The sequence below is a fragment of the Lepidochelys kempii genome, chromosome 1 (assembly GCF_965140265.1).
Source record: "Lepidochelys kempii isolate rLepKem1 chromosome 1, rLepKem1.hap2, whole genome shotgun sequence".
Lineage (NCBI taxonomy): Eukaryota > Metazoa > Chordata > Testudines > Cheloniidae > Lepidochelys > Lepidochelys kempii.
In genome coordinates, this window is record NC_133256.1 from 255,413,551 (window position 1) to 255,986,069 (window position 572,519).

Here is a 572,519-nt window from a genome sequence, read left to right on the forward strand (position 1 = left end):
CCAGGCACACCTCTGGCAAGATGAACATTCTCCCCTTACACAAACACAATGACTCACAGGCTGTGCAACTCCCTAGACTTCAGTGCAGTTACACAAAGGCCAGTATTATTATTATTACCAGGAACTGAAAGCCCTGGTGTTGCATAGGTATGGGAGTTGGGCCAAGTAATCCACCATCCGTCCACACTCCCTAATACAACGAATGAAACTGTTGCAAGCAAATTACCTGTAGAGTGAGGATGGTGTTTGGTTGAGTTACCTCTGATATCACAGTGGTCTAGGACTCTTGGCATGGCATAGATACAGGCCTTACTGTAGCTGTTCACTGTACGGGTGTACTTCATACATTCAAAATGGCTGAGAACTTAAACACTGGATGGTAATAGACCGTGAAGCCCAGTGATAACTTAACCTGGTGATATTTGGAACAAAAAGCTCTCAGCCATGCTTGTAGTGGTGTCTATCACGTCACACTGACTCAACAGGCATTCGAGGCTTCAGAGTGACAATCCTGGAATCTTATACAGACTATTATTATTTTCTGTATTAATTACTTGTGTGGCAGTAGTGCCTAGGAGCCCCAGTCACTGGGCCAGGATCCCATTGTGCTAGTATAAACACACAACAAAGAGATGATCCCTGCTTCAGAAAGCTTACAATCTAAATGAAGGCCAGGGCAGAATTTGGCTGACAATAGCCAACTGTACTATAGCCATACTGTGCCCATCACAATAATAATGAGGAGTCCGGTGGCGCCTTAAAGACTAAAAGATTAGTCTTTAAGGTGCCACTGGACTCCTCATTGTATTTCTGGATACAGACTAACACAGCTACTCCTCTGATACTTGGCATCATCATGATGTCTGTCCTATGCTTTATTCATGCTGACTAGTCATCTGCACAACCCTTGTCTCTCAGGCATTCTCCCTGTGTGGTAAGCTGAAATGGGTATGGTTGTATGCATTAGAAGTCAGCCACTGCCCTGGTTAACATTATAAATAAGTGATCAGTATGTCTGTGAAGACCTAGTAACTATTATATTCTAATAGGTAGCAGCACTGATAATTTGTGTAATTTTAGGGACAATGTTTCTTCAGCTGGACTTGCTAAGACACAGCTGGAGAGGACAGAGCTCCCATACAGTCCTGCCCAGAAGTCGTAGGGCCCTAGTTGATTCTAGGGCAAGACAGGAAAGCCAAAATTAGAAATATTGTCCTCTCAGTCCTGGGGGCCTCATGTTTTGGGTGCCCAGCTTGTTGATTTTCAAAGGTGCTGAGCCCCTACAATTCCAACTGAAATCAGAGAGAGCTGCGGGTGCTCAGCACCTCCGAAAATCAACAGGTGTCTCAAGTTGGGCATCCAAAAATCAGCAGCCACTGTCGAACATATTGGCCTACGTCACTCCTGCAGTATTCTCATGGAGGGCTGTTCTAGGGATTGCTAGATCACTTCGCTCCTTAGCTGACTCATGAGTGGTTCTGTAAGATGTAGCCAACTGGGTGCTGAGTGTGGGAGAGGAGATGTTTGTACCCCATCACTGAAGGCGAAGTAGTGAGGAGTGTGGGCAGCAGGGGGAAGGATTCTCTTCTCTACGGCTCCCTTGTACTGCTGCAGAGTGTAGCAGAGCCCTGCTTCCAGACAGGAGAGAATTCTCCTCCTCCCCCTATCCCCCGCACAGGCTTGGGCAAGGCAGTTTACATTGTCCTAAAAGGCCCTGCTGCAAGCCCCTCTGTTGGGTGAGCGTTGGGGGCAGGAAGGGGTCTCACTGGCTTCTACAGCTGCTCTCTGGGAGCGCACTGGTTTCTACAGCAGCCTGGAATCAGGAGGGCGCAAAAGTGGCTTATAGATTCATAGATATTTAAGTCAGAAGGGACCATTATGATCATCTAGTCTGACCTCCTGCACAACGCAGGCCACAGAATTTCACCCACCACTCCTACAAAAAAAACCTCACACCTATATCTGTGCTATTGAAGTCCTCAAATCGTAGTTTAAAGACTTCCAGGAGCAGAGAATCCTCCAGCAAGTGACCCGTGCCCCATGCTACAGAGGAAGGTGAAAAACCTCCAGGGCCTCTTCCAATCTGCCCTGGAGGAAAATTCCTTTCCGACCCCAAATATGGCGATCAGCTAAACCCTGAGCATATGGGCAAGATTCATCAGCCAGATACTACAGAAAATTCTTTCCTGGGTAACTCGGATCTCACCCCATCTAATAGCCCATCACAGGCCACTGGGCCTATTTACCATGAATATTTAATTACCAAAACCATGTTACCCCTTCATACCATCTCCTCCATAAACTTATTGAGTTTAATCTTAAAGTCAGATAGCTCTTTTGCCCCCACTGCTTCCCTTGGAAGGCTATTCCAAAACTTCACTCCTCTGATAGTTAAAAACCTTTGTCTAATTTCTAGTCTAAATTTCCTAGTGGCCAGTTTATATCCATTTGTTCTTGTGTCCACATTGGTACTGAGCTTAAATAATTCCTCCCCCTCTCTGGTATTTATCCCTCTGATATATTTATAGAGAGCAATCATATCTCCCCTCAACCTTCTTTTAGTTAGGCTAACCCAGCCAAGCTCCCTGAGTCTCCTTTCATAAGACAAGTTTTCCATTCCTCTGATCATCCTAGTAGCCGTTCTCTGTACCTGTTCCAGTTTGAATTCATCCTTCTTAAACGTGGGAGACTAGAACTGCACACAGTATTCCAGGTGAGGTCTCACCAGTGCCTTGTATAAGGGTACTAAAACCTCCTTAAGGCTTAAAGACTTCTTAGCTCCTTCTCCCCGGGCTGGGCGAATTCTCACCCTGGCTTGTTTCTCAGCGTTCTGCCAAAGGGTGAAATTTTCAAAAGCACCTAATTGACAGCGAAGCCTTCAATCCCACTGACTTTCCATGAGGCTCAGGCTCCCAGATCACTTGGCTCCTTTTGAAAATGTTCCCTCAATTGTCTAAGTGTAGAGAGGGAGTTTGAGGTCTGATGTTTATTAAAGAGCAATGTTGTTTTGAACGGGGTTCCCATTCAAAGGAACAATAAGTGGCTTTCCAGGAGAGGGGTTTAAGCTGAGAACATTTCCTCGGTCAAATGGCTGAGAGAGGTCTTTATTTTCATTTGATTACATTTAGAAAATAGGGACGCTTGATTTCTGTTCAAACAGTTGGGCAAAGGAATGCATTCCCGGGGACTGCATTGACTCAATGACAAAGGTTTCAGAGTAGCAGCCGTGTTAGTCTGTATTCGCAAAAGAAAAGGAGTACTTGTGGCACCTTAGAGACTAACAAATGTATTTGAGCATAAAAGCTTTCGTGAGCTACCGCTCACTTCATTGGATGCATTCAGTGGAAAATACAGTGGGGAGATTTATATACATAGAGAACATGAAACAATGGGTGTTACCATACACACTGTAAGGAGAGTGATCACTTAAGGTGAGCTATTACCAGCAGGGGGGGACGGACGGGGACTTTTGTAGTGATAATCAAGGTGGGCCATTTCCAGCAGTTGACAAGAACGTCTGAGGAATGGTGGGGGTGGGGAAATAAACAAAGGGAAATAGTTTTACTTTGTGTAATGACCCACCCACTCCCAGTCTCTATTCAAGCCTAAGTTAATTGTATCCAGTTTGCAAATTAATTCCAATTCAGCAGTCTCTCGTTGGAGTCTGTTTCTGAAGTTTTTTTTGTTGAAGAATTGCCACTTTTAGGTCTGTAATCGAGTGACCAAAGAGATTGAAGTGTTCTCCAACTGGTTTTTGAATGTTATAATTCTTGACGTCTGATTTGTGTCCATTTATTCTTTTACGTAGAGACTGTCCAGTTCGACCAATGTACATGGGAAAGGGGCATTGCTAGCACATGATGGCATATCTCACATTGGTAGATGTGCAGGTGAACGAGCCTCTGATAGTGTGACTGATGTGATTAGGCCCCATGATGGTGTCCCCTGAATAGATATGTGGACACAGTTGGCAACGGGCTTTGTTGCAGGGATAGGTTCCTGGGTTAGTGGTTCTCAGATGTTCTTGTCAACTGCTGGAAATGGTCCACCCTGATTATCACTTCAAAAGGTTCCACCCCGCGCCCCTGCTCTCCTGCTGGTAATAGCTCACCTTAAGTGATCACTCTCCTTACAGTGTGTATGGTAACACCCATTGTTTCATGTTCTCGATGTATATAAATCTCCCCACTGTATTTTCCACTGAATGCATCCGATGAAGTGAGCTGTAGCTCACGAAAGCTTATGCTCAAATAAATTTGTTAGTCTCTAAGGTGCCACAAGTCCTCCTTTTCTTTCAAGGACAAAGGTTGTTTGTTATTTTCCCAGTTAACATCTTTTCATTAATCAGGGATTAAAGTAAGAAGGATCTCAGGGGCTCACAGGTTGGTTCACCCTCTTTTGGGCATGGAGAGCTCAGCTATCCAGCCCTCCACTTCCTCCTGGCTCTTCATGGGCTGGTGAACAGAATCTGAAGCAGGGGCAGCAGGAGGGGCTGGTTGGTGTCCGGCTGGGGGCATTTCTGGGGCTCCAAGCCTTCCTGTCAGTAGGTGGAGCAGCACCAGCACCTGCTAAGAGAATTATCCAAACTAGGAGTCTCTGATCAGCTTTCTTTCTTCTACAGGATGATCTGTCCCCCTGCTGGTTCCTCCTCCCTTATAAGGGGGCAGAGAGGGAAAAAGGAGAGTTTCCCACTTCTAGGCCTCCCTTCCTTCATTCCTCACCAGAATGAAGGAAAACAAAATGACTGTCAATACCGTGTCCCCTCTTGGTACTCCACTGTGGGGTTGTGGGTAGACAAAGTTTGTTCCCCTACACAACTGCACACTCTGCATGTGCACACATGCACAGTACATTTATTCCCTTAGCTCTGTTTTCTTCAACATGTCATGTCCCATCTGACAGGATATTGAAGTATCACTTCACTACATGATGTCAACTTGCACAATAACGTGCATCCACCAGAATGGGGGAGGTTCTCCTCCTACTTTGATCTTTTTCAGACACTGAAGGACCAGCAGTTTGAATCAGTAGTCTCAGAGAGACCTGTCCATTGGCATCATCCAAACAAGGTAGAAGTGCTGAAGAGGTAACCTCAGAGACTCTTCTGTTTAGACAGCAGCCCAGCTTGCTAGATGAGTGAAGCCAGTGACCTCACAGAGGCTATGACATCATACCAACTGGCTAATGCTGCTGAGCTAGTGACCAGCAAACCAGGGATGTTTGGTCAGTGAGTTTACAGGGACCTGTTCCTTGACATCACATAAGCAAGTAAGCGACAGCAACTTAAAAGAGGCCTATGCCTCGATATCTATCATTCCAGCATTGTAGAGGTACTTAGTCAGTAACCTTGCTGTGATGGGATATATTACATACCTGGGTCCCAAGAGGGGTAGGGAGTGACCTATTTAGAAAGCTTTGTGGATCCAGTCAGGAAAGCAAGGGTTAACCGGCAGGCTCACAAAACAGCTAAAGTCCATTTGCCTCTCAGGAAACCAGCCTGAGACACCTAAGAGGAAGTACAAGCTAGTATAAGCGGGGGAATGGTCCCGCTGTTGTGGGGAAACTTTCCTGGCTTATACACTACTCCGGTGAAGTGGGCTAGTGAAAGGATCTGAGTCCTCAGTCTCTGCCTGACCTCAAGGGCTCCCCTTCCACTCTCCCCCGTGTGGCAGAGTCCTCATAACCCCAACAAGGCTGGGCCCAGGATTCCTGGGGGGCTCAACCCCCAACCTTGTTGTGGTCACTTAGGGCAGGGGCTAGGGTGTCCCCACTCCTGGGTGCTCTCTCTGCACTAGATGCTTCCCTGACCCACTGATCATTACATACAGTTCAAAGCAAATACAATTTATTAAACAATCAATTTAAAAAAATAAGGAAAAAGGGGAAAGGTTAAAGGAAAACGTGTCACCCCGCTCTGTGGCATGGGGACGCCACAACCAGAGTCTCTAGAATGTCAGGGCAGTTCACAGTCTGTTCCTCACACGTCCCAGGCCTCCTTCTCAGGCCCTGGCTGTGCTGCAGAGATGCTGTGGGTTGGACACTTGCTCTGGTGGTGGTCACACACCCTCAGGCTCTAGGCGGCAGGACCCTTCCCAGTGTCGCCTCTGCCCCGTTGGGGTTATGATCCCCCTCCAAGTCTAGCCTGCAGGGCCTCTTGGCTGGGGGCATCTCCCTGTGCTGGGCCTGCTGCCCAGGGTCCCCCCTCGCTCTCCCCAGCTGCTCACAGCACACAGCTCTGGACTGCTCCAGCTCCACTCTGCCTCAGCACAGCTCCTGCTGTGCCTCCAGCTCCCTGGGCTGCTTCTCTGGCCCCTCTGGCTCTGGTTGCTGCAGCTCTGCTCCCAGCACAGGTCTGCTCTGTGGCCTCTTCTGTGACTCTGCTCCCAGCACTGACCTGCTTCCTGGGCTGCTTCTCTGGCCCCTCTGGCTGGCACAGCTCTGCTCCCCAGCTCAGCTCGGGGCCCCTGCTTTCTCCTTAGCTTGGCCCCACTCTGCCTGACCCAGGCAATTCCAGCTCACACAGAGGAAGGGACCCCCCCTGGCCTCCTGCCTCCCTGATTAGCCTGCCCGCCCTGTCAATCAGGGTGACGTGGAGCATTGGCCTCTCCCCATTGTTCCTGGGAACTGTCAGTCTCAGGGTCCTGATTTCCCCTTGGTACTGGGAGCTAGCCAACCCAAACACCCCCACTGAGTTTTAGTACTAGGAGCTGGGGCAAGTGGAGCAATCGCTGGAGACTGTCTGCTCATCACAGAGGCAGCACCACCAACTTCAGAGTAAGTCTGTTTTGCTTTTAAGTGGTATTTGTTTGAGCCTCTTTTAAAAGCTTTAATTTCTCTCTGTGCTCTGAAGAGGATCAGGGTCCAAAGTCTCTGTGTGTTTTCAGGCCATCGGAAGGCTTTACTCCCTTTGTCCTATGGAGATAGAGCAAAGACGTGATTGAAAGTAGTCTTGGAAAGCAGGGGTGTTTGGGTAGCAAACCCAGACCAATGCCTCGAGTCCAGAGCCCGGACCCTGAATTCCAGAGGGTGGGGTGGGCTAGGCTAGAGTTCCTCTTTTCATCAGCACTGACCGACTGCTGGGAGGCTACTTTGCACCACTCTCAAAGACCTCTCACATCAGCTCAGCTGCTGAGCCCGTGGCCTCACAAAAGTCTGGGCCTTAAGTGTTAACCAGCAAGCTAAGTGCTAAGCCAGTGAGCTCACAATAGAGGTGCTGTGCAGTGGTTAAAGTAAAGAGGAGCATGTGGGAATACGGTTCTCCTCTTCTCCTGGCCCTGGGAGCTCTCAGCTCCCCCACCTCCTGCCTCTTCACAGGCAGGTGCAATAAGGACTCATCAGGCAGGAGAATCAGAAGTGGGAGTAACAGCAGGAGCTGTTCCCTGCCTGGAGTATTTCTGGGCCTCCATGGCTTTCTGTTAGTAGGTGGAGCAGCACTGGGCTCTGATGGGCAGAGAAGAATTGTCCAGGCTGGTAGTTCCCTACCTGCCCCCTTTTTCATAGAGGAGGATCTATTCCCCTGCTGGTTCCCCATCTCCTCTAGGGGGACAGAGAGGGAAAGAGCCAGAGCGTGGTGCTTCCAGCTCTCCCTCCTCTTTAGGGCTAAAGGAAACTGTGTCACAGGCCTCCCCTCCCCTAGCCAGAATTCAGGAGAAAAGGTGTGTGAGAGAGGGGGAATACATTTTGATTTGGTGACATATTTTAAAGGGAGACATTTTCTTAAAATGAGGAAGCAAATGTTTCTGATAGGCAAACTGTGCCCTTGCTGCTTTCTACAGCAATATCACCAGCAACAATGTGACAGGCACTCAGCCCACGAGTTTACTGAGATGAGGCAGAATGGGCTTCAATGCTTGCTCTTCTGAAGTGATATCAGCTCTTCCGGGATGAAGAGAGGAGGAGGAGAGTCCTATCCAGCCAAGACTTTGGAGGTGTGCAGGGATGGGGGTGGGCAAAAGAAAGGAAAAGAGAGAGAGCAGTTTTAACAGCACCAGCTTTCTTGACCTTAGCCATGCTTCAAAAGACTAAGGGCCTGATTCCCTCTTACATGGCCCTGCCAGCCCAGTGTAAAAGACCTTAGGGTAAATGAGAGAGTCAAGGTCCAAAACATCAGCTTCATTCATCTGTCGCATCAAAAAGACTTGGCACGAAACAGCGATAAATTAGTGCCAGCTTCCCTGCTGAGATAATTCAAGGGATCTTTCCTTCCACAGCAGGGACCAATTTTCCTGTTGATTACATATTGTGATTAATATAGGGAAATTTCTTGATTAAAAATGTCACTGAGTTAGGCCTTTTTTGCGGTAACTTGCCCTGTTTGTTTCTGTTCACAAAGTGAGCCCTTTGTTTCAGCGATGGGCGTGGTATCAACGGGTTAGATCTATCCAGTGGGTCTTCAGGTATCCACTGCTATACTGAGTGAGGCTTGTCAATCACAGCAATGCTAATCTCCTCCTTACCTCCCACACCATTGATTAGTGTCACTCATCCAGTGAGCAGGGAGAGAGAGCGGAGGCAGGTTCTGCCAGAAATAAGTGACTCGCTGAAAATCTAATCCATACAGTGCAGCCTGAGAATCATACCTCGTAGGTGGAAGAAAGAGGGGGAGGGGGAAAATATTTTCCACTTGATGATTGTGTGGCTCCTTTTTATTGCTTGTAACAGGTGTAGTTTACAGAGCCAGGGGAGAAAGATGGCTGAGTTTTTGGAAATGTTGTATAATGTCTAAGCAATTGTACGGAGGTTGCACTGGACAACTGTGCACCTTGGGGGCATTTGTGAGGCAGGGGGCCAAAGTAGTACCTGTGAGATCCCTCTGCCCCATTAAATGAAGGTATCCTGTGGGATCAGTCCCACATGCCAGGAGATGGAAGAGGCTTTGCAGTACAATATAGGGGCGGGAAGGGGTAGTCTTGTCATGGCTGCGGGTTGACAGCAGCATCTTCTGCACTGGGCTTTTAGAGGCAATCGCTCCTGGGGCAAGGGCTGGTCCCGGGGAGATGTGACGTCTAGTCCACTAGAGGTGATTCTGAGCGGCAAACATCAGATCTGGACCTCTCCAAAGTTTGGGAGTGACTAGATCCAGGGTTTTGGTTTGGGCCCTCTGTTTTTGGTTCCCAGTTGAAATCTGGTGGAGGATTGAAAACTCTGAGTGGGAAGATCCAAAGTTTCTAGTTAAAATCTGGGTGAGACAGAATCAGCACCATTGCTTATTGGTTAGCTCAGTGGACTTGGAGGCAGCTCTTCTTGGTTCTATTCCCAGGTCTGCCACTGACTCTCTGTCTGAATTTGGGCAAGTGACTCTGCTTCAGCTTCCGCATCTGCAAAATTAGGGTATAAATACTGTATCTATCCCGGAGAGGTGTTATGAGACCTAGAAATGTTCACAAAGTGCTTTGAGATCCTCAGATGAAGGGCAAAGCGTTGTGGTTCTCTCTCATGGTACAGGTATAGTACTAAATAACTGTTGTTGTGACCGAACAGTGACACTGGAAATTGAGGACTCCAGAGGAAAGGTCTGTGAGGGGAAACAAGTATCCAGATCCCCAATGCGTGTAATTTCAGTGGGAGTTAGGTGTTGTGTGTGCCTGTGGACAATCTCCCCCTGCATGGACGGGGGCTTCACCCATGGAAAAGAAGAGGCTGCATTTGATCTTTGTGACACCAACTCTCCTCTGATTTCAAAGCATTTGGGGCTTCGTCCTGCTCGGTGCTGAGCTCCTCACCATCCCCACTGACTGGGACCGGAGTTGAGGAAGTTCCCCACTGTGTAAGATCAGGTCCTTAAGAGAGAGGCAAAACCTGTCACTTCAGTCTTGTTCAGAGCTCCACTCACACCTGAACTCCCCATCTCTCTCCTAGTCCCCCGTCTAAATCTGGGACTGATTCCTTTTAGGAAAAGTGAAGGGGCTAACAGTCCCAGGATACAGCAAATATATAATATGCTTGTTTGATGACACTGACATTCTACCCTTTTCACTGAAAAAATGTACAACAAAAAGCCACCCCATCCTCCTCCTTCAAATCCCTTCTTAAAACTCTCCTGTGCCATGATACCTACAAAAAATAACCCTTGACAATGGTTAGGCAGCTGCTCATTATCCTGACCACTATTGTATCATTGTTTCCATGTGCTCACCCTTCTTGCGCTGTACCCACCTCTTATCCCTTGTATGATACTTAGATTGTCAGCTCCTTGGGGGAAGGACTGCCTTTTAGTGCTGTGTTTGTACAGCACCTAGCACAGTGGGGTCTCGGTCCATGACTAGGGATGCTAGGTGCTATGGTAATACAAATAATTAATACTAATAATAAATATGAGAACAGCCACACTGGGTTAGACCAGTAGTTCTTCTAGCCCAGTATTCTGTCTTTTGACAGTGACTAGTGTCAGATTCTTCAGAGGGAATTAACAGAACAGGGCAATTATCAAGTGATCCTTCCCCTGTCATCCAGTCCCCGCTTCTGGCAATCAGGAGTTTAAGGACACCTAGAGCATGGAGTTGCATCACTGACCACCTTGGCTAATAGCCATTGATGGACCTATCCTCCATGAATTTATCTAATTCTTTTTTTAACCCAGTTATACTTTTGGGCTTCCCAGCATCCCCTGGCAACGAGTGTCCCAGGTTGAGTAAGTACTTCCTTTTGTTTGTTTTAAATCTGCTGCCTATTAATTTCATTGTGTGACCCCTGGTTCTTGTGTCATGTGAAGGGGAAAGTAACACCTTTCATGATTTTATAGACCTCTGTCATATGACCCCTTAGTCATGTCTTTTCTACAGTGAACAATCCCAGTCTTTTCACTCTCTCCTCAAATGGAATCTGTTCCATACCACTAATCATTTTTGTTGCCTTTCTCTGTACCTTTTCCAATTCTAATATCTTTTTGGAGATAGGGTGACCAGAATTGCACACAATATTCAAGGTGTGGGTGTATCATGGACTTATATAGCAGCATTATGATCTTTTCTGTTTTATTATCTATCCCTTTCCTACTTGTTCCTAGCAGTCTGTTTGTTTTTTGACTGCCACTGCACATTGAGTGGATGTTTTCAGAGGACTGTCCACAATGACTCCAAGATCTCTTTCTTGAGTGTTAACAACTAATTTAGACCCCATCATTTTGGATGTAGAGTTGAGGATTATTTTTTCCAGTGCACATTACTTTGGATTTATCAACACTCATTTTCATTTGCCAATTTTGTTGCCCAGTTTCCCACTTTAGTGAGGTCCCTTTGTAACTTCACAGTCAGCTTTGGACTTAACTATCTAGAGTAGTCTCATTTTGTCTGCAAATGTTGCCACCTCACTGTCCAGCCCCTTTTCCAGATTGTTTATGAATATGTAGAACAGCCTAGGTCACCATACAGATCCTTGGGGGACCTCGCTATTCAATTGTTTCCATTGTGAAAACTGACCATTTTATTTCTACCCATTGTTTACTATCTTTTAACCAGTTACTGAACCATGAGATGACCTGCCCTCTTGGAAGGCTAATATCAGATGATATATTATCAACAGGGCTCATTTCTGCTCCCCTGATAACAATTACAAAAACTCCTGCAGAGTAGGATTGGGTCCAATTCAAAGCAATCTTAAGACTCTCTTTGTTGATGATCATGCATGGTAACATTTGAAAAAACATTTCAGCTATCCAGTTCAAGCCATAAATCTGGATTACATATATAAAAAAAGAATCTATTTAGAAGCATATGTCCAATTAAGGGGGAAATGTTTCCAACTCTTGTCTCTTGCACTGACTTTAATGTCAGTCAATTTTTTATGGTTTATTTGACTCAGTAAACTCATACACACTGACTGCCTGTGCTTAGTAGGACTAGTCCCTGCTTTTTTTCATAGCAAAAAACTATCCTTTTTCTATCTCTGTCCATCCCCAAAACTTCTCCCAGGCCAGTGCAATTCAATGGCATTTAAAACCTGTCTTTAATGGAAGTTTAGTGAGTTAGACCCTCTCTTTTAGTTAGCTTTCATATGCTAACAAGCATGATACACTTAGAGAGTTCAAGGTGAGATGTGACCATTGTGTTCATCTAGCCTGACCTCTGTGATAACACAGGCCTTAGAATTTCATTCAGTAATTCATGCATCAGGCTAGGGGTGCCAGAACGGGGAGAGCAGCAGGGCCATGGCCCCATCACTTTTAAAAGTGGGAGGGATATGCCCTCCCACTTTTTACCAGCCCTAAGGGCGAGCAAGCTGGGGGGAGAGGATTGGGGAGTAGATGTGCCATGCAGGGGAACAGGTGGCATGAGGGCTGGGGCTCAGGGAGAAGGGGCAGTGTGGGGGGTGTGGCTTCAGGGCTAACGGATAGTGTGGGCACAGGGGCGGAGCCACCGTTCAGGGGCTGGTGACACCCCCCCACCACACACTCTCTCTCTCTCTCTCTCTTACTTACTTTTAGGGAATTTCCACCACTCCTGCATCAAGCCAATAATCCATGCTGGAGTTAGTACATATCTCTAGTTGATGGCTGGCAACCAAGATCCTTCCTCCCATCCTATGGCATTAGCCCAATAAATATGAATTGCACTGTACAGACAGGAAGGCACAATCCCTTCCTCAAGAATAATAAATAGACCAATGGAGAAGTATAGGAGGGCAAGAGGGGAGATAACAGAAAATGAGAAAAGGAAAAATGGTTTGGGGAGAGTGAACTATGAAGAACTGAGATTGTTCTGTATGTTATGGTTCCATGTTTCTTTTCTATTTTTGTTTGATTTTAATGTTGGTGTGGTGATTTGGGGAATCTGTATGATTTATGAGCTCTGTGTGAGATTATGAACTGTTCATCTGTATCTGTGTCAACCTGCTGACTCCATCTTGGCTGTGGGGTTCTTTACCTACTCTGTTACCTCTGTACCACCAAGTTGGACTGAAATTCCAACAAGGCAGTGATACAAGGCTGACAATAGCAGGATGGTAAATCCGATTGGCTGACCACTGAAATGGAATAACTGTATACAGTAGCCTGGCTCCCAAGCAGGAGAAATGGTTTATCACGGGAGAGGTCACCTGGCAATGAAGTCAGCTTGGTAAGGGCCTGTGGATCACCTGAGTAGGCTGATCAATGAGTCACTTGACAGAGGGACTGGAATACTCTAAAGTGCAGGAGTTGCTCAGTCTATTGTCTCTCTCTTTGACAATTTTTCATGAGCGTAAGATCAGGGACGCTGCTGTGGCTGGGACCTCCGTGTATCTGGAAACAGATAGGACTCCAACGGGAAGGGTTGGCTAGAGTGAGGAGAATTGTCTGTGGGGTTTTTATTTTGTTAAGCGCTGTGTAATTCTCATACTATTAAAGAACAGCAGCGTTGTAGAACTCCAGGCAAAATGCATGCGTATTGTATGCTGCATCTACCATGTGCAACCCTGAGAGACTAAAGTAGTAACCCAGATGCCTCACACCTTTTGGTGGATTTCTGGAGAAAGGTGTATTGAAGCTTGGGGGAGCCTGCGGCGTCAGGTCTGGTAATAGGGCTGGGCAGGGGACAGCAAGGTCACCGCTGTCAGGAGGGAGTAGCATTCTGTTCAGACTCGGGAGCCTTAAAACACCCAGGGATCAAAAGGTTTGGACTTCTCCACAGCCATTTGGTGGGCGGCCTGCAAGAGGGAGTCTGACCAGATCAGCGACAGGTTATTTGTTTCAATTAATGATGTGGTCAGGTGGGAGTAAGGTTGCTTATGATGCCAGTGCTGCTGTCAGGGAGTGAAAGAGAGCCAAGAAGGGATTTAGAGAGGGAAGGTGTTCAGTGCTCAAGGGGATTGAGGCTTTTCCAGGCATAGGGCATGGCATCAAAGGTGTGCCTGGGAGAAAGACACCAAGGGGGCATCAAGTAAAGACAAGTGGGGGTAGAGTATAGGGAATGCAGGGGAAGCAGGCGGAGACCAGTTTGAGGTGTTAGGAGAGGCAGAGCTTCAGAGGTAAGAATGAGAAGGAAGATTCTGATCTTGTTTGCATTGTGTAAAGGCAGACTCATGCCACCGTTGACCTCACTGCAGTCACTCTGGATTTACATCCATATATGTGAGAGCCGTAGGCTGTCTTGAAGAATTTAAATGTGAATGCTCTACAGCCGATCAGCTGGGGAGATCTCCTGGAAGATCTGTTGTGTTGGGGATGGTATGACTGTAGCTTAGCCACCTACATGCACCCTACTCTTCCTGATAAATGCCCAGCTGGTGGGATGTGAGGCACAATGATGCCATCTTGTGGCCAGTTACAAAAAGTGTCAGGTCTTGAGTCCCTACAGACATGACACCAGATGCTGTATGTGCCACCTGGCTGGCATAATAAGTACTATACATCTTCACATGTGTATGCACATTACTTTAACCCTCACAAGCCCTCAGTCTGATAAGCAATTATTCCCATTTTACAGTTGGGGAAACTGAGGCACACAGTGGTGGATGTAGGATTGCAAGTACAATCCAGGAATTTGTGGCTCCCAGAGTCATGTAAGTTCATCTGTACTTTGAATCCAGCCCCATGAGGACGGAAAGAATTTGAAGTGGGTGCCTTTCAACAAACTGGAACTAAATTTCTTTTTTGGGATAGAGGGGGCAAAATGTTTGTTTATTTAGTTTAAAAAAAAGATTCCTGGCCAATGGGTGCTGTAGAGCCAATGCTTAGGGCAGCACGGGGAGCCCCCTGGATCCCCCTACACATAGGAACCAGAGGGGGACATGTCACTGCTTCCAGGAGCCGTGCAGAGAGCCTACCTCAGCCCCGCTGTGCTGCTGACCAGACTTTTAACGACCCGATCAGTGGTGTTGACCAGAGCCACCAGGGTCCCTTTTCAACCAGAACGCCCAGTCAAAAACTGGACACCTGGCAACCCTAGCCTACGTGAGAGTTATTTTTATGAGACTCTTTCTGACCCAATAGGCAATTGCTGTACAAATGCAGAGCTCATGAGGCAGACTTTACTGCCCTGTCAGTCTATTTGACTGTCTATTTCCAAACCTGACCTTGGCTTTTGGTTCCCAGGAGTATGTCCCTCCTCCCACCCCATGAATCGCTAACCAGCACCGTGACAGTCTGAGGGAATACGTCTGTGTCAACTTGTAAATGCCATTTTGTTTTGTGAAAGTCCTTTTACATTGTATCCTCCATCTTGGGTTAAGACATAAAGGTGGCGTTGGACACACTGTGCTCCTGCAGAGGGCATGGGGGCACCTCCTAGAAAGCTGGCGCTGACAGAGCCATCAACTGTGTGACTCTCCCCTGCTGGGACACTGGGCTGTCTGCCAGTAAGGTCACTGACTTTGAATAGACTCTCTTCCCAGAAACCTTTCTGGGGGGGAAGGGAGGGCTGGAATCCCCAGGTCTGAGCAGATGACTGGGAGAACTTCAGCTTCTCTGCTTGAGCACCTGGCCCAGTGGGGTAACTCTCTAAACCAAGAAAGCCTTTTCATTCCCAGAAACAGAAGACTTAGCTGGAGGAAGTGGAGAGAGGAGGGAATGGGCCTCTGCTGAAGGAGGTTCCCAGCCAGTGGGAGCTGCGGAGCCAGCACTTGAGGTGTGGGGCAGCATGCACAGCCCCCCTAGCATAAGAGCCAAAGCGGGGACATGCCGCTGCTTCCAGGAGCTGCACAGAGCCATAGCAGGCAGGGAGCCTGTCTGAGCCGTGCTGTGCCGCTGACTGGATTTTTAAGAGCCCAGTCAGCAGTGCTGACCAGAGCTGCCAGGGTCCCTTTTCGACTGGGCATTCCAGTCGAAAACAGGACACGTGGCAACCCTATGCAACACTCAGACTCAAGGCATCTAACCTTTTTAGGCACCAGGAATACCACTGCGCTCCACAAAGAGTGAGTTAGGCACCTGGGCTGCCCATACAATGAATGGGGAGAGAGAGGTGCCTTGTGATGATCCACAAAAGTTAACATGTTAGGCAGGGAGCTGCCTAAGCTAGCCCATGGGAAATGCTGACCACCAGTGTGTTGTAAGACCCTTCCCTCTCACCTGTGGTTAGACACCTACATGGCTCCACACAAAATTGAGGTTGGTGGGACTAGGAGCAGTGCCAGTGCCCACCTTATAACTTTTAGCCAGTAGTTAAAGCATTGGCCTGGGAGGTGAGAGCCTAAGATTCAATCCCCGCACCCCGTCAGAGGACAGGAAAGAATTTGAACAGGGATCTCCCACCTCTCAGGAGAGTATCTAACCACTGAGCTCTGGGATCTTTTGATGTAAGACTCCCTCAGTTTTGCCTGTTGAAGCTGTTCCCCTATGGATAAATAATAAGAGTAGCTGGAGCAGGGGGGACTGGTCCGGGGGGCCCCCCATCTCCCAGATGGGTGCCCTGACCGCTGGACAACAGAGTCATTCTCTTGGTGTCTGGCCCAATGACTATTTAGAATTATCCACAGTTGAACAATCATTGGTCCAGCGAGAGAGAGATTCTGTAGTCCAATGGTTAGAGCACCCATCTGGGTGCCTAGAGTGAGGCAGCAGGATGCATGACCAGAGGCAGAAACTTGGGTGCTGAGGGAATTTTTACTTTCAAAACTTACCTGCTGAGTGTTTGGCAAAAGTTTTGTGGATCGAAGTGGAACCTAAACCTGGCACTTACATGCCTAAATTTGGGCTTGGGGCACCTAAGTACCTTTGTGGAGCTGGGCCATAGTATCTAGTGTCCTCCTGCTGTATGCTGTCACCACAAGATGATGCAACATCTGTTCACCACACCAAATGAAGATGTGGGGTGACAGCCATCAGAACTGGGCTGCGAGGCCTCCTCTTTTGTGCAAAATGAACAGAGTTTAAGGCCAGACAGGTCCATTAGCTCATCTAGTCTGTCTTCTTGCATAGCACAGGCCATTGCAGTTCATCCAACAGTTCCTGTACTGAGCCCTGTAACTTACCGTCAGCTCAGTATGTCCCATATTCTTTAGCTGCCATTGAATTCCACCTCACCACTGTGTTCATATCCTTCCCCTAATCTGACTACCGTGATGCTGCCCCTAGCCCTGGAACTCCCTTCTTATCAGAGTTCACCAGGCATCAACCGTTCGCGTCTCAGGAGCCTGCCACCACAGACAGACACCAGTAAGAATGCTGAACCCATTGCCTCTCAAACCCAGGAACTACGTGAACACCAAGAGGCTGGAGCTTGGGTGTGCTGTGTCTGATTGGTGGGCTTTCTTCTGACGGAGTGGTTAAAGCAGACTAAAGTAAGAGCTAGTCCATTGCATTGGCTGGACATCGTGCTGCCGGCACGGGGTGCTGCTGCAGTTCCCGGGAGAGCCCTGAATTGACGCTGCATGCCTGCGGCTCCTGTCTGGGGTCTGCACGGTGGGGGCCGCCAGACGTGCTGCTCCTTTCGCCGCTGTGGCTCCCAGGAGAGCTCTGCGATTCAGGGCTCTCCCGGGAACTGCAGCAGCAAAAGGAGCAGAACCTCATGCCGGCAGCTCCTCCGGCGCGGCTGTACCGCCCCTAGCCTTGCCTCCCTGGACTCAGGAGACACAGCTACATGAAAGGGCCTGGGGGTGGTACAGCTGCGCTGGAGGAGGTGCCGGCGCAGGGCCGCCTGCTGGCCCCACGTTCTGCGCCTTTCCCCACTGCATTTCTGGAGAACCCTGCGGTTCAGAAGTTTCCAGCCCAGCGGGAAGAGGACAGAGCCCCCCCAGCTAACATGGGACGGATCATGGGGAGGGGATGGGGAGAGCACAGGGCCCTGGGCTGGGGCAGGGTCACATGAGAAGTCATGTGCGGAGATTCCCCCCACCCTTTAGCTGGTGCAGAGTACTGGTAAAAAAGGAATTCTACTTGCACCACTGCCTGTCCCCAAAGCGGGTGACAGCCAGCAAAACACCTGTGGTGTTTGCCTGCCCGTTCCTAGGCAGTGGGTGGAGCTGTGAATTGTTTTCCCAGCTGCCCTCCCCACCATGCAGTACCAGGAAGGGAGCAGGCACTTATAGGGCCATTTGGTTTCCCATGGACTCTGCCAGTGGTAAGATCTGTCCCTTTACTCCTGGGAAGAAGGGACAGCTGAAAGTGGTTTCCTTTCTCTTTGCCCCTCTAGACGGATGAGGAAACCAGATCTTCCTGCAGGAGAGAGGAAACACATAAGGAATTCCCAGTGGTCAAGGTTCCTCCCCCACTCTGAACTCTAGGGTACAGATGTGGGGACCTGCATGAAAAACCTCCTAAGCTTATCTTTACCAGCTTAGGTCAAAACTTCCCCAAGGTACAAAATATTACACCCGTTGTCCTTGGACTGGCCGCTACCACCACCAAACTAATACTGGTTACTGGGGAAGAGCTGTTTGGACACGTCCTTCCCCCCAAAATACTTCCCAAAACCTTGCACCCCACTTCCTGGACAAGGTTTGGTAAAAAGCCTCACCAATTTGCCTAGGTGACTACAGACCCAGACCCTTGGATCTTAAGAACAATGAACAATCCTCCCAACACTTGCACCCCCCCTTTCCTGGGAAATGTTGGATAAAAAGCCTCACCAATTTGCATAGGTGACCACAGACCCAAACCCTTGGATCTGAGAACAATGAAAAAGCATTCAGTTTTTTACAAGAAGACTTTTAATAAAAAATAGAAGTAAATAGAAATAAAGAAATCCCCCCTGTAAAATCAGGATGGTAGATATCTTACAGGGTAATTAGATTCAAAAACATAGAGAACCCCTCTAGGCAAAACCTTAAGTTACAAAAAAGATACACAGACAGAAATAGTTATTCTATTCAGCACAATTCTTTTCTCAGCCATTTAAAGAAATCATAATCTAACACATACCTAGCTAGATTACTTACTAAAAGTTCTAAGACTCCATTCCTGTTCTGTCCCTGGCAAGAGCAGCATCCAGACAGACACAGACCCTTTGTTTCTCTCCCTCCTCCCAGCTTTTGAAAGTATCTTGTCTCCTCATTGGTCATTTTGGTCAGGTGCCAGCGAGGTTACCTTGAGCTTCTTAACCCTTTACAGGTGAGAGGAGCTTTCCCCTGGCCAGGAGGGATTTCAAAGGGGTTTACCCTTCCCTTTATATTTATGACACCCCTCTAGACGGATGAGGAAACCAGATCTTCCTGCAGGAGAGAGGAAACACATAAGGAATTCCCAGTGTGAGTAATCCTCTCAGATGCCAGTGCTGGCACATTACCAGCAGGAATGCGTGGAGCCCCCGAATCTCCCCGCTAGAGCTGGCTGAAAAGTGCACATGCAGTTTTGTGGGAAATGCTGAAGCTGTGTTCCTTTGGCAGGGCTCTGCGCAACCTTATTTTTAAAAAAAATCCTGAAAGCTTTTAATGAAACATTTAAATCCACACACTATCAAAATGGTTCTCGAAGTAATTTTTTGTTTAAACAAAAAATGTCAGGAATGTTTGGGGTTTGTTTTTTTTTTTAATCAATTCTGATAAAGTCATGATTGGTGAAAAACAAAAAAAGAATGTGGAAAATGGTGACAGTTTTTCATTAAAATGCCCTTTTTTCAAAAAAAGGCCAGTTTTCAAGGTGAAGGAAACTTTTCATTTAAAAAATTTCAGTCAGTTCTGCTCCTGGGCTCCCACTTCAGAGTCCCTCACCTGATGAATTCTCCCTTCCCTGGGCAAAGAAAGGGAGATGCTCTGAGAAAGCTGCTTTCCGAGGCACTGCTGCTTACTTACCCTGCCACTTGGCTCCCTACCTTGAAGGGCTGATGTCAAAACACAGACCTCTGCAAAGGCACTCTTGTGCCTCTGCTGAACTGCTGGCTTATTTGAAGACACAGGCCTCTGTGGAGTTATTTACCAGTTAAGCATCTATACCTTATTGGATTAACATCATGGCATAGGCCTCTGAGCTCACTGGTTCAGTACCTCTAACTTGCTGGCCTTATGTTAAGGGACAGCCCTCTGTAAGGTCATTGGATCAACATTGTTAGTTTTTCTGGCCTTACATGAAGGCCTGGACATCTGTAAGGTTATTGACTACGTCAGGCTATCTTGCGGGGCTATTGTTGAGGCAAAGTTTGAAGTTCTTGGCTCAGCATCTCAAGTTTGATGGACTAGCCTCTGAGCTAACACTTGCTCAGCACTTCCACTGTGTTGGTCTGATGTCATTAGCATAAGCCTCTGTGATGTCCTTGGCTGTGCTGACGTCTGTGAAGAGGAGTCTCTGAGATTACAGTCTCAGCACCTCTAGCTTAGTGGTCTGGTGGCAAGGCATGGGTCTCTCTCAGTTCCACTCGGTCAGCAGATGAGCTACTTGGAGCAGAAAACTTGTCATCTCTTGTCTTGTACAGTGCCCAAGTACATGGTCTGTGCTTAACAAATTATAGCTATGACAAGGCCTCTGACAGAAGCTGCTCCTTGCGAGATAAGGGAGGGCAGTTCTCATTTGCGTAGTAGGATGGTGTCTCATGGGAGGTTATGAAAGAGTCTGTGTAATGGAAAATATGAGACCAGACACAGTGATCCCCATGAGGTGAAATGGAGAATTTCATACCAATAGCTGCTTCCAAAGAAAAGGATCAAAAAATGGAGGGTGGGGAAAGAATGACTCTGGAGATCTCAAAGCACTGTTGTCATTATGACACACAGCTATGCATAGATACTAACTGTGCAGGCAACTATTATGTGGTCCAGCCATTGCTCATGTAGCCTGATAGACAACAAAATCTGTTTGATTAGGATACCAGTCATGGCCAGGACCTCTAGCGTGCATATAACAGTTTGAAAGTACCCTAGGCATTTTAAGGTCTTGTGTGCAGGACAACTCCTCTAATCCTTAGTTTTGTACTGGGACACATTCTGAAGGGAAGTCTGTTTAACATCGCTCCCTCCAGATGGTGCAGCTGTCAAGCCGCTAAGAGCAACCAAGGGGAAAGCACTATTTAATCCTCTGTTTTCTTACCACTGCTTGTTTCCACCACACATCTCTTCCAGGCACTCTTGCTAGAATTCCATGCTCTGGGATACCCATATGTGACCACAAACTCAGGCTCTGTGAGAGAACTATTCTCTGAGCATTTTAGCATTGAGCACTTAAGCCTCCTCTCAGGCTGGAAGGGTGGGTGTCTGTTTCCCCCAGCCGTGGTTCTACCTCAAGCTAAGAAGAAATGGTTCAGAATGGCTCCCTAAAGAAACTAGTGATGTAATTACAATAAGTCCTGGCTGTGCTGGAAGTCACATTACTCAGTAAAAAGGCAATTTCATACTAGACAATTGTCTGTAGTTTAAGGGGCAAAGTCACATGACCTCAGCCTTCCTATCCAGTTATGAAAGCAACAGAGAGCCAACTTCTTCAGAAAGGAAGCTGGGAAAGGTCAGCCGGCGCTCCTCTGAACCAATCAAAAGCCGAAGGCAGAAGCTAACACGGAAGGCAATGGCAGCTTACCCAAAAAACTCAGTTGTCTCCTGCTTAGCAGTGTATAATTTGGAGACTTAAGGGACTGATTCTCAGTTACACAACGATTGGTAGAGTGGAAACAGCACTCTGAGAATCTTCTCTCAGCAAACATGTAGGTGGAGTGGATGAGGCAGTAGCATTAGATGGGGTTATTTGTTTGACTTGCTTCCAGATATCTTACTCTCTATACTCGGTGCTGAGAATGGTGATTTGGAGTCTGAGCACTTAAAGAGATCACAGTCATTGCCATCAAGGACTCGGGGTGCAGTAGGTTAATACACAGAGGCCTGGTTTCCCCTTTCTGTTACATTGCAAGTGGAACATGTTGAGTGGTCTCAAGCCAGTGGCTTTTTGTGCAAGGCAGAGCCAAGAGGAGAGGTGGCCAGAATCCATCACACTCCAGCGGCTGCTCTAGCTTGCATTGGAGAGCAGGCAGGCCGTTGGCTATCCCACAACACAGGGAGCACAAACCTAACTCAAAGCCCCTTTTCTCCTTCCCTACCCCCATTCCTGCCCTATCCTCTGTACCCGCAGGAACTGAGTAACTGAGCATCAGCACCTAAGCTGAAATTCAAAACAAATGGACTTTAGTCCTGCTTTAAACCGAAATCTCTACACAACCTTATCTATGGAGCTCCTACGGGGCCTCCATGATATCCTGGTTGTTACATATATTGTGCCAGGAGAGAGAGCAGCTTGCTTTTGTTGCCTTTACTGGACTCCTTACACTCGTGCATAGCTCACACTAATAATATTGCTACAGCACTATACAGAGTTAGATAAGAGGTTGTGAAAATTGAAGCTAGTTCTCCTATAAAGCAGGCTGTCCAAGACCCTTCTGTTCCCCACCATATGTATGCACCCTCCCCATGCTGTTTAAAGCTCACCTGTAAGGCCAAACTGCTGATCTGAAAATGAGTGCACTGCTGTTAAATCAGAGTTCAGTCTGGCAGTCATGCCATGTGGATTTAGTCATGATGTCTTTGTGAATGTAGATCTAGTCAGTGGGATAGGACCATCTCCCTCTCCCTGGGGATAAATAAAGGAGAATGACGCAGGCATACAAATCACAGCACAATTTCTCCAGGAAATCCAGCCTCCCTTCCCCATAGCCATAACACACTAAAGCCAGAGACCAAGTCATGCCCTCAAGTGGCAGGGTCTACTAACCACTGCCAACCAGGATGGATACCAGCATGGGGGTGGGGGAGGGATGTCAATTTTTTTTTACTTGCTCCCATTGATACCTTACTCTCTACCCCTGCTGCTGGGAACTGTGATTTGAAGTGTTGGTGTTTTAAAGAGATCACAGCCGTTGCCACAAAAGGGACCACTACTGGGGACTCGGGGTTCGGTAAGTTAACACACAAAGGCCTGGTTTCCATTTTCTGTTACATTGCAAGTGGAGTATGTTGAGTCGTCTCAAGCCAGTGGCTTTTTGTCCAAATCCCAGCAGGTATAGTTCAGTCTGACAGCAGGAACGCTGTGCACTGATAGCTCGGGGCATGGCTGATGGTAGCCTAAAAGCTCCCACCAGAATCCATAGCACCTTATGCGGAGGCTAAATGCAAAGCAAATGGATCTGAGTGAAAAGGTGATTCCTAATTGTACCCCAGATGGCTGGCACCCGCTGTGCCCTCAAAAGATAGGCTGCTCCCTTCTCTCTGTTTGTATATATAAATCTCTAGCTTAGTGACTCCAGGGGCTTGGAGTGTTCTGCTTTGGCCTGCCACTGATGTTCACAGCACCTGTGGCCATTTTCTTTGCAGGCCAGGGCTTTTTCTTTGGGAAGGAGAAGACTAAGCCACTATACAGAGTTCTAAGGATAATAGTGCGTATGTCTCCAGAGCCTTTTCTTCCAAACTAAACCCAAAGCTCTTAACCACACTCTGTCATCTAATCTAAACTTCAAGCTGGAGGTGTCATTTCCAGCTCCAGGAGTTATCCCTGCACTAGCTCTGATGAGCTAACACTATTTTCAGTATGTCGCTGTAACGGCAGCCACCTGATTACATACCTAGCGTCGCGAATGTGCCGCCTACAGATTTTGGGGCCTCTAGCCCCTCACTAATTTTTAATGCACTAGCTCAATCAGAGTTAGCATGAATCGATCTCCTTTAGCTGGAAATTACACAACTTGAAGTGTAGATATACCTACAGACAGCATCTGTAATCTGTCTGGTTAGCTATACCGGATCACTGGAGTAGCTGCACAGCTGGATACAGGAAACGTCTCATCTACCAATTAAAGGTGACCACCTCGGGGATGGAATTGTTTAAGAGCACATGGGACTACAGCCCAAGTCGTTCTCTGCAGGAAGTGAAGCGTCCTAGATCTAAATGAGACAGCAATAATATAATGAATAGCAGGAAGAAGGCTAAGCAGGTGTGCCCATTTACTAAGTCATGCTTCAATAACAGATGGGTACTCCGATTTAAAAACAATGGATTCAAAATAGATAATAAACCAGAATACCTTATCATTAATTAAATACTCATAACGTGCTCCATCCCAGACAAGATGCACAGACAGACAGCAATCTAAAACAGACCTAGGAAGAATGTGCTGGAAAACCACAGGAGGAACAATGTTAAGGATTTTTTTAATCTATGTATGTGCATCTGGTGGCTTCATGAACTGGGACTAGGAGGTCATTTCATTTACAGAGGGAGCATAGAAAAAGTCATAGGGACAAGAATGGAAGGAGACCAAGCCGGTGTCAAGCCTGCCTTTTTTGATAGACCAGGGAAGGGCCGGGAGAAGAGCTTACAATAAGTTGAGTAGGTCTGAGATGTTGGACACAGAAGAATTATGTAAGAGCAGAAAAGTGAGGATGAGCAGTTTAAACTTGATGTGCTATGATTAACCTGTGGAACTTACTGACACATGACAATATAGAGACAAAAAGCATATAAGATTTTTTTTACAAGGGTAATAAGAAGACTAGCTGCTGAAGTGAGAGTAGCCATACTAAACGGTCTCAATAGCTCCCTGCAACAGATCATAAATGAATCATCAGTGGGATCAGGACATGTTCCTCCCCTCCTGCCCACTGTAAAGCAGTGAAAAATTATGAGCAACTTTTTGAAGCTCATGGAACTAGCTATTGTCCAAGGGAAGAGACCTGGCTTGATAGCCCATTGGTAGCAATTTCTGCAGTTTTCTTTTCTTTCCAGCTGTGCTTTACCTTCACTCTTTCTGTCCCATTTAGTTTTCCCCCTTCTCTGCCCGCTCCCAGTAAATACGTGACATCCTGCATCCCCCAAAGGGTTTCCTCTGAGTAGCTTGACTATTCCTGTATATGTTCATCCAGCGGAGGGGGTGAGTGAGAAGAGACAGAACCATTCTGACATATCAGCTACTCTCTCGATAACCCAAGAGCTCACCAAGAGCCTGCAGGACGGGACTGCTCTCACGTAGACCCAAGGCAGAGCCCCCCCCCCCCACACACTGCGTTAGCATGATGTCAACACCAGTAATTTTCCACGCCTACGGTGGGATTGTGGGAGAATCTACTGTGGAATTTGGAAGGGGGCGGGGGGTGGAGCAGATGAGAAAGGGACAGAGTAAATGAGGTTCCCGTTCTCGCACTAGGAGTTCCAAACAAATACCACTGTCAGCCCACGGAGCTGCTGTTCAGATAAACAAGGAGGCATAGAGAAAACACCAGAACTAGAAGCTAAGAGGTCTTCCAGCCCAGACTATTCAATTGATTCAGTGTGTGACCGGGCCACAACAAGGCTGTAATATTAGAGCAGGGCCCCCGCATGCTATATTTGTATTGCGCTTCCCGGGGAAAACAAACAGTCTCGGAAACAATCCATCACCAACTAGTGCAACACTTGGTGCTACTAAATCTCCATTTGCCCCAGCAAGAGCTGAGGCAGCAGGATCATTTGGATGAGGGAGATGAGGCACAGCTATGGCTGATCACCATGACCCGAACATGCACCGTAGTTTGAATGCATGGCTATTGTGCTGGAAATCACCGTAGTGCTTGTGGACACATGCAAGAGCCTGGACTGCACGACATACCAGGGAGGTGCCTCTGTTTGCTACAAAAGGCAGCTTCAGTGCTTCCTGGGGTGGCAGAAGATGCTTGTTTTGCTTGTATCTTTATGGAGTGAGAGCAGCCAAGCTGGGGAAGGACCTTGGTGCAACTCAGCCAAGCGTCTATAAAACAGCTCTTTAAAAAGCCACAAAGTCACCTTTGCTGACATTTGCAAAGGGATTATATGCAAGTCACAGGACTGAGAGATGGACCCTGCCATGATTAGGGTCACAGAGGCAGGGAGTGAATTTATGTGCTAACAAACGGGCCTGCATGGCTCTCTCTTCTCACACATGCTCGGCTAGACACATTTATAAGCCTTTGTGAGACAAGTCTGACCTGGACTTCTCTTTCCATTTACTTTGTCACTTCTAGGACGGACACATGCACCCCTCTGCCAGTCCCCTATAGCCTCTGGCTGGATTCTCCACGTCCAAGGCAAGTGACCATAACCTGTAACTATGCTGAGCTGGCAGCGTTTTACATCACTTTGCACTGGGTACAGAGCACTGGGGTGGCACCCTTTAGTCTAGCAACAACCATGGTGCAGACTCTGTGCTCTTGGGACATTGCCCAGACCCCAGGCAGTCTCAGCATGTTCAAATATCCTCAAATGGATGAGGGTTTGGGTGTTTGGGCTGAAGAAATGACTGATGTTCTAGGCACTGTTCCTCACATCAGCTGCACCTGGTGGGACAAAGCCGGGTACAGTGCCCACGAGAGGTGTTTTATTGTTCTCGCCCTATAACATAATTAACCATCTCCATCCTCGCCTGCAACGAGCCAGTGATCAACATCGCAGCATTTAGTCACTAACGTGCACGCCAGTGCTACCAGTTACTGGAGGGGGAAATCCACGAAGCAAGAGGACTGGCCATGTGGTGGGTGAGTGAGGCCCAGCAATCGGCATGCTGGATAGGATTTAAAGCGAAAGCTACCACCTTAGCCTGTCCAAAATCCTAAGTAGTGAACACTGTGGGGCTGGGACTGTCTTATCTGTACAGTGCCCAGCCCAACACAGCCCTGCTCACCAGCTGGGGGTGCTTCCATGCTACCATACTACAGACAAATGGGTGACTGGCTTTCTGCCAAACCAATAGGACACGACTGAGGCGAGCTTAGCATTGTTCCCTACTAGCTTGGCTGGGGAGGGTAGAGACTCACCTCACCCAATAGAACTGCAGCTTATGCTGAGTATGCAGCAAGTAGTCAGACACAACACAGCCAGCAGCAAGCCCCACTCCTCCATTACACTGCCCTAAATGAACATAGCCATAGATGGCTGCTGGCCCACTTGGACTGACATAAGCAGCTGCCATAGCTGCAGAATTTAGCTCCCCACCAAGCCTAGCTTTATAGCCAAAAGCAGCGGCTGTTGTCGCTGGCAGGGAATCCTGTTGTGTTCAGCTGACAATCCTAGGCCCATATTTAATATGCTGCTCTTCCTGCAGCAGCTGCTATACCCTGAGCCAGAATGCGCAAGCTGCTAGTGGTCTGACTGAGACAAGGGCCAAGTAGACTGTAACCTCATCTAGGTGGCAAGAGGGAGTTCAGTGACCCTTCCAGCTAGTTAACAATGCCAGATTCTGAAAGGTTGAGTTCCCAGAGAATGCTGATCATGACCAAAACTGGAGTGGTGGGGATTTATAAAGGGAGCAAAGTAAGAAATACTCCCTGTTCCATCAAGGACTTTACCCCTATTCTCCTCTGAGTGGCAGAGGGTTTTTGGACCTCTGAGCTGAATGGAGAAGGAGCAGGACCACCTCAGCTAGTCTTCTGTATTTTAAGGAAACTGGGGGCTTAGTCACTGCTGATTTCACTCACACTGAAGTAGGGAATGCGCTCTGAAGTATTTAGAGCCCCTATTACTATCATACTGAGCCTCTCGCTATCTTCAGCATATTTGAACAGCTCTGAGGTAGGGAAATACTACTATCTCGAGACACAGCGAAACTAAGCGACTTGCCCAAGGACACACAGGAATTCTGTGGCAGAGCAGGGAATTGCACTCGGATCTTCCAAGTCTTAGGCTAACCACTGGCCTGTCCTTCTTCCATTGCAGGTTTTAACCACTTGCCTGCCAGCTGCAGCCCCCTATTACCCTCTTGAGCTAGAAGTTGCATTTCTTTTGTTGCCATGTTTCGGTTTACATAAGAAATGTGCTGCCGTTAGAAAGTAGAGTACAGTGTCACCTTCAGTTCTCTGCAGAAGTAGCACCAGCTGAGCATCTGTGAAAGGAAGAACCCGTGCTGGGCCAAGGAGAATCTCCAGCCCAGCAGTGGCCACAGAGTTTGGTCAAGGAAACCACACAGCGCAGTCAGGGACCCAGAATTCAGCTGAGGTGGAGTTTTAAAGGCCGATAAGCCTGTGAATCTGTGCTGGTATTTGAGCAATGACAAAGCTGAGGGTGTCTCCCCCATACACAAATATAAGGGGCTTTTATTCCTCCACAGGGCAGCTTGATTTCCACTAAAGCATACAGACTCCAAGTGCATCTCAAGACGTAGACTGGTACCACAGGGGCAATGGCCTGTGATTGTCACAGAGAGGAAATGTTGGGTGTTTGCTACTCTCTCTTTTTCCCACCTCCCCTGCTTCTCACCTAGGCACTTCTCAAACGTAAGAAGCAGACACAGACTCCGGTACATTAAGCATATTTATTTACTGTGAAACACACTATTCACAACCCAGTGCGATGGAAATTCAAATGCGTAGCAGCAGCTGCTGGGGATCAAGGGAGTCCTACACTTTCTCTTGAGAGCTTTTGCTAATGAGAGTTTAGCAACTAGTGACACACTTGCCAGCCCCCAGAAGCTGAAGGGCTGTGCTTATCCCCAGAATTGGCATAATACCATTGGTAGCAATACGAGCTCCCCTCTAACCTGCTAACATGTCTCATCCCTGCTCTTGAGAGACTGTCACCCCCTCTTAGGGGGAGGTGGGACACTCCCCACAGCCCATTCACTCCTTTGGTGGCTCAGGTGAGGCTGCTAAGTTCTTCCAAACTAGTTACTGTGACACCTTATGGAGGCCTGATTTTCAGAGGGCAGGAGCTCAGCACTTCCTGACAATCAGGCCCATTTATGGCATCTCTGGTTGGGCACCTAAAACTCCTAGTTCCTTTTGGAGACCTTGGCCAAGGCTGTCCCTCAGTGCCAGCTGTGGTGTCAATTCTAGCAGCGGGCAGGAGAGTTCTTAGTTCAAGCCCAGTTTCTCCTTCCCACACACATTCTCAGACATCTATTCTTAAACATTCTCCTACTCTCTGGCTCTGCTATGAGATGGGGTCTTTGGGGCCGAGCTCAGGGGAGAAGGTCTCAGGTCATTCCGTAATGAACAAATACATTATTTTGCTAAGAAAACAGATTTCTCCTCTAGGTGAAGCCAGATATCACCGTGAGCACCTCTCTTTGGTGAGAGACTGAACACTGCTCTAATCAAAAGCGCCCCCTCACTCTTTGGATGGTCACTTAAGAGGCACCCAAACCGGGGCTTAGGAAGCTATTCTAAGATGCACTGCTGGGCCTCCATGGAGGTGTCGCCTGATGTGCACGCTAGCCATGGAAACCGAACTCCTTGTACTTGCTGGCCATATCATTTCGGAACAGCTCCAGGGCCTTCTTCATCGCAGCCTGGGAATCGGCCCCAAAGTCCGAGGGATGCTTCTCAGCAATGACCTTGACAATGATTTCACAAATGAACTGTCAAGAAGGAGAGGGGGGAGGGAAAGGAAAAGGGACAGGTAAGCATCACTCACAGTAGGGACCTTTCAGTAAATAATTATTTGCAGATAGGGGTTGTCTACACAAACACTTAGCTTGTGGCAAGCAGGGGTGTAAATCTACCCCGCACAATCCTGCTGTGCACTGAGTGTCCATGTGGACCCAGGTGCCGCACACTAAAAGTTCTTTAGTGCGCTTTGATCTACCCCGCTTTGAAATGGGAGTAGATCAAAGTGCATCAGGGAGCTTTTGGTGCATGGCAGCAGGGTGCATACAGGCACTTAGTGCGTGGTAAGCTACTGCAAGATAGATTTACACTCCAGCTGGCCACAAATTAAGTGTTTGCATAGGCAAGTCCTAGGACTGAATTCAGTAGTCCTTCCCTCAGCCATTTGAGAGGCATCGTGGCCTATAAAGCACTAGGCTGGGACTTCGAAGACACCTGGGTTCTAGCCCTGGATCTGTCAGTGACCTGTTTCGTGATCCTGGGAAAGTCACTTCCCCTCCCATCCTTTGTCTGCCTTGTCCATTTACACTGTAAACTCTCCCTCTGTGTTTGTATAGTGCCTAGCACAATAGATCTCCGATCTTCACTGTGGCCTCCAGATGCTGCTGTAATACAAAGAAGTATCTTGGGTGCTGTCACTCACTGTTCTAATATGATCTGGTTTCCACGGGTGCTGCCGCTGCACACACTGGTTTGTTATTGTTAAGGGTTGCGTGTGAGCAATGTAAACATGGGGACTCACACCCCAGGAGCTGAGCCTTCCAATATTACAGTGGCCTCCTACATCACACTGAGCTCATACAGGTCCAACTAGATATCAGTGAGCAGAGGTGCAATCCGTCCTCCCACTCAAGCCCACATTCTCTACACACACTCAACCCCTCTCACCCGAGAAACCCTCTCCAATTCCCATACCTCCAAGTAGTTGACAGGGATTTTATGCTTGGTGGCATGGCTCTCTGCCAGTGGCTTCAGCTCCTGTTCATGATTGTTCTTCTGCTTCAGGATCCTGCCCAGGGCGGTAAGGACGGTGGTACCGTGCTTCTTCACTTCTTCTGAGCTCTTCAGCGCATCGATCGTTGTCAGGGTTTTGAACTTGGCAAAGCGTTCCTGGGTCTCGGGGTGAAGCTGAAAGAGTCTGTGAACAGAGGCAGGGAACCCATGAGGTGCAAAGGTGGGATGGGGAAAAAAACAGGAATTGCCAGACTTGATCAAACCCCATGTCCATCTACTTCAGCATCAAACCGATCTCTACACTGCAGTATGATTGCAGCTCGAGTAGACAAACCCAGGCTAGCTTTAATCTAGCTGGACTGTTTACTGGAGCAGTGAAGCTGAGGCAGAACAGACATCAGCATGGGCTAGCCATCCAAGTAATTAACCAGGGTTCTTGGTAGGCTTGCAACTGTGGCTTTGCTGCTCTGGTATCCAAGCTAGCTAGAGATTGGGTATCCCTATGCACACTGCAATCACACCGCCGATTGCAGTGTAGGCATACCCTTAGACAGTGGCCAGAACCAGATACTTCACAGGAAGGTATAAGAACCTCATAAGAAAGCAGATGTGGGATTTGCCTCCCATGAAAGTCTCATCCTGGCCTTCAATTGTTTGAGATTAGTCTGACACTTGAAGCAGGGGCACTGGAACAGTTTGTATAGTGGGGGCACTGAGCGCCATTGAACCAAACTGTAAACCCTGATATGATGGAAACCACTTCAAGCTAGTGGGTGCGGCAGCACCCCCGGTACTCCTAATTCCAGCACCTGTGCCTTGAAGTAAGAAGTTTTAGATCCTTTCCAAGTTTTCAGTAATAACTATGACAACTCAGGCTATTCTTGTTGTCCACATAAATACCTAATCCTTTTTGGAATTTTGCTAAGTTCTTAGCCTCAACAACATCCTGTGGCAGTGAGTTCCACAGTCTAATTACACATTGTGTGGAAAAGTATTTCCTTCTATCCACTTTGAATTTGATGGTTTTACATTTCATTGCACATCCCCTTGTTCTTGTGTTATGAGACAGGGAGAACAGAAGCTCCTCCCCTGGACCAAGCATCATTTTTTAACATTTAATCCTGTTCCCTCATATTTGTCTCCTTTCTAAGATGACCGATCCCAGCCTTCTCCATCTCTCTTCATGAGAGGCAGGCAGGCAGTGCACTTAACATTTTCAAATGATGTCACAGAGCAGGTGCCCATCTTACTTGTTTTTCACAGCTGTTTAGCCCTTTGGCACCAGTCACCTGGGATTGTACCAGCGTATTAGGATCAGGGTAGGAGTACAGGGCCAGCCAGGACACGAAGGAGTGACTGACATTTGTCTGAGAAAACCCTTCTTCCCTCACCTGCCATGGAGCTCTGAGGATTCACACAATTTAATGCCTTGGCTGCTTCTTCAAGCTCTGCTTCATGAGGCATTACAGCCATTAAATTCTGAGTTCCCATCTGAGCCCATCAGCGCTGCTCTTAAATTGACCAGGAGGGAACAATATTAGACATCTCTCTCTCCCCTCCCTCCCACCCAGGGGAGCCATGTACAGCACTTAAATAGAATGGTCAAAGGTGCTACCAAAAGCCTTCCAACAGAGAGGTGTAGATGCTGTGCCAGAGTCCTGTGTGTGTGCAGACAGCAGTCAGCACTCCCAACACCATGGCAGAGAGTGTGTGTTAATTCCTACCGCTTCTCTCACTCATCCATCAGCTAAGCCTGATACCTGACAGCACGGTTCTGCCACTGTGCACTGTTAGAGAATGGGGAGCAACTGGGTAACAAGAGCTGGAGGAGCACAAGGTCTGCAGCCATCCCAGGGCCGGCAAGTTTCCCACACCATCCAAAGCTACAAACAGGAGCTCTGTTTCCTGAAATGGAGACGGTGGGAAGGTGGTTAAAAACCAGACCTGTCACCATTCCTCCCCTGCTGAATTTACTGGGGGTTGGAGACAGATACCGCAGGCAGCCAGTCCTGAAGGAAACATCACTTTTGCCCCACGCTCTACAGTGACAATGAAAGGGGAATACTGGCTCACATTGCTATTATTTATTCATATCGTACGTAATAAGTATGTATCATTTGTGTCACAGTAGCACCAAGATCAGGCTCCATTGAGCTAGGTACTGTACAGACACAGGCAAAGAGGCCGTCCCTGGTCTGAAGATCATACACTCCAAATAAACAAGGCAAATAAAGAAAAGGCAAAAAATTATTGGTATCCTTATTTTATACATGGGGAAAAGAGGCACAGAGAGGTTACATGACTTGCCCGAAGAGTCTGTGGAACAGCCAGAAATTGAACCCACATCTCTTGAGTCCAGTGCCTTCACCACCAAACCATCTTTCACAACGTGATGGCCACCAGGTTTCACTGCCATGTGGAATGATGCTATTGGCCAGTAGCAGGTATGTCAGTCCCTCCACCTTTAACTAGAGACCCCTTAGAGGGCAGTAAGAAGGGAATTCTGCTTCTATGGGCCATTCAGTCTCGTGCCAGATTCTCAGTCTTACGACATCATTATATTAGATTAAATTGACAAACACCCCGAGTATATGGATAATAGGAACAGCCTTGTAGCAAAAAGATTCTTTATGTGGGTGACCATTCTTTAAAGGGCTTTCATTTAAGAAGGCACCAGTGTTACCAGAACAAAGGATTTCTGTGTCAATTTTGTCCTTTATCAGGTACTACATGTATCAAGATGGGTCTTTTCCTTCTTGTTTGTTTCCTCCTCACGACCTGGTTGGTTTCAGAAAGAAATGACTGGCACAGAGGTATCTCTTAGGGAAGGACATGCAACAAATTGCTTCATTTAGTATCATTTGAACTATATGCTATTGTAGTTTATAAGCGAAGCAATTTGTTGCAGACACACTCTCCACCCAGTGCAATGTAAGGAGCCTATCAGGACCAATTAGCCTTGTTAAAATGCCACTGCTAAATTGGAAGAAAAGTTATGATTGTTCTATGCTTCTGATGGATCTCCCTTCACCCTCTGCCTGGCTATGGCTAAATTATGCCTGCCAAAGATGATATATCTTTTGGACTCCTAAAAATACCTCTGACGAGCAATTTTTGTTTTGCTTGAAATGCATCCAGCTGCATCAAGTGTCAAATATTTTCCAAAAATATTCCCAGGGGATGATATCTACCTACAAGCTCTTTCCCTTAGCACAAGCTGAACACACTACTATGCCAACAGACGTCTGCAAGGCCTCCCTGTATTCAAATCCCTCTTGATCCTACAAGAAACCAGCTGGCTGATTAGGTCTTGGGGTAGTGAGGGATAATCTATGTATGTTATGCAAAAAACAAACACCCCTTGCACTTCTTCCCCATTATGTTATTAAAACACTGTATTGCCAAGATGTGGCTATACACCACCATGGCTGGCTTTTCTTATTGTTTATGCTGTATTCATTTCCCCTACCCTCCCTCTGTCTGTCTTTTCGGTTGTGAGCTCTTTGGAACAAGGACAATTCCTTCTTTTCTGTTTGGAAAGCGTCTAACATACTGTGGCTGCTACCAGAACCAAAAATTGTCATACAAGAATACTACACTCAGGATATTTTTCAAGAGCAGAGTATAGACCTTTCCAGTGAAGGGCGCTGAGTATGGATTTGCCAAGCAATGTTGCTCCCCTCCTTAGCTATGCTTAAAAGAAAACATTCTCATTCAAAGAGGGGAAGCAGACCGATAGATTCTCCAGTCATCTGCCCCACGTCCTCCCCTGGCAAGTATACGCCATACCTCTGGTATATGGGATTTAGCACCGGCTAAGGGAGAAATCTGGTAGCAGTCCCTTCTTAAAATATCGACAACGTCATTGGCGCCACTTTTAGTTAAGATGACCTTACCATAACACAAGTAAAGCACTCAAAGCAACTTAACCAAGAACATGTTTATGTGCATCATTTTTTAGCATGTTCCTATGGGGATTGGTGACCTCTGGAACTGGACAGGCAGAACTGATACGTAAAGGGGATCTCAATTTACTGTTAAAGCTCATGGTGTATGTGACTTGAAACACGGCACCCAGGGGAATCAAAACCCAACATGTCCATCCCACTGGAGGGGGACCTCAAGGTCATTGAAATGCTACTCACTGCTCCATCCCCAGATGCTCAAAAACTCAGTGTTGTGGGGCCTCCCTAGAGCTTGGCCTGGGGAGAATTCCCACCCTAACCTCAGAATCACACACTCCAGTGGAGGAGGGTGGGGTGGGAAAGTGCCCCATCTCAGACCAGACTCAAGCTGGGCTTTGGAAAAAGAGCTTGGGTCCTACCTCCCACCTTTCTAGATGGTTTGTCCTGAGGTTGTGGCAGGCTGGAAGAGGACTACCGAAGAGGAAACAGAAAGAAATGATTAGGCGGGGGGGAATTTGGTGGGGGGAAATCACAGGTAATCACAGCAAATTTGATGAAATCACAGATTCCATAAAAATTGGTCACATGCAATTTTTCTCTCATCTCTTCCCCTGACCCCTTTTTTTGTATCCTCCCATGCTGTTTCCCCTCCCTACCTCCGGAGGGACTAACTGCAGAGAATTGGAAGGCCCGGGAGGGACACCCACCTCACTCCAACATTTTGCTTCTGACAGTGGGGACCTGGAGTTCAACTTCATTAGTGGGCTAGCTGATCAGGGCAAAGGGAGTAACAAAACCCAAGACCTTTTTTGGGGGGGGAGCCGGGGGGAGGGTAACCTTAAAAAGTTAATGCTTTTGACCCAGAAACCATAGTGATGGGAAACCCACTGCCCTAGAAATGATCAATAAAGAAAGAAGTCAGTTCATAAAAATGCTAGAGAAAACTAAAGCCCCAGGGCTAATGAGTCACAACACCCTCTTTACTTTCTCACCTGTACACCTCTAAAGGATGCTCAAAAGCATATTATTCCTAAAGTCCAATGCACCAAGCGCTTGAGCCATGCTCTCTCGCACGCTTCCATCACCAGTTTCATGCCTACCTGATTATAACTTCCTGTCCATGGGCCGAGAGGTCTGGTTCCACCTTCGCCCAGATGCCCAGGACATGGTTCCATTCGTCATCACTGAGCCCCATAATTTGTTGGTGCTTGAAAAAAAAAAAGCGGAGATGAGGTTGTTAGCAGCCGAATGCCCTGCCTCAGAGTGCTGCTAGCGAGCTCACTCCTGCGGTTTATAATCCCTCCTCACAGACAGACACCTGTCAATTGTCAGCTGGAGTTTCGCTCTCTTTCAGGCTAGTTTAACCTAATCTGCCTCTCTCTTTCTGGGAAGCTATTTTGGGTCAGGTGCTATTGTGGCTGCCACTGATGGAATAATTTCTGCTTTTCCTATTGGGTTGGCACATATCCCATTGTGGCAGAAAGGACACTGCTGGAGTGCAGTGCCAGGAGCCTGTCACAGAGCTGCTGTCCCAAGGACCCGAGAGGCAGAGTCAAAATTTCAAGCTGTAGATTTCAGAACCACACTCTTGGCGGCGCCGAGATGGACCACGTCTGTCTGTAGTGACCCATTCTCTGCACCTCTATTCATCCCCCCAGGATGGGCAACAGGGGAAGTCCCAGCTGTCCTGTAGAACTGGTTACTGATTACAAAAGTATTTCCTTTCCACTGCGGATCTGGGATGAGATTTTATATTTCTTTTTTAATATTCTTATTTTCTTCTCTGATAAAAGCAGGTGATTCTCTTTTAGAAAATCACACAGTCTCATGGAGAAGTCTCCTCGAGAGCTTTTAGTTCCTCTGGGTCCAAATGCCATGTGTTCCCCTCCTCACTCTCCAGAACCAGGAAAAAACCAAGGGGGATATAACATTATAGCACTGAACTGCTTGAATGTTGCAAGGTGGTACCCAGAATGTCTCACATAGCCCCCAGGTAACCATTTGTCAAATAATACAAAACCTGATGCTTCAGGGCTCAAAACAATTTCTAAGTATGAGAGGCCAGGGTGAGACCTACTGTCAGGGGCAGATTATCCCACATCTGCATATTTCAGGGCTCTGAAGCGTCTGAGACAGGACTCTGGTCTAGATAGACCCAGGGTCTGATCCTGTCTGATAATGTTCCCTCCCCTAATCATTAACTAACTGTCTGTATCCCTACATTCAAATAACTGTGTGTTTGGAGAAATCCGGGGGGAGGGGGGGAGGGAAGAACAGCGCTGTGTTTACAGTTTGGGAGACTTACCAACCTTCTATATAGCTCCATAGAGGGAGCTGGCCAGGGAAGGACAGACAACTGGCAGGCACACTGAAGTGCTGATTTATTCCCTCCCAGGTTCAAGGAATCCTTATTGACATGGTCAGAACATGTCCTGATAATAAAATTCAATCAACAATTACTGTTTAATATGCACCCGTATCTATGGCTAAGCAGAAGTGTATATGCACAGAGAAAGGGAACTCTTGTTAGGAGATGAAAATTGGCACCAGCCTAGGACTTGGGAGATCTGGGTTCAGTTCCCTGCCACAAACTTCCTATGTGACCTTAGCAAAGTCAGTAAGTCTCTCAGTGCTTCAGTTTCCCATAGTAAAATGGGGGTAATAGCAGTGGCCTACTTCACGGTGGTGTTGTGAGTGTAACCCAGCCCTGGGGTGTGGGTATGGGTCCTGGGTTCAGCAACAAAGGCACCTTGTGCCTCCACCCAAGGAAACCCCTCCTAGTGCAGAGAACATAAGAACGGCCATACTGGGTCAGACCAAAGGTCCATCTAGCCCAGTATCCTGTCTTCCGACAGTGGCCAATGCCAGGTGTCCCAGAGGGAATGAACAGAACAGGTAATCATCAAGTGATCCATTCCTTGTCGCCCATTCCCAGCTTTTGACAAACAGAGGCTAGGGAAACCATCCTGGCTAGTAGCCATTGATGGACCTATCCTCCATGAATTTATCTAGTTCCTTTTTTAACCCTGTTATAGTCTTGGCCTTCACAACATCCTCTGGCAAGGAGTTCCACAGGTTGACTGCGTGTTGTGTGAAAAAATACTTCCTTTTGTTTGTTTTAAACCTGCTGCCTATTAATTTCATTTGGCAACCCCTAGTTATTGTGTTACTGAAAGGAGTAAATAACACTTCCTTATTTACTTTCTCTACTCCAGTCATGATTTTATAGACCTCAAACATATCCCCCCTTGTTTGTCTCTTTTCCAAGCTGAAATGTCCCGGTCTTATTAATCTCTCCTCATATGGCAGCCATTCCTTACTCCTCATAATTTTTGTTGTCCTTTTCTGAACCTTTTCCAATTCCAATATAACACAGAGGGCCTGTTCCTTGGGAAAATATTTACCACCCAAACTCATACAGAGGAGCATTAGTCAGAATACACAAAAATAAAATAGCTATATCAGTTCCCAGAGTAATAAAACAATAACCAACAAAACACAAAATTAGTCATATATAAATTCTACCGCCCACCCAACATTTACAGCCAGTGCAAACCACACTACTTCCTCTCCCAGCAGCTAGCATCTGCCGAGGCAAAAACTGAGTTCAGGCTCAGTCTTTGATGGATGGTGCAGCACTGAATCAGTGGCTCGCTTAAAACACAATATCAGAATAAATAAACAAGGGTGTTTTTACAAACTACTGTATTCACACCAAGGAGATTGTCATTGTGCCTCTCTGATCTGGATTTAAGTGTGCAGTTAGGCTGACTTTCAGTAGCCTGACTGCAACTTGAAGTCTTCTGAGTTTTTGATTTCTGCTGAGATGACATTGTCCTAGAAATTCCAAAAGGTCTTCAAATCTTCCCATGGGTGGGAATGTGGAGGGTAGAAGGGTCCTTCCTGGCTGTGATGCTACTCTCCCTGCTACGCTCCAAACACAAGCAAAAAGCCAGAAGTATAACCAAACCCTTTGCCTCTGAGTTTTGGCTTTTGATTGGTTCTGTAGTACCTTCCAGCTTGTTCGATCTCTGCCCTGGACTCTAGGCAGTCTGGGGAATAGGATCCTGATCCTCTGTTGCCACTGCTGCTGTAGTGTAGAGGCAAGTCCCCTAGACCAGTGGTCTCCAAACTTTTTTGATTGCGCACCCCCAGGAGAAAAAAAAATTGACGCAGGCGTGCCACCGAAGAAAAAAGAAGGGAGGAGCTGCTACATAGAAGAGCTGCCGCAGGCGCTCGCTTCCTGCCGCCGCAGAACCAAAGGTAGAAGAGCTGCCGCAGGCGTGCCGGCAGCGCTCCTCCTGCCGCACACCCTCAGGGATGGTCTTGCGCAGCCCACTTTGGAGACCACTGCCCTAGGCACTCAGTGTAACATGTTCGGAACAATCCATTCAAGAGGGGGTTACACACTCCCTCACCTGGGAAAACTTGATGTTCCCATCAAGAATTTCAATAGACATTTAAAATGATATGTAAATTCAATTTCATTAATGTACACAAATACGCTGTCCTACTACAACCTGAGGACAACATTAATGGTGTAAGGCAGTCGCAGTTGTCCCTCCACCCATCTGGGAGGGAGGCCATGCCCCCTCGCTACAAGGCCTCTGGGAGGGTGCAGTTCCAGACCTGGGGTCTCTGCCAGTCGGCGGGGTAGAGCAGTAATGTCTATAAGCCCCAGGTGGGGCAGCACACAGTTGGGGTTCCTGGCTCTGGCAGACCACCAAACAAACACAGGTCTCTTGGCCTAGAGTGGGGTGGCAGGAGGACCTGGGCCTGCCTGACTACACTGGGTCCCAGTTCAGGGCCCTAGCAGTGGTGAAGTGGTCCACCGCTGGGTCAGCAGGGAAATTCAGCCACAAAACGTTAGTCGGATGTCAGTCAGCAACACAGCCGAACTATATTCGGCTCCCCTGGGCTAATTCCTACACTCCTGTTCAGGGGGGTGTACCTGGGTCCCAGTGTCGTCGTTCGCCTCGCTAGGATAAACAGCTAATGGCAACTTCTCGGTGTCTCCAGCGACCAGCAGCTCTGATAGTCACTCCGGGTCTCGGGCACTGTAATGTTTGCTGTCAGGTCCGAACTCCAGCAACTGGTGGGAGACATCTTCTCCTCTGGCGGCTTCTCCCCAACTAAGCTGAAGGGCCTGCCTTTTAGATTTCCAGTTCCTGTCCCATCCCTCTGTTTCTGGCGAGGTGGGCGTGGGTGTCCTGGCTCTGCCCACCATGGGGCTCTCACAGTTGTCTCTCCAACCGTCTGGGAGGGAGGCCACACCCCCTCGCTACACAGTGGGTTTTAATATTGGACAGCATGCTCCTGACACCCACTTATACAGCACAGGGAGAAGTACACTGAAGGAGACACCAGGGGAGTCATAGATTAACTTTATGACAGGTTTCACCTCTTGACCAGACTGTCCGGGTACAGCTGTATCCTTGGCAGCAGTAGGGCATGCACTTCTCACCTCAGGCTCCACACTTGGGTCTGCAACTTCTCCCTCAGTAGGATTTTTCTCCATAACCATGGCCATATCGTCTTGATTTTGTGGTGAAATGAAATGTTCAGCCAAAGGGTTTAACTTACCTATAGCAGTAAGGTTTTGTTGAAACTAGGGTTTTCATTTCATTATGAGTCTTGTTCCTTCCAAACGTCATCAGATTGATGTGCTCATAAACCATTTCCCCACATGGGAAACTATACTTATTATCGTCATTAGAAGCAACAGGTTTCCCCTTGGCTGTCACTGAATGAGCTATATTGAGAGATGGCACTGGAGACTGAGATTAACTTGCTGTCTTCCTGCTCCAAGTAACAGGAGGTCTTTGGACAGGTGCTGGTACTGCCGTGTTAGTACTGGAGTCTAGCTGTCCAGTGGGCAACAGTTGGTTTCCGCGGAGAATCTTGCTACGTTCTCTCCCCTCCTCAGGCCAAACTTTGTAGACAAGAAGGCCTGGCACCTTCTCTTCTGTGATGTAGGTTTAGCCTGGCAATGGTCAGCAATCTTATGTCTTTCCTGGAGCCCAAGATTTTGTGTCAGGATCTGCTCTCTGGTTTGCGGGTTTGATCCCTCACACAGTTGTTTTATTTGCTTTTGTTGGACTCTCTGCCTTTTTCTTTTCTGCTTCTGTGGCTATTTTATAGGCCTTTTTTAATGCTTTCTTAGTTGGATGACACACTGGAGGTAGATTTCAGAGTAAGCTCCATCAGCAGACACTCCAAAGGCTAAGTTCACTGGCAGTCTGCCTCTCTCCCAAACGTTAGGTGGCATGGGGAATACCCAGTGGGTTTTTACTTGTGCAATTTTAGGCAGGTACTAAGAAGCTGTCATGCTGACTCCATTTGAACTTTTGATTAGGATTCAGGGTGCCTAACATGTTTAACAAGGTCCTATTAAATCTCTCTGGCTGAGGGTCTTCTTGGGGATGGCAGGAGTTGTTTTGGATTTCCTCATTCCTGTCATTTGCAATAGTTCTTTAATAAGCTGACTTCTGAAATCTTTTCCTGGATCTGAATGGATTCTACAGGGCAATCAATAATGCACAAAGAACTTTTCCCACAGCACCTCTGCAACAGTGGCAGCTTTCTAGTCCTCAGTGGGGAAGGCCTGCAAGTATTGGGTGAAATGGTCCTTTACCAGGAGTATGTTTTCAATGTTCTTAGTATTACTTTCCAAACTTAAAAAGTCCATGTGTACGAGATCAAGGGGTCCACAGCTGGTAATATTAACTAAAGGGGAAGATATCTTTGGCAGTGTTTTTCTTTGTGAATGTAACCCTTCTGACAGTTGGAGCCAGCAGCAACCAGGGCCGGGTTCAATAGCTAGGGGTTCCTTTCCATCGATACAACACAAAACCGGTTTGAGCCCCCACCCAGTAACCTGGGAAAATGACACATCACCCCTGGGCACTTCTGAGAGGCAATACTTCCCCACTCGCAAGCACAGAGTCTGTGTAGAAAAGAAACTTTTAATAAAAGGAGGGAAGTAACTGGGTGTTAATTTGGAAAAACTCCGCAAACAGGGTTCATAAACAAAAACCATGAGCAAAAGACCCACCCCCAAATAAGTTGGGCAGTGTCCTTTCCCCTCAGGTTCTTAAGGCCAGGAACCCAAAAGTCCCTTTCACGTGCCTGACCCTTCTCTGCACCCCACTCACAGTTGCTGTACTTGGTCAGTGCAGACCCAGAGTTCAGAGGTGCATCTGCAGAGTTCACCCCACCACACCCAGGGTGATGGGAGGGTAAAGAGGCACGTTAGTGCTCGAGCACTCGCTCACCACCCATCTCTGCAAGGCTCTGCTGTGGCACTCTCTGCCAGCCTCCCTGCTGGCTGCTCGCTGTGCCTCTCCGCCTCACCAGCCACTCGTTCACCAGCCAACTGTCAATCACCTACTGCTGCCACCTGCTTCTCTGCTGTGACCTCTGCACATCAGTCTCTCAATGATTTTTAGCTCTTAGCATGCAGGGCAGAAACACAGTCCTACCACAACTGATTTCAGCTCTGACTGAGCATTTAAAATAACAAAGAAACTCCTAATAAAGCCTATTTAGCTCTTTCTCTGAACAGTGGGGAGAAACAGGTTTAACCGTCCAGGAAGGACTTTTGGGGAGGGTTCTCAGCCTCTTGACTAAGACACCTAGCCCCACCCCTCTTTCTTTAACAGAGCTCTGGCATTTGAGCCCCTGGCTTAACGAGGTTCTTTCAACTGAGGGTGACCCTCTTATTTTGGGACAGGTTAAGCACAGTCCCGCTTTCCTGTATTCCTACTACAATTACAACATTGGTAAGCATATTTCACCACTCCTGAATTCAGATTTAATAATTTTATTAAGATGATGTTGAAATAAAAAGAAAACGGTACCGAGTTTAAGCATAGAAGTTTCTGGTTATTAGGGAATAAGGTACAGATTATCAAGGGGTGCAAAGTTCGGTTTAGGAACAGATGGCATAAGAAATACATAATCTGCAGTCTCCCCGATTGAGGGTAAAAGGTTAACGGGTCAAAGTACAGACATTGAGATATGGGAGTATGTTGTTCATATAATGGCTGTATGCAGGTGTGGAGTATAATGAGTGGATACGATGATGAGGATGGATTTACCCTCATTTGGTGAGATTTAATGTTCAGTGAGTTTATGGTTCCGGTTCATATGGTCCAATGGAAAAAGTCTCTCGGTCTCTTTCTCATAGTTGATGCACAATGTCATACCGGCTCACACCTCCTGGTACTGTTGGTGGCTGGTAAGTGATTTGTAACCCAACACCAGCCAAAGTTGATTACTTTGACACCACTCCATCTGCTGAATATATAAGCAATGCAGGAGCAAACTGTATTTACATAAACACACCCAAAGTCTCTCCCTCTCCCAGCTAGCTGTCAGGGAAGCATTCATTCAGATCCTGGTTACATATACATCTAAAGCAAGCCTTGCAATGTTTTTCCACTTCATGAGCCATACATGGCCAACAGAACCTGAACTTTACTAGGTTAAGAGTTTTGTTTACTCGCAAGTGCTCATTTTCGTAATGGAGGAAATGTAGGACAATACTCCACAGTTTAAAAGGAAGCACTAGTTGTTTCTTTGGGGCCATTTAACCTTGGCTTATGCGAAATAATAGGCCATTTATTAGAGTAAGCTTACTCCATTTTTTAAAAAAAATAAGGGTGCATCTTGGTGAGGAGACTTGACTGATAACTCTCACAATCCCTTTTGCAGAGTATGAATAAAGTCTTTTAAACTGAAGTCGGTTTTCTGAGCTTTTCTCTAGGCAGACTTGCAGTAAAGAAGTTGTATCCAAATGGGTGAAATGGGCTTAACCCATAGAGATAGCTTCTGGAGGGGCTCCCAGCTGGTTGGCAGCCCTCTTCAGGTTGGTGGTCGTTTTGTCTGTAGAGACTAGCATATGGCATATAGCCTTTACACCAGGGTCAAGAATAGTCCTCCAGAAATCTGGTGTGTTCTGTTCTGTGTGAAGGTGCTAAGACACAGCACCATCATTAGTGTCGTTCAAACTGAGCCGGTGCTGAAGTCATAAAGGGACAATGCTGAAAGCCATCGGTGTCCAGTAGCATGAAGCTTAGCTGATGTTAGCACATAGGATAACAGGTTGCTGTTCGTACATACCAGAAACTTGGCTGCATAAAGATAGTCATGAAACTTTTTCACTGCTGCCCACTTCAATGCCAGAAACTTCAACTTGTGAGCAGAATAGGTTTTTTTTCCTCTACTTTCAAACTTCTGCTGGCAAAGGCAATGGGTTTTAACTCTTTATCATTTCCTTGATAAAGAACTGCTTCCAGACCACTACAGCTAGTTGGATAAGGGGGGGGTTGGATAAGGGGCAGTGGGTCCCGGGGGGGCAGTCAGGGGACAGGGAGCAGTTGGATGGGGCGGAGGTTTGTGGGGGGGCGGTCAGGGGACGGGGAACAGGGGCAATTGGATAGGTGTGGGAATCCCGGGGGGGCCTGTCAGGGGGTGGAAGTTTGGACAGGGGTTGGGGCAGTCAGGGGACAGAGAGTAGGGGGGTTGAATACGGGGTGGGGTCCCAGGCAGGGGGTCCCGGGTGGGGGCGATCAGGAGACAGGGAGCAGAGGGTTTGGATGGGTCGGAGGTTCTGAGGGGGGAAGTCAGGATCGGGAAGTGGGAGGGGGAGGATAGGGGGCGGGGGTACAGCCTTCCCTACCCGGCCCTCCATACAGTTTCGGAACCCCGATGTGGCCCTCAGGCCAAAAAGTTTGCCCACCCCTAGGCTAGTACCAGCCAGGGCCTGTGTCAGGCACTGGATGATCTGCTGTAATGTCTCGTCACATTTGGGGTCTCATCGGGCTCTGAAAGGTTGAAACTCCTTAAAATAGGGTTTTTCTTTAAATGTTTTCTTGCCAGTCCCCTCAGATCTGGTAGGGGCATATCCCTGTGTTAGTTCACGCAGGGGTCTCACAACTAATGAATAGCTCTTGACGAACCTGCAGCAGTATCCACATAATTCTAAAAAGAATAGTAGGCTTCTTAAATTGCATGTCTGAGACCAAGTAGCCAAAGCACTTATTTTGTCAGGCCTGGGAGATATTCCTGGTTCAGACATGACGTGTCCCCCATATTTGATGGTGGTCTGGCAGAAAACACATTTGTGCAGTGATAATTTCAGGCCACATTCCTGCAGACAATCTAGGACCTTTAGCAAATGTGTTTCATGGTCCTTTAAGGGCTTTCCGAAGATGATGAGGTCATCTAAGTAGACTAGCAAAAGTCTTCCCTTGGTTAGGAACATGGAGGATAAAAGGGTCCTCCCTGGCTGTGATGCTTCTCTCCCTGCCATACTCCAAACACAGCCAAAACCCAAAAGTGTAACCAAACCCTTTCTCTCCGAGTTTTGGCTTAAGATTGGTTCTGGTAGCTTGTTTTATCTCCACCCTGGAATCTAGGCAAAGAGTCCTGAGCTTCTGTAGCCATTGCTGCTGTAGTCCAGGGGTAACCCCCCTAAAGGCTTAGTGTAATATGTTAGGAACAAACAATTCCAGAGAGGGTTACAGATACTACAGTGAGGAGGGCAAGCTAAGTATCTTCAAGAGGTGTGTATGACATCTCTGAATAATTCATAGCCATAGAGGGTTTGTCTTGACTAGGAAAAGTGGCAGGAGCCTAAGCTACAACTTGACCACCTAAAACTGAGGCTAAAGGTGTTACCCTCCAGCTAGCCTAGGGGAAAGGACAAGTTTCAGTTGGGCTTAGCTAGTACGTTGGTCAAGACAAACTCATATTTGTAACCCTTCTGTTACCTTTCTCCGATTATCCTTTCTGTCCCCTAAATTACAGTTTGCTTCCTATCTTGTGCCTAGCTTATTACACCACATATCACATTTCAGACATCATGAGTCAATCCCAGGTACAAAATTGCTCTGGAGAAGTGTGGTGTAAAATGTGCATATAATTTTGTACTGACTTTCTGTAATATAAACCAAGTTGAACTGTATGATTCACCATGATAACCTCATACTAAATTTTGGCCATCAATTTTCTGCCAGTAAACATCCACCCAGACTTTGGATCTAATCAAAGACTCAATTTCATTTCAGAGTTTCTATATGGAAGGGGACATTTACGTTAAGGGTGGGGAGTATAGAGTGTTAGGTGACAGCTGTCTGATTGGTATAATTTATCATGTACTTTTGACCACCTCACCTGCACTCAGCTCACTAAACCATCTTGCTGGGACATCTAACAACACTCCAGGCTACTCTACTTTTTTTTTAAAAAAACAACCTGGCACAAAAGGTCCTCCTCCCCCCCAGTCGCCTCCACCCAAATTACACAGACACTAGGCCAGGGACAGGTCAATATTCTGTTTTAGAAAAGTGAGAGATTTAAAGCTCCGATAACTCATGATCCACTGGGGCTAAAAATAAGAGTTATAGTGTAAGCAAGCCAGAAAAGCCTCCTTTTCAATAAGATAAAACACTTTTCCAAAATCTATTTGTTCTAATTTTCCTCTTCTTCTGAGGTCCAAAAAGTTGGTCTCATGGTATGAAAGGGAGTCTGGTTTGACAAGTAAAGGAATATAGAACTATTAACATTTTATATAACTCTAAACTTGTTTAAAACAAAGTTTTCCTGAAAAATATGGGGCAATTACAGATACATGATCATGTGATATGGTATAAAAGGTCTTATTAGCACTCATCTGGGATAACCACATAACTCATGGGTAAAAAGGCTTCATTCTGCTCGGAGTAAAGATTCCATCCCAAACTCAGCCTATTATTAATAATTATTAGTATTGTGGTAGCATCTAGGAACCCCAGTCAGAGACATGGACCCCATTGTGCAAGGCACTATATGAACACCAAACAAAAAGACACTCTCTGGCCCAATGAGCTTACAATCTAAGTAAAACCCTAAAAAACCCAGTAAAACCTTTCTATCACATTGATCTCTCTGTGGCTCAGGTCCCCACCTGTGAAATGGAGATAATACTTGACCATCTCACAAGGCTAAAATCCATTAATGTTTGTGAGGACCATACGCATCTAGATAGATCCATTAGGCTAATTAAAGAGACATGACATAAATCATTCCAAATAGCTTCTAGCCCTCAGGAAAAACATTCTACCTGATTAGATCATCTTTGTAAATCACAGTATATAAGTGCTAATGATTATAACGCTGTATAACAGAGTGTGCTGATGAATATGAAAAATCCACCCCCGAGAGACGTATCTGTACAGTAACTCCTCACTTAACATCCTCCCGCTTAATGTTGTTTTGAAGTTACGTCACTGCTCCATTAGGGAACATGCTTGTTTAAAGTTGTGCAATGCTCCCTTCTAATGTTGTTTGGCTGCCTGCTCTGTCTATTGCTTGTAGGATTCTGTGGAAGAACAGCAACTTTACAAGGGAACATTGCACAAGTCCCTCTTCTCCGCCTCCTCCCTCTCCCTCCCAGTGCTTCCCCCACCGCCAAACAGCACTGTCTCCCCACTCCTCCCCCTCCGCCCCACCCCCCAGAAAGTCCTAAGCATTGCCAAACAGCTGTTTGGCATCAGGGAAGCGCTGGGAGGAAGCGTGAGGAGCGGGGACGCGACATGCTCTGGGGAGGAAGTGGAATGGAGGTGGGAAGAGGAGGGCCTGGAATGGAGCAGGGAGGGGAAGAGGCGGGCCTGGAGCATCCCCTGGCAAAGTCGGCACCTGTTCTTCCGGGGGGGAAGCTGCCGCTGCTGCTGCTGCTGCGCAAGGTGCTTCCTCGTGTCCTTGCCTACCTCATTGTCTGCAGCGGGCTGTGCCTGTGTAGGGTAAGCCAGGGGTACCTCCCAACCACAGTACAGTACAGTATATAATGCCTTTTGTCTGCCCCCAAATTTTTTCCTTGGAAACTAACTCCCTGCATTTACGTTAAATCTTATGGGAAAATTGGATTCGTCGTTTTACTTAAAGTTGCATTTTTCAGGAACATAACTACAACGTTAAGTGAGGAGTTACTGTACCAACCTAACCCCCGGTGTAGACTGCGCTGGGTCAACAAAAAATTCTCCCATTGACCTAGCTACTGCCTCTCCGGAAGGTGGAATACCTGCGCCAAAGGAAGAACCCTTCCTGTCGGCATAGGTAGCATCTAAACTGAAACGCTGCAGCTGTAGCGTTTTAAGTGTAGACAAGCCCTGAGGCAGGATACATGACTCAATGGGTCATTGACTAGCTGGGACCAAACAGATGCTCTGAGGTTCAAAGCAGAATACTGGTGACCCCTCCCCCCAGCCCTTTCCTTCCCTTCTCCCCTTTAAAGTCCTAAGGAGTCCCTCTATTTTCCTCTTGTGCCTCCAAGTCATCATCAGTGTTCTTCTGACTGGGACTCTCCCTCAGAGTCAACCCTGTATGTTAGGCAAGTGGGGAGGAGGGAGGTGCAAGTGAGAGACACAGAGAGATAATGCCATCATCTATATTACAGGAGCCTGCTGCATGCTCATACATACATCCTGCAAGTTCCTAGAGCTCAGCCCAAACTTGAACCTATTGGGCATGACCTGCTGCCACCTAGTGGCTCTGGATGAGTAATGCAATAAGTGCAGCCTCATTCATAGCAAGATCACAGTAGGATAATCCCAATGGCAGGAGCCAGGGATTTTAAAGAATTCTCCGTGTGGCAGTGGGGAAGAAGAGTGCAGATTATGGTCCATTGCTAACTAAAGCATGACCAATGTCTGTAGGAAGAGCCCCATGCTAGCAGGACTTTAAATATAGATTGCTGCTTCTCCAATTCAGCATTAGCTATCGTGCTCTGATGGGGACAAGTTACAAGATCGTCACGAGAGCAAAAGGAGCTATCAGATAGTAGCTGCCATTTTGGATTCTCACTTCTGCAACATTCCAGTGTGTAGCTGGGCATTTTATAAAAGGGAGAGGCAGGAACTCAAAAATGGCAACTCCAAGAAACATGTCTGGGACACTGCAAGATAAGAGCCCTGCAGCGGGACGGGGAATCTCGTGGGTCCCACAGGATCCACTGTCATAAAAGCAGGAGTGGGTAAAATGTGCTTTGTTGTGGGCAGGATTGGGTGGGCCAAGAAAAAAAAAACAGACTACGGTAATTTGCAGGAAAACACTTTCAGTGATGTAAAGCAAGTTTTTCTTTTTTTTAAATAAAGGTTTTAATGTTTAAATTTAAACAAGGGCTCGAAAGAGATTTGGTATCTTTTCTAACAGGAGTTAAAATATTTTTACATGGTTTAAGCAAGATTTGTTTTATAATTTCAGTGGTAAAAATTGTGTCTGAATTACGTTTATATATATAATATGTTAACTGACTGCGTTTTGTTTTGTTTTTTAGTAGCATAGGGAAAACCTGTCTCTCTTGCGGGATTTGGCAGATCGAAGGTTTTTGCAGGTGGGAGCGAGATAAAAATGCAAGAAATAATGTGGGAGCAGGTGGGAGTGGCAGCGGGATTAAAAAAATAGTCCCACACAGGGCTCTACTGCAAGGTACAGGATGCAGCGTTCCTGGATCACCCACACTTGATAGGGACTGGCCTCCTTAAGGAAATTACAGAGCAACTAGAGAAACTCAAATGAAATTCATTGGCAGTACTCAGCATCGGAAGGTTCTGTTGGCAATAAAAGGGGGATATGACCATGTAATATTTTTCATCTTTCTGGCGTCTTCTCTGTGAGGATGTCAAAGCACTTTACAAGCGTTAAGGAATTAAACTTCACTTATGAAAGGCAATTACTGCATTATCATCTCCATTTTACAGATGGAAACTGAGCCACACAGAGAGGTTATATGACTTGCTCAAGGTCATGCACAAGGTCATTAGCAGAGCCAGGAAGAGAACCCAGTTCTCCCAGTCCACTGCTCTAACCTCAGGATCCTTCCAAAGATACAACAAAGGCATAGATTTAGCTCTAGAAACTACAGCTGTTCCTTAGTTACTAAGATGGGACCTATCTGTAAAAAAGGAGCCATGAGATCCCCTAAGAATTATGGACCAGTGAGCCATACGATTGTATTTGGACAGGGGCCAGCGGGAACTAATTCCAAGTGATTTGCACCCAGTCCAAACTTTTCTTGTGATGACGTTACTGTGAAGAGAGACTCATCTGTAATCTATAAAGTCATCTCTGGGTCTGGTGACATCAAAAGCTTCACTCTTCTGAGGTCACTATAGTTCTTGGCACCTCACTTTTGCCTCTGGATTTATTCCCTGAATCCACAATGCTCATCCTTTTGAGTCTTTTCTCTACATCCAGGCTTCCTGAACGCATGCAGTAAAGGCCACACTCAGGACAGAATTGCTAGTAGAGCTGGCTGAAATTTTTCGTTTGAGATTTTTTTCTTCATAGAAACAAACATTTCCATGGAAAATGTTCATTTTCCTCAAGTTGTTTTGAATTTTCATTAAAAAAATGAAAACCAGAAAATTCATTTCGTTTTGTTGTGTCTTCGCTTGCAGATGCCGAAAAGGGAAATATTTTTCATGTTCAGCTTTTCAGCAAAACCCCAAAACGTTTGGGCAAAAACAAAAAAAATCATTTACATTGAAATTTTTTATTAAAATAAAATGATTCTGTGACCAGCTTCAGGCCATCCTGGGTATTACACCTTTATATCATGGATAGCATTGCAGGGTCACATTACAAGCCTATCAACAGCAGAGTATCAAGGTGGCTCAGGTAATCTCTTTTATGGGACCAATGTCTGTTGGTGAGAGAGAGAAGCATTCGAGCCACACAGAGCTCTTCGTCGGGGCTGGGAACAGTACTAAGGCCTGGTCTACTCTATAGAGTTAAGTCGGCACAAGGCAGCATACGTTGACCTAACTCTGGAGGTGTCTACACTAAATTTCGCTCCCGCCAACGTAACTTACTAACTCCATCTCCATGATCAGCAGAGAGTTTAGGTCAATGTAGTTCGGTCGAAGCAGTGACAGTGTAGACACTGTGTTACTTACCTTGGTTGTCGGTGGCCTCCAGGAGGTATCCCCACAATGCCGCTCCTTGACTGCTCTGGTCACCATTGTGAACTCCACTGTCCAGCAGCCAGGTACACAGGAAGCCACCCCTCCCCTTTAAAGCCCCGTGAATTTTTGAAATTCCATTTCCTGTTTGCCTGGCTTGGAGAGCTCACCAGGCAACTGACCATGCTGGCTACATGCTACAGACGTGCTCCTGCCTGGAGTACATGGGGGACGGGGGGGTCGGATCTCATGGGTCTGTCAGGAGAAGAGGCCGTACAGGCACAGCTCTGATCCAGCCACAGAAATATCAACATCTACGAGCAGGTCGCTTGAGGCATGGAGGAGAAGGGGTACGACAGGGACCAGCAGCAGTGATGCGTGAAAGCCAAGGAGCTGCGGCAGGCATACCAGAAGGCAAGGGAGGCTAACCATCACTCTGGTGTGGACAATACTTAATTTGTGCCAGGCCTGAGCCCCTGGCACCTCTGGGCATGGCAGTTCATAGCCCCAGCACTTCTGGGCTTGCTGCATCAGTTATGAACATAAAAAAATTGCTTGAGCCCCGGCACCTCTTTCATTACAAATTAAGCACTGGCTGTGGAACCACAGACCTGCCGCTTTTACAAAGAGCTGCACACCATCCTTGGACAAGACCCCACCACCATCCCCAAGAGCCCCCGTGTATATTTTGTAGGACCCCAAGGCAGAGGCCCCCGCCATGAACAGGGAGAAGGAACGTGGAATACAGGAGACAGATGACCAGGGGATCCAGCAGCGCAGCGACCCAGGACCTGTTTTTGACTCCAGCGCAGTCCAACCAGTCCTAACAGTTGAGTACGGATGAGCCTGATGCAGGGGAAGGAACCTCTGGTAAGTATATGGTTTGCTTAGAAATTACAGAGATGGAACCCCCAAAGTGGCAGGACACATCCATTGATTTACTCTTTTTTACTTATGCTAGAAGAGGTAGTGAAACAACAGAGTCAGAGTTGCTATCCACTTCTCATCCCCCTCTAGAGTTAGGGCAGAGGGGGCCCCCGCAGAACAATTTGCTTATGTGCACTGGGATATCCTGTAAATCCTCCGTAGATATCTCGATGAAACTTTCCTGCAGATAATCTGCAATCCTCTGCTGAAGGTTTCTGGGGAAGACTGCCTTATTTCTTCTACTGCGGTAGGACAGTTTCCCACACCACTCAGCAATTACTTCAGCAGGCACCATTGCAGGACACAGGCTAGCAGCGTACTGCCTTGGTCTGCAGCTGGACATCTGCAGGAGTTGTTCCCTTTCAGCCTCCATTACCCTCAGGACTGAAATATCGGCTAAAATCCAGCTCCACCTATGGAAAATGGTGCCCGTATTCAGTTCAATTGCCCTATGCACATATACTCATGCCTGTGAGCTATCTCCCCTAATTTCCCCAATTTGTCCCCCACCCCAGGGCCATACTCACCATGGCTGGTGCTGTGACTGCCATCATGCTGTATAAACCCCAAGGAGAAGCGATAATGGAGTGCTTAAAACTTGTCTGGATCAAGGGGAGTGAGTTCAGTATCCTAAGTTTCAGTTTATCTCGTGAATACATTGACAATGGTACCTCTGTGTACTGTATCTTCAGCAGCTGCAAATGTGGCCTTCGGGGTCACTCCATCCACACCAGCAGAACGGCTGAGCCAGATAAGGACAAAGAGAAAGAGGACTCAGGATGACATGTTCCAAAAAATCCTGCAAGCCTCCGCTGCTTCAGATAACAAGTATAGGGCTTGGAGGGTCACCCTTGTGCACAGTCTGGCCAGACAGTCAGGGAGTGCAGAGAGAGGTGCAGGAAAAGGAGAGGGACATGCCGCAGGAGATGCTAGTGCTTCTCAGGCAGCAAACAGACATGCTGCAGACTCTGGTGGACCTACAGGTTCCACAATCCCATGCTCGCCTCCCTCTGCATTCCATAGAGAACTGCATATCAGGATCTCCCTACAGCCCCCCTCCCCCCCCCCAAAAAAAATGTTCCACACAGCACAAGGGGCCGCTGCTCTACCCCTACCATTCCACCCCTTGGGGACATTAAAGACATTCACAGCCGCACATACACTGACCTGTGAAAGACACGATTGGTGTATGTGCAGCTGAGATGGAAATGACTGTTCTTTCCCCTTCATACATTCTTTTCCCTTAATGTGTTATGTTCTATTAAGTTATAAATGTTTTTCTATTTGCATTGTTATGGAGTAAAAATCTATTTTGGGAAACAAATGCATTTTTATTTGATCACAACATATGCTGCTGCCATCCTTCACAGACAGTATGGGTGCACTGGCCGTGTTATTTTACTACACACACAAGCACTCACCAAAGGGTTCATAACAGAGCTACAGGAGAGCAAGGCCAGGTAGAGCGCACTACAGCAACACACTACTCTGGCTCACTATTAAAATGGTCTTACAAAGCTTCCCTGAGCCTAATAGCTCCGCACTGTGTTCTTCTTGAAGACCTGGTCTCCAGCTGCTCAAAATCACCGGACAGCTGCTCCACCTCTACTCTTCACTCCTTGGAAACTTTGCTCCCTTTGCTTCACAGATATTATGCAGGACACAGCAGGCAGCTATAACCATTGGGATATTTTTTCATTGAGGTCCAGTCTCATGAGTAGAGAGCGCCAGTGACCCTTCCAATATCCAAAGGCACATTCAACAGTCATTCTGCACCTGCTCAGCCTGCAGCTGAAGCACTCCTTGGTGCTATTGAGGTGCCCAGTGTACAGCTTCTTGAGCCATTGGAGCAAGGGGTAGGGCTGGGTCACCCGGGATGACCATTGGTATTTCAACATCCGCAATGGTAATCCACCAGTCGGGGAAGAAAGTCCCTGCTTGCAGCTTTCTGAACAGCCCTGTGTTCTTAAATATGTGTCATGAACCTTTCCTGACCAGCCCCCACTGATGTCGGTAAAGCATCCCTGGTGATTCACCAGAGCTTGCATTACCATAGAAAACTAGTTTTCTCTGTTAATGTACTCTGTGGCAAGGCAGTCTGGTGCTAAAATAGGGATATGCGTGCCATCTATTGCTCAACTGCAGTTTGGGAACCGCATTGCTGCAGTGCCATCCACTATGTCTTGCACATTGCCAAGAGTCACAGTCCTTCCCAGCAGGAGGCAATTAATGGCCCTGCACACTTGCATCACAACAGCCCCCCTGGTGGAATTCCCAACTCCAAATTGATTCCCAACTGATCAGTAGCAATCTGGCGTTGCAAATTTTCACTGTGCAATTGCCACTCCCTTCTCCACTGTCAATGCAGATCTCATTTTGGTGTCTCTGAGTCGCAGGGCTGGGTCGAGCTCTGCACACAGATCCTGGAATGTGGTCTTGCGCATCCAAAAGTTCTGCAGCCACTACTCATCACCCCAAACCCCCGTGACAATGCGATCCCACCAGCCAGTGCTTGTTTCTTGGGCCCAGAACCAGCTCTCCACTGTCTGAAGCTGCTCTGTGAATGCTGACAACAACTTTGAATTGTTTCTATGTCCCACAGCCATCTAGCCTCCAAGAAATCATCATGTTCCCTGTGGCACCTCTTGCAGCTCTGCAATTACTGCAGGATCAGGTGGCCCGTGCTCATCGCAGTAGTGCAGAGCTGTGCAGGCTCCATGCTTCTGTCAGAGATGGTAGACAGCGAGGAGGGAAGCACGGGTTTATGGGATGGAGAATACTGCATTCTGGGAAGTTGAATCCACGCTCCCAGTCACCCCTGCATAACTGGTTTCATCCCAATGCAACATTATGGAAACTTACCAGAACACCCTGCACTGGATGGAGGCGAGGTGCACTGTGGGATAGCTGCCATGGTGCACTGCACCCTGCATCAACACAAGCACTCCTGGTGAGGACACGCACCGCCAGCACACGGAGCGCAGTTTGGACGAGCACAAACAATAACTGCTGCAGCTGTATGCCAATGTAACTTAGATCAACATAATTTTGTAGTGTAGACTGAGAGTGTCCCAGCTAAATACAAGATCAAACAGATAGTTTAGCATAAGTAGCACATATTCTAAGGGACTATTCAAGGTGAAGTGGCTTATTAACACCCCTGCAGTCATAGGACAGAAAGGAAGTTAGCGGGTTACAGATTGTTGTAATAAGCCATAAATACAGTGTCCTTAGTAAGACCATGACTCTAGACTGCTAAACTATCTGTTCAATCTTCTATTTAGCTCTGACACTCTAAGTACCTTTCCCAGACCTGAAGAAGAGCTCTGTGTCACTCAAAAGCTCACCTTTCTCACAAACAGAAGTTGGCCCAAGCTATTACCTCACCCACCTTGTCTCTTTAATATTCTGGGACTGACATGGCTACAACAACACTGCCTACAACAGGAGAGTGTAGCCAGCAGACAAGCTTGCTCTTTGACAAAAAAATGCCCTTTGTTTCACTCCTCCCACTTTCCTTCATAACAGGTTATACTGAGTTACTCCACCCTTGGTAAACACACACTAAGGGCCTTGGTGAGTATATTTGGCTTCTATAGGACATATTTTTTAAATCCACTTCTGAGAAACTCCTCTCCACTTCCTTACAGGAAACTGTGCTTCAGTCTTCACAGACACCGCCCTATTATTTCTCAGGCCGACTAGCGAAGAGCAGCCAGAGAGGTAAGGGTCATAGCGTTTCATCAGGGCTTTTGATCTTGCAGACCTTATATCGAGGAAGGGGATATTGTTTTGCCTCCTGCTGGCCTGTGGGCAAACCAGAAATTCCCTGTAAAATGTAAACTATTTACTATTGAAACGTGAGGTGGTCCGGTAGGGATTGTGCAGATCCCCTTTGCGCTTATGCTTAAATCTTCCCTTCCTCTTAAATGCTAGGTTTACTACCTCATCTCTTGACACCGACAGATTCCAGCAGCAGGGAGGTGGGGCTGGGCTGCCTGCTGAAAGGGGGCTGGAAGAGGCACATATCAATATCAAGAATAACATGGCAAGAATATAGCTGGAAGAGGGGTGTGTGGCGGGGAGAGAGAAGCATCTGTGCAAAATGTTGGGTCATTCACCTGTGTAGAGACCAGTGTAGTGCACTTTACTCATCAGTACGCTTGTGTGAACTGTTCTAAAGGCCACTAAAATCAAAGGGAGCTTTGCCATTGACTTCAGTGGTCACAGTCTGAGGCTTTCAAAGACAGCTAGCTAAAAAATTATATAACCTGATTGCCTTCTTTTGGAGAGTGCACAAGTCAGTGTTGAGACATGGTGTGATGGGCACAAAGCTGTTGTGTAATAATCTAAGACCACCGGTATGTAATAATTTTCTGTACACTGTATTACTGAGGTTATTGGTTATTGAGATAGACTGTGTAACTTACACTGTGGTAGTGGAATGTTTATTATAATCGTATAATGCTCAAATTCAATGAGGACTGTGGAAAAACAAGCAGGAAAGAAACATAATGGTCCCACATAAGAACAGAGCTTATATCTTGTCTCTAACAAAGATGCAAGACTTATTCTGCAAGGCTAGGAGACTAGTGATCAAAAGGTCTATAAATAGGGGAGTGATCAAAACACTACGCAGTCTTTAAAGGTGACGCTCTCTGAAGCAGGGGGAGAAATAGTTTGTGAGCTAAAGCAACAGATTATTCAGGCCAGACCTTAGAGGTTTCAGGGTTTCTACAGGAAGCTTAGACCTATCTACCAAGGTCCTCATGTGGAAGAGTGTTAGATACCTGGTAAGCTAGACATGCATTAGTCTGTTTATTGTTTTAAGATTTGTTTAATCTGAAAAGCTTTGGTTCTAAATAAATAACACTCTGCTTTAGAAAGCCTGTTCTGTTACTGGGTAGCGAATACCATTGTCATTGGTCACACAGGGGACAGAAATGCAGGCACTGAAAATAAGTCAGCCCGCTGAGGTAATCATGGCTAAGGCTACATTTTAGTCATGGGTATTTTTAGTAAAAGTCATGGTCAGGTCATGGGCAGTAAACAAAAATTCATGGCCAGTGTCCTGTCCATGGCTCGTACTATATACCCCTGATTAAAACTTGGGTGCTTTTTGGGGGGTTATGTGGCCCATGGGTGCAGCAGGTGCTCTGGGGGGGGTGGTCTGGGGGCTCGCAGCCCAGGACTCCCACTGTTGCAGGGGTGAGGGGGGGCTGGCAGGCTCCCTACCTGGCTCCACACAGTTCCCAGAAGCAGCCGGTCTGAACCGGCAGCCCCTAGGTGGAGGCGCAGCCAGTTGGGCTCCATGCGCTGCCCCCGCCCCGAGTGCCCAATCTGCAGCTCCCATTGGCTGGGAACTGCAGCCAATGGGAGCTGCGGGGGAAGCGCAGAGCCTCCTGGCCACGCCTCCGCCTAGGAGTCGGACATGCTGTCTGCTTCCAGAGAGCCCCCCCCAAGGTAAGTGCCACCCAGAGCCCTCACTCCCTCCCACGCTCCAACCCCCTGCCTCAGCCCTGAGCCCCCTTCCACATCCAAACTCCTGCTGATGCTGAGGGGGAGGGGCGCAGTGGCCCGAGACTACCACAGCAGCAGCCTGTGTGGCAGCCCCTGAGCCAGCCTCATCGGCCACTGCAGAAGTCATGGAGGTCCCGAAAAGTCACAGAATCCACGACCAGGGCTGGCCCACAACATTTTGGTACCTGAGGCAGGGAGCTCAAATGATGTCCCCATGCCCCCTCGCTTGGGCCAAAACTTTGAAACTCTGGGTCCTAGTGGCTCCCTCCCCCCACAGGCTGGCACCTGAGGCGGTCACCTCAGTTTGCCTCATAGTAAGGCCAGCCCTGTCCATGACTTCCGTGACAGACCCACAGCCTTAATCATGGCTGATCACAGGGGACTGCAGCCAGGGCCTGTTCTGAGAGAGATAGAATCACAGGATTCCACCCTGAGAAAGGCAATGGCATCAGGCCCAAGACCAGAGCAGGGTGCACGCGAAGAAAACAGGTGGGAGTCAGAGGTGCAGTTAGTCCAATGACTGTGGCATGTGGCTGTACCCCCAGGCAGGTTAAATTGTGCTGCACAGCTGCCACAGTTCCCCCCAGGAGCTTTCTGTTCTGTACTGAAACAATACAACAAGAAGAAAACAGTTTCACTCCCTTGGAACGCCCACCCTGCCTAGTTACCAGATCAGTACTCTGACTCGAGTGCCTCCCAATGACACCAGCAAAATGGCAGAATTCAGCTGAAGGCCACTTGTGGTGGGGAAGGGGAGATAGGCAGGGAGGGGAGATTGTCCTACCACGGTGCCTGGGCCAACATCAGCTGAACAGCATGTGGTCAGTAGTCACATTTCCCAGCTAACACCCATGCCCGGTATAAATACAGTGTCAAAACACGAGCCTGAGGCCCCGACCCAGGTACTGTCAGTTGGACTGAAACTGCAGAACAGGTTGCTTTTGTTTGCCAAGCAGGAAATTAGGGCTCTTGCTTCCTCAGGGCCTGATCCTGACTGGTGCTGAACAGCTCCGCTCCCCTTGAGTTCAGTGGCAGATGAGAGTACCCAGCCTCCAGCAGGAAGCACAAGGCACCTCCCAGGACAAGGCATCCGGAACTATTCCTCGTTGTGATTCCAGCAGGTCAGAGCTGCTAGTGCAAGGAGAACAAGGCTGCGTCACAGTGTAAACAAACACCCTTTCTGTGTCGCTGAATTTCTAACATCTTTGGGGAGGAGTTTGTACACTGCTCCAATGCTGCAGCAATGCAGTTGATGAAACTGAAATTAAAATTCTTCTATTTTCATTTTAGCTGCTCTTTGGAGACAACAGATGTAGTAACAATAACCCAGCGCTTTGGGCTCATATCGCACATTTCATCTGAAGAGCTCAAAGCTCATCAAAAGGAGGCACAGGGATCACCCCTATTTTTGCAGATGGAGAAAACGAGGCGCAGAGCAGTTAAGTGACTAGCCGAAACGCACGCAGGATGGCCAGAGTGGAATCACAATCAGGACCCGGGTCATACAACTCCTAAGTCCCTTTCTCGTGCTGCCTCTCCAGCATCCAGTAGATCCGTCATCCCCATTTCTTTCCCATGGCTGGGTTGCTGCCCCTCCCCGCATCCTTCTAGGCACTCATTTGATTTGCAGAGTGACAGATGCTAATTACAGTGAGGCACTTGGACACCTCAACAGGGAATTTTCTTACCTGTAATTTGAGCTCTGCTCATTTGACCAGCAGAGCTGCCCGACCTTTGCAGTGCAAAGAGCCATGCTCGCTGCTAGCCAGGAGCCCCAGTGCTATACCTAATTTCCATATTCATGTACACAGAATTTTAATCAGCTCTAAAAATAACCGTTTTAAAAAAAATTTTAAACAGAGCCCAGTAGATGTGCACGGCGCTTGACAAAACACAAGGACCAAGATTTAAAACATCTCAGACTAGCGCTGCTGTCCTTGGCCAAGAGCTTCTAAAGCATCTGGTGATTTTGTGAGTGCAACTTGCAGTCCCTTAAAGGGGCTGGATTTTCACAGGAGGATGCTCAGTGCTTTCTGAAAATCAGCCCCCTTAAGGCATCTCATGTTGGGCCCCCAAAATCACTACTGAAATTCTTTGCCCAAAGAGACTAGCACTGAGCTGAGATTTTAAATCCTCCGTTTCCTACATTCCATTATAGATTATTATTTGTATTACGGTACAGCCTAACAGCTCAAATGAGATCAAGACCATGCTGTGCTAGTCACTGCATAAATGCATAGTGAGAGTTTATAATCCGCTAACTATATAGACAAGATAGTCAAAGGGGAAACTGAGGCACGGGGGTGTGACTTGCCCAAGGTCGCCCAGCACAACAGTGGCAGAGGTAGGAATAGCACCTCAGTCTCCTGACTCCCAATCCAGATCCTCATCTACTAAACTAGAATTTCTCTGCTGAGGGATCAATGACCTTCAGGGGAATCACAAAAGGCAATCAAGGTACGATGTGAAGCACTGAAAACTTAAAGCTCCTCCAGTCCCCCCACCCCACCCCCACGCTTACCCTTCAAGGTCAAATATTAAACATCCTGAAACACACATATGGATACATGATGTAGGCTTGGTATTATCATCATCAATATAGCTAGTATAAAAGTAAGAGTAAAAAAATGTAAGGGGGGTGGTGGTCAGGAAAAAATTTGCATTTGAATAAGGGGTTGTCAACCTGAAATAGTTGGAAAACACTTCACAAGAGCATGCTTCCACCCCACCAGCAGAATTAGACCTGTTTAAACCTGGTATATGTGAGAGGAGACTCAGTCCGTGTATATGCAGTTCGCCTCATCTTGATCTAGATTAAAATGTCACTCTAGATTTTAGACTTTAATGAAATGCAGTTTGAACAGGTCAGAATCTACTGTATGGAAAATGCCAACTATTAACAAAATCCATTTTTCTATCAGGAAACAACTATTGCTTCAAACATCAGCTGCAGACTCAACACTAATGTCTACACTACAAAATTAGGTCAATTTTATAGAAGTTGATTTTTAGAAATCAATTTATACAGTCGATTGTGTATGTCCCCACTAAGCGCATTAAGTCAGCGGAGTGCATCCTCAATACCATGGCTAGCATCGACTTATGGATCGGTGCACTATGGGTAGCTACCCCACAGTTCCCGCAGTCTCTGCTGCCCATTGGAATTCTGTGTTAAGCTCCCAATGCCTGATGGGGCAAAAACATTGCTGCGGGTGGTTTGAGTATATGTCGTCAGTCGCCCCTCCCTCCATGAAAGCAACGGCAGACAATCGTTTTGCGCCTTTTTTCCTGGATTACCCGTGCAGATGCCATACCATGGCAAGCATGGAGCCCGCTGAGCTCACCGCTGCTGTTGTGAGCATTGTAAACACCTCATGCATTCAACCAGGTGACCATGAATGATATCACTCTCCTGAGGCTAACACAGAAAGGTATAGCCCGAATGTTGCTTGAATGCGACCAAAACCCAGGACCATTCACTGCCATGCGTTGTGCTACAAGGATTCCAGACTACTTGCTACTGGCTTGGCGTGATAAGGTGTCCTACCGTGGAGGACAACATAAGGCAGCCTTCCCCAGAAACCTTCTACAAAGGCTTTCAGAGTACCTCCAGGAGAGCTTCATGGAGATGTCCCTGGAGGATTTCCGTACCATCCCCAGACATGTTAACAGACTTTTCCAGTAGCTGTACTGGCCACGAATGCATCCCAATTCTTCAGGGCGAATCAAACATTAAACACTGTTGCTTTTAAACCCTGTACTGTAGTTACAAATGTGCACTCACCAGAGTTGCCTTCTCCAGCTTCAGGGCTGGGTATCCTGCCTTGGGAGGGTCCTGGCTCCAGGGTGATGAAAAGGTCCTGGCTGCCAGGGAGAACGGATTCACCGCTTTGCCTGCTGCGCATTCTCCTCCTCCTCCTCATCCACAAAATCCTCCTCCCTGGTGCATGAGACTTCCCCCTTGCAGGTGTCCACGGACAGTGTTGGTCCCCCCCTAGAATGCCATGCAGCTGATCATAGAAGCGGCATGTATGGGGCTCTGACCCAGAGTGACTGTTTGCCTCCTTTGTCTTTTGGTAGGCTTGCCTGAGCTCCTTAACTTTCACGCAGCACTGCTGTGTCCCTCTGGTGTAGCCTCTGTCCATCATGCCCTGTGCGATTTTGGCATATATATTTGCATTTCTTCTTTTTGATTGGAGTTCTGCCTGCACAGATTCTTCTCCCCATACAGCAATCAGATCCAGTGTCACCCTTTCGGTCCATGCTGGAGCTAGTTTGCGATTCTGGGAGGACTGCATGGTCATCTGTGCTGCTGAGCTTGTCACGCTGACCAAACAGGAAATGAAATTCAAAATTTCCCGGGGCTTTTCCTGTGTACCTGACTAGTGCATCGGAGATGTAAGTGCTGTCCAGAGCAGTCACAATGGAGCACTCTGGGATAGCTCCCGGAGGCCAATAACGTCAATTTGTGTCCGCACTACCCCAAATTTGATCCAGCAAGGTCGATTTTAGTGCTACTCCCCTCACTGGGGAGGAGTATGGAAGTCGATTTTAAGAGCCCTATAGGTCGATGGAACGGGGTTAGTTGTGTAGATGCATTCATTTTAAAATCGACCTAACGCAGCTAAATTCAACCTAACCCCATAGTGTAGACCAGGGCTAAGGGCCTTTGCATCCATTCAAATTGCATCTTGGTTCTGGCTTTTACAACAAAGGTAAACCAGATTTCATGCTTTCAAAATTCACGATCCTGTCTTCTTAGTGACCCAATTTTACATTGTACATTTAAATGTAATAATTTATTTACCCTTTATTTCTGACTAATTCTAATTAACCTAACTCAGGGGTTAACCTGAGCCTGAGAAGGCATCAGAATTTACCAATGTACATTGCCAAAGAGCCACAGTAATACATCAGCAGCCCCCCCATCAGCTCCCCCACCCCCAGTCGCCACCCCCAGCACCTCCTCCTCCCTCCCCGTGCCTCCTGCCTGCCGTGATCAGCTGTTTTGCAGTGTACAGGAGGCTCTGGGATGGAGGGAGGAGGCGCAAGGGTGCAGCAGGCTCAGGGGAGGGGGCAGGAAAGGGGGGGGCCTTGGGATAAGGGGTGGAGTGGGGGCGGGGCTTGGGGTTGAGCTGAGGAAAGTTAACACCTGTAGTCCAGCCCCAGAGTCAGCACCTATGCAAGGAGGCGCATATTAACTTCTGAAGAGCCGCATGCAGCTCCGGAGGCACAATTTGGCCACCCCTGACCTAACTACTTCTAGATGTACCTACTATAAAGGGTGACCAGCACATCTCTTGGCCCGCGCCAATTCCTGCAGCCCCCATTGGCCTGGAATGGCAAACCATGGCCAGTGGGAGCTGCGATCGGCTGAACCTGCAGACGCTGCAGGTAAACAAACCGACCCAGCCTGCCAGCGGATTTCCCTGATGGGCCGCATGCCAAAGTTTGCTGATCCCTGGATTAGCCTCTCTTCAAGCCAGGAATAGTCATTTTAAATTCACAGGGATATTTAACATAGAGGTTATTAAGAGCAGTATCAATCCCCTGCATAACCAATTGATCGCAAGTTACCAATAAAAGCGTTACAGGTTTCAAGCTGTTAGCAACATCAACAGCTAGATTTCCCACAACATACCTGCGGCTGCCAACAAAAGGGAGAATTTGTGCCAGTTATGATGGTGATTTTGTGATGGCTGGGCATGTTCCAATAGCAAACTAAAATGGGACCCTGCCTTCCCACTAAACTCATTCCACATGCAACACTTGTTCCTTCTGTTGATTCACTCTGAACCATGTTTCCCTCCTACTCTTCCCTTTACCAGGGTGGAAGCCACTCTTTTTCTCTGCATGAGAGGTGCTGAAGGACTGCAATGTAAACAAAGTCACAGAGATTGCACCTGGTATTTTCACCCAATAAGATGGCCTCGGAAACATTCAGTACTTACGAAGGTATCCCTGCTCCTTCCACTGCGCTATTTCTCTTTCCTTCTGTTTTCATGATTCAGAATGGGAAATGCATGCATCCTTTTAAAAGTAGGTCTGAAGACACTCCAGTCTGATGTTGTTTTTAATCTTAGAAAACACTGATGACCACGATTTTCAATATGATGGCAGCCTGGGGATCTCAGAGCTTTTGCAGGAGAAAATATACAGTGAGGAGCTGCAGAGCTTGTTTCCTGAGGGGTACAACTATGAGGAAATGTTGCGGGATGTGATGGACCTTGAGAGGTAAGCAAGAGAAATGTTGGTCAAAAAAGAATTCTCACACGCAGAGGCTGGTCAGCTGTCTCCTGATAACACCTCACCCCCCAATTGAATGGCACCAAGGTCCCTTCATCCATGACAGCCCCGGGTGTTGCCTCCATTTTATTTGTTATCGGTGAACAATTTCAGATTTATTAGCACCAGTGAGGATGTATAAAGCAGAAACGGTTCTCTGCCAGCAGGCTCAGTTCAGGGAAAGGATAACCTTAATCGGTATGCAGAGCAAGAGAGAGGAATAGAGGGTGCCAGAGAGAACAACCCAGTGCCTCAGAGTAGTGATTCTCAACTTTTTTGGGCTCAGGACCCATTTGTAAATGTTTATGCCCAGTCGTGACCCAGTAAATAGTCTGGGGCCTGGGGTGGTTTTGGTCAGGTCCTGCACCCCAGGGGGTTGGGTCCTGCCCAGCACTCACCCCACAATGGCAGCTCCTGCACCTCCTATGCTGTGGGGCTGGCTGGGCTTGGGTCTCCGCTCCAGGCATTGCAACCTCTGGGGTTGCAGCACCACTCAGGTTTGGCCCCGCACCTCTGACTAGACCAAATTTGTCTGAATGGATTTGTGACCTGCTTCATGGGGTTGTAGTGCCACTCACTCAAATTTGGCCTCCCATCATCATGACGGCTGGGCCAAACCTCCGTGGTGCTGCTCCCCCAGAGGCTGCAGTGCCGGGAGCAGGGATGCGAGCCCAGCCAGCCCCGTGAGACAGAAGCCACAGGAGCTGCCACATGACCCTTTGAAACATTTTAGTGACCCAATTTTGGGTTCCAACCCACAGGCTGAGAAAATCTACCTCATTGGGACTAAGGCTGCAGCAGTTTCAACATTTGGCAGGCAGGACAGATCAGTGATCCGAGGGCCGTGGGGTTTGGGAAGGAAGAGATCCCTGTTGGGGTATTATGGAGGCAAAATCTCACCAACAAGGGATCTGGGGAGCAGAACTCCCTCCTCCCCCAGAGACAATGAAACTGTGTGTGGCTTTCTCCCCTCTTCCCCACTTGTGCCAGGCCCCTCTGTCCAGCCAAACAAAAGCGGGAACAAAAAACCCCAAAATGATGAGGGTTCCCCCAAGTCACCCTGAAGGATGTGGTGTAGGGAGGATAAATACATTAAGAATAGGAGGCACTCAGTGCTATGGCAGTGGAGGCCAGATAAGTATGTAAGGGATAGCGTCTATGTCTAAACTTACAATGTTGCAGTTGCACCACTGTAAGGTTTCAGTGTGGACACTTACTACAGTAAGGGAGAGGCTCTCCTGTTGCTGTAGTTAATCCACCTCCTTGAGAGGTGGTAATTTGGTGGACAGAAGAATTCTTCCATCAACCTAGCACAGTCTACACATGGACTTAGGTCGGCTTAACTCCATTACTCAGGGAGATGGATTTTTCAGCTGGGTTGATCTAATTTTCTAGTGTAGACTAGTCCAGGGATACTTGCTCAGTTTACAAGACGGGCAGTATCGTTATTATTTGAATTCTAATAGCGCCTAGAGATTCCAGCCAAGACTGAAACTCCATTGTGCTGGGCACTGTATCACAGAAGTTAGCAGACAGTCCCTGCCCCAAAGAGATTACAGTCAAGGCAAAGGGTGGTGGGGAAACAGAGACCCAGAGGTAAAGTGACTTGTCCAAGGTCACCCAGCTGGTGAGTGGCAGAGCCAAAATAAGCATCAGGTATCTCCCAAGTTCCAGTGCAGTACCTTAGCCATTAGAACACACAGTCTCTTCACAAGTCAGAAAATATTTTCATTGCCATGAATAGCTATGACTCTGATACATACAAGGGAACAGATCTGCTGAGGAAGAAGGGGCCATTTTTAACAGTCACTTTTCACTGCACAACTATAAGGTCTCTTGCAGTGACCAAAATATACCTTTGGCTTCTAATAGGTCTGAAGGAATCATCCCCTGGGAAGAGAGTGCCAGTGAAGATATCATGGTCTTTCTGAAGCAGTTCCCTGACCAGAGAAAGGAGATAGAGAAGTGTATCCAGTGCCTTAAGGATATGGCAGACAGCATTGATGAGACCCATAAGAACTGCACCATTGCCAACATGGCCGCGAACTCCACAAGCCTGGCGTCCGGCATCTTGACCATCCTTGGGCTGACCTTAGCACCACTGACGGCAGGGGGGAGTTTGGCTCTCACGGCAACTGGGATTGGCCTAGGGGCAGCAGCAGCAGCTACCAGCATTTCTGTAAGCATATATGAGAACGTCAGCAATTTGAAGGAAAGGAGCAAAGCCAACGACCTGCTGGTGGAATGCCAAAGCAACCTGAAAACACTGTCCCTCCCCGACGAAGTGGATTTCAGACCCAAATTCTCTCCAAAGAGCGAGGCCATGGTCGAACACCTGAAACCCGTCCTTTCCACCGCTAGTAAAATTCCAGGGGTAGTATACAAAAGCGTTAAGGGGATAAGAACCAACGTAAGAGCATTCAAAGTGGTGAAAGCTAACCCTGGTTTGAAGGCCTTAGCAAAACGGCTCACCGCGGCTGGGAGTGCAGCCCGAAACTCAGCAAAGGGGACCAAGCAAGTGCAAAAAGCGTTAGGTGGGACCACCCTTGCCATGTCCAAAGGTGCGAGGGTGTTCGGTGCCACAGCAGCAGGAGTTTTTGTCTTGTTTGATGCCTACAGTCTCGTGAAAGACTCCATCCATTTAACTGAGGGGGCAAAGGCGGAGGCTGCAGCAGATATAAGAGAAAAAGCTAGCTACCTTGAAAAGGACCTTCAGAATCTCAGCGAGCTGTATGAGGAGCTGAAAGGCATGGTGTACCAATAGATGAGACACAAGTTCCCATTTCCAGCACTGGGCCAGGAGAGGAACCGAGCCACAAGGGGAGGGGAGATCATGGTAGGACGTCAAAGCCCCCAAAAGCGACACATGATGCCAACTAATAAGGAGATCCCAGCTCCACTTTGACCAAAAGCATCAAACAATCTGAACAGTTCAAAGAGACTGATATGGTAATTCAGTGAAAGGATCGGGAGATGTCGTGCATTTTGTTTGTACAGGACCTGGGACACCGTGAATCACCCTGCTAGGAGTTTACCCTGTTTTGCCTGTGCTTAAGAGAAAGTAACAATATCCTGTACGCATGTGAGAGAGATCTGCTCAGGAGTGAAATTACAAGAGCAGTACCTGCTTTTTAGATGAACTTGTAAAGCATTAAACTTCTTCTTCCTTTCTGTTTTGAGTGTATTAGCTGCCTTGCCCACATCTGTAATACTCACTGAAGCATTTTAATTCACCTCAGCAAATAGATAGAAATACCTGAGATATTTGTGCCTGGCCACCATTATTTTTATATTAGAGTAGCACCTACTTGCCTCAACGGTAGGTGTTGTACAGACTCAGTGGAAACTGGGGCTGGGTGCGAAGAGAAGGCATGAGGGAGAGAGAAATTTCTCCAGAGTTCTGAAACTCACCCCCATCTGCAAGAGCATCCGGAGAAGGGGAGATTCCCCCAACTCCCTTCACTGGAAATTAAAGCCATGCTGTGCAGTCCTAGCAGTTCTAGGTTAACCAACCACACAGCCATGAACTAGCATGGAGAGTAGCAAAGCAGTGTTTCTGGAAGGTGGAGGGTCAAAACTTTTACATTTCAGGGGAGGGGCACACCCTCACTCTAGAAGAGAAGAGGCTAATGTGTTCTTTCGGGCTCAGCCAGCACTAACCAAGAACCAATATACATGCATCCATACCCTCAGGACCAGGGTACCAAGAGGGAGCTGAGAGGATGTACAGACAGTAACTTAGAGAAAAAGGAAGGCTGTATCAGCCCTTGAAAGGAAAACAAGAGAAAGCCAGTGCCCTACAGAATGCACCCTGTACAGCAGCTGTGACATTGCTCCCATGTCCTGCCTTTGAGACCAACAGACCAGGCCTGGCAAAAGAGGGGTTTATTGGTATTTTATGCCGTGAAGAGTTAAGACCAAGCAGAGCTAGCTTGGCAGCCATATGAAACCCTAGCTGTGCACATGTATTTCCCATTCGACACATGCAGTTTAATTCCTGACTCATTATGAATGATTTAAAAATGTGTCTGAAAAAAATTAATCCAACTGGAAAATAAAGCTGTAGTCTGAAAGGTGCAGACATGGAAATTAAAAAACGTTCTTTCAAAATTACTGATAATATAAATGGAGGAGCACTGAGGGCATTGCGTGCACTTTGTTTCCCATTTAAAAATACACGTTGCAGTGGCAAAAACCTACACATAAACCCCCAAAGCCAGCCCTGCCATTCAGAAAGCGCATCCTAGAAAATATGATTTATTATTTGTACTGCAGTAGAGCCCAGAGGCTCCAGAACAGGTTCAGGCCCCCACTGTGCTAGCTAGGATCAATATGGCAAAACACACACAATTCATATGATGGCCATTCCCAGAACAGATTGCCCAGATGGTTGTGACATTGACGTGACATGCCAAATCCAAGATTTTACTGCACACTGGGGGAGTAGGAGAGGGGAGAGTTGGGGAGGGTGACCCATGGCCTGACCTTCAATTCCTAGCAGGCCGAGGAGGGAACTAGTCAGACTGTTGGTACATTCAGAATAGCTAAGTTATTGTGACATCAAAATCATAGGTGAAAGCCAGGTTGCAAAGAAAGGGAGAATAACCTTTCCACCAACACATGATGGGAGCTCATTTCTGAACATTCACACACAAATCGAACCAGAGTCAGCACATTCTACTAAAATATTTAATTTCAAACACAGCATGTCCCGCTTTCCCTGCTTAGGCAGCTTCCCACACACAGGAACTAGTAATAGGCCCAAGCCAAAATCCTAGACCCAACCGTCCACAAACTCCGGAAGGCCAGCTCCAAGTCTGCAGTTTGGGGAGGCCTCCAGCTCTTTAATGAGCTGAATTAAAACCCTGGATCCAAACTCCCAGAACGTCGTGCCTCAGGCCCGTAACAGCACTGGGCTCTTGTGTCGCTCTCATACATTCCACAGTCCGACCGTCCAAGTCCCCCACCTCCAAATAACCATGTCTCCTGTCATCTCCCTTTAGTCTCATTAGGCTGCCCAGAATAGACTCCGGTCTCTCGTAAGGCTTCACATTAGAAGTTTTCACATCATGTGTCTAACATTTCCCCAGTTGTGTGTATCTGACCCTAACAACTATCGTACTGAACTGAACTGGCAGACATTGAAGCTCTTCCTGCATATTCAAATGTTATGTTCCTGCTGGTATCTCTGTTGTAGTCCAGATTTCTAGCCACTGGCATGATCTGAAGCCATCTGGTGGCTATGCTTGAAAAAATGCTTTAAGTGCAGATTCATTTCATGCTAAAACCGACCAAGATAATCTCTGCAACACAGACAGTTCTGTGCAGTGACAAAGCCAGGGATGTTAAAGATGGGTCCTGGTAACAGCACAAGGGATTCACATGCTGGTGCAAATGCGAGGCTCAAAAAACCCAGCAACGACAGCAGGTTCCACTGTGCCAGGACCCTTTGTAGCTGAATCTTCCTCCAATTCAGCACATGTCCACACTGCACTGTCCCTCGGGGAGCAAGGCAGATCTTCCACAGCTCTGTAAGCAGAGCTGAGGATTAGAAAATGGCAGCCCCCACACGTGAGAGCTGTACTTTGCAAGCCACGGGACACTGTATCCAACCCTAGTGCAGGGCGTCACTGTGGATCACTGACTTGTAGGGATCTGGTATCACACTGGGTGAACCACACCCCTGGAGGTGAATGGTTTGGATGCTCCAAGCACTGAGTTCTTTCAGCTCTAGCCCTCGGGGTGAGCGCCCATTCACTGTGATAACATGGAGGATAACTAGGGCTGAAGAGGTAAGGTGCAAAGACACTCCGCACAGTTGCTTTAGTCACAGGCAAAAGAGATGATAAATGATCAGCTCAGCAGCTCCTAACTCAGAGTCCCCAAGGCCAAGAACAACCCAATATGAGGTGATGAAGGAAAGAGTCTTGGTGTAACCTCTGTACCTGATGTACCCCTGGCAGCAGCTCGTGCTTGTCCCTTGCCAGCGACAGGCTGTGATTTGATCCCGCCTTCCAGCCTCAGCTCTCCAGCTGCCTGGACTTCTTTCAACAGTCAGTTCCTCCCACAGGGCCCTCAGCTCTCTTCTGAGCCAGGTCCCCCAGTGACCTCCTCCTTCCCACTCCTGTGCTGGACTCTAGAAGGATTAGAGAGCCGTCTGCTGGCTGAATGTTGAACTGGGTGGTAAGAGGTGCCCAGGAGTTTCATGCTCAACCCTACATGAACTTTTTCTCCACAGACAGGCTATCTGCATATGATGAAAGGCAATTCAATGCAGAGTTGTTAACCAGAGCCCCAAGACCTTAATTTAACCTGGCAAAACACGCACTAAATCCCCATCGGATCTGCTTTCGGTTTCTATCTCACCGGTTTCCTGGTTCCACTTTCTTTTGAAAGCTTTGTTCTTTGTCCTCCCACAGCACAGCCAGGGCATCAGTGGAGAGGGAAAGCCATGCAAATCATGACACAGACAAAGAAGTGGCAGCCCGAGAGGTAAGTGCGATAGGATTTCATTTGAATTATTGATTTAGATCTTCTGTATTTATCAAGCAAGGTGCTATTGTTTTGTCTCCTGCTGGCAAACATAACACACTGTAGTTGGAATTCTTAGTAAAACGTGAACTGTTTACTAAAGAAAACATACAGCAGACTGTTTCTGATGGTCACAGCAACCAGATTCACTTTGCTTTCCTTCTCTTAAATGGTTGTCCTAATGCAGTGCTGTTGTTAATATTAACTTTACCTTCCTTACTGCGATGTGCTCTTGAACCCAAACCACATAGTTACCAGAGCGAGGACACACTTACAAGGCTCTGAACAGGAGCTGTTAAATTAAATTACTGAGTCCAAGCCAACTAGCCGCCCAGAGCACTTTAAATGACCAGTTTTTAAATTAAGGGAGCAAAGAAATTACAGATGAAAAAGATCTACCAAGGTAATTGAGTCCACTCCTCTCTCGTGGCCTGCTAGCACAAGATTGTTCCTCATAATATATTTTCTAGTGCTTCATCTAGCATTTACAGATAAGAGTCCACGTCAGAAATGTGATCGGTTTTATTTCTACTGCAAAGAAGATTCTGCAGAGCACTAAAGATTTATTAGTGTTCTTCCTTCTACACACTGAGAAAAGCCTTATGTTTCAGCCAAATGGCATTTCAAACTGACATTTGCCAGATTAAGGCAAAATAACTAACTAACTGAAAGACAAGGTAATATCTTTTATTGGATCAACTTCTCTTGGTGAAAAAGACAAGCTTTTGAGCAACAGACAGTTCTTCCTCAGGTCTTGGAAAGGTATTCAGGGTATGTTTACACTCAGAGACCTGCCCTTTGGGGGGCAGGGCAGAGTGAGGGCAGCAGCTTCAGCAGATGTTACTGAGCATGTTCAGTCTGTGAGCATGCTCAGTACAAGCAAAGCAGCAAATCGGGCGGTGGGGGCGGCACATGACCCCAGAGGCCGCCCCACCAGCTGCGCCGTCATAGTGCTTCAGTGTAGACACCTACCTACACTGACGGGAAGGGTTCTCCCATTGGCGTAGTTAATCCACCTTCCCGAGAGGCAGTAGCTAGGTTGACAGAAGTGCTGTCTACACCAGGGCTTCAGTATAGCTACACCTCTCAGGGGTGGGAATGTTGCCCATGGAATCCCTGAGGCTACCAACAAAGGGTCAGCTCATGCCAATTTTGACTCCACCGATAGTTTTATAATATGGGCACCTGTTCCCACTAGGGACTAGATTCTCAGTCATTCCACAAGCCACATCAGTCTCCTCTTGAGTCACCTTTAATAAGATACCTCTGAAGGGTTCAACAGAGAAGATGCAGAGAGTATTTTCCTCCAGGATATCTTCAGGAGCATCCAGTATTTCTGAAGGTACCTGAATATCTGCTGCAGTTCAGGCTGCTTCTCAATCTCTATTTTTCACTGTTCAGAACTAGTGCATCACACTTAAAACACCCTTTCAGGGCCAGGGGTTCCTGCTTTCCTCTCTCATCATCCTGTTGGCTGTGAGAGTCACCCTAATCAGGGTCACCAAGGTAACCTGTAGAACACTCCCAGTTACACTTGACCTGCAATGAGAGAGCCTGGGACCCAAATCTGGGTCTTCTACACGATTATGAGGAGCATTTCCAGGACTTGAGAGTCCAGAGAATGAAGGATCAGGACTTGGAACTGAGTTCTAATCTCCTGTAGCTCAGCACAGTGCATGAACCACTGCGCGTAGCTTCCTGCCCCTTCTTTGTTTGACTCGCATGCAAAACACAAGGGAATACTTGGTTTAATTATTTTAAATTTGATTTAGAAAATCTTGATGACAACCTTGAAATATCAAAGCATCTAAAGAGGACACTGGTAGACAAGATTGTCACTGACTTGAATGCTGAAGATTTGATGATGGTCAAGCAGGCCTTGATATATCTTGAGAGGTAATGCACGGCAATTTTGGCCAGTTAAGAATTCTCGCGAACAGAAGTTAACCAGTTGATCTGCTTTAATTTCCTTCCCCTTTAGTACGACACAATGTTCCGTGTTATGTGAAAAATGCAGGCTGTGATATTCCAGTTCTAGGCATAGGTGCAGTGTCTGTGAAACGTTTCTGATGTTTGTTGTTTTGTTTTTGTTTTTTTTAACTGAAAATGTATTCGATCTGCCTTGAGCAGGGTTACAGGACACAACATTAAAGCCAGCAGCATGAGTCCTGAGCTGGGGCTCTCCATGTTACTAATGTCTGTGAAGCTGAATTGACAATGGACAGAGTGGGAATTTTTTTCGAAAATTTCTCGACCATAAACAGGGCTTCTGAGAATTAGTGACGAGGGTTAGCATTTTTAAGGCTATCCTTTGCACTCAAAGTCCATCAAAGTCCAGGTTCCTTAGCTGGGGAGTGACACAGTCTCCAGGTGCCAGTTATGATAGAAAGAAGTCCCCTTCTCAAGCTTTAGGGCATAGGACAACCTCTAACTATTGTGGTTTAGGGGGAAACTTTCCCTGGGGGCAGGTTATACCAGAGCTGCCTGCTGCAGGAGTTTTTTTACCCTTTCCTCTGAAGCATCTGGTGCTGGCTACTGTTAGGGACAGGATACTGAACTACTGTAGATGGACATCTAGGGTATGATCCAACCTGGCAATTCCTATATCTCGCAGCTGTTACACATTCAGCCTGAATTCAGCTTTCATTTTAACAGTTAAGATTCTGGCCCTTTCTCTGTTCACTGTTTAAAACAAACAGATCATTGAGGTGGGATGTAGGGCAATGATGGGAAATCTTAAGAAAACGTCGAGTGCAGACTCAACCTAAGAGAGATTTAACCAGTAAAGCAGAGCCACTTACTTCCTCCTTTGGTGCATGTGACACACTGATTTACACCGTTCAGGGTGGTATCTGAGAGCAGTGCTGCATGGCTGGCTCGTATCCTGTTTGTTAGGCGTGAAGTGAATCCCAAGCTGGGGAAGTGGCTGGAGCATCCTGTGGGTCAACAGCTTTGCAGGTTTTCCAAGTCAAGGGAGAGTGCTGCTCACTTCTGCCTCCAGTGACTTTTCAAAGTGCTTCAGAATACATCCCAACAGTGCTTCCCCCTCCCCAATATCAAACTATACTTTCCATCTCAGTAAATGTAGGCACTGCGTCTTTTGCTCCTCAGCCAATAATGACACAAAGAAACCACATGGGCACAGTTGGGCCCTAAGTAACCATGTTTACTAACATATACAAACATGGCAGGCAGCCTAGTCACGTACACGCTGCTGCTCCGGCTGGTGTCCGGGGGCTTCTAAAACACAGAACGCAGGGAGTGCCACTAGAGGGCTCGCGGACTGTTAAAAGGGATACGACCCTAGTCTGATATATTGCAGTGGTTCAAATAAGGTCACTCACTTTTTAAAATTCTCTCTCCTTTGCCAATGCCTCAAGGAGCCGAGCTATTTTGGGACCACTAGCTGACAAGGGGCTGGGTGCTTTTGCTCAGCTGGGTTCCTGCTGAGAAGCAAATGGAGCGTCCCCTCCTCCCTTCCCCCATCCTGCAGACAGCAACTGAGGGGCAACATGTCCTGATTCTAGAAGTTGACACCTTACTTCCCCCTCCAAACAAGGAGCCTGCGTGGGCTGGGTGTCCAGGCACAGATTGTCCTGTGCACAGAGTCTGGTTGTCCGGGCATCTCCGTCAAACTTCTGGGCTATCAACAACTCCTCTGCACTAACACCCCAGTGGCTGTCTAGGTCTCAAGCACACGGGTAGCAGGTAGCTTCAAGTTCTTGTTCATCCTACCGCTCGCTGCTGATTCTGTGCCACTGTCTGCCTGGGGGAGCTCTTGTCTCAACCCTCCCAAATGACAAGAGAGCTACAATTATTGCTATTGGGGTAGTATCTAGATGGCTCGGGCAGGGTTTGGGTTTCCCAGGCACTAGATGTAGCACATATATATAAATAACAAGGTAACCCCTGTCCCAAAGAGCTTACAACTTCAGCGTAGAGGGAGAACAAGTGGATACAGCAAAGAGAGAGGGGGAAGGGGAAGGTAATACTGCAACGAGCATGTTCAGCAGCAGTCACTGCACACCCACCACTTAACCATCATTGACTGTTCTGTAGGCACTCCGTCTGAGGTCGGTTTTAGAGGGGACTCACTGGGAGGCATAGGTGCTGGAACTAGGGGTGCTGCCGCACCCTTACGCTTGAAGTGGTTTCCACCATATCTAGGGTTTACAGTTTGGTTCAATGGCTCTCAGCAGCCCCACTCTACAAATCATTCCAGCGCCCCTGCCAGGAGGAGAAGCTTCAGAGAATCCCACCCTCCCCCAAGAGCGACGTCTCTGCAGTGTATTACCTCCTGTCATTCCAACATCTTCATACAAGGTGAGGGGTGCTGCAGTTTCCACGATATGCATCCGATGAAGTGAGCTGTAGCTCATGAAAGCTCATGCTCAAATAAATTGGTTAGTCTCTAAGGTGCCACAAGTCCTCCTTTTCTGAATAGAACAGAGTTTCACTGGGGCACTTACTGTCCATGAGTAGCCAGTATTCAACTCTTCTGCATTTGTGTATTTGGTTATTCCAGTCAAGCCTTTACCTTTTAGCAGCTCTCAAGTGTTGACTGACCCCGTGGCACCAACTATAAACGCATGACTTTGTCATCCAACAGGAATAAAGAAAGTATCGGTGACTTCCTGAAGCAGTTTCCCGAGCAAAGAAAGAAGGTGGAAAGCTTCATACGATGCCTTGAGGAAATGGTAGACACCATGGATGACGTCCATAAAAAATGTGCCACGATACGTACTGCAGCAAACACCATGGGTTTTATTTCAAGCATTTTTAATCTAGTAAAACATGGGGGCCGTCTCGGTCTTGGTTGGGAGATATTAGGTGATGTTGCAAATATTTCCAGACTTGTATACAAAAATCATAACAACTTCAAGATAGAGGATAAAGTTAAGAAGTTGCTACAGCAATATGAAAACAGCCTGAATTATCTGAAAATGTCCAATGAAGAGGATTGTGAATTAGAAGCTTTTCAGAAGACGGAGGCCTCATGCAACTACTTGAATGATTTCTTGTCTGCTGCTGGTTCAGCTCAGGGATTATATAGAAACATTACAAAGTTAAACAAATCAACTCAACAAAAAGCTAACCCTAGTTCAAGGTCAGAAGAAAGCAGTATCCCTAGCAGAACTAGACAGTCTAAGGCAATGGGAAGCGGTTCAGCTGAAACACCACCTGCTGCGTCCAAAGGAAACTGGCTGGATGCTGTAATAGCAACACCAGCCATCATAAACAAAGCCTGTGTGATTAAGACAGACGTCACACATTTAGCTGAGGGAGGTAAGGGAGGGACTGGAGCTGAAATAAGAAAAATAGCTGAGAAGCTGAAAATGAAACTTGAGGCGATCAGTTTGCTGTATACAGCGTATTTGGAATTGACAGATATGGCAAATTAGCAAACTTTTATGTATAAATATACCATTCATGGCATACACATGGAGAAGTTAGATAAAAACCAAATACTCTTGCTAGAAGGTTGCAACATAACACGACTTTCCTTAGGGAATGTTTACACTGAAAAGTTACATGAGCATAGCTACATCCCTCAGGGGTTGGAAAAATCCACACCCCCAAGAGACAGAGTTAAGCCAACATCACCCCCAGTGGAGCTGATGGCTAGGTCAATGGAGAATACTTCCATCGACCCAGCCACTGCCTCTTCGGGAGGTGGATTAACTGCAGCAACGGGAGAACCCCTCCTATGACTCTCGTGAGTGTCTACAGTGAATCTGTGCAACTGTGCTGCGGTAGCGGTTTAAGTGTAGGCTTATCCTTAGAATCATGGCATTTAAGGCCAGAAGGCACCCTAGATCATCTAGTCTGACCTCCTGTATAGCTAGGGCCCTTCGTTTTCAGTGTTCATTCTCCCAGGAATTTAACAGTGTTTATTACCATAACAACAAAAACTGGTGAAAATCAGTGCAAAAGACTATTCATCATTTTACTGGGTAAATATCGGGGTTTATTTTGGTGGATGGAAAGACGGTGGGGGGGAAGTATTTAGTAGATTAATGCTTTGAATTCCATTAGTCAATGTGCGTTTGCTGCAGAACTAAAACAGAACTCAAAACATAATGCTACCTCTGAGTTTAAGAAAACGATATATCTCTAATCCCCAAATAAAACTTTTCATTTGAATAAACAATGGACTGCTGTAGACTTAGAACTATTAGCCTACAAATATTTACATTTAATAATTGGGCTATACCATTTGCAGTGCATACACTCAACTTCATCCTTTTCTCCCGTTTTTGTTTTTTTTAAAACTTTCGAATACTTCCTTGTGTTCTGAAACATAGTCTGATACAGATTTTTGTTTTCTTCCCATTTTAGTGTATCAAATCTTTAAACTGTTATCTGCTCACAGCTTGAAACATGTACATGGTCGACGTGAAATTCATCGGTACGTTCAGACACGCATGCGCTTCAGAGCTTGTGTGCATGCCTGTTTGTTGTGTGTATCTTCTAGACCAGGGATCTCCAAACTACGGCCAGTGGCTTCAATTTGTCCAGCCCCCCAACCAACATCGCATCGGGCAGCCGGACCCCGGCTGGCAGGAGCCCGTGGCGGGAATCCCAGAGCAGCAGTGGGCTGAGCAGCTCAGCCCGCCACCACTCTGAGGTTCCCGCCGCGGGCTCCTGTCAGCCGGGGTCTCAGCCCACTGCCAGCCTGGGTTCCTTCACCCAGGCCAGCAGCGGGTGCTGGGTGCAGGCAGCGGCGGGACCCCGGCTGGCAAGGGGCCAGCAGCAGAAACCCCAGAGCCGCGGCAGAACTTCATTACGTCACTGCATTCCTGCCAGGGTCGCAGAGCCGATGAGCACACAGTAGGTAGGTTAGTAGCGGCAGAAGGAACTGGATGCGTGATGAGTTGTTGTTTCCCTCAGTTTTTGTCTTAGCGCGTGTCAGACTATTGAGAAATGTATATTCGTTGTGTTTAAGTCTGTTGCTACTGGGGCCATTATGTCGGGAAAAGGACAGAAGAGAAAGGTTGATTCTGAATGTCGCGTGTTTAAAGAACAATGGAGTGTGGACTATTTCATTATTGAATCAGGTAGTAAAGCATTGTGTTTAATATGTAACGAAACTATCGCAGTGCTAAAAGAATACAACGTTTGTAGACATTATGGAACTAAGCACTGGTCGAACTACTCTCAATTTACGGGAAAGCTACTTTCAGATAAATTAGAATCCATGAAACATGGCTTATCGTCACAACAGTTTATATTTAAGAAGAAGAAAACCGAGAACAAAGCTGCAACAAGAGCCACCTTCCGAGTGGCACAACTATTAACAAAATGAAGAAAACCATTTACTGATGGCGAGCTAGTTAAAATATGTATGATTCAAGCAGCCAAAGAAATATGCCCAGAAAAAGTAGATTTATTTAAGACAATTAGTCTTTTGGCAAACGCAGTTGGTCGCAGAATCGAGGACATTGGCAGTAATATAATTTTCCAGATGAATGAAAAGGCTAAGAAGTTTGAGTGGTTTTCCCTCGCACTTGACGAGTCAACTGATGTTTCCGATACTTCGCAGCTGCTGTTGTTTATTCACGGGGTCGGCAGTAATTTTGAAGTTATGGAAGAACTAGCCTCTGTGCACAGTATGCATGGAACAACCACAGGTGAAAAGATTTTCAAAGAAGCTGAAAAGTCACTTTCTCAATACAACCTGCAATGGAAACAACTGAAATACATTACAGTTGATGGAGGTAGAAATATGTGCAGTTCCAAAAAAGGTTTGATTGGACAAATCTACAAAGCTTGTGAAAGTGCGGGCCTATGAAACCCAAGCCTATGATTCTTCATTGCATTCTTCATCAGCAAGCATTGTGTGGGAAATACTTGGATTTGTCATGTGTTATGGAACCCGTAGTTTCAACCGTGAATTTCATTCGCTCGCATGGACTCCATCGTCAGTTCCAAGCATTTCTGGTGGAAATAGAATCAGAATATCACGAGTTGCCCTACCACATTTCAGTTCGATGGCTTAGCTGTGGAAAGGTTTTATCGTGATTTTTTTAGCTTAGAACTGAAATTGAAATGTTCTTAAATTTAAAAAAATGACCTCTACCTTTACTCACAAACAGTGAATGGGTTTGGAAATTAGCTTTTTTTCAGGTTTCAGAGTAACAGCCGTGTTAGTCTGTATTCGCAAAAAGAAAAGGAGTACTTGTGGCACCTTAGAGACTAACCAATTTATTTGAGCATGAGCTTTCGTGAGCTACAGCTCACTTCATCAGATGTATGCCGTGGAAACTGCAGCAGACTTTATATATACACAGAGAATATGAAAAAATACCTCCTCCCACCCCATTGTGCAGCTGGTAATAGCTTATCTAAAGTGATCATCAGGTGGGCCATTTCCAGCACAAATCCAGGTTTTCTCACCCTCCACCCCCCCACACAAATTCACTCTCCTGCTGGTGATAGCCCATCCAAAGTGACAACTCTTTACACAATGTGCATGATAATAAAGTTGGGCCATTTCCTGCACAAATCCAGGTTCTCTCACCCCCTCACCCCCCTCCCAAAAACCACACACACAAACTCACTATCCTGCTGGTAATAGCTCATCCAAACTGACCACTCTCCAAATTTAAATCCAAGTTAAACCAGAACATCTGGGGGGGGGGAGTAGGAAAAAACAAGAGGAAATAGGCTACCTTGCATAATGACTTAGCCACTCGCAGTCTCTATTTAAGCCTAAATTAATAGTATCCAATTTGCAAATGAATTCCAATTCAGCAGTTTCTCGCTGGAGTCTGGATTTGAAGTTTTTTTGTTTTAAGATAGCGACCTTCATGTCTGTGATTGCGTGACCAGAGAGATTGAAGTGTTCTCCGACTGGTTTATGAATGTTATAATTCTTGACATCTGATTTGTGTCCATTTATTCTTTTACGTAGAGACTGTCCAGTTTGACCAATGTACATGGCAGAGGGGCATTGCTGGCACATGATGGCATATATCACATTGGTGGATGTGCAGGTATACGAGCCTCTGATAGTGTGGCTGATGTTATTAGGCCCTGTGATGGTGTCCCCTGAATAGATATGTGGGCACAATTGGCAACGGGCTTTGTTGCAAGGATAGGTTCCTGGGTTAGTGGTTCTGTTGTGTGGTATGTGATTGTTGGTGAGTATTTGCTTCAGGTTGCGGGGCTGTCTGTAGGCAAGGACTGGCCTGTCTCCCAAGATTTGTGAGAGTGTTGGGTCATCCTTTAGGATAGGTTGTAGATCCTTAATAATGCGTTGGAGGGGTTTTAGTTGGGGGCTGAAGGTGACAGCTAGTGGCGTTCTGTTATTTTCTTTGTTAGGCCTGTCCTGTAGTAGGTAACTTCTGGGAACTCTTCTGGCTCTATCAATCTGTTTCTTTACTTCTGCAGGTGGGTATTGTAGTTGTAAGAAAGCTTGACAGAGATCTTGTAGGTGTTCGTCTCTGTCTGAGGGGTTGGAGCAAATGCGGTTGTATTGCAGAGCTTGGCTGTAGACGATGGATCGTGTGGTGTGGTCCGGGTGAAAGCTGGAGGCATGCAGGTAGGAATAGCGGTCAGTAGGTTTCCGGTATAGGGTGGTGTTTATGTGACCATTGTTTATTAGCACTGTAGTGTCCAGGAAGTGGATCTCTTGTGTGGACTGGACCAGGCTGAGGTTGGTGGTGGGATGGAAATTGTTGAAATCATGGTGGAATTCCTCAAGGGCTTCTTTTCCATGGGTCCAGATGATGAAGATGTCATCAATATAGCGCAAGTAGAGTAGGGGCTTTAGGGGACGAGAGCTGAGGAAGCGTTGTTCTAAGTCAGCCATAAAAATGTTGGCGTACTGTGGGGCCATGCGGGTACCCATAGCAGTGCCGCTGATCTGAAGGTATACATTGTCCCCAAATGTGAAATAGTTATAGGTAAGGACAAAGTCACAAAGTTCAGCCACCAGGTTAGCCGTGACATTATCGGGGATAGTGTTCCTGACGGCTTGTAGTCCATCTTTGTGTGGAATGTTGGTGCAGAGGGCTTCTACATCCATAGTGGCCAGGATGGTGTTATCAGGAAGATCACTGATGGATTGAAGTTTCCTTAGGAAGTCAGTGGTGTCTCGAAGGTAGCTGGGTGTGCTGGTAGCGTAGGGCCTGAGGAGGGAGTCTACATAGCCAGACAATCCTGCTGTCAAGGTGCCAATGCCTGAGATGATGGGGCGCCCATTTGTGTGGGGGGGTGGAGGGTGAGAAAACCTGGATTTGTGCTGGAAATGGCTCACCTGATGATCACTTTAGATAAGCTATTACCAGCTGCACAATGGGGTGGGAGGAGGTATTTTTTCATATTCTCTGTGTATATATAAAGTCTGCTGCAGTTTCCACGGCATACATCTGATGAAGTGAGCTGTAGCTCACGAAAGCTCATGCTCAAATAAATTGGTTAGTCTCTAAGGTGCCACAAGTACTCCTTTTCTTTTAGCTTTTTTTCATAGACTTAACCAAGCACATGAATGACTTCAATCTTAGACTACAAGGAGAAAATGGGCTTATCTGTGACATGTACACCCAGGTGAAAGCATTCAGGCAAAAACTAGTTCTTTTCGAGTCCCAGCTGATGAGGGACTGCTTTGCTCATTTTACATGTTGTGAAAAGTTCAACCAAGTTCAACTGAATCACGATTCCCAACTATGTTTGCACAAGAAATCATTTCTGATCTGAAACTACAGTTTCAGGAGTGTTTCTCTGACCTTGATGTGAATGCAGGAGAAATATGGATCTTCCAAAACCCATTTCATTGCGATCTCGAAAAACTGCCACCTGAACTTCAAATGGAAGTGATTGACCTGCAATCCAATGATTTGTTGAAGGACAAATATAAGGAAGGAAATCTGGTAGAGTTCTATAAATGCCGGCCAAGTGATCAATATGCTCATGTAAAAAACCTTGTCTGTGGATTAATGTCAGTGTTTGGCACTACTTATGTGTGTGAAAAAACATTTGAGATGATGAAATATGTGAAATCCAACTACAGATCGACCTTGTCTGATGAACATGTACAATCAATTTTGATGATCGGGAACACTAACTTTGAACCACAGCTAAATGCAGTTTTGTCAGAAAAACATCAGTACCATACTTCTCGCTAATCCTAAAATAATATTTCTTTTTTTTAACGATTTTGCATATGTTTAATTTTTTCACAGTCGCTTCATCCCGTGAAGGCCCTTCAGAAATCTAATATGGCCCTTGTCTCAAAGTTTGGAGACCCCTGTTCTAGACGAATACATAGCTTTACTTCAACAAGCAGCTTTGCATATACACACAGACTAATGTACTATCGTAATACATATATCTCATGCAACGTATTGTATTTTCCTAATAAAAGAAGTTTTTTTATATATATTTGAATGATAGAAAAGTAAGGTGAAAATCTGTAAAAAAAAATGAATAATACTTTTTGTAAAACCCAGGAATTTTTTGGTAAAAATCAGATTAAACTGAAAACAAAGGGGCTTCTGTATAGCACAGGCCACCAGCATCAACCAGCACCTGCACTCTAAACCCAACAACTGAAATGACACCAGAGTATTGCAGCCCACAGGAGACTAGACTATTATGTGCCACAGGCAGTGAACAAGAGGGACTGAGGTGCCCTGGTGATGGAGGCCCCAGCAACGGCAGGGAAATGATTAAATGAGATATACCCAGAGAATCCTGCAAGTAACCCATATCCACACAATAACAAAAGCCACAAAACAGAGAGAGACAAAGCAGGCTGCTCCCTAAAAACAGAGAGGCACAACTCACCCACTATACTCTAGAGTCTGGACAGACTGTCTGCAGACTGACTGATCACATGCTTTCCTACAGCGTCCTGTCAAAGTCAGATTCAAGACTCACTGAATTTGTCAGACCACTCTGTTCATTAGCAAAGCGCTTTGCCAAGGCACCCAGATATATGTGAGCCTTCTGCAAAAGCTCAAGATAACTTATTTATACAGATAAGCCAAAGCCAATTTAACATAGGAGACAAAAGGAAGCAGAAACTGACAAATATACATACATATCTTATTTGCATACTAATGTTTACCAATCTCCTAGCTCAGTAGGAGCTCTAAGTTAATTAGTTTGAGGACCCATTGTCTCACACTCCTGAATGTTTCTCTTCCTGACAACTATATTTCAACAAACTCTTCAAGCAGCATTTCTTTAATGAATTATAATTTCAATATAATTCATTCTACTTTCACAGTCCCCTAGCTCGCAAGCAGGACCAGGAATAAAAACCTGAAATTTAAAGTCACCGCCTACAATTTTAACAGAGTTTCAATACACCACAAATGAAGAATCATACACTGAAATATCCCCTTCAGTTTATTCGTGCAGTAGAACTGCTGGCTGAGGTGAGCAATGGTTTTATATGATCAAAGGCATCTCCATTTTCAACCAAGATGGCATTTTATGCAGATTTATATGTATTACGGTAGCAGTTAGATATCTCCAAATGCACATGAAATATCTGAAGTGCTCCAAGGTGGGAGAGGCACCTGACCTTCCTAAATATAAACCATGGTATAGATCAGTGGCTTTCAGCCTTTCCAGACTACTGTACCCCCTTCAGGAGCCTGATTTGTCTGGTGTACCCCCAAGTTTCACCTCACTTAAAAACTGCTTGCTTACAAAATCAGACCTAAAAATACAAACGTGTCACAGCATGCTGTTAATGAAAAATTGCTCGCTTTCTCATTTTTACCATATAATTATAAAATAAATCAATTGGAATATAAATGTTGTACTTACATTTCAGTGTATAGTAGATAGAGCAGTATAAACAAGTCATTATCCGTATGAAATTTTAGTTTGTACTGACTTTGCTAGTGCGTTTTATGTAGCCTGTTGTAAAAGTAGGCAACTATCTAGATGAGTTAATGTACCCCCTGGAAGACCTCTAATTACCCCCAGGGTACACGTACTCCTGGTTGAGAACTACTGGTATAGAACAATGCTTTCCCATTAAGATTTGTGGAGGATCACCTGGGAGGTATGGAATGCTTTACATCATATTCAACGTGCTCTTTATAAAATTGAGCCTCTACACAGATTGGGGAGATAGCTTTTGTCCATCAATCAGCGAAGCCATTGTAAACTGTTCCCCCCAACCACAAACATGGATTTGTTTGTGAAACTCCATCCCTTTCCCCTCTATGCCCCAGTCACAAAAATAAAAATATTTCAACCTAGCCTAGTTCCATGCAGTTTGTCAAGGTTTATCTGATGACTGGCTGGCATTTTCTATGCTGATGTGCTAGGGTCCCTTAAGATGTGCTTTTTATGTTGATGTCATCTTCATTCCAAATTTTTTTGCTTACTTTCAACTAAGGCATGGCTTGAAAAAACATGTGTGGAACTAATGTTATTCTCTTTCCCCATTTGAATCAATTATCCAATCTACTGGCCTTTGCAAAGGTCTAACTTCAAGTCTACAAAATGTTGAATAAATCCAAACCACTTGTTGTTTCCAGTGTTGTTGTAGCCATGTTGGTCCCCGGATATTAGAGAGACTAGGTGGGTGAGGTAATAGCTTTTACTGTGAAGCAGCAGTTGGTCCAATAAAAGCTATTACCTCGACTACCTTGTCTCTCTAAAACATTTATCAGTAATAGAGCACGGAAAGCCTTGGAGGTTATCTGCAAAGGCAACTGTGAATACAAAAACAAAAGAACATAATCTAGAATGTCTTGGCTCTCTTGATTAGGTCCATAAAATCTAGTACAACAGTCTTCATAAATTGTATATGACTTCAGCTCTTAGAAGTCAATTTGTGATTGCAGCTGATTCACTCCCTCTTAAAATATGGAGGAAATCCAGCCAACTAATCTCATTACTAATAGGCCTACCTAAGTATCTCCATCTTCTGGGACAAACTTTGACACTCTAATGAGTTGGCCATCACGTTGCATTGTTCCTCCTCTTCTATCATTACCAAGTAATATATTGATGATTAATTCCTGATTCTTCCCCAGATGATGCCATATGTCTCACTCTGAGCTGGCTTGTCACAAACAAACAGATACATTATGTCAGGGGTATGGATGCTTCACTCACTTAGTGATTGAAGACACACAAAATGAAACACTTTTTTATTAAGGGAAAAAAGGCTATTTATGGATAAAAATGAGTTTTCTGATTTTTAAGAAGAGTGGAGAACATACCCAAGAGGAGGAAAAAGACCAGAGACTCTGATTTTAAAGGATTCGGTGTGGCAGCTGTTCCCAAAGGAACTATTTTTTCTCTTCTAATGTATTGGGTTATCATGTAGGATTTAAAATCATTATAAATAATATAGGTACGCAAGAAGATGTTTGAGCTTTGGATATATCCTTTTCTCTTTTTCTTTCTACCCTTCTTTCTCATAGGAAAAGGTTGATTTGACTGGAAAACTTGTTCACTTTATTTTTACGGTCAATGTGATTCTTGTTATCTATATTCTTGTTCTGGTAAATAGGTTGTATCTTGGCATACGGCCCTTGGTGTTTGCTTTTTTATCTGCATCCAAATGTTATAATCTCAGACTCTAACAATCAGGAAAAAATGGCTTTTTCTACATTTTTATCATTCTTATTCATCCATTACCATGTGTTCTGATTAATGTCTTATACATTTTCAGTACACTAGAATAATTAAATAATTATTTGAAAAAGTTATTTCCCTCAAATGGACATGCACGGAGTGTCAGAGGGCAGAGACACTGGTCTTATCATGGAGCGGGATTCATCTCTTGGCCATATTATTCCCCAAGTAACTAGATCCAAAGAGGAGGCCAGAGAAATGAAGGATAATGTGGTCAATTTAAGAGTCTGATTACACCCGGAGTAGGACAGAATACTAATTCCTCCACCAACCTATAATCCCTATATCGGGCAGTTTTCACTGTTCAAACATATGTACTCTGATCAGGTATTGTGGTGACGTTTTATAAATACCAGTGGATTAGATAGCTCAGAAGCTGTGAAGGGAGAAGGAAAAAAAAGAGAAAAACTGGTACAGGTGCATAGGTTGTTAAAAGTCAGGCGGCAGGACACCGATTGGGGAAGCAAAACTTGAGGTTGAGAAATACTCTGAACGTGGATTTCCCAGTCCAAAATTGTTTGTTGCTCCCACAGACTTCAACGGAAATTTGGATCTCTCAGAACCTCTGAATATCAGGCCATTTCTATTTAGGTGCCTAAATATGGATTTCTGTGATTCATTGTATACTCCCTAGTTTGAAACTTTTTGCCAGTGTCTAATTTCACAAAAGGTGGAGTCTCTTCTCATGCCTGACAAAGCTTTTAACAGGGTGGAATGGGGTTGCTGCCACTACTTTTAACTTGACAGGCCAGATTCTTCTCTTAGCTGCAAGGTGTGGAGCCAGAGTATCTCCACGGAAAGTACTGGAGTTATACAGCGTAGCTGAGAGTAGAACTTGGTCCTGTAAATGTGGATTTGGAGAGCTACATTTTGCTCTTGCTTTCATTAGTGCTGAACTGAGGCCTTGGCTGTATAGGCAGTAATGGATTTTTTCCCCCAGCCCCTTTAAACCAGGTTGTGAGTCATGACAAGGATGCCCTCTCTCTCTGCTCCAGGTTGACAAGTTTTTGGATCCATGGCAGTCACTATTTGACAGAATCAGGGTATCCAAGGTACTAAGTCTAGAAATACAGTAGTAATGTTACATGCAGGTGAGTCTCCTCCTTTTATTTCTCCACCAAAAGTATCAGTCCCCTCCTCTACTGCCACTTATTGAGACTTTTGATAAATTTATAATAAAATGGACAAAAATCAGAGCTGCTGCTTCCCTTACAGTGTTGTTCAAAAATAACCTGGTGAGCACTGGAATGTCAGTGTCTTAAATACCTAATGATTTGGACATCAACCCTGCTTTCAGAGGCAAGGACCTGTAAACTTGAATGCTCTGTAAGGAACAATTATTTCTGACTTGAGAAGGTGACAGGACCTGACCCTTCCCTCTGCAGTCTTGTAAATAGTCTGAAAAGAAACATTCTTCCCTGTCTGCTTTATGCCCCAAGGCTCCAATCCGGCACAGACTTATGCATGGTCTTAACTTTACATACTGGCCTCAGATCATTCCCTGTTCGATCTTCCTTAACTAGTTTACTGAAGTTAACAAGCTAGTTGAGCTTTTTTGTACAGGAAGAAGGCTAAGGGGCCAAACTCTGCTGCTAAATGGTACCTCACTTACTCTAAGGGAAACTTTATGCTTCCCTGCCCAGTGACGATACATAATATGCACCCTTCATGTTGAGCAGACCTTATGTTGGTATCAGGATATCACACCTGTTAACCAACTTGGGTAAACAGAGCAGGAGCTTACTTGATACCTTCCACTGCTGAGCATGCTGGGCTCCTGCTGTCAGCCCTGTGTACTGGAAATGTATAGCACTGCTAGAATTTCAGCAGCTGTGGTCACAACTCCAACTGTTAGAATTAGGTGTAGCTCCAGCAAAGACGGTATAATTTCACCTGCTTCCAGTAGCTCTAAATTCAGCCTCTAATTCCTTTCTCTCTCTAGGGCACTATTTTCCACTGACTATGCTGCAAAATTCTTGGATTAAAAGAACGGGGGTATTTTAAAAATAGACTAAGTTAAAGATTTTTCCAAAGGGTGGCGCTTTGGTAAAGGAAGGCAGGTGCTAGACTGAGGAACAAAGAGTGACCACTCAGAGGTACACACCCACATGGTAACACCACTTATCACGCCATGTGAAAACCCAGTACTACTATTGCAAAAGCCAAGAATCTGTTACTCACCAGATATGTACAATAATTGTCGTTCTGCAAGACGTATTGTGCACACATACGTTCCATGACCCTACAGTGGAATGCGTATTTGCACAATCACTGGAAGGAAAACGACAACATTGTATCAACTTGGGACAAAAGCTCTGGGAAGTACTGTACCCAGTCAGTCTATTGTGCACACCCACATTATTTGGATCCTGAGGTTACATGGCAAATCTGTAACTTTTTGGAAAACGTAGGGGAAATTTCCTGATGGCTTGTGGTAGTTAAAATTTCCTTGAATTGCCTACTGGCTCAAGGGATCAGTCTGGATCCCTCAGGTTTCAAAATGGCTATGCCATTATGTCTAGTACCTAGGCCAAATCCAAGATCACATGTCTCAGGTGAATTAACTTTCCAAAGAAATAGGGTGAAAAAACTTAGTTCTTCATCAGCAAGGAGCCCGTGTGCAAACACGCACAATACAGAAAATAGAAGGTTTGTTCCTGGGTAGGGAATTCCTGCCCTGGGAATGCAGAATGTGGATTGTGGGCATCGTGCATGGGAGCACAGGCCTACAGCTAGTGGAGGCATGGAGGTATGGGCCCTGACTGGCAGGGGAGATATGAGGTACCATCACAGGTTGCGGTCTAAACAGGGACAGGACCTATGAGCACAGCGCCTGTGCCCATGAGAGCACACAACCAGGAACAGGGGCTGTAAACGCTCAAAGTCCTGGTAGGGAAAGCACAGCATGTGAAATCCTGGCCCCAGTGACGTCAATGTGAGTTTTGTCATTGCATTCAATGAGGCTAGGATTTCACCCAGGGTGTTCATGAGGTTCTGGGGAGCTTAGGGCCTGGACGGCTCTGGGACTTCAAGACTAGGATACACAGATGCATGGGGCCTGAAAAGGTGTGTGTGGAGGAGGGGTGAGAAGGAGGGGAAAACCTTGCATTTGGCTCCCAAGGCACTATTGTGCTTTCAGGGCATTTAGCGTTGTGTCTTGGAGCACTCAGTGTTACAGCAGCATTTCCATTGAGTGCGAAAACGTATCAATTGCTTAGAGCATTAGTTTGTGTCCAGTTTGGGACTTGAGGGTATTGACAATAGGCAGCTGCAATGGATAATTTCATATTGCCCATAGCTGTCCAGTAATAGCCAGCAACAACTACTTGATGGGGAGGGCCTTGCACCGGTGCAGCTCTTCTGGTGAAGACGCTCTAAGCTGACGGGAGAAGCTCTCCCGCTGACATAACACTGTCTACACAAGCGCTTAGGTCGGTATAATTTATGTCACTCAAGGTGTAGATTATTCACACCCCTGAGTGACGTAATCTGTAGCACAGACACAGCCTTCATCACTAGAGTCAGCAGTAGTTATTGGAATTACATCAGTGATGGATTTGACCCTCTCTGTGTCTTCAGAGACCTTTTTCTCTCTCCATCGAGCTTTCACATCTTTCTATTGCTGCTCCTCCTGCAGAGCCAACACACTATGGGACAGCAAGCTGGATTTGACTCTGGTTCACACATCATTGACAGTATTCTTAACTAAATTATAATAAACTAGAATATTAATTGCCTTTATCACAGCCACAAAGAACTCTGCTTGACGGCCAGAGCCCACGATGAGTTTGCAAGGTTGGCAGCTAGAACCCCTCCCCCTGCTTCCTTCCTAAATATAAAATGAGTTAATTGAATTGAGTCATTGAGACACAAATATGTAAAATCCATAAATGTGGAGTCTCGTGCCATATTTACCAACATTTTTTGTAAGCTTTGGGTGGGTTGCCCCTTCCCCCCCACCCCGCCCCTTTTCTTTCTACTGTGATAGACCCAGGCCAGTTGGGTAGAACAAAGTAGTAGAAGGCAGATATACTGGCCACTGGATTAGCAGTTTTCTGTTCCCTGAGTGACCAGAGCAGGGGCTCCAGGCTAATGAGAACACCTGACTCCAATTAACCTGCAAAGAATCAGGTGAGGCCATTAAGGTAATGTGAACACCTGACTCTAATTAAGGCCCCTCTGATACTATAAAAGGGCTCACTCCAGTCAGGCCAAGGAGAGCCAGAGGAAAGGAAGCACGGCTGAAGGGCTGGTTAATGAAGACACCCTCAAGCCATCGGTAAGGGAGCCCTAAGGTAAGGGTGAAGAAGAGAAGCAGGAGAGCTGTGGGGAACTGGCCCAGGGAAATGTAGCAACTCTGGCAGTGAAAGGTCAGCTGCCAACAGCTGCTACCATTAGGGTCCCTGGGCCGGAACCCGGGGTAGAGGGCGGGCCCGGGTTCCCCACAACCTGCCACTACAGAAATACCTCCTGGAAGACAGGTCCCATCAGGACAGGAGGCTAAACTGTTCGGGTATGAACCCATAGGGACAACAGAGACTGTGGGAGATCTCTCATCAACCTCCTTGCTGGCTTATGATGAAAAGGGCTCAGTAGACTGTAACCCTGGCCCTAGAGAGAGAAGGGCTATGTGGAGGGTCACAGTGAGCCTCTGAGGCTAGCATAAACTGCCTAGAAGCGTGGGACCCACGGGTACAAAGTCGGAGCTCTGCCACATTACCCTCCCCCAAAAGCCCTGTATCTGAACAGTCACAGAGTTCAAGGATTCAGAGTAGCAGCCGTGTTAGTCTGTATTCGCAAAAAGAAAAGGAGTACTTGTGGCACCTTAGAGACTAACCAATGTATTTGAGCATAATTCCACAGCTGGTCAATGTTGTTCCTGAGCCGTGGGAGGGTGCCGTCTCCCCTCAAATGATGAGAATGCTGCGACCCCTGCAGCTGTTGAGTATGTGACTGACTTTGTGCTCTGTAGAACCGGGGCCTCTGAGACAACTGTCAATTGCACATGTGAAATGTACTTGATCAATTTCGTGAGATATTTATGGAGTCTGAATTCCTTCCATGTGGACAGAGGAGAACCAAGTAGTAGTAAAAATTTTAAAGAGCACTGCTGCTTTTAACTCCGAGATCTAGGGTTTTTAGAGCCGAGGCAGAGGGGACGGGGTGGAATAGTGTGGAGCGGGGAAGGGGTATAGTGCATCGGCAGTGCTAGACCTGCCAATCATGGAAAAGATCATTTGATAGAAACAAAGATTAAGTGAAGATATTTTTAAAGAGCTCCACAAAATCAGTGGCTTCTCAGCTGAGTTAGGCTGAAGGGCCGCACTTTCCATACAAAGCAAAGTGACTTTGTAGCTTTACATTTCCTACTGACACATGGAAATGTGATTTGTGATTGAAAAGATGGCGAGTTTAATCACCAAAGGGAGTCGGGACAAAGCCTGCCATTTGCACACGGAGGAACAAGGCAGATGCAAAACAGATGTATTTATATCCTTCCATTAATAAAACAAGCCGAGTCAATCCGTACCGTTGTGCTAAAGTTAGAGTGCAGCACTCAGCATGTCCTTAAAAAGACAAAGTACCCACAGACTGGGACAGCTGCTCTCCGTGCAGGCACTGCACATCCTCTCTCTCCCAGGTGTGCCCAAAATCTCGAGACCATTCCAAGGGTGATCAGCTCACAGCAAAGCAGGAGCCGACTGTCACATGATTTCTCAACACAAAAGGTCAATTCCTGCCTTCTGGCAGCCATCTTGGGATATTGGCCACTGCGCTTTGGGTGTCAAGAAAATGCTTCTGCCTCCACTTTCACCAAAGAGTAACAGAAGCAGAGTGTGCATGGTTAGAAACCAAGCTCTCCTCAGGTCTATCCCAGGCCTTTGCAGACTCACTCTTGAACAGGCCTTTCCAAACGCCAGCTGTCGGATGGTGTGATCCTCCAACCTGCTCATCTAGACATGAATTCCCAGTATGTCTTTGCGAGTGCACTTCCGCTCTCTCGTGCAGGTTGTGAGCTCTTTGGGGTAGAATCCATTTCTGTCTGGATAGAACCTAGCACAATGGAGCCCACGTTTTAACGGGGGCCCCTCGAGGCTAATGAGATGCAAATAATACAACCCAATGCTGTTGATAGCCAGTGTGAGGCCAGAGGTTGAGACAATAGGACTGGAGAGTGAACCTGGAACATGTGGCCCCACCGTGCAGAATGCACCCAGTCTCTCTGCACCAGTCCGGAGAGAGACTTGCCATGGGAAATAAACCCAAGAGGGCAAAGTAGTAACCCCTCGGCCAGTGCTCCAAAGTCAGTGCTTTTTGAATCTCAAAAAGGGGCTCCCCAAATGGAAACACTGTTTGTGAAAAGAAAAAAAGAAAAGGGTGCTCCCCACTGGGTCCCAGAATGTTTCAGAGCCATCACTGTTATCTGGAATAACTGCAGTTTTCCTCAGCCAGCCACTAGAGGACAGACTGGCAGCACCAAAGTGCTGTGAAAGCAAGCCCATCACCGATTATTAAAGAGTTGGCATCACAGTGCAGTAGAGTCATAGATGTGAAAGGCCAAAAGGGATCATGGTAATCATCCAGTCTGACCTCCTACCTAACACAGGCCATAGGACTTCCCTAAATTAATTCCTTCATCAAGTCCAATAGCTGGGGTTGAACTAGAGCAGATCTTTTAGAAAAGCACCAATCTTAATTTAAAAAATTTCAGTGATGGAGAATCCACCACAACTCAAGGGTAAGTTGTTCCACAGATTAATTTCCCACATTTTTTTTTTTTAACAGTGTGCCTTATTTCAATATTGAATTTGTCTAGCTTCAGCTTCCATCCATTGGAGCTTGTTATACCTTTATCTGCTAGACTGACGAGCCCTCTTTTTTTTATCAGATTTGTTTCCCATATAGGTACTTATAGACTGTGATCAACTCAGCCCTTAACCTTCTCTCGGATACCCTAGACAGATTTAGCTCCTTGAGCTCTCTCTATAAGGCGTGTTTTCTAATCCTTTTATTGTTTTTGTGGTTCTTCACTGAACCTTTTCTAATTTTTCAAGTGAAGTGTGGGCACCAGAACTAGACACAGTATTCCAGTAACGGTCACACCAGTGCCAAATACAGAGGTGATATAACTTCCCTACTCCCACTCGAGATTCCTGTTTACATAGGCAAGGATAGCGTTAGCCCTTGTAGCCAGAGTATTTGATCACCCCTAGGTCTTTTCCAAAGTCACTGCTTCGTGTATGGCCTACATTCTTTATTCCTTGATGACCTTACACTTGGCCATATTTGAAACATACATTGTTCACTTGCACCCAGCTTACTAAGCAATCCAGAATACTCTGTATCAGTGACCTGTTCTCTTCATTATTTGACTCTCAATCTTTGGTGCATCTGCAAACTTTATCAGTGTTGTTTCTGTGTGTTTTTTCCAGGATGAAATTGTTGAATAGCATAGGGCCAAGAACCAGCCCTGCAGACATCAATAGACACACACCTTCTCAGTAATGATTTTCTGTTTGAGACCTATCAGTTAGCCAGTTTTTAATCTATTATGTATCATGTTGATTTTGTATTGTTCTAGTTTCTTAATCAAAATGTAGTTGGGTACCTAGTCAAATGCCATACAGAAGTCCAAGCGTATTACACCAACACTACTGCCTTCATCAACCAAATTTGCAATATAATGAAAAATGGTATCAACATAAACTAGGGGTGGGCAAACTTTTTGGCCTGAGGGCCACATTGGGGTTCCAAAACTGTACGGAGGGCCAAGTAGGGAAGGCTGTGCCTCCCCTAACCCTATCTGCCCCATCCCACTTTCCGCCCCCTGACTGCCCCCCCCTCAGAACTCCTGACCCATGCAACCCCCCCCCACTCCTTGTCCCCTGACCACTCCATCCTGGGACCCCCTACCCCTAACCGCACCCCCCCGGGACCCCACTCCCTATCCAACCCCCCCTGCTCCCTGACTGCCCCGACCCTTATCCACAGCCCCGCCCCAATAGGCCCCCCTCTAAAGCTTCTTTCAGAATGCGGCCCAGCGAACATGGGTGGAGGACTCAGGAGGAGCCGTGGTTTCCCCTTCAAAGTGCTGCCTCTCTCCAGCAGGCTGTGCGGTGCTCCTCCTGAGTCCTCTGTCTGCGTTCGCTGTGCTCTCGCCACCCGCCTGCCTGTTCCCCTGTGGCTGCAGGTGAGCCTCCCTTCCTGCTCTCCCCTGCCCCTGCACTGCAGCCCCCTCCCACGCTGATGGCGCAGCGAGCTAAGGTTGCGGGGGGACAGCAGGGGAGGGGCCAGGGGCTAGCCTCCCCAGCCGGGAGCTCATGAGCCGAGCAGGAGGGGCCTGCGGGCCGTAGTTTGCCCACCTCTGACATAAACCCATGTTGACTGGTATGAATTGTTTTACCCTCTTATTTCTTCATTAATCAAGTCCGGTATCAGCTGTTCCATTATCTTACCTGGAATCAAAATTAAGCTGACACTTACTTGGGTCATCCCTTTTTAAATACTGGCACATCACTGGCTTAATTTCCAGTCCTCTGGAAATTCCTGTGTTTTAAGACCTACTAAAAATCAACATTAATGGGCCAGAATGCTCTTTGCCCAGCTATTTGGAAACAAGTTATCTGGATCTCCTGATTTAAAGAAGTCTAACTTTAGTAGCTGCTGTTTAACATTCTCCTTAGTTACTGGTGGAATGGAAAATATTGGATATGAATACGTCATCTTGCTTTTGCTCAAACATAGAACAAATACTTATTGGACATTTCTGACTTTCTTCATTATTATTGACAATTCTACTATTTCCATTTAGAAATGGACTAATACCTTTGGTAGCGTTCCTTTTGTTCCTGATGTACTCCAGAATTCTCCTTCTTTTCCTTAATCCTGCTGGCCACAGATTTCTCCTTGTATTCTTCTGCTCCCCTTGTCAGCTTTTACAATTACGCGTAATTCTGCCAGCACTATGATTTATTATTTCTCCCTCATTCTTAGGATCATTAGCCTGGAAACACATCTATTTCAAGGGCTAATAATAATACACTTGCATGATGTCTTTCATTTCAGTATTTCAAAGCACTTTATAAAATATGAATGAATTCAAACCTCAACACTTGTGTGCAATAATAGTATCCTCATTTTACGGGCAAAGAGGATCAGAGAGTTTAAAATTACTTGTCCAGTCTCCCACAGGAAATCTATGCAGAGCCAAGATTAGAACCTAGAACTGCTGACTCTGAGTCATGTGCTGAGGCCATGTGAACACAAATGGCAGGGTGGCTGGGTACACAGGTTTAAGGCCAAGGGCCCTAAAGACACTCTGGGCTGAAATATTAGCCTTTCACCCCCTAAAACTGGGTTCAGCTGTGGATTGCTTATAGGTGAAATAAAGTCTCAAATCATGTCCACAGTGAGTGGGTTTTTCTGCTTTTAAGAAAACACAGGATATAGATAGCAGGGAGTGCGGTAGAACAGGACTGGGAGATACAGACAGCTTTGGGGGCCCAATTAATGAACATGGTAGGTCACGACTGAGGTGCATCAGCAGAGCTGTGAGAGCGCCTCTCCTGCATCCTGGCAGTATTCTTGGCTTGACTTTCCTGAGCTTTACATTGATCATTTTTTAAAAGCGCCTCTCTGCCCTCCAAAGTGAGAACAGTGAAAGGGGAATGGGCACGAAAACCAACAATGCTCACAACAGAGAACCCGTAAACAAACACTCAGGACACATCCAACTGGTGTTTCTCTTTTATTTAAAAACAGTGCTTCATTACCATTTGCAAAGGGTGAGGAAGGGCTCCTCCCTTGCTTAGAGTTTATAAAAGCCAGCAACATGATCAATAATTTATACACATGGATAGTAATACAAAAAAAGGAATAAAAGCTAAAGATCTAACTACTCCGACCTTCACAATTCCAGCTACTTGATAATAATAGGAGTAACCCAATGAATACTGTATGGTCTGAAAGCTACTATACAATATGATACTTAATGAGAGGGGGAAGGAAGTTAGAGACGGTCACAAAGCCCTGGGATGCAGGTACTGCTTCTCCAGAGTCAGCAGAGAAATGGGACCCTGAACAAGCAGCTTGGGCGTCCTAGGAAATGATCCAGGGGAGAGGAAAGCATCTAATTTTGATGCCTCCTATGCCCCAAGGGTACCTGGCAATGGGAAGGTGGTGGGGAGACTGCATGAAGGGGCAAAGTCAGTCATTGCCACTGGAGGTTCCGTGGAATTTTAGCCTTGCATTGAAAAGCTCCAAGTCTCAGGCAGATCAGCCCGTGAGGTCAGTAAACTCTCCACCAGCTCCATATCGCTCTACAGCCCTGGTTCTCGTTTGCTATCGGCCCCAGGTTTTTTTTTGCTCCAGCTATTTACAAGCAGAATTGATAACATAAAAAGAAAAACAAATCCTATCCCCTGGGGTAAAAGAGGATTACTTCGTCACTTGAGAATGCAGCCAAACTGAGCTGCCAAAACTACAACACGCGCGCACACAAAAAATACTGTCAAGAGAAAAACAGAAGAAAGTGACTGAAGCTGAGATTATTTATGTGGGAGGCCAGATTCCCTTTACGAGATCACTCCTCAGGGAAGCAACAAACAGACCCCTCCCACCCACCCACCCCCAAAAAATATCTGGCAAAAGAGAGACTTATTGACCAGCTTTAGAATCAATCCTTAGATCACTGGCACTTTGCAGATTGCCAGCCAAATGAATACTCAGGTGGACGGCTTTATACATCAGCAATTTCCCTAAAGGCAAGGTTTTGGCTGATGTATTCTTACTCTGCTACCAATCTTTGCCGACTGGCTGCACTGGCACTGACCGTATTTGTCATCTTCCTGTGTAAGCTTTCACTGGTTGCTGCCAGAAACATGGGTAGGACAACAACTGCAAGTGGTTACACCACTTCTGGAATGTCCCCCTCCACTGTTCGTGGTGGCAACCGATTCTGGCATTGGACGTCTTAGTTCAATTTGCTTTGTAACCGGTGTGTGTTCTGGGAGGGGCGTTATATTGCATACTGCAAGCTACAGGAAGGACTCCACCCTGGAGGACACCCAAAGCCTACTTGGAAAGGACCCCATTTCACACTCTGGCTATTACATTCCTGCATGCCTTGTCGACTGGTGATTTCATTATAGAATAAAATAAGTTGGGGTGGGGAGGAGATCAGTGGGGTGGGGGCAAGGAGGGAGGAGCTTTTCAGACAGTAACATCACCAAAAAATAGTGTTTTATGCAACAAAGAATCAAGTCTCACTCGTGTATACTACAAAATGTTTGACATTTTCAAGAGCATGACAAAATAAAAACACACCGAAGTTTACATTGGATGTTCACCTTGTTCACTAGTTTGTTTTTTTCTCCTATTTTAAAACAGTGCAAACAAGTAACACACTCTTTAAAAACCACTTCCCCCTCCGCCAAGGCATGGACTCCTTAGACGTGACCATACTAGAGGGGCGCAAGCAGCAAGTTATTCTCCAAGCTGCTTGTGTGGTTTCCCTTTGGAGCTGGACTCAGCAAAAGAAGAGTTCCCCAGAGCCAATATTTCTTTCCCTTCTTGAATTCCTAAGTGCTCCCCACACCTATTCTCTACTTGTCTTTTCCTTGGGGATTGGAGTAGAAGGGGGATATATGAAGATTTGCAAAGCCCCCAGGTGCCCACATAGCAGAGCTCAAAAAACCACAACAGCCAGGACCTCATTTAAGAATGATTCTCACCAGAAAGCTGCTAGGCTATGAAATCGTTTTATAAACCATTTTATATCAGTTAGGCCCTACCTATACTGGGATTTGAGACATTACTTAGATCTCATATAGAACTTTTCATCCATAGGTGTCAAAGGGCTTCACAAAAGGAGGATAAAGTATCACAATCCCTGCTTTGTGGATGGGGAAAACTGATGCACAGGGAGATGAACAGACCTGCCCAAGGTCACATGGCAGGATCATCGGTAGAACCAGTCTAGAACCCAGGTCTTCCACTCCCAGCCTAGTGCTCTATCCCACTGGACCACACTACTGTCCCCATAGCAGTGGGCTGTCTAAGCAAGAATATAATTTAAAAGCATGGCTTTGGCTAACATGGTTGAACTCTACTGTAGACAGGACCTCCATGACTGCCTGCCCTGTGAATGCCTGGTTATAAGAAATGGGTAACTGGAACACTAAGGGCTTGTCTACACACAAAAGTTGTATTGCTTTACCTACGCCAGTGTGGTTAAAGTCACACAACACCTCTACCGCGGACACAATTATATATATGTGCCTTATACTGATATAGCTTATTCCCATGTGGAAAGGGGAATAAGCTATACTGGTATAATGCACCTTTATACCAGTATAACAGCACCCACATTTGGATTGTACCAGTATAACAATATCATTAAAATCACCCCTCTAACCAAACTAGTTATACTGGTACAAACACTGGGGGACAGACCAGACCTAAGTGGTTAAGGACCTGAGCCAAGTCCTGTGTGACAGAAACTCTTGAACACTGATCATTACAGGACAAAAGTACTAGATGTTCCCAGTGACAAAAGCCTGCTCCACTTTTGTACCCCCATTCCCCTCATCCCTGTAATAAAAAGCCTGAATATAATTAATTCTGCATAGGAAGATATGGGCCTTCCTCAATCTTTGGAGAAATGGATACTTCAAACCAGCCAAGGCTTGGCTAATTTGAATGGAAATAGGTCCTTCGTATCATGAGCCAATTCATTAAATATCATCTGTGGAATCAGAGTCATTGTGTTTGCCAAGAGGGATGAAGGGAGGGATGAAAGGCTCTTGCTTGCCATGGCACAGAATTCATAGGAGCAACCATGCTGCAAAAATCCAGCTGTGGTAAAAGCTGTCTGGGAGGTCTTGGTTTTGGAAAGTATCACCTGGACTGTATGGATGGTAAATGTCTAAAATTATAGAACCAACTCCTGTAATCAGCAGGACAAAGGGATTAGCTTCCCCCCAGCCCGGTCACCATGGAGTAGGAATTAGGGAAACCCAGGTGCTAATACACTGAGGGGCCTAGAACAGTGATTAATAGATCAGGGCAGCCCCCACTGATGCATTAGGGGACTGGCCTTTGTGGATCAGAAGTTGGTGACAGTAGGTGGTAAAGCATTAGGTGACCCACCCCCCGCTGAACCCAGGCACTTATGTGACGAGAACCCAGATTCTCAGCACTAAGCAGGGTTATATCTGTCAAGCACAGACCCTACTTAACAGCAGAAATATGTTCAGCCTTCCCTACAGATGGAGAAGCAAAGGGGCAACCAACCACATGCTGCGCCGCCATGGTGCAGGAGGGCTCTTGAGAAAGTGGAGCTTGGCCTTTCAGAAGCTACAGTCAGAACCAGCTGAACTGAGACACATGAAAGCGGCCGAAGCTCAGGCTCCTGCCACTACAGCGCTAAGCAAGCTGTGGCCCCTCACCCTCTCCCATTCTCTGGCCCTACAGCATCAGCAATTTCTCCTTCCTGAGAGTAAGGAAAGAGACATCCTGTTTTCACTCCCCCCGCCACCCTAGGTGTGGCTATGATGAACTCCATTTGAGGCTTTTGCTGCGTCTCAGCTCCAGAAAGGAGTCTCCCACTCCCATCTGCCACAGGATGGAAATTGGCTTCCCTTCAATATGACACTAGACGTTCTACTGGAAAAAAAAAAGTTTCCCACTCAACCAGTAAAAGCCAAAAATCCCACCGACCCCTCATTTCCTTGATTTTGTGAAAGCCCAACACCCCACTCCCCCACCCCGTTTTCAATCTAACTAAAATATTTATATACAAACAACAAAAATTGTCATAACTGCAACAAACCAAACTTTGGCTTGGGGGAGAAAAAAAAACAACAACGAGAAAAGTGGCCAACAGGCTGGCAGTTTGGTGTCCCCTTGTTCTAGCTATTCCTCCACAGAATCAATAGCCTTAGGGTCTCTAGCTTAACTAATGTCTCCTCAGTCCTTCCCATTTCAGGCACCTCCTCCCTGCCAGGCACAGGGAGGACATGTGCTGAGGGGAAGAGCAAAGATGTGTGTTGTGCATGGTGGGTCAGTGCACCTCCCAGACAGCCCTGCCCACTTACAATGCTTAAAGTTCAGCGCATCTGCTTTCCTATTCTGATATCAACTGTTGACAGCGAAGCAAGTGTATGGTGGCAGGAGTTGAAAGGCTCTAGCTACAAATCCACACCCCACACAGCCCTTCTGGGAGTGAAAAGTCACCCCTGTACCAGTTCAGCTAGACAAGGGAGCCAAATGGAATTGTGCTTCTCTCTCTGTTTCTCTAGTGTCTAGGGTTAGATAAAGCTTCAGAGAATCTGCCTTTGATTGCAAGAGTTGCTGGGAGCATAGCAATAACTAACAACTGGAGGGGAGACTATTCCTCTGAGTTCTAAAATCAAGCTCAGATGTTGACAGCAACAACTCCCTGCCACAGTGTTACTCCTTGCAGCAACCTAAAAAATGCCTGCTTTTTAAAATAGAAGAGTCACTCCAGTTAAAAGAGCAGAAGGAAGATGGCCTTGGGAGCCATGGAGCCCTTCTAAATAGTCTGTAGTGTAAATGTGGACTGAGCAGTCCAGGTGCTCTTTGCAGGATACTAAGAGGCTGGGCAAATGGCCACTGGGGCTCTAGATTAAATATTTAAGGGCCTCAAATAGATCTAGCAGATGGGAGGTTCCTATGACTTCAGAGCTTGTACAAACGGCTTCTGCCTACCTCCAGACATCTGAGCTATCCAAAATCACTTCAGGAACAGCGTTCTGAAATAAAACACACTCTCTTCCCCTCACACACACTCCCCTGTCCCTCTGCAGCTGCTCCATGACTCATTTTTTGTCTTCACACTACTTTAATGATTTATTTGCAGCAATGCCGAAGTGGCTCATGGTGAATAGGGAGAGGGACCTTGAATGCTGAACCTCAGAGCAGCTCAGTGTGGCACCGATGCAGGGTTCTTCAGCCAGCTTCCTTCCCCATAAAGCTGCAAATGCTCGGTAAATCTAACCACTCCTTGATGTCCGAGACACAAGCACTCTCAACCATTGCCTCAAGCTCTGTCCTTACTGGCCCACGTTTTCAGCATCACACCAACCAATCCTCAAGGAAAGAAGGGAAAAAGAGGGGCAGTAAAGGAGAAAGACCTTAGAAAGCAGAGGAAGGACAGACAATTACAGTCCAGTAGTGGACAACAATCAAGGTGTGTGTGTGGGGGGAGAGATATCAAGAATTCATTTCAAAGTCTTGTCCCCTACTGCAGTTAATCGCCCAAGTCTTTGGGCAAGTTTGGGGAATCTTCTCTCACCAACTATACAGTCCTGACACCCCTGAAACTGTTCCAAGTGTGTGCGTGCCAGATGGTGATAAAATGCTGGAAGTCTCTGCATCTCCCTTCTTTTCAAATACAAAGAACTACTTCTCACCAGCATGTGGGTTCCAGCCACAGCCAATCAATGTGTCCCTCCAAAGGGCAGAAACACAGCAGGAAGAGGCTCTCCCTCACATCCTCCTATCTCACAGGTGCCAAGCACCAGACCCAGGTAAGTAACTTTGTCCACGATTAATTGCATGATATTGGTTCCTAACATCTTTCCTTATCATTAATTGCCTCTTCCGTGATTGGTAGGATAAGCTATGCACCAACATACAGACACGGAAATGCATTATTTTTTACCACAGTTAAAAAACAAAAAACAAACAAAAAAAGCACAATCTTTGGAACAAAAGAATTAAAGGCAGAAATTTAAAGGAAAAATACATATTCAAAGAACATAGTGAGGTATAAAAAAGTATTTTCTCTTTTCTTTTTTTGTTTTTCCTCCTCATCTTGCTATAGAGTTCCTCTACTAGTAAATATTGCAATAGCCAGGCCTCATGAACTGGGGGGGCTGTCCCACTTGCAGGGGCTCACGTCACTTCAGTAGGGGGCGAATCGGCTGTAGCCACCTCGGTATAAACTCGCCTGCAGAAGTTAAAGGATAAAAGAAAAGATGATTAGGAGCTTGGGGAGAGAAACATTCAAAGCAATGACAAAACCTCCATGAAAGGGATTGGAGTGAGTGCGCCCAGGTGTTGATCTACCATCTTTGGAGACTCCCACTGGCAGATGAGATGGGAAAGTCAGAAAAAACAGACACCAGGCTCAGGTGGGACAGCCTCACAGACAACCAGTTAGTTGAAAGTAGAGTTGAGCAAATCTCCGAATCCAAACAGCTCCAAGGATCTCAGAGTACAATTCTATGTTTCCTTTTTGGATGAACCCACTTGCATTTCAATTTTCATAAGAGCAGAGATACAGTATTGACTGGAAGCAGAGATGGTGAGGGTGAGTTCTGTGCAAGCTGCTCCACTCACCTCATTCCTGACTGGAAAGACAGGTTAGACCAGGTCATGTCCCCCACCACAGCTCTTCCCCAGCATCTCACTCCTAGAGTGACCAGATGTCTCGATTTTATAGGGACAGTCCTGATATTCGGGGTTTTTTCTTAGATAAGCACCTATTATCTCATCTCCCTACCCCTTGTCCTGATTTTTCACACTTTCTATGTGGTCTCCTTACTCACTCCTGACCTGGAACACCCCTTGCTGTTCCAATCCCAGGAATTCCACACCCCCAGGCACCTCAGTGTTGGTCTGCAATGCTTCCAATGCTCGAAGGCCCTCATGCTCCTTTCTGTAGGGGGTTTCCTCCCATTCTGAGCCCTTAAACATATAGAACTTGGGATTTAGAAATGCAAGAAGCACTGAGGATAAAGGAGAGCCAAGCAAGCCATCTAGGTCTGTTCTCTGCAACGAGTCCTTGATCCATTCACCTACCATCTTTCCTATATAGTTCTGCTTTGCTTTACAGAGCAATGCAGGGGCAGAAAAATGGCTCCTTCTACCTCAGCTAACCTGCTCTGTGTATGTATCAGAGTCAGATCTGACTTCAGTAACAAAATAAACTTTTGCTACTTTTTATTCCTCTGAGCCCTACAGAGCTGAGCGATGGAACTGGAATCTCTTCCTTCTTGTACAAAACAATGGTATACTAAGTCCCAAGCAGTGACACCTGTGGAAACCCACGGAAGGCAATGGGTGCAATGGCCCTGAGGGCCTAATTGTTTACTGACTTTCTTTCTGCCATAGCTGACAGGTTGCACTTTGCCAATCATTGTGTTGCTCCTCAGCAACCTCATTCTAGTGCCCAGGGGAACCAGGAACAACAACTCCATTGGCAGCTCTCTTGAGGCCCATGAGAGACAAGACCTTATTCTACCTCCCCTACCAAGAATTCGTATTCTTGACATTTAACACAGTTTTTAAAGTTAAGGGAAGTGGTGGTGAAAGGATGCCTTGTGCTTTCAAGCTTTGCCACAACAGTTTCCAGAGACTCCATCCAGTAGAAGCAGAAGCAGCCAAAGTGAGGGCGAGGGGGTAAAATGGGCCCAACTGGGGGTACTCCTGTCCTCAGAATTGTGCAGGCGAGATTGTCCACACACTCTGGGGGCACTAGGACCTAGGTGTGTCTTTCTGCCCTTCCCCCCACGTGGGCTTGGAAGAAAGCTATAGAGCAGGGCTGGTTAAGGGCAGAAATAGCCAAATCAGAGACCTTTGGTCCATAGGTTACGTCTACACTGCAATAAAAGATTCGTGGCTGGCCCAGGTCTGCTGACTTGGGCTCATGGGATTTGGGTTGCAGGGCTATAAAACTGCAGTGTAGACATTCAGGTTTGGGCTGGAGCCCAGGCTCTGAGACCCTGCAAGGGGGGAGGATCTCAGAGTCCACGTTCCAGCCCAAGCCTGAACGTCTACACTGCAATTTTATAGCCCTTCAGCCCAAGTCAGCTGACCTGGGCTGAGACTCAGTGCCGTGGGTTTTTCACTGCATTGTAGATGTATCCTGGGAGAACTTTCTACAGGTTTGAGTGGACTTTTTCCACCCTGTGCTGATTGGCTGTTGGCTCCAACCCTTCCTCCTCCCTCACACTCTCTCTGCCTCAGCATCACCCCTGTTCTCCTCTTCTCCCCTCCCTTCCCTATTCCCCTCATTTCCCTTCCCTTCAATGTCCCCCTCGCCCTTCCTTTTAATTATCCCATCCTAACTGCACCCACCAAAATAAGGAAAAAAGCACTAACGTGCTGTTTGCCACCAATACATTGTTCACTCTGATTGTGTGAGAGACCCCTTCCCCCACCCTGTTTCTGTGTTGTCTAGTTAGCCTGCAAGCTCCTCAGGGCAGGGACCATCTTTTAATTCTGTGTTTGTACAACACCAAGTACAATGGGATCCTGGTCCATGACTCGGGCTCTTAGGCGCTATGGTCACACAAATAATAATAATAAAGCCACACTAACAGATATCACCCTATTGCTCTCCCCATCCCTCTCCTAAGCACCAGAACAACAAGACACTGCTCATCTCCAACTGCAGTAACAGATCTGTCAGGCAATACAGACAAGAGGGCATGGACTAGCTGGAGAGCTTCCTTGCAGTGAGAGGCCTCTTGACTGAAGAGAAAAGGTGGTCGATGGAGACTCATAGCAGCTCCTGTGCCCTGGGCAGCTATTCACCATAGCAGGAATGAGAGAAATGGCAGGAGGATAGAAAGAAAATCATACTTACCACAGCGCCAACTCCGTAGCTAGCGGCAGGGGCAAGAGCGTGATAAGGGTCTGCTGTGTACACCCTGCCATACCTGAGGGAAGGGGGAAAAGAAAAAATGTCACTCCACAGAGGGATTTAGATATTACTCTTTGACGAGAGGAAGTGGAAGGGTCGGGGGGGAAATGTTGTGCCCCCGCCCACACCTGCTTGAGGCAGCCCCACTCCAGAGAGCATCTATGGATACGTTGTATGAGATGGGATGAAAGAAAGGCCTGCAAGGAAGAGACACACAAAAGCCATATTCTCAATTAGCAGGAGCGTGGTGAGAACAGCTGGCATCACATTTAGTGCCCCTCCTACCTCTAGTGGTGCTATTTTGGAGGAGGGCAACTACTGGTATTAGGGCAGCTGCCATGATTATAGCAACTAAATGGAAGGGAGAGGGGAATTGTCCAGAATATGAAGACAGGAGTGCAAGCTTTAGAGCTGGATGAATTAGGGATTTTTCAGTTCGCTGACAATTCCAAAAAAATTTAAAAAATTAGTTTCAGGTCAAACAAAACCTTTTGTTTTGACTTCAAGTGTTTTTCTTAAAGTTTTTGCATTTTCAAAACTGAAGGAAATTTTCAAAATAAAAAGTGGTTTTGAACCCAAAATTGAAACATTTCAGTTTGAAATGTCAAAACAAAACATTTAGATTTTTTCAGATTTTTGGGAGGGATGCGGGGGAGGAGAGTTGGCCAGAACAATTTGGCAAAACCAACATAAATTCATGAAATGTTTTGGTGTTACTGAATTTGCATTTTTGACACCTCCCCTGCCCCTGCTTCCCCTCCCCCCCAAAAGTTTTGGTTGAAAATTTTCCCCCAGCTCTAGTAAGACTGAAAAGTCCCACCATGCATTTGAATTAATATGCAATTTTCACTGTACAGGGAGGTAAAAGACCTTATGGCAATTACTCTGATAATAATCCGAATAATTCCTTGCACTTATATAGAAGTTTTCATGAAAGGATCTCAAACTACTTTACAAGGTCATTTTTACCATTTTACAGATGGGGAAACAGAGGCACTGAGTGATTCAGTGACTTACCCCACAGTCACAGAACAAAGAAATTGGAATATAAACCATGTCTTGTGACTCCCAGTACCTGACCCTAACCATAAAACCATGTTGTCTCTTTTGGCAGAGGACCAAAGGGGTAAGGGAGAAACCAGGTTTAGTGCCCTAGTCCATATATCTGACAGCTACAGAGCCCAAGCCTGGAATGGGCCAACTGGACATTTTCCTCTAAAGTGTGTGTGTGTGTGGGTGTGGGTGGATGGGGGGGTGTCTTTGGGGGTGGGGGAGGGGGAATGAGCCAGAGTAATGAGATAGAGGAGTATTTAAAAGGAGTAGCAGTGCTCCACGAACCCCTGAGCATATCCAGTTCGCCCCATGCCTCCTTACATACCCATCGCTGTAAGCTGCTGCAGCGGCCGCAGCGGCCGTGGCTGCTGTTGCAGTAGCAGGCTGTGCATATCTGTAGGCGGCATATCCACCCTGCAGGAGAAAGGAGAACTGACTTTACAGATACCTGTCCACCAACAGAAAGCAAAACTCACACACACCACAAGGAGAGGAAGGGTTTCAAACTGCATCAGCTCCCATGTTACATCCATCACAACAGAGTCACCCTCTAACCCATCTGTGTTCTACCCCTCAGTAGGGTTGGGGAGAGCCTTGAATCAAAGCCTCAGTAGGCAGTTTAGTGAAAAGCATAGGCCGAAGGAAATCTCATACGGTCATTCGTGTGGGAAATTACAGCTGGTGTTGGGGAGGGGAAAACCAGGACAGAAAAGAGCTAAATTTGGCTGTTGTACCCCTATATGCCCCTCTGCCAGAGTTGGGGGAAGCTGCCTAAGAAGGGAGGTGTGGGCTGTGGGCAAAGGAACATAACAAGGTGTTCTCTTTTCCACCAATATGCACTTCAGAAAGAAAATCACCCAGGGAAACTCCTGCTTTTGTTTCTTTGCTGTGAGAGGAACAAGAAGTTTAGATATTCACCTGGTCCAGATACACAAAAGAATGATGAGTTAGCAAAACGCCCAGAAACTGAAGCAGGTGCCACTAGCTGGCATTCTCAGCAGAGGCAGCAAGGATTAAACGTTTACAGAGACTGAACAGGCCTTTTGCCACTTTGGGTTGGCCCCTTAAAGTAAGACTGAGGCATGTGGGGGACATCTGGGCATTATGTCAGGGAGGCGTGTGTTGTTGCTGTGGTCCATGCTATAGTTGCTCTGAGAATACACAGAAGCCTTTTAAAAGACGCTGAGATGCTACAGATCATGGGAGGTTGTTCAGAGAGTTAGTTACAGCTCCCAAGGAATAGGCAAAATTCATCCTAAATTCTGAGCCAAAGAAAGATTTGTGGGTCTCTGAGTGGAATTCCGGAAAAGCACAGACACAAGCAGTTCCTTCCTTTTCCCCCTTCTCGGGGCTGAGAGGGACCTGAGTAGTCAGGCAAGCGGCTTTCTATATCTTTCATAGGGCAATTAAAGGTAAGCTATGGATGGAAAGGTATATTCCCAATCAGAATGGAGACAAAGACCCGTCCAAAGAGGCTTCTAGTGTCAGAAACCAGGATAATGAACTTGGTGAAATGGGGATTCGATCTGCATTTACTGTATAACTTTGAACATGGCTTTTGTTAACCATATGGGAATAATATGGCCAGTGACTCCAGCTTGAGCTATTACTAAAGCCAGAAAACCTCAGAGACAGTTTTCAACATTTACGCAGTTGTATAGGACCAAATGCTGGTCTTACATCCTTCATCTCTGGATTGGGTTAATGACAACTTTGCCATCATTAGCTGACAAACTTTTGGCAAGAGGAGGGCAAAAGCAAAAACTCAAGCTCATATTCAATCTGAGGGAAAATACATGATCCTTCTCCTTGTGAAGTTTGTCTCAAAGTTTTCTTTTTAAAAAGAGGCAATTGGCTTTTGTTTAGTTTCCACTGCCTTAGTGGAGCTACTCGGAATGAAGGGTGGGGAGCTGACTGGAAGACAAGTTTGCAGATGCTTTCTTACTCTGGAGGAGGTGAAGATATAATGTCTAGGGTTAAGTTAGGATCTTCCTGTTAATGAGATATAGCATATTGCAAATCGTCACCCATTAAACCTTACATCATCTTTTTAAAATGGTGTGATGTCACTGCTTTTACTCTCCCACTCTTACCTGGCTGTTTTTAGTCCCTCCACTTAAATTTGCTAGGTTTTTGTACTTTACTGCTAATCCCCAAACACAAAAGAGAGAGGGTGCACGAGGCACAGTGAGACCCAGTTCATCCATATTAACCTTCGCCAACAAATGCAAGCAAAACTTCAAATTGACACCACCACTGTACTCTCCTAGTTTATGAGATTCCTGAATTCTTGGTATGTCTGATGTTCAGGCAGATGTAAAATTTACCCAGTTCCACATGTTAGTATCACATGCAGGGCAGCCTGCATCAGAATGTGCCCAGATTCTCACTCTCCCGAACATTTACTAGCCACATTGGAAATCGGCAGCCATGTTTAATGAGTGGAGGTTATTGTGAACATAACAGCAAGATGCAGTTTGAAACCAAAAAAGGTTTTCATTTATTCTCTTTTAACTTACATGTCATATAATGGGAAAAGGGACAGAGGGACTGGAATCAGGTGTGGGAAAGGTAATGGCGTAACATCTATTAATCAAATTAAAAACTAAGCATGCTGACAACTGGAGCTAACACAACCAGCAAAATCACCACGTTCAGACTCATATTGGCTAGTTCTATCTATCCCAGCATTCTCTTGGGACAGCGGTTTGTCCTAGGCTTCTACCACAAGCTCGGTGAAGTACACAGCCTCAGTTACTAGAGCGTGCAGCCACAACGACCTGCTATTACGGAAACAGTCAGTCACCACTGGAGCTAACATTCCAAACCCTAACCCTAACCCGCCCCCCGCCCCAAAATAAAAATGTCTCCCGCCCTAGCCCTAGCCCACGCCACAATGTTAATAATTATAACAAGCAATAACCCATCTGTTATATCAGAGAAGGGAACAGAGACTCCACTGAGATTTAGAGCGAGATGTTAACATTTCTTCTCCAACTGCACAACAAACAAAAAACAGGAGAAATATTTCATTGGAGAAATGAAGTTAAGAAACAGCTGACATGTGTACTGGTTTTAACCATGCACTGATGCAAAACGGAAGCTACTGTTAATTAAAAAAAAATTAAAGGCTACATGTATATACACACACAATCAGACCTGTGATCTGGAGCCGTTTACATATTCTATGTGTGTGTACAATAAATAAAACAAAAAACGAGGACTAACCTCACTATGATATGTTCCTGATCTAGGAGCAATGAGCATGGACCACTTCTGGGGATTCAGACATCTGGATATATCTAGCATTACCTAAGCAGGTCCGAATACACCAAAACAGGGGGAAAATAAAAGGTCCCATTTCTCACTCCTTTTCATTCCTTAATAATTTCTGGTGAGTTTTAGGACTTGTGAAAAACAAGGGGAAGCTCTGGGGGAGTTTCCTTCTTCAGCAGCAGTCCCTGCTTTTCCAAACCCAGGACCCACACATAGCTCCGTCAGTGCATCTCAGATCCCACACAGCTTGTCCAAAGCACATACAACGTCTCCATCCTGCTATTCCTGCCCACACACAACTTTGCCTGAAGAAAAAAGCGAATCTATTAACCCACTCATAGGGACGTACCCCCCATGATTTCTGATGCCACTCTCATTAGGTATTGTAGCTTATTTAAATTGCGTCACTACAGGATATTTTCACTGAACTTGCATGTTCATAAAAAGAACAGGAGGACTTGTGGCACCTTAGAGACTAACAAATTTATTTGAGCATAAGCTTTCGTGAGCTACAGCTCACTTCATCGGATGCATCCACTGTAGCTCACAAAAGCTTATGCTCAAATAAATTTTTTAGTCTCTAAGGTGCCACAAGTCCTCCTTTTCTTTTTGCGAATACAGACTAACACGGCTGCTACTCTGAAACCTTGCATGTTCACGTTACCCTATGAAAAAGACACCTCCTGAATAGCTGCTCCATACTTCTCCAGTGCTGCAGAGGGACCCTAATGGAGCCTACCCTTCAATGGCATAGTCCCTAAATACCCAAGGCAGCTGTGCAATCTCCACCAACCTAGTTAGCCTTTTTTAAAAAAACCATCCAAACTGTGTCTCAAAACAAATGAATGGGTCTGGACTTGTGAGAATGTGATGCCAGATACCTCCCTACCAGCAAGGCAGTAAAAAAGCTCTGCCATAAGAAGAGAGGAGGGGCAAGGAGAAGGGCTGTATGTATTTAGTGAGCATTCAATTGCAAGGAGAAGGCTCTTCTACAGCAGGTATGGGGTCTTTAGAGTGCATACTATTTTGGCTGGGTTGAGGGAGATGTGTGAAGACTGATGAGGACAGTCTAAGCACTGCTTCGGCAAAGTGCAGATTAGCTTCATTTGAGTTCTTTTACTCCCAGTATGTCTCAAATGCTGAGAGAAGTTGTCTTTAATGAACCTCTCCTCTTCTGTGGCTATATGGAGGGCCCTACAGGCTGATTCCATTGTCCTCATTTGTCAATCTGACTGGATTTTCCTAGGTTTGTGGCAGAAATCCCCTGACCTCAAACTGCTTTTCTGAGGGCCAGAGGACCAAGATAAGCAGATACCAGCCATGGCCCAGCAACAGAAGGATAAGTCAAAACATTCCCTTTGGATTCCTTTGCCAAAATTAAAATGTGGATTTTTTTCAGTATTCGTTTGCTGCTGCAAGTATCTGAAAATTATTTGATAACTGATGTAAGTATGAAGCTGCTGTTTGAACTGAAACAACATTTCAGCTGTCCACTGAAGATTCTAAAGGCAGATAGCAAGTGTTTTCAGTTGCCTACACTGCTCTTCAGCACAAAAAAACACACTCTCTCTTCCACGCAAAAGAGCCATATGGGGCAATCAAACAAAACAGACCATAAGGAAATCCAATTACACCTTACAACAAGCTTCCTCTCTCCTCTTTCAGTGCCTTATTATTCAGGCATATTAGCAGATGCCCTTTCTCTGGAGTGGCAGAGGACACGAGGGAGTGAGCAGAGAAGCGTGTTGCTGAGGTTCAGTACTATGGAGTACCTGCATACCTCTAGGTGTCAGAGGTATTTCCAGAAACATGAAGAAAAGGACAGTCCATGCTGATGAGTGTGTCTATATACTCACTACCCTATCAGTTTTGGGGTTGCAAGTCCAATTTTAGGAACCCTTTGTTTTCTAGGCCTGGCGCGTCTTTTCTCCATTCCCCAATGCCTCTATAATTGAAGGTTAAAAAGCAAAAGGGGCTGGAATTAATTTCTAGGATTTCAGTATTACAAAGCTGGCAGGTAAGCACTGTGGATCGGCAGGTGAAAGAGGTGACAGGACAACAGCATTCACTGCACCAGGAGAATCTACATAGTAATGGGACAAGCATGACCTGTATTAACCCTTCCACTTAATTTTTGGAATGAAAAGCCACTTGGTGTGAAACCTGAACATGTGCAGCCCAGAGGTAGCAGGAGCTTTGATCACACGCTCACAAGTCTGCACTGTCCTAAAAAAAGCCTCTGTTCCCATCTCTAACGTGGCGCTGGAATGGTTAGTATAATTCAGTTTTTTTCCACTGCAATCCACAATCTGATTGGTTGGCAGGTCACACTGGCTCTCCTACCTGAGGTATTTTAGCGCTAATGATTGGTTCCTGTAAGACTATTCTATAACAGAACACAGGAAGAGCAGTTCAAAAAACACAGCTGTGGAAAGAAACAATCATACAGACACAGCCCACCGAGGGGCTCACCAGCCTTTTCTTTCCAGTGGATGCAAGCACGCTTTTCATAGATGGGAGTGGTCTTTATGGGTGGTTTGTTATCCCAGACTGACCCCATTGTAGGAGAAGCACTGTCTTTCCTCATGGCCAAAATGGAGCTATTATCCCCCAACACTGACCCTGGGGAAGGTTACTTTATAAATTCAGTTATTTTGCCAGACAGGAATGAGTCCAACAAGAGATGGAACCAGCCCTTTTAATAGAAGAAAGTGGCTAGCAGGATGGTTGCCCCAGAAAAGAAGAGGAGGGAGGAGGAAGAGGAAGACCAAATCAAAGTGTATGATACCTGTGTGGGAAGGAAAAGCAGCCAAAGCCTGGAACAACCCTCTTCTCCCCCTACTCACCCCATCCTGCCAGCTGCAGGTCCTTCTCCCCCCTGCTTTTCCCTCAGCCCACCCCTATCAGTTCAGCAGGTGTGAGGGCTCTTCACCTTAACTTCCGCCATCTCAACAACTAGGGAACCCTCTTTCCAAATCAGCAATCAGTGGCGGAAGAACCCTGTTCCTTCATCTGAAAGCTTAGGACAGCCCTCATACAGCAACTAAACGAATACAATCCAGTGGGAGATGAGGCACCAGCACCCATTCAATTTGTGCCAATCCAGAGTGGAAAGTGGGGTAACTCAGAAGTTCAGGCCGAGATGCATCTCTCTTGAGAACTCTAGCAATAAAAAGGAAAGGGATAAACCTGGCCGACCCATCTTCAGAGAGGCCCTATACTGAAGTCCCTGTTTTCCGTATTAATGGAACCTGAACTATTTATAGCAAGATGCCAAATAAATGGTTTTATCTGAGGGTTCTAGTCCCTTTTTTAGCGCTTAGACACATTAAATGCTGAAAGCGGAGTGTAACATGAGGTGGGCGTGGGGATTCTCTGCACTATTAAAGTTGCTGTCAAGGTGTTAAATGAGCCCCTTTTATGCATAAAAGGTGCAAGTTAAAGATCTGAAGGAACTTTCTGAAAAGAATCGGGAGATAACCCCAGTCAACATTTCCCTCTCAACAAGGCTTTAATGTGCTAGCCTGTGCAAGAGAAGCCACCAAGCACAGAATAGCTGCCCATTTACCTGCTTAGTCACTGCAAGGTCAGCCCCAAACTCATTGATCTACATAGATTAGAGTAAGGCTTTAGGAGTGACAGAGAAAAAACAGAACTCTTTCCTACATCCTGAAGTATTATTATAATGGAACACTTGACCAGGCAGGTCAGTTCCTAGGTGAGCATATGTGCAAGAGCACATGTGAATCAGGAAATGCATGTGTGTGCGCAGGCATGTACATGTGAGAGCATGTGTGAGAGTGTTTATTTGCAGACAGGCAAAGTATATACATAACACTAAGTTCCTCAGTGTTTAGATAGAATGTTTTCTAACGGTTGGGTTGGGAAAAGTGTCTTTACAAGGTCTGAAGCTCCATATAGACCAGAGAAGCCCAAAGGCAACCCTATCCATTACCCAGGAACCAACCTCTAGATGTATATCTTTGGATGTTCGGGGCACCATCTCCTAAGCAGTATGGAAACCAAGTTCAGCTATTCTGGCAACTCTACCCACAAACAAGACAAAATTCTTGGTAACTCCAAAGATACATCTCCACCTATTGAAGGAAGAGCTTTGCTGGAGCCCGACAGTTTGAGCAGGATGAAGGTGGGGACAATGAATGTAAAGTTCTTTGGTCTGGAGAGCACATTCCTATAGTGTGATTGTTATAATGGAACTTTCCATCCAAAGGAAAACTGCTCTCCTTACCTACCAATAAGAACAACCCCCCCGCCACTCCCCCCATGGTGTAGGAACACCACCCTCAATCAGTTCAAACATCAGTGCGCTAAGAATTCTGGATACAGATATGCTGCTGAAGTCACATGATAGGGCAAAGCCTTTTGCGGTGCTTGAGAAATTTACCAGGAAGCAGGAGGCTGCTGATTCTTCCATCTAAACATCCTCACATATACGTGCTCTACAACTCCCCTGGGGAGAAGAAAGAGAACCCTTATTCTATTTAGGTACCATTTCAACTAGTAAAATGAGATGCCAACCTTCACTCCAGTATCTCAGACTCCATTTTTAATCAGCCCCACGTCTTCTCCAGAGGAGTGACATCCACATCCCAATGGTACACGAGCTTTTGTAAACACAGAGCTCAGTTAGCTTAGTGCATGGTGCACAAATCAAGCCTGAAAGGGCCCCAAGAGGGGAGAAGAAGGGGGAGGGGAGAGGGAAAGGGAACATCTGAGGCTAAACCAGTCCTGTTATTTTTATATCCAAATTATGCAAATGAGAGAAGTATTGAGAGAAATTTTAATTTGCTAATCATCTCTCAGGTTGATTAGTAGCAGTGTGCATGTGGGGAGAGGACACCCAGTAAACTGACCCTGGCAATGATCAGGAAACCCATAGGCTTAGGTCTTGCACCCAGGGGCAAGCGCAGTGACAGAGAAGCATGCTTGCATTCTTAAATATATAATATATATATCCACAAGGAAGAAGAAAATCAAAGTAAATGATATTTAAAAAAAAAACAACAAATCAAACCAACCAAATAAACAAACAACAAGAAGAACAAAAAAGGCTGGCTTGTTGAAGGTTGGGGATGAGAAGGCTCCGGTGTGTGTACTTACATAGAGGTCAGCACCGTAAAATCCGTCCTGGTAAACCACACTGCAGAAAATCCACACAAAAACAAAAAAACAAAAACAAAAACAAAAAGAACAGAAAACACATTCCGGTTATTGAGGACGGCAGCATGCACATGCATTTTACACAGGCAGGTGATGTATGAATCCACAACCTGGGCTTTCTGGCAGGAGCGAATCAGCAAGAGAATGTGTGTGCGCACGTACCCATGCGGCCCCATGTCATCCTCCATGGCATGCAGGCGGGGAGGGTGGGGGGATGGGACAGTATGCATAGGGTGGGAGGGAAACAGCCTTCATATTGTATAATAAAAATAGACTCAGAAAGACCTGATGCCCTGAAGAGGAGAAACATGGGTTTAGGAGCCTCCACCCTGGTTATGATCCTGGAATTACTTTAGTTACTCCCTAAACACATGGAAAGACTGGCTTCATGGAGTGGGTTTCACATGGACTAAAGAAGCCCTTTAGAAGCAGTCCCACAAGGGCTAGAATCCACCTAAGTCAGAAGCACATTGGAGAAAGCTGTGTATAATTCTGTATGTTAAGTTTTACAGGGCTGCATGACTGTTTCTGATATCCATACATCACCTGTTTTTACCCTGCACATTAGACATGCGATAAGATTTGGCTGATCACACAAGCATGCAAAGTATTATTATTCAGCATCTTAAAGAACCGATGCAACACCTCAGGAAAACAAGTCAATCAATTCTGATCAAAGTAAACACAGAGAAATATAATTCAAAAGAAAAAACCAACAATACCCACAATGCATTGCTTTCACAAGCAGAGATAATGAGCTAAAAAGGTTAAGTGATTGGTCCAAGGTTCAAGAATTGAAAGGTGCAGTGGGATCATCCCTGATAGTAACGACACATTCCACAGCAGAGAGGAGCAACTGGAAGGATGGAGTGGTGCTCTCTTTGCTTTATTGGTAACTATTAGTTTCTCTCAGAACTTCAAGCCGCAAAAATGTCAGACCAGGGTCTGTGGTTCCCAAAGAGCCACTCTTACCAGAATATTTGGCAGTGTAAGGTTGTAATGTAGCTTGCTTTGGGGATGAAAATTGGGGAAGGACAAGGAAGGAAAAAAGGTATTCTCCAGGCCGCCCCGCCGCCCCCTCCACTCCTTGATATAAACACACGCTTTCATATTATACAACTTTCTCCTGTTTTGTCCTCTGGACAGTTCAGTCCTAAGCCACCCACACTTTAAAAAGCATTATCTCCACCATCTTTGAGACTGATGGGGGCATGTGTATAACTTACCAATAGCATTACCACAAGCTAGAAAGAGGTAGGGAACATTAGCTGTAATTTTTTTCATAGTATCAGCTGGAGTGTAAAATGCTGCCAAAATCCTGACACCCTGATTAAAACACCCATCTATTGTAAAGTAGAGAGAGAGGGGTCAGGATATCTTGCAAGCAGACTGTAAGTTATCATTAAAAATAATGGAGCAGTGTTAGCTACAAGTGAAGTCTTTTGGTAAAATTTTGTCTCCTCCAAGACAGGTGCAATCCATTCCCCATGGACAGAGTTGCATTGGTCTCTAAGTGCACTAGATGTGGAGATGAAGAGACAAGATGATATACCTCAGCAGGAAGAAGTGGGTCATATGGTGTTTGTAGGAACCAAACTCTAAAACCACAAAAGTTTGGCTTCTGGGGCTGTGACTTAAATTGTTAGATTTTCTGTTGTCAAATGTGTTTTATTAAGCAGGTCCCCACTCCTGCATGAAGGATAAACACTTGACAGAGACAGTGATTGTTTTATGAATAGGTTACCATTTTAGTAAAAATATTTTGGAGTTCATAGGAATTGCCATACTGGATTATATCAATGGTCCATCTAGTCTAGGATCTTGTCACTGACAGTTGCCAGCACTGGCTGCTTCAGAAAAAGGTATAAGAATCCATGTTGTGGGATAACTTGTCACTAGAGAAAGTTCTCCTCCGTAATCCCTAATAAATTGAGATTGGTTTATAACCTGAAGTTTGAGGGTTTAAATCCCTTCCAAAACTCTTGGTATTTTTTTCCTCCCTTCTTAGTATTTACTATAACAACTCTGGTTATTGAGGCTAAAAACTTAGCAAGATTCGAAAAGGGACTGGACATTTATATAGCTAACAAAAATATCCAGATTTATTAATTCATTAATGCAAACAAATTTTTGAAGAGATATTCATATATTTTAAGGCCGGATGGTCCACTATGTTTATCTACTCTGACTTCCTGCATTACACATACCACAGAATTTCACCAAGTGGTTTCTGCTTCAAGCCTATAACTTCCATTTGAGTCATAGCATATCTTTTAGAAAGACTTCCACTTCTACCTGCACCATCACTTCTTTGGTCAGGAGCACAAAGGACGATACTACGCATGTGCAGGTCAACCGACACTGCTTGGAAAAACTTGCAGATTCAGCCGCATAGTGCACGTGCGTACCCACATGTGGAATACACATTGGGCCCAGCATAGAAGATGGAGACTCCGTCACATTCCTAGGTAAATTATTCCAGTGGTTAATTATCTGCACTCCCTCCCGCCCCCACCCCCCAAAAAAAGTGCCTTATTTCTAGTTTGGATTTGTCTAGTTTCAGCTTCCAGACACTGGATCTTGTTATGCCTTTGTCTGCTGATATTAAAGAGCCCTGTACTATCATAAATTATTTCTCCACATAGGTACTAATAGGCTGTGATCAAGTCACTTCTTAACCTTCTTTCTGTTAACCTAAACAGATTGAGCTTTTTTAGTAAGATGTGTTTTTCAATTCTTGTAGCAGCTTTTTTCTGGGCCCCCTCTAATTTCCCAACATTCTTTTAAAGGCATGGCCACTAGATAGGGACATGGTATACCAATAATGGTCTTACTACCATTTTATACAAAGGTCTAATATCACCTCCCTACTACTTCTCAATATTCTTGTGCTTGTACACTCAAGGATTCCATTTGCTCTCTTAGTCCCTACGTTATACAGTGAGTTCATGTTCAGTTGGTTATCCATTATGACCCCTAAATGTTTTTCTGGTTCACAGCCTTCCAAGATGTAGGATGGGGAACTGTATGTGTAACCTGTTTCTAGTCCCTACATGTATGACCTGCAATTAGCAGTATTAAAATGCATGTTCATGCAAATTTTATTAAACCTTATGCTTCAGGTCTTAAACCAAATCTGTAATTACTAGGGATTAGGAGGTTTCTTGCCCCTTCCTCTGAAGCATCTGGATCTGACTACTATCAGAGACAGGATACTGGGATAAATGGCCCTTGATCGTGATTCAGTCTGGCAATTCCTATTCTTGTTATCTGTATAAATGTCTTACCTTTTTGAATCCTGCTAAGCTCTACGCCTGAATGATATCTTGTGGCAATTATTTCCACAAAATAATTGTGTTTTGTGAAAAAGTATTTTCTACTATCAGTTTTGAATTTTCCACCTTTCAATTTTATTGAATGTCCTCTTCCTAAGTATCCATTTTATTTTAGTTACTCAAGGCTTGGTTCTTGGTTTCATGGTCTCATCTTTCCATTAAAAGGGTAGGGGGAAGTAACTGATGCATGATTTGGTGCCAGGAATGTATGCATGACACTAAGCATTCACGGTCAAAAGTGGCCTGATGTAACTTCAGTTGTAATACTGTTTCTCTCCTACTGTTTTTTACAACATAAACTGCTCCACATTTTAAACTCTACAACGAGGAACCACCTTCCTCTGTAAGACATGCAATGTTGGAGACCCAGTCTGTGAAAACAACAAATGTATTAATTGAAACCTCATGTTTGTGTCTAGCACAATTCAGGATCATTTGAGAGTGCAGCTTGTTTACTGCTGTCTTCCAGTTGTTTGCTGGACAATTCACTGCACATGAAGACACATGAGATCAATCTGTGGTGTCAGACAAACTGAATGAATTGCAAGTACATACAGTCATGAGATATTATTTAGAAGGGATGGTCACTGGTGCATGGCCTGTATTCCAAATGTAAATAACTCCTTTGTACAAAGATCGGGTTGGACTTAACCAGTCAGTCATAAGTGCAGAAAAGCTATAAGGAGTGTTCTCCCAGTGTACCACTGATGACAGCCTCTTGCTAGGAATGCTCCAGCCGTTACTATCAGGGATAAAGAATAAAAGTCCTTCCTAAAACAGGATAAAAGACCTTCTAGACAGTAGCACTTAGCTCAGTTTTGCTTGTGTGCTTCACTCTGGAGCACTTCCTGATAAAACAGGACTGGGTCATTATTACAGTAACAAAGATGGACAGAGGTTGTAGGTCAGAGGCCAGGGTTAGAGAACATAGGATATAAACTTGTAATGGCAATGGAAAGAGACGGATCTGTGTAAGAGGGATGATCATCTGAAAACTCAGTGAAAAGAACACCATTGTGAACCCCCATGTGCTCAGGCAACAGGTTCCCCACCCCAGGTCACTGGACGTACTAAGTCCAAAATATTTATTTGCATAATGTAGGATGCAAAGCCATTCAAATTATTGCTATATGTTATTGCTGTAGGGTCGATGGATGTCTAGCCACTCCAACTCGCTTCATTGAGCTCTATTTTAAATGCCAGATTGGACTCTGCAAAGAATGGGCACAGTAACCCCCATCTTAATCTATTACACAAGGTCCCCCACGCTGATCAGTGCATCCAAGGGCAAGGTCCAAATGTACTGTGGTATTAGGAGACTTATGGTCTATGCTCTCCCCCTCCAGAGCTGACCTAATGAGGAGAAATGGGAGTTAGTGTCCAACTTTCTTGCTCTCTGGGAGGATTCTCTCTCACTCAGATTCCCTCTGTGAAAATGTGAGGATGTTGCCTTGAGAACCGGGCAAACAGGCTATAGGGGTAAGTGATGTGAATGAGGCATCCTCAGATTCAAACCACCCAAATAAATCCAGCAATTTACACCTTTCAAACAGAATAATTTGTTGCTACGGAATTCATTCCACTACACAACTAATGAAAATCAGATGGTGAAGGATGCTAGATCACACATCCATCAGTACTTTATACCATTCTTATTATTTGAAGCATACTGCCGTTTCATTTTCCCTATACTCCCTCTCTCCCCACCTTAATTTAAATGGACTTGATTGATCTTTGTTTTAAACCTTTTTAAACTGTCTCCAACAAAGAAAGCAAATCCATTGTGGGTAACTGGCTCTCCTGTGCCCTACTCCCAGATGGGGAGGCATGAAGGTAGCGGATAATACTCCCCAATCCTGGATAACAAAATACAAAGGAGTGAAGAAAACAGAACCTGCCTCACTCCACAGACTTGAGACCCTTTCTTTGTCCTTTTTCATAGTGTCAATGCTAGATGAATTCCACATGGACAAACTGCTAATGCATAAGAGAAGGAACCTGCTGGTACCTTACGCAGTTGCCATTAGTTACTAGTGTGTCAGGATACTGAAATGAAGTGTAAAGTATCTAACACAAAAGATTTTAGATCTGCCTTTTTTTGGTGTCATTGGGTGCAGAATACTCTGGTGTTGGTGCATCCTGACTCTCACCATCCAACAGAGCTCTGATTTTTATCCTTGGCCAATCAGCTGTCTCTCAACATGGTGTAGATCACACTGTTTTGGTGTCCAGTGCTTACCCTGGGTAGGCAGGGATGGCCGTGGGGGGTACTGCTCGGACTGCACCGTATACTGTCCGTCCTCGGCCCCTCAGGTGTGCTCCCCGGAACGCAGCTGCTGTGGTGGCTGCAGTTGGGTAGGGGAAGCCTGGAACTGTAAAGACAGATAAGGAGAAAGATGAGAGGGATCAGAACTCCTGCCCAATTCAAAACTATCTGTTTTGAACAAAAATAATACAATAGGCTCCAGAGTTATGGGATGTTCCGCATCTGTCCGGCAAAGGGGCATACTTACAGCCCCATAGAAAGAATGTACCTCCTGCTACATCACGACCCAGAAGGAGAGGGGGGCTGCAGAGTGGCCTGGCATGCAAGGGGTTAATGTTGTGTCATGCCTTGCTCATTGCAAACGTGGTACAATTTCCCTCCACCCCCATTTTTGACACTGCCATGCAGTCTGGTTAGAAAGAGCCCGAGAAGCACAGAGAGTTGCTACCAATATAGCAGGCGACTCTTCTACATTTGGATGTGGCTCTTTGAAATAATTCAGCATGAGCCCCTTAAATCAGTCAGTTATCCTCTTCCCTTCCCCCCTTTGCCATCCCCTCCCTCCCCATGTTCAATTTAAAGCCAGAAAGACAGGATAACCCCCATGTAAGGCAGCAGAAATTCCCCATTAAGTGCCAGTTTACCAAGAGCCCATCATCTTCTAGCAAATGTGACCAGTAACCGGTTCCATGTGTATTGGGCCCTGTTTTATTACACTTCATGCTGGAGTAAACTGGCTTCGGGGCAAATTAGGTCAGAATCTCGGAGGCAGCTACAAACAATGCAATAACAGATACCCAGAAGGAGCCAGTCGCAAGGCACAAATTCAACCCAAGGTGCTTCCAGGCGCATGCCCTAGGGGGCTTGCAGTCGACTCACAGTTTAGCAGCTTGTATAATATGTACTTTGGGGATTTGTCTGTTTGGTTTCTTTGGTTTTGAAGTACAAGCAGTGGCACTCTCTTCACACTCCCCTCCCTCCTGCTCTGCACCTTCCTTATCATTTCAGAAGCCCCTGTCAAAAGCAAGCATGGAAATGCACTGCAAGATGAAACGGTCATGGCCACTGCCCAGCGTGGGGGCTCTGGCTGGTGGCAAATCTGTCCCCAACAAAACCCATCCTTTCAAGTATATATCATACAGGCTGGAGAGAAGAGGGCTAACAGATCATTGTTTACTCAAGCACAGTAACAATACAGGGGCCAATTGGGGCTACTTACTGATTAAAGGAATGTAAGTGTTAATACCCCCCCTTCCTGACAGGGGCACTGCGGCGTCATTGCCCAGCGAGACATCTGCTTGAAAGCTGGATGCTAATTTAGTTTTAAAAAGAATAAAAAATGTAAAAAGGTTATAAAGAAACAGCAGACTGTGAACACAAACAAACACCACTGCAGTTAAATGGCAGAAATGGAAGTGTCTACTTAAGTTCTACCTGCGTATAACTCGGGGCCGTACACTGCTCCAACCACAGGGCTCAATTTCCAACCTGAAAGAGCAAAGATGGCAATGAGTGCTGAAGTCCATACCAGGAAAAACAGTGGAAAGGGTGTGGGAAGAAAATGAGCCTTGCATGTGAAACTCAGCTTTAGGCACTTCTCCCATTACTGCTTCCACCGAGGTCCCTGTGCTTTTGAACAGAGGCAAACTACCTTTCCTAATGCCAGTGTCCAGATATAGACCGTTATATGGGAGGTATAAGCAGAACACTAGCTGATCCACTGCATAGTAACCTCTGGTCTAAGCTATAAGAAACAAAACTGAGCAGAAAGCCAACTGCCTTATACATATATTCACTACAATCCCCATAGTTGGCCCACAAGACGCGTTCTCTCTGTGAATCTTCCTGTCAGTTCTTATTATTCTATATGTTCATTGGGAATCTTGAAGATTCTAACTATGTCTAAACCACTGGCTCAATCGGTGATCTCAGGCAAGTCACTTTACATCCCAATGTCTCAAATACACTAGCTATGATATTTACTGGAGTGTCACTAAAGACAGCATGGCAATTGAATGGCGATTTCCCAGGTAACAATCACACAGAATATGTTGCACAAAAGTATTTCAAACAAACAAGTTTGTTCATTCCACATTTTCTCTTCTCAGTTTTATTTATATTTTGCTGCTTTCTCCATGTTGCATCCCCCAGATGCAATTTTTCCCAGAGAATCATTTAATATAATCTGTACAATGGGCAAGTATTGAAAATCATCAACACAAATACACAAGAGAGCAATGGTTAAATAAGCTAATAATGAACCCGGTGAAAAGCCTGCCATTGTAGAATGGACATGAACTGAGGCACTTTTCCCAAGTGAGCAGAGCTGGAAAACCTGTTTGTCTCCACCCATACAAACCAAAAAGGGAAGAGAACTGGGATTAGGGTGGGCCCTTTAAAATGATCAGGTCTGATTTCCACAGAAAAGTCTTTACTTTTCAGGGCAGGCCTCATCTATTTACTTAGTTATCATGCAGGTTTTACTAATAAATATCACATATCCTTCCTCCACAGGAGTCCTAACTTACCACACTTTAACTACTCAGCCCCATCTTTGAGGTCTTACAAATCACCTTTCTGGTGTGATTTGATCACAGCCCACCAATGTCACTACTTAATATGCTGGGGTGTAATGCTGAATGATGTAATGCACACCCTCTTTGCAGCACTGGGCGTATTACCTGTGCACTGCCAACTTTGTGAGCAAGAGATTAAGATGATGGGTGCTAAGATAAGAACCTGGATAGACAGACATGGATTTTAATTCCCAAACCTAGTCTCTCTCACATGGCAGTGAAAAGCACTAACTAGTACACTCATAAACTGCCCAAATACCATACACCTTTACATTATTTTAACGTAGACTTTATGGGTTGACAAACCAAAAGGATGCTCTTGCCAGTCACCCTGGTCTACATGTCATTACCATGTAACCCTATACATTCTCTGTCCCTATTCACTGAGTAACACAGCACAACCACTTTGCACTTCCATAGTGACTTCCCACCACAGGATTTCAAAGCTCTTTACAAACATTTATTGAGCCTCACCACACTTGGGAAACTGACACAACACAAATTAAGTGACTTGCCCAAGGGTACATAGTAAATCTGTAGACGAGGCAAGAATAGGACCCAGATCTTCTGATTTCCAATCTTCTGTTTTAACCACCAACCCATGCTCTCTCACTATCTACTGTATGTTTAACTTGAAACTGCACAGAAGCTGTTTGGGAACCTTTTCAGTGCAACTGGGGACCATTCACTATGTTCCAGGACAACTTTGTGTACCTCAGTCTGTCCCAGGACAACTTTGTAAACTCCACATTTAATTTCACTGGGGGGTGAGATTTAAAATATACAGCTTCCAGTATAATGGTGCTCAGTTCTCATAACACAACATGTGCACTGTATAATAAGAATATTGCTGTTTCTATACTATGCTACATAGAGTTGCTGCAGAGAGATTGGTAGACAACAGACCCAAGACTTCTAATCAAGACAGAGTTCTTCACTCCACAAAACAGCTGAGTCATTCCTTATTCAAGTTCCTTGGAAAACTGTTGACAATAGGCAAGTTCTGTGAAAGACAAACTGTTTGGTGCCCCAGCTTTCCTGGCTGCAAGGAGAGAGTTATATTTACAGCTAAAAGTAAGGCCCAGATTATTTTAAAAATGAGCTCCTAAAGGTGGGCTCCTAAATCCACAATTAAGCATCTAAATAAGTGACCTGAGTTTCAAAGGTGCTGAGCAGCCAGAGATCCCACTGTAGTCAAGGAACAATGAGACCTTGTAATAAGGTCTTGAATTTGAGGCTGTAGAGTTTGTCATCACACCTGAAACCTTTCAGGTTAGGATTAGCGCAAACATTCTCTCTTACCATTTGCATATGGCGTGACCATCTTCTTATTGGTCATCACTCGCGCTGTTGCATTATTCACCTAAAAGTAAGAAAGGGGCGGGGGAGGAGAGGGAAGGAAGCACAAGACGTTAGGGAAAATTATAACTTCCTCTCCAATATCACATACCCTATACATCTTTGAGCAAAGAAATCAAACAGCTACTTTTATAAAAATGTAAGATAATTTAAATTACTATTAGAAGTTGTCATTTAATTGTAAACGTTACAGCTAATTGTGGCACTTTATGCATTTAAACAAAAGGCCAACGAGAGTAAAGTTGGGATTCTCAGACATCCTGCCACCATTAAAGCACACTGGGTATCTGCAGCTCACCAGTTGGATGGGCAAAAATCTAATCTCAGTCCCACTGGAGTGGTAAGGATGGTGATCTCTGCAGCTGAGGCAGAGGACAAACAAAGCAGGTGATGAATAAACTAGCTTCTTTTAGAAGCCCACCATTAAATGTGCTAGACCACAATCATCATAGACAAACAGGTCTTCACGAAGAAGAGTAATCTGGATTCCAGTTGTCTTGGATTTAATCTGTCTAGGCCAAGAGAGACTTTTGGAATCCTATGAGACATTGGCCTTCAACCTAGTTTCAAGATGCCCTTGGGTTACTACTTTGTTTATCTCTGATTTTAAAATTCTCACAAAAACCTCCTAAAATAAAATGCAGGGGTGTAGATGGGTCTCCTGGTTTCACTATACCCTCCACCCTCTTTACAGAGCTCCGTATAGTTCCAAGCATTCTGAGTGCTACAGCAAGTGGGTGTTACAGCAGAGGTGGTGCTGCTAAAGAAAGAATGGATGGGGTTTGAAAGCCAAGTTACTGCAGCCCTGTGTCAGACACAGCCTCAGAGTTCTTGCAAGGAGGGTGAAGCTTCTTAGCAGGAATCAATGATCTGTCAAAATCTCAGGCCAGAATGGAACTGAGAGGCCAGAGGAATGAAAGAAGCCTGCCTTAAGGAACCCTTTGGAATTTATGGAGTGGTGAGCCTGTGCAGGCGAGGGGAGCCTGGAACCACATTTACTCTAGTTTTGGCCCAAAAACAATATAAACATTACACATTTAAAAAAGAAAGAATGGGAAACAACAATGATGAGACTGAGAGCATGCAGTTAAACACACACAGATAAAAGAAAGGGGAAAAAAAACAATTGACTGGGGGGGGAAGGGAGGAGAAGAGAGGGTCTCACAGACAATCATTAAGATGGAGCCAGTGCCTGAAATCAGCTGCTACAGCAAAGTGCAACACAAGCACTTAAAGGAAAAATTGCCAGAACCAATCAGAAACCACCAGTCAGCAAAGAGAGACCAACAGCTGCATTTAACCGAGTAAAGAAATAAACTGGGGAGGGAGGGCATGTGGTGGAGGGGCGCGTAGAGAGAGAAAGAGAGAACAAACAATCACAGCTACAAATAGGTCTGGGAAAGACAGAGCAAGAGAAAGAAGGGGCAGGAGAGAAAGAGGAGGGGATGGGTGCATTAATAAAACCAGCCAAACTGGAGTTCAGTAACTCTGAGTAAGATGTGCAAGGGGAAATCACCATGAAGTCAGTAATCAAACAGCTCAGACTGCTACAAAACGATACGTACATCCAAAGTCCAGGCGGCATTACTCAACAGCATTGAAAATAAAAGAGGGGAAAAGGGAAAGGAGGCAGGTGGGGACAACAAGTCAAATCACATTTTGTAGTGTTAATGTGAGATGGCAGATGGATTTTTTTCTTTCTTATTTAATTTTGTTTTTGTAACTTTAAGAAAAAATTTAAAAATACAAGCTTCTTCTCCAGTGCTTTTGTTTCACTTACCGCCAACTCGTACCATCGCCAGCATTGTGTATAGTTACCATGGAAAGAGTGAGTCAAGTGAAGGGCCCTAAACGCTAAACCATCGAAAAGGGAAATAAAAAAAACAAAAACAAAAAAAAAAGCAAAATATGCAGACATCTTACTCAAAACGGCGGCTTTTATGTTTAATATTTTTTAATATTTAGTACTTTTTTGTTGTTGTTGTTGTTGTAAAGAAAGAGGGAGAAGGGGAAGGGGCCAGTTAGCCTTCAACAAGGTGGAACAGAAAATTGGTGAGCACCATGCAATGGCCCCATATGTAGCTACTTTGGCCAGCCACTTAACCCTTCTATTGAGAGCTCTCCTTACAGGAAGTTTTAAGAGTTAACTTTAATTGACTGCAGACAGATCAAGAAGGCAGCAATAGCAGCCCAATTAGTGCCTCTTCCCCTCTACCCTGCCCTCAACATCAGCTCACACTCATATGAAGGAGAACTGGCCTCTGAGGAAAAAGGATACTTGCTGGCCCCCTGCTTTATTGTCAGACACAGAGTTAGAAATCAGACAGTACTTTTTTAGTTACTTTTGTTCAGGCCTGATAACAAACAGGAAATCGGAGCCTCACAAACTGAAGCAAAGGAAAATCAAGACAGCAGAAGGGCAAAAATTTGGAGTGGGTGGGAAACAAACTTAAAAAAAAAAGAAAGAAAAAGAAAAATACTCAAAATCAAAGATTTTTTTGGGAGGGGATGTCACTTTTGTACACTTCAGTGCAGTGGGGTGAAGGACACAGAGACACAAACACACGCACACACAAGACAGGGATCCAAATGTGAAATAAGTGAGGCAAGACACAAAAAAGAAATAAAAAGAATAAATATAAAGAAGAAATTGAATTACTGAAGACATGCACCTCGATTTTACGGCCCTCTACCACGGTGCCGTGTAATTTCTCCCTGGCCCTGTCTGCATCAGCACTATTCTCGAAAGTTACGAACCCGAATCCCTGCATGCAGCGGGAGAAGGGGGGAAAACATGCACATCGTTATATATTGAAATACTGATCTCTAGGTAAATAGAGAAAAAATATCACAGTATGAAATTGACATCAGCACAACTCAGCAATACTCTCCTAGAGTCACATAGTTGGTTCATGCATGTTTCATAAATAAAAGAAATTCAATTCAATAAAATAAAGGAATTTTAATCAGAATATTAAATAATAATAATAATAAATAATAATAATAATAATGAAAAGAAAATGTAAAAGCAATTGAGGCCAGACCAAAAAAGAAGTACAAAGTTACTCGAGACAAATTTTCTTAAAGGTAAATCCTAGGCCCTACTCTATTCTGATGTAGAGAAGCTGGTGAAGCCCAAGCTGGACATTTCATGCCATTGCCAATTAATGCCTGTGATACTTTGTGGACCTTTATTTGGTATTGAAAGGCACCTGCTAGTTTCAACAGTCTCTTGCAAGAGAGAGGTGTGGGTTGAGTTAAGGATTGGGCACCAGGAATTCCTGTGTTCTGATCCTGGCTCCTACATTGACACCACTGTAGCTATGGGCAAGTCACCCTCTCTGCTTCACTTTTCTCATCCGTAAAATTGGTACAATAATATTTACCTACCTCAGATAATTGTTGTGAGGATTAGATGTTTGTAAAGCCCAGTGTAAGGTCTCCAGGGCAGAGATCATGTCTACCTCTATGCCTGTACAGTGTCTAGGACAGGCCCCTAATGCTAACTCAGACTTCTAGGCAGTACCAAAATATAAACATGTAAAGCACTATATATTATTGTCAGAAAAAAACAGTGTAAAATTTTCCCTCTGTGACTGCCATATCAAATCTATATAGCATAATAAGTATGAACGAGATTTCTATGTGCATTAATGTCATAGGCCAAGACAGGATTTAGCTGACATCCCCTATCTAACAGCTGCTTCCCTCCTAACTTATTTACATACCTAGACTACTATTTTAACAATTCCTACTTCAAAGGGGTATCCCGGTTTCTTCTCAACTGTATGTAGAGACAAGTGGGACCACTAGGTGGGCTTGAACGCTGAAGCTGGAGAAGAATGGTTTTACATTGGCCTGTTGGCAGGGGCACCGGAACAATTTATATAGTGGGGGTGCTGAGGGTCACTGAACCAAACTGTAAACTCTGTAGATGATGGAAACCACTTCAAGCCAGCACCTATGCCTATTAGGGTAACTATGGTGGCCCAAGGGCTATTATAACATCTCCTTACATGCAAAGCCCTTGGTCTACTTAGCCCAGGCCACCCTGAACACACATACAGAATCTCTTTCCTAAGAAGTCTCCACTCATTCAACCATAAAACAGTACAATGTACGACATCACACTGAATCCTATGGGGATGAACTGCACTGTCACATGGATGGACTAACTTGACTAAATGAACTAGGAATTTAACTAGCAGCAAATGATACATTCTAACAGACAGCTCTGATGATTTGGACATTTTTAATATAAAAGTCTAGTGGTCAGGGACCAAGGTGAAAATTTCACCTCAGATGGCTTTTAAGATCTTTTATGAACAGGAGAGGGGTACATAGTTTCTGTGGCTTGGTATAAAATGAACACCAGTTGTGCACAGACAGTAATCTGTGCTGGAACCACCCTGGGGAGCAGGGAGAACAAAGCTTGTGTTTGATTTAATGGAAAAAATTATATTAAATAGAGACCCAGGTAATGTGAGTGATGTAAGACTATGTCTCTGCAGGGAAAAGGCATCTCGGCTCTGCAGCCCCCTTCCTCAACACACGGGCTGAAGTGGAGTAGCAGCATCTTGATTTCTAAACAGGCTTAATGGCAAGAGGCTAGTGGGCCATCATTTTACAAGAGCTTTTTAAGGTTTTATAATGAGAACCTTCTAAGGTTTGAGCTATTTGCCATTCCAGTAGCCTTGTGCATAGTAGCCCTTATCCTTCACAACTGGATTTCCAGTACATTTGTAAAGCAGGGTTTTTTTGGCAGTGTTGGTTGTTTTTTTGTTTTAAGATCAAGAAAAAAAAATCATAGTTAATGATTAAATTGTTACGCTAGCTTCTGTAAGAGAATCTCATGTCTCCTCTTACCCCAGGAATCTAAACTTCCAGCCAATTACATTTTCCTGGTTACTAAAAAAATAACAAACTATATGACTAACAAGTGTCTCCCCTTTCAAAGCAGTTTGAAAGTGTGTTGCTGAAATGAGTCAAATTTAGACCACATGGGGGGCAGAATCAGGGATGACAAATTAGTCTGAATTGATAAAACCCTCTTGAACCTTGGCTCAGACATGCTGGAGCTGAGCTGGCTGCCAAGAGAGGCTAGACCATAGGTTGCCTTTAAAGGCAACTTGTGAAGGTGGGAAAGTTATGGTTGTGCCCCTCTTTGCTCCTTTATGGTGTATAAAGGCAGCCTGAAAATTTGTTGTAAAAAAGTTAAAAATAAAAACTTGCTTTTTCATTAAAAACATCTGTAATTATCTGTCCTGGAGTTTATGAAGAGAAGAGAATTGAAGAAATTATGACATCATAAATTACATAAAACTGAGCAACAGGGAAAAGGGATTTTTATGGCTTGTCTATACACAAACTGGAACCAAAATAACTACACTGGTTTTACTTCTAGACAGTGTAAATCTGCATGGGGACTCTTATTTTGGAATAAGAGTTCCCTATTTCAAATGAACTTAAGTAAAAACAAATTTGAAACCAACAACTAATATCAAACTGGGGCACTCATTCTAAAATGAATGCCCACAAACAGACTTGCACCAAAATAACCAAAGGTATGAATTAAAACGGATTTAGTTATTTTGGTTCCAGTTTATGTACAGACAAGCCCTCAGACTGTATCCCTCTGTTGACACCTATTTAATTCCAATACCCAATTAACTCTTTGGAGTATGGATGGTGTTAAAGATTCAACACCTATGCACCCTCCATTAAACTGTGAGACCACATGAAGCACATCTGAGCCTTTCAACTAGTACTCCAGAGGCAACTTCTGTTGGTCCAATAAAAAATATTATCTCGCCCACCTTGTCTCTCTAATACCCTGGGACCAACACAGCTACAACAACACTGCCTACAACTACTAGTCCAGTAAAACTAGACCAGACGTACCTGACATTACTACTATTTCTAAGGTTTAAAAAAAAAAAAAAACTTGCAGAATTTTTATTTTCTTCATTTGTTTTAAAAATTTCCATGTGGGAGAAAAAAAAAGCACAAAACTGATTTTTAAAAATCCTTTTTAAAAAAGGTGACCTACAAAAGAATGGAGATTAGTTTGTACCTAAATGCATTTATAACAGTCTTCTTTTTCCCTCCCTGGTAATTTCTGCTCACACACAAGACTGTCTGCTTTACAAAACAATACTTGTTTCAAGCAAAAAATATTTGCTAACCTGGATCCACAATGGGCAAAGGCTCTCCTTACCTCAGAAGGCAGAGGGCCAGATCTAGGGAGGATACAGGGCTGGGTCAAGAGAGATCTAGGGTTTTCTAAATATTACAAGCAGACTAAGTTTAATAGGACTGTTATGGCTTTCCACCCCAAAGTCAACCTTGCCAGTAGCTCAACCACCAGTAGGAAATAAGATCAAGCTTAGACAGTACTGGGTACCCCCAAAGAAACCTCTCTGCAACATTTGAGCAATCTGCAGCCCAACAGTATCCCTCTCTTTTTCCCCAAAGGCTTGTTTGAGGGCCCTGAAGAGACCGAGTAACTGTCACCCTTTTAGTCTGGCCTCAGATTCTGCAATAAATAACAAGCAACAGGATGAGCGGTGTAAAAAATAGATAGGTAGAGATATATAGTCTTTGAATGTTTCCATCTCTGAAGAATGAGAAAGAAAATTTACCATGTGACCGTAAAGGGAGAAATCAAAAGCAGACGGTTCTCCTGGGTGTGGCCAGAACACAGAAATTAAAACAAAACAAAAAATAAAACAACAAAAAACAGAAAATAAAAACCAAAGGAAACTAAACCAGTCCCTTGAAATCCATGCATTGTTAACTCTTTGTTTTCCACTGTGCTTAGAACATTCACCTGAGCAGCAGTAATTTTGTCTTGTGTTGCTAGAACACAAAGCCTCTGAAGGGCATTTCCTTAATTTGCTGCTACATTCAAAAATTAATTTTTACCAAAAATAAGTTGTTTTTCTGAAAATAAACCCTCTTTATAGATACAGTCAAGACACAGAAGCATAGAGACATGGCCAGGAAAGTCCAGCAGTATGGGCTGTCTGCTTCCAAGGCTTTAGGAAAGATTAGGGGACCTTTCACCTTCCTCCATAATCCACCTGAGATGAGTGATTGGAATGCACCAACAGCAACAGAGCAGGAGATTCAGAAACAAGCACACACTGTTTAAAGAGTGTACGCACATTCCCCAAACCCTGCAGGAGGAGAACGGTAGAACTTCTGGTCAGTAAGGAAAATCAAACTAAGGGCTTGTCTACAAGCAGAATTGCACTTAGGTGTGATTTTAAATGGATTTAGTTAAACCAGTACACAAATGGCTGTGTGAACTCTCTTATTTTGTTTTACGCCAGACTTTGCTCAGTTTCTCTCAAACTGATTATGAATTGGTTTAAACTAAGCTGAAATTAGTTACTGGTAAGCAGAAATAAAAGTGTGCACACCAAGGTTTGTCCGGGTTCAAGACTGTGCGTGGACAAGGCCTAAAATTGTAGCTAGACAACTAGGGGGAAAGATCTTGGCTACATCTCTTTCATTCTAAGTAATTACTAAGGACCTTGCTGACAAAAGAAAGTGGCAATGATTTAACTTGTCTGTTTTTAAACCAATTTAGTTCAATCAATGCAAACCTGTGTGGACACACTTATTTCAGTTTAGTAAGAAAATAATAATGCACTATGTCTACGCTGGCACTTGGTCGATGAAACCTTTGTCAGTCAGAAAAAAACACACCCCTGACTGACAAAGGTTTCACCGACAAAAGCGCTGTGTGGACAGCACTATGTTGGTGAGAGACGCTCTCCCACCGACATCACTACCACCATTTGTTAGGGGTGGTTTAATTATGCAAGCAGGAGAGCTCTCTCCTGACAGCATAGAGCAGCTACACAGGAGACCTTACAGTGGCGCAGCTGTAGCAGTACTGCTGTGAGGTCTGCAGTGTAGACATAGCCTTAGTGACTTATTTTGATTTAGTTTAAATTGACTTAAACCAACATAAGAGTGTCCACACACCTTTTGCACTGGTTTAACTAAATGGGTTTAAAATTACAGCTTTAGTTAAATGGGTGCAACTTTCTTGTTTAGGCAAGCCCTAAGCTAGTGTGCAAAAACATTTTTAAAAAACAGGAGTGTGCTTTCTGCAACTATGCTGGGCTATATAAGTTGTATGAACAGCGTGAGATTCTCCTACCCCCGCCCCCAGCTTTCAAGGGCATAGCAAGCAGTAGGGATGGGTGTCTGCTCTACCAGTGTTTTGAAGCTGTTCCTTGTCTTTTATCATAAGGGTGAAATAGCCTCCACTTGGGCTGCTGATGCTGACAGACCAATTCTGAGCCTGGAGTATGGGCAATATTATGATTTTGAATATATGAATTCTGGTGTGGTGCTTCAAGAGGTAAGGAGCTTGATTTTCTTTTCTTAGTTTGTTTTGTAGGTTCACTAATTGTTTCTTCACTTGGGTTTCCCTCTTAAGATTCAGGGCTTGGATGTGGTCCAGTAAAAGGTCTGAAGAGGTGATGTCACCCATCCTCACCTCTAGCAGTGAGGCTCCAGGAGATGTGTTTCAGTCCTTGGGGAAAGAAGAGGTGATGACCGGGTGCTGGAGCAGTGTGTGAAAGTAAGAGGATTTACTTGGGGATAACAGAGGAAATGAGAGAGAGATTTGCACATGAGTGTCCTTTAAGTAATCATCCCTTTTTGGTTTCTCTGGTTTAGATCTCAGGAATGTAGGAGATGCTGTTGCTGCAACAGAGACTGCCATGGCAACCCTCAGTACTGGAAGTCCATAAAAGGTGGGTGGATGTATCAGTGTGCCTGCTAACTACCTCTGCCTGTTTTCTGCATGAATTGCCATAGGCCAGAACAAAATTTACAGAACATGTATAATATTTTACAAAATGTTAAAATGAAACATACAACTACATGGGGGCTTGAGTGGTGCTGAGCAGAGCCCAGTGTGAATTAAATCGCTCTGTGAACCAGAACCCTGTAATCGAATACTTGGCCAGTAGCCTAGGTCACCATAGTAGTAGTGTGCACTAAGGACAGCTAGCAGCTAAAAGTGGAACTCTATAGATGTGATCAATGTGTATTTCTCCAACAAGCCACAATCCCTTTTGGGGTTAAGCCCCATTGGATTTGCTCCTGTGGATACTACCTTCTCTCCCATAAGAAGTTCAGAACACTCTTCAGGACACAGGGCTAACTCCTTTTTGATGGGTCTGCGTTTCCCTCATAAAAGGCAGCGGGGGACAACATCATTTACATAATTCTAAAATCAATGGCATGTGAGATCTGTACTAAAACTGAACATTTTACTATTTTTTGTAAATGATTCCCTCATCAGCCAATCAGCAGCCAGGATTCCTCGTTCAGAAGCAGTCTTATTTTGTTATCATCATGTGCACAGCTCTGAATGCTGTATCTTGAATGGCTGATGAAGAGAAAAGCACTAAGTTTCCTTCTGGTGTAATGTTCCGTTATAACTTTTGGGAACAGGAAATGGGGGGAGCAAGTCTCAATTAAAATTCTATGGTTAAACTAATATGCAGATGGCATTAACTCTGCAAACACACACAGCTGTTCAGCTGGTATACTAATGTTGGGACATCTACTAGAAGAGGTGCCTCCTCCAACAGGTGGAGCATCGTATACCCTCACCTACTCTGGATATATTCTATTCTTGGTTCACTAAAATGCATGGTGAATTGGGGATGGGAGTGTTGTACCATTTACATGAACTAGAACTTTAATGGTAAACTGTGGGGAATCAAAAACAAACAGCTAGTTTCCTTGGGAACAAAAAAATCCCATTTAAGGGAAATCTGAAGTCATTCTGTTTGGCAAGCTGAAAACCACAAGAAAACCAAGAGGCCTTATGACAGGTTTCAAAGTAGCAGCCATGTTAGTCTGTATCCGCAAAAAGAAAAGGAGTACTTGTGGCACCTTAGAGACTAAATAAATAAATAAATCTGTTAGTCTCTAAGGTGCCACAAGAGGCCTTATAACATTCATTTATGCTTTCGAATGCGTACCAGCACAGCATCAGTGTAAAGACCACCAGAGGCAACAGTGTCATTTTATATAGTCCCAATCAGAGGAGCACTCAGATTAGTTTGGAATCCAAATCATGTGACTAGAGGAAACCACCAGGTGACTTGGAACTAATTCATCCCACCCCACACTTCAGAAAGTCAACAATGCAATTTTTTAAGATAAGTAACACAATCCAGTTGTTGTGCTGTAACTGTATTGTTCAGGACTCAGTGTTATTTCTCAGGTGTTCAGGGGCCACAATCACTTGCCCTGTTGAGTACAATTTCTCTCAAAATGTATAAAAAGACCACCCATCTAAGTGAATTAATGATGCAGAAAGAAAAGTTATCAGTTCATCTCAGGTGGATCCAAAAGGAAGGATATAAGTTGCTCATTTTCTCAAATCCCTACATTTACCAATCTTGGAGCAATTTCTGGCAGAGACCTCTGCCATCATTAGACAGGGACAAGAGCTGCTCAGACCATGGAAGAGTTTCCCATCACACACTGGGTGCGGGCAAAACCAGGGATATTTGGGATTTACCTTTATACCTTAAATATTTACCAAACACACATACAAGCTACACCCTTTAGGAACTCTGGGAAGGGGAGGGGAGCACTGAGAACACAGCACAAGGCAGGCAGCAGGAGCATCTGCTTTCAGATTCCCAAGAGAGAGGAGGAGGAGAAGAGAGAGGTTTCATATAATTAGATTACAAAGGAAACCACAGGGCAGGAGAAATGCATTCAGATTTTTAATTTATTTCAAATTTTATTTGGGGGGGGGGGGGAGACCCAAGAGTGAGTAAGGGACCTCCAGAAAGATCCATTTCCTTTGCTTCACCATCAGGTCACCAAATTGTTGTTTTTACATTATAGCGTGAATACCAGGTGGTTCGTGCAGCTATACCCACTCAGTAACACTTGGGCTTCCCATTTTCACACTAAGTAGGAATAAGTTTGGCATTTTTAAAAAACAGTAATAATTACTTTGGGTAGAGCAGGATGCAAACTCTCATGAACAAATATTCTTTGGGTGTATTCTGGGTCCCATCTCTGAAACAGCAAGCATCAGTTTTGCAACTACTCATTGCTATGAAGTTGACAAACAGCAATAGGAAACTGGATATCCAGAATATTATGTCTTTGGGTTGTTTTCATTTTTAAAATATTTACTAAGAATCCAGGGCAAAATTCTGCAAAAAACTCTTCAGCAAAACATGGGTTTTGTTTTAACTGAAAATCAGAAGCCTTGGGCTCATTTATCTTCTTGCACAGCTAGTGTTCATAATCAGAATTCAAGGATTCACAGAAAATCCCCCATGTTAATATTGTTGAAATGGGAAAGGGCAGGTGTGGGTGTTTAATACAGGGCTGGGGGAGGAGATGGGGTGTGTATGGAGGTGGAAAGGCATATAGAACTGTAAAGCACAAATACTGTGGGGGAAGAGGTATATAGCTCCACAGTTTTTTTGACAGGTCAGTTGAGGGGGTTTTTTTGGTTTTCTTTTTAAAGAGATTACATTCAGAAAAAGCAGAGATTTTGCTAAAGGCTGTTCACAACACCCAAGAGAAATGACTAAAATCAAGGATAATTCACAGACAGCTCTGGCCTACAAACAGAAGAACTGTGCAGAGCAGAATAAATATTTACAGATTCAGCCATAGCTGAATGTTTCTGGTAAAAGCATGTAGGGTTTACTGTATCTATAAAGAGAAAGAAAACTCCCAAACTAAACTATCCAGAAACCTATTTACCTAGACTGGATTATAAAACACACAGAATGGGCAAAAATGGGTGGAGTGATGCGCTGTTGGGAGTGGGGAGTGAATCTTGGTTCTTTTAGATATAAAACAACCCCTTGCCTGGATTCCAGAGAATACATGGAGAGATTAAGGAATTTTAAAATGCAATTTAGGGAACACAGGTGAGAATTTGTAGAGAACCTTGTATATCAGTATATTGCTGAAGGAGCAGTGAGGCCGCATAGTGCTGTGAACTTCAAACCCAAGGGAAAGGCAGGATTTAAAAATATGAACTGCTTAGCTGGCTTGCATCTCCAAAATCTCATGTGAGAGAGGAAATTTTCATTTTTAATTGAAAATGGGAATCGTAGCACTGATTAAGTCAAGCATAGTATAGACATGCACTGTGCAAGCTTCCCCCACAGAGCTCTGCCAATGCACCTTGATCCTGACCTGCAACACTCCCTGCTATTCCAGTGCTGGACCTCCTGGGCAGAGAGAGAATCACATCAATTTGTCATTGTGATGATCTTGGTTATGAGATGAGACCCAACTGCCAGTTAGGACAAAGAGCCCTGAAATTCACTACATTTGACCTGAGCAGCATTTGAAGCCTGGACTCCAGAGAGGTAAATTAGCATCAATGCTGAACAAAACCTCCCTTTTGATGCATCTTAAAGGTGAAAATAGTTGCGCAAATAGAAATTCAATGGGGAAGGGTTCATATTGGGGGAAATTGTGGGTACTTAATTTAAGCATTAGATGTCTCTGTCAAGAAAGGTCAGTATTTCTCACAACAGCCTATTAAGTTTTCAAAGGCGAGGAAAAAATTCCTTGCATATGTGAGATATTCCAGTTACTCTCAATAAGCACTTTTTTATGTAATAAAAACCATTTTATGGATATCAATACATAACACGTAGTGTCATCTTGTCTTGCCTTCCCCAGAGAACACCACATTGCTCTGCAGTGAAGAGGGTTCAAATGACTCCCTCCTTCCTCACAGGGTTGGGGAACCTGATCTCTCATTATAGAGAGGAATGTTTGGGAGCATTTGGATGTGCTGCCCAGAATTGGCCATGCTCAGATTCTGGAGTTAGAAGAAGCAGGAGAGAGTCCCAGAAATAGCTTCTCCATTTCCCCCCATCATACCAGGTCCTCCTGATCTCCGCAGAGCATGTTATTTGGCCAATGAACTGCCTATTTCTCTGTGCAAGCAAAACAACAAGAGAAACTGGATATAGAAACAGGACTTACCTTGGAGCCACGTTCATTAAAGATTATTTCTACATCAAGGATTTTGCCGAACTGCTGCAGAGAGACAAGAGAAGAAAGATTTATTCCTTGCTAGCCACTTTCCCCCTCTCTATTTTTGTCCTCTTTACACATGAAAGAAGGGAGATGGGAATCCTTCCATTTCTGACTCAGAAGTGAGAGCACTAAATCCCAGGGACAACCCTAGGGCTGCCCCAATTCTCTGGGGCCCTCAGACTCTCTCTCGGTCACAGGCCCATTGGTTTCTCTTGACTTTTTTCTTCTCTCAGACTGTATTTCCATAACAGTTTTATGGTCTTGTCCTCACTCATATTTTCAACAATCTCCCTCCTCTCCCATTCTACTGTTTCCCCTCAGGACTAGCAACACCTCCCAAATGTAGTCACATCTTGCCATCTGCCTCCTCCTGAAAGGGCTGCGACAAAGAGAAAGTGAATTGTAATCCTACTTCTCTGAAGAGGATAATCACACAGGACTCCTATACTTGGGAATCATCTCCCTGCATAAGACAGACAGGAACTTCCCTAAACTCTTAGCTATTTTCAGGTTTGGCAACCATAAAATGTTCAATAGTCATGAGTAAGACTGTAGAAAATAATGAGCTTGAAATTTTTTTAAAAGATTAAATCATGTTTTTAACTCCCCCGCCCACCCTCGAGGCATGTGTGAGAGACCATCAGTGTTGCTAACGCTCGCACATTTATCACGATTTTGACCCCTGCGGCAGGAACCCTCTCCAGAGGGCTCACCTGAGATCAGGGCGGTGCTGTACAAATTCACTTGCTAACTAGTACAAATGATAACGATAAGTGCAATGTGGGAGTTGGAACTGGGATGCACTAAATTATATTTACACACTCTCTGATTACTTCCAGGGGAAAGGCACTGTAGCTCATTAGCAAAGCCCTAAGGCATCCAGTCCTCCAGAAATACTAATGTTACACTTCTAGAATGAGGCTTGCTTTCTGAAAAGTTTATTAAATCAATATCTGACCTCCCAGGAACATACAAAGGCTGGGTCTTCCACTGTGTGGATACAGGCAATATCTCTTACACAATGCTCTCAAACACACACGACAGTAAAAGTGCTCTCCCCATCTCGTCCTTTAAGGGACAGCTCAAATCAACCAAAATACAAACACCAAAAATGCAATAAAAACAAACAAACATCCAAACTCACTTCTGAATATAATGTTTTGGCATATTAAGTAATTCTCACAATTACAGTCATTCCAGGGTCCTTACATAACTATATATTGTATTGAAAAATTCTCCTGAATAACCATTACATTCCAAAAATGTCAAAAAAAGTTACTGTTGCAAAATCAGTCACTCAAAAGTTAGGAAATGCCAGAACTAAGTTGGCCTGTATAACTTTAATTCAGCCCCCTTGTGCATATACATTATGATTCAGTCTAATTATGTGATCTTTTACTGTTTTTTCCACAGGACCCTTGCCTCATTCAACCTGGTAGTTAATGAGGCTGTTGTCTATATGACCCATCTCATTTGTTGCAGAGTTAGAAGGTATCTAGTGAATTTTCTTGGTACCCAATTTGAGAGACCTGGGGACAGATTTGCAGAAGTGTTGAGAACTCACAAGAGCAAGAGAAGGTGATTGGAGCTGTGCTTTGAACATATAAAGTGATGTAAAAATGCCAGGTACCCTTAAAAATCAGGCCTTAGGTGTCTCAACTTGTGCACACGAAATTAGTGGACATTTCTGACAATTTTAGACCTCTCTCTCTGTGTGCCAGTTTCCCATCTGTAAAATGGGGATGATAACACAACTTCACTCTACAAAGGTGTTGTGAAGATAAATTCATTAATGTTTGTGAAACACATAGATAGCGTGGTGAATTCACAATAGGAATGGGCATGAGGAAATTAATTTTGTATTCACTGCAAAGTTTGGGTGTGTGTTAAATAAGGCTTGGGCTATACACTGAAGGAGGAAGACAAAAATATTTAACAACTCCCCATACATTGGGCAATGTCCACCATTTTGAGCACTGAATAAGGCAGGGGTGCTTTGGAAAAATGTGTAATTAATTAGGGTTGCCAACTTTCTAGTCTCACAAAACAGAACACCCTAGCCCTAACCCTTTTCCGAGGCCCCGCCCCCACACACTACATTCCCCCTCCCTCAGTGTCTCGCTCTCCCCCACCCTCACCCACTTTCACTGGACTGGGGCAGGGGGTTGGGGTGCAGGAGGGGGTGAGGGCTCTAACTGGGGGTGCAGGCTCCAAGGTGGGGGCTCTGGGTGGGGGCAGGGACTTGGGGTGCGGGAGGGGGTGCAGGCTCTGGGGTAGGACTGGAGATGAGAAGTTTGGGGTGCAGGAGGGGGCTCCAGGCTGGGGGGTGAGGCCAAGAGAGCTGGAGTGCAATAGAGCTAGAGTATGGGATGGGGCTGCGGGTCGAAGCAGAGGGTTGGGGTGTAGGAAGGGGTGAGGACTCTGGGGCGGGGCCGTGGATGAGGGGTTCAGGGTGTGGGAGGGGGCTCTGGGCTGGGGTAGGGGGGCGGGGTGAGGACTCTGGACTGGGGTGCAGGAGGGGCCTCCGGGTTTAGGGGGTCTCAGGGGCTGGGGCGTTGGCTTACCTCCAGCAGCTCCCAGCAGCTACCAGCCTGCCCTGTCACTGTGCTGTGCGACCCCCAGAAGCAGCCAGCAGGTCCAGCTCCTAGGCGGAGGGGCCAGGAGACTCCACGCGCAGCTCTCACCCGCAGGCACTGCGCCCCCCAGCTCCCATTGGCCAGGAACCAACAGTGCTCGGGGCAGAGGCAGCACATGGAGCCCCATGCCCACCACCTAGGAGCCGGCTCTACTGGCCAGTTCTGGGGCACAGCGTGGTGACAGCCAGGATAGATAGGGACTAGCCTGCTCTCGCGCTGCAGCACCTCTGACCAGATTTTTAACGGCCCGGTCAGCAGTGTTGACCGGAGCTGCCAGGGTCCCTTTTCAACCAGGTGTTTCAGTCGAACACCCTATAATTAATCAGGAGAAAGATGAGATATATGCTTTGCCAGAGGGTTTCACAGCTATTTATTGATGGCATAGAAATGTAGTGACTCAGGTATCCAGGGTTCAAATTACAAGTTCTGGAGGGATGCATACACTAAATAGTTATAAACACTTCTGCCCCCACCTTCACCCCTAGCTTCTGCACCCATCCATGTCCCCCGGTCCTACCCTCTTCCATGCCTTTACCTATACACCCTCACCCTATGGTTCCTTGCCCCCTTCACTCTCCCCAAACTCCTGCTCCTCAGCCCTCTGCATTCCAGTCAGGCTGTTTCTTCCTCCTCCACACTGCCCGGACGCTGGTGCAGGAGGGAGGACAAAGAACAGCACCACTGGCTCCTGGGAACTAGGAGGCGCCATTGAAAGAGAATTGCAGCTCAGGTGCTGCAATCTTGGGACGGATTGCAGAGTAGATGGAATCTTCAGAAAAATTTATCTGCCAGCAGCTGACAAGTGCTTACTGAGCTTGCATAAACTGCAGTTTCCAGAGGCCTATAACTTGGCCCAGGTTGGGAGGATTTTCATGAGATTGTCAAAAGACATCTCTGACACTTGCACAACACCCCCTGCCAAATTTCAAGTCCCTGCTCCAGATATACCACAAAATGGTTGTACAAATTTTGTAACATGGGCAATACAACATATTTTTCCTGAATCTCATTTTTGGAAACAACTACACCATTTTAGCTGAAACTTTCACAAAAATTCAGGCAGTCATCCAGCCTACATGGTAAAAGTTTTGCAAAGTTATAAGCAACTGAAAATAGGGTCTTATACTGGAAGTGTTAGGTGAAGATGGTAGTGACACCTATTATTAAGGTTGCCCGTAATATATGTGTACATAAAACACACACAAAAGAACATTATTTAGGTTGCAGAGTCAAGCACTTCACAGGAAATGCCAGATTTATGGTTGCCCACTCAAACTTAATTCTGTCCCCCTGTGCATCCATCCTGTGCACTGAATGGGGCAGGTGTCCTGTAGGGAAAAGATATATGATCATGTAATTAAAGATTGGCATAATGCATAACAGAAGGAAGCAGAATTAAGGTTGTGTGAGCAGCCACCAATCTGGGATTTCCTAATTTTTAAGTGCTTCATTTTGCAACCTAAATAACTTTCTCAAGATTTTTTTTTAAATATACTAATGTTCTACATTTTTTAAACAGAAAAATAAAAGCAAACAACATTCTGTGCAACTGTAAACCATGCCTCATCAGCAGGGTTCAACCTTGAACATTCAGCAGTACAGCGCAGACTGCTACCACTTGAGCTACAGGCCTAACTACATAAGTTGTCAGCAGCAGAAGGCTGTTCTCCTAGAGGGAGTATGGACTGCTAGGTCAAGCGCTGGGTATCCAAGCCTGGCCCACTCCTATCTTTCCCACTTAGAAATGGTGGGGAATGCCTACTCACTGTATCTCCAGAGGTGCGGGGGGATTGGCTGCTGAACTGGAGGGAACCTGGCCTGTCTTTTTCTCCTTCCCCTGTGGGAAGTTGGAGGAGCTCCAACCTCATTTCGTACCTGGGGCCAGGTGCAGGGCTAGTGGAGGGAGAGGAGAAATGAGCCTAGCTAGTTCCTGCCTCATGTGGTGCCCCCAGAGAAGGGTATGAGCCACTGGGGCCATGAGCTGGATGAGCCATGAGCCCAGCCTTAGGATGTTCAGGTGTTTCATTATTTTTTCATACTGTCAAAATTATCCTGAGGAATGAAAAGCAGAGAAGTGAAATGGTGAATTTTAACAGTTTATATCTCAGCAAAAGGTTGAATAGAACCTTACAGAATATAGAAAAGACATTTCTGTAGCTGGAGAGTGTTCCTCCTGCCAAATATCAACAGCTTTCTGTAAACAATGGAAGAGTGAGTGAGTTTTTTTATAATGGAAAATATTAGGCAATTTAACTATAGGGGGTGTTACCAACTCCCCCATCGTGTTTTTTTTTTAAGTTGTAAACATGTGACCTTCTCCTGGGTGCTCACTCACCGCCTCAGAATGGCCTACATGGAGTCCCTTGCCTCACTTTCCCTCTTCAGGGGACTTCCTCAATAATTCAAACACTTCCATCCATTCCCATCCCTTATCAGGTTCTGCTTTATTACCTTAAACATTCATAATAAAGTTTTCAAGTCCATCCATTCTCCAAGGCCTTTCCAAGTTTCAGGTTTCTCTGCTGGAGCCTAATCGCTCCCAGCAGCCTCTCTTCCCCCTGAGAACTCTCTCTGCAGTTTCCTCCTGCTCTTATAGGGAAATCAAGTGATTCCGCCTCAGGTATGCTTCCTTAGTAATCAGGGTTGGCTGACCCCCAGGCCTCTAGCCCTTAAGGTGTAAGCCACCCTATGGTAGCACAATGATGCTTTGGTTAATAATAAGGCCTGTACCAAAGCACAACCATATTAACAGCAGTCAGCTGGGACTACAACACCTATTCTTCATAGAATCATAGAATATCAGGGTTGGAAGGGACCTCAGGAGGTCATCTAGTCCAACCCCCTGCTCAAAGCAGGACCAATCCCCAACTAAATCATTCCAGCCAGAGCGTTGTCAAGCCAGGCCTTAAAAACCTCTAAGGAAGGAGATTCCACCACCTCCCTATGTAACCCATTCCAGTGCTTCACCACCCTCCTAGTGAAAAAGTTTTTCCTAATATCCAACCTAGACCTCCCACACTGCAACTTGAGACCATTACTCCTTGTTCTGTCATCTGCTACCACTGAGAACAGTCTAGATCTATCCTCTTTGGAACCCCCTTTCAGGCAGTTGAAAGCAGCTATCAAATCCCCCCTCACTCTTCTCTTCTGCAGACTAAATAATCCTAGTTCCCTCAGCCTCTCCTCATAAATCATGTTCTCCAGCCCCCTAATCATTTTTGTTGCCCTCCGCTGGACTCTTTCCAATTTTTCCACATCCTTCTTGTAATGTGGGGCCCAAAACTGGACACAGTACTCCAGATGAGGTCTCACCAATGCCGAATAGAGGTAACTGAGGAGTTGGCCCATTTTATTGTATTGATCTCTTTCCCTATGATTTATAAACACACCCATTCCAACGTGAATGGGCACATCCATACAATAACCGAGGCTGTACGTTCACTAGGGCAGGGACTGTCTGCTTCTCCCTGTTTGTGCCATGCCTGCCATAAGGGGGTTCTGATACTGGTTGGATGATAGGCACTGCGGTAATAAAGCATGGTTAACATGAGTGGTGGAGGGAGAGCTGGTGGTGGTCCTTTTTGGCCGTGGAATCTATAAATTCCCCTGTTCATTCCCTCCCTTCCTGGGCCACAGGAAGAACAGGATTGCCTGCATTGCCCTCAACATGTTCAACACTTTCAGCTCTGTACTACAACAATGACTGTAATCAAATCTCATGTTTCAGGGCTTCAGCTGGTCACCTGCAAGGGTCAGGAAGGACATTTTTCCTGACGGTGCACAACTAGCCTAACTAACCTAACTAGCTGGGGGTTATTTAGCTTTTCTCTGAAACATCAGAGATGGGCCAGAGCTGAAGATGGGATATCAGATGGGGTGAGCCAGTGCTCTGAGGTGGTACAGTGAATCCTCTTTCTTAGGCCTGGCCTACACTTGCAGTGGCATGTAGGGTACAAATAGCTGCATGCGGCAGTGAAAGGCTCTGGCATGGGTGACGCAGCAGGGAAATGGTCCAGCAATGGAGAGCTGCAGGAGCCTTTCCCCACTGCCAGAGTCTTTCACTGCCACATGGGTTCTTCTTTTGGCTTGCAGCTTATGCACCTGTGGGGAAGGGTGGGTGTGTCTTTGTGCCTCTCATTTTGTTTCCCACCCAGAAGGCATGAAGACAGGAGCTTTTTGTGAGAGTTCTTGTGGCAGAGGCCAAAACTGCATTATTTGTGATAAATCTGAGATTGCCTTTTGACACACTGGCAGTTTAGTATGGCCCCTCCCTTGTATTCTGTTCCAACTGGCACTACCTTGGCTCATTCTCTAGAGCAGTCACTGTCCGTTTCAAAACGTGCAGGAAAAAAAAAGAGATAGCTCCCCTAAAAATGAAAACCATAAAAATCATAAATGTGAGTTCTCCAGAATTGGCCAGATGACAACAAAAGGGAGAAATAATGTAAGGCTCGACAACCTTCCACCACCACAGAACAAAACTCCCCCTCCCCTTGGAGAACACTGTGTAGGGCCTGCCCCGTCAGCACTCACAAAAGGAATCCATATAATTCACATCACCCCCTCTCTCTACTTAATCCAGCAAAAGGTGGAGTAGCCATTAGAGACCAAAGCCCCTACACTCTGTCACACACAATCAAAACAACTGATAAACTGACTTACTACCTGTGAAATAATAGGAGTTCCCAGGCTTGAAGTGACTCAGTTGGAATCTCCCACACTCAGTCAAAATAGAATACCACATTTTAAAAACAGGATGACAGAACTGAAAAGGATTAAATACTTGCAGGGCTGCAACTCATTATCAACTGAAGAGACAGTAGGTTACCTTCAACTAGTCATGCTCGGACAAACCTCTTGCTCAACAGAACCTGGAAGTTTTCTAATAGGCTAGATCCAAATAAGGAAGCCACATAGACAGTAGGGTATGCAGACCACAACTGTCTTAGAAACCAGAGCGATAGGAAACTTCATATAAAAATACTGTTTCTTGGTAACCTCAGCAGTCTGAAAACTGCCAGCGAGGTAAAAAGCTCTTGGACTACAAGACAGTGAGCTACACAGACGATTGATTAGAACCAGGGTAAGTAGAATCTCAGTTTGATTGGACTGGCACCTGTGGATAGAATCCATATGTAACTGGATTTTAAAAGTTACAGGTTCACCTAGTTTCATATAGACCTTAGTGTAGACTTTCCCTGCAACTTAAATAAAAGCTTCAAAGATGTCTCAGCCAGACAACTGACACTCACCACTGCCTTCCACTAGAATAAACCACACAAGACCCTATGCATTCCAATGTGCAGACACAATTTTTGTGCAGCACAAACAAATGTCCCCAAGCAAGAAAGGCAGCACAATAGTTGTTGACAGATGCACTGCTACCATTGGCTTAGGACAGATGCTTCTAGTCCTAGAGTTTTAGTTCTAGGGTATCCATTTGGACAAAGTCTGTTGCTCAAGCAGCACTGAACATACAGTTCCCAGTTCAAGGTCACTCTAGAAAGTATATTATTGATGCAAGATGTCAAGATAATGCCAGTGCCTCCTGTAACAGTAGCCACGAGAATCAGCAGATACTGACCGCCCCCTTCCCGCCACATGACAGGGAGGAGTATGACCTTTTGCAACCCTGACCCTTAGGGCCAGGAAATAAAGAGCAGTCCCTACCAGTACTACTGCGCCACAGCTTTTATTATACCTCCTTGCACCTATATCCGAGACTGTGGGAACAGAGTCAAGTACAAGGAGCATGTCCAGGGTGGGGAAAGATACCAGTGTCTTGACATCCTAAAGGTTAGGAGCCCCTCCATAAGGATGTCTAATGGATGCAGAGCAAGAAGTTGGAAGGCCCTTGGACAGCATCTGTACTTTTCTTTGTTTTCAGCTCCCACACTCCTGACTGAATCAAGACCTATAATTTAGTTTTCTCTATCCCATTGTTTCCCCACTGAACTGCACTCAGCAGGAGTAACACTTCTATCTTCACCAGTTGTGAACGCAAAAACCTTCATCATACTAGGTGTGAATTTAGGGTCATTTAGTGGAAAAGAAGAAGAATGGTTACCTTGCTGCAACTGTGGTTCTTCAAGATGTGATGCAGATGTGTATTCCAAGTAGGTGTATGCGCACATTGGAGCCAGAGACTTTTGCCTAGCAGTACCTGTAGAGCGGCCGTGCACACGCCCCGAACCACCTTAGTCCTTTCTTATCCAATGTCCAGGGAAAGATTCTGATACAGAGGGGATGGCATGAGGGTTGTGAAATACACATCTACATCGCACCTTGAAGAATCAGTAATAGTAAGCAACCGTTTCTTCTTCAAGTAGATGCGGTTGTGTATTCCAAGAAGGTGACTAGTGAGCAGTACACCCAACCGGAGGCTCAGCTTGGAGTCTACCTGAAAAAGATTGCAGGACCGCTCTTCTGACATTAATACCCACTCTGAAGGAAGCAATGATCGCATAATGGTCTGTAAAAGTACGCATGAACGACCCCGTGGTCACCCTACCAATGTCCAGTATGGACATGTCAGGGAGGAACGCCACGACGTTGCCTGTGCTGTTGTGGAATACACCCGTGTCTGGTCAGGAGGTGAAGCTGACACTCTCTTGTATGCAGTTTTGATGCAAGATGTTTATCCATCAAGAGATGGTCTCCACAGTGACCACTTGTCCCTTCCGGTCCACATACGATATGAAACAGGCGAGGCAAAGCACGAAACTTCCGTCCTGTTCAGATAGAAAGCTAGAGAGCGTCTGACGTCTAGCAGATGGAGGCATTGCTCTTCCAGGGAGGAATGTAGCTTAGGGGAAAATACAGGCAAATATACCACCTGGTTCAAATGAAACTGAGAGACCATCTTGGATACAAACTTTGGGTATGGCCAAAGCATAACCTTGTCCCTGGAGAACTGTGTGTAAGGAGGCCCAGCCGTCAGGGTCTGCAACTCACACCCCCTCCTGGCAGAGTTAATGACTATCAAGAATGCAGTTTTCTGAGACAGGAGGGACAGTGGGCAGGAAGCGAGGGGCTCGAACGGAGCTGCTAGAAATGTGTTCAGGTCCCACAAGAGGACTGGCTCTCCATTTCCAGTACATGCTGGCACTTTACAATGAGATGCTCTGGAGGCTGAATCTGACAGGAAATCCTTCAATCCCTAGCTTTCATTAACAACAGTGGTTTGGAAAGGGTTAAATGGTTTTCCCCACCCATACTTCATTGAGGTTCATTTCTATGTCTGCTCCAGACTGCACGAAAACATTAGCTGATGCTTCATGCCTGGGGACAGAGCTGACCTCTGGGTTGCCATTCTATCCTTGAGGGACTTCTTCCCCAGCATCACATTCATTCCTTCCCCCCCATTCAATGCTGTCTACCCAATTTCACTCTTTGCACAGTATTTTTGGAAAACCACTCGAGGCAAGGGCTTTGAGTCTCTCAGAGATTATGTTGAGGCGATCAGACCTGACACACAAAAAGGGGAGGGGGGAGGAGGAGGCTGCCACCCACAGCTGAAGACTCAAACAATCATGAGTCCCCTGAAGGAGACAGAAGGTTTGTTTCAATATGAGTCACCTAAGGAAAAGCCTCCTGCTTCCTGTGATGGGTGGAACTGAAGCCCCACATTACTGCTCCAGGCTGTGAATGTGAGAAGCAGCACTGACAGGGAAAAAGGGAGCAGAGGAGAGTCATTGATTGTTTCTCTGGAAAAGCTGCAGAGTTTCTCAGTGCTGAAAAATGGCATGTAACTGAATTTGTGCTCAAAAGATACAGTTCTGATAGACCACTCCTGAAAAGCTCATACCTTTCTCACTGGACATACAGATATGCTGAGCACACTGGCACTGAGATTTACCAGTCACAATTCTCCCTTAAATCAATGCCACTGAGCTGGCTCTCTAGCTGTTGTTACTGCTGATCTAAGGCCTGGTCTACAGTATGCAGTTATTTCAGAATTAGCCAAGTTAATTCGAAATAAAACTAATTCCGTCCACACGACCAAACCGTTTTTTTTCGATTTAAAGGGCTCTTTAATCTGATTTCTGTACTCCACCTCGGCAAGTGGAGTAGGGCTAAAATCGAGATCGCAGTTCTGGGTTACAGGTACTGTGGATGCAATTCGATGTTATTGGCCTCCGGGAGCTATCCCAGAATGCTACCTTGTGACCGCTCTGGACAACACTTTCAACTCCGATGCACTGGCCAGGTAGGCAGTAAAAGCCCTGGGAACTTTTGAATTTCATTTCCTGTTTGGTCACCATCAGCACAGTCCACTATCACAGGCAACCATGCAGAGTCCACCATCACAAGAGACCACACAGTCCCGGATTCGCAGACGAGCTCCAGCATCGTCCAAATGGGAGGTACTGGATCTCATCGCAGGTTGGGGAGACGAATCGGTTATGGCAGAACTATGTTCCGAAAAAAGAAACGCAAATACGTATGCTAAAATCTCTGGAGCCATGACGGAAAGAAGCTACTCCAGGAACACAGAGCAGTGTTGTACAAAATTCAAGGAGCTCAGGCAAGTGTACCAAAAAGCCACGGAGGCTAATAAGCGTTCTGGGTCACAGTCCCATACATGCCGCTTCTACCGTGAGCTGCATGCAATTATGGGGGGATGACATCACCACTACCCCACCACTGTCCTTGGACGCCTGCAAGGGGGCAGTTGCATGGAGCGAGGAGGATGAGTTATTGGAGGACGAAGAGGACGACGACGACAGTGCACAGGCAGCAAGTGGGGAATCCGTTTCCCCCCTTAGCCAGGAACTAGTCTTAACGCTGGAGACAATAGCCTCCCCTCACTCCCAAGGCGGGCTCCCAGACCATGACTCCGGAGAAGGCACTTCTGGTGAGTGGAGCCTGATCGGAGCCACACTGTCGGGGGTGGGGGGACACCCAGCTGCGCTGGGCTGTTCGCGTTTAGTTTAAAGGGCTCATCCCTGCTCAGAGCCTCATCGGAGCCACATGGTGGGTGGGAGGAGGTGCTGTGTGAAGCTATCATCCCAGAAAGCCTGAAAGCCCTCCTTTTATATGGCAAACCCACCAGGCATTGCTTGCTATGGGAAATGGGGCCCGGCAGTTTGAAAGCATTGAAATGAATGCGGAAGAAGCAGAACCCCGCGTGTCTCTAGGGCTTACCGTGGCTGCCTGCAAGCTGAATTCTGTTGCCCGGCCGCGTGTGATGGCTTACTCACACCAAAGTGGCAGGTACTTCAGTATAAGAGGCAAAATGTGACCTTGTACAGAAAGAACATGTGCTGTGTACTATGAATTGCCTGTTTCACTAAGAAAGAGTGTCCCCTTTGTTCTCTAAAACGTATCTTTTAAAATACTACCCTCCCTTTTTCTCCTCCCACAGGTGCAAATGTTTCAACGTGGCCCCTATCTACTCTGTCCCAGAGGCTGGTCCAGATTAGAAGGCGGAAAAAACGAAGTTGGGACGACATGTTTGCTGAGATCATGCAGTCCTCCTGCACTGACAGGGCCCAGCTGAATGCATGGAGGCAAACAATTGCGGAGTCCCATAAAGCGTTAAATGAACACAGAGAGAAGGGACGCACGCAATGAGAGCAGGTAGGATGCTATTGTCAAGCTCATGGGGGAGCAAACTGACATGCTTCGCTGTATGGTGGATCTAATGCGGGAAAGGCAGCAAGACCACAGACTGCTGCTGCAGCCCCTGTATAACCGCCGTCCCTCCTCCCCAAGTTCCATAGCCTCCTCACCCAGACGCCCAAGAACATGGGGCGGGGGGGGGAAGAGGCTACGGGGACCCACACCCTCAATCCCAGAGGATTGCACAAGCAGCGGAAAGATGGCATATCTGAAACTTTGATTTGGTTTCTGGACTTGTCCTTCCCTCCTCCTCCACCCCCCTAACCCAGTACCCTCCCCGCCCCGGTCTACCTTCTGATTTCTCTCAATGTGTTTCAGAGTAACAGCCGTGTTAGTCTGTATTCGCAAAAAGAAAAGATGCCACAAGTACTCCTTAGAGACTAACCAATATATTTGAGCATAAGCTTTCGTGAGCTACAGCTCATTTCATCGGATGCATTTAGTGGAAAGTATGTGTTGTGTTGTGCAACAAATAATAAAGAACAGTTTTTAAAAAATTGTGACTTTATTTCCTTTCATATATATAGGGGATGGGTAACTTCAAGAGAGAAAAACACAACTGTCACACTGTACCCTGGCCAGTCATTAAACTGGCTTTCAAGGCTTCTCTCACGTGCAGCGCACCCTGATGCGCTCTTCTAATCGCCCTGTTATCTGGCTGTGCGAAATTGGCAATCAGGCGAGTTGCCTCAACCTCCCACCCTGCCATAAACGTCTCCCCCTTACTCTCACAGATATTGTGGAGCACACAACAAGCAGCAATTACAATTGGAATATTGGTTGTGCTGAGATCTAACCGAGTCAGTAAACTGCACCAGCGTGCTTTCAAATGTCCAAAGCACATTCTACCACCTTTCTGCACTTGCTCAGCCTATAGTTGAACTGCTCCTTACTACTGTCCAGGGTGCCTGTGTACAGATTCATGAGCCATGGCATTAAGGGGTAGGCTGGGTCCCCGAGGATAACTATAGGCATTTCAACATCCCCAACAGTAATTTTCTGGTCTGGGAAGTAAGTCCCTTCCTGCAGCTGTTCAAACAGACCACAGTTCCTGAAGACGCGAGCGTCACGCACCTTTCCCGACCATCCCATGTTGATGTTGGTGAAACATCCCTTGTGATCCACCAGTGCTTGCAGCACCATGGAAAAGTGCCACTTGCGGTTTACGTATTGGCCGCCCCAGTGTTCTGGGGGCCAAGATAGGGATATGCGTTCCATCTATTGCCCCACCGCAGTTAGGGAACCCCAATGCATTAAAGCCATCCACAATGGTCTGCACATTTCCCAAAGTCATTACCCTTGATAGCAGCTGGTCAACGATTGCGTTGGCTACTTGCAGCACAGCAGCCCCCACAGTAGATTTGCCCACTCCAAACTGATTCCCGAGTGACCGGTAGCTGTTGGGTGTTGCAAGCTTCCACAGGGCTATGGCCACTCATTTCTCAGCTGTGAGGGCTGCTCTCATTTTGGTGTCTTTGCTCTTCAGGGCAGGGGACAGCAAGTCACAAAGTTCCATGGAAGTGGCCCTATGCATACGAAAGTTTCGCAGCCACTGGGAATCATCCCATACCTGCAACACTATGCAGTCCCACCAGTCTGTTGTTTCCCGGGCCCAGAATTGGTGTTCCACAGCATGAACCTGGCCCATCGCCACCATGATCTCCCAATCGCCACATGCCGTGCTTCTAGGAACGTCTGTGTCCATGTCCTCATCAGTATAGTAATCGCGCTGTCGTCGCTTCCTCACCCAGTTTTGCAGGTACTGCACATACTGCTGGATAATGCGCAAGGTATTTACTATGGTCAAAATTGTAGTGGAGATCTGAGTGGACTCCATGCTTGCCGCACTATGGTGCCTGCAAGGGTAATCCTGGAAAAAGGACGCAAAACATAGGAGAGCAGAGTGGCAGCACAAGAGATGCTGTTTGGTTCATGATAGCTGAAAAAAGGCGGGAAATGGAGGTCTTCTGTGGCTTTCACAGAGGTGGTAGCCCAGGACAGACAACATGGAGAAGCTCGGTAGTGCAGCAAGAGCGGGAGAGCAGAGTTGGCAGCGGAAGCTGTGCTGCTCTGTTCACGATGGCCGACCAGAGTTGGCAGCGGAATTGGAAGAGATGAGGAAGAGAAAGAGTAGATACTTATCGAGGTTACATAGAAAGACGAGAGGAAATGCGAGGTGGATTCATAGTACCAGGAGAGAAACGGTGCACCATACTGCACCGTCTGCTGAAAGCAGTATGCCATCTGCACGCCAAAAAGGCATGAAACGATTGTCTGCCGTAGCTTTCATGGAGGGAGGAGCGACTGACGACACACACCCAGAAACACCTGCGCGAATGTTTCTGCCCCATCGGACCCCGGCAGACAGCAGCGTGCCATTTAAATTCCTGCCCAGCCTGGCCTGGTCTTTTCCGTCCCCCGCCCACTGCTCTCTCCTTGCAGGACAGGCAAGCTTCACCCTCCCCCAGCTTCTTCCCCCAGAGTGCTGGGTTCCTGCCCCTCCTTCTCTCCCTCCCTGCAGCCAATCCGCAGATGGCCTTGTTACGGAGGGGGAGAGGGAAAAGTGGAGCCGCAGCGCTCTCTTCTCCGGGGACCTTGGGGAAGGGGGGTGGAATCAGGGCATATCCCCTCCAGGCCCCTGCCGTGAGCCGCTCAGGGCAGGGGGCTGGGAGCACCCCCATGACCCCAGCCCATGACCCCAGCCCACGACCCCAGCCCTCTGCCCTGACTCCTGCATCCCCTCACACACACCCCAGCCCCCTGCCCTGACCCCTGAACCCCCCACAACCCCCAGCCCTCTGCCCTGACCCCTGCACCTACCCCCCTCAAACACCCTCAGCCCTCTGCCCTGAACCCTCCTCACACACACCCAGCCCTCTGCCCTCACTCCCACACCCGCCACACACCCCAACCCCGTGCCCTGACTCCTGCACCCCTGCACACAACCCCAGCCCTGACTCCGGAACCCCCCACACATACCCAGCTCCCTGGCCTGACACCTGCACCCTGCTCACACACCCCAAGCCCCCTGCCCTGAGCACCAAATGGGAGCTCCTGCACACACACACACCTCACATTCCCACCTGCACCCCTCACACCAAATGGGAGCTGCCCAGGTAAGCGCTCCACACCCAAACCTCCTGCCCCAACCCTGAGCTCCCTCCCTCATTCTAGCTCCTAGCCAGACTCTGCACCCCAACCTGCTCCTTCACCCCCAGCCCTGGTCTCCGTGCACTCCCAGCATCATCTCAGTGCAGAGAGAGGAAGAGAATGGCTAGAACCAGGGAGAAGGTAGGTACCTACTCTATGTGGACAGGGCCGGGACCCCATGCCGGCAGTGGGCTAAGAGAGACCGGCAGCCGGGACTCTGGGTGGCAGGAGCCGGCAGACGGAACCCCAGCCCAGCAGCAGACTGAGTGGCAGTGGGCAGAGCCGCTCAGCCCACTGCTGGTCTGGGATCTCGGCCACCAGCCCCATTCAGCCCACTGCCAGCCCGGGGTTCTGGCTGCCAGCCCCTTACCAGCCAGGGTCCTGGCTGCTGACCTAGTTGAATGGAACCCCAGGCCGGCAACTGGCTGAGCAGGCTGGCGGTGTAAGATCAGCATTTTAATTTAATTTTAAATGAAGCTTCTTGAACGTTTTGAAAACCCTGTTTACATACGACAATAGTTTAGTTATATAATAAATAGAGCGAGACCTTCTAAAAAACGTTAAAATGTATTATTGGCATGTGAAACCTTAAATTAAAGTGATTAAATGAAGACTCGGCACACCACTTCTAAAAGAAAAGGAGTACTTGTGGCACCTTAGCGACTAACCAATTTATTTGAGCATAAGCTTTCGTGATGCATCCGATGAAGTGAGCTGTAGCTCACGAAAGCTTATGCTCAAATAAATTGGTTAGTCTCTAAGGTGCCACAAGTACTCCTTTTCTTTTTGCGAATACAGACTAACACGGCTGTTACTCTGAAACCTGTCACTTCTAAAAGGTTGCTGACCCCTGCACTAGAAATAAACCCAGGTTATCTGCACAGCAGTAGATTGTGCTGCCATCTACTACATTAACTGCCTGGAACTCAAAACCAGGTCTCTCACAGTGCCTACTCCCATCCCAGTGCAAGAAACCAGGACTAACCCTTATCTTCCACAGTACACAGCACTCCCAGCTCCTACTGGTCAGCAGAGTTGAAGACCAGTGCTGGTTGTTTTAACATTTTGGCACATTTCATTCACTTCACCCTGGCCAACATGTGAACTGAGAGCCCACTTTTGTTCTCATTTAAACCACTGTTAATTAAAAATCCATGAATTTTGGAGATTAACAATATTGTAATTGCTAATGACACACAAACCAGAATCATAGAAATGTAGGGCTGGAAGGGACCTTGAGAAGTGGCAGGACTAAGTAAACTTAGACCATCCCTGACAAGTATTTGTCCAGCCTGTTTTTAAAAATCTAGTGATGGTGATTCCACAACCTCCCCTGTAAGCTTGTTCCAGAACTTAACTGTCCTTCTAGTTAGAAAGCTTTTCCTAATATCTAACCTAAATCTCCTTTGCTGAAGATTAAGCCCGTTACTTCTTGTCCTACCTTCCGTGGACATGGGGAACAACTGATCGCAGTACTTTTTCTAGCAGCCTTTAACATATTTGAAGACTGTTATCAGGCCCCTCCCCTCCGTCTTCTTTTCTCAAGACTAAACATGCCCGTGTTTTTTACCCTTTCCTCACAAGTCAGGTTTCCTAAACCTTTTATCATTTTTGTCATTCTTCTCTGGACTCTCTCCAATTTGTCCTCATTTTTCCTAAAGTGTGGCACCCAGAATTCGACCCAGTACTCCAGCTGAGGCCTCCCCAGTGCAGAATGGAGCAAGACAAGTACCTTCCATGTCTCATACAAAACACTCCTGTTAATACACCCCAGAATGTTATTAGCCTTTTTGGCAGGTGCATCACATTGATGACTAATTCAATTTGTGATCTACTGTAACCCCCATTCTTTTCTGCAGTACCATCACCTAGCCACTTAGTCTCCATTTTGTAGTTGTGCATTTGATTGTTCCTTCCAAAAGAAGTAATTTGCACTTGTCTTTATTGAATTTCATCTTGTTGAATTCTGACCAATTCTTCAAATTGCCAGGGTCCTTTTGAATTCTAATCCTCTCCTCCAAAGGGCTTGAAACCCCTCCCAGCTTGGGGTCATCTGCAAATTTTATAAGCAAACGCTCCACTCCATTATCAAAGCCATTAATGTAAATACTGATGAGTGCCTAACCCTGGAATGACCCCTGTGGGATCCCATTAGATATGCCCTCCCAGTTTCACAGTGAACCACTGATTATTATTAAGTATGGTCTTTCAACCAATTGTCCACTCACCTTATAGTAATTTCATCTAGACCACATTTCCTTAGTTTGCCTATGAGAATGCCATGCAGGATTATGTCAAAAGCCTTACTAAAATCAAGATATAGCACATCTACTGATTCCCCCACATCCACTACATCAGTAACCCTGCCAAAGAAGGAAATTAGGTTGGTTTGACATGATTTGTTCTAGACAAATCCGTGCTGGCTATTCCTCATAAAAAGCAGCTACTCACTCTGTACTGTAACTGTTGTTCTTTGTGATTTGATGCAGACATGCATTCCATGTAGGTGTGTGCACTGAAGCCAAAGAACTTTGCCTAGCCTGTGGCACTAGCCCCTCTCCTGGCTAAATAAGGGCGGTGCTTCCCCAACCCCCTTCAGTTCTTTCACACCAAATAACAAGAGTACAGACTCTGATGCAGAGGGTGGGTTGTAGAGTACAGGTCTGTATCACATCTCAACAAACTGCTGTGCAGATAAGTAACCGTTTTTAATTCTTCGAGTAGATGCAGCCATGTATTCCAGGCAGGTGACTCACAAGCAGTACTCGTGGGAGACAGAGTTCAGAGTCTATTTAACAAGGACACCAGGAATGCCTTCCCAAAACTTGCATCTGATCTAGATGCAGCTGAAATGGCATAATGGCTTGTAAGAGTACGTACAGAGAACCAAGTGGCAGCCCTGCCAACGTCCAATATAGGAACGTCACTTAGAAATGCTATCAACATTGCTTGGCCCTTGTGAAATGAGCTTGCACCTTTTCAGGAGGCATAGTCTGAGCTATTTCGTATACTGGCATGACACAGGAAGTACCACCAGGAGATTGTCTGTCAAGAGTCTGCTTGTCCCTTCATTCAGACCGCATCTGAAACAAACAGATGAGGTGAAGAATGGAAAAGTTTAATCCTATCCAAGTAAAAAACAAAACGTCACCTGATTTCCAATGTGTGACGATGCTGCTCCTCTGGGGTGAATGCAGCTTAGGGAAGAATACGAGCAGATCTATAACTTAGTTCAAATGAGACTGAGAAACCACATTAGGAAAAAACTTAGGGTACAATCACAGATCACTATCTTCGGAAAATTGTGTGTAAGCAGGCTCTGCCATCAAAGCTTGCAACTCTCTCCTTGCAGATGTTATTGCTTCAAGAAAAGTGATTTTTTGACACAGAAAGGAGAAACGTTGCCAGAGGCTCAAATGGAAGTCCCAAAAGAACCACTAAGAGAGCATTAAGATCCCACAAAGGAATCAGTTCTTTACCAGGTGGGTGGAGATGAGTGACACTTTTTCAAGAACCTCAACACCATGGAGTTTGAAAACAACAACTTCCGAAGGATGGATGGATGGATGTGTTAGGATATAGATATTCAGGCCTGTCTGCAAAGGCCTATACTTTAAGAATTTAGGGGCATTCTTATCACTTGGCTAGTTCTAGAGGTATAAAAGAAAGAATCAAAATCACTGTCTGCTGGTGTAAGGGCCTTCTCTTACTGTGACAGTGTGAGGCCCTGTTCTTAGGCTAAGGCCTTTGGCTAAGCAGCAGAGGCAGCCATAAGCTAGGAAGCGAACAGTCACATCCTCACATTCCAAACTAGTCACATTGAAATAAGGTGCTATTGGGCTGTCAGGCACTATCAGGACAGGATTGTATTCCTATCACCTCCAGAGAAAGGGAAGTGCCTAGAAAATGTAAAAGGAAACTTAGTTTGATAGCATCCTGTCTGGCAAGAACTCACTTATCAATAGCTGGGATGTGAAATCCTCACTTCTGTATTGTTTTGTCATTATAGTTCCCACTTTGCTATTGTTTGTCTGTATAATCTCTGTCTGGTTCTGTGATTGTTTCTGTCTGCTGTAGAATTAATTTTGCTGGGTGTAAACTAATTAAGGTGGTGGGATATAATTGGTTAGCTAATCATGTTACAATATGTTAGGATTGGTTAGTTAAATTTCAGTAGAATGATTGGTTAAGGTATAGCTAAGAATAATACTATATAAATTAGGGGCAAACAGGAAGTAAGTTGGGATTCGAAAATAAGGAAAAAGGAACTTGTATTTAAGTTTGCTGGAAGTTCACCCTGATAAACATCGAATTCTTTGCACCTTCGGACTTCGGGTATTGTTGCTCTCTGTTCATGCGAGAAGGACCAGGGAAGTGGGAGAGTGAAGGAATAAGCTCTCTAACAGGATGGAATGCTGAAATTGCTGCCAGAGACACTTTCAAAGAAATAAGTCCAAGACCAGAAGACTGAAGGTGTAACAACAGGTCCTGGATACAAGCCATCATTGACTGAACTCCTCAGGTTAACAACCACACTGAAATCCACTTCGACTTGGCCAAATAGGGCACTTTGGTGGAGGGCTTTCTACTACTAAACTTGTTGGACCATCTGCGAACATCCTTCCTCCTTCTCACCTAGTTGCAGCATCCATGCTGTGAGATGAGCTGAGTGCTGGATGCAAAACCTGACCATGATGCTGAGTCAGGATATCAAGATGAAATGGAAAGGATATGGGAAGCCGTAACAATAATGCGAGGAGGTTGGAGAAACAACACTGTCTTGGCCATGCTGGAGCAATAAAAATAAGCTTGGCAGTGTCCAATTTCAGCTTGAGAATGGCCTGCAAGATGACTGGAATTGAAGGGAAACCACATAGGGATGACAATTCCCAGCTCAGGCAGAAAGGTCAAGGAGCCTGGACAGAAACCCCCTCATGGGCAAAACAGCTGGCATTTCTTGTTGTCTTTCATAGAGAACAGGGCGACAGTTGGGATGCCCTAAAGTGCAAAGATTGACCACAGAACTCTGGGCTTTAGGGACCATTTTCTGTTGAGATGATCCGTCAGATGATTCTGGATCCCACGAAAGTGATCGGCCACAGGGGTAAAGTTTTCCCTGATGCAAAACTGTCAGAGCCTGATCGCCTCTTGACACATCATGTTGGAGTGTGCTCCCCCATGTCTGTTCACAAACAGTAATACATTGTGGTGGTATTGTTGGTAAGGATGTGCACTGCTGAGTCCCTGATGTGATCTTGAAGTACCTGACAGCCATTGTAGGTGGCATGAAGCTCCAGGACATTGATATGCAGAGAAGCTTCCTCCTCCAACCACAGTCCTTGAACTTTCAGCGACCCCAGATGTGCTCCCCAATCTATTAAGGAGACAACAATGACAAGAGGCCTGGTTGGTGAGGACAGAGAGAAAGGAACACCCTGGCACACTTTGTCCTGAACCATACACCAGTGGTTCTCAACCAGGGGACTGGGGTGGTTTCAGGAGGTCACCCAAGCAGGGTCAGTGTTAGACTCGCTGGGACCCAGGGCAGAAAGCCAAAGCCCCACTGCATGGGGCTGAAGTCCATGCCCTGAGCCCCACCACCTGGGGATGATGCCAAAGAAATTGAGCAACTTAGCTTTGCGGGGGCCCCTGTGGCATAAGGCCCCAGGCAGTTGCCCTGCTTGCTACCCCCTAATGCCGGCCTGGGCTTTTATATGGAGAAAACCAGTTATTGTGGCACAGGTGGGCCGTGGAGTTTTTATAGCACGTTGCGGAGGGCTCAGAAAGAAAAAGGTTGAGAACCCCTGCCATATACCACCGTAAAGAGTCCAGGATTGGCAGAGGAAGTTGAACCAGTCTGTCCAAGAGATGATCGTTTGGATGATACACCAACTTCAGCCACATCTAAAAAGGATGAAGGCACAACCTGGCATACTGGACTACCTATGTGCATGCAGCATATGGCCTAGAAACCTCAGGCATACTCAAGCTGTGGTTGAGGGTTGAGACTGCAATTCCAGACAAAGATGGTGAATCATGTGGAACCAGTCAGTTGGTAGAAACAGTCTCAAACTCAGAGTCTAGCGGGACCCCAAATAACTCAATTCTTTTAAAGTTTGAACCAATGCTGACTTCCCACTGTTTAGGATGAGACCTAGATGACCAAGTAAGCATAGCATGAACTGAAGGTGACAGGATTTCGTCTCTGGACTTGCCCTTCAGTATCAAATCGTACAGATACAAGAAGCTAGAAACTCCCCTCTTCCTGAGGTACACTGTCACCACAATCATGCACTTGGTAAAAACCCAGGAAGCAGAAGACAGATGAAAGGAAGCACGGTGTACTGATAGTGCTGGTCTACCATGACAAACCTGAGAAACCTCCTGTGGCTCGAAAGAATTGCTACATGGAAATAAACATCCTGAAGGTCCAGGGCAGCAAGCCAGTCATTGTGATTTAACACAGGGAGAATGATTGCAAGGGTGACCATACAGAATCTCACAAATCTTACATTCTATCAGACAACAACAAAGAGGAGGACAACCCCAATCTGGATATCGAGGAGTTCCGAAGATTCTGCAGTGAGAACAGAGAGCCAGCCCCAATGGGGCGAACAAACAATTGGACTCATCCGAAGCCCAACACGGGGGCCAGCATTGCTGCTGAAGAGGAATGGGGAATCAACGGTATTGAGCAAGACACACTCCCACTCAGTACTGGGAGAGGCACCAGTACCAAGGCCCAGGTGGTACCAAACTCGACAATGGGACTTCCTAAAAGTGCAATGACGGTGTCAAAGGACACACCAGCAGTGAGGGGGCCTTTGACACTGGGCCCGGCATCAGCCTCAACTCCACAGTTTGGGACATGGGCAATGCATGCTGCCGTGCTAACGAACCCAGCACCTTTGCAACATTGCCAGAATGTGCCGAAGACATAATGGAGGACAAAGTGGTAGAAGCTATGGCACTTGAAAACTCCTGAAGTAGTGAAGAGTTAGGGACTGAGCGGCAAAGCAGGTCTGATGTCTGCTGATATGCCACTGGTGTGGAGACAGTTAACACTGGTGCCAACATCATCAGTACCAGATTCAACAGACACCCCGTGGCTGGAACCAGGGAGTCAACAGTACCGCTCTCGCTGATCTCAGTGCAGTACCAAGGACTGGTTAGACGACCTGCTCCATCCCACAAGCACCGTCCCTGCAGGTACTGCTAGGCAATGTTCTCCGGCTTCAGTGCACTGATGCATGCACATGCCTACATGGAAAACAAGGCCACATCTACTCGAAGAACTACCTTATTATCCTCCAAATGCTTACAAATTGATTGTTTAATAATTTGGTTCCAGTATCTTTCCAGGTATCAAAGTTAGGTTGACTGGTCTATAAGACCTTGGGTACTCTTTGTTCCCCTTTTTAAAAAGAGATACAATATTTGCCCTTCTCCAGTCTTCTGGGACTTCACCTGTCCTCCAAGAGTTCTCAAAGATAATTGTTAATAGTTCCAAGATTGCTTCATCTAGTTCCTTAAGCACCCTAGGATCAATTTCAGCAGGACCTTCCAACTTGAATACATCAAATTTATCTAACTAGTCTTCAACCTGTTCTTTTCCTATTTTGGCTAACATTCCTTCTCCTTCCCCCTTGTTAATATTAATTGTGTTGAGTATCATCTGATCACCATTATTGTTTTAGTGAAGACTGAACCAAATTAGTCATTAAATACCTCAGTTTTCTTGATGTCATATGTTATTAGTGTTACTTCCCCACTAAGTAGTGAGCCTACACTTTCCTTTGTCTTTCTCTTGCTCCCAATGTGTTCAAAAAACTCCTTGTTGCCTTTTATGTCCCTTGCTGGGTGTAACTCAAAGGCTAAATGCCTTCGCCTTTCTGTTTTGTGCCAACATGCTCATGCCATTCTTTTATACTTCTCCTTAGCAATTTGTCCATATTTCCACTTTTTGTAGAATTCATTTTTGATTTTCAGGTCATTAAAGAACTCCTGATAGAGCCAAATTGACCTCTTACTATTCTTATCTTTCCCTTGCATCGGGATAGTTTGCTGATGTGAATTAGGTATGGTTTCATAGGACACCTGCCTCATTCAGTGAATACTGTTCAAGCTGTACAGTGACTGAAGCAAGAGTCCTGCAGAACCAGTTGTAGGTGACGATGCACTTAGAAATGATTTACACATACACTCAGGGAACAACTATCAAGATTTCATGAGCAACCTTAACATTGTATTTCCTGTCTTGAGCTCTTCAGTCTGCAGCCTTAGCATGCAACAAAGTTTTGTTTTGTTTTATTAAATAGAATTCCCTAGATTTTGTTAAAAGAAAAACAAAACATTTAATTACACGGAACTATTTGCAGACAACACTAGTACATTGTCAACCACACAGGATGAGCAGCCAACAAGCCAAAGGTTCCTGTGGATCGTATAGACACTTCACTTGAAGCACAGCTCTTGCAAAGCCTTGTATCATCCTTTGAATTCGTGTGTGTCCATGGTGAACTAGTCCCTGGCCATACATATGAAGACAGTCTCTGCCCCACAGAGTTTACAATCTAAGAAGACAGGTAATGTACAAAGGCTGGAAGGATGGGGGAGCAGGCTAAAAGATACAGTCAAACTACACACAATGTGTATGTTATATACTTTTAAAAATACTATCCCCTCACCAATGGCGCCTCAAATATTATTTGGCCAATTTCTTCACAGGAATGTCTTCATAAGGTCCCAGAAGTGGATCATAAGGAGGCCCTTAAATGTTTCAGAAAGTTTGTAACCAACTGAAAAATAACGCTTTAGAATGGAAACACTAAATCAACCTTAGCTATGAAGCCTTATTTTCACTAGGCAACAAGGCAGAATTTTATCCATTGTTTGCTAACACATGATAAAATCTTAGTGCAGAAAGGGCAAGTGATAGCAAGTAGAGGTAAACCCTACCTAGTGCTTACCTCGCCCTGCTAATATGTGAAAACTACAAATTACCCTGTTCACACTGGGATTTTACCATATTAACGAATATGTAGTAAAAACACCTTTTTTCCTAACATAGACACACCATCAGTGTCACCATGTACTGTACTTATAGTGAAGTAGAGTCCATTGTTCCTTAAAGGCTTCAGTAACTTACCCCAAACATCTGTCGGAGGTCTGGATCCCGGAAACGGAAGGGAATGTTAGAGACATGAAGCCGCTTTGGAGTGGACTTGCTCTCAGTATTCTCACTGCTTTGTGTCTGTGACTGCTGTCCATCTGTCTGTGCCCCTCCTTCTGTTTGCTGAAATCAAACAGTGACAAAAAGAGAAGTGAAGAGAAATCATACCAATTCCAACCAACCCTTATGAGGTAGTCTCTGCCTATGTATTTACACTACACTTGTAACCGTGACAGTAAGTTTGATAATCCCAGCAAACAACTGATCTTTTATTTCTCCCTCCTTTCCATGAGCAAATAGTAAGAGGATCTTAGACTTCTTTCTCTCCCCTTCTCCACCAATATAATATTTTAGCTTAGTAGTGTTTTGTTTTGTTTTTTTAAAGTAGTTTCTCCTCTCTTTCCCTTGGCTTTTCTTCCCCCTTGTTACCATGGGAAACCTACAGTGAAGAGGTGGGGTCTTCTTTTTTGTCCTGATGCTGGCAAGTAATATTATTATTCTAATCTCTTATAGCAGCATGTTGATGCAATAATCAAAATCCCATGACTGAGGTGCAGCTTTCCAACAGACTGATGTCAGCACTGCACCCCCAGGCAAAACTGCATCTGTTCTGCTGTGTTCCATTCAGAGAAGTACCACCTCTAAATATGACCTATACTAAAATGGTTCAGCCCACAGGCAATGGCTATGCATTCTTATGTTTAATTTATTTTAGTTAATTTAAAATCTACTTTAATTTCTTGAATGAATAAATAAATATCACCATTTTTAGGTTCTACTAAAACTCAAAGAGCCACACTCCTTTTTTGGCTTTGCGGTCAAAATATACGTGCTGCCCCAAACGTGTTTTGCATCATAGATGAGATTGAGGCACAAATGAAGATGTCTTGGTAGGAGGTTTTAACATTGAAATTGAAATAGCCAGATTTATTTAATCTCCATTTGAATCTCTCCTCCAGGAGACTCCACAAGCTGTGTTATGACTTTGTTAACCCCAGCATGGGGGAACCCATCCCTTACTCTGAGACATGAAAAATGTACTCACTGACTCACGCTTGCCAGCAGAACAGCGAAATTGATAATAATCTGATCAGTTTTATTGCTGTGTCCCTTTCCAGCAGCTGTGAATGGTATGCCAGGATAATCACCAGAGCGCTTATTCACCCCTTCTTTTGTCACCTGTCTCAGATGAAGGTTTAATGCTTTGGCTGGATGTCTAGTAAATTTCTTAAGCCCAGCTTCACTCTCTCTCACATGGTGTGGGCTTACTTCACCCCTTCACCCACAGCAATAGTGAAAACCTATTGCATGGGAACTCAAAGGGCTAGCAAAGACTCTATTCAGCCTGTTTTAAACACTTGCAATGACATATCCAGGCCCTAACAGCTTAAAACAATCAAGTGTTTTACTGATGCTGGACATCCATTTTGTCTATCAAATGTGCAAAGAAATTCTCCCAGGGGACTTAACCAAAGACTGTGCTCCTCCACCGCTGGCTGGACTTACCCAGAGCGTCCTGCACATTATGCAGCAAAGCCTTGAGAGCCTCCCAGGGTATATCTACACAGCAAAGAAAAACCCATGGCTGGCCCACGCCAGCTGACTTGGGTTTATGGGGCTCAGGCTGTGGGGCTCTTTCATTGGTGTGTAGACTTCCAGGCTTGGGCTGGAGCCTGAAAGGTGGGAGGATCCCAGAGCCTGGGCCCAGAAGCCTACACAGAAATGAAACATCCCCGCAGCCCCAGTCGGCTGGTATGGGCCAGCCATGGCTTCTTCTTTGCTGGGTAGACATAGTCCCAAAGACCTGAAAAAGGGCATCTCTCCATTGCTATACAAAATGAGCAGCAGTAGCACTGAAATTCTCTCAGCCAGAAGTCTCTCTCTCTCGGACACACATACGAGTTATACGGGACTGACAATAGCATGTTAACAGTGAACACTGTGGCTGCGGCATGCTGATCAAAGCAACAGCAGCTTTCCATTTCACTTCACTTAAGCAATGCAGGCAGTACAAATGAATGTGATCCATTTGGTATAAACTAGCCGTGATGGGGAGAGTGGAATGGCATGGCTATGCAAGCATCTCTGTTCACAAGTTGCAGTGAAGGGGACAGCAGAGCGACATGAGCCCACCACAGACTGGACAAAGTACACCATTTACAATCAGCCATGGTTTACCCACCCCCAAATATCAGATAGACAACATCCTGACAGATATCATATCTAAAATGTACCACTTCCAGATGCCTTTCCCTTCCCTCACCCCATGACAAAATGCATCTCGAAACACGTGTGGTGCACCCTAGGGGAAGAATCAATGCAGTCAGCTTGTGATTAAATCACACCATGCTATTTGGCAGTTTTATTTTTATGACTCCATCAGAGTCCTCTGCTCCCCGGGGCAAATCTGTCCAAGGAAAAGGACAGAATACATGGCAGCTCATCCATCACCAGTGCAAACAGTGCCTAGAGATTAGCGTTCCAAAACCACCCCCAGAAATCATTAACTCCCCCAGTGCTACTGAGTTTCGAAGGGAATCTCTCTTCAGTCAGGTTTTATGCATACTCTGGAGTCCCACTAACGTAAATTTCCAAGCCCTGTGCTTCCCGCAACAGATAGTAAAAGTTGCAGGTAGACACATGCCCCACCAGATAGGCATGCACCCTCTGTCCATCCCTCCCAAGCATGACAAGTGTAGACTCCACAAAGTGAGGTATGTCAGCACAAGTTTAAGGACTCTGAACAGTTTCTGATGTAATCTGCCAAGGAATAGGTCTATTGCTTCAATAGGCATGGAAACCATGAGGCTGTGAACTAGTGGACCGAGGAGAATATAAACACTCAGAGGCAGGAACTCATGTCTTACTAAGCCTGTACTATGTCATACAGCGGCCTGTTCAGAAATCCCTCACAGCTGTGCCTGCATATGGCAGCGTGCTGCTGCCATACAAGAGACAATATTTACAGCATGCTAGCTTTGTACAGTGAGATAAGGCTTCAAACAGGGAAGACAAGAGGTCTTCTGTCAAACCTCACCTCGACTATGATAAGACTCCCAAGCTCAGAGACAGGTAACACCAATGTGGAAGGGTACATTCTTCTACATGAATTCAACAGTTTCCTGCTAATGTCAGATATGTTCCCTCTCTGAAAGCTATAAACTACACTTGCAAGGGGATGGGTTCATCAATCTAATGGTTCTTTCCCATTTCTAACATCTGTGACCCTAAAGTGAGGTTCAGTCTTTCAGCCAGCATCGGACTGGCTGGATACATTTGTGTATTGCCATATATTCAGCCACAAATACAAATGGAAGAAATGGCTTCCTAAGGTCTTGTTTTTCTTTTTTTGGTCATTCCTTGACTTAATTCATCAGGAGATAAAAGGGAAAGACCTGGAGCTTGTTTAGAGGCAGCATTTAATAGAGACTCATGGCAGAAAGTTACCCTGAGTCACATAATAAAAAACACTCTTCACAAACCAAATCTCTCCTCCCCGCACTAACTCTCACTTACTTCATTCTAGACTGATAGCAACATCTGACAGTGGGAAACCGCACTTCTCCCTCCTCAAGTCCGAGATACGTACTACAACCTGTTGTCAGTTCAGAACAGTGGGGTGCAGAGTCTCTTCATGTTCCTTAAATCTCAACTGCCAGCAAGGAGGCAGTAACAAGGAGACTTACGCTGTTGCAGAAATTCTGGAATTTAAAATGCTTTTAGTCCCATCCTACACTCTCACATTAGTCTGTGTAATTTACATTGATGGTAATTAGAGTGAGAAGGTGGTGACCCTTTTTTGACTCTTCAGGTCTGAGCTCTGTGTAAGCTTGACTCTCTCACCAACAAAAGTTGGTCCAATAAAAAAATAATATCTCACTCACCTTGTCTCTCTAATATTCTGGGACCACCACAGGTACAACAACACTGCATACATTGATGGTAAAGTCACCTGGCACTATGCTTATGGTCCCAAACTGTTCTGAAGCAGCCAGTTCCACAGACTGCATGCCCAAGTTAGGGTCTCAGTTAAGATTTCGGCGAAGCAGGGGATCTATACTGCTTGAGCCAACAGTGAATATTTATCTGACTGGGTGAGCAGACATAGGGTGGACAGACAAAGTGAGACTGCCAACAGTCTACAAAATCCACCTGCTGAAGTGAAAACACGGATTGACAGAGCCAGAAGAGTACCCAGAAGTCACCTACTACAGGACAGGCCCAACAAAGAAAATAACAGAACACCACTAGCTGTCACCTTCAGCCCCCAAATAAAACCTCTCCAGCGCATCATCAAAGAGCTACAACCTATCCTGAAAAATGATCCTTCACTCTCACAGATCTTGGGAGACAGACCCAGTCCTCACTTACAGACAGCCCCCCAACCTGAAGCAAATACTCTCCAGCAACCACACACTATACAACAAAAACACTAACCCAGGAACCTATCCTTGCAACAAAGCCTGATGCTAACTCTGTCCACATATTTATTCAAGTGACACCATCATAGGACCTAATCACATTAGCCACGCCATCAGGTGCTCGTTCACCTGCACATCTACCAATGTGATATATGCCATCATGTGCCAGCAATGCCCCTCTGCCATGTACATTGGCCAAAGCGGACAGTCTCTCCACAAAAGAATAAATGGACAAAAATCTGACATCAGGAATCATAACATTCAAAAACCAGTAGGAGAACACTTCAACCTCTCTGGCCACTCAGTAAAAGATTTAAGGGTGGCAATTTTGCAACAGAAAAGCTTCAAAAACTGACTAACGAGAAACTGCTAAGCTTGAATTAATATGCAAACTAGATACCATTAACTTGGGTTTGAATAGAGACTGGGAGTGGCTGGGTCATTACACATATTGAATCTATTTCCCTATGTTAAGTATCCTCCTCACATCGGCTTGTTAACTGTCTAAATGGGCCATCTTGATTATCACTACAAAAAATTCTCTCTCCTGCTGATAATAGCTCATCTTAATTAATTAGCCTCTTACAGTTTGTATGGCAACTTCCACCTTTTCTGTATGTGTATCTATCTATATCTATCTATCTTCTTACTATATATTCCATTCTATGCATCCGATGAAGTGGGGTGTAGCCCACGAAAGCTTATGCTCTAATAAATTTGTTAGTCTCTAAGGTGCCACAAGTACTGCTGTTCTTTTGACAACAGCAAAGAGATCAGCCAGCACAGAAACTATAAATACGAAGTACAGTTTGTTTCTCTCCCTCACTTGCTTCTTCAGATGCAAGTTATGGAAAATTAAAACGTTTGGAAATAGAAGATCCAGAATGCTGTGTAGCCCAAGAACAAGGGTAGACTGTGGGTACAGTCTATTTACAAAACAGACAGAAAAATGTAAACTATTAATGCCTGTATTCAGAGGGGAACTAGATTGGCTTATGAGCTTTGGAGTTGAGCTATAGCATTTTTTGACTCCACTAGTTATAGTCTGGCCACAGACCAGGAAACAGCTTGCGGAATGACTGAAGGCGGTGACTGAAATTCACTACTATTTGATGGCTATGTACCTACAGAAATGGAAAGTTGCTTGTTGAGGTTTTTGGGGGGTGGGGTGAGGATGGAGGGGTTTCAGTCCAGCTTCCAATAGGTTCACATCACAAAAGCTACCATCATAACAGACACCCTAGGAAGCAGTTTAAGTAGAGGTACGGGTTAAGGACTTAAAAGGGCCATGGACACTGAATCCCCCTCACTCCTATAGTTTGTTCCTCCGAGTTAAGGTTGAATACACAGTCATGGGCAGTGGATGTGGGAACTTGAATGGTCATTGCCCATGCTGTACCTGTTCTGAAGACAGAGGACTTCCAGTGCCAATTGGCACTTTTCAACAGCACTAAATTTCATTTTTAAAATTAACAAATCCATTTCCATTTGTATTCTTTACCTTAAAAATAGGGAGCCCAATTTCCAGAGACGGCAATATGGATGTCTAAATGCAACTCAGAACATGCTAGGAATATAATAAGAAAGGAATTATTTTGGGAAATTCTGTGGCCTGTGTTATACCAGAGGCCAGACCAGCTGATTACAAAGGGTCCTTTCTGGCCTTGGAATCTCTGAATGTATTAAATGTTTTTCTATGCAACGATGACATGCAGCGTCCAGACAGGATTGTTTTGATGGCCACCAAGCCAGAACCTTCATGAAAGTCTCTTGGGACCAAATGCATCTTTTATCAAATAGGGAGGTTTTGGCACACAAGCCAGAGAAGGTGGTGGCGAACAGCTGCCATGCTTAGACATTAAACAGTGGTTTGTAAGTGTGGAAAACTGAACTAATCTGTTTCATGGTCAGACCATGCTCTCAAATTCAAAATTTCATATTTAGTTGCCCAATGGTTTCCAAACTGTGGACCATGGAGTGGTCCACAGAGAGCTGTTCGGTCACATAGTGATGGCTTCTCCTCCACCTGTTAAACTGCATTAAGAGACACCTAAAAGTAAACATTACATACTTCCTTAATATTAAATTTCCTAGGTACACAATTGCTGTAGTTACCATAGGGATTTTCCATTATTATTTGAGGGAGAGGGGGCAATCTATACAACAGCAAATCAGAGAGGAGACATCCCTGGGCCAATCCTTCTGTTAAGATGCAGTTCATGCTATAAAAAAAAGTTTGGGAACACCCTGTCCTAGGAAAACCTTGCACATTCAAAAACATATGTTGCATATATGTTGCATTTAGATGCATATAATACACCCAGAAATTTGAAAGTATAGTCCCAATCTCACCATTCACACTGACTAGGGTACATGGATCCCACTGTGAATGTGATTCCTCATTCGCCAATAAAAAAAGGACATCTGTATTCCTTTGGAGGATGTGCTGCATTTACTAAATGTGTTTAAGTGACAGTACATCAGAGACTTATCTCAGACACTGCTCTCTGCAATGAGATTTTGTATTGTACAGGTTCATGATATAATGCGAAAGGCAAGCTCTCAACACCTGCCATTTATGAGGCTGCATCAGGAACATTCATATAAAGTGATTTACATATGTCTATGTCTGTACAGCTATACCTCTAGATATAGAGTTTTACACAGAGACACACACACACCTTCTTCCCACTATTCAGCTGGCTTCTTTCATCAGTTTTATTCACCTTATAGGGAAATCCTCTTGTTTTCTACTGTCAAGAAAGCCATTTTAGTTCACTAGATGGTCAATCATTCCTCTAAATAAGTCTCTCCACCTTGGGCTGTCTCAGATTGAGAGTCCTCAGGTTGTTTTATGTCTACCTCTGTAAACTGATAAAAACTCAAGAGTCATACCACTGACAAACTGAGATGCAAGGTATCAGTCAGGGAAAAAGACTTCTGCTGCAGGTTGTTTTGCTAAGCCACGTTTGAACTGATGTCCCTGTCAATTTTTGATCCAGCTCTCTCAACTCTGCTTTGGGCATAGTTTGGGAAGAAAGGCCAGCTGCTTTGGAAATAGACTCATAACCCCAAGTACTGGGCAAGAAACACAGCCCAGCACATGAAGTCTGATCCTCAATAAGTGAGGGGCCAATACCACAAATTAAACTCAAGCATAATATGAGCAATTAATGTGCAAGTTCCTCCATCCACAGTTCTATTTCTGTGCTTCTCAATCCTGACCTATAGCCATAAATATTATTTAAGTCCCAGGTTTCTCCTTGGCTGACAAAACAATCATGCCAGAATGTGCGTTGTTTTTATAACGTAGAGCAGGAGTAGTCAATAGGAAGACCACAGGCCAAACCCGAACCGCCAGACACTTTTAAAAGAACCCCAAAATATTTGTAGTTTACTTATTCTTTTCTCTGGAGTCCGGACCTTGACTATACCCGGACCAAGAAATCTGGACCTTGACAAAAAATAACTGATTACCCCGATGTAGAGAAATGTCCAGTCTGGAGCGGACCTTGACTCATGAAGTTTATTTCATTTGCAACCAGAGCTAACATTTGAACTCAGGTGTCCAGACTGTGTTAAATTAACTCACTTTGCCACTGTCAGCATCCTCACATCAGCCTGTCTGGCTTGTGTGCCAGAGCCTGACTAGCTCATAAGAGAAGAAACTGGATGAACTCATTACACTGTCGCACAGGCTTGTTATCAGTCAGATGTAACCCATCCAAAACCAATTCAGAAATGACACCCTGTCTTCTCAGTTTAACATTTCTGCAAAAACCTCAGCATCTGCCAGGCTGAAAAGCAGGAATTCTAAGCTCTTCCTCCCATCCCCTTTTTGCTAACTGACTGTGTACTGTACCAAATGGACATCAGCATAAACTCTGATCTTAAAAGTAGGGAAAGGTCTCTTTTCTCTGGTTAAAGGAATTCCTGAAATGCCCCTGGGATTCCAGGCTTAAGATCACAACAGCAGGGGAATCTGCAGGCCTGTTGGGTTTGGGATCTCACTTGCACACACGTGAGGGCAGCTGCTCTTGTTGACTGCTGTAGCAAGAGGAGAGCATTAGAGGCCCTAAGACAACTTTACACAGTATTAGGTTAGTAGAGTCCCATGGGCCAGAAGACAGGATTAGAAAGAGGGAGAACCTGTGTGTGACAAATGAGTGCACACATGCAACATACACACACAAGTATGTATGTAATAACTGGCACATGTGATGGACAGTGCCAGTTATGGGTGTATTCGGAAAGGTAGTATCATCTACCTGGTGTGTTGTATTCTAACACCCACCTTCGGCCTGAGTAACTAAGCCTCCTACTTACAACACAATACAGTGAGTTTTCCTTGGTTCCCACATGACTGCTCAGTGTGTTGAATAAAGAGTAAAGCTAAAAGCAAATATACCCCAAGGCCTATATTCCATGGAATCAAAAGAGCTTCATACTAAGATTCCACTAGAGGGATAGAAAGGGATAAGTGCAGAAAGATTCAAGGCCCAAAGCATGTAAGACAGGCTAGGAAAGCCCTCAGCTACTTTGTTCACTCCCTTTGGATTTCCATGAAACACACACAGTGGCTTACCACCAACTGGAATCCTTTCAGGTTAAATAATTCTGGCCAAAACTGCCACCACTAATGTGTTCATGTGTTTTCTTGAAGGAATTTACCTTTACCCGTTCCTGGCCCGCTCCAGTTCTGTGCACTCTACTACTTCACAGTGTTCACTTGCACACCTTTAACTATGTTAAATAGTTAGAGCAGACATGCCTACTGTTCCCAGTAGTTGGTAGAAAAGTTACATGCTAGCCAACCTATTGTCTAAGCTCTCCACAGACTCCTGACAACAATTCTCCCACTCACAGCAGGCACCCAGCAACACACTCCTTCCCACGCGAGCTTCTATTCTCTCCTCATAGGCTACTAAGTACCACTGTCTCACCCTGCCAGAGCACATATGCGGACTCCTATTCTTGTTCTTTTGGCTCTCTGGAGCTTGTATTAGTCAATGAAACGCAGAGCTCTTCCCCGCAATGCAGTGGAGATGGTTCCTAATATGGAATAGGAACAGGAGGGTTGGCAGCAGCTTACGTCCAGGGTCAAGGCTCACATTATTCATTTCCATTTTAAAAAAAACATTCTTAATGTCTGGACAAAGATAGGAACTACATAAACACGTGGAAAAAGCAGACGAACAAGGAAGCACTCTGCACTGCCACGCAGGAGACCTAGGTTCTATTCCCAACATCCAGCTCCATCACTGAGCTGGTAGTGCTTAGTATTGCTCTGCATTGCCAGGCAGGAAACTAAATCCCAGTTCCTGTGTTGTGTTCACTGGATGGGTGGGAGATGGGACAGACAGCTCAGTGTCATAATGCTACTTACATGGCTCTGCACTTGCTTGCATCAGCCTTGGGTTCCATTTCCAGTCATGATCTGTCATGGACTAGGATTGCATTGCCCTGTGACTTAGTAAGGTGTCTGAAGTGAACTGAAAGCATGGTCAATGTACTTTACCAGGCTTATACCCTTTCCTTCTGCATAGTTGTGAAAGACAATCCATTCATCTTGTGAACACCATAGCTCGAAGCACCTCCCAAGGTCAAGACTAGTGCTGTGAACAGGGCAGTCATGGCCCATCCCAGAGAGAAGGGTGCTACACGCTGCGCATCCGTACACACTTGAGCTGGCACTATATCAGCCCTTCCAATCACTGAGACTAAATTCACTCCGTACTTATAGGGAGAAAAAATGATCTCTAGCAGCCAAGCACCTAACTACAAGGAAAACTGAAAGCATTAGCAGATTAAATCCATCCCTTTGCACTGTAGGCTCTAACCATAAGGCTCTTTATTAGGAAGTTAAATCTTAACAAGTGGCTTAAGGGATGGATAAAGCTTTCCCTGGGATAATCTGCCAGCATGTTGTCCAGTTCCAGTTGCAGGCTATGGGAAGATGAAAGTGAACAAAGAAGACTGTGAAAGTCTTTGTTCAGTAAATGGCTGCATAGCAGCCAAAGCTTGTCTCCTGCCTAGGTCTGCCCCCCTGCACCCCGCATGCACACGGTCATCTTCAAAAAGCCAAAACGTCTCCCCACTCTACCACCTCCCTGAACTGGGATAATTCATCTGTATCTACTAATTATAATCCTATCTATAATTTCAGCTTTTTAAGGCTTGTTTTCACTCCGTTTTTTTTTGTTTTTTTTTTTATAATTTGATTGCAGATTAACTCAAAGTAGTTAACATCTTTGTAAAAGCTGGACATCCCTAAATTACTGTTCTAGTCTACAGTTCAGTCACAACATTTAAGAACGCCACCATAAACTATCGCTACTCCTTGTTGCGACAGAGGGGATATTTCTCTCTTCACAAACACATATTTATCAAGAGAGTATATCCAAGGGGGAAAGAAGGTAGGAGCATTGCACTGGGATGTGAAAGCCACGGGGCTTTCATAATTCTCTCACTTTTGGGATACAAGCGGCCTACCTCTGATACAAGAGCAACATTACCTACGCACTTATGAGACATTAGGAATGGGAGAGAGCTATCAGGTAATCTAACCTAAAACAGTTTCAGGAAACGAACTGTACGAATGGCACTGTATTGGTTTTCCCACTCTGCAACTGGCTGTGCATACCGTAAGAGATCCATTCTGCGTGCTGGGCGTATTCGTGCTCTGCTCTCCATGCGCCTGCGTACTTCCGTAGAGTGTCAGATTGTGCTCGCTGGTCTGGCCTGCATAGTCCTGAGTGTGTGGCACCCCATACTCTGTGGGGATCCCATTCTGTGGGGGTGGTGGGAACGGGATTGTGGTGAATGGCTGGACCATTGCATCAGGAGTGGCTGTTGGCTCCTGGTTACCCTGGAGAAGGGGAAAGGAGAAAATGGATTTAATATGCTACAAATGATGGACCAGCAGTCCAATCTAAGAAGAGCAAACAGGGGTCCAATCCAGCCCAGCTCAGTATCTCATTCATTGTCACTACACTACCACCCAAACAAGTCCTCTATTGCATTTTATACAGAAGGAACACTCCTCCCCAGAGAGCACAGATTCTCATTTTAAGTTTGCTTTGGCAGCTTTGAGGATACTGGACAGGAATGAAGGGGCCATATTTGCGGCTCAGGACCTACACATCCTTGAAATATCACAGGATCCCCTAAGTCATGTAAGGTGTATCTCCGGGGCCTGACTGGCTTGCATCTCCTCCTCAGGCCCAAATTACAGAATAGAATTCTCTTTCTGACTTTTCCTGAGTGCTCCCAGCATTCCAGTGCGGGTGACATTGGTCCTAACACCCCTATAAAATGCTAGTGTACTTGGCTGGCACATCCCACTTCTCCCAGTCCTCTAACCATTAAGATATTTCTTGTGATAAACAGCATCCTCATGGCACTGCCCCCAAGTACCTCTGCTTAGGGCAGTATTCCTTGCTATTATACTCTAGTAAAAGAGAGCAGAGATCTGTTTTCCAGGACAGATCTGTGCAAAACAGATTACCCAGATACCCAATTACTGGAATTCATGCTTCTTGCCTACTCCTCAGAAGACAGACAGGAGCCATGGGGAACTGAGAATTGAGAATACAGGCTTGCAGCACTTGCTCTCTCCCAAGCATTAGCATCACTACCTTCAAACAAGACGTTAATTATACTCCTCCCTCAACTCAGGGCATCCCACAGAGATTTCTGTGCTAGGACAATTGGCTTTTTAGCAGCTTTTGGCACCATTTGATGCCAACTGGTTGTCTATTAAACAGATACTCCACCAGACGAAAGGTATCCCAAAAAGGGTAAAAATCCCACACTGCCATGCCTCCAGAGGGTCCTAGCACTTCCAAAATCATCATTATAGCCACTCTGCCCAACTGTCAGGGCCCATCTATATGCCCTCAGGGAAGGGAGGGAAGCATGGCTGGAAGAATTCAGTCACCTGGGGTAAAGGAAGAATGGCCCATGACATTCAAGTCTCTCTGACCTTAGAAGACTGGACTATTGCTCTGTTTCTATTGCACCCATCACCCCACCAGAGAAAGCCAAGGAATATTCTCAGGCTAGGAGGTTGCTCACCACTGTACTGTAATCCCGATTTTAAGTTTCACCTGCTACTCCAGACATGGGCCCTCCTCCCACAACACCCTGAGGTAGTGGAGCCTGTTGTAATATCGGTGTGCTTACATCAACGGACAAAAGGGAAAACAGTCTTGTCCCCAAATGAGGCAAAGGGATCTCTGCTGGGAAGGGATTCACCAAGGGGTAATTGCTGCAGGAAATTACATCGTAGTCGTTCAGCAGAGAATAGAGAGACACTGAAGGGAGCTCCGCTGAAACTGGACAAATCTTTCAATCCAGTTATCAAAGTGCCTGCAGCTCCCTTCCAGAGCGAATGAAACAATGAAATTCAATGCAGCTCCAGCCAACACAGGTCATTCAGACATTGGCTGAATCTCAAACTTGTTCTGACACTAGCATATCTGGCCTGTGTCCCCTGCGGACCAGATGATCATGCACGCCTGTAGCTGGCAAGAAGGTGAGGAAAGGGAATTCAACACCATTCAGCAGTGCAGAGCTGCAGCCACGGACCCTATGAAACCACACCGCCCGTTTCACTTACTGAAGTCCAGTCCCTACACAAAGCTGCATATTAAACACTGCTGCTTGCAGAAACAGAACTTGGAACCCTTATCAAAGGAAGAAAAATCAGTAGTCGTGTTTCAGCAACTGTCAGCAGCACTGTTAAATTCACAGACGCAGACATTTTTACCACCATGTCGTGAAAATGGCTGCACCACCGCTGGCAGCTACTGGAATATACAGTCACTCCTCATGTCCCTTTCGTTGTGACCTTGCGGATCAAGTAGGGAACATGCTCGTTTAAAGTTGCGCAACGCTCCCTTATAACGTTGTTTGGCAGCCGCCTGCTTTGCCCGCTGCTTGCAGGAAGAGTGGCCGGTTGGAGCTAGCTGGTGGGGGCTTGGAACCAGGGTGGGCCGGCAGCCCCCCATCAGCTCCCTGCTCCCCTAAGTTCTCTGTGCAGCAGCCGCCCAGCAGGCTACCAATTGCTGGCAGTTCAGCTGTCCCTCCCCCCACTGCCATGTATTGCTCCTGGGAGCCTCCTGCTTGCTGTGCAGGGGAGGGGGAAGAGGAGGGCTAATGTCAGGGTGTCCCCCTCCCACCTACTCCTGCCCCCCTTACCCCTTCTCCATATAGAGCAGGGTGGGGACAGGACAGGGAGCTTGCTGCCCCAGCTGCTGTCTCAACTTCCTGATTTTTTTTTAAAGGCAATGTACTTAGAATGGGGTCAGTGTACTTAAAGGGGCAAGGCACATCTCTCTCTCTCTCTCTCCCCCACACACAGGGTGTGTGTCTCTGTCTGCCATGCTGCCTCCCCTCCCTCCATTCGTGCTGCCTTGTAGAGTGTAAGGCTACATTAACAACGTGTTAACCCTTGAGGGCTCAGCCAAGTGCTAGTTCATCGTTTAGCAGTAAGGCATTCCCTGGGAAATATCCCACCCTCTTCCACTCTCTGACTCCACCACCTTAACCAAGCTTCACAATCATCATTGCGATGTACAGTATTAAATTGTTTGTTTAAAACTTATACTCTGTGTGTGTGTGTATATATATTATATTAATGTAAATGGGGGGGGGAGGTTTCAGGGAAATTTTTTTCACCAGACAAAAAGTATATTTTATTTTTATACAAAAATAAAACAGTTTTTGGTCTGGTGAAAAAAATTTCCCTGGAACCTAACCCCGCCCCTATTTACATTAATTCTTATGGGGGAAATTGGATTCGCTGAACATCTTTTCGCTTAAAGTGCATTTTTCAGGAACATAACTACAATGTTAAGCGAGGAGTTACTGTAGCTGCAATTATTTCCAGTGTAGACTCACTCAATGCATCATCTGTGCAATGCAAGGTTTCCCCAAAAAGCCCAGAAGAGTGGTAGCCCCACCATGCTTTAATTTCTATCCAATTGCTTCCCTTACCCTGACAAGTTCCCTGTCTTTGAACCTTTAAGTGAATCTAAACTAATACAATAAATAAGTTTAGTTTTTTGAAGGAAGGACAGGCCTGAAGACTTTATTTTTAAATGAAGATTTTAAAGAAACACCATCAACTTAATTATGTTTCTGTCTAGAATTTTTTAAACTTATCATTGAGAGAGACATCTCTGATTATTATAACTGAAAGTTTAGAGAAAAATCATTTTAATATTTTTTCAGTTTATTTTCCTTGTCCGTTTGACAGCTGTTTGTCTATAGTTAGTTTTAATGTAAGTCAGTTCCCCATGACTGTGTAGGTTTTTCCATTTTTAAAATAGGAACAAAATAGGAAACTGTGATTGTAAAACTACAAAAACTGGCAGCAGGACTCCGGGGAAGGCGCAGTATCTAAAACAGTCGTTCCCAAACTTTAACAACCTGTGAACCCCTTTCACTAAAATGTTGTGTCTCGCGAAGCCCCTCCTAAAAATGAATATTTCCTGGGATTTTCTCCTTTACCTGAGCATAAATTATAAAAGCAGGGACCTTGGAAATATAAAATTTGTTTTTATGACATGCTTATTACATACTATTTATCAATTATGATTTATCATTACAGTATTTTATTACATTATGAAAACGGCAACACTCTTCCAAGATCTCACTTTCGTAGCTTTTATCACTATGAAGAAGCCTGTTATAAGACAAAGCTCCTGTGTTTCATCAAGGAGTATCTGATGTGAAACAGCATGAAGGTATTTAAGAAGCCAACTTAAAGAGTTCCTCCTACACAAGCATTCAGGTCTTGAGCAGTCCAGGCAAACAACGCACAGCATTACAACAAAGCTTAAACTTGTTCTTCATAATAATTTTAAAAACAATACTAGCTGCCTATTTAATTTAAAAACAGCAAAAAATATCTACCTCCCTTTCCATTTCTTATAAGGAGTCTTGAAGTTTAAATCTCCTCAGTGTGATAGATATGCTTGTTTTGATCTGCTTAGCTCTTGGAAGTCCAGGGGCTCCAGGCTGCTGGCCCCATGCTGCCCAGGGTCCCTAGGACGGCTCTGTCCGTCATTAGGGAATTCTTTCCCGAGAACCCCCTGTAACATTTCGCCAACCCCGAAGGGTTCACAAACCCCAGTTTGGGAATCACTGATCTAAAACTACTTACTTATTTATTTTTAACTGACTAGCTTTCAAGTTGACAATATCTCTAACACTGAGAACAAAATGCTAATTAGAAAGCTTTTAAAAACAAGTTGGACAAACATCCGTCAGGGATGGTCTAGGTTAACTTGGTCCTGCCACTGCGTAGGGACCCAGACTTGACTTCTCAAGTTCCCTTCCAGCCCTTCATTTCTAGGATTCTATGAATAAGACCTATTAGGTCACACAGTCTATCCTCTTGATAATGCAGGATTGTTCCCTGCAGGACATATTCTATTGTTTTATTTAATCTTGTTTTAAAATGACCCAAAAAGACTATCCTGCAAACCTAACAATCTCATTTTCAGAAGTTGTTTCCCTTTTAATTTCATTTTATTCCTTTCTTCCTATCTTACACGTTCATCCACTTGTACCATCCTAAATAAATACGCTTCCCACTTTTAGTCACTTACAAACATTTTAAGGGTGAAAATAGTATGTTCCTTCTAGCCTCTTAGTGGATGCTTAGACAACACATATATATTTAGCTCTTAATCTTGCCTCATAAATCCAACTATGATCATTATCATCCTCTCTGAACTTCCCAAATTTTTCAATCAATTTCTGGTGCTGAATACAGTACACCAGATGAAGTTGTCCCAGAGCAATTTAGAGGGGACTATCACCACCCTGCTTTTTGACTTCACGTCCAAGTAATTCAGTTCAAAACCATATTTGCTGCCACACTATTGCCAACGCATTTTAAATTTGATGTTTCCTACTATCTTTCACCAGTATTCTTATCCAGGTTTCTCCCTCCCACTGAATATTTGTATTTCAGATTATTTTTCTCCAGATGTATTCACTTGCACATTTCCTGCCTGATCTCATTATTCTCTGCCCATATTTCTAACCTTCGTGGATCCCTTTGTATTATTTCTCTGTCCTCACTAGTGCTCGTAATACCTCCTATTACGCTATCTGTGAGTTTTATTATTGTCCTGTTATCATCTAGATGTTCAGCGAGTTTCACCTCTTAATACTTGTTCCACTATTTTACTACTACTAATTCTTAGCATGTACAGAACACTTTAAATCTTCTAAGTACTGCACATAGTACAGGAAACACCAACAAGACCTGAAATTACAATTCAAATATAGAAATTGCCAGGATTGGGCTCCTCGCCCTCCCTCCCTCCTAAAATGTAAATACAATTCTAACAGCAGTATTTAAGCAAACTGATTCTCCCACTTCCCAGGTATGAACGACATGAAGAAATGCAAGAGTCCTAACAATTACAAGCAGGAAGAGAGGTGTGAATGGATGGACTGAAACTGCATTGCCTACCCATCCTCTCTACAAACTGTCTTGAGAGTCTTGTCAGCAATAGTGTGTTTCAAACTCTCTTCTGCAGATGACAGCCATCCCAGACGAGCCGAACAGGGAAGGGTTGTTCACGAATAGCAACAAGCACTCCAAGTGCAGTGGTAGCTTGGCAAACAGTAAACACAGTGTATGGTACTTTTTTTTTTAAACACAGTGTACAGTACTTTTTAACCTGGAGTTCAACCCAAGAAAAAAATTCTGCTCTCTTCCACTAATTCATCCACAACCAGGGACTCAAACCAATTCCCCTCTCAAAACAGATGAACAGATTCCTGCATCTGATTCATTGACACATATCAGACCCCACTCCCATAAAGATACAGGGAACACCTCCATTGCTCATAAGAAAACTAAGGCTCTGTTCAGAAACATAACTGAAACAGTGGTCAGAGCACAAAAAGGATATGGGATTAATGTAACTAAATGCAGCTTGAACCCAGTCCCCTTGGCTTGTAAGGTGTGATCCAGAGTAGTGCGTGGCTCTGTGGAGGCCAAGTAGAACACTAAAGACAGAGACCTCCTTCCCAACTTAGATCTTGTACACGCACTTAACCAATTTATCTAAAACTGTTTAAAAATTTGATTTAGTTTAATTGCTCAAACCCCTTTTGTGGAAACTTATACCAGCTCACACTGGTACATCAGGAAATTCGGTTAAATCGGTGCGAAAAACTGCATATAGATCAGCCTTTATAGAAATGTAATAGCTTATAAAGATGTGGAGCTGGGGACATTCCTCTGAATATTTACTAAACTACTTTACTCTTCATTGCCATGTTAATTAGGTAAATTCCTTTGGCAGTCAGTAGGTGGTGAACCAAGATCATGACACTGAAATGGAGCACGGCTACTAGAGAAACATTGGCCTGGTCTACACACTTTTTTTAAACCAGTACAACCATTTTGGTCAGTTGTGTGAATTTTTTTTTTTTTAAATAGTTATACCAGTAAAAGCCGTCGGGGGAATACATTTATACTGGTATAACCATGCCATACACCAGGACAGTTCATTACCCTTCCTGTATAGGAATAAGCTATCCTGATCTAAGCACATGTACACCTACTGAACTGCGACTACCCTAGGGAGGTTGTACCACTTTAACTATATCAGTATAATTAAAGAAGTACAACTTACGTGTGTAGAGAAGCCCATAAAAATTGTCCTACTGGATCAGATCAGTTGTCTATCTAATCCAATACCCTGTATGAAAGTAGCGAGCATCATATGCTTTAGGAAGGTGCAAGAAACTCTGTGAATAACTTGCCCTTGGAGGAAGTTTCCTTCTCCTGTCAGGTTGTGGTTGGTTGACGTACGTCCTGAAGTACTAGGGTTTATATCCCTCATTTAAAAACAACAAACCAAGCAAAACAAAACAAAAAAACAAAAACAAGCCACCAAGCAAAAGCCAATGCACTCTTCTCAGTTGTAATGTCTACACTCAAACTTGTGGCAACTGATTACCTGTTAACTTGAGGTAATTAACATGTTTGTAAAGGCTAGTATGATCCAGGCTATAATTGTTTGTTCTTTATTCTTTATCCGGGAGAATAGACTAGAAGTAAAGAACAAACATTTATAGCCTGGATCTAAAGAGTATGTATCTAGTAAGACAAGCCCACAGAGGAAGGCACCAAGCACATGACAGCTTTCCAACCTACTGATGTTGTCTGCTGAATGGTTTGAATGAATGGAAACATGAGATAGGGATCAAGGAATTGTCGTGCCCTCTCCCTTCAAACCCAATGCCAGAACTATGGTCTTACGGGTCAAGTAAAGCTGGGTAAAACTAATTCAGAACCTGACCACACAATTCCCTTGGTGAAATAAGCCATGAAGTGTTGACCAGAAGAAGGTCTCCAAACAGTTTCTTCTTGAAAAGAGACAGGAGCAGGACACTGCCCTGTCAAAGCCTTCTTTCCTTTTAGTATGAGTTCAGAAGTAAAATATCATAGCAGGGGAGTCCAATAATAAAATCAAGACTTTTGAATTTCACCTCTTGTCAAAGAAAAGAAGCCAAAGAAAGCACACCTAGTACTTGTGGTATGAGCCAGCTGAAGAACAGCTACATGACAGCAAGGGAGACCAGAGATTCTGATGTCTGTCACTACAGGGGTGGCAGCAACTCTCGCAGTCTCTTCCTGAAATTGGGGCCTTGTCTGGGGGTAGTCAATAGGCAGCCTGCGGTCCACATCCAGACCGCGAGGGTCCCGGGGGCTCAGGGCTTCAGCCCTGCAGGAGGGTGTTTCAGTCCCGAGGTGCTTCCCACAGGGATGACCCTAGGATTTCTGGTGGGGCTGAAGACCCAAGCCAGGCACGTGGGGACTTGGGGCTTCAGCCTAGCAGTAGACACAGGGGGGCATTCCCGAACATTTATCCAGCTCTAATCTTGTGCACCTGAACTTAAACCATGACAGTGGGAGCCTGCCCAGGGCTGACAGCTATGTAGCCCCTGGAATGCTACCCACCACCCCAATCAAAATCTAAAATAGTACACCTGGGCACAGACCCTGCAATTAAACTGTCCACAATTCCACCCAAGCTGCTGAGGCTGCATATTTCCTGTCTTGGAAAAACCTCTTCTGGTTGACTGTTTTTTCCCTTGCTGCCAAACAGGGCTGATGGAGGAAGAAAGGGAAGTTATTCATATTGCAGTAACTGAAGTTCGAGATGTGTGTCCCTGTGGGTGCTCCACTCTAGGTGTTGATGTGTCCCAGCGCCGTTGATCAGAGATTTTCAGTAGCCGTGCCTGGTTGGGACACAGGCGCTCAGTTGGTATCTCCCGTCTCATTGGAATCTTCCTGAGCACCTGTGTCCCGCACCCCTCTCAGTTCCTTCTCTACCGTGGAGTGATTATACTAGTACTCCAAAGTAGAGGGAAGGTGGGTGGGGAGTGGAGCACCCACAGGGACACACATCTCGAAGAACTTCAGTTACTGCAAGGTGAGTAACTTCCCTTTCTTCTTCAAGTGCTGTTCCTGTGGGTGCTCCACTCTAGGTGAATGTGTAGCAGTACCCACTATGGTCGGTGGGACTTTGGAGATGCAGCAGTGAGTACAGTAGAGAGTACTGTATGGCCTACTATGGCGTCTGCCGTGATATCTTGTGTGATAGCACAGTGTTTGGCAAACGTGTGTTCAGGTGACCATGTAGCCGCCCTACAGATGTCAGAAATGGGTACGTTATGTAGGAAGGCAACGGACATTGGAATGGAACGTTCGAGTGGAATGAGTTCTAATGCCTTCGGACGGTTGAATATTTTGAATACGGTATGAGGATCTGATGCAGTCAGAGATCCACTTGGACAGACGTTGTTTAGAGATAGCCGTACCTTTCGATCTTTTGATGATGGAGACAAAGAGACATGGAGATTTACGAAACGGCTTAGTCCTGTCCAAGTAAAAGGCGATTGCTCGCCTGACATCGAGAGTATGTAGGGATGCTCTGTGTGGAGTCTTGTGAGGTTTGGGATAAAAAGTAGGCAAGTATATCGGTCTGTTAAGGTGGAAGGTGGATACCACCTTAGGGAGAAATTTAGGACGTGGTCTCAGAGTGACTGTGTCTTTGGAGAAGATTGTGTAGGGAGGATGGGCCATCAGGATGCTTATTTCACCTACTCTCCTTTCTGATGTTATTGCAACTAAGAAAGCTACCTTCATGGACATCTGGAGAAGAGAGGAGGTAGCCAAAGGCTCTAATGGAGGTTTCATGAGAGCGTGAAGAATGAGGTTAAGATTCCATGTAGCTGCCGTTGGCTAAATTTCAGGGCAGAGATTTTGCAGGCCTGTGAGAAATTGTTTTATGGTGGGGTGGATAAAGAGTGAATAACCTTCTAACAGGTCATGGAAGGTGGTAAGCACCACCAGGTGTACTTTGATGGAGCTGAGCGAAAGTCCATCCTGTTTTGGTCTCAGGAGGTAGTCTAGAATGTTAGGGAGGGTCACTATATTGGGCGTTAAGTGATTACGTGAGCACCAGAGGGTGAAACGCTTCCACTTCTGCAGGTAAGTTTTACAAGTGGAGTCTTTTCTACTGTGCAGAAGGACGTATCGGATTTGCTCGGAACAGGCTAGTTCATGGGTTTGGAACCATGAAGGAACCAGGCTGTCAGGTGGAGCTTTTGGAGCTGGGAGTGAAGAACCCATCCGTTGTCCTGGGAAAGGAGATCTGGCCTATTGGGAGAGCCCGTGGATGACAGGAGGTAAGGATACCACGTCTGTCTCGGCCAAGCCGGGGCAATCAGGATGACCAGGGCCTTGTTGTCTACGATCTTCCGAAGAACTGTGTAGCAGAGGGATTGGTGGGAAGGCGTAGAGGAAAGAGTTGTTCCACAGGATGAGGAACGCGTCTTCTAGGGATGCAGCCCCGAGTCCCACTCTGGAGCAAAACAGCTGACATTTTCAATTCTGGGGTGTGGCAAACAGGTCTATTGACAGGGTGCCCCAGAGGAAGAAGAGCTGTTGAAGTATTGCAGTTCCCATTCGTGTTCTGTTGAGAAGGGTCTGCTGAGTGCGTCGGCAGTAGTGTTGTGGCAGCCTGGTAGGTAGGAAGCGATGGATTTGTATTTAATGTTGTATGCACCAATTCCATAGTCAGATGGCTTCCATGCAAAGGGAATGTGATCGGGCTCCCCCTTGTCTGTTGATGTAGTACATACATGCTATGTTGTCAAGACCCAAATAAATTTGTTCTTTATGAGGGGAAGAAAGTGAAGGCATGCTCACCTCACTGCTCTGAGCTCTAAGAGAGTTATGTGTAGGTGCGTCTCTAAGGCGGATCACCGGCCTTGTGTCCTGTGACCCCCGAGATGTGCTCACCAACCGATTAAGGAAGCATCTGGTGAGCATGAGCACTGGGGATCGTTGCTGGAAGGAAACCCCCATGCAGAGATTTTCTGGTCTTGTCCACCAGTGTACGGAAGCTAAAACATTGAGAGGAAGAGTTAGCAGCGACCCTACGGTGTGTCTGTTGGGTTTGAAATTGGAATTGAGCCAGCCCTGAAGACATCTCATGTGTAGCCTGGCATACTGGACCACGAAGGTGGTGGCTCCACATGACCAAGGAGTTGTAGACAGATTCTTGCCTGTGTCCTGGAACAAAGAGTGTGTGCGTACGAGCTGCGTGATAGCGAGGAATCTGTGATATGGGAGCAAGGCTCTGCTCTGGATTGAGTCGAGATGAGCTCCGATGAACTCGATCTGTTGTGTAGATGTCAGGGTGGATTTTTGGATGTTTATTTAGAGGCCTAGGCTGTGAAAGAGGGAGATGGCAAGACAGATAGCTTGAAGTGTCTCGCCATAGGAGTTGCCTTTGATGAGGCAATCGTCCAGGTAGAGGAAAAGCGTGATCCCATGTTTGTGGAGGTGAGCCACGACCACGGCTAGAGTTTTGGAAAAGACTCTCGGCGCTGTGGAGAGGCCAAAAGGAAGAACTCTATATTGAAAATGGTCATAACTGATTGTGAATTGTAGGAAGCAACTGTGAGCTGGATGAATTGATATATGAAAATAAGCATCCTGTAGGTCGAGGGCTGTGAACCAGTCCCCTTGATCCAGTGTGACCATCTTGAATTTTTGTATCCTCACGAATTTGTTCAGTCGGCGTAGATCTAGTATAGGCCTCTATCCCCCAGTCCTTTTCTGGGTCAGGAAGTAATGGGAGTAGAATCCTTTCCCTTTGATGTTGTGTCGGCACAAGTTCCACTGCGCCTAGCTGGAGAAGGTGAGCCACTTCTACGCGAAGTAGGTGCTCATGGGAGGGGTCCCTGAAGAGGGACGGGGAAGGGTAGGAGGATAGGATATGAATGGGATAGAGTAACCGGACTGAACTATTTCGAGGACCCAGCAATCCTGTGTAATACACTGCCAGGCATGTTGGAAACTCTGGAGGCGGTGGCCAAATGGGCAAGTAGGCTGTGGAATCAAGGGGTGGTTGTGCAGACCCTCGACCAACATTTCAAAATTGTTGTTTATTCCCGGATGGGTGGGAGGTGGTTGCTTGAGCTTCATTTTGTCTGCACTTAGGGGGTCTAGAGCGATTCCTATTTATGTCGTATGGTTTGGGTTGAGGCCGATAATATTGTTGTGTGCATGGTCTTTGGTAAGGTTGGTATCATTGTCTCCTGGGAAGAGATGGGTGAATACCCAGGGTGCACAGTGTCACTCTAGAATCTTTCATAGTGTGAAGTAGTTCATCCATTTTTTTTTTTTAAAAACAGTTTGTCTTTGTCAAAGGGGAGGTCCTCCACTTTGGTCTGCAGATCTTTAGGGATGCCAGATGCAGAAAGCCATGAAGATCTGCGCATAACCACAGCAGTTGCAATAGTACGGACTGCTGTGTCTGCCATGTCTAAAGACGCTTGTAGGGCCATTCTGGAAATCAATTGGCCCTCGCTCAGAATTGATTTAAAGTCCGCTCTCCTATCCTCTGGAATGTAGGAGGCAAATTCAAAAAGTTTATTGTAGTTATCAAAGTCGTAGCTGGAGAGGAGTGCAGAGTAGTTTGCAATCCTGAATTGAAGAGTGGAGAATGTGTAAACCTGTGTCCGAAGACGTCAAAGCGTTTAAGGTCCTTGTCTTCCCGGGTGGGCCGATATTGTGGCTGTTTCGTGCTTTGTGCAACCGCATCCATGACGAGAGAGTTCACTTGTGGGTGAGAAAATAGGAAGTCAGCATCCTTAGCAGGAACATAGTATTTATGTTCGGCCATTCCGCAGGTAGGTAATAAAGAAGCTGGAGTTTGCCAGAGTGTCAGCTGGTTCCAGGAGAGCTTCATTTATAGGGAGCGCGATCTTTGAGGGTGCAGAGGGTTGAAGGATCCTGAGGAGTTTGTGTTGTGTCTCCTTAACCTCTTCTAGGGGGGATGTCTTGACTGAGTGCCACCCTCTTGAAAAGCTCTTGAAATTGTTTACAGTTGACCACGTTCTGTGGAAGCGGGGGGGAGAGGGCTCTGTCTGGAACAGATGGAATTAGGGGTCGGTGAGTCAGGATATGGTTCGTAGCTCACGTTCTCAGGAGGGGGTTCAGGTACTCTAGAAGTGGACAGAGCTGCAGATCGAGGAACAGAAGCAAATAATGGTTTCGTGGAAGAGGTCTGAGGATGAGTGGTGGGAGGATGTGGCCAAGGGTACCACTGGGGCCCAGGCATAGGGTAGGAGAACCCAGGTGCCGTCCATGGGGAGGCAAAATAGGGAAACTGAGGCTGGTGGCTGAGGACTATAGCCTGAGGTGGAAGAGGGTCCAGTGGAGGAGGAGAGGCAGGTGGGGGGGAACGCCATCTGCTGCTGTAGATCGGGTTCGCTGTCAGTGAAGGTAGCCAGTTCAGGTGGTGAGAGTGGCTGTTCGAAGAGTGAGCCCTTTGTATCCAGGAGCGGTGAGTTAGGCTTAGGTGGCACTGATAGGTCACATTCAGTGAGGAACTGCTGCTCCTGCTCCCTGGGCTGCCCTGAGCCTGGACTGTGCTCTAGCGCATTAGCAAATGAAAGAGGAAGTGTCAGCGGTGCCGTGGGTCTGTTGGAGGTGCCCTGAAGGGGGTCTGCTGCAGGTGCTGGGACAGGACGCAGGCTTGGTGTCGACATTCTTCCCGGCACCGGGGCAGAGCGTTCAGTCGGCACCATGGATATTTTTAGTGCTGAGGCGCTCGGTGCCACGGAAACCTTCCCGGTACGGGAAGTAGGGTTCCTGCCTCTGCGGGAGCCACGGCTGAGGCTTTAGAAAGGGCTGAGGCGCTGTCAGCACAGAGGGTAAGGATCTCGCGGGAGACCCTTTACCCTTGTCGGAGTCTCTCCCAGGAGACTGCTGTGCTTCTTGCCTCTGCTCCAAAGAGGGTGACGCAACGCTCCCCACTGATTCGGATCCAGCCAGGGAGCATGTAGGAGCGGGTTTAACTTTCCCCGTCTCCGAAAGCGGCTGCAGGGATTTTTCCATCAGACGCATTTTAAGTCGCAGGTCCCTGTCGCACCGAGCCCTTGACTTGAGGCTTGTACAGTGGAGGCACTTTGCGGGAATGTGGGTTTCCCTGAGGCACTTCACACAATGTGAGTGCCCATCAGACTGTGGCATGGAGTCCTGACAGGAAACACACTTTTTGAATCCTGAAGCCCCTGGCATTCTGAACTAGAAATGGCAGGGGAGAGTGTCTCTGCAGGAGACAAGCCTGAAGCGAAAAGGTGTGTGTTTGTTTTTTTTTAAACTAAGTAACTAACTATGTAACTACACTAAAGGAAGGGAAACAACTGGGATGTAACTAATAACTATTTCTATAGTCTTTGATACTTTTTTTCCTACTGAGAACAGGGAAGAGAAGTAGCACTGCCCCGAGTCCCGTCTTCAGCCAGGGTCGATTGAGAAGGAACTGAGGGGGGTGCGGGACACAGGCGCTCAGGAAGATTCCAACAAGGCGAGAGATACCAACTGAACACCTGTGTCCTGACCAGGCTCTGCTATCGAAAATCTCCGATCAACGGTGCTGGGACACACCGACACCTAGAGTGGAGCACCCACAGGGACAGCACTCGAAGAAGGCAGTGGTCTTTGCCCCTGCCCCTCAGCAGGAGCCATTTTTACAAGAAAGAGGAAAGAGTTCAATGGCTTGTGGTGGCTCTGTTCTTCCCTTCCGTCTACTTTTGGGACAAGGAGAGGGCTCTTGTGCCTCTCCCTCTTCTCCTCTTCCCCCCGCACCCCTTCAGCCCCGCCGGGAATCGTGGCGTCAGCCCCGCCGGGAATCATACCAGTACTCAGAGCTTCAGAGCAGTGAAGAGCCCCAAGAACTGCAGGAGGAACAAAGGTGAGCCAAGGTAGTCCCACCTCCAGTGCTTTCGACATTTAATGGCATGTGTTTAAAAATGTCAGGGAAAAAAAACAAGGAAGAAAATCAACACTGAAAACTATTCATTTAAAGACGAGTGGACCGATGCTGATTGTTTTATTTTGCCACAACACCCAAAGGGTCAACCAGTATGTTTAATTTGGACAGAGACTGTGGCTGTTGTTAAAAATGGGAACATCAAACAATGAAGCACATGGATTTTGACCACAAATATTTGCATCTGTTTGACATTTTATCCAAGTAATTCTCAAAGTCTCAGATAAATTACTTCTTTCTTGGAGGTTATTTTTAGGTTATACAGTGGTTTGATTTTATTTTTCATTTAATGCAGTAAAAATATATGCAATATAGGCCCTGGGTATATTGCACAGCATTGTATGTGTTCACTGAACCAGAGCACTTGTGGTGTGAAAAATGTTTCTCTGGCATCCAGACCTTGACTTTATCTTGACCAAGAAATTTGGGCCTTGACAAAAAATTATTGACTACCCCTGGCCTTGTCTATACACAGTCTTGCAGAAGTTTAACTAAAGGTGTGGGTTTGAACCAATTTAGTTAAATGGGTACAATTTGTGTGTAGACATTCTTGTTTCGGTTTGAGGCTAGTTTATCCGGTTCATTTTTAAATTTGGATTAAGCTAAACCAAAATAAGACACTCTTAAAATGAAAAAAAGAAAGCATCTATGCACAAACTTACTCACTCGTTTAACTAAATCTGTTTAAAAACACACCTTTAGTTAATCTAGTGCAAATCTATATAGAGAGAAGATTTGGCACTGCCTCCTAATGCCAGATATGTAAAACAGGGATTCACATTCAAAATGCAATATACCTTCCTATAAATACTGTACTATTCAAACTCAACCATAATACAAGCGTGAGCCTGTGAATTTTTGCATGGACTCCAAGGTTCAGGGAAGCTCACAAGAATAGAGAAGTCAAGGAAAAGGAGCAGAAAGAATCACTTGCATATTCTTACACATTATTTCAGTCTTGCAATATTCTACTTTCCCATTTGCCTCAGATAAGCCATTTTTTTTGGATGGGTAAGGAAAATAAAATTTCACTTTCCCATCATCCTCATTGACAAAGGTATTTTGCACCTGAACAAGAACACCGTCATGATAATTGTGAAAGAATGCCTTATTTAGCAGTGCTTTTATAGGTCTCTGGTATCTGATAAAATAACACAGGAGATCTAGCCTGAATTATGTATCTCCCTTCTCCCCAGGATAAGTCCTCAAATATCCATCATATCAGCTCATGATCAGACGCTTCTCCTTTCTGGGGACTGTGTCCTGTTTCCTTCTCCTCTTCTCTGTGGAAATGACAGGAACTAACAAAGAAATCCCATGGCTGCCTGCATCCCTACCACTCAAAATCCAAGGTGTTACAGTATTGCTCAAACACTGTTGATCTCCCAAGATCTAGAAAGCAGCTTGGTGGCCAACTGGGAAATGAGACAGTGAGCAGAAACGGGAACTTGTCTCTGTATATACAGGAAGGAAGGAAGTTCTTATGTAGCTCTAACACTGTTCTCAAGAAACCCATAAGACAAACTGATGAAACTGCTTTGGACAGGAGACTCCAGCCTTCAGTACTTCACAGAGAAATGGAAGTCTCTTCTGAGTAGGTTTCAGATGTCATGATGGAAAAAGGTAATTCAAGCAGCATCACCTACCCACATTTGAAACTCCAAAGAGAGGCCTTTCAAATATCTCACTAATATAGGATTCAAAGTCAAGAAGCAGTATTGACCATTTACATGTACATAGTGAGAGCATAACTCCAGCCCCACCTGGAGCCAGCCTCATATCCTAGTTGCCCTGAAGAGTGGAATTCGACATACATACCACAGCCCCATATTGGGGAAACTGGATGGGTTCAAAGGACTGGAAATGAGATACAAAGCCTTTTGTCTCTATTTCACTATTTCCAAATGGCTCTTGTTGGAAGTGATCAAAATCTATCACCTTCCAACAGCTATTCAGTGGGGTAGGTGCAAAGGGATGGGGGCACGCAAGGGGCCTGAAATCAGCTTTTAACAACGCAGTTGGAATGACAATGTATACAAGTGTTGCCAAAATTAACTTTCAGTTCTGTTCTTAGTTGGCTGGTATCCACAACACAAAAATGCAACCACAACTGCTTCCTTGCTAACACTGCCAACACAGGGCAAGCACTGAATAAAACATGGAGACTGAACACCAGTGAGAGTTAGATGGAGGGTATGGAAAGCTTGCATTGCTACCATATCTGTTCCATAAACAGAGGTCTTCAGCACCCAAGGCTGTCCCTCTAGCACCTTTCACTAGCACTAAAACTGCAGTGGATAAAAAGAGACAGGACAGAGTACTGACCTAGTACACAGGAGATGTGGGTTCTATTCTTGGCTCTGCCACTGGCCTACTGGGTGATCTTGGGCAAGTCACTTCACCTATGTGCCTCAGTTTCCCAATATGTAAAATGGGGATATACTGACCTCCTTTGTAAAGCACTGTGCAACAGGTAGGTATTACTACCACTGTAATACTAGAGATTCTTTTGTCTGAAGGCTCGGACATTTATTCTTCCCATCACGGCAGCTTGGTTTACACTGGAATTTTTCAGGCCTGTAATTCACAGTAGGTGCAGTTCCACTCATGAGAGCACTCATGGAAGCTGTATTTCTCAGAAGCCTCCTATGTATTCAAGCATTTTTATCACTATCATCAAATGGTGAATAACAATGTGGTGAAAGTGCTTGAGCTCACCTGAGCCTTGTCTAGCCCACAGAATCCACTGGTTCTAGCACTGGTTTTTCAGAACACCATGAGAATTATAGGTCTGAAAAATTCTAATGGAGACAGGCAAAAGAAATTTGAGACACGAAATTTACCCCCTGGACTTCTTTTTAAACACATCATATAGAAGGAAGCCAAACCCCGCTGCTGTGGGAAAGGAAGAAAAGAGAGATCTTTACTTTCAAGCACCTGAAAGACAGCACACACCCCCTGACAATCATTGTTCCTAACACCAGTTAACCTTCACTCTATTCCTGTGCACAAATTCAAGCTCTCTGTGCTGAAATGGACAACAACTTAGCCAAGAATTAAGCCTAATCACCTGGCTGAAAATACACCCTTGCTCTGAGCCATACCACCTTCTGCCCAGTCTCCCAGTGGATTGGTACTCTCCACTGCTGGACGCCAAAACACTGGGTCTGCTGCTGCTGAACTCTGCATCAACTGCCTCACCATAAAAATCTATCGTCATTGACACACCCTAGAAATAAATTAATGCTGGTTAGTGATCTCCAATCATTCTATGTTGGCCTCTGCTGAAGTGGTAGGAGGGTCCCCATACAGAAGCAGAGTCCTCTGCTGGGATGGTTGGAAGCTGAGGCTTCGCTTCCGGATTAGAACCTAAATCACCCAACACAAGGGAGCAGCAGACTCAGGATAAGGGGTTCCTATACATGAGCCCACTACTAGAGAGGCAGATAGAGGGCATGCCATCAGTGGCTTTCGGACTGACTTCCTGACCCTCAGTCCACTGTTTCCCCAATATCACACCACAAAACAAAGTTTTCTGTGTGGGGGAATGGAGTGGGGAAAGCAAAATCTTTGGTTGAATGATATGATAGTGCTGGCAGGGGCCACTGCCCACACAAGCTGGATCTCCTGCTCTAAGCAGTGCCACCCATTCCAGATGCCTCTGTTCCAAGGGGTAGGGAGGATGACAGCCCTACACAGGGCACCATACTCCTACAAATAGTGACCGGGGCACTCCATCCCAGCTACTTCACAGTGGTAGTAACCAGATTCCCCAAAAATGGCACTGGAGCTAGTTCTGCAGATTTAGGAAGACATCACAATAAAAACTAGAATTTTTTTTTTAAAATTACAGCTTAAATCCTAGAGAAGCTGATGCCCCGCACCCAGAAAAATTCCTACTCATTGTAGGCAAGTGGATTTTTCAAAGCCTTGCCTATTGCATGTGTCTGCCTGCAATGGGAGTCACATGCAGCTCTCTCAAACTGGTGCTTCTCTGGAAAGAATTGTGGAGATCCCTTTGCAACCAGAAGCCAGGCTTCCTTTTCTCTTTCTCCACAGCTGAAAGAGGAAAGTAGGGTGGTACCGAACTGTGCAAAGTAACTGCCTACATCATGATTTTGATGGTAGAAGGATGCACATAAACATTAAGGACTACAGTCACAGCCAAGTCAAACATCTAATTTCACTTACATAACAAAATCCACTCTGATTCCCCTGTTCCAGTGGCTAGCAAAATCTACCCCCTTGCCTGCACCTCCTTTCGCCAAATCCAGCACCTCAGGATGAAAACCAAGGACAGAGCAGCAGTGTGCCAGCCGGATGGGGAGGGGGAGGGGAAAGGAGGGAATGCTGGGAAAGGGAAAAACATCTGGAATCAATTGGTAGGGTTTTGAATGCCTTGGAAGGAACTGCAGAGCTGGCAGAAAACACAGTTAGGAGCTGTATGTACAGACACGACTTTGGAGATGAGATGTGGGGGAATGCATAGAGAGTATTTATATATAAAGCACAACTCCTCTTGAGATTCTTCATTATATAAGCAGCTAAAGTTGTCAGGCTCATACCACTTTCACTGCAGACTACACATACCACGGGTCCATATGAATTCGTCCTGTGCATGGAGAGAATTCAACAGCAACCAGACTGGCTCAGATGCGCACAATCCTAGCCAAGGCAAACCAGACTCTCCTCTGTGTTTTAAATGCCAGGACTCAATAGCAAAGCAACAATACTGTAACAATCTGCCATGGGGGTGTGGATGGAGGAGAGAAGTGGCAAAGGAGATCTGTGATTGACTTGGCATGTTATTTTTAAGGAGTTTGGTGGCTCAGGAATCCAGATTGGCTCCCACATTGGCTCCTCTAACTAATATAGTTTCCTCTTGCCTTGTTATTCATTTTTTCCAAGACCAAATTTCCATCCTAAAGGAAGGTTTCATTCTGTATTCTGGAAAGCACTGACTGTGCAAAGGATTTAGGGCTCAGTGAAAAAGCAACTCAACATAAGCTCTCAGTGCAATACTGTGGTAAAAAGGGCTAATGTGATCCTTGGATGTGCAAGCAGGGAAGTAGTGAGATGATTTTACCTCTTTACACAGCATTGCTGCGACTGATACTGGAATACCAAGTATAGTTTTTAAAAGGATGTTGAAAAACTGGAGGGGTTATAGAAAAGATCCACAAAAATTATTTTGGAGCTGGAGAAAATGCTATACAGTGAGAAACCTCAAGTGCTCAATCTACTTAATTTATCAAAAAGATTGAGAGGTGATTTGATTACAGTGTATAAATTCCTTCATGGGGAGACAATATCAGGTATTAAAGGCTCTTTAATCTAGCAGAGAAAAGCATAAAAAGAACCAATGGCTGAAAGCTGAAGCCAGACAAATTCAAATTAGAAATTAGGCACAAATTTTTAACAATGAGAGGGATTAGTCACTGCCACAAGCTCCTAAGGGAAATGGTGGATTCTTCACCTCTTGAGATCTTCAGCTCAAGAGTGGATGCCTTTCTAGAATACATGCTTTAGTCAAACATAAATTATGCTTTAGACAGATACAAGTTACTGGGCCCAGTACAGGGGTAACTAGGTGAAAATTAATGGCTTGTAATATACAGGTGGTCAGACTAGATAATCTAACGGTTCCTTCTGGCCTTAAACCTCTATGAATGTCTGACATACCTGTAAGAAATTTCTACCTTATTGCGGAATCTCTTTGTAGACCTGGGGGAGGAGAAACCTCAATTTTTCATATACCAGTTTGTAACCCACAAGTCTGCACTAAATTCTGCTCTATATCACCCACAGATATTGCTCAGAGATGCAGCCCATCTAGCGACATCTTCTCTACACTTCCACTCTCTCAGTGAGGTCTCAGTAAACTTCGGCCTTGATGCCTTCAGATGGAACAGCCCCCCAAGCTTTCCAAAGGCAAGATGCTCATTCCTATCCTCACCCCACTAAAGTCTTGTCTATACTAGAAAAGTGCACCAGTTTAAAGAGACCAATTTAAAAACTGATCTTGTTAAACTGGTGCAAACTCCTAATATGCAGACATACTTTTAACTGGTTTAAATCCTTCTGTAAGCTAAACTGATGTCAGGGCTTCTGTGAGTATCTACAGACTCCCAAAGATTGCACCTCAGTGAATCCCAACAGATTTCTGCCACCCACAGCAGTGTACTAAGGGATGAATAGATACAATTTTTCCTCTTTCCATTAGTCTGCCACCATACCAGAAATATAAGAGGCTGAGTCACATCAAACTCAAACCATTTCTGCCAACGGGTCCTACATATAAATGCCAGGCTAAACAAGGCAACACACCCTAGGACATAGGCCTGGCAGTAAGAATGAGCATCGGGCAGCCAAGAGAGAGAGACTCTAGGATATGCACCTAAGAACAAATGCAAGCCTCTGGTACTCAGAGGAAACACCAAGATGTAAGCCCGAATGCTAGTATGAATCTTGCAGTTGGGGAATGCCTTAAATTTACTCCATTTTTATCTTATTTCTGAAAGGAATTGCCAAGGAGCATTGTAGCCTACCCGTCTCCTAAGGCACCAGTGCTGCCATGATGCTGTACTGCCTTTGGAGCAATGAATATTTAAACAGGGCAATAAATATTTCAGAACACATTCATCCTGACGAGAAGTCTATTAGGATAAAAGAGAAGACATAAATACTGCAGGGCCATGGCCACTCCTTGTCCTGTTCCCCCCTCCTTCCCGAAGCCTCCACTAGGCACCTGAGAACTTCAAAGATTAATGAGCATAGTTTCAGTTACTTTCCAAACAGCAAAAGCCACCACAAAGGAGGAAAGAGAGGTGTGTCCCATATCCCAGGAGGATGGGACCTCAAAATGATCACCAGCTTCTGGAGAGATGCAAACTTTTAGGTGATATTATCTTGTTCTGGGGGAAAATAATTGCTTTAAGTCCCCTCAAAGCTTTCTTAGACTCTGCTCTTCCACAGTACATCCTGAAACAGTAAGACATGTTGAGGGCCAAGCTCAGTGCCAGGTCAGCCAGGTTCAGCTGCAACCCCTCTCCTTAGTTTAACTGTTGAGTTTACTCTGGTGCTTTTTCTATTGCTAGCAACTCCTCTCCCTGCTCTTAGCCCTCTGTGGGATGTAACAGTTGCACAGAACTTTGCAATTTCTGATAAAACATGAAACATGAATAAGAATGGATAGAAAACAAATTTTAGAATACTACAGAAAATACATTTGTTTAATGAGTTCATCTTCTGCATACCTTCTTCATGTACTGGATTTTAATTTTCAGAACTAGAAGTCTTTCCTGTCCAAGGCCTTGATTATACTTCCAGGGTTTGGTTCCTTGGAGACCAAGTTCCTTTTTAAAGGGGTTTTCCTGTACTGGAGGCTACAGTCCTCACTAAATTCTGAAGCAAATGTATAGAACACCAGCTAAGGGCCATATTCACGGCCATAGATATCAGCCTTGGGCCTGATAGGTTTCCCACAAAACGTTGGCTGCTTCTAAAATTCAAGATGGATAACCCGAAGCTCCTCTGAGAATGCTAAGAAAGCAGAAGGCATATTTTGGGGATGGGGCATACCTGCATTTACATCATCATTGACTTTCATATGCTTAGATTACAGGAAGAGGATGTGGAATTCATGGTCTCCCTACAGAAGGGGTCATATATCAGCGACCACCACTTATTCACCAGGTCATGAAAGATCCCATTTAAAATTCTAAACAGATATACAATATTAGGAAAAGCCATTCAGGATGCCATTTAGCCTTACACTGAGTGAAAGGAAATCAGCGGAATACCAGTTAGATTAAAACAAACCCTCCTTCTGGAGGCCTGCCTAAATGTTACCAATTTAATAAATAAAAAGTCTGAGAAAAGCAGTATGATTCCCATCTCCAAATGATCTAAAATACAGGATGAGCCATCATGACTGCAGACTAAAGATAGAACAAAAGTGGTGGAGTGTAGATACCTGCCCTCTGTTAGAGGGTGAGGGGAGAAAAGAAACAATGCTTTCAGATGGGATTTTAGGAAGAGGGAATTTGAAGCCCATTGGAGTGAGTAGTTCTTTGAGCCATCTCACTGACAACACTAGTGACAGAAATTTACTCCACCAACTGCCTTGCAGCAGGATGGTCATATGCTTCCCCATCTCATCCCCATACCCACTCTGCACAAGCACGGATTTGATTAGTCTCCTGCTGATTAAATCAAAGGGGATACCCCAATCTTACTGCAGAAATGCATCTTTCTACTCCTCAACAGTATTTTCAGGTATATGGGAGAATTCTATGTTACAAGTCACACTCACACAGGAATAGAGTAGTTCCAGCTGGTACGACTGTCCTGACAAGTCTCAGAAATCTAAAGGATAAACTTTGCTTCCTATTCCTTATTTTTGCCCCCTGTTTAGTGTTTTTTTCCCTAAATGCCAGGATAACTGATCCTGGGGGAGAGAAGAACGTGTTGGGTCTTGGTCTTTTGCTTCCTGGAGGATAAGAACCAAAGAGAAGGTGCAACTTGAAGCTATCCCTCTGAAAGCTTAATCTTATCAAACAAATCAGCAACAACAGAAAATGAAAGGTCGAAGTTTCCATAGACAAGGGGACTTATATCTCCCAGGAACCCTTTTAATGCAAGTGGGGCTTTACAATATGCCATTAGCTCTTTTTTTTTCTTGACTAAAATGTCTGAATGCTACTTGGTCTGCTCTGGATGGCCAGTTCCATATTAATGAAACACCCTCTCCTTCCCTCCCACTCCATGGCATGAATTGGCTCCCATATGAAATATTGAGCTGTCAAATGGCAAAACCTCTCTCCCCATATAGAATTTCAGGGAAGTGAAGCTGTGTATTGAATTGTTAGATCGATCACTTGCTGCCTCCCTCCGTCCCTGCAGAACTGAGGCTCCAGGAGGGTTCGCAGCAGCCACTACTTTTGACTATGGTCAGGGGGCAAGGGAAGAGATCCTGTTTACATCAACATTGTAAGTACTATAGCAAAGTGGTTCCAAGGGCAGCAGCAATTTATTTTACCCTTGTTGAGAGCTTGGATTTTACATTCCCACTCCCATCTCTCACTGCAGTCACCTTTAGTATTGACAGACCCCTCACTAAGGAGGGCGAAAGGATCTGGGGAACCCCATTAAAAATCAAACACCTGATCTGACAAAGAAGAATGACTTGCACCTTTCAGTCCTCCAAACAGGCCTTGCGAACACTCAAAGATATATAAAGGAGGCTTATGGAGACTCAGTGGAGATCATGAGTCCACAATTAAAAAAAATATATCTACCCCTTCATTGAGAAATTTAAAGTAGTTGCCACCATTTTGCAGGACACATCAAAACTAGTGAGAGCTCCCTCTGCTTGCTAGGTAGTAGTCTAATACTATTCCTGGAACTGTGCATATGTACACTAGTGCACAAAAAAGGTAGTGGTGGGGGGAGGGTCATATTAATCTGATCCAGGATGACAGAAAACCAAATTAGAAGTTAAATGTTTACCAAATGGAAAAGGAGAAATACAATAAAGAAATAAAAGAAAATTTTATTCTGTATTTTCTAAGGATAGATTTATTTCCAATTAATGGAGATAAGCGGATGACAAACTTTAATTTTGGATAACTGCAGCCCTAGTGGCAGGAAGGTCATGCTGCAGCCAATACTGGTGATATTCCTCATGGAGTATACTAATTTCACTACCAATTCATCCCAAAATCCACATGATTGCAGCAGAACCTGTCATGAGCATCTTGAACAAGAAGATTTGAAAGATGCTTGAAAGATGGGATACGAAAAAGCAAATTAAATACAAATGGAAGACAGGAAAGGAGAGCAGAGATACTGTCGTGTGTGAGCATGTGTGTGAGCACATGTGTTCAAGTAAGTATTGTAGGAGGAACAGAATTTCACAGAATGTTAAAGGAGCCAGAAGCACAAAGGGAAGCAAAGGTGAGACTGTCTCAGTGCTAGGACCAAAATTTTTCTGACATATAGTGGGGACACTGGAAAATGCAATTTACTCTTCGCTCACTGAAAGTCCCATACAGAACACAGAGAAAGATAGTTTTCTCCATCCTACAGACATGTTCCTTTGAAGCAGATGGCACTTTGCAACTGAACACATTCATTGCTTTAGAAGCAGAAGCCCCAGATTGCTGGATAGGTTCCATACAAGCCTCCCCCAGATGGGCCAGCACAGCTCACAAGACACACTTTATCATTGTCAAACTCCAGAAACCTTCCACAGTACAGAGCCCTGGGCAGTTTGTTTTAACTTATTTTTTTTAGAATAAAGGGATTTGGGCTGGACTGCTTCTCTTTGCTTGAAGGAATTCTGGTCAGGTGCTAGAACAAGATTGCATTAGTCCTGCAAAATCCATTTTCTACCGTGTGTAGTTCCTTCCAACTCCATGCATCCAGACTGGTAGCACTTTTGAGGAACTAAGCTTTACTTTCTTTCCCCAAAATTGTGGGATGAGTTTACTGAATTTTAATACTCCCAAAATGGCCGCAGATTGTTAAAAGTACAGCTCTGCCAGCATACCTTAGTCTAACCTGCCATACCCTTGCTATTCCAATCCTTTCCAGAAGCCAATGTAGAGTAGCAGGCTTACAAGAAGAAGAGGCTTACAAGAAAGTAAGTACTTGTGGTCATGGTGGATAAAAAAAATCAATTTTTTTTTAAGTTAAAAACAATTTAAATTTAAATTAAATACTTTTTTCTTTTGAAATATAAAACTTTTAAATTAAATTTAAAATTATGACAACCTATGTTAAGGTCTAAACTTACTATCATCTATTACAATCATTTAATTACAAATACTATTAAACAGAATATATATGTTTGCTGCCAAAGTTTTAAAGAAAGTCAAACCATTGAATTGGTGGAAGTCGCTGGCTACACAACTGGAACCACAATTTGTTGAAGTGCTAAAACCTGCATTTGACAGCAATAGGCTTTTCTGCAAGTTCAGAGAGAATATTTTCTTCAGGTTTCAGAGTAACAGCCGGGTTAGTCTGTATTCGCAAAAAGAAAAGGAGTACTTGTGGCACCTTAGAGACTAACCAATTTATTTGAGCATGAGCTCTCGTGAGCTACAGCTCACTTCATCGGATGCATACCGTGGAAACTGCAGCAGACTTTATATATACACAGAGAATATGAAACAATACCTCCTCCCACCCCTGTCCTGCTGGAGCTATTACCAGCAGGACAGTGGGGTGGGAGGAGGTATTGTTTCATATTCTCTGTGTATATATAAAGTCTGCTGCAGTTTCCACGGTATGCATCCGATGAAGTGAGCTGTAGCTCACGAGAGCTCATGCTCAAATAAATTGGTTAGTCTCTAAGGTGCCACAAGTACTCCTTTTCTTTTTGCGAATATTTTCTTCATTTCAGTTTATTCACCTAGTTCAGTTCAATGCATAGTTCATTCCACTTTAAGAACTCATTGAGAGTGAAAAAGAAGGAAAGCTTGTTTTCCTCTTCCAGTCTGAATAAAAACGAGGTGCAAGAGGATGAGATCTATTAGTTCTAAAATCTTAAAGGACAGGACAACCAGAAACAAGCTATTGAGTTCATTAACTACAGATTATATTTATTATTATTATTATTGTTTTGTATTATTGTAGCACCTAGGAGCCTTAATCATGGCCAGAATCCTTTTTTTAAAATAATCAATTAATTTTAAAAGCAAAACATGCATTGATAAACTTTTTTTTTTAATGTACTCAGTGTATTTAAGGTACTTTCATTTAAGTAATAAAAAAAAAATTTAAAATGCTGTTTTTGTGCATTTTAATTGAATTCCAATTTCAATCCAAATAAAGCATAACACAAATGACTAAAAATTAATCTAAATAAGAAATGCATCTTTCACCATTTTCTAACATAATAAACGTGTAAAAATTCAGAATCTGAATAAATGTACAGTAAGCCATACAGCTGCTTAAATAAATGTGTATTGCTAGATACACTAGATAGTCCTGGTTAGCAAAAAGTAGTATCAATTTTGTTGTAAAGCTATATTTAATTACAAATCAACATGTTTTAATGGTTATCAAGTAATGAGAAATCAACCTCTATTTAGGAAAATAATTTAAAAGTACAAATGTAAAACAAGACTAAAATTGATTATTTAAATCAATCCACCCTGCTTGTGGAAGATCTACTTTCAATCCAGGAATTAAATATTGACATTTATTTAAATGTGTGATTCTCCAAATACACTTAAGATAAGATGGGATGACATAATACACTGCTTTTATATCTTCCTCTAGTTCATTGCCAGCGAGTTTAAGCATTTTCAGGAATCATGGCAAACCACCTACCTTGTCTCATGATTCCTTGTATACTATCACTCATCTGCCAAAATTACCAAAATGTTAGCATGGAGACTATCACAGTTATGCATTTACTATGTTACCCTAAACCAGCTTTCTCTGCCATCAGACTCTTTCCCCCCAGGCTTCTGCCAGATAGTAACTTGGCACAGTTGTATGGCAATGTACAGTATCCTCCTGGCTAACCTTGGGGAACATTTCAAATTTTGAAGTCACTGCTGCCTTCTAGGATCTGTCTGAATCAATAAAAGCCATCTCCCTTTACAGCCCCCACAAATATTTGAAGTTCTCCATTACTTATTTAATCATTAGATATTTCTTTTCCTTTGTTAATTTCCCAGAGTTCCCTCCCCCCCCAACACACACACACATTCACTCACTAGGCTTCTTTGGCTACTTCAGCTTTGGTCAGAGGTTTGGCTGAGGGATACAGAATTCCTGATGGGATTCAGTTGCTGGAGAGGACTTCTGGCCTCACATCAAACAGTTTTTTTGGGGCCAATGGACTACCTAAATTCCTGACAATGAATCTGGAGTCTCAAACTTCTGTCATCTTTCTCCCTGCTTCCTTTCTCAGACCTTCAATAACCATTGCAAGAGGCCGCTCAATTTCCAAGCTAATTAAGAGTGTCCCTCTCAGATCTCATCTTTAAACCTAGTTTATTTAGATTTAGCTTAATTTGGTAAAACCAGGCCTTCAGAACGCCTAAGACCTCTGTAGTTTGGTCTGCATTTGTCTATCTAATATGCTTCCTATTGGGTAATCCTGCCCTCTCAACACTTATGGCACGCCAACCTGCAATATCTTGGAAGTTCTGGGGTTACTACAGAAAATGGGGATCTAAACTGTTCCACACACAGGGGTCAATTCTGAGCACAGTGACACAGTGAATATTGGGCAGGGCATGGGATCGAAAAATAGCTTTAAACTACCTTTGCACTCACTATATTCTTGAGCCATTTGAGAAACTGACTGGGCCCTGGCATGAGGGTATCTTTATTGCTGCTCTAACTTACACTCCATTTCCCATGTCCTCATAAAGGCCATGGGGATAGGGTTGCCAGGTGTTCGGTTTTCTATTGGAATGCCTGGTCGAAAAGGGACCCTGGCGGCTCCGGTCAACACTGCCGACCTGGCCATCAAAAGTCTGGTCAGTGGTGCTGAGGGTCTAAGGCATGAAAGCCCCTACCTGTCCTGGCACCACACTGAGTCCCAGAAACAGCCAGCAGACCCGGCTCCTAGGCGGTGGGAGGGCCAATAGGAGCTGGGGGGGCAATGTCATGCCTGCAAGAGCATTGCACGGAGCCTCCTGGCCCCCCGCCTAGGAGCCGGACTCGCTGGCCACTTCCGCGGCGCAGCGCGGAGCCAGGACAAGCAGGGAGTGTGCCTTAGCCCTGCTGAGCCGCTAACCGGGAGCCACCTGAGGTAAGCCTGCGCCCCAACCCCCTGCCCCAGGCCTGAGGCCCCCCCCAAATCCAGAGCCCCCTCCCACACTCTGAACCCCTCATTTCTGGCCCGGAGCCCCCGCCCCCAGTTAGAGCCCTCACTCCCTCCCACACCCCAACCCCCTGCCCCAGCCCAGTGAAAGTGAGTGAGGGTGGGGAAGAGGGAGGGCAAATATAGTGAGTGGGAGCGGGACCCCAAGGAAGGGGTGAGGCAGTGGGCCAGGCCTCTGGGAAGGGGCAGGGCTATGGTGTTCAGTTTTAGAAAGTTGACAGCCCTACATGGGAAGCAGAGAACAGCCAAAGCATAGTGTGCTTCCCACCATGCCCCCTCCTCAACTCTGATCAGCCCCCTTTTCTCCCTGTCCTCTACTCTAGGGACTACACTTGTGTAGCCCCCTTACATGGAGGGAATTCCCCAGAGTAAAGTTCTGTCCCTTTACACTGCCATGATGACATTGAGGGGCTTCAGCTTAACAGAAAATGAGCTTCACAAAGTTGCATTTGGTAAATACAGCAAGGCGAAAGATGGTGTTTAAAGACCCACAGAAAGAAAAACGAGGAAAACTTACACCAACATAGTGTGAATTAAATACGGACAGTTAAACACTAAACAAAGCTAATGTTCCACAAAATCTCACCAGTTCACAGGGAGTCAACAAGTTCCTGGATCCCTCAAGAGCCACCTTCCCCTCTTCTATTGTCTAATCTAGTCAGTCTGGAAGAAATTCCTTGTAGGAAACTATGGATATCAAATTCAGCCTATTTAAATGGCTGACTTTTGTTCCTGTCTGTACTACACTTTCCAATTAGCGCTACAGAGACAGATCTTTCTCAAAAAGGGGGCTGGTTGAAAAACAAATGCCTTTCCCACTCTCCTTAACTGTGCTCACTTTGAGCAGTGTGTTCTGTTTTGGTCATCGCACTTCAAATGTTACATAGGACACAACAAAAACAAGAAAAGATCCAGAGAAGGACAACAAAACAAATTAAAGACAACATAAGTTTTAGGGATATGTGCACCATAGAGGATTGATGCTGTCCAAAAAAACGTGAGCCCAGTCTTAGGTGAGCCTCTCATACTTCTTGCAAATATTTTAAGCCTAGCAACGATTTAGGGATTGGAGGGTGAGAGGCTTTTATACAAGGAGAAGATAAACTCAAAGGTGAATCGGAGTGGTATTGTATGTACTGCTTAAGTCAAACTCTGATGTCTAAAACTCGATCAATCAAAAACAGTTATCTGGAAGTCAAATTTGCTCTCCAAAATTTGGAAGCTTTGTGGGACCAGGGCCTCACCGTGCACAACTTCTAAAGTCTGCAGGACCACAACTTCAAAATCTATGAACCTTAAGGAAGCAGAATGGCTCTAACTGCACTCAGGGTTCCTCAACCTAAGTGTAGTCCTTAAAGGTTGCTAGCTAGGCTGCCCTCCCAATTGCCCTAAAGTTGTAGTGTCCCCTTGCACTCTCAGATAACTGGATTGTACTTTACAGGCTATATACAGTACTCTGGGACTATAGTAGGACCTCAGAGTTAAAACTGACCAGTCAACCACACACCTCATTTAGAACCAGAAGTACACAATCAGGCAGCAGTAGACGCACCCCTCATAAAAAGCAAATACAGTACAGTACTGTGTTAAACAAAGTACTAAAACAATTAAGGGAAAGCAGCATTTTTCTTCTGCATAGTAAAGTTTCAAAGCTGTATTAAGTCAATGTTCAGTTGTAAACTTTACAAAGAACATAACGTTTTGTTCAGCATTACAAACGTTTCAGAGTTATGTACAACCTCCATTCCTGAGGTGTTTGAAACTCTGAGGTTCTACTGCATTTGAGGTAAAAGTAATTATAGACGGTCTTGAAAACATTAGATTTGTATTGGTAAATGTTGATAAATGTCAATTTCCCTGTACACACAAACCAATGAAAATATATTTCCATCAATAATCAAAATTTACAAATAGGCAAAGTAAGAAAAATCTGCTTGAGAACTTAGAGTTTTCTTTAAGGATATTTGTGTTTGTTTTGACATGTGATGTTGATAATTTGTGTTTTTAACAGTTCTAAAGCTCTAACTTTTTGAATCCATGCCTACTGTCACTAAATAATTACTGTTTGACACCCCCCAAAATTTCCCACAACTGTGAACATTTATATGGATCAACTTGGGGAAATGCTTAACACACATATTTTTGCACAACTGAAAATGTAAAAAGATAAAAATAGGGAAAAAAATTAAAAGTAAACTATTATCCATCAAAATTATTTAAAAAATAAAAATTGAATTTTGCCAAGCCAATTATAGGCAAGGCTAGTACTAGTGCCTATCATTAAGGCTGCCCAGCACTTCCCATTATCAGGCCCTGTCTTCAGTTACTTATAACTTTGCCAAATTAACTATTTGAAGTTTTCCATGCCACATGTCTGCCTCAGGCTGAATATTTTTGAAAGTCTATTCCATTCCTTTGAAAATCCATCCAATCTTGGCCAAATTATAGTCCGGGGGGAGGAATCACAGTTGGCACATGCTGGTTTGAGAATTCTTAGATTTTAGCAACTAAATTCCAGGAAGATTCCATCTGCAATAGGCATGCTCCAGCCTGGAGCAGAGCAGGACCTTCACTGTGATTGCAGCTCTCAACTGTTGCAGGCCATATGCTGGGTCTGAGTCCAGCTCTCGGCACCTGAAGAGATAGCAGGGGAGACCCTCGTTCCTGTGTTCTCCTTGACCCTTCTACCGGGCCCAGGCAGAGTGGAGAAGGAAGCTGCCTGATTAGAATGCAGAGGGGGCAAGAGCCAGATCTGCTGGGGGAGAACAAGGGAGTGAGAGTAGATTGGTACAAGGAACCGGGGGATGGCAGACAGAGTTGCGGGGGAAGACCGAAACTGGCTGAGCAAACAGACTAGGACAGGAGTCACAATGAGAGACTGGGGCTGGGAGTCAGCCAAGGAGACTAGGAGCCGGAGAAGAGGGGAGACATTCTGAAATTGGACAAGGGATCCAGAGAAGGAGAATGGGACTGGAAACCAGTGGGGATGGGGAATGTGGGCTGGTGGGGAAGAGAGCCCCTGGTGACTGGAAGCGGGGTGGAGGAGAGAGAGATTGGATCAAGGAGCCAGGAGGAGGGGAACTGGGACTGGCTGGGCAGCAGGGATTGGGATTAGTAGCCAAGGGTGGGGCAGAGACAGGACTTGGATATGGACAGGCTGGAGGGGACAAGGTAGAAGGGGTCATGGTTGAGGAAATAAGCATTAGAATCTGCGCCCGCTAAAGCCCCCACCCCTCCAGAGCCTGAAACAGAATCCAAGATTCCTGAGTCCACCATTCCTGTGCTGTCAGCAAATAGCTATGAAACCCACTGGCAAAGCCTGTGTCTCATTTCCCTCTAGGATTGGTCCACCTACTACTGGTATCAGTTACTCCCTTAGCTCAAGTGGCAGAGGTCAGAATGGTAGATCTAAAGGTTCCAACGTGATCCATTTTTGCGTCAATATGATCCCACATGATGGAATTTTGTTGGTTTTTTCAAAACCTTCTTTCTCTTTTCTGTGGAAAAAATTGTATGAGATCACGTAGCTAAAGACTGTTTCATAATGCATACTGTACAAGGGGGCCAAATTAAGTTTGCACAAACAAACTTAACTCTGGTATGTTGTGATTTTTGAGTGCTTGACTTTGCAACCTTAATATTGCTCTTTTAACATTGTTTTTGTGTGAAATATTAATATGAATTACATAAACAGACTGAATTTGGTAGGGCGAAAAGAAATCAGACATTTTGAAAAAGCATACTGTCACTGAACAGGCCTGATATTGTCCCAACTGATTTCTTTTCCATTTATTTGCAAAGTCCATTCAATTCTTTATTTTTCAAAAAGTTTCAATGCTCTTTTTTCTAGAAGAAAACAAGTCAGCATTAGTAGCTCTCGTATCTGAGAACAACCCTACAGAAACAATATATGCAACTCCCGCTCTCACAAACCACAAACCAACATTCACTAGCAAGCCAAAAAAAAAAAAAAAAAAATCTGCACAGCATAGAGATCATAGATAACCCTACAACAACAAATCAGAGCAGTTTCACATAATGTAGATGGAAAACAGATGTAGTACGAAGGTAAGATTTGTTTTCAGGTTCCAGAAAAAATGAGAAATAGGGAGAGCACCTGACTACATTCCTTTTAAATCTATGAGGTTTTTTTTAACAAGCAAACTTCTTCCATCTGTGTGCCCCACCATGAAGCCATTTGATTGCTTCTACTCCCTGTACTGAAACCTGAATTCTGTGACCTAAGAAGCCAACTAGTAAATGGTAACAGTGAGGGTAAGAGGAAAGAAAGGAGAATAGAGTATACTACTTTGTTCTACAAATCCACAAATGAACAGATGCATCTCCCACTGAAATTGTCTCCAGAATCTGACGCATGAGCTCTATCACTTTACCTGTAAAAGCTAGTTTGAAAATGGAGTTCATCCTCACACAAATGTCTGTTAGCCAGGACATTCTGCCTTCTCATTATTTCCCTCTGGCAGCAGTAGGTCCTGCTTTGCAGTAAGTAGATGTCCAATACTAATTCACTGAAATTCCACTCGTCACAAAGAGCTCATGTTTTGTTCACATGGCCAAAAGACATACAGAAGGCACCAAAGGGTCCCTATCCTCAAATGGCTCTTGCTAACTCACCAAGCCCAATAAGCAATACATTTGGATCTTTCATGTTGGGACCACTTCTTGAAGTAATAACAAAAAACAATACTTTGCGTTTACATAGCACTTTTAATCTGATAACAATGTGTTTCACCATGAGCCTAAGAACCCCACTCTCCTAATTCGCTATCCTGGGCACCAACCACTAAGTCACCTTTGTCTTCCAAAGTAGAAACGTGCTAAATGAAATAGTTAATTCCTGAGACCAGGAATTGAGCAAATGGTATGGCTGTATCAAATTCCTCTTCCCACCACCTCACTGCTTAGGGATGATTAAATGCAGCGTCTGCCATCCTGAGGCTGCTAAGTGAGTGCCTGGAGCAGTTTGCACTCTGCTCAAATGTGCCTGAAAGTCCTCAACGGGGTGGTGCAGAGAATAGGTCTTTCAATGCACTCTCTAGGTTCCTATAGGCCCCACTGATTTTTAAGTTCTTCCTCTAAATGCAATAAACACTCTATAAAATATTCCTACACCTAAGGAAACAAACCAAAGGCCCATATACCCAGCAAGTCGGACCCTACACCAGGAAAGTGAGCTGAAGATTCATTACTAGATTCCTCTTTGGGACGTTCTGTTGGAAAAATGACCTGCTAGGACTCCTATTCTCACTCACACGTGTGCGCGGGTGTACGCACATACACATCCCTCCACTGCCAACATTGTCTCTGCAGCATTTGAAAAAAGTCCTAGGACAAACCAGGGAAAATGAGGAGAGACAAGGAAATGCCACAGGCACAAAAGCAGTGTATATTTCAACGGGGACCGTTTTCAGGACAAAAAGAATACCATGAACATGAGCCCTAGAGACAAGAGAAGTACAAAGGCTTTCAGATAGTCTGTGCACATGGTGAAAGAGACCCCAAACTGAACAGCAGAGAAGAGAGCTTGCCCAGGGGAGATGGAGACGCCGACGCCATACAGCAAAAAGGGTGCGGGTAGGCTAGAGGAGAGCAGTAATATCATCTAGGGAGGGGCGCTTGTGAAGGAACAGGGAGAATTTAAAGCCATTCACCATACAAGAGGGGGGAGAAGAGGTGTTTAAAGGGGGGAAAGAGGGATTTGGCAGCTTACAACTGGGGGGGGGGGATCTCACCACACAGTGTAAGAGAAAGTAGAGTTGTCCTAGGACTGAGTCTTCCTTACAGACAGTTCAGACAAAGGAGGTCCATTTTATCTGGTCATTACTGTAAGGGTGGGTTGGGAAAGATAGGAAGAGAGATTGAGGCAAAGGAATGAGATGGGCACACAGAGAGAGGCCTTTAATGAGTCAGAAAGCTGCTCTGATTCAAATACGATATCCATTTAAGGAGCTCTGGAATTGTTTTCAAAAAAAGCAGAGACTGGGTGAGCAACTTCTGGCTGCAGAGGGCTGTGTCTCAGACTGGCGTGGCGCGGGCCTGGATAGGAAAGGGTTATAGAAGGGGGAAGGGAAGGAACAATCTCTGGAAAAAATGAGGCTGCTGCTAGTCCGTTTTAACAGGAACATAAATTAGTCTCAAACCCACAAACCCCACCACCTCTCTGAGTCCTGGACAGAGCGGAGTAAGTCAAGCCCGTGCCAAGATAAACGGTGCTAGCTGGAGTCTCAGAGGGGTCCTGGGGGGGGGGGGAGGGGGAGGGGGCATGCTGGCAGAGAATGGAGTGAAGTCACTTCTGATGGTGTCACAAAATGGAGACTAGTAATCCTACAAGGAGATCCAGGACTCACACGAAAAAGAATGCCAGACCCTCAGATGCTACTGCCTATGCTCGCCACAAAATTCAGAGCTGCCACCCCCTACTCCATGACATGTTGAGAGAGAAAAAGGGGCACTGAAGTTCGAAGAAAGCAGCTCTCTTGTGTCTGGCTTTAATTACAGCAAACATCCCCTCCCCCCACCTAGGAACACAAACCGTGAGCAAGCAGCAGCCCAGGTGAAAGGCTCCATCCCTCCAAGCTACAGAAGAGGGGGGGAGCAAACAATGGAACGGGTGATTCATTACAAAGGAATACACTCCAGAATTGCCTGCTGCCACATGGGCTTGCCGAACTCCTTAAAGGGACAGCAGCCCCCTTTACTCTTTTCCCAGATGTTCAACACCTTCCCCCTCTCTCAGCCCTGATGGGAAACAGATTCTAAGGAAAACGCCAGCACGGCACAGGGCTGTCCAAGAAAGGGAGGGCTTTGTGTTTCACAGAAGCTAGCAATCTTACCATGCACTGCAGAGAGAAAAGCCCTTTAACATATAATCTTTTCCTCTCCACCCAAGACTTTCCCTTTCATCTGCAATTAGCACATGACATACTGGGCCTGGTTTATACTCATTTTCACTGATTAAGGATTAAGGGAATCAGGGCACATTCTGCTAATGAACTGGAGCTTAAATTCTCATTAGCAATCTTGATTTCCTATTTTAAAAGCATACCAGAATCTCCTGTTTCTACCCATCACTATTTCTAGCCCCGATCTCCTCCCATTTTTGTTTTTTTAAATGGCCCTTCATACATCTAATCTCACTCTCGCACTTCCAGGGAGATTGGGGAGCTTGTTCCCTAAAATATAGCAAACCACACTACACTGTTTTGAGATGTTCCAAAAAGCGGGTGTGCAGCAGATAGTGTGTGTGAATATGACAGCTCTACACAAAGAGACTGCTATAAGTTTAACACAAATCACTTGCTTTTCATACACAAAGGTTCAAAGTCCCACTGGAATAAACAGGGCTTTCACTCACAGGCTTTGAACAGGGTCACTGCAATACACAGAACCTGACAACTCAGTAAGAATAATGTGGGCGAGGATGTTGTTCTGTATGCCAGGTTATTCTAGACCATAAAAAGAAAAGGAGTACTTGTGGCACCTTAGAGACTAATAAATTTATTTGAGCATAAGCTTTCATGAGCTACAGCTCACTTCATCGGACTCAGTGAGCTGTAGCTCACGAAAGCTTATGCTCAAATAAATTTGTTAGTCTCTAAGGTGCCACAAGTACTCCTTTTCTTTTTGCAGATACAGACTAACACGGCTGCTACTCTGAAACCTGTCATTCTAGACCATGTAACTCCCCAAACCTGCAGCAAAGTAACATATAGGGCCAGATTTTAAGCAACCCATGCAGTCTCCCTAAAATATGGCAGTACTTAATGGACAAACTTACCCCACTGTTCCAACATTTCAGTAAATCGATACCAATCATTCAGAGACCCTCAGAGAAAGATGAAGCCTGAGCTTTCAGACCCTTCTGGTTATTTTAATTTGGATTTCTCTCATATCAGAATGTAAACATGCAACTTACACCCAGCAAATGTATCCTTGAAATTACACACACTTAAGACATTGTAATTCAAGGTCAACCAAGACTAGTAATTCATGAGTTTGACATCTTCTCCCACACGCCTGTGAATTAATGGTTCTTTGGGAAAAGCAATAGGCCAGACTTCCCCCATCTGGTTTACTAGGGTGTCCCCAGAACCCGTTGATAGGTTTATAATTTTTCTGTTTAACATTGTATAACAAGAATCCTATCCTTCCAAGCTTCTGCATATCTCTATGCCTACGTTCCGTCTCCGGTTTTCTGGTCATATGCACACACTTACTGTACACACTTGTAATTGGGGGCACACATGCACAACTGTACATACACACACACAATATAGACACAGACTACGTGCACAATAACTACACATAATAAGGACACATCACATACACACAAACATGGTATCCCCTCTCCCCACACATACACGGAGGAACACAGGCTATGTACATACAACTGTACAATAACTCCACATTCTACAGGCACACCACAGCTACACACAACTGGACACTGACTGTTGAGGCACAGTTTTAGGACCATTCAGTACCTACACCGAGGCAGAAAGTCTCAGGAGATCACTGGAAACCCTGGTCTGAATGAAAGGGCACACTGATGGAGATGCCGACTATGACAGCGAAAGCAGAAGAGAGGACTGGGAGCCTTCAAAAATGCCTTAGAGTGGACAGAGACCTTCCTATCTTTTAGCCATTGACAGTCAGTGCAAGGCGAGAGAGAATGAAGGGGTCAAAGCTGGTATCACCACTTCTTGTGGCTGTCCCATACTAAGCCAAATATCTACGAAATGTCCCCTTGCGTTGGGACAGGCACAGTCTCAGCAATGTTCGTAACAAACATGTATCCAGTTAGAGCTAAGGGGAGCAAAGAATGGATGTGTACATGTGAAATTGGAATGTTTTCCAAATAATGCAAAGCTCCAAAGAAAAACGGTATTCACCAACCCCAGATCTGATGAAAAGTTCCCTCCGCTAGACCTCTCCTCCACCCCCACTCCCGTTGGGAATATCCCCCAAAGGTTTCCGGCTCTGCATGGCACTGCAGGGCATTATATAATGTCAAACGGTAAAGGATTCCAGCTCCTGCGATGCCACTTCCTCCCTCCCTCCTCTTCTCCTTACCCTCTCCCTACGGCGGCGACTTGGTGATTCCATGCCAAAAAATCCTAAAACAAGTAGTGGCCTTAAAAGGTGGGCACTGTCTGATTAAATCCCCTCACAGGGTGGAAGAAAGATGATGGCTCCAGACCCTGGGTAAATTCCCTCACAAATGTCAGTTGCCCTCAACACAAGCACGTTCTCCTTCCTAAACTGTAATCCGTCCCATTCCCATTTTTACATCCCTTAAAGAAGGGTCCATCGCTTGGAGGGTAACCAGCAGAGCCACCTGACGACATGGTGGGAGGGGGATGTTTACCTTTCTGCTTGTCAGAAACAAGCCATTAAAATGCAGGTTTAGCCTAGCTTGAAAGAAGATATACATATGCCCCTCCCCATGCACTCTGCTCTCTAGAGGGCACTAAAAAGCTAAATTAGTTGTTGAAGACAAGGGGCTTCAAATCCCCTGCCCCGTAAATACGCAGAGGACCCCCATCTGCTGGGGCCTGTGCTGCCAACAGAGCCAAAAAATGAATTGCTCTCCACAAGACACCCCAGCCATTGAGTGAAGGAGTTAAATTCCAGCTCCCAAGCCAAAATAGGAGCAGTAAAAGGGAGTGAGGTCCTACTCATGCAAAATCTCCTGTGAACCTGGAAAGCGAAACCCCTCGTTCCATGGCAGTTCTGTGAGAATCCCTCCGTACCTCTGCAGTCCCTCTCCCTCCCTCTCAACATCAAGACAAAGAGGTAGACAAATCCCCACAGGGTCTTTCCTGAGCTGCAGCTGCACAGCACAGGAAACAGGAATCTGCTATGGAGCAGGGGTGGAGGGGGTAGCTACACACACACACATGCAGCTCAATCTGTCCTGCAGCTCAGCACACTAAAAGCTGCTTTTTCCAGCAGGCGAGAGCTCTGCAGGAAGACTCTTAATTCCCCGCTATTCAGAGTTGCAGGGGGAGACAGTAGACAGCAGCAGGGAACACAAACCTTACCTGAGTTACCATTTTCTTTTTCTCCATAAACCAAACAGGAGTAGAGACAAGTGGGAGGAAAAAAACGTTCGAGCCGGATGCGGTAGAACCTCCTTGGCTCTTTGCTTTTCACCCTGCCCTCGTGTGGCTCTTACGAGCTTGTGGGGTTTTCCCTTTCGCCCGTTTTCCTCCCTTTCTTCTCTAGTGTTTCTTCCTTTCTTTTCTCTTCCTCTCTGGCTGCCTCTCCCTCTCTCTCTCTCTCTTCCCCCCCGCCCCCCAAGCTCCCTCCCATATCTCAGCCAGATGGCTGATGGAAGCCCCACCCCCGAATGCCTAAGGTAATTAATCAGAGCAGGGTCCCGCCTCCTCCTCCATCCCCGCCTGGCCTGCTGACACATCCAACTCAGAGACACAGAGAGGCCTTTTGGAGGCTGCGCCTCTGGAAGCTAGTGTGCGCGCTCTGTGTGTGGGGCTGGGGGAAAGAGGGGGGGGGGTGTATATGGGCATGTGTGCGCTCAGCTATTGGGCGGGTGCCCATGTAGGCAAGCGGAGATGCACCAGGAAGGTAGGCTAATCACTGAAACAGAACGAGCCTGAGAACTGCACAGGGTGGTTTCCCCCTCAAGTACAGTTTCTCTCACAGTGAAGAGCCCACTGCCCTGAAGGTTACAAATGTTGCAGCTGGCCATATGAAATATTTATTTACAGTCAAGCACAGGCCTACAATGTTGTCTCATATTTCTAATGTGCCTAGAAGATGGTATTTAAGTGGCAAGGATTCCCCACAATAACCAAGGCACAACTGCCAATACACACACTTCCTGAGGTGTGTCCCCTATAAGGCCTGCAGAATCCCCATAAACAAATAGGGTAGAGGTGGCACTGAAAACTATCTGATCCTTAAACAATGGGCACATCTGGAAGAAGAGAGAAAAATCTAGCAGTATGGAAACAAACAGTATCGTACAGAACAAAACAAATCTTTTTTTCCAATATGACAAAATGTGACCCATGAAAGTGAAACTAAAATATTGTATATCATAGAATATCAGGGTAGGAAGGGACCTCAGGAGGTCATCTAGTCCAACCCCCTGCTCAAAGCAGGACAAATCCCCAACTAAATCACTTGTACCCATGCCCACTTGTACCCATGATTTCAAACAGTTCCATGTTAGGCCAGGAACTACCACTTCTATTTTACCAAGCCAACCTGAGTCCTGGATCAAACACAGCTTGGCAACGTGAGATCACGTCTGAAAAGCTATTGTTTGACAGTCTGATACTTTTACACAGACCTCCCATCACAGAAATTAAAGTGACTGGATTCGAGATTACACATGAAACTGGATGCAATGCCAAAGAAAAAGTCTGCATTAATAGTATTTCCTTCATACTATGGACATCACTGAATTATTTCCCAGGCTTCTTCATCTATCTTAGGTGTTTATTTGGCCCCCTTAGCCACAGTAGCTGAGTGCCCCATAATTTTTAACATATTAATCCTTCCAACACCCCATGTGAGATACCATAATCCTCATTTTACAGAAAGGGACCAGAGGCAGAGAGCAATTGATTTGCCCAAGGTCACATAGGGAGTCTGCAGCAAACCAAGAATTGAACCTAGGTCTCCCAAATCCCAGATTAGTGTCAACCACTGAACCATCCTTCCTTATCATCGTACCACTTTCACCTCTCCTCAAGAATAAAACCAACAGGGCACCAAATCCCTTCCAAGCCACCACAGGCACCAACTCCATGGGTGCTCCAGGGCTGGAGCACCCACGTGGAAAAAATGGTGGGTGCTGAGCACACACCAGCAGCCTCCCCATCAGCTCCCTTCCACACCTCCAGCGCCTCCCACCAGCTGGTGGGCCACACTGATCAGCACCTCCCCCCTTCCTCCCACCCGCCGCAAACAGCTGTTTGGCAGCATGGAGGAAGGCTGGGAGGGAGAGGGGAGGAGCAAGGACACGGCGCGCTTGGGGGAGGGGCGGAGTGGGAAGACGCAGGGCAGGGGTGGGGCCTTGGGGGAAGGGGTGGCATGGGGGTGGAAAGTCAGTGCTTGTGCAAGCCACTCCTTCAAACAAAATATCTTATACCCAAGACCCCATGCACTCTGTGGTAAAATGGGAGCAAATTCCACCGAAACAACCTCTAAATCCTGCAACAACATTTGTTCATTCTTTCATCCCCATCCATTCACGTTCATGCTAACACACACAATTATGGCTTACGGTTGGAAAATACTTCTTTCTTTATCCTCCTACACTCTCAGGTGTATAGGGCATCCACCAGCTTCCGCCATTTATTTTGGTCTTCTGCTGGTCTGTTTGGACTTCTGAGTGTCATGGTGATGCATTTGGCTTCTCTCTCTATTGTTCTGCATGTTTCTTTAGATCACTTTTTTCCTCCTTCCAGGCAGTACCTAAATCATCACTTGATGTGGAAGTCATCTCAGTGGCATCCATAAATCATGTCCTAAATATGTCTGTCTATCATCATCATCTTACCACGTTTGATGCTTTAGGTTGGTTTGATCTACTTGAGTTGCTTGCAACATCAGAAATTCTTTTCCATTGCCCTCTGAAGGTCTTCTGCAGGCATTTACTTAGAATGAGTTGATCATCTTATCTTCTCTCTGTTGTAGATTTCCATGACTCTGCTCCATATGGAGGACAGACATGATGCCAGTATTTAAAATTCGTATCAGCGCCCATTATGCTACTTTTCCAAATCTTTTCAAGTTTATGAAAGTTGTTTGCTGCTTTTGAGATATGTTGATATATAACTTTGGGTCACCATCATTGTACATCTCACTCCCTAGATAAGGCAGTCATTTTACCTCTTCTAGTGTCTCTCAGTCTATTCTGAGGGCTGCTTTTGGGACACTAATAGCTATTATATATATTGTGTGTACATACACACAATCTTCCAGTTGATAAACAAACCAACCTGTTTTGCTATGCCTACCAAAAGCTGGGTCTTCTCTTCCATTAAGCAATGTGTTGAACTAAGCAGGACACTATCATCAGCAAAATGAGGTAATCCAATTGTGCTTTATCACTTGTCTATAAAATTCTTCATTTGCCTTCTGTTGTTACTTTCCTCATGACATAGTCAATGACTAGTGCAAACAGCGTTAACAAAATACACCCTTGCTTTATTCCAGGTGTCACTGCAAACCACTGACTAATGTTACCATCTCTGACTGTACATTCGGCATCATCATATAGATAACTGATTATTCCAATTATTTTTGCTGGTGTTCCCTAATATGCCATAATTCTTCAGACACTGAAGAATTGAAGTGTACACTGTCAAAGGCCTTCTGGAAATCTATAAAATTGATCTTAAGAGGTGCTTGCTGCTCCACACTTAGTTTTATAATATGCCTGAAAACAATATGGTCTGTAGATGATCTCAATGGTCTAAAACCTGCTTGTTCCTCTATAAATTGGAGATCTATTTGTTCCTTGAAACATTGAAGGATGATGTGGCATGTGATTTTTCCCAGGCATTGAAAGTAATGTGATTCCTGTCCAGATATTGCCATTAGGTAGATCACCCTTCTATGGCAATTTTACTCTGAGGCCTCTCTTCCCCTGAACTGGGGTCTTTTCTTCATTCCATATTCTAGCCAAAACCACAAGACTGGAGGGTTGTTTCATCACTTGCTTTAAACATCTCTCTTCCAGTATTGTGATCTGTCTTCTCCAGCTGCTTTCCCATTTTTGAGTTTACTTATGACTTTTCTAATGTCTTCCATTTTAATATCACCTAAATCAATATCAAGCTCCAGTGGTAAATCTTCATCACATATTTCTAGTAGTTCGCTTGGTCTTCATCTGTTTAAAACAACCTGAAAATATTGTGACTATCTTTTCCTTTGTTGTTCTTCTGTACTAAGAGTCTACCTATTTGCGTCTTTCATAGGGCCTCCAGTATTGCTAAATTTTCCTGTTAGCTGTTTGATTGTCTTATACAAGGTAATACGGCCACCTCTTTGGCTAGTATCTTCAGCCTCTCAATATTTTCTATCAGTACATGCCCTGTATCCCTCCTGGCTCTCCTTTCTGTCTCTCATCTAGAATTCTGTATTCTTGCTATTTTACTCCCGGGGGAATTCTGCAACAAAAAATTAAAAATTCTGTGCACAATATTTTAAAATTCTGCATATTGTGTCAAAAACAACACAATATAATCACACCAGTTTCAATTATTTTTGGTCATTTATTTCAAAATACCTGTCAGCAAATATCTGTAACAATACAGACAACAAAAAAAGATTCAGGAACTGTTTATTGACAAATAGATTCCTTACGCGTATTAATACAGAACTCTGAGTAATAATTCATTTAAACTACAATATAGAACCATATTTCCCACACCCCTCAGAAGCAGTGCAAAGGCTTGGGGGAGTCAGGGGTAATGGAGGAGCTGAAGGAGAGGGAAGTAAATTGCTGGGAAGGAGCCTGGGTGTGAACTTGGAGAGATGTTAGGTATGGGTGGGGAAAAGTATGGAACAGAATTTTGGTGGCAGGGAGGGATTATTAGGGAGCTTCCCCCATGCAGATCCTGGCTGACTCCTAGCCTCTCCCATTCAGTCAGGCACATCTGCCCCTGTTCCCATGTATTCCTGCACCCCCATGTGTCCTTGGACCCCCTGTTCACATGTGTCCCTCCTCCTCCACTCAGACACCCACTCCCCCCATCCCCACGTATCTGTGTCCCCACTCAGCCACTCCCCTGTCCCCATGTGTCTCTGTACCCCCACTTAGCCACCCCATCCCTATTAGCTCTGCACCCTCTCCCCCATCACCATGTGGCCCTGTACCTCCCTCCCCTCTGTGGCCCTGTGCCTCCACTCCCATTCAGGCCCTGCCCCAGTCTGTCCTCTCCCACTAGCCCTTATGAGCCCCTGTCTGACCATCATCCCCAGCACCGCACGCTGTCTGCCTCCCCACAGCCCCTGTCTCCCGACCTGACCTGACAGGTGCTGCGAAGAAGACCGGCTCTCTCTCTTCCCTAGCTGGCCGGGAGTTGCTGCTTTGTTCTATCACCACAGCACCTTCTGGTAGGCAAAAGGCGGAACTGCAGAAGTTATTTTCTGCTGGGAGCTGCTGCTGTTCTTGTGCCACAGCGCCCTCCGGTGGTCACAAGATGGACCTACAGCAACATTTCAGCAGAAGCTTTTTTCTGCACAAAAAATTAAAGATATGTACAGCTCATTAATTATGCACACACGCAGTAGCACAGAATTCCCCCAGGAGCACTATTTCCTTGTCTCTGCACATATCTTAGCATGCGTGTGTTTTTGCTTTGTATTACTTTTCTTTTCCACTGCTGCCCATGTAGCATTGCTAATCCATTCTTCACCTTTAGATTTCATTGTCACTAGAGTTATCTTTGCACTTTCTAGATAGCACAAACTGAAGTTTTCCCACAGAGTATCAATTACTTCGTTTTCATCAGTTGATTCCATTAGAACACTGAACCTGTTCTTCACCTCAAGCTTAAAGGCACTTGTTGCATTTGAATCTTTTAACTGTGCACTGTTGATGCATGGTCTTCTTTTAACTTTCTTCATCCTCTAAATTGATCTTCAATTTAGCAATATAAAGTAACTACATTGACCAAAGAGCTGCAAAACTTTCCTAAAATGCAGAAATGATCTATCTGGTTCTTTGTAGCACCATCTGGGGAGTTCCATGTCACTCCACGGATTTCTTTATGAGGAAATATTGTTCCATCTACCACTAGTTATTCACACTGTAGATTTCCATTAATCGTTCACCATTTTGGTTCATGTCCAAACCCCTGCTGCACTTGCCCATAACTTTATTCAACCCATCATTGTTGCTTCCAGCCTTTGCAGAAAAATCACCCATAGATAGTCACTACCATATCATGTTTATCATGGGAAATACTTATTGGAGTAAATGTCATCTATAATTATTTGAGGGGATTTTGCTTTTGTCACTGTTATTTCCTATATGTGGCCTGGCTTCATTCCCCTGACCTTGGCTCATACAATGCTATCCTGGAGCCCAAATTCAGAACCATCTTCAAGTTTACCAGTGAAAGCGGGCACGGGGGGGGGGGAGGGGGAGGGGGGAGAATATCTGTAAACTGACCTGTCTCCTTGGCTTTCTAGGTTGCTGCTGCTGCACTGTTCTTCAAGCTGCCTAGCTCACCAGCCTACACTACTTCTGGGTGCTCTGGCTTCCTCACCATCTACTGCTTGCTTGAGTGGAACAGTGCCTGAAGCATGCACTGTAATCCAATTACCTCCCTCTCAGAAATAAAGTTGGAGAGCAAGAGGCAGTTGTTGGCAGGCACAACCTGGCAGGGCAGGGAGGCAGAAAACAAAATGTCAGGTGGGGTAGTTGCAGGAAAATGGTGAATTCTATGACATCTTGGAAAAGAGCCAAACTCCATAGCTGCGGAACTCTTGAGTCTCAGGGCCCTGACTGAGGTGAATAGGGCAGTTCACGCCTCTCAAAGCTATTGTTTCAGGATGTCTGCAGACTCAAGCATAGCACATTACACTGGTTTATATTTTGTTTGGATTTCCAAAGTTCTCTCTGAAACTGTAAAGGCTAGAAACAGACTTTCTTTAAAAGAAAGCTCAGATTGTGAAGCACAACTTTGGCAGTTATCTCTAACCAGACAATTTTAACTAAAATTAGAAACTCAGCCTCAGAATTTAACATTTCAGTATTCAAATATTCCCCAAGTTCTCCACCTCAGGCAGAAGCTTGAGAGAACAGATTGGCTTAAAATGGGCTCTACTGAATCAATAAAAAAAGTATACTCCAAAATCAAAAGTCCTCTACTGAAAGCACCTTGCTGTCAGCCCCCAACATTTAAAAAATGTTATCCTAGGCACTTAGCTGATTTAAAATATTGTGAAGGGACAGAGAGAGTAAGGTGATTTCTTGGTTAACCAGGCCTCGAAACACATAGGGATTTAAGGGTCAGTATCAGCACTCTGAATTGAACCTAGAAGTGAATAAGAAGCCAATGCAGTCTGTGGAGCACTGATATAATATGCTGCCTATGGCAATATCTGCTAAATAAGCAAAAAGGTATATTCAGCACAAGCTACAGTTTCAAAGTGCTTCTGAACAGTAGTCCCATGAACCATATTGCAAACTGGAGGTCACAAAAACATGGATTATTCAGCCACAGCCATGTCTGAGAGAAACTGTTACATTAAACATGCTAGAGATAAGGACATTTCCAGAGAATCACTGCCACCACAAATTCTACAAAGGGAATAGGGGCAGACACCCCTGACAGGAATAGAAACGAATCCAAATCGACCTCCTACAAATATTAAGAGTACTTGGTTTCCTGTGTACAGTCCTGTGTGTATCACAATTCACCATACATCAGTCCAGAATACTACCTAGAAAACCTAGAGAACAAACCCTGCCCCACAAAGTATAGTCAGCCTCCCAAGCCCAATAGCCAGCTTGACTCATGCATTTACCCTGCTGTAACTCATAAACCCATGATATCTTGTAGTACACTGCAACAGATAAATCACATGTATCGAACAAGTGAGGTGATGGTCATTTTTACAGTCAACTCAGAGACAAACGTTCATGTTGTGGAGCCATTAACACAAAGGGGTGACAGCCCCAATCACTGGGGCAGTGTCATGCCTTTGATCCATTTAGATTTTCACCTTACAAATTCCTAGAGATGTTCACTAACAAAACCAACCTCTGAAAACAAAGCAACTGCTCATAACCATGCTGTTCAAGCACTCTGCATCCTGCCACTTCCTTGGTACAACCGCTTTACACATGCGCCAGAACAAGGGGCACACCCATAGTGGTGCCCAACTGCTGCCTTCACCTCTTACCCAAATGAACTCTTCACAAGATAGAAACTCTAATTCCCTTGTTTGGCATACATCCCACCGAAGAGGAATGCCACCCAAGGGCCAATGCACTCTCTGGTGTGGCAAGAAAGGAAGGTTCTCTTTAGGGGTTTTGACCAATACAAACAAAAACAACATGTCAAATAAGAATCTAGTATAGAATTTCAAAAGCTTCGAGAAAGCCGTGGAGGTGAGGATCAGGCATGCTAACATAAGTCATTTCTTCATTGTGCTCTTCTGGAACCAGCAAGGGAGAACTTTGTGTAAGATGAACAAGATCCATGGGATAAGTCGGTTTCGTCCATTCACTCTGGGGACCTAGGTTCAAATACTGCCTTGTAGTCAAGTGAAGTAAGATTGTTGGGCCTCCACCTAGCATCTCATTTGAGCACACCATAGAACGACAACATAATTTAGCATAATTGGCAGTCATCTCTACTTAGGAAAAGCCCCAGGTTGAAACTACTGGGGATGCTGCTAGATGTGATAGAGGTGCACAAGCAGAGCTGTGTGGGAACCTTACATAGCACTTCCCTGCCCTACACCCAGCTCTGTATGATCAGATCCTTATTTCCTAGTCACCAAATTTATTAAAAATTTAAAAACCGAAACAAAACATATCTGGATACCGGTACTTACAAGTTCTCATCATCTTGTGTGCATCTTGGTGCAAGTATGCACGCGGAACTTCATTTTGGTGTTGGATAAACAGCATTCTAAAGTAACCATGGGGAAATTTAACCTGTCTCACATAGTGGCTAAACAGACATGCTTTGTTGTCCTACAGGGCCCCGCATCACACCTGGGCATTTCCACCCATCCTTAAATTCCTTTATAACCTCAATGCACTTGATGACTTCCATCAGCCCATGTCATTCAATTCCAAGGGAAAGAGAGGCTGGGAGGAGAACGATTCAACTGCAGGTGACAAAGGTGAAGGCGGGCATTGAAATTACAATATTAACATTGAACAAATAAAGCAAGGGCTAACCTTTGGTTTGGATAACTGGTTTGCAGTTAAATTAGCCACCGTGGTTGAAAGGCTAATACACCATGGGCAGATAGAATCAACTGCTGCTCTCCTTTCACTCCCCATTTCTTTACTTCAAGTGCCCCCAGGGTTAGTTTTAATTTTGCTTTGCTATCCCTGTAATTCTCCCTTGGTGGAGTGGAAAGAGAACACACACTTCGATTTTAACATCCCATTATGTACATTTCTGTGCTGGCTCAAACTGAGATGGAACAAACCTGCCAGCTGGACCAGAGCCAGATAAAAAGTTTCAAGTGCAAAGAACCACATTTATCAGGGACAAATCTTAACAACCAAGAGACACACTTCTGGTGGCGGATTCTTTTCACGTAGCGTAATAAGAACCCCAATGCAAAATAACCTAACAAAACACTGACTATTCAGTGGCCATTTGGGCATTCTCAGGGCACAGAATCTTCACCCAATGTTTCTTTATTTTGTTTGTTTGTTAAATTTTGTGGACGAGTTTAGTGCTTGTGAAAATGAAGGGCTGCTGGAGCTGGCTAGATAGGCATGGTGCAGAGTATACCATTCTCCACATAGCTGTGCCAGAAGCACCTCAGTTCTGACCTGTTGCTTCAGACCTCTTCAGGCACACCACAGGTCTGAGTACTCATTGATATTCCGGGCCCAGGCTCTCCTCTGAACACAGGCCAGCAAGCCTGTTTTAAAGTGGACAAATGTCCACTAACTACTAGCCTGAAGCCATCAAGTCATCACACCTACAGCCTAATGCAGACTTTAAGACAGATCTTCAGAAGTGAAAGGCAAATGCTCCACAAAACCTAACAAAATCTAGTTAGTTACAAGTGAGGGGCGGGAGAAGCAGCTCCCTCCGCTGCTTGCCATCTCTGAAATGGACTGCCCCCAGATGATGCAATGAGTCACCCAATAAGAAAGAGATTCAGTTCACAGAGCATGAAGGTTTTATCAATTCAAAACCATTTCCCACCCTTCTTGAAAAAATAATAATCCAGGAAACTGCATCTGGAACAACTGAATCTCCAAAGTTTAATGCTAAACCCCTCAACAGGGCCCCCAAGCAGTAAAGCTCACAGTTCCTGCTACAGCAAAGCTCAATATAGAGCCCCTGGAAAGCTGAGGCCTGATCAGCATCACGTGAAGGAGCAGAGCTTAGAAGGCTATCACCCTTCCATAAAACATACACCTAAGCATATTTTAGGAATAAATGGAAATGACGACGAGGCTATTAATTTGCAACTGTTCCTTTGCTTACCTGGACAACTGGGTATTGATAATCCATACAATACACACCATACATAGCCAAAGATTCTCCAATTAAAGACCAGCTAGGCAGAGAACTGGAAGCTCCAAATCTGCGTCTCCGTCTTACAGTCTTATGCAAAGGACTCTGGCAGCACTGTGCAATGCCTGGCTCAGGACTCTGGGTCTACTCAGGTTGATACTGGCTCAGCTGAAAATGAAAAGGAGCTGCCTGATTCAGTTCAGATCAGCCCCCCTTCTCTCCTCTCCAGTGGTAACCAGCACTGCAGAGCCAAAGTGCACGGGGTAGAGAGGAGGCTACTAAACTGGGATTCCTGAACTGAAAACTGAATCCTCAGCTGACACCTCTCCTGCAACTCAAGAGGGGAACATAGGCACTTCGCAGCAACAGACAGAGATGGGAGGAAGCAAGCAGTATTTAGGAAAGGGCATAAGTTCTGGGCTTTAGGTGCGTCAGAAGGAAAACTCCCAATCCAGGACAGGGAAAAGCATGTGGGACTGTTTCTCCCCCTATTCAGAGATCCTTCTTAGTATCCTAGGCAGGGACAGGTGCTGGGATTAGCACAGAAAAACTCTTTGGTGATGCAGAAGGGGGTAGAAGAGAGAAGCCACATTGATATCTGCAGTGAAGGGATTTCTTTCATGGCAGAATACATGCTTGTATCGTTTAACACCTCTCTCTCTGCATTAACCCAGGCAGAGACAGCTGCCGGAACCAGCACTGGGGTGGGGCGTGTGTGAAGGGAATGGGGCCCCAGCTCTGGGGCAACATGAATCCACTGAGAGGCCTTGAAACATGCCTGATGCACGCTCTCAGCTGTTCCAATCAAACTTAGGAGGATTAACTCTGGCTGTCAGCAAAGGGGATAGTGAGGGGTGGGGAAGGCAGCTAGGTCTGGAAACCCAGTTGCTCTTCCCGTTTTAGGAAACTCCCTTGTACTTTTCCAAACGCACACACATTCCTACAAAAGGATACTGGATGTGTAACTGACATGGACAGATGCGGAGTTAATCTGACAAAGGCCAGCAGGTTCAGAAGTTCCTTTTAGAGCCCTGGATGCCATATGTGTTATCTGTAACCGGAGAACTGACCAGTGATTTAGAAGACAGAACATGGCCTGAAAGGGAGTGGGGAGGGCGAGAGAGAGAGAGAGAGAAGGGGACAACTCCAGCAACAAAATACATGAAATGTCACTGGGTTCTACTCCAAAGCAACTAATCTCAATTTCACACATGAACCCAATGGTTCAAACATTTGTTTAACACTTAGAAAATAGTGAACAATTCCAAACTCCTCTTTGACACCATGAACCCTCAGCCTGAGAGGTCAGTAACAGTATCCCTCACCTTGGAGTTTCAAAAAAATGAGACAAAGCTGTGGTGATCAAAAGCAGTGTCTATCTCAATTCCCCCTACTGTTTTAACTGGCTATGGATTTTTTTCTACACTTCTGATCTTGAACTTTTATGAAGCGTTTCTGTGCACTGTTAAATAACTGCTATGTCCTACCTCTAAGGTGGCTGCATTTCCGTGATCAGTGAAACGATTTCTGCATGATAGTATTCAAAGTAGTGACCACTATAGTTAAGGATTAGAATCCATCACTTTATCCCCCGTCCTACCCTGTGTTTCAAGTATCTTAATTTACCTGCAAAAACCTCAATTCAACAGATGAAGCTATAAACTTTGTATCTAGCATACCAATAACCCTTCTTGCAAAGCAAAAATCAAGCTAAGTTTGAAGAAAATTGACTTATTACTTTGAAAGTTATGAAGGTTTAAAATACCTGATTTACACAGCACAATTTATGTGCATGGTGCTTTATAAACTGGATACTTTGAACATATCTATGCAGAAAAACATTTTTCATTCAGTATTTAAGTGCACCTTAATCTGAAAGTGCCATAGAACGATGGGTGCCCTCACACATTTGAGAAGTGCTTCAGCTTTAAAGCACAGGGGACTTATTTACACTATATCTTTTTGTCAGTTTCCCACTGTTGCTACCGCAAGTGCAGCTCCCCTGGTGGTGGTGGTGCTGGGGCTGACACAGCTTCTGCAGCTACCGGCATTTTAAGCCTCATGTTGCCTAAACCACACACAGAACTTCTACACGACACAGCGCTTAAAATAGTGGCAGCCTCTTCTACACTTGTGCTCCCACTGCTGCTACCACCAATGGAGCTGAACTAGTGGTAGCAATAGTGGGTCATTTTTTTTTTAAACTAAAAAAAGACCTAGGCTACACTACCTTTAAGAATTTCACCAAAAGCATAACCTTAAAGTATTTTAGTGCTGAAGGGATGACATCGACATTATCATTATTATTTATATTCCATTAGCCTATAGAGGCCCCATTGTGCTAGGCATCATACAGCGTAAGAGACCATCCTTGCCCCCAGAAACTTACGACATGGGTCAGGAAAAGGAACAGAGCCCACAATAAAATAAAATAAAAATCCATTTTTAAAATGAGTTAAAAGCAGTTTCAGGTATTACACCTGCCCCCGAGTGCCCCACTCCACAAATTCTGGTGGTTATATGATGACGTTTTCCCACTTTTAAAAAATGTTTCTATCCCCATAATTGCTGTGTGAAAAGACCTACATAACAACAGAGAAACCAGCTGGTTTTACAGGGGGAAACAGTGAAACTTACTATCCATAAAATGCTGTGAAATGGAGAAAGAAAACAAAAATGAAAAAATAGAGGAAACATTTTCTTCTCTAATCTTCAGTATTACTTGAACTATAATAGGTAAATAACTCCAGACAGAAGTGCAATGTTTTAAAGTTGATATCTTTTTATGCACTTAAGCTTGCTAGCATTAATTCACTTCAGTGATGAAGCGGTTCCCCTCCACCCTCAGAAAAGTACAGTTAAATTACAAACCTATTTTCAGATCACTGCACCAAGCCACTATTCTCATGCACAAAAAAGTAAAAATATGCACTGTTTATTGACCAGTATCAAGCTACATGGACTCCCATTCTAGAAAATGCTGTTATTATAGGGCTATTCGTCATGGCTGGCTTGTTACTGTAGAGTTGCTTGTGAGCACTGGGCCAGTTGCACAGACCTTTACTGGGGGAGATGGCAGAGGGAGTTTGTTAAATGTTGTCCCTCCTAATACCAAAAATTACACTTTGCACTTTGAGAAGAGACAGAGGCTCCAACTACATTACCATGTGACACGCTAGGAAATGAGAGAGAGAGAAAGTTTTAAAAATTCCGCTAACACGATTCATGACACTGGTGTGGGTAGGTAACTACCCTGGCCCTGATCCTGCAAACTCTTTGTAAGGGAGTAACTAAGATGATGAGTACTTCCTATGGGTTACTCACAGGTGTAAGTGCTTTCAGGACTGCAGACTATTTTTAGAAACTGTGAGACCAGGGCCCTCTCTACACTGGTCAACAGTAGGTCATTTTCTGATACACAGTCAAATCAGATCTCTCCCCTTCCCCAAAACTGGGCTGCTGGAGTCAGCATGGCCAAACTGTTTTCAGCACTGGCTACAGAAAGCATGCTAACTCAAAAGTACAAACCAGCATAAGTTAGTTATTACTGTATCAACGCTTCTGGCACAATCATAGTAGCTGAAATCATTTCCTACAGAAGTTTTTTAAACAGCTTCCTAACACTGCGTAGACATGGCCAGAGAGACAGACTGCATACAGCATCTGGGGTTTTTTCTGTGTTGCACAATGATCACTCCGTACTGATCTTTACTTAGTAAATTACATCAACACACCAACTGTTTCACAGTAAACAGAATTTAATCTTATGTCTTATGCTAAATTCTTTCCTCTGGAGATAGCAGAATAATCCTTAGGCTCATCTTGTATTCCCACTACTGACACTTTCCCCTCCACATATTCTAACTATTTTCATGTTCCCTTCATCCCAGGAGGACTGGCTGGTGCACTTGCTCACACCCACCCAAACTGGCATCTTTAATAACTACACAATTGCTGCACCTGCTAAACTGGGTCATGAGAGCTCCAGTGAGGAGCTCGGGATATGTTTATGCTTTTTAAAGACTAGGGCAAGGTAAGAAACAAGCTAGCAAGCAAGGATGCATTTTCTGGTGTGGTACGTACCCATTTCCACAGCAGCTAAATAGTCCAAGGGGCCTAGTCAGCTCTTACAAGTGTTAGACAAACTGACTGGGAATAACATTTCCAGATAGCACCTTATTTAGACATTGTACGTGCCATTCCGTATCAATGCAAATTATATGGCCTGTGCGTGAAGGTGGCTTTTGCTAGGCCAGAAGGTGACTTAGTGAACTCATACCAGGACTACACCTCGTTTGTAGTGCAGGGCTCCATCTCCTGGGCTAGCAACATACTCACTAGAATGCTGGGTGGGAAAAGGAAAAACATTTTCTCAAAAATTGTTATGAATTCTTCTCCTCCCAATTTTGTCAAAAACTCTTTTTGGTGAAAATCTCCTAGCCAGCTTTAGTATCCACTAAAAACTGGAGCAATTAAGGTAAGCCTGACTATCTGGCCCTTGGGATCATCATACACTAAAGTGGAGAGGATATCAACTGAATTACAGCATACATCAGGAGGTGCTCAGTAGTACAGTGCAGGGCGCAGAGCTCAATGCTGACTGCTCTATGAGGGAATAAAGTGTATTAGGGTATAAATTTTTTTTCACCTCTAGAGATCTAGAAACGTTAGATATCTCCTTTGGTCACAAGAGCAAGAAGATTTGGCAGTCTCAACAAAGCGCATAGTGGACAGTTTATCTGTTGCACAAAACCACCACATAATTTGGCATGATGGGCACGTCAGGAATCAGGTATACTAGCAGAATTATAAGGGAGAAGCTTGCATAGTACCTACCTGGCCTGAGCTATGCCTGACTAGCCAATGCTACTGATACCTCAATGTTCACAAGCCTTAATACACTCAAGGCATTTGAAAAGTTATTAGGGCTAGAGTCCCTGAAACAACACTAATAAGGGACCTCAATTGTTATCCATCCTGGCTTTCATGGATGTGATCCAATATATCAGGAGGATGTTAATGGGTTTGATATTGAAACAGAATTATTTAAAGAAATGGAAATTCAAAAATTGTTACTATATATTCCCTTTCCTTCTCAGAAGAGGCTGGAGATTCCTCCTATTTGATCTTCTTCTGCCATTTTGCTCAGTTTAACTGGGTTTCCAAGACAATGCCTGTAAAACTATTATGTTCAACTTGCCATATACTCATCTCTTTAACAGTAAGTCTTTACAGTCTAATACTTACTTCTGGGTTTGTTAAGCACATTAGCATTCCACATCACTCGAACCTCAAACCAGATTTTAAAAGCACAAGACAGAAATATTCAAAGAGCAATTCTGAAATTTAGAGACAAATATTGTAAGAATTGGTGACAGCAAGGGTATGTCTACACTGCAATACAATGATATCTGTATAAGCCGGACCAGGGGGATGAGGTAGATGAGGCTTTCTTCCGGCAGCTCATGGAAGCTACTAGATCGCATGCCCTGATTCTCAGGGTGACTTTAATTTTCCTGATATCTGCTGGGAGAGCAATACAGCGGTGCATAGACAATCCAGGAAGTTTTTGGAAAGCGTGGGGGACAATTTCCTGGCGCAAGTGCTAGAGGAGCCAACTACGGGGGGCGCTTTTCTTGACCTACTGCTCACAAACCAGGTAGAATTAGTGGGGGAAGCAAAAGTGGATGGGAATCTGGGAGGCAGTGACCATGAGTTGGTTGAGTTCAGGATCCTGACGCAGGGAAGAAAGGTAAGCAGCAGGATACGGACCCTGGACTTCAGGAAAGCAGACTTCGACTCCCTCAGGGAACAGATGGCCAGGATCCCCTGGGGGACTAACTTGAAGGGGAAAGGAGTCCAGGAGAGCTGGCTGTATTTCAAGGAATCCCTGTTGAGGTTACAGGGACAAACCATCCCAATGAGTCGAAAGAATAGTAAATATGGCAGGCGACCAGCTTGGCTTAATGGTGAAATCCTAGTGGATCTTAAACATAAAAAAGAAGCTTACAAGAAGTGGAAGGTTGGACATATGACCAGGGAAGAGTATAAAAATATTGCTCGGGCATGTAGGAATGATATCAGGAGGGCCAAATCGCACCTGGAGCTGCAGCTAGCCAGAGATGTCAAGAGTAACAAGAAGGGTTTCTTCAGGTATGTTGGCAACAAGAAGAAAGCCAAGGAATGTGTGGGCCCCTTACTGAATGAGGGAGGCAACCTAGTGACAGAGGATGTGGAAAAAGCTAATGTACTCAACGCTTTTTTTGCCTCTGTTTTCACTAACAAGGTCAGCTCCCAGACTGCTGCGCTGGGCATCACAAAATGGGGAAGAGATGGCCAGCCCTCTGTGGAGATAGAGGTGGTTAGGGACTATTTAGAAAAGCTGGACGTGCACAAGTCCATGGGGCCGGACGAGTTGCATCCGAGAGTGCTGAAGGAATTGGCGGCTGTGATTGCAGAGCCATTGGCCATTATCTTTGAAAACTCGTGGCGAACCGGGGAAGTCCCGGATGACTGGAAAAAGGCTAATGTAGTGCCAATCTTTAAAAAAGGGAAGAAGGAGGATCCTGGGAACTAAAGGCCAGTCAGCCTCACCTCAGTCCCTGGAAAAATCATGGAGCAGGTCCTCAAAGAATCAATCCTGAAGCACTTGCATGAGAGGAAAGTGATCAGGAACAGCCAGCATGGATTCACCAAGGGAAGGTCATGCCTGACTAATCTAATCGCCTTTTATGATGAGATTACTGGTTCTGTGGATGAAGGGAAAGCAGTGGATGTATTGTTTCTTGGCTTTAGCAAAGCTTTTGACACGGTCTCCCATAGTATTCTTGTCAGCAAGTTAAGGAAGTATGGGCTGGATGAATGCACTATAAGGTGGGTAGAAAGCTGGCTAGATTGTCGGGATCAACGGGTAGTGATCAATGGCTCCACGTCTAGTTGGCAGCCGGTATCAAGTGGACCGACCCCAAGGGTCGGTCCTGGGGCCGGTTTTGTTCAATATCTTCATAAATGATCTGGAGGATGGTGTGGATTGCACTCTCAGCAAATTTGCGGATGATACTAAACTGGGAGGAGTGGTAGATACGCTGGAGGGGAGGGATAGGATACAGAAGGACCTAGACCAATTGGAAGATTGGGCCAAAAGGAATCTGATGAGGTTCAATAAGGATAAGTGCAGGGTCCTGCACTTAGGACGGAAGAACCCAATGCACAGCTACAGACTAGGGACCGAATGGCTAGGCAGCAGTTCTGCGGAAAAGGACCTAGGGGTGACAGTGGACGAGAAGCTGGATATGAGTCAGCAGTGTGCCCTTGTTGCCAAGAAGGCCAATGGCATTTTGGGATGTATAAGTAGGGGCATAGCGAGCAGATCGAGGGACGTGATCGTTCCCCTCTATTGGACATTGGTGAGGCCTCATCTGGAGTACTGTGTCCAGTTTTGGGCCCCGCACTTCAAGAAGGATGTGGATAAATTGGAGAGAGTCCAGCGAAGGGCAACAAAAATGATTAGGGGACTGGAACACATGAGTTATGAGGAGAGGCTGAGGGAGCTGGGATTGTTTAGCCTGCAGAAGAGAAGAATGAGGGGGGATTTGATAGCTGCTTTCAACTACCTGAAAGGGGGTTCCAAAGAGGATGGCTCTAGACTGTTCTCAATGGTAGCAGATGACAGAACGAGGAGTAATGGTCTCAAGTTGCAGTGGGGGAGGTTTAGATTGGATATTAGGAAAAACTTTTTCACTAAGAGGGTGGTGAAACACTGGAATGCGTTACCTAGGGAGGTGGTAGAATCTCCTTCCTTAGAGGTTTTTAAGGTCAGGCTTGACAAAGCCCTGGCTGGGATGATTTAACTGGGAATTGGTCCTGCTTTGAGCAGGGGGTTGGACTAGATGACCTTCTGGGGCCCCTTCCAACCTTGATATTCGATGATTCTATGAAGCCCAACCAGATTCCTGGTTAATGACTAGAGTGGCTAGCCCATGCTCCCATGGCTTCTCTTCTCCAGCATTCAAGGTAGCTAGATTTAAGCTAGCTCAGATGTATCTGTGAGAGCTGTAATCACACCCCATGATTGCAGTGTAGACATATCGCAAATGAGAGAAGCATCCAAGTGTGCATCCCACAAGAAGTGACATTGCTGACACAAGTGAATGGGCACCAGTAACAGGCAGTGACACTAAGCTTTAGTGCCCTCAATAGGTAACCACTTTCTGCTGTCATCTCCAAAAAAAAAAAGTTTTGCACTCAGCCAGTGACCAGTAGCGAGCTCAAGTCTTCCCAGCACAGCTATGGCAGACTCACCTTCAAGTCAAGGCAGACTCCCTGGGGATCACTGCTTTACCGGGAAAGAAGTGATGAGGCAGCTTTTGGGACTAATGGGAATGAAGCCATTTCTGAGATGTATGAAATGTTACTGTCACCTAGCTCTGTAAATCATCTTCAAAATTGCTCAGAGATGCACTCATTTTTATCCTGGCACATGAGAAAAAATATGTGCACTTCTGCGCCCACGACCAGTAAGCATCTCTCTTGTCTGGGCATCAGCACACAGGTCAGACAGCTCAGGAGATTTCAATGTCCTTGTTACAAACGATTACTGGACAAATGCAGGGTCTAGGCATGGCGGCCCGTCAAAGGGTGCTTACAATGAATGGAGCTCTTCCCATATGCTGCCTCTGCCACTCTAAAGAATTCTAAGCCAAACTGAGTAATGCTGGAACCAACGTAATGTGGCTTAACCACTAGGGTTAAACTGTAGTTATAGGATACCCTGCTCCCATTACTGTCCACAGTTCCTCACTGTTTCATCTACATTTAATTATAATACACCAGTGATTTGTCTAAACTAGGAAAATAAATGGTGTTTGAAAGTGTGTACAACACCACAATTTTAAAACACAACTATGATGGTAAGGTAGGCAGTCCAAGTTGAGTTTAAAATGGGTAAGTCTCAAACAACATATTTTCCTACTCTCGACAAATTTTAATAGAAGAGGTGGGAGGAGGGAGAATCAGTGTGGATGTGCAAAGGCAATACGTTCCAAGACACTCAGGTCACTGGAGAGTAACCTTTGCTATCACATGGAATTGCCTCTGTACCATAGGAAACTGGCAGACAACAGCAATCAGGTAGGAAAGTTAATGGGAGTTTTAACTAACGGTTGAAGGACTGATCTCTGAGCATAAGCATCCAGTTTGGTTAAGGGCATTGCAAGTTCTTCAACGCAGGGACCTAGTGTTTTATTTAATTATTAGGAAAGCACCTAGCCCACTTTGGGTAGTATAAAAAGAATAATTATAACTGTAAATAGGCTCCAAAGTAGAGAGAGTACTTCTAAGAAAAAGTGTGAATTGAACTCCAAGTTGTGGCCTTATAAGTCATCAATATGCATGTAACATAAAAGACCTAGGAAGAGACTTTCTTTTTAGATTATGGACTGTGCCTCCAAACCCAGGGCTCTACCATAAATGATAATAGTAATCTTCCTCCAATGGAGCAGATACCAATGGACTGGAACTCCTGCCTATAGTAGGTTTGGTAAGTATTTATCAAGGTGGGCAGAAATTAATTCCTTAAACGCACCAATAAATGTGAAAGGGCTTGGATCCTTTCCAAACAACAACAAAGCTCTTTGCCCACCCCATCTATGCAGTCTAGCTTTCCCAGGCACATTGTGAGACTTTGGGAGGAAAAAAAGTGGAAGAACAAGGAGTCCTGATTCTGCAATGAGATCAGTGAAGACAGACCTCAGCTAAAGTAAATGGAACTCCTCACAGCAAGTGGTCTGCTCGAACAGAGTCAGCTGAAGGACTGGGATATAGGTTTGGTTCAGGTGAAATTCAGACATTGCCGTGAGGAGAAATTTCAGATGGACACACTGCATTATCTTAACTTTGTGAAATACTCCATCAGGAGAATCTGCTACCAAAGCTTGGATTTTACTCATCGTCCTACCTAAACAGATAACTCCCAGGAAGACAATTTTAATGGAAAAATAATTTTAAAATTCATTTAAAAGGTTAAAGTTGCAAAATGAAGCATAAGTCAGGAAATGCCAGGGTGTATGTTGCACACATAACTAACTCTTCTCCACTTGTGTACATATTATGATACCATCTTTAATTAAGTTATCTTGAGATAGTGCCAGCATACCTGAGTACCATAACCTGGCCAACCTTTCGGAACTTCCAATTTCACAGCAGCTCTGTCTTGTTTTATTTTCCATAAGATACAAGATATCAATGGGAAAGGGAGAAAAATGTACACAGAAGCTCCAGACTCCAGTGAAGGAGAACTTTTCTTCTCCAAGTGAGCTGGATCTCCTCAAAACAAAATTTTGAGCACTTGGCATTGCTTCAGAAAGAAAATAAGCCTTTTGGGTTACACCACTTGGGGAAAAATGTGTTCATAACATAGCATTGGTGTTTGATTTGATCTTGGCAGTTCTAGCTGTCCATACAGAATTCGGCTGGCCTGCCATGTGAAGAGCAAAAGGAGCCTTCTGGCTACATTATTTCACCAGATCACTACAGAGGAGAAAAGAATGAACTTCCTTTTTCATGGTTTAGACCAATGATAGTTATACCTCAGTGGTTCAGGAGCCAAATTAGTGATGAACATTACCCAGAAGAGCCACAGTAGTGTCAATTCATTGTTTCATTTACCATAATACTAAATATTAAACAATATGACAGGGGAAATACACACACACACACAAAATGACTGATCAAATATTATTTTATCAACTACCACTGGTTAATAAGTAAAAACAACTTGATTAACCAACCTAAGTTATTAACCAATTAAATCACAGTGTTTTAATATCATGTGCTGCAGAGAGACACATTAAAGAGCCACTTGTAGCTCTTGAGCCTCAGTCTCGAGTATCATTGGTTTAGACATTCATGATAGCCATGTTGCCTTTTAGCATTTCTTTTTAAGAGAATATGACAGCAGCAACAACGGCTCTGAAATAGACCAAAAGATTTTTTTCCCTTTGTTTGTGATAGATCTAGCAGCTTCCTTTCACACATCTGTGGACCCTTAAATACAGAAGGCAAAGTGGGCATGTCCTCCTCCAATACAGTAGAACCTCAGAGTTACGTACACCTCAGGAATGGAGGTTGTTCATTACTCTGAAACGTTTGTAACTCTGAACAAAATGCTATGGTTGTTCTTTCAAATGTTTACAACTGAACTCTGACAATATAGCTTTGAAACTTTACTCTGCACAAGAAACATGCTGCTTTTAACCATCTTAATTTAAATGAAACAAGCACAGAAACAATTTCCTTACATTGTCAAATCTTTTTATTTTATTTTTTTAACTCCCCCCCTCCCTTTTTCTTTTAAGTAGTTTACATTTAACACAGTACTGTACTGTATTTGCTTTTCTTCTCGTTTCTGCTGCTGCCTGATTGTGTACTTCCGGTTCTAAATGAAGTGTGTAGTTGACCCATCGGTTCGCAACTCTGGTGTTCGTAACTCTGTACTCCCATTTCATTCTCACTCTGAGACTAACGGCTGCACAACGTGAGTATCCTCAAGGGGAATGACTCTCTCAAAGGTGTTTTGAGCTCCTAACGTTCAGTTTCACGACAGGAACATTATTCTCACATGAAATACAGAACCTGAAGCCTGTGCATTTCTCCAAATCCACCTGAACTGGATTCCACGCTAATCCTATTAAAACTAATCTTAAATCCTTATTTAAATAACTACCTAAGAATAAATTGTAATATTATTGGAAGTCACCAGGCGGCACTATCAGAGATACTCTAACAAAAATCTTTTTAATTGAATGAATAGTAAAGTAGGGCTTGTCTACATGGGAGATTTTTCCAGTTATACCAGCATAGTTAACCACTATACTTATACCAATTTAACGTCTCTATCTGGAGACTCTTATTTGGGAAGAAAAGTGGCTCCTTTTGGTTGATGGGGGAGGCTTATTTTAAGTCACTTCCAAATGACATGTGCTAAACCAGAAAAAGGCACTCTTGTACTGGACTAAGAGCACCCCCATTGGGAGATGTACCAATGCAACTACATTGGTTTAAATTCATACCCTACTTTATATTGGTATAACTTTCCTGTGTAGACAACCCCTTAGAGCTTCAGAGAAATACTGTGTTAGCTGTGATGTAGTTCTTTTTATACAGGAGTAAAGCTATTTATTGCTTCAACTTCTTGGACTGGAAAAATTTCTTCGGTTCAGAGCAGCTGTAAAATGGTTACTAACCTGTTTGGTAACTGTTGTTCTTAGAGCTGTGTTGCACATGTCCATTCCACTCCTGGTGTCAGTACGCCCAGCTGTCGGAAACTTTTTCCCTCAGCTGTACCCATTGGTTGGCTCAAGTTCCCACTGTGTGCAGGGATAAAGGGCAGAACTCCCCCAAGCTCCTTCAGGTCCTTCTTGCCACAACTCCAAAGTAGAGGGGTAGGAGGACGGGTCATGGAATGGACATGCACAACACCTCTTGAAGAGCAACAGTTATGGAACAGGCTAGTAACCTTTTTTTCTTCAGGTGATTGCACATGCACATTCCTCCTGTGGTAACTCACAAGCTGTAGGAACAGGAGGTGAAATCAGAGTCTATTTCAATAAAGACTGGAGAACAACTCATCCAAATCGAGCGTCATCTCTGGGGTCCTGAGCCACAGCATAGTGGAAGGCAAACAGGTGGAACTAGTACTACGCTACCACTCTACAGCTGTGTGCAATTGGAACTTGTGCCAAAACGGTTGTCAGGGCCAATTGTGACCTTGTTGAATGAGTTCTGACTCTGTCAGGTGGAGCAACATTAGCCAAGTCACAGCACAGGCATATACAGGACATGATCCAGGGAGAAATTCTCTGGGTAGAGACTGATTGATCTCTTATTCTGTACACCACAGCTGTTAACACCTAGGAGGCTTTACAAAAGTGTTTGTCCAGGTAAAACACTAAGGCTCTCCTTACATCTAAGGTATGCAAATACTGTTCCTCCCTGCTTATATGTGGCTTTGGGTTAAAATGGACAAATAAGTGAGTTGGTTGATATGGGAAGAAAAAACCACCTTTGGGATGAACTTTGGATAAGGACGCAGGTAAACCTTGTCCTTAAAAAGATCATATATGGAAGCCCTGACATTAATGCCCATAGCTCCCCTACTTTTCTGGCCAAGGTAACGACCACCTATAATGACAACTTCATTGACAGAAGCAGCAGAGGGCAGGGAGCCAACAGCTCAAACAGGGAACCCATAAGTCTTGACAACACTGAGTTTAGCTCCCACAAGGGAATTAGGTTTTGTACCTGAGAGTATAATTTGAGGAAGCCTTTTAAAAACCGTACGGACATGTCACTGGAGAAAACAGAGCAATTGTCCACTTTAGGGTAGAACATGGAGACAGTTGCCAGATATTAACTGAATTAGCCACCAAACCTTGGTGTTTCCAGTATAAGTAGTACTCCAGAATATGTAGAACTGAAGAATTGGTCAGTGACACTCAAAACTGGCAAGACCAGACAGAAAAATGCTTCCATTTAGAGAGGTAAGTAGCTCTTGTAGAAGGCTTTCTACTATTTAGGAGGATCTCTAGAATGTCTTTCTCTAGTGTCTAACCATGGAGCATCCATGCAGTTAGGTGATAGGATTGTAGGCTCGAGTAGAGTAGGTAACCATAATCCTGAGAGATTAGGTCCAAGTGTAAGGGAAATTAAATTGGAGGTTTCACTGACCCAGTGCCAGGAGAGCACAGAACCAGAGCTGACGGGCCCATACTGGAGCTATAAGTATGACTCTGGCCACTCTTATCTTTAGTAATACCCTGTGAATGAACAGGACTGGTGGAAACACACAGAGATGCCTGCCTGTCAGTAAAAAGGTATCTGTTACGGAACCTGATCTGTGACACTTTAGGAAACAGAGCTGCTAGCACTTTCTGATAGACTTTGTCACAGATAGATCTATGTGGGGAAATCTCCACTGCTGGAAGATGTATCGGGCCACATCTGGGGGAAGAAATCACTCGTTGTGACTTGTAAACAATCTGCTCAAGTGATCTACTGGTCATTCTGTCCTCCTGGCAGGTAAGATGCTTCTATATCTATCAAATTGTCAATACAGAGCTCCCAGAATAGAGTCACTTCTTGACAGAGTGGAGAAGAGTAGGCTACCTCAGATTATGAGGTAGAACATTGCTGCTGTGTTGTCTGTGAGGACTAACAGGCCGCTTCCCTGGATCTGCAACAGAAATACTTGGCATGCCAATCTGACTGCTTTCAGTTCTTTGACAGTGATGTGTAAAGCTAAGTCCTCTGAGGACCAAAAACTCTGTGTCTGTAGAGAACCCAGGTGAGCAGAAGCATCTGTCACTAGCATGAGAGTCAGCTGTGGGCAGGCAAACAGAACACTGACACATACATTGGCTGGATTTGTCTAGGGAGGTGAGGACATGGGAAGACACCCTCACCACTACATCTAACTGATGGTACCTTGGTGAGTAAACGGATACCAGCAGCCCTACAGAGTTCTGAGATGCAGGCTGGCATATTGAACTATGTATGTGCAAGAGAGCATGTGACCCAAAAAACTCACACAGTTTTGTGCTGTTGTGACCGGGTAAGCCTTCAAACCGGTAACAATTGATCAAATTGCCTGGAACCTGGAGTCCAGAAGAAAGGCCCTGGCTTAAGATGAGTCCAGTGTAGCCCCTATAAGCTCTATCCTCTGAACCAAGGAGAGGAGAGATTTTTCTGTGTTGCTTAACAGTCCCAGAGCATTGAATGTTGACTGGATCAGGGGCAACACTGTTCTGTACTTGCAATTTGGACCAACCCCTGAACAGCCAGTCATCCACATAGGGATAAACCAGAACTCCTGATCTTCAGAGGAATTTAGCTACTACTACTACCATGACTATTGTAAAGACCTGGGAGCTGCTGAGAGGCCAAAGGCTGTACAATGAACTGGTAATCATTTTACCAGAAATCAAAGGTACTTCCTGTGAGCCTGATCATCACATGGAAGTAGGCATCTTTTCAGTCAAGGGCAGCATACCAGTCCCCAGCATCCAGGAAAGGAATAACAGAAGCTAGGGTGACCATGAAAAATTCTTTAAAAAAAAAACATGAGTCCTTGTGGCACCTTAGAAACTAACAAATTTATTTGGGCAGTCTCTAAGGTGACACAAGGACTCCTCGTTTTTGCTGATACAGGCTACCACTCTGAAACCTATCTTTTTAAAGAATTTGTTGAATTGAGACAAGTCTAAAATTGGCCACCCCCCACGCCCCCCCCCCTTCACTTTTGGGATTAGGAAATATCAGGAATAAAACCCCTTCCCCTCTCAGACCATTTGGAACCTCCTCTATGGCTCCCAAGCAAAGGAGTGGTTGTACTTCCTGGATAAGGAATTTGTTGTGAGAGTGGTCCCTGAAGAGGGATGAGGAGGAAGGGGTAAAAGCAAACTTGAGAGTATATCCCACTTCCACAATGCTCAAGACCAATTGGTCTGAAGTAACACGGGACCAAGCACTGTGGAAGAGGGACACATGTTTTACAAAGGTGAGGGAGTTTGGGTCTGAAAAGATGGAGACTGGTAAGTTGACCTTGACTGACCCATCAAAATGATGGCTTTGCACTTCCTGGATGTCTTGAAGAGTGTGGAAGCGGAGCTGAACCTGCAGGAGGGGGAGGCATAGGTCTATAACCCCAGGAACTCTTTTTTTTGACAAGCTCTGTTGAGGAGCGGAATGGGGGAGGGATAACTCAGTGGTTTGAGCATTGGCCTGCTAAACCCAGGGTTGTGAGTTCAATCCTTGAGGGGGCCATTTAGGGATCTGGGGCAAAAAATGGGGATTGGTCCTGCTTTGAGCAGGGGGTTGGACTAGATGACCTCCTGAGGTCCCTTCCAACCCTGATATTCTATGATTCTATGGTCAATGCATTTGCCGGGGCTGATAGTGCTTCCCAACCGGGCCAGCTGTGTACAGACCTAAAGACTTCAAGGTGGCTCTAGAGTTCTTAAGTCCATGGAGCTTGCTGTCCATCTGGACCAAGAACAGAGAAGGACCCTCAAATGGCAAGTCCTGGATAGTGCTCAGTATTTCATAGGGAAGACCAGAAGACTACAACCAGGATGATCTACGCATTGCAACGGTGGAAGCCACGGTTCTAGCTGCTGAGTCTGCTGCATCCAGCTCCGCCTGCAGCAAAGTTCTTGTGACTAGTCTGCCCTCATTGACCAGGGCAGAACAAGAGTTCTCAAGGAGTAATTCTCTGAACTTTTCCATGGAGCACCACAATAAAAATCATACAGCCCCAACAGAGCCTGCTGGTTAGCAATATGCAGTTGCAAATATGCGGTCGAATAAATCTTTGTGATGAATAAGTCTAGTCTCTTAACATCTTTTGATTTGGGGTGGCAGCCCAGTGCCCTGTCACACTCTCTCATTAGCTGCTGTGGATCACTGTGCCACTTCTGGCACTGGGCTTGATGGTGCTCCTTGCAGCTCCGGAGCCAACTTAGACTCAAGTTTGGAGGAAGAGTGCTTAGGTTTTAAGTGCACTCTACTGAACTCCTTCTTGCTCCTTTTACCAGACTTGAGAGGATGGAGACTTTCCCCTGGCCAGGGCTTCTCTAGAAGTTTTGTATTTCTTCCATAGTACAGGTGAAAGAGAAGACAGTCTGGATTCCATGAAAGCTGCAGGCATGCTTCTCACTGAATCTGCAGCACTCAGCATTGAGTCAGACCAGGATGGCTCCAACGGTGGCCTGAACTCCACCTCCCTCAGCAGGAATGTCAGCCTAGCCTCCCTATCCTTCTTTGTCTTAGCTTTGAACCCCCTGCAAATCTGGCGCTGGTCCTTTATGTGTTCTTCCCCCCAAGCACTTCAGGCAGCTATTGTGCAGGGCACTCACTGACGTAGACCTTTATTTTTATTTTTTTTTAAAACAGCACAACTAAAACTTACTAACTACACTGAAGACTAGATTACCTACACACACCACAACCTATGTACAACGGCTGAGAGAAAGACCTGTTTGGTATTGAACAGAGTTCCAACCATCATCGTGGGAGGTAAGAAGGAACTGAGGGTGCCCTTTATACCTCTGTGCAGTGGCACACAGCAGCAAGGGGAGCTCCAGCTACCTAGCAGGTATCGCTGAGGGAAAAAGTTTCTGATGGCTTTGCACAGGGCACACCAACACCAAGAGTGCAAAGCACATGCACAATGACTCGAAAAAGAACTGCAGGTTATAAGTAGGCGAGCAAACACACGTTACATAAACTAATCTCTTAACTGGAAATTTAAGCTAAATAAACAGCACAGTCAAAGTGAGGGAACTGGTTCTGACACTACACTGACAATGGAAATAGAGAAACCAGGGAATGTTGTACAAGGGGGACCTTTATAACTACAGCTGAAATATATTGGTGCACACCTCACAATACTTAGATTGCTTTTGCAATGGTTCTTGGTCTGCAAAATATAGCATGTGACAGGTAAAGTCAAAATCAGCAGAGGCAATTTCAGGAGGGAAAGCTATACATGTCCTTTAATCTCTAGAGATCCAGGTTTAAATTTGACTTAGGTTCTAAACTTCAGACCATCAATCTTGTTTCATTCTATACCCATAAAACAAACAAAACAAACTCAGCCTGCTAGTCTACTAAGGAGAGGCTCAGGAGCAGAATACCAGAAGTGCTGCATGTTAAGAATTAGGTGAATTTGCTTAGTTGTGTGGAAAGGATTCAGAAATCGATTGCAGAAATATTTGGCAAGAATGAAAAGGTTTACCCTGAAAGAAGAAAGTCAGACTTGCTAAATGAATGGTGACAGCAGCAAGTCATGCTTTAATGCAGGGCGTGACCCCAGGGACTACTTTTCTTGGGGGGATGAGGGGGGAATACACTAGTTATTGCTGTGGATATTCTGCACACGTTCTTGCGTTTTTCTCGGACATAGGGTGTGCCTGTGTAGATTAGAGGAGCTTCATCCAGACTGTGCAGTCAGTTTGCCAACCCACCAAAAGTAGTCTTCAGGTCAGTTTCTGCCTCATACTAAGAGAAAGGGGAAAAGGGAGCAGATGAAAACAGCCAGAAAAAGTCAGTGAGACCTACAAATAAATGCAGCATGTGTGTTTGGAGAGGGTGTGTGTGTGTGGAAGAAGGGGATTGCTCTCACCCTGAGGCAGACAGGTGCAGGGATCCACTATCAGCAAACCAAGAAACTGAAATATTTGCATTTTCACAAAACCCCATGAAATAGGGCACAAAATGGCACAACATTCTTCTACTGACTCAAGGCTGGTGGGCAAACAGACAGGCCAGAGAAGGTAGAATAAAGCTCCCAACAACTGTTCAGTCCAAGACCCTTCCCGCAGGGCTAGCTTTATTTTCAAGTAACAGTTTTAAAACAAGAGCAAATAAAATCAAAACACTGGATATTAACCACCCAACGTTTTCCCAGCTTCCACAAGCTGGGAGGTGAGAGGACCACACTCTACCCCTTTAGCAGCCTCCTTGGCCACTATGAAGAGACTCACACTACAGCCTCCCTGACCCTGAGTCTCCCCTATCTGCTGTCCCTGCGCCAGAGGCAGAAAGCATTAGGCCTGGTCTAGACTATAAAGTTAGGTTGGGGGTTCTCAAACTGGGGGTAGGGACCCCTCAGGGGGTTGCAAGTTTATTACATGGGGGGGGGGGTTGTGAGCTGTCAGCCTCCACCTGAAACCCCGCTTTGAATCCAGCATTTATAATGGTGTTAAATATATTAAAAAGTGTTTTTAATTTATAAGGGGAGTCGCACTCAGAGGCTTGTTATGTGAAAAGCGTCACCAGTACAAAAGTTTGAGAACCTCTGAGTTAGATCAACCTAAGTGAACATGTGTCAACCTGGTTGTAATGCATCTACACCAAAATCTGTCTCCCACTGACATGAGTATTGTTTAGGAATTGTGGAAAATTGATAAGGGAAACAAAAGAACACAAGGAGATCTCTATGGCCAGAGTTAAAGACAATATGGAGTTTTTAAAATATATTAGGAACAAAAAGAATCCTGACAATGGTATTGATCCATTACTATATGGGAATGGTAGAATTATCAATAATAATGAAGAAAAGGCAAAAGTGTTCAATAAATATTTCTGTTCTGTATTTGGGGAAAAAGCAGAATATAGGCTCATCCTATGGTGATGACAACACTTTCCATTCCACTAGTATCTCTGGAAGGTGTTAAACAGAAGCTACTAAGTTAGACATTTTTAAATCAACAGGTCACTAAATCTTGGAGCACTGGGGTAGTTCCAGAAGACTGGAAAAAGCTAATGTTGTGCCAATATTGAAAAAGGGTAAACAGGATGGCCTGGGTAATTATAGGCCTGTCAGCCTGACATCAATCCAGTGTAAGATAAGAGAGTAGATGATATGGGACTCTATTAATAAAGAATTAAAGGAGGGTAATGGGATTAATGTAAATTAACATTAGTTTATGGAAAACAGATCCTGTCAAACTAACCTGATGCTTTTTTGGATTAAATTACAAAATTTGATGGATAAAGAGAATAGCATTGCTGTAACATAGTTAGACTTCTGTAAGGCATTTGACTTGGTACAACACATCATTCTGATTAAAAAACTAAAACAATATAAAATAAACATGGCACACATTAAATGGATTAAAAACTGCCTCAAATGTAACTGTAAACAGGGAATCATCATCGAGCGGATGTGTCTTCAGAGGTGTCCTGCTGGGATCAGTTCTTGGCCCTACACTAGTTAATATTTTTATTAGTGACCTAGAGGAAAACACAAAATCATCACTGATAAAGTTTGCAGATGACCCAAATTGGGGGAGTAGTAAGTAATGAAGAGGACAGGTCACTGATTCACAGCAATCTGGATCACTTGGTAAACTGGGCACAAGCAAACAATGTGTGTTTTAATACATTTAAATGTAAATGTATATATCTAGGAACAAAGAATGCAGGTCATACTTACAGGATGAGGGACTCTATCTTGGGAAGCAGTGATTCTGAAAAAGATTTGGGGGTCATGCTGGATAATCAGCTGAACATGAGCTCCCAGTGTGATGCTGTGGCCAAAAAAGGCTAATGCAATCCTGGGCAGCATAAACAGGGGAATCTCAAGTGGGAATAGGGAGGTTATTTTACCTCTATATTTGATGCAGATGTGACTGCTGATGGAATACTGTGTCCAGTTCTGGTGCCCACAATTCAGGAAGGATGTTGATAAATTGGAGAGGGTTTGGAGAAGAGACACGAGAATGATTAAAAGGATTAGAAAACATGCCTTGTAGTGAAAGATTTAAGGAGCACAATCTATTTAGTTTAAGAAAGATTAACGGGTGACTTGATTACAGTCTATATGTATCTACATGGGGAACAAATATTTAATAATGGTCACTTCAGTCTAGTGGAAAAAGGTACAACACAATCCAATCACTAACAGTGAGAGTAATTGATGATTTGGACAATTTAACAAGGGTCGTGATGGATTCTCCATCACTGATCATTTTTAAATCAAGATTCGATGTTTTTCTAAAAGACATGGTCTAGGAATTATTTTGGGGGCGTTCTGTGGCCTGTGTTACACAGAAGTTCAGACTACATGATCACAATGGTCCCTTCTGGTCTTGGAATCTATGAAGTGCCCAGTTATGATGACACAATAACACTACCTCCTTGAGCAACACAGAGCCACGGCTGACCTACTTAGGTTGACGCAGTGCAAGCGTAGCCACTGTATTACCTGTGCCTCACCAATCTATTAGAAATCTTTGAGGGAATTAACAAGCATGTGGACAAGGGTAATCCAGCGGATATAGTGTACCTGAACTTTCAGAAAGCCTTTTACAAGGTTCCTCACCAAAGGCTCTTAAAGTAAGCTGTCATGGTATAAGAGGGAAGGTCTCTCATGGATCAGTAACTGGTTAAAAGATAGGAAATAAAGGATAGGAATAAATGGTCAGTTTTCACAGTGGAGAGAGGTAAATAGTGGTGTCCCCCAAGGTTCTGTACTGGGACCAGTGTTGTTCAGCATATTCATAAATGATCTGGAAAAAGGGGTAAACAGTGAGGCAGCAAAGTCTGCAGAAGATACTAAATTATCCAAAATAGTTAAGTCCAAAGTTGACTGTGAAAGGTTGCAAAGATTTCACAAAACTGGGTGACTGGGCTACAAAATGGCAGATGAAGTTCAGTTGATAAATGCAAAGTAATGCACATTGGTAAACATAATCCAATTATACATAAAAAATGATGGAGCCTAAATTGGCTGTTACCACTCAAGAAAGAACTTGGAGTCATCATGGATAGTTCTCTGAAAACATCTGCTCAATGTGAGCCAGCAGTGAAAAAAGTTAACAGCATGTTAGGAACCATTAGCAAAGGGATAGAAAAGAAGAAAAAGTATCATAATACCACTATATAAATCCACAGTATGCCCACACTTTGAACACTGCGTGCAGTTCTGGTTTTCCCCCACCCCACCCATCTCAAAAAAAGACTAGCATTGGAAAAAGTACAGAGAAAGGCAACAAAAATTATTAGGGATATGGAATAGCCATCATATGAGGAGAGATTGAAAAGACTGGGATTTTTCAGCTTGGAAAAGAGACAACTAAGTGGGGTTATGATAGAGGTCTATAAAATCATGACTGGTGTAGAGAAAGTGAATAGGGAAGTGTTATTTACTGCTTCTCAGAACACAGGAACCGGGGTCACCCAATGAATTAAGAGGCAGCAAGTTTAAAGCAAACATAAGGAAGTACTTCACAGTGCATAGTCATCCTCTAGAACTCGTTGCCAGGGGATGTTGTGAAGGCCAAAAGGTATAAATGGGTTAAAAAATAATTAAATACATTCATGGAGGATAGGTCCATCAATGGCTAATAGCCAAGATAGACAGGGACACAACACCATGCTCTGAGTGTCTCCAAACCTCTGACTGCCAGAAGCTGGGACTGGACAACAAGGGATGGATCACTTGATAGTTGCCCCGTTTTGCTCATTCTCTCTGAAGCATCTGGCACTGGTCACTAGTGGAAGACAGGATACTGGGCTAGATGGAATATTGGTCTGACCCAGTATGGCCGTTCTTATGTGTCAGCCCTAACAGTCCTCCAGTAGCTGTCCCACAATGCCCCTGTCCCCACAACAGAAGCCTCTCTGGTCACAATTCTGAACTCAGCTAGAGGTCACAGAGACCTGGAAGCCTGTCCCCCCTCTAAAACCACCTTTTATATGCCTTTTCCCGATTGTCCACCTTGGCAAGCACACCTCCCAGCTCACCTTTGTTGCGTGCATCTGTCCATGCTCATTCCACATGCACAGAGCACAACTAGACATGCTCATGCCTGGAGCAGGCAAGAAGTCTTGGATCTCCTTGGCCTGTGCAAAGAAGAGGCTGCCCAAGCACAGCTAAGGAACACCTATACAAATATTGACATCTATGTGCAAATTGCACAGGCGATGCTGAAACTGGGACACAACCGGGATGAGCAGCAGTGCCACATGAAAGCAAAGGGACTTTTCCGGGATAACAGCAAGCAAGGGAGGGCAACAAGAAATCTGGTGCTGCTGTGAAGACCTGCTGCTTTTACCACAAAGTGTATGCCATATTGGCAGTTATCTCGCCAACACCCTGCATTTGACCGTGGACACTTTGCAGGAGCCACTCCTGTCATGATCGGGCATAGAGGGGGGAGCAGGGGACTCAGACCATGCCATGAACCAGGAGCTGTTTGAAACTCCACTGCAGTCTACCCAGTCCCACTGGGCAAGCACAGGTGATGAAGGGGAAGGGAGCTCAGGTAAGTCTGTATGCACATTATTCCTTATAATCATTTTTTTCCTTTTTGTTTCCTGAAACCTCATCTCTCTCCTCTCTTTTGCCTTTCTTCCCCACTGAAAAATGGCACCCGTCCTATCTGCATGTATAGGGAGCAAAGGCACTGACTTCCAATTGCTTACTTTACTAGTATAATGTTTGAAAAAATCGAATGTTCGATAATAAATTTTTTAAAAAAAGTAGTATGACAGTTTGATTACATAAACCACACCAAGATCAGGGTCCTGTGCTTGAGTAGAGATAGAACAAACACGGGTAGAGTTGGAATCCACTTTAAATTCTTTGATTTGTTGCACTGGCGGTGGGGCACTTGTGGAGTACTTTGCTTATCTTAATAGGGATGTCCCTTTTATCCTACCGAGAAATATCTATGAAACTTTCATGGAGATCCTCTGCAATCCTGTCCCGACATTTCAAGGAAAGGCAACCTTGTTTCTTTCCCGAAGATAGGAGACTTTCCTACGCCACTCTACTGCAGTGCTGCCAGAGGAACTGAATGCAAACATGCTAGCAGCATGCGGGCTCAGGCGGCTTTGGGACACCAGTAACAGCTGGAGTCTCTGACTTTGTCACCCTCAGGAGTGAGGTATCAGCCAAGAGCACCATTGCCTGAGAAAATACTGCCAATATTAAATGCACTTGCCCTAAACCCAAACTCTGGGGTACCCACTCTGCAGAACAATCCCCTTCCTTCCTGCTAGAGCAGACATACTATGGTTTGACCTGCAAAGTGGTGCTGTAGCAAGGTTTTCCAAAGCAGAAGTGTCAATTAGCATTTCTCATGGTATTTATGGGAATAATGTTTAAAGGGAGTTGAGACTTATCGTTCCTTTTCTGTTATGACTGTAAATTTAATGATGTAGCTGTCTTTTTAATCACCAGCCTCTGGGATGGTGGCCTTGAGAGGTGGCCCCTTCACGCCTGCTGAACATCTGACCATGATCAGAAGAAAGAAGCAGACTAGGGAGGATATGTTCTGTGAGAGCCTTGAATTCTTTATAGCACCAGACCGTGAGCACAGAGGGGTCATATGACCTCGACCCTAGAGAAGGATCAGCAATGGAGGGAGCGATTGATGCAAGAGAGGAAAAAGAACTTAGAGACCCATCAGAAAATGTGCAAGGACATCATCAGTTTGCTCAGGCAACAAACTCAGATATTGCAGAGCATTACTGACCCACATGCCTAAAGACCCCAGACTCATCCACCTTTCCAATCTTTGAAAAACAGCTACACATCCACCCACGTGAAAACCACAGGATCTGACACAATACTCTGTAGTCAGGTTTTACATACATGAACCCTAATATTCACTGTTTATCTCCATTTTCACTTGGTATTTTAAAGTATGGTTCACCCTGTTACAGTGTTGCTAAACAGTTTTTACATTGTGTCTGCACTTTAATTTTGTTCCCTGCTGCTTTGCACACAATGAAGTTCTATTTTTGGAAACTCAAAGTATCTTTACACCAAGCATTACAGAATTCATAGCGAGAGGCAATAACCCATCCATATTTGATCTCCATACACACCACAGACATTATTTAATAAAAGCATCAGACATCATTGTGACTGACTGTTAAAATGGACTTTTACGGCCTCCTTAACCCATATAGCTCCATGGTTGGCTCTTCCAATAGCCCTTGTATCTGGCTGTTGAAAATCAGCAGACAGCTGGTCCACCTCACTCTGCCTCCCTGCCAGTAGTTTTTCCCCCTTTGCCTCACATATTATGCAGTATATGACATGCACTTATAATAATGGGGATGTTTGCCTCCCTGAGATTCAAGTGAGCAAGCAAACAGTGCCAGTGTCCCTTCAATCTACCAAAAGCACATTCAACTTCTGCACCTGCTGGACCGGTAGTCGAATTTTTCTTTGGTGCTGTCGAGGTGGCCAACATACAGCTTCATGAGCCAGGGAGCAAGGGATAGGCTGGGTCACTCAGAATCACTACTGGCATTCAACATCACCAGTGGTAATGCGCCAGTTGGGGAAGAATACCCCTGACTGCAGCTTTTTGAACAGTCCTGTGCTCTTAAAGATGCGAGCATCATGCACCTTCCCTGTCGAGCCCACACTGACAAAGGTGAAGCATCCCTGATGATTCACAAGTGCTCATGTAACCATGGAAAAGTAGCCCTTTCTGTTGGCGTACTCACTGGCAAGGTGGGTTAGTGCCGCAATAGAGATGCCCTCTATCGCTCCACCGCAATTCGGGAACCCCATTGCTGCAAATCCATCCACTATTTCCTGCACATTACTGAGAGAGACAGTCCTTTGTAGCAGGAGACTCTTAATGGTCTTACGCACTTGGATGACAATGCCCACCACTGTGGCTTTTCCAACTCCACATTGACAGCCCACTGATGGACAGCAATCCAACATTGCAAGCTTTCAGAGCACGACTGCCACTCACTTCTCCACTGTCAATACAGCTCTGAATTCAGTACACTGGAGGTCTGGGGTGAGCTTGGGCACAAAATCCAGGAATGTGGCTTTTTGCATCCAAAAGTTCTGCAGCCACTGCTCATGATGTCAGACTGCATTAGGATGCAATCCCACCCATCAGTGCTTGTCTCTCAGGCCCAGAAGAGGCAATCTACCAAGTGGAGCAGCTCTGTGAATGCTAACAGCAACCTGGCTTTTTTTTTTTTTCATTGCATCCATCAGCATCCAGTTATTGTGCTTGAACATCTCCATCTCTTCCATATCATACTCCTGGTTGTAGTAGTACTCATTCAAGTCCTGCAAACACAGGAGAATCATGCGTCCTCTATTAGCAATGCTCATAAGAACTATGCTGAGCTGTGCAGAGGAGGGTCCATGCTTCTATCAGAGAGATGGCAGAGGACAAAAAGCAGTGTGTGGGACTGTGGGAGTTTTAAAAAACAGCACAAAATTTATGGGGTGGGGAAAGAGTTATGGGATGGGGAAAGTGGCATAGCAGGAACTTGACCCCTAGCTCCTAGAAAATCCTGGGTGATACCAGAATCACTTGTATCCCACAAAAGTGCAAATGTCCTACAAGGCACCGACTCATCAGGCAATGAGGGGCACACTGGGCTACCTACCTGTGCTACACCACATTTTAAAACGATGCAAGCACCCAAGTGTGCACATGCCCGAGCTATATACAAAAGTCAGCGGCTGTGCACGGACGTAACTTTCATCGACTGAACTTTCATACAGCCTTATACCTGGTTTTCTGTAGGTCACATACTGATGTGCCCTATGACGATGGGTGTGTCTTCACTGCAGAGTTAGCTTGAGTTACCCCCTCTCATAGATTCAAAGATTCCAAGGCCAGAAGGGACCCTTGTGATCATCTAGCCTGACCTCCTGCATAATGCAGGCCAGAGAACGTCCCCAAAACAATTCCTAGGACATACCTCTTGAGTTAGCCTGGCTCAAGTTAATAATGGCCACACTGCAAAACAATACTTGAGCTGTAGACTGACTGTATTAGCAGTACAGAGTAGCTGTGTTCCCACTGCATTAGCAGCTTGAGATGCAGCACTCAAGCTTCGACCCACACCCCTGATAGACCAGCAAGCTGGAGTTTAAAGCACCACCTAACTCAAACTAGAAATGTGTGGTGGGGGGGGGGGGATGGGAGTCCGGTATGGGGCAACACTTGAGTCAGACCTCAAGCTAACACTTCAGTGAAGCAAACGCTGTAGCTCCCCATTTTAAAGAGCCTAACTTGCACACATGTTGTGATGCCTCTGCATTACACCACTTCCAGGAAGCTCATTTGAGCCTTGAGAATTTAAATTGCTAGATGTCTATTAATTTCTTCAGCAGACAGACCTGGCTGTATTGTTCTCACATACCAATTACCCAGGTCCTATGTACAGATTTGACAATGAGACCTTCTGCTGGGGATGAGGGAAGTGGCAGACTGAGAAATTCCTTGGGAAGTGTACCTCTGGAAGTGACACACTGCCAAAGGGATATATTGGGGGAGAGGAAGAGAAGAGGGGTTGCCACCAGACTGCCCCTAACTAGCTGCAATGAAACTGAAGTTCTCAGAAGTGCAGTTCACATCAAGATGAAAGCAGAGAGAATGAAAACTAAAATGGAAAGGGAGCTTTCTGCAAAGACTGCGACTCACCCATCCTCGTTAGTACTAAGAGACAGTTCTAATGGTGACCTTGCAAACCCAGCTGTCACATTTCAGTAGTTCTCCAATTGCCTGCAAGTACTTTTAAGCCCCCAGTCAGTCCCCAGACCAAAGGTCTCAGGGGGATGGGGCACTCCTAAATCTCACCAGGCGATACTTCCAATGTTAGAACTTACAATATGAAGATCAGATGGTCTGGGACGCTTGTAGACAGGGTCAAGACAAAGGAACAAAAAGGGGAACATCCAGGTCTATAATTAAAAATAGTTGTGTGGTTAATGTTTAGAAATAATGCACAGAGTTAATGAGCTGCACTTGGCAGAAGGGGAAGCATAGGCAGGGAAGTCACAGATGGAAGGAAAGATTCTCTCCTGCACCCAGGGGAAGGCAGAAAGATTGACCAAGCTAGAAGTTCCCTGTTTCATTCATGGTTCTGGGCAGGGAGAGACGGCACAAATCAAGAGAGAAGAGGAGAGCTTTCTTCTTGCATTCAAGGAGTGGGGCAAGGATTATTGGATGAAAGGGATGGAGTGTCTCTAACGTATCTCGCGGTGTGATACGGGGAAAGGGGAGGATTCCTGCTACATATGGAAATTAAGAAAAAGGAAAATAATAAGAGAACACACCAGTAGCTTGGGTTGTTTGAAGCATGCAGCCTGCCACTCCTCCTAGATTATGAGGAAGAATCCTGCCCTATTAACAGGGAAGGATCGTTGGAAACCAGCCGTCCTTCAACCCTTGACCCTCACTTGGAAGAAGGAGGGGTCCCCATATCAGCCACTCAACAGCATAGAGCTCCCTGCATTGGCACCAGTCGCCTGCCCAATTCAGACCTGTAATCTCCCCCGACTTTGATTTAATGTAGCAATTACTGGTAATGTGGTTTGAAGGAGATAAATGCCTGGTACGGGGCTGGCTGGCGCTGACGCTCATTCCGCTCATGATGCAAGAACAGTTTTAATTAAAATCCCCTTTATGATAAAGGAACTGCTTGACTGGATGTTTCTGTGCAGCCCTGATACAGAGTTTCCTCCAAAGCGGATTAGAAATCAAAGTTTCCCCCTTCTCACTACTGGCAACACACAAAAAATATGGAACACAATCACCATATCACCCCTCAGTGTGATTTCTTTAACCCTAGAAGTGCTGGGATCATGTCAGCATTTGCTTAAAACGATCGCCTTTTATCACAGCTTTAAACCCTTCCTCCCAAAAAACTAAGTATCAGGGACCCTTTAATTAGGAGAGAGAGAGAGGCAGCCAGAAAACCCATCTTCCATGAGCCAAAAGGGTTTTCCCTTTATTTGGTTTAAAATGGAATTATGCTGGCTTCCTATGTTGCAGGCTGTCATTGCAGACTTTATTCTTGGTGAGGAAGTATATCAAGACTGAGGTGTACTGGCAAAATTCTGGGAGATGGGGGCCTGGTTGTTGGACTGGAATAGCAGGAGATTGTTTGTCAGGAGGGAGGAGCACTGACTAAAGAGAAAGAAGGGGGAGGGGAAACACTGGACTAGCAGGGCTCCAGCCAGATGAAGGAGTTGGATTTGGAACAGCTACCAGAATCCCTGTACAGACCTGTTCTAGAAAAAAAAAAAATCTGTCAGTTCTTCATGAAATTAGAACAAAGGGGGATTTTCTAGTTTGCTTTTTTTCTTTACAGTATAAAATATACTAAAAATGAATATATTAAACCCAGCTAGTTTCTATTATTGCAAGTGCTAAGAGCAGACTGTCACAGAGAGAAACTCGTTTTGTGCATTATGCAGAAAAAGCAGCACAGGGGTTTGCAGCCTACAGACTGTGCAACTTGAAGATAAAGAGCCGTAAGTCTGAATGCACGTTATTTCTCTCTTCTCCCGGGGTTACCTTAAGCCACAGAATATATGTCAAGATAAAAAAGCTGATTTAAGCAATTGGATTTCTGCCTGGCCTTTGGAATATGTCATCCAGGGATCTTTTTACCATGGGAGTGCCTACCTCCAGTCCAGGGATCCCTGTAGTCAGAGCCTCAGCAGGAGACATCACTACACCCAGAGAATCCTCCTGTATCCCATGAGATTCCTTTCCCCCACAGGTATCCTTGATCCCATCTCTGGCATTCCCCTTTCCTAGGGATTTCAGAAGAGCCTCTTCCCATCAGATTCCTATTTCCCTCTCAGAGGGCCCAGGTGTTCTGGAAGCACTTCTTCCTTCAGAGGATACCCTATCATATGACAGAGGGGGAAAAAAACTTTCCAGGAAGAAGCTAGGAGGGATGAAGCAGAGCACCCTGACATAGTTCTAGCACAGATACCACCTGTAGCACAAGCATCTGAGAAAGTGAATCTGAGGCCATGGTGGGTTGATACAGTGCTACTGTACTGGTGAAATCAGTCTTCAGAAACAAATAGTAATTCAGCTCTCCAAAAATAAAGGGAAAATCCCAGGTCAAAGAACGCAGCATGAAGGCATAATGTGGCCATGCTGGTCCACAGGAAAAAGGCCTGGTGTAATTAACAAGATTAAAGGGGGATTTAGGATCAGGACAGAGAGAGCAACAGGCTAGATTGATCCTTGCAGGATTAAAACTGGAATCCTACTAATAGTCCAGTGGTCGTGAGATCAACACTACGTAATGGGATTAAATCAACAGCAGCTTTTATTTTTATATCTGAACCACAGCGCCTTCACTGCCGCCACTCCAATTAAATAGCAGAGAGGTTGCAATACCACTACAGGATTTGTGGGAAGGATGACAGAGCACTACCAAGTTCAATCCTGTAACTGTAGAAAAACCACAGAACAGACACTGCTCTTCACAGAAAGCAAAGGGATGACAATAATAAGCTGCCTGAGCACGGAAGACACTCTGAAGTTTACCAAAGCAGTGTCCTGGGGCCAGCCATAAATCTTGCTATAGTGAATTTGATTGGGTTGCCTCATGACTGATGAAAGAGAAAGGCTAAAGTGGAAATGCCTCAGCTGTACCCAGACATGCTGCAGATCGGCAGTCAGCTTTTGAAGGTGTCCATTGACCATCAGGAACAAAGAGAGCAGTATACTAGAAGGGACATATCAGCAAACACACATTTAAGAAAAATTGTTGCATATCCCCATTGTACAACAGAACCCAAGAATCACAAAAGAAAGAAAAGCCTGTCTCAAAAACATGTCACTGGCATTACTGTGGGGTAGCACATGCAGGCCAGCTGCTCCTCCATTCCAATGGTCTTTAAAGTTTCCAGCACTTGTGCTGGTAATTTGAATGGATATTGTGGAGAGGGAAAGAAGACAAGGCACCCAGTTCTCTCTAGACATTCATATAACATATCCAGAATTTTTAAAGCCTTTTTTTTTTTTGCACAAGCTGAAAAAAAAATTTTTAAACTGTCACACCTACCCCGCTCAACTGTCACAGAGCACAGCTATTCACAACAACTAAGCAGCTGCACAGGGGATCTACACCTGAGACACCTGAAGAAGGCATTACATCATCTTGCATTTTCTACTGCACTTTTTATCCTGAAAAATCCCAAACAACTTTAAAAACAGAAATTATACGAACACTCTATATTTATAGACACAACAACAACACTACATTAAAGCATTCAAGTGCCGTTAATAACATTTACCCAACCCCATTCTCTTCTCCAGTTCCTTGAAGGCATCATGCTCCAGCAAAACACCCAATTTCACAATTCAGTTACCTGCCATTTCTCACAAGGTGCCACCATCACCAATCTCACCTACCCTGCACCATCTGTCCCACTAGCTGAAATGGACAAAGCAAGGACTAATCCTAGTTATCCCTCCCCTTTGCCACACCTCTGCACTGAACAGTCAGTCAATCTCCCAATCTCAAATAGCTCCGAGAGTTTGGAATCACATATATCACTGGAGCGCTGGGACTGTTACAGCAGCCACCCCTGAGTGCTATTAGGAGACAGGGCTACTGGAATCAAACACCCCCAAAATCCTCGTTCTGTGGGTATACAGAAGACAGAAACTCAGCTAACTCCTGCTGCCTAAAATATTGCAGTGAAATCTCTCCTTCCTGAAGGAGGCTGAGACCATCCTTAACAGGCCACTTCACCCATGAAATTTCCAGGAAGGCTCAAGCTGACATGGTTCTCCTGGAAGGGGAGGCTACTGCAACAGAAATGAGAGAAAAAAAGAAATATAATAGACCAGAGCATGCTCATTTGTCAATTTCAAGACATATGCAGTAATTTAAATTTTTACATTGTTTTCCTGCATTTAAATTTGTTTGTACTCTTGGTACTTCCGAAGTTGTGAAAATGTTCAGAAGAATCTCACCGTTGTCCATCATGCATCAGAAAACCGCCTTTAGCATCATCCTACAGTAGAGCCTTACAGCAAGATGATTAATCTCTTACAGAGTAGCTGAAGTTCATCATTTGGTCAGGACAAATTCAAATAATTGTCTTGATGTCTAGGCATGAATTAGGACAAAGGGGTAGGGGACAGGCTGCCTCCTAGCTCATATGAAACATGGAAACTGTCTTTGGCCTGAATTCAACTAAAGGCCCAAGAATAACATCAACCTGGTGGAAAATCATATCTTGCAGACAGAACCTTAGCCATCAGAAATAGGATACAGAAGGTATACAAATGAAGATTTTCCTGAAGGGCTGTGAGAGAACAATGAAAACCAGATTTAAGGGAGGGACAGGCGGCGGCCTAATTACCAGTTTTAGTTTCTTCGCAGATTTGAGAAACTTGGACACACTTGATTGACGGCCATAGCAATGTTAGCGTTTGTTAGGATCCTCCAATCTGTGGGCTCTAGAGGGCATCCTTTGTTGGTTTATTTCTTTTCTGCCAGCAAAAAAGGGAGATCTTTACTTTCCCTGTGATTCACCAGCTGCCTGCACTAATCTCTCAACTCTATAATCTACTTCAGAGATTCTGTGAACCTTAACAAAAGTTTACTCTCTTCAATTCCAAGTCTGTGACTGGGCTGCCTGCTGTTCTGCACAAACTAAAGTTAAGTGGGCCCTTGGTCCTCTCTCGTCCTCCAAGACTGGAAGAACAGTTTCTGTTTACAATAGATTAAAGGTTTCCTGCACTCCCTGCCTTCTCGACAAGTTGATGCAGAGCAACTCAGCAGAAGAGTTGCAGGAAGAACTCACACTGAACTCTATAGTATGTTCAGTAGCTAGAATCTACCATCCAGGACCCTGGTATTCTTTTATTTAGGCTCATTCAGGAAACAAATGAGAACGTTACTCAACTTGTGCAGTAACTGAGGTTCTTTGAGATGCGTGTCCCTGTGGGTGCTCCACTTCAGGGGTTGGTACATCCTGGCACCAACAATCAGAGATTTACGGTAGCAGTGTCTGCGCGGATCACGCATGCACAGAAGGCATCTTGCGGTGCCATTGGTGCCGTGTCTAGCGCGTGCACGACCTGAGCCCTCCCATTCCTTCTCTACCGCAGAATCCTTACTGCAAACTCCAAAGTAGAGGGGAGGAGGGTGGGTAGTGGAGCACCCACAGGGACACACATCTCAAAGAACCTCAGTTACTGCACAAGGTGAGTAACCTTTTCTTCTTCTTCGAGTGCTGTCCCTATGGGAGGTCCACTTCAGGCGACTGTAGAGCAGTGCCCCTCAGAAGGCAGCAGGGACTTCGGGTTCATTTGAATCATAGAGGTAAGTACGGTTAGGCCAACTATGGCGTCAGCCCTGGAGTCTTCAGTTATTGCATAGTGCTCAGTGAATATGTGGGCAGAGGCCCAAGTGGCTGCCCTACAAATCTCTAATATCGGAACATTGTTAAGGAACGCTATCGAGATAGAAACAGATCGTGTGGAATACACTCTGATGTGCATAGGAGGATCCGTGTTCCGAATACTATAGCAATGTTGAATGCATGTGAAGATCCATTTAGTCAGTCTCTGAGTGGATATTGCACAGCCTTTCAAATGCTCAGTAGTAGAAATGAAAAGTCTAGGAGATTTCTGGAAAGGTTTGGTCCTTTCTAGGTAAAATGCTAGCGCACACTTGACATCCAATGTATGCAAGACAGTCTCTGTTGGAGACCCACGAGGCTTGGAATAGAACATAGGAAGATGGATTGGCTGGTTAATATGAAAGGATGATGTCACCTTCAGTTGAAATTTTGGGTGCAGACGTAGCGTGCCCTTGTCCTTGAAGAATACTGTGTAGGGAAGATCGGCCATGAGAGCCCCTATCTCACTCACCCGTCTGGTGGAAGTAATAGTGACCAAAAAGGCCACTTTTATGGATAAATGTAGGAGGGAACAGGTGGGTAGGGGTTCAAATGGCGGTCTGGTGAGGTATTTCAATATCAGAATGAGGTCCCAGGCCGGAGTAGGTTGGCGAACCTTTGGGTAAATGTTCTGGAGGCACGCGAGGAACCGTTTAGTAATGGGGTGCGCAAAGATCAAGGTCCTGTCAATTTCATGATGGAATGCAGTAATGGCCGCGAGATGGACTTTGATCAAGCTCATTGCTAAACCCTGGAATGTTTCAGTTCCGGTAGGTATTCCAACACTAATGATAGCAGTGATGGGGAGTCCATCACATGTTTTTAATGACACCATGAGGAGAATCTCTTCCATTTTTAAAGGTAAGTATCATGCGTGGTCACTTTCCTGCTGTTTAGTAACAGGTGTTTAACTTGTTCCAAGCAGGCTAGTTCACCATAATGGAACCATGCAGAAGCCACGCTTGAATATGGAGTTTCTCCAAACTGGGGTGAACAGAGCAACCATTGTTCCGAGACAGCAGGTCCGGACGGCGAGGGAGAACTTGAGGGGAATATATTGCCATGCGCATCAGGTAAGGGTACCATGCTTGCCTGGGCTATGTCAGGACTATGAGGATGACCTTGGCTTTGTCTAGTCACATCTTGTGTATCATTTGTGATATCGGGGAATCAGAAGGAATGTGTGCATGAGTTGTGCATCCCATGAGAAAGACATCCCCCAATGATCGCGGTCCTATTCCCACTCTCAAGCAGAACATGGCGCATTTGTGGTTCACTGAGGAAGCGAGCGATGAGGGGAGTGCCCCACTGGCAGAATGTTGATAGCAGCACTCCCTTGTTCATTTCCCATTTGTGGTCTCAAGAGAAGGATCTGCTTAGCATGTCCACCGTCACATTCCGACAGCTGAAATTTTTACATTGAGGTGTATGCACCAGTTCCACAGTTGCATGGCTTTGGTGCATAGCAAGTGAGATCGAGAGCCCCCTTGGCGACTGGTGTAAAACATGCAAGCAATGTTGTCGGTCAATATGCAAATTGATTTGTTCTTTATGTGACGTAGGAAGTGTCTGTTAGTGTTGCGGACTGCGCGTATCTCTAGTAGATGGATGTGTAACTGAGTCTCTGCAAGAGACTGTGTGCTGATACATGTGGGCGCCCCAGCCTATCAGTGACAAGTCTGTTGTGATTACTATTGATGGGGGATCCTGTTGGACTGGAATACCCAAGCATACATTTTCTGGTCTTGTCCACCAGTAGAGAGAGTCCAGGACGCGGGGTGGTACTGTAAGTTGTTTGTGCAGGCTGTGTTTGCTAGGTATGTATACTAAGCTCAACCAACCCTGTAGGCAGTGCATATGTAGTCTTGCGTGTCTGCCATGTTGTGGCTGCCATGTGTCCTTAACAGTTGCAAGACAGTATGAGCCAGTATTTGGGGGCTGACTCTTTCCTCTGAGACGAGGTTTGTCAGCATTGTGACTTTATTCAGGGACAGGGATGCCTTGGCTTCTATGGCATCAAGATGTGCCCTGATGAAGTCCAGTTGTTGAACAGGGACTAAAGTGGATTTTTGTTCATTTATCTGTAGCCCTTGATCCCTGAACAGTGTGATCGCCATCTGGACAGTGTCCCGTGCTTCTCGTTGAGTAGGGCCTTTGAGAAGGCAATCGTCCAGGTAAGGGAAGATCATTATTCCCTGTTTGCGTAGATGTGCCGCTACTACCACTAGGGTTTTGGAGAAAACTCTTGGTTCAGTGGATAAGCAAAATGGTAGTACTCTCTACTGGAAGTATTCATGTCCTATTGTGAATCGCAGGAATTTCCTGTGGGCAAGGTATATGGTAATATGAAAATAAGCATCTTGGAGGTTGAGGGCTAAAAACCAGTCCCCCTTTTGCAGCGCTAGAAGTATCAAGCCCAGTGTGCCCATCTTGAACTTTTGAGAGCATACGAACTTGTTGAGCTTCCTAAGATAGGTCTCCATCCCCCATTCTTCTTCTGCGTCAAGAAGTAGTGGGAGTAAAACCCCTTGCCTCTGTATTGCAAAGGCACTTGTTCCATGGCACCTAGCTGTAGAAGATGATTGATTTCTTGTTGTAACAGGTGCTCGTGGGAAGGATCCCTGAAGAGGGAAGGGAGGGAAGTAGGGTCGGTGGTTGGGAGGTAAAGGGGATGGTATATCCCGATCGTACGAACACCCATTGGTCCATGACACCCAGATAAAATAGAATGGGTGAAGACGATGACCAAAGCATGGGGATGGATCGGGTGTAAACGCTGCCTCGTGAGGGAGGTTGTCCAGACCCTCGACCAAAACTTCAAAATTGTGTCTTGGACGGAGCCGATTGAGAACTCAACGGTTGAGACTGAGGTGCTCTCCATCGCTGCAAACATTGACGCTGTCTTTGGTTCTCGTATGGTCGTTGCTGTTGTCAGTTAGAAGAGGAATCTCTGGATCTCTGATAAGGTTACATCCCACCTGTCTCTTTGCAGGTGGGATGTAAATCCACAGAGTGGCTCGAGAGTCTTTCATCGAGTGGAGCACTTCATCTGTCTTATTCAAGAACAGCTTTTCTCGGTCAAAAGGTAGGTCTTTGACTTTCATTTGAAGTTCTTTAGGGATGCCTAAGGACTGCAACCAGGATGCCCGGTGCATCACTGTGGTCATGGCCGTGTTCTGGCAGCTGTGTCCGTGACGTCCAAAGACGCTTGGAGGGTTGTTTTAGCGATGAGTTGACCATCATTTACAATCATCTGAAATTGTGATTTTTTTCCTTGGGAAGCTCCACTGTGAACAAGCTAAGTTTCCCATAAGAATCATAACCGTATTTAGCCAACAAGGTTGAACGGTTGGCAACACGGAATTGTAATGTCGCTGAGGAGTAAATTTTTCATCAAAGATGTCAAGCCTCTTGTGTTCCTTATTTTGTGGGGTCGATCTAAACTGTTGTTGTTTGCCATGCTTATTAGCAGCGTTGACCACCGAAGAGTTGGGAGGCGGGGGTGAGAAGAGGAAGTCCACCCCTTTGGCAGGGACGTAATACTTCCTATCCGCCTTTTTGCATGTCGACAAAATTGAGGCCGGTGTCTGCCAGACTGTCTGCTGGTTCCAAAATGGCATCGTTGATGGGCAGAGTGATTTTGGAAGTAGATGAAGGTTGAAGAATTTGTACCAACTCGTGCTGGTTTGTCTGCACTTCCTCCAACGGGATGTCCTGGCTTTGGGCGACCCGCTTAAACAGTTCCTGGAACTGCTTGAAGTCATCCGCTGAGGTGGACAGCAGTGACACGATTGCCTCATCTGTGGAAGAGGAAGAATTGTGAGCAGGAGATGCAGCTTCCTGATCTGTGCCTGTTTCTGTGTCATCCCCAACATCCTGAGCTTCTGTTGGCTGCAGGGTGGGGGATGTGGGATTAGACCTCAACTCGCCTTTATGAGCCATGGATGGCCTGGAGTGGGGGCCCCGATAAGTTGCCCAGGGTTCCCAATGTGCCCATTGAATTGGGAAGGCCACTGGTGGATACATCCATGGCAGTCCATAACACGGTTGAGCTGTCTGGTTGTAAGGGTATTTGATTAGCATCCTTTTGGTGATGAGTGGTGTAGCGAGAAAATGGATGGTTCCTGCGCATCATCGTCGTCTTCACTGGATGAGTGCACAGTGTCATGAGAGGTATGGGGATCTCCTCTATAACATACAGGAGTGCCCTCTGCAGCAAGTAGTGGGGACTGTTACAACACAGTCTGTATCAGTTCTGATGTCGGTACAATTGGTTCCAATGGGGGCGCTCTCATCGGTGACAATGCCGGTGCCATCAGATGTTGGGGCGGTTCAGTCGGCGCGGTCTGTGTCAACTTAGTTTTCTCAACCGGTACCAACCGCAATGTCGGTGCTGGGGGTGGAGGCAAGGTGCCTGAGGAGATGCTCAACACCGGAGTCCCTTACAGGTGAATTTAGTGCCATGGAGAAGGCATGTCTGTGTCTGTGCCTTGAATCCGTCTCCTTCACTCAGGACTCGGCGGTGCCGGAGGTGCCTGGAGCATCAAAGGTGTTCACCTGAGCATGCGTCGGCATCAGGGGTAGCGACCTGGCAGAAGACCGCCTATGTTTCTGCGGTGCTCTTTGCGGAGACGTCTGCACCCTCTTCCTCGGTCTTTTAGAGGAAGGCATGTCTCCGGTCCCTGAAGGGGGCGGGTGCCCGGAAAGGAGGTCTATTGGTCAGGCTCTGGTTGAAGAGATTTCTCCATTAGTATCATTTTCAAGCAGAGATCCTGGTCACGCCGGGCTCTCACTTTCAAATTACTACAGTGGGCGCATTTTTGTGGGATATGCACCTCACTGAGACATCAGACACACAAAGAGTGCCCATCCAAAACGGGCATTGCCTCGCAGCAAGAGCTGCATTCCTTAAAACCTGGAGAGCCAGGCATCCAAACCGTTAATAGACCCCGGTGCAGGGAAACTACAGGGAGGGTAAAACTGAGAAAAGTAAACTTTTTTTTTTAAACTAAACTAAAACTATTACTATTACTAAAACTAATTATAACTTTCAAATGACTAACTAGCTACTTACTGCTATTTCTAAAGATTTGGCAAGAGTGACGAACACTGCCCCAGAGCTCCATCTTCACCAGAGGACAGTTGAGAAGGAACTGGAGGACTTGGGTCGTGCATATGCTAAATGCGGCACCAACAGCACCGCGAGACACCTATGGAGAAGACACTGCTACCGTAAATCTCTGATCGATGGCGCCGGGATGCACCAATACCTGAAGTGGAGCACCCATAGGAACAGCACTCGAAGAAGAATCTTTATTTCTTCTGACTACAATGGTATTCTGTGCACTGGCCTCCATATGAGGGATCACCCTGATCCCTAATCCCCCGCTTCTTTGAACACAGTGTTGCTTCATTTGAAATGACCTCTCCTATTGAACTGGGATTGTGGTCTCTGGGTAATAACTTTGGTTTCTCTGAGTCTGTTCCTGGACGAGTTAGAGCCTTACTTTAGGAATCATGTAAGGCCCTCTAAGGAGAGAAACACTGAGTCTTCATATGCACTAGCAACTACTGAAACTTTTCAAGCTCCTCCCCCACCAGGAATATGCTGTGAAAGAAGAGAGATAACTTATCTTTTAAGGAGTGGCCAGTGGATCACTGCTTTGGCCACAGTGATGACTGACAAAGCCATAGAGCCACATGACATCACAATGTAGATAAGCTCAAATCAAGGTAGGGCAAAGTCTTGACCAGGTCTTACTTCATCTCTGGCACAGGAGATTTCCTCAGTTTCTGGAGCCTGCTAATGGCTCCTAATGAACCAGTTTATAGAGTGAAGCTTACACAGAAAGTCTTGAAGCTGCTCTCCTCACAAAGCTTCCATCTTCCTGTCCTCTGACACTTTCCTGGAACTGTAACTGCACAAATCAGCCAAGCTATACCGAGTTGATGAATTGACCTAAAGGATCATGAGCCCAAAAAAGGCAGATTCACACCAATATGTAGATAAAGCTTGTCATAAATATAAAGGGAAGGGTAAACCCCTTTGAAATCCCTCCTGGCCAGGGGAAAGCTCCTCTCACCTGTAAAGGGTTAAGAAGCTAAAGGTAACCTCGCTGGCACCTGACCAAAATGACCAATGAGGAGACAAGATACTTTCAAAAGCTGGGAGGAGGGAGAGAAACAAAGGGTCTCTGTCTGTCTATATGCTGTTTCTGCCGGGGATAGACCAGGAATGGAGTCTTAGAACTTTTAGTAAGTAATCTAGCTAGGTACGTGTTAGATTATGATTTCTTTAAATGGCTGAGAAAAGAATTGTGCTGAATAGAATAACTATTTCTGTCTGTGTATCTTTTTTGTAACTTAAGTTTTTGCCTAGAGGGATTCTCTATGTTTTGAATCTAATTACCCTCTAAGGTATCTACCATCCTGATTTTACGGAGGTGATTTCTTTACTTCTATTTACTTCTATTTCTATTAAAAGTCTTCTTGTAAGAAAACTGAATGCTTTTTTCATTGTTCTCAGATCCAAGGGTTTAGGTCTGTGGTCACCTATGCAAATTGGTGAGGCTTTTTATCCAACATTTCCCAGGAAAGGGGCGGTGCAAGTGTTGGAAGGATTGTTCATTGTTCTTAAGATCCAAGGGTCTGGGTCTGTAGTCACCTAGACAAATTGGTGAGGCTTTTTACCAAACCTTGTCCAGGAAGTGGGGTGCAAGATTTTGGGAAGTATTTTGGGGGGAAAGACATTTCCAAACAGCTCTTCCCCAGTAACCAGTATTTGTTTGGTGGTGGTAGCAGCCAATCCAAGGACAAAGGGTGGAATATTTTGTACCTTGGGGAAGTTTTGACCTAAGCTGGTAAAGATAAGCTTAGGAGGTTTTTCATGCAGGTCCCCACATCTGTACCCTAGAGTTCAGAGTGGGGAAGGAACCTTGACAAAGCTCCTATTAGGCTCTGAAACCTAGGCTAGTCTCACCTTTGTTCAGGCCTCAATGATGTGCTCTACTTGTTGGAAACAGAAACCACCAAGGTCTGAAAGCCAGTAAAGCACCTACATGGAGAGGGGAACTATATCAAAAGACCCAGTTCTGTCGCCATCTGTTGGCTGGGAAGAACTATACCCATGTGTCTGGACTGGCACAGAATATCAAAGAAAAAAGATGTGGGTTACTATGGTAAGATGTAAATTCTTGGCTAGTAGCAGATTTAAAAAACAACAAAACGTGTCAGGCACTGCTGTTTTCTGAAAATCCCAGAACAGCAATGAAGCCAGTTGGACTTAGAGGTTGTGAACTAACTGAGCAAAAGGTGTACAAACACCCTGAAAACGTGTTTATTTTGATACAGATACCTCCTCCTTCCATCTCTCTCAACACTTCTTGTCCTGGTAACACCACCACTTCTATTTTACCCAAGTTAAATCACAGCTGTGTTGTTTTCCTCCAGATCCCAACTTCTATCATATACTAGTAATGTAATAAGACCAGATCCCTTTGGGGACAGCGCTGTCTTTTTGTTATATATCTTAATAGTGTCTAGCACAATGGGGCCCTGATCCTTGATTGGGATTTCAAGACGTCAACAACAAATAAACAAAATCTGGGTTCAATGAAAAGATGACAAATGAGTAGCATCAGCATGGTAACCACTCTGCATTTACCAAGGGATGGCCGGCAATCACGTGGGCGCCAAAAGCTTTGGTGGCCTGATAAGCTCATCAAAGACTGCCTTACGGACCTAGTTAGGGATTGATCCGGGTGGTGCTCGATCTCCAAGAAGACTATGTCCCTTTGGGATTTCACAAGAAGATGATAATGATACGAAACATCTCATCCTCTCTCTTCCAAGTGGCTTTACACATACGTTGAACAGGAGGATGACACGATGACATTTACTAAACTGACCTTCAACCAAAACCATTCAAAAGTAATCTCCTAGAATTGAAATGCTCCCACCTGAACTTGGCTAGCAGATTTCTTTCCCACCTCTCCCTATCACAGTTCCCAAATAACTAGCTTACCACCAACCAATAAGTGTTCAAATTTCCCCTCTCAACTATTGTAAAGCTATTCTTCTCTTGCCACTTTCAGGAATAAAACAGAAACAGGAAGGGATCCTTTAAAAAGGAACAAGCAGAAGCCATTTAAAACCAGAAAAACAGGCAATGTTTATTAAAACGTTGTATATTTTGGACATCAAATAATGCAAATTGTTAGACTATATAGCACCCAGTATGATGGGGCCCCACTCCTAGCAGCTGCTGCAATAATTATTAACAGCAGTACACTTCCTGGCCAATGGCACAATGGAAAAATATAGTTTTTTGTTCCTGCAATTTGCTTGGGGGGTTAAGGAGCTAGGGAGAGAGAAGAGGTTCAACAAATATATCTTCAGAAAATGGCACAAGACCATGCTGGGGGAGGGGAACAGAGGAACACTGACTGGGTGAGCATTGTGACTCATCACAATGTAAACCCCAGAATTAGAGTTTTCCCCTTCATGGTTTCATACATGTAGGCTCAGATGAGACAAGGCACTTCTTATCTCTTAAGACACAGTACTCCCTAACACTCAGTTCTATATACGTTCTTATACTGCGTTCATCACCATAGTATCTGAATGCCTTCCAGCAGTGCATTAAACAACATGCCTAACATCAGTTACATGTTTGTTCTCTCATCCTCTCCGCACGGGAGGAGCATGGTACTGTGGATATTTTTATTATTATTTTATAAATGGGGCTGGTACTATCACCTATTATTAAGGTTGCCCAACACCTCCCATTATAACACCTTGTCAGTTGCTTACAGCTTCGCCAAGCTATTGTTTGGGCTCAAATTTTCCATGTCGGGTGTCTGCCTCAGGCTGACTTTTCTTTATTTTTATTATGTTGGGGGGGGGGAGACACACGACACCACTTCAGGTCAAACTGTTCCACTGTTTCTGAGGAAGAGCCTAGAGAAAAATGTGCTGATTTGCCCATGTTAAAACATTGGCTACTTTTTCTTTGAAATGGAATAGCACCCTCATGCTTTGGAGCAGGGCCCAGAAATTTGGCAGGGGGTGGACTATGTGTCAGGCCTATACCTTTTGTCATCCTTGTGAAAATTCACCCAAATTTGACAACGTTATAGGCTTTTGAAGAACCATAGTTCCCACATGCTCAGCAGAGACTTCTTACCAGCTAAAACCTCCAATGATTCTGTTCTCACTGAGCATGTTACAGCCACTCTCAGCAACTAGGGCTGACCAGGCCTTGCACATGCCATCCACACAGAATAGCGGAGCACGCTCCAGCCCAGTGCCACAAGGGCAAAGCTGGACTTTCCCTGTAATAGCTGTTCCAGGCTGGGGTAGGACTGGCCACCCAAACTGAAAGCATGGAATCTGGCTCAGCTGCACTCTCAGCTATTCCTCTGCTGGCACCCTGGCAGCATGCAGAAGGAGAGTGCCTGATCTGAATGCACAGGGAACAGAAGTCAGACAAGTGGACAGAGAAAGGAGGAGGTGTGGGACAAGAAGTCTGGTGAGACTAAGACTGGAGTGGGAGTCTGGGGGAAAGAGAAACAGACTGCGACTGGCTGGACAAGGTGGCTGGGACTGGGAGGTGGAGGGAGAGGAGGCTGGTGATGGAAGTGTGGGGACTGGGAGCCAGTTGGGGGGAGGGACACATGCAGAGATCAGACAAGAAGTTGGGACCGGGGGGGGACACTTAGCTTGGCTGTACAAGGAGGCTGGGACTAGGAACCTATATGTGAGGGGAATGTGGCAGGGAGAGGGCAGATCGAGCTGACAAGGAATTGAAGCGCCGGGGCCATGGGGGAACAGAACTGGGACAGGGACAAAGAGCCGGGATGGGAAAGAGGGAATTGAAACTAACTGAGCAAGGATACGGAGTGGCGAGGAGGAAATTGGGACTCCGACAATGAATCCGGAAGGGGAGACTAGGATTGGGAAAAGACACTGCTATAAGAAGTCCGGTGAGGAGAGACTGAGACTAGGTAGACAGAAGGAGAATGAGCCTGGCATAAGGAACTGGAGTAGGAAGAGACTGGGCTGGGGACAAAGGGCTGGGACAGAAGGGGTCAAGTTTGGGAGGTACAGGCACCAGAGTCTGTGCCCACTAGGGCAGTGGTTCTCAACCAGGGGTCAGAGGCCCCCTAAGGGGCCTCGAGCAGGTTTCAGGGGGACCACCAAGCAGGGCCAGCATTAGACTCACTGGGGCCCAGGGCAGAAAGCCAAAACCCTGCCGCATGGGGTTGAAGCCCGGGCCCTGAGCCCCGCCACCCGAGGCCGAAACCGAAGCCTGAGTAATGTAGCTTTGCAGGGGCTCCTGTGGCATGAGGCTCCCCAGACAATTGGCCTGTTTGATACCTCCTAACGCCAGCCCTGTCTTTTATATGCACTAAACCTGTTATTGTGGAACAGGTGGGCTGTGGAGTTTTTATAGCATGTTGGGGGGGCCTCAGAAAGAAAAAGGTTGAGAACCCCTGCACTAGGGAACACTCATCTCTTAAGCCTGGAAAGGAGCCTAAAGTCTCACCATTCCTTTATTGTCAGCATAGATCCGTGAAATCATCTGGCCAAGCATACGTCTCATCCCCTTTCTAGTGCTTGTCACAATCGTGTTCTGCTATCAGTTACACCAAGTGACAGAGTAGCTCAAGTGGCAGAGGTCTGTGCTCTGGCTCTATAGATTCCAACCCTGCCGATGAACCACATGGGTGCCAATAAGATTCTACAGGATGGAACTTTTTTTTTAAAGTTTGCTTTTTAAAAAAAAGAAGAAAAAAACCTAGGAAATTACATATAAAAATGATGTTAAAAAGTTACTGAGGTGTTGCAATGTCAAGGACTCGAAAGTCAGGAAATATCAGAATGCAGGCTGCCTGTGCAACCCTAATTCAGCCCCCTTGTGCACATGCATTATGATACAGTACATGATCACAGAGTTTTTTCCCCAGAAGACCTTTGTCTCATTCAGCACACAAGATCACAGGCAGACTTTCTGATTTCCCCAGGGGAGCTCAACCCCCGCTCCGCCCCAAGCACCCCTACCCCACCCCTTCCCCGAAGACTCCACCCCACCACGCCTCTTCCCGCCCCTGCTCCGCCCCCTCCCTGCCTCTTCCCGCCTCATTCTGACCCCTCCCCCAAACGCGCCCCGCCTCTTTCTGCCCCTGCTCCTCCTCCTCCCCACCCCGGGCCTCCTGCCCACTGCTGAACAGGAGGAGGAGCTGATCAGCGGGGCCCACTGGTGGGAGTACCCACAGAGTCAGCGCCTATGCACAAGATGGACCTGCTCTGGAGATGAATCAGGTCTGTGTAGCAAAGGAAGCTGTTGCCTGTAGAACCCTTAGCTCATTTGTTGCAGAAGCTGGAAGGTGTGTAGTAAATAAGGCATGGGACTGCAGGAAGAGAAAGAAGGGTCTCATGGTCAAGGCAGTTGAATGCTGCCCTGGAGAACTGGATTCTATCCCTGCATCTGACACACAGTTTCTGTGTGATGTTGGACAAGTCACTTTAACCAAACTTTTCACAGGTGATAACGGATTGTGGGTTCCTCATTTTCTGGGTGCCCGAACTGACACCCTAGGGTCTGATTTGTAGAAGTGCTGAGCTGTAACTGAAATCAATGAGAGCTGTGCTTTGAACATATTAAGTGCTACATAATACTAAGTAATGGAAATAATAATACCTCCTGCACTTCACAAGGGTGTAGTGAAAAATCAAATGACTGTGATGCACTCAGATACTACATTAAGGAACACCACAGAAAAGCCCATAAGGAAATTAATGAACAATGAGGATAAAACAAAATATTGAATAGCTGCTCAGAAACTGAATGAGAATGGGGTTCTGTGGATCATGTGATCATGTAATTAAATGTGATCATGTAATTAAAGACTATCATAATGCATATGGCTCAAATTAAGGTTCAAATTCTGGAATTTCCTAACTTTGGGGTACCCGACTTCGCAACAAAGTTCTATTAATGTAGCTTTCTGTAAAATATTTATGCGCACGCATACAGAGTTTACATTAGAGTAGACAAGGTCTAAGAAATATCTGATCTATGCCCCACTTTCAAAGATCTCATTTAATTGGTTATTTTGAGAAACACTTCTTCTGCCCTTAGTTCACTACTCAAAGAGAATAAATAGAACTATAATACAGTATGTGTTTTATAGATCAGCATTTACACATTTAACAAAGCCTCATGAAGTTCCAATATTTACAAAGATCCAGCCCCTAGCACAGGAAAAGTTCAGAAGCAGGGATGGTCACTTGCTATGTGACTGTATATATATTGCGTCCTGTGAAAAACATCCTGTGCTGATCATAGTATGCACTGGCTCTAACCAACCTCATGCAAGAGGTTGAAATGAAAGAAAGACATGGCATGAGCAGGAGTATGTTGCTAAGGCCCAGAGCTGGCAGCAGAGTTGGGTTTCTAGTCCCTAGGGTGGTAAAGCTGATGAGCTCAACGCCTAGAGAGAGGGAAAAGAAAAATGATTCTATGCAATCCAAAGAGAGACTCTACAGCGAGCTCCCCTTGCAGTGAAGGCAAGGCAAATGAAAGGCAAATCAAAAAGAAAAAGGAGACAAAGGCAGAAATATTACAAATAACTTGGTAAGCTACCTGGCACCATTCCTGCTTGTAAAGCAAATAGTCAGAGGTCTGAGGAAGGGATTCATTTCCACAGAGCTCGGGTGAAAGAAATCATTCTAACTGCACTGGGAAGCCAGTCCTCTCACAAACACTCAGCATGTACCCTGTGCACAGCTGGGAGAACCGAGGAAATTACCTAGAGACACTATAATCCCTTGGAGATCAGAGCTTTGAATCCAGTGCTTTCCTATCAGGAGCCTAGCAACAACATGGACCTTCGCTCCATTAGTCCCTCCTGTCTTTGATGGCTTCAGCCCTCTCAGAGAATGGAAGGAAGGGTAGATTGATCAAATTGCTTGCTGGGGTTGCTGCTCCTTCTTCTAACCTTTCATATTCCAACATACATTCAGCAAGGCAGCATCTGTGTAACTCTTGAGTCTACATCCTGCAATTTATAAAGCACTCCTCAAAATAAAGTGAGCCTACATTTGTACCACGTGATTCATTGTATACAAAGGGTTAGGGGCCATACCTCTGACATCTAATGCGAGGGTAAGGCTTTTCTATTTAAAAGGCAACTAAGGACTGGTCTACACATAAACTTGTATTGGTTTAACTACGTTAATTTCCAAAAATCTCTTTGTTTTGGTGCAAGCCTGTGTTGACACTTATTGTGGAATAAAATTTGATTGAACTAAACATGGGTCAGATTGAGAAAAAAATATGATACACTCTTCCAAACTCAGCCCACAGAATAAGCTACCTCCACGTGAGAGACTGCTCAAAATAGACTGTACAGAAATTCAGAATATGATTTTGCATGTTCTTTGTGCTCCTTTGGGTACAAAGAAACCCATGGACTTTGCTGTGCTCCTTGGGCTTGACTTCCCATTGGTAAGGACACACCCATTGGGCTTTTTGTACTGGACCCTCCCACACACTTTGGAAGGCCTCAGATGTCCTGCTCCTTGGGTTTAGCTCACTCTCAATCAGTGTGTAGGACAAAGTGTGGTGTCTCCAAACCGACATGTTCATGGTTCAAAAATGAGCTGTCACTCGCAGATCTTCATAATATGATCTTCCCTTTCCTTTCTTACTTGCTTTGATGAGCAGTTCAGTAGTTAACACTTTCAATGGCAAAATATCACTGGGTACCTCAGTTAGCCCCCACTGAGATGAATGGGGCAGTTAACGGCTTTCAGAGTTATCATTTCAGATCGAAAATACAGGTAGACATCACTGCATTAGTTAGCCTCAAAAATCTGAGCCAAGTATACCTCAATAACCATAACAGCTAGACACTTGGGACTTGTCTACACTTGGAAATTTAACAAAATAGCGATTCCAGAATAGTTATTTCATTATAAGCCCCGTGTGGTCACACTTATTCCAGAATGAGTGTCCATACAGCAGCTTATACTAAAATAACTATTCCAGAATAGCTATTTTGGTAAATTTTCAAGTGCAGAGAAGCTCTTAGTTGCACTTCAAGTGAAAGCTTAAATTCAGGCAAAGAAGGCAGCAGCAAGACATAGGGGCTGGTATGGTATTCTGGCACACAACAGGTGGATCTGAGCCCCAATGCTACAGTCAGTAGCACAAAGCAGCCTTAGCTAGATTGATCCTAGCCATTTTTGTTCTAAAATACCCAAGTATCCAGACAGGGACTCACACCAAACTAAGTCTGGTTTAATTCACACTGTTTCTTATTTCGGCTCAAGGGCGCAGAAGGAAAAGGCTGAGATGTCGGGGCCACCAGCACGTCTTTCCCCTCCCCCACCACAAACCTCCTGTGGACTGCAGCCGCAGGGGCTCCCATCAGACTTCACCCATGGCTAGTCCTTTCTGAGTTTGACCATTATGTGTTCAGGAATATTAAAGTTAAAAGATTTTCAGTTCAAATACTGAAAACGACAGTAGGCATCTTTTCCTGTATTTTGATCCGGGCAGTAGCCTGCCCCTACTGCCGGAGCCTCACAGCAGACTTCGTACAACTGCATACCCCACACTGTAACACTGCTACGGTAAACGGTATTTCTTACTACTATAACTGTGCAGTTCCACTGTTAGCCTGCCTTCTCAGCTTCCGACACCATAGCCAGCTGTTCCGCACAGATTAGGTCATCACATCAGATTTTAAATTTCCCACTCTCTGGATCTCTTGCAGCCCAGAATGCACTGTATCTTACAAAGGCTTTATTTAAAATATCCTGTGACACATTACACGCTAGAGAGTACAGATCAGCAAGCAGGAAATTTAATTTGAATGTGGAATATGATGGCTCATTCAAAGGAGGCGGCAGTTATAACCCCCAAGCTATTGCGTTCTGGCTACTGCACCATTCTGGGCTGGATTCTTCTCTGCACCCACAGTTAGAGAAAAGTGCAGTTCCTTTGTATTTTATTTCATTGCATTATTTACCAAATAGTATGTGGCAATGTCCAGTGTTGCAGGATCACTTAAGAAAAGATCATACTGTAATGTGCAAGCACAAGGGACAATGTTAAGGTTCCCGCAGCAACCATAACTCTGGATTTCCTGGCTTGCACATTTAAAACCTCAAATTTAACATTGTATTAATGTAGCTTTATACACTAAATTAAGGAATGACTCAGTACAAAACTCCATGGATCTACAGCAGTTCCAATGTTCTATGGACAAAAAACACTGAACAGAGAAAATACAGCACAGGGAACAGAAAGAGCTGTGACCACAAGCACTGAAGCAAGAAACCAGAGCCCAATTACAGTATGGATGTGGCACAGCCGACCCAGAGTCAAATCAGACAGGCAACTCTGGGTTCCTAGTTTTTGCCACTGAAGGCTACACGGTAAGTCAGTGAGAGACAAAAGCATAAGAGGGAACGTAGGATGCACTGGGAGGCAAAGGCTTCTGTGAAGTGGGAGAGAGAGACACCTTCCCCAAAGAACCAGGGTCGCAGAAAATTCCCCACACTTTGTGCCGGAAAGAGAGAAGAATGTTACCAGTTACCCATTTTTGAATTAACATACTTGGTGCTGGAAGGAGCCCTTAGCACTGGTTAACAGCAGTTAAAACCCTTTCAACACCTCAGTTTAACTATAATCCTACTAAAGCAATAGTGGATCTGGGAGTTTGGGGTGGAATTGGGAGGAAGAGTAGTACATACAGCATAAAGGAGGATACTGTTCTTCAGTCTGCTGGGAAACTGGCCAAAACTAAACCTTCTCCCAGGATCCACAAGAGCGGCAATTCACAATCACTCCTGTTAAAAAATGAAGCACACCGCTAGTATGAGTCTCTCTTGGCTGACACATTGGCAGGCCATATCCCTTACACCTAGAACTGTTACACACACACACACAGGAAGGAGAGCAGGGCTACTGATGTCCGCTCCCACACTTTAGCCAATTTACACTGGAGCTGGAGGTGTAATTTCCAGATACACATGTACTAGTTTTGATCCAGCTAACGTGCTAAAAACAGCAGTGTAGCTGCAGCAGCATGAGCTGCAGAAGGGGCTAGCCATCCAAGTACCAATACAGGGTGCTGGAAACAATTGTACTGGAGCTGGCTAGCTATCCTGCTGCCTGCACCACTGGGGCTATGCTGGTACTTTTAGCACACTCAGTTGATCAAAGCTAGCATGGGTACTATACATCTACCTGAGCTGGAAATTACAGGTCCAGTGTAGGAACACCCATAGTCAGTAGGGAACTATCACACCATTGTCACTTATTAGCTAAAATCAGTACTAGCACCAATGAATAGCTTCTCACTTCACCACATCCAGCAGATTTAGCAGCAGTCTTATCTGATCCGCAAGAGAAGGCCTATCTAGCCCTCCTTGGCAAAAATGGTGGCCATATTCAAGGCCCAGAATATGTGGTTGGAGAAGAAAGGGGATTTAAAAGTTGAAATCCATCTGCTAACAGGGACAACCCTATAAAAACAAGCAAGTGTGCATTGCCCAGCATATGTAAGTTACCCTATGATTACAAAGCTAGAGTGTGTGCACAATGGAAAAAAGTAAAAAGCAGCAAAACGCCTCTGTGTTCCAAGGCTTCCTTTGTTTTCTAAATAAACTGGAGGGAAGGGCTGGGGAAGGGGGGATGGGAGTTAAAAAATGACAGTGACAGAATCCCACAACTTCCCCAGTAATGAATATATTAAACTTTTGACCTGATTATCCTTAAATCAAATGCAGGAGCCTGCAATCTTGGGCATATGGGTAACAGATCCAAGGACAAAACGACAGATTTCAAGGGTACCAAGGAGCAGAGAGAATTACACATCCTAGCCGAGCAGCCTAACAGCGGACTACTCCAGAGAAAATTTAAGAATTTGTTCAGAGGATGAAAATTTATGTATATTTTATAAAGCTAGCTAGATATTTATCATCTCACACGCATTTCTCCTGTCACTATATCCCATAATCCACTAGAAATTCCTGTAATCCTGGCACCTCTGATAAAAGCATCCTTGCATCTGGCCACATACTCCCCAATTACAATGCTAATTCTCCCTGATCATATTCTCTACTCCTGGCATTTGAGGATCAAACTTATTTCTACCACGTACACCGCCAGGGTGCCCCTCAGTCATACCAAAATTCCACAAAGCATAGGAAGAAGTCCAGGAACAGCACAGGTCCTACAGGTGCTAGAAAATGAGGATAATTCCACAAAGAATTCTCTCTCTGAGGCACCTGCTGAAAAACATACAAGCTCAGAGGGATCTTGCTGCAGGAAAAGTCTGTTTAAAATTCAGTTACCAATATAATTTTTTAAAGAATTTTTTAAAATGGAAGCTAAAGCCTACTGTGTGTAGGGGCTGCAGAGAGCTGAGCCCTAAGGGGAAGGCCGCTCATGCTAGTACAGAATCCCTCAGCTTTCCACTCCTTATATGTGCAAAGCGTGTAAGCCCTCACACACACAGCCCTCTACTCACCCAGAGGTACATCATGTCAGCCTGAGCTGTTCAAACCCAGCAGGGAGGTGATCCGGGAACGCAAAAGGCTCCTCAATAAAAAGTAGAGACAAAGGGTTTAAAAAACAAAATCCAAATTGCTCAGTTTAAGGATTAAAAAGTGTCTCGCCTCTTCCTCCCCCCCTCCTCCTCCAACACTGTTTGGCTGTTCTGTGCTTTCTCTCTCTCTCTCTCACTCAATCTCTCTGGGAGTTCCCAGCCTTGTGTGTCTGTACTGGCGTGCAGAGCACACACTCTGCATTTGCCTCCAGGGAATTTCTCTCTGTCATTCCGCTTCTAAAAACACAATCAGGGCCTCACAAGATTCTTGCAAAAGGCAGGGATGGGTGGGGTTAGTAATAAATGCAGACCAACTCCTAATACCAGAGTGTGCTTACTTTAGAAATGGGTTCTTTAAACATGAATGAAGCAGAGAACTACTCTTCAAGGTCAAGGAGGGTGAGAGCAAGTCCTCCCCTCTCTACAACTCCCTTCCCTTAGTTCCCGCTCCAGAAGTCATCCATAAACCTAGAAACTGTGCAGAGTCCTATTCCTGCAACATCTTCGTCTGCAACCATTAGCCAACGTTAGTCAACATACAAAGCTTAGTCATAATTCAGTAGCTATATGTATTTATAGTATGCCACTTGCAGGGACCAAGGCAGAGAACAAATCTTGGGAACCCTGAAGCTCAGAAGATGGTGTATACAGTGTACCGGGCACCCCAAAGTTATCAACAGAGAGAGAGAGAGAGAAAGAGAGAGAGAGAAGATCAGGGTGGGATCAGAAGGGGAGAGAATCAAAAGATAAAAGGGTTTAAAAATCTTTTGCAGGTGGCTTTCTACGTGAATATTTTACAATCTCTGATATCACTAAAGGGAAAAAAGCAGCTGGCTTGGCTCCTGATTCATGGAGACTATGGAGTTCCCACTACCTAGGGGCCCTGCTGAAGTGAGGGTGAGCTGAGATTAGCTGAGGTGAGCATCCTCTTGCTTACTGCATTCAGATCCCCCATCCTCAATTTCAGTTTTACAAACCCCATCAATCAGCAGCAAGCCCCGGCAGAGGTGCATGGCACAAAAGACCCTCTTCTTGAGCTCCCAGCACAGGTCTGAAAAGACATGAGCCAACAAGTCCTTCCCCTCCACACAATACCCCCATCCCATCCCCCATGCTCATAGGACAAGTGTCACTTCTCATCTAGCTAACCTGTTAAAACTGCTGTTCCAAACTAGGAAAATGGGTTTACCTCCCCGTCTCAGGATGCAAAATTTCCTCGATTCCCTAGGCCACAAATGATAAGCCTTACTTGGCCTCTCTTCTAATGCAAGAGCCTGTATTTTAACTGAATGAGGTCAAGAGGCAGAGGCAATGTTCTCCTTGGAAATGTGTGTTTGGAACAAATATTTTTGTCTCGGCAGAAGGAATAGAAATCTCACACCACCTCTGCTCCTTATCCTTACATATAAATTATATACATAAATAGGGCTCAAAGTGGAAACAGCAGCGGTACTCTCCCAACTCCACTCCCACAAGAGCCACCTATCTAGGGTGACAAAATGAGATGCCACCAGAGCAATTTGTGAAAATGTTCAAAGTATGCTCACATATGCTCTCCTGGGCTGCTCACACTTGACTCCCCCTCAACAGGGTTGAGATACACCACGGACTAGGCTGGATTAAGGTATAGGCACAACAGGCACGTGCCTAGGGCCCTTTCTCCCAAAATCATAGACAGACAGACAGAGATAAAAAATAATATCAAAACCTCAGAGGGGTAGAGCATTTTGTTTCTGACCCTCATGGCTGCAAAGAAAAGCCTGACAGTGTGACCGGGATGGAACAAATGCAATGATTTCTCAGCAGCCACTAAAGCCAGGGAGGAAGCCACCTGGCCCAATACTCGCTACTGGAACACACTTTGTGGAGAAGGTGCACAGGGTTGGCCCAGGTAGGCTTGTATGCCCCACTGGGTTGTGCACAATTGGCTCCCCATTGGTGTGGCTAAAATAATCCCTTGGGCCTTGTGACTCCATAGATCAGATGGGAGAATACCACCTTTTTCCCCCCTCCAATCACCACCCAGTCATGGCACCAAACTGAGCTGTCACTCTCAGAAGAAGATATTATAATCTGCACTATGACCCTTCTGCTTCTTTCTTGTATGCACTGAATAGCAGTGAAATAGTTAAAAATGCTCACATTAACATCACTGGGCATCTCAGTTAACATTTCACTGACATGAATGGAACACATTTACACCTCTGGGAGATATTATTCAGGCTGTCTGCAGATTCAGGAGGGCATCCCTCCACTGGTTTGCACGTGGGTCACATTTTCAAGATTTTATTCACAACCATGACGGCTAGAGACTTACAATTTTTTTAAATGAAAGCTGGAGATTCTGGAATACAATAGCACAGCCTCAAAAAACACAAAGCAGTTCACTGACCCAGCACAACCCAGGGAAATTCAAGCTCCATACAAAAATGTATTTTTAGGAGAGATTTTAAAAGACGAGTGCCTAAAATTAAACTCCTAAATAGGTGACCTGATTTTCAAAAGTCCTGAATACCCAATAGCTCTCTAAGGCAAAAAGCTACCCTGCATTTTCTCAGCCTGTCTCACCCCTTAGGTCCGTTTCACAAGACAGGGAAGGTAAGGGAAAGCCTGTGCCTTGAAAGCTGGATTTCAATTTGATGGCTGGTTTCAAGGCAGCTCCATAACTCCACTGCTGCACAGAGCACATTCAGCTTCCAAAGCAACATCTGGAACTTGTCTTAAACCCCTTTTTCCACAACTATCAAATAAAGAATCATCCTGCCACCAGCAGTACTCAGTCAGAACCTCTCCACTGGAGGCAAACTGGGAGGTTTTTTTATGGCCAGTTGGCACCTTGTCACCAAGGCCTCGTAGGGCCTCACCATTGTTTATTGGGGCTACAAAATCAGGTTTCACTACCCACTTTCCATGAATACTATCTGACACCTTATCAGGAAAAGATGATGTAAGAAATCCAGACCCTCCTGGCAACAAAGACACCCCTGGAACTAGACCCAAGAGGGATACTTCCTGGTAGCCAAAAAAACAGGAGGGCTCCAGCCCATCGTGGATCTCAGGTACCTAAATCACTATTTACTCAAGGACAATTCAAGACCATCACCCTGGGAGATATGCTTCTTTTAGAAGAAGGTGACCAATTATTACGTGCTCTGGACCATGCGCACAAAGATAATTCTTAAGCAACAGAAGTGTATCAGATTTTCCACAGCACAACACCACTACCGTTTCCTGTTTTGCCTTTTGGGGTGGTGGCAGCACTCCATGTTGTCACAAAAAGGTTGACTGTCATTGTGGCCTGCCTACAATGGCTGGGTGTGCATGTTCCACACGATATTCTTGATTACGAAGTACCTACCAGGGAGGGAGGGAGAGTGACTGCAGATTGATGGAGTTGCCCCATTACAAATACTCATGAATGGTCTCTGGATCAGGGAGTCATGGGATCAAAACTTACTCAAGTGGTGGGATACTTGAGGTTTCTCTGTGCCACTCACGTTACTCATCTACTCATGGCACTGAGTATGCCAGGTTAACAAGGGTCATCCACAGTGGAATCAGGCTACTGTACGATGGATGGCTCTTAAGTATGGTGTTGGATCATCACAGTTTACCAGGGCACGTCACTCCCTCCTAATGTGAGAATTTTATCCCTTACAGCTAAACTCCTATGTGTCTCAAAATCTGTAGGCATGGTGTCTCCACCCCATTTTCTTTTACAATGCTGTGACTGATAGGATTGTGTCTAAATGGCTATGATTGCATTTATGACTTCACTGGCCAGAAACTAAGCTATACCACTGCTCGCTAGATGCAAGACCCAACGGTTTCCACTGCCTGCCTCAAAGATGTTTCCCTCACAGACCCACTAACATGGTTATATTTACAGTACATATGAGAAATAAGTGACTTACCGAAGATCACACAACAAGACAGCGACAGTTAGGAAGAGAATCCAAGGTCTCCCTATTCCCAGTCCCAGGCTCTACTCACTAAACCACACTACCTAATTATTTGACAGCCTCTCCCACCCCAATACAAGAGAGAAATTGAAAGATTAATAAGAAAAATGAGGGAAGAATATAAAGAGGATTAAACAAATAAATATTTTATATTCGTATAGCATCTTCTGTCCTGAAGGATTCCAAAGGATTTCAAAGCCAAAGTTTCACATTCTCTGGCTGTGAAATGCAGCCATCCTTGGGGTAAATTCCAGCAGGGAGGGCCATGGCCTTATCACTTTTTACTGGTCATAAGGGCAAGCGAAGGTGGGGGAGGCGCGGCGGAGGGGAGCAAACAGGAGGCAGGATCTGGAGGGAGGGAGAAGTGCAGAGGTGGGGCCTCAGGGGAATGGGTGGTACAAGGGCAGAGCCTCGGAAAGAAAGGGAGAGGAAGCGCTAGGGAAAGGGCCACAGTTCTGGCACCAGTGCGCCCCCCCCCCCTTTTAGGGAGCTTCCATTGCCTCTGAATCCCAGCAGCTGTTTTAACACCACACGTGAACCCCACTCAACATTTTACAGCAGGACACAAAGCAGATCATATTTTATTTGATATTTAGGTTGGCAGAATGTAATGACCCAAATGGGAATATGGCCAAGAAGTGGACAGAGTTGCCACCCCTATTCTTGTAAAAAATGTTATGGGATACTTAATCAGGAGAAGCAGTCAGCCTTTGTGTTGAAAGGCCCTGTTTGCGCAACAAACATAACCAGATCAGGGTGCCAAGATACAATATTGTTGTCCTCTAATCTAGGTAAAATCTGTAGAATAGAAGGGACCTAACCACAATGTATATACACAGATTATTTAATCACGTTAAAGATTTGACTACATCCAGGTGGAGGCCCATGGACACATCTAAGGTTTTAGCTGAATTACATGACCTGTTTACAACAACCATAATCCCTATCTACACTACAAAATTTTAACTATAACGTAGCCAGGTCAAAAAGTTCCACCATGTTGTAGCCAGGCTCCCTGATGTGGTTATTTTTTTTGTATCTCGGACAGGGGCTAAGTCTTAGCCAAATTAAGACATCTCCATCAGCAGCCCCATAGGGACACATCAGGGCACTGGTTCAGAACTGAGTGAGGAAAATACTACCATTGACAATCACCAATACCACTTTCTACAGCACCTAGGAACATAACCCAGCCCAACGCTCTAACGTTGCAGGCCAAAGGAGAGAAGAAATGAAGGTGGGCCAATCAGATGAAAGAAGGTAAAGGGAACGAAGATGCAGTAGAAGGCATAAGGGAGGGAAACAAAAATAAATTGCTGTCCCAGAGAGATGCTGCTAATGCACAATCATTCTTGGGATGGAAAATTCTGGTCAGGGATGTATCTGCTTTTGTTAGCAAATAAGACTTGTCTGAACCCTCTCCTGTAAGATAGGATTAAAAAGTAGTTAAATAAGGATGACCATGTCCTATTATGGTTAGTAAATGTTACTAAATGTACTGGTGTTCCTACACTGTGTTGTATTCCTAGGGCCAAGAAGTGGGAGGAAAGGTGTGTATGTCTTGGAGGGGTAAGGAAAGGGAGAATTTCATTTCAAACTGGGGAAACTGACTATTTTCTAAGCCAAAAGTCCGACACAGGATGCCACAATTTATGCAGAAACAGTATACTGATCAAGGATGGAGAGTCGTTCATTGTCCCACCACGATAAATACTTCAAGGACTATCTACAAAGGTCTGAGTGGAGATGGGAAGGGAAACGTGCTTTGCAATTGTCAAAGGGAAATTTCTATGACTAAATGGCTGTGTTCTTGGTCTTATCTGACTCTGTCAGAACGTCCCAGCAAGAGAATTTGTAAATCAGAGTCTCTCAGTTTTGCTTCTTTTTTTTTAAAAAGTAAATAAATAAATAAAAGATTGATTAATGGGATGGGAACTATCTGGGGAGGGACACAAAAGTCTCTGGGCACACCTGCAGTTCCTGTGAAGATACGCTGATCTTCTTTGAGGCTGGTTTACTCCTTTGGGTGCTGCTAGAGACTCTAACCTTATAAAAAAGAGTACATATTCACTCTGAACCTCTCTTCCCAGGAGTCCTGCATTATCTACAGGTATCAGAATGTCTGAAGCCACAAGGTAAGTCTCATCTCAGTGTCCAAGGCACCTGGAAATGTTTCTTTCTGCACCAGCCTGCTTGTGGAAAAAGTTAGGAGAATACAAAGTGTGTACACTAAGCCTCCCAGAAAGGTCCCTAGGGTCCTTTAGAATGTCTTATCAAACAAGTAAGCAAAACACTGGCATGTTTCAAGAGAAAACCCATTTTGTTACAGTGCAAAGGAGACACTGGAAAACAGGATTGCCTGTTCTTCCTCTGGTAGGTACAGCTCAGCTATACATTACCACATGAAGCAGGCTTCTGAAAGGGATTACTCTGTGGAGGCAAACTGCTTAGGATGACAGGTTTTAGAGTAGCAGTCATGTTAGTCTGTATTCGCAAAAAGAAAAGGAGTACTTGTGGCACCTTAGAGACTAACCAATTTATTTGAGCATAAGCTTTCGTGAGCTACAGCTCACTTCACTGGATGCAGGAATGCAACCGATGAAGTGAGCTGCAGCTCACGAAAGCTTATGCTCAAATAAATTTGTTAGTCTCTAAGGTGCCACAAGTACTCCTTTTCTTTTTGCTTAGGATGAGAGTACCTCCTGTTAAAGGGAATGCGTCAATTCAAACAGCAAGGATATCCCAACATGTGGATGGAACAAACTATTTCCAGGAACATTGCTGGAGATGTCCACCACTGGCCACACAGGAATTAATTTTCTGGCCTTAAAATATACTTCATGTAGATTCAGGCCAGAAAGGACCATCGTGATAATCAAATCTGACCTCCCGCACATTGCAGGCCACAGAACCTCACCCACCCACTCCCGTAATAGACCCATAACCTCTGGCTGAGTTACTGAAGTCCTCAAACTATGATTTAAAAAGATTTCAAGTTACAGAGAATCCACCATTTACTCTAGTTCAAACCAACAAGTGACCCATGACTCACACTGCAGGGGAAGGCAAAAACCCTCTAGGGTCTTTGCCAATCTGACCTAGGAGAAAATTCCTTCCTGATCCCAAATATGGCAATCAGTTAGACCCTGAACATGTCAGTCAGACCCACCAGCCAGACACCTCGGAAAGAAATCACTGTAGTACTCAGAGCCCTCCCCATATAGTGTCCCATCTCTGGCTGTTGGGGATATCTGCTACTAGCAATCACAGATGGGCCACGTGCCATTGTAGGCAATCTCAGCATACCAACCCCTCCATAAACTTATCAAGCTCACCTGTGAAACCAGTTAGGGTTTTTGCCCCCACCGCTCCCCCTGGAAGGCTGTTTCAGAACTTCACTCCTCTGATGGTTAGAAACCTTCATCTAATTTCAAGCCTAAACTAGTTGATGGCCAGCTTCTATCCATTTGTTCTTGTGACCACATTGGTCCTTAACTTAAATAACTCCTCTCCCTCCCTGGTATTTATCCCTCTGATGTATTTATAAAGAGCAATCATATTTCCTTTCAGCCTTCATTTGGTTAGGCTAAACAAGCCAAGCTTCTTAAATCTCCTCTCGTAAACCAGGTTCTCCATTCCTCTGACCATCCTAGTAGCCCTTCTCTGCACCTGTTCCAATTTAAATTCATCTTTCTTAAACATGGGAAACCAGAACGGCACACAGTATTCCAGATGAGGTTTCACCAGTACCTTGTACAATGGTAATAAATACTTCAAAAGATCTCAGCTCACAGCCTTACTGTCCAAACCTGCAGCCAAAGAAAGTGAAGTCCTTAGCAAGGACAAAGGAACCAAGTATTGAGAAATATCTTTTAGCTGTGGAAAGTACATCCACAGGCATCCGATGAAGTGAGCTGTAGCTCACGAAAGCTTATGCTCAAATAAATTGGTTAGTCTCTAAGGTGCCACAAGTACTCCTTTTCTTTTTGCGAATACAGACTAACACAGCTGTTACTCTGAAACCTGTCATTTTTTAGCTGTCACTCCCAAATTAGTAGCTTAAGTAGGGTGAATATAAAGCCAGCAAGGCAGTCTTTGTAGTTATTCCCAAAGTTATTTGTTAAAGTGAGGTTAAGATTGAGAGAGCACATAGTGTTAGCAAAACCAAAATTTAAAACTCAAGAAATTCAGAGTTAAGGATAATGTTGCAAGAAATGCAAACATTTTGAAATACAGTCACACACCAGATAGCTAATGTTCTGTGGTGCTTTTTTGGTATTCAATCTGCCAAGGATGGTGTCCTGCCAGGACACAGGTAAATTAGTTTGGGTGCCTTAACTGTGAATCTCCATGCTTTTAATTTAAGAGGCCCACGGAAGTAGGACTTTACCTGAGTGCATCAACCTTCTGGTGAGCCTTATGAGGTTTGTCAGAGACACCCCCAAAACCCACTTCCTGAAAGGCCTTGGGATTTGTTAAAAAAAAAACCTCACCCTATTTGTGACACTGTATGGAATCGAGACACACTTTATATTATTATTATTAATACCAGTATTATAAAATTGCAATGAATCGTGCTAGATATGCCATGAAAGGTATCTGTGAAAATGTTTTATACTTGGCAAATCATCCTGATTATATGTTTGTACCACCTTTGTATTATGAGTTACAGATATGTAGGGTATATCTGTATTTCCAAATGTGTGCTGTGTTTCTGGGTGACACCCCTAGACAGATTGGCATCAGCACTGCCTAGCCTGTTCAGTGGCCCATCAATGGTCGTCAGCGGTACAATGAACCCATAGAAAGGTGCCAGGGGATACACCTTATGAGTCAGCAAGACTTGTAGGGGCAGGCCAGTGAACAGAGAACTCTGAGGCTTTTCCATGCCATGTTCTGTGAAGCTTGTATTTGGGACACAGGAAGTACAAGCCACATGGCAAAAGAATTTTAAAAGGCAGTAACTTCTCTATAAACTGAAGATCTGAAAAAAGGACTGAATGATCCATCCAAGCTGTGGATGTGTTCCATAAGGCCTTTCAAGCCAGCAAATTCACCAATACTGCTAAGAACCTGATATATGGACTCTGAAGTCTCTGTATGTATCTGATTACTTTACCATTTAACACTCTTGTTGTTCTTTTTTCTTTATACTAAACCTTTAGTTTTAGATACTAAAGAATTGGCTAGCAGCATAGTATTTTGGGTAAGATCCAAACTAATATTGACTTGACAAAGCAGCTGGCCCTTTGGGGTCAGAAGAACATTTTGTATAATGAGCAGAATTTTAAATAACTTCTCACTATAGTGGACCTATGTGCTGACTGAGAGCCAGAAAACTGGAATGCAATAAGGGGGATATATGATTTCTTTTTTAGTTTCTTGATAACCACTGTGGGGAATCAGGAGCACAATTTTTGACTGATTGGTGAGTCTAACTTCAGTGTTAACCACCAGTTTTGGGAAAATCTGCTCTCCTTTTTGCAGCCTGCCCTGACCTTGGCATTTTCAATGAGAGCTGCCCCAGGCCACGCTATTCCACTCCCACACGAAGGTTATAGGAGGCTCGCACTCACTATCAGGAGCCTTAGGAAGTCAGTATGAATCCACTGCCCCCCAAATTCTGAAACACTTTTGCGGCTCTAGTCCCCCTCATTGCCCAAGGCTTAGGAGGCTCAGTGGAAAATCCCCACCCCCATGAGTGTTAGGAGATGTAGAAGAGCAGTAGGTATCCCACAAACATCCACCCTCATTGCAAACATTAACACATACTTCAGACCCAAGTCCTGATACTTCCCTCATAACCCTTAGGAAATTCAACTGTCCATAATGACCCTAAATAGGATTGTCAGTTCCGCGACAAACCTCTGTAGCTCCCAATGGACCTACAAAGACTTCTCAGCACCTGCAGACCTAATTAGGCTTCCAGGGAATGTGGGATGGTTGCAAGAACCCCAATGAACCTATTAAGTCTTGTAGTGGGGCGAGGGGGTGCTAACAAAGTTTTAGGGGAGAATGAAGAGCCAACCAAGCCTAGGGTCTGGAGTATAGGTGGAATCTCCCCACCACCATCATCCCTAAATTCTCCTTTTCACTGCTTCAACCCAAGATCCATTCCCTCCCCACCATCATGCCATAACTGGAAGACCTACTAAGGGCCACAAAAAGTTAGTACATTTGGAGCTGCACGGGAGGGGGTTGCTAGGACTGGCATGAGGCACGGATATTTCAAAATTTTCATAATTTTTGAAGTTAGAGTTTAATCAACTAAACTTTAATCCTATGCTCATTATTTTGACTGGGGGAGTCCAGAAAATTAAGTTGGAATTCTTTCCCCCGTTGTCCCTATAAAGCAGCAAAAAGCATTAAACGTTCTCCAGAGTTCAAATGCTGTTCTATTTTTAGTGTGTCAAATCAGGAACCCCATATTGGATTTAAATGAAAATGGGTAGAAAAATTACCCCTCCCCCTGATTTAATGCATCAATGCTGAGGCTGGTACACATTTGTTTGTGGATTTTAGACAGGGCACAAATAGGGCTTATAAAATGGAAACTCAGGGCCAACCTCAATGACAGAATGGTCACCAGTGTTGCATAACTGTGGCCACATCCAGGTCAGACAGGCAATGTCAGGGGTGTTGCCTTGATTGAGGCATAGGTGGTTTGGGTGAGGAAGAAGGGAAGCTGCTGCTGTTCTGAACCACTAACAGCTGAGGTTTTTTTCATTGGTTTTGAATCAGGAATCAATTTTTTTGCCTCCATCTCCCACTACTGCAGGCTATCTTAACACATTAGCAACTCATGAGCGTGCACACACAGACCATCCACTGAATTCAGATCAGCTGTATGTGGAGCGATATTACAGCAGTATGTGTGGGAAAGAGGGCAGCCGAGTTCTCCCCTCTGCTCCAGGAAGTCATGTTAAAATTCCACTACAGAATTTTGGCTTATACCCCATGTTGACACCTCAGGACAGAACCTAGGGAAAATGCCGTCCTTTACAGAAGCTAAAGGAATTCCTTTCTTCTTCTCTGTGGGAGAAACCTAAAGATACTAGGGCATTAATCAAAAAGTAGGAGATGCTCTCTTGTCCAGGCCAAATTCTTTTTCAATAAAAGAGATCCTAATTTTCCAGGCAATATGACAGTACTGACGCTTGTTAGCTATTACGTTTACCTGTGCCAGCCCCATACTGCTGAGATCTAATTCAATATTATGTAAAGCAGTTTACAAGCCCTGGGATATGGATGTAACTGGAGACAAGAATTTTATTCTGTAATTATAAGAGCCCCTTGAGCAGCTGAACAGATTCTGAACACTCCCTTTAACAGTGTGCAATGATTTCTCTCTTCCAAGAAGATCCAAAGATTAATAAATCACATTGAGTAAATTTAAAAATACACCTAAAACAGCACAGAAGTCCAACTATTTTTCAAATTCTGCATTATACAGACTCATGATTGGCTAGCTGCATCCTATGTCATGGTTCCTTTAATTTTTCTCTGTGTTCTTTTCTTATAAACTAATTATCTTCTTTGTGGTGATCCCCTATAAAAGAAAAAATTCAATAAGGTTATACAAACACGTTATGTACCTAAAGCAAGACAAGTTGTCTGGATTGTCAGCTCGTTTTTGCCAACAGCATGCCAGTTACATGGTTTTGGTGTGAGAAGGGATCCTGGAGAGACCAATACACGAGTACATAATTCACAGGTAGGAGAGGAATGTGATCAGGAACAGTCAGCATGGATTCACCAAGGGCAAGTCATGCCTGACTAATCTAATTGCCTTCTATGACAAGATAACTGGCTCTGGGGATGAGGGAAAAGCAGTGGCCGTGTTATTCCTCGACTTAAGCAAAGCTTTTGATACGGTTACCCATAGTATTCTTGACATCAAGTTAAAGAAGTATGGGCTGGATGAATGGACTAGAAGGTGGAGAGAAAGCTGGCTAGATCGTTGGGCTCAACAGGTAGTGATCAATGGCTCCATGTCTAGTTGGCAGCCGGTATCAAGCGGAGTGCCCCAAGGGTCGGTCCTGGGGCCGGTTTTGTTCAATATCTTCATTAATGATCTGGAGGATGGCGTGGACTGCACCCTCAGCAAGTCTGCAAATGACACTAAACTGGGAGGTGTGGTAGATACGCTGGAGGGTAGGGATAAGATACAGAGGGACCTAGACAAATTAGAGGACTGGGCCAAAAGAGATCTGATGGGGTTCGACAAGGACAAGTGCAGACTCCTGCACTTAGGACGGAAGAATCCCATGCACCGCTACAGACTAGGGACTGAATGGCTAGGCAGCAGTTCTGCAGAAAAGGACTTAGGGGTTACAGTGGACGAGAAGCTGGATATGAGTCAACAGTGTGCCCTTGTTGCCAAGAAGGCCAATGGCATTTTGGGATGTATAAGTAGGGGCATTGCCAGCAGATCGAGGGACGTGATCATTCCCCTCTATTCGACACTGGTGAGGCCTCATCTGGAGTAGTGTGTCCAGTTTTGGGCCCCACACTACAAGAAGGATGTGGAAAAATTGGAAAGCATCCAGCGGAGGGCAACAAAAATGATTAGGGGACTGGAACACATGAGTTATGAGGAGAGGCTGAGGAAACTGGGATTGTTTAGTCTGTGGAAGAGAAGAATGAGGGGGGTTTGGTAGCTGCTTTCAACTATCTGAAAGGGGGTTCCAAAGAGGATGGATCTAGACTGTTCTCAGTGGTAGCAGATGACAGAACAAGGACTAATGGTCTCAAGTTGCACTGGGTGAGGTTTAGGTTGGATATTAGGAAAAACTTTTTCAATAGGAGGGTGGTGAAGCACTGGAATGTGTTACTTAGGGAGGTGGTGGAATCTCCTTCCTTTGAGGTTTTTAAGGTCAGGCTTGACAAAGCCCTGGCTGGGATGATTTAGCTGGGGATTGGTCCTGCTTTGAGCAGGGGGTTGGACTAGATGACCTCCTGAGGTCCTTTCGAACCCTGATATTCTATGATTCTATGACTCCTCCAGTTAATTAAGGTGCAACACTAGTGGGGTCTGAAGGGAATCCCCAGAAGGAAGGCTGAAATTAAAACAATTGCTAAAAGACTTCTGTGAAGCATAGTAACAATTATATTGTAAGTAGGGGAAGGAGGAAGAAAACCATATACAGATTTAAGGGAAAGCTGATACCTGTAGAGCATTGGAGTAGAGAAAAATCAAGGGGAGACTGCCATTTATAGAACTAAAAGTTTGTGATATGTGTATCCACAGCTCTCAAACCACATACAGAAGGACCAAAGTGGGATATGTCCCAAACCATACCTACACTACAAACTGTAGTCGACACAAGCTATGTTGGTGTACAGCAGCCAAAGTTGGTATACCGCTGGGGTGTGTACATACTTGGCTACTTGCGTCAGCACTGTGCATACTCACCAGGAGTGCTTGTGTTGATGCAAAATACAGAGCACTAGGGTTGGTCTCCCAGTGTGCCCCATGTCACCGTCCAGCATAGTGCCTTTTGGGAAATTTTCATAGTGTGTTGTGGGATAGAAATGACTCACCCAGGGATTCTTGTGTGCTAAGGGTCAAATTCCCAGCATACAACTTTCTCCATCCCATAATGCCATCCATATCTCATCAATTTTTGCATCTCTTTTTAAAAATCCCACAAACCCGCATCTCTGACAGAAGCACACACCACTCTGCATGGGTCTCATGCGCATGGCAAATACAGGATGCACAGTTCTTCTGTATTTGCAGACTCACAGGGGCCATGATGCTTTCTTTGAGGATAGTTTGCTGTGGGACACCGGAAAAACAACTCAGGGTTGTTGGTGGGAACACAGTGGAACACCACTTCTGGGCCTGAGAAACGAGCACGGACTGGGCGCGCGGGGGGGAGTGTCTCATTGTAACGCAGGTTTGGAATGATGCGCATTTGCTGCCAACTTTCGGCTGCACCAGGCCACATTCCTGCATCTGTATATCGAACTCACCCCAGTACTCCAACACACAAATGCCAGAACGAGAGCTTCACTGACAGAGGAGAAGAGAGTGTCAATTGCACTCTGGAAGCTTTCCACACTGGATTGCTATTGGTCAGTGGACCATAAGTTGGGGTTAGAAAATCCATAGTGCAGGCCACTGTCATCCAAGTATGCAGGGCCATTAATCGTCTCCTGCTATGCAGGACTGTGACTCTCAGCAAAGTGCAGGAAACAGTGAATGGATTTGCAGCAATGGGGTTCCTGAATTGTGGTGGGCCAATACAGATCCTTACACTGACACCACTCCACCTTGCCACAGAATACGTCAACAGAAAGGGCTACTTTTCTACAGCTATGCAAGCATTGGTGGATCACCAGGGACACATCACTGATATTCAGTGTGAGCTGGTCAGAGGTGGTGAACGAATTCACATCTTTAAGAACACAGGACTGTTCCGAAAGCTGCAGGCAGGGACATTCTTTCCCAGCTGGTGCATTACCACTGCCAATACCGAAAGGGCAATAACGATTCTAGGTGACCCAACCTACCTCTTGCTCCTGATGTCATATGCTGGCTACCTCAAGAGCACCAAGGGAAGATTCGATTACCAGCTCAGTAGGTACAAAATGACTGCTGAATGTGTTTTTGGTAGTTTGAAGGGATACTGGTGGTGTTTACTTACAATGTTGCATCTCAGTAAGAAAAATATCCCAATGATTATAACTGCCTGATGGGTCCTGTATAATGTTTGTGAGGCAAAGGGGGGAAAGCAGCCACCTGGGTGGAGGGGGAGCAGTTGTCTGCTGACTGTGAACACAAGGGCTATTACTAGAGCACAGCATGGAGCTATGCAGTTGAGGACGGCTTTGAAAGAGTACTTTAGTGGTCAGCCATAGTGGTGTTCTGTGCTCGAGCGTCCCCTGGCCTGGAGCTTTGAGTGCTGCTGAGACCATGTAGTGCTTGCTATACATTTAGAAATATGTCTGGGTATTTTCCTGAAGCTGGTTCTGTGGTGCTTAGTGTGCATTTACAAGTACTGTTTCCTTTGACTAGCACTATGCATTCTACAGGATTTCTTGTACACTAATAAACAATTTGAGTCTTGAAAAATAGAACTTTATTGAGTAGGAAAAAACAGGTCAGAAAAACCAATGTGCTAATAAAACCACAGGCAATGATATACAAATTTTAACAAATTAACAGTGCGAAAAATTAAAATTAGAAAGGAAATAAACATTTACATCCATTTGAATGCACAAATGTTGTCCTTTAGGGCTATACATACACCAGCCGTGGTTCTCACCAGTCAGCGCATGTGAAGTGGCGGTTTTCCTTGCTGCCCCCCAGTGTGAAGTGGTTGGGGTAACGACCACCCTGGGATGCCACATGTTCTGATGGAGGTGTAGGGAGCAGTGACGATGGAGTTCTCAGAGGACTGCAAATGGCGGAGAGTCCAGGATTTTTGGACCTGTCCTGTAGATCAACCAGGGTCTGGAGCATTTGGATTTGCTACCTGAGAAGACCCATTACTTCCTAGTGCACTTCCCACTCCTTGTCCCTGATGGAACTCCTGGGCCTATGTCCTGTTCTCTGTCTTTTTCCATGCTTTTGGTCATATTCCCCACCCAAGCCCTTTGTTTATGGTCTGATCCAGAAAGGGCTTGAAGGATCTCACAGAACATGTCCTCCCTAGTCCTCTTCTTTCTCATCTTCATCAGGGTCAGGTGTTCTGTTGGTGGGGAGGGGGATCCCCCCCCAAAAGGCTACCACACTAGAAGCTCCTGATAAAAACAGATGTGCCTCTGGATTTACAGTCACAAGGGGACAGGGAAAGATAAGTTTCAAAATTCCCTTCCCCTATTCCCATAAACACTTAAGAAATGCTTATTGACACGCCGGAGCTTTGGAGTACCTCAGCACAACACTGCTCTCCAGATCTACCTGTGGTAAGTATGGCAAGGGTGTGGGGGGGAGGATTTTCTGTTGCATGAAGATATAAAATTCTGTTCCCTATTCCATGGGTAGGAGCACAGGGCAATGGCATTGAACACTGGCACTAGTTTAGCAGATATCTCACTCCTGAGGGCTGCAGACCCACAGAGAGCACAGCTGCTACTGGCACCCAGAAGACCCCCAGGCCCAGATGCTGCTAGCCCGTTTACTGCAATGGTGCCAGCCAAACTCATCGCAGAGCAGCGTGTGGAAGTGGCCTACTGTGGAGAAGGAAATAAGGCAGCCATCCCTAGAAACCTTCAGTCTGCAGTCCTCTGCTATCTCCTTGAACGTTTCATTGAGATCTCTCAGGAGAATAAAAGCAACATCCCTATGCACATAAACAAACTGCTCCATGTATCCCCTCCCACCTAACCCAACAGGTGAATGAAAGCAGACGCCAACTTTCGTTCTGTTTGTTGTACCAATACCTCTTCTCCTACAAGTAAAACAATGAAAATTCAATACCTTTGTCTTGTTAACTGGGGGATGGGCTGGCACCATCTTTAAAATTAAACACTGTAAGGGAAAACACACACTTACCAGAGTTCCTGTCCGCTTTTTCAGGATCATCTATGCTTGCTCGGGAAAATTGGCTACATTGTGACAGAGTCTCAAACAGGACCTGGCTTGCAGCATGGCTAGGGTCTCCTGCCATGTCTCCCTCCTCCTCCTCCTCGTTGTTCACAGCAGGGACCTCTGTCTCAGGCTCCTCCGAGTAGTCTGTGGGGTGCTAGCAGCGTCTCTGCCAAGTAAGGCAAGCAGTTTCTTATAAAAACAACAGGTCTGCAGTGCAGCATCCGATCTATTGTTGCATTCTCTGGCCTTGTGGTATCCCTGACAGAGTTCCTTCGCTTTCACGTGGAATTGCTGCTGATCCCTGTCGTAATCCTTTGCCTGCATTCCCTCATACAATCTGCTTGAAGATGTCCACATTTCTATAGCTGGTCCGTAGCTGGGCTTTGTGACACAGACAGTACCCAATGTTCACCACTTTTACAAGACTATGATACATTTTGTACAAAGTATGCCTTGTGAGGTACCATTTGAAAACTCATAATCTGCTGAACATTATCGTCTTAGTAAAATGTGTGGCAATACAGTATGTAAATGTATACGGTTTTACTGTATGATTTTAGCAAAGCATATTCCATATCTAGGGAAACATCCCAAACCAGTTTCTCGGAGACAAAAAGTGAGTCAGCACCTCAGCGATGTGTCAGCATAATCAGATCACCTGAGTAAATGGCCATTCATTGGCAGAAAGAAAGGTGTGAGCGAGAAATTTACCTTTTGGCAATGGAACAGCTGGGAGTTCCCGTGTAACAGACTGGCTGTTGCCTGTACCCCAGCTGGAGATATAGCTTTCTCTCCTCTTGGAGGATTAAGAATAGAGGACACAATATAAATTACCTCTCTCTTCCATTCCTCTCTCCTCATGGCAGCAACTACGCCTAAAGGAACATTAAACTGGGAGAGTGGTCCTGGTTGGGATGGAATGCAATCTCCAGCCAGTAAGATTGCAAAAAGCTTGTGGTGAGAAAAACCTTTGCTCTGAATTCATTTAATTTGCTAAATTTTGGATTAGTTTGTGTTTTACCTTTTATTTTCTTTGTAACTAATTCTTACTTTTATGCTTCATTACTTGTAATTACTTAAAATCTTTCTTTCTGTAGTTAATAAACTTGTTTTATTGTTTTATCTAAGCCAGTATGTTTTGATTAAAGTGTTTGGGAACCTCCACTTGAGGTAACTGCTTGTGCATATCATTTTCTATTAATGAAATGACGGACTTTCTATGAGCTTGTATTGTCCAGAAGGAGAGAGCTGAGCAGTACAAGATGCACAATTCTGGGGGAAGGTCTGGGACTGGGGATTTGCTGGTGTTGCCGTGTAATGTAATTCATGAGTGGTTAGCTAGAAAGCTCATACAATATAACTGGGAGCAATTTACATGCTGGAGGCTGTGTGTGAGCAGGCCAGGAATGGTTGTTCTCACAGTGAAGCAGTTTAAAAGGCACCTGAGGCTGGAGATTTGAGGGGACACAGCTGCTCATCTGTTCACATTGTACGAGGGGAATGTCACAGGCTTGCACAGCCTTCTCCCCCTCAACAGGCCCAGGATCCCCAGTACTTCCCCTTCTACTCCAGGCAGGAGTGCATTTAGTACCCCTCTCTGTGAAAGAAGCCAGCATGGATAGTTGCACACAACAAGGGTGAGCTTCTAGGTGGGCTTGCCAAGGAGGGCAATCAGGAAAAGGCATTTCCAAAACACTGTGGGGGGGAGAAAATGGGGCTTCCAGTCTCATGACCCCTGCGCAGTGGAGTTTAAAATTGTGACCAGAGCAATTGCTGTCGCAGGAAGTGGGCCAGCTGCTGGAGGACTGTTAGGGTCAACTCAGGTCATTCAATGTCTACACTAGCACTGCAATGACTTAAATAGGTTGGCCATTGCTCTACACCATTCAGGGAGGTGATTTTACTGTGTTGCTGTAGTGGGTTGCTTACACTGGGTGGGGGCAAATTTGAAGGCAGACACATGCACAGATAGGTTGACTCAAGGGGACAGATGACCAAGGGGGAGACCAAAGACTCGGTACATGTATCAGTGAAGCTCAGAGACACCAATCGGCACAACAGCCTGGTGCACAATGATGAGTTTTAGAAGGCGGCTATAAAAAGCCACCAACCCCAAACAGGAAAGTGGCAAGAAAGATGAGAACATTAGGTCTGCCCTAATGCTAAATCTGAAGGACAGTTAAAAGCTCCAAATTATGCTAAATGCAGTTGTTTGCCCTTTATGTAGCATTGACCACTAAGAATACATTACACCTGTGTTGCGTATTGTGAAGTAATTAGATTAACTTTTGAGTGAAAAATCAAAGTGTTGGCTACTATCTACAGAGCCCAAAATAATTTGGACTGTATCTCAGAGACCAGCACTCCTTCTGTGCCCAACCACAACCACCGCTCTCAGAGAGAGTGCATCAGCTATTTGTCCTTAGGATGAAGCTCACAGCAGTCAGCTCTGAAATGCCAATCAGCAGGAAACACGACAGCCCAAACCTGGCCCCATACACCACAACATATAAGACATCTCCTTCATCCAAGCTTTCAACAGAAAGCTTTTGAATCCCATAACATTTACTCTTCTGGCTGCTAGCCATCTTCTCAGATCCTTGCAAAGGATCAGAGTTGGTTGCTACACAGGTTTGGAAAAGACACGTTCCCCTATCACGTGAAATTGTTTAGTACTATTTTAAACCTATATCAAGTATGCTTAGGTGCCAGGGTGTTAGGTGCCTCGTAAATACAGATGACAATCATGAAAAGTAATAGGCGTTTCCCATGGCTGCTTTGTTGACATGTAAAAATGTGTAACCCAGGCATCCAGGCTGTAACAGGGGAGTGATGATGAAGCCCAAGAGGTTAGGACGTATTACAGAGCAGTTACTTAAGCTTCTCCTCATTATCATCCTTGTGGGATTTTCAACTGGACTCATCAGCAACAAATCATTCAGAAAATCTGCATTAGACAGAGAGCAAATGCAGCTCAGCCCCACACAATCAACAGTGCAGCTCATCACCATTCAAAGCCACCGAAGAGTTAAAAAGTCAAATTCCTGCTAAAACCGCCAAGAGCTACAAGCCCGGCTCCTGTGTGGGTGGTGGCAGCAGCAGCTAAATCCACTCCCCAATGATTGGCTGGCCTAGTAAAAAGGGGGGGTGGAAGAAGAGATGGGTCCCCCCGCCCAGTAAACAACTACATGGCATCTGCTCAAATTTTCAGCTAAAATCTGCCAGACAGTTCTGTTCATTTTACCGCAAGTCTCAGGAGATAGCAGCCTCTGACCTTTGTTAGAAAGAGAACCCTTGTCCTCTAATTACAGACTTCTTGAAAAACATAATCCAGCCGGCAATTAATGCAAAATAGAGAAATATTTTTTTTCTATATCAAATTAGCACAGCAGACCACACTCCACGGACATTAAATGTACACACACACCCCAGCAAAATGGCAGCAGAATCAAAGCACACTTTCACCTGCCACGTCACTCCTACTGACAACGCTTAACTGGACTGTTTTCAAAGACGTTGCCTTTCAACTTCTTTCCTCCCGCCTGCCATCCCACAAAGACATTGTTGCTTGTGCCAGCACCTCCTGAGATCCATTGGGAAATGTAGGAGAGTTAAGCCAGGACATTGCCGATTAATCCACTAATGGAATGAATCAAAATAGTGTCTACAGCAGTTCCCCCACCACACACACACACAGAGTAACTCCTTGCTTAACATTGTAGTTATGTCCCTGAAAAATGCGACTTTAAGCAAATCCAATTTCCCCATAAGAATTAATGTAAATAGGGGGGACTAAGTTCCCGGGAAATTTTTTTCACCAGACAAAAAACTATTTATATACACACACACACAGCGCGTATAAGTTTTAAACCAACAATGTAATACCGTACACCGCAATGATGATTGTGAAGCTTGGTTGAGGTGGTGAAGTTAGAGAGTGGAAGAGGGTGGGATATTTCCCAGGGAATGCCTTACTGCTAAACGATGAACTAGCACTCGGCTGAGCCCTCAAGGGTTAACACATTGTTGTTAATGTAGCCTCACACTCTACAAGGCAGCATGAATGAAGGGAGGGGAGGCAGCATGGCAGACAGACACACACACACACACACCCTGTGTGTGGGGGAGAGAGAGATGTGCATTGCCCCTTTAAGTACGCTGATCCCATTCAAAGTACATTGCCTTTAAAAAAAATCAAGAAGTTGAGACAGCAGCTAGGGCCAGCAAGCTCTCAGGAGCCCTGTCCTGTCCCCATCCTGCTCTATACGGAGAAGGGGGGGGCAGGAGTAGGGGGAAGGGGGACACCCTGACATTAGCCCTCCTCTTCCCCCTCCCCTGCACAGCAAGCAGGAGGCTCATGGAGCAGCTCCAAGGCAGAGGGCAGGAGCAGCACATGGCAGTGGGGGGAGGGACAGCTGAACTGCCAACAATTGGTAACCCGCTGGGCTGGGCGGCTGCCGCACAGAGAACTTAGGGGAGCAGGGAGCTGATACGGGAGCTGCAAGTCCACCCTGGTTCCAAGCCCCCACCTGCTAGCTGCAACCGGCTGCTCTTCCTGCAAGCAGTGGACAAAGCAGGCGGCTGCCAAACGACGTTATAAGGGAGCGTTGCGCAACTTTAAACGAGCATGTTCCCTACTTGATCCGCAAGGTCACAACGAAACAATGTCAACCGGGACGACTAAGTGAGGAGTTCCTGTACATCCAGAAATCTCTGGGGAGCAGAATCCATCTGGTAAATGCCTGCTCCAGGCAGTGTTATCCTAGACCCTAACTCTATGCTGAGAGCAACCCTCTCTTTTAGAAAGGGCATGAATATCCTGCATCCACTGTTCTTTCTTAAGAAGCATCTGTTTAGTGACAGGAGACCGGATTCTTAAATGCACCATCTTGCACCAGCAAATGCAGAGTTGCTTTTTTACCAAGCAGGAAAAGTAAGCAGAATAGCTGTAGTTAGGAAATTCCCATTCATTTCATTCTCAGGGTAGTACAGCAGCATGAGGTGCAAGAGGGAAAGGAAGAGGCATAGAGCAATAACTATACTGGGGGTAACATGGTGTCCACCTCTGGCAGTTCCCAATAGCACATGGGTAAAAGCAAGCAACAGAGCTCCCTGGAGTGAGGAAATACTGATGCTGAAGGTTGTTGGTCCAATTTTATTTGTGTAACAGGAGATGGGGGCAAGGCTACATATGGTGAGAGGGAGGAATCCCTCTTCAAGTGAGCTAAAGAGATTAAATTCTGTCCACTGAACCGTATGGGGGAGTCGTACAACTGAGCTGGTTTCTGGGGTTCACAGCCTGGCCCAGCTTATCCATGCCAGGCAGAAGAAAGGCCTGTAACTGGAGTCCAGAGCTTCCTTTAGCCCTCAGGTATTAAGTCAGGCAAGGAAAACACAGAAAGCTGTGGGACAGAGGTCTCAAAGAAACGACCCACCCAGCTGCCTGGCACCTGGATGGACACATCATATGTCAGCCACAGGAGACCTCCAGTATTACAATTAATAACCCAGACAGAAGGGCCTTAGCCTTCAATCTGTCATGGCTGTTATGATATAGATGGAGACACCTGTTTTCATACCACTGGAGAAGGGGTTGAGGAGTGGGAGTCCTGTTCCCTCTTCTATTCCTATAAATGGTGTTATAGATTACGGTAGGCTGATTGCAGTGGAGAAAGTAGGTGTTCCCTACAGAGTGGTCTCTAGGGAAACTAGGGTGGTTAGGGGCCTGAAGGGAGATGTACCTAGATCAGATCAGTGACTCTCTCATTATATATAAAACACTGAGTAGGAATGATGCTTGACAGCACGCTCAAATATTCATAATGATAATGCAGGCTCAAAACCAATAGCATGCTAAGTTCAGAACAGCCCTGGTGCCCAACCAGCCTCTTTCCCACAAAAGGGTCAGTTGTCTATTCCCAACATTTCTCAGCAAGACCCTCTTGTATTTTCCCCTTTGTCTACCACCTTGGACATATAGGTATTCGGCAACCAGATAGAGACTGTTCCATGATTAAAACCTTTTCTTACATACCTTGCCAGCAAAAGCGCTCACAGCTCCTCAGATTAAGTCTCTGTCCTATTCCAAAACAGATTGTATTTGGGGATAACAGACCCATTATCAACCAATGCACACGCAGAAGCCTGCATTGGGTTCTCCTGGCTCTGTGCGGAATTGGTCATAGCATTTTCTTCCCTCCTCCAAAAATAAGATTTCTCTTGTCAAGATTTGCCTCCTACACATCCACAGAGAGAAGCAGTAACTAAATGCTTACTAGATGTTAGTACACTTACTTTATCATGCCTTTTCCCACTTCCTAGTCACTAACTCCTTCACACAACCAGTCAGCTTCTACCCTCTACTTTCCATCTTCTCCCCAAACCTTACAACATTCCTGTTCCACAGCAGTAGTTACAAATTTTTGGTTGACACTCTGAGTATATTTCCCAGACCTGAAGAAGAGTTCCATGTAAGCTCGAGAGCTTGTCTCTTTCACCAACAGAAACTGGTCCAATTAAAGAGATTACCTACTCATACTGTGTCTCTAATATCCTGGGACTGACACACTACAACAATACTGCACACAACAAATTTGTAGTGACAGAAGAGTCTAAAAGACTCACTTAGAAAATGAGAATGGCTTTCAGGAGAGGAAGGAGGAATCTTTGCGCTCCTACTCTTGGCTTTTCTATACATCCATTCTGTAGACAGATCCAGCTCTGGAGTCTTGAATTGTTTCCACTTTTACATTTGGCACTTACTGTGCACTGGGTGCCCTCTTCTGGCAAAACACAGATACAGCCACACGGATCAGCTATCTCCTCCCACGTGGCACACAGCAGGCCCTTTATTGGTTCTGTTCAGTAACAGTTTTCCTAATAATGTAATGACATCAATCCCATATACAGCCAGAGGTGCCTCCTCCCGAAAACTCCTTTTCTTTGTGCCGACTGCTGTGCGGCTCACGTCAGAACTGGGACTTCAGAACTAAAAACAAATGATCTACTGCTGTGTGGTGTAGCAGCATCCAGTTTAAAAAAACGTTGCAGTCAGCTATGTGGTTGTTGCTGTGATATGTGCAGATATTTATAGAGATCCAGAGAGGAAGTCTGTAAAGTGTCTTGGGATCTTTCAGAATCAAAAATGTTAAATAAATGTAAGATATTTAAGTGATTTTTTTTCCAGTTCAAAAGATATCAAATGATAGGATAACTACAGATACACAGGGAGCTGACAACTTCCCATCTCCCATGGGGTTTTGCTCCCCTCACTATCACTCTAAATATTCTGAAGAAAAAATATCCCTACACAAGACAGACATTAAGTTTGCACATTTTTAGTTCTGACCCCATGAGCCTCAGACTGATCACCTTCTGTCAGCCTAGATTTCCCTGTTCTCAATTTGAGCTCAGTACTTCTAGTCAGACCCCCCTGTTCCTCACCTTCCTTGGTGTTTACAAGGGGGTCTAACTAGGAGCATGAGCTCAGACTGAGAACAGGGAAATCTAGGCTGAATACTCGCTTTCTGACAGTGAGCTCTATTCGTCTAGTTTCTCAATAGAAATCATGGTTGTCCCATTGTTTGGGACATGAAAGGCTAGACTCAGAGCACTAGCACTGGAGGGAACACTCCTGCGTTGGCAGGGAAATGGGCTGGATGGTCCAATGGCTGGAGTAAGGGTTTGGATTTTACATGGGTCCTCCTAGTATCCCCAGAGGGATCTCCTCTGCACAGTTCTGGGTCTGAGAGTAGGTGGCACTGGAGGCGAAGAGGTAGGCTCAGGTGGGTCCCATCTTTCCTCTTCCCCTTCTGCCCTCACCCAGGCGGCTACACCTGCTTAAAGTGCCTCAGCATGTGCTATACCAGCTTCAGCCTCTGCCTGGCTCTTCCCTATAAATTCTTTCCTTAAGGAATATTTGACTCTTACTCTTCTTTCATAGCTTCATAATTTACGTTGCTTTTAACGCCTTCCAATCTGTCATCTTTCCGACACGGAGGTGCACAGACCTGGACATATTAAGCCGCGTTTGTGTATGAGAGATGTCTCAAGAAGGTCTCTTCCCTTCCAACTCTGTTAAAAGGCTTTATGTACGCACTCTTAAGTTACACTGGTTTGTTGTTGCGACCATGCTACATTTTAATCTCATGTCTACCACATCAGTCAATATCACTCCTTAATATCTTTCACCACCACTGCTTCCCAGATTTCTCCCTTCCTTTAAATTTCTCTTTCAGATTATTTTTGCCCACATATTTATCTTGCCGTTTTCTAAACGGAATCTCTATTTTCTGCAAGAAGTTGCACGTTAGGTCAACAACAGACCACGTTACCGGGCCTGTCTAGTACAGAGTACGAACATTTTACTCCTTGCTGACAAAAAGCTGGAAAAGTAGTGAAGTAGAAGGTTTAACAACTCTAACCTCAACGCATCTGATCTTATGTGCAGGAGAGGATTTTATTGCAGATGGAGTTAGTCAGGAATAGCTATCCCAGAATAACTCCCTGTGTAGACAAGCCCTAAGAATGTAACCTCTTTGCTCTGTGTTTGTACAGAGCCTAGCACAATAGGGTCCTAAACTATGACTGGGGCTCCTAGGCACTACCATGATAGACAAGACAGATAAGGCTGAACTATTCCCCCACTCCCTTTGAATCTCAGATATTTTCCTGCCCCAGTATTGTCTTAAAAAAGGCTAACACCCAATGTGGAATCCCAACTCATATTGCTACACTTCCCACCTTCCCAAAAGGGAACAGGACAACCAAGGTACAGGAAACAGACCCACACCAAACCAGTCAGAGAGCAATGGGGAGACCATGCTAGCTGCCCCATTTCCCAAATGAAGAAGGCATGAAGATGCTGTACACAGCAGAGACTCCCCCACTCCCCCCGACAGGTAAAGTATCTGTGAGGAGATTACACCAGGAAGCTTGGCTGCTCTGCAGTGCACTTCCCCTGGGAGAGGCAGCAAACTCACTCGATTTCCTCACTAAGAGCCTTCTTGCCGAATTCCACACAACACAAGGGAATGGGAGGAGGCGGAAGGGCTGTGCTGAGCCTGTAAGAACCAGGCACAGATCTGTGAATTTTCCAGTTGCCAGAAAGGGATCAAGCAGCACAAAAGACTGCCTGTTTTCAACACTTCTGCCAGTGATGCATGTCTCATCCAAACCAGTTCATAACCATTAGTAGGAGCGAACACACAAATCTTTTTGGCTAAGTTGCTCAGGAAACTGAATATACATTTTAAAACAATAAGTGAATAAGAATGCAAGAGGTCAGTGGCTCAGTTAGAAATGGATTAGATCAGTGGTTCCTGGACCCGTCATGGATTATGCAGGGTCTGTCCCTTGAAACAAGGCTGAAACGTGTCGAAACACTGTTCAAGAACTTTTGCTGTCTGGAGGGCACCATTTTGTTCTCAAAATAACGTCCTCTGCACAGCGTGACCTTGCACATTCCAAGCACAAGAGGTCAAGCTGGCAACGGTACTCCCACTCTGGCGGTGGCTTTCCAGTAATACCAGAAACGAGAGACATTTAGTCAGATACCAAAGAGAAAAAAGGATGAAAAATGTTTGGGAACCCCTGGGTTAGATAAATTTTACCCCGAGGTTGAAGCCAGCTCAAAGGGGCAGTGACTGAAAGTTGTTTCTAGCAGTTACCATATGCAGCCATACTACCTTGGACTATATTCTCATCTGTACTCATAAGAAGAGTAAGGTCAGACCTGGCAAGTACTTGGATGGGAAACCAGCAAGGGAAATTGTTCTACTGCATGAAGTAGCCGTTGTGATAAGATAGATGGCACTTTCCCCTCCAAATTAGTATGATGTTACAACTCTGTATTCCTGGAGGTGCAATCTTTTAAATGAGGCTTCAAACTAACACTCTAAACCCTAGCTCTTTATGGTAGCTGAAGATCACTTTTGTGGCCCAGTTCCAATTTGTGCAATTACATTCTGCCTGTAGAATATGGCACATAGCTATGCTACTCAGCAGTCTGGAACAAAATGAGGAAGAGTACCATATTCAATTGACACTGGGGAAAGGGCATACTTCACCCCAGAAGTGGCTGAAGCAAATTCTAGATATTGTTTATAAAGCACTTTGGCATGAAAAGCACTAGAAAAATACAAAGCAGGGGAACTGACTGGCAGAGTCACAACAAAATAACTATTTGGAAGTAAGTGGAGTAATTTGGAGTAATTATTCTGGAATAAAGTCACATTTATTCCAGAACAGAGTGTCCACATGGGGAGTTATTCCACTATAGCAATGAAGGTCAATTTCCTTGTGTTGACATGCCTATAGTATCTAAGGGACATTTAGCAGGACACATGAAATGCGCTCTGGAAGTCTCAGTTCAGTGCCTAAGGGGCAAGTATTTATATCACAGAAACCACCACAATTGGTCCCTTTGTTGGCAGACTCAGCAGAGGGGCAAGGGCTGAACAGCACAGAGAGCAGCAGTTCTCAAACTGGGGTCCGCGAGCAGGGCTGGATTAAGGCAGAGGCTGATTAAGGCAGGGGCTTTAGGAGCTGCAGCCCAGGGCCCCAGCTCAAGGGGGCCCCTGCAAAAATAAATCACAGGCAACGATCTCTGGGCCACTAAAAAGGGTGCTCAGGCAGGGTGCCTGCATGCCGTGGCCCCACGCTGCTCCCAGAAGTGGCTGGCTGCTGGCATGTTTCTCTGGCTCCTGGTGTGGGGGGAGGCAGGTCTGTGAACTACCCCCACCCCCAGCACTGTCCCCGCAGTTCTCATTGGCCGATTCCCAGCCAATAGGAGCTACGGGGCAGTGCTTGCAGGCGCAGGCAGCGCACAGATACATGCTGTCCCACTCCAGCCGGGGGCCGCAGAAATGTGCCAGTAGCCAGCCGCTTCCGGGAGCGGCATGTGGCCACGGCATGAAGGCAGCCTGCCTGAGCCCTGCTGCACCGCTGGCCGGGAGCTGCCTGTGGTAAGTGCCTCCCAGCCAGAGCCTGCACCTCGCACCCCCTCCTCCACCCCAACCACCTGCCCCAGATCACAATCCCCCTCCTGCACCAAACTCCCTCCCAGACCCCGCACCCCCTCCTGAACCCTAATCCCCTGGCCTTGAACAGTTACCTGGAAGGGAGGAAGAAGGAAAGGTGACAAAACTGAAACAGTCAAGAATGTATGGATAAGGTTTATCCACTAGATGGTGTAAGGACAACACAGTGAAAGGTTTACAGATGTCAATTAATGGCACTTACAGTTCAAAGGTGTAAAAAAGGCATACAGGAAGAAATGGAAGAAAGGTTGAGTTATCCCTGAGCACTTTTATCCAGAAAGTAAAATTCAGTTTTGCCATTTCTGATAAAAAATGACTTGGTAAGAAATCAGCACAGTTCTTAAAGAGAAATAAATGTGACGTCTCAGAAAAGAGTTAGCTATGCAGCTTTTAAACACTAAGGCCCGGATACATAAAGGTATTTAGGCACCTAACTCCGAGACTTATGCTCCACTACGATCTACAAAACTCCTGCCTGGCTGTCGCTGAACCCTGTACCACGAAAGCTTATGCCCAAATAAATCTGTTCATCTTTAAGGTGCCACCGGACTCCTCGTTGTTTCTGTAGGCACCTAAACTCTTTTGCACCTACATTTTTGAAGTAAAAGTTCAGCATTGCAATACCTAAATCCCTCTGTGGCTCTGAACCTAAACCACCAATTCAAATCCAGCTCCCAGTCAGAGTGCGGGGAGAAATCTCATTCAACAGACCAAATTGCTGCTTCTGCATCTCAATTACTTTAGCATGGAGCCTGAATTACTAAACCTAACCTCCTTTGCCCTGCGCTGCAAAGAACCAGGTGATAGGTTGCACACCGCCGTCTCTGCAACACCAGACCCAGCCTGTGGCTACAGAGGACTTTGCTTTCTACTGCTATCAGATTAGAGGCTCCCAATCAGATTAGCTAAAAGCTTGAAATCTCATTAGTTTGAAAGCCAGGTCTGAATTTCATCTGCCTCAGAGCCAAAAGCGAGACTAGGAAAAAACCCTAATAGATCAAGAAATAACAAGGAGCAAATATGGAAGGAAAATCATTTTACAGAGAGATTTACTAAAGTGAAAACGTGACCGTTAAAAAGTGAGGTTGCCTGGCTTGCCAGGAAACCTCCATGAAGTAAATTGCCATCTGAAATGCCTATACACGTTTTGGCTAATATGTTGACACCTGTGCGCACCTTCATGGAGAGGTCATGACTGGACTGTGTAGAGTTGCCAGCACACACACTGGCTGATCCATTCGCTCCTGTGCCCACCTGCAGTGTCCTCGTGATCTATCAGGGTACAGCTGCCATAGCAGGCCCTATGATTAACTGATGCTGTTTATGTAGAAGCTGAAATTGTGACCCAGTGTCCATGGCCTCACAGGGTATATGGTATTTGCACCTGGTTCACATTTTTTGTTTGTCCCAATGGATCCTCTGAATAATTCTGTCCCGTATGGGAATTTGCACATGCCTCATGAGGGCCAAGGATTAGTTTCACAGTTGCCAAGCTCATGGTATAGTCTCACCAACCTCTCCCCCAAGCTGCTGCCAGATTTACTCTGGGCTCAAGCTACGATAGACACTACCTCCTTTGGGTAACCGTTCTTGAGGAAGTTCTTTGATTTGAGTCTGATTATTTATTCAATAACTCATTTTAATTTGTCGCATGATTGATTTTCTGTTCTTGTTTGGTTGGTGTGTCACTCACCTTAAAAGAAAAAACCCAGCCACCATGAAACCTACTACATTTAGCTATTACCCTTGTCTTCTCCCTTTCCCCCCCTCCCTTGCATTCAATACCCACCTTCACACCTTGACCTTATTTAGATTGTAAGCATGTTGGAGCAGAAGCATTCATTCTACATTTGTACAGTGCCTAGCACACTGGATCTCCATCTTGACTGGGGCATCTGGGAGCTACTGTCTCATAAATAAAAGAATAATGCAGTTAAGAGATGGATTTGATTGCCAGGATTTGATTGCCATCAGGAAAGTGCGTACAATAGGGCATGTGCATGCCTAGATTGGCTGCTGAACAGCAATTGATTTTTGTCCTTTGTTTTTCAGGCAAATCCTCATGAGGTTTAAACATGTTCAGGTTACAAAAGCTGTAGTTTAGTGTTTTATTTTGTGTGTCTCCCATTGCTGTCCCTGGGTGCAGACTGAGAGAGAACATTCAAAACTGTTCATATAACGTCCCAGGTGCTGTCAGGATGGCCCTGAATGGCAGGAGTTGGAAGACAGGACGGAGCATAGCTGAGAGCAGATGAGTACCTATGCATGTGTTCTCAGACCCACATGCAGCCAAAAGAAGAGTTGCACGAGAGAGGACAGAGCCAGTATTCTGAATGGTCAAATCTACTATTGAGTGATGGGGCCAGGAGCATTGTAACACTGCACTGGCAGAACTAACTCAACCACTGTAGCTATAACACTTATATTTTCTGTTTATTTCTCTACAACAACGTAGAGAAACCCAGTGTAGGATTCAATGGTGGCAAGACTTGTAATTGTACTTTCTCTCAGCAAGGGTCTTGAGAGTTAAAATAAGGCATACAGGTGGCTGCAATGCCAAAATACTGTAGCACAGACAAGGCTTTTCTTTTTGCGATGTAGCTGGGAATCCCTTAACTGGTATGACTGGTCCACATGTTTTTTCCAGAACTTTGTGCAGTAGGAGATCACAGACTACGCTACACCACAGGCTCTGGTGTGCCACTCTATATGCACTTGCTCTGGTCACCCAACCCAATCCCCACACTCCTATGGAACCACTGTAGGATAATTTACCAAATTCCCCGGGAATGCATAGATACAAACAGTTCAGCAGCATGGCAAGCATGGATACAAACTCAGCTAACACATGAATGTGGTGTTTTTCTGTTTGTTTGGGCGCGTGCGGGGGAGGTTCAGTGCAACACAACTGTGTTTGTTGAAACAAAATCAGAGCACGTGACACACTGAATACATAAAACATAGCTGTACTTCTACTGTGCATGTGCCCATACTCCTTGCTTAGGACCTTCAAAAATCTCCATAAAATTCAATTCCAGAGTTAGAATAAAGGTTTCAGACAAGCTTCAGGACTTCTTCCTGGACAATGTTGACTTGTAAGCTGCAAGGGACAAAGGGTGACAAATATCCTCACAATGGAAAGGTAGAAAGAATTTATGATGGCCCTCTCCTTCCCTGCTCTACACAGACTCATCAGCTGGCGTTTCCCACCTTCTGTGGAGTGGGAAGGGGATGTTGAGATGGCTGCAATGGACCAAACCGTACCATCTTTACTACTATAAAATTAAAACATCCTCAACTGGTGGATGGGGCATGGACCCTGCAGGACTCAAAAAGCACCAAGGCAAATTCACAAGAGCTAGAAGCAACCCATCCTGGCCCATGCTGTTCTCTGCTCCAGCAGCACTGCAAGGGAAGAGACTTCTCAGACAAAAACTGTTTCTCATCTCTCCTCAGCTGCTAGAGTTACAGCAGTAAGAACAAAACAGAGCGAAGAGTTCACAGACTGAACGTCTATACTGAGCAAAACTGAGGAGACCGAATAGGTATTTGGGATGCAGATCTGAAGTCCCGTTTTAAGAATAGCCAAGGGTCAGGAAATTCTTTAATGAGAACCAGAGGGATCACATTTAACCCATCATGCATGCAGCCACATTCCATATGTGGCATGGCCAAAAAATGTATTTAATTTACTGTATACCTCTGTAAGCGTTCAACCAGTGAAATAAAACAGTCCCCATTCCAAAACAAACAGTGTCAGGAAGCCATCTGCCAGAACATCCACAAGCAGACAGACACGCACACAGTTTACTGTAATCGGACTCTTACTTGATTATCCCTCGCAGGGTATCCATGATAACCTGAGGTCAGAGGCTCATTCTACAAGAGAACAGAAAAGGTGAATGCAACGACTGTAAGGAATAGAAACAAGGGGTTATAAGTCTACCCAAGTCCAGGTGGACACAAGAAGCTGCAATGATTTGGGGAAAGAGGATGGTAACATTAAAATTTCCTACTGATGTCCTATTTTCTGTGTGAGTCAATGCATCTAAATACAGACTAGTTTGAAACTACATATTCCAGAGTGCATGGAAGAAGAAAATACAGGCATGAAATAATCAAACTATTCCTACTCCATCTCCTGTCAGATGTGTCTATAGTTTTTGCTATTTTTCACAGGATTTTTTTTTTAAAACGTCTCTTTTTCCATTGTGGAGATAGAACAATTATAGCGTAAACGTCTATGTGCTGCTGCCCAGTTAACCCAGTCTCGGAGAAAACTCTCTCCATCTAAACAATGGCAACAAAGGTGTGCACTCTTTCCTGAAAACCGTGCTACACTGTGACATGTGAACATAATGTTAGTTACCATTTAAATGATAACCTTACTAAACTTGGGCGAAATATCACACACACTCCCAAAAAGAACCAATGTTCTAGCTTCTCTTTTCTCACCCCCAAATTGCTCATCCTATTTCCTACATCAGCAATTCTGTCACACTGCCTTGACTGGAAGGATATGTGAGTTTTCTACGTCCTATTCATCCTTGGAATTTCTTATAATTTCCCAGCCTCTCCCCTATTCTAGCAACTACAGCAGAGATGAGGTGAACATATCAATACTTTATTTTTACTCTTCCTGGAGATAGGAAGAGAATCTCTCCTACACTTGCAAATTCAAATTGGGGGAGAAATTAGGCAGTTTCACCTTACACACACCTCTTTTCTTTGACAAGGTTAGGGTAGGGAGTGAGTAAAAGTGAATAGGATTGCTTCAGTTTCATTCTGCTCCTGCTGCTCCCTCCAGGGCAGACGGGGGAAGTAGTTGTATGCAAAAGTTATAAAATGCTGGCCATAAAGAAAGTAGCAATCCCACACTCCTGCATAGAGTTTGTTTTTAAACTGTTGCTACACACAGCAGTAGGTATTGTTTGGCAAGGGGGTGTTCTGGAGTCTTAACAAGCCCTGCATGTTATCCCAGCTGTTTGTTCCTAGAGGAAAAACTAGGCAAAGCTGACCAGACCAAATTTGTTAAAAGCAAACCTATGCCAGGACTGCTGTTTCTGCCAGTAGTTGCATTGTGGGAAACAGCTGGAAGTTAGATAGAGAGACTTTGTAGACCTTGACTGATGCTGGAGTATTCAGCTCAAACTGGCCTCTGTCCTACAGAGAGCATGAGGTTGAGGCTATGTTCTCACAATGATCTCTTGGAGTCAAAAAGATTATATAGTCTCTGTCCAGAGACTGAACTCCAGGACCACAGTGCTTGTTAAGACAAATGCTTCGTGGCAAAAGGTGCTCGATTACTTCCATCACACATCATGACTATCATTACTATTTTAAATAAATAATCACGCTCTTAAACGACAATAGAATACCATTTAATTTAAATATTTTTGGATGTTTACTACATTTTCAAATATTTTAATTTTAATTACAACACAGAATACAAAGTGTACAGTGCTCACTTTATATTTATTTTTGATTACAAATATTTGCACTGTAAAAAACAAAATTGCGATTTTCAATTCACCTCATACAAGTACTGTAGTGCAATCTCTATCATGAAAGTTGAACTTACAAATGTAGAATTATGTACAAAAAAACTGCAATCAAAAACAAAACAATATAAAACTTTAGAGCCTACAAGTCCACTCAGTCCTACTTCTTGGTCAGCCAATCACTCAAACAAGGTTGGTTACAACTTGCAGGAGATAATTCAGCCTGCTTCTCGTTTATAAATGTCATCTGAAAGCGAGAACAGGCATTCGCATGGCACTGTTGTAGCTGTCGTTGCAAGATATTTACATGCCAGATGCGCTAAAGATTCTTATGTCCCTTCATGCTTCAACCACCATTCCAGAGGACATGCATCCATGTTGACGATGGGTTCTGCTTGATAATGATCCAAAGCAGTGCAGACTGATGCATGTTCATTTTCATCATCTGAGTCAGATGTCACTGGCAGAAGGTTGATTTTCTTTCTTGGTGGTTTGGGTTCTGTAGTTTCCGCATCAGAGTGTTGCTCTTTTAAGACTTCTAAAAGCATGCTCCACACCTCATCCCTCTCACATTTTGGATAGCACTTCAGATTCTTAAACCTTGGATCGAGTGCTGTAGCTATTTTTAGAAATCTCATATCGGTACCTTCTTTGCGTTTTGTCAAATCTGCTGTGAAAGTGTTCTTAAAAACAAACATGTGCTGGATCATCATCCGAGACTACTATAACATGAAATATATACAGAATGCGGGTAAAACAGAGCAGGAGACATACAATTCTCCCCCCAAGGAATACAGTCACAAATTTAATTAACGCATTATTTTTTAACGAGCATCATCAGCAATGAAGCATGTCCTCTGGAATGGTGGCCGAAGCATGAAGGGGCATACGATCGTTTAGCATATCTGGCATGTAAATACCTTGCAATGCTGGCTACAAAAGCACCATGTGAATGTCCATTCTCACTTTCAGGTGACATTGTAAATAAGAATAAGGCAGCAGTATCTCCCGTCAACATAAACAAACTTGTTTGTCTTAGCGATTGGCAAAATAAGAAGTAGGACTGAGTGGACTTGTAGGCTCTCAAGTTTTACACGGTTTTGTTTTTGAGTGCAGTTATGTAACCAAAAAAAAAAATCTCCATTTGTAAGTTACACTTTCATGATAAAGAGATTGCACTTCAGTATTTGTATGAGGTGAACTGAAAAATACTATTTCCCTTATCATTTTTACAGTGCATATATTTGTAATCAAAAATAATAAAATAAAGTGAGCACTGTGCACTTTGTATTCGGTGTTGTAATTGAAATCAATATTGAAAATGTAGAAAAACATCCAAAAATATTTAATAAAATTTCAATTGGTATTCTATAGTTATAAGTGCAATTAATCACAATTAATTTTTTTAATCACAGTTAATTTTTTGAGTTAATCGCATGAGTTAACTGTAATTAATTGACAGCACTAATTTTATTTGAGAATTTTCTTCAATTTTTACTGATTTTTATTTTTACAGTTGCTGGAAATTAAGGAGCAGGAGTGGGGTTAGAACAGCACTGACAGCAGGACTGCAGTGTGCTCTGGGAGGCTCTCTGCACAACTGAAGGGCCCAAGACACAGGGGTGCAAGGTGCAGGGAAGGATGCGGTCCTAGCCCAGAAGAGTAAAGAACGCCCCGCCTCAAGCCAGGACTGCAAGGAGGAGGACCAGCAGTACTCTGTGGCCAGGGGTTCAATAGTTCCTGGCCAGGGACAGCTCCCACACTCCCAGCTGGTGAGCAGGGCTGTGACAGCAGAGCTGCAGAGGGCTCCTTGCACAGCTGTGGGGCCAGTAGCACCTCATCCCTGCAGGTGCAAGGTATGGGGAAGACTGCAGTCCTCATAGGACAGAGCAGAGACCCACTGGCAGGGCTGTCAAAAGGACAACGACGAGCCATTCAGCAGCTAGGTGGCCTCCCCTCACAGCTGTGGGCTTGTCCTTCTCCTGCTGGCCCTGGCCACAGCCTTCCCCAACCCGTGCACCTGCAGGGGTTGGGTGTCACCAGCCCTGTGACAGTACACGGAGCCCTCTGCAGCCCTACTATCACAGGAATGAGGGAGCAGGTTCACGAAAACAGGCTGCAGAGGGCTCCCTGCACTGCGACAGGGCCAGTAACACTCGATCCCTGCAGGCACAATGGGGTGGGGGCTGCACTCCCGCTGTTACAGCTGGCTACTTTTTTCATCAGTTTCAATGTGTCAGCTGAAATTGACATTTACCATTCAAATTGAATCCTGCCGAGCCTACACTCGAGTCAACATGTGATGTAGTTGTGAAAACAGCAAATACCAATCTGGGGTGTATGTAATACACGGGAGGTAAATGTCCCATTCTACTGGGCACTGGTGAGGCCTCAGCTGGAGTACCGTGTCCAGTTCTGGGTGCCACACTTTAGGAAAGATGTGGACAAATTGGAGAGAGTCCAGAGGAGAGCAACAAAAAACAATAAAAGATTTAGAAAACCTGACCCATGAAGAAAGATTACAAAAGCTGTGCATGTTTAGTCTTGAGAAAAGAAGACAGAGACACCTGCTAACAGTCTTCAAATATGTTAAGGACTGTTATAGAAAGACGACAACGATGAATTGTTCTCCATGCCCACAGCAGGTTGGACAAGAAATTATTGGTTTAATTGCTGCCAGGGAGATTTAGGTGAGATATTAGAAAAATTTTCTAACTAAAAGGATAGTTAAGTACTGGAATTGGTTACCAAGGCAGGTTGTAGAATCTCCATTACTGGAGGAATGCAAGAACAGATAAGACAAACACCTATGAGAGATGGTCTCAGTTTATTTGGCCTTGCCTCAGCATGAGGGAGGCGGACTAGGTCAGTATTTCTAACCTTTGGTACCAGCGACTGACTTGCTGCCTTCCTAAACTGTGCCAGGGAGTTCTCTGGGACCAGCACCAGCTGACAGACTGGTCGTTGAGGAACACTGGACTAGATGACCTCTCAAAGTTCCTTCCAGCTCTACAATTCTAGTATGCTATGATTAATAATGGAATAATAGACTCTTCGAACTCCCCATATTATTAAATATTAGTAAAAACTCATGAATAGGCTGCTTTTGAAGAAAGTAGGTGCAACTAAACAAAATGATCAAGGATTGCTGTATTTAATTGTTATGGTTATAGGCAGAGTCATATCAATAGCTGAGGACATTCAGAATATCATCATGACACTTGTGGAAGCCAGAGAGAAGATATTTGCTGCTATCAAGGCAAGACACATGAATGCAGCAGTAGAGTCAATGTTGCAGATGTGTTGCATTTTTATAGCTCTTCATCTTCAAAGGGTGTTAGAAATATTGACTACATTCTCAAAGCACCCTTGAAAGTAGAAAGATTGGCAGACAGAAGATGTGGGAAGGAAGGAAAGGGCAGGATCATAGACAACTCCAATGTGATAGGCAGTGGAGGCAAATGGGATGCACAAATCAAGAAAAGAGGGGGACAAAGTTATTTGAAGGATGCACTTGTTCACATCAGACATTAACTAGAGGAATTACTTGGACAAGAGGCAGAAAGGGTAAACAGAGACCACTTGTTATAGAAAATGAGAGCTTGGTATGCACTGTATATGACCAAAATAAAAAAGCGTTTGAGAGAAAGTAACCCAAAGTGAACATAGATTGGTTTGGCAGGGACATGGAAGAGAGCCAAAATTAAGCTTTTTGGGACTTGTAAGTGAAAGGATTTTGATGCAGAAAAGTCATCTCCAGAAACAGAGTGGTTGGACAGTAGGAGCTCCATCAAGAGAGAAGGAAGTCAGTCAGAGATGGCTTGAGAGTTATGCGGCTGGTCCAGGATTCAAGACGGCACTGAGGTCAAGGAAACCCATGCAACAAAAAGGTTAACTGTATGGTGGGAAGTTTCCACTCTATGTCCGAAGTGGGGGAACCCACACAGACTGAACACAGTCAAGGATATTGTTGTACAAGAAGTGACTGAAGAAATGAGAAAAAGCTACTTTCTTAAGCAATCTGCTGAAAAAGGAGGTTAGAGAGTGGGCAGCAGCTAGAGCATCAAGGTCACAGAAAGGTCAAAGATACCTTTCTGACTTTCATGCAGAAATAGTGCCATGTGGCACTGTACTGTTTGCAAATTCCCTGCTGTGCATGTTGTAGCTCTAATTGAACTTAACTCTCCAGGGGGAGTGGGGAAGCGCCTGGGGAAAGCTGGCTCCTGCCAATACTGGTGCTGCCAATTTTACAGGTCACTAATTGTGAATCGAGGAAGGGCCTTGCTGCATGATTATTCTGTACAGAGTTTGCTATTGTTGAAGACGATAAGGAGCAGGGAGTGAAAAGGTTAGAATGGGTTAAACTCCTATGATTGGAACAGAACAATCCAGTTAAACCAAGTGGAGAGAAAATCCCAATAGCAGATCCAAAGGAGAAGGGGAAGCAAAGACTAAATGCAGAGCAAAATATGCCGTACTGCCTACACCCAACAAAACTCATTCCAAAAAAGACTGTGGAGAAAGGGAGGTTTAATTAAAAAAACCTCACATACACCCCTCCTCAGGGAGGAAGAAGAAAGCGTCTGCCTTCCAGTAAGAGCAACACAGCCTAGTGAGACCGGACAACCCCAGCTTATTCCAGTTCCCTCACGACTCCCTCCTACCAACACCAAATTAGTTTTCTCTCCCCATTTCCAGAGAGATTTAGTTAGGATGTGCTAGCCAGTGAAATCAAATCAAACTGCCATGGGGCATTTCATCATTTTGTTTACTGCTGAAAGGCACTTCCTGGGTGCTCAAGACCTGCTTTAAAGTGGGGAGAACAAGGTGAAGAGAGGGGAGCACACGGGCATTAGATTTCTGATTGTCACAGGCATCTCACTTTTTTTTGACTGTCTACTAATCTCTCACCCATGACTCCCTCACTCCCACAGTGTTTGCAACTACAGCACAGAAGTAATAGTTACAATACATATGCCAGCCCTGTGACTTACCCCAACAACTGCTCCCATGAAGTCCATGCTAGACTTTTACACCCTGCTTACATCAGAGGGTTTTGGTTTTGTTGTTTTTTGGTTTTGTTTATATTTCCCAGTCTTGCTAGAACAAGTTCACTTCCACCAACATTAGCAAACTAAGAGCTCTGGTGCAGACAGCTCACAAACTCCCAACGCCATTTCCAGCATCCACGTCATCTAACCCAACTGGGAGCAAGTCTAATTGAGACGGTGCTGAAAATGATGTTGGCGGTCAGACCACCCACACTGTGGAACTGAACCTTACTAACACTGATGAAGGTGAACCTGAGTTAGCAATGATGGAAATTTTAAAGAGAGGTCTCTAGACAAGACAAGATTTAAACATAACTGAGGGAACAAACTCTACATCAGCTCCTCTAATGAAGTCAATTTACTCATATGTTTGATACAGTAAACAACGTCCATGTGTGGGAGCCACATAGAAGAAGGACTCAGCTCAGGGCAAGCTGCCCCACGCTTTCCGCTCTCTGCACAAACATACAATCAGCATCCAAGATAGGAAATACCGTAGTCCTCACACATACTGAAAGGCCCATAGTTCCCCTAATTTTTCTCTATAAAACAAAGAGAAATTGGAGATTGAAAAGATCTTAGTTTTCCTTTGTCCACCACTATGGTCAACACAGGATAGTTCCCTGGCAGTTTAGTTGTAAAAGGAAGCAAGTGATGGGGTGGCCAACCATTTCCCTTTTGACTGTTCAATGGTCTAACAGACTTCTGTAGCAACTGTTTCTTGACCTTCAGCCTGCAGCTTGGGGACTGCAAACACATCATGGGAACTTAACTCGGTAAGAATCCCAATACCATCCTCCTTACCAGAAGCTGGCGGATGCACTGTCCTTTTACCTCACTGTTGCACCTCTCCCACTGTTTTAACCTCCAATCTTTCATATTAGTGGCCCTGTCTTCAGCAGGAAAAAAGGCAAAACTGTCCTGAAGATAGACATGTAATATGCTGGATGAGGAAAAGGTATTTTCTTACCATGTTAGCTAACTGAAGTAAAACACTAAGACAAGACAGTTTTAGTTTTACCACCAATTAGCAGGTTGAACACATTTGGAAACTACAAACTGCCTTGTCTTCCCTAGAATTTTATTTCGTCTTAGTTACCATGTATTAGCTAACATGGTAAGAAAACCCGTTTTTTCCTAGCATGGATGCACCCAATACATTAGGTCTGTCTTCACTGCTGTTTGCAACACCTCCTGATCTAGAATCGCCTGTGAATACAACTAACGTAAAAGTAGTGTCTAAGGCTCAACTACCAGATTACTCATGAAAAACTGAATTAAACTGGTTTTGAAACTGATCTCTATGGCACCTCAACTGGATACTTACCCCAATTTGATGTATGGCTCTTTATTACCTCCTGCTATTAAGCTCCAATAACATCATGTATAGAGTAGTAAGCCTCCCTCTGGCTGTCTTCCCTCTTCCAGTTTCATTTGGTTCTGGGCTTTGGCCCATCAACAATCCTACAAACATCATTTGTTTACTAGAAGATGTTCCATTTATTTGCTGCCTCATTAGTGCACTAGCATGAACATCTCTACATACAGAGTTGTAGGCTATTGAGAATTACACCACTTCCTCCCAATCCCATCATTATTTTTACAGGACGTATTTTGAATGTAAAAAGGTAATTTTGGTCAGAGGTATCACTCTTTGATATTAACTATACTGTGCACCACTGTCCTCTATTGCCCACGATATATACTCCTGCCCATATGTATAAAAGTTTTCCCATTTGGTTAAGTTAGTGGAGCTGTTTCTTTAGTTCACCAGGAAGAGATGTCCAGAAATGCAGTCAAAGGCCATATATTCTATTCCACAGAGGCATGAATACGTGGTGAGCTGACAATCACATTTTCCGTGAACAGATACAGTTATGGATTGTTACATCACCCTTTTTTTCTTTTTAACCAGAAGAAAATGCTTTATAAAATACAGGTTTCAGAGTAACAGCCGTGTTAGTCTGTATTCGCAAAAAGAAAAGGAGTACTTGTGGCACCTTAGAGACTAACCAATTTATTTGAGCATAAGCTTTTGTGAGCTACAGCTCACTTCATCGGATGCATACTGTGGAAAATACAGAAGATGTTTTTATACACACAAACCATGAAAAAATGGGTATTTATCACTACAAAAGGTTTTCTCTCCCCACACCCTACTCTCCTGCTGGTAATAGCTTATCTAAAGTGATCACTCTCCTTTTGTAGTGATAAGCACCCATTTTTTCATGGTTTGTGTGTATAAAAACATCTTCTGTATTTTCCACAGTATGCATCCAATGAAGTGGGCTGTAGCTCACGAAAGCTTATGCTCAAATAAATTGGTTAGTCTCTACGGTACCACATGTACTCCTTTTCTTTTTATAAAATACAGTGTATATACACACACACACTATACATTCAAAAGCACTCAGGGTATTGACCTGACAAGCATTTATAAACAAATTCAAGGTGATGTTTCCAAATGAAACATCTGGGGCCTTTCTGCATGACCGACTGCACATCCTTGATGTTCCTGAAAAAAATACGCACACCCACAATCACCACAGTGGTGCCTGGGCTGGTGCATGAAATATGATGACATCACTTCCTCTTCCTTCCTGGAATTCTAAACCATGCTGTTCTCCCCTTGCACACAACTATCATCTCCATGGTAACCCTCACCTCCTCCTGCTTCTTTAGTGGCCTCACAGAGCAGGATACAAGGTTTCCCGTTCACCTCAAAAAAAAATGATGCTTTCAACAAGAAGCAGAGCTAAATTTAGACATTTGGGATATGGAGTCTTGAAATTAAGGAAACAGCTCCATATTTCCCTCCTCCCCTCAGAATTCAGACGAAATGGGCAGTGCCTATGGAATGTAAACAACTGGGATTGCCATAAATATCAGCCCTGAACACAAAATGGAAAATTCACCTCATCCTTTCTTGAATAAGATAAATAATTGCATGGGACAAAAAAAAAACAAACACAACCCCAGGACACTGGCCACCTGAATTCTGAATCTCACCTAATTCCCAGCACGCTTCAGGGCTTACTTGAACATATGGAGGAAAGTAGTATTTTTTAAATTTCGTAAGGAACTATGTCCTGCACTTCCCCACCCAGAAATACATATTTCCTTGAGTAGTACAATGAGATTAGAGTTTTAGTTAGTTCCCAGGGAGCAAGGAAATATATCTACCTACTGAGAAGCAGTTCATATAAAGTGTTGGAGACACATATACATATTGCCTGGTAAAACTACAACAGTGAGACTGCCACGTTCCCCTCCTCCCTCAAACGCCAGCCCACACTATGGACCCTGACTTTCAGTGCAGTCATGTATTTCCCTGTCATAAGCAAAACGCGCATCTTTATAGTAATAATGCAATATTCTATAGCCCTGTTACTCACTACCTCAATCAAGTGGTTCTGTTCTATGCTACCATTAATGGACAAGGCACCAATTATAACCAAGTAAGAAATGCCCCCGAACTGGTCAGAGCCTTACAGAACAGAAAGAGTACACTAAAGACAGACACACCCCAGAGAGATATATTTTCAATATGCAGGGCAGAGTCTCAGTTCAAGTATGTTTTACTATCCAGGGAGATAGGAAAGGCTGCAAAAGACAAGAAGTGGAAGTGATGTAAGATTAATCAAAATAGCCTTCAGCCCTAATCAGAATGTCAATAATCTGGAGCAGTTAGCCAGACAAAACATGCAAGGCAGCCAGGAGCCATTAAACAAGGCAGCCATAAAACAAGGCATGCAAGCATCCATAGGGAGCTTTACTACTGTCAGGTAAAGCAGTACTGAAATCAGACAAAGCTAGCTGGAGTTCATTGGCCCCAAACTTTTTGGTGTGGTTTTCTGGCCCGAAAGAACAGGTGTCACATCTTCACAATTCCCTGCCCTACCTGCACATTCCTTGATGTGTTCCCTTAACTCCCAGTTTGTCATGCTGATATCTACCACAAATAGATCACAAATAAAGGAAGAAAGTTTATCAAATGGAGATCATCATCTTGAAATCTAAGTTTTAGAAGAATTAAAAGTGGTTTGAGGCACTTAACTTGCCCCTTAGTCCCTCTGAATTTTGTATGGTTTTACAATCACATTTTTCTATTTTTAAAAAGTGTTTATCTCAATATTTATCTTCAACTCCAATCCCTATTCCCTGGCCACTGTGGAAAAATCTCACAAACTAGAAGGGAATTAATTGACTGTACAGCAGAAACAGTGACACTGACTACAGTGCCACCAAATACACTATGTAAACAAACAGAAAAAAAGACCAAAAAAGAACATCTCTAATCTTTCAATTCTACTAGTAATCTCAAGTGTTAATAGTAACAGAAAGTAAAGTTTTAAACATAAGCACAGGTTTTAAACTGAAAGTGTCCCTTTAAAATAAACATACATGGAAAAAGAACGAGAAATATAACTTTACAGAGAGAACCATGTGAAAGCCATGCCGTCATATGGTTGTAATTCATAAAGTGTAAAAAAAAAACCAAAAAATGGATGAGAATGTAAAAACCGGATGGTAAAAGACGTCAGATTGCAGTGAGGATAGAACTGCTTGACATTCTAAACAAAGAGCTCTCAACAATCCTTGTAGTAGAGCCCTGCATAAAACTATTTTTTTTAATCCTGATCCCACCCACAAAAACCTTAGATCATGCAAAAGAGACTGATTCCCCCATGCTACTAAAACAAAAACGGTCAGTTATATTTATTTATTTATTTATTTAGTGGTAAGAATCCTAACAAATCTTTCTTAAACCGGGTAAAAAAAATATTTTAAGTCCTGTTATAATAGATAGCAAATAATTCTATCCCTCACTTAAATTTAAGTATTAATACTGTTATTTAAAAAAAAGAAAAATTTGCTTTACATTGCTGAAACTTTGAATTTGAAACATTGAAACAAACTGCTGTCGTATGTATCACAGTTGTCAAAACAAACTGCACCACAATTTTGCCTTAAAAGGTGCAGATTTTTTTAATGATTATAAAAAGGAAGTTGTTTAAAAAACCAGGAATTTTTTAAACTGCTTAAGCACCATTTTCGGAACTTTGAAACATACCATTCAAATTATTTATATGTCAGAATTATTGCTTTTTGAAAAACATTTACCAGAAAACTGCTCGCGGCACTGACAGCAAGCTGATACAACAGTGACAGTCTGCGCATATGTGACATCACAGAACAATAAAACCAATTAGTGAGATTCTCTGACCTGACTTGAGCCAGTGTACTACACCAGATTTGGAGCAAGGAAGATAAACATGTATAGGAAAAAGAAGCTTAGACAAAGTAATTAGCAATTTCTCAAATAAGATATTCTTGGTAAACTAATGAGATATTTAGTGTTTCCCCACAAATTACCACAGTCTGTATTTTTTTCCCCACTAAATCCCGCCCACAACAAAGTACATTTTACCCACTCTTGCTATTATGGCAGCGGGTCCTGTGGGACCCATGGGACCCCAGTCCCACTGCAGGGCTCTAGCTTGTAGACATTCTAGGCTTCAGAGTGACACCCTAGAATCGTTTTTTGGTTTTTTTTCCTTTTAAAAAGTTTTTATTCAGTTTAAGATGTGTTTCTTAAGCAGTCATTATGCTGCTATCACAGATCTTGTTTACAAGATTGGAAAATTTTTGCCAGAAAAGAAAACCACAACCAAAGGAACATCAGAATTTTTTTTTTTTTTTTGGAGGCAAGACATTGAGCAGATCATGATTCATACGTGTCAAAGTGAAAACATCACCCAATATAAATGCTTCTATTACAAAAACCTCTCTAAATAGATTTTATAAAAAAAAATAAAATTCAACTAAATGAATTTAATCTGTTTCTTTTTCAACGTATTTTTAGAATTGTTAAAGAAACGTACGTTTCTGCAGAATATTTTTTTCAATTTAGAAAGCGTAAGGGGTTTAAATTTATATAGTAAAAAAACCACTGAAAGCAGAATTTCTTTATAAGATTGGCCACAGCTCATCTTGAGCTGAAATACTTGCGTTCAATTACCATCATAAAATGTAAAGATAAAGATCATTGCTCTCAAACACATGGGATAGCCATCTTACTTATGCACAATATTTAAACAGCTAATTGGCTTAGAGCCCCATGGTCAGTACAACTTGCTCAGACAGGAAAGGATGTATGACATCCATTATATATGCATCCACTTTGAAAGTATGTTTGTCTTATTAGACAGATGGTGAGTATCTGTCAGTGGAATGAGCCAATGTATTTAAAGAAAATCTAGATGGCTATATGGACTCTAATACATTAAAAGGTGTATTAGTCAGTTTTGTGCTTGAGAAGTAGCCATCTATGTTTTCTGGAGGTCAGGAAGGAATCTTCTGCTAATTGTGCTTTTCTCTCCCCAGTTCGGCTATGGAGATTTTTGCTTTAGGACATTTTGGCCTTCTGGAACAAAGAGACTAAAAAAAATTCAATTTATTTAAAGCAACTTTAAATCTGAATTTTGTTAGAAGTTATATAGGCTAGAGATGACAGTATTTTCAATGTATTTCAGACCTCAAGGGCCTATGGCCTGCTTCTGGTCCTACATGAACTACGTTTGCATTATCAAGCCCCTGAGACTACTATGTGCAATGTGACAGCTATATACCAGCAGATATAAGGACATGCTGTAGGCACAAAAGTTAGCAGCACCGAATTTTTGGTAGACAATGGCGTTTCAGAAGTACGTCTTTTCTTCACTTTTATTTCTACTCATCAGGAAACATCTAAGGGTCCTACACAGACTTTAAAATCCAATGTTGAAATCACCTTTTGATACCAAGATCACATAGGGTTGATGATGAAGCATCTTGCATTTTATTTGCACTGTAATCTACCTGTCAGAGTGGATACACCTACACTGCAGCTAGGAGGTGTAATTCCCAGCTCGGGTAGACATACTACGCACTAGGTCTGCTCAATCTAGCGTGCAACAGTACAGCAGTGTGGCCGCAGTGGCCCAACACACGTACCTAGGATGGGATTGCACTGAGGCACCAAGCCTGAGCTGCTGCCCATGACGCTGCAACCACACTGCTATTTTTAGTGCACTAGCTCGAACTGGGAATTACATCCCCCAGCTGCAGTGACACTCACTGGGTTTCAAAACTCCATGTGCTTGCTCATCCACAGCAACTAGAAATTTTGGCCTAGCAAGCAAGACCAGGGAACTACTAACTCCTTCCTTGGAGAATGTGGGGAGGAAGAAGGTGGAAAGGCAGCAGAACAGATCAAGTGTTACTGCTCATTTTCTCAGAAGATTGAGGGGAGAGGAAAAGGGGAATGGGGAACAGAAGCCCTACTTGCAGAGGGGTGGCCAGGAGCACAAGGACTTCCTGCATGATCAGGAGAGTGGCAGTCCTACAAAGAAGCAGGGCAGAATTAATTCATAGTGTGCTGTGTGTGAGAGAGATGAATTGATTTATTGGTGGGAAATGAAGATGGGACAATATAAATTAAGCAAGCAAGGCTTTGTTTTAGAGTGGGTTTTCTTTTGTGTGTGTGGGGGGGGAGAGAGACGTAGCACAGACTTTTTTCAACAAGACTAGTAGGTTTGTCATAAGAACGGCCAGACTGGGTCAGACCAAACGTCCATCTAACCCAGCATCCTGTCTTCCGACAGTGGCCAATGCCAGGTGCTTCAGAGGGAATGAACAGAACAGGCAATCATCAAGTGATCCATCCCATCTCCCATTCCCAGCTTCTAGTAAACAGTGGCTAGGGGCACTTCAGAGCATGGTTTTGCATCCCTGCCTATCCTGGCTAATAGCCATTGATGGACCTATCCTTCATGAACTTATCTAGGTGTCAGGGAATTTTCCAAGCCCAGGATATTCTGAGCTGACGGAATTAGATTGCCATAAATAACTGGGGTGTCATTTTCACCGCTTCATTTTACACACTAACTTCTCCCCCAGAAACAGCGATCTCCTTTCCAAATACTCTATACCAGTGGTTCGCAACCAGGGGTCCAGGGCCCACAATGGGGCCGCGAGCAGGTTTCAAGGGGTCCGCCAAGGAGGGCCAGTGTTCAACTCGCTGGGGCCCAGGGCAGAAAGCCGAAGCCCCGCCGCATGAGGCTGAACCCTAGGCTTCAGCCACCTGGGGCTGAAGCCGAAGCCTGAGCAACTTAGCTTTGTGGGGCGCCAGGCAATAACACCAGCCCGGGCTTTTATAAGCAGAAAACCTATTACTGTGGCACAGGTGGGGCGTGGAGTTTTTATAGCATGTTGGAGGGCTGTGAGGGAGCACTCAGAAAAAAAAAAGGTTGAGAACCTCTGCTCTATACAACCTGAATTTCATCTGTTGGATACCTAACCGGCTACAGTTAACAGGTTAGATCTGAGGAGGGCCGCAAGGCCAGAATTGAAATGGTAAAGGGCTAAAAGGGGTGGGAGAAAACATGGAGCTCAGAAGGTTGGATAAAGAAAAGAGAGCCTTATGTGAGTTCCAGCGGCAAGGCTGGTTCTGATTAAGCTCGTATGATCGTGGAGCCACACAGGAAGCGCTCAGGGGGCCCTCAGTCAGCACCACCCCAAACACACTGGAAATCTTTGTGTTCCAGCAGCACCATCTGGAATCAGTCAGAACCAAGCAGCTCCCAGGCTCGCCCTAAAAAAATCATTCCCTCTTTTAAAACCACTGAGCCTGGCCCTCTTCATTCCCCTCCTGGAAACCTCCTCTCCCTGTGGCTGCAGCAAACAAAAGGGCATCTATATGAGAGAATGAAACCCCTCAAGTGAGGCTCACACAGTGCAAGGGCCCTCTCAGCTCACAGGAGTCATCACGAGATTGCAACACAAGGGGAAGGAACAAAGATAGACAAATCATTAAGGCAGAATGGGTTATTTCTCAGATCAACCATCAGTCATCTGTAAGAATCACTTCTTCAAAAGTAACATTAGTAACAAAGTGTCCAGTGCACTAATCACTTATAAAAAGATAAAGAGAGAACTTGGACGCCAATCCCAACTGTCTGTCAGTGGATACAGCAGCCCTAAAAAGGAATGAAACACCCAGAAGACCTCTCACACTGCTACTTGCTCTTTTGAAAGCTCCGGGCCAGTGCCAAATTGGCATGCAGATATGAGAAAATCCACTTAGCTGAACATAAAGGAATATTCTGCAGTATCTGCATAAAACAGAGTCTCAGTTCAGTTCTTTATGGAATGGATGATCATATAAAACCGCAGACACACACACGCACCCACCCATTACAATTAGCACTAAACTGGCAGTCTCAACAGCAGTACCAAGGACTGAAAGGGTCCATGGAGAGTGAACTACCCCTTCTTACTCTTCGAAAGGTTCCTCCCAATCAGGGCTGGGATATGCTGGCAGGAAGTGGTGTGGGTGCAAAGCTGCTTGTAACTGCTAATCCTTTTATATCCGCCCTGTGGATAAACAGACGACTTCAATCTCCAGGACTGTTAATATTGCACCTTTCACTAATACTACATTCACATGTATTAACTTGTAACATGTAGAGGGATAGCTAGTGACTGTGGCATTTTACCCAGCCAACAAGCTGTTATGCATTGACATACTCAGAGAGGTAATTCCGTTTTACAAGTTTGTAACAGTTTACTAGTTCCAGAACAAAGAAACACATGCCTTGCAATCTGCCCCATTTTCATTCAACTCCCTCCTCCAGATCAACTTTTTTCAATTAACTTTCCAGAGCTGACCCTTATTGCTAAATTGCTAGTTTAATGTAAGAATTTTTTTCAAAAACATAGCTAAACAAAAATAAAGCAAAAAACAAAACCTACCACCTGTTTAGATACCAAACCAACTGCAAACAGAAACTAACATAACTAACATCACAACATTCTACAGAGTAATCTTTGCCTTCCCCTTATGTCCAGCCTCAGATTTGGTGCCATTTAGATTGTAAGTGGCTTGTGCCAGACCCCACGTCTTACTGTTTTTATAAAGGCACCAGGCCATATACACCAATTGTGCTATGTAAAAATGTTTTCAAACACGCCCCCAGAATTCTTTTGGGCACACTTCTGTCTTTCCAACCTCTTCCTCCTTTACAAGACTGGCTGCTGCTAAACACAATTAGCTCCTCTGCCCTTAGATCCCTATACTGGAAGAGCACGGGGGGGGGGGGGGGGGGGACATGTCCCCACTGAATAGGTCATGAATGAAAAACACCAGCCATAAATAGATTGTCCATTATGGCAGGTTATAGTCAATAACCCATTAAATCTAGTAATTGCCCCTCGCTGAGACTAACTAGGTCTTTATGCAAAGGGCAGGACTGAGTCACCACAGAGCATATGACAGCTGCAGCCACTACAGAGTTAAAAGCAGGAAAAGCCACCAACAATATTATGGCTGTCTCCCCCACTCCCATAGGAAAAACACCACCTCCCCAGAATTGTTTCAATCAAACTGAAGAACAAAGCATAAAATTCAAAGGAGGAAAACAAGACCAAAGCTTCATTCACGGGAGACTGCACGCAAAGCAGAAAGGGAGTGCTGGGAGCAGGGAAGAATTCGAATAAAGCCTGCTACAGGGAAGAAGTGCCTCAGGGAAGCAAGACAGGCCACTATAAGGAGAGTTTGCAGGGTGCCAGCAGCCTGAGACCTAGAATCTTGTCTTCACTGCTTTTAAAAAAAAAAGGGGGGGGGGGGGCAGGGAGGTTTAAACCTTGTGATAACTACATGCATGAGCTCTCTCAAGGTTAACAAAAAAGGCACTTCAGTTTTACTGTGAGGTAAACTCATCAACCCTATACCCCTGCCTGCTGTTGCCCTTAGAGAATTTATCTTGCAGTAAAACTAAAGTGCCTGGTTTTCACTGTTTTTACACCTTGGGATAGCTCATGCACATTAGTTACCACAAGGTAAAAACACCAAGCTTTTTAGCAGTGTAGACAAGCCCTAAGAGAAACCATATTACAAGTGGAGAAAAGTATCCACCGGGTAACTATCCAGCCAACCAAAGCAGGACTTTTCTCATGTTTGGATCTGCACAGGAGTGCTAGTCTTGCTTCTAAGGGAAGAACAGCTGCTGCTAGAAATTCCAAGGAGAAAGCCCAAGAGATTGATTCAGAGGTGACAAAGAGACTGGGGAAGGAGATAAGAGACTACCAGTGGCACAGGGGAGGTAGTGTACTCTCCTCACACCTCTAGTCCAAACCCTGTAGACTGCAAGAATTAAAAAGAAAAAAAAAAAGGCAAAACTAAACCTAGTTAGAGAATTCTTCACAAAATTAATGCTGTTTGGCACAAATTCTGGTCTTTGGAACATATCAGGATGGGAAAAGCAAAGGGTAGTGATGGCCAGATAGGCATTAAGAGGATCTCCACGGTTAACCCAGGACTGGAATGCCAAGCAGCTGCACCGACAGAACTGCGTGAAGGCTCAGAACTGAAGTAGTAAGGAGTGCCATAGGTCAGGACTGAGGTGCAACCAGCAGACAAATTTTGTACGGTTCCTGCTTGCATCACATGTCAGTACTATCAAGCGTTCTTTTTTTACTAGCCCTAAGATTTGACTAATCTTCTCATTAATAAATGGATTTCCATACTTGGTCCAAGTTCCAGTCGCCTAACTTTAAACACACCAGAAAAGAGAAGAGATTTAAAAACCCCAGACTCCAAATTCCTGCAAGTACTGTACTGCTGAAAAGCTTCAATATTATTTTGCATCTCCCTCCGGGACAAGGCAAAAAAAAAAATCAATCTTCTAAAATCCCTGGAGATTTATTTGCATCAAGAGGTTAAATCCCCTCCCTGAACATACAGATGAAACACAAGAGAGAAGAGTTCTGAATACACTAGGCTCCTGAAATTAAAGCATCGTATTTCCTCCTAGAATGTGGCAAGTTTATCTGGAGGAGACAGAAAAGGGAGCTGGCCCTCTTGATACATACACAAACATCTTAAATTAGGTACAGAGAATTTGGCAGGACAGCAGACTCCAGAACTGGAGCAGCCACAAGACACCATGGCAAATAGCAGTTGATGGAGCCAATCTAAACTTCAGGCCACAACAAAGCATCATTGCTTTTTAAAAAACAGTTTTGTAAACATAGCCAAGGTTTTTATTCAAAGCCCTAGACAGTTGCAGTCATGTACATTCAGCTTACTTGCTCTTTCTTCTGCATGGCTGGTAAAAGATGTTCAGCCCAGGGAGCAAGATACTGGGACTCAATGTTAGGTCAGCCACCTGGTGGTGTGGAGTACCAACCACTAAACCTCCTTCTTGGAGGAATCTATCTACCCTTACCATGCATTTCAGAACAATTTCCACTGGGCCCCTAAAACTGCTTCAGGTTAAGATCAAGGACTCTATGCTCTTCTGCAATTCATTCATTCCATGTGACATCATCTTTCATCTCAGGCAAAGAAAAAAAGGAATCTACTTCCCTCCAGTCACATTTCTTGGCTTCCCTCCCTGTGCCAAGACACTCCCAATCCAACCCGTACTGTACAGAACCACCATGTGAGAAACATATCTGCTCATACTGCTCCTTCCCCCCTCACCATAAGCAGGGGACAGCTGGATACAATATAATGCAGCTCTATCAAGGAGTGGAGGTGCTCAAACTGAGTGAACTCTCATGAATGGAAGGGAATGATGTCAGCAGTATCTCTGACCTCAGCTGGGTGCCAGGAACCAAGCTCTGTTGTGCTCAGTTAATTATTGACAGAGCCTTGAGCATCAGGAGGAAATGGGCATTTCTATCAATTAAATCCATCGACACTTGGGAGTTTATTTCCAGCTCACCAATCAGCAAGGGTCCAGGGGAAACTGAGGCTGCCAGTTCTGCACTGGATTTCACACATACACACAGATTTCCTGCCTTTTGCTTCTTCATGATTATGATAGTATTATGGCTTGTTTACCAAGCACCTAGAGTACTAGCCAAAGCACTGAAGTTTCTAGCCAGCAGCTAACAGGATAAATGGCTCCCCAAGCTTGAGCAGGGATCGGTAGCACTGATTTGATGGGAACGGTTCAGAAAATCCACTAACTCATGGAGAGAGAGTTTTTTTTCCCCCTAGTAAATGGTCACGGCTTAAGCTATCAACTCCTGCATTCGCAGCATTTAAAGGTTCACATTAAAAAGTAAGGTTCTAGTCCTTCAGATTGAAAAAAATCTCCCAAACACCAACCAAATAGAAAGAGAGCACTGCATCAGATTGAATCTACTGAAAGACAGCTCCAGTCCCTGGCAGGATGGTCACACTTTGCACAGCAGCAACAGAGTGAAATTTAAAAGATGCTAGTCAGCTGACAATTTTATTACAGCTGTTCAGAATTCTATGGGTAGCAATAAAACTGCCATGAATCAAATACATTTTACACTGATGCTACTGCTGAGAAAGACTGGAATTATTCAGGATGAAAAGGGACTCAACCCATGCAAAATACAGACTGAGGCAGACTGCTCCTCATTCCCATCACCCTTGAAGCATCTAGAAGTATGTGGGGGGGAGGGAGTAGGAGATCTGCTCCTTCCTGGCTTTAGTCAGGAAACTCATGGAGACAGAGGAGGGAAGGAGGAAGAACAAGTTCTTCCTTTCTTCCAGTTAAGGCGGGGAGGGAGGGAGGAGCTTCAAAATTTAATCAAAAAGAAAAGGAGTACTTGTGGCACCTTAGAGACTAACCAATTTATTTGAGCATAAGCTTTCGTGCGCTACAGCTCACTTCATCGGATGCATCGAAAGCTTATGCTCAAATAAATTGGTTAGTCTCTAAGGTGCCACAAGTACTCCTTTTCTTTTTGAGAATACAGACTAACACAGCTGCTACTCTGAAACCTGTCAAAATTTAATCAGACACCTACAGCTAGAACCTGTACAAAAGACGGAGCAAGCAAAGTCCAGGGACAGCATCCTAGTAGCAGTCCCAGCACTCTCCTACTTCCTAGAACCTGAATGATAAAGAGGCTAAGCTTCTCACCAGGGTATTGCACCTAGACCTTGCTAGTGCACAGCCCTTTCCCCCCACCATCTTTTGCATTTACTTCTGGCTAGGACTAGTACTTTTATATGTTAAGTGTCTAATACATCTGTTAAGTCCTGATAGATAATAGGTAACCAGATCCCCACCCATTTCTCTTGGCTGTTGTGAGGATGGCAGCATTGTGGATTTCCCAGAATACTGTTTCTACAACCTGCTGTGCCCCTTTCCACTCTCCCAACTTTTTTCTGTTGGGTGGGAGGGAAGGGTTGTGCTTAACTGGTCTCAGAGAGCAGTAGTTTTCCTGTGTTTGGAGGTCCCCCTTCCCTCTATATAGTTGGAAAAGAAATGGTGTTTCTCTCCACCCTCCTCTCAACTCCTGGTTGTTAGAAAGCGTACAGGGAGAACCACTCCCCATTCTCCTGCTTATTTGGCTCTTTCTTCAGCAGTCTCTTCTCTGTAGATATATCTTACCTTCCACTCCTTTTTCTGGCTTGTGCTTTGTTACCCTTCACACAGAATCATATCTAGCCTCCTCTGCTGTTTGCTACAGACCATCATAGCAAAGTGACACTAACATGATTTTTTCAAAAGCAACAGCATCCTCCAGTGGTCTAGGGACAGGAGTGGGGAAGGAAGAAAAAGGAGAAATATCTCTTTCCCCACCACCTCCCTCTGGATTCCAAATAGCAGCAGGAGACTGAATCTAGTCTCTGTCGCCCCTGTTTACAATTCTGATCAATTTTATCATTGCCAACGGGGCCCCATGCACCAGGAAACCTCTCACCAACCAGCAGAAGAGTACGCTTATCAAGAATGGCCAACTTACTCCCAAAAAAGTTTGTTTAATTTCCATTCTGTATTTGCTTTGATGTGAACGGTTTGGATTCCTCTCTAGGATAGACTTCCATTTTCTCTAGCACTTTTCATACCCTGGGGTCCCCAAAGCACTTTACAAATCACTGAGTAAGAGCTCAGCAGTGCAGCAGCTGCACAGACTAATGCATCAGCCGTTCTGTGCTCAGAGATCATTCACACATCATCTCAAATATTAGAATCTGTTTTACTGAGAGGGAATATTGGCTGTAACCCTGGGGGTTATTCCTGTTTTATTCTTGTCAGAAATACCATAGACTCTAAATTCCACACTGGCAAGACTGATAATATATCAATTCAATGTCTACATGATGAGCCCTCTAACAGCGCAGCTAAAGGGAGGCTCTGGACAAAGAGGATGAGGCATACACAAAGGAAGGGTTGAGTTACATTACGCACTACTTTATCTGAGCAGAGGGAGGGGCCTGGAGTTCCCTCTCCCTCTGCTAGCATTAGCCAACATCTGAGAACAAATTCAGGTCACAGATGGCTTCTCCAGGAATATTTTGCAGCCATCTGAACATTATTGATAACAGTCAGAGGGACAAGGCAAAATAGGGACCACTGAGTGACAAAGATGACTCCTAACACGGCTGCTACTCTGAATCCTTTTCTCTTTGTTTCCCCAATGGCTAAGTGCATCAGTCTGGAAGTTCCCAGCAAGAAAAGTGATACTCATCACAAACTATAAACTGCACCCCTGTGAAAGTAGCTGGGAACGCTATAGCCCTTTTGTGCTGTGATCACCGGACAATTAGTGGACAGAATAAGAACTTTAAAGAGGAAACATTTAACAGTAAATTTTTTCAGACTGCTAAAACCAGCATTACAACTGATGGGAAACTGTTTCCATTTCACCAGTAGGGGAAACTCTCCCACCAGATCAGAGATGGGTAACGACCGAGGCTGCTTTGTAGCACACTGGCCCTTGAAAACAGGGGATATGTGCAAGAGATGCATCATCTCAAGTTGCAATTAAGGAATGACAAGGATAGGCTTTACAGGATAGACTTTGCTTCAAGGATAAAATACCTGCAACATAGGGTGTCGTGTCAAGTGAGAGTACAGAAAGTGGGGAATTATGGTAGGAAGGAGTGAAGAGCATGCCTCAGGAATCCAGTTGGCCTTCAGAACAAAAACCAGACATGTGGTCCTTGCTAAAGAGGAAAGTGCACCTTTATCCACCAGCCTCTTTACACAGATCAAGAGATTAAAAGGATATCAGATCTTTTTTGACGTATAGTTGAACCTCAAGTTGCATACTCACATGTACAATCAATCAAATGACCCACCATCATTCTCCCCCTCCCCAAAGCTCATATACACAGAGCACTGTGCCTGCACAGCACACAAAGCAATGGAATCAATCACCCTAGGGCCTGGCAAGATGCCCCAGAGCCACAGCGGGAATTCAATATGAACAGCAGGACAAAAAGGAGTGAATTATTCAGACATCCCGATGCACTTACAAGAGGCTGTCAAGGCAAGATAAAACCAACGTAAACTAATGTCAGCTATCCCATAATAATTTGCAGGTAGGGGTTGAAACCTGAAGTGTGGGGACACAAATTTCAAATGGAGTACTTGTTTCATTTCACTGCAGGGAGCCCAACAAGCCAAAGAAACACTTCACTTTCCAGGAGAGGAACTAAGCGTGACAGTCCTGCCAGCCAATGTGTTCTGAACCAATGCACTTACAGAAACCAGCAACCCCGACTGCCTACCCTACTATAACAACATCAGAGTCCCTGCTAATTACATACAGCTGGTTGTTCCCTCTGCACATAGCTTCCTGGGGCTTACTGCAAGGGGAAAGAGACTAAATCACGTGTTCCTGTACAGCCCAGTCTCTAGAGCTTTACACAGAAAACAGACTATTCCTAGTCATTCTCCCTCTGCAACCTACAGCCCTTCCATGTGGAAAACACAGCTACTCTGCCGCTCCAGTAAATATGGGAAAATCAGGAAAAAAAAACTGTGACAGGAAGGGAGAAGATGAGGGAGGGAAAGGTTCAAAGGACAGAGAAAGGGGAAAACAGTTTCCAAATTTCAACCTCAGATATAGTTATTACCTGAATATGGCACTATCCTGCAAAGGGAATTGAGTTTCTAGAAAAGAGGCATTTCCCCAATCACCACATTGGGCAGTCACAGGGGGACTGGCCCTTTTATGCGGTTCTGGGGAAAGTTATCGCAGTCACATGACTAGTAGGCCCTGTGGCTAAATCAGTCCCAGGCCTAGTGATAAAAGAGAAGTTTCCAGAGAGCCAAAGGAGGAAAGAATGAGCAGACAAACAGAAGCCTGCCTGCCTAGGAGGAAAGGACAGATGTCAGCGGGGCCAGCTCAAAGAAACTGATCAAGGGCTGCAGCCAGCCGGAGTTGCCGACACAGGCCCCAGAAGGGGAGCTGTAAGACTCTTGACCCAAGGAAGAGAACCTTTGCCTTGATCATAGCACAGGCCCCAAGGAGGGCTGTGGGATTCCTCACTTAAGAAGGAACAAGGTTAGGGACTAAGGAGCCAAAGGGTCTATATTCTGATAAGACTTAATAAATAAGACTCCACAAGGGGGATCCTACTTTAAGTATTCTGGCACATGAACCCTGAGAAAGCCAAGGGGAGAACACCTGCAGAACTATGGCGTGACACCAGAGGGCAAGATTCAGAATGGCCCCCCAGTTGTGGAGCAGTTATATCTAAGTGAACATGACTGCATACAAGTTTGGGATGCGAGAGACTCCAGCCTGGGTACTCTGCCCTCTCCACTCAGGTAGTCAGGCTTAAAGAGGGTGACTGCCCAGACCCCAGCACATCCCAGATACCTTAACTAATGGAATTAGTTGTAATTCTGCCTCACTGGTAAGGATGCAAGGACATTCAGAAGTGGTCAGCAAATGTTATGATGTCTCTAGAACTCTCTTCTTCTCTCCCTCTCCCCTCTGCAATGGACCCACATCTGGAAATATTCCCAAAGGTCTGGATTCTTAAACCCAGAAAAGTTTAGACAGTTCCAAGTTTCCAGGCACTCCCACCTTCAGTGTCTATTCAACTCAGCACACCCTGCCACATCTGCTACTTGCAGAGGTGAAAGCAAGCCAGTGCGGTCCAGTACACCGCTGACCATACCGGCTTCCCCAGGCCGGCAATTTAAAGGTTCTGGGGCTCCCAGCAGTGGCCGGAGCCCCAGGCCCTTTAAATTGCCAACCGAGCCCTGGGGCTCCAGGCCACCTCCGCAGCTGGTAGCTCCGGAGGTGATTTAAAGGGCCTGGGGCTCCCAGCTGCCGCTACCACAGCCAGAGCCCCAGGCCCTTTAAATCTCAATTTAAAGGGCCAGAGGATTTAACGGCCCCGCTTCTTCGCGTTGAAGCCCTGCCCCTTTCCGGTTGAGGCCCCGCCCCCCTGCTCAGGACTCCAGCATACCAGTAAGTCCTTTAAGTTACTTTCACCCCTGGCTACATGACAAAAGTGCCTCAAGGATTTCATGAGCTAAGTCCTTCTTAGCCCACTCTGGTTGCCATGCTTTTACATATCCCACGTTACTACAGCAACATGAACCAGCAACCCTCGTTTGGTGAGACGATGCGCACAAGTAGCAGTTATAGCAGCTGAAGGCAAAAGGTAGTGCCTCCTCACCAGGTGCTGAACCGATAGCCTCAAGTTGGTCTTGGCTGGAAATAATTGTTTACATATCTTATGCCCACAATGACTCTTCTATTAAATTGTTTGTGAATGAGTATTTTAAACCACGGTGGCACCAGGCTTGTGTCAGTGACCTATACTTCTCCATTTCCATCCCTGACACAGTACAGGAATAATCACTCTTCTGTATACACAAACACAGACTCCTACTCTAGCCTCTGTCCGGAAAGTGAATTGGTACCAGAGAAGTGCTGCTGAACGGGCAGGTGAAAGTGGATGGGGTCCATTGTACTTGCTGGAAGCTCTAGAGAAAAGCTCATTCTCCACCTTCATCCCTCTACAAACAGCAGACTGACAATGCACTGCAGTTTGAGCACAGATGTCCATCCGGTTGTGAAGATTCCTCTGGGGCCTGAAAGGAGCTGGGTTGCAGTTCACTGGACAAAAGAAATCCCAACCTGATCTCGAATCCACAAATAAATCTCTCTAAAATAAGAAAGATAAGGAAGCTCTCTCTGGAATCCTAAGTATTCCCTCTGTTGATTGTTATTCTAGTTTTCCAGGGCTATGGCCCATGAAGAGTTGTATAGATCTTCACAGGATCTTTGGGAAACAGCCAAGTCCATGTAAGACTGAAAGCACTAAAATTACCTTTGTAAAAACTGAACATAAAATTGATAATTTGCACATTTAGATCAAACAGTTTGAAAATTTAGATTCTACTGCAAGAACAGCAGCCAGCCTATTACGTTAACTCTTGAATTGTAAAGGAGGGGGAAGAGAAAGGAATGGGAGAGGAACACAAAGCTAACTTCTACTTTGGAACACACCCACACCCCCCTTTTAATTAACAGGAATTACTGCATCACTACATCCAGCAGTTTCTCAAATGGCATGTTGAATGTTCCTAAAGAAAAGAAAGAACAGACTTGCTGAGGGAAACAAGGAAGCTTACTCGTATGGAACTATCCCCACCCCTGACCTTTGCACCACTGCCTCCTGAATTATTATTCACTAAGCTCATCATCCATATTTGCTACCAGATCAGATCCGGGAGATAAAAACCTAAACGTAGAGAGGAAAGTACTTTTTCAAAAAGTAAGAGCAATCCTAACTAAGAGATTTAAAACAGGACACCAAAAATCTTCCTCCTCTTCCTGATGTACTCATCTCTAAGAAGCAAGAATTAGACCTTCTGTGGAAGTCATCCCAACTGAGTGAGTCATTACAGCCATCCCAGAAGGGTAAGATCCAGAGGGCAGCTGGAAACAGCTGTTGTGAGAACAACTGAAATGGGGAGTGGATAAAAAGGGAGATATCTAAAACAGAAACATGAATTTAAGGTCCAATTTTGCCCATTCTGAGAGGGCTGTATTATTTTCTTGCTTTGGCAGAAAGATATCCCTTCCACAATCCCCAGGATTGTTTCCTCATCCAAGCGGAACAAAACCGTCAAGTGGAACAAAACCATCAGAGCTGACACCATGATGAATTTCTGATCCCAAAAGAAACTCTCACACGATGGGCCTTCTGCCAATCAGAGGAGACCTCCTCCAAGTGTCTCCGAGTCATGAAATGGCATCAGTTTCCCAGAAGAGAAGGAAGGAAGAACCTTCAGAGAAGTGAGGGAAAGCCAGTGTTTTGATATCTTGAGGAGCAGGGCTTTGACAAGTGTGAATAAACTACTTCCTGTATATTACAATTCTGGGATAGGAAGCCGAGTTTCCACACACACACACACATACATTTTAGGGAACTATTGATTCTTTATAGTTTAAAGCTGTCCAGCACATGGCTCCGATTCTGCTTCTGTATATTCTCTTAAAGTCGGAAAGAAGGAGAGTTTACTATCAAAAGCATCAGGAAAAAATAGATATTGGTTGCCTTTATGACCACATGTGATCTGTGGAGACACAGAGGACTACAGTCAGCAGTGAAGGTGTTTCAGCCTTCACACACACGATACCATATCAAAAGTCTAACAGGGCTAGAACAGGCTGCTACTGGGGACAAGGCGAGCTGCCTGAAACACCCTTCTATTCCCAGTTCTCACACGCCACTGTTTCCATAATAAGAAAATAGGAATTAATTTTCATTATAACCTTCAGTCTGTTGGGCACAGCAAAAGAAGAGAAGAGGGATATTTATGGAGAAGAGGAGATGGCTGGAAAGAGGCCAGGTTCATTTCTTCAACATGTACAAAGTTTTCAAGACTCAGTTTTTGATGATGGTTTAGTAACAGAGTCAGATGAGCAGATCTGCACTGGACGGAAGTAAATCTGAATCTAAAATGAGAGATGTCCCTTCTTAATGAGAGGGGTGTGAATCTTTCCATTTGGATTAGCGCTTGAGCTGGAAAATATAACACACTCAGCCAAACCTTATTAGAAGATATCGCCAGCCTCTCTCCCCCCCATGGCTTGTTCTCTATGACAGCCAGTCTATCAGTCACACAGCTAATCAGTATGGGATACTCTCTCTCCCTCCCCCATCAGTATGCTCCTCCGACATGCAGCAGTAATTGCCTTTCCTATTAGCCCACAGCGACAACGGCTGCCATGGCAACTAGCAGTGATTTTAATAAGTCCAGTCTGTTTTCAAGGGCAGCACGCGCGTGCCGGCGGACAAGAGCATTGCAGACATGCGCTGAGGGGGAGGGGAGCCTGTCATCGGCTGGAAGGTCAGAGTTTAAAACTCAAAGGCAATCAGGGCAGCCACCAAAACAAATATTTTCTCCTCTTTTTCCACAGAGGGAAGAAGAGAGTCCAAATAACATTTTTTTTAAATATAAAGGTGAGCAGAGGAATACCAATGCCGAGTGAGCGAGGAGCCTCTGCCTACAAGAGCTATGCCCCACCTCCATTGTTCTGCACGGAGGCTAAAACCAGTATTCAGCTGTGCTGAGTGTACACACACACCCACACCCACAGAGTAAGTGTAGATACCGGTTCTCCAAACACCACCAAGAAACAGGAACTTTAAGCACTTTTGGCAGAACAGCCTCTCTTTGTGAGGAACAGCAGCGGCCACCTGGGTAGTAGAGATACAAATTCTTCAATGGCCTCTCCTTATGTAACACTACAAGAGAGTCTCTCCTTTCACTCCCCAATACTGCTGGGTTTCTGAAGTCCAACATGCACTTACTTGTTAAGATCACAGAGGCAAGGGAAGACTGTCACTGCACAGGCCTGAAATATATTGCTGCCTCCTCTCTACCTCCTGCCCCATCCCCCCACCTGTTGGCTCATGTTGCCTTTCAAAAACACAGGTATGCTGCACCCTCTCCTTCCATCCAATCCTCTGCTACAGCCAGTTCACTTGGGGGGCGGGGGGACGGGGGAGAGACGGGACACACACACATATTTACTCTTTGTTGACCATCACTCTAGGTACTCCAGACTGAGTTCTTTCAGCTTGCTTCAGCCTCAGAGACATAGCACGGCTTCTGTGGTCAGTGTTCCTAGCACTAGTGTGTGAATGCTCAAGGACAAGCCTCCATTAAAGCTTGGTCTACACTAGGGATGTTTTCCAAAACAGCATCAGCAATGTTAGGAGCGCTAGTGTAGACAGCCCACTGACTGCCACAACCATATTAGCCACATTATCAATCCTGAAAATGTCATCAGCAGCCAGTAGACCGTCCTACACTAGAAACCTTGACATTGCTAATGCCCATGTGTTGATATGACATTAACTATGGGGAGACATTTTTGAAAGATAGAGCCTTCTGGAGCTTTTGCCAGCCCATCTGTCAGCTGCTATAGAGGGCCATTTTCTGCTGTTCAAGTTGCCACTAATGTCTGAAAGTCTAGGGGCTAGAAATGGAAGAGGAGTAAACATGGAACTGGAATAAAGTGGGGAAAGTACACCTGTAAATCAGCCATGGGGTTGGGCAATTGCTCCAATCTCTTAAAACCTGAACAGCTTTCCTATGCAGAATACTCTGGCAGAGAGCAAGGAGGAAATGGTACAACCTTCTCCATCTCACCATCCATTTTTCACTTGGAAGAGAAATGGAGAAAGTCTATACACACTGCATTCTTTTAATTAGTTACCAGGTTAGAGAGATGAAACAAGCAATCTCTAGGGATAGGGAGCAGTTCCATTATATGTATTTAGTTTTAAGTGAATTTGGTGCTGGCAAGAGTTGCTGGATTTGTAGCCCCTGGAGAAAAGAGTCTTCTATTTATGCCCTGGACAGGTACAACACAGGCAGCAACAGTGCAAGCACACAGCATCCTCCTCCACTGTGTCATCCATCACTGAAGAATCACCTCTAAGAGCAAAAGGGGCTACTCACCTTTCCGTTTCTGCAGACAGTCAAAGGCGTCATTAGCGCACGTTAAGAAGAAAGGCTGGCCCAGTGTTTAAGATCCAGCCTAGGACTCTGGAGACCTGGCTTCAATTCCGTGCTCCATCACAGACTTCCTAGGTGATTCTATTGCGATCCAGGAAGTGGACGGGCGGAGCCCGCCCACTGCTAAAGGACCCCCACTCGGCCTAAGGGGAGGATCCACAGGACCTGGAAACCAAATAATTCCAGGGGACTAATGAAATAACAGAGACAGGAGCGCGGTCAAAGGGTCAAACGAAGGGAACCTGATGCGGACACTGAGCAGAGAACCCTGGACAGCGCCCACTGCTCCTCAAAGGCATCAAGGGAGCCAGTGGATGCCACCCAGAGGAACTCTGCCCGGATGCGTGAATGGAGTTAGGTAAATCACTTAGATGCTCTGTGCCTCTCTTCCCCATCTATAAAACAGGGACAACAGTACCTCCCTACCTCACAAGGGCATTGTGAGGATAAATACATCAAGATTGTGAGGTGCTAGATACTATGGTAATGGGGACCAGGCAACTACCATGGATTAGAGTAGGGGGTGGCCAAACTTACTCAGCCTCCAAGTCGCATACAACAATCTTCAGAAGTTCAAGAGCTGGGGTGTGCCTGCCAGGGCTTTAGCCCTGCAGGGAGGCAGGTCTCAGGGCTTCAGCCCCATGGGAGGTGCCTGCCCAGGCTCCGGGCTTCAGTCCTGCTCCCGCTGAAGCCCCAACAGACATGCCCTATGGGGCTGAAGTCCCAAGCCCTCCCTCCCCACTGGGCAGAAGCCAGAGGTGACACGGGGGAGGGAAGAGAGAGAGACATGTGGGGTCATGTGCCCCCACACACACACACATTTTTGCCAGGATTTGCTGGCCCCACTCAGTCACATGGTGTCGCCAGGCCCCCTCCCTGCAGGGCAGCTGCTGGAGCTGGCAAGCTGGGAACTGTGGCCATGGGGAGAGGCAGGGGCAAACAGCTGGGAGCTGCATGGATAGCTGCTGCTTTTGTTGCTGCCTCTCCCCCCAGAACTAATACCTGGGAGTTGCAGGGAGGTGCCACTGAGGGTAAGAGGGGGAGCGTGCCTGTTGGGGCATCACACAAGCTATTGGGGGGAGCATAAACCTTTAAATTGGGGCCCCCCCAAGCAAGCACCAGTTGTCTCTGGCAGAAGCCCCTAGCCCCACCAGCCCGCTGCAAGGCAGAAGCTCTGAGCTCTTCTCCTCTCCCCCTCCCCGAGTCTGGTAGATGGAGAATTGGTGGGGGGTGGGAGGGGAGCCTTGGAGGGAAGCGGTCCGTGAGCCGCACTTTAACTGTAAAAGAGCTGCATGTGGCTCACAAGCCGTGGTTTGGCCACCCCTGGATTAGAGGGATCTAAAGTGTTACAGTTTTTGTAATGTGGACAATGGCTAACCAAAAAGTGGACCAGAACAACCAACTCACTGGGGTTGAAAATTTTACTAAATAGAGGATTAATCCTACTAAGAAGAAGAAAGAAGCCTGCAAGGAAAAGGGAGCGTACTGGGATTCCTACTGTGCGGCTGTCCCTTAACCATGCTCAAAGGCTCCTTCAACCTCTGGCTAGTAGGTACCTGACAGAGGAGAGAACTGTCTCCTGCCCCAAAGCCTCAACTCCTTTAGAAGCTGATAAAGGAAAAGGAATTCAGAGGACCTCCTCTACTTTACTGTTCCCCCTGCATCCATTTTTGGATTATCATCCTCTCTCTTGAATGGTTACACAAGGGCCTCCCTTTACTGCTGTCCCTCTGCTTTACCCACAGCAGTATGAGTGTCATGCAATTATTGTCAGATTCACTGCTGCCCAGAGGGTTCTCAACTGCAGCAATGAATTGACCAGTTTTGTTAATTTAATTCTGCTTCATGGGCAAGCTGTAAGCAAGAACAGAAGCAATGGAGGTGTCTAGCAGCAGACTTAACAAGACCATACTGTATAGATTCATATTTTGTGGGTTATCTTCACAAACATAGTAGCTAGAGACTTTCTTTTTCATTCAAGTTTAAATTCTGAGGGATTTAAGGATGCAAGTCAATTTTTAAGCCCTACCAAGTAATTTCACATAGTGGACTGAACTGCCATCAGACAATGATGACTTTCAATGACTACTAATCTAGGCCTAATCTTAATTGGCACCTCGAGGTGAAAGTCTCTGGACTCTGAGTTCTATCCCCTGAGCAAGCTGCACTACCTGACCTGGCGTTCAATTGGAAAGTAGCAACCAAGAGATGAAAGGTGCCATATCTTATTCGTAATCCTGTGAGCTCTCCAGTCCCATAAACCAGCAGTTCTCATCCAGGCTATTCACAATCAATTGTATTCTTTTGCAGTATCTTGACAGTGATAGTTGCCTCCGTGATTAAATGACAAACTATATAAAATACTATGCTGTAAAGCTTTACACAACAGAGCCTGCAAAAAGACTGAGGTCCCTAGCCCCAAGATAGACTAGCCCCTGCATTAAAAGAGGACCAAAGAGGGAAGGATTCCTAACTAAGAATCGTCCATAGATCTAAAACACATCCCTTCAGCAAGTTCGTTGATTTACAGTTCAACTGCAAAGCTCACCAAAACCACACCCTGTGTGCCCACTTATGCAGAAAACCTTACCAAGGTCTGAATTCACACACTGCCCCCCAACAGCAGCAATGCCCCATAGCCACTCTTGCTGAAAGGAAGAAACCAGGAATTTAGGCCTGGGCCTTAAAATCCTGCCTCACAGTGCAAGTAAAATATTCTAATAGAAAGACAAACCAAGTAACACTCTGAACCTCTGAACTCTGCTCAGGAATTCAAGAAACACAGGAATCCAGAAATAGTCTTCTCAAAATAAGTGGAAAGGGGGAACTGATGTAGGATAATGACTATTTTAAACTAATCCAGAGGACAAAGGATGAGTGCAGAATACACGTTAGGAAAACATTCAGTTTATACACTCATGTGTGTGTTTATTATTGTAGACAGAGTTGATAGGAATGCCTATAGTTAAGGTTGCCTAACACATTCCATTATAATTAGACTTGGAAGGATCAGATTTGTATCGGTAAAGGTCAGTAAAAGTTGATTTCACTGTACACACACCCCCCCCCAAAGAAAAATATTTCCCATCAATTATACTTGAAATTTACAGATTGACAAAACAAGAAAAATGTTGCTTGAGAACTCAGAGTTTGATTTAAAGATATTTACTTTGTATATTTTGACACGTGATGTTGCCAATTTGTGTTAATCGATATAAAGCTTTACCATTTTGAATCACAACATCTACTGTCATTAAATAATTATTGTCTGACCCCTTTATTATCTCTCACCACCACAATTTCCCACAACTGTGAAAATTTAAAATCAACAAAAAAATAAAATGCTTAGAAACAAACATTGATATTATCCAGAAAAATTACCCAAAAAAATCAAATTCTGCCAAACCTAATTATAAGATCCTATTTTCAGTTGTTTATGGCTCTCTCAAAATGTAACTGTTCAGACTGAAATTTTCCATGCTAGATGTCTGCTTCAGAATTTTTAAATTTCAGCAAAAATGGTTCAATCATTTTCTAGGATTAAATTTGAGGAAAATATGTAGTTTTGTCCATGTTAAAAAAATCCATAGACTTTTTTTGAAAAGCAGTAAAGCCTCCATGCTTTGGAGCAGTCTTGAAATTTGGCAGGGGCTTGCCCTTGTTTCAGGGATGTGTATTTTGCCATCTCATAAAAATCCACCTAAATTTGGCTAAATTACAAGCCTCCAGAAAATCTGAGTTCAGTAGACACTTGGTAGCTTTTGGCAACTAACTTCTCCAAAGACTCCATCTGTATTAAGCATAAAGAAAAGGAGTACTTGTGGCACCTTAGAGACTAACCAATTTATTAGAGTATAAGCTTTCGTGAGCTACAGCTCACTTCCTCAGCATCTGAGGAAGTGAGCTGTAGCTCACGAAAGCTTATACTCTAATAAATTGGTTAGTCTCTAAGGTGCCACAAGTACTCCTTTTCTTTTTGCGAATACAGACTAACACGGCTGTTACTCTGAAACCTGTATTAAGCATGCAGCCCAGGGGTGTAGGGGCTAAGCAAGACTCTCCCTGCAACTGCTTCTGGTGCTGGGCCCAAGGAATGAGACCAAGGAGTCTCTCTCTCCTGTTCTCTCAGTGTTGCGCTTAGGCAGTGAGGAGGAGAAAGATGAAGTAACTTGGCAGTAATTGCAGGGGGTGAGAAGCAGAAAGGAGATAGTGACACTCAGGCTGTAATTGGTACATGCTGGGGACAGGGACAGAAGAGTCTGTAACGACCAGAGACCACCCATTCCAGAACCTGAAACAAGATCCAGGATTCCTGAGTGTCAACATTCTTCTATTGTGAGCAAATAATCGTAAAACCTACTGGCAACCTGTCTCTCTTCTTCCCCTCTAGTGGCTCTGGTCCACATAGAGGCTACCAGTTAGTTACTCTGTTAGCTCAAGTGGCAGAGGTCTTTGCTGCTGATCTAAAGCTCCCAGCATTGGAGATAGGGAAAGTCCAGTATGATTCCACATGACAGAAATTGCTTTTCCAATCTTCTTTTTTAAAAAAAAGTTATGAAATTACTTCCAAAAATGCTGCATTAGCAAAATCTTAAGTTGCAAAGTCAAGAATTCAGAAGTTAAGAAAATGCCAGAATTAATGTGGTCCATGCAACCTCAATTCAGGAGCCCCCTTATGCATATGTATGATAAAATCGTTAATTACATGATCACATGCTACTTTTTGCACAATATCCCTGCCTCATTCAGTGCACAGGATGGACGGTGCTTTGACAATGAATCATGGCTGTGTACGTATATGAGGCCAGCATCCATAAGACTCTAGTTTGTTGCAGAAGTTGGAAGGCAAGTGGTGAATGAGGCAGGGGATTGCAGGAAAAGAAAAGATGACTTTGTGGTTTAGGTGTGCGAATACTGCCCTGGAGAAATAGATTCTATCCCTGCCTATGACACAAAGTTTCTGTGTAATGCTGAGCAAGTCACTCAAACCAAACTTTTCACAGGTGGTCACTAATTGTGTGTTCCTCATTTTTTAGGTGACCAATTTGAGACAGAGGATCTGATTTGCAGAAGCGCAGAACACAACTGCAAGTGAAGCTGATTAGAGCTGTGCATTGAACATAAAAAATTCTAAGTACTCTGAAAAAATCAGGCCTTAGATGTCCCGAAGCAGACACCCAAATTTAGTTCACACTTTTGACAATCTCTTTGTGCCTCAATTTGCCATCTGTAAAGTAGGGATAATACCTCCCTATGGCACAGGAGTTGCTGTGAAGATAAGATCATTAATATCTGTGAAATATTTAGACACTATGGTGAATACTTCTATAGAAAAGCCCATGAGGAAATTAATTTTGTATTCAGTGCAGGGTTTGGATGGTGTGCAATAAATAATACATAGGGCCACACAATGGATGATGACAATAAAAAGCAATATTGAATAGCTACCCCTTCAAGATCTGATCCTGCACCCATTTTAGTCAGTGTCACATCTCCCACTGATTTCAGTGGCCCCAGTGAACACTGTCCAAATAATATGTGATCATGTAATTAAAAGTGTACCATAATGCATACACACAAGGGAGCGGAATTAAGATTGCAAAGGCAACCTCCATTCTTGCATTTCCTAACTTCTTAGTGCTTGACTTTGCAATTTTAACTTTTGTTCACATATTGCATACAAAAACACTATGTTACAATGGCAGAGTTCCAAAATCATGCTTTTCTTTAGTAAGACATTCATGGGATTCAGTTAGCAGCCAAGCCATAAACACATGTGTGTATGCATCTGTGCTCCATTACAATAGTTTCAAAACAAATGCATCATCTTGCTACTTACTTCACACAATCCCTCACTGCTGGAGCCAGTGTGTTATGATAACGGAGATTTCCTCAAGTTCCTACAAGTTTTCAGGTCTGGACTAGTGGGAGTTCTGGCATTCTATATAGGAGACCCAAGTTCAAGCTCCAGTTCCACATTTCCTGGACCAACATGGACTGGAAATAGACTGTTCTCAAACATCCCAGATCACCCAAGGGTTTGAGCACTCATGTTAGAACCCCAGCCCCTCACTGACTAGATTGGCAGAAGCTGCAAGTGCTTGTTGTGAAAGTTAACAAGCAAGTCTTCACTCTGAGCCCAGAATCCTGGGGGAGTGCCACAGAAAGAGACAGTTTCCTGAGAATCCCCCAATACTCACAAGAACGGAGAGGTGCCTATGCAACATCCTCCATGCCAATGAGCATGAGGCTTTCACTCAGAAGTAAAAAGGCAGCAGAGGAAATTGGAGAATCCATACACAGGCTGACTTGGGAGGGGGAGACCTCATCACCAGTACCTTTTCTGGGATAAGACTGATCTAGAGCACTGGTTCTCAACCAGGGGTAGGCGTACCCCCTGGGGGTACACAGAGGTCTTCCAGGAGATACATGAATTCATCTAGGTATTTGCCTAGTTTTACAACAGGCTACATAACAATCACTAGCAAAGTCAGTACAAACTAAAATTTCATACAACTTGATTATACTGCTCTATGTGCTACATACACACACACTGAAATGTAAGTACAATATTTATATTCCAATTGATTTTATAATTATATGGTAAACAAGAACATAAGCAATTTTTCAGTAATAGTGGTTGTGACACTTTTGTATTTTTATGTCCGATTTTGTAAACAAGCAGTTTTTAAAGTGAGGTGTAACCTGAAGGTACACAAGCCAAATCAAACTCCTGGCAGGGATACAGTAGTCTGGAAAGGTTGAGAGCCACTGATCTAGAGGGCAGTGCTGAACCCTCAGTAGTCTATGGCCATCATCTTCATCATCATCATGTTCCCATTACGCCTCGGATGTTTAGGGCAGCGACGAAGCTCCTCCACCCCTGTCTGTTTCTGGCAAGTCGTTCAATGGTTCCCCAGCTGCGCCCCAGGTTTTTCAGCTCGGCTTCCACAGCTCTTCACCATGTTGTTTTCGGTTGGCCTCATTTTCGCTTGCCTTTAGGTGTCCATCTTATTGCTACTCTGGCGTTGGAATCAGTTTCCATCCGAAGCACATGGCCAATCCGTCTCCAGCGCCTCCTGGCAATGATGGTGCTCATATTCTCTTGACTGCACTGTGTCAATAGATCTTGGTTTCAGATTGTTCTGGGCCAAAAGATACGGAGGATTTTTCTGAGACAGGTTGTATGGAATGAAGATAGTTTGGACATGTCATACTTTGTCATTCCCCCGCATTCTGCACTCTAAAGTAATGTTGAAAGTACACAGCTCTGATAAATCTTGAGTTTGGTTTTGCTTTTGTATGGTAGATGCAGCATATTCTAGATTAAAGCTCCATTCCCACCCCCCTCAGAGAGGAAACTGCAACCACAGACAAATTATGTACCTGTGGTCCCAGTTACTGCCTTTTGCTATTATACTCAATACTAAATTAAGACTTAAGTGAGGCCTTGGTGGAACTTCACTCCTGGGCATCACCCCTGATGGTGGCAATTACCCCAGATGTCTGCAAAATTCTTCTAAAATAACAGAACAGGAAAAGCCTTGCAGAAAGCCTCAGCTAACAGAATGCATTCCAGGCCCTGGGAGGAGCCTGATCTAGATCCAGATCCCAGAATCTCAAGCGCCTCTAGGGAGGATAATTTGATATTCACAACACAGAAATGCGATAAGATTATTTCTTTAGCTTTTCTGTTAGGATTTTAGCCAAAAATAGAGGGAAGGGAGAGGTTTCAAAACCATCCCCCTCCTCTGCTTTTTAGTAGTATGGGTTTGTCCCATCTTTGCACTAAATAGTATTTTTATTCCAGTTGAGGCAATTATGATCAGGCAAACCAACAAAGCCATAAAGGAAAATAAACAGTACTCGTCTAACCTATGTCCCTGGAAAAAAGCATCCCAATTATCCTGTGCAAAGAATTCTCCCTTGGCAGAGGCAACAGGGACACACACAATCAATCACACTGGTAAGCAAGGGGCGGGGGTGAGGTGGTTAGTCTGCTGTAGAGGAGACTCATCCAAGCAGAAGTCTGAGTCCCACACTTCCTAAGTCACACAGACTGGAAACATCCTGTTCCCACATACCCCAGATTACCAGGAGGTGCTAGTATACTTGATAGGGTCCCAGTCTCTCAGTGACTGAGCCAGCAGAAGCTTCAAGAGCTTTCTTTGCACTGCCCTATAGGAGGCCCACCTTCAAATCTGGATACCATTCCTCACAAAATAAACTAGGAGCATCTTCCACAACTCCTGCTGCCTTAACACATGTTAAGCCACTTGAGCATATCATATCTTTCCCATACAGCTACTGTCCCATTCCAGTCCAGTCCAACAACAGAAACACTCTGGTAGCGTTCACTAGGTACAGTAGGTCTGCATGACAAGGCAGATGACGATGGTACTGGGATCGTTCACAAGCTTCTGCCTAAAAATATGGAGACAGCCCACAAGTGAGAATCCACATTACAAAATGATCAGACAGACTCTTTTTAAGTAAAGCCCAGTGCATACAAGGGTTGCGATAGGTTGAGTCAACATAGCCATAAGTATAGAAATGTGTGTGTATCTGCAAAACTGATACAAAGAGTGGGGGGGAAGTGTTTTGAGAAAATGCATACACACATACAGCTGATGCACATCTTTCAACAGAGCATTTTTCTTGAATTCAGAAGTGACTGTGGTCAAAATGAAATTCACTGGAGAGCAGAGGGCGTTAATGCCCAAAACTCAGCCAAACAGCTTTAATCCCTAAACTGTGGGATTATCTCATGACAGCTACACTCCAGAGTCACCTCAATACCACTGCAAAATGTAGATCAACAGAATGCTTCACTGAACTGGAACTGGTTAGCTCTAATTGCCTCTCTCACTTTACTTTGGGATGCTCTTTTAATCCCTTAGCTGAAATATCTCAGAAGAGGCTTTTTACACACACACATAAATGCAGTCAATTAATATTTCATATGGGGAAATTAAATATTAGGTTGCCATGCCACCCAAAGCACTTGCTAATCTCCTCCCAGACCTTTTGCTCTCTTACTTTTACACCCAGTTATACAGGACAGCTCAAACTTTATCAGACTCACCAGTTGACTGAATGAAAAAGTCTTGCCTATACTGAGAATTTTCAGCACTTCTCCCACCGTTAGTCCAGCCCCAGTTTGATCCTAGCAGTACTAGCAACAGTGGAATCACTAGTGTATACTAGGCATTTGCATTTTTTCAGCTGTGTCATCTGCACCACATGTACTCTAATGTTTTCACTATAATGCTAGACCAACAATGGGAAAATCCTCCGTGTAAATACAGCCACAGATAGAGATTGGAGTAAGGCAGGAAGCCAGCATGTCACTCTGGCTTCTTACAATCCTCAAGTGACTAGCGCAGGGGTGGGCAAACTACAGCCCACGGGCCGGATTCAGCCTGCCAGCCATTTTAAGCTGGCCCTCGAGCTCCCGCTGGGCAGGATCTGGGACTTGCCCCGCTCTGGCGCTCCAGCCAGGGAGCAGGTTCGGTGGCCGCTCTACACGGTTCCCAGAAGCTGCAGCATGGCCCCCCTCTGGCACTCCAGCTGGGGAGCAGGGTCAGGGGCCGCTCCATGCGGCTCCTGGAAGCCATGACATGGCCACCCTCTGGCTCCTATGCACTCCAGTGGCCCACTCTGACGCTCCAATGGAGAAGGGACATGCTGCTGCTTCTGGGAGCCACTTGAGGTAAACGCTGTCTGAAGCCTGCACCCCTGAGCCTCTCCCCACGCCCCAACTCCCTGCCCCAGCCCTGATTTCCCTCCCGCTCTCCGAACCCCTCATACCCAGTCCCACCACAGACCCCGCACCTCCAGCCAGAGCCCTCCCTCCCCTCCCCCAGCACCAGAGGGCCCCCCCCATCACACCCTGAACTCATTTCTGGCCCCACCCCAGAGCCCACACCCCCAACCAGAGCCCTCATACCCTCCCACACCCCAACCCCAATTCTGTGAGCATTCATGGCCCACCATATAATTTCTATTCCCAGATGTGGCCCTCGGGCCAAAAAGTTTGCCAACCCCTAGACTAGTGCCTCCTTCTCAACAACAACTATAAAAACTGTGAACTCAAGTATATTGTGAAATGGAGATTCTGCAAATGAAACCACTGGAAATAACAGAGTAGCACTCACAGGGGAAGCCTGGAAGGCCAGCATCCTGGTCGCATTGTGCTACCCTGGTTATGAACCTCATTGGCTAAGTGGGCAATAAAGTTTTCAAAATGACCACAGTGATCCCAGGATTTCTGTAAAATGCAAACATCCAGCTGTTTCTAATTGGAAATATTATAAACTAATTGTTCATAGAGCACCCAACCATATATGGAAAGAAAACAGCCCCCAGAAGAACCAGACCTTGATTTAGCTTCTAGACTTGCAATTCCAGCTATCACCTTTAAACATACACCTCTAAAATCTAGATAAATAATGACATACTCTCTTGGTGTTCTACTGCATCAATCTGATTTGTGGGGGTGGGAATTTCCTATCTTCCTGAATGAGGAGGGAAAGAGCCAGCTATAAAGAGCTCCCGGCTTCTCTACTGGTCACAGCCTTCAGTCTATTCCCAAAGGTTCCCTTTAAACTTGGGGAAGAATATATAAAACCGTCCCAGGTTTTCACCTATGAGGCAACTATTTAAGCTCATACCAAAGTGGACACAAGAACAAATGGATATAAAGCAGCCATCGGGAAGTTCAGACTTGAAATTAGAAGATTTCTAACAGCCTTCCAAGGAAAGCAGTGGGAGAAAAAGACCTATCTGGCTTCAAGATTAAACTCGATAAGTTTATGGAGGAGATGGTATGATGGGATAACATGATTTTGGCAATTAATTGATCTTTAACTATTCATGGGAAATAGGCCCAATGACCTGTAATGGGATGTTAGATGGGGTGGGATCCGAGTTACTACAGAGAATTCTTTCCTTGGTATCTGGCTGGTGAATCTTGCCCATATGCTCAGAGTTCAGCTGATCACCATATTTGGGGTCGGAAAGGAATTTTCCTCCAGGGCAGATTGAAAGAAGCCCTGGGGGTTTTTCGCCTTCCTCTGTAGCATGGGGCACTGGTAACTTGCTGGAGGATTCTCTGCACCTTGAAGTCTTTAAACCATGATTTGAGGACTTCAATAGCTCAGACATAGGTGAGAGTTTCATTGCAGGAGTGGGTGGGTAGAGATTCTGTGGCCTGGATTGTGCAGGAGGTCAGACTAGATGATCATAATGGTCCCTTCTGACCTTAATATCTATGAATCTATGAAACTGTAACATCCATAAAGAGATTCTAAAAAAACCCAGAGAACAAAAGTCAACAGAGAAATAATTATGAACCAGAGGAATTATTATGCACCTCCACATCAGCATGAATATGACTGTCCACATCCAAAACCTTCTGCAAACCCACAGTCTCCCAGTTAAACTCCCTCGACATCCCTCACTGAATCTCAGACAGGGGTTATTACAGAAAATGAAACTCAGTTCTATCGTAGAATATTCTACATTCCTGGTATTCCTCATACAGAGATGGCCACTGACTAAGTGACAAAAAGGAGGAAAGTCCAACCCCAGTGTGCACCTTCTATAGCATCTCCTTAAACCATCTGCTCCTCTTTGTAGGAGTTAAGAGGACCTGGTAACCAGCCAGTTTCCTAGGAATGAACCCATACCATAAAAGGGTGGATCAACCTGACTCTTCCTACCTATTACAGTCCCAGTCAACTTTTCTCCTTCAGAATCCAACCCAGTCTTTGGAAATTTGTTACCAGAGATGCAAGAATGGCAAGAAGGAGAAAAAGCATCATTAGCATTGAAAATATCAGTGGCCTGCTTAGCACACACCTTACTTAAAGATCCATTAACGCCCAGTTAGATTTATAGCTGACAAGAGGCAATTCCTTTCACGTGCCGCAGAGAGATACGGAATGCACGTGACATATGGGTCGTTTCCAAAAGAAATGTGCTGTAAAATAAAGTCTCCAGCCAGACTTTAGTAGCAGATTCATAGTACCCCCACCGGTACCAGGTTCCTCACCCACAGAAGCAAAAATATTTTAATTCACAAAACAAGGCATGTCCAGATAGAAAGTTTCCCCCAGATTAATTGGAAAACACAAAAGGGTGGCATGGGTGAGTAATTCAGCCCCTTCACAGGCCAATCAGAAGAGAAGCACTTGGACATTTTCTCCAGCGGTGGCCAAGAACCTATGCATCCCACTCAGCTGGCATCCCTTTAATGCCACAATGAAGAGGGCATGGAGGACATGTCCAACCCAATGTTTTCCATGCTAATGATGTTTTTCAATTCCATTCTTCTCCCCACATTTTCTCCTAGAGAAGGAGAAAGAGTGCACACTTCCCAGTTCAATGCCCCATTTCTCTCCTCCACCCCAGCACAAAAGTAAAAGATGTGCTTGTCTCAGTGGCACTCTTCCTTCAATCAGAACAACAGGCAACCTCTTGGAGAAGTAGTGGACCAAGGTGTTTCAAAGGCAACTTCAGAGGGACTGGTACTCAAGTGAATCAATGAATCACTTCTTCAGAACAGCAAAACCCCCAGAAAAAGAGTTACATTCTTACACCACAGTATTTAAATGGTTAATAGACAATGCAACAATGCACTTGGGACTCTGTTTAAAAAGTTTGCAAACGCATCCAAGCCCTCCCAGAACACATTACTGGTCCAGTATAGCAGATTTGCCACTTACAGGCCACAGGGAGTTTGACAGAAGCAGCTTATGTTGGACCTTCTGCTGTGGCTAATTCTTTCCCCCTCCCACAGCCTCATTAACAGAAATATGTCCCAGATTCAGATACCAGCTATGATCCGATTTGTCCCAATCCCAGCTCAAGCGGCTTTACACCACCCTACTAACAAGATCAGCACCGGCCAAACAGGGCTTATCCAGGCTGATCAGAGATGGATTAGATAATGAAACCCTAACTGTATAAGTGGTCTGCTAGTGCCAGGGTTGAAAGAGAGTGAAGAATAAGAAACTCAACATACTTAGGGGTTACATTAGCACCTAACGCACACTTTGTCCCCAGTATTAGCCTCTCAATATCCAGTTACTATCTTGAGTCTCTCTTTGTGACCTAGTTTTTCAATTCTATATACACAGACAAAAAAGCATCATTAAGTTTATGGAAGAGTTAAGATTTTTCAGTAATTGGGAGTTGATTTATTACAACATTACATTCTTCTTCCTTATTCACTGTCTTCCTAATGGTGACATTAATACATAATGCTCTAGCATAAAGGAAACTGATAGATATGGCAGTTCAGGACTCCTTCACAACCTTTACAAGCTCTACAGGCACAGAGTCTCAACGTTTTGAAGACAGCAGCTGCTAAGCTTAGTACCTCTCGAATAGTAACTAGAGAATGTAAAAGACCCGCAGGAGCCACAACGTAAGGTCACTGGCTTCAGATTATAGCTTCCATAAAACCTCCGATACTTACAGATCCGATATATGTGCAATTCACAATTCATAATTTCTGCAAGCATCATACCTAACTTATACATGGAGGATTTTCTAAAAAATTAGTGATTTCAAAAATTAAAAGTGTCTGGGCACTCTTTCTCATGATGGAAAATCAAGTATTAAGTTTTTATATTAAGGCATTGTAGTTATAAGGATAAATTTCCAAAACATTAAGAACCATCAATTTTTCTAAAAACAATAACGCAAAACTTACTTGTCTGATTAGCCTCAAACTTTCTACTGGCCCAGTCCCAACTACCAAAAAAACCTTCCAAAAAATAAACAAACCACTCTCCTCTGGCCTAAAAATAACCATGTGAAACTTCAGACCAAGAGGACTTTAACTGTAATTTTTTTCCTGTGTTGCTAGAATTGTATGTCTGCCTACATTACCAGTATGGAAAACATTCATATCTATTATTATTCAATATTTTTATTGTGGTAGCACTTAAAGGCCTCAAAAAGGGAATAAGGTCCTATTATAATAGGCACTGTACACACACAACAAAAATACATTCCCTGCACAAATTTAGGTAGGTCTTTTTCTACACAAAAGTTGCACCAGTTCAATTTAAAACCTGAGTTTATTTAATTTAGTTAAATCAGAGCAAACTCCTGTGTGAACAAACATATTGGTAAACTAACTGTAAACCAAATTAGCCACCATTATTTAACCAAACCAGTGCATCTCATGTATGTACACGAGACCAATGACATATGCCCTGGCTTTCAACTCCTAAAAGCTAGAAGAAGTTCATATCAGACTGTTCACGTATTCATTCATAATTACCAAGCTACATGCAACATACAAGGTTCCCTTCTATTCTGAGCAGCTTTTCTAGTGCACTCACGCATTGTCTTCACACTTCAAGACCTCTATACCAGGTAAAATATCATTGCAACCAGGGAGAAAGAGGTAAGTGTGTGCTTCCTGGCAGCCTCTGGAGGAGCAGGGGGCATTTCAAATTGAATGTGTGATGTTCCAAATCAAGTTCAGTTGATATAATGGTGTAAGAAAGGAGGGATATGAGGGAAAATGGGGGGTGTGAATGACGAGACAGAGAGAGAGATAAGAGGGTAGGGCCAGACACACAGGAGATCTCCAAACAAATACTTCCTGCTGCAAGGTAGTTTAAAAAAAAAAAAAGCCTCCAGCATCCGATCTGGAAATAACCATAAAATAAAAGTGAAGAAAAACCTGTATTGGCACTTGGGAAGTGCTCAGGAGAGAAACATGTTATCTCCCTTCAGAGACTATTAACAAAAACCACAAACCCAAGCAGGAATGAGAGCAGAAAAAAATATGATGAATAAATCAGGTTGTTTTCAAAGAGCTCCAACACATCCAGTGCAAGAAACAGCAGCAAGAAGCACTGAGACCACCCGCTTACTTCTCTAGCAGAAACGCATTGTGTAAAATATCTCCAGAGAGAAAATAAAAACACTCCAAACAAAAAGAAAAGGAGTACTTGTGGCACCTTAGAGACTAACCAAAGCTTATACTCAAATAAATTGGTTAGTCTCTAAGGTACCACAAGTACTTCTTTTCTTTTTGCGAATACAGACTAACATGGCTGTTACTCTGAAACTCCAAACAAATGCATCTGAAAAAGGAGAGAACATTTCATTAATGATAATCAAAACAAAAAGGGGCAAGAAGATAGAAGAATCTTTCATGTGCTGACATGTCTGCCTTCAAACTCTAATAATAAGAGGTAGCGCTCTTTTTGCCAATCTTGGGAACAACCCACATAGGATGGTCTTTTGTTTATCAGCTGCACCTCCAATTAGTCATTATTTACAAACACACAAGAGCAAGATATGGCTAAGTGTAATTGATTATTAGAAATACACATGCAGGATGGCAGAAACATTTGCCTTTGCCACTCCCGTCTGTAGCATCTCCCAGGGCAGCGCTGCCATTACACAGTATACAGAAGCTACAATCAGATACAGTACACAGAAGCTACAGTCAGAGGGAGATATCCAGCCATGTGGGAAGGAAAGGCCCAGTGAAGAACAAACAGCAACAAGACTGTCCCCAGGAGAAATGTACCCTTGATAAATTAAAATAGTTCATTGTGATGACGTGCCCATGTGAATTCATAAACTCATGCCCACCTATACCTATGGGAGAACAGGCTCTAAGATTACAGACCAGATCCTCCTTGTTCCTTCATGTTATCCAAGACACCTCTGCACCATACACTGAATACTCCAACCCCAAAATCCCTCTTCCAATCCTGTAAACTAGCACTGAACTCTTATTTTCTATATTCTCCCATTCATTAAAAACTGGAAAAAGCAGAACAAACAGCAACAACAACAAAAGTAGTAAATGAAGTCCACAATCAGCAGCTGTCACCAATCTGAGGCACCCAAGATAGAAACAAGCATCCAGTGACTCAGTGCAACAAACATAGTGATTTGGCAAAAGAAAATATGTTAAAGGAGGGCAGCCCCCACACTGGATGCCAACAATTCTACAACGTTCTTTGCAGTTTTAGATATTACTACACCTTTAACATAGGAAAAGTCAGTACTTAAAAATCAAACTATGGGACAGAATGGCATATTTTTAAGGTTGTGTTATTTTTTTAATAAATAGGCATCTGGAACAGTAAAAGAGATCAACTTGAAAATATCAGGTCTGAAAACCCTATACATTCTCTTGTTATAATAATAATCTGAGGTATTATTTAATAAATAGATTAACAAAAATATGTATCTATTTTGTTTACATTGTGCATTTGAAATCACTTTGCATCTAGTCAGTTTCACAATTTCTCTTGTATAGCCCCCTCAGTTTCTTCATTGTTGAGGAGACCCTTACAAACATCGGGGGAAACAACCAACCAAACAAAAAACTGTATAATTTGTTTTTAAAAGGAATTTTAAAAAAATAAGCCCATTTATTTAAGAGCGCACTAGCAAAAATAACAGTTTGAAAAGTAAGTGTCCCTTTAATCGAAACACTGAAATCCTTAGGGCCACACTCCAGAACCAGCGTGTATTATTCTCCATTAGAAACAGTAACTTTTTGGATTCTGTTCGGCACTGGGACAAGGAAGGGCGAAAACCGCTCTCGGAAAACTGGCTTCATTTCTGCTGTAGGGACCATGAAGCTGCGGGTGGGGAATTGACCCACGACCCAAATCAATCCCACGACCCAAATCAATCTCATTCCCCTACCTGCCCAGGGCCAGCCCATGGCCCCCTGCTCCGGAGAGCGTCCCATCCCTGCCCAGGCCGGCGCCCTGCTCCTCCAGCACCGGCTTCCTCCTTCCCGCAGCCTACCTGGCCGGCTGCTTTCCCCCAGCTCTCCCGAGCCGCTCCCCCACAGGATCTGGTCCCGATCCCGCCACTCCTCCGATGCAAGGGTCTCGCTGACCCACACAACCCAGTTACGGGTCCCCGAGCTGGCGGGCGCCCCCCGGAGCCTGCACCAACCCTCCTCCCGCTCCGGCTCCGCCTGCCGGCCCCCCAGCGCAGCCTGCCCGGGCCCCGCTACCTGCATGCCGCCGCCGCCCGCCTCCGCCTCTGTCCTCAGCCGCTTGCAGAGGCCGGTCTCGGCGCCGTCCCCTCCGGGCATGGGCTGCTCCAGCTCCGGCTCCCGCTTCACGCCCCGGGGGGCTCCGCCGCCGGGGAGAAGCTGCTGCTGCTGGGCCTGGGTCCCCTCCGCCATCCGAGCCGGACCCCCCGGCCGCCCCGCGTCCCCTGCGGGAGCCGCCGCCGCAGCCGCGCACGGGCGATAGGGTCCCCGCTTGTCGCGCTAGCCCGGTGGCGCTGCGGGCCCGGCGCAGCCGGGGCAAGGGTCAGGCAGCGGGCTCCGGGCGCTCAGGAGCAGCGGGGTCCGTCCCGCGGCAGCCGCTCTGCCGAGCTACTCAGGCACTGACTCGGGCCGGCCACTGGGGAGGGGGCGGGGGCGGCGGCGGCGGGAGCAGCAGCCGGGGAGGGGAGGGGCCGGAGCCCCTCGGCTCTCTCCGGAAACGCCGGCTCGGGAGCCGAGGCGGCACGACCCCCGCTCGGCAACCTTCGGGAAGGGAGGGGCGGGGCCTCGGCAACCTTCGGGAATGGGGGCGGGTCCACACACGGGGCAGGGGGTACTTCGAGCCCGGGTGCCTAGAGGGCGGGGCGGGGCAGGGCAGCGGGAACCTGGGCCAGCTCTGTGGCCCCAGGGGCGGGGTCTTCTCTGCCCCATCAGGTTGCCCGGCTCAAGTCCAGCACCGGCGCGCTCCGCCGCTGCTTTGTGTCATGCTCCCTGCACCCCACTCAACTCTTGGGCCCGGGAGGGCGGAGGGGGGTCCGTGCCTGCCTGGGGGTAGTTTTCAAGGTGTGTTGCCTTTTAACCTCCTGGCATATGTGCATGCTCTCACGTTATGAGAAACAGGAGCCCCCCACATGGGCCTAGCTTATTATTCACTCGTATGTGTATCCCCCATTGTTTGTCTCCTGGCTGGACTACACAGTCCCCATCTTTTCAGTCTCTCTTCATACATAAATCTGTCCAGGTCTCTACTCATTTTCACTGCCTGGCTCGGAAATATCTCCCTTTCTGCTACATCTGTTTGAAGTAGGATGACCAAAAGTGAACACAGCACCTTAGGTGAGGGCAAACTCTCAATTTACATAATGGCATGAAAATTGGGGCTGTCAATTAACCACCATTATCTAAAGTGAAACAAATTAACTAGATTTTTAAAAGTTGCAATTAATCACAGTTTTAATTGCACTGTTAAACAATAATAAAATACCCATTTGCATTTATTATAAATATTTGAGGTTTTTCTACCTTCTTATATCTACTGATTTCAGTTACAACACAGGATAAAAGTGTACAGTGCTCCTTATATTTATAGTTTTATTATAAATATTTACACTGTAAAAAAGAAAAAATTGTATTTCAATTCACCTCATACAGGTACTGGAGTGCAATCTCTATCGTGAAAGTGCAATTTACAAATGTAGAAATATTTTTTACATAACTGCACTCAGAAACAAAACAGTGTAAAACTTTAACGCTTACAAGTCCACTCAGTCCTACTTCTTGTTCAGCCAATCACTAAGCCAAACAAGTTTGTTTACATTTACGGCAGATATTGTAAACAAGAAGCAGACACCATTATCACCTGAAATCAATCAATAGATTTGAAAATGTAAAAAAAAATCAAAAAGAATATCAAATTAAATTTGATATTATTGTTTAACTGTGTGATTAAAACTGTGATCAATAGTGACTTTTTTAACCTCACAATTAATTGTGATTATTCTTTTAATTGTTTGACAGCCCTAATTGAAATATTTTCAGGCCTGTTCTTTATATGATACGACTTTACTTGTTTTTCTGTCCACTGCAACACATTATGAAGAGGTTTTTGCTGACTATTCATAATGACTAGATCATCTTCCCATGTGATTTAACAGTTGACTTAAAACCCAGCAATGTGTATGAGTAATTCAAATCATTCCTTCAAATTTGCTTCTCCTGGCATTTCTTAATATTTAATTTCATTTACCACTGGGCTCCCATTCACCTGTCTTTGTTAGGTACATCTGGAGTTTGTTATTCTTATCTAGTCTTGACTAGGTAGTCCTGAATAAATAATTTTACAATCAGGTGCAACATTTGCCACCTCACTGTTCATCTCCTTTTCCAGATAATTAAACATTGAACCTAGAAAGAAATCTAAACGTGTACCAGTGTTAATCATTCGTCATCTTGAAAACTGACCATTTTTTTCTACTCTGTTAGCTGTTGCTTCAGGCTTGTTGACACAGGAAAGTTTTATCAGTTATATTGGTATAATTTTACCAGTACACTTATATCAGTATAGTTATACCAGCACAACTCCATGTGTGGACACTCTTATTCCAGTTTGAGAGTGGCTTTTTCTGGTTTATCTTAAAACCCTTTCTAAAATGACATAAGCTAAATTGGAAAAAAAGCACTGTTAGGCCTGGTCTACACTTAAAACTTCTATCAATCTAGCTACAGTACATAGCTCAGGACTGTGACAAATTTCATGCCCCGTGCAATGTAGTCAGGACAACCAAATGTTCATTGTAGATGCAGCTTGAATTCTTCCATCAACGTAGCTCCCAACTCCCAGAGAGATGCATTAACTACATCTATACTACTACAGCAGCATAACTATGCTGCTGTAGTATAGGCATATCCTTACACTGGAATAAGCGTGTCCATACAGGGATTTATACTAGAATAACTGTATTGGTTTTAGAGTGGCAGCCATGTTAGTCTGTATTCGCAAAAAGAAAAGGAGTACTTGTGGCACCTTAGAGACTAACCAATGTATTTGAGCATAAGCTTTCGTGAGCTACATGCATCCGATGAAGTGAGCTGTAGCTCATGAAAGCTTATGCACAGATAAATTGGTTAGTCTCTAAGGTGCCACAAGTCCTCCTTTACTTTTTTGTGTATTGGTTTTAAATCTCATTTTAGCGTTTACCCGTATAACTTTCCAGTGTGGATTAGTCCATAGGCCTTGTCTACATGAGAGTGGGTTGTTTTTTTAAAAACTGGGTGAGGCCAGAGCTTCCCACCCATTCTATATGCTATTTGATAAATTGTCAGATTGATACCAGTGGAAACCATGGAATTATTTACCCTTTCTTTTGTTTCAGTATCTGAATTTGTTGCAGAGGAATGTATAGTTTTGGTACTGGAATAGGTCATTGGTTCATCTGGCTGGGCATCCCACCTCTGACAGTGACCACTCACTGATGCTTCAGAGGAAGGGGGAAAAAAAAAACCCTATAATGGACCTAGCCAAGAGTGCACGTGGGTTTGAGAAGAAGTCTTTCTTGACTCCCCAGATATCAGTTTATGCCCTGAAGCCTGAGAATTGATTATCCTATCTCAGCATCTCTCTACAACTGTTACTATTGATCTTCATGAAATTATCCAGCCATTGGCTTCTGAATTCCAACACTTGACTCCAGCCCTCCCATGCGCAACACTTTCCCTGATCCAGAAATTGTTTTCAAGGTCAAGTTAAACAATAATTTCAACTAATACATTTTTGTTGTGATGTCCCAGTTTGTGAGGACATGGTAGTCTCTGTATTCAATAGCAGTAAATCTACATGGAATAGTGTGTACCCAAAGGAATCTTAGATGCAGTTTCTGGCTGCCAGCATGCCAAGGGTAACTGTTTGGCCCAGTCGTCTTGATTAGATTCCACATGAAAAGGCATGTCGAGGAAGATTCAACTAAAGTGTTCGATAAAAGCCTTCTGATATAGGCCAGGAATGGAGACTCTAATCAGTGGGCCACTACCCCATTCAGAGAAAAAACACACAAACTCTACCTTCATCCTACTTTTATGCACCATTCACAACCAATTTTAAAGAGATCTTCCCGATGAAGAATCCATGTAAGGACGTTCCACCAGGGAGCTCTGAAGTAGCAGCAGCTGCAGGACTTAATTGAACAGCCTATCAGCCACTGGATGGCACTGAGGGGAACTTTCCAAAGTGCCCTCAGTTAATGAGCACATGCAGAGCTAAGGCAAGTTACTGTGCTCTATCTAAAAAACTGCCACAGAGCTACCACTAAATGACACCCTCTGCTGTTAATAATATTTCTATAGCACTTTCCATCCCATAATTTCAAAACCCATGAATTAACCATCACAGCGTGCCTGTGGGGAAGGTACCATTGCCACTTAACCTCATGGTGCTTGAATTTCTCCTTCAGTTAAGTGACATTCCCCCAAGTCACTCAGGAAGTCTGTGGCAGAGCTAAGACCATAACCCAGATCGGTTGACTGACTGTCACACAATTCAATCTCCTATTTATTGTAGGTAACATGTGAGACTTACCAATACTTCCTCTTCCCCCAGTACTTTCACTACTGCACTTGCATCATAGGAGACAACAGAAATGCCCCGTCCAACATGTAAAATGCTCAATCACCACAACTTTGCCTTCAAGAAATGAGCAGGTCACTTGTAAGTAAATCATTACACCTGCAAAGGGCTCATGGCAGGCTGGTGTGAAAAAACTCCTCTGCCTGAACATATCCAGTACCTTGTATAGGTTTGCTATCATGTAGCTTTTCTATGCTGGAAGGCTCCACAAGAAAGGGCTAGAAGGAATAAATTCTGGGATTCTACCAGACATGTATCAGAGATTAGACAGCACCAAGACACCAGTGGGGAGTGGCGGGGTCGGGGGGAGGGGAGCACAATCTGTGGAAAGGACAAAAACCTGAACTCCACCATACACTGCTTGGAGGATGGGAGTGGGGACACTGACTTTTGGGAGCTCTAAGAAACAGTCCTGAACTGAGACGCTGCTAATAGCAAATGCAAATTCAGTGATCAGTCTTTGATCCCAAGTGTGGAGATCATCAGGCAATAGTTCAAAGCGAGCCTTTCCCCTCCACCACCACCACACTGAAATGTCCTTTTTCCTGTGCTACTTTTGTCACCACACAAGATGTGTCTCCTAATTCAGCCCACCCTTTCCTCAATCTCCTATCTCAGTCCCTGGTGGCATTGTCTCTCTCCTCATTCCCAAGTTCTTAGTGGTGCTGTCGCTCTCCTCAGAAGACCAGTAGGGAAGTAGTGCTTTGAACCACTCTGCTTGTTGCTGCAATTTCTATCCTGCAGGTCAATTAGAAAGTGGAGGATGGACAGCTCTTGGGCCCAGATCCTCAAAAGTTATTTTGGCACCTAACTCCCGTTGAATTCAATGGAGACCTAAATAACTTTGAGGATCTGGGGCTTTGGAGCTTGATGTCTCTCCCTGTGGCAGCAGTAACTGCTACAGAGTTCTCAAGCAATGCTGGGCCAGCTGAGGTGCACTTTATACCCATGCTTTGACCTTTGTAACTGAAATATCCCAATCTGTGCCAGTGCAGCTTCCCTTAGCTAAGCATATGAATAAATGCTTTTTCTTTCTTACTTTAACTATGATTCTTACATCTTTCTTACCTGTTGGTTAAATGCACCCATACTTGGCATTTGATTGCTGATTGGCCTGGACCTGTAGGCTTATAAATTGTACCACTTCAACTATACTGGTGTACTGCTTTCATAGATTCATAGAATATCAGAGTTGGAAGGGACCTCAGGAGGTCATCTAGTCCAACCCCCTGCTCAAAGCAGGACCAATCCCCAATTTTGCCCCAGAACCCCTTGAATGGCCCCCTCAAGGATTGAACTCACAATCTTGGGTTTAGCTGGCCAATGCTCAAACCACTGAGCTATCCCTCTTTCATTATAACTCCTCCCCCCACAGTGTAGATGCAGTTATATCAGTACGATGGTTCCTTGCACCAGTATTGCTTATTTCTGTAGTGGAAGGGGAATAAGCTATACTTGCGTAAGGGACCTTTATACTGACTGCATCCACGCAGTCAGGGGCTGTATCAGTATAACTGTCTAAGTAAGCCATCTCACATACATACACACCCAAAATAGTTATACCGGTACAAAAAGCGTGTGTAGACCACTCCTGGGAAATGAAAGATCCTCAGGCTAGAGGAAATGGAGTTGACCGGATCGCATGCACTTGAGTTCAAAGCAAAAGGTATCAGGAAAGACTGTGGTAGCTAGCCATGTAGATGCCACAACTGGTGCACTAGTTGGCATAAATTGAACCCTTTCCCATTCAGGGTGCCAGGGAACAGTGCACAATAGACTACCTGATTTTTCCTCACAACAGCTTGTCAAACCTGTAATGGAAGGTCCTGGGGTTTGGGGTCTGTTTTGAGGGGTTGGTAGTTACCAGTATTGAGGCAATACTTTTCTAGTTTGGTCCAACCCACTTCCTCTGCCTAAATATGTAAACCAATTATGTTTACATTCTTATTTCTCTGCAGTGCCTTTAAGATGAAACACCTTTTGCCTGACATTCCAAAGTTTATAGTGGCTGGTTTGTTGCAGTGTGCAGAGCTTCTGTTTACATGGACTTCCAGGAATACACAAACCAAACACTGATCCGTATTAGTTATTGTCGGTTTCCAATAATGCCCACAATGCGGTAGGCACTGCATAAATAAAGGCAGGTATGTGCAGAGCTTACACGCTACGATCCAACAATCAAGCAAAAGGAAGGGTACAATATACAAGTAAGATGGTCAAGATGATGGTCGGCCAAGTTATAACAGAACGTATTTGATCATATAATTTTTGTATGATTTAAGACCTCCACACACTCACTAATTGCAAACCAACCTCACCTCTATTATTAATTGGCCTATTTCTTGAACTAGTATGTTTTTATCATTTGGTTTACTGAACAGGGTCTTAAAGTGCACCAATATACATACAATGTTGTTCAGATCTCTCTGTCCTGAAGCTGACTTAACTAGCTACAGAACAGCATGGATTTCCTTGGGTGGTGTAGAGCTGCCACAGCCAGAGCTGACAAGAAGGGAGGAAAGAGGGGACAGTTGTTCTGGGCCCCCCCGCAAAACAAAAAACTGTAAAGTTTGTATAAATAAAGTGAAATGAAAGGGGATGAGGCCTCAACAACCATTATGTACCAGGTCCCCAAATTTCTCTTGACAGGGCTGTCCTCAGCAGTTCCTTCCCTCTCTGCGGCCAGTGCAGTCTGGCTGGGGCATCCCTGCAGCCTGAGGATTCTAGCTGCCACAAAAGCCCCTTCAGGTGGTAGGCAACCATTGCAGGTTACAGGCATACAACTTGTGCCTGGGGATCAGATTAGCACGAAGTAGCCCCGGTAGTGGGGCAGTGCAAAAGCAGCTTAAAGCCATCTTTCCATGCCCCTCCTCAGCTATGCTAAACCCTCCTCAGCTGCCTGAGAGGTTCTGAGTCTTAATCTGCTCCACACTCTCACACATTTCCATTTACTCTTCACATACTCCTCTGAAACCTATTCAACATTCCAGACCATGCTGTATGCATTATAATGATTCCACCTGTTGGCTATTTAGCAGTCCAGCAATCACTCAATGCAACTACTCACATGAGAAACTTAACTCCTGTGTCTACCTGTTTGCAAGATCGGGCCCTTAGATTGTAGGCTCTCTGTGGCAGGATATCAGTCATCGTTTACACTGAAAGTGCCCTGTGCATTTATAATGCTGAAGAAGAAATGTTATTAGAAGCCGGGGATGGAAGGCACCAAGAAGTACTAGAGATGCGATCTTATCCATTGACAAGTTGATATGTCGCTTGTACAAAACGTATTTCAAGCTATTTGCAAGTTTTAAATAATTACACACATTTTTAAACAGCTCTCTCCACTCTATACACAGTCACACCCACCCCTCACCCAAACATATGCTGAAGAACAGGAGCAAAACCCCCAACAACAATTCATGTACAAGTCAAAGATATTCTGGGCAAGGTTTTCAAAGATGAGAAAACTCCATTCTATGTACACAATCACACATGCCTAATTTATTTACATAAATACTATGAATGCACATAAAAATTGGATGTTTGCATGAACACACAGTGAGCTAGGGATGTAGCTAGCAAAGTGTATGCAGAAATCCTTTGGCTGCCAATTCAGCAAGGTACTTAAGCATTTGCCTAACTTTAAGCACATAAGTAGTTTAACTGAAGTCAATGGGATTATTCACATGCTTAAAGTTAGGCATGTGCTTGAATACTTTGCTGAATCAGGTCCATGATTTGTGTGCACATCTGGGTGTTTGTACACAGATGGCAGGCATGCAAAATTGCACACATCTGTCTTGGAATATGTGGTCGTCTCTGCTGATCATCAGTGCTCTCTTATCTCCAACAGAATGAGATTATTTCAAATGCAATTTACAATCCCCACCACAAAAGTCTGTAACTACCGTTCTCCCTGAATTTATTGAAACTCCAGACACTACATAATCCCCTGTAGGAAATATGAAAGGCTAATGAAATTTTAAAGACACTTCAAACATGCCAGGCTTTCTAGCCCCAATAATGTGTTGCAGATTTCCCCACAGAAAAAAAAAAAAAGTGGGGGAGGCGGGACCTGCCTGCAGCTCTTCATGGTTCTCTTCAAACCTTGGGATCTCCAGCTGTGGCTGCTGGCAGGGAGGGGCAGCTAAACTAACAGTCTGTAGCAATCGGAAACCCAGTCATATTTAGTCATGTTTTCCAGCCCCTTCTCCTCTCATTTCTTCATGCTGAACAGCCATCTGGAAGCAGATCACAGCTCCATATCCAAACCAAAAATCAAAACGTTATCAGAAATCAAAAGAAGATATCTCACGTCTGTGGAGCTGCTGACAAAACTGTAGTGGAATCTCTGACTGACATGGAATTGGGACACATGCCTTCTGAGGTTATGGGCCAAGTGTACCAGATATCTTTTCTCTGACTCATGATTATTACTGCTATGTACACCCGAGTCCAGCCAGGGACTTGCCTCACACATTGTTATTTCTTTTATTCCAAAACACAAACTATGCTCAAGTGGAGTTAAGATGAAGTCGACATATCAGTAATTTAAGGTAAAATACATTATGGGGATGTTGCAATAATCCCTCAAACAAGCATTATAAACCCAGGAAATTCACCATGCAGGTGATTCACCATTCACCATTGTAAGAAATTTAAATATGTGATTTAGCGATAAAAATAACTCTGCCCTGGAGTGATCAGATAGAATAACCATGTGATTGAGACTGAGGCATTTTAGTGTTTGTGTTCTCAGGATTCAACTAAACTGATTTTTAAAAGCACAATCAATTTTCAAATGTCCTCCCATTGTGTTGTCACTACAGGTCAGAGTTAAGGTTGTTTGAGCACTTAATAGTGTATTTCTTACTTTAATGGGGTTAGGTTTAAGTTGAACCTTAACACTGAATTTCCTGGGTTTGTAATGCATGGTTCAGGGCATAATGACAACAGTTCTACAATGTATTTCCCCCTAAATTGTGCCAATTTCACATATAACATAAACCCATACAAATACGAAGAGATACAAAAAAACCCTGGAGACCTGCTCGCTTCACTCACTGTGGCTCGTCTCTGCTCCTGGCACCTGGTGGTTTCTTGCTGCTCCCCTCTCCCAGAGACTCTTCTCTCTGGATGGGGCCAACTGCCCTACGGCCCACTTGGGGCCTGTTCCTCATCCCCATAGCAATGGCAGAGTCCCCTTCCCAGTCTATAGGCACCTCTGCCAAGAGAGGGGCTCCTTGGCCTTCTCCCTGAGCTGCCATCCATGACCGAGGGCCTCTCCCTGCTCCTAAGGGGCTTGTCAGAGACTGGTTGCTGTGAGGTCCTCTGTGGTTTTGTGGTTAGCCTGGCAGACTCTTCGCTGGCAAAATCCCTCCTCTTCTCCATGTCATCACCAGTCTCTGGCTCCCTGACCTGTCACATGGGGTCTCCTCTGCCCAGGGAGCCCCTCCCTCAGCCTCGGCTTCTTGGCAGCCTGGTTCCTCCCAGGCATGGCTCCTCCTGCTGCATTTAGCTTGCCATCGCTTTATCTTTGTTTCCTCCCCGTCCCTATTGATATTACAATCGGTGTTTCCAGGGGAGCCACTGCAAGGCCCCTAAGGACAAGGAGGAATAAGAGGCCAGTCACAGGTGCTCACAGCAGTAAGAGCCACCTGGGCACCGATTTAGTCCTCAACTGCCAGTGCCTTTTAGAACCTCCCAGAACCATCAGGAGCCACCTGGGGCTCCCTGCCCGGGTTCTGTCCTTTCAAGGATTCTACAATTGACCCTCACCTTCCACAAAAGGGATTATTACAAAGCACAAACTCTCCCGCCTTCCCCTGCCAGCTCACGTTACTACTACTGACTCACTCGTGATCTCTGGCAGCAAGTCAGGCTGTTCATAAACACACACCCTGGCCCCTACTTCCCTCTCAATGGGAGAAACGTCTCTCATTTTAGCCCTGCATGCCTCCAGCCCACACAGATCCTGAGGGCTGGCTCTTTCAGTGCTCTGAAATACATTAGAAACGATGAACCATGAAGTGAGGCTACTGCAATGTCATTTGACTTGAGCATTTCTTGCTGCAAGGAGTTTTCAACCTATTTCAGGGCACACTTCCTGGGGCTGAGCACACTGCCAGAAAAAGAGGCGCACACGTGCCATCTTTCCTGATCAAATGCTCTAAAGTAGACTCCAGATTTAAGAGGCTCTCTCTTCACAGTCTAGTCCCCGCAAAACAAAGAAGTTAGTTAGCTTGGATATAAGGTAGGTAGAATGCAAATCCCACACAACAATCACTGAAAAGCAAGGAAATCACCAGCTAAGGCAATCTTCATTGACACACCTTAACAATCCTTGCCCAAGCACACACACAGACTTCTCACATCCACAACATATAATGTATAATCCTATTCCTCTTCATCAGAGGCAATCACACAGCCTTAACTCCAACCTCCTAGCTTTCCCCATGCAGCTAATACATTCGCATTATCAGTGCACATGTTTCAAGAGAATACATCATAATCTAGCCATGGTCAGAGGTAAGGCTGTGCCTTACTTGGGTGTGACCCAGAAAATGTGATACTCTACTAGACCACATGGCCCCTCCCATCTTGATACATAGTTATTTATCAGTAGACAGTTATCCCCTTCTGCCAGTTTTCATTCCACAGGACATTGTTGCCGTTAGAACCAACTGTAATTCATTTAAAAGTTTTTGAACAACACTAAGATTCTTCACTTAGATCCAAATATTCCATCTATAACTTTCTCTTTGTCCTCGAAAATTGTAATTTAGCAAACAAAGCTCACCAAAAACATTGTCTGACACTTGGGCGTAGACAGCTGGGAACAGGGAGGGGCTGTATCCCCTCCCCCAAAGATTTTATAGGGATTTCCTTAATAACTAATGGAAACACTAAATTTGGGACAGAAATGCATTTCTCACTTCGTTAAACGTGGACACATTTAGTCATGGTACAAAACTACTCAAAGTGATATTCAACAGCTACTACTGTATTATTTTTAACTCTAACCTCTCCAAATAAAAAAGGTGTCTACGCTCCTGTGACAAGTTTTATAAACCTAAGCCAGACAGAGGTAATGGTGTCCTCTTTCATATTTAGTGTAGTTTTTCCTCCTAATATTTATTCCATTATTTTATATGGGACAGAAGTTAGAATTATGGGGCAAAGCATTACAAAGGGATCTCACAAGACTGGTTAACAGGCACCAAAATTACAGTTGAAAGTCAATGTTGATCAATGCAAAGTAATGCACATTGGAAAATATAATCCCAGCTATACATATAAAATGATGGGGTCTAAATAAGCGGTTACCACTCAAGAAAGATCTTAGAGTCATTGTGGAGAGTTCTCTGAAAACATCCGCTCAATGTGCAGTGGCAGTCAAAAAAGTGAACAGAATGTTAGGACCCATTAGGAAAGGGATAGAAAATAAGACAGAAAATATCATAATGCCCTTGTACAAAGCCATGGTACGCCCACACCTTGAATACTGACTGCGTGCATTTCTGGTCATCCCCCTCATCTCAAAAAAGATATATTAGAATTGGAAAAAGTACAGAGAAAGGCAACAAAAATGATTAGGGGTATGGAACAGTTTCCATATGAAGAGAGCACAAAAGAATTGGGACTGTTCAGGTTAGAAAAGAGAAGGCTAAGGGGGGATATGATAGAGGTCTATAAAATCCTGAATAGTGTGGAAAAAGTGACTAAGGAAGTGTTATTTACCCCTCAAAGAACACAAGAACTAGGAGGTCAACCAATTAAATGAATGGGCAGCAGGTTTAAAACAAACATAAGGAAGTACTTCTTCACACAACACACAGCCAACTTGTGGAACTGCCATGGGATGTTATGAAGGTGGGGCCAAAAGTATTACTGGGTTAAAAAAAGAACTAGATAAATTCATGGAGAATAGGTCCATCAAGGGCTATTAGCCAAGATAGTCAAGGGTGCAACCCCATGCTCTGCATTTCCCTAAACCTCTGACTTCCAGAATCTGGGACTGAATGACAGAGGATGAATCAGTCAATAATTGCCCTCTTCTCTTCATTCCCTCTGAAGCATGTGGCATCAGCAGCTGTTGGGAGACAAGCTACCGCAGAGCCATAAGTAGGCATTTTAGTGCCAGGGGCGAGTAAGCATATTTGTGCCCCCAGAGGCAATGCATGGGGGGCATGTGAGGTCACGTGCCCTCTCCCCCTCCCCCCAGATTTCTGACTTCCATTTAGCACAGAGGTTTTCAAATTGCACCTGGTTCTTGGAGGGGAGAGGCAAGAACACATCAGGGGCACAGCTCAGAGTTCTGCCACCCGCCCTGCCTATGGAGCACCTGGCCATGCAGAGGGCTCCCACAGCACAGAGAGTCAGGGGCCCAAGCAGGCAGAGTGGCTCCCACCAGCTTCCAATGCACCAGCTCCTGGTAGGAGGCAATGGTTTTCAAACTGTGGGGCGCCTCACAGTTCGAAAACCTCTGTGCTAAATGGAAGGCAGAAATCTGGGGGAGGTACATGACCCCATATGTCCCCTTCACACCACACCATTTTTCCACCCCTGCAGCTTTACATCCTGGACCTCTGCCCTGATCGCCCCAACCTGATTACGGCCCTGGCCTGCTGGGCAAGATGTGACCCAGTATGGCCATTCTTATGTACCTCCCTGATATGTTTAGATGTTGGTAACACAATAAAAATGACTAGCCATTTATATACTCACCTCTCAGCCGAAACAATGGTTGTTAACCTTCCTTATGACCAAACTAGATCATAACCCAGCCTGGTACAACCTGTGGGGACAGGGCCTAAACCTGTTATAACTAGAACAAAAAGAAGAGAGCACATTAATGACAGCCAGGCTGAAGAAAGGCCTCAGTTAATGCATGATTTTGTTGGTTGAATCTGCTTATAACATTGCTCAGCCCTGCTGCCTGTTTCAGCCACAACTGGATGTTTAAGTGCTGTTAGGCCCTCTTTGCACTTGGAATTAGCCCCAATTTCAGCCATTGGCGCAGCTGCACCAGTGCAAACCCCAAGTGTAGACAAGGGAAGCAGTAATTTGCACTGGTGGACTACCCAGGTGGCTTTAATCGAGGCTCACTCCAAGTACAGACCAGGCCTAATGCCTTTGTTTGGGAGGGTAAGACTTGTGCATTTTTCCATCCCTTGTATGCAGTTACAACAAGAGGTCTCAAGAGGGCAGTGGTTACCACAATTATTTAATGATTTATACATGACATTTGCAAGCATCAGGTGCTTTAAATAGCTGCAGCTGTTGAGGTAGCCAGTGATGTGCTGGAACCTGGAAGGACTCTAAAGGCTCCTGGAAGCTGCCTTCACAGGGGTTAGAAGGGCAGTTCACCACCCAGCAGACATACAGGCCAGTTGTACCACCAAACTGCACGCAGGAGGGCAGGGATGTGGACTACAGGGGATGGATTACTCAATAATTGCCCTGCTCAGTTTATTCCCTGTGGGGCACCTGGCACTGGCCACTGTCAGAAGCCAGGATACCGGGCCAAATGGACCTTTAGTCTGACCCACTATGGCCGTTCTTATGGTGACTTCTGTGCCTCTGATTTGCATGCATCCCATGAGGAGACTGCTAAAGAAGAGAGCAGTTTCTGGTCTTCGGAATGGCCTAGATTGCACCAAATGGAAGAGATTTTCTAAACATCTCTCTTCATCCCCCTCTCCATTCAAATAACACAAGCAGGGCAGTCAGCTCTAACACTGTCATTTTTTTCAGGAACAAAGCATAAGCATTTCCAGCAAAGGCACTTAATGTATATGTGCTTGCCAAGGGCTATTTGCTCCTCCCTACCTATTGTAATGAGAGATTTTCAGTGCAAATGGGGAAAATATGAGTCCCTTCCCCTGTCCCTCCCCACAGTAGCCATACTGCTGGTACACAGAGCTTGCCACTGGCAAAAAGGGACCTGGTTTGGGGAACCTCTTGTTAAAACTGGTCTGTTTGTTCCCAACTCCAAAGCACTTCTCTTTTGTATAAATATTTATTAGCTGTTTTAGAAGCTAGAAAGTCCACATAGTGTTAGCAGGAGTTTCCCATTGCAAGATTTTAGGGTCAGAGATCAAATATATGATTGTTATTTATTTGTATGACCGTAATGCTAGAAGCCCTCGTCCCAGACTAGGACCCCATTGTGCTAGGCGTCATACAAAAACAGACCAAAAAGACCAAAGAAATGGCAATTTAAGTAAGTACAGTTTTCTTGCTATTCTTTCACTAGCTGATTTTGAAGGGAATCCCTCTTAATTTCAGAAGTCTGGGCTGTTCTAAACTCACAGATGTAAGCTTGGTACATGTGCCACAGGGTGGATGGGTGAGTATGCGGGGTCATTAAGATTTAGAAGAGGTTCGTTCGCTTTGTGAAGTGATAGTTTGTGGAAAGTGGAGTCATCTGTCATTAGTAGAAGTGGGTGGAAAATGGTAATTCTGTTCTGTGGAGGATTAATAGAGATGCTAGATTTGGTTTTGTTCCGTTCCAGTTTGGTCCCACAGAACATTTTGATTTTGATTGGTTCCACGGTCTCTTTTGATTTTGATGAATCGGCAAATTCTGATGAAAGAATGATTCGTCAACGTTTTTCCCACCAGCCATAGTCATTAGCGCAGCTTGTCTAGCCATGCGGTGGATGCTCCCGGCTTAAAGCCTTTACAACAAGACTGGGTGGCTTTCTGAAAGATATTCTCTAAGTTCCACCCACAAGTTATTGGGCAAGGGGCAAGCAGTTGCTGGGTGTGGGTCTAGGGCCTGTGTTATACAGGAGGTCAGATTAGACAATCTACTGCGGTGGTTCTCAACTAGGGATACATGTATCCCTGGTGGTACACAGAGGTCTTCCAGGGGTCTTCAACTCATCTAGATCAGTTTCTCAATCTGGGGGTTGCGACCCTCCGGGGGGGGGGTGTCACAGAACAGGTTTAGGGGGGGTTCCACATGCAGGGCTGGCATTAGGGGTTGCAAACAGGACAATTGCCTGGTCCCCATGCCACAGAGGGCCCCGCGAAGCTAAATTACATGCTTCAGACCTGGGCGGCAGGGCTCAGGCTTCAGGGGTACAGTAGTCCGGAAAGGTTGAGAACCATGGATCTAAAGGTCCCTTCTGGCCATAAGCTCCAAGCAAACAAGGAACCTCCATTGTCGTGAAAGTCAGGCATTCAAGCAGGTTTGCTCCCTGTTCCATAGGTGCCGGAATCTGAGCACATGCTGGTGCTGCTGGCTCCAATTTGTTTATCCTCAGTGCTAGGAAGGTGCTCTGTCTCTTTCTGGTTTTGTGCACATCTAAGGGTATGTCTACACTATGAAATTACCTCGATTTCTTAGAGGTCGATTTTTAGAAATGGATTTTATACAGTCAATTGCGTATGTCCCCACTAAGCGCATTAAGTCGGCTGACTGCATCCTCACTACCGTGGCTAGCGCGACTTACGGAGCGGTGCACTGTGGGTAGCTATCCCACAGTTCCTGCAGTCTCCGCCGCCCACTGGAATTCTGGGTTAAGCTTCCAATGCCTGATGGGGCAAAAACATTGTCGCGGGTGGTTTTGGGTACATGTCGTCAGTCGCCCCTCCCTCCATGAAAGCAACTGCAGACAATTGTTTCATGCCTTTTTTCCATGGAGACACCATACCACAGCAAGCATGGAGCCCGCTCAGCTCAGCTCACCGTCTCTGCTGCTGTTGTGTCCTGGGTGCTTCTGTCAGCAGACGGTGCAGTAGGACTGCTAACCGTCATCATCCACTGCAACTCTGCTCTCCTGGTGCCATGAATCCACCCCACAGGTCCTCTCATCGTTCTGTATAAATATTTATTCTTGTGGCATCCATTGTCATCCACTGCTCCCGCTGAAACTCTGCTTTCCTGCTCTCCTGCAGATGCCATACCATGGCAAGCATGGAGCTCACTCAGCTCACCGCTGCTATTGTGAGCATTGTAAACACCTCACGCATTATTCTGCAGTATGTGCAGAACCTGCAAAAGCGGGCGAGGAGGTGACGACAGCACGATCGCGATAGTGATGAAGACATGGACGCAGACTTCTCTCAAAGCATGGGCCCTGGCAATTTGGACATCATGGTGGCAATGGGGCAGGTTCCTGCCATGGAACACTGATTCTGGGCCTGGGAAACGAGCACAGACTGGTGGGACTGCATAGTGTTGCAGGTCTGGGATGATTCCCAGTGGCTGCGAAACTTTCGCATGCGTAAGGGCACTTTCATGGAACTTTGTGACTTGCTTTCCCCTGCCCTGAAGCACTAGAATACCAAGATGAGAGCAGCCCTCGCAGTTGAGAAGTGAGTGGCGATAGCCCTCTGGAAGCTTGCAATGCCAGACAGCTACCAGTCAGTCAGGAATCAATTTGGAGTGGGTAAGCCAACATAAGCCAAGTAGCCAACACAATCACTGAGCTGCTGCTATCAAGGGTAGTGACTCTGGGAAATGTGCAGGTCATAGTGGATGGCTTTGCTGCAATGGGGTTCCCTAACTGTTGTGAAGCGATAGACAGAATGCATATCCCTATCTTGGGACCAGACCACCTTGGCAGCCAGTACGTAAACTGCAAGGGGTACTTTTCAGTGGTGCTGCAAGCATTGGTGGATCACAAGGGACATTTCACCGACGTCAACGTGGGATGGCCGGAAAAGGTACATGACCCTCGCATCTTCAGGAACTCTGCTCTGTTTGAACAGCTGCAGGAGGGAACTTACTTCCCAGACCAGAAAATAACTGTTGGGGATGTTGAAACGCCCATAGTTATCCTTGGGGACCCAGACTACCCCTTAATGCCATTGCTCATGAAGCCATACACAGGCACCCTGGACAGTAGTAAGGAGCAGTTCAACTATAGACTGAGCAAGTGCAGAATGGTGGTAGAATGTGCATTTGGATGTTTAAAAGCTCGCTGGCGCAGTTTACTGACTCGGTCAGACCTCAGCGAAACCAATATTCCCATTGTTATTGCTGCTTGCTGTGTGCTCTATAATATCTGTGAGAATAAGGGGGAGACATTTATGGTGGGATGGGAGGTTGAGGCAAATCTCCTGGTGGCCGATTACGCACAGCCAGACACCAGGGAAATTAGAAGAGCACAGCTGGATGCCCTGCACATCAGAGAAGCTTTGAAAACCAGTTTCATGACTGGCCAGGCTACGTTGTGACAGTTCTGTGGGTTTCTCCTTCATGAAAACCTGCCCCTTTGGTTGACTCTACCAGGAGGGGTGAGTGAGGAGGATATGGAACTTGGGGAGGAGGGCAAGAGGTTATACAGGGGCTGCAGTGGCGGTCTGTGCTCCTGCTGCCTTTCCTGCAGCTCCACTAGATGCCTGAGCATGTCAGTTTGCTCCCCCATTAGCCTCAGCATTGCATCCTCCCTCCTCTCATTGTGTTCGTTTAACACTTTCCTGGACTCTGCCATTGTTTGCCTCCACGCATTCTGCTGAGCTCTTTCAGTGCAGGAGGACTGCATGAGCTCTGAGAACATGTCATCGCAAGTGTGTTTTTTTCGCCTTCTAATCTGCACTAGCCTCTGGGATGGAGATGATAGTGGGGGGCGTAGAAACATTTGCAGCTGCGGGAGGAAAAAAAAGGGAGAGTAGTATTTAAAAAGATACATTTTAGAGAACAAAGGGAAGACTATTTCACACTGAATCAAGCGATTCACATTACATTTTGTCTCCTATATTGAGTGCCTGCCGGTTTGTTGTGAGACATCACATATGCTCGGCTGGGCAACAGAATTTGGCTTGCAGGCAGCCATAGTGAGGCAAAGAGTTTTGGCTTCTTCAAACTTCATAACATGTGGGACTGGTTTCAAACAGCAGTGCCCTCCTTTCCCATACCAAGCAAAGCCCGTTGCGTTGGCCATTTCAAAGGAGGGGCTGCGGTTTTAGGGTGAATGTGCAGCACAACCCAACCCCCACCCCCAATTCTTTGGGATGATCGCTTCACACCCGCCCCCGCCCCCCCCCCCCACCACATGGCTAGTATCAGGAAAGATCCCTGTCAGCCAAACACGAACAGCTCAGCATGAATGGGCTTCCCCACACCGCATGGCTAACAGCGGGAATTATTTCTTTTCAGCCAAAGGCAAACAGCCCAGCAGGAATGGGCACCTCTGAATATCCCCTTGGTGTGGTAAAATGTTCTACCATGGAGGATGGAATAAGGCTGCCCTCCCCAGAAGCCTTCTGCAAAGGCTTTTAGAGTACCTCCAGGAGAGCTTCATGGGGATGTCCCTGGAGGATTTCCACTCCATCCCCAGACACGTTAACAGACTTTTCCAATAGCTATACTGGCCACGAATGCATCCCAAGTCTTCAGGGCAAATTACTCATTAAACATGCTTGCTTTTAAACTCTGTATTATATTTACAAAGGTACACTCACCAGAGGTGCCTTCTCTGGCTTCATGGTCCGGGAGCCCGCCTTGGGAGGGTATTGGCTCCAGGGTGATGAACAGTTCCTGGCTGCCGGGGAGAAGGGATTCTCTGCTTGCCTGCTGTGCACTATCCTCAACCTCCTCATCTTCCTCATCCACAAAATCCTCATCCCTGTTGCGTGAGACTCCCCCCTTGCAGGTGTCCACGGACAGTGGTGGGGTAGTGGTAGGGGCGCTCCCTAGAATTGCATGCAGCTCATCATAGAAGCAGCATGTCTGGGGCTCTGACCCGGAGCAGCCGATTGCCTCCTTTGTTTTTTGATAGGCTTGCCCGAGCTCCTTAATTTTCACACGGCACTGCTGTGTGTCCCTGTTGTAGCCTCTGTCCATCATGCCCTTGGAGATTTTGGCAAATATACTGGCATTTCGTCTTTTGGAACGGAGTTCTGCCTGCACGGATTCATCTCCCCATACAGCGATCAGATCCAATACCTCCTGTTTGGTCCATGCTGGAGCTCTTTTGCTATTCTGGGATTGCATGGTCACCTCTGCTGATCAGCTCTCCACGCTGGCCAAACAGGAAATGAGATTCAAAAGTTCCTGGGGCTTTTCCTGTCTACCTGGCCAGTGCATCTGAGTTGAGAGTGCTGTCCAGAGCGGTCACAATGGAGCACTCTGGGATAGCTCCCGGAGACCAATACTGTCGAATTGTATCCACACTACCCCAAATTCGACCCAGCAAGGTCAATTTTTAAACCCCTCGCCGGGGAGGAGTACAGAAATCGATTTTAAGAGCCCTTTAAGTTGACAAAACTGGCTTGGTCGTGTGGATGGGTGCAGGGTTAAATCAACCTAACGCCGCTAAATTTGACCTAAACTCGTAGTGTAGACCAGGGCTAAGTCACAGATTGTTTTTCCCACAGAAACATGGCCAGGGATGGTTCTAGGAACACAGGAAGTAGCACACTGGATTAGCCCAGGGATTTTCAAACTTCATTGCACCGAGACCCCCTTCTGACAACAAAAATTACTACACGACCCCAGGAGAGGGGACTGAAGCCTGAGCCCCGCAGCCAGGGAGCCAAAGCAGAAGCCCCAGAGCTTCAGTCTCAGGCAGGGAGCCTGTAAATCTGAGTCCCGCCACCCAGTGCTGAAGCCCTCAGGCTTCGGCCCCAGCTGGTGGGGCTCAGGCGTCGGCTATGAGCCCAGATGGTGGGGCTCGGGCTTCAGCTTCAGCCTCAAGACTCAGCAAATGTAAGCCAACCCTGGCAACCCCATTAAAACAGGGTTGCAACCCACTTTGGGGTCCCGACCCACGGTTTGAGAACTGCTGAATTAGACACAAGGCCCATCTAGCCCATTATCATGTCTCTGACAGCGGCCAGGACCAGATGCTTCAAAGGAAGGTGTAAGTACCCTGCAGTAGGCAGATTTGGGATAATCTTCTACCTACATTAGGTCATATTCTGAGTTAGAGAGTGGTTTAAGCCCTGAAGCAGGAGGTTTTATACCTCTGCCAACATTTTTATCGTCAAATTATAACAGCTCTGGATATTATCTTCTATATACATGGCCGATCCCTTTTTGACTATCATTAAAGTCCTGGATTCAGTGACATCCTGTGGCAGAGAATTCCACAGTCTAGTTACATGCTGTATTAAAAAGCATTTCCTTTGATTCATTTTGAATTTCCCACCTTTAATTTAATTTAATGGCCCCTTTTTCTTGGGTGCTGAGCCAGGGAGAACAGAAGTTCCTGATCTACCTTGTCTGGCTAGTCATTATTTGATATATTCCTATCATGTGTCCCTCTTATACAACTCTTCTCTTCCTATGAGAGCGGTTCCAAGCCCTTGATCATTCTTTGAACCCCCTGTAATTCTGCACTATCATATGTGAGATGGGGTGCACATAGGATGACCAACTTTTTAAAAGGCAAAGCAGGACACATGCAGGAGCCCCGCCACTCTCTATGGCCCTGCCCCTCTTGTTCCCCCGAGCCTCCCATCCCTGCTCCTCTTCATCCCAAGGCCCCGGCCCCCAGGGCAGATGGAGGGTCTGGGGCTCCCCACAGCGGCCCAAGCTCTCTGCCCAGCTCCGGCTTCTAGCCTGGAAAGGGGTTGAGGCCTTGTGGGGAGGAAGGACTAAGGCTCACCTCAGCCTCCACCACCAGGAAGAGGCTGGTGCTGCCCCTGAGCCTCAGGCAGGCACAGAGCAGCACCACAGGGAATCTGGGACAAATGCTGTCCCAGAGTCATTCAGCCCGGGACTGTATCTTGAACTCTGCATTTTGGGACTGTCCCACCCTATTTGGGACAGGTGGTCACCCTAGGCCCACACAGTAAATGAGAAGAGGCTGCACCATTTGCCATTGTGGAAGCCTATGTTGGTTTAGTGTTCTACTGTTTTGATGGTGATTTTGTCAGCCAGAGCTCAGTGTGAATGTGCCTAGCTAGTTGGGTCTGTAGTACCTGACCTCAGATTAGGACTCGCATGCTGGATCTGAAAAGGGCCCCACCAGTTGTGGCGATCTTGCTCTTGGACCATCCCCCGTTTTCCCACCTCCACACCAAGGGAGTGGTTTTGTGAAAGTGTTACTGAAATCAGAGGTGGGCAAAATGTGATGTGAATGTGCCATCCCCCTCTCAGGAACAGCTGCTCTGACTCGCCCGTCCTTCCTGGAGACAACCACTCACCCCTCCTGGAAGGCTGCACATCTCTCTTACAAAGGAACTTCGATGTAAGAAACTCACATAAGCCCACCAGCGAGAGCGAGTCAATGCACCAAGGTCAGGCAACTCACCGATGAAGGGTCCATGGCTGCTTTAACTCCTACATCAGATATATAGGGCATAATTGAACCCTGGGGGCATTTGGCTCAGCAGGACATACATTTGTTAATCCTGTTGTGATAGCCGCCCTGTAGGTCTCCTTCTACTCTGATATGGAGTCCCACTGCAGAATTTACTGAGCACAGACCACTACGGGCATAGGGAATATTCTTTAATCAGGTCCCCAGAAATTCCCCAGATTCCCGGCTACAGGAGAAACAGTGAGCTACTCTTCCAAGTACAACGTGGTTAAATGGCCGATCACGTCCCTCACACACAGGGAAACAGTCTGACTTCCACAGCAAGGTGCACAATGCTTCTGATAGCATACACTTACAGCCCTAGCAGAAAGGATCCAAACCCACCCAGCTAATTGGTTTCTCTTGTTTCCACCCTTTTTGGCTGGTCTGCTTCAAAGCCTGAGGCAGTTGATAATGACAACATTAGCACTCCTTGTGGAACGGGGCAGGACAGGCCCCACTTCTGAGCCACCTTGGACTCCTGGCGTGAGAGCCTCACCTGGGCTTCAGGCCCTGTTTGCTAGGGCAGCCTGGCTCAAGCATAGTTTCTGAGCGGCTCCCCAGTGAAGAGAGAGGGTGGTCGCTAGGGAAGCTGAGAAAAAGGACCACATGCTGCTGCCTAGAGACCACTGCAATGCATGCTGGGGGGAGAACTTACTCCCAGCTGCTAAGCAGCACTGGTGGCTAGTGGAGGTGGCTCATGCAGCTGCTGAGATGAAGGCCACAGAGGCAGGAAAAGGCCCATTAATCTTCCATAAGGGGCCGTGGCATTGGTCCACGGCCTGTAGGGTACAGCCTTGTTGGTATCTCTCTCTCTGATGCTGTGGTCCTACCAGAGCTAGAGTCAATAGAGCTGTGTGGCCCTCCCACGGCTCAGAAGTTGGGATGCTGTCTGCAAAGCTGCAGCCAAGGGTTCCCTTCTAGGCCCCTGGTACCTCCGTCCACTTCTGGTAGCCCTAGCAGCAGCATAAGCGAAGCTGAAGCAGGGCCAGAGCTTGACCCTGGCAAGGCTCAATGCCAAAGTGCAGTAAGTGAGAGGCTGGAAGCTGGAGTGCAGAGAGACTGCTCCTGAGGGCAAAAGTTACCTTATTCCTCTGGCTAGCAAAGCTGCAAGGAGCTGCACGTGAGACTGTCAGTTCTCATCCTGTGCTGGAGATAGGGGAAGAGCAGCTGCTGCCCACCATGCAGCAAACTCCCTTTAATCTGAGAAGAGCTCAGAAATTTGCCTCTAGGACAAGTATCATTCAGCACTTCTGGCTGATTCCCTATGCTTTGTCAACCATGCCGTACAGCGCCCACCCCAATGGGGCCCCAATCTGGACTGGGGGTGCCCCTGGCCACACCTACAAAACAAACAGAGCTCAGGGAGAGGAGGATGGGTGGAATACAGCTTTTCCCTGGCTAGGAGACAAATTGAACTGGGATGGGTTCAACAGGGTTGGACAACCACAGAGAGAAGGGAAAACCCAGTGGTAGGTGCAGTGAGCCTGCCTGAGAGAAAGCAGATGCCTGAACAGCACTGTTAGCTGGCAAAAGCAAACAGCTTATCAATTCTAACGTGTCCCGGCAACGTCACTTACAGAACTTGAGCTGAGTAGCAGCATGTGTTTGAGTCCAACCAGGAGCTCTGCTTCACAGCTCACGTCTAGACCCCGCTTTGGCTCAGCCTTCCCCTCCCCTCCAACACGTAGTATCTTGTGTTGAGGTTTTCAGTCAAATATCACCCATTCTCCTTCCCCCTCCCCATTATACATGGCAGCCAGAAGTCAGACAGACTGGAGCCACTTCATCTATATTTATAGTTCAGGCAAAGGGGAACCATTTGTAACCTAGTACATCCCAAAGCAATATCGCCTTTTGAATCAATGGGGGGTGGGGGGGTGGAGGTTGTTCAAATTCCTCACCTAAATCCCTTTACCAACTCATTAAGGCTGTCTAAGGACCTTAAACCCCTAGTGCTACCCCCAGTTAAACTGCCCCCCCGGAAGCCCTAGCACAGATGAGGCTCTGATAGTCTCAAGTTCAGCCTTATCGGGTAGTACAATGGCAGAGCCTTGCCTAGGCTGGGCCTCCTACCAATGCAGTTGAGCTGGTGGTTGCAATGGCAGGAACTTTCTCTAATATTTCCCAGTGCAGACAGAGAAGGAGAGCGTCCTGCTGTTTCGAGGGCTAGTCCTTCTACAATAGCTGAGCCAAGTCTCGTGCATTTCATTGTGCTGCAGCTCCTGCTTGGTGCTATAATAAAGCAATGAAGTCACTGGTAACCATTCATCCGTTGAAGATGAATGGCAGCTTTAGCATATGTCTGCACAGGCCTAGACACCTGCAGCTGGCCTATACCAGGCCACTTGGGCTCCTAGGGCCGGGCTGTTTCACTGCTGTGTAGATGCCCAGCCCGTCCCAGAAGTCTGCACAGCACTGAAACAGCCCCATCACTTGAGCCCTGCAGGCCTGAGGGAGGAGAGAGACAGGCCCCTGGGGCTGTATTTTTGGGGCTTTAGTGAACCAGGTTACCATTATTCCCCATATAACCACCAGAATGTATCCCAGGCTGGACACATTTAAAGAAAAAGTCACCCCTAAATACATGCAAAACTCCCTCTGTAACTAGGGGTGCAGCCATACCCCAGGCTTGAAGTGCTTTCCATCCTATTACAGTTTGGTTCAGTGGCTCTCAGCACCCCCCACTCTATAAATTATTCTAGCACCCCTGCCTCTGGGCCTGCTGTTGGGAGACCCGCCACACTGCTGAGACAACCCTAGTCATGTTCTTAATGGAGTTAAGGGTACCAAGGGCTACTTACGTTGACTGCTTTCCTTTAGAATCCAGGGAGGGGTGAACTATGCCCCACTCCGGAGCCCTGCTCTTATAGGCCCAGCTAGTCTAAGGGTAGGAATGTTAAGGCTTCTTCTGAGCCCCAAAGGGCCCCTTTACCTTGATAAGATCAGAGCTTCACTTAGTAGGAAAGAGTTTGGGCAGGGGTGTGGCACTGAACATCACCCCTCCACACTTCTCCTGTCAGCAAGAAGCCACCACAGCACTACCCAAGAGGGATATCAACCAATGGGTGAAATAGGTGTGGCAGAGCTCCTTGACCCTGTAGATCCCACGCTTCCAGGCGGTTTATGCTAGCTTCACGGAGCCCTTCTCTCTAGGGCCAGGGACTCAGTCTACCGAGCTCTTTTCATCATAAACCAGCAGTGGAGGTTGGTGAAAGAATTCCCAGTGTCTCTGTTGCTCCTATGGCCTCATGCCAAAACAGTTTAGCCTCCTGTCCTGATAGGGGCCTGTTTCTCCTCCCAGGAGGAGTTTCTGTAGTGGTGGACTGGGGGGAACCCGGGCCCGCCCTTTACTCTGGGTTGCGGCCCAGGGACCCTAATGGTAGTAGCTGTTGGCAGCTAACCTTTTACTGGTAGAGTTGCTACATTTCCCTGGGCTACTTCCCCACCGTTCTGCTTCTCTTCTTCACCCTTACCTTAGGGCTCCCTTACTAATGACTTGAAGGTGTCTTTGTTAACCAGCCCTTCAGCTGCACTTCCTTTCATCTTTTATATGATCAGAGGGGCCTTAAGTAGAGTCAGGCAGTCACATTAGCTTAATGGCCTCACCTGACTCTTTGCAGGTTAATTGGAGTCAGGTGTTCTCATCTGCCTGGAGCCACTCCTGCCCTGGTCAGTCAGGGAACAGAAAACTGTTAATTCAGTGGCCAGTAGATCAGCCTTCTGCTCCTCTGCTGTACCCAACTGGCCTGGAGGGAGGAGGGAGATTACTGCTACTGGGCCTTGGGCCCTTGCTGCCACTGCCCCTGCTGCTCCCCTGGCTGGGCCGGACACAACCCACCCCCCTTCTCTGCTACTTGGTTGCTGGCTAGCTGCTGGACTCCCCCACCCACCCTTGGGTGCTGCTGTTACTGCTCCAACTACAGCCCCTTTGCGGGGGGGCTGCTGGCCCGCTCACCAGAGGGGGGGAGTGAGGGACCCCTACCCCCTGCCCTTGCTACTGCTGCTGTGGATGACGACACCACCACCATCTGTGAGGGGTCCTCTCTGCCTACCTGGCCACCGGGCTGCTGCCTGGGACTGCTGCTGCCTTTGCTGCCTGAGAGCTGCTGGACCCCGAAGGCGGAGGGGACGAGGCTATCTGCTGCTGGGGGAGCGCACAGGGACTCTGTAGACTCTGTGTCCCTCCCCCAGGGCATACGCCCAGGTAGCGGCAGCCCCCCCGCCTGCACTACATCATCTCTCCCGCCCACTGCTTCTGCTACCAGCTATAGTGGCCGGGGCCCCTTCCCCACCATGACCAGGAAGCATGGCGTCCGTTGCCTCCTGGTGCCCGCCTCGCCCCACGGGGAGACGTTCGTGCGGGCATTGGGGCCCGCAGCCATTGTGGTGGCCTCTAGAATGTACGGGAAGGTGGTCTTCTTCCTGGCATCAGAGGCCGCTGCCCAGGAGGCGGTGGAGAAGGGCCTGGCGGTGGGGGGGCGTGTTCGTCCCCCTGGAGCCGCTGGACGACCTGGGCATCCACGTGGTTCTGACTTCCATCCCTCCCTTCCTTCCCAATGCCGCCCTGTTACCTGCCCTCTCTACCCTGGGGAAGCCCATCTCTGTTCTGAGCCCTCTCTCACTGGGCTGCAAGGACCCCGCCCTCCGTCACGTCCTCTCGTTCTGCCGGCAAGTGCAGCTGCAACTGCCGCCGGCGGCGCGTGACAGAGAGGCGCTTGAGGGGTCCTTTTGGATCCCCTACCAGGGGGCCCATTACCGGGTGCATTATTCCACGGGGGAGGCCCGGTGCTACCTCTGCCGGGCGATGGGGCACGTCCAGAGGGACTGCCCCTTGGCCTGGCATGGAGAGGCATCCGGGACCTCCAAGCCCCGGCGGGGCACCGGCCCCATCATCGCCGGCGCCCCTGGCTGCCCGGCGGCCGAAGCCGCCCCTCCTCCTACTCAGTCCATCACTGCTCCCGCTTGGGCCCAAGGGGCGCTCCCCCCAGCACGCCCAGACGAGCAGGAGAGCCCCACCTCTGCTGCCTACGATCTGGCAGGGCCCCTAGAGGAGGGTGCAGCAGGGATACCCCTGAGCATGGGAGAGGGCCGGGCCCAGGGGGAATCTTCCCTCTCTCATTCTGCCCCACCGCTGCCTCCCACGGTCCCTGAGCCATCGTCCTTGCCCCCCGACCCGACCCCTGTTAGCCGGCCCCCCGATGATGCCATGGAGGGCTGGGCCCTAGTCCAGGGCAAGCGGAGGGCTCGAGCTCCACTCCTTTCCACCGATGCAGAAGCCCCCCAGAAGACCAGAAAGGGGGGCGCCGATGCCAAGCCCTCTGCCTTGCCTGCGGGCACGTGCCATCCCCTGGTGCTGGCTGGGGAAAAGGTGGCAGCACGGGAGGGCAGTACCGTCCCTCCGTTGGAGTCCCTTCCCTCCAAGGCCCCCGATGGAGACCCCCACCTGCCCCCTTACCATCTGGAACCCCCGTGAGCCCCGGGGTGAGCGTCGCTTCGGGAACTGGTGGGGAGACCTCCGGGGTGGCGGAAGGAGAGCTCCCCTCCATTTATAAGGAGATCGAGGCCCTGGGTCTGACCCCAGTCACGCAGCGGGAGGACAACCCTCTGCTAGCGGGCCTCGATCTGAGCGACCTCACCCCGGCGCCGCCTTCTCCATGTTCCCTGCCCCAACCGCTGTTTCTGCTCCCGCCTCCGAATGTTCCCCGGGCTCCTCCATCTGCCCAGCCACAGGTGGCACCCTGCCGTTGGCCGCCGAGCCCACTGAGGCGACCGCCGGTGCTGTGCGGCTGGGACCCGAGCCCCATGGGCTGTCCCTTGTGGGCGTAGGGCGATCGACCTCTTTCCTGGGCGGGGACCCCACTGAAGGTGCTGTGGCTACTATGCCGGCCGTGGTTCCGGAGCCCAGCATCACGGAGGGCCCCCTGCCCCGCTCCCAGAGCCTGACCGAGAGGGGCCATTTCCCAACGGCCTGGCTACTGGGGCCCAGGATCCTGCTTTTGCCCCTCTCCCTGACTCTGCACCCGACCCCTGCCTTGCCCCTACTCTGGATCCCTACCCTGCCCCTGATGTCAACTTCGTCCCTGTCCCCTTCATCTCCCGCGATATCATTGCCGCCCCCTGGGGCCGTCATCTCCTCGCTCCTAGAGGATAACCCCCAGGGAGCGACCTCTGTATTTCCCAGTCCCGACTCACCAGGGGCTGCTATCTTCCCTCCGCCACCCCCAATCAAGCTGGGGTTTGAGGGGGAGTGTGTGGGCTGCCACGTCGGGGGTCCTTGCCTGCCTGTTTCGATGGGCCACGGGGATGTGTCAGTGGTCCCTCCAGAGGAAAGCCGGGGGCTACTGACCCTGGCCCCCGATACACTGCGAGAGGAGCTGCGGGAGTTCCTTGAGGACGTTCGGGGCTCCCATAACAAGGTGCAGCTCGCCCTGCAGCGAGGGGGGGACTTCCATCAAATCCTCCGGGCCTTGAGGGCCCTCATGGGGGAGGGTAAAAGGACCGGGAAGCAGGCCGCCGCGGCCTACCAGCAGGTCCACCTCTTCCGTGACTCCCTACTTACCTACGGGGTAGGTCACGGATTGCTGCGTGGCCCGTTGGGAACTATGAGCGTCTCTGCCGGCGAGGATCCCCCCCAGCCCTCCTCATGGCACCTCTCACCATCACAACATTAAACACCCAGGTCTGTAGGATGGGTCTCTGCAGGTACCAGGTGCTCTCCTTCCTTCGGGAGGGGTATACTCTGTGGTTTTCCTGCAGGAGACCCATACGGATCCGGCGGCCAAAGATAGCTGGTGGCTGGAATGGGGGGACAGGGTCTACTTTAGCCATCTCACAGTTCGTATGGCTGGAGTGGCGACCCTGTTCTCCCCCGACCTACAGCCTGAGGTGCTGGGGGTCGCCGAGGCTGTGCCAGGCTGCCTGCTGCACCTCCGGGTCTGTATGGAGGGGCTCGTGGTCAATCTTGTTAACGTTTATGCCCCGACATGGGGCCCGGAGCGGCTGCGTTTCTTTCATCAGGTATCCACCTTACTCGGCACCTTGGATCCTCGCGAGTGCCTCGTCTTGGGCAGGGACTTTAATACTACCCTCGAGGAGCGGGACCGCTCGGGGACCGAGCGGTGCCTGGCCGCCGCGGACGTCCTCCGGGAGATAGTCGACCATCACGCCCTGGTGGACGTCTGGCACAACCACCACCCGGATGACGTCTCGACGTTCACTTTTGTCTGGGTGGAGGCCCATTGGTTGCGCCACTCCCGGTTGGACTGCATCTATTTATCACACTTCCATCTTTCACAGGCCCACTCCTCCAGCATCCAGCCGGCACCATTCTCCGATCATCACTTGGCCACCGTGACGGTCTCTCTCTGCGCAGAGAGGCCGGGGCCAGCCTATTGGCATTTTAACAACAGCTTGTTGGAGGATGTGGGCTTCGTGGCGTCCTTCCGGGAGTTCTGGCTGGCCTAGCGAGGGCAGCGGTGTGCCTTTCCCTCGGCACGGCGGTGGTGGGACCTGGGGAAGGTGCGCGCCCGGCTCTTCTGCCGTGACTACAGCCGGGGCACCAGCCGACGGAGGGATGCGGCGATAGGGCAGTTGGAATGGGAGGTCTTGGAGCCGGAGAGGCGTCTGGCTACCAGCCCCGAGGATCCATCCCTCTGCGGGGTGTGCCAGGAGAAGCGGGAGGAGCTCCGGGCCCTCGAGGACCATCGCGCCCCGGGGTGCCTTTGTTCGATCCTGCATCCGCATCCTTTGGGAGATGGATCGCGGCTCCCGCTTCTTCTATGCCCTGGAGAAAAAGAGGGGGGCCAAGAAGCACATCACCTGCCTCCTCGCAGAGGATGGCACCCCCCTCACGGATCCAGTGGAGATGTGCGGGAGGGCCAGGGCCTTCTACGCAGGCCTTTTCTCCCCAGATCCGACCGATCCTAACGCTTGCAGAGTGCTCTGGGACGAACTCCCAACGGTCAGCGCGGGCGACCGAGACTGGCTTGAGCTGCCTCTCACTCTGGTAGAGTTCTCGGAAGCCCTCTGCCGTATGCCCACCAATAAATTTCCGGGCATGGACGGGCTGACCGTGGAGTTCCACCGCATGTTCTGGGACGTCCTCGGCCCAGACCTATTCACCGTCTGGGCCGAGTCTTTGTAGAGCAGGGTCCTCCCTCTTTCGTGCAGGCGAATCATGCTCGCCTTATTGCCAAAGAAGGGGGACCTCTGCGATTTACGAAATTGGCGTCCCGTCTCGCTCCTCAGCACGGACTACAAGGTCATATCAAAAGCCATCTCGCTGCGGCTAGGGTCCATGCTGGCGGACGTGATCCACCCAGACCTACACCATCCCGGGCCGCACCATCTTCGACAACCTGTATCTGGTCCGGGACCTCTTGGAACTCGGGTGTAGGGATGGTCTGTCGTTCGCCCTCCTGTCCCTGGGTCAGGAGAAGGTGTTCGACAGGGTAGATCACAGGTATCTCCTGAGCGCTCTGCGAGCGTTTGGCTTCGGACCCCAGTTTGTGGGTTTTCTCCACGTGCTGTACGCCTCCACAGAGTGTCTGGTCAGGCTCAACTGGACCCTGACCAAACCAGTCAGCTTCAGGTGAGGAGTAAGGCAGGGGTGCCCCCTCTCGGGCCAGCTGTACGCTCTGGCAATCGAGCCCTTCCTCTGTCTCCTCCGCAGGAGGTTGATGGAGTTGGCGCTACGGGAGCCGGAGCTGTGGCTGGTCCTTTCAGCATACACCAACGATGTGCTCCTCGTGGTCCAGGACCCAGGCGATTTGGCGCGGATGGAGGCTTGCCAGGCTGTTTACTTGGCAGTCTCCTCCGCCCGGGTCAACTGGGTCAAGAGCTCTGGCTTGGTGGTAGGGGACTGGAAGCAGGCGAGCTCCCTCCCACCCGCGCTGCAAGCCATCCGGTGGAGCACGGGTCCGTTGTTCTATCTTGGCGTTTACCTTTCTGCCACGCATCCATCTCCGCCAGAGAACTGGCAGGGTTTAGAGGGCAGGGTGGTAGAACGGCTCCAGAGATGGACAGGACTATTCCGGTGTCTGTCCCTTCGAGGGCGGGCACTGGTGCTCAACCAACTAGTCCTGTCCATGCTCTGGTACTGGCTCAACACCCTGGTTCCGGCCCCGGATTTCCTGGCCAACCTCCGGACATTGATTCTGGAGTTCTTCTGGTCAGGACTGCACTGGGTCTCTGCAGGGGTTCTCCATCTACCCCTGGAGGAGGGAGGGCAGGGCCTGAAGTGTCTCCGCACTCAGGTCCATGTCTTCCGCCTCCAGGCCCTGCAGAGGCTCCTTTATGGTGCAGGTAGTCCGGCGTGGAGCATACTGGCGCACGCCATCCTGCACCGCTTCCGAGGGCTCCGATACGACCGGCAGCTCCTTTATCCCCATCCAAGGGGTCTTCCGCGAGACCTCTCCGGGCTGCCGGTCTTCTTCCAGGACCTCCTCCAGACCTGGAAACTGTTCACAGCGATCAGGTCCGTGGTAGCCTCCGTGGGGGAAGATCTCCTCGCGGAGCCCCTGCTACACAACCCCCAGTTCCGTGTGCAGGTGGTGGAGTCCCCCTCGGTGCGCCAGAGGTTGGTCCTGGCAGAAGTTACCAGAGTCAGAGACCTCCTGGACTACGACCAGGGAGACTGGCTGGATCCCCTGACGCTCGCTCAGCGCATGGGGCTCTCCAGACCTCGTACTGCCCTGCGCGTACTTCAGGAGGTGAGGGCCGCTTTGCTGCCCGCTGCTCGGGTTTACCTCGACCGGGTCCTGCGAGAGGGCGCGCCCCACCCACCCTCCACCCCAGGCCCTCCAGACCTTTTCATCGGACCCCTTTCCCGTGGACCCGACCGACACCCCCTCCCCCCCACCCCTTCACCGTGAGCCGGCTACGCGAACTGCAGCCGGTCCGGTTCCAGACCGCTCCAAGGAAACATCTCTACATGCTCATGCTCCACACCCTTCATGTCCTCACCCTCGCGTCCCGCCCTGACACAAAGTGGCAGGACCTCCTGCCACCTCTAGAGGGTGAGGAGCCCTGGTGGGCCAGCCTATATTCCACCTTAATCCCAAGGCCTGCCGGGGATATCAGTTGGCGGTTCCTTCATGGGGCCGTGAGCATGGGCATGTACTTGGCGTGGTTCACCCCAATCCCGGACACCTGCACCTTTTGCGGCGTGAGGGAAACCCTGGTGCACGTCTACCTGGAGTGCGCCAGGCTGGAGTCCCTATTCCAGCTCCTCACGAATATTTTGTTATTTTGGTTGCACTTTTTCCCTCACCTCATTATCTATACCCTCCCTGTCCGTGGCCCTGCTAAGCCGTGGGACCTCCTCGTCAGCCTCCTCCTGGCCCTGGCTCTGGCTAAAGTGGCCATCTATAAAACCAGGGTGAGGAGGTTGGCTGATGGGGTCTCCTGCGACTGTAGGGCCTATTTCCAATCCTCTGTCCGTTCATGCCTTCGGGCAGAGTTCCTCTGGGCAGCGTCCACTGACTCCCTTGACACCTTTGAGGAGCAGTGGGCGCTGTCTGGGGTCCTCTGCTCAGTATCCCCGTCCGGTTCCCTTGGTTTGACCCTTTGTCTGACTCCTGTCCCTGTTGTTCATTAGTTGTCCCCTGTAATTACTTGGTTTTCCAGGTCCTGTGGACCCCCCCCTTAGGCTGGGAGGGGATCCTTTAGCAGTGGGGCTACTCTGCTGTACCCAACTGGCCTGGGTCTATCACATAGGCCGTTAGGGACTTTTTCAATGTATTTTCCACAGGGAAGAGCAAAGAGATCCTCCCTTCAAACACAAACACGCCGAGCCCTGGGAAAGCTGGACTGATGGGCTGTCAAAGGGTTCCAGGAGATCCACAGGGTAGTGAACTCCAGCATGTGCAGGCTGAGGGACTGTGACCAACCAGCAGCAAAGGGGGAGTTTGGTAGATCAAGGTTGCACTCTACAAGATTCAATAGCCAGGATAGGAAAATTGCATGCTAAGGGTTAAACCCCACCCCTCTGTGGGCTTGTGTACAAATAGGGGAAAAGGTGTAGGAGGCAGTTGTGTTGCCAGGGCAGGCAGCTTGTGCTACACAAAAGAGCACCTGGAGGAGGTGGATAGGCTCCAGCCTGGCTTGCACGCACATACATTGCTGGCAGCAGCCAGTACTGGCTGACAGCGACTCTTCATGTTCCCAGTCAGGTAGCCTACCCGAAGCCAGCCTGTACAGTCATGCTGCACATCTACCACTGTGAGATATGCCATCGTGTGCCAGCAATGCCCCGCGGCCATGTACATTGGCCAAAGCAGACAGTCTCTCCACAAAAGAATAAATGGACACAAATCTGACATCAGGAATCATAACATTCAAAAACCAGTAGAACACTTCAACCTCTCTGGCCACTCAGTAAAATATTTAAGGGTGGCAATTTTGCAAGAGAAAAGCTTCAAAAACAGACTCCAATGAGAAAAGGAGGACTTGTGGCACCTTAGACTAACAAATTTATTTGAGCATAAGCTTTCGTGAGCTACAGCTCACTTCATTGGATGCATCTGATGAAGTGACCTGTAGCTCACAAAAGCTTATGCTCAAATAAATTGGTTAGTCTCTAAGGTGCCACAAGTCCTCCTTTTCTTTTTGCGAACACAGACTAACACGGCTGCTACTCTGAGACTCCAATGAGAAACTGCTGAGTTTGAATTAATATGCGAACTAGATACCATTACTGTGGGTTTGAACAGAGACTGGGAGTGGCTGGGACATTACACATAGTGAATCTATTTCCCTAAGTATCCTCACACCTTCTTGTCAACTGTCTAAAGGGGCCATCTTGATTATCACTGCAAAAGTTTTTTTTCCTCCGGCTGATAATAGCTCATCTTAACTAATTAGCCTCTCACAGTTTGTATGGCAACTTCCAACTTATCTGTATATATATAATCTTACTATATGTTCCATTCTGTGCATCCGATGAAGTGGGCTGTAGCCCATGAAAGCTTATGCTCAAATAAATTGGTTAGTCTCTAAGCTGCCACAAGTACGCCTTATCTTTTTGCGAATACAGACTAACACGGCTGCTACTCTGAAAGCTAGGAGCATGTCACTATCCCCACTGCATCAGCTTTCCTTGATTAGAGCCATAGGTGCTGACTTCTGCTGGTGCCGATGGGTGCTCGACCCACCTCTGCCCCCGCCCTGCCTCCACCCTTGCCCTGCCCCCATTCCAACCCCTTCTCCAAATCCCTGCCCTGGCCTCGCCTCTTCCCCGCCTCCTCAGCTGAGCATGCCGCATTCCCATTCCTCCCCTCTCCCTCCCAGAGCTTGTTATACCACAAAACAGCTGTTTTGTGGCAGCAAGCGCTGGGAGGTAGGCGGAGAAGCGGGGACACGCACAGTCAGGGGAGGAGGCGGAGGTGGAGTGGGGAGGGGAGCTTGACTGCTGGTAGGTGCAGAGCACCCACTAAATTTTTCCCTGTGGGTGCTCCAGCCCCAGAGCACCCACAGAGTCAGCGCCTCAGAGTACAGCTGGCTGCTGCCCTGGTTCTTCCCAGTCGAAGCATTGATACACAGCTATGAACATATCTGGTTTGGCAGTGAGCAGTTTAAGTTTGGTGAAGGCAACAGCTACATATTTGAACCAGTAAATTCCCTGATTGTATTATGCAAAGCGAGTGAAGTCTTGGTTTTAATGCTGATTTGCTAATGTCTCATGGGCAAGTCTTTCACAGACAGCAAAGCTTGTATTTCATGCAGCGTTTGCACTGTTGTGCCCCCTTTGCTCTAGGCACTCTCATGGGAAATTCCTGCTCATGCTTAGTAAGTATTCATTGTATTTGTAAAATCTGATCAGCCCTGTGTTTGAGCAATGCAGTGGCAGTAAGCGCATTGCTAAAGAGTGGTCTCCCACGTGACTTGTCTTCTCTCATACAAGGCTCCAATAATACAAGCCTGAAGGATGCTTTTAACTGGTTTTCACAAACAAAGGAACTTCTCATCCAAAATACAAGCATTACATGTAATGCTTTCAAGTTTAAGTTTGCAACCCCCATTAAATTGTATAGAATCTAGTTTACAATCAGTATTGATTTGTGGGATTGGGCCCCACTTCTGTAGTGGCAGATGTGTTGCTTTAGAACAAAGGTGGGCAAACTACAGTCCATGGGCCACATCCAGCCCACGGGACCGTCCTGCCCAGCCCCTGAGCTCCTGGCCCAGGAGGCTTGCCTCCAGCCCCTCCCCCACTGTTCCCCCTCCCCCGCAGCCTCAGCTCACTGCCCTGCCAGCACAATGCTCTGGGCAGCAGGGCTGTGAGCTCTTGCCAGGCAGCGCAGCTGCACAGCCAGGGCCTGACCTGGTGCTCTGCGCTGCACGGTGGCGTGGCTGGCTCCAGCTGGGTGGCATGGCTGCCTGTCTTGGTGCTCTGGGCAGCACGGCTGTAACGCTACCAGCCACTGGTGCTCCAGACAGCACAGTAAGGGAGCAGGGAGCAAGGGGGCTGGATAGAGGGCAGGGGAGTTTGAGGTGGTCAGGGCACAGGGGTGTGGGTAGGGGTCAGGGCTGTCAGAGGGCAGGGATTCTGGGGGCAGTCAGGGAGAAGGGTGATTGGATGGGGTAGGGGTCCCGTAGGGCAGTCAGGAATGAGAGGAGGGGTTGGGTGGGGCAGCAGGGGGCAGTCAGGGGCAGGGGTTCCAGGGGCAGTCAGGGGGGCAAGAAGCAGCAGGGGTCTGATAGGGGGCTGGGGCAGGCCATACCTGGCTGTTTGGGGAGGCACAGCCTCCCCTAACCAGCCCTCCATACAATTTTGGAAACCCGATGTAGCCCTCAGACCAAAAATTTGCCTGCCCCTGCTTTAAACCTATTGCCTCTTCCAGTGGTTGCCTCTGCTCTTTCCAGGAGGATCAACCCCCTACTTTTCACTACTTGTGTCGACAAGAATCCCCCCTCCTGCCCTTGGGCTCTAGTCTCCTGTGCTCCACTGAGCTACAGCTGCTTCCTCCCTCCTGTTTGTCCTAGCCACACTTTGGTCACTCACTTCCCCCTCTTTGCAGCAGCAGCTGGCAATTTCAAAACGCCATCTGCTGGTTAACATAAGGCATGTCCCCTGGATCTTGCAGCCACCACTGTACATTTCAGTTCAGGATGTAAGCCCACCTCTTAAGAGCAGCATCCAGCCGCAGGTTTCTTTTTTATCTAGGCTGAACCCTTTGGCATTTAATAGGACAACACAGCAGTGATTAGTATGATCAGAATTCTGAAGTGCCACTTGTACTAACAGTGACTTTAGAGTCACTCCTCCAGACATCATGCATACCTAGTACCTAGGTGCATGGAGACCTGTCGTCCTCAATGTTATTTTCTGTCCCTGTGCCCCGCTGTAGGGTAGCTTTTCCCTTTGCACACCTGGATGTACCATGTCCATCAGTAAAGACACACACACACACCCACCCCCAACCTGCAGAAATATTCAACGTTCAATACAACCCAAAAGGAGAAGGCAGCTCATTGTAGCATGGACACTGACTCCATCCTCCAGATTCTTGTATCACATCCATTCATCTCTGAACAGCCAGGGCAACTGGAAGGGTGTGGGAGGAGAAAAACAGTAGCCACAAGTGCTGAAGCCCTTCCCTGGGGAAGGGGTGTAAAGGTGTATCTCCTTTGGAGCTGCTGTTCGGAATAGGTTCTTTGGGAGGCAGGGTGGATGGGCAGGGGAGGAAAGAGGAAGTTAAAGGAAAGTGGGGACTCTACAGAGCACACTCGCCACACTAGTAAGGTTTTTCTATCCCTCTCTATTACTCCTCTGCTGAATTGACCTTCCTATCACCCCGCAACCCTGTAGGAGAAGTGGGGAGGTAGGTAACATATACATACATTATTTCAAAGCTTGGACATAGCATTTCTACAATTACATCCTCATTCTGCAGGCCATGAACACAGCCAGTTGGGTCAGGCAGAATTTCACACATTCCCCCACCTGGATCTAGTCTTGCATAGTTAAGGTGTTATGTCCTCCTCCGGCCACTGCTGGAGAAAGGCTCCCAGCCCAGAAGTCTCTTGGGGTACTGTAATGCCAATTTGTACTTGATAGGAAGGTGGGCTAAGAAGAGTCACCTGGTGCCTACGTGCTCCTGAGGTGATACTGACAGGATGGACAGACGATTTGATTCCATAGGGCTGCTTCCTTTGGCAGCTCCACAGGCTTCCTCCACTGCGTTCAGGAAAGGTGGAACAGCAACACAAGCACACGGATTGCAGCGCATGGATCATCTTTATTGGTAACATCAGTGGAGCACCAGTAAACCATCACTGACTGTAGTGGGGACACAGCTGAGGCACATGCTAAGGCACTTTTATATAAAAAAGGTTTTAAATCCGGTGTGACCGCGATGGGGACGTGGTGCCTGAATTTGGAGCGCTTTCAGGCATACAGTATTGGAGCTTCATATTTTTAATTATTTTTCTTTGCTCATAAGTAAGTCTAAATGCAGCATATACAATATGGTTAAGAATACAGGTAAATCCAGCAACCAGTGTATGATGTAGAAAAGTAAAGACCATCTCTATATAACCAAGGTCCCAATAGAAAGGCAGTGATAAAGACCTTTATTTTTTTCTTAATTACTTATTACAAGAGACACAAAGGCCCTTTACGTATATCTGTGCAGATTAAAGGGTTTTTAATATACTCTTAGTCAATGGTGCAGAATAACTAACCCCATCCCCTGGTTACAGAGCAGATAAACAAGAGGCTTGGACATGTCAATAAAAAGAGGGATTCTCTTCCCCTCCCACCGACACCCATTAAATTCCACTAGATTCTGTCCATTACCATTCAATATATTTGGTCCTCAAGAGATTCTCAGACAAGCACACAGAGATTCTTCTGCTTTCTCTGTCCCTGTCACCAGCTACTGGTCCACGCTACCTTAGCTAAAAAGCCAATCAGACAGAAGCAGAGACACTACCAGGACATCATTGCACTTCCGAGATCTGGCCAGACAGTAAGAACAAGAAAGAAAAAGTCTTTGGCAAGTCCCGCAGGTGGGTGATCCTGAAAGATGCTTCCCTCCTTCACCCCTGCCTGTGAACTGTGGGCTCTAGAAAGAAGAAAGGGTGAATTGCCATGGCCAAAGCACCCCGTTATTCCTGAAACTGCTTCCAAACCATCTGGGTGGGCAGATTAAAGAGGCAGAAGTCTGAGGTCACTGAACATGATTGCCAAAAAGCAAACAAAGAGGGAGGGGTGGGGGAAAAGAGTAGAGGAAGGGGCTCTCTCTGCATCTATCAAACTAGGATCTGAAGAAAAAGTAGATTTACAGCAAAAAAAAATAAAATAAAAATCTTTCCCTAACCCCTCTCCTTCCAAGTGTAAAGATTCACCAGCAGCCATGGCATGGACAGTTCTACAGGTGCATGTCGTCATGAAACTCTGCTGGTCAGATTTTAGAGTCCCAACTCTTTGGCATTAAATACAAAGAGAACTTGGAAGCTGGGAAGAGGAGGAAATGAGGAACACAGCTGCCCAATGGCTCCAGATACACAACACACTTGTTGGATGGGCTCTGTGTTCCCCAGGAGGTGGTTTGCAGGAAGACCACTGGAGGAGGGGTGGGTAGGTCACTCCGTCAGGTGTAACCTGGGTCAGATGAGAAGACTTATTCAGTAGCTTTGGCATCGCCAGCATCTGCCTTGCTGTCTGCTTCCTCATCGGAGCATTCTCCTGTGCCCTTTCTGGCGATCCGGCGCGGCACGACAAATGGCAGGTCCCCACGCCTAGAGAGGGATGAACAGCACATCAAGGCAACAGAATTCATTTACCGTCTGTCAGACATTATGCTCTGGGGGAGGGGGGGGGGGGGGGCAAAGAAGGACCTGCCGCACTGCTTCCTTGGAGAAGATGCACATCTGGTCACTGAAGTCTCTGCTTTTGGCTAAGACAGAAGCTTGCTGGGGTGGGAGCCCATTTCTCAAGCATAATTGATTTCCCTTACCTGAGTTTGCTCTTGAGGGAGCTGACCTCTCTATTCATTGCATCAGCTGTTTCAGTGGCATCCTCTAGCTCACGCTGCAGCTTTCTGCGGGATGCATTGGCTCGCTGGGCCTCTTCCTCTGCTTCCTCAAGCTGGCGCTTCAGCTGCTTCAAGCGCACGTTCGCCTTATCTACCTGCCGAGCAGAAAGGAGCAGTCAGCCTTTCAGAAAGCTCACTCCTAGCCCTTCGTGGGGGCTCGAGCGCTGCAGCAGGGAGTTACACCAGAAGGAAGCTGAGTCCTTAATGGCACCTACTCTTACTCTCTGCTCCCTGAGGTTAGACACCTGGACTTGGGATTTATTTTAGTTTTAAGCTTTTCCTTCTGCTGCTTCTTGTTCTTCAGCTTGTAGTGCAGGAAGTGTTCTACACACTGCCTCTTTCATACAACAGGGTCAGATGTTTCAGCTTGGGCTCACTCAGTAGGCCAACAGCCGGCACCACCTGCCACCACTCTCCTTCCACCATACAGAGGAGACCACACAGGAATCTGCCTCTGGGATTTGAAGCGGAGGAACAGAATTTGGATTTTTAAGATGCCAGGCTGAGCTGACTCAGTTACAGAACATCGTTCCAACTTATGCTACACAGATGAACTGTAGAAGTTACTGAAGGGGAGAGGCTGTTCTTAAAGCATCACCCTTTCAGCTGTACCGGCCATTAAATGGGACAGAGCTAAGACCATGGGCAGCCATATCCTCAGTGTAACAGCGAGTGGAAAGTCTACAGAGAAAATAATGCCACTATTCTGTAACGGATGAAGCAGATGTGGCTTTAGGTAGGAGAAATCCACCAGCTACAAGCCAAACTACAGACCGCTACGCTGTGTAATTTGCGCATACCTGATCTTTGTACTGCTCAGTATTGCGTCTCTCATCATCCACCTGCAACAAGACATCCTTCAGCTTCTTCTCAGCACGGCGCACCTGTTTGCCTGCAGCCTGGCGCTCCCTGTGCAGAAACAGAGTCAGCTCAGGTAGCAGATTATCTCTGGTGACCCTCTGGGCACCATCCCCGACAAAGTACTCATGTATGTGGGTTAGGAACAAGACTTCACTAGTCATTGCACCTCAGGGGAATGAAAGGAGACAGAGCTCCACTCAGGATGTTGGCAAAGCAAAAGGGACAGAAGTCAGGTTTCCTGGAGATGCCCAGGGGGCACTAGCTAGTCAGTCTGATCTCTTTGCCAGAGTTTGAGGGGTATGCTAAGGGGTCACTGAATTAGAGCTACAGTTCCTGGAATGGCAAAGCTTGGTAGGCTAGGAATTAGGGGTGTTTGCTGCGAGAACAGGGGAGGTCAGTGGAGCTACTCTTTCCTGATAACCAGATGGAGCACTCATTGCAAGAGGCTGGCACACAGCACTCAAGAGTAGGATTTTGCTCTGTGCCAGTACATCAGAGGGGCCAGTGGCCTTTAACATGACAGGAGGTTCTGCTAGAACCTACTTGGTCTCCGAGTCCAGCTGCTCTTCTAGCTGTGCTATCTTTGCCTCCAAGGCAGTGATGGAAGCCTTGTACTTGGACTTCACTGCACTCTCCATCTCCTGCAGCTTGGCCTTAAGCTCCTTGTTCTGACGCTCCATCTGCTGGCGAGCATTTTCGTTCTTCTGGGCATTGCTGCGCTCGGCATTCAAGTCAGTATTTATCTGATCGATCTGGGGAGAGAAGAGACTCAGCATGCCAAGAGGGTTCTGGGCTGGAAGACTGATTTATTTCTACTCGCCAATGGACGCTTGTCAGGAAGGACCTCTAGCGTGAGCAGAAAAGCTTACATTGTACAAGTCAAGCTTGACTAACTCTGCACCATGTAGCACAACGCTCTCCATGGTCACAAAAGGACACACTCTCCCAGAAGCCTGTTTTGGTTTGCTCAAGTTTTCATCCAAGAAAAGCCCAGGGCTGAACGGATTGAGAGTTAAGTCTGCTAGGTCCCCTTCTCTGAGGCTGGTTTTGCTAGCCAAACTCAGCCATAGGCCATGTGCCACAGCAGTGATGGTCTGCCCTGCAATGTAGCATCCAGCTGCCCCCATAAGAAAGGTCTGCCAGAAATCAAGTGCCAGAGCCACATGCTTAGGACAGACTCACATTTCAGCTACCCAGGAGCACCCTGGAGACATTTTGTTTTCAAGGGAACAGTAACAGAAACTGAAGCCACCTCCAGCCCAGACCTCTGCCTGATACATAGTCAGTGCTGACTGCATGGCATAGTGGGGACTGCCTCTGAAGATCAGACACTCCTTTACATCATCAGTCCACTGAAGTGAAAGATATACCAAAATTCAGCTTTCACTAGCTACTGGGCCAAGAACCAGACAGAATTAATCATAGAATATCAGGGTGGGAAGGGACCTCAGGAGGTCATCTAGTCCAACCCCCTGCTCAAAGCAGGGCCGATCCCCAATTAAATCATCCCAGCCAGGGCTTTGTCAAGCCTGACCTTAAAAACTTCTAAGGAAGGAGATTCCACCACCTCCCTAGGTAACCCATTCCAGTGTTTCCACCACCCTCCTAGTGAAAAAGTTTTTCCTAATATCCAACCTAAATCTCCCCCACTGCGACTTGAGACCATTACTCCTTGTTCTGTCATCTGCTACCACTGAGAACAGTCTAGAGCCACCCTCTTTGGAACCCCCTTTCAGGTAGTTGAAAGCAGCTATCAAATCCCCCCTCATTCTTCTCTTCTGTAGACTAAACACCCCCAGTTTCCTCAGCCTCCCCTCATAACCCATGTGTTCCAGTCTCCTAATCATTTTTGTTGCCCTCCGCTGGACTCTTTCCAATTTTTCCACATCCTTCTTGTAGTGTGGGACCCAAAACTGGATACAGTACTCCAGATGAGGCCTCACCAATGTCCAATAGAGGGGAACGATCACGTCCCTCGATCTGCTGGCAATGCCCCTACTTATACATCCCAAAATGCCATTGGCCTTCTTGGCAACAAGGGCACACTGTTGACTCATATCCAGCTTCTCGTCCACTGTAACCCCTAGGTCCTTTTCTGCAGAACTGCAGCCAAGCCATTCGGTCGCTAGTCTGTAGCGGTGCACGGGATTCTTCCGTCCCAAGTGCAGGACTCTGCACTTGTCCTTGTTGAACCTCATCAGATTTCTTTTGGCCCAATCCTCCAATTTGTCTAGGTCCCTCTGTATCCTATCCCTACCCTCCAGCGTATCTACCTCTCCTCACAGTTTAGTGTCATCTGCAAACTTGCTGAGGGTGCAATCCACACCATCCTCCGGATCATTTATGAAGATATTGAACAAAACCGGCCCCAGGACCGACCCTTGGGGCACTCCACTTGATACCGGCTGCCAACTAGACATGGAGCCATTGATCACTACCCTGCTTTCTATCCATCTTATAGTCCATTCATCCAGCCCATACTTCTTTAACTTGCTGGCAAGAATACTGTGGGAGACTGTGTCAAAAGCTTTGCTAAAGTCAAGGAACAACACGTCCACCGCTTTCCCTTCATCCACAGGGCCAGTTATCTCGTCATAGAAGGCAATTAGATTAGTCAGGCATAACTTGCCCTTGGTGAATCCATGCTGACTGTTCCTTATCACTTTCCTCTCCTCTAAGTGCTTCAGAATTCTAGGATTTGGCTTCTGTACCCCCACTTCCTCCCCCCGCTTCTTTGCCCCCTCGACATGTACTGGAAGCTGACCAGGGAAGTGTGGCTGCCCTCTTCCCACAGTAGCTGTGTAATGGCCAGCTCAACTGCTCCTCCTTTTTTAGGTTCTGAGCATGCCCTAGCATCCACTCCCTTGTCATCTCCCTTCCTCCTATGACCGGTCATGTTCTCCCTTCTCACCGGTGTGCCTCTCTCCCCGCTCCCATTTAGGAATGAACCTGCAGATCTGCCTCTAGCGAAACTACTAATCTCACTCACTTTTGCAATCAGGCAGGTTATTTTAACCCTCTAGGTAAGGTGGACAATATATATCATTTGTATTGCAGTAGCAACCAGGAGTCCTAGTCATGGACCAGGGCCCCATTGTGCTAGACATTGTACAAACAGAATAGTCCCTGCCCCAAAAAGCTTACAATCAAATATATGCCAAGAATATTCAGATTAAGGTCTTGATTTAAAGACACTACAATGGACTGATGCACTTGGTAAGGTTAATCATTTTGGAGCATGCAGTGAAAAGTGATTTTCTATAGAGTGGGACTGTTCCAATATATTACAGAGATAGATAAGAAGCAAAATATTTAATGTTGATAGGGAACTATCAGTCAAAGGGTGACCGGACAGGACTCTTAAGAGTTTGGGGGACACTCCCAGCTACTTTCCTTCTCTTACAAAGAGGTTTTAACATCCCAGGGTCAGTATGAGCCATCAGTGAGCACTGAATGACTATCCCATTTTATCTTCAGCAGTGCACAGACACTGCTGTGTAAAGCGCTTTGGGAATCTGTACTGTTTGGAAGACGGGAGGAAGTTCATCCAGAATTCAGTTTGGGAGTTTCCAGAGCCAGCTGGTGGGAAGACTAAGCAGGTACCTGAAGGTTTGCTTTCTTGAGGCGGTCATTGACCATCTCTGTGTTGCTCTGCTCCTCCTCTAACTCCTCCTCCAGCTGAGCTATCCGGGCCTCTAGACGTCGCTTTTCCTCCAAGGCCAGGGCTCTAATGAGGACAATAAGAATTAAGTCTCTGGGCGGTGGTGATGCAGTGCACTCCCTAGAGAAAGCTTACCAGTTATAGCCTTACAAAACAGTAAGCATCTAACAGACTATTACAATACAGGCTAGAGTATATGCTTATGTAGGGCACCTCCCCAAATCAGTTTCTCCTCCCCAGCAAAGGGAGCTATTACCCACCCTTTGCCACTGCTGTTGGCTATCTCATCAGCCAACTCATCCCTCTCTTGCTGGGCCTGGCGCTTGGCACGTTCAGCAGCTGCAAGTTCCTGGAATGAAAATGAGACGGTCAGTGATGCAATGTGAAATTAGCAATTAATGCAGCTCAGAGGACAAACAGCTACTAGTAGTGAGCAGATTCCAAGAAGTAAGAGGACTAGTGTTCTGTACTTCCATATGGACTTCCTGTGTTTGAGTCACTCTTATTCAACTAACAAGAAAGGGCCGAGCATGTGGAGGAAACTGAGCCTAGTACTGTGGGGGGTTACTGTTGTGCTCAGAGATGGCTTGTGGAGCTGCACAGTGGCCTACTCCTTGGCTAAAGTAAGTGAATAGGCCCTCCTGCCTGAATGCAGGCTCCATTACCTCCTGCATTTGCATCATCTCAGCCTCCATGTTCTTCATCTTTTTCTCATTCTCTTTGGCTTGGACCAAAATCTCTTCTCTGGAGGTGCGTGCATCATCCAGCTCCCGCATATAATCCTTCATTTGGGCCTGCAGAGATAACAAAACGGTGACTTCAGAGAACATCCTTCATTCCTCCCATTACATTACACAAGCAGTGGTAAAAAGTAAGGAAAATTTGCTCTGGTTTTGCAACACCAATAGGGGAATAAATTAATGGACTGACACAGATCGGGGTTAGAGAGACATCTGAATTGCTGCTGAACCTTTCCAACTGAACTGTTGCATACATCAAGCTTCTAATGCTGTGCCACACCGCTTGGGTGATGAAAATGCATGAATCTGACAGGGAAAACCAAGTCTCCACCCCATGCCCCCCACATAGGCAGCAGGCACAGGACTGAAATCCCCCACCTGCAGTTTGCGGAGCTGTTTGATGGCTTCATCACGATTCTTGTTGGCAGAGTCTATCTGGACTTCCAGATCCTTCAGGTCCATCTCCAACTTCTTTCTGGCAGCCACAGCCATGGAGCGCTGTTTCCTCTCATCTTCCAGCTCCACCTCCATCTCTCGTACCTGGTGGGACAAACAAGGCATCAATGGAAACCAAACAAGCCAGCATGAACCTTTCATCTCCCAGAAAAAGATAACCAGAGGTCATTCTCTCTCCTGGTGGGGACGGAAAGAAACAAGGGAGAGAGAGTTAAGACAAAAAGAAAAGGAGTACTTGTGGCACCTTAGAGACTAACCAATTTATTTGAGCATAAGCTTTCGTGAGCTACAGCTCACTTCATTGGATGCATACTTTGGAAACTGCAGAAGACATTATATACACAGAGACCATGAAACAATACCTCCTCCCACCCCACTCTCCTGCTGGTAATAGCTTATCTAAAGTGATCACTCTCCCAGTGTTCCCTCAGCAAGAAAGCACTATTCTGGTTTCTTGGATTGACAGACAGTGCAAGTGCTGTGACAATGGTACATGAGGGGCACACGCCAGGGAGTGATTTGGAGCTCTAGCAATGCCTCCCAATGATAACAGGAATTCCTGGAATGGCACTGGCTAGATCTGGAAAGGCACTGTCCAGCTGTCCTAGGGCAGATGGAGAAGCAGTTCCCTTTGAGCAGACAACTTCCAGGATTTGTGGAGTGATGCTGACCTGTCTGATCAGTTGTTTCCTCTTCTCCTCATTCTGCTCATCCCGGCCCTGGAGGTCACGCTCAAACTGTGCCTTCATGGCTTGCTGGTTCACTTCCAGCCGCAGCTTGGCATCCTCTGTGGCCTGCAACTCATCCTCTAACTCTTCCAGCTGGGTCTTCATCTCCTCCACCTGCTGCTCCAGAGCTCGCTTAGATTTCTCCAGCTCATGAACCTGTAGCATGAACACACACATCAGATCACCCAAATAACACAGCCACCAACTTCACCCACCCCAAAAGCAGAGAGGCATCCAGATGCATCAATAGGGCAGCAGCTCACTGAGGAAACGATGCAAAGACCCTGCTGCCCTTCCTGCCACATCACCCTCAGTTTCCTTGTACTAGCACCATGATGCCCCCTTATTAAGGCTAAAGAAAGTTGCTCGCATACTTGAGAGCCTTTAATCTGAACCTTGACCTCAGCTCAGGGGGAGGGATAGCTCAGTGGTTTGAGCATTGGCCTGCTAAACCCAGGGTTGAGAGTTCAATCCTTGAGGGGGCCATTTAGGGATCTGGGGCAAAAATTGGGGATTGGTCCTGCTTTGAGCAGGGGGTTGGACTAGATGATCTCCTGAGGTCCCTTCCAACCCTGATATTTTATGATTCTATTGCATGTTCCTGTTCCCTCTGATCAGGCATCCTGGGAAAATTTAAAGGAGAAGCATGTGTTAGGCCAGTCCTGATCTCACTGCAGCATGAAACACCCTCGTGTCATGTTGCCGGAGATGTGGAAGTGCTTCAAACTCCCTTTCAAGCCTCCCCCTGCTTTAGCACGAATCTTTAGCATCTTCAGATCTGGGTCAATCTCCCATTCTCTGGCTAGCTCCCTATATTTCAAATGCCAGGCTCACCTGGCACCCTCTCGTCTCTCCACAATGGGTAGTGGGCTTCTCTTAGCCAATGCCCAGCTTGCGCCTTTAATCTCTCCTTCCTGCCTTTCACTCACCCTCAATAAAAACAAAACAATCTATTCCTACTCCTAAACCCACGGCATGTGTTTAGTTTTCCCAGTTGCATTCCTTTACAGAAGCTCCTATATTGCAAGTTTCTCAACGAATCTGCTTAACAGGCTGGCATGCAGGTGACACACTGACAGGGAGATGTTTTAACTGTATATTTACACTCTTGCCAACATCATCCTTGGAACTCATCAGGTCCTCCATCTCTGTGCGGAACTGCTTATTGAGCCGCTCCAGCTCTGCCTTCTGCTCCATGGCTTCTTCCAGGGCTCTGGCCATGGACAGGGATTTGGTCTCCTTCTCGCGGGCTTCTGCCTCAGCTCGGTCCCTCTCCTCTGCATACTTGGCGGAGATGTTCTTCTCCTCTGCCAACAGCTGAAGGAAGAGAGAATGACTACTATGAGGTTTCCTGAGCTAGGCTTATCTCTAAGGGCCATTCCAGACAGTGTCTCAGATTTGGGCGGAAAGGGCAATGCAGAGAACACGGGTCTTGAGAGCCAAGCATTTGGCTCCCAAGTTGACTGGCAGGGCTGGGACTAGAACCCTACTGACTATAGACTTCTATAGTAGTCACAGTCACTACTTACAAGCAAGTCCAAAAAGAGACAGCTGCAATTGCCCATGACCTGGGTCTGCTCCCAAACACTTATACAAGTTAGATGAGGCTCAAAATTTCAGTCCCCCTGGACAAGAGGTGACACTAGAATTCACATGCAAGGAACATGAATTTTCACCAGTGCCAGCTTCCTCCTCCCCACCCCCATTATGGTTCAGAAAGGAATATGCATTCCCTAAACAGATGTCTACATTGTGGCAGGCAGTATTGGGAAGGAAGATCCTCCCATTGTATATCCCATGATTGACACTACCTGATCAAACTTCTTCTGCTTCTTCTCCAGGTTGGAGACTATCTGCCGCTGGTGATCAAGGTCCACAATGAGGTCATCCAATTCTTGCTGCAGCCGGGTCTTTGTTTTTTCCAACTTGTCATAAGCAGCTGCCTTCTCCTCATAACGCTGGCTCATGGCCTCCAAGTCCTTCTGCAGCTTCTTCTTGGCTTCCTCCACTGCCTCCAGGCAGCCCAGGCCATCATCCATTTTTTTCTTCGTGTCTGCTACCTGGGGGAGGGGGAAGAGAACAGAGATTAAGCCAAACCACAGAGACCTCTAGTGTGGATGGGGGAGGTAAAAAATTGTTCCCTTAGAATTGAAGTGATCATGTTAGTCAGACTTACGAGGTGTGTGGGATGAAGAGTCCCCCTTCTCCTCAAATAGCTACAGAGGTGTTTCTAGGGACGATTCTCTCTGATTCATTAGTAAATGTTTCAGTTGCCTGACCCCTGCAAGGTCACTGCTTCCTTAGGATAGTTTCCTTTGCTAACAAATCCAGATTGCACCAGCATTCTCCATCTGAACTAGATTTCCTAGGAATCAGCTTCGTGCTCGTTATTCCCCTCCCGCCCCCCAGTACGAAGGTTTGTTCTAGGACAGGGGTCAGCAATCTATGGCACGCATGCCAAACATGGCACACAAGCAAATTTTTAGTGGCACACTGCTGTCTGCCGGACCCAGGCAGACAGCAGCATGCCACTAAAAATCCTGCCCGGCCTGCTTTTTTCCCCCGCCCACTGCTCTCTCCTTGCAGGGCAGGCAAGCTTCTCCCTCCCCCCCAGCCTCTTCCCCCAGCATGCAGGGTTCCTACCCCTTCTTCTCTCCCTCCCTGCCACGGAGGAGGAGAGGGAAAAGTGGAGCCGCAGGGACCTTGGAGAAGGGGGTGGAATCAGGGCATATCCCCTCCAGCCCCCTGCCGTGAGCCGCTCAGGGCAGGGGGATGGGAACACCCCCATGACCCCCTCCTCACCCCCCCCCAGCCCCCTGCCCTGACTCCTGCACCCCCCACACATACCCAGCCCCCCACACCCCATGCCCTGACTCTTGCACCCCCCACATCCCCACCCCCACCCTGAGCACCAAACAGGAGCTCCTGCACACACACACACCCACACCCCCATTTCCACCTGCACCACTCGCACCATATGTGAGCTGCCCAGGTAAGCGCTCCACAGCCAAACCTCCTGCCCCAACCCTGAGCCCCCTCCCTCATTCTAGCTCCTGGCCAGACCCTGCACCCCAACCTGCTCCTTCACCCCCAGCCCTGTTTCAGCACACTACCAGCCTCATCTCAGTGCAGAGAGGAACAGAATGGCTAGACCCAGGGAAATAGGTAAGTACCTACTCTATATGGACAGGGCCAGGACTCCAGACCGGCAGCAGGCTGAGCCGCTCAGCCCACTGCCAGTCTGTGGTCCCAGCCACTGGCCCCGCTCAGCCCACTGCCGATCTGGGGTTCTGACTGCCTGCCCCTTGCCAGCCGGGGTCCTGGCCGCAGGCCCCGCTCAGCCCTGTGCCGGCTTAGGTGAACGGAACCCCAGGCCGGCAACGGGCTGAGCAGGCCAGCAATGTAAGATCAGCATTTTAAATTTAATTTGAAATGAACATTCTTAAACATTTTGAAAACCTTGTTTACATACGACAATAGTTTAGTTATGTAATATATCGACTTATCGAGCGAGACCTTCTAAAAAACATTAAAATGTATTACTGGCACGCGAAACCTTAAATTAAAGTGAATACATGAAGACTCTGCACCCCACTTCCGAAAGGTTGCTGACCCCTGTTCTAGGAGATGCAGGTTCTGTACCTGCAGCTGAAGGGCAGAGATCTGTTTCTCCAGGTTCCTCTTTGCCTCCTCTTCTTCCTCCAGCTGCTCTTTGAAGCTGTTCTTCTCATCCTCCACCTTCTTCAGTTTGGTGCTGAGGCTCAGCTTCTGGCGAGTCTCCTCCTGCAGAAGCTCCTACACAGCAAAGACATTGAAATGTAGAGCCTTTCGTTTAAGGAAGCCAAGGAACTTTACAAGCCCCAACCACCCAACACAGATGTCAACTCAGGAGATTCAGCTGAAGAATCCTACTTTCAAAGAGAAAACAATAGGGTTTAAATAACTGCTTAATGTCATTCAGCAAGTCAGTGTACAGCCAGGGAGAACACCCACAACTCCTATTTCCAGTCCTACTCTAAAACATCGAAGGGCACTCTTTTACTATGTACAGCTGAGATGCACAAGTGCTAGCATCTGCCTCCCAGCTCAGCCACCCCATAATCCTTTCCCCAGGGTTCTCTGCAAACAGCACACAAAGCTTTTCAACGCCTTCAACAGTTCATGCTGGCAGTTAGCTGTATTCTGCCATCCCCATTTCATGATGGACTTTAATACTGAAAATCAGAACAGGTTAACTATGTTAATTCACTCTTAAGCAGCTGGTGCCTTTCACACGCCTGCTCAGAGAAGTGATTGTGATCTACAAACTGTCCTAGGGTAGTACCCACATTGACAAAATCATGCTGCCACTACTTGGACTAGTTGACCTAAACATATTGATCTCTTCAGTCTCCCTGCCAATGCACAATTGTTCTGTGGTGTATTAATATTGGGTCTACTTTACTTTTACGTGTTCCAAGAACACAGGTGTCAACAACAGATGGAGCTTAATTCAAAAACTGACGGGTCTTACAGCCAGCCCCCAAATATTCAACCTAAGCTTTTCCCCTCAATGTCATCAGACCATTGACCACTAAATAATTCTTCTCCTCTCCTTAGCATTTACACCCCCAAATTTGTAGGCTCATCACACTCCCCACTTAGGCAAGTTCTGCATAAGACATCCCATCCAGCCCCTTAACCAGTTACTCTTCTGAGCAGTCTTTAATTGGTCAATCTTTCTGGTAAAGAGATGCCCAGAGCCGAATGCAATAGTCTAAGCATGGCTGCATCAGAAGCATATCACAGAACGGGGAGGTGATAGAGATATGCTGCATCTGCATACAAAGCCCCAAACTACACTGGCCTTTTGCTGCCATTCATTCTGTTCTAATCAGAGGTCCATATCAACCTTTTCAACAGTAACTTTGGATAAGCTATCTGTATTATAGTAGCACCTAAGTCACAAGCAAGATTGGAACCTTTGTGCAAGGTGCTGTACAAATAAGAGAATCCCTGTTGTGAAGAATTTATAGTCTAAGGCCAGAAGCAACAAGTACTAAGACTATTTTCTAATTTGCCCCTTCCCAATTAATCCTTTCTGGATTATGATGCATCCTCCCTGTTGTTCAGTGCCTTCCAGTTTAGTATACTTATATTTCATCTACACACTGTTTACTCTGCCAGATGAATACTGGATCCAATCTGACCACCATCATTCTGTAGGGTATCCCCAGAACTCAACCCTTTGGCTGCAGGCCCATATACTTAAAATGGCACTTATATCCAAGCCCATTTTAACGGAGTAAGATTTTCTGAAACATTCAAGTGTATTTGATGTACTGCTTTTATCTTCACTACCAAATAAGGCTACTTTGTGCCAGTCACTATGGAGTTCACAGGAAACTACAAATGGAAAGTAGTTGAAAAATGAAGTATGCACCAAGTATGCATCATGATGTTAAAGTGAGAACATTGCATTGGCAGCACACAGCACTCAAGTGGAAAAGTGATGGGAATGGTTCTAATTCTGGGGTAAGGGAAGTTAAGTTTGTTCCATCTACTGATGGAGAAGGTAGAAGACAGAGGGATTATTCCTGAGGGGACCCACTCAGCATATCACATCAGCCAGAAACACCTGATGAGCAGAAGTCCATGGGCATTTAGTGCAGAGATCTGCTCTGTGCTCTACTACTGTGGCAAGTATGATGAATACAGTACATAAGGATGCTGCAACTCCCACTCCTCACCTGGGTATCCTGAAGCTGTGACTCCAGAGCAGAGAAGTCTTTCGCTAATTTGATTGACTTGCTGTCAGACTGATTCAGAAGGCCTGTGATGTTGTCCAGCTCGACCTGCAAGAGAAGTTAGAGCATGCCAGTTATCAAATGGAACCACAAACAAACAAACTAGGAGTAGATGCGCAGCTTTTGACTTGCGAAAAAGCCACCTTCTTTGCTGCAAACAGGATGTGTTCGATGTCTAAGAGCGCCAAGGATGAAGACTACCCTAATGGAACCTCAATTCAAATCTCCCCATCTGTGAAGGCCTGCACTGGCTATCCATTCTGCTGCAGCCCATGGGAGATTTTACACAATTACTCAAGGTTACAGAAAGGAATTGTTGATATTTTGCTTTCTTACACCCACCTGCCCCAAGACTAGAGATGCCAGTTCCTCAGCACCACGTCTCTGCTCTTCCTTGGATCACAGTATGCCTTCCACCCATTGCACTCATATTTTCACTAGGTATCCCTACATGATGAAGGCACCATGAGGCAGTGTCCACTTTGAGTGGGAGGGAGGGAAAGGTTTACCCCTCCCTTATGGAGTCAGCAGCAATAGTTTAAGCAGTCATTTTCCACCTTTCCCATAATATACCCCCATATTATAAACTTTTTGGGCCCGCCCTCTCCTAATTCGCCACACAGAAAGGGAGTTGTGACACCACCACCCCCACGATGCCCACATTCAGAGCCCGTAAGTAATGGAACCCCAGCGTAAAGAAGCTTCATGTTAGGAGTGGAATTAACATGGACACACAAAAAACAGTTACCTTTTCCATAACTGGTGTTCTTTGAGATGTGTTGCTCATGTCTGTTCCATATGAGGTGCGTGCACTCACCACATGCACTGAAAATTTTTCGCTCAGCAGTGTCCATACAGGACTGGCTCTGGTGCCCACATGGCACGGTACAAGGGGTGCCGCTGGCTCCCCCCACCCTCAGTTCCTTCCTGCCGGAAACTCCGACAGTGGGGAAGGAGGGCCGGTCATGGAACGGACACGAGCAACCTCTCAAAGAACACCAGTTACAGAAAAGGTAACTGTCTTTTCGAGCGCTTGCTCATGTCCATTCCATATTAGGCGACTCCAAAGCAGTACCCCTGGAGGCGGGTAGGAGTTCACAGACATGTTGATTGCAACAGAGCTCTGCCAAATCCAGCGCCATCCCTGGCCTGCTGAGTGATGGCATGAGGAGTGGTAAACGTGTGAACAGAGGACCACATTACAGCTCTATAGATGTCCTGGATAGAGATGTGCGCCAGGAAGGCCACCGAAGATGCCTGCACTCTCATTGAGTGGGCTCCGACAATCGGGGGCGGCGGAACCTCCGCCAGGTTGTAGCAGGTGCTTATGCATGAGGTAATCCAACTGGAAACCCTCTGAGATGGAACCGGCTGACCCTTCATCCTATCGGCTGTAGCAATGAAGAGTTGAGTCAATTTATGGAAAGGCTTGGTACGTTCTAAATAGAAAGCCAAGGCCCTCCGAATGTCTAGGGCATGAAGACGCCTCTCTTCACTGGTCTTGTGCGGTTTGGGACAAAAAACCGGGAGGAAGATGTCCTGATTCATATGGAAGGTGGAGACCACCTTTGGCAGGAAGGCCAGGTGGGGCCGCAGCTGAACCATGTCTTTGTAGAAGACTGTATGGAGCTTTTGAGGTCAAGGCTTTAATTTCAGAGATCCATCTCGCTGACATCACTGCCACCAGGAACGTGACCTTCCATGACAGGTGGGAAAGGGAGCAGGAACCCAGCAGCTCAAAGGGCGGGCTGGTGGGCCTAGAGAGGACCAAGTTAAGATCCCACTATGGGACAGGGGCCTGTACCTGTGGGAAATCTCTCTCGAGCCCCCTCAGTAATCTGACCATCATGTCATGGGAAAACACTGTCCTTGGATCGGTGGGTAAAAAGTGGAGATGGCCGTGAGAGGCACTCTAATGGAAGAGTGTGCCAGGCCCTGGTTCCTCAAATGGAGCAGGTAGTCCAGGACAGCCTGTATGGAGGAACGCGAGGGAGAGATGCCCCGTTCAGATCCCCAGCAGGAAAACCTCATCCACTTGGCCAGTTATATCAGTCTAGTTGAGGGCTTCCTGCTTTCCAGGTGGACCTGTTGGACACCCCTTCACTGTCCAAAAGGTGGAGGGACCTGAGGCTGAGGTGTAGGAGTCGACCGTGGTCCTGTGACAGCAGGTCCGGTCGGTTGGGTAAGGGCCAGAGAGAGGCCGCTGAGTTTCATGAGTGTGCTGAACCAGTGCTAGTGAGGCCATGTCTGGGCGATCATGACGACCTGCACCTTGTCGCTCTTGACCTTTGCCAGGGCCCTGCTGATTAACGGAATGAGGGAGTGCATACATCAGGCTCCCTGACCACGACAGGAGGAAGGCATCGGAGAGGGAGCCTTTGCTCAGACCTTGCTGAGAGCAAAACCAGTGGCATTTCCTTTTCTGTCTGGTAGTGAACAGGTCCCCTCGGGGAATTCCCCACCTTTGGAAGATCATGCAGTCTACCTCTGGATTGAGCGACCACTCATGGTGAGAAGTTCCTGGTGAGCTGGTCCGCCAGCGTATTCCTGACACCAGGAAGGTGACAAGCTTCCAGGTGGATCTCATTGCTGATTCAGAAGTCCCATAGACGGAGCGCCTCCTGACAGAGCCAACGAGCGTGCTTCCCCTTGCCTGTTGATGTGGATCATCAAGGCTGTGTTGTCCGTCAGGACTCGTACCACCTTGCCCAAACAGTCCTCTGCATGCCACGCCAGACTGCTTGGAGCTCTCTGACGTTTGTGTGCAAGCACGCTTCATCCAGGAACCACATCCTCCGAGTCTGGAGGATGCCGATATGTGCCCCCCAGCCAAAGTCCGAGGCGTCTTACACCAATTCGATAGAGTATGAAGGATTGTCGAATGGAACCCCTTCAAGGACTTCTGCAGTCGGCCCACCGCAGCAGTGAGGTAAGTACAGTAACTCCTCATTTAACATCATCCTGGTTAATGTTGTCACGTCGCTGATCTATTAGAGAACAAGCTCATTTAAAGTTGTACAATGCTCCCTTATAACGTTGTTTGGCCGCCTGCTTTGTCCACTGCTTGCAGGATTCTCTGGAAGAGCAGCCCATCCTCATGGGGGCTTGGAACCAGGGTTGGCCAGCAGCCCTCCTCAGCTCCCTGTAAGTAGGTGTGGGGCTGGGCTGCCACCCAGCAGGCTATCAATTGCCACAGTTCAGGTGTCCCTCCCCCCACTGCCGTGTGCTACTCCTGACCTAAGCCTTGGAGCTGCTCTCAGGAGCCTCCTGCTTGCCGTGTGGCCGGGGCGGGGGGACGGACAGACTCACGACAGGACACGACACACAGGAAAAGGAGAAGGAGAGCGGTGCTGATGTCAGGGGGTCCCTCCTCCCCCCGCTCCTGTATCACATCTCCACGGGGGGAGGGGGGGGGGAAGGGAGGGGAAACACAACAAGGCTCAGAAACACAAGTCTCAGGACAGAGGGAGCTTGCTGGAAGCTGCTGCTGTGTCTGAACTTGCTGATCTACTTCAAAGGGCAGCATACTTAAAGGGGCAATGTGTGTCTCTGTCACACACACAGACACAGACACACATGCACCCCGGCACTTTGGAAAGTCGGCGCCTGTGCAGCCATGCATGGGCTGTCCGGAGGAGGGAGTGGTGAGCTCCAGCCGGATAGTGAGAGTTCATCATCATGTTCAGTTTCCACAGGGAAGTGTTTGCAGCCACTGCCCTATGTCTATTGTGTTTCCTCCCTCCTGCCTCCCTCGGTGCTGCCTTGTAGAGCATGAGGCTACAACAACAAACAACAACAACAACAACAAGTTAACCCTTGAAGGCTCAGCCGAGTGCTAGTTCATCATTTAGCAGCAAGGCATTCGCTGGGAAATAGCCTACCCTCTTACCCCACCACCTCAACCAAACTTCACAATCATCTTTGGTGAGTATAATATTCAATTGTTTAAAACTTTTACTGTATATGCATATAATGTCTTGTCTGGCAAAAAAGTTTCCTGGGCAGAGGATGAAGGTGGGTGGCTTGGATGGAGCTTGTAGCCATTGGCTCGTTTATGGGGCTGCTCCTGCCAAGGCTGGCTCCACTGGCTCTGCGGCTGCTGCTGGGTTTGAAACACTTATGTGCCAAGGCTGGCACGTAGAGACCCAGGGTCTTCAAGGTGGTGTGGGAGTCCTTGAGACCATACAATTTGCTGTCTGTTTGCTCTGCAAATAGGGCCCGTTTGTTCAAGGGCAGGTCCTGCAAGGACTCCTGGGCCTCAGTGAACAACTCAGGAGCAGCCATGAGGCTCACCACATGGAGATAGTGGATGCCATGGTGCAGGCAGGAGCATCACCAGTGTGACGCCGCCTGGAAGGCCACCCTGGCCGCAGTCGTGCCCTTATTGAGGATCGCTCGGAACTGCTTCTTGGAAGCTGCAGGGAGCGACCCTTCAAACTTGGCCCTGGCTTGCCACATGTTGAAGTCATACCGGCCAAGGAGGGCTTGGTGGTTAGCTACTCTCAGCTGAAGGCTGGAAGATGAATAACCTTACGCCCGAAAAGATCCAGCCTCCTGGAGTCTACTTTTGGGGGTGGCCCTGGGTTGTCCCTGCCTCTACTTGTGGTTAACCGCCTCAACCACAAGGGAACTAGGGGCTGGGTCGGAATACAAGTACTCATGCCCTTTGGCTGGCATGAAGTACTTGCATTCGGCCCTTTCAGAGATAGGGGCCAGAGAAGAGGGGTCTGCCACAGGGCATTAGTGATCTTGGAAACCCCTTCATGAAGGGTAGAAGCTGAGGAGCAGAGGATGTCAGAGTCAGAGGGCTCCTCCAATTCCTCTCCCTGAAGCTAGAAGCAACTCTTCAAAAGTTTCTGGTGCACCTTGGCGTCATCCTGAGGAACTGGGTGAGGGGACCCCATGATAGCTTCGTCTGGCGACTAGGATGATGCCAGTGCCACGGGAACAACCACGTCCATTGGTGGTCCAGCAGCTTGCTCCTCTGGGTCCTCCTGGACCTGCGGGGTCTTATCCCCCAAAGTCTCCAGCACCGGAGGGGGACGGGATACTGAGGCTGCTGGCCTCTGAGGCTCCAGACACCGATCGGCCAACCTGGGAAGGTTGGGTGAACCCCCAGGGTTCCACAGGTACCATGGTGCCGGCCACTGTGCTTGGGGCCATGGGACAGGTTTCAGTGCAGATAATGTCGTCAGCACCGCTGGTACTGGGGCTTGTCCCACAGTTAGGGAACCTCGCTCCATACCGGAGCTACCAGAAGAGCAGTTGGTACTGGGTGACCAGGATCAGGCTGAGCAGTGGCTCTCGTCCGACTGGTGCCAGTTGCTGCGTCCCGAAGCCTACCGGTCTGAGTGAGACTGTCTTGGTCATGCTCTTGGGGACCAAAGGCATTCGGCAGATCTGCGTTGGATACCCGGCAATCCGTGCCTCATGCTACTCAACCAGTACCGGGACATCGAATGGGACCAGGAGCTACTATGGGCCGGTTGCCAGGAGGATCGTCCTGATTAGGGCAACCTTCCTTTTGGAGACGGGCGATGACAGCCCGGTGATCGGCATTCTGTGGTGTCTGATCAGTATCAGGCCCTTGAAGACGGCTGGGGCCGGTCCCAGAATTCTTGCTGGGTGGCGTGTGCCTCAGAGGGTCTGTGCCAATCTACCACCGAAGTACGCCTTGAGTCCCTTGATTGGTGCCCCTGATGCAGGGACCGAAGAGGGCTCCACACAGGTGAATGCTGGAGCAAAGTCCCTCTCGATGCTCGATACTGCTGAGGTGGGGATACATGCAGAAGTTCCAACGCGGGTTTTCCCCAAGACCAGGGTACTGCCAGAGCCAGCGAGGGTGCCACTGGGAGCCAAAGGATCTCCTGAGCTGCTTGAAAGGCTTCAGGTATTGACAGCACCCGACACTGGACGGGGCCTACACCATCATCCGGAGTCACAGGCAAAGGATGGGATGGGCTGCACTGCTTGACTTGAGCTGGGGCCTGACTTCCCGAAGGAGACATTGAGCTGCCCGACACAGGTCTTGGTTCCCCCCCCAAGCCCTCTCCTTTCCCTTACAGGAGGTAGGGGATCTTCCCCTCAGTCTTTTTCGGCTTCTTGACCGGAGCCATGCAGGGAGGCCGGTGCCAGTTCATGGACAGGGCTGGCATAGCCCTGCGCACGGAGGCCACGGTGCTCAGTGCAGAGTCGGACCGCTGCTCCAGTGCCAGAGAGTGAGTGACGACTCCATTAGGCGCACTCTTAGACGGATACTGCGCTCTTTCTTCATCCTAGGTTTGAAGGACTCACAGATACGGCACTTGTCACTTATGTGCCCTTTGCCTAAGCACCTTAGGTAGCTGGCATGTGGATTACTGACGGGCATAGGCTGTTTGCAGTGACCACAGGGCTTAAAGCCTAGAGACTGGGGCATGCCTGATCCCCCAGCTGAGTCCCGTTCGGGACTAATGAAGCGTTCAAGAACTACTACTAAGGGTAACTATATTACAGGTTTTCAAAGTTTGCAAGAACAGAGAACGAAACCACACTAGCCAAAGCAGCAGATGTTCCAGCACCATCACCGGCAGCAAGGAGGAACAGAGGGTGGTGGGGAGCCGGCGGCGCTCCTTATACAGTGCCATGCAGGCACCACTCTAGAGGGTGCCAGAGCCAGTCCCTTACGGATATTGCTGAGGGAAATGGTGCATGTGGCAAGCACACACACCTAATATGGAAGGACGTGAGGAAGCACTTGAAGAATCCAGATTTTTCAAACCCTCAGAAACGATGATTCAATTATTGAGTCACTTCACCCCAAATGGATGTACGTCTGCTCCTTGTAACCCTCCTTCCAATAGTTGTGGAGTTTGCACAGCCCAGGAGGAGGTATGGCTCCTGTAGGACATATTTACTATCTGGCCATCAGCTAGGAAAAGCAGATGTGGCAACCCACTGCCCCATACAGACAGAAGTTCCACTAGCCTCCTACCTGCCCCCAGCTCTGTGCAGACACAGAAGCGAAGGAAAACTCACGGACCCTTACCTGGAGTTTGGTGACTTTCTCGGCCAGCTCTGTCCGCACTCTCTCACCATCTGTAAATTTCACCTGTAGTTCTTGGAGCTGGGCCTCTACTTTCTTTCGCTTGTTCTCAGAGTCCCCTTTGCCTTGCAGAAGCACCTTCACCTCATTGGACAGCTCAGCACGCTCACTCTCCAGAGACTGCTTTGCCTTCTCAAGATTTGTTTTCACCTGAAGGAGAAAGAGCAAATTTTAGATGTAGTGGACTTTAGTTTCACTGAGGTGTTTATTCTGATAGCCAACAAATAGTAAGTGTTTCACAGTTAGGCCCTGTCTGCTTTCTCAAATAAGCAGATCCCATAGTTAGAATTCAGCACCCAGTCACTGAAAAGCTGCAGACATTTACCTACTCAAAGTAGTAACAGTCATGGGGAGAAGCTAAAACTGAGGACAGTCTTGTAGTTCAGATTACCACAGTAAGAGCAGGGACCAGAGATCAGCAAGTACCATCACTGAAAGGAACTAGAGAGTGTCACAGTACAGTACAGTTATATTGTGGGAGGGAGGGAGCACTGAGTGCAACATATTAAGGGTAACTATAATGCTTCAGGGTATATGCTGATCAACTGGGGGTGAAGGGCACCAGCAAGAGGGGGGTGAGAGAAACACAGGAGACAAATTAGTTACCACTCTATAACTGACCAGGTGTATTTCCGTAGTCCTCTTAAGCTTTAAATATTGGCCCCTGTTGTACACCAGCTACTGTTCCAGAGAGATTGTCTGACGCGGCACTATGACTCCCGTTCTCTTACATACCCGCTTGGTTTGTTCCAGCTGCTCTGCCAGCTCCTCCAGTGCCTGTGAATGTTTCTGCCTTATCTCCTGGATTTGTGCCTCATGGGTCTTTGCTTCATCATCTAGGGTCTTCTTCAGAAGAGTCACTTCCTGTTCCCGTTTTGACCTGCAGAAACCACAGACGTTTTTAATGGACAAGACCAAGGAACATGCATTCCCCTGTAGCTTGGCATCTTTGACAGAAATAACCAGGTACTGGTTAAGAGACCCAAGCTATGAAAAGATAAAACAATCCATGAGTTATCAGAGTCCAGCCTTACCCACCTCTAAATTTTGTGAATCTAAGCTCAGAACAAAGCATGGAGAGTCTGTTTTGCCCATTGGCTGCAGGAAAATATCAGCTTTCACAAATCTTGAGAGAGACTGCAGTCTTAACCAGACATTTCACTCTAGCCTCTAAGTCTCTGCAGCTGCTGAAGTATTCAGTCTTCTCCTCCCATGGTGAGGATGCTAGCACCTGGTTTACCTCACCAAGCACCACTGTTTTTGAGTATTGCAGTTACCTGAGTTCCTGCTGTGCAGCAGTTGAATCTAGCGTATCCTCTAGCTCGGTTTTCAGTGCCTCCAGCTCCTCTCCCAGATCCCGCTTCTGTTTTTCTGCTTTGTTCCTAGCTGCCCGCTCAGACTCCAGGTCTTCCTGCAGTTCAGTGATCTGAGATTCCAGCTCCCGGATCTTTTTCAAAGCCATGTTCTTCTGGGCTGCCTCCTCCTCCATCCTGCATAAGACACAGCAATAGAGTTCTAGCCACGTGAAGCTTGAGTGACCCCCCACCTGTCTCCAGAAAAGTCATAACAAAATTGTGAACAGGAGAAAGGTTAGTGCTCTGCATTCGTCTGTGAGGCCAAGGTCCCAGTTTCTGGTCTTATTCCCTCCAGTTAAGGTTCTAGTTCCATCTGCCACTGATTTAGAGGAGATTATCTAGTTCAAACTGGAGGACAGAGGAATGTTGACATGGTGGGAGAAGACAGAAGAGAAGGGGCCACGTACTGTATGTTAATTTGTAATATAGAACGCAACTTAAACGTTGACTTTTCAAGGTTGATTTTTGTATCTGTTCAGTAAACTAAGCTGCCCCTGCTGCTGCTCATGTCAGCCCCCCTTGATGTATTACTGTCCCTGGGAACATGGGCATTTCACAGCTTGTTCATATTCTACTGCTGCACGAGTCTGTGGCAGGAATCAGCAGTCAAAAAGCTATAGAGTTAAATGCATTGATTTTACAGTCAAATAAGCTAGTTTACAAGAGCTGCCTGTTCCATTCAGTTCCTACTCCAATAAGCAACACAAGACAAGAATTTTGTCTGTGATCAGGTGGTGAGGCCTCACCTAGCCAAGGCTGCTTGTAGTTCTTCTTCCTTCTTGGCCAGCTGCATTTTGAGTTCTGCAATCTGAGCCTGCAGCTCAGCAATCTGGTCATGCAGATCAGTGGAGTCTCCCTCAAGCTTCCTGCGAGTCTTCTCCAACTCCTGCCGCTGCTTCTCTTCGCGACGCAGACGTTCTGAAGGAGACAGACAATAGCATAAATGAAGATATTTATTCTTAGGACACTGCATGATGTATCAGCAAGAGCAAAAACTGAGTGACTGAATCTTTTCTAACATGGCATCTAATCACCACCCTGCTGGATACTGAATGTTCTTCCAATGACCTGTAGCATACGCCCCCAATCTTGCACTCCTATTAGAAGTGAGATCTAGAAGATGTTTCAGGTTCTTACTTTACAGCCAGCTTCCCTTATTCTCCTCCATCAAGAGGATACCTTTGCCAGGTAAGACGGTGCCATGCTCCTCCCAACCTACATCTCACTGCACATGTAGCTACAAAGTGATGCTTAGCAATAGCTCCCCTCCCTGCACAGAAAGGGAATGGGCTGCTCCAGGCTGTGTTTCTCCCAGCAGTTTTTCCACAGAGACCAGTCAGAGGTGAGTAAAATCTTTAAATCTGCACCCTGAACGGCACTAACAAGGAGACACTCTGGATCAGCAGCAGCACTAACCCCCGTGTACAGGTACCACTGGAAGCAGAAGAGCAGAGACACTTCCACAGCACGAAAAGAAATCAAACCAGTCTCTCTTTGCCATTAGTCTGCTGGTTTAGAGGATTTTATTTAGACCAAAGCTCAGCTGACAAGGCATATAACCTTCAGCCAGCCAGCCGCTGAATGGTTCCATCAGACTGATCAATAGCATCCCCGCTACTGCCCCAGAATATTAACCCTTTGGTAACTGGAATCCCAATGAGGCCATAGACCTAGAATCAGTCTGAGATTCAGGAAATCCTGACTGACAGGAAGACTAATACTAAATAAGCAAGTTCTTCCCAAGCCCCCTCTCTACCTTCCAGATCTGTAATCATGGCCTCATGTTTGTTCTTGAGTTTAGCCAGACTCTTTGACTTCTCCTCTTCCTCAGTTAGATTGGTTGTGAACTCAGATATTCTGTCTTCCAACAGTTTCTTCTCCTGCAGGATTTAAAAGCCAGTGTCAAATCTGGTGCTAGAATTTGGATGAACTCATTTGTATAGATTGAAATAGGCTATAATCTGTTCATATGTGCCAACTCCTGCCACAGAAACAAACCCCAAACCCCAATCTTGGATCTGGCTAGAGAAAGTGGTGGCTGACCCACACTTCCTGGGTTTCCCAAATCCTATATATAGCATCATCCTATGACCAACGATCTTCTGAGGCTACAGCATAAGGGGTTGGATATGGGGACAGTGTAACCCTTACACTTTAGTTTCCTGGATTAAGAATTAGGATACTGTTTAATTTAGGCCAAGAATGTTCCATGGCTTTTTCACTGGGCTGCACAACTCATTCTAGGTTGACAATGCTTGAATGACTGTATCAAGTCCAACTGTTTCATGTATACCTGATTAGAAGTAAAGGAAGTCTGACACCCTCCTGCCCCCATCCTCCCCACCACACGTGGAACTAGTCATATAACCCCAGTTTGTTTTCCCAGCTTCTTGGACTTGAAGCACTCTTTTCTTGGAATCCAAGCGTGGGTGGGGGCAGGAGTCCTCTGGGCTCTCTAGCAACCATACTTCTGCAGGACACAAGGAATGAGTGCTCACTGGCTTCAGAGGGAAGTTCACTGACAGAGTGGGAGTGGAGACTGATCTCCAGGTTTACAGGACCATTCCCTGGAAGGAATTTTACACTGACCAAAGGGAGATAAAAGTTGGTGATAATAGAGACTTCAGGATTCAGTGTAGATTCCAAATACTAGCTATTTTTAAAATAACTGATTAATATTTGATAGCCCTTCAAAAGTGAAGAGAGCTCTTTAGGCTACGTGCTGCTCACCGTAGGCAATATAATTAGACAGAACAGGCCACTCAAGACTGCTTGAGCACAGTACCAGTCTCTGCATATTGACCTGTTAACTGGCAGCTAATTTCAGGAATGTGTTCAGTTCAGGAAGTCAGCAAAGTCACTGCAGACCCAGTTTAGCCCCTCCCTTGACAACATACCAGGAGTGGCTACAGCTGACTTCCTGTACCCACCAGACCAGCTGGGCACCCCAATGCTGTTGTGTGCACTTTACCTTGCCCAGTTTGAGATTCTGGTCTTCCAGAACTATCAGATCTTCCTCCAGCTTCTTCAGCTTGGCCTCTGTGGTCACCTTCTCCAGCTGCAGCTTCTGCCTTGCACTTTCCTCTTCCTCCAGCTGCTCCTCTAGTTCCTGAATAAGGCCCATGACATGTTATTCATACTGCTCACGTGTCATCACTATAGTATTAATACAACCCTCAAATTACAAATTGACCCTCAAAATGAGGGTCTCCCTATCCGCCAAGCAATCCCCAATATATCAGAATTCTGTAGCCACTAGTTGGATGTAGCACACTGCATTCCCAGCTATACATATAATCAAGTACATAAACTTATATGCAAAGTGGCACTGCTGCTTCTGCTAGAGCGGATATGTAGTCTCCGGACTACCACTTTAACCAAGGATCCACCCAACCACCTAGAGCAACCTCAGATTCAACCATCACCTAAGAACTGGGGAAATTATCTCAGATAGCTATATGCTTATTAGGCCTAGCTGACCCCAGAACTAGAACTGTCCTATTGCAGTCTCCTCAGTCAACAGTCTGTGCCAACTTCCTGAAGGCACGAGTGAGATAACAGACCCTAACAATTTAAAGTGGAGTTCAGACCCCCTCTTCCATACCATTATTTTTTGCCTCCTGTTCTGTTATCTTTCCCACTGAGAGAGTACCAGTACTCTGATACTCACCTGCCACCTCATTCACACACACTGGTGCCATTCCCAGGATGTTACCTGAATGTTCTGCTGCATTTTCTTCTTCTCAACCTGCAGGTGTTGACACCGTTCCTCCTCTTCCTCCACCCTGGCCTCCAGGTCATGACAGATTTCCTCCAACTCTTGTTTCTTTGCTGTTAGACGGGCCCTTATCTCCTCAGCCTCAGCACAGAGCTCAGTCTCTGCCTGCAGCTGCTCCTGAAGCTGCAGCTTCTCTGCTATTAGCTACACAAGAGAGAAACCCAGGATCTTTAAGTTCCAAATCACAACCTTTTGGTGACTTTACTTTTGTGCTAAACCCCAGGTTTAAACCTCTTCCTTAGATTTTGCAGATATGCTCTTCCTTTTACATGGACTCTTCTCAGTGCAGGACCAGGAGTCTCCTGATGCTAGTCACAAGCCAAAGTAGTCATGTCATGTTTTAAGTTTTATCCTTTTGCATAAGCTTGTATAGTGCAATCATGTTACATCAACCCTTGAGATGTCTGGGGACTGCCCTTCTTGAGTGAGTGAGATTTCCTCCTCCCTCATAAAGAACACACACATGTTATCCCTAAACAACAACAAAAAAAATCCTTCTCTACTCCAAGCCAGAGACCATTAGTGACCTCGTTCTGTTTCTGTGACTCTCCACAATACTCAGTCAATGGAGATTTTAATCCAAATGATGGCTGTAGCGGAGCAACAGCTGTTCACTGTTGCAGAACTAAGAGAAGAGTGCTGGGGTGCTTAAGCCAGAGAGAACTAATCTATACACTTAAGCAGGAATCCTGCAGCTTGTAGATCATGGACCAGCTATGTGAAAGAACAGCCATATAGTAGTTTGACTAACTGGAGTTCTGTGAGGGAGATTCACCTGTGTTTGGAGGGTCTCCATCTCAGTCAGTCTGTTTTCTGCAGCCAACTGCCTCTCCTTGACCTTCACCAGCTCTTCTTCCTTGGCCATCATCTCCTCTTCCTGCCTGCTTACCTGCAGCAGGGGTTTCACCTGCAAGGAGAAAATTAATGGAACGTAGAGAGAGTCAACAGCAAGAAAAACAACAGGCCAGTCCCAACACAAGCTTGGATAAGGTTTCTTTTAAGTCTAAAGGACTGGTCAATTGCCAGAGTTTTGTTGGGGACACTAGAGAATGCCATGGTAGGAGAGGTGCTGCTGGGAGGCAGAATCACTGGAGACTCTGTATAATCTATCCTGCCACTAACTCTCAATACCTACCCCACCCCTTTCTTCAGGCCAGGATACAGCAGGAAGAAGTAAGTAACATCTAGGTGAATGGAGAACCTGGTGCTGAGCCAGGAAAGACAGCAGGAGAGAAGAGCAAGAGTGCAAATCCCTCTGCATGTTGGTGAGGGATAATTCACAGAAAGGTCAATCAGAAATCTCATTTCACAGTAGGGAAAATTGAAGATTTACTCAGCTCAAGAGCCTCATTCCTGCTGATGCTTCAGTTATAGGCCAGAAAATGGAGTCTATTGGTAGAGGATCAGAACCTCAGGCACGCCCCCTCTTCTACTGCTCTGGGGAGGGATGGGGAACCCCTCAACTCTAAACAACTCCAGCAACAGCACAGATCAGCTATACAACGAACAGCCCGCCTCTTGGAAGGGTGCAGAGGACAAGACTCTTCTGGGTTTGGAGGACTTGGAAGATTACTTTTGCCTTTTCCACAGTGTTACTAGATTCCTATGCAACAGTGCACCTGAGGCATGCAGATATCCTGCATAACTACACTGGGGACAGCTCAGCTGGCATTATCCAGCTGCAACATGGAGCAGAGACTCTGTACGGAGAAGTTTTTGTCTTGCTGAGCATGGAAAGCTCCAGTTTCAGCTATTAACCCTTTGCCAAATAGCCAGATGAGAAGATGTACCTTGGTGAACAGCCTCCACCACTGCCAATTACGCAGCTTCAAGTAGGCAGCACAATTCCTCTGAAGCACCTTCATTGCAGTTAGTTGCTGTTGACGTTTGGCAAAGGCCCTGAAAAATAAGAGTGGTCAGACAACCAACAAGCCACAGGTGCCACACAGACATCTACATCAAGTCAATCCTCAGCCACTTCCAACTTTCATTTCCAGATTGTCCTTTTTAAACCTTTCATGAGCTTTCTTTATTTCAGACCTTGACTATGCTGTTGAGTATACATGGGCTGTCTGTCCCTTCATTCATTTTCTTCACCAGTGAGGAAGCACCTTCTCTCCAACTTCTGCCATGAGGAACAATCCTCCCTGCCTCAGTGACTCATTACTCACCATCAAGAGATCTTTGTTCCCTTTCCCACGTCTCCCTTCACTATTGGTTTGATGTCTGTTTGCTCACCATACCATTTGTCTGCTTACAGAAGTGTGCTGTAGTTTACAGAGTTCTCTCCACAGTCACAACTCTAGAGTTTTGAGAGGCAGATACACACAAAACATTTGTATTGCACTACACGGTCTCTATGTTGATGGCAGAAACCCTTTTCAAATTCTCACATCTGCCGTTTGTAGTTGCAACTGCTCTAGCAAGAGGCTTCCCCATTGCCTGAAGTACCTATAGACAAGAGTACGCTTTACAGCCTATAAAAATTAAGGAGGATGTAGGATACTAGCTCAAACACTTCGTTGCAGAAGTCTTTACCAGGATTTAGCCAATGCATTGCAATTTCACTCTGGGTCAAGTTTATACAAGCTGTACTTGAGTTTTATAAATGCCTTAAACATCAGCTGTTGTGTTTTGAGACTGAATCATCAGATAAGAGTTAGTCCTTTCTGAAGGGAATCATTTTTAGCTGGCTTTGTAGAATATAAGCTTGACCCAACAAGGATGAGTATGCATTTGACACATGTACATCATGGAGCATGGTCCTTACTTTCTGGCTAGGTATCCTCTGCAGCATGCTTGGAACTCAATAATGACATCTGTGATCTTCAGGTCTCTTTCCTCCTCAAGGTGAGCGAGGACTCCAGCTCTGAAAAAAACTTTACTCTGTCCAATTCGGTACAGGTTTGGATCCAGCTCCAATGCTTTGATCTAAAGAGGGAAGATGCACCCGTTAGAAATAGGAAAACATCTTATTGGAGCTGCACTGGGACTGCTCTGAGTGATGTGTCACAAGAAATGACCATTTACAATGCTAGAAGACATTCCTCCCCTGCACTGAGATCTGGCCAGTTGACAGCTGGCTCTAGAGCAGTGGTTTATAACCTCTGGTCTGCGGAGCACTGGGGGTCCACAGACTAGGTCTAAGATCTCCAAAGGGGCCCACACACTTCCATCTGAAATTTTCTAGGAGTCCACAAATGAAAAAAGGTTGAAAACCACGGCTCTAGAGGAAGTCTTATCCTCAGCTGGATGCACAGGATGGGATGGAGAAGCAGAGAGGAAACATGCAGTCAGGTTCAGTACACCACACTAGAGCATTTAAGTCTACAAGAGTGCTTTAGGGAACATGTCCAGGTCTGACCACTTGTGCATAAAAGACATCTTACTAGCCAGTTTAAGAAGCTACAATGATAATATTGTGCTCCCACCCTCTGCTAGAGGTTGTAGTCGGATTTGAGATTAACCCAGTATATTTAAATATATACTGTGCTTAACCTTCCTCTTCCCTTCCTAAACAGCACAGACTTGTTGAACCCTCCCATAAATGATACAACTCTTTCAGCTTCTTTACTCTTGCCAGAAGAAGTGCTCCACCTAGTTTCCTCTTCCCCTAGGAACTGCTTAGCATTAAGCATTTAACAGCTGGGGAAAAAAAATCAGCCACATTCTGCATGTGACAGAGTGGATATGGCATCCATTACACACTAGTTCAGTTTCAGTCTGAATGCTCAATAGCCACTTTGCGACAGACATTCCTGCACTAGCCACTTGGACCTGCACTAAAAGCAGCTATCGCTACAGGCCATTCAAAGAAATTTGTCTTGAAGTACATGTTCAACTATGCATCAAGAACAATTTTACGGCCAGTGAACAATCCATGCAGACCAGAACCACTGCCATCTTACACGGTGCCATGTGTTTGAGTCTCAGCTCACCAGCATGAAAAATCCCAATATATCATTTGGTTAGCAGAAGGTCCAGAAGCATTAGTCATAGGGGCTTTTACTTTCTATAGTCCTCTGCTACTCTCCCTCATAATGGACCAGACATTCCAGTTGGAGAATTCAGGTCCGTGAGCACAATGGATGTATTTTGTAATACACCTAGAAAAGGAAGGTCGGTCTGATTTAGACCTTCCTCATCTCCTCTCCAGCCTCAATGCATACAAGTAAGGTTTACGATGTGGCTTACCATCAGCACACAGGCCTGCTTTCCATCCATGAATCCTTTGGGAATTGAATTTGGAGTCAGGATCTCATATCTGTAGGGACAATCTGTGTGTTAGACCAGTTTGACAGATCTCATACAAGTTGCACTAGACACTCCAATGAAGAAATCTGGGAGAGAATACCTGTAACATATTCCTATGGAACTATGAATTTGTATAGTTTGTACCTCTAGTGGATTACAGAATACAGTGTTTATGCCCTTTGGTATTAGATGATAAAACCAGTCTTGGCTGAGGTCTTCTACCCATCATATCAACTACAGGTTTACCACGTAAGTCACAGCTGCTGTTGTGAGAGAAGCAAAGCAGCCCAGATCCAACAGATTACTACAACCTCTAGAGACCTTGCTGCCATAACAACAAGTGGCGAACTCCTACATCACTGCCTTTGCTATTTAAGTCCCCTGCCATTTAGAAGCAGGGGCAATCAAATTATGATTAAAACAAAGCAGCTCTTATGTACTGACCATGCATTTAAACTGGTATGATTAAGAGGCTGCTTTTATGCTCTGATCAGAACTTTACCTTTGTCTGAACTCCTGGAAGACGACTCTATTGGGAAAGCCCTGTCGGCAGATACGGATTCCCTCCAGCACTCCATTACAGCGGAGCTGATCCAGGACTAAATGGGGGTCCAGTTTGCCAGCCTAATGAGGGAAGGTATTTAGCAATGTTAAAGAACTTTACAAGAGCTGTAAAGAGAGACTCCTACTCTGCTCACTGAGCTCAAAGTACCCTTTCCAGGGGAAGTCATAAGGAAGGCCCTTATGCCTTCTTACTTTAGAGGCAAACAGAGATCCACCTCCAAAGTTAAGGGAGTTATAGGATTCATTCTTAGTGCTCTAAAACAGTCTGGCTACTATTTAATTAAAAATCATATATCTGTGAGCTTCAGGGAGGTGTTAGAAGTGGACTATAACTAAAATGACATCAGAGATCTAAGGGTAACAGAGAGAGGTTACTCTGTTACTTTGCTGTGCAACAAATGCAGTCACCAGGGAAGGAAACTCTTCATACCCCTCTACAAAGCCTTGCAAGTGACTGAAGCCCATAGTTGTGTCCCTTGCAACAAGCACGTTTACCAGTCATCCCCTCACTCTCAAGACACTGCCATTATTTTGCTAGCCCAGCCAGAGATCGTCCTTCACCTTCTTCTCATGATTGGGGATGATGCAGCGGACAAAGTTGGGGTTGGTGTTCCTCAGGGTAGCCATCAGCTTGGATAGCTGTTCTTTGTAGAGCTGTCCCACTGTTCGGAACATACCCTTCCTGGTTTTAAAGGCTCCTGGCAATGCTGTATCTGACATACCAGCCACCTGATCCAGCCCAACTATACGGTCAACTAAACAAAACACAGGGAGAGAGTTAGAACTTCCACTAGAGTCTGGTAGGTGAATGTGTGCAAAGAACATTTGGGCAGAGCAGGATAAGAGAGGAGCTGCAGGATCCTTTTTGCTTCTTCTCTACACAGACGTAGAAGTCCTGTCCAAGACTTGTGCAGGAATGGGGCAGGAAGGAAAGAAAGCAGCAGCTCACTACTGGGTCTCTGAGTGATGAATTGTTGTGTGAGATGGACCCAACTGGCAGTTTAAAAGAGCAGTTGTATTGTGAAGAGCAAACAAAAAGTGGCATAATGGATTTTGTGTTTACTACCTCAGATTCCACACCAGGCTTGGTTAGTTTCCAAGTAAAAAGATGACACTTCTAACAGATTCAGCCTGAGGTCTTTCCTTCCTACACAAAGACCAGCAACCCTGACACAAATGGAGCTACAAGTTCAGCCAGTTACTTGCACAGCAAGAACTCTGCTTGACCTTGCAGGGCTGGCAGTTAGAAAAGCCACATTCTTAACCGGTAAACTGGGCAAACCTGGAATGGAATCACCACAAACTTGGAACACCAAAATACCATTATTTGAGTCACTTTTCAGAGGACAAGTATACTGTACATTAGATACGAGAGTGCGCTACACTTCCAACAGCCTTGGGGGGAAAAAGTTGTTAGAGATCTTAACAGCTCCCTTTTGTACCACAAACACTGTACTCCAAGTAATTGAAGAAGACATTAGACACAGATTAACAGAGTTTCTCCATTTTTGAACTGGGTTATTTTATCAATAGACACTGGCCAAACTTTGGGGGAAGAGGCCAGGAGAAGCTATAGCACTTATCTTCCCAACTTTCCTACCCAATTTCTACTAGCCTGCAAAACTAAGACAAAAATTCCCTAAGCTCCTAATCACAGTGGCTTGGTAGCATCATTGCTTCTCTGATCTTAGAATCCCAAGTTTAGATGCCAGGTAACAGCTATTACCATGTCAATGGGCAGGGAAAAATCACTCCAAGAAGATACATTTAACTTGAGTACAACCTTGCTTTGGGGTAAAAAAACCTTGTTGTTAAGATGAGACACCCCACAAAGAGGCAGGCTCTGCTATTCAGCAAAGGCAACGTTACAATCTGCCACCCCTACAATAGCTACTAAAAATAGGGTCAAGTATTTCTAATTAGGGAGAAAAAGGCTATGTTTCTGGATGACATCATAACAGTATCCCAGATTCTAGCTGGAACAATCCCCTTAAACTCTTGATCCCTACAGTCTACATGAAAACAGTAAAAATGACAATCATTTAAGACAGAAGCTTCAGCTAGGAACAGTACATGGGGACTGCTCAGCTGCATTCTGTCATTTAATGACTTCTGCAAGCCTGATGCAGTACAGCATTCACTAAACAGGCCATTTTCCATGCAGAACAAGTCACATGAGACTTGGTCTCGACGTAATTCTCAAATGGTTAGCAGCTGAAGTCAAATCATTCCGCCAGAGTACTATTCAGCTGAAGTTCTGTTTTTATAGGTACCATCTCAGAAGCCATCCCTCAAAATCCTGCACTGAAATGCAGCATCACTGTGTCTGTATTCAAACAGGCGATGGAAATGTTTGCTTTTTGGCTATTCCTAGGTTTCCTTTCTAACTGTTCCTATGCATGTGCTATCCATGCACTGAGGAGTGCATGGATAGCACATGGATGTGCCTGCATTTTCAAGTATCTCACTGCAAGATATGAGCTTTGCTTTTGTTTTTCAAGCCCAAGAGGGGTTACTAGCATGAAGCAAAGGAACTGAACAAAGAGAGAAGCAGGAGTGGCAAAGGGACAGAAGAATTAACGGAAGCATTTCTTGCATGGCTCTAGGATGCGTTACACACGACACGACAGCCGGGTTTCTCAGTCACCTGGTTCTAGATGAAGAATAGGAAAGTGTTGATAGAAATAGGCTCTCTGAACGTTCTGCATCTCTGCAACAGACAGAGACGTCAAAGAAAACCCAAGGGAAAAAAAAGCGATAGTAACAGTAAGAGTCAAAAGCAACAAACACATCCAAAGAGGAAAGAGTAAAATACCTAATGACACTGCAGCAAGAACACACTAGTGACAGAATTAACTATATTGTTTCACCCTCTGAGATGTCATCTTTGAAGGTTGTAGCTACCGGCTACATGTTGGCAGATTCAGATTTTAGCCTGGGATTCCTTGGTTAGAGAAGTAGCTGCAGTGCATGCACCAGACTATACGCCAATGAATGGCAACCCCTCATTTCAGCTAGAGGGGATATTTCTCTTGTGCAGTATTGTTGCCTAAGCAAAGCAAGGCAGATAGCAAGTTCCAGATTAGAGCCCTGCAGTGGGACTGAGATCCCTTGGGTCCCGCTGCCACAACAGTGGGAGCTAGTAAAACATACTTTGTTGTAGGCGGGATTGGATGGGACAAAAATATACTCCCACCCCAAAAACAAAAACTACAAGATTACAGTAAATACTAAATCTCTAGTCAGTGTGTCAAATAGAATTTCAGCAATGTAAAGCAAGTTTCTTTTTTTAAAGTTTAAGTATTAAAACGTTTTTTAAGCAATGGATAGAAAGATTTGATGTCAATTATAAAAGGAGTTAAAAGTATTTTTACGGGGTTTAAGCAAGAAGTTTTACTCTTAGTGGTTAAAAACTCTGAATTCTATTATCTAGAACAACCAATTTCTTGTTTTGTTTTTAGTAGCATGGGGGAAATCTGTCTCTCTTGCAGGATCTAAGGTTTTTGCAGGTAGGAACAGGATAAAAATGCAAGAAACACTGCAGGAGCAGATGGGAGTGAGTATTGCGCGTCAGAATTAAAAAAAATAGTCCCACGCAGGGCTCAATTCCAGATCATGCTGATCTCTGTTCTCATTCTAAGGGGGAAAAGCAGCACATCTTGTTGTAGAGTTTTATCAGATATCAAATGATGTTAAAGGTCAATTCTTCTAGTAAAAACTGCTAACAGGAAAGAGGTTTAATCACATACCATCTTTCCACAGCTCAGACACAAACTTGTCCGAGGACTGGTGGAGAAGAGTAGCAATGTTATCATTCAGAGGATCCATGTTCTTCATCAGCCACTCATCTGCTTTGTAATCCACCTAAGGAAAGAATCATGTCAGTCACCAAGAAATTGACTGAGGGTTTCTAAGAATGCAGGATCTAGTAGGACCCTGCACAAGTCTAAAACCCAACATTAAGGATGTTGTTAATAGACAGTGTTTGTGGGTCTGACCCTCTACCCCCACTCTGCCTGCTCTGAGGTACCTAGTGAGCACATCTGCAGAATCCAGTTGAATTGCTATAGTATGTGCTGTTAAGAGCTAGGAGTGAGGCTGCAATACCAGTATGCACCACCTTGGCAGTGTCACTCAACTGAAGCGGAGCATCACTCAACTTGTTGACTCTTGGTGAACAAATATTCGAGGTAGGTCATCCTAGTCTCAGTTTGGAGTTTGAGTCTAGCAATGTTTACACCTACTATTTTGTAGGCAAGCCCTAGCCCACAAGGAGGATGCATTTGGTAGGGTCACCTTGGTCAGATACCTGAGTAATTATAGAAACTTCTTTCATTGGTGTGTGAAGCATCAGAATTCTAAAAACAGCTAGATCTAGTTAGATTTGTGGAAGAATCCAGCAGTATGTTCTGGATTCACTCCACACAGCAGCCTCCATGAGTATTACCTTGCCAGCATAGTGAATAATGCAGAAGTCAGCTTTGTCTTTCAGCTGTTTTGGCTTCTGGAATTTGGGGTGGTTGCCTTGTTCCTGCACCACCTTTTCCACAAAGCTTCTGTCAGTCGCTTTTGGGAACCAGCACTCTTCATCCAGCAAAGCCAATATACCAGGGGGCCCCGCCTAACACAAGGGATATACCAGAACATCTCAAAAAAGACACAAATCAGCCCTACTGCCAACATTAAAACACTTCGGGAAAAAAATACCCAGCCACCAAAAGCAGCTGTATTAAAACCAGATCCCCAATAATACAGAAATGGCTAATCACAGAATATCACCTGTAACTCCCCAGATTCTGTTATTTCCCCTGGATTCTGGAGTGTCCCTTTCACTAGTAAGGCCCCGATACAAGACTAGGATTGTCTAGGGAGCCTTAGGTGACAGAATGCTTTTGTAATGGAAGGAGAAAAGCTACTTGGCCACTCTCCTTACAAAGGGCATTAAAATACAGAAGGTCATCGCAGGAGATTGCACAAAGCACATTAATTTAGGAATGGGTACTGGTATATCTGATCAGCAGTATATTTGGAAGTAAGATGGAAATAAGTGCCCATGTTCACATCTAAGTAAAATCACTTAAAGGATTGCAGGAACTGGAAGGCCAGTCCCCAAACTGTCCAAGAGGCTGTATGCATGATAGCACAGAAGGCAAAAAAAAGCATGTAATGCAGCCTCTCCTTGCTGCTCAGAAAGGGTGTGCACATTGTATTTTTACCGGCTTCTCTATGAGCTCGATGCAGGGCTGTAGGTCCAGGCCAAAGTCAATGAAGTTCCATTCTATGCCCTCCCGCTGGTACTCCTCTTGTTCCAGAATGAACATGGTATGATTGAAGAGTTGCTGCAACTTCTCATTTGTGTAGTTAATACACAGCTGTTCAAATGAGTTCAGCTAACAGGGAGAAAAAGGGGAGAAGTTAGAGGGACACCACTTGAATGGTCACCTTTGTTAGAAGATTTACTTACTATTTTTCTATTACCATTTAGTATCACTTCTATAACAGATTAATTTGACAAAAATGTTCTGTGTACGCTGTACATCCGGTAGCACCATGTCAATCGCTCAGTTATACAAGAGCATCACTTATACACTCTACAATACAGCAGAAGAGTTGAGAAACTGCAGCAATCTGGGACCAGCAAGGTCTCCCCTTTTCCCACAACCTCAAAGTTGGGAGCTCCCTTAATAGATCTGGGGAGCAATGGGAACCTAGACCCTTCCCTCTTCTCCTGACCCTCCCCACCAAGTTTTTGCTCAAGGAGCAATGGGAACCTGGGGTCACATGGGAGAGGGTATTCTTCACTCTCTAGAGACTTCTGCAGGTCCTAGGAAGGAGTTCTGGAGCTGGGATGCCTTACCCGCACGTTGCTGAACAGGCTGACAGGCAGGAACGCACATAGGCTACAAAATGTCTGATGTTTGCATCTGATCCACTCTCCCTTGCTTCTAAGAATATTTTTAGCAGCACTTCATAGAATCCAAGGCCAGAAGTGACATAAGAATGGCAATACTGCGTCAGACCATCTAAGCCAGTATCCGGTCTTCTGACAATGCCCAATGCCAGGCGTTTCAGAGGGAACGGATAGAACAGGCAATCAAACCATCCATCCTCTGTTGCCCATTCCCAGCTTCTGGCACACAGAAGCCAGAGACATCATCCCTGCCCATGCTGGCTAAGAGCCACTGATGGACCTATCTTCCATGAACTTATCTAGTTCTTTCTTGAGCCCTGTTATAATCTTGGCCTTCACAACATCCTTTGGTAGAGTTCCACAGGTTGATTGCGCATTATGTGAAGAAATACTTCCTTTTGTTGGTTTTAAACCCACTGCCTATTCATTTCATTTGATGACCACTAGTTCTTGTGTTATGAGAAGTAAAACATGTCCTTATTTACCTTCTCTACACCAGTCATGATTTTATAGACCTATCATATTCCCCCCCAAAACCCCATCATCTCTTTTCCATGCTGAAAAATCCAAGTCTTATTAATCTCTCTTCATAAGGAAGCTGTTCCATACCCCTAATTATTTTTGTTGCCCTTTTCTGTACCTTTTCCAATTCCAACATATCCTCTTTGCGATGGGGTGACTAGATCCGCATGCAGCATGCAAGATGTGGGCATACCATGGATTTATATAGAGGCAGTATGATATTTTCTGTCTTATCTATCCCTTTACTAATGATTCCCAACATTCTGTTTGCTTTTTTGACTGTCGCTGCACACTGAGATGATGTTTTCAGAGAGCTATCCCCAATGACTCCAAGATCTCTCTCTTGGGTGGTAATAGCCAATTTAGACACCATCATTTTATATGTATAGTAGGGATTATGTTTTCCAACATGCATTACTTTACATTTATCAACACTGAATTTCATCTGCCATTTTGTTGCCCAGTCATCCAGCTTTGTAATTCTTCACAGTCTGCTTTGGACTTATCTTGAAGAGTTTTGTATCATCTGCAATTTTGCCATTGGTCCTCTTACTGTGTTTTTTAATGTGGGGTGTACATTTAAATTGAGCAGCTATTATGGTGTCTTGAAAAAGTTCCCATGCAGCTTGCAGGGATTTCACTTTTGACACTGTACCTTTTAATTTCTATTTAACTAACTTCCTCATTTTTGTGTAGTTCCCTTTCTGAAATTAAATGCTACCATGGTGAGCTGCTTTGGTGTCCCCCGCCCCGGGATGTTAAATTTTGTTTTGGTCACTAACTGATAACCAAGCGATTCAGCTATATTCACCTCTTGGACCAGATCCTGTGCTCTACTTGAGACTAAATCAAGAATTGCCTCTCCTCTTATGGGTTCCAGCATTAGCTTCTCCAAGAAGCAGTCATTTAAGGTGTCAAGAAACTATCTCTGTATCCCATCCTGAGGTGCCACGTACGCAGTCAACATGGGGATAGTTGAAATCCCCCATTATTATTGAGTTTTCTATTTTTATAGCCTCTCTAATCTCCCTGAGCATTTCAGTCACTATCACCATCCTAGTCAGGTGGTTGATAGTATATCCCTATTGCTATATTTTCTATGGTACAGTTTGGTTCATTTAAGATTTTTACTCCATTTGATTCTACGCTTTCTTTCACATAGTGCCACTTCCACACCAGCATAACCTGTTCTGTGCTTCCGATACATTTCGTATCCTGGTACTACTGTGTCCAACTGATTATTCTCATTCCATCATTGTAATCATCCAGTCTGACGTCCTGTATAACAGACCATAGAACTTTCCTAAAATTCCTAAAGCATATCTTTTGGAAAAACTTCAACAGATCATCCTTTAGTGTTCTGAAACATTTTTAGTCAATTTCAAAACATTCAAGTTGACAGTGGCCATTAATTCCACATTGCAAGAGACACCAAAAGTCATTAAACTTCAGCCTAAAGCTAACAAACATTTGGACTCTGATCTATAGGAGGAAATCAAGAGATACAGAACCATACAGATGGTTACCGTGGTATCCACAATGCACAATCCAGAAACGAGGAGAGCCTCAGAACATATTATAGGTAATTTAAATATTTGCAACAAATTTGAAATACTAAAGAATTTAACCTTTTGAAACAACACCTAGAAACTAGCCAATTAGTGGGGCAGTGAGGTTCCCCACTAAGAAAGATTAGCCCCTTTTTAAGACTGAACTGGACTTGTTTTCCCCAGACCTCAGTGATATTCTGCCAAGGAGCAAGGGCACAGGAACATGTTGCATTGTATGCAGGAATAGAATACTTCCTTACTTCAAAAATCTCAAAGCCGGCAATGTCAAGGATTCCTATGAAGGATGCCCCCTGCCTTTTGGTCTTATCCAGGGCCTTGTTGATGCGCATCACCAGCCAACGGAACATACGCTCATAAGTGGCTTTGGCCAGTGCCTCGATGGCAAAGTCAGCCTGAGTAGGAAGGAAACAAGAGTTATATTGTAATTCAAAACTGAATAGCTCAGTAATCTGGCACACTGGAGACTCAGGTTGAAGTCAGTGACCTGACTGGCTTAGTGAATGAGTCAGTCATTTTGCAGACTCTTCCAGATGAACAGGAGGGACTCAATGCATGGAGGACTTGCCATACTGGATCAGAGTCCAAGTCCCAATTCCAGCATCTTGCCTCTGGCAGGAGCCAATACCAGGTACTCCAAAGGGGAAATTCTGTCTAGTCCTCTCATAAAGGTCAATGACTACCATGGTGACTTTTCAGGGTTCCATAAGGGAACCATAGGTATTTGTTGAGTCTGGAGCTTGTTTTCTCAATGCCCCTCTTCCTGGAAGGTCAAATTCCCACATCAGAGGCAGAGAGTTGTATATTGAAATGGGAGGGCACCTCAAGGATGATTAATAGAATCTGATTGGTATCCTTCCTTCCCATCACCTCACTTTTAAAGAGGACATTTTTATAGCACACAGACCACAGTGAAGTGGTCATCACAGGGCAAGTTGAGAAGTGATACTACACAGAGTGCAGGCCTGATAGCCCTTCGGCAGAGGCAGCCAGTTTCTAGGTCAATTGCCACATATAGCCAAGGTAAAGGCCTAGCATGGTCTGCTCCATTTTACAACTAAATTTCTGCACTCAGAGAAGCCACAGGGCAATTGTCAACACTGAGGGTGAGTATGAGTATCACTATCTTTGCACCTAATGTGTAGGAAATGCCATGTAACAAGCTGACTGGCCCTTTACTGGGCTAGGGAACAGATTGCTCCATTTAATTGTTACCTATTGGCCCCATCAAAGCTAGGCACATCTATGAAGGCCCGAAAGAACTCATCTGGGAGAGACAAGGTGCAGAAGGGTAGCTGACTTCTCTAGTAGGCTCTGGAAAAGGATAACTCTCAGACAGCCTAGAGGGGGGACTGGGGATAGTTGCAACAGGAAAGCTGGCTTGCTCTTGTAACTGGCCCTGGAAGAGGGAGCAAGCCCTGAGAACCAGAGCTCTGCAGGAGAATGGGAAAGAACCGAGCCCAGGAGGGCACAAGACCCTTTTTGTTTATGTTGCACTTGGGACTATCACCTAAATGGGTTACCGGTGCCTTGCCAGGTGATGCAGAGAGACAACTGCCAGGGAGTTTCCCGGGGAAACTGGGGCAGAGCGAACAGTGCCATGGCAGGCCACAAAGAGTTACCACAGAGGCTGACTGCCATGTGCCAGCTTTGGATAAGACGTTGAGAGCCCCAAAGGGAATTCACTCCCTAGAGACAGGGAGCCATTTTCATATTTCCTTATCACAGGCCGCACAGTCAATATACATGGGAAATAAGAGCTACCTCACTCTGCACCACCACCACAACCTTCTATATATTGTAGATCACGGGAGCAAAAACTAAAGCAGTTTCCACGCTCAATTGCTTACATATCTGAGTCAATTAAGATGCTATCTGAGGCTATGGAAGTCTTTAGTGCATACAATAATCTTAGTACCATGTTATTACAAGGGCTCACTTACTTCTGCAGAACACATACCTGCTCTTTAGTCTGAGCTTTCTGGACATAGTCTCGTCCCACCTTGATACGAGGGCTTAGGATTCCCCTGGTGAAGTCTGTCACATTGATACCCAAAAGGTGGGATACTTTCTGAGCAGCTAGAAAGGAGAAGAGGAAGCAAAGAGATGTTCACCTTAATGCTCCTTTTGCTTCACAGGGAAATGACAAAAGGAGAAAGATATTCCCAGCAATCTATCCCTTAGAGAGAGTCAAATACCAGCATGGAATAGCTCTTAACTGAACAGGTTAACGAGACAATCAAAGAAGAGATCTAAAAACACTGGAGTGTGTTAAATTGCTTCAGGAAACACAAGGGTAAATTTTAGGTGATATTACAGGACCACTGGCCTAGTGGCACTATCAAGTTAACTGCCTGCACCCACTTTGAGGATGCATTCAAGTAGCTGAATTATATAAAAGGAATCCCAGCTAATAAGCCTATCTACACTGGCTGAATGGCCTCTTCAGACAACTGTAATCAGTGTAAGAATGTTTCACCTGGTGTGAGAAGGTCCTCTCTCCTCTCTGGAGGGAAACCATTTGAAGTGGATTTGCTAAATTATGACAGAATGGTTGAAGGTATAATCCAAAGTCTATATTTTAAAGGTCCTCAGCAGCCTCCTGTGTACTGGCCTCTTACTATAATTCATCAATTCCAAGTCCAGAATTATGATCATCTAGTCTGACATCCTACATAACATAGGCCATAGAACTTCCCCAAATAATTCCTACTCTTTTTTTATTAAAGAAACATCCCATCTTGATTTAAAAGTAGTCAGTGATGGAGAATCCACCATAACCCTTGCTAAATTGTTCAAATGGTTAACTACTCTCACTATTACATTTATGCCTTATTTCAAGTCTGAATTTGTCTAGCTTCAGCCTTCAGCCATTGGATTATATTGTACCATTCTTGCTAGCTAGAAGAGCCCATTATTAAATATTTGTTCACCATGTAGTTACTTAGAGACTAATCAAGTCACCCCTTAACCTTCTCTTTGTTAAGCTAAATAGATTGAGCTCCTTGAATCTATTGCTCTAATGCATGTTTTCTAATCCTTTAATAATTCTCCTGCCTCTTCTCTGAACCCTCTCCAATTTATCAACATCCTTCTTGAACTGTAAGGATCAGAAATGGACAGAGTATTCCAGGAGTGGTTGCAAACACAGAGGTAAAATAACCTCCCTTCTACTCTAGATTCCCATTTATGCATCCTAGGATCACATAAGCCCTTTTGGCCGTGGCATCACACTGGGAACTCATGTTCAGCTGATTATCCACTACGAGCCCCAAAACTTGTTCAAAGTCACCGTTTCCCCAGGATAGAGCCCCCACCATCCTGTATTCTTTGTTCCTAGATGTATGTTTACATGTAGCCATACTACAGTGCAAATTGTTTGCTCATGCCCAGTTTACCAAACAATCCAGATTGCTCTATCAGTGAAATGTCTGCATTATTTACCACTCCCTTAATTTTTGGGACACATGCAAACTATCAGTGATGATTTTGTGTTTTTTTCTAAGTCATTGACAAAAGGTGTCAACTACTGTGGAGTCAAGAACAGATCCCTGTGGGGCACCACTAGAAAACGCACCCACTTGATGATTCTCTTTTTACAATTACATTCAGACCTACCAGGTTTTCATCCATTTAATGTGCGCCATGTCAATTTTATATAGTTCTAATTTTTTTAATCAAAATGTCATGCAGTACCAAGTCAAATGCCTTACAGAAATCTAACAATATTACATCAACACCATTACCAAAACTTGTAGTCTCATCACAAAAAGATATCAAGTTAGTTTGACAGGATCTATTTTCCATAAACCCATGATGATTGGCATTAATTATATTACCCTCTTTTAATTCTTTATTAGAGTCACATATTAATCAAATTGCTCCATGATCTTGCCCAGGACTGATGTCAGGCTGAGAGGCCTATAATTACCCAGGTCATCCCTCATCCCATTTACCCTTTTTAAATGGAGCAATGGAGAGAAGTCTCCCAAGCATGCACTAACAGGGTGCTAATTACAGCTATTTACAGAGAGAACACTGTAGCTAAGGTACATGTATTATTTACCCATCACCGATCTGCCCATTCAAGCCTTATCAAGCGGAATTTTAACTGAAACAGACTATGAAGGGATATTTCCTTAAATCCTTTGAGCAAGGGGCATAATTTTGGTAGAGAATAGGTTTTATAGGTGTTCTGATACATCTGACCACAGGTGAATACTCAGATCACATGGCAATAGCATAACAGTTTCAGCTAGTTGCCATGTTCACTTCCTGTCCAACAGCACAAGAACACTGCCACATTCCTGCCCAAAGGTGGCTGCAGTTAGGCACTGAATAAAATGATTTGTACATTTATGTTTTGTTAAAGAACTTGGGCTCATTTTATAAAGTTCTGTACTTTCCAAAGGTGATCCCTTATCCCCTACATGTGTGATAAGAAGCTCTTGTAGGGGAAGTATTGGTGGTTTTTGTGGGTGTGGTTACCTGTATTGTCTGGCATAGAGGCTTGGTCTGTGTTGCGCTCTTTCTTGAAGACTATGTTGCCAAGCTGAAGAACACCCGAGATCACTCTCAGCAGACCTTTTATAGAGCAAAGAAAGGTCAGATTTAGAAAGAATTAAAATTGCATATTAGCAACACGTGTAAGGCAGGTATGAGCAGCATGCACTGACTTTTTCCCTGATCACCTCAGGCATCAGATTAAGAGGATGAAAATTTCCACTGTGTAACAGTAATCATTGAAAGGGCAAAGCCATGCCTATATTAGGGTGTGAGCCAGTTAAGGTTGGGCAGGTCTTTGTTCTTTTCATCCAGCACACTTTCACCTCCCTAGCACAAGTGCTATAACGTCTCCATTTGTTGGAACATACATAGCGTGGCAGACTACAGGTATCCTGATGTCCACTGAAGTACCTGTACCACTGTGGACAACATACTGAAGCACCCCCTTAGCCCTTCAAAGAATCAGCGTCAGATGCTAGAACAGAGGGAGAATTTTCAATACGGAATACTGAGAAAAGTGTTGATCTGATGCCATCTTCATCTCAAGACTCACTGACAGTAAGTTTGTTAGTGGTACTAACTAGTTAGCTACCAACTGGTCACTACTTCCTCTTCAACTGGTCTCCCTCTCTACCTATTATAGCACTAGGTAGTTTACAGCATGTCTGTAAACACATCCGCAGTGAACAAAGCCTCTACAAAAAGAAAAGGAGGACTTGTGGCACCTTAGACTAACAAATGTATTTGAGCATAAGCTTTCGTGAGCTACAGCTCACTTCATCGGATGCATGTAGCTCACGAAAGCTTATGCTCAAATAAATTGGTTAGTCTCTAAAGGTGCCACAAACACTCCTTTTCTTTTTGCGAATACACATGAACACGGCTGCTACTCTAAAGCCTCTCCTGCCAGTCCTGAAATAATATCTGTAAAGTAGCACACATGCTCCCATTGACTTGACATGAAATCTGACAGCCCAGTGACTGAATCTGGAGACCTGGCACTCAAAGAGAAAGCTTATTTTTATATGGTCTCAACTAAAAATATGGTTAGTGTGTTTAGACTTTGCATTCAAACCAAATGTACTGTTCAACCAGCTGCCATATGTATGTTTCTCATAAGCCTAAAAGAACATTTAGCATCTCTCACACCCGGAACGGAGGGGAAATGGCGTTCCATGCACCTCTGCAAATCAGCTGATGGAACTACTTTCATTTGCCAGTAAAGATGTGCCCTACAGCATAACTTACGAAGCGGACATCAGATCTCTTTGGCCATACATTAGGTAGCCAAATCCCTAACTAGACCTCAATGCAGAGTTGTCTTTTCACCCACACATTGGTTCCAGCCTCCTTGACAGATTTAGGAACTGGAGGAGGACTTAGTCTAAGATGAACAAAGGATACTAAATTGAGACGTTTGAAACTCTAGAGAGAAGACAAAATAATGGAGATTTGGCCAGTCTTCAGAAAGTAGATGGAGGAAAAAACACTTTCAGAAAGTGCCTTAGAAAAGGCAATCACTATGGTATCTAGATGTTGGACAATATTACTTTCTGGTTAGCAAGCTGTGCAGTAAGCTGGAGAGAGGTACACTGCTTTGTGCCACTGTTTACAACTAAGTGACTCCAACCATTGGTGGAGTAGATACCCCTATGGCGATGGGCCCAAGTCACATATTGAGAAATCTAGAGTGAATGAATGTCTTGCAGTACATCCCATAGAAGGCCAAGTCTTGCCTCTGGCAGACCGCAGAGAGGAGCAAATGCTAGAGATAACACCATGATAGGCACCCATTTGATAACTCAATGAGGGTTTTACAGATAAGCACTATGTATAGCACTCCAACAGACTGGGACAAGCATGGGACATGGCAGTTTGTGTAGTGACCTGCTGCATTCTGCACTAGCTGAAGTTATGCTTGTGAATTTTGAGATGGACCACTCCCATACCACCAGCAGCCAGCTTGCTTCTCAGATATCACTAATTGACTTGTGTAATTAGTATACTAGAGGCTGCCTTCCCCTCATGTGTTTTGAATAGGACCAGACTGTTCCATTCTTTTTAACCCTTTCCCATGCATTTCCAAGCCCTTCACCGGATCCATACCTATCTGCTCCTCATCTGGGATGCTCATGATTTTCATTGCCTCCAGCGTCTCCTGAAACATATCCTTGTCTTGCTGACCCGGGATCGTAACATGCCCATTTGAAAGGAATCTGTACTTGTTGTAAGGCTCCAACAGCAGATCAGCTTAAGGGGGAGGAACAGACAAGGAATGATTGTAGCCTTCATTATAGAGAACAAGCTAGCATTATTTTAGGCAGTTAAGAATGTATGCTTTCCCAAATCTACCAAAAAATGAATTACCTCCTTTGTACACGCTTCTAAGAAAGTCAGTTATAATCACCTGCAGTCTTGATTTTCATGACGACATTTGCCAGTTTCAGCTTCTTTAAAAAACACTCCCAAACATCTCCCCTCCCACCCCTGCCAAACCATCAACATGGAAGTCAAAAATATCCAGCAGAGACAGACAAGACAGCTTTTGTTTTTCTGGCCTCTTTCACTAAAGCAGCAGTCCCCAAACTTTGGCGGGCCATGCCCCCCTTACCTATGTGCATGCCCCTCCTGCCACTGGGCCGTGGCTTGGGGGAGGAGACGGAAGAGAGGGGAACAGGCAGGGGTAAGGGGGCTGAGGCTGGAGCTGCATCTGGAGGTGGGTCTGGGGCCAAGAAGGGGGCCATGGCCAGGGGTCAAGACTGGGGTGGAAGGGCCAGCAGCTGGGGACCTTTCCCCCAGCTTTGGCCCAAGGCCAGGAATGTAGCCATAGTCAGTTGCCAGGGCTGGCGCAGGGCCAGGAACGAAGCAGTGCTGAGGCTGGGGATGGAGCCAGGTGCAGGGCTGGGAGCCGGAGATGTCACTGCAGGCAGGACTGGAGCAGAGTTGGGGCAGGGAGGGGATGGGTGGCATTCCCTCCCCACTCTGGTGGGGGGCAGGGCTGGCCTGGGCCTCACTGTATCCCCGCCCCCATAATGTTCCTCCATGCCCCTCTAGGGGGGCACACCCTATACTTTGGGGACCTCTGCACTAAAGCCTCAGGGTCAGATTTTCAGAGGTATTCAGGAGCCTAAAGATGCATATAGACGCCTAGTGAGATTTTTCAAAAGCACCTAAGCAGGTTAGGTGCCTGATTACCTTTAAAGATCTGTCCCTCAGTTCTTTTCCTGTCCCCAGCAAGTGAAAACAGTCTTGCTGAGTGAACCAGGGTTTAGGTTTAGATCAGTTGTCTTATGTTTTTCTTGTAGCAGCATTTCTGTAGTTACAGCTCAGAACGCTCTTCTGCCCAGACTTTTTTCTTTCCTCCATCCCACCCCCCCGCCCCGGCACATTGCCAAACCAGCCCCAGCAGTTCTTGGATCCTGCTTCCATTAGAAGAAGAGACTGTCCTGCAAGTGCATCCACTTTCAGGTATCCTGTTGTTTCAAATCAGTTATGGAGTTCACCACCCAGCTCTGGGAACAGTATGTTCTGCCATTAACGCTGTGCAGATGGTTATGAAGTGAGTTCTCTCCCTGCCCCCCCAGTCTGTCTGCCCTCTCCCACGGTGTGAGTTTAAACTGCTTTCTTAACAGGAAGGTTAGATTGAGATCTTGAGGTGTTATGCTAACAGAGCACAGGCACACCTAGTGCTGCATAGGTGCCAAATGTTATTCTGTATTTTGTTAATTGCCAAGTTTATAAGAAGATTGTTCCTGCCCTGAAGAACCTGCACTCTATTAGACCAGACTAAACATGGGACAATAGTTCAGATAAGGAAGGGTGTGGAGACATCACTGGCAGGGGTACCAATTCAGGAAGGAAAAAAAAGTTTTAAGGAGATGATTGAAAGGAGAGGTCCTGGTCAGAAAACAGTGGGAGGCAGTTCCAGGCTTTGGAAGAGGGGAAATAATAGGGCCTAGACTGCAAGTGTGTGGAACAATCTGGCAGTTAGGGGAAAGGGACTCTAGTTACAGCACAAGGTACTCACTTTTCAGGTGCTCCCCTGCTCCAGACAATAGATAGTAGAAGATATGGAAGGTTCGCTCGTCTTTGGCTTGACGGATTGCACGTGATTTCTCCAAGAGATCTTTACAGAGTAAAGGCACAACAGAGAGACTAACAAGTAACTTCCCATTCCACTCTCATCTGAGGAAAGGAGGTTCTATTTGGTGTCAGTGCCCTTTAAATTGGTTGGCGTGACAGGCAGCTTAGTGCTCTGCATTGCCCTTTCAGAGTTTCAGGTAGTGCCATAGGCTGACAGCAACCCACCCTTCAACAACCTCAGTGGCTGATTAAGTTTAAGATGTACTTCTGGACTCCTGAGTTAATCCTCATTCCAAGGGTAGGACCAGTATGCAAGATTGAGTTGTGAATAAACAGGGGGGAAAGACACTTGCCACAGTCCTCATTTCCCCTGGTTAAAAGATGAAAGGGTCATGGAATCCCAAGTCTACTCAGCGTATCACAGCTTAAAACGCCACTTCTATCCCATAACATTAGAATTATTTCATCCAGAAGGGATTCTTGCTATAACCCCAGCATAGGTTCTGAAATGCTGTACCATTTAAATAAGATTCCCTTTTTACTTGCAGACTAAACTAGAGATCTTAACATGGATCTCTTTAGCCTAAGATGACAGGTGTTGACAGAAGTCTATGGATCCCTCTGACTTCATTGCTGTAAGGTAGCAGACACTATTTGGCTGTATATAGGTAGATAGTTAGGTATGCACGTTCCCACTCCCCATAATTTATTTCCATTAAGCGGCTCCGTGGAAAGGATACAAGTCTCAATATTGGCTCCAACAATGTAGCCATTGACATCAAAGTTGATTCTTATGAACTTGCCCTGAGAAAGAGGTTAGCAGAAATATTAGTGTTATCTTATGCTATCATAGCTAGAGCAAAATGGTAAAGGTCCCAGTATAGGCCTTTCTGCTCCAAACAACATAATTACCAGCTAAGACAAGTTTTAAACAGACCACAAGCCCAGCCAGCTCACAACCCTCACTGATCATGGAGCAGTTTAACATCCTTGACACCATAAATTACTCCTATGAGAGTCAAAGGGCCATCAAATTAGATTGAATTTCAGATTGCCTAGGCATCAGGAAACATGTTAAGTTTCATTCTGAAGTGGATCCCCTCCACCTCAGTTCCGGGTGCCATAAGCAGAGACTGCATTCTAGATTGACCACCACCACAGCTCAGCCCCTCTTCAACCATTTACACTTCAATTTGGCTTCTAGTGTAGCTTCCCCGGCCCTTAGAAGCTTTCTGCTGCCCTCCAGAATTAATCCAATACGGGACACTAATCTCTCCTTGGGAGAAAAATGAATTTGACAGACAGACAATGGCACAGGGAGTCCTGGCAAAGGTTCAATATCTTGCAGACCAGGTACTCAATCCCATCAGTACTTTATGGATAATTCACTGACAAGTGAAAACTGTGTCCCAGTTTCACTCAAGGGAAGCCAGTTACAGAAAAGAACATCCCAAGACTGCATATCAGGCACGAAAGTAAAGCAAGACTCCCACAACTCATTCAACTAGTGGCTTCTCCCTCTGGAACACTGGGGACACCAGAACTCATGCAGGATAATACTCACAAATCTCGAGGAGTTGTCATTCTTCACTGTCTTGGCATTTCCAAAAGCCTCCAGGATAGGGTTAGCCTGAAGCAACTGCCTCTCAAGCTCTCCCTAGACAGAAAACCAAAAGTGGATGAAGACAGCAGCTTTTAACACCTTCACCTAGAGGGTCCACGTTTCATCTCATCAGCTTAGCATCTATGTAAAGAAGCCACATTAGATCTTTGGTGATATTCCCCTAAACAAACATTTTAGGGTGCCACGGATTCTTCTTTTGGCAAGACTGAGTTCATTTCAGTATGTAGAAATATTTTCTCCTCCCCAGCCAGTCAGCATCAGTGCAATATTCCTCGCTTCTGGTGCTGGATTTCAGTTACCAGTAGGCAGTCCTGTTTAAGTGTCTTGCCTAAGGCACATCCCACAGGCTTTCTGGGAGCAATGAGAATGGAAAGTTCTTCCCCCAGATCACATCCACATCCCAGCAGCATCCTACTTCCCAGGTGGAAGAACAAAACAATCCTGGCTTTCAGTTGGGAGGGAGCCCTGGATTCTGCACAGAATGAGCTCACCAGTAATAGATGAACAGAATCACAAATCATTTTGGGGACAATAATCTCTGCTTGCACTGGGGCTCTCATCTCTACACAGACCAGCAAAAGCCTTCTCTGTGGGGATGCAACAAAAGGCAACTACTGGTATTTGAGTCAAACTGTTTTATCCACTGTCTTCCACTTCCACACACTCCTCCTCTCCATAGGCAACAGAGTTTTGGGGTGGAGAGACCAGCCAGAATTGCTGTCCCTACTAAGTACTCAATCTCTGGAGCATACACACATTTTCCAGAAGTCTGTAGGTGGTTACTTGAACTGACTGTCCCTTCTCTGTGCTAGAAGTAGGGAGTCCTAGGTATTTCAAAATTAGCCATAGGCAAAAAACACTCCATCCCAGATATCAAAATTGACAACTGGGTTAAGGTTTCTCCTTTTAGTAGTGGAGACTAAGTCTTCAGGACTTCCTGATGCATGGGAATAGAGCCCAACATTTTTGCCCATGAATGCCAATCCCAGAAATCAGATTGCAGAGGGTGTGTTTACATGACAAAGTACTTTTACAGCTCCTTTAATTCTCAAAGTGCATTTACAAACATTAGTCAAGCCTCATGTTGCCTCTAGCAGTGGATAAAATAAATATTAGCCCCATTAATGATGGTAAAAATGAGGCAGAGCTATGAAGTGACTTGCCCAAGGTTAAAACCTGGAATTAGAACCCTGGCATTTCTACTTCTTATTGCTGCGTTCAGGTTACAACACTCCTTTACAAGCCTAAAGTACGGAGTCAACCATTTCTATTAGTCTGCAGAGTTACACACAGAAGACTCAGCCACAACTAAGTTTTTATTCACTTTGTCACAAGTGCGTATAAGATGATTTTTAATTTCAGGAAGGAACAGGCTGGGATAGCAGCCATCCATCCCATAAGGTCACACTTGGCTGTGCGGAGAAGAAAACCTCAAACTTGCTATAAAAAGTCTGTCAGTAATTTTGCATTTCTCCTGCTATTCTGACATGTGTGAGCTGCAACACCCACGCCTACTCTCCAACAGTTCCCATCCTGTCTGAGTGATCCTGCAGTGCAGTCCTAATCCTGTTTAAGACTGCAATCTGTTGCTATGGAAATGAATGATGTCACAATTTTAACATTACAACTTCGCTGCAGGACTAAGGAAAGATCAAAAGACTATTTAGAAGAAAAACAGCACTTAGACTTTGGCATTAAATATATTTAATTATTCAGATAAAAATATCAAACTGGCAAGGCCAAATTTAGCTACACAAGAACTGGAAAATGACAGTTAAGAGTCTCACAGCAACATGTGTATTGTGGGCAAGTTAATTCCTTCATGTTTTTTAACCTCAGGAATGAAGGGTGCAATTAGTGACACATGGAAGTTGGTGGAGCCAGAAGCAAGTAGAAGGGGAGGGTTAGGATAGCATGATCTAGCGGGTAAGGAGACCCACAATAGTAGAAGGCATGTAGAAGGTCACAATGGTAAGTGGGGGTTGGAGGGGTGCACAGGGTGAGAGGAAGAGGGGAAAGGCTAAAGTTAATCAAATCAGAGATGGATCATGGGAACCAGCTCAGTAGAGTGTTGCAGTGCAGAAGGAATACCAAATCCTTTGCAGAAGCACAGTCTCAGTATGCTACTATAATGCTGCATCTGATTACAAGGTTAATGTTACCAAGAAAGCATTAGCTCCTTTCCTCACTGAGGTTTAAATATGTAACCTGAACATTGACTTAGCATTAGTTTTAAGCAGAAAAAAGCATGCTTGTGATGTTGGTATTTAAGTAGCCCATGTAGGGTTTCAGGTCATACCTCATAGGAGGGAGCATTCACACCTCTGCAGCCATTGTTTGACTGAAGACTTTTTGCATGGCTCATTAGCAAGGTAGAAGCAGCCGCATACTTAGGACTATCTTTCCAATACGAAAATAAACTTTTCTAAACTACGAAACCTTACAATGTGCAGAATTCAGCAGGAACTGCTGAGATCCTGTAATTAAGACACTGCCAACCTTTCTGTACCTACAGCTGCAGGTCCTGAGCTGATTTTTAAAGAATTTTAAAAAAAGATTCTGTGTGCATTTGAGATGGATACAACATCCCCCTTCCTCCCATGCAAACTGTTGCAGTACCAGCTTCTAGGTCTGCTAGCTCACAGTGGGAATGTGCAGCTGGGTCCTTAGCACCCCCTCTCTCCATGACTGCCTATCAGTTTAAGTCATCAATGTCTTTGATGCCCACTGAAAACTCAGAATTCCTCCTCATATGCTCCCAACGTCAAAGAGATTCTTTCCAGAGGAGGAGCCGTATGCAAAAAATAGGAACCTTGCCAGCCCCCTGTTTAAAAATAAAAGTCATGAGGAAAGACCCAGAAAGTCAGGAGATTAACTTAAAAATCATTCAATTTAAAAAAGTTTTGGTTTCTTATTTTCTTTCTGGTTTGTGAGCCTTTACGGCTCACGACGGCAAGCTTTTCTCTACAGCCATGAGAGCTACAAGCTTCCTTTAAAAATAGGGGGGAAAAAAGGATTCTCAAGAAACATGATTCCAGCAGCTGGAGCTTTAAGAAAACAGCACCAGGCACCACATCACTCATGATAAAAAACTGCCAGAGTTGCAACATGGCATTTGCATTTCTGATTGCAAAGAAGTTATAAACTTAGTTTTGAAAATAGTACTCTCCTCTCCTATGATTTGAAACAGGTGAAGCGAGGTAGACAGCAAACATGGAATGCTTCAACCACAACTCAACTGCCCCATTCCCCAATACACAATTTGATTAAGTGAAAACAGGGATTTTAATGGAATGCTGTATGCCCTAAATGCAGCATCACCCTGCCTAGTAGTACTTACCACCATAAATGCAGTGATTTTCTTTTTCTTTTCTTTTTTTTAGGGGGGGGGGAAATCACCTAAAACATTAATCATTGCTTTAGAATCTTTGCAGCTCAATAGAAATTGGAGGAAAGGGTCCGTCCCCCCTACTGCAGCTGAGAGAAGGGTTTCAGAAAAGCTGTTTTTGTTTGAAAAAGTAGGAAAGCAGAGACTTGAGTTGTAAATTTAATCTCTTGACCAAAAGATACTAGAAATGCAAAAGGCTCTAGGCTACCAAATGTCACCCCATTATTGTATTGCACTGCCCATGCAGGAGATAAAGATTCATGCTACATCCTCAATCTAATGGTGCCAGCAGCAGGGCCTAATCTAGTAGCCTTGGGGGTTAGCACAAGCAGAGTCTGTAGACTTGTTCCCTTGGGTAGTGATAGGTCAGGGTGGGCAAACTACGGCCCACATCCAGCCTGCCAGCAGATTTAATCGATCCCTCAAGCTCCTGCCGGAGAGTGGAGTCTGGGGCTTGCCCCACTCTGATGCTCCAGCTGAGGAGCGGGGCTGGGGGCCACTTGGCACATGTGTAGCGTCGCACCACACAGTTCCCAGAAGCAGTGGCACGTCCCCCTTCTGGCTCCTACATTTAGGGGCAGCCAGGGGGCTCCACACACGGCCCCCAGCCTAAGCGCCACCCCCACAGCTCCCACTGGCTGGGAACTGCGGCCAATGGGACCCGCAGGGGTGGCAACAGCAGATGGGGCAGCGTGCAGAGGCACCTGGCCGCACTGCCATGTAGAAGCCAGAGGAGGTACATGCGGCTGCTTCAGGTAAGCGCTGCCTAGAGCCTGCGCCCCAACCCCCTGCCCCAGTCCTGATCCCCCTCCCACCCCCTTGATCCCAGTCCATAACACCCTCCTACACCCCAATCCCCTCAACCCCAGCCCCACTCCAAAGCCTGCACCCCCAACCCGAGCCCTCACCCCAACCCCCTGCCCCAGCCCGGAGTCCCCTCCTCCACCCTGAACTCCACATTTCTGGCCCCACCCCAGAGATCACCCCTCCCCAACCAAAGCCCTCAACCCCAATTTTGTGAGCATGCATGGCCCACCATACAATTTCCCTACCCAGATGTGGCCCTCAGGCCAAAAATTTGCCTGCCCCGTGATAGGTGAACAGATGTCTCAAAAGTTACTATACTAATCTGTAGACAAACTGAGTTGGAATCTGGAGTCAGGCCTAGGGAGTGTGAAGGTCAGCAGGGCTGCAGAGAGGTCTCATTACCATCTAACACTAAGGAACCTGAATAGTTCTAATCCTCATTGGTAAGGCTGGTAACCAACATGGAGCCACCAGAGTTAAAAGTGAGCTGCAGGATTCCTTAAGAGAATCTTCCAAATGGAGCTTGAACTCAGAGAACTCATGTGTTAAGCCCAGCTAAAGGCTGGTTTATACCGTAACCAGATCCTTGGTCTGCTTAGATGACTGAAGTTTCACTTGAGAATAAGCAGAAGAATGCTCAACTCCCAATCCCATGATCCTTTCACTTCACTCCCCACCCCTCCCCCTGCAAACATACACATTCCAAGAAAAAAAAATATAAAAGCAAAATGTTTCTAAATACAGCTACTGACAGGCCACGGCAAAAGCTTTTGTATATCTCAAAGTCTGGCACATGGAAGCTATGTTTTTGTTTTGATTCCAGAAGCCACTCATTAGAACAGTGTGCTTACACAAACATACACATCTGCATGCAGAGAGTATCCTTTTCATATACCCTATATACAGACACAGCATGGCTATTGTTAAGTTTCTAAGAAGAGGTTTCTACATAAAGATATTGAAGATGCGCTTGGCATCTGGGTTTTGTTATAAAGCTCAGAAGTTAACTGCATTTCCCATGTGTGTAACTCTGGCTAACAAGCTCATTGTGTTAGAACATCCAGTACACTCAGGGCAGCAGCTTCCTGACCTTTCCCAGCAACTGCACCCACAGCTAACTTGCTGTGGTGAAAGGCTAGACAGCCAGTCAACTCCATCTGGTTAGGAACACCATGCACACCAGAGGCTCTATATGCAGTTCTAGGAAAGCCAGGTTCAGTTCAACTCCCCTTCACTATACAGGAACAGTTTCTCCACAGTGTACTTGGGAAGTTCTACAAGAGACCTTGAGTGCAGACTAGATGAGTGAACTTGACATAACTGCAATCTCTAATTGATAGCATCTCACAAAAGGTTATTGTGCATCATAAAAACAGAACTGTGAGTTGTCTATGGGACTGTTCTAGCTGCAGAAAGTGACACTGGTGTGAAGTGAAAAGGTGCTCAAGTCACACAATGGGACAAAATGCATTCCTGGTGCAGAACGTGCAGTAAACGTGCAGCTCACCTAAGAGGATACAACTGATGAGTTCGGTCATAATCCATCAAGGGGAGAGGGAGGGGAAAAAAATATAAGTGAGACAACTGCAAAGACCCCTTGTTCTAATGTATTTAGATACTTTTCACCCATTTAAAAGTTATAGTTTCAGTCAAGTCTTCAGCGCATATCTATGAACCTCTCCAAATTGGAGAGACTGCTTACAGAACAGATTTCACAACCAGCCCCAAGATACAGGGGAGTAGAATAAAGGAGACCACATCTCCAGGGAGTGGGTCACTTAAGTTGCTTGGATTGGTCACAAATTATATGAACGAGTCAGAAGACCAATACGTGATGGTTTGTAAACTGTGCCCCTAAACACACCCACCTATGAAACCAAAACGCTCTGAAAAACTGCTGTATCTCCACTGAAGTCAATGTAATTATGAGGGAGAATGGCGGCCCCTGACTTGTGAGGTTTTTAAAGCTACACACAAAATTGTCATGGCTCCATAGTTCATGGTCTCCTCACTCCCCTATGCACAAGTTGGTACCTAGTGTTTTATTCAGCCAGTATTAACCAAGGTATCTCCTAGCGTACCATAGCTTGTAGGTGCTTGGCATGACAGTGCAGCATCCTTGTAGGGAACACAGGCACTTACCTGGTCTTTTTTACTCTTGTGTGAGGAAGCAACATGAGCCAAATACTGAATGACCTTCTTGGTGTTCTCTGTCTTACCAGCTCCTGATTCACCTCTGCAAAGACAGAGCCTGGGATTAATTCAAGAACAAGATGGGGGAAAATGCATTCACCTTTTTAAACCTAAAATGCTTGTCAGCTGATCAGTGCTTTTAGTTGCATTCTTGCCATTAAACATTGCTTTGAGATACCTGCCCTAACAGAGAACCTGAACACATTAAGTGAAGAGTAGAGCAACCAGTATTGTGCTCTAGTCCTATTGTTCAGCCAGTTTCTCGTGACTTTGGGGGTAGGAGGGGTGGGGAAGGAAAGAATAAAGGTAATTTTCCAGTCACTTGGCAGCCTTCACATGCAAGTGGTTGAGGAATAATGGGGGCAGGGGAGGAGGGGGGAGAAGAGAACCACGGGACAGGACACAAAGGCAATTAAGTGAATTACTTAAAAGGAATTTCCCTAAGCAAAAGAGCTGTAGTTAACTCCTTCAGAACCAGAAATTAACAGGGTTTGGGGGGGGATCAGTCTTACTTTTAGGCTCAACAGAGGAAACTGCAGTGTTAAATAGGCACATTATTCCCTACAACCTCAGCCTAGATAACATGAATGAGAGCACATGGCTGTTGACTGTATATACACCACTGCTACCCCAGTTCTTCCAAAGTCCTTTCCAAGCATCAATAAAGTAACATCTCCACTAGGCAGTCACCTTAAGATCACCTGTTTCCTGCTCCTTCATGCCAGAGACAATCCTTGTGCAGAAAGAGGTGAGATGTGGGCAGGGAAGGGATGCTAATGGTAGGATTTAAACAGGCAAAATGTTCCCTAGCCTCTACAGTATCATGTGACATACTGACTCCAGTAAACCCCCAATTAAGCCCTCCAGCAGGATTTTAACAAGAGCTGACAGCAAGACAAGCTGAAGAATGTAAATACTCACGTGCACAGAATGGACTGATCCTCTCGATCTGAAATAAAAGAAACACACAGAATCAGAGAGGCCAAAACTCACTTCTGCCTCCACTACAAAAGCTATTAAATTCAGAGGGTATGCTGGCACTCCCCAAAACATGGAGAGCAGAGGCCACTAAGCATCCTCATGCAAGCATCTTCAGAAGTATGACCAGTCACCTCTAAATCTTGGCATAGTTCCTCCCCTCTCCCTAAAGTCCTAAAGGTAGCACCATCATTTTAGTTTTACCTGTCCAGATGTATCTGTAGTTCAGCACAAAACAAGGTAATTGTTATTTTGCTTTTTCCAGGGTGTGAAAAGAACCCCTACTCCTGATTTGTTCCTGTGCCTCCTGAACTATTTGCTTCCAAATGCAGAATAGGCCCTGCAACTCCAATCCTGCCACAAGGCGATTACGGACATTGACCTATCCTTTAAAGCAAGGGAGGCCTAAGCACTGACTACAGCTTTAGCTGTGATGGGGATGCTAGGGTGAAAAAAATGTGGCTCAAGGTTTTTGCTTTAGCCATTTCTTATGTGGCAAGTTCAGGACTGAGGCACTGTACTTATACAAAAACCCACTGCATTAAAAGAACATTAAGGTTGCAATGTCAAATACAGGAAGTACCAGAATTAAGGTTGACCATAAACCCAAACTTGGATCCCTTGTGTATATGTACTGTGAGTATTCAATTACATGAACAAACACCATCCTCCCATCTCTCCCTCTCCATCCCACCAACACACACACAAACCCTCATTCAGTGCAGAATGGATGGTGCTCACTGAATGGGTAACTATTTAACACTTCAATATGTGGCCGCATGTATAATTTACTGCGCACCATCCAAACCCTGCATCGAATACACAACTATTAGTTTCTGCATAGGCTTTACTATGGTGTTGTCATAACATCTTAGATTTTTAAAAACATTAGTGAATTTATCTTCACAAACACCCCTATGTCCCAGCCTCTTCCCTTTCCTCTCCCCCACCCCCAGTTTCCACCTTCCTTCCCTGGCTCCTGTTCAAGGTTCCCCCTGCATCCCTACCAGTCCTATCCTCCCCTTACATGGCTCCTACCATTCTTGTCCCCATATTCACTTCCTATTATTATCTTCCCTCTCCACCCCCATTCCTGTCTCCACCCACCCTGCCCCCTCTCCCTCCCCCCCCCCCGCCCCCAGCTCCTATGCTTTCTTTTTCCCCTCCACTACCCAGTATTTAATCACTTTCCCCTCCCCTGTTCCTCATTTAGGTAGCTTCCTCCTCCATGCTGGCTGGGTATCAGTAGGGGGAGACCGAGCACAGGACAGAGCGTTTCCATGCTCAGTTGGAGTCCAGTGCTATGGAGTCCAGTTGGAGTCAAGAAAATAGGGTCTTGAAATTAAGCATCTGGCAACCTTAACCATAGGTATAACTACCTATAATGAAGTGAAAAGAAAAGGAGTACTTGTGGCACCTTAGAGACTAACAAATTTATTTGAGCATAAGCTTTCGTGAGCTACACAAAAGCTTATGCTCAAATAAATTTGTTAGTCTCTAGGGTGCCACAAGTACTCCTTTGCTTTTTGCGAATACTAACTAACACGGCTGCTATTCTGAAACCTATAATGAAGTGGCAGACTTCAGTCACTGAAGACTTAAGGTATGTTCAATGTAGTTCTTTAAGAAATCCACAGCTGAATGACAGGTATAAGGACAGACCTCTAAGCAGTTCAGAAGGCCACACCCATTAAGGTCTCCAGGCGGTCAATGGATCACCAAGGTATGCACCAGGATTCTGCATGACTGGGCACTTGGAGGGTTCATCGGGGAATAACCAATGACTAATCTGCACATAGCCCCAGGTGTTGTATTCAGTAGGGCAGACACCTGGCTGGTTTTGCAGCACATTCATATGTAGCTATGGCCTTTTGAAAACTTGATTAAGTGATGAGCAGCTCATTTGCTGGAAGAGCTTATTCGGGGGCTCATGTAGGAAGCCTGTTTGAGACAAAAAGGTAATATCCATATCCTTCATGATAAAACAGTGGCAGTAGCAAACAGCCACATAAGCCAGATGTCAAATAGAACAGAGTTGATGGACACTAGAATCAAACTTACACAAATCAAATGCCCTGGCAGACACTTTGTCTGGAGCAGCTGTTCTCAGACTGTGGGTTGGGACCCCAAAGTAGGTCATGACCCCATTTTAATGGGGTTACCAAGGCCAGCATTAGACTCACTGGGACCCAGGGCTGAAGCCGAAGCCCGAGTGCTTTAGCTCTGAGCAGTGGGGCTCAGACTCTCCCCCCACCTCTGGGTCATGTAGTAATTTTTGTTGTCAGAAAGGGGTTGTGGTGCAATCAAGTTTGAAAACTGCTGGTCTAGAAGAATGTTTTAGAATCTCATATGAGGGAGGGAGGTGGTGACACAGCAGCAGACTAGTTAATATCCTCCACAGGTGGATGGTAAATAGAGTTTCTCCTTTTCACACCTTACTATAGAAATAGACATATCAGTTGGTGACCATCCAGGAAAAACCCTAGACAGTAAGGGTGAACCCTTTCAGTGCTATGTTACCCACTCCCATTTGCTTTCCCCATGACCAGCAGCAGCTGTGAGTCACCTCCGCTTTAAGCCACTAGGAATGTACCTGCGAGTGCAGGCAAGTCACAGCAGTATGCAGACACTACCATAAAAGGAAACATTCCAGTTTGGAATCTAAGGAGAAATTCCTTCCCAGCACTGCAAAACAGCCATCACTGGGATAGCTGGAATTCTTCTAATTGTGTACGGACAGAAGACTCAAATGCTGTGCTGAGCCACAAAAAGTAGGACCCTAGCAGAAGGCCAAAAAGTTGTTAAATTGCTACAAAAGCAGCAGCTCTTAGAAGTTTTTCCACTTTAAGAGGCACTTACTCTAAATTCCAGGATGTTACATATTCCATACAACCCTCTCATTTTTCTTGCATAACCACGGCCAAAGTCAAACTTCAGTTGCCAGAACTAGAAGCATCCATTTTCTTGGAGGCCCACCTCCCACATCTCCAAAACTGGTGGCACATGCAAGTTACTCATACTGGGTAACAACTTCAATTGCTTACTATAGGGTAATTGCCTGAAAAGCAGATTATTTTCAAAGTCACTCCTCTGAATTACATATTACATATTTAATAAGTAAACCATTAGTCTAATTGCAGCAAAAATTCTGTACTTTAGACCAGCTGGCAAAGAAATATTTCTATCTAAGCTTTATTTAGTTCTTATTACCACAGTATCAGAGTACTTACAAAGTAATCTCAAGGATCCAGAAAGTACAGTCTTCAAATTCAAGGTGTACAGTAATACTCTAAGTGCATATTACATACATTTCTTTTTTTGCCTATGCAAAAAAAGAACCATTCTTAACCTCTGTAGTCCCCAGATATCAGAGTGCATTTAGGTTGGTTCCAGGATCTGAAAGCATTCGCACAAAAATGTATCATGAAGCCAAAAGTTGATTTTTACAAGAGATGTATGTAAAAATCCTCAATGAAACATTGTACTGTGAGATAGCAAATGGACTGTATGAGTTCTGGGACTGCTTTTGCATATGCTAGTACAATGGGCAAGTGGCTACAACCTCAGCTCTCAGAGCAGCAGCCGTGTTAGTCTGTATTCGCAAAAAGAAAAGGAGTACTTGTGGCACCTTAGAGACTAACAAATTTATTTGAGCATAAGCTTTCGTGAGCTACAGATCAGCTTCATCCGATGAAGTGAGCTGTAGCTCATGAAAGCTTATGCTCAAATAAATTTGTTAACCTCTGCTCAGGTGGTTTTGTTTTGGAGGATTTGGGGGTGTGGAGGAAGAGAAATTAGCAGGCTAGAACAGAACATTCAGTTTATGCTAAACATTTTAGTTACAGAACATCCTAAAAGGCCTTTATCACCCACTTCCTCTGCATGAGCAACTCCGATTTTGAGCCTGTACATCTCCATAAAAGGAGAAGTAATATAGCTTTCACACAATGGTGACATCATCTTTCCAGCTAAGAGGAAGTGTATCTGAAAGGCAATGGCTTGGCTTGCAATCCCCAGCCTATAGCTGACTCATTAAGGCAAAAAGCTTAACCATTGCTAGATGGTACCACCCACCTCCTAACCACTGAACATAACGTCTGGCAGAAGACAGGCCAGAGAAAATGCCTAGTCTTCTTCGTTTCCATTACTAAATGCTCCTCTGACACTGCTGCTAGTGCATGCAGACCAATTTAAGCAACTGACAGGCTGACCAAATGAGGGGATTGAGCTGAAGTGAGAGCGCAAGACTGATTTAGCCTTAAATGAAAAGGTTTGATCCATGAAGCACTTCAGTCCTGCACCCTCTTCACACACACCTGATTTTACCATGTAATCTTATTACAGCCTCCCCCCCCCCCCCACACACACACAGAGCAGGCTCCTTTAGGGCTCTTCCCAGTGGCCTTATCTACACTTGCATTTTATTTCAAGTTTCTCCCCACAGCCACTCCATTGGTGAGAGTGTAGCACAGCCCGACCAGTGGTATTTGAACAAGCATGCCATCTAGCCATGTTGCAAGCAGGGTTAGAAGCACTGTGATTAAAAAGCCAGCAGACAGTCTCTCTTATCACTCCAACTGGGAAAAAAATTTGGAAGTAAAATGTTCGTGTAGACAAAGTCAAAATCCAAGATCCAAAACCAGAATTAATATGAAAGTGACCCTGGACAGGGATAGCAACAGAACTTCTAGGGAAGAATGGACAAGGGAAGAATCAGCTGAAGTTAAATCTCAGCTTCATGCTATCTGACGCTGAAAGATTTGTACGAAAAAGTTAAATATACACAAATTGTTCTATATATTGATGGAAACATCTAAGCTTATTTCCCCAAGACATTCTTGGGCCAGATCCCAGATCCCCTCCTCCAGCGTTCCAGACCTGAAACTGGAAACAGCAAAATGGGAAAATAAAAAGGTGTCTACCTGAAATTTTAGGTTACACAAATGTTTGGGGAGTTCTGAAAGGAAAAAAATTGTATGCACGCTCCTGTGCTCATGGTGCCAATACCATATTTAGCAGAGGGGCTGACAGTCTGGGCTAAAGTGCCACATAAACTGGCTAAAATACTTCAGCTTTGGTTTATAAGAACCAACCAAAAGGTGCGTAGTAAGCAGCACAAAGCAAATGGGTAAAGAATTTTCTATGTTCTTTGCTTGAATAGAAATGGTGTTTCAAAGCAAAAGAAGACACTTCCAAATTGGTTATGACTCCTGAGTGCAATCTGAGAGAAGACAATCCCCTATAAAAAAACATTAAACTATGGAAATCAAAAGCTACATTAGCCTGATCACCCAATTCACATGTAGACACCACTGAAAAGAAACATTCTGTATGACAAGCAAGCAAAAACTTAACAATGCCTCTTGCTTTGGATTATTGTAGAGCCATGCACAAATTGCTAAAGAAATCACTAGTAGTTTTCCTTCCATTTTAGTGGGAATTTAACTGGACCCTTCCATGCTGTTAAAAAACCAAACCCACACACAACAACTAAAACCCACACTCAGTCTCCCATAACCCACAGTTCTGCTGCCACCTCTAGCAACTGAACGGCTATGTCGCTGGTGGAGAACCAGTTCAGATATTTACTGCATAGCAGTCGCCAAGCGTTAAGCATCCAGGGACACACAGGGGGAAGAGCTCTCTTAGGGGAGCAGACAGTTCCAAACATACAAGTTTGACAAGAAGATGAAATGCTGGTTGGGTCAGTCCAGTCAAACTAAGCAAAGCCAGAAGCGTCCCTGTTGACTCAAAATTTAGGAAATATGAAAACACCTGAGAGTTATAAACTAAGTAAAAAGAACAGGAGGACTTGTGGCACCTTAGAGGCTAACAAATTTGAGCATAAGCTTTTGTGGGCTAAAACCCACTTCATCGGACGCATGCAGTGGAAATTAAGTAAGAAGATTACACACACAGAACATGAAAAAACGGATGTTGCCATACACACTATAACGAATAAATAAATAAAAATAATAAAATAAAAAATAAAAAAAATAAAAACAAATAAATTGGTTAATCTAAGGTGTCACAAGTACTCTTTCTTTTTGCAAATACAGACTAACAGGGCTGTTACTCTGAAACCAGGTGAGATCAGAGAGGTGAGCTATTATCAGCAGGAGGAAAAAACCTTTTGTAGTGAAAATCAGGATGGCCCATTTCCAACAGTTGATAAGAAGATGTAAGTAACAGTGCGGGGGGGGGGGGGGGGAGCATGGGGAAATAGTTTTACTTTGTGTAATGACCCATCCACTCCCAGTCTCTATTCAAGCCTAATTTAATCGTGTCCAGTTTGCAAATTAATTCCAATTCAGCAGTCTCTCGTTGGAGTCTAATTCATGCTCAAACTCTACAGTATCAGACCAAGGGGACTTGATATTTCCTATGAAATGTGGCAACTGGGGAAGGGCCTCTGAAGAGCATCCATCTCCCTTCCCAGAGAGCAATAAGGGTGTTAATACACCAGACCCTCACTAGAACACGGGATTTGTGATCCATGTGCGGTACTGCATTAACATGGGGACCACATTAAAATGAATTGAAATTAAACTAATTAAAATTTGGGATCCATGGCCGCGACCACATTATATGCAAATTCACGCTATACAGACGTGCGTTCTAGCAAGGGTCCGGTGTATTGAGTTTAAACACTTGTGATTCAATTAATCATCCATTTATTCAAATCCGTGGAACGGCCACTACAGTATTTTCTTTGTCTTAAACTCTAGAAGTGCCACATGTAACGTAAGAGTGACATTACTTGATCAGTTTAGCTCTCCTACAATCCAGTTTGACAGGCTATTTTTCCCACCCACTTTGTGCCTCTTAGTGAGCCACATGCAACAGTGTCCTCTTTAAAAGGAAGCTTCTGCACAGCTCTGATAAGACTCCCTATAGAATCTAAAGAGGTTACATATACTTCTGCACTAGGACAACTTTAGGTTCTAGTTCAGACTATCTAGGGGCATTCCTCCCCTTAAGGTAAAATTTCATTATTTGTATCCGAAGCTTCAGTACTTCAGGGAACATTTACACTGCAAAACATGTCCACGACAGTGAACATCAACTGACTCTTGTTCATACTACCAGGCAAAATAAAAAATAAATAAATAGCAATGTAGATGTTCCCATTTGGGCTCTGAGACCCAGGGAAGGGGATGGCTCTCAGAGCCCAAGCAGGAACATCTACATTGCTATTTTTAGCCCCATTGCAAAAGCCTGAATCAGTTGACCCAGGCTCTAATACTCATTGCTGTGGGTTTGGTTTTTTAATGCAGTGCAGATGTACCCTTGGATATTCCAGTCCCTTTAGCCCTTAGATTGGCTAGCTCCCGAGTGACTACCAGCAGTAAACTGGCTATTTAAAAATCACTGGGGGCTAATCTATGGAAATCAAGGAGTGTTTAATATGCCCCATATTTTTAAGACTCTTGTCCAATCTACTGCTAAAAACCCAAATGACCGCTGAGACGTGTGGGAAACGGTCTCTCCCTGCTACTTGTTCTGCCTGCTGAAGTGAGACAAGCTGGCAAGGAGGGAATAGACAGATCCAGACCTGAGAGGTGCATTAGGAGCAAAAAGCAGCAACACTCTTCTAGGGAGAAGTTTTGAAGAAGCCATTAGGGACTAATTGTACTCCCTGTGGAGCCCAAATGTTGCCAAGGTTTAGTGTGACATTTCAACAGCCATTTTGTGTGGTTCTTTAGACACTGGTGTCATGTCTGGACAGTCTGGCCCTATGTCAGTATTTCACAGAGAAGATTCTTCACCAGCATCTTGAGCAGGTGAACAATGCTTCCCACTAGCTTGAACAGACTCCATTCCAACAGCTCTGAAATGCCTTTTCCAAATAGATCTACTGCAGATGCTACACAATTGTTTATAAATTCTTTTATCTGCCTTAAATTTCTACACACACATACACTCCCTTTTATGCACATCTGCTGCATTAGAGTAATGCTATGCATGCTTAAGACCTCTCCATATAAAACCATTATCCTTCAGCTCTTCACTGCAATAAAGCCACTTTCTCTGAAAGAGCGGCAAAGAGTCCTATGGCACCTTATAGACAAAACAGACATATTAGAGCATAAGCTTTCGTGGGTGAATGCCCACTTCGTCGGATGCATCAGACGAAGTGGGCATTCACCCACGAAAGCTTATGCTCTAATATGTCTGTTTTGTCTATAAGGTGCCATAGGACTCTTTGCTGCTCTTTCAGATCCAGACTAACACAGCTACCCCTCTGATACTTCCTCTGAAAAAATTCAGACCCTTAGGTACTCAAGGTGCCAGACACCAGGAGAATTACAGCACTTGGGCACCCTGGGTATTTCACTCCCACACACAAATATGGTAACTATTACAGAGACTTCCAAAGTTTGTCCACAAGAGCAGAATTCTGAGGTCCCCTCTAGGCCCCATAACAGAGCAGATTGGAGATAAAAACAGCACTACTTTAAATATGGCAATTTTTCCACAATGCCTCTAGGTCACAGCAGTGCCCTGGATTAGGATTAAGTTGCTTGTGGGAAACTTATTGAACATATAGGCACTGGTGCACCTTTGGTACGGGGGCCTCGACAGCAGCCTGCCAGAATGCCCAGTTCTGAAAGGTAGTGCATCAGCTTGAACACAAAACAAAGAGTTAAACAATTTCTGGATTAGTTTAAATCAGAATAAAAGCAATCCTATCCCAACCCCTAAATCTGAACAGGCTGCTTATTAAGATACCATAAACTCAATGAAACCAAAAAAATCCAGAATCCAAACAAATTTACACGTAGGCATTTCTGCTTTATCAGCGGAATGGAGTACAGTTACCTCTTGAGAGTTAACAGCTTGCTATCTTTCTCTAAAAGCATTCATACCATGAAGGATTCCCTGCATATTGGGCTCTGAAAGGAGAAAGGGGCACAACCATTAATCCTAAATGCCTCCAGTCCTTGCAGAGCACTGGGCTCTTTCATCTTCTGTTCTCAGTGCAGATTCCTCCCATACTACTGGCTGCTGCATCAAACCTCCCCCACAAGCTAATCAAAATGGGAGAAAGCCAAACAGGAATGTTTTCCATTGCCCAGGAGGCTGGCTGGGACCAGAAACTTTACAACAGCCCTCCATCCTCACCCCCAATAGCAAAACCCCAGTGTCATCCCTACAATTTAGTGTTTCTGCCATTTGGGATATCTGAAGAAGGAGACTGTTGCTTTAGAGTTACTTTGCTGCCAATACATACACTTTACAAGACACCGAAACCCACACTCAGAGCCCACTAAAACCTTGTTAAATAGATAGTGTGGTCACAGCCAGCTAGCCCATCAGTTGGGAATGATTTCCAAGCCCAGCAAGTGCACAGAGGAGGGTGGTTATAGGCCACAGTTATTCTGGACTAGATAAAGAGGACCTGGAGCAATCAGCTAGTTGGACAAGACTGCCATATTCATCATGTTAGATTTATTGTGGGAAAGGGGCAACAGCTGAGAGCTCTTTGCCTCAGGGCAGGACTGTAACCCTCTTTCCTCCACTTGTTACCTCTTCCCTTACAGCCAGGCAAGGTAAATACTTAAGCAGAACTCAACACCCCCCTCCCAGTGCTAAGAAAATAGACAGACGATCATCCTTTAGCTTTGTGCAGTGAATCAACAATGCAAGTCTGAGATTTCTGGGTTTCAGACAGTTAACACTCTATCAAAGTCAGGAAGAAAGATGAGGAGAAATACTAGTGACCTTTGGTTACAAACCACCACATGCAAGGGAACTTCACTTATCACTTCTAAGCCACAATTGTGCGGTTCTTCACAGAACTAACTTGTGTAACTGGCATAGATTCCATACAGGATGCTTGCTCTACATCCTTCAAGTGGTTTCACTGTTAGTTATCAGAGGAAGCCTCTTGTCTTCCAGAATCATGTTACAATAGCATCAAAGGAATTGCCTCCATTGTTGCATAGAAGTGGAGGTGCTTCCCACAAACTGGAAACTCTGCTAGGACAAGTCAGTAGCTTGTTTAAAGAAAACAGTTGTTGGCACTGTTGCTGACAAGGAGTAGGCAGGGAAGAGAAGGAAGCAATAGAGGAAGTGAACTGGAGATAAGAAGTTTATGGGCAGTCATGCTACTATGTAGTGAACAGAAGGCACATTTGTCCTGTTATTTGTGCAAAGAGTTTAGAAATTCCTTTGTTTAAAAGAGGAAATGAGGTTCCTTAAAGGACATGTTCCAGGCAGTGTTCTCTGGATGCAGCAAAGCCATTTTAGAGTGACCGCTAGGAAAGGTATTTGTATTTCTCAGCAGGGAATCATGCTCTTTAACAAGAAGCACTGCCTTCCTAACTCCTGGAAGTCATTGCCACCCTGCTTCCACTACTCTATGACCCCCTCTTCCAGAAAGCAGTTTTCCACTTCACCTTGAGTTATCTGTCATGCCAAATCTCCTGTGGGGCTGTACTCCAGCAGCCTTTGTTGGCATTCCTCCCTCCACCTATAAGTTTTGTTGAGTCACTGATCTGGGCACAAGGAAGCAGTTTCTTCCTGTTCCCTTTCCCCCCACACTATCCCACTGTTATAGCTCAACTATGCTGGAGAGTTTCTGAGAAATGGAGGTCATTAACTGTCAAGCTACACAAGTAAGGCCCTACCAAATTCACAGTCGTGAAAACCGTGTCACGGACCATGAAATCTGTTCTTTTGTATACCTTTACCACATACTATACAGATTTCACAGGGGAGAACAGAGTTTCTCAAACTGGGGGTCCCAACCCAAATGGGGGTCACAAGGTTATTGGAGGGGGGGTCATGGTATTGCCAGCCTTACTCCTGCGCTGCCTACAGAGGTGAATGGCTGGAGAGTAGCAGCTGTTTCCCGGGCACCCAGCTAAGAAGGCAGTGCCCCTCCAGCAGCAGCACAGAAGTCAGGGTGGCGATACCATATTAGACCATCCTTCTGCCCTGCTGCTGGAGGTAGTGCTGCCTTCAGAGCTGGGCTCCCGGCCAGCAGCCACCACTTTTTGGCTGCCCATCTCTGAAGGCAAGCACTGCCTCCGGCAGCGGTGCACAAGTAAGGGAGGCAATACTTCGACCCGCCCCCCCCACCCCAACAACCTTATGACTTCCCCCCCACCCCGTCACAACTCGCTTCTGGGTCAGGACCCCTACAGTTACAAAACCATGAAATTTCAGATTTAAATGTTTGAAATAATTAAATTTACAATTTTTAAAATCCTCTGATCGTGAAATTGATCAAAATGAACTGAGAATTTGGGAGGGCCCTATACATAAGACCAGATAACTGGAAACTGACCAAACAGAATTTTCTTCAAAAACAGAAGGAGATACAAGTTCTGCCCCTCTAGGGGAAGTGACAGAAATCCAGATTTTTAATAGTGAACAGTTCCTTATGAGATAGGGGAGTTTCAGTCTCAACCCTACCATGCTGTCTTGTCCCAAAGTGTCATTATTTCAGACTGTCCACCATCTGCCTTAGGCACTTCTTGTAGCTTTGCTACTTCTGCATCCATAATCCAGATACCAAGACAGGAAGAGACAGAATAGAGCTAACTCTATATACATCTGGGCATTTTACAGGATCCCCCAACTGTAGGCTTTGATTCTCTAAAAGGAGATCACCTTACTGAGAGGTGGGATGCATACAGGATCTTCAGAGCTTTACATAAAGGATCCCCAAGTGACACCAAGAAATCCACTGGCAGTTTACCAGGAACCCATAAACCACACCTGGTTTTGCATTAAATTCTTTATATCTGATGATACTATGTAGGCATTCTGCTAAATATAATCAGGAAACTATTCTGGTCAATGTATTTATTTTTAAATTTATGACCAGCCAATACACTGTGTAGTACTAGCAAATAAGTGTTTATCCTCCTTGACAGGATAGAACTTGATTGAGCTTTCATGCAATGAAAAACTAGTGTTGATCAGTACTCTACATCAAGGTTTCAGACCACACTCTGCTCTCAGCACCAAAAATAGCTCTAGGTTTGTCCTCAGTGAATTTCAATAGTTTTATTATAAGCGTACACACACACCTGCCCCTTCTTAGAAGGGGGACAGGAAGTTACACTGCCTAGTGACTCCTCTACACAACACATCCTCAGAGAGGTTTGCGGTCTTTTACAGTAAGTCCTCCCACTAGGTCTTGAATACCATTTTGACTTCAAGATCTCACTAAGAAAGTCACTGTCCCATAGTTAGCACTCACCTTGCATCATACTCCTGTAGGCAGTGTCTGTGATTGCATATATGTGAGGAGGCATCTCATGCCTCTTTTTGCCTTTATACATCTCCACAATCTCCTCGGAATATATGGGCAGGTTCTTGTAGGGATTTATAACCACACAGAAAAGGCCTGAGTAGGTCTGCGAGAAAAGACATCAGTTAATAGTAGTTAGAGTCAGACAAATCTTTGTTCGTTTAAGGTTTCTTGCTTGGAGGCAGTCCCCCTTTGAGAGGTTCTACTGGGGCAGTGAAGAGAGACAGGTAGGCACAAGTCAATACTGGAAACTGGGCAACAGCTAATACCAAGTTTACCAGTATGGCACATTACCTCCTTCAAGCTACCCTACTAGATACTCCATGCTATCAGGATGCTGTTGGGCAGCAACTGATCTATACTGGCTAGCTCATTCCAGTTAACTGCAGGGTCCATCAAAACTAGTTTCCCTGGCTTTCAGAGATCTGAAGTTTAAACCAAGTCTACACTTGACTGTAGAAAACTTCTCCCAGAAGCCTGGGAGCACATTTTATTGTGCGCTAGCTCATATTTGTAAAGCCTGCTTACTATAGTTGTCCAGAGTATAACTGAGACCCCTGTGATCAGCTACACAAGGGAACATAAGCTGATGTAGGGACAAGAAGTAATGCGTTGCATTAAGCACCATGGGCAGGGAGGTAAGCATTTTTCTTAATATATCACAGGACACCCATTAAAATGCATATGATCCCCACTGTTCATATGCATCAGTTCTTAAGTAGAGCTATCCTTTGCCAAGAAGTGTGAAGTACAGAAGTCATGCTATCAAACTGATGTTCAGCTGGAAAGAAGGCATACATTTTTAACATTGAGTAATTAACCATTGGAACAATTTACCCAGGATCACGGTAAATTCTCCATCATTGACAATTTTAAATCAAGATTAGATTTTTTTTTTTTTTAAAAAGAGATCTGTTCTAGGAATTTTGAGGATGTTCTATGGCCTGTATTATACAAGAGGTCAGACTAGACTATCATAATGGTCCTTTCTGGCTTTAGAATCTATTGCCACTGCTTGGTTAGGATCCTACAAAGTTGCTCATTTCCAGAAGAATTCCCAGTATGGGAGTCACCAAGGATTTACTTTCAGCAGTTTCTCCCTATTAAAGTTGCTGTAAAAAATTGACAGGCAGTACACTTCCCTAGATAGGAGAAAGGGAAGGGGTAGGAGATGGGGAGAGGCCCTCCACACTAAATCCTTGAAGGAGTGCCCAGTAAACTATTCTTTGGATTATTTGGTGGACAGCTGATACTTCCTCCTGACCCCTTCATTCAAAACAAGACTTTGATTCAGAGGTCGAGGCAAAATTGGTTTCTGAGAGGAAATATTTTGAGGAGCCACTTTAGTTCATTCACATACAAGACACAAACTTGTCTGGGGCTGCATTTAAAACAAGAGAATCACAAGTCCAACGTAGCTTGGAATTGATCAACATGTAAAACTGTTTTGGAGTCTCCCATTTTAACAATAAGGAAATACTTGCCACCTTCACTAGCATCCATCACACCAAACCCAAATTTTGGAATTTAGTTTCAACTGGCTTTAATCCTGCAGAGTTCTGAGGCAAGACAAATGTCCAGACACTTTTACTGCAATTTTAAGAGACCTATCTCAGAAAGACAGGTGTCAAGACAAGAGGAAGACAGAAAGTGTTACAGGTTTGTTAGTACCCACGTCTCAGAATGCCCTTTTTAATTGGAAACAGTATTTTGGACAGAAGGAAGAATGTCTTAGATATTTTAAGAATCCAAACTTTTCTCCTGAGGTTTGTAGTTGCTCAGAGAGCGTATAGATTTTATTGGCATGTGTTTGATTCATAAGGCCACACTCTCATCCTATCTTAAATGCTACAAGAATAGGGCGCATCTGGCACATTCTACATCTTGCACTTCCCCCACTTTCTCAAAGAAAACTGTTTTGGTGTAGTAAAGAGTCCTTTACTCTAAGCACAAGAGGCATTTGATCAGATTTAGCCTCTTCAGATGGTTCACAGTAAAGATTAGACTACTGGCAATTAGAAGGGTGGAGATAGCATCGGTTACACAGTTTATGGTCATAACCCTGATTTACTGGATGTTGCTTTCATTTTTAATAATTAGCCCTACCTGTGTGTCAGACTCAGGACAAAGGTGTTCAGGCATGCGATTTTAATCCCACACCCCATCAGTGGGCATCCACATCCATTTTCACATGGCTATAATGGAAGTCTGTGCACCAATTAGACACCCTGCCCCGCACCCAAGGAAAGAATGCCAACCAAGTTTTCCTGTGTGTATGGAGGTGGTTTCAGAATTAGTCTTGCATTGGAGGACACAAGACAACTTTTGGAAACTATTCTTTAAATAGTGTGCAAGAGAAGACCCCAATATTATTGAAGCATCTCTCCAAGATGGGATCCTACCAAAGGAGTTAGATAAATTTAGCTACCTGATGGGTTAGTAGCTCAATGTTAAGAGGTATATAAGCGAGACCAAGAGAAAACTGACAAATGGGCAATCATTTCCATGCTTAGATAGGTTCACTGAATTTTAGTGAGCTGACTTAGCTAAGTGGGTTGTTCTGCCACAGTAATACCAGCAGACATTGGCGCTGATTCTCTGCGATGTCCAATATAGCGTTTGGACATACAGACTATAGAGAGCTGGCATGGCTCCCAGGTGCAAGTGGAAGATAATAGGCGCCATTATGCTCTAATTTCCTCCAGTGGTGTAAGGTCTGTTGCATACCTTACACCAATGGTGGATCAGATGCAGTGAAGCTCTGTTCCACCACACCTGCCCACAGAATGCCACCTGGCACACCTTTTCTTTTCCCCTAATACCAGGTGTGGCTGATGCAGCAAGCAACCATGCTGTTAAGGGACAAGTTATAGTCTAACTGGAACTTGCACAGTTGTTTTGCTGGAGTTCAAAGAGATGTTATATTGTAAACTATGCTGCTGCTTTTCTTGTGAACATCCATTGTTGCTTATAGCCACTATATGGCTATTGTGAACAGAAATAGATTAGAAGAGAATATGCCTGTTAGTCTCCCCCAGTAAGGAAACAACATACTTCTGGAGACAAAACTTTCCAGACTGTTTGGAAGAGGTACTAATAAGTTAGGGAGGCAGCGATTTAATAGTTTGTTTTGTTTTATTGCGGAAAGGGGTAAAGAAAAAAATGTGAATAAGTGGCAGCAAGTAATGCTGAAAGATTCAGCTATGGATTTAGAGTCTGCTTGTGTCTGTATGAGTACAGCTTCCTACGGAGGAGTGTAAGCTGGTGAAGTAGGACTGCCCATATTCCAAGCAAGAATAGCCTGGAGGTCTGAAGCTGGATGGAAGCAGTCTGCAGCACAGGAAGAGCAGCAGTTAGCAACAAAAAGAACATTAACGCTATCAGACCAATGAAGCCATGCAGCAAGGAGAAGCTTGTCGTCTCCTCCTTCCATCACCACTACCAACTGGGATTGGGGGTGGGGGGGAGGAGAGAAACACACCTAAGGGCAGCCTTTTGCAGAGCAGGTTTCAGAGTAACAGCAGTGTTAGTCTGTATTCACAAAAAGAAAAGGAGTACTTGTGGCACCTTAGAGACTAACCAATTTATTTGAGCATGAGCTTTCGTGAGCTACAGCTCACTTCATTGAAAGCTCATGCTCAAATAAATTGGTTAGTCTCTAAGGTGCCACAAGTACTCCTTTTGCAGAGCAGTAATTCTCTAAGGCAATAGTTAATTTTATCCTTTTAAGTATCTGAGGTTCATGGAAGAGAGATACTTATTACACAGCTCTACCAATGCACACCCCTCCTAATCTGCAGCCCCAACACAGTGATCTCACTCACTTTGCTACTCCACTCTGAGTCTGCCAGCCTTACCAAGGAGTTCAAAAGTCATCTTAGTCGTTTTGGGAATGTCAATTTAAATTTTCATTTGTGTCCCAGTCTAGGAACTGAACCCAAGTTTCCAGAGATTAAAGGCTAATGCACAAAGGTGACACCTAACAAAGTTGTCTCCACTGCAGCTCTGCTTTGCTTCAGACATCACTGCTCAATATTATAGTTTTGGACTTAAACCTCACTGGTGTTTTGGTTGATGCACAGGGCAGACTAGAATCAGGTTTACTCTTTAGCAGTTAATCTCCTCCTGTCAGCCTTGCAGAGATAGTGTAAGCATGTTTGACTCAGAAGACAAGAAGAGTTTAGGAAGGAAAAAAGTTTTTCCCAGGGTCTAGCCTCTGCTGATGTGGTTGCTGGACTGGAATACTTGTAAGGTTCTGGATTTACATTCTGCTCTGGATCCAGGACACACATTTAAGGTGAGCAGTGAGTTACCAAGATGAGCCAGAGAACATGCTTAGTCAGGAAGGGTTAAAGTCAAGCTCAGTTCAGAGAATGAAAGCAGATAATCACAACCATCAGCAAAGTCATCTAAAACCAATCATCACTGTAGAAACAAATCTCTTCAGTCTGTGACACTGATTTGCTGTTTCCAAGTTCCTGAAAGGTCTGCCACTCCCTGAACAAACGTCTTAGGATATACCTACGCTGCCCACGTTACAGCGCGACTGCAGCAATTAAGAAAAAAACAAATGAGGGGTTTAAAATTTAATTTTAAAATTTAATAGCTTTATCGCCAGGGGTGCGGCTCCCAGTGTTAAAGCGTCGTCTCTACTGGCACTTTTCAGCACTAAAACTTTTGTCGCTGGGGTGTGTTTTTTCACACCCCTGAACAACTAAAGTTTTAGCGCTGAAAGTGGCAATGCAGACACAGCCTCAGAGTCCCCACTGTAAACTTAGTCTCAAGCTTTCCCATCCCCCTTCAGAGGAAGGATAGGGGAAACACCCCCTCCCCCCCACAACTTCTCAGAAACAGAGCCCCCACCTGCAGGAAGAGGCAGAAGCCAAGAACAACACTGTTATGTTTATGACCTTTCCAGAGATCTTTATACCAGAGATAGTTTGTGTTTGCTCTCTTCCTGTCAAGAAGATTAGTGCCCAGCTGCTGTCCAGTGGAAAGATTTTAGCTCTTCACCTTAATCTCCTGACTCACTGGGGAGAGCTGCTGGCCAATCTGATCAGCTCACTTCACTAATGGGCAGACTCATGTTTTTGGATAGATTGGTAGGACCAAGTTTCACTCTTGCAGAACGCATTACTAGTTAGGTTTAAGAAAATCTCACTTCCACAAATATCCTTTATGAAACTGGTTATATTTCAATTTGTTACACCTATGGATCATGTGACCACCTGTCTGACGCATCACTGAGGGGAAATCTCAACACCTGTGAAATGGCAGCCTATTGCAAGGCAAGTGAAATATTTAACTCACTTGACTACCTACCACTAGTTTTAAGATTTGTTAATTTAATTTAGGAGGGAAATATTACCTAGGATACATATGATCCATTTACACTTTATTTTAAAATTTAATAGCTTTATTAGGAAGGGAAAATATACCCATTTCTCAACAGTACAAGGCACAAGTACCGCTTTGATTCTGAGCTGCACAGCTCAGAAGTCACAGCCTCGGGAGGTCGAGGCAGCTGTGGTTACACACAACTACCAATCAGCTATTCAGCAACCTAGAATAACGAAATGTACTGAGCTCCAGCCAACACCTCCTCATCATGCCCCCTGACATCAGGCAGGGAGAAGGCTGGCATGGAACTTTTACACCAGTTCTATACCTTGAAGAACTCCCACTCCAAAAATGGTATTCTGTAGCAGCTGCCTATGTCCCCTGTGAAGTGGCCACAGCATCAGCCAGAAGTGGAACCAAAGACTCTAGGTTAGGATCGTATTACCTAGATCAGTGGTTTTCAGACTCTCAATTTGCGGATCTCTAAACAATTTCAAATGGAGGTGCAGACTCCTGTGGAAATCTGAGACAGTCTGTGGATGCCCTGGGGTCTGAGGACCACAGGTTGAAAACCACTGACCTCGAAGTTGGCAGTTCAACGGAGTTCTTACAGAGGTACATGGTGGGAATGAAGATGCACCATTTGCTGTCCTAGATTAGATTGCTTATCTCTGCTAATGGCTACAGAGACCCTCTTTGTCTTGCCACAGAAGAGGCGAGGAAGAGGACTAGGCCTCTTTGGATGACTAAGTAGCAGGTATCAGAGAGACTATGGGAGACTTATTGTTAGAAACATGCTCTGACATTTGGAGAGATCAGACAAAGTACATAAGAGGTATGAATGTTACTAGTGTTCAGAAAAAAACAATAATCTAGATTTTCTTTAGAACTACAGTAACATTAGCATCCTCAATAGGTCATCGGGCAGCAGACATAACACACTAAAGAATCTACTTCACATTGCCTAGAGACACTGAACATCAGGACTTAATATCTCCATCTCCAGCTCTGACCATTCTGCTATCATTCTGTATTGTCAAATAAGGACTAGACTAGGACCAAACAAAATAGGAACAAAATTTCTCCAGAGGTAATCAGCCAGTGAATTAAAAAGTACATTACCACTGAGCCTAGTTCATCCTGTGCCCCTTGACAGCCTCTGCTTTAACAGGGACTTAAGGAATAGACTTGTGTGCTGTTTGATGCAAGTCACATTAACAGTGACATTTCAACAGGAACTACAGAACCAATGCAGATTCCAAATCCTTATCCTCTAGCATGCCCCCTTTGGGCTCTTGTACCTTATTCCTTATGATTGTGCATGACTGTCATCTACAGATATCACTGTCATTTCCATGGCAACAACCCAGTAAAAGGATTATGCTGTTCTTGTAAATTTTGGTGGGAGGGAAAAGACTAGAACCTGGTAGTTCAGATAAACATCCTGTACCCCAGAACAGTGTCTGTTACTGGAGAGGGCACATGTGCTAAAAACCTGAATCTCAGAGGGAGATTAGAGCCAGCTTGGCATTAGCATTCCCTTCCATTGAGGTTCCAGATGTGGGAAAAGCAAGCCAGATGTTAGGTATACATCCAAAATGGGGTTTGTTATTATTTAGTACTGTTTTAATCAGGCTTCCTGCTTTCCAAAGTCTCTTTTTTCTAGCCAAAAACAAGTTAATGATATTCAAAACATACTCCAAACAACGACACTCAAATGCCAAAGTCCAACCATTTCACCACAGCATTCCCTGAGATCCATTCTACCCGGGGAGAGTTGTGGGGCTGAAGAAGCAGCGGTGTCACATAAGACTTTCATACGGGGCAGTGTAAGGTTAACTATAAATGTTTGGGAGAAGTTGGTTGCAGCAAGTTTACATGGAATCCCCATAAAAGCCTTCCCCGCCCCCCTCCCCAAATACAGAAGATTGTTACTTACATAGATGAGCCCTGAGTAGTATCTCTCCTTCAAGTTGTGCAGCACAGAAGCCTCATTCAGGCAGGTCAGCTCTGCCATATCTTCCACTTTAGAGAATTTGGGTGGATTCATCTTCTGGATGTCATCTTTGTTTATTCTCACTTTCTTTCCATTTTCTGCCAGCTCCACAATGGCCTCATCTCCCACTTCCTCCTTCAGACTGGCCGCCTCAAATCCATTCTTCTCTGATGGGACCCACACCAGTTTCTTGGCTGCCCAGTCAGCCTGAGCCAGAGGGTTGTTGATGAGGTTTTTGTCCACGTAAAGGTACTTATCAACGTCTTTTTGAGCCATGGTGATTTATAACGAGGGACCTGCCAGAACAAAAAAAGAACTCAAGTTTTTAGAATTTAAGCAGCATTATGAACTCTTAGAGGCAAATGGACTCTACGCTGGCTTAGGTCCCTGGCTATCAGGGCCTCCCCCACCTTAAGCTTATTTCAGTAATCACAGGTGGTTTGCGGGAATTACACACAAGGTCAGGGTTTCTCTTCCTAAAATGACAGGAAAAGAACAGACTGTTCAAACATTGTGAGTATTTAGCATTTGGAAAATATGTATTTTCTATTCCCTAGCAAAAAACAAGTTAAACTGAAATTAAGCTTGTAAACATGTTAGACAATTCGGAAGCAACAATCCCTATAGTAACTTACTGACAAACACCTAGATAACTACTTGTTTCGCATTGCAGTTAAGATCAGATTTCTTGACTAATATCACCACTATCTAGGCTGTTGACAATTCACTGCAGAATAGTTTTAACCAAACTTTTTAGCTCTCTCCTCAAAATGGAGGGGGAGTGAAGTCTTTTTGGTATTTCCTGGTTCACTGAAAACGTGATATTTGATGTACTTCAGCATTTACAAATGCCATGGATTGCCTGGGTTGAGCTGTCAGTTACCCTTTATTCCCTGAAGATATCCCTAAGTGTCCCAAGACACATTTTAAGAAGAAGAGAATTTAAAAGGCGGATTAAGAATACACCAAGTACTCCCCATAGCCAGATTATGGTACATACCCAACACAAATCTGGGCTTAACTCAGTTTATTTGTGCTCTGTAGGTCATCCTTACAGGAAACTGTTGAAGATGTTAGTTATCAGGGTACAGAACCTTTCTGGGTTAAGAAACATTATGGTCACTACTTTGTTTAAAGATCGTGTTTTTGTAGCAGTGACATAACTGAGGCCTAGTGATGGAGAGATCACTGACATTGCATCAGGGAGAACGTTGGGGATTTCTAGGAGTGTGTATAAAACAAAGTAATTGGGATTTAATCTTTCATCAGAACTATCAGAAATGCTTCTGCCAAGAGGTTTTCGGTTCCTAAAATGGGATTTATGTAAGGCACCATTTGGTTGGTGAATCAAGATGCTGGTGCACTTCATGCACCAGGGCTTATTAAACCAAAGAAAGCCAGACACTTCACAAAAACACCAAAAGCCTTACCCCCTAGAATCGGTGCTCACCAGCTTGTCAGTCACTTAACTCACTCTGATTTTATGCAACTTTGTCAGAAATTTTCAGTTAGCCAGAAAAGAGAAGACAAAAAGGAGAAGAGGCAGGATGGTCTGTGCATGCAATAGGAGGCTGTCAAATACTGTTACAACAGTTCCTCTTCAAGTATATAAAGAAAGCTTGCAAAGCCAACTAGGCAGCATTCCGGCACAGCAAGAGTTTCCCAAAAAGACAACAGGAATTAAGAGCTTCACTGCAGGAGCAATCTGGCCCCAACATGCATTGGGATCAGCTTAAAGCATAGCATCCCAGCATTAAGCACATGTAACAGCAAGAAAAGTCTGGAAAAATGCCAATTATGGTACAGATCGGCACTGAGGCCCAATCCAGCAATGTGCATGCATGCAGGGAAATTCCTTTTATCAAATGGATAACTGCACTCTTGCTTTGTACTGAATGCTGTACTTGTTCCTGCTCTGCAAGTTTTGTAGCCATCAATAAGGATCAAGTAGTCCACATATAGCAATATCACTTGAACTCTGATTTAAAATCTACATCTTAGACCATGAATGCAAGGAATACACTTGCGTCTAGAAGACTAAGACACAAGCAGGGCCCTTGTGATTTGATAGTATTTTAGGTTTATTTCTGCAGCAAGACAGGTACAACCTGCAGTAGGGGCACCAAGGAGACATCCCATTACATCCACTGTTGGCTAGATAGCAGCAGGAGCAAAGGTAGAGTAACAGTGTTTGCAATCCTACAGTGCTTGGACAGCGCACACCTGTAAATGAGGCCATCACTAAAATGAGAGCAAGTTGTCATTCCATTCTAGAACTACACCACACTCCAGGACATCTGGCCTGAGTGAATACACAGGAAGGGGAAAGGAAGTCCAGGATCTTTGAAGAATGGGTTGGTGATTCAGCATGAGATCTTGCAAATCTCAGGTGGCCTTGGATATTTGCTACAGACTGTAGGCCAGCCAAAGGGTTAAAGAGAGAAAAAAGGAACTAAAACGTTCATTGTGTTCATGATCATATCAGGTTTGGCAAGGCAACAGATGTATTCTAACCTCCATTACACAGCTTCCTGCAAATGTAACTCCCAAGAATTTAACCAGTTTCCTTTTTTGGCTATAATCAAGCAGGACACCAGAGGCTGAGTGCTTCAGCTAAATTAGGATTCCCCAGGAAATGATTAAACTGAACGTAATTAAACTATCTGAAGAGCTCTACATTCAGCCTAAAATACATATTCCTGACTCCCTTTTCACGCAGAAGATACATTTGCTACAGTCTGGAGATTTTTCTGCCTCACATTTTGAGGTAGAGATGAACACCTTTTGGCTAGGAAATAGGACCACAGGTCAAGAGACACCTCACCCAGGTATGGACCCTTTCACACCCAATGAAGAGGATAGCCACATTAAGGAGACTGGTCAAAATCCTTATTTCAGGGTTTCTCCTCCTCCATCCCACACACAGTAAGACTACACTCTTCAGCAGGGAGAGATGGTTAGAGTGTACAATACCATTTGATAACTAGCCCTCCTAGCCCATGGCTTCAGCATGTACTGTACACTTCTGCCTCCATCAGTCATTCCAGATTGTGCATTGTGCAGGAGGGGAATGTAGAAAAATTAGGCCTCCTGGAATAGCCATATTACTCACACAATACAGAAATTAATCTGATGGCCAAACTAGGAGCAAATCCATTCCTGTGCTGGTGTTAACAATAACGCCAGGACTAAGAGGAGGCTGTTTACACCTCTAATTCCAGGGCAACCCTTAGCACTGCCCTACCTTGTGCTTCCTACCACAACTATGGGGCTCACAGGAGGAGGGAATTGCCTAGACAAAGGACTGCCCGAGTCACATCACCTACTGCCCCCATCCAATCCTTCACAGCTCCAGCCGGCTTCTGACAAGCACCACAGTATCTCCTGGACCTGGGACCTCTGTGACTACGTCTACACTACCGCGGTAAGTCGACCTATGCAACGCAACTCCAGCTATGTGAATAATGTAGTTGGAGTCGACACACCTTAGGTTGAGTTACCATGGGGTTGACTTACCTTACTCTTCCCATCGGGGGTAGAGTATAGGGGTCAACTGGAGAGTGATCTGCTGTCAATTTGGCAGGTCTTCAATAGACCTGCTAAATTGACCATAGGTGGATTGATCTCAGAGCATCAATCCCTGCTGTAGTGTAGACATAGCCTGTGATAATGCAGAGGTCCCCTGGGCAAGTGGTTATTCCCTGGGAGCCTTAAGCTCCCAAATTCTTTGCAGTGGTGAGGCCATGGGTAACTATGAATTTTTTTGGCCAAAGTGTCTGCAAGTCTGACACCAGCAGAAGATCCTAGTTCAGAGAGGGATGTAATTATTGAGGCCAGCTGTGTACAAGTACCCAATGAACTTCAATACTAAGAAATCCTATACATGGCTGAGTATGACATAAGAAACTTTATATATTCATGAGCATGGCTATCACAACACTCTGCTGTGACTATAGGCTGATTTCCACGTTCTGAATCCTCTTTGCAACAGAAGCTGATCTAGTCATTAGAGCTAGAGCATCAACACAGGCAGTCAGGTTTAAAAGCCAAACAATTAATGGTTGTGGGAAAGACACCAGCTAGTAGTGTTGCTCTGCAAGTGGTTTGTTTGCTCAGTAATTTGTTTTGGGTGTTGACATGATTGTGTGAGGCATTGACATTTATCTATACATGTATATTGGGCGATAGAGGGGATTATTGTTTGTTGCAATACAGCCTATAGACAACAGCACAAAGTGTCATGATCAAGATTTTTTATTTTTTTGGAGTTTAAAATTCTCCTTCCTAGTGTTTTCAGAAATAGTACAGCTCTATTAACACAGTAGTTCCCAAACAGTGGTCCATAGTAGTCTGGAGAGCAGGTTAGTCAAGTGTTTGCTTTCTTTTATCCAGGTGCCAAATCACATTGAAAGTTACAAACACATTCTTGTCATGTAAGTAGTTGTGTGATCACCACAAGGATATGGTGCAATTTCAAGCGGAGGAGAAGTGGTCTCCACAGTCATGAAGGGAGGGGAGATGCCCACAAGATATGAGGGTAGTCCATACTATGAAACAAAAGTATGAGAACCCTGTATTTATGTACTTCCGTCCAGATTCTTTTGAGCTAGGGTGACTAGACAGAAAATGTGAAAAATTGCGACGGGGGCAGGGCGTAATAGCAGCCTATAAGAAAGAGACCCCAAAATCGGGACTATCCCTATAAAATCGGGACATCTGGTTATCCTGTTCTGAGCTGACTGAACCAAACATTGCTTTTTAGTTAAGACGCTATCTGTCCCCCTTAGGAACTAGGAGGAAACATGCATTTGTCTCTTAAACACTTTGGTCTACACAGGAATCACACATACTGAAGTTTGCTTTAGGCTCTGTACACATTACCACTTACCGTGGTACAACTTACATGGCTTGGGGTGTGAACAAGCCACCCCTGGAGCAAAGTAAGTTGCACTGACCTAACATAATGTTGTCCACACCAGCGCTTGGCAGGAGAGCTATTGCTACCCACGGGGGCTGAAGTAATTAAGCTGACAGGAGAGCTCTCCCCCACTGGCTTAGTGCATCTGCACTAGTGGTGCTACAGCGGTGCAGTAAGCTCTGTAGTGTTGCCATAGGTTTAGTCTTCCCATGGATTTGCAGCTTTAGGGTTTGAGAGTTAAGGAGGTTCTCTTCCCCACAGCCCTTTACTCCAGTAGGACTATCAGGTGCCAATAAAGCAATTCTACAAATTGAAACTCACCTTGGCCAACCTGAAAAAGATCTAAAAGTTGCCCCCTTGCTGAAAGCCATTGCCTCTAAGTTTCAGAGCTAAGAACTGTTTCGAGACCTTTCAAAGAAGCCAGCATTATCTGTTTGTAATTTAATCTTCCAGAACTATTTGCATTACCCCCACTCCCCCAGTGTTTACTTTGTCAGCAGCCACAGAATTGTTATTTTTGGGATTGAGCTATTGCTCACCAAGATGGGCTTGGACTACACTGAACTATCTAGGTAAAAGCAGAAGTAAATTAGACTGAAAATAATCAAAGAGCACTAACAGGAGTTTTGCATCAGATTTACTGTAGTACTTGGAGTGCTGGTTAAACAGCTAGTATTAAACCAGGAGACTTCTGGTTTGAGTCTTCCAAAGCTTTCACTAACTGGAGATTTCCAGACCAGCCCCATAGGTGCTAAAACAGAATTTCTAGGGAAAAGGATTTACCATGGTGAGGCAGATTTGTCTCCTTTCTTATTGGAGAATAGCAAATAAAGGGAAAGAGGTTGGTCTTGTAGTGTAAGTCTTGGACTGGGACCAGTTCCTGGATTTGTCACAGATCTCCTGTGTTGCCTTAGGAAGGTCACATGTACATCAGCTCTTTATCTGTAAAATAGGAATACTACTTTCCTACTTTAGAGCCTTATCAGGATAACTTCATTGATGTTTGTGAGGTGCGCTGGTATGGGGCCATAGAATACCTAGGTAGAAGTAGTGGAGTGTCTGAAACAGCTCACTGTAACAGATCATCAATGTACATGCTCATGATTGGAGCTTGTACTTCCCTTTCTACATGCAGGAATGATTTGTCTGGAAGCTTACCTTTTGATAAATTTAATAGTGTCTTACTAGAGGACTCAAAATTTAATGGGAAATTATCCTGACAGGTGTGTTTAGTGACCTTTATGCCAGCATCATAGAGACAAGATTAGAAAGAGGGGAAAACAAAGATTAGCTTGTTTTAGGTAAGTGTCACTGTCTGATAAACATCCACGGTAAACATCTGATGAAGTGAGCTGTAGCTCACGAAAGCTCATGCTCAAATAAATTGGTTAGTCTCTAAGGTGCCACAAGCACTCCTTTTCTTTTTGCGAATACAGACTAACACGGCTGTTCCTCTGAAACCTGTCTGATAAACAGACTCACTTTGTGTATGCAGTTCACATTTTTAAGTTGTTCATATATTTGAACAAAATTCACAAATGCAAGTCATCAGTTCTTAGTTGAATTGGCCTACAAACTACTCTGTAGTTACAACCCACTAAATACATCAGCTTAGGACCTTCTATCAAGAAGGGCAGAACTCCATGTCTTGTTGGCATGACAAGACTCTGTCATTAGAGAACTAGTTTTACCGGCTGATGAAGATACAATTCAACCACAGCTAAAAATCTCTTCCCAATGGGAGAACTTGGATACTCTTTCCTAATGTAGAATTTTTAAAGAATCTGACCTTGAATAGCCTGGCTGATCTGAAACATTCATCAATAGACATGATAGGAGTCCCATTCAAATGCATGATCTGAGCAGTCTGTTCTTGCCTCGGTTCTGCTGATAGAACTATTTCTCTGTCCCCAGCCATCTGAACATAGTTTGTCAAAACCAATCACTAAAAGATAACCATATTTAAGAGATCTAATTATATAGCAGATGGTGCCGAACTGGAAAGTGCAGTATGTAGGTTAAGCAAGTGGTGAGAGTGTTAAAATGCATCATGTGACTATGAACTGAAAGCACCTTCTTGCAAGACTGCAGCGTCTACTATTCATTGTGAATGTTCCTCTGAATTTGCTGAGGAACTGTTTGGCCTCAGATCCTTAGGACTGATTAGTAAAGGCATAGAGGACCCAATGGCTAAGTGAGTGGAAAGATGAACAAGGGAAGAGCAAAAACAAGGTTATACCCAAGTTTGTAGGTAGGATTTTAGCTTGAAACCTCAGTTATCACTGAAGAAGCTACATTTAGTATTTCATGTCTGTTCCTAGGAGAACAATTTTCTGGATCCAACTACTAGCCCATCAAATCCAGTATGCTCGATAACATATATAGCCTGATGCTACAGACAAAGCCAAAAAAACACAGTGCACTCAGTCAACTATCTAATGCTGTAGACCACAGTGGGGGTGGGGGCAGGAATTCCATCTTGACTCTACTACACAGCCTCCTTAGAATTTAAGAGGTTCTTCATTATGTTCTTTGTACTACTGCACATTAAGTGCAAGGCACAGCATTAATATGTGCCCCTCTGCCCATGAGAAAAAATAATCCAGAAACTTTGAGGGCATTTTGGCATCACATATTCAGCTGGATAGAGTATGGGAGGATGGGGCAATAAATATGCGCGGTATCAAGAATCTTAGTGACAACAGGTTAAAAGGAGTTGGATTAACTGGAGGAGAGGGTTAAACACCAATGAGAAATTTTAAGTTCTTGGGTCCAAATATGGCAACTTCAAGACACTGAACCACTCCTACCCAGCTGGAAAATTAGTTCATTTCATATGTGCACTACCTGATTTATACAATGTTTAGGTAGTGAATGGCAAACTGGATTCTGGAAGTGAATAGTCATGTCCAGAAAAGAGACTTCTTTCAACCTTCTCTCTACCACACAACAAGGAATTTCTCGGATATGTAAATCTGAACTAGTTGATTGTCAAGGTCAATCATGAGATAGAAAGACAAGAATTAGTGTGTGTCTTACAGGTTCACTTGAAAGGTCTCCAGCAGGTATTTTCAGAATGATGAATATGGGACACATGCTTTTGGATGACCACCTTTAGAATTCTCTTAATTTGATCTCAAGCAGTATCTGGTAAGTGCATCAAGCAGCATTTCCTCACTCTAGAATAGTCCTTGTCACAGGAGGGTTGCTTTGGGACAAAGGTTTTAAGTAGGAATTCCCAAAATACACAAGTCATATAATAGTAAGACACTACCATCACAACTTATCTGGGTGATGGCAATGGTCAGTCACATTTCCCACCCCACGCAACACTGTTCAAACTAAGTCATATTACACTTTATAGTTGAGATAGTTGAGTCAAAGCTAAATAGGGCTTACAAAGCACACGCTGGGGTTTGAATACCAACTGCTGCTCACAGGGAGTGGCCTTGTCTTAACTTCAAGATCAGTCCTAAATCCAGCAAATCTAAGCTGGCTGCCACCCAACACTGTTCACTTGAAATAAATATTCCAAGATCACTATCGTGCATGATATGCTTTCTGCAACTGTTGTTTCTTATTAGTGATATACTGTACATGCCTTCTCAGCAAAGGACAGAATCCCTCTCCCAGAGACAGAATGCCCACAAGGAAAACATTCCAGAAGGAGAATACATACTTCATGACCACTGGACAGAGTAATCCCACTTATAGAGACAGCAGTAGTTTAGAAAACTGCAGCCCATCCCTGCTGTTCAAATGGTTTTGCTGGGGGATTGTTGCCTCGAGAGTCAGAACAAACAGCAAGAACTTTGACCAGACGTGTAGAATTCCTCAGGAATACTGCATTAGAGGGTGTAAGGACTTTCAGACAGTTTTAGCCCCTTGTTATCTCTGGGTCACTTTTCTCCCTTCTCTAATACTTTGCATTAGGCCTAATGAGAGTCTTTGGTGCTCAAAAAAGTTTAGTCAGATGCTTTAAGCCTGAGAACCCTCCAGCTGCTCACATTATAGTAGTAAATACACACATTTGCTTGTCACAGGGCGGGGCGGGCGGCAGGGATTAAGTTAATTACATCTAGTTTGAAGACAGTGAAGAAAAATAAGGTTGGCTACTTTTTGTGAAGCTATAGGGCACAAGGTCTTACCAATGAAAATATTGGTACAGCCTTATCATCCTGGCCTGTAGGTACAGAAATTGAATGCAACAGCATGTCAGAGAACTTGTTTTTACCATCCATACCAATAATATTTCAAATAAATATTTTAATTTTTCCCCTATCCATATAGAATGAAAACTTGAAGTTGTTTGGCAGCCATGTTCAAATGTGATTTCTACAATGGAAACAGAGTCTACGTCTCACCAGAAACACTGGCCAGCTTGCTAGTTGGTTCTACTACACTATGACAGTCTATATACTGGACCTTTGTACCAAAAGTTGCCCACCTCTGTTTCAAACGGCTCAGCTCCACCATTGATAGCGACTGTGGAAATGTTGGACAGAAAAGCCTAACATAGCTAAGGCTTACAAGATCCAAGTTTGATTCTCAACATCACTCCCCATTCAGGCAGAGATTGGGAGACCCTCCCTTGGAAGCAGAGGTGAGCTCCAAAAAGAGGACTCATTAAGTATCTTCTGGCCAGGAAAACAGCCAAGATACTTTAATAGAAAATACCAAGCAGCCTTGAGGCTCAACAGGTATGTAGGGGCCAAGTGAAAACAACTTCAGCACCTATAAATACTGAGGCCCGGTCTACACTACAGAGTTAGGCTGATGTAAGGCATATTAGGTCAACCAGCTCTGTAAGCGTCTACACTAAAATATAGCTCCCACTGACGTAACTCGCCCACTACACCAACTTAACTCCACCTCCATGAGAGGTGTAGTTCTTAGGTTGATGTAATCAGGTCAACACACAGTGTCAGCATAGATACTGCACTGCTTACATCGACTGTTGCTCCCTTTCAAAAACAGTCCCACAATGCCCATCACTGGCAGTTAAATCCTGGTGAGGCTGACACAAGGCGTGTAGTGTGGAGGTTTAGAACCTGTTCAGTTACTGCAGTGGCTGTATGTCCATGTAATTTAGGTCAACTTAATTTTGTAATATAGACTTGCCCTCACACTCTGAAGACATATCTAACACCTGCAAGGCTTTGCACTGCTCCACCCCTGCATATTTATCTAGTTGAACCCTGTGTGCACCCCACACTTCGCTATTTCCACTTGTTTCTGCTATATTGAGCTTTCCCCTGCCATGACCTTAAGCTAACTTGCTTCTTCTGGTTAGTCTTCCAGCCCTGACCTTTGCCTTTTCCCTCCTTCCAAAGAGGAAAGGATTCAATTTTAATAAGGAGCCTAGCTGTGCACACAATAAGCCTCTTGATCTTTTACTGGTTTAGAACCTGTCCTCCCAAACCCTCCTCTTAAATGTTTTAGAGCAGTGGCTCTCAACCAGGGGTGCACATATCCCTGGTGGTACGCAGGTCTTCCAGAGGGTACTCAATGTATCTAGATCAGTGTTTCTCAACCATGGGAGTTGCAATCCCCACGGGGGTCATGGGACATATTTTGGGAGGGGAGGTGTTGCAAGTGCAGTCCATGTGGTATCGTGGTGGTAAGCAGAGCAATTGCCCAGGGGGCCCATGCCAGAGGGGGCCCTGCAAAGCTAAGTTTCATGCTTCAGCTCTGGGTGGTGGCAGGTCTCAGGCTTCAACCCCACCGCCCAGGGCTCTGACTTCAGACAAGGCTCACATGTATCATGCTGAAATGTAAGCATAAAATAAATTGATTGGAATATAAATATTGTAATCATATGATGAAAATGAGAAAGTAAGCACTTTCAGTAATAGTGTGCTGTGCCCCTTTTATTTTTATGTCGGATTTTGTAAGCAAGTAGTTTAAGTGAGATGAAACTTGGGGTACACAAGACAAATCAGACCCCCTGAAAGGGGTACAATAGTCTGAAAGTTGAGAACCACTGCTCTAGGGCACTTATCACCGTAAATATTTGAGTGCTTTTCCCACTTTGTCACCCCTCTTATGTCTCCTTTACTCTGGAAGCTCAGAGCAGGAAACTTGTTTTTACTAGTCTGAAGTGCCAGTGCTGCTCATAAGTAATGGTCTCCAAGTACAACAACATGGGGAGGGATTCAACTCCAGCACCAGGAAGTAGCTAACTCATGCTCACAGGAAACATGTTCCCCTTCCTGTAGGGGCAATAATTTGGAAAATATAATGTACCAGACCAAGTTTCAGTGACAAGTATGAGAGCATTCTCACTCCTCATAATCAAGGAGTAATAGCCTTCCCACATGGGCCACAATAAACTTACCCCATCCACAATGCTTATGGTGGAGAGGCTAAAGTCTACACGATTAATACTCCCAGTACCCAAACAAGCAAGAGACTGACAATTACTACATCTACCTTACAAATACAGAGTAGAGACATCACCCCACCATATTCTACCAATATCAGTTTCAGATACTGCCTTTTTGGCCTATATCGAAGAATCATAGTCCATACTGTCATAATCAGAGGTCCATAAAGGAAAATGTGAAGTATTTTACATGGCAATTACCAGTGGGGGCGGGGGGGGGGGAGGAGGAGAGAGATGGTTGATACAACTACATATTTCCAGATTTAATATTTACAATGCAATACATATCTCCATATATCAATGTAACGTTATTAAAAATCACATATTAAGTCTTAATGAAGTTATTTGCGAATTCCACTTTTAGGTGGCTGAATCATAACCACACACGAGTGTCAATATTACGTGTGTGTACACGCATTTCACGTTGCCTCCCATACAATGTCTTAAACTGCAAGCTCAAATTCTTCTGTACAAGACTTGTGTCAGGAAGTTAAAATAAAGCAGATAAAGAACATTTTAGCATGCAATAGAAAGTTTAAACTTTTATGATGTTCTAGTATTAACATTCATACTGCAATAGCACCTAAGGCAATAACCAGTTTGGCACCCCATTTTGCAAGGCATTCTACAGATACAGCATGACAGTCCCTGCCCAACAGAGTTTACAGCCAAAAAGCCCTCACTATTTCATCCTAAAGTTCACTTGGGAAACCATACCATTTTATAGTCAGTTACCAGCTACATTTTGGGGAAGGGGGGATTAAATAACTGTTTTTGTTACATTTCAGAGTACAAGATTAAACCATCACCATGACTATTACAGTGTTGCTGTAATATCAGATTAGTGACTCCAGTTCACTTCTGCTCAAAGCAGCACCAAGTATGCCACTAAAACCACTCAGACGCAAGAGCAGCCATCCTCTTAAGAGGAAAAGAGCCAGCATTCTAACAGTAAAGCCACCTGCATATCCTAGACATCCAGGTTGGTCAAGAGATAGCATAAACTCAAGTAAACAGGTGAAAACTCAAGGCACATTTAAGGAAGTTATTGTCTTAAATTGTGTTGTATCACTAAACCCAATTACAGAGAAGTAAACTACAAGAATATATTTTACTTAAGAATAAACAGGAAATTGCAATCTTGACTATCTGACAAGAAAAGCAGTTCCTATCTGAATACAAGAAACCAAAGTTGTAAGCTTTGCCTACACCAAAGATTTTTCTATCAAAAATAGAATCTGCCTTACATCCGCTTTGCATGCATTCAAATGAGAATTATAGTTCCTGTGTCTTAACCTACATCATATGGATTTCTTGCTGAGATTGATCAGTAAAACTGTAGCTTTTGATGAGCAACAGATTCATTCCGATCTTGATCATGACAAACGTTTCTAAACTGTTAAATTTCTCTCAACATATACTACTATTCATTTGTTACGGATTGTTGCTGGTCACCCATCCACCTGGCTCTAGAGTCTAGTCTTTACTAAAGTGCCTAAATAAGCTGCTTGTGTACATTTTAACTAGATACTAGTTTTCTTTTTGAAGGAAGATGAAACCTCAACCCCGAGCACAGAGCTCCAGCAACACAAATCCCACAGGAGTTATGAAATATGCCTTTGCATACCCTGCTCATACCACCTTTCCTCATCCAACATAATGCATATCTATTGCCTGTGTTTCCTGCTACTGTATGCAGTGTTGTTGTAACCATGTTGGTCCCAGGGTACGAGAGAGACAAGGTAGTGAGGTAACATCTTTTATTGGACCAACACTGGTTTGTGGAAGGTACAAGCTTTTGAACGATACAAAGCTATTCCTCACATATGGGAAACTCTTATTTCAGATACATATGCCAGGGAGTTCTATAGTTACAATTTTGTTGTGCTTAGACACACAGGTGACATTGACATAAGCAATACATAATGCAAGAGCAAAAGAACTAGTTTCTAAAGTAACTGGCAATGAAATTGTTCAGAGTTTCATTAATGGAAAATTGCAAACTCCGCTACCTCTTTGGTCTTCTTTAGGAAGCTCAGGGAAAAAGAAGCATGCTGCCTGGGACAGTAACAAAGTCAAGAGGCAATGACTGAAAGCAGGTATATGGTGTATGCTGTGGAGGGAATCTGGGTTGGTATCAGATCAGAGGTTGCTATGCCACTGCAGTACTCTTGGATAACAGAAATCAGTGTTGAGAAGATGAACATTTTGGGAACTCAGTACAACTTCCTACAGCCACTAAGTGACTTAAAAGGGTAAGTGTGCATGAAAGATAAACCATAATTAAACGTGGGCATAGAGATTAACTACAGGTTTGTGTTAATGTACTCCTAATTTACTAGGACACACCCATCAGTAATAACTTCCAGGGTAGACATTGCATTTGCAGGTGACTACATATAGTTGGTGTTATTGGATACCACTCCAAGATAGGTTGTTAGTTTCCACATCCTTTTGCACCAGAAGACTGAATTAGTCCTACCGGACAGCATGCTCAGACCAAAAAGAAACTGAGGATGCAAGGTCACCTCAAGCCAGCACACAACTAGATTGATTGCCAGCAAAAACAATGCTGCTGCAGGCAATGCAATACTATTACAGCTTTATCCCAGCCCACAGGAATTACTGAAAATTAACACAAGGAAAAACACTTATTATGCAAAAAGAAAAGGAGTACTTGTGGCACCTTAGAGACTAACCAATTTATTTGAGCATGAGCTTTCGTGAGCTACAGCTCACTTCATCGGATGCATACCGTGGAAACTGCAGAAGACATTATATACACACACACAGAGACCATGAAACAATACCTCCTCCCACCCCACTGTCCTGCTGGTAATAGCTTATTTAAAGTGATCATCAAGTTGGGCCATTTCCAGCACAAATCCAGGTTCTCACCCTCCGCCCCCTCCCCCGCCCCCCCCCCCCCACAAACTCACTCTCCTGCTGGTAATAGCCCATCCAAAGTGACCACTCTCTTCACAATGTGTATGATAATCAAGGTGGGCCATTTCCTGCATAAATCCAGGTTCTCTCACTCCCTCACCCCCCTCCAAAAACCACACACACAAACTCACTCTCCTGCTGGTAATAGCTCATCCAAAGTGACCACTCTCCCTACAATGTGCATGGTAATCAAGGTGGGCCATTTCCAGCACAAATCCAGGCTCTCTCACCCCCCCAACCCCCCGGGAACACACACACACACACACAAACTCACTCTCCTGCTGGCAATAGCTCATCCAAACTGACCACTCTCCAAGTTTAAATCCAAGTTTATGCTGCTGTTTGCATATATGCTTTAAATTGCAAATAAACATCAGGCAAGTGGGTTAACAAGATATCCACATTAGAAGTCAGGAGGAACCCTCAGGGCCATCTAGCACCCTTCGGATTAAGCACTGCACTTACAATGAACAAGACCATGTTCAATTTTACATTCAGTCTGGAGGATTCAGACATCTTTCAGAAGAGGTTCACATCAGTTTCTGGACCTTGAAGTTTAGCTGTTAGAGAGCCTCTCCAGATTTTTGCACCATAACTCTTATTTAAAGAGGCATTAAGTCCTAGATTAACCATAGGAGTGTTCCTGTACCTCCAGCAGGTCCATTTTATGATCTCACCATGGTAAAGTCATACAGATTCCTAAAAGTTACATAATCCTGGGCAAGAGAAAGATTCAGAAGGCTACTCATACTCAAGAGTCTTAAAGTCATTCCAGCCTAATTAGAAGGTTAGAGGTAGCAAAACTCAGAAGAAACTAGTCACACCGTTCATCTCCCAGCAATTTAGTATATTGAGAAGGTCATGAGACTGACACCTCTCACAGACTGGTGTCCAATCAGTGTCTAAAATATTTCAGACACTATAGCAGCTCTCTCTCTCACATTTTCAAACAGCAAGCCATGCAGGCATGTACACTCATGTTCTCACCTTCATGGAGATAGTTTGGAAGAGAATTATCCTATGAAATAGGATTTATTGCATCATTTAATATGGCATTTTAAAGCAAGACCAATAAAATAATGCTTTGTGCTTTCATACTGCCTGTTACAGTACTAATACTAGGCCTCAGCAGTCAGACTAGGAGCATTTGCATTATCAGTACGCTTGACTGCTTTGAACACCTGCAGCTTTTGACTACACAGAGAACACCAGAAAAACTTACAACTTAAGAGAAGTACTAGTTACCATTTACTACAGAGTTTTAACACCAGACCTTCAGTCCCCTGGCATTTTTCATACCAGGGAAACAAATGCTTAGGAGGACATATGGGATAGGTTTACACTGCAATTAAAAACTCATGACTCACAGGTATGGGGTCACAGGACTCAGGCTAAGGGGCTGTTTAAGTGCAGTGCAGACACTGGGCTGCAGTACAGGCTCTGGAACCCTCCCACCTTGCAAGGTCCTAGAGTTCATGTCAAGGTTCCTTCCCCACTCTGAACTCTAGGGTACAGATGTGTGGACCTGCATGAAAAAAACCCTAAGCTTATTTTTACCAGCTTAGGTTAAAACTTCCCCAAGGTACAAACTATTTTACCTTTTGCCCTTGGACTTTATTGCTGCCACCACCAAGCGTCTAACAAATATATAACAGGGAAAGAGCCCTTTGGAAAAAAGTCTTTCCCCCCAAAATCCTCCCCAAACCTTACACCCCCTTTCCTGGGTAAGGCTTGATAATAATCCTCACCAATTTGCATAGGTGAACACAGACCCAAAACCCTTGGATCTTAAGAACAATGAAAAAGCAATCAGGTTCTTAAAAGAAGAATTTTAATTGAAGAAAAAGTAAAAGAATCCCCTCTGTAACATCAGGATGGTAAATACCTTACAGGGTAATCCCTTAAAACCTTAAGTTACAAAAAAGGCACAAAAACAGGAATATACATTCCTTTCAGCACAACTTATTTTATCAGTCATTTAAACAAAACAGAATCTAACACATATCTATCTAGATTACTTACTAAGTTCTAAGACTCCATTCCTTTTCTGCTTCAAAAAAAAAAAAAAAACCACACAGAAAGAGAGAACCTTTGTTTCTCCCCCCCCTCCAGCTTTGAAAGTATCTTGTCTCCTCATTGGTCATTTTGGTCAGGTGCCAGCGAGGTTATCCTAGCTTCTTAACCCTTTACAGGGGATAGGGTTTTTCCTCTGGCCAGGAGGGATTTAAAGGTGTTTACCCTTCCCTTTATGACAGCTCAGGTTTTTAATTGCAGTGTGGACATACCCATAGATTACTGATGTCTCCAAATTGAAGGCATATGTACAGTGCCTTCCCTAATGCTACATAGTAGATAAACCGTTTCCTGGCCTTCTCATTATTTACGAGCTGCTTTACAATGTAGGCTTAGTTGTGACAATACATCGACTTGTTTTCCTTAGCCCATTCTAAGGCAGCCAATGAGAAAAATTATGTATTCTCAACAGCCACAACCCCCGCCTCTCCTAGGATAAAGATGTCAAGCTGACAAGGGTCTAACTACTTTACTGAAGGTTTAACTTGAACCAAACATGAGGTAAGCAGAACCATACTCCTAGTATCAATGACCTAGAAAGTTTCCTCTGGAATAAGAGTAATCAGCAAAAAAACCTAATACAAGTATCAGTCATCCTATTATTTATATAGGAACAGATGTGCACTATATGGCCATGCAAGCCTGAGGACAAGGTCAGTACCTTCTCCTGAAAACTTACAATATCATTTCTTGGCAAGACAAGTTAAACATTGAGAGAGAGGACATTACACAAAAAATTCAACCTTGTTAGTCATATCCAGTTTAAAAGGTCCAGACATTTCACAGCTATTTATCTGGTACCATTCATGAGTCTACACTGATTCCAACAAAACTACTGAAAATCTTAGACAACTGATTTTTTGGTAGTGTCTGCCTGCAGACTATACATATCTGTTGAAGTAACCCAAGCTGCTCAGGAGAAACAATCCACTCCAACTAGCCTCTCTTGATGTGAAGCTTCCATGACTTAAGGTAAACTGTACAGTTTACTACAGATGTAGCTTCAGAGGCAATTTCACATGGCCAGAATACCTAGCCCAGTAGTATCATGTGCCTATCTACGACTGTTAGCATTATCCTGCACAACTTCGAAGTACTTAATAACCAAAGTAGCCCCACTTACTTTTATTAAGTGTCTTTTCCTCCAAATATTACCTCTCAACACCCCATGTAGCAGAAACATCTGTTTATCTCATCTCAGCGAAGCATAAGATTTTGAGTGCTACAACTCCAGAAAGTGAGCATATGAATCAATACAATGCTGCATCAAGGTTTGCAGCTTTCAATGGAGTGCCACAGATAAATTAACTTAGTCACATTGTTCCCTGGAGACTAAGTTAGAAAGTATCTTTACACAGGCAGAAACTGATTACAGGGCTTTTACTTTTAAGTTAAAAGTAACTCAAACAGCATCACACCTATGTGTAAGGGAAGAAATTGTATTTTAAGAATTACGGATGTGTGTTTTAATCTTAGAACACCATGGTTCCTCAAGCTCCACACCTCAATGCAAATTACTCTGCACCTTCTTTACAGAGAAGGGCAGGGCACCAGGGCTTGCTGGTTTGGACTTCTTCTAGGATAACATCCGTTCAGCTTCGAAGTTCAAACCTATCATGCGTTACTTAGCACATCAGTTTAGATAAGAGAGACCTGATAAACAGTTTTCAGAGTAACAGCCGTGTTAGTCTGCTCAAATAAATTGGTTAGTCTCCAAGGTGCCACAAGTCCTCCTTTTCTTTCTGATAAAGAGTCTCTCCCACAAAAAACTAGATTCTTAGCCCACTCTGGGTGCGGCAAGGCCAGAAAGACAAACAAGAAGAAAGCAATGCAGATAAGCACCAAGGTGATTCAGCAGGAGGACGGGGCTGGAAGAGGGTACCAGTAGCCATTGTGAGAACAGCCTCCTTAACCTGACCAGCGCACCTTGTTACCACGAAACTACACTGTGTATTCGGCAGAACAAGATACCGCTGCAAGGCTCATTTCACACCGCGTCGAGGCAGATCAGGACAGGAGCACTCCTGATTAAACCCACTGGGTACGTATAGGTTTCACCCACAAGGGCTGGGGAGCTGGTTTCTTTCTACGCCTAGCGGAGGCAGGTGGGTGACAATGCGGGAGGGTCCCCCCCGGTGCGCTGGAATGAGCTAGGAAAGCGCCGCGCTCTCCAAGCCTTTGCAGGCTGCAAGCTTCATCTTGCCCCTGTCCCTCCCTCTCCGCGGCGGGAGCAGCCGGAGCGAGGCGAATGAGGAAGTCTGGCTCGGAGGGCGGAAGCCAAGCCCATTGCAATGTCTGCAGCGGGACTGTCAGCCCGTGACTCAGGCGGGAGCCCTGACAGCTGCCAAACGCTCCCTTCGCCCGCCCGTTACTCGCGCTGGCCGGCGGGCGGGCGGGCTAGGGGGCAATGGTGGGGGGGGGGGGTGAAGAGAAAAGTTACCCCGCGCGAGCGGCACTCCCCCACCGCCGGGCAGGGGCGGCCCAGCGCCACCCCTCCGCCACCCCCGCCGAGAGGCGCGCGGGCACGTGCTTGGCTGGCCCTGTGGGCAGGGCTGCCGCCGCGGTTGCCCTGCACGGGGCGGGGGCGACCTCCGTGCCCCCAGGGATGCCCCCTATCCGCTCCCCGGCCGACGGGGAGAGGCGGCAGGTAAACGGCTCTGTTGCCAGGCCGGGCAAACCCACGGCCCGGGCCCCAGTCCGCGGGCGACGCAAGCGGCTGCCAGGCACCGGAGCAGACCCGCCCGACCCAGCCCACTCTCAAAGCCGCCAGCGCCACCCTAAGAACCAAGCGCGAGCGCTGCGTTCCTCGTCCCCGCCCGCACCTCACCTGAGTCCGGCCAAAGCCTGGGAAGAGCCGCGGCGGCGGCGCCTACTCCTTGCGGTGAGAGACTGGTCCTCAGGGCCGGTTCCTTGCACAGACTCAGCGCTCACCCACCGCGCTGCTCCGGCTTTAACACCTCTAACTCCCCGGCACTGCGAGGTTTCAAGCCGGGCGGAGCGGCCGCGGCCAAGGAGCAGCTCCTCCCCCTTTCCATACAGCCCACCAATAGAAACACGGGCTGCTCCTGATTGACTCCGACCATAACCAACAGCGGTCGAGGAGGAGAGCGGCGCCTCTAGGAAGAGGGCGTAGCGTTCTTCGCTAACGCTCGAGAGTGAAGGGCCCAGCCAGTGGGCGCTCAGTCAGGGAGGAGCGCAGATTGACAACTAGTCCAGCCAATGAGAACAAGAGTAGGCCAGCCGAGAGTGTCCTGTTAGCTCGGGGAAGATCAGAGGAGCTGTTAGGCGGGGCAACTGTACGGGGCGGGAGGGGCAGAGAGTAACCTCCCATCCGTGCCCACAGTTACCACAGCCACACTCCCACAATCCCCTTCACCATCCCACACAGCCCCTTGGTGGGCAGTGCCAGGCCCCTCCCATGGCCCTTCACTCCACCTGCCTTCCCTCTGGCATCTCCTCCACCAGGGCCACCTGGGAGATCCCTGGGCCAGGTGCCACTGGGCCCATCCTGGAATTCTTCATCTGTATAAATCACAATTCTCTGCCAGTCGCTTTAAAAACTACGACCCACTGGCCAGTGCCAGCCGAAGCAGACCCTTTCTTTCACTGGGTGGTTTCCAGTGCCTTCCCTTTCTTACGCTGAGTATGCCTCAATATCGCCTTCCTTCTTTCTCACTTGGGGGCTGAGAGAATTACAGCCCAGGTTTCAGCCTCCTCTGATGGGGTATATTCCTGATCCTCCAAAGTTGTCTAGGAAAAAGATAGAAAGCAGAACCTAATACTTCTAATGTGAAAATAACTGGCTTTACATATCAGATATTTTTTACCCATTATTAAGGAGCAGGAAAGGGCACAGATATATGTTTTTTGTTTTACAATTAGTCTTTAAAAATAAGAAACCTTGAAAGGGATTAAGAAATGAATGGGGAAACAGAGCTCTGGAAGGATGGCGGTGATGTGACTGTGCTTTCTTGTGCATGCAAGAACATAGACAACAACACCCTTCACTTGCTGAAATGTAGAGAGCTGGGATACAGGGAGGCCACAGAAAAGGGGGATGTAATAGCCAAGATGAGAGGCGAGAAAGAATGGCTAAGGCTTTCAGAAGACAGTAGCAGTGAACCAAGAACAATATTGCAGAAGTATTGATAGGAATACTTAGCTATTAATTATTAGGGTTGGGGTTACTATATATGTGTCAGGCACTTTATAGGTAAATACAAATACAAGGTACCACCCATACGGAGCTTGTCACAACAGCCCTGTGTGGTAGGAAGATTCACAGGCATGGGCAATGCAAAATAAAGAAAGGTCAAGGGTCATCTAAGCTTATCTACAGGAGAGGCAAATGAGAGAGGCTTCAACTGAAAAAAGAAGTAGAAGAAATGAAGATGTGTTTGAGCAAGCATTTCTTGCCCAAGAGAAGCACTTCTCTCTTAGATTTATCTGAAGGAAGTTGGAACAAAGCTACAAGTTTACTTGATCAAGACACAAAAGGTGGAGTGGGAGAAGTCAGTAAAGGTGGTGAAAGATATGTACAGCTAAGTAACAGATATAAAAGTGGTATTGTTAACGATACAGAATGAGAGAGAAGAATGCTGGTGGAAAAGAATAGGAGGGCTGAAAATTTAACTCTGTGGGACCTCATACAGGACAGGTATTGGTGCAGAAAAAGAGCTACCAGCAGAGACAGAGAATGCAAGAGAGGTAGGACAAGAGGGAACCAGGGACATATCCATAATCAACAGTATTCATGTGGCCCAAGATGATGTCCATTATGTCCAAGGATACATGTAGGAAAGAGAAAGAGCCATCAGTAGCAGCATAAAAAAGGCTGTTTACTTCTGGAGAGTAGTTTAAATTTTGTGGCTGGAGTGAAACTGAGATTGAAAATGGTCAAAGATACTAATGTGCAATAGGCTATTAAAGAATGAGAGGAAGCTGCCTTCTCAGCCACTTGGCTGAGAAAGGAAAAGATTAGAGAGGGGAGAGTAGTTAGGACCACAGTTACTGCACTTTTGCGCCCTCTTTTCCCTCCTGGAAAAATGTCTAATTTCTTTAGAACACTCTTAATTGTTCTCTAATGCTAATATTTCTGTGTGTAAGGTGATTCAGATTTGAAATGGCTAGTTTCCTTTGCTTGGTTATTTGTTTGCACCAGATGCCAGTTACACTGTACAGAGGCGTTTGTTTTGTGGTGGCAGCAGTCACCCTGAAAAGGAGGCATACATATGAAAGTGTAATCAGAAAGTTTTCCTGTGAAGCCATGCAGGTTGAGGTGCACCTGTTATGTCCTAAAAGCTCATGAGAGTTTTATTTGATCCTTCTGACCAGTTCCAATTATAACGTTTATTGATGGACAATATGTGCAAACAGCATCCATTTGGAAGAACAAATCTGCCACTGTCTTTATCTGAATTCTAAGTCCTCACCTCCTCAACAACTAACCAGTAGTATCTAGAATTACCCAGTGTCAGGAAACACCTCTTTCCTAGTCAAGAAAGAGGTTCTAGAATTCCAGGTTCTAGAATTCGGAAGCACATCTTCTCCTAGGCAATTAGCACCCAGAGTTACAATTGTCTCCTCACCAACCAATCAGCTTCCAGGGCATTCCAAACTATCAGGGATTGTGAATTGTTCAAAACATTGTCTCCTCTCACCTGTGTTCAGGAATCAAACCCAGGTCTCCCACATAGTGCCAACCCTGTACATTTTGAAATGCAATCACATCATCTATGCAAGATTTCCTGTCTAATGTGGTGAATGTAATCTTCCATACATATTGACTGTCAGGGGGTACTCCATGGTCATTCTTTTTTCAACTGAAGTATTGCTCTGCATAGAAAATGGAAATACCCTTTTTCCTTCCCTTACAGACACAAATCCTGCCCAACTCTGATTTCTCTTTAAGCTTGCCCTTCAGTTTGCTTTAATGGATTTGGCACCATGGTGAGTGATCCAGCTCTAGAAGCACACTGTTCTGGGGGTGTTTTGCTCGGCAATCACTTGATTGTTCTCTGGAAGTCGGTGACTATGCTCTAGACCAGGTGTGCTCAGTGCATGTAATGAGGCAGGCCACCAGACATGCTCTGTGCATATCCTGCACCAGGTCAGATATCTCGATGGCTTTAATGTGCTGTGACAGGCATGTAAGGCACTGGGCCCAATATTTTAAGTGCAACAGTTTTTCTTAGGCTAATCTAGGATAGCTCAGGTTTGAGGCTCATTGGCAAGGCACTCGTGTGTATGTAAACTTGCACTTCTCTTGCCCAAGCTGTACCATTCCTGAGATAAACAGGGGAATCAGTCTCCACACCTGTCAAATAGGCCAGCATCTTTGGCCAGCAACTAAGTACACTTTAATAATGAAAACACTTTCCTAATGTTTTGCAGATAAAATATCTGCTTGTATTTTGCCGTGTTTCTAGCCAAAATTTAATAGAATAAAAGAAGAAGAGAGACAAGGGAGTAAAGTTGTTTACCTCAGAGAAGGCGTATTGCTAAATGCTAACCACAGGGACTTTGTTAAGAAACCACATGTGCACAGAACTACAGAATGTCACAACGTAGTATTGGTAAGAGCTCTGTGGCATCTGAAATACCAACAAAGGGAGCTTCACTGAAAGTCCAAAATTAAGGTCCCTCAAGAATGCTCAGTATTGGCTTTATAAAGCTGTAGCAAGTGCTGGTGGCTGCTATTGGTGCAGCTTATAGCTTGAGTTCACACACCATAACAAAAGGAGACAGCACTTTGGAGGCAGATGCCTGGGAGAATGGAACAACATGCATTATGGACTTCTTCGTTTACTCCCTCTTTCCCTCTGTGCCCTGAACTGTATCTATTCAGTGCCAAATCTTTTTGGGAAATAGTCATCACTTGTTAGAGAGCACACAACTTCTCTTTCCTATATATGCCCATGCCTCTCCACTCCTCTTCAGTACAAGAACCAGATTTCAGCTCTTTGATCATTGGCGGAGGAGAACCATGAACTTAAAAACAAGAAACAAGACTGGTTCCATGTCCTAGAGGTTAGAGCTTTAGATGACCTAGGTCACCTGAGCTTGAGTTTTGGTTCTGCTCACTTGAGTTATGGCAGGGGCCCAAGAGCACTCTGCAAAGCTGTGCAGAAGTTGTGGGCTCAATGGCTTGTCCTAGTGTGTCACTCTTGAGGCCAGAGGGAATGTGCATGATGCGCTGTAGTTTTAATGCAGTATACTGCCTATAAAATACAGCTGCTTCATGCCAGTCTATGGTAAAATCCTATCAAACGTGCCCCCGCAATCCACTCACTCTTGCACTAAGTGAATGAATAGAAAGATTCTTCATAACCTGCTAAACTCCTACCCCATCACCACAGTTCCTGCTTCTGCTTTAACAAAGAAGAAAACTGTGGTCATTTTCTTAACACATTCGTGGCAAAATCCACAGCAGAATATCACATGCAGGCAACATCTCTGCTCTCAGTTGAGTGGGATGCAATTAACAGGAGAACCTCGTTGTTACATGTCTAGAGTGTTTCCCCTGCACCCCAGCAGTCCTCCCCAGCAAATGACACATACTGCAGTGTAGAAACTACCATTTTGGGGGATAATGTTACAGCACAGTTGTACCTTGACACAACTGAAACATAGTTTTATCTTCTCCAGAAATGTATCTAAATGAAGGCTGTATTCCCATCTCAGGCAGAGGACAATCTTGTCAGGTCTGATGACCTGAGCTCTGTTCTTGGAGTTTATGATTTCCTCCAAATGCTGTGTTGGGATTATAACTGCATGATGTGAAGCTGGAGAGACCACATTCCTGACCTAATACACTCACAAGGATGTCTCAGAGCATGCTTACAATCTAAACTACTCTACAAATTTCTAATGTGCCCATTATTGTAATTTTTAAGAGCATGCACAGTGCTTGTTTTTTACCTCAGTTTGTCCCCCTCCTTCTCATTTCCAGCTCCTCTTGCCCCATTTTCTTCCTGTTCAGCATTTGCTACCTGGCTTTCAATCTCGTGCAAGGCTGTCATCCAGTGAAACTGCACAAAAGGTCCAACAGAGGTGAGAATCACTCCGCAAAGGTATCTATGCGCCAAAGACTAGACCTGTGAGCTGTCTACCTCTCTCCGGTTCACCCAGACCTCACCAGAACATCTCTAGAACACATCCTGTTGCCTACATAAGACAAGAATAAAAGGAGTACTAGTGGCACCTTAGAGACTAACCAATTTATTTGGTTAGTCTCTATGGTGCCACTAGTACTCCTTTTCTTTTTGCGAATACAGACTAACACGGCTGCTACTCTGAAAAGACAAGAATAGTGACTCTTTACTTCTTAATACTTATTTTAATAGCAAATTGGCCAGTGAGAAACACTCTAATCTTAGGCCTATACGTCATATCCTCATCTCACCACTGCTGTCTCACGCTTCTGTGGCTTTACAATTGTTTCAGGACCTTTCTCAGCATCTCAGACACCTCCTCTTCCTCCTCCCCTTTCTTGGAGGAAGTAAGAAATGCTTCAGATTCCTGAGTTTAGAAGGACGTGGGGGCATTCTTCTTACTCAGCAAAGGGATAAAGCTGAGAAGAGCAGAATAATATCCTTCCCAACCCTCCTGCCACCCAGCCATCATGTTTATGGAACTGGGATGGCAAACAAACTTGCCTGCCTACACAGGACACTGAGAAAAATTACTCTTAAAGTAATTGTAAGATCCAGCTAAGTGCTGCTTCTCTCGCTTCTGCCTTGTTGAGCTATGTGGAGATTTCTGTCAGAGACACTACCTTTCTTTCTAGGGATTCAGGCTGAGTCTTGGGTGAGGTAAAATGCAGCAGAATGAGTCCAGTCACTAGACTGGGAGACTCAGAGAATTGGTTAAAGTGGTGCCATTTGGCAGATATAACTGTGCTCTTTCTAGTCCAACAACCCAGTAACATGAATGGTGTTTAACTATTTCTTACATTGTTTTGGTGCTTTTAAGTCTCAGTTATTTTCTATGGGCCTCTGACTGAAAGGCTAAGTAAGGAATCTAATTGGAGACTGTTGGGTTTTTTTTAAATCTCTTTTCTTTCTTCCCAAGGTTCAAACAGTGGGAGCAGAGGAAAAGAAGTTAGTCCTGGGATTCAGTGGAGTGGAAGGAAGGGTGCCCCCAGATTTGGTATGGCACCTCTCCTTTCTTAGGTTGCCATATGACCATTTGTTCTGTTGACACTGCTTTCCCAGTTAACATTAGGTTTGGTGTTTGCCTTGGGCTTAACCTTCAGTGGTAATTAAGACCAAATATTTGCTCACACTAAAATGGCTCTGTGGTTTTCATTCTACCCTATTGACTGGGGACAAAATGACACTAGCCTGAAATATTCTATTGTGTCCCAAAGGTCCCAGGAGTGAGGAATTTTCCAATACTGTAGGAGTCATTTTGAGTCTTATCATGACTTTGCTGTCATGCTGCGGATCACAACCTTGGTAGCTTATAGCTATCCTCAATTAAAGAGACTGCGTCTGGCTGCCAGCGATCAAATTGGTCCAATCAAAGCCATTCTTTTTGGCTTTGGATATAGTACCAAAGGTGGAGCTACAGTTCTGGTAACCAATGAGTGTTGGTGTGTGGAGAGGTGGTTCAATATCCCTTCCCAGTAAGTATTCACCCTCATCTATGGGAATTATTTAAGCTGCATTCTTTGTTTATCAGGGATGCTACATACTTTATGCATGCAGCTCAACTGCTTATGCTGCAGGTCTTATAAACACACCCACCAACCCTTGATATCACACATTGCAAGCTTTATGCATTTGGAGTCACTACATGCTTTGTTCAAGTATCCCACCTGCTTCTCTGCCAAGATTCCCTCCCACATTTGGGACTTTTCTTCTGCTCTCTAGCAAGCCTCCTCGAATCTCCTACTACATTGCCAGCTTCTCCTGACTCCCACTATCAGCTTGGACCATTCTGTACTGCCCAGCCATCTATTCCTCGCCCTGCCTTCCTTCTGAAACACATGGCCAGAGTGGAGAGCTGAGTACAGCTGAGCTGCAGCACCTGTTCCTTGTTCTCTTTAACTCATGTGTGCTGTCAGATGGGCAGAGGCAGCCTGGGGACAACAGGTGGTTGAACTGACAGTATTCCCATCCGAGGCAGAGGCATTAGCACTGTGCGAGGTGGAAAGATAGCTCTGGAGACTCACGGAGGAGTTATCACTTTAGGAGGTGGGTGATATTGATGGAGATACACAGAGGTGTCTTCCCCTGCAGGAAGTTATCTTTCAGCAGAGCGGCAGACAGAAGCTCCCATTAAACCACCTGATCTTTTAATTCCATTCATCAAAGCACCTGCGGCTTCCATTTCCAGCGATAAGCCTAGAATGAAGAAAGCATCCTGAGTGTTTTAATAAACACACAGCCCCAGTAAAGAGTAGTGAGGAACCCATTGGCCCCTGGGCTGGCACCAATTCCACGTGTATTTCTCAGATATCAGGAAGTATGAGAGTGTTGGATGAACCAAGGCCACAGACAAGATGGAGTCGGGGCCTTTTGTTGGGCTTGGGACATTCCACAACTTGAAGTGGGGGAAGCAGGTGAATGGACTCCTGCCGGGACCAAGGTCTGCTACTTTCTACTCTGGTTTGTTAGAATGATAAAGGTATTTGGGGAGATTATTCTTGGAGCTAAGGAAAATGTGGTGAAAATGCAAAACATGAAATAAAAAGATAAGCCAATTCCCCTCCACCCAGTGAATCAATAGACCTAAGTCAGGAAATATTCTTGTCCACTCCCTTTTTCCATTGTCTGTTTATTCATAACTTACACGTATGTAATGCATGCTGAAACCACTTGTTATTCTGCTGCTCTGCTTCCTATAGATGCAGTTTGACAACCATGAAGTCTAAGTACCTGCATGGTTTGTTAGTTTCACAAAGGCCTATACTGCTCTTTGAGTCTTTATAAATAAATGTAGATGTATAAAGACCTATTGTCTTGCTGCACAGCTTCTGAATTTCAAAAAACTACTCCTTTAGATGTGGGAGGGAAGAAGTAGAAAGATGAAAACAAGGGATTCAACTTTCCCACAAAGAGTCTCCTACCAAACACCACAATCCAGAAAACCATCTACAGCACCCCCCACACCACAACCACTGTGTGAGGTCTTACACATTACAGAGAATGAGCCTAGTGTTAAACGGGCCCCGCAAGAGACATTTCAAACATTGGGGTTGTGCTATTTTGTGCTTAAGAAAACAAAGGTCTAAAAGGATTCTTCCTCCCCTGCAAAAAAACCAAACCAAACCAACCAACTAAACAAACAAAAATGGTGTGTGGGTTCCACTTCTTTTTTTACCTTAGGTATATTAGGAATGCCGAGGCTGTGATCTGGTTTTGTTAGAGCAGTGGTTTTCAACCTTTTTTCATTTGCGGACTCCTTAAAATATCAAATGGAGGTGCAGACCCCTTTTGAAACCTTAGACATAGTCTGTGGCCCCCCAATGGTCTGTGGCCCACAGATTGAAAACCATTGTGCTAGATGATCTCTTGGATATTTCAGAGCATGTTCAGGTGGGGTGTGGAACCTCTAACAAAGACTTCCTTGTGGCGTGTTCATTACGCACTGGAATTAACAAATAGACAGACTCTTAAAGAGTATCCTTTCCCCTCTTAATAGCTTAACTTTCACTTTCTTGTGATGTCATTATGCTACTAGTCCTCCATGCACCATAGAGTCTCCAAAGGCAGACAAGACAGGGACGTGTAACGTAAAAATCAAGCAGAAAAAGAAAGGACAGGAAAATTTTAAAATTCCCTTTTACAACATAAAGATGCACAAAAGGATTCAGGCTCTTTGCAGGCCACCTTTAAAAGTCTCCTTTCAAAAGAGAATCCTGATTTTGTGTTTCCTGGGATGGACTCTGTGAGGAAGGGAAGAACCTGCACTAGATTTCTGTGCGCCTGGGATGGACTCTGGGTGCAGCCCCCTGGGAGGAGAGGCAGAAAACTAAGGGTGGCTGAGAGCTGTGACCCCTCCCATCACTCTCCATTAATTGGGCTTTTAAGGCAGAGTGCCCTGCTTGGCGCCCAGTGTATTCCTTTCATCTTCCCTGCTCCCTGAGTGGCTGCTCAGCATGCCTTCAGGCACACAGCAGCACAGAGCTCCAGCAGGGAAAGGCGCGGCCTCTGCCTTCCCCCTGCAAACTAAGCTTAATCCTGATAACGAACGATTACCTCACCGTTTGGCACCAGACCGTCTAAGGAGCGAGGGGCCAGGCACATGCACATTAGCACCCCCTCCCTCCAAGCGAGGAACTGGGCTCACAGTGGTGCAGAGGGTGAGGCTACCTGTGGGCTCAAAGGGGATTTTTCCTCCCCTCACCTGAAAGCAGTGCCCTGCTGCAGTGACTCCAATGCCAGGAAACCTGGATGAAAGCTGCCAGGTCCTAATGCTAGGTGTATTCCAACCTTGGTTTATGGGAAAAGGCGGAGCGATGCCCTTTGACCCAGGATCATGAGGGAGCCGCTTCATGATTCAGTCAGGAAGAGAGGATGTGTAGCACCACACCCTGGTTCCCAACTTCTCTAAGGACACGTTTCCAAAGACTCCTGTATGTGGGTGCCCCAAACAGCACAAGTAGATGCAACGCGCCCACATCTGAGCTTTTGGGCTCAAAAAGTTCCCTTTGCATCCATTCAGCTGCCCAAAAAGCAGGGGAGGAGTGAGAGAGAGAGAGAGAGAGAGAAAGTGTGTGTACACAACATTCAGCACAATAGGGCCTTCAGCCTGGTTAAGGCCACTGGGTCATAATAGGATCTATGGCTTCTGGACTGCAAGAGGATATGGAAAGGATTATTATTTAAGCTTAGGGCAAACCCATTATTCACAACATCAGAACTCCCAAGTAGGAGCATTCTTATTCTTCCCTCTAGTTAGGGTGTGTCCCATTGTAAACACCCCTGTCTTTCCCTGAGCAGAAGGTTGACCCACTGCCTCCCCCTATCAAGACAATTCCCATTCCTCCTTGTATTAGGGCACCTATGACATGAGCACTTCTGTCCCTGCTTGTATGATTATATGTATTACACTAGCATCTGGAGACCCTCCAGCAAAGTTCAGGGCCACATTGTGCTTGGTGCTGTACAAACATAAATAAGGGAACAGTCCTTCCCCAACGAGTCTACAGTCTAAATAGACAAGACAGATAAAGGGTGTGAGGAGAAACAGAGGCACAAAGAGTGGAAGTGACTTGCCTTCGGTCACACAGCAAGGTACAAGTGGAGCTGGGAATACCACCCAGGTGTAACAGTGCCCTGGTCCTGGGACACATGCATGTGACCCAGCGGCCTGGTCAATGCTCTGACTGACTGGCTGAGTGAGGTAACCAGGGGTCACATGACAGCTTGGTGGCAGGGAGATGCAGGGCTGGGGTAAGGATCCGGAAGAGACTTTTGGGAAGATCAGGCAGCAGGCCCTGACTATCAAGGAGAAATTAGAGAGTCTAGGAAAGATTTGTTTTGAGATGTGCTGACACTGTTTTGTTACAGAAAGAAACCCCAAAGAAGAGGACAGAAGTTCTGCTGCTCTTGGGAACTATATTTGACATATTGGCCAGTGAGTTGGCCCACCAGGTCTCCTGACTCCCAGTCCAGTGCCCTGTCCACTAAACCACATTGTTCTCAGACTACACTGCCTTTTTGTTATCTGCATCTGGCACTTATCTGGCCACTGCTACCATAGCATCCAAGTGCCTCGCAATCTTTAGTGCCTGTCTCCTCACAACACCCTGGGGAGGTAGGGCAGTGCTATTAGCCCATTTTATAAATGGACAACTGAGGATAAGTGACTTGCCCAAGGTTACACACGACATCTGTGGTACAGCAGTGATTTGGACAGTTTCCCAGGCCCAAGGCTACTGCATTAATCACTGGACCATCCTTCTTTATTGGAGTGTGTCCTTCCATGCATACAGGAGGTCTCCTCTATACTTGGTCACCCCTACCAGGAACACACTGCATCTTCAAAAGAGGGATAAGCCTTTGGGGAGCATATTTTCCTTTGCAGGACTTAAGGACTTGTTATTTTCTCTCTCTCTCTCTCTCTCTCTCTTCTCTGCTGTCCAATTTTGTGCCTGCTGAGCTTTTTCCTTTCTCTTCCTGTCCCCTCCCCCACAAGTAAAACAGCTCACTTAAAGAACAAAAGCGCCATCCTTGCCAGTGGCGAAAGGGCAACAGGCACCGCAGCCGCTGAATAAAAACACAGTAACCATGTGAGAGAGTTACTATTGTTGAGGTATTGACCCCAGCAAAGAGAACAGAGAATCAGGATATGTGTGTGTGTGTAATGATTGCACAAGGCAAACGGCACAGAGAATCAGGCTCTGTGTGTGTGTGTGTGTGTGTGTGAAATGATTGCACAAGGCAAAGAGAACAGAGAATAAGGCTGTGTGTGTGTAATGATTGCACAAGGCAAAGGGCACAGAGAACCAGGCTCTGTGTGTGTGTGTGTGAAATGATTGCACAAGGCAAAGGGCACAGAGAATCAGGCTCTGTGTGTGTGTGTGAAATGATTGCACAAGGCAAAGGGCACAGAGAATCAGGCTCTGTGTCAGAGAATCAGGCTCTGTGTGTGTAATGATTGCACAAGGCAAAGGGCACAGAGAATCAGGCTCTCTGTGTGTGCATGCACATATAGACATGCTATTTTGGAAAATACTGTCTTCATGGAGCATGGGTGGGGAGAGGAGAGTAGGTCACTCCAGACAGGAAGCAGGACCTGACTTGGAAAGGTGCCCTAGTTAGTTCATACTCATGAGGAGGCAGGTAATGACAACACAACTGTTTATGACAGGTTTCAGAGTAACAGCCGTGTTAGTCTGTATTCGCAAAAAGAAAAGGAGGACTTGTGGCACCTTAGAGACTAACCAATTTATTAGAGCATAAGCTTTCGTGAGCTACATGAGTTTTCGTGAGTTTATGGTTCTTTGTGACAACTGTAGCCTTATATGGGCAAGGGAGACTTTCACAGAGCTCAGCAGAGGCGGAGCCTCAAGGGCCACTATTTGAACATGTTGCTCCCATGCTACATGTTTGAGAAGCCCACTGACCTCTTTCCTGGGAAAATCCCTGGGAACCCTCACTGAATCCAGCTGTTCAAATCTCTGAAAGTACAAAGAAACCACCCATCCCTACTTCCCCCACTTCTTCCCCCGCATACCTCCGGCAGACTGCAGCTACATCGCAGCAAAATGACCTCATCTGTGACCTCCACAGTATCTGGGGAAGTGGGCTGGAGAGCACCCAGCATCAGAGATCGGAAACCAATTCCCATCTGGTCGTGATCCTGGGTTAACAATCACAAGGAAAACTTTTCTCTTCAGACACTTGCGACCCAGTGCAGGGCTACAGCTGGCAAGCTGACATACACGCCCACATCCTAGCTGATCCACCCCTCCTGGCACATGCCTGCAGAGTCCTCCTGATCTCCCTGGGCACATCTGCCATTATGCACACTTTGACCCTGTTCCTGCTGGCCGACCAAACTGTGCTAGAGACGAGTTACAAATAAATACAAAGACAACAGTCATAGTTTTCAGAGTAGCAACCACACACCATACAACAGAACCACTAACCCAGGAACCTATCCTTGCAACAAAGCCTGTTGCCAACTGTGTCCACATATCTATTCAGGGGACACCATCATAGGGCCTAATCACATCAGCCACAATATCAGAGGCTCGTTCACCTGCACATTTACCAATGTGAGATATGCCATCATGTGCCAGCAATGCCCCTCTGCCATGTACATTGGTCAAACTGGACAGTCTCTCCATAAAAGAATAAATGGACACAAATCAGACGTCAAGAATTATAACATTCAAAAACCAGTTGGAGAACACTTCAATCTCTCTGGTCACTCGATTACAGACCTAAAAGTGGCAATAGTTCAACAAAAAATCTTCAGAAACAGACTCCAACTAGAGACTGCTGAATTGGAATTAATTTTCAAACTGGATACAATTAACTTAGGCTTGAATAGAGACTGGGAGTGGATGGGTCATTACACAAAGTAAAACTATTTCCCCATATTTATCCCCCACTGTTCCTCAGACGTTCTTGTCAACTGCTGGAAATGGCCCACCTTGATTATCACTACAGAAGGTCTTCCCACCCCCCACCCCCCGCTCTCCTGCTGGTAATAGCTCACCTTAAGTGATCACTCTGGTTACAGTGTGTATGGTAACACCCATTGTTTCATGTTCTCTATGTATATGAATCTCCCCACTGTATTTTCCACTGAATGCATCCGATGAAGTGAGCTGTAGCTCACGAAAGCTTATGCTCAAATAAATGTTAGTCTCTAAGGTGCCACAAGTCCTCCTTTTCTTTTAACGGTCATAGTGAAGCAGGTACTGTTGCTACACACAGAACATGCCTGACTAGGGTTGCCAGCAGTCCCCCATTACAAGGGACGTCCTTTATTTTTTAATCTCGGTCCAACAAGATCAGGAGTTGCTGAGTGCTGCAAACAGACATACCCCTGCAAATGTAGGTGAGTACTGCTTATTAATTATTATTATTATCATGGGTGGCGGGTGAAGCTTCCCTTGGGGAGATTAGCCCCCTGACCTGCCTCTTTGACCAAGGCCATGTGGGGAAGGGCTGAGAGTTCCCCCTCCCCCCGCACACTGGCAGGCCCTGGCTGGGGGGGTCGGGGCCACAGAGGCGGGGGGGCTGAGAGCTCTGCCCTGGGTGGGATCAAGCTCTGAGCCCCAGCCAGGATCACAGTGGAGCTCTCAACCCCGGCCAGAACTCCAAGTCTGCAGTTGCTCAGTGCTACAAAAATCAGCAAGACAAATGTAGGTGAGTGCTGCTTATTAATTAATTAATTCATCATTATTTTTATGGGTGGCGGAGCCCTTCACCCAGGCCAGGGGGCCGCAGCAGCGGAGCTTCAAGCTTGGGGCCCCTCCCCCCGTTCTGCCCCTTCCCCTGTGGCCCTGCCCCCATTCCACCGCCCCTCCGCCCCCACACTCCCTTGAGGGCCCTCCTCGCTGCGGCCCTGAGATTGGAAAAGCTCAGTGTGAGAGTTCCTCCAGCCCCAGGGCTGTGGTGGGAGGAGATTTTTCTGGGACCCCCACATTGACCGGGCCCGTGTGATAATCTGCCATGGCCCCGCCCACAGCGGTGCGAGGTTTGCAGAGGCTTAGCTACCCCGCACCTCCATTACACACTGTCCATGATCACTTTAGATAAGCTATTACCAGCAGGACAGTGGGGTGGGAGGAGGTATTGGTTCATAGTCTCTGTGTATATATAAAGTCTGCTGCAGTTTCCACGATATGCATCTGATGAAGTGAGCTGTAGCTCACGAAAGCTTATGCTCTAATAAATTGGTTAGTCTCTAAGGTGCCACAAGTCCTCCTTTTCTTTTTACACTGTCCATTATTATTATCAATAATAAGAATAATTATAATAATATAATATCAGGAGGCGGTGTGGGGTGGGGATACTATAGAAACAGTCCCTTATTTTTGAAATACAATGTTGGCAACCCTATACCTGGCACAAACCCATAAAAGCAAAGACTGAAAAGTTAAACCACCTCAACGGTACATACTCTCTACTCCTCCACCCACAGGCACACACCTACCATAACTAGTGTATGCTATAAACCACACACTGCAGCATTAACTCAGCCCCCTAGCACTTCCTGTACCAAACAACCCTCTCCCAGCAGAACACACTAGTATACCAAACACCCACAACAAAATGTGTAGGAAGTGGTGGAAAGCTTGTGCAAAAGGGGAGCCTGAGGGCGATCTAGTATGTTTGGTGGGGATAGTTTGGTAAAGGGGGTAGGGGAGGGCCAGCAGGAGGACGGAGTTACAGGTCCAGCCAAAGTGCTTTACAAATATTCATTGATCCTCAGCACCCATGCTGCAGATGGGGAAACTGAAGCACAGAGTAGAAGAAGCGTATTATAAAAGTGCTATCTTAGACTTCTCTTCTAGCTACTACAACACTACAGCTGTCCAGGACTTGCTCTTATGATACAGGCTGTAGCCTTTAATGGATACCCAGGTTTACACACCATGGTTGCAGAGAGCCTGGATTGGTTTAAATTTAAACCAATAAATCTGCGATTCAAATGTTCTCCTGCGTAGGCTAACAAATAAAGGCTAAGAGGCACCTGCAGTGGATACACTACGGTAGCATGCCTTCCAGAGGCATCATGTGTAAATTCCTTCAAACAGTGCTGTCACTAATGATGATAGACAGAGTCAAATTCTGTAGGTGGAAATGTGGATTGTAGCTCCACACAGCAGTTCATGGAAGCACTGGAGTGAAAAAAGAAAAGGAGGACTTGTGGCACTTTAGAGACTAACCAATTTATTTGAGCATAAGCTTTTGTGAGCTACAGCTCACTTCATCAGTTGCATACCGTGGAAAATACAGTGAGGAGATTTTTCCACTGAATGCATCCGATGAAGTGAGCTGTAGCTCACGAAAGCTTATGCTCAAATCAATTGGTTAGTCTCTAAGGTGCCACAAGTCCTCCTGTTCTTTTTGTGAATACAGACTAACACGGCTGTTACTCTGGAGTGGAAAAGTGTTTGAGACCCATATCTGAATTAAGGAAAGCCTAATGCCAGACAGATAGGGCTAGATAAATATAAGGACCATTCTGAGAGAAGAGAAAATGAGAGAAGTGGCGTAAATAATTTTTGGTATACATCTCCTCTTGCCTAACAACATATGTGTCTGTATATGTGCACGAGAGTGGCTTTGTGAATATGTTTGAGTGTGTGCATACACAGTATTTATATGTGTGTATGTACATGTGTTTCTTTATGTGTATACATTATACAGGTGTCTGTCTTGGTGCTTGTGGATATACTGTAAATCTTGGGCCAGATCTTCAGCAGCTGTAAAAAGGGCACAGCTCCATTGAAGTCAGTGGAGGTGTGCCTGTTTATACCATCTGAGGCGTTGACCCTATGGACGCTGTGAATGCATTCGGTATTTCAGTATGTGCATATATGAATGTCTGTGCATGTTCTCTCTTTTCAGGCTGTTCTGCAGCTGAACACACAGAGATCCGGTTTTCTTTTGTTACCTGTGGACATGTTTCCATACAGGTTCAAATCTAGTCAAGTAACTTCTCAATTACTCACCTGTCAGTTATTACTATGTTCCAACAACCCTGAAGCTCAGAGAGACAGCGCATGCCATACTGTGGCTGGGGGGGCCACGGGAGAACAGTCTTCCCTGCATGGTGTCACCAGAGAGTGACACATCACTGCTGTGATGTCATAGAGGACGCACAAATGATTCATGGAGTAACTAATAATTTCAATGCCATTATTTTAAAAGAAAGAATCCAGAACTTGTCCCAGGTTCTAACTCACGGGGCGGGGAGGCTGTGGGTTAAATAAATGCAAAGCAGTTGTGTTTCCTGTGATGTCCTGGTCCCAGCAGCACAGAGAATGAACTACTACTGATCACTGTCTGAAAAGCAAACACTTACAAAGTCATCATAAAGATTTTTCTCTCATTTCTCTAGCAGAATCCTAGGCAATTTGACCCCAGGGAAGCTAAAAATGGGAGGGACGTGGGGTTAGTGAAAAGAGCTCAGGGGGAGGGGAAGGTTGTGGATTCAGTGAAGAAAGGCTTGGGGTCAAGGTTCTGGGCAAGAGAAGACAAAGTGAGGAACTGGGAAGGCTGAGAAGAGCTCAGAGCTGGAACTCAGGGCAAGGGAAGCACAGGGTGAGAAGGACAAAGGGAGTGCAGAGTGGGGATTGTAGGCTGTTAGATACTATGGGGATGGATGTGGCATAGAACTAGACAGATGCCACAGATCGTCCCTCCAGGTTGGGAGAGACTGGACAGGGGCAGGGAGACTACAGGGACTTATAGGTCTCAGAATATGTGGAGTTCGGAATCAGAGCAAACTCATACCAAAGGGCTGGGGGATTGTAGGAATAGAGGGTCCTGGGGTAGAGAGGTTACCTGGAGCTCAGAGCCAAGCAGAAGCTGGAGACTGTTTAAAAATGAGAACAAGGTTAAACTGGCCTCTGTAAGGATGCAGGGACACAGTTCTAGGAAGCGCAAGGCAGGGCATGTCAGGCTCTTGGCCATTTCAGACCAGGGAAAAGACTGAAAAGAACTGATAGGAAGCTTCTATAGAAGAAAAACAATAGTGCAATAAAGCAAAGTCACATGGCACTGGTTTTACAAGTGACACAGGGAAGTTCTTCAGGGTGCAGGCAAACAGCTTCATTCTAGTCTGATCCGGACATGTTAGAAACACTGGCAGCTGAATTTTTGGCAGCTCAGCTTGGGTGGAGAGGGAGGGGGTAACAACACAGTTCAGGTGTGAAACGCCAAACCTGAACCCTGGCACAGTGGCCATATGCCCCACACCAAGAACCCTTTAACTAGCAACCATGTGAGCATAGAAGGAATTCCTAGCTCCAAACGCCCACGCTGTCCCATGTCTTGGATCAACCAGGTCCACTGTGTTTGGTCGAGTGCTGGATCAAATGCAAGACTTTAGGCCACAGTGAGCCGCCTTGGGCAACTGCTGTTGCAGAAAATGGACAGCAGGAGCCAGAGTATTTGCACAATAACCACAAACCAGGGGAACCTCTTGCAGAGGGTGATGGCACCAGGATGGCACTTTGGGAGAGAGAGTGCAGCACCCGGCCATCAGAACCAGTCCTTGGAAGCCATCACCAGAACGTTTGACGGCACCGACTCCCTGTTCTGGGGAGGGGGTCAGGAGCTATAGCCAATCCCTTCCAATTCTGCCGCTCAGGCAGTAACAGCGGGTGCTGTACAGCCCGCCCACCCTCCAGCTGAGAGCCAGATTTCCCCCTTCTCCCAAATTCCCGTTATTAATTATTAATGATTATTAATTAAAAACCAAGCTCCATTGAGTCTGGTTTGATTTTCACAGAGGTTAGAGGGAGGTTAGAGTCGACATCTGTGCTGGAGATGACATTCCTATCTAATTAGTGGGCTGCCAGCAGAGAGGGCCTTCCTGTCCCATCCCCCAAACACAGGAGAGGGCAGAGCCATCTCAGACAAGGGGCGGAGGGAGGGAGACGGACACTCATTCACTGGTGCTGGAGGCTCTCTAGCTGCCAGTAGCATACAGTGGAATTCCCCCATCCCAGGATCTTTTGTTTTCCAGTCAGGGTGAGGCACAAGTTTGCAAATGTAATTCAGAAATGCACTTGGACAGGAGGGCGAGTAATAAAGGGAGTGGAAACTAAGAACTCCTAACTCTGGCTCTGCCAGAGCGCTCTCCAGCCTGACTCTTCAAAAGCTGCCCCTATTTCTGGGTGTCCAACTTAAGGCATTTGGGGCCAACTTTTCAATTGCTCAATACCCACAAGTAGGGTCAGATTTTTAAAAGAGCTCCGGTCCCTTTAAGGTACCAAAATAAGGGCTACATTTTCAAAAGTGCTCAGCTCTCAACATGCTGCTCTGTTCTGGAAACCTGGCCACATCTTTGGGTGCCTAAAACGGAGCTGAGCTCTTTGGGAAAGGTATGAATTAGAGCTCCGGGCAGGTATGAATTAGAGACCTTTGCGTATCTATTCCAGCAACGACTCAGCTGCAGGGGCACTACACACTAGTTCAGACAGGGCCCAGCTTCATTTTCCAATCGTGGCACAAAAATCTGAGCAGATTTTAATGACAGGGCAGCAGAAGTACCTGAGACTTTTCTACACTAATGCGAGCACAAGTGTAGTTGCCCCATTCCTGGACTAGAGGGACACTAGTCTATACAAGGTACTAAGGCCTGATTTTCCGTGTTGCTGAACACCTGCAGTTCCCGTTGACTTCAGCTAGTGCTCAGCACCTCTGAAAATCGAGTCCTCGGACCCACATTTCTGTAAGAGTGGCCAACAATTTTAAGTGCCTCAGGCCATGTCTGCACAAGAAAATTTAACAAATGTAACTAAGGCAGTTTGAAATGTGATTCGGCTGAATCAGTGCAACCCACGTACGTGGTTGCTCTTATTTCTGTTCAGCAATGCGTTATCGGTTGATCGTAAGCTGATTCCTTACTGAGGCAAGGTAAACCGATATAAGGCACTCTGGAACCAAAATAAGAGCCACCACACAAGCGGGATGCACTGAGTTAACTAAATGTGGCTCCGAACTGATTTCACTACATTGGTTCAGGCTTCTTGGGTAGACAAGCCCTTTGTCCCTGGGAGCCCAGCTTGAGAAGCTGCGAGCCTAATTCTTAGAAGTGCTGTCCACCCACCACTCCAGGAGGAGCCGCTTGGCACCTCCGAAAATCAGATCTCTGAGTTGTCTCAAGTTGGTCACCCAGAACCAGGGGTCACGTTGAAAATCTCGGTCTTTGTGTCTCCAGTGGGGCATCCAAAACTAGATGTACCCAAAGTGAGTGGAGACTTCTGAAAATTGGGGCCTTAATCTCTCTGTGCCTCAACCTACTGGACAGGGGTATTGGGGTGATTAGTGGGTGATACTGCACACCACTGGTCAGTGCTAAATGTTACTTTATCACCTCCCTCCCTTCATGTAGAAAACAGATTTAATTTATCATATTACAGAAGAGGGAGAAAAAGCCCCTTCTGGCCTAAATAGCTGTTTTTTCCTTAGAATGGATCACTCATGTCCTGAAGAAAAACAAGAGAAACAAAAGACATTATTTTGATGGGGTCTGCAGAAACCCAATGTGCAGTGGACCCCTGTTGGTTCTGCATTACCGAGGACTGAGGGCGGGAGGGCAGGCTTTCCCGTGGTTGGGCTGATCTCATTAGGCTGTACCTAAGAGACCGTTTGTCATCCTCTCTTCCCCCTTCTCTTTCATTTGCTCCCCTTAGAGATAATAATTAACTTTTCTGTATCGCCATCCAGCTCAATGTACAGTAGCAACTACAGAGACACACCTGGAGGCACAACTCCGTTGATCAGTGTAGCATAGCCACCGCTGGGGTGGGACAAGGCAGCTGTTTAACTACCTACAGCAGGGGATGGCAACCTTTCAAAGTTTTTAGAAGGCCTCTTTCTGTAAGTCTATAATATATAACTAAACTATTGTTGTATGTAAACTAAATAAGGTGGTGCTGGAACAATTTTTAAGGCGGGGGTGCTGAGCTGCGCCCCCACTTGCCCCTGTCTGCACCCCTCACTGCCCCAGGCTGGGGCCAGTGGGCCACAGCTGGGGGCAGCTGCAGAGCCCTGGGCCGGCAGCCAGGACCCCAGGCTGGCAGCAGAGCCCCCAGGACCGGTGGCCAGGACCTGGGGCCGGCAGTGGGCTGAGCAGGGCTGGTAGATGGTACCCCAGCTGGCAGGGTGCCGGCAGCTGGTACCCCAGGCCAGGAACGGAGCCCCGGGGACCGGTGGCCAGGACCCGGGCGCCGTGCCACTGAAAATCAGCTCGCGTGCCGCCTTTGGCGTGCATGCCATAGGTTGCCTACCCCTGCCCTACAGTAACAGCACACACAGGGAGACACCACCACCCGACCCAAGTGCACTTGCATTTAGGGAGGCAGGATCTAAATAGCCACACTGAAACTTAGCCAGGACGCCAAGGTTAACACATCCACCTCTTGCCAAAAAAGTGCCCTAGGAGCTGTAACAATGGCAAGTGGTCACACGTCCCTGTTTTTATGACTCGTCTGAAGCATGGCACCCCATGCAGGGTCCAGCACATCAGCACCATGCTGGGACATAAGTACTGACTCAAAAGGGAGAGACGCTCCTACTGAATCACCCGCATTTCCTGCAGCATCTGAGTTTTCCTTGCAGCTCTTCCACCAAGTATTGGCTTGGCCCAGCCTCGGATTACAAAACCCAATGAGATCACAAGGTGAGTTAGGAGCAGACAGCCCCAGAAAGCTGAATTTGCGCCGGGTATTTCTGTATGAGATTGCAACAGCCTGCTCCTTGCTGATATCCAGTGTCCGCAAACCACCTGGCCGATACATTTAGCCATGCCCATCACCTACAATCCTGTGTGCACTGCATGCCACCGATGGGGTGGGAATCTTAGCAGCAGGACGGTGGGCACATTGGCGAGGCAGACGCTCTACTCAACAGCCAGTGCTGCCTCTATCACAGGAAACAAAACTGCCTGGCCATTCCTTAGAGGGGAAGTGACCTATGTTCCTGTCCTTGGGTGTGAACACTCTAGTTCCTCAATAGGGGAGGGGAAAAGGAGGCACAGAAACAGATTCAGGAGTGAAAACTGCTGGGGGGCAGAGATTGCTTTTTTCAGCCACGATGCCCCCAGTGCATATGCTGTGCTAGGAAGAACAGGGCTGGAGGTTGTGCTGTTGTTTCACTCCCACCCACAAACAGGAAGCAGCAGGCAGATCCTTCCCCAAGGCTGTGGGAAACATCGCCAGTGAAACAGCAGCAAAAGCAAGGAATCAGGAGCAAGACCGGCTCTAGGCACCAGCAAAGCAAGCATGTGCTTGGGACGGCACATTTTCCAGGGGCAACATTCCGGCCATCCTTTTTTTTTCTGGAAAAATCCACCAATGTACGAAAAAAACAACCAAACATGAAGATCAAAAAAATCTCCAGTAGTGCGATAGGAGTGTGACGTGAAAAATAGCATGTCACGTCGTGACACGATTACTCATAATGTGAACGTGCGTAAATGTGTAAATGTTAATGGTTATTGATTAATTAAATCAGGAATCATGATTACTTGTGTGTACTGTTCCGCCCTATCGGCGCCATTCGTGCCAATTTCCGTGTTGCGTTGGTGCCAGTGGTTATAGGGCTAAAATGCCAGGACAAAAATGAAAACGCCTTTCCGGTGGTGCCTACTGGCAACAAAGAGAGAAACAGCAAAAAGAATTAGAAAAACTATCTCGTACTTCAAATAAGTATTTTTAAAAAGTTGACAATCAAGGAGAAAGCTCTAAGCAATGAATTGAAAGTGATAATTCATCAACTGATGAAGACCAATTGAACCAAAGATTATCTTTGTCAGCTGATAAAGATGAACAACAATCCGACCAAAGATTATCTTTGCTAACTGATAAAGACGAACAATCACAATCCATCCAAAGATTTACTTCTTCAGCTGAAAAGTCCAGAAACGAAGAACTGTTATCCAAATCTAAAACTGAAGAACAATTATTGGAAGGTGGAGAGACTGACATAGGATCAGATCCAAGTACATCGCCGACAATAATTACTGATGCAATGCTAATGATTATTGTGAAAAAAGGTCCTTCAAAACTAGATCCTACATTTGAATATCCATTTAATGAGTCGACTCGTCGATTTATGCCATCCAGTATGAAGAAAAAAAATGAATTAATAGATCGTGGTTAGTGTATTCACAGACCAAAGATATAGTTTTTTATTTTTGCTGCACCAGAAGACATTAACGTTTTTCATTACAGTGTATAGTTGAACTCAAATGGTTTGTAATTGTGATTTTGTTAAAATTAAATGAGTACACAAGTAGGAAATTGTTTTATTTCACTAACTACAAATTATCTGTTTTGTTTTGTTTTTAAATTTTAAACAGTCAAAACAAAACAAAACAAAAAAAACATTGCAAAGTGCAAACGTGTAAAAGCCAAAAAAAAAAAGGGGGGGGGGCAGGGGCGGCCAAATTTTTTTTTTGCTTGGGGCGGCAAAAAACCTAGAGCCGGCCCTGGTCAGTAGAGGAGAGATACAGGGAAGAGAGAGTGATTAAAGGGATCTGCTCATGGCACATTTTGTGCCGCTTCCCAGGGGGAACCCTGGGCACCTCGCTACCGCCTGCTCTTCGTGTGAAGAACCAGTGTCTGTGCCAGCCTTGATTCTGTTCCCCAACATCACCAGCCTCTGGCAACACAAGCATTCCCCTCTAGGCCTCTGCAGGCCCTGCTCTTTCTTTACAGATTAGCAATAGGCTCACTCTAACCCCATCTTGATTATCACTACAAAAGTTTTTTTCTCCTGCTGATAATAGCTCATTTTAATTAATTAGCCTCTTACAGTTTGTATGGCAACTTCCACCTTCTCTGTATCTATATATGTATCTTCTTACTATATGTTCCATTCTGTGCATCCGACGAAGTGGGCTGTAGCCCACAAAAGCTTATGCTCTAATAAATTTGTTAGTCTCTAAGGTGCCACAAGTACTCCTTTTCTTTCTTCTAACCCCTGAGTCCTCCAAGCATCTCCAGTCCCTGGGCCACTGGACACTCACGGAATCCACAGATCTGCTACTTCCAAAGGAAGAATAGTACGCTCCAGTTTACCAGTTCCACCACAGAGCACCGCTTAACACACAGCATTGAGATTTGTTTATAGCAAAACCAAGCCTATGTTTATTTAACAAAGAACAGAGTCTCAAATGACAGCGAGCAGAAATACTGGAAACAAAGGATTACATATAAAAGAATAACATGTACACTAGAGCCTAAACTTAACTAATAAGGCATTCCCCTCTCTGCGAAAGGTTAACTCACCCAAAGTTCCTTTCCCTGCTTCAAACAGCCAGACCGGCTGTGATCCACCTTTTATAAAACAAGCCAGCTGGCAGCTTGTCCCCCTGGGGAAGCACACCAGGGTGGCCCTTTGCAACCCCAGATATGTCAAAACAATTCTGTTCTCTTTTATCCATAAACTGACATGCTCCTGCTGTTTGTTTCTTCCTGTAGATTTTGCAATTGCTTGTTAATTACTTAATTTTGAGTAGGTGGTGGCTCTGTATGCACATAGGTATCCATTGTGAAGTAGACCAGTGGCTCTCAATCTTTCCAGATTACTGTACCCATTTAAGGAGTCTGATTTGTCTTGTGTACCTCCCAAGTTTCACCTCACTTAAAAACTACTTGCTTACAAAACCAGACGTAAAAATACCAGTGTCAGAGCATACTATTACTGAAAAATTGCTTACGCTCTCATTTTTACAATACAATTATAAAACAAATCAATTAGAATTGTACTTACATTTCAGCGTATAGCACATAGAGCAGTATAAACAAGTCGTATGAAATTTTAGTTAGTACTGACTTTGTTAGTGCTTTTTATGTAGCCTGTTATAAAACTAGGCATATAGCTAGAAGAGTTGATATGCCCCCTGGAAGACCTCTGCGTACCCCCAGGGGTATACATACCACTGGTAGGGAACCACTGAAGTAGACAATGCTCAGTTTGAATATAACTAGGCAGATAGATAAACGTCTCCTGCCTGTCTGAAAGGAAGACATTTGTCACCTCTTGGTGACCTGATTTAACTCACTGACCTTAAGAACATAATTTCTAGTATAGATGCATAACTCCTCACATACAACCCGTACATACATTTTGCAGGGATTATGATGCCCAGTGTGTTACTGGCTCTGAGCAGAGACCTCATAGGCCGCCCTTTAGTGAATTAGTATGTATATAACTGACCAAGGGGTTCCCTGTAAAACTCTGCACCCCATGTCCTCTGCCAGTTGGCATCAAGAGATTTCCAGGTCACACACATACAGGCAGCTACCCACGTAATTCCCTGCCGCTGAGTGGGTTTGGGGTATTTCTTAATGAAGTTCTGAGGGTCCCCCTCAAAAGGGCTACATCTTTCTGGCCAAGGACTTCACCAGTATTAGTCTACAACCACCCCAGCTGGAGAAGAAACACCTTCCCCCAGCATGCTCTCTGTGCAGCACTCCCACCTCCTGCCAAGGAGAGGTGGACTGGGAATAACACCTGAACTGGCCTGCATAGCAGTGCTAATCCTTAACCCCAAGGCTATCAGGCCTTCCCAGTGCAGCAGGCCAAGCCTCTGCTGGCCTTGGCAGGAAGAGACCAGACCCGGAAAATGACTCTAGATCTCCTTAATGGCAGCGAAGAGCATGAACACTAGACCACAGCTAGGCCTGAGACTTGTGGCTGAAGCCCTGCTAAGAAGAAAGAAGAACAGGAGATTTTATTTGGTTGTTTCCTGCCACTGGCCAGACTGTAAAAATCATAATGCAGAACAATAACCCCTCACATCTCAGCAGCTACCTGAGGAATTTCCAGCAATCAGTGAGTTGAAGGACAACAAGAACGTTGCATGTTTTTTTCTGGGTGTTTTTTTATCTGCACGATTTACATTGTGGATAATCCCCTCTGTCTCCTGCAGAGCTGAGCTCTTGCTGTCAGAGAGGAAGATGTGCTAACCCAGGCCAGCCTCTGGTGCTATGTGTTCTCATTTTTCACATATGTTGCTCTGAGCAGCGGGAGGTTGCTTTTCTGTAGGAACCCTGAGTCACTCTTAGCCTCCTGCAGAGAATATTTCACCCATGTTTATCATTGCCTTGCTGAAAGCACTCGCCCTATACCCAAGTTACAATGTTGCTGCAGGACAGATTGTCTAGCCAGGAAATTATTTGATTTGTAATAGCCCCATTCAGCATGAAGGGACTCAAAGCACTGTACAAATATATTCTAGCAGCCACTGATCACACTTATAAGAGTTAAAAGTTGCAAAGTAGTTTGCATTATATTTCCCCCCCCCATCTTATTTTCAGAGGATCATAACTTTCCAAAACATTCATTTTGTCAGCTGAAACTTGCTATGCTTGGTTTCTCTTCACAGGTGAATATTCCTGGAAAGTTTGGGCCAAACCTATTCAGTCATTCCTGAATTATGGCAGAGTGAAAAAAAAAGCCATTTTTGCACCACCCTATAAAGAAAATATGTTGGCCTGTTGCAACTGTTCCTTTTCCAGCATCACTCAACACTGGCTAAACTTTGAAAGATTAAACTTGGCGTAAGCAGCGTCCCTAATGATCAGAAAGGGCTCTGGCAATTTGCTCAAAAATTCAGATAAAAGAAACAACACAGTTATATAAACATTAGAAAACACGCTCCAGCATGTGCGCTGCGTAACACTCCATGAAGGGTGACTCTGCTCTGTTAGCCAGGCCTGTGGAGCCATTATCTGTGCAGGGCCATGTGCTCCGAACCAGCGGTTAAAGCTGATCAAAGCAAGAGTGGGAGCTCACCAACTCTCTTGTCACCACAGGTCTGGGTGTTAAGTGGCGAAGCAGCAGCGTCCCGCCCTGCAGTAGGGGAAAGGGAACAAATGTAGCCAAAAGAAGTTCCTCCCCTCCCCCCTCCAGGCCCCATCAGCCTGCCTAAGCCCCTTGTGCAGAACTGGTTTGGTCACATCGGTAGTTCTCCGATCTATGTCCAGCAGGATAGAGAATCTGTGTTGATGTAACACAAACAAGCCTAGGAAGTCTGGGGGCATCTTCCCTGGAAAGTGCTGGTGCATTTTAGACAATGTTAAGTTGATTTTTAAAAAAGGTTTTATGTAAAACCCCTGTTTTGTGTATTCCTTATCTGTCCTTCTCCCTGGGGGGAAGACAGAGCTAGTGTAGGGGAGGGGAGTAGGGTTCTCCCACAGAAGAGGAGCTGGCAGGAGATGGATCTTCCCACAGAAAGGAGGCATGTAGGAGAGGGTCACCTTTTCTTTCCCCATCAACTGCAGCTGCTCTACCCACTGGCAGAAACGGCTGTGTGCTTCCTCATGGTCACCGATGGTTAAAAGATAGCTCCAGGGACACTCCTCCATAAAAGCAGAGGGCCATGAGCTGCCAGAGGGTTGTGAGCAGACGCCTAGTGCATTTTAATTTAGTTTTATGACAAATATCTTAATCATCAGGGTCTTGGAAGCTTTGGGGTTTGAATCAGCACTTAGAAATTGACATGTTCCTCTGACGCTGTAGGAACAGCACCAGCATCCCCTGTACCAAGTTCCCAAACTCCCTCCTACTGAAGATAGGAAGCAGCTGCCCAGTGGGCTGCTAGTGCTATTCCTTTACTCCAGCATCTCCATGGAAGGACGGCAGGCCTGGCTCACTCCCCGGCATCCTTAAGGAGCATTTCTCCCTAAGAATGAGGTGAGATGGAGGGATGGATGCGGCCTCTCCCCGGCACTCTTGCTCTCTGGGGTGATTGGAGAGAAGCACATTCTCAGGCTTGTCTCCTGAAGGCCTCATGTTTCCACCATTTGTTTCCTCTAGCTGTAGGGGAGGGCTGGGGGCTTTCCTCTTTGGTGTCCTGCCTTTCCCTCCTCCTATCCCATTGGGTCCCCCTGGCTCCCATGCCCCTTGGGGAGGATGATCCCAACTGCTGCAGCTGCATTGAATGACAAGACAGAGGCAACTGCTCCCTACTCTGATTCATCTCCTCTACGCTCACAAGGGAGCAGCAGAGGTGGGGGGATGAGCCACACTCCCAGGCACAGCAGCTCCTTGTGGCAGGACACCATAACTGCAGGTGAGCTTTCAGGCAGCTCCAGGCCACAGGCTAGAACTGTAATTTCCATGACAGGAGAGTAAAAGCCTGAGGTCCTGGCCAGATCAGGACTAATAGCAGCTGTTTTCCAAGCTGTAAAAAGGGGATATTTATTTACCTACATCACAGGACAGATTGCACAGAGTTCTGCAAATGGTGTTGGTCTCTTCTGTTCAGCCTTTGCTTTGTAACCACAAAGTACTAAGTGTTATTACTATATGGCAGGAATGCTGAAAGGATAAACATCTCCCTGTCCTGCAGCCTCCCAGAGAGCCCAGACGGGGGGTGGGGGGTGGTGGTGGAAGATGACCAGGGGACAGTTTAAAGAACGGAAGCGAAAGGAAGGACAGAAACATTTGATGTGAAGAGACACTCATGTAGGGTTCATTTAAAGTCCATGACTCCTGCATTTTAAATATAGCTGTATAGTTATAGCACATACACACATGACTGTGGTGCGGCCACTGGTAAGACAGAGCACAGCAAAGGTTTAACAGAACAGAGCAACACCATGCATGTTTCAAAACAGGAAGTGAAGAACACAGCATCCCTGGTGCAACAGAAACAAAGGGAAGCATTTTAGCCACTAATATGGAGAAATCTGTTAGTGCTGTGGAACAGCCTTTTGCATTAGCCCCTTTGCAACAGACCATCATGTTCAGTGTGTGTGAAAACTGCCATATAACACCCTGACTCAGACCATGTGCAAACCTTCCTGATGACACCAACATGGGGAGATTGTTATTAGCAGACATCATTAGCACGTAACAGCTTCACTCCGCAGAGACAATAAAAAAGGGATTAAAATTAAAGTCCTGGACCCAGATTTTCAAAGGTACTTAGGCTCCTAACTGGCATCAACATCAATGGAAGTGAAATATCTTTGAGGATCAGGGCCTGCTGCCTAAAACATCCTTGCACTTCTCTGCCCTTTTCATTATTTCTCTACTGGGTCAAAGGTGTGCCCAGGCATTTTGGGACTTCAAGGGAGAATCAGATGCACAGAAAACGCTACCCTCTTCCCGCCACTGAAAGTGGTGCTTCGTAGGGGTGGCTAAAGAGGGAAATCTCTGAGCATATCAAATACTTGGGTACTCAGTATTCATGTTACAGAAGCAATTGTACATATACCCCCATCGTAAAGTTTGCCAGTAACTCTGTGCTTTGACACTGGAATACCACAGAAATCCCAAGCTAGACTTTTCCCTTGGAAGGAAATGGTAAAATAGCTAATTTATATTGTCTCCTGTACACACAATGCAAAGTCAAAGTCTGTTTTTTCCTGTTTTAGGGTGATGGTAAGGCATGAAAGTTAACTATTATAAGAACATATGATGGTGCTCCCCTGTTTTTCCTGCATATGCTGGAAAATGGACAGTCTTTACTAGAAGTGAGAATACTGTAGTGAACTGGTATTGCCAGGGGAATTTAAAGAGGCATGGCACTACTGCCAGGATTAAAACCCTTCCATTTCAAAAAGTTGGCAGGGGCTCTTTAATGATCATACGTGGCCAAGAGCTGTTTTAAATCTCATTCAAAAGATGTCAGCTCCAGCAGCAGAGCTACAGAGCGACACAGCAAAGCATTAGTTCAGCATTGGCCCAAAGTGAAGAGTGCCCCCTACTGGACCACTGGTATCACTTCCTGCAGTGGAGCACCCAGTCTTACCCCGCTTTGAGATAAGAACAAAACTGCCAGCCATATCGTGGCTACAGCCCAGCACCTATGGACTTTCATCACCACTCCTTAAAATGTACTGCTCGTTATAAAGTGTGATGGCACTGCTGGAGGAAAATGCCTTAGCTGGTTGTAATAATGTAAGTGCTGGGAGAAGACTGAGTTCAGAGCCAAGGCGGGGTAAGGGAGACTGAAGACAAACAGAAACAAAAAGCCTATAAAGGCAGTAAATATTGACAGTATTCTGAGGCGTGTGGCATAAATGCACTGAAATTAAGCCTCTTTGATATCCAGGAAAAGCCAGGCAGTGGCCCTAGGTTTCATCCTGAGAACACTAATTTGCAGTTGCTGGATGGGAGTAGCTGAGGGAGAGGTTAGGGAAGGTGGCAGCAGCTGCTGCTACGCAGGTAGGATGGAGGCAGGTGCAAGGAACAAGCAGAAAGGGCAGGCAGGGTGGGGAGAGGCAGCTGAGAGGGACTGCACTCAACTAGAGTTATGAATGTATAAACTCACGACCATCGTTTCAAGGCCAGCCTAGTTAAAGTCCAAAGGCAGAGACCCCTCCTCATCACTTCCCTCCACACCACCATTTTCCTCAGCAGCTAGTCCCTGCAGCCTCTTGTGAGGGTTCTGCACCAGAGTTCAGTGATAAGAACAGCTTCAATTATGCAAACAGACAGGAAGTAGAGGAGGGGTGAGAACACGCTGTGGTTCATTACTGGCAGGAGCCAACATTCCTCCTCGATCAGGAGATGCATCAGCTTTCTGGGTCTCAGAATCCAGCAGCACCTGAAACAAGTCCCACCAGTCCATAGACCCAGAGGAGCTGTGCTGGGAGCTGCACAGAAATAATGGTATTAAAACAAGCAAGTGCATTAAGTTTTAATACTGATGAGTCACTCCCAACATTCTTAAATCCCACCTGCACGCCCACCCCACTGTTTCCATCTGGGGAGCCCCCTTATCTATGCTCAGCTATCACAGCAGCATCATCCCTTACTACTCCTCCCTCCTTCGTGGGCAGGTGAGAGTTGCCCCATGATTTCAGAGAGGGGTTTTTTCTACAGAACTACACAGAAGTGATTAATAAAGTTCTCTTTATTACAGACCTACAAAAGCCCCCCCCACACACAAATGTTTCTCTTCATAAATCAGCAGCAGGGGAGAGTGTGGCATAGGCTCAAGGAGCCACAGAGGATTCATACTTGTCCCAGCAACATGAGGACAAGGATGCAGGTATCATGGATGAAGCAGAGCAATCCCCGATTTTAACAAACCCACCCAGAGCAAATATGTGTCCACATCCTGCAGAGAGTAACCACCCAGTGCTCTGGGTCTGGATAGTAGAGAAACTGATAAACACACCTCTAATTCAGCAGCTGTCTCGCTTTCCCCACTGCCAGTTCTTTGCCGACAGACGGAAGCCCAATTCCAGCTTCTCCCCACCCATTTTGAGGATGAGCGGCCTTACTTCTCACCATCCCTCAGAATTGCTCAGGACTACTGCTGTTCCAGAGGAGAAGGTGGGCCACACCTACACACAAAAAAGGGCACAGATTCTACAAGGCAGTTCAGTTTTGCTTCACGCCTCCCCTGGCAAGAGAACGTGCAACATGACCAAATCCAGAGTCCTGGGTGCAGGTTTCTCTTGTTCAGGCTCCAATGAGTTTCTTAAGGAAGGCCTCCAGCTGATCCTCATCCTTTATCCCCACAAACTTATCCACTACGTCTCCGTTCTTCATAGCCAGTACAGTTGGCACAGCTGAGACCTGGAAGGCAGAGAGGGCACAAACAGACACACAATAAGCTATGCTGGGAAGAGCCCAGCTGCACAATGGCTTTGAAGGATGACCTGCAAAGCACACACACACACACACACACACACAAAAGGCTTGGGCCTTTCTGTATAATTCATAAAGGACTGAAAAGTTTTCGGGGTTTTATTTTTCCTGCTTGCTTTTGACATTAGAAATTCAGGGCCTTTCTAGTCTAGAACAGTGGTTTTCAATCTGGGGTCTGGAGCCACCTGGGGGGGCTGCGAACAAGTTTCAGGGGTCCACCAAGCAGAACCAATGTTAGACTTGCTGGGGTCCAGGGCAGAAAGCCTAAGCCCTGATGTGCAGCTTAGCTTTGTGGGGCACCCCATGGTCTGGGGCCCTGGGCAACAGCCCTGATGGCTACTCCCTAATGCCAGCCCTAGCTTTTATATGTAGAAAGCAGGTGTTGTGGCACAGGTGGGCTATGGAGTTTTTATAGCATGTTGCAGGGGCCTCAGAAAGAAAAAGGGTGAGAACCCCTGGTCTAGACAATCATAGGGCAGCTGGAGAACATGCTCAGCGATTTAATTAAGGTGCAAGAGCTAACAACGAACATTGTCCAAGACATCCTCCAGCAAAACCATGGAAGGCATCGATGCTGCTCATGTTTTTGAGCCTTATGTATGCACTGATTTAACTAAAATCAATCCATGCAGCTTTTGTAGTTTAGACAAGACTCAAGATTAAAAATGCAGACAAAATACCTATTTCCCCCCCAATAAAAATAGTAACCTCTCCTCCCACCACCCCTTTTATCTCATCACAAGGCAGTGCAGGAGGGAGCAAACCCAATGGTTTAGAAATCTTTTAAAGTGCCCTATAAAGTATATTTTACACTGGGTAGTTGTTCCCTACAATTCAACGTGGACCAGAGTGGAACTGCACCTTTCCGCAGGTAGGAGAGGATTCCTTGTCCTCCCCCTCCACCCTTGGAGAAGTACTCTTGTGTTAGCTCTAGACTGTGTCCCTCTCCCCCCCCACAATCCATCTCTTTCCTTCTCCCTGCTCTCACAGCTCATGGCTTCACTGATAGCGTGGTCAGAGACCACCACTTGCTCAGCCTTGCTGATTAGGTAGGGGAAGAAAAGCGCTCAAACTGAGCTGGCAGCCACGTAGTGGCTTTGGGTGTTACTCCCTCAGATGATCCCCCACAAGCTTTGTTCAAAACTAAGGAAGTAACTGTGCAAAGGATGGCACTCAGAATCAAAGCAAAATCCACAGGGACTCAGTCAGGGGGATGAGAAACCTTGCGGCCCTCTTTTGGGGAAGGCGTAACTAGGCTCAGACCAGCATGGAATGGCAAGGGAAAGAATTTGGTAGCATTTCAGAACAGCCAGCCACATACCTCCTGCTACTTCATGGCCCTTAGCTGTAGAGCACTTATCTCCTGGAATGTGTCCCATCCTTATCTTGTAGGCTATCCATCCTGGGAATGCATCCACTCAGCAAGTACATTCCCAGCTGCACTGTCTCTTGCTGCCATCAGGGATCTGCCACCCACACAAATCCTCCCCACAGGAAATCCCTCTGAGATCTGGCTCTTCTCTCACCAGCAGTTTGACATAAAAGAGGTTTTGTTCACCCTGTCCCTCCCCCACACCCATCCAGAACAGTTCCCTGTGTATATCCTCCAGGGCTTTGTACAGACCAGTTTTAGATAATTCAGGCACTGAGGCTCCTACCGCCACTTGCCCAATGCCTGCTTAATCTGTGTTCTTTAGCACCCCCTAGTGACTAGTTGTAGAAGTGCACTGTAGCCCTGGAAAGCTGCTCACCGTACACATGGTGTGGCTGATGTGCCGGTGTATGAATTTTTTTCTTTTTCAGGAAGAAAGGATATAACAGGGGAGCACTGAGCTTGCCTTCATTATGCCCTCCCGGGGCAACGTAGTTGTTACTTTTCAGGGATCCTTCCTCATGCCCCTAATGTAGATTAAACAGCAAGTGGAGTTACACGTGAGGCTATTTTATAGACGAGTTTGGTTAACTAACCAGCCGCTTTAAAGGTCACATGATCAAAGCAAGCGCTAGTCCAAGCGAGGAACAGCGGCAGCCTCCAGAGCTGAAGAGGAGCAGTTAACTTAATGCTGAGTTACAAGCCTTTGTGCGTGGGCCAGCATGAACCTCACGTGCACCTGTGGCTGAGCCCTCCCTCTCCTCCCATGCACCCTGAACCACACTCAAAATATCAGCCTATGTACAGAACTGGCAACGCGCACGGAGCTAAGCGTTTCTCGTCCCTGACCCTTCCTTGGGGTGGCAGCAGGAGCACTGGTCTCCACACTAGATATGCTAGTGCTGGGCTGTGCCTCTAAGGGTATGTCTACATGGCAGCCGGGAGGTGGAGCGAATACGTACCCAGGGGCTCAGATGGGATTGTACCTGGGTGGCTAGCCAGAGCCGCCACGGTCACGCGGCTATTCTTAGCATGCTAGCTTGAGCAGAGCTAGCGCATTTTCATCTCCTCGAGCTGAGCATCTCCGCCCAGCTGCTGTGTGCGTGGTCTCTAAGGGACACGGCCCAGAACTCACAGCCTTTTTTTGGGGGGTGAGGAAGGGGGAGAGGAAGCAGCGCAGAGGGAGGGGACAGCTAGAGTGGCTTTCAGCTACTCTGTGCTTCCAGATGCTGAACTGCTCCAGGGGGGCCGAGCGGCTCCCAGCATAGCTTAAAAAGTCTCATGGGACCATCTAACTTACAACAGCATCCCAGGATGTCTTATGGGCAGCCCCTATACCAGGGCTGGTCCGCAAGTCCTCGGGTTCTGTACTGCCTGCACCAGGGAAAATCTCCCCCAAACAGAACCAGGGCTGTTAGGCCTCCTTTACACCACTCCAGCACTTTTACGCAGCATAGAGAGACCAGAGAAGAAGTGAGGATTTCACCAGTAAGTTTAGGAACAATGTAGGGAACTCCGGACAGGAACAAGCTACTACTGCAGCAATGTCTCCAGCCAAAGGAGTCCCCCTGCTAGCTTTCCAAAACTACCACACCAGCCAGTCTATGCATTGACCAGCAGCAGTGTGGGAGAAGGGGCTGAGCTTTCCCAGCTAGGATTAAAATGCATCCTGGCAACAAGCCAGTGCAACTGAAAGTGAGAGAGAATCCCACACAGAGCAGATCAAAGCCAAAGTACTCCCCTCTCTTTGCCCTTGTGGTTAAGAAGGGAAGCGACAGTGGGGTGGAAAAGCTGTGTTCTGAGACCTCCTGAAAAGTGGGTGTTGGATGAGAAGGGACTGAGAATCTCAGGAGAACAGATTATTGTCTTGGGCAGAACTGGATCTGCAAGGTTTCTAGCGGTAGGAAATGCCTCTGGGACGTGTGCTCTGCTGGGACAGCCTGGAGCCAAGGGCAGGCAGGGACCCATGTGAAGGAATGCTCAGGCATTCCAAAGCTCTCTGAGGGGGTCTCTCTCCATCCGCAGCCCCCAAAGAATCCACTGCAGAGAGGACGTTGTGCAATCTCAGGCTGGGCAGCCGGCCAGGGTCTGCATGTGAAGGGGAGGGAGAAACGTGGGAGGAAGCTGGTTTTCTGGCAGCTAGCAGGGGAATTGTGGGGGTGAGAAAAGGGCCTTGAAAATCCCAGGACACAAGCAGAGAACAATTTGAGAGTCCTGGATCCCAGGTGGAAGAGCCCTCAGTTCGTGTTCCTAGAAGAGGATGCTGCTAGCAGGGTACTTCAGATTTCCTGCCCCAGTGTAGGTCGATTTCCGACCCCCTACCCTGAACACCATAGCGTCCTCTTCTTTTGTGCAGACTTAGAACAGCATGGAGCCACTCTGGCCAACCCCTCCAGCTGGTTTTCCAGTTGTCTGGGACTGCTCTGGTATAATTGGAGCAGAAGTGCTACCAGTTACCTATAGCAAGGCTTGGAACAATAATGATTAAGCTATTTGATCCCTAATCTCTTATCTGTGGACAGCACAATCCTTACCCAGTGCCTGGTGTACATCTCTTGGCTTCAAATACTTCACTGTTTAAAAAAATCGCAACCTCTCCCAGTGTGTCCTCATTAGCACCCTCAAACACATCCTCCATGCTTAATGACAACATTCCTCAACTTTGGTCTGGGCATGTATGTCCGGGCACTGTCACAGAGCAAAGCCCCCACCACCGACCTTAACAGAGGATGCAAGCTGTGCCGACCCTCCACGCCTGCTGGAGAGTTCTGTCACTTTAAAGGGAGAGGGAGGGAAGAGACTGGCTCCACTTTGCCCCAAAGGCTTACCCACTGCAACCTGGGAGTAACAGCATGTGACACCCCACCCCCCACTCTTGGAGAGATGACATTCCCCAGAGGCTGGTTGACAGCTGGCTGGCAGGTTTTCTTTTGAGCTCCTTGTCCTAGCTTCAGCCCTGGCTCAAAGATGTGAGGTTTTAATCCCTAAAGGGAAGGAGCACAGCTCTCCTCTCCAATGGGAGAGTGAATATTAACCCTTTTTTGCTGCAGGGTCTTATTGTAGACTACAGCAGCAGTGTTCTTTGTCCACTAGGTACTAGGAAGGGGAGACACCAGGTCCCTAGGGCCGAACTGGGGGATTTTTCAGTTTCTCAAATGAGCTTTTTTTTTTTTTTTTTTTTTTTTTTTTTTTTAATAAAAAGGCCGAATCCTTCTCTGTGTTCAGTTATTTCCTCCCAAAGCACCCGGTGGCAGTGCGGAGGACAGAGAGTTCACATGCATAGCAGTGGAAAGATGGGTTAACCTAAGTGCTGAGGACCCAACCTGCCAGAAAATGGATGAGTTTATTCCTCCCGCCACATACATTCCCTTTCCCTCCCCAAAAAAACAAAGCCGTATGATATAGCTTGAGGATGAGACATTAACACCTATGGAATCCTTTTATGGCTTGGGAGGGAGAGCCAGTGAATGAGAGGGGCTGGGAAGGGATTCAGCCCACTCTGCATCTTTAGGGCAAATGGTGTTGATCACATGACACAGGTGTTTAAGAGCACACTGGGCTAAATGTTAGGCCCATCGTTCCATGGCTGCCTTGCATTTGGAGTGACCTGCAAGCTCTCCGCGTCGCTGCCTGTCCTTGTGTTATACATCTATACAGTGCTTTGCACCATGGGGCTTGGAGTCTTTAGGCACTATCCCAATACAAACACCAGCAATATTCAAGAAGAGCCTGAGAGCTACAAATAGAGATGACTGAAGGCTTGGGGTGTGTATCTACTGACACACATAAAACAGGAGTCCCTAAGCAATCACATACCTCCTACCCCAACATGCAGCTGCACTGACAAGTAGGGCTGTCAAGCGATTAAAAAAATTAATTGCGATTAATCACACTGTTAAACAATGGGTTTCAGAGTAACAGCCGTGTTAGTCTGTATTCGCAAAAAGAAAAGGAGTACTTGTGGCACCTTAGAGACTAACCAATTTATTTGAGCATAAGCTTTCGTGAGCTACAGCTCACTTCATCAGATGCATATCGTGGAAACTGCAGCAGACTTTACATATACACAGAGAATATGAAACAATACCTCCTCCCACCCCACTGTCCTGCTGGTAATAGCTTATCTAAAGTGATCATCAGGTGGGCCATTTCCAGCACAAATCCAGGTTTTCTCACCCTCCACCTCCCACACAAATTCACTCTCCTGCTGGTGATAGCCCATCCAAAGTGACAACTCTTTACACAATGTGCATGACAATCAAGTTGGGCTATTTCCTGCACAAATCCAGGTTTTCTCACATCCCCCCCACCCCCATACACACACAAACTCACTCTCCTGCTGGTAATAGCTCATCCAAACTGACCACTCTTCAAGTTTAAATCCAAGTTAAACCAGAACATCGGGGGGGGGGGGTAGGAAAAAACAAGAGGAAACAGGCTACCTTGCATAATGACTTAGCCACTCCCAGTCTCTATTTAAGCCTAAATTAATAGTATCCAATTTGCAAATGAATTCCAATTCAGCAGTTTCTCGCTGGAGTCTGGATTTGAAGTTTTTTTGTTTTAAGATAGCGACCTTCATGTCTGTGATTGCGTGACCAGAGAGACTGAAGTGTTCTCCGACTGGTTTATGAATGTTATAATTCTTGACATCTGATTTGTGTCCATTTATTCTTTTACGTAGAGACTGTCCAGTTTGACCAATGTACATGGCAGAGGGGCATTGCTGGCACATGATGGCATATATCACATTGGTGGATGTGCAGGTGAACGAGCCTCTGATAGTGTGGCTGATGTTATTAGGCCCTGTGATGGTGTCCCCTGAATAGATATGTGGGCACAATTGGCAACGGGCTTTGTTGCAAGGATAAGTTCCTGGGTTAGTGGTTCTGTTGTGTGGTATGTGGTTGTTGGTGAGTATTTGCTTCAGGTTGCGGGGCTGTCTGTAGGCAAGGACTGGCCTGTCTCCCAAGATTTGTGAGAGTGTTGGGTCATCCTTTAGGATAGGTTGTAGATCCTTAATAATGCATTGGAGGGGTTTTAGTTGGGGGCTGAAGGTGACGGCTAGTGGCGTTCTGTTATTTTCTTTGTTAGGTCTGTCCTGTAGTAGGTAACTTCTGGGAACTCTTCTGGCTCTATCAATCTGTTTCTTTACTTCTACAGGTGGGTATTGTAGTTGTAAGAAAGCTTGGCATGAAATGTTGTAAAGGCATGAAAAGTTGTAAGAAATGTTGGCATACTGTGATACCTTCAGATCAGCGGCACTGCTATGGGTACCCGCATGGCCCCACAGTATGCCAACATTTTTATGGCTGATTTAGAACAACGCTTCCTCAGCTCTCGTCCCCTAAAGCCCCTACTCTACTTGCGCTATATTGATGACATCTTCATCATCTGGACCCATGGAAAAGAAGCCCTTGAGGAATTCCACCATGATTTCAACAATTTCCATCCCACCACCAACCTCAGCCTGGTCCAGTCCACACAAGAGATCCACTTCCTGGACACTACAGTGCTAATAAACAATGGTCACATAAACACCACCCTATACCGGAAACCTACTGACCGCTATTCCTACCTGCATGCCTCCAGCTTTCACCCTGACCACACCACACGATCCATCGTCTACAGCCAAGCTCTGCGATACAACCGCATTTGCTCCAACCCCTCAGACAGAGACAAACACCTACAAGATCTCTGTCAAGCTTTCTTACAACTACAATACCCACCTGCAGAAGTAAAGAAACAGATTGATAGAGCCAGAAGAGTTCCCAGAAGTTACCTACTACAGGACAGACCTAACAAAGAAAATAACAGAACGCCACTAGCCGTCACCTTCAGCCCCCAACTAAAACCCCTCCAATGCATTATTAAGGATCTACAACCTATCCTAAAGGATGACCCAACACTCTCACAAATCTTGGGAGACAGGCCAGTCCTTGCCTACAGACAGCCCCGCAACCTGAAGCAAATACTCACCAACAACCACATACCACACAACAGAACCACTAACCCAGGAACTTATCCTTGCAACAAAGCCCGTTGCCAATTGTGCCCACATATCTATTCAGGGGACACCATCACAGGGCCTAATAACATCAGCCACACTATCAGAGGCTCGTTCACCTGCACATCCACCAATGTGATATATGCCATCATGTGCCAGCAATGCCCCTCTGCCATGTACATTGGTCAAACTGGACAGTCTCTACGTAAAAGAATAAATGGACACAAATCAGATGTCAAGAATTATAACATTCATAAACCAGTCGGAGAACACTTCAGTCTCTCTGGTCACGCAATCACAGACATGAAGGTCGCTATCTTAAAACAAAAAAACTTCAAATCCAGACTCCAGCGAGAAACTGCTGAATTGGAATTCATTTGCAAATTGGATACTATTAATTTAGGCTTAAATAGAGACTGGGAGTGGCTAAGTCATTATGCAAGGTAGCCTGTTTCCTCTTGTTTTTTCCTACCCCCCCCCCCCCCGATGTTCTGGTTTAACTTGGATTTAAACTTGAAGAGTGGTCAGTTTGGATGAGCTATTACCAGCAGGAGAGTGAGTTTGTGTGTGTATGGGGGTGGGGGGGATGTGAGAAAACCTGGATTTGTGCAGGAAATAGCCCAACTTGATTGTCATGCACATTGTGTAAAGAGTTGTCACTTTGGATGGGCTATCACCAGCAGGAGAGTGAATTTGTGTGGGGGGGTGGAGGGTGAGAAAACCTGGATTTGTGCTGGAAATGGCCCACCTGATGATCACTTTAGATAAGCTATTACCAGCAGGACAGTGGGGTGGGAGGAGGTATTGTTTCATATTCTCTGTGTATATATAAAGTCTGCTGCAGTTTCCACGATATGCATCTGATGAAGTGAGCTGTAGCTCACGAAAGCTTATGCTCTAATAAATTGGTGAGTCTCTAAGGTGCCACAAGTACTCCTTTTCTTTTTACCGTTAAACAATAATAGAATACCATTTATTTAAATTTTTTTGGATGATTTCTACATTTTCAAATATATTGATTTAAATTATAACAGAATACAAAGTGTACAGTGCTTACTTTGTATTTATTTGATTACAAGTATTTGCACTGAAAAATAAAATAAATAGTATTTATCAATTCTCCTTATAAAAGTACTGTAGTGCAATCTCATCATGGAAGTTGAGCTTACAAATGTAGAATTATGTACCAAACAACTGCATTAAAAAATAAAACAGTGTAAAATGTTAGAGCCTGCAAGTCCACTCAGTCCTACTTTTTGTTCAGCCAATTGCTCAGACAAACAAGTTTGTTTATATTTGCAGGAGATAATGCTGCCTGCTTCTTGTTTACAATGTCACCTGAAAGTGAGAACGGGTATCGTCATGGCATTGTTGTAGCTGGCGTCACAAGATATTTATGCGCCAGATGCGCTAAAGATTCATATGTTCCTTAATGCTTCAATCACCAATTCCAGGGGACATGTGTCCATGCTGATGACGGGTTCTGCTCGATAACAATCCAAAGCACCGTGGACCAATGCATGCTCATTTTCATTATCTGAGTCAGATGCCACCAGCAGAAGGTTGTTTTTCTTTTTTGGTGGTTCGGGTTCTGTAGTTTCCACATCGGAGTGTTGCTCTTTTAAGATTTCTGAAAGCATGCTCCACACCTCATCCCTCTCAGATTTGGAAGGCACTCCAGATTCTTAAACCCTGGGTCGAGTGCTGTAGCTATCTTTAGAAATCTTGCATTGGTACCTTCTTTGTGTTTTGTCAAATCTGCAGTGAAAGTGTTCTTAAAATGAACAACATGTGCTGGGTCACCATCCAAGACTGCTAGAACATGAAATATATGGTAGAATGCTGGTAAAACATAGCAGGGGACATACAATTCTCCCCCAAGGAGTTCAGTCACAAATTTAATTAATGCTTTTTTTTTTTTAAATGAGCGTCATCAGCATGGATGCATACCCTCTGGAATGGTGGCTGAAGCATGAAGAGGAAAATGAATGTTTAGCATATCTGGCATGTAAATACCTTGCAATGTCGGCTACAAAAGTTCTGTCTTAACGACTGGCTGAACAAGAAGTAGAAATGAGTGGACTTGTAGGCTCTGAAGTTTTACATTGATTTTTTTTTTGTTACATAACTGTATTAAAAATCAAAACAATCTCCATTTGTAAGTTGCACTTTCAAGACAAAGATTGCACTACAGTACTTGTATGACATGAATTGAAAAATACTATTTCTTTTATCATTTTTATAGTGCAAATATTGGTAATCAAAAATAATATACACTTTGATTTCAATTACAACACAGACTACAATAAGAAAAGGAGAACTTGTGGCACCTTAGAGACTAACAAATTTATTTGAGCATAAACTTTCGTGAGCTACAGCTCACTTCATGCTCAAATAAATTTGTTAGTCTCTAAGGTGCCACAAGTACTCCTTTTCTTTTTGCGAATATAGACTAACATGGCTGCTACTCTGAAATAGACTACAATATATATGAAAATGTAGAAAAACATCCAAAATATTTAATAAATTTCAACTGGTATTCTATTGTTTAACAGTGCAATTAAAACTGTGATTAATTTTTTAAATCACGATTAATTTTTTTTTTGAGTTAATCACGTGAGTTAACTGATTAATTGACAGCCCAACTGACAAGCCTTTCCTTAACATAAGGATACCCTTATGCCCCCGCCTAGCCACCGCTGGAACAGCGTCCTCCTGCTCCTGGCCCATACCTCATATTCAATGGCCAGGTCTGTGTGATCATCAATGTCCACTTTCGCCATCAGCACCTTCCCCTGCTGCTTGGCCACCATCTTCTCTAACCTGGGGCCCAGGATCTTGCAGGGGCCACACCACCTCACAGGGAAGAAAAAGAACAGGCATTACACAAGAAACTGCTAGGCATCCATAGTTTGATTCACACCATTCATGGTATTTCACAGGCAACCTGATCACCACCTAACCCCTCCTCCCTACACTGACCTTTACACTATGGGAAATTACCACAATTTAAACACCAAGGGTGAACATTAACCAACCGCTTTTGCAATCGTTAGACTCAGAATCACCGTCAGAAAGTAACACAGGTTCTGAGACTGTCTTCGCTATGGAGCCTATGTTGGCATAGCCCCTTAGTGTAGACACAGCCTACTCTGAGGGTATGTCTACACTACAACAGCACAGGTACAGTGCTGCTGCTGTAACGTAGATGCTTCCAACATGGACAGAAGGGTGTTTTCTGTCAATGTAGATAATCCATCTTTCAGAAGCAGCAGCTACGTCGATGGACAAATTCTTCCATCAAACTAGCTGTGTCTACAGCTAGGTCGACTTAACTATGCTGCACAGGGGTGACAGTTTTCACAGCCCTGAGTGATGTAGCTAGGTCAACCTAAGTTTCAGGTGTAGACCAGGCCTGACAAAAGGAGTTTTTCTCTTGGTATAGGAACACCACCTCCCTGAATGACATCAGCTAAGCCAACACAAGCCCACTTCTGTTGACATAGCTGCATCTACACTGGGGATTTTGTCAGCAAAGCTATGCCACTCAGGGGTGTGGGTTTTTGATACCCCTGACCAACACAGCTATGCCAACAAAACTATTAAGCATAGACCAAGCCTGGATTGCAACACAGTTTAAAGAGAGGCTTCCATAAGAAATAATTAAATCAGGGGAAGATGGGAAGAGGCTAATATTCAGTGTTAGCCCATTACTCTTGAAACACCTCAGTCTCCAAAGTGGTTGCTGTGTTTACCTAAGGGCTCTGTTTCACAGCAAAATCACTGTCACTGAGAGGTTGTCTCTATTTAAAAAAAAGAAAAAAACCACAACAACAGACACTCCCTGTCCCAAACTCTGGTATTAGCAAGAGTTTGAACAGAAGCTATTGGTGCTAATCAAAGTGCTGAGCTCTTCCTCTCACTGCACTTGGAGTCATACTGCCCAGCTTACACTGATCTCAATCCCTCCTACCCTCACAAAGAAAAGACTAATAAGTCCCAAACCCTTACATCATGCTTTAGATTGAAACCACAGCTGATTTTGCTCCCTATGCTACCCCCAATAGCTTTTGGTCTCTTTATCTGAGGACATACAAATTGATCCTCCTTCTCACGGCCCCAGTCATCATTAGTTTCCATTTCAGTCTGTCGCTCTTGTCCATTTAGATTGAGAGTTTTCCAGACTCTATGCTCTGTGTTTGTATAGGACCAAGCAAAAAAGGGGGCCTTTATGTTGCTTGGGGACACTAGGTGCCACCAGACACAAATGAGACAGAAAATTATTACTACTATAATTTAGCAGATAACATCTTGGATCTATTTCCATTGTTAGTCAATGGCAAAATCTTTATCAATGCCAACTGCTGATGTTAGCAAAAGCCTTTGCCAATACCAACTCATTGCTACTGGTGAAAGTCTTTTCTCAGTGTAAACAGCATTCAGAAAAATGGGACAGACATTATATAATTTGATTATAGATGAGACTATGAACTTCTCAGCAACTACTTCTGGTCACCTGGGAACTAGTAGCTGCTAAAGAAAACATGAAGGTAACAAGAGGAGTATTTGGAATGATTTAAAAATTGCATGGAGATTAATTTGGAGGACACAGATCACTTGTAATACACAGCTTTCATGCAGCCATTTGTTCTAGTTGTCTGTTTGGGCCTAAATGTCAATAAAGAAAACATAACGAGCTTGTGCTGCACATTTAATGCTAGCAAGTATCCTTATGACACAGTAAGAAGAGAACCTCATGAGCCATAATGGGAGAGAGCTGAACTGTAGGGCAGTAAAATGTAGCAATAAAATAGATTCTGGTGTTTGTCGCTGTCAGACTGTGGGCTGAAAAAGGTGGAAGCCAAAATAATATTAAGTAAATAAAAAGCTTACTAAGACCGGGGTTGTTATGCGTGTTCATTCTGTTACTGTGATGAAGTGGGAATCTTCTGTAATATTCTTATGAATGATATACATGACAGTGACTTACTTGAGTAGGGATTGGCACCCCATAGGTGTAGAGCAGTAGACATGAGGTGTTGGGTCACCTAACTGCCTGGGGCAGTATGAATGGGTCCTTGAAGGACTGGCCAACACTGACCCATATCAGTGAAGGATTCAGAAAGACTATGGTAATCCCAACAACTGAACAATTGACAATGATCCACAGGAACTCCAGCAGGCGCAACATGTGAATTCAGCAGGAGGAAGACAATGGACCAAGAGAGGAGAAGATGCTAAGATACAAGCTGGTCTTTGGAGAGACATGGGATTGACAGGCGAAGAGACAAAAACATGGAGAGAGAGTGGAAACGGATTCCACAGCCGCTTTGCTGGCTGATTGCACTGGCTCGGCCAGTATGAATTATGTCTTAGCATAGAGACTTAAAGGTTAACTTAAGGACTTTCCAGTGCTGTGTTACAGTTGACTAATAAAACCTACTCTGTTTGGAAAAGGCTGCCTGGTGTCACTGCAAATATTGCTGAGGTGCACTGGTTCTGGAAGACAGGAAATGTCTCTGATAACGAGTTATCTAAGTTGGATTTGCTGAGTAGAGCTCAAGAGCCCAGGTGCTCAGTTTTGGAGGCACTGAAGCCGTGTGGCCTACCTTTAAGGAAGAATGGGCACCCTTCAGGATCTGGCACACTGAAAAGGTTCCTCTGTGTGTGTGTGTGTGGGGGGGGCAACAACAATGCAGGGTCACGTGCCCCCCCCATATTTCTACCAGCGTTTGCCAGCCCTGCTCTGTCACATGGGGTGGCTGGACCCCATCCCTGCCCAGCAGCTGCTGGGGGAGCCGGTAAGCTGAGCTCTGTGGGGAGAGGAAGGAGCAACAGCTGGGAGCTGCAGGGAGGGGCCACTGCTATGGGGGGGACCTGCTTGGTGGAGTGCCATGACTCGAGCTGTTCTGGGGGCAGCCAAATATTTAAACTGTGTCCTCTCCTCTCCCCACCCCAATCAGCAGGTATAGGTCATCTCTGCATGCAAGGGACTGTTTAAAGCTGGGCATAGCACAGATGCTATGGATCCATAACAATGACATAATCTATGTTAACATCTTGGTGAAATACTATAAGCGTTATGTTTTGTATACAGGTATTGGTAGCATTCTGTATTGTTGACCAAACTTGCTAAAACCTTACAGAGAAATACTCTTGAGTTTAGTGTGTTTATGTCTGCACTACGAAACCGATGCCAGCACAGTCCCCTAGTGCAGAAGCAGCCTACATGAGAGAAGATTTTCTGGTGGTGTAGGAACACAACCTCCCTGAACGACAATAGCTATGTCAACAGAAAAACTTCCTTCAGCTGCCTTTACACTGGAGTTTTATCGGCTTAGGTGTGTCAGTCAGGGGTGTGATTTTTCCACTCCCATGAGCAATCCAGCTATGCTGATATAACTTTTAAGCATAGACAAAGTTTAATTCTTTGTGTCACGCAACAGCTTCTGAATGCTGCATTCAATCAATTCCAAAACTCCAGGGAACGTTCTAAGCATCAGTAGCCAGAACTCTATTGATTTGGGGGGCGGAGAGGGGGAAATAAATAAATCAGAAAACCAGAAGGGGCATTGCGGGGGACACCTGAAGCCCTGCCAGCTCTTTACCCAGTCATAACAACTTCTCCAATTGTCTACAGCTCAAAAGAACTGGTTGATGGTAGCCATTAATGTCTTCTAGCATAACATACTCTGTCTCATCTCTGTTCATTCTCCCAATAGAATTAAACACATTGACATCCTGAATGACTTCTCTCCCAGAAAGAAAAATAACAGTGGAGGAAACAGGACTGTGCACACAGCCTCTGGCATGGTGGGGGAGGAGAATGGGGGACCCTGGTAGGTGGGGGAGGAGAATGGGGCACACAGAACCCTTGGTGGTTGGGGAGGGAGACTGAGGGACCCTGGTATGTGAGGAGGGAGAAAGGGAGACACAGAGAGCCGCTAGTTTGGGAGGGAAGGTGGGAATAGGGGGCATGGGGTAATGAGGGTGCACACAGAATTCCTGCAATGGTGGGAGAATGGGTGAGAGAGTAATGGGGGACACACAAAACCCCTGCTGAGGGGGAGGCTGGGGAATGCTTTGGAATGAGTGGAGGGGATAATGGGGGACATGGAGAAAAGGGGCCACACAGAGTGTCTGTCATATAGGGAAACGGGAATAGAGAGCTGCTGGAATGGGGGGGTTGGGCCGAGGGAAATGAGGGGAACACAGAAACCTTTTGCTGATATGGCTTATTCTGTTCTAGGAACAGGTATGAATTATACCAATAAAAGTACTTTCGTGTGGGTAGAAGCTGTCTCTCCACTGGGAGGGTTTGCCGGTATATCTATGCCAGCAAACATGCTTAAGTGTAGTGCTGTTATGAGGCCAGGTCTCTCCCTACATGGATCACAAAGCACTTCAAAAAGATAGGAAGGCACTCTTATCCCTATTTACAGAGGCAGAAACCAAGGCAAAGAGAAGGCAAGTAATTTGCCCAAAGGCACAGTAGCAGAGGCTAAATAGTGAAGAGTGTTACTTGTAGGATGTAAGAGTGAGAGAGAGAAAGGACACTCCAGAGGGGCTCACTGCTCCACACCCAATACTCACTGTGCATGAAAATCTACCACCACCGGCTTCTGGCTGTTCACAACTCTGTCCTGGAAGTCAGACCCATCCTGGATGTTAAAGGTGGCCCTGCAGACAGGTGTGGTAGAAAATGTCCTAATGGAAGCAGGCACAGTGATCTGGGTAAGAGGGACAAGTGATCTAGGGTAGCATGGTGCTGCTGACACCTTGGAGAGGATCGACACAGGCGGCACAGAATGCTTTTTGGGGGAGATGGATAGAAACCTCCTCAGCGCGAGCCTCTGGGCCATCTGTTTAATGAAGGGGAAAAGGAATTTGGGATCAGCCCATGCCATGGCGGAAAGGAGAGCGGAAAAACAGCATTTCTGGGTATTATGCTTCTGAACAGCTCTCCAGCCCCAGCAATTCCACTGCTGCTTTCCTCCCGGTTCCTACAGCTCAGCCAATGCCCGCCCCCCCCCCCCGATCATGCCAGCCCTCCCCACAAGTGCTCCTTCTCCATGCCCTGCCGCCCCCTCTCTGCCATGCCAGCCTCCCAGTGCTCCTCCCTCTTATCCACAACCCCCTACCATCACAGCCCCTGCCCCCCCATGTCCTGCGCTCCCCCTCCCCCCCGTGCCCCCATGTCCTGCGCTCCCCCTCCCCCCCGTGCCCCCATGTCCTGCGCTCCCCCTCCCCCCCCGTGCCAGCCCTGCCCCCCATGTCCTGCGCTCCCCCTCCCCCCCCGTGCTAGCCCTGCCCCCCATGTCCTGCGCTCCCCCTCCCCCCGTGCCCCCATGTCCTGCGCTCCCCCTCCCCCCCGTGCCAGCCCTGCCCCCCATGTCCTGCGCTCCCCCTCCCCCCGTGCCCCCATGTCCTGCGCTCCCCCTCCCCCCCCGTGCTAGCCCTGCCCCCCATGTCCTGCGCTCCCCCTCCCCCCGTGCCCCCATGTCCTGCGCTCCCCCTCCCCCCCGTGCCAGCCCTGCCCCCCATGTCCTGCGCTCCCCCTCCCCCTGTGCCCCCATGTCCTGCGCTTCCCCGGCCCCCATGCCAGCTCTACCTCCCCGTACCAGCCCTGCCACCGTGCTCTGCTCCCCCTGCTCTGCGCTCCCCCCGCCAGCGTGCCAGCCCTGCCGTACCCCTCCCTCACTCACTCCCCCCCTCCCCTCCGGCGCAGTCACCCCGCGCGCTGGGCCCGGGGTCCCCCACTCACCTTCTCGGCGGCGGAGGTGACGCAGACGCTACCGAGGAGCAGATTGGCTAGGGCGGCCGAGGCGCTCCAGGAGCGCAGGGCGACCCTGAACAATGGATTGGCTGAGGAAAGCCAATCTGTCACAGCTTCGCGCTGATTGGCCCTTGAACAGCAACTCCGGGCCGCTGTTTTCTAGTCCTGGAACATGATTGGCTGGCGAAGATGTCCTTCAGGCCCCTGCGTGTAGTTCTAGGCTTTGGTTGGCTACCTTTAGAATACAGGGTGGGCTCCTGGGTGCTGATTGGCTGCTGAGAAGGGGTGTTCAATAGTATGACCGTTCTACCGTCCTCCACCCGCTGCGCCCATGAAGGGCCGAGCTCGGCAGTGCCTCCCCCCCGCCCATCCCGTGAGCCTAGGGCGCGCGCGGGCTGGCTCCTGCACGAAGGGGGCAGCTGGTGCCCCTTGCCCGGCGTCACAGCGCAGACCCTGCGTGCCCTGGTGTGGGCCTGCACCTTGCTGGGGTGACCAGATAGCAAGTGTGGAAAATCAGGCGGGGGGGGGGTAACACAGACGCCTGCATAAGACAAAGCCCCAGTTATCAGCACTGCCCCGCTAAAATCGGGACATCTGGCTACCATACACCGTGCCCCTGCGAGGCCACTGCCAACCAGCTCAGAGCCATGGGTCAGCGAATCCAGAAGGCTTTTGAGAGGCGGCTCCTGGTCACTGCGACTAAACAGCTGAAAGAGGAGTAGCGGATCCATTGCTGCTGTTGCTTAATTCACCCTGCTCCTTCTTTAAGATTTAGACCTAGAAACGTGGGCCTGGATGCATCAGTCAGGACTGGGACCCCCTTGTGCTAGATGTACAAGCATACATTATGGTCAAATTCAAGTGTTTCAAAATCATGAGTCAGGTCCTAAAAATAATGAAAGTGGCTGAACAATCACAAGTGATTTTGTTTTTCAATATATATTGGATTCTTTTTATTTCCCTTTGGGGTTCTGAGCCTTGTTTTCAAGCTTTGTTTCACAACTATGACTTTCACTGATTAAAAAGTATGTTGCAATTCTCATGCAGACTCTTGAGTTCAGGAGATGGAGATTTAAGAAAAACAAAACCTCCATAGAACACCCACACTCCCACATTAAATGATGTGGACAACCCAAAAGTGTCATTTTTCCTTATGAGTCAGTACAGACTCTAGTACCCCACCACAGTGGTGTGCAGCATCACAAGTGCAGAATGGCCACTGTGTTTCAGATTGGGTCCAAGGCAATTTAGGATGATGTGAATATCAGATGATTATCATCCCCCCTATTGTCTTTGTGCCAACAGACTGATAAGCCAACCCTTAGCCTACTACCTCACTGTACATTGAAGTTGCTACTGGCAGTGATTTCTGCTACAAGGTACAAAAAGGCAAAAATTTTCAAGCCAATGATAGTCATTACCACAAATAAAATCTTGCTAATTGTGGCACCTTCATTCTATCCCTGTTTATTCACCTGACAGATGGCAAGAACAGTCTTACCATATTGTTTTCAGGTGTTTTTGTGGCCCACTGCTTTACAATGGGTACAAGCTGGGGTAGTAACAAAGCAAAATCATCCCAGTTTTGTGCAGTGAGCTCTCGTAGTCCCTGCTAGTTGCAATACAGCAACATCCCACTACTTTGGAAACAACACAATCTATTCTCGGTCTTTGTTAAACTAAAAGATCTAAAAACTGTCAAAGGGCAGGTGGGGTGGGAACTGTCTGTTGGGGTCCCAGAGCATGGCCACTAGTTAAGTCAAGGGGATGGAAGACCATGAGTGACGAGGAAGTCTCTTTGCTCTAGCGACTGAGGTGCCCTTCTCAACCCCCCTTCACAGAATTCAGTCCTGGCTGGCCTGAGAAAGCCCGTGTACTCCCCAAATAATGCTGCAGCTGCAGATAGAGCTGTTTTTTGTAGGTTTTGCTGGCACCAAATTAGGATAATGGCAGGAATCAGCTACAAGGCCATAACCGCTTATTTGCCTCATTAATCGCAAGGCTAAGCAGACTGTGCTGTTGTTTTGAATTGCTAAAATGCTTGTTAAAGGTTGCCGGAGAAAGTATTGTTGTAACCCATATAAGGCAAAGCAGTTTTACGTGGCTGATGTGTAATGCAAGAGAGATAAGGAGTATAAAGGTATGTGACTCTGCCTGCTCAGTGTGCAGGATTTGAGATTCTTTTCTCTCTGTACCTTCTTTAGAGCTCCAAATAAACTTTTCTGCTTCTCCACCCCATTGTGTTTATTGGGTTACACACACCAGGCAATGAACCCCTGCTGTTGCTTGCCTCTGGCACTGGGTGCCAGCAACATGTCTTTCACAGCATTGTGGGGGAAAGGCTTTTTAAAAACACTGAGCTTAGATGAAAGGTGTTGTTGGATCAACAGCTTTGAAGACTGAAGGCACCTCTTTAGTCTCAGCTAGAGCAGCGGTCAGTCACTCACTCACACACACCCCCTTTCTAGAGCACAGTGTTTGTGAGTGGGCCAAATTTGGGCTGTGCTGGGTGAGGACTGTGTGTTGCTCCTGTGTCCCAGAGGGTGAGAGCAAAGGCAGTGCTGTGATTGGGGAGGGTAAATGGCACTGGTCAGATAAGTATTAGCCTTACAGTTTATTTGTCCGACAAGCTCCTTTTGTCCAAAACCTGTTGAACTAGATTAAAAAAGGATAGAACCCCATAGCAAGCATATGGGGGTAGGATGTAAGAGTGGCTTGTTTTGCTGTTAATTGCTTTTCTCAGATCACTAGTCAGTCTACCTTTGCATACTTTGAATCCTTTACTCCCTTTATGGGTCGGATCTAAAGCTCACTGAAGTTTGTAGAAAAACTCCTATTGAGTCTCATGGTTATGGCCATACCTGCATGTATACCTATCTCCTCTGAGCAAAGGGTTAAAAAGCCAACAGGGGGAGCGGTGTAAATATTTCTTTAAACTGCACTGGAAGAATATAACCATACAAAACCTATACAACCAATTACAACAGGCAGTAATCCACTTCAACAGGAGATACAATAAAATTAAATTGAGCATCGGTATTAAAATGAAGTTCTGCTATGAAAAGTCATTACAAAAATGGCACCATGGAAGTTTGTGTTTCTTGCTCCTTTGTGACGTCCAGATCCAACTTGTCTGCTTTACAAGTAGAATGGTTTTCCCGACTACCATTCCTGCCTGGGATCCCAGAGGGACAATGGATTTGGATTGGTTCAAGTGCCACCAAAGATGAAGTTAGGACTTAACAAATGTTATTGATTACGTGAGAGTCAGAATGAATCATGCCCATTCTCTCAACTGTTCTGGCTCTGCATGGGTAGCAGGAGTAAACAGTAAAACCTTCTGACATTGAAGTTAACAGATCTGATTCAGACACACAACAGGGAGCGCACAGGTGGAGAAGATGATACCATTTTAAGTCACTTTTCAGAGCAGAACTGCAATCTAAGGCAACCCACACGCTAGGAATTTATAGTCTTACGATCTTGAGTGGGGATACTACAGAGCGTGCTTTGTGTGTGTGTGCACGCATGCATGTGCGTACAGTGGGCCTGCTCTTGGCTTTAGTATTTCATAGACAATGAAACTGAACCTTTAGGTCAGACAGGCGCGTTAGCATTCTTACTGGCCCTCCTAATTCTACCCCCCTTGGATAGTCCACATGTAAGAAGCCCATGGTGAGTTTTGTGGGCTGCTTGGTGAGTACAGACTGTTCAACCATCTCCCTCTGGGCCAGATTCACATCCGGTGAAAATGGATGTAGTTCCATTAAAGAGAGAGAGTGGAGCAATAACAATTTACACCTTCTGAGATGCCAACCCTGTTTCTCCCGGTAGCAGCTACTAAGAGGATCCTTTGACAGCAGCAGCATTGTCACCAGTGTTCCCAGTTAAGAGTGACACTCCTTTCAATACCTCACTCATCTCAGTGCTCCCCAGCCTCCAGCAGCAAAGAGCTATAGGAACTGGGTCTTTATAGGAAGCGAAAGAAAATTTAAGGGGTCCCTGGGAAAGGCTACTTAGGAATCAGCTGACGGGGAGGGAATATTCAGGTCCACCCTCTCCTCCACCCATCTTACCAGGAAGCACAAATGTAAGGTATTCTCATGGATATGGGGAGAGCAGGAAGCATATTCCCATCTGCCCCTCCTCTACCTCACAGAAATCATGGGGACATAGGAAGACTGAGCTCAAACTCCTTGCTCTGATTAGTGGTTTCCAAGAAGTGAGAGGTCTGTGCCTATTAGGGAAGGAGCAATAAAATGCAGACAATTTACCATACAACATCTGAAAGCTATAAATAGAAACATCTGGGAAGAAAACTAGGAATACACATTTTAACTGGAGTGAAATGCACAGGAAGCTTTTTGGAAGGACATAGAGCAAATAGGACAGATATTTTGCTAAAAAATACAGGGACTATCCCTTCTAAATAGGAGCAGCTGGCACAGAATACCAACTCCACCAAGTAAAGGAATGGATAGGGTAGCAGGGCTAATTTAGTGACAGTTCACATTGGGTCTAGGCTTCCTAGGCTAGCTGCTCACCATTAGAGAGGGAGATGGCTTTTGGGACCCGTGTCCATGCAGTGACATTATATTGCCCTGCACTAAAACTAAATATACTGGCATGCACCTCATTGTCTCTATCAAAGGGCACGAAAAACTTTGCTTCTGAAGGTATCGCTTCTGAATTCAGTGGACATACAAATCTTCAAGTATACACGAGAATGTGCTGGACACAACATCCAATGATCAGTCTCCAACCTGCCCTCAAGACATGTAACTGTGTCACATCAAAACCGAAAATATTTCATGGTAAGCCATCTATGCATCTCTTCTCTCTTTCTCTCCCCATATCTTTGATCCCCAAATGTTGCCCCAGACATTGGTCCATAAGATAAATACAACACTGTCTTCAAGCACCGTGGGCTCTGCAGGGACAAAGGAGAAGCCTCCGCCTCACTGAATCTCAGCTTCTAACTTATCCTCCACAGCACATCAGGCCCATCAGTCACAACAGATCTGAGCAGGTCTTTGGCAATATGTGGACAGCTGGAGGGATGGGCAGGAAGCCAGTGTCACATGAAAGAGGTTGGAATCTTGCTGCAGATGTGTGTTACAGTATTGTCACAACAGTCCCCATGGGTTTCAGTATGAATTGGGAAAGGTTAAAATTCATCCTTGGTATTCACAAGATGATGTAGGGGGCTACCTGGTATCATGTGATCCTTCAGCAACTGGTCACATGAACCTCTCTGGCCACCAAGCAGTTCATCTGTAGAGTGCATAACAGTGTGGTCCTCCAGTAGGCCGGCTTCCACTGCATGGTGCCTAAGTCTTTTGTTACCCACAAGCCCTTGCATTCGCAGGTATCCCTGCTGACAAAAGGGAGGCAGCTTCCGGTGAGTCAGAGCAAACAGGAAACAGGACTCTACAAATAAAAACAAAAAAAGATTATGTAGAGATGCTCCGTAAATGCTTAATAATTCAGGGTCTCCCAACAAGTCAATCATTCGGAACCAAAAAAATAAAGGTCAGGGACAGTGACAGCACTTCGCCAGCAAGCACCCTGACTTGATTAATCCAGAGTAATTAACTGTCTCCCGCAGAATCTGTAAATTCAGAGACGGAGGAACAGAATTTGAGGTCGAAACCTGGTTCTTCAATTTGGTAGCTCAGAGGTGCTTCTCTCTATGGCCCCATGAAATTCATATATAGGTTTCCCAACCCAGGAGGTGAGAGACTAGTTTTCCAGCTTTGGTATCACAGAGTTCTCATCTCTCATTCCACAAGCTGTCCCTACTGTTTCCAACTGAAAGCAGCTGTGGTGCTTGTCAGCACAAATCTCATTTCAGATGGAGGAGTGGGGAAGCTGCAGCCTGTGGGGTATTGAATCAAGACCTAGCATACACTCCCAGGAGAGAGGACCTGCCAAGGGGCACCCTGCTGTCCCTCTGCTTCTTGGGGCAATTAAGATCATAGGCTATTTTGGAATGGGTGAGCTCCTGATATGACCCAGCACTTCTTCCTGTTTCATGGAGTGCATCCAACTAGTAGTAAGATTTCCCAGCTGCCCAGTAGTCAGAGGGATCTTTCATGTTAACTAAACTGTTGGCCTGCTACTGTCCTATCTGAGTCAGATGCGTCTCCAAACCCCCATTGCCAGCTAGCGTCCAGCTTACCTGCAAAGAAGCTGCGCAGGTCAGTTTCCAGACAATTCTCCAGGAAGCGTCTAAGTGGGAGGATATGGGCATTTGGGGCAGTCCAGTCTGTCAGGAAATCCTCCACAATATGATGGACAGCATCTGGGCGGGGGAGAGGCCAGTCTGGAGGACAGAGCCTCATCTCACGCTCTGTTGACAGAACAGATCATATTAACAAAGGAGAAAATGTGCTTTTGTCCTCCTTTTCCAGAATCAAAATGGAATTCGGAAGAGCTCAAGGAGATGGGATGTTAACACTGCAACAGCTATTCCAGCTTCCACTCCTGGCCCCCTAACTTGCAACACTGCACCTCGTTCTGATCTGCAGCATGAATCTCAGCTATTCCAGTCCTGGACTGACTCTCAGCTCTGTCAATGCCCCTCACTCCTGGCCCTGCAGCATCCCCTGCTTTTCCAATCCCGGATGGACGCGGGGGCGCGCGCACACACACACACACACACACACACACACACGACACCCACCATTACTATTTTAGCTCTGATTCCTCTGAACCAGCCAGTCATGCCAAACTGTGCTTAGGCTTTATGTTATTATTAACCAAATTCACTTCCCTTGTGACCCATGCCAGAATCTGAAGCTAAGTCTCTGGAGGTGAAATGTCAACACTCTAATCTTTGGATCCTCCTAGGGAAATTCATTGTGTGCATTTTTATTTGCTTTGATGTTACGCTGCTTTTAAATCTTGCTCTTGGCTTCCTTCATCAGAGCTGGGGGTTCTCCTGTCAGTATATGATGTCTCAGAGATGGGTAAACCACAGGAGAGCAGTTGACTTTTGGCAACAACACTAGGCACCGCAGTACTTACACAACTCAGAAGTCACATGGCACCAGACAAAGGAAAACCATGCACATCGCTTCCATGGGATACCGGATTCTTCTGGACAGTTGAAATGTTTCCTCAACACCCCTTTTCTGGAACCAAACTTGAGGTTTCAACCACCATCTAGCCACTTGTCACAGTTTCAGGGTAAACACACCTGTATTTCCCTCTCTGTGGTCCCTCGAGGGCACCCACTTAAAGATTTCGGTCTCCCAACTCCCACCTCTCCTGGGCAGTCTCACTCAGTTCTGACCGGGGTTTTTAGGCTGCACAGCAACTTGATCTCCACTGCAATATCTCCAGAAAGCCAGTCTGCCCAAATAGCCAGCATCTGCACTTTGCCTTCTCTCTGAGGGCTATTACCAGTGTATTGCCAGCAGTTACAAGTCACTACACAGCTCCCTCCAAGCAATCACATTTATTCTGAAGGTAAAAGCATTACAGAGAAAGCACATAAAGACAATAAAAGAACCTACACACATGCTTAAGAGCCTACCAGAGGTCACCCCCGAACTCCCAACACAGGACTCTGGTAGATGTCAGTTCTTCAAACCCCACAACTGGGTTTTTCCTGTGGTTACCCGTTCATATCAGTCTTTAGACCAGAATGAAGGCCCTGAATCGGTTTAAGCTTGGGCTATTTATCCAAAAGTCCTTTATTTGTCTGTTGGTCAGTGGATTTGAACCAGACTATGTGAGCCTTCCCAGGAAGTGTTACTTCTCTAGAAATGTTATAATCAGTGATTTCCCTAAATCCTCCTCTACTGTGTTCACTTCCTGGAGGAGCTGTTGTAGCTCTTCTCTATCACACCCTTCCATGGAGCGTATACAATACTTGGCCCACAATGATACATAAACCATTTATGCACTTAATACAACTGGTCTCCCAAAGATATTGCAGGAAGTTGCCATATCTGACGTGACTTCTGTCTTCTGGATGACTGAAGAGCAGCGCTGATGAGTTCTACAGAAACTTCCCTTCCCTCTTCCATTTCTTTATTTTGTATTCTTATTATTTTTACTACTGTAGGGCCTAAGGGCCCTAGACATAGACCAGGACTTCACTGTGCCAGGTGCTGTACAAACAGACGATCCCTGACCCAAGAGGCTTACAAGGGTCAGACAAAAGACAACAAATGAATATACATAGATGGGGTGGGTGGGTTACAAGTACACCATTAGCACCTACAGTAGTGGCTAGTATACCACAGGGGAGCAACTTCAAAGAAGCAGGGGAAGTTGTCTAGGATAGACTCAAAATTCCCTCTTGTCCTGAACCATCCTTAACTTTCCATCTTGTATATATGGGATAATCAGGATACAAGGGTGAGGAGGGCTGCTTGTCAGCTTACCTGTGGGGAGTCGTTTGTAGTAATAAATAACAGGATGCAGGAAGTTAGACTGCCAGGCATGTTGTGCCTCCCCCACTGCTCGGTTGTAGTAGAAGACATCCTTGTCAGCCCCAGAAAAATTCTTCCCATACTCCATGATGACAACAAAGAGCCCGTTGTGGGCCTTTCTCCCTGTGTGCAATTCCAGCTCTGCCAGGATCCCGACTGGATACTCCTCCAGGTACTCAAATGCTGTGGCATTTCTAGGAGCCACAACCACATTCATGAGATCTTTCTACAAGGAACAATCTAACCAGCCAACAAGGGATTAAGGCAAATACATAGCACCCAATATATCCTCATAGGCTGAGGCCAATAAACGGTCATCAGATGGTAATGACTTTCAGTCATTATCCATCCAATTTGGACCAGACCTAGTGATGTAGGGATTTAAAAAGCTCAGTATCCTATTACAAGTCTCTATTATTTCCAGACAAAGGGACCCTTCTCCCCAGGGCTTAAATTCAGCCAAAGCCATCCGGTGCAGAGTCCTGGCGTACCCCATGGGGCTGGAGCCCCGAGCCCTGGGGCTCCGGGAAATATTTAAGCCCTGCTTCTCCCCATCCAAAACTGAGACAGCATATCTCATTGAAAGCTTTTCACCAGGGACATTCAAAGGGGAATCTAGGAATACAGTTTTGACTTCAGCAGGAGGTTTTGGTTTGTTTTAGCCCCCAAAGAGAAGGGACTTATTGATGAATCAGAGGGAATAATTACTCACTCACTCTCTCAGCAGAATGATGTCACCCAAGACACTGAACATCTGGTAGAGTCCAGACGCCTCATTCACCCGTTTGATGATGGAATTTGTCAGTTGTGTAATGGGGTAGACTGATGCTGGCCAGGGGACTCCGTGATGACGATGTTCCAACAAGTGATGGACAGCACGAGCTAAGACAGCAAGTCAAGAAAGAAAAGGCTCACTTTAAAATACAGCTCATACTTTTAAGATACTGAATCGCACAACAAGGAGACACATACAAGCAACATCATGACACACAAGATAGATTCTAGACTATAGCAAATCATGTGATCTCCACCTCAGCCAATCAGCACTAAGAATTCTCCCTAGGGTCACTCACACCCTGAGTGGACAGTCCTCAGAAAGCTGAGGTGATCCTAACCGGCTAGGAAGTAGGGGAGTTCTCTTAATGAATCATTTCATTAAGAGTGGCAGTCTCTCTCAAGTATAAGAATTTTCAAAAAATATTAAGGCCTCTGCCCAAAACTCTGCTCCATAAAACAGACCTCTCACCCACAACCAGTCACAAGACAATATACCTGATGGCAAGAACTTATGTATTGTGTTATATAAATAAGAGGTAGAAGGCAAGAGATAGGAAGACAAACTCACAAACAAAGACAAAAAACAAAAAATGACATAACAGATATGGGCCAAAAATCTTTTCCACAGCCTGTCCTTCACCCCATACCTTGCTATGCAATCACAAACTGGATATATCACATTCTCACAATGAGGACTGTGTGATATACTAAAGACTGAAGGTGATCTAGTAACATTCACTAATCCACTACTAGCCAGTGAATTGTTCCGTCCCACCTCAGCCCTTCTTTCCCAACTTTTGCCCATTCTGTACATCCAACGCTCACTTGTATATCGGAATCCATGGATAAAGCCCCCAGCAGATTTCCTGAAGTCGATAGAGTGGCTAGCAGCGCCCAGAACAAAGAGCCCCAGGGTGCCTCTTGACTCATAACTGGGTTTGATCAGAGGATACTTCTTCTTATTCCCTTTCCCTGGCATCAGCCTAAGAGATCTGGGTGCACAAAAGAGCAGATTAAGCCAGTCAGGAAGGGGAGATTTGAGGGTAGGTGGCTGAGCGTGTCTGGAGGGGCATAGGCTATGCTCTGGTCATTTTGAAAGATCTTGCTTCCTGCTTCCACTGCCCTCAGAAGGTTTTGTTCCTTCTCCAGCCAGGAGCACACAGGGAATTTTATTAGAAACCAAGAGTATCCATTTTAAGGTGGTTTTGGGTGGGGTCATATTTGGGTCTGAGCCACTTGACACAGTAACAACCCGTTTAAGAGGAAAGCAGAGTTACTGATATCATTTCCAGTCTGTATTATGAGATAAGCCAAGGCAGAGAGTGATGAGGATATGTGCTGAGGATGAAGACTAGAAAAAAGCTTCACTGTATGGATCTGTATCTGTACACCATGGATGCAGTCACCAGCTGACAATACTCACAGGACATCAGGGACTCAGGGCCTTCAGCTCCAGAGACATAGGCCTCTCCCCAGGGAGTCAAGGAAGCAGGTTTACAAATTCAAACTCCTCCACTCACTCAGGTCTGACATCCCATCTGTTAGAGGGCAGTGGTACATGCTCTCTCACACACCCACATACATAATCCACTTTCTCTGTTCCTGCCTCCTCCAGGCCCTGGTTCACCCTCACCTGTTGTAAATGGAGAAGTCAAACTTCCAACCCAGGCAGCGGATGACACGGTCGTAGGGTGCCCGGGTGGCAAAGTTGTCCAGCTCATCCTGTGGGAGAGTGATGGATTCTGCACCTGCACTGCTGTTGCTGTTCTCCAGATAGAATTTGAGAGTGATGTGCAGCTTCCCTTTCTTATCCTTGACAATAGCCAGATCTTCCAAGTCACCCTCCAGTAGCCCGTCCAAAGACTTCAGCTGGTATGTATCTAGAAGGCCATTGTTAATCGCTCTGAGAAACAGGGAGAATATAAGAAAGAGGAGGCATCTGGGGTTCAAAAACTGCTCCTGGAAACATGACAAGTTTATTACGCATCCTCCAATTCTGTCCCAAAGCACACTATACCTATCTCACAATTGGTGCCTTTTGTGTCTGTGGGAATTTGGTGCTGGTGAGACATGCCAGACTGACAGTGCTGGAGACAGACATCCTTTATGTACCACCCAAGCAGGTACAATGTAGATAGTGGCAGTACACGTTTCCTCCAGACTGCCTCACCAGTACACCTCACAGCAATAAAAGGAGAGCTCAGTCTCCATTCTATCTATGACCCCCATTCCCAGAGTATCTGAGTGTTTCATGGTCATTAAGGTGTTCATCGTCCCAACACCCTTGTGAAGTAGGGCAGTGCTATTATCCCCATTTTACAGATGGGGAAGCGAGGCACAGACTAAACTTGCTCAAGGTCACGCATGGCATCTGTGGCAGAGAAAGAAATTGAACCTGGGTCTCCCGAGCTAGGGCCCTAACCACTGGACTATCCTTCCGTGGTCCAGTCAATCCTGGGCCTCCCGTCTGAGGTAGCAAGCAAGGGGCCAATTAGTGATTGTAATGATGACAGATTTTATGATTTGTTTCCATTAGGAACTGTCAGAGACTCTCCCTACCAACTCATTTCACAGCCATGAAATAGACAACTTTCAGTAACTGCAAACCTGGGCTGGATTAAAACATAGGCCTACAGGTGAAAGGGCCCATATCCCCTTACTCATCCTCCAAGCTATTAGTCTGCTGTACCAGTCCTAACGGCCAGTCTCACCAGACAATGGCAATTTCACTTGGTTAATATTCAATTCACATTAAAACCATGAAGGAGAGCAGCCTCATACCTTAAATCTCCAACATAGTGGGTGGCCCAAGAGAGGCGAACGCGGGAGCGGCTCACCATGTGTATGAAATTGGTGACGCCCAGAATGTTCTCGGCGGTCTCAAAGGCAGAGTTCCCCCGACCCAAGATCAACACAGTCTGGCCAGCAAAGTTCTCTGGGTTGATGGACACAGATTCATAGCCCTCAACATATTCCGAGCCAGGGAAGTTTACCACATTGGGAACCCATGTTCCAGTGGCTACCAACAATAGGCTGCAAAGAGACATGATAAGAAAGCACTGTCAACATTAGGGAATATAGGAATTGCCACATAAGATCTCATCCGCCATCTCACCTCCTGTAGTACAGGATTACACTACTGCTACCTTGTTCAGTGTAATATTCTGCAGCCTGCCATACTGAAGCAGCTGTTTAATGCATTTTTACTGCTCAGTACTATACAGCATGGGTGGAAGCATCTTCCCTACTTCAGTTAGTGGTCTGCTTATTCTCCATACCAGGAGGGTCAATAACCCTTGTAATTTTATTCTAGCAAAGGCCATTGCAGATGCTATACGTAAGTGTCTAATCTTCAACTCTCCCTAAGCTTTTCGTATTAAAAAACTAATGCCAGTGAGTTTCACAGGTTAACTATATGGTGCATGAAAAGTATTTCCTTCTACACATTTGAAATGTGTTGCCTTTCAATACAGTATATGGCGTGCTCCCTGTCATTTTATTATGGGACAGAAAATATCTCAATTAAAAAAAAAAGATGATAATAAGATAAGCAGAATCATCTCACAGGCCATCTGTTCCAACTGTTATTTAATGTTAGGGCAACATCTAAGAGTTGGAAAGGAATATTGGGTAATCCTGACTGGCAACACTATCTGCTGTTCCAGTTCTGAGCTGTCCACACAACTCTATGACAGCATCTCTTCCTAACTGGTAGCAACCCATTATTCCAGTTCTGCCCAAATCCATCCTTCAGACAATGCACCTCAGACCTGACCTGCTAGTCCAGTTCTGGGCTCCTAAAGAGCATCTGGAAACATATAATAGGGTTTAGAATACAATCATCTCAGACTCAAAACGTTCATGGCTTTATGCCCAAATGGTTGTTTACTGAAACTGCTTTACCACGGGAATAGAAATAACACCTGTCAGCACTTCAAACTTCTGCAGTGTGATGTTGCTCAAGGAAGGTGGCACTTTTTCAAAAATAATGTCATGTCACCTACAACCAACAGGTAGCTACGTACTAGGCTCGTGGAAAGCTGCATAGCCGACCAGGCCCACTTTGCTGGTTACCTGCATCTGTAGTCCTGGCTGTTATGGTCTGTAAGAATGAAGTAATGGCCATTCCATGCCTGTGAGTCCCTCTCCAGTCTCACATGGATGATGGCAGTGTTGTACTGAACCCGGAGCTCCAACATGGAAGCAAAGTCTTCAAGGTAATGCACCATGGTGTCAGCCTCAGGGAAGAAGTCATGAGAGTAGTGTTGGAAAAGCAGTCGGCTGTCATGGCTGAGAAGGGAGTTCCAGTCATGGCGAAGATTGAACTCGCTGTTGGACTTGCCAGTGTGTCGTTTGTTGATGCTGATGAGCTTGCGATGGCGTGGATAAAGGGCAAAGAAGCTGCCAGGTGCATGGCTACGCTCAAAGACCACATAGTCCCGGCCTGCACGCTGGAGGAAATAGGCCATCTGCAAGCCTGAGGGGCCAGCACCAATGATGCAATAGTCGTGGTGTGGAAGGGCAGAGGCACTGTCAGTGCAGGAAGAGCCCAAGTAGAAGGCAAAGGTTAGGAGCAGGCCCCATGGACACTGGGCGGCAGGTGGGGCCATCATGGGAACAGCGAGGCCAGCTCTGTTGAAAACGAAATCCAGGCACAAGATACTTGCAAGAGCCCGGTGGGGCTACAGGTAAGTCACTCCAGCGCTCAGCTTTGGGGTGAATCCACCTTGGTGCCAGCACTGCAGGCCCACCAGGCGCTGCTATGGATGCGCCTAGTCCACAGCTCGCCACCTCCTTGCCCAGTCTCTGGCGCTAAACCCTTTCTCCTCCCTGGTACTCCTCCATCTTGGTAGGCCCCACATGACCGGGGGTCACAGCCCCCAAAATAGGGAACAGGGACACCCTAAGTGAACTCCCCCCAACTCAAAGGGAAAAGGGGGTATCAGACACACTGCCCCACACCACCGCAGCCAATGGGGAACAGGGATGTGAAGCCTCCAGCCAGTGGGGTGAATCACCCCCTTGCCCCACTCCATCCCAGCCAATGGGGTGCCAGTGCTCCGCTAAGCTCCCTCAATGGGGACAGGTGACCCGACCCCACCCTCACCCCTGGCCAATGGGCGCGACCCCACTGACCCTCCCCCACTCCCACCCAATAAGGAAAGAGGCGTGACCGGCGTCCGTGGGATGCGCCACATGTGACGTATTGACGCACCTAACACGTCGGGCTGTAGCCAATCGATCCAGGCAGGTCCCGTCCGGCTGCCCCGTAAACACCAAACTCGGACTATAGAGCCCCGGCGGCTGCGGTCCTCCTGCGGCGGATAGACTATACCCCACCAACGAGAGAAGTTGCAAGAGCGGCTATTCCTCCCGAGGGAGAGGCGGGCACTGAGATCGGATCGGCGCTACTCAGCTGCCCGGCGGAGCCGAGTCACGTGATGTAGGAGACGCGCTCCCTGTCAGCCGGGCTGTCGCCCCCGTGTCACGTGTCGGGGGTGAAGCTGCCCAGCAGGAGTCTTAAAGGGACAGGCCCAGATGAATTCCCCCCGCTGGCTGGGAGCTGAGCCAGGCCAGGCAGAGCCCAGGGTGCCCGGGGTGGGGGATGAGCCCCAGGGCCAGGAGGTGCCCGTGTGGGCGCCTGCCTGGGGCACTGACACCTTGGGTTTCTGTCACAGGGCTGGGCCAGCCCCCCATGACCTTTCCCCTAAAACAGCTGCAGTTCTCAGGGCCTTTCGCTGCCACCACCCAGTGTGGTGACGGGAAACCCCCTCATCTGACAGGCTCCCCCCCCCCCCGCACGGGGGAGTCCCGGCACCACCACTGCAGCTACCGGCCGCAGAGACCGGCAGGCTCCGGGGCCCACGCTCGTTGCTGTGGAGTGCAGCGACCGCGGGCGGGGAAAGGCTCCGGCAGGGGAGGCACTAAAGCCCTGGGAGGCACAGCGTGGGGGTGCAGAGAGCCATTTAGGGTATATACCCTGGGGTTCAGGTGTGCAGGGCACTCTACTCTCCTAAGCTGCGCTTCACGGTCTGCACTGCTCTTTGTATCTCTGCAAGCTGGCTGTGCAGTATCTCTACTGTACATGCCACTGTACGGGTGAACCTACCTCTAGCTGGTGTTAGACATAAGAACGGCCATACTGGGTCAGACCAAAGGTCCATCTAGCCCAGTATCCTGTCTGCCGAAAGTGGCCAATGCCAGGTGCCCCAGTGGGAGTGATCCTAACAAGTAATGATCAACTGATCTCTTGCCTGCCATCCATCTCCACCCTCTGACACACAGAGGCTAGAACCATTCCTTACCCATCCTGGCTAATAGCCATTGATGGACTTAACCTCCATGAATTTATCTAGTTCTTTTAAACCCTGTTATAGTCCTAGCCTCCTCAGGCAAGGAGTTCCACAGGTTGACTGTGCACTGTGTGTAGAACAACTTCCTTTTATTTGTTTTAAACCTGGTGGCCCCTAGTTCTTCTGTTCTGAGAACAAGTAAATAACTTTTCCTTATTCACTTTCTCCACGCCACTCATGATTTTATATACCTCTATCATATCCCCCAGTCTCCTCTTTTCCAAGCTGAAAAGTCCTAGCCTCTTTAATCTCTCCTCATATGGGACCTGTTCCCTAATCATTTTAGTTGCCCTTCTCTGAACCTTTTCTAATGCCAGTATATCTTTTCTGAGAGGAGGAGACCACATCTGTAAGCAATATTCAAGATGTGGGTGTACCATGCATTTATATAAGGGCAATAAGATATTCTCTATCCCCTTTTTAATGATTCCTAACATCCTGTTTGCTTTTTTGACATGGTAATAAGTGTCCTTTCTGGGGAAATGGAAAAGAGTTGAGATGGGCTGGAGCTGTTGCTGAAGTCTGATCCTGTTTCCTTTAAGACAAAATAAGACCACAGCACAAATGGGGAGAATAGCAGCACAAATAAGGGAATGCAGCTTCTGTCTCTGGTGCCAACTTTCACTTGCAACCTCACTGCTGCAGAAACACAGGCACAGCACAGTGTCATCAACAATGGTGAGACTGGCTTTTAAGGCATTGCTTTGAGTTGCCTTTCTAGTCATAGGGTTGCAACAGTGTTGCAAAAGATGGAATTGCCTCCACTGCCTAAGCCAGACTCTCTTTAGACAGAAGAAGGCTGAGAAAGAGAAGAAATCAAGTGGGTAAGGAATATGATATGAGGGTGGGGGTGATATCAGGATCCCATGTGTCTCACATTCAAGGTGTTGTTTGGGATTTAGCTCTAACCAAAGTGTGTGGGGGAAGTCATGTTATCTAGGTCCCACTCTCTGGCCCAGTTTGGAAGTACCTCAAGATCCAGAAAGCCCCATGATGTGATGGTGAAGCTAAGAGGCAATGGAATCTACAGTCAGAAAGCTTACTCCTTCCAGTACTTGCATTCCCCCTGCTTGCTCTCATTTACTGAATCCCAAATAAACAATGTCAAAAGAGTGGTAACCTCCTCCCATTACCACTAACCAATCAAAACACATCAGTGATTAAACTATAAATGTTTTCTCTAATTTCTAGACTTTGCTCATTCTCATATGACCTCAACTTGACCCCTTATCGCAGTTCTTTTAATGTAAACAAGCCAGGTTGTACTAGTCTATTTGTGTCCAACTTTTGCTGACTTGGAAACAATTGTATGTAACAGGGAGAGCTGGACTTTTGATACCTTGGACAATTGATAGTACAGGCCTTTGCATAGCACTGCCCCCCACCCAATAAGACTAAGGGGGCAAATGCTTCTTTCCAGGAAGAAGAGGAGTCTAGGATGGCTCATGGAGAGGGGGCACAGCCTGATGCATCTGGAAGGGAGCTGAATTCCAGGCCTGTGTGAAATCCCTTTGCAGGATTCTGAGAAGTAATTCTTGCTGGAAGAGATTGGTGCAGGGAGAGAAGAGCAGACTAGCGTTCCATCTATATGATCTAAAGCAAAGGAAATACTGTATACACACCTGGTAGCAAATTCAGGGGAAGTAGTTTGCCGTAGGAGGTTCCACTATAGCTGTAGCCACACTGATCAAGGTAGGACTGGTAATACATTGCATTATTAAAAGGGTGGCAGTATTGAATAGCAGAGAGAGTTAGGCCTCTGTGGCAGGCAAAATGAGTGCTATATATTAAATTGAAAAGCACTTTGGAATCAAAAGTGCTAATGAAATGGTATTTAGTACCTCCCTCCACTAATACACCAGTGCATTAGGAGGCAGGGGAGTAGCAACCTATTGACAGTAGCCTGTCCTCATCATGGACCTAACCACAGCAGCCACACCATCAGGGGCTTATTCACCTGCAATATCTACCAATGTGATATGTCATCATGTGCTAGCAATGCCTCTCTGCCATGTACATTGGCCAAAACGAACAGCCTCTATGCAAAATAATGGACACAAATCAGACGTCAAGAATTGTAACATTCAAAAACCAGTAGGAGAGCACTTCAATCTCCCTGGACACTCAATAACGGACTTAAGTGGCAATTCTTCAACAAAAAAAACTTCAAAAACAAACTGCAGAACTGGAATTAATCTACAAACTGGACACCATCAAATTAGGCCTGAATAAAGACTGGGAGTGGATGGATCACTACGAAAAGTAATTTTCCCTCTGCTGATACATCTTCTTGTCAACATTTGGAAATGGGTGATGTCCACCTTGATTGCACTGGCCTCCTTAGCACTACAAAAATAATTTTCCCTCTCTTGATATTCACCTCTTCTTGTCAACTGTTGAGAATAGGCCAGTTCCACCTTAATTGAATTGGCCTCATAAGCACGGACCCCACACTTGGTAAGGCAACTCCCATCTTTTCATGTGCTGTAATATTTATGCTGCTTACTGTATTTTTCACTCCAGGCATCTGATGAAGTAGGTCTTAGTTCAAATAAATACATCTGTTAGTCTCTAAGGTGCCACAAGGACTCCTAGTTGTTTTTGCTGATACAGACTAACACAGCTACCACTCTGAAACCACTCCTCATTTTCTACACTTACAATCTGAAGATTAGCATGTTCTTTCCCCTGCACCAGATAAGACATAAGGCCACAGGGAAACTGGTGGGATAGATTTCAGAGTAGCAGCCGTGGTAGTCTGTATTCGCAAAAAGAAAAGGAGTACTTGTGGCACCTTAGAGACTAACAAACTTATCTGAGCATAAGCTTTCGTGAGCTACAGCTGTAGCTCACAAAAGCTTATGCTCAGATACATGTGTTAGTCTCTAAGGTGCCACAAGTCCTCCTTTTCTTTTTGGTGGGATAGAGAAAACCCTGCAGTACCCTCATCCAACCAGTTCAGCCTGCCAAAACTATTAGTACCACCCCCCTCTGCAGAACTGAGACATCTACATTAGCTTGATTGGGAATTCCTTCATGGGAGAAACCCCAACCTAGGGCACTTTTTGATGTTCCAAACTACAAGCTGTCAGAGGAGCTAATACTCATTGTGGCTCTATACCAGCGTGCTGTCAGTCAGAAAGGGATACCAATAATTACACATATTTCAGATGCACTGAGGTCTCTGATATCACCACTCATTGTACCCGGGAGAAGAGGAAAAACTGTTTAACCTCTATTTCCTTTACTGCAGTAGAGAAGAATACTTACCTCTTCCCAACTGGGTGAAGCAGGAAAACATTAGCACAAAATGGTGGCAGAGAAGACATACAAAATAGTTGGAGGTGGTAAACTTTTTGTAAAGCAGCATACTTTATTACAACAGCTCACCTGCCATTTCAACAGCTGCTTTCCTCCCAGGGTTTCTTTTCACACCACATTTGTAAGGTAGGTTTCGGTGTACAGTATATTTATCCATAAGACAATGAACAACAAACTCATTAAACAGAACAAAACTCTTTATTCTGTTAATTAAACTTGTAAATGAGCACGGTGCAAAGGTTCAGCTAAGATTCCACCCACAACAACACAGGGGTGGGACGAGCGTTTGGTCACTGAAGCCCCTGCTCCCTGACCACAGGGTTTAGCTCTCTTCCTCTGAAAGAGAGAAAAGAGGTTGTGGTGGGACAATGTGAAGCAGCAGACACCCCATCCCCTGAGAAAATGCCACAACAACAACAACAAAATATCTTTTACTCTTCATGGCGCAATCTTGCCTGCCCTTTTCACCCAGTACAAGACTGTTCATTAGGGCCACATCTACAACAAAACAACACGACCACATAAATTGCTACAAATTATTTTTGTTGCTGCGTGATTCACTTGAGAATCTTAAAAAATTTAATTAAAAAAAAGTCTTTAGGTATTATGACTGTTCAGAAAACCTTCAAATAGTGAACAGATCCAAGTCCAACAGATCTGCCCAAGTCTACGAAGAGCTTAAAACAGCATTCACACCTTTTTAACATCCCATGAACATGAGCTTCAAGTCGGCTTGCCTCCCACAGTGGAGATAGAACATGAGGGGCACATGCCAGGGATCAGGGATTGTTTCAGGTAGTGGGGAGGCGAGCCAGCACTTGCCCCAGGATTTTCCTTCATTGTAGAAAGTATCCCAGTCTGCATGACTAGTGCACCCACACTCACTTTCCAGTCATCCATTTGAAATGGACTCATTAGCTTAATTGGTCTAGCCGCTCATTTTTAATGTCTCACTTTGGATTTGCTCCTCTTTATCTAAATGTCATGATAGTGGCTTGATTCTCAGTAGCACTGAGCACCTGCCATTTGTGCTGAAATCAGTCCCTACCACCCCCCCCCCCCCCAATGTCACAGTATTACTGAGCTGAGCTTTCCTTTCCAAGTTACTCCCCCTTCTACTCAGGGTTTCAGAATATGTTTTCCTCTCAGATGAATTAATCCCCGCCCCTCCCCGCATGTGAGACTCGTTGCAACTCTTTTCTCATGTTTTTAGATCTCTCTAGATTCCTTTGTATTTATTTCATTAGTCTTCCAGTCTCTGGGAGTAGTTAACAGGTTTACTCTGCTTTCACCACTGATCGAAAGATCCACAGTGACCGTACTCTCCACACACCACCTCTCACCTTGATAGGCAGCTTGGAAATTCTGAGATCTAATCCCCCAGTTACATTACCCCCTTTCTCTCAGGCCTCAGTCACTGAGCACCAGCGCCACTGAGCATTCTACAGACCTTCCTCTTCCTCCTCCTCCTCTTCATCATCATCCTCCTCATCGGAGCTGAAGGTGCCATCAGGGAGACTGTAAACCCGGATCACTTGCTTGTTGGGGTCTTTGAGGATGAGGTATTTGCCCTCATCTAGTTTCATGCAGACATCAATGACACAGCGCAGGATGCCCCATGCGTTCTCCATACTCAGGTTAATCTGGCTGGCAAACTCATTCGGCTTGAACTGCTGTGTGCCCAAGATCACGTGGCGTGCAGAGTCCTTTACGTGGTAACGGGACACGTACCTGGGGAGGAAAGGCAAAAAAGGTCAGGAAATTCAATGCCCCAGCCCAGACTTCATAGGGAAGTCACCAAAATGAGGTGATCACTTAGATTTTAACTTCTGGGCTGAGCTGCAGGAATCAACACCCCCCACTTCAAAGGGGAAAATGGACAGGACTCCCTTCTTGGGAGCCAATCCTGTGTCTCAGACAGTAACTGAGGGCTTGTCTACACTACCAAATTAAGTCAAGTCAGTGTACAGCCACTGCAGTAATTAAAGCAGTGTTTCACAAAACACAAAAGTCCTTCTGTCAGCAGTGTGTCCCCTCATCAGGAGTGCTTCCATTGACTTAACTGTGTGGGGCACTGATGACTGGAGTCCCGCCGCCCCGCAGGCTCACAGCTTGGAGCCCCCCTGCCGCCGAGGCTCACAGCTTGGGCTGTCAGTCCCCGGCAGCAGGGGGGCTCCAGGTGTGAGTCCCAGGTGAGGCAACGTAAGTAACGCAGTGTCTGCATGGACACTATGTCACCCTAACTACTACACCTGTCACGGAGGTAGAGTTATTAAGTTGACATAGTGGTGGATTTACATCACTGGGAGCTACATTGTAATGTAGATGCTTACAGAGTTAGGTCATAAGATGCCTTATGTCAATCTAACTCCGTAATGTAGACCAGGCCAGAGTAAAACGGATAGGGTTGCTAAGCCAAAGAGAGCAGGAACTACACTTCCATCGTCCAAAACAAAAGAGGTGATAAAGGAGATGATTCCCAGGTCCCACAAACAGGAAAGACAGAGATTTAACAATAGAGTCCTTAGCAGGGAGTTCTGATTCAAACAACAAATTAGTCTGAGGCAGCTGCACATCACATCAAGTGGACTGAAACCAGAGAGATGGCAAAGAAGCTAGATTTGAAATATCAAGCATCTTATTTTAAACACCCAGTCACCAGAGATGAAAAAAGTGTTCGAGAAAGTGTGTCGCAGCAACAAAGTTGATTTAAAATGTCAATGAAAGAGAAATATACATGGTACAAACCAGCACCCAAAGCTTCTGTTGTGCAACTGACTAGGTCGGCTGGCCAGCAGAGGGGGGTTCCAATTAAGAGAACTGCATCAACTCTGTGCCAACATTTTGAAATAAACAAGGAAAAAGCCACTTGGCTAAGGTGCTTTGGGGACTGGAAGAAGGAGAGGCTAATATCAGGAGTGGATTGCTCAGGAGATCAGTAATGGGACATAGGGCCATTCACTTTTAAGTTGCCAGGTTCAAGTCACAGATCCCCCGCCAATACATCTCTCGACGATGTGCCAGGAGTCTCAGTCAAGATCTAAACGGGTCACCACATTAACCACTATAATTATGTCCTATGTTCAGCAGACAAGCCAAGAACTGAATGGGCCATGGAGAATGAACTCCACTGTCACATGTACAGGTGGTCAGTCAGCAGGACATTGTGGGGAAGCAGCTTGCCTCAAACAACAGTCTGCATTGTACCCCATTCTGCCCCAGTCACCAATGCTAAAATATATTCAAAAGTAGGTTTTGGTTTGCCAAACGGAATAAAAATGGGAGGGAATTCTGCTCCTAAAACCAGCTCTCCCATACATATATACCACCACACGACAGCAAAAGCATTCAGAAGGTACTTGACAGACAAATCCTATATTGGTCTCACCCAAGTTTAAGATACTCCGATCCAGCCAGCAGTGCACAACACGTCCAACGGGCTAATTTGTAACTGTTGTTTTTCAGCTCGGTGGCAATCACAGCTCCTCTCTGAGAATCTAGCTTCTGACGCCAGTCCACTCCATTGCAATGCTGAAAAGAGAGGTCAAACTGACAGTCAACAAGCCATGGGTGTAATTATCTCTGCAACTATGATGAGAACATATAGGGATCACCTGCGAGCTACCCAATTATACTATGCAGAGAAGAGATGGGAGGCTTAAAAGGACTCCTTGATTCTGGAGGGAGTGATACGTACTGGCCAGTATACAGGGTGCTGGCCGGGGAAAAAAGTCAAGGGAGAGCTCCATCGGACTGGCTATCACATGAAATGCAGGAGCCTGGAAGAGGGTTCAAACAGACTACCCAGCACTTGGGAGACACGGAGTCAGTTTAGCTGGCACTGATGGTCCTCCGCAGTCACTGTTTTCTGATGGGATGTAATGACATAACAGACACATGGGGTGACGCAAGAGGCTTGTCTCACGTCTTGCCTGCTGTACCTGGTACATCAGACAGCAATGGAGGACCTAGAGAAGTTTGGTATCTGGTTCTTCCTCACCCTGGAATCCCATTCGTTCAGTGTTTTGATGTTGATGAATGATACTTCTCCGCCAGCTCCTGTCATCACTCCGTCGTGTTCACAGCGGACAATCAGGTCTATGTCATCTCCCAGTTTCCACCTTCGGTACCTGCAAGCAAAGAATCTGCTGTGTTATTTTCCACCCCCGCTCCTGGATCCACTTAAGCAGTCACAAAAGCCAGACCCTTCCTCCCCTATCGGCCCACAGTGAGGATTTCACCCCGCTCCTTTCAAACCCAGTATGAAGGTGAGAGATACCACCCTGAAGCATAAGTCCCAGAATCTCTCACATCACAGTGTGGCAATGCCCCTGGGAAATAAAGCTTTAGTCACACTACCACTAGCAAGCTGTTAATAGAAGTCACACTCCACCCCCTTCTGAACCTCCCTCCCCAAACCTATACACATGCTTGAAGCAAACAACACACCGGTACGCAACAGAGGCCACTTCGTTCTTATCCATGTCATCCTCCACAAATGGGTTTGGGTTGGGAAACTTGTATTTTTCCTTCCCCTGCAGAGAAAGCCAGGACAGATCACGAGAAGCCCAACAACTTGAGAGAATTAAGGCAGCTAATCAGAAACACAATCATAGATATGAATAATAAAATCATAGAAATGTAGGACCAGAAGGGACCTCAATAGGTCACCTAGTCCAGTCCCCTGCTCTGAGGCAGTACTAAGTATTATCTAGATTAGACTATCCCTGACAGGTGTTTGTCTAACCTGTTCTTAAAAACCCCCAATGACGGAGATTCCACAACCTCCTTAAGTAATTTGTTGCAGTGCTTAACTACCCTGACAGGAAGTTATTCTTAACGTCTAACCTTAAATCTTCCTTGCTGCAATTTAAGCCCACTACTTCTTGTACTGTCTTCTGTGGTGAAGGAGAACAATTTATCACCTTCCTTTTTATAACAACCTGTTATGTACTTGAAAACTTTGTCCCCTGTCAGTTCTCTCTTTTCCAGACTAAACAAATCCATTCCACCCCCCCCATCTTTCCTTATGGTCTGAAAAATGTGACCTATTAATCATTTTTGTGGCTCTTCTCTGGACTTTCTCCAATATGTCCACATCACCAGCAGCCACTCACCTTCCATCTGCCCTTGGAACTAAAGTCTCTTTCCCTCAGCCAATCAGCATCCAGCATTCCACAGAGCCTTTTAATTTGCCTCAGTGCTGTCACAATCCTGACTGGTTCAGTGATGGGGTGGGATTTCCTCTTTATGGAATGCTCCATGAAGAAGAAGAGGGGTGTTCTCTCTACAAACCCCCCCACCTGCACAAAGTTAATCCACACATCCAGAACTGGAATGATTTATATGTAAAGTAACACTGCAAATAGAGGTGCCTGTCGCTCTAATAAGAGGCTGCTCCAGCACCGATATTAATAGTAAGTTCCAGACCTGCAGACTCAGTCTTCCACAGTACTGTCTGCGTGACAGGCCTTGCTAAGCCCACTTGCCTCTTACCATTCTCAGACATTGCTGGGAGAAGTTGTGGTTGATGTAGGTTGCTTCCATGGCCAGGTTGCGAGGTGAATTAAAGGAGTTGCCCTCGTCCTGTGGTGGTTCATTAGCAGTTTCGCTCACTGTCAGCAGGTCTGGGAAAAGAGTCAAGTTCAAACGATCATCAGGAGGATAGTTACCCCTCTGAAAAGGGCACTCAAGCCTCATACTGTGCACCAAATCTGTTCAAAGCACATGCAAGTAGTGCAGCTGTTGGGTTGTTTCAGACACAGTGTGGACACTTGAGAGGTAATATTGACTTCAAGGGGACAAGGAACACTAAATGCAGAAAGCTGTAATTTGTTCCCTTGCCCAACCTTGATCCTAGCAACCTCCTCACCGAAGTCAGAATTGTCCCTCTTGTCAAAGAAGAGCTTGGATCCAACTCTCTGGACAATGATATCCCAGGAATACACAGAGCGAGTACAGCTCATCAGTGTGGCCAGGATGGCGTCTGTGGCAAACACATTTCCCTGGGTCTTCGCCAGCTGCAGACAGAGGGAAGAATGTGAGTGAAGACAGCATACATTCTTCTCCCCACCACCCAAAAGTAAACTGCAGCCTTAGCAAACCAGACGCTGATTCCCTTCTTCTAGACTCTGGAGGCTGGGCTGATACAAGACTCTGACGCACACCAATGACATCTGGACACAAACGTGTCAAATGCCACTGATCCTACCTGAACTCATTCAACAAGTTGGTCAGCCAAATGCTGCCCAGAAAATCCAGCCCTGAAAATGCCCCAACAAGTTGGGGAAAAAAGACAGAACTTATAACAGAGAAGGGATATCTGCATCTGCAAGGAAGAGAATAAGTTCTTCATCCTCTGTCCCTGACTTCAGCAACACTAAGAATTATCCTTTCCTCTCAAGACCAGAAATCTTGGGAATCAGATCTGTGACCCTGACATTTCTCTTCTCCTTCATCCTTCTTGCCTGTAGGTCTGCCTATCTGCCCATCCACAATAGGGCTTTCCTTTGGCTGATATCTATCCATGTGTTAATCAGTTCTGCCTTGGCCAATACCATTCCCTTTGGTATGGAGATCACAAATTTCTACTGTCTAAAGAGCAGGGTCCTGGGATATTTCTGTTAATCTCTTCTCACTCCAGGAAGCAGGACCATCTTGGACCCCTTGGCTTAGGACAGACAGGGAACCGCACGGTCCAAAAAATACCACACAGTAATATACATACTAGTGTATCTTGTGAGCTGATGGGCAGGAAGGACAATAATACCTTGCGAATGACTGGGTCATCAGTAGTGGTGACAGTGTGAAAGATGCGCTTGATGCTCCGCAAGGACTTTTCATTCCTTGTGGTAATGCGGTCAAAGGCTTTGTCATAATATTCCAAGGCGCCACAGCACTCTCTGCAGACATAACGAGTAAGTAGTCATGAGACACCAGCACAAATAACCCCATCTCAGAGTGCCAGGGAGCCACAGTGATTGGCAAGAGTATTTCTACTGACTTTGTGCACCTCCCCCAAAAGGAACTTCATAAAACTAGATCACAAGCCAGTACCCATCCCTTTCCACACACAGATTATGTCAAAATAAATACCCACAGGGGCCTCAGTTGTCTTGAACTCACATGTCCTGTGGCTCTGACACCTCCAGATAGCGCATCTTCATCAGCCGAGGGAAATCCATCTCCTCCTTCACCTCCCAGTCACTGCGAACTTCAACAGAGGAGTCGCGAGGCTTCTGCTGTGTGGCCAGAGGAAGGGCATATGGACAAAGAAAGAAAGGAAGAGACACAGCACATCAGGATTCGTGTGAGCACAGCAGCAGGAGGAGGGTGTTAGAGGAATGCTACCACAGGGAACAGGGTACACTGAAGTCTGTATAATAAGAGCAGCCAGAGGAACTGATCAAACAGCACAGTTAAAAATCAGTTACTTTACCTGTGATTTTTGGTCCCATTTCTGCCTCACTCCAAACTGCTTCTGAAATTTCTTTTGTAGACGTAGACGGTCTCTGTAAATAGAGGAATGTGACAACCTCATGAGACACAGTTCCATCAGCGTGTCCCCAGCACTCCCATCTTCACAAGTCACTGCTGAAACCACTGGGCTCTCAAGTCCCAAGCCACTCAGAGCATCTGCTGAACTACTGGACCCCACAGCAGGCTGAGGCACTGTATGCTCTCAATGACTCTTTGAAAATGGCAACAGCAGTTGGACAACCCAGCCTTTGAAGATTGCACTACAGCTCTTAGAAGGTGCACATGCTGCTTTTACAACAGTAATTTATTTTCCTGAGTTTGGCTTAGAAAACCCTGTTGGTTCCACAATCATCACATGAAACCATTACTTCAAACCACAGCAGAGCCTAGCAAAAGACCTGTCTTGGAAGTCTTGGGTTTTTGTTACAAAAACTCAATTGACAGAAGCCAGTTAGCAAACCTAGACACCTGATCAGAGATCCAATACCAGCAGAGAGTTCAGGTTTGGGGCCCTCACCTCTCCTTCTGTTTGGCGCTCTTAGGCAGGGTCTGCATGTTGAACTGAAGCATGTTCCGGCGGTCCTTGTCTCGCCGAAGGTTCCTCTGAGAATGAGGAAGAGAAGGGAAGGGATGTTCAGGTTATAAATGATATCTTTACAGCAATTCCACTGTTTCAGAAAGGGTTCAGGAAATGTGCAAGATACCTGTGCAAATCTCATACGATTCCTTTGGTATGCCGTCTTCTGTGTACGTGCTGTGTCCACAAGCTGGAAGCTGGTCTCATCCTCCTCATGAAAATACGCATACTGGCTTCCCCCACCAAACTGCGATGAGTACTTATCTGAGGACACAATGACCCAAATTAGCTTACTGCTGGTTTGTAAACCATGCCTCATGAGAAGAGCTCAGCGTTAGCACGCCTACCCTGTCTGTTGGCTCACCCGAGCTTGAAATCAGAGGTAGGGCTTTTCTCTTAGAGCAGTCCATTGTGGGAGGGTCCCCCATCCTCCCAGACAAGTTCCTTTTCACAAGGAAGCTCAAAGCCAGGAGAAACCCCTAAGGATGGAGACAGCCCCAGGTGCCTCTCTCCAAGGGTAGGGCACACTTCTGAGTTCAAGAAACTTCTCTCACTTGGTGGAGATCTGTAGGACATAGGTTTCATAGACACTACTAAAGACAGCGATGAGGGAAGGAAGCATCGATGATGACAGAAGAAACCTCACGTGAAGTATCTCAGACAAGAGCAGCCACCAAAATAGCACTTACTTGTGTATCTTTTGTCCTGATAAGTGGCTCCTGTCCAGTCTGCAACCTAATAAAAAAAACGAGGAAAAGTTGATGAGCGTGTGTCAACCAACATTTTAAACTCGCTCTCCACAATCTCTTAATCCAGATGCCACTCATTGAGAGAAATTAGTGCTTTATGTTCCAGAGCCTACCTTACAATCATCTTATAACTATCAATATTCTTTCAAACTCCCTGCTCTGCATACACACACTATCAAGAGGTCATGGTTCATATACCACTTCTTGCAGCACCTGCAATATGGGAAAAGGAAGCTATAAGTAGCGGAGCACCAATGGTATGTGTGAGTGTGCATGTGGGGGCACTGTAGGGAAAAGTACAGGACTCAGACAGCCCATATGACAAGAACAGCTAACAGGAATTGCCACGCAGATGAATACATGGGCATTAACTGATTGCTCCAGTGATTCATTTAGCAGCATTAGCACAGGTACCTTTCCCAGACGATCTCCTTTGCTGAAGGGCTGATATGGCATATCTTTGAACTGCTCAGGAACAGCACATGGACCCCAACCTGAGGGGTTGTCCTGGATCACAGGCGTCATGAATTTAGCCATCTTGTAAAATCCTTTAAAAAAAAAAAAGGGGATGGGGGTGGTCAAGTGTTAGGAACATTTTAGCCCTACAAGACTGAAGATAAGGCTGCTGGGAAACTTCATCTGACAGTGACTGGGCAATGATGCCTATTCAAAAGACAAGAGAAGGCAGCACCATTTTTATTGAGGCCACACACACAGAAAAGTTTCCAGGGTCAGGGTCATTGCCCAGAATTTCTGGGGTCAAGGAAAAGGTGAAAGTCTCAGGAGCTCTGACAGCATTGTCCGTATGTAATGTAATAATTACTTTCCTTTGTAAGAATCTTATCAACTGAATTGTTAGACAAAAAAAATAAAAAATAAAAAAAAAAATCAATAGTCAAGTAACCTGCCTCTGCCAATGACAATATAAAAAGCCCCAGAAAAAAATGTTTAATATCTCTCTTTACTGTGCATAATAGCACAATTATTTTCCCTGATGGATGTTTCTTTCTGACCACAGCTGGAGACCACTTTATGCCTTTATGCTTGGGGATCTGCTGTCCTTATAGTTCTTTATTGTCCTAGCTAATGTCAAAGAAGCAGCTACCCTTATTCACAGAAATGTCTAATCCTGTGTCACTAAGACCCAGTTCCTCAAAAGTATTTAGGCACCTAACACTCAAGCAAATCAGCGGGAGCTAACCACCTAAACCTTCGAGGATCGGGGCCTACATGCTGGGCCACGGCTAGTTCCTGCAGCAGCGAGTCCCGCAGGTTAGCGAGAAGCGGCGAGCCAGCAGCCCCGCTCCGCACATGGTCACTCGGCTCGGCGGCGCGGCAGGGCCCGGCTCGGCGTGTGCGGGAGCCGTGCCCGGCAGCCAGGGTCCAGCCGAGCAGCCCAGCGGGGAGGCCGGGCCTCTGTCCCAGCCAGGGCAGACGCCGCGCGGGCCGAGGCCCCAGCAGGCCCGGCGAGGCCTGGTCTCCCCGCGGGCGGCGGCCTCTGGGCCGGGGGATCCCGTGTCCAGGCCGGATCCGGGCCCGGCAGACTCCGAGCCGCGGGGCCCCGCGCGCGCGCGCGCGCCCCCCCCCCTCACCTGCGGGGGCCCGCGGGTCTCGATGGAGGCAGATGCGCGCGGGCCGGGGGCTGCCGGCTGCCGGAAAGACTGGGCTTGGGCGGCGCGCGCACAGTCACAGACGTCATCACGCCGCGCCCGCCCCCGGACGAACTGTCGTAAAAGCAGACAGGGCTGTTCCGTTTCCGCTCGGTGAGGGAAGACAAGTGTTGCCGTAAAGCACAAAAGTCCACCCGGGCTGTCGTAAACGAAAAGAACACGCGTCATTGTAGGACGTCAAAGAGCGCCGCGAGCTAGAAAGACCACCCTAGTCCCGAGGCTGATTCCAAGTCGGGGAGAGAGAGCGCGCGAGCGCAGTCAGTCCCTCAATTTCCCACAGTGCACCGAGCCCCGCTCGGCGCCCAGCATATCCCCCAGTGTCCCACAATGCACTGCTTCCTTTCCGCTCGTCCTGCGCTGCCGTGGGGCCGAGCGGGTTGAGGCTGCGCCCGGCCGTGGGCCCTTGGAAGGCTCAGCTAGGCCCCGAGCTGTTGGGGCGAGGGCCTGATCGAAGCCCCTAGGATGGGACCCATAAGTCTGGCGGCACCACCACATCCTTGTGTCTCAGAGCTAGGCCTTGCCCCCCGTATGCGTTGTTGCTGCAGGGCATTGCTCAGCGTGAAAACCCTTCCCCGTGGCCCCTGTCTGCCCTGGGCTCTACAGGGGGGCGGGAGAGACGGAGAGCCTCGTCCGAAGAAAAGAAGGGGGGGGGGGATGTTATTTATCTAAATCTGAACTCCGGCAGTGCAGGTCTTCTGCTGATACCATGCTGGGACGTGAGTTGCCACAGGAATTAGTTCCTTGGGGCGGGTGATGGGTGGCCTCTTAGATTGCTCATCTGTAAAGTGGCGCTATTGGTAAGACTGGCCATACTGGGTCCGACCAATGGTTCATCTAGTCCAGTGTCCTGTCATCTGCAGTGGCCAGTGCCGGATGCTTCAGAGGGAACGAACAGGCCAATTTTAAGTGATCCATCCCCTGTACCCCAGTCCAGTCCCACCTCCTAGCAGTTGAACATTGAGGGATACCTGGAGCATCTTGGCTAATAGCTATTGATGGACCTATCCTCCATGAACTTGTCTAATTCTTTTTTGAACCCAGTTGTACTTTTGGCCTTCACAACATCCCATGGCAATAAATTCTACAGGTTGCCTGTGCATTGTGTGAAGAAGTACTTCCTTTTGTTTGTTTTAAACCTGACACCTATTAATTTCATACCCTAGTTGTTGTGCTGTGTGAAGGGATAAATAACACTTCCTTATTAAATTTCTCCAGCTCATTAATGATTTTGTAGACCTCTATCATTTCCCACCTTAGTTGCCTCTTCTCAGCTGAACAGTCCCCTTCTTTTAAATCTCTCCTCATATGGAAACTGTTCCATATTTCTAATAATTTTGATTGCCCTTCTCTGTACCTTTTCCAATTCTAATATATCTTTTTTAGATGTGACCAGAACCGCACACAGTATTTAAGGTGTGGGTGTATCATGGAGTTATACAGTGGCATTATAGTATCTTCTGTTTTATTTTCTATCCCTTTCGTAATGGTTCCTAACATTAACTCTTTTGACTGTCAGTGCACATTGAGCAGATATTTTCAGAGAACTATCCCCAATGACTCCAAGATCTCTTTCTTGAATGGTAACAGGTAATTTAGACCCCATAAATTTTTTCTAATGTGCATTACTTTGCACTTATCACTGAATTTCATCTGCCATTTTGTTGCCCGGTCATCCAGTTTAGTGAGATCCCTGTGTAGTGCTTTGTAGTCAGCTTTGAACTTAGCTTTCTTGAGTAATTTTGTATCATCTTCAAATTTTGGCACCTTTCTGTTCACCCTCTTTTTCAGATCATTTACAGTTATGTTGAACAGCACTGGCCCCACTACAGATTCTTGGGGGACCCTGCTGTTTACCTCTCTCCCTTCTGAAAGCTGACTATTTATTCCTACCCTTTGTTTCCTGTCTTTTAATCAGTTACTGTTCCATGAGAGCACCTTCTCTTTTATCCCATAACTGCTTAGTTTGCTTAACAGCCTTGGTGAGAGACCTTGTCAAAGGCTTTCTGAAAATCCAAGTACACTATATACACTGGATTAGCCCTGTCCACATGTTTGTTGACACCCTCAAAAAATTCTAATAGATTGGGGAGGCATGATTTCCCTTTACAAAAGGCATGTGGATGCTTTCCCAACATATTGTGTTTAGCTATGTGTCTGATCATTCTGTTCTTTACTATAGTTTCAACCAATTTGCTTGGTACTGAAGTTAGGTTTACCGGTCTGCAATAGACAGGATTGCCTCTGAAGTCTAATTAAAAAAGTTAAAGTGCTTAATAAGAGCTTATTAATGACCTTTCCTCCATCATCCACACAATTTACTGCAATATCTGGGTTTTCCTTAATTTTCTGTTTATTCTTCCCACTACCTACACTGCTGAATTCTTCAGAGCAGTTCTTCCAGTACTTTAGAGGACATGTGTGGATCTCCTTTCTCCTCCCAGTCTTACTTCCTGAAAAGAGGGGAGAATCCCCACTTGGTATAAAAATCCATTGTTTATCTTGTGCAGTCCCTTGGGATTATGCTCTGTTTTATTCTGCTATCCTTGTACCCTGTCATAGCAAGAACATTTATTTAATTTAAATCACCCTTTCCCTCTCCTCTTAGCTACTTGAAGGAAAATATGAGGGGGTCTGGCTTTTTACTGGTGCTCTAGTAGTAAATTAGTCCCATATATTCTTTATTATCTCTAAGGTGTTGGGCACTCTACCTGATCAGCACTCTGCTTACCCTCTGATCTCAGGAAGATTGCTTTTTGCACTGAGGCTTTCTTGATAGTACCCAGGAGACCCTTTTCTGTCTAAATCAAACAGAACAAAGAATGCTGATCCACCCTGCTTAATAAAATAAATATTCACACTTGTATAGTATTCTCTATCCAATTATCTCAAAGTGCTTTTGTCAGGGTTCCCTCCCCACTCTGAACTCTAGGGTACAGACGTAGGGACCCTCATGAAAGACCCCCTAAGCTTATTTCTACCAGCTTAGGTTAAAACCTTCCCGAAGGCACAAATCCTTCCTTGTCCTTGGATGAGTACTGCTGCCACTACCAAGTGAGTTAGACAAAGATTAAGAAAAAGGACCACTTGGAGTTCCTGTTTCCCAAACATATTTCCCCAAGGCCCTTCACCCCCTTTCCTGGGGAGGCTTGAGAATAATCTACCAACCAGATAGGTAAACAAGGTGAGCACAGACCAGACTCTTGGGTTTTTAGGACACTAAAAACCAATCAGGTTCTTAAAAACAGAACTTTATTATAAAAACAAAATAAAAGAAGCACCTCTATAAAATCAGGATGGAAGGTAATTTTACAGGGTAATCAGATTCAAAACACAGAGGATTCCTCTCTAGGCAAAACTCTAAAGTTACAAAAAAAACCCCAAACCAGGAATAAACCTCCCTCTTAGCACAGGGAAAATTCACAAGTTAAACAAAAGAGAATCTAACGCATTTCCTTCCTATTACTTACAATTTGTAATCACAGATGCTTAGTTCAGATATGGCTTTAGGAGGTGTATTTTCCCTGCTGTGGTTCCTCCCTGAGCCAGAGAGAACACAAAGAAAGCACCTTCCCTCACAGATTTGAAAGTATCTTTTCCCCTTATTGGTCTTTTTGGTCAGGTGCCAACTAGGTTATTTGAGCTTCTTAACCATTTACAAGTGAAGGAGGGATTTTATGCTACCTTTAGCTGTATGTTTATGACAGCTTTACAAATAAGAATTAGGCTTCACAATGACCCTGCCTGGTGGGAAATATTATTCCAATGTTACAAATAAGGAAAATCGAGGTATAGACAGGTTAGACTTCCAGCAGCTCACACAGCAAGTCTGTGGTACAGTGAGGAACATAATGCCGGTCTCCTGACTACATGTGTATCATGCAGTGTTGTTGTAGCCCTGTTGGTCCCAGGATATTAGAGAGACAAGGTGGGAGAGGCAATATCTATTATTGGACCAAATTCTGTTGGTGAAAGAGAGAAGTTTTCAAGCTTACACAGAGCTCTTCAGCCCAGACCTGAAGAAGAGCTCTGTGTAAACTTGAAAGCTTGTCTCTCTCACCAACAGAAGTTGGTCCAATAACAGATATTACCTCACCCACCTTCTCTCTCTCTATGTGTATCAGGCAGGGCAGGATAGGAAGAATATTTTTTCTCAACCATTTGGGGTTGATAACCCCTTATTTGAAGCCAAAAATTTCTGTGACCCTCTAACATTTACTATAGAAGATTTAAAAAAATCAATAATAATGCTAATCCTATTTAGTTTGTGTGTGTGTGTGTGTGTCTTTAGAGGTTGACAGAATACTTGACCTTGAAGGGTAAGCATGTGCGAGAAGAGGAGGAGCAAAATTTTCTTTGCTTTAGGATAAAATTTTGAATGCCAATGCCACTCTGATTGCCTTTCATGACCCTCAGGTTGAGAAATATTGGTCTAGTGGATAGGACACTGACCTCAAGAGACCTGGTTTCAATTCATGGTTCAACCACAGACTTTCTGCAGAATCTTGGGCAAGTCACTTAATCTACCTGCATCCGATGAAGTGAGCTGTAGTTCATGAAAGCTTATGCTCAAATAAATTTGTTAGTCTCTAAGGTGCCACAAGTACTCCTGTTCTTTTTGCGAATACAGACTAACACGGTTGCTACTCTGAAACCTGAAATTAATTTACCTTGTGACTCAGTTGTCCATCTGTAAAGTGGGGAGAGTACTTCTCTGCTTCAACAGATTTTGGGGATAAAAGTCTATTAATGACTGTGAGGTGATTAGTTAGAACATTGATAAGGGCCACAAGTACCTAAATAGATAGAGCAAGACCCAGTCCACTGAGGACTGCAGCCCCACAGGCTGAGATCCATTTCTTTTGAGATTTCCCACTGTAAGGTCACTGGAAGGATTCTTAACTCGAGAAGAGTCCACACTAACAGCTTTATTCAGCCAGAGGCATGCAAAGTTTTTCCCCTACCTAATCCATCACTGCTAAACCCTTCCAGAGGAGAGGGAACAGAAGTCACATAAAAAACACAATATACACTCATCAGCCAGCAGCAAGATTACTTCAGCACCCACTCAACCGTCAGATAATATGCCTATAGAAATATACCCTATAAAACACGAGCAATCAGTAATTGTACTAGACCAACAATCAAGCAGCCTTCACAGGACAAGTGCAATGGGCAGATCCAGGGAACACATTTCAGTATGTTGGTAGTAACCCATTAACAGTTTGGTGGGAGCCTCACCAAGCCCAATTCCAGCTGTGTCATGGCAACTTTAATTACATACATTCTTTTGACTCTGCTAATGCACCCGATGAAGTTAATGGGAGTTTTGCCAATTGACTTGAGCAGGAGCAGGCCCTAAGGCCTTATCCAAGTGGCCTGGTAATAATATAGCCCATAACTAAGTTTTTTATTCCCATTAAGGATGAATGAATACACTTTACCTAACTTAACGCTGTGGGTTCAAGTGGAACGTTATCGGGTTAACATTCTGCATAGGAGAGAGAGTGGTGAAAGGAGTAAAGGGACAAGATCCAAAGCAGAAAGACAGGGTGAGAAATGGAGCAGAGAATGAGCAAAGCAAAAAAAAGAATGTGAAAAAGGAGCAGAGAAGAAACAGCAATATCCTCTGTGTGGTGCTTAGGAGGGTGAAGCAATGATAATGTCTTCCAGCTCTGCCAAATAACTTGTAGGTCAGGCCCAACATCACAGTATTTCTCCAGTCATGAGAACAGAATGGGTGCATAATTTACTTCTGGGCCAAAAATTTAAAAATTCTGTGCACAGTACTTTAAAATTCTGCAAATTTTACTTGTCAATAAATGTGGAGGCTTCGGCATGGCAGTGGGGAGCACAGCCCACTGGCTCCATGAAGGTGGGAGATCACCCTGCAGCTCCACCCCCACCCCCAGTCCCCGGGACACGGACTCAGTAGTGAGGCTGCACCCAACTCTTACACAGTGCAAGGGCCACGCCTGCCCCAGAAACATCCCAGGGGCCGGCCCCTCCATGCCAGGCACACCAGGTGTGGGCAGGTCGGCTCAGCCCGGCAGGATCCAAGTTTGGAGGGGCTTAGTGTGAAGGGATCCAGGTGTGGGATGAGAGGGTTCTGTATGGGGCAATCTGGGTGCAGGTGGCTCAGTGGGAGGTGCAGGGGGGATTGGGAGTGGGGCTCTGGGTGCAGGTGCAATGGGACTTTGCAGGGGGGTCCAGGTGAAGGTGATTGGGGCTGTGTGGGGGCTCAGAGAGGTCTGGGTGCTGCGGGAGTGGGGCTTGGTGGGGTGGGGTCTGGGTGTTCTGGTTGAGGCTCAGTGGGGTTGGGGAGTCCAGGTGTGTGGGGCTTGCTGGGGTGATCCAGGTGCCTAGGGGGTGGGGATTGCTGGGGTAGGAATTCGGGTGCAGGGGGCGGTTTCCAGATGTAGGGGGGTGAGGCTGGGGTCTGGGGCGGGGGGGGGTCTGGATGCATGGGGGTGGGCAGATGAGGGGTGGGTGTTACCTGGCCCCAGACGTGTCTGACTCAGCACCAGCTGGTATGTCCCCAGTGATTTGCCTCTCCACTGGCTGCTCCAGGTGCCCAAAAGGATGCGCCTGCACTGCTCGGGAGGGGCAAATGACTGCTCTTGCATCTTCCCTTTGCTTCCCTGTCAGAAAGTCATTTTTCTGTGGGGAAGCAAAGAAATTTGTGGGGGACATGAATTCTGTGCCCGCACAATGGCACAGAATTCTCCCAGGAGTAATAATATAACCCAAATGAGAGAACGTGGAACTGAAAGAGTCCACTGTACATGATGAAAGTAGCTTGGGCTCCGCTATAACCTTTGCATTTCCTGCTGCCAAGTCATTGTGGTTACATATCTTGCAGTACCAAGGAAATCTAAAGCCTCATCTGTTCTTGCAGAGGGTATGACTCCATCACCACATGTGGTGATCTGTTTACCCAGTACTCCATTTCTCCAAATGACTTGGGAACTCCTGATAGTCAACATCCTCATTCAGGCTCTTTAGTCCCCTTGCAGGCCATGCCATTAATACCATGTCAATGACATCTCAGGGTTATTCAAACTACAGAGTCACTTGCAACCGACACCAAAGCAGAGGTGAGAAGAGCTAACATCGTTTGACCCTTAGCTCCAAGTATGGCCCCACTGTTTCTTCCTAGAAGATGCTTATAAATTCAGCAAGATTAAACTACTCAAGGGGTTTGTTTGATTCCTTGTGGGATGCATCCTATACTTCTCTGGTCCCTGTTTCTCCATTTTTGGGGCTACAATGGCACTGGCAAAGTCAGTGAAAGTCAAAGGGATTGCTCCAGCACTCTGGGCACTCCTGCCCAATGACATCCTTGCGGCCATAGTTTGTTATTCTCTTTGAAAGGCTCTCAGTCCTCCATGACAATTCCAGGGCTTGTACAAGAGCAACTGTTCTGCCAAACTGGCTGTATGCCAAGAGGGCGTACACCATCAGGGCTGGCGGTCTTGCTGAGCGAAGTAGAATAAGGCAGTAACCATTAGAAGGTTACTTTGATTTTGTAACCAGCCTCTTGAAGTTGTAGGCAATGACTCATCTCATTCACCTGGTCTCTGACATCTTTTCAGGATCCTTATCAGCACCCAATCACCTCTGTTGGGAGGCAAACGTCATATCTTCATCCCAGGAGGCAACTCTGGACCACAGCAGAGAAACCACCACTGGGATTCATCATCCACAAAACAGGGCCTCTGACGTAATCGCTAGACTTGTTTCTTGTCTACTTCCCTCCCATAAAGTTCCATGGTCGACAACCACAACGTAAGCAATGTAAATGCCTGAGCAGCCGCATTCCAGCTATCAGAGAAAGACTCTTCCCTTTGTGTCTTTCCTCACTCTCTTGTAGTTTTTTCCATCATTGTGGATGTACGTTGCTGAGAATCAGGCTTGAACAGAAGGAACGGAATCCAGCTTAACCCTGCCATGCCTGCAAGGCCCTTGTATGGAAGAATCATTTCCCTTGACCTGACTGTAGACAACCTGGAAGGTCTTGGGGTGAGGACCGGTTTCAGCCGTAAGGGCCACTAGTTCTCCATGTACTCTTTCCCTTCATGGGGGAGTGCTGATCTGACAGATGGAATGGAGTTGGAAGACTAGCCATCACATTACACAACCATGTTCCAACAAGTCCTTTCCCTCTTATTTTATGAACTACATTAATAGCTGATTTTAAAAAAAGTAGACAACCCTCCTTCCTCTGCTGAAAGTTTTCCACCCATAGGTACTGTAATGCTGCTCATGTACAACCTCTCATTCCTCTGCGCCTCTCTACAAGGCCCAGAAGTCAAGAAAAATAACCTTGATTTTAACTCCCTCAGCTCACCACAACCCACCCCAAGTCCCATAACCATAGTATTTACAAAGTTATCCGGGTCATATTTCCTCCCAGCTCTCTTAAAAACAAAACTCCTGCCTCCCATGCGCCCAATCTAGCCACTCTCTGCAATATACTTTCAGGCCACAGACCATCAGCCATTTGGCTGCTCAGCTGTCCACAAGCATTATAATCCACACAAAGCGCTCTGCATCCAATGCCTCTTCGCTCTGCTGTTCGTGGGCCGAAGCTCCCCTCCACCGGCTTCCCAAACCAGTGCTTTCCCTGCCGCAACCCTCTGGTTGCAGCCTCTAACTGGCTACTCAGGGTGTTGTTCTGTCTGTGCTACATGCACTCTGCTTTCTACTGCTGCCGGGGGCCATCTTTTCCTACACCTTCCTGGAGCTGCCTGGAAGGCTGCTGATCATCCTCCAGCTCCTTGAGCCACCAGCTTCCAGCTCCAGAGTTTAGCTCTGCTGGCTGCCTCCCCAGCGCTGCTAGGACAAGGGGTCGCCCTTCCCGAGGATATGTAGCCCTGTGCAGGGTACAGGTTTCTCCTGCGGCTTATCTCACAGACTTGAGTCCCTTCTGCCACCCTAGGCTTAAAGTGTCTTCCTTACCGTGGCCTGTATACCCCCTCCTTCATAACAGCTAGAAAAAGGGGTGGGCAGAAAGGTCTAGGCCAGGCTGGGACACGTGGTCAACCCAACAAAACTTATCTCCTCCAGAATTAGTGCTCTCCACTTCCATTCCCCTTGCCTATTTTTATTTACAGTGGGCACCACTGTAAGATCTCTCATGGGGATCTGTAACCTAAGAGGTAAGAGTCCAGACAATGTATGTTATTCAGACAAAGCTTATCTAGACTCCTTTGTTCCTCAGCTGTTGAACTCCCCACAGATTTCCAGAGCCTTCATCAGGGAACAGGGTCTGAACTCATTCACAACTCCCTGCCCACAGACTCCTTGCTAGCTACCAGGAGGATCATTATTTTCAATCTGTACTATGCACTGTATTTTATTCCAGCAACCAGCAGGCTAATTATCCACGTTTACAGCACATGGTTAAACTAGAAGACCAAGATAGGGATCCATGAAGCGATGTGGGTGTTGAGATGCTGATGCATCTCTAACTTTTAGAGGCCTAGAAAATCAAAGGGAAAACACTGCAATCCACAAAGCCTGAGTTAGGCGCCCAGGCTCTTATACAATGAATGGGGAGAGATAGATGTCTTAAAATGTGATCCACAAAAGCTAGCCACTAAGCTAGCCAATGGGAGACACCAACGTCAGGGTTGTGTGGTAGGCCCCACCCCCTCCTGGAGATAAGGTGCATATCTTTGCTTAGTGATCCCTGAATGGGATCCAGTCTCTTGGACCCAGGCAGCTTAGATGCTTGAGGGAATGAGTTAGGTGTCTACCTCACTCCACATAAAACAGCCAGAGGAGGAAGTGTCTACTAGTAGCCCAGAGGCTAGAGCGCTCATCTGTGATGTGGGAGACCCAGGCACTGGGCCAGAGAGGGAAAGAGAATGGGAATGACTTTGTAATCCAGCGGTGAGGGCACCCACCTGGCAGATGGGAGACCCAGGTCCATTCCCTCTGCTCCAGTCACTCTTTCATTATTTATTCACAGAGGAACAGCTTCAATAGGATAGACTGAGGGAGTCCCACATGAGAATATCCCATAGCTCTATGGTTACAGCCAGAGTTGGTGTTAGCCCATTGCGGGTCCTAAGCAAGAATATTTTTGGGGCCCTCCTCACAACAAAAAGTGAATGGGGACCACCTTGAGCTGCTCAGGGCCAAAAGCAATTGCCTAGTTTCAGCCCTGTATTACAGCAGTCTGCTGAGAAGTAGGAAACCCCTGTTCAAATTTTTTCTCCTGCTCTGGCAAAGAGGGGAGAATTGAACACCTGAGTCTCTCACATCCCAGACTTACTTACATAGAAAGTCCTGTGCCTAGGGGCACAAGACAAGCCATTTTCCCCACTGCTGTCTGTCCAGAGCAACATGTCTGATTCCATTGTAAGTTGTCTCCAAGATGGCAGCATCCTTTTTGATCGTCCTGCAATAGGTCATTCTTTGTCCTCCATGCTTTCTCTTCCCTCCAGGTGAAATCCAATCTAAGACATACCTTGTGCTTCTGTCACTGGGTAACCCGATGACATGGCTGTCTCTGTCTACTTATTGAGTCTGCAGTCTGCTGACCCATATGGCACAGCATTTTCACATTTGTTATACAATCTCTCCAATGAATTCCCAAGAGTCTTCTTAAACGCTAGTGGTGCATCCAGCTTCCTCCTGTGTATTTCCACCAGCTGCCATGTTTCTGAGGCGAACACTAGTGTGGAAGGACAGTAGCACTGTACAATATCATTTAACTGTGTAGATGGTTCTTCTTACTCTTCCAGATGTTTGGCAAATGGGAAAATAATCCACTGGCTTATTCTTGCCTTCACTTCTTTAGTGAGCTGGCCATTAGCGGATATTTAATTTCCAAGATAGATGAAGTCATCAACTTTTTTGTACTCTTCCTCATCGTACATCTGCCAGTGTTGACAGCATTCACTCCTATCTCTATTATCTTGATCTTCTGCATACTGATACGAAGTCCCCCTTTAGCAGCTTCTCTTTTATGGTCATAAAGAGTCTTTTTATTCAGTCCAAGCTGGTATTCATTATGACTATATCATCTGCAAAAGTCTTGCAGCTTCTCTCTTGTCCAAACAATACCAGTGTCCTCAGCAGCAGTTGCCACTCATCTCACCACAAAGTCTATGACAATGTAGCAGAGAAGTGGGGAATAGTATTCAACATTGCTGTGTGCCAGTAATAATCGTTAACCATGCCAGGTCTCCTCTCTCTGTCTTGATGCAGCACGCAGACTTGTCATACAAAGCTTTTATCAAATTAAAAATCTTTGCTGGAATTCTATAGTGTCTCAGGATTTTCCAGAGAGTTTCTCTGTGGGCATGATCAAATACTTTCATAAAATCAAGGAAGTGAAAAGCTTTCTCAGTAAGTCTTCTTGAGGTGAAAATCTGGTCTGAACACAACCTGAGCCAGTTTGTTCTTCCCTGAGTACTTTATCAGCAGCAGTTTTCATCCTATTCACAATCATAATGCAAAACATTTTTTGAGGTACAGATAGGAGTGTCACCCCTCTCTGGTTATCACAAATATGCTTTTTAGGAATTTTACACATGACACCTCCACTCCAATCTTTAGGACAAATCTCCTTTTCCCAAACCCTTCTGTACAATCTGCACATGTAATTCACCAGCACTTCCACTCAAGCTTTTAACAGTTCAATATCTATTTTATCATAGCCGGGTGCTTTACTACTATTCAGTTGATATAGGGCCTCAGGTACTTCCTCAGAGCCGATTACTTCTAGTGAGATAGGTAGGTCCGCTGTCTGCAGGATTCAGCTGGAGTTTTGGGGATTACAGTGCAGCCAAAACTGGGATTTAGGTGCCCAAGTACTTTAGTGGATCTGAGCCCAGGGACCTGCAGTGTTTCTATTGGCTAGGAGCCTCTGAGAAAAGAGAAGGTATCGTGCAGTGGTTAGGGCCCTAGCTTGGGACTCAGGAAACCCCAGTTTAATTCCCTTCTCTGCCACAGAGTTCCTGTGTGACCTTGAGTAAGTTGATTTCAGTGGGTGTTAGGAGCCTAAATATCTTTGAGGATGTGGGCCATATCCTCTCAGTTCCCCATCTGTGAATTGGGGATAATAGCACTCCCCTACCTCACACGCGCATTGGGAGAAGAACTACATCAGAACTGTGGTGCTGTGGAATTGGGTGGCACATAATTATGTAAGAGGCACAAGATGGTTAGTGTTCTAGCCTGCCCCTTTGTTTCATTAAGTACTCTGGAGACAGAGTTGTATAGATAGCAGCAGCGGCAGGGAGGAGAGTGGTGGAAAGGCTGGTGATGTGATCCTTGCAATACTTTCTCTGTTTTAATAGAAGTTGGCCCTTTTGCGGTGGGAATCCAACCTGGTGGTTCTTCAATACACAAGTTACATCAAGTGATATCTTGACCCTGCGTAGTTTGTGAGCGCTGATGGGATCACAGCACGATGTAAAATGACTGCAGGCAATACATGTAAGGCACAGACTTTCCTGACTGAAACACCACCTGTCACAGAAGCACTCAACTGACCACACACATTTCCCCCCTTAGTATTAATCTCAGTAGTATTAATGGTAGCACCTAGAGGCCCCAGTCAAAAGCCGAGTCCGTTGTGCTAGGTGCTGTACAAACACATGGTATGAGACAGGCCCTGCCACAAAGAGCTTACTCTTTAAATAGATGAGACAGACAAAGGGTGGCATAAAGGGAACAACATCCAAGCAGAAGATTGGAAAGGGAGGCAATAAAGGGAGATGAAATAATTTACCTCAGGTCACACAGGGAGTCTGTGGCAAAGCCAGGGATTGAATCCATATCTCCTAGGCCAGTGCATGAACCACAAGGCCATTTTTTTGTCACCTGCTTTCTGTCTCCAGGATAATTACACAAACACAGGTGCAGGCTACAACATTAGTTGCAACACTTATCCACTGCTGCGTATTCCCAGTTGCTTCAACAGTGGTGTCATCCTCCTCTTCTCCCCCACCCCGTCCCACCTTCCGAATACCTTCCCTGCTGCCCAGTCTCATCAATCTCCTGAGGACGCACAGCTACTGCAGCACTGGCTAAGCCAGAGATGGGTTCAAGAGTCTGTCTGGGGGAGGGGGAGTGTCCCTCCATTTAACTCTAACCCTGCCCACCATTGCTTATCTCAGCTGGTGGTGCAGCAAGCTTGTTGGCCTGAGTGAGGAAAAAGTGGAGAGAGGATACATAGACCCACACCAGCCAGTGGGGCCCAGAACCCCACCCTGAGAAGTTAGAGGAAGGAGTAGCCTGCTGTTTTGGGCCTGGGGGTGTACTAAGGCTTCGATGCATGTGGTTCTCAGGGCCTACAGTGTTCTGAGCCTCAGGGTCCCTTCTCTCTTCTTGAGCAGATTTCAGCACCATCTGCTCAGTTCTGTCTTTGGAAGAGTCACCCATGTGCTTTTGTCTCTTCTGGCAAAGCCTGACTACATATGTCCTCCACTAGGCCTCACAGACCCTGAGGTAGCAGGAAAAGAGGAGGCATATTCTCAGCCTTGCACTGCAGCAGCCCAAGACACAGCCCCCGTCTGGACTAACGCACTTCCCAAGGTCGCAGCTGATGCTAGAGGTCAGATCTGTGCTTTGCCTCTGAACTGAGGCAACCAGCTGGCCTGGACTGTACACGCAGCACCACGCAGGACAGCGCAGAGGGGGTGTCGATGGGTTTTAATATGGAGGAGATAAATTAGTCTGGGATGATGGAAAGGGGAGGTTTCCTGAACTCCCTGACGACTACAGTGGAACACTGCAATTGTGAGCCATTGTGAGAGAGCAGCCGGGGTGGGAAAGGCACGTGATCCCACTTATTAGCTTCTAACCAGCAGAACTGGCGAGCGGGATTTTATCAGCATACTTGAAACGTCCCCAGATTGTGCTGTGCCTCCTGAACAAACCCTTCCGTCCTAGCCCCACCTTTGGCCTACCAAGCTCAACATCTGCTGGGGCTTGCAGCAGCTACAGCCCTTAGCAGAGGTAGAGCTGCCTTGCGGCTGTGCTTGACTCCGCTTCTTGGGATACACCTGCCACCCAACAATTCCCCCACTGAGTTTAGCGTAACAGTTTTGTGTCGGCTGCACTGCTGGCCAAACAGCAAACTTTAATTACCCATCCCTGCTAAACACCTGGTCTCCATTGCTAATGCTGTACACACTCACAGGCTGCCTGCACTGGGTCTTGCGCCGCAGTGAGCAAAACACATACTTAAATAAATAAGATTAATTGTGTCCAGGATGAGACCTCTTGCTGAGGGGAAGGGAGAATGCCAACAGCGAGCAGCTCCACTGGGAGAAGCTGGAAGGGAGAGCTGGGAGCCAGGCTTAACTGGAAAACGTTCTTTGCAAATCCGATGGCAAATACAGGCTTCCCTCCTTCATATGAGGTAATGTGGTCTAGTCAGTGGACAGGCACTGGACTGGGAGCCAGGAGATCTTGGTTTATTCCCAGCTCAGCCCCTGGCCTGCATTGTGACACTGGGCAAGTGGCTTCCCCTCTCTGTGCCTCAGTTTCCCTTCCTCTTTGTCTGTCTTGTCTATTTAGACTTTAAGCTGTCTGAGGCAGGGACTGACTCTGACTGTGTTTGTATAGTGCCTGGCACAATGGGGGCATTGAACTCAGTTGGTGCCTCTAGGTGCTACTGTAATAATAATTTTAATAAAATCAATTTCTTGCATTTCAGTTATTTACGTCTCCTCTTAATGACCTAAGGATCATCTTAGATTGGAAACTCTTAAGGGCTGTATAGCCAGCACCTGGCACATGGTGGGTGCTAGAGAAATATTGGGATTGGAGTCAGGAGGCCTGGGTTCTATTCACAGCTCTGCTACAGGCCTCCTGGGTGACCTTGGGTAAGACAGATCCCTTCTCCGTGCCTCAGTTTCCCCACCTGTAAAACAGGGATGATGACACTGCCCTCCTTGGTAAAGCGCTTTGAGATCTACTGTTGAAATGCTGTAAGAACTAGGTGTTACTGTTATTCCTGTAAGAGAAGGATTGGAGAAGGGGAGCCTCTTCCTGCTATGCTGAGCTTATTCCACTGGATGGCACTGCCTCCTAAGGAATTAAAAGACCCAGGGCCCCAACACTCTTTAAATCAATCAATAAATACATTTAGAGAATTAAAAAAGAATGAAGAGAATGAAATGGTGGTGAAAGGTTCCGCTTGACAGGTCCCTGGAGCATGAAGCCCTGTACTTTATTTCCAAGACAGTTGCCGAAGGGGTAGGGCCAGACACAGAGCAAGCTTCCTACGCACCGTCTCCCTTGCCAGCCCCTTGCTACTGTCCTTGAGGATCCATCCCTAGGGGTGAGCTCATCTCCACAGCCACCTTAATCCTCAGCCTCTGTCCTGAAACTACCCGGGCCAGGGCTAGTTAGCGCCAGTGGCTGTCGGACCTTCCGCACCGCCAGCACCCAATCAGCACAGAGACCTCCCCACCCTCATTTACAGAACAGCTGTCACTGCGGTACAACATTGGCACTACAAGCCCTGGGCCTCCCTGGGACTGGGGACCTAGACGCTGAAGGCTCTGCACGCCACTCCCACTCCCCTGTCACCCCAGCACTGCTGGGCATTGATAAAGACCAGCAGGCTCAGTCTGGGGTCACGCACCCTTTGGTACCCAGGAAAGAGACCAGCTCCTCCCGTTGGCCCAAGAGGGAGACCTGCCAGCAGGATGACAGAGCTCTGTGAACAAGTTAACTAGCATCAACTCTGCTACTGTCAGGAAATAGCTGGGCTCCACCCTAAAGCACAGACTTGGTGAGAGCGCTGACCTCATGATTAAAAGACCTCAGTTCAAGCGGATACAGGTCCAGCTTCAAAGGCAGAGCTAGCCCCGATGAGCATGCAACAAAAGCCGGTGCTGCAGGCACACAGACATCACGATCCCCAGCCAGGGGGACAGATTCCAGATCCATCATTCTACTTCAAAACCAGAGTTCGCTGCCTCTTGATGAAAGAGAATCCCCATTCACGGACAAGAGTAGCGGAGCTCTTACGATGCTATATGAGGCAGTCACTAGAGGGCAACCTGACCCTGTGTTTAGCCAGTAGATTATAAATGCACTGCCTGAAGCAGCATCGAAACAGGCTTTAGGAAGTACTGCAGCAATAGCTGTGCGGTTGGCCTTTGTTGCTCACCTCTGGAAGAATGAGTTCCCTCTCTCTGTGATCTAACATCAGACATACTCAGCACAGTGGTGTTTAATGCCCTGGAATATTTTAATATCAAAGTCCCCAGGTTTCCTGCATGCCCGGCCGTTAGTGTAGATCACACAGAAATGAGAACAAACAGTGCTCCAGGCTCCCAGGACCACACTATGGAACATTCACCTAGAGGGACATCTGAGGTTGAGGAGAGTTAACATTAACATCAGAGCCTTTATAGCCAGAAGCAA

General features: G+C 45.6%; 8 protein-coding genes across 28 annotated transcripts; 2 read left to right on the top strand and 6 right to left on the bottom strand.

Moving 5' to 3' along the window:
• The first annotated feature begins 6,666 nt into the window (after positions 1–6,666).
• On the top strand, positions 6,667–65,851 carry LOC140903522 (apolipoprotein L6-like). 8 transcript variants are annotated; one of them, XM_073324921.1, is made up of 7 exons: positions 6,667–6,774; positions 54,526–54,598; positions 57,686–57,833; positions 59,317–60,793; positions 62,224–62,350; positions 62,479–62,629; positions 64,553–65,851. In XM_073324921.1, the coding sequence occupies exons 5-7, from the start codon at positions 62,320–62,322 to the stop codon at positions 65,442–65,444; spliced, it is 1,074 nt and encodes a 357-aa protein (XP_073181022.1). In that variant the 5' UTR covers positions 6,667–6,774; positions 54,526–54,598; positions 57,686–57,833; positions 59,317–60,793; positions 62,224–62,319; the 3' UTR covers positions 65,445–65,851. The 8 variants fall into 8 exon arrangements, with proteins under 8 accessions (XP_073181022.1, XP_073181049.1, XP_073181031.1 ...); XM_073324948.1 differs by lacking the exon at positions 59,317–60,793; XM_073324930.1 differs by lacking the exon at positions 57,686–57,833.
• On the bottom strand, positions 28,060–39,163 carry MB (myoglobin). 2 transcript variants are annotated; one of them, XM_073330202.1, is made up of 4 exons: positions 38,956–39,163; positions 35,105–35,211; positions 30,061–30,283; positions 28,060–29,117 (listed from the first exon to the last, which is right to left on the bottom strand). In XM_073330202.1, exons 2-4 carry the CDS (start codon positions 35,197–35,199, stop codon positions 28,971–28,973), a joined length of 465 nt encoding a protein of 154 aa, XP_073186303.1. In that variant the 5' UTR covers positions 35,200–35,211; positions 38,956–39,163; the 3' UTR covers positions 28,060–28,970. The 2 variants fall into 2 exon arrangements, with proteins under 2 accessions (XP_073186303.1, XP_073186293.1); XM_073330192.1 differs by lacking the exon at positions 38,956–39,163 and adding an exon at positions 36,082–36,129.
• Positions 65,852–70,986: 5,135 nt separating the features above from the next.
• Positions 70,987–75,421, top strand: LOC140903574 (uncharacterized). The gene is made up of 2 exons (XM_073325076.1): positions 70,987–71,107; positions 73,821–75,421. Exons 1-2 carry the CDS (start codon positions 71,073–71,075, stop codon positions 74,611–74,613), a joined length of 828 nt encoding a protein of 275 aa, XP_073181177.1. The 5' UTR covers positions 70,987–71,072; the 3' UTR covers positions 74,614–75,421.
• Positions 75,422–93,559: 18,138 nt separating this feature from the next.
• On the bottom strand, positions 93,560–347,755 carry RBFOX2 (RNA binding fox-1 homolog 2). Of its 9 annotated transcripts, XM_073324986.1 has the most exons (14): positions 347,370–347,755; positions 300,809–300,859; positions 170,264–170,488; positions 159,176–159,322; positions 134,564–134,617; positions 124,216–124,308; positions 121,487–121,547; positions 119,043–119,096; positions 118,828–118,920; positions 117,582–117,714; positions 111,948–111,987; positions 103,876–103,964; positions 102,441–102,513; positions 93,560–99,797 (listed from the first exon to the last, which is right to left on the bottom strand). In XM_073324986.1, exons 1-14 carry the CDS (start codon positions 347,541–347,543, stop codon positions 99,753–99,755), a joined length of 1,332 nt encoding a protein of 443 aa, XP_073181087.1. In that variant the 5' UTR covers positions 347,544–347,755; the 3' UTR covers positions 93,560–99,752. The 9 variants fall into 9 exon arrangements, with proteins under 9 accessions (XP_073181087.1, XP_073181107.1, XP_073181126.1 ...); XM_073325006.1 differs by lacking the exon at positions 300,809–300,859; XM_073325025.1 differs by lacking the exon at positions 124,216–124,308.
• A 36,478-nt stretch (positions 347,756–384,233) lies between these two features.
• Positions 384,234–479,829, bottom strand: MYH9 (myosin heavy chain 9). The gene is made up of 41 exons (XM_073325086.1): positions 479,654–479,829; positions 460,448–460,800; positions 453,118–453,274; positions 440,844–440,871; positions 439,872–439,965; positions 433,475–433,567; positions 432,651–432,714; positions 431,855–431,953; positions 429,934–430,077; positions 427,810–427,905; positions 425,282–425,400; positions 423,564–423,716; positions 420,537–420,710; positions 419,768–419,941; positions 419,070–419,184; positions 415,882–416,075; positions 415,259–415,380; positions 414,697–414,766; positions 413,273–413,433; positions 412,293–412,401; positions 411,278–411,409; positions 410,440–410,646; positions 409,696–409,833; positions 408,481–408,604; positions 407,471–407,642; positions 406,647–406,859; positions 406,105–406,249; positions 405,313–405,519; positions 398,229–398,333; positions 396,142–396,294; positions 394,311–394,559; positions 393,604–393,816; positions 392,443–392,655; positions 391,694–391,855; positions 391,241–391,369; positions 390,836–390,924; positions 390,518–390,641; positions 387,458–387,666; positions 386,854–386,962; positions 385,976–386,148; positions 384,234–385,757 (listed from the first exon to the last, which is right to left on the bottom strand). The coding sequence occupies exons 2-41, from the start codon at positions 460,778–460,780 to the stop codon at positions 385,640–385,642; spliced, it is 5,883 nt and encodes a 1,960-aa protein (XP_073181187.1). The 5' UTR covers positions 460,781–460,800; positions 479,654–479,829; the 3' UTR covers positions 384,234–385,639.
• Positions 479,830–502,175: 22,346 nt separating this feature from the next.
• TXN2 (thioredoxin 2) lies at positions 502,176–526,839 on the bottom strand. 3 transcript variants are annotated; one of them, XM_073325110.1, is made up of 4 exons: positions 526,740–526,839; positions 525,569–525,837; positions 520,708–520,831; positions 502,176–510,524 (listed from the first exon to the last, which is right to left on the bottom strand). In XM_073325110.1, exons 2-4 carry the CDS (start codon positions 525,835–525,837, stop codon positions 510,408–510,410), a joined length of 510 nt encoding a protein of 169 aa, XP_073181211.1. In that variant the 5' UTR covers positions 526,740–526,839; the 3' UTR covers positions 502,176–510,407. The 3 variants fall into 3 exon arrangements, with proteins under 3 accessions (XP_073181211.1, XP_073181217.1, XP_073181202.1); XM_073325116.1 differs by lacking the exon at positions 526,740–526,839 and adding an exon at positions 526,708–526,730; XM_073325101.1 differs by lacking the exon at positions 526,740–526,839 and having other exon boundaries at positions 525,569–525,992.
• Positions 526,840–529,664: 2,825 nt separating this feature from the next.
• Positions 529,665–541,627, bottom strand: FOXRED2 (FAD dependent oxidoreductase domain containing 2). The gene is made up of 9 exons (XM_073325125.1): positions 541,188–541,627; positions 540,047–540,604; positions 538,754–539,005; positions 537,606–537,875; positions 536,798–536,964; positions 535,912–536,077; positions 535,148–535,389; positions 532,933–533,103; positions 529,665–532,181 (listed from the first exon to the last, which is right to left on the bottom strand). Exons 2-9 carry the CDS (start codon positions 540,583–540,585, stop codon positions 531,919–531,921), a joined length of 2,070 nt encoding a protein of 689 aa, XP_073181226.1. The 5' UTR covers positions 540,586–540,604; positions 541,188–541,627; the 3' UTR covers positions 529,665–531,918.
• A 4,198-nt stretch (positions 541,628–545,825) lies between these two features.
• EIF3D (eukaryotic translation initiation factor 3 subunit D) lies at positions 545,826–556,178 on the bottom strand. Of its 3 annotated transcripts, none has more exons than XM_073325137.1 (15): positions 556,044–556,178; positions 554,866–554,999; positions 554,392–554,437; positions 553,830–553,966; positions 553,643–553,728; positions 553,085–553,157; positions 552,772–552,887; positions 552,416–552,548; positions 551,519–551,666; positions 551,143–551,273; positions 550,096–550,181; positions 549,647–549,776; positions 549,035–549,177; positions 547,097–547,377; positions 545,826–545,982 (listed from the first exon to the last, which is right to left on the bottom strand). In XM_073325137.1, the coding sequence occupies exons 2-15, from the start codon at positions 554,986–554,988 to the stop codon at positions 545,969–545,971; spliced, it is 1,647 nt and encodes a 548-aa protein (XP_073181238.1). In that variant the 5' UTR covers positions 554,989–554,999; positions 556,044–556,178; the 3' UTR covers positions 545,826–545,968. The 3 variants fall into 3 exon arrangements, with proteins under 3 accessions (XP_073181238.1, XP_073181245.1, XP_073181254.1); XM_073325144.1 differs by having other exon boundaries at positions 552,772–552,884; positions 556,044–556,177; XM_073325153.1 differs by lacking the exons at positions 554,866–554,999; positions 556,044–556,178 and adding an exon at positions 554,067–554,267 and having other exon boundaries at positions 554,392–554,428.
• Positions 556,179–572,519: the final 16,341 nt, after the last annotated feature.

Coding starts and splice junctions, on each gene's coding strand:
- MB (XM_073330192.1), bottom strand. CDS start 36,111: ATGCAGATGTGGGATAATCTGCCCCTGACA. Junction 35,212..36,081: donor GGGATAATCTGCCCCTGACA/GTAGGTCTCACC, acceptor TTTTTTTTCAAG/CACCAACAAATTATGGGGCT. Junction 29,118..30,060: donor TCCCTGTCAACTACTTGGAG/GTATGGGAATTG, acceptor CCTTCTTGACAG/TTCATTTGTGAAATCATTGT.
- LOC140903522 (XM_073324921.1), top strand. CDS start 62,320: ATGGCCTCGGAAACATTCAGTACTTACGAAG. Junction 62,351..62,478: donor AACATTCAGTACTTACGAAG/GTATCCCTGCTC, acceptor TTTTAATCTTAG/AAAACACTGATGACCACGAT. Junction 62,630..64,552: donor GATGTGATGGACCTTGAGAG/GTAAGCAAGAGA, acceptor GGCTTCTAATAG/GTCTGAAGGAATCATCCCCT.
- LOC140903574 (XM_073325076.1), top strand. CDS start 71,073: ATGATGGTCAAGCAGGCCTTGATATATCTTGAGAG. Junction 71,108..73,820: donor GCCTTGATATATCTTGAGAG/GTAATGCACGGC, acceptor GTCATCCAACAG/GAATAAAGAAAGTATCGGTG.
- RBFOX2 (XM_073324986.1), bottom strand. CDS start 347,543: ATGGCGGAGGGGACCCAGGCCCAGCAGCAGCAGCTTCTCCCCGGCGGC. Junction 170,489..300,808: donor ACCCTGCGAGGGATAATCAA/GTAAGAGTCCGA, acceptor CCCCTTCTCCAG/GGTAACCAGGAGCCAACAGC. Junction 117,715..118,827: donor CACTTACATTCCTTTAATCA/GTAAGTAGCCCC, acceptor CTGTCTTTACAG/TTCCAGGCTTCCCCTACCCA.
- MYH9 (XM_073325086.1), bottom strand. CDS start 460,780: ATGGCTCAAAAAGACGTTGATAAGTACCTTTACGTGGACAAAAACCTC. Junction 432,715..433,474: donor ATGACAACTCCTCGAGATTT/GTGAGTATTATC, acceptor CCTCTTTCTCAG/GGCAAGTTCATAAGAATCAA. Junction 393,817..394,310: donor AGCAGAAGAAGTTTGATCAG/GTAGTGTCAATC, acceptor CTCTTCCTTCAG/CTGTTGGCAGAGGAGAAGAA.
- TXN2 (XM_073325101.1), bottom strand. CDS start 525,882: ATGGCATGGGCTGATCCCAAATTCCTTTTCCCCTTCATTAAACAGATG. Junction 520,832..525,568: donor GTGGTAGATTTTCATGCACA/GTGAGTATTGGG, acceptor CTTCCCTGTGAG/GTGGTGTGGCCCCTGCAAGA. Junction 510,525..520,707: donor ACCTGGCCATTGAATATGAG/GTATGGGCCAGG, acceptor TCTGCCTTCCAG/GTCTCAGCTGTGCCAACTGT.
- FOXRED2 (XM_073325125.1), bottom strand. CDS start 540,585: ATGATGGCCCCACCTGCCGCCCAGTGTCCATGGGGCCTGCTCCTAACC. Junction 536,965..537,605: donor GACTTCTCCATTTACAACAG/GTGAGGGTGAAC, acceptor TTGTGCACCCAG/ATCTCTTAGGCTGATGCCAG. Junction 536,078..536,797: donor CCATGGATTCCGATATACAA/GTGAGCGTTGGA, acceptor TTGCTGTCTTAG/CTCGTGCTGTCCATCACTTG.
- EIF3D (XM_073325137.1), bottom strand. CDS start 554,988: ATGGCTAAATTCATGACGCCTGTGATCCAGGACAACCCCTCAGGTTGG. Junction 554,438..554,865: donor AAGGAGATCGTCTGGGAAAG/GTACCTGTGCTA, acceptor TTTTTTTATTAG/GTTGCAGACTGGACAGGAGC. Junction 553,158..553,642: donor AGCGCCAAACAGAAGGAGAG/GTGAGGGCCCCA, acceptor CTCTATTTACAG/AGACCGTCTACGTCTACAAA.